Source organism: Mesoplodon densirostris, chromosome 2 (assembly GCF_025265405.1).
Source record: "Mesoplodon densirostris isolate mMesDen1 chromosome 2, mMesDen1 primary haplotype, whole genome shotgun sequence".
Taxonomy (NCBI): Eukaryota; Metazoa; Chordata; class Mammalia; order Artiodactyla; family Ziphiidae; genus Mesoplodon; species Mesoplodon densirostris.
Genome location: NC_082662.1, coordinates 38,493,174 through 39,069,889, shown reverse-complemented (window position 1 = coordinate 39,069,889; position 576,716 = coordinate 38,493,174). Strand labels below are relative to the sequence as shown.

At 41.2% G+C, this 576,716-nt stretch overlaps 9 protein-coding genes, 1 long non-coding RNA gene, 1 other non-coding gene and 4 pseudogenes across 23 annotated transcripts; 8 read left to right on the top strand and 7 right to left on the bottom strand.

Annotated features, from left to right (window-relative positions):
* The first annotated feature begins 7,167 nt into the window (after positions 1–7,167).
* PRDX1 (peroxiredoxin 1) lies at positions 7,168–19,681 on the top strand. The gene is made up of 6 exons (XM_060089721.1): positions 7,168–7,216; positions 9,407–9,523; positions 11,785–11,938; positions 12,700–12,822; positions 13,150–13,280; positions 18,076–19,681. Exons 2-6 carry the CDS (start codon positions 9,418–9,420, stop codon positions 18,159–18,161), a joined length of 600 nt encoding a protein of 199 aa, XP_059945704.1. The 5' UTR covers positions 7,168–7,216; positions 9,407–9,417; the 3' UTR covers positions 18,162–19,681.
* On the bottom strand, positions 19,159–23,673 carry MMACHC (metabolism of cobalamin associated C). The gene is made up of 4 exons (XM_060089719.1): positions 23,579–23,673; positions 21,618–21,812; positions 20,739–20,891; positions 19,159–20,149 (listed from the first exon to the last, which is right to left on the bottom strand). Exons 1-4 carry the CDS (start codon positions 23,657–23,659, stop codon positions 19,736–19,738), a joined length of 843 nt encoding a protein of 280 aa, XP_059945702.1. The 5' UTR covers positions 23,660–23,673; the 3' UTR covers positions 19,159–19,735.
* Positions 23,674–29,903: 6,230 nt separating this feature from the next.
* On the top strand, positions 29,904–164,074 carry TESK2 (testis associated actin remodelling kinase 2). Of its 4 annotated transcripts, none has more exons than XM_060089713.1 (11): positions 29,904–30,231; positions 58,751–59,062; positions 93,572–93,693; positions 124,341–124,389; positions 149,638–149,784; positions 160,232–160,314; positions 160,541–160,625; positions 160,883–160,966; positions 161,180–161,266; positions 161,980–162,097; positions 162,417–164,074. In XM_060089713.1, exons 2-11 carry the CDS (start codon positions 58,841–58,843, stop codon positions 163,136–163,138), a joined length of 1,719 nt encoding a protein of 572 aa, XP_059945696.1. In that variant the 5' UTR covers positions 29,904–30,231; positions 58,751–58,840; the 3' UTR covers positions 163,139–164,074. The 4 variants fall into 4 exon arrangements, with proteins under 4 accessions (XP_059945696.1, XP_059945697.1, XP_059945698.1 ...); XM_060089715.1 differs by lacking the exon at positions 29,904–30,231 and having other exon boundaries at positions 58,849–58,913; positions 58,996–59,062; XM_060089714.1 differs by lacking the exon at positions 149,638–149,784.
* Positions 93,900–93,972, top strand: TRNAR-CCU (transfer RNA arginine (anticodon CCU)). The gene has a single exon. It is a non-coding gene; the product is annotated as a tRNA-Arg (tRNA).
* On the top strand, positions 96,886–97,619 carry LOC132483454 (large ribosomal subunit protein uL30-like; annotated as a pseudogene).
* Positions 108,601–109,450, bottom strand: LOC132479596 (BCL2/adenovirus E1B 19 kDa protein-interacting protein 3-like; annotated as a pseudogene).
* On the bottom strand, positions 163,972–167,583 carry TOE1 (target of EGR1, exonuclease). The gene is made up of 8 exons (XM_060089717.1): positions 167,412–167,583; positions 166,538–166,680; positions 166,412–166,452; positions 166,171–166,267; positions 165,884–166,042; positions 165,355–165,614; positions 164,994–165,153; positions 163,972–164,914 (listed from the first exon to the last, which is right to left on the bottom strand). The coding sequence occupies exons 1-8, from the start codon at positions 167,461–167,463 to the stop codon at positions 164,294–164,296; spliced, it is 1,533 nt and encodes a 510-aa protein (XP_059945700.1). The 5' UTR covers positions 167,464–167,583; the 3' UTR covers positions 163,972–164,293.
* On the top strand, positions 167,306–177,837 carry MUTYH (mutY DNA glycosylase). 9 transcript variants are annotated; one of them, XM_060089705.1, is made up of 17 exons: positions 167,307–167,740; positions 170,744–170,870; positions 171,414–171,565; positions 171,657–171,696; positions 171,808–171,881; positions 172,014–172,055; positions 172,137–172,208; positions 172,286–172,399; positions 172,485–172,582; positions 172,665–172,809; positions 172,894–172,957; positions 173,133–173,324; positions 173,429–173,565; positions 173,651–173,871; positions 173,980–174,021; positions 174,366–174,427; positions 175,063–175,249. In XM_060089705.1, exons 1-17 carry the CDS (start codon positions 167,462–167,464, stop codon positions 175,134–175,136), a joined length of 1,935 nt encoding a protein of 644 aa, XP_059945688.1. In that variant the 5' UTR covers positions 167,307–167,461; the 3' UTR covers positions 175,137–175,249. The 9 variants fall into 9 exon arrangements, with proteins under 9 accessions (XP_059945690.1, XP_059945688.1, XP_059945686.1 ...); XM_060089710.1 differs by having other exon boundaries at positions 167,309–167,740; positions 173,651–173,803; positions 175,063–175,149; XM_060089707.1 differs by lacking the exons at positions 174,366–174,427; positions 175,063–175,249 and adding an exon at positions 175,841–177,837 and having other exon boundaries at positions 167,306–167,740.
* On the bottom strand, positions 175,670–177,421 carry HPDL (4-hydroxyphenylpyruvate dioxygenase like). The gene has a single exon (XM_060089718.1). The coding sequence runs from the start codon at positions 177,177–177,179 to the stop codon at positions 176,064–176,066; it is 1,116 nt and encodes a 371-aa protein (XP_059945701.1). The 5' UTR covers positions 177,180–177,421; the 3' UTR covers positions 175,670–176,063.
* Positions 177,838–180,404: 2,567 nt separating the features above from the next.
* On the top strand, positions 180,405–188,187 carry LOC132479585 (uncharacterized). 2 transcript variants are annotated; one of them, XR_009530562.1, is made up of 3 exons: positions 180,405–180,489; positions 185,843–185,951; positions 187,930–188,187. It is a non-coding gene; the product is annotated as an uncharacterized LOC132479585 (long non-coding RNA). The 2 variants fall into 2 exon arrangements; XR_009530563.1 differs by lacking the exon at positions 187,930–188,187 and adding an exon at positions 187,234–187,331.
* A 28,939-nt stretch (positions 188,188–217,126) lies between these two features.
* LOC132479574 (small ribosomal subunit protein uS8-like) lies at positions 217,127–217,513 on the bottom strand (annotated as a pseudogene).
* Positions 217,514–285,299: 67,786 nt separating this feature from the next.
* On the top strand, positions 285,300–555,980 carry ZSWIM5 (zinc finger SWIM-type containing 5). The gene is made up of 14 exons (XM_060089701.1): positions 285,300–285,977; positions 482,925–483,281; positions 500,800–500,948; positions 502,195–502,345; positions 517,996–518,175; positions 523,106–523,282; positions 525,834–525,980; positions 526,491–526,628; positions 528,270–528,530; positions 528,745–528,880; positions 529,733–529,890; positions 551,599–551,762; positions 552,262–552,343; positions 553,086–555,980. The coding sequence occupies exons 1-14, from the start codon at positions 285,380–285,382 to the stop codon at positions 553,946–553,948; spliced, it is 3,561 nt and encodes a 1,186-aa protein (XP_059945684.1). The 5' UTR covers positions 285,300–285,379; the 3' UTR covers positions 553,949–555,980.
* Positions 324,015–339,244, bottom strand: LOC132483453 (ubiquitin-conjugating enzyme E2 K-like; annotated as a pseudogene).
* An 824-nt stretch (positions 555,981–556,804) lies between the features above and the next one.
* UROD (uroporphyrinogen decarboxylase) lies at positions 556,805–560,526 on the bottom strand. Its single transcript, XM_060083113.1, has 10 exons — positions 560,449–560,526; positions 559,681–559,793; positions 559,481–559,560; positions 559,342–559,404; positions 558,926–559,123; positions 558,661–558,822; positions 557,800–557,937; positions 557,541–557,641; positions 557,393–557,459; positions 556,805–557,039 (listed from the first exon to the last, which is right to left on the bottom strand). Exons 1-10 carry the CDS (start codon positions 560,466–560,468, stop codon positions 556,878–556,880), a joined length of 1,104 nt encoding a protein of 367 aa, XP_059939096.1. The 5' UTR covers positions 560,469–560,526; the 3' UTR covers positions 556,805–556,877.
* A 2,266-nt stretch (positions 560,527–562,792) lies between these two features.
* On the top strand, positions 562,793–571,284 carry HECTD3 (HECT domain E3 ubiquitin protein ligase 3). The gene is made up of 21 exons (XM_060089702.1): positions 562,793–563,240; positions 563,396–563,556; positions 563,797–563,889; positions 563,969–564,104; positions 564,397–564,512; positions 564,597–564,710; positions 564,854–564,936; positions 565,381–565,546; positions 565,774–565,855; positions 566,490–566,672; positions 566,824–566,876; positions 567,057–567,121; positions 567,280–567,383; positions 567,652–567,771; positions 567,883–567,972; positions 568,975–569,181; positions 569,426–569,555; positions 569,639–569,713; positions 569,841–569,922; positions 570,066–570,137; positions 570,312–571,284. The coding sequence occupies exons 1-21, from the start codon at positions 562,872–562,874 to the stop codon at positions 570,394–570,396; spliced, it is 2,586 nt and encodes an 861-aa protein (XP_059945685.1). The 5' UTR covers positions 562,793–562,871; the 3' UTR covers positions 570,397–571,284.
* The last annotated feature ends 5,432 nt before the right edge of the window (positions 571,285–576,716 follow it).

The window sequence follows — 576,716 nt, the reverse complement described above, 5'->3', positions numbered from 1 at the left end:
CTTAGTCTCTTTTTCTAGCATTTCAACATCCTTACACAGCCACAGTCAGAATCCTAAGTTTCTCCTTTCAGATTCATCAAGGTCAGTTACCTATCTAATACCCTTCCTTTCTTCCTTCCTTCCTTCCCCATCCATCCTTCCTTCCTTCCTTCCTTCCTTCCTTCCTTCCGACAGATTCTCGATTTTGTTAGGACTGGTAGTATGCCCAATTAATAGACACAATTTCCAGCCTCCCTTACAGCTAGGAGCAGCCATGTGACATACTTAGGCAAATGCTATATAAACTGAGGGTTTCTGGGAATGCTTTGCCTCCCCATTATAGTTCCCACGTACTTCTGGCTGCCTTTTTCCTTCTCCCTGCCTGGAATATAGGTATGAATTTGGAAGTAGAGCAGACATTTTGTGACTATAAGGTAGTTGTAAGAATAAAAGCTGCATGCTACGGATTTGGGATGAGAAAGTTAAAACTCTGGGTCCCTGATAGCAGCCTTGGACTGCCTACTTGTTAAATGGGAAAAATTAATCCCCTATTTGGTTGAGCTTGTTATTTGAGTTTAATCTGTTAGTTACAGCTGTATTCAATTCTAACAAACATCATCCTTGATAACAGTGTTTCGGTTGGTAACTGTAGGCCTTTGTGAGCCCCAAATATAATTTTATAAATTGAATTCTTTGTAAATTAAAGGATTCAAGTGTTCTTTGAGCTGTTAAATGTAATGTTTTTCTTTCAGCGATAATTAAAAAAATTAACATAATCCTATTTTGAATCATCTGGATGCGCTCATAACTGAATGCTGCCCTGGGATTTTTATTTCCATGATTGCATTTGTTGTTACACTTACATTAAAGCATTTAGCTTTAATAGTTTATAGGTTTAACTTTAATGGTTTATAGGTTTAGCTTTAATGGTTTATAATTTTATGACAGGCTGCTATTAGGTTAGCAAGTTCTAATGTTAAGATGATCATTGCTCTAGGACATCTGCTTTATACTCACGTTGAATTGCCTTACCTGTTGCATCTAGTTAGCTATGAAGAAGGTGTGTCAGTTAACTGTGTCTACCACAGCAAATCAGTGCAGTGATATAACTACCGCTTTAAGCTAAGTGAGGGCCAGATGATGTGAAAAAACACTGTATGAACCAAGGATTCATGGCTAGATTGAATAGAGAAAGGTTGTGGGAGAACTGAGTCACCAACACAAGGTGTTGGCAAGTATAAGTATGCAGAACCCAGGGGGTGATGAACTATAACAGCATTAGGACCATATTCATGAAGGGTATTGCTTGAATGAAACTCATCTTGCATATTACAACTGGCAATAATTCATCAGCAACAAGTGTAGTAGTGATTAACAAGAAAAACATTTTCAGGAAGCAGTATTTTATTTCCTCTTTTGAAACAGTATTTTAAATTACATTCAATGTTGCATCCCAGGGTAACCTATCAAAATATTAAGTACCCACTTAAAACCCTCAGCAACCAGCAACTTAGTAATGGATTTTTTTTTTAATCTAAAGGATTAGAGAAAACTCGGTAGTAAATCTCACAGGTGGCAGCATATATACCTACAAGTTGACTCACTTCTTAACTCATTCCTTTTTTGTTTGCTTTTTTGTTACCCTTTCCCAAGTGCAATAAACTTCATTGCTGATGGTGGAGATCAAAGGAAATTATTCTGGGTAGAAACAGTCCATCTTCATGAGTGACCCTTTGCCCACAAAATGCTGTTTTGTTTTTGGTTTATTTGTTTTTGTTTGTTTTGTTTTTTGGGTTTTTTTGAGTTGCCTTTAATTGTTTTTGTCCCTCTTCTTACCCTCATAGAAAATCTTTGAGGTTCTGGTCTTGGCTCACCTCTTTCCACTTTCTCATTTATTCCTCAGTTTCAAGTATCCTTGATATTACAACTGTTGTCAAAAAATATAATTCATTAATTTATTTGACAAATACCTAGGGACCGGACTTCCCTGGTGGCACAGTGGTTAAGAATCCACCTGCCGATGCAGGAGACACGGGTTCGAGCCCTGGTCTGGGAAGATCTCACATGCTGTGGAGCAACTAAGCCCGTGCACCACAACTACTGAGCCTGCACTCTAGAGCCCAACGAGCCACAACTACTGAGCCCACGTGCCACAAGTACTAAAGCCCGCATGCCTAGAGCCTGTGCTCCGCAGAAAGAGAAGCCACCGCAACGAGAAGCCTGTGCACCATGATGGAGAGTAGCCCCTGCTCACCGCAACTAGAGAAAGCCTGTGCGCAGCAACGAAGACCCAATGCAGCCAAAAATAAATTAAAACAAAAAACAGAAAAAACCTAGGGACTTCCCTGGCGGTCCAGCAGGTGAGACTGTTCGCTCCCAGAGCAGGGGGTCCAGGTTTGAACCCTGGTAGGGGAACTAGATCTCGCATGCATGCCACAACTAAGAAGCCTGCATGTTTCAACTAAGAAGCCCGCATGCCACAACTAAAAGATCCTGCATGCCGCAACTAAAGATCCCTCATGCCGCAACTAAAAGAAAAACCAAAAACCAAAAAACAAATATCTACTGTACCTATCATGTGCCAGGAACCATGCTGATAAGTATTAGGGTAATAACTTGATGAACAGGATAGGCAGGGTCCCTGCCTTCCCACAAGCTTCCACTCAAGTTTCCACATTTCCAACTTTCTTCCTGGCTATCTCCTGCTGGAATCTCAAATTCAGCATGTCCCAAAGTAGACTTATTATCTCCTCCAAAATCTGTTTCATTACATTTCTGTGAATTGCACCAGCTTCATCCAATTCCCCTGGGACTCATCCTCGACTTCTTCCTCTCTTTCAATTCTCATAACTGATGCCCAGATCTTACAAACTCTGCCATCTGATCCCATCTCTCCACACTTGGCACTACTGCCTTCACTCAGGCTCTTGACCTCTTTCACCCAATCATGGCAATAGCTTCCTTCTTGGTTTCCTTATCCTATATCTTCTTGCTCCCCAAATCTGTTTTCACTGCAGCTGCCAGAATGATAAATAATACAACCTGATATCATTTTCCTATTGAAAACTCTTACTTTCTTTCTATACTTCCATATTCAATTTTGCCCCCTGGGTTAAAATTCAAACTCCTCAGCCAAGCTTATGGGGTACATCATAACCAATCTGTGTTCTTTGTCTCTACATTCTAGTCTTTGGCATTTACATTCTACTAATATTCAACTTCTTGTACTTCCCCAAACATATTATATTGTTTTCCACTTCATTTGCTGTTTTCTCTGCCTGGAGCTCTTTCCACACTTTTCTTCTCCTTAGCTAACTTTTTAGTGATCCTTCAAAACACCTCTATTAATAGATGGTGTTTTATTCATCTTTGCATGTCTGGTACCTAGCAGAGAATAGGCCTCCTGTAAATAGAAGAACAATAAATATATAACTAAACCTCTGTGCTGCTGATTTTCAAATCTACATCTCCAACAGTGACCTCTGGATACCTCTACCTGTATGTCTTGTGAGCATCTCAATGATGTTTTCCTCAAACCAAACTGATTATCTTCTCCTTTAAGAGAGGAGTCAGTAATAAGTTAGACTTCAGAGTCAGCCTGGCCAAACCAGGATAAGGCACAACTCCATTACAGTCTATGTAAAAAATTTTAAAAATATTTATTATTTATTTTATTTATTTATTTTGGCTGCACCAGGTTTTAGTTGCGGCATGTGGGATCTTCGTTGTGGCATGCGGGATCTTTAGTTGCGGCATGCGGACTTCTTAGTTGCATAGTGCATGCGGGATCTAGTTCCCGGACCAGGGATTGAAACTGGGCCTCCTGCGTTGGGAGCTCAGAGTCTTACCCAGTGGACCACCAGGGAAGTCCCAGTCTATGTAAATTTGACACCTGCATAGTGTGCAACATGATGGCTCTGCTGCCTGGGATGGCATCTGGCTCCAAAACCTATTGAAGCCAAGTCCGGCCTCTGTACCCCAACACTGAATTAAAGCTTGGAGACAGAATTTTGGTTGAAGTAGAAAAGAAGAGCTTTATTGCTTTGCCAGGCAAAGGAGGCCACAGTGGGCTAATGCCCTTAAAACCTGTGTCCCAACTTGGAGAGGGTAGTGAGAAATTTTATAGTAATGGTTCACCGAGGGCATGATCAGCTTGTGGACATTCTTCTGATTGGCTGGTGGTGAGGTAAGTAGGAGTCAGCATCATCAACCTTCAAGTTCCAACTGGTCTGGGGTCTGTGTGCCTGTGGGCAGCATACCATTGTTAAACTTCTCCCACCTGGAGAGGGTTTCAGTATCTGCAAAACTCAAAGACATTGTTATGTGTATCCTTTGAGGGGGAACCAGGACGTTGCCCCAAGGCTGCATTATTGTTTCTCTTGATTGTTTGTTTCTCCCTTGTCTGGAATCCCCTCCCTTACCTAATTAAAAACTGCTTGAATCTGCCCATTGGAACTCGGGGAAGGTCATGGAGGCTGAATGAAGGCTATTTCCTGTAATCAAAGGAATGGGGGACACAGAAAGGCTTTGTGTCCAGAAGCCCCACAGGGCCCTGCTTGGTATGACTATTAGTTGTTACTTTAGATAATTAAATTCTTTGGGCATCAGGCATCTCATCTATAAAATAGGTAGTACTCGATAAATGTTCATCATTTTTTAAAAAAAATATTTATTTATTTATTTTTGGCTGCATTGGGTCTTCATTGCTGCACGTGGGGCTTTCTCTAGTTGCGGCGAGCAGGGTCTACTCTTCGTTGTGGTGTGCGGCCTTCTCATTGCGGTGGCTTCTCTTGTTGCAGAGCACAGGCTCTAGGCGAGCGGGCTCTAGAGCACAGGCTCAGTAGTTGTGGCTCACGGACTTAGTTGCTCCGTGGCATGTGGGATCTTCCCGGACCAGGGCTCGAACCCGTCTCCCCTGCATTGGCAGGTGGATTCTTAACCACTGCGCCACCAGGGAAGCCCTCATCACTATTTTTAACCTCAAAACTTCTTCTCCTCTAGTGTTTCCTACATCACTGGTTAATGACATTACTCACATGGCACCAAGATATGAAACCAAGGAATCAGATTGAACTTCTTCTTTCATCTTACCCTAAATGCAATCAATCCAAAAGCCTGTAGAAATATTCTTTCTCTCCTTCTTCCCTTTCTGCTGCCAATGTCATTTTACAGTTCTGAGACTTCTCTAATCTGGACTATTGCAGTAGCCTCCCAGTTGATCTCTTTGCCTGTTGTCTCCTAGTCATTACATCGATCACACAGCTGCTAGAATCATCTTCCTAAAATGTGGTTCAAGTAGCTTAACTCCACATCTCAAAAATCTGCAATACACTCCAAAATTAATGAAGCACGTCTCCTAGGCCAGTTAATGTGCCAGGTTCTGGTACTACAAATATAAATAAAACAGATAAAATCCTTCCCAGACTACTGGTGAACAAGAGAGGATAAGGGTCCTGTAGAAGGATAAAGTTCCCCTGCCCCCATTTCCAAAATCTTTACTGTTCTCTGAGGAAACAGATTCTACGATCACTTAATCAGACAGGTGTTCAACAGATTTCTTCTCTGTCATAATTGTTCTGCTATTTTGTTTTTTTATATTCCCACGAGGATTGGATGTTAATATTTCCCTGGGCCAGGATAACTCTTTTGGTTCTTAAATGAGACAAATAAGCTCAAGTGCCCAGCCTAGGGCCTGGCACATGGTAGATACAATAAATAGTAATTTTCCTCTGGCTTATGTAGGACTGTGTGTTGTTGGTTTAACTTGCTCACAGCAATAACCATCCACTATTAAGTTCTGAATGTCTGTCTCCCCTGAGTCCTCAAGAAGAAGATGAGTAATGGCCAAAGAATTGTTCAGTCTCAGGAAGAGAACGAAAGAAAAAATCACTACTGTTGCATGGTAGGATGATAAATGCCAAAAAATTTTGAGGTGCTCAGCCAGCATGACACAGCACTTCCCTATTTCTTATCCTGCTATAATGTCCAAGGGAGTTAGGAGGATAGTGAGGGTTGGGGGCAGAAAGGGGGACACAATACTATTTATTAAACACTCCTATTTTATATCAGGTGCTATGTTGTGACGTAGGGACACAGAGGTGGTTGTGACCCAAACCCTACCCTCCAGAAAGTCAGTCTAACAAGGAGAGATAGACATATAAACAAGTAAAATAGCTTAAAAGTTTTCTTTTTGCTATACAGGCTATTGTTTGGGCAGAAAGGAGGGAATGGGCAATTCTGAGGATGAGTGAAAGAATTTCAGAGGAAGTAGTGCTTCAGCTGAGTCTTCAAACACGTTTTCTGTAGGTCAAATAGAGAACGGGTTCCTCATGCTTGAACAAAAGCCTGAAGGCTTAAAATAGCTACACTCTGCTCTGGGTGTTACAATATAGGAGCAAGGAAGAGTTACAGTAGTAACAATGGCTAACACTTCTAGTGTATAATAAGAACTAGTTACTGTGCTAAATAACCTACAGGGATGATTTCAACAAAGAATAGTATTCCCATTTTACAGACGAGAAAAGTAAGGTTAATGGATTAAGACTCTTTTATGAAGGCCACACATAAAATAACAATGAAGAGTTTTAACTCAGGAATACAGAGCCCCAGTTTTTATGAATCACAAATCAGAGGGGTGAGTGAGTGAGTGACAAGATCAGATTTCAGAAAGATTCCCTCCAGCCACCGTGGAATGGATGGGATGGGAAGTCATGGATAGCAGATAGAAAGCAGCAACCCTGTTAATCAGACAGAACAATAAAAGGGAGGCTCTCTAAGCAATGAGGGTTACTGAGGATCAGCACGAGAACAGAGGCTGCGGGAATCGGTGTAGGGGGGTAATATTTGAGAAATATTTGAAGAGATAGTTCTCAGGGCTTGGTTAGACGTGGTCTTCCGTGGGCAGCAGCTAGGACCCTTACTCTGGTTCAGGCCTTAAGGGCAAGGCGGAGGCGTTCGGATTTGGAAGTGATCAAAAGAACGCCTCAAACCTCGGCGGCGCGGGGGGGATTGGTAGTCCGCGAGGCCGCCCCCAGGGAGGGAAAGCGCTGAGTCATACTGGCGGGGCGCGCTGGGTCGGGGCGGTGCTCGGGCCAGATTCCCCCCCCTTCCCTCTCCTCCGCCCGCGCCCCTGGCCAGCCCTGACTCTCGCGAGAGCCTTACAGGCTATAAAAGCCGGCGCCCCGCGCACGGTTTGCGTGTGTGCTTCCTGACTGTCCTTTGTGCCTTGTGAGGAGTGGTGAGTATATGGGCAGCGCGGCCTCTGCGGACCGCATGGCCCCATGCCCCACTCGTCGCCTTTTCCTCCTTCTCCTCCTCCTCCCCCTCCCCGGAGCCTGCCTAGCTCAACTGGGGTTCTCTGACGGAGAAGGTGGCCGGGCGAGGTGGCCCTCACGTTGGACCCCCTTGTGGGTGCGGGGACGTGGTTGAAACCCGAGGCTAACGGCGGCTTGAGTATCCTCTTCCCCCGGCAACCAAAGTAGAGGGCGCTGATTGCTTGGCATGGCTTGGTCGTGATGGGGTTTCCTGCGGGTGTGTGGGGGAAGGTTCTAGAGTGGATCTGCAAACTGATTAGAAACTGAGGATACTCGTCTGTCCGTCGTGTATTAGGGGGAAAGGCTGTTCTCGGTCCTGAGCTGTGACTAGCAGTGGAGCTTCAGATACTAAGATTCCGTTTTCCGTCTTTAGTTCTCTATCTGTAGAATGGGTTTGTGGTGATCCTAAATGCCCTCGGTGAAGACTGCGCACTCATCTGCTGGTGCTTTCTTAAGTGCTAGGGTGGGGGGTGATGATGGGAGTGGCAGGGAGAGTACCTGAAGTGAGTTTTTGGGGAGTGGCTTCCTCCAGGGAAGTTCAAGAGGAGATTTCCTGAAGGGGACACACCAACTGGAAGTCCAGCAGCTTCCCATTCCCCACCATTGGTTGTGCTTTAGTGGTCGTGGGGGCCCCCTGGAAAATCAGGTTTGGACAAGAAAGCCATTTATGTTAGGGTCACATCCAGTGTTTGGTTGCCAAGTTGCTTTGTGCCTTGCTGGTTGGTTTTTTGGTTTGCTATTAAAGGTGTTAAGCAGTAAAAAGATGGTGTCAATCGATGCTTACAACGTTTCTTTTGGTTGTGGTATTATGAACCAAGAACTTGGGACTTGAAAAGTTAGTTTCTTGGCGCTTTCAAACTGATGGCTTACTGGGTTAAATCTTAACTTCTTATTTTGGTCTTGACCTGGGTGAATCCAGTGTAACATTACTCTTTGGCAATAAATTGACTCTTGTTCTACTTATTACTGCCCCAGGATCTTGGCCCCGAGGTAAGAAACCCACTTTTGAAAGGACTTCTGGGCCTTAAATATAACACCTAGAATTTTGAAATAGAGGCGATGCCATAAATCTTGGTCTTGTGTCCTGAAAAAGTTGGATTGGCTTTAGGGTGTGTGCTGTCTTGGGCAAATCTATCTGGAGAAAGGTCAAAGTGTGCTTACCACATTCTGAAGGCAGATGGAGGTGCAGTCCAGGGAAAGGGCAGCATGGCAGCTTCTGGGAGGCAGGTGCTCAGTGTTTATGGCATTGTGCATTTGCGTCCAGGTTTGAGAGTTTCCACCTCTTTCTCTCTCTGCGTGTGTGTAATGAAAATACAGAAGAAAATGTAATTGTACGAATGATGGTTCAGGAACAGTAAGAGTTTACTCCAATTGATAGAGAAATTTCCATTTTAAAATGAAAACATAACATTGTAAATCAACTGTACTCCAATAAAAGGTAAAAAAATAAAAACAAAAATAAACTTCGGGGGCTTCCCTGGTGGCGCAGTGGTTGAGAGGCTGCCTGCCGATGCAGGGGACACGGGTTTGTGCCCCGGTTCGGGAGGATCCCACATGCCGCGGAGCGGCTGGGCCCGTGAACCATGGCCGCTGAGCCTGCTCGTCCGGAGCCTGTGCTCTGCAATGGGAGAGGCCACAGCGGTGAGAGGCCCGCGTACCGCAAAAAAAATAAACTTCAAATGCACAATACAAAAAAAATGAAAACAGAGCTGAGATTCAGAGGTGTGTAATATTTTTGTTTGAAAAGTTGGAAAGCTTGGTTCATGCTTCTTACTATTATAAAAGTTAATGTAGGAACTTCCCTGGTGGTCCAATGGTTAAGACTCCACACTCCCAATGCAGGGGGCCCGGGTTTGATCCCTGGTCAGGCAACTAGATCCTGCGTGCCACAACTAAGGATCCTGTGTACTGCAACTAAAGATCCTGCGTGCCGCAACTAAAGATCCCTCACTCTGCAACGAAGACCCGGCACAGCCAAATAAATAAATACAAACAAATGTTATTGTATGTTCAGCATCACTGGACACTTTCTACAGCTAATTCTCTAAGTAGATGAAAGTTGCTGGTTATCTAGAAAAGTAAGGCTTGTTTCTAATTGACTTCCTCTTTTCCAGCTGATCGCAATATGTCTTCAGGACATGCCAAAATTGGGCACCATGCCCCCCAGTTCAAAGCAACTGCTGTAATGCCAGATGGTCAGTTCAAAGATATCAGCCTATCTGACTACAAAGGTAAGAGTAGTTAGGTTCATTAATGTGGAATTATGTTACAATCTAGGGATGGCTTGTTCATTTTCTGTATCTCTTGTCATATTTGATTGTAAAATGATTTTTATATCTCCTGTGTCTTTAGGGTAAGAGGCTTTGTCTTCCCATTGAATTGAAGTGGTGATTATCATCAGTGAACATAGGGTAGATATCCTAAGTCCAAACTGCTTCTGGAGAAAGCACGTGTTTCATTATGTCTGGACATATATCTTTATTATTTTCCCAGTATTGCTCCTCAGTTATATTATTGGAGATATTCTCATTATCGTGTTATAAAAGGCCTTCAACAATTTAAAGTCTCAGAGCTAAAGTCTTTGGAACTGTGAGACTGTATATTCAGTTCAGTTTAAGAAATATGTGTGTCATGATTGCTGTATTAGGCAGAGGGCTTAGGCACATTCCCTTGACTGTTTTGCCCCCAGAGAAAAATTGATGTCACAATTAGAATAACTCCTTTCTGTTAAATAGTTTCAAGTAGACACCTAGCAAGTTCTAATGAGGCTCTTTTTACTTTGCAGTCATGGAGCAGCAGGGTCTTCTGGGACAATTGAAAATACAAATTCCTTAGAATGCAAACCTGAAACTCAGGTGTCAAGTATACCTTTCTTGGTGGTGTAACAGTTGGTTCCTAGAGTCAGCTTTTGGGTAGAACCTGTGACTAGGTTTCTTAACAAATTACACATATTGGTTGGAATGAGAGCAGATAAGTGGGGCCCTATGGAGAGAAGCTCCTCCTGGCAAACAAGGTAAGTATAGCACCATAGGGAGGTAACCCTGGCCCAAGGGCAAAGGCATGAGATGAGGTTTAGGAAGAGCTATTGTGTGCCCTCCAGGGCTTGACCTGCTGTAGCTTGTTAGGCAAAGCCGCTGAGGAAGGTTGTTTAGGTGAGTGTGTTTATAGTGATTTTGGCTTTCAAAGTGAATGTCAAAAGGACCTGCTTGTTTTTGACTTTCAAACATTGTTGCTATCTGGAAATAAGTGAATATTTGGAATTGTTCCAAATAGCTCAGCCCATTAGGTATAGTGAGAAGCTGCCCTCAGGTTGAAGATCTAGAATACTTCCAATTGGTAGTCAGAATGAGTTTCATAAAATTGCAACTAGAAATTCTGTTACCTACCAGGAGAATTTTTGGAACTTTTGCCTTATAAATTGTTTCTTTGCTTGTCCTGTCAGGCTTGTTTGAAACATGTCTGTGGTTATTCAGGTGATCACTTAAACCTTAGCCATCAGAGACTTCCCTGGTGGTCCAGTGGTTGAGTCCCCCTTCCAGTGCAGGGGACGTGGGTTCAATCCCCAGTCGGGAAACTAAGATCCCACATGCCGCGGGCATGCTGCGGGGCAACCTAAGCCCATTCGCCACAACTACAGAGCCTGCACACTACAACTAGAGTGAAGCCCGTGCACACTGCAAGGAAGACCCCATGCAGCCTAAATAAATAAATAAACAAATCTTATCCATCGCATTACTGTGGTTCTTTGTGGAAGAATTGCAGAGGTTCTGACTTTCTCTTGTTGGTCTTATTGCCTTGCAGCAGAGAATGCAGCAATTCAGCTCTTTCTGGGCACTGATTATATAAGCATTGGCATTAGACCGTCCAGTAGATAATGGCATCTTTGCTTTTTTTCTTCACTGGAGGACTTGGTGTTTGTGCTGATTTTAACTGTCCAAAGATCAAAATTAGACGGAACAGTGTTTATCTGTAGTTGGCAGCTAACATGGAGGCAGGAAAATAAAGTATGGAAACTGGAAGAACTTTTTCTTGTGGAAGAGGTTCTGACAGCTGCAAGGAGTCTTCTCTGTTGAGCATCTTGGCATTTTAACAAATGTGTCTGCCATCAACTTAAAAAGGCTTCTTTTTTCCCTAGGAGAATGTCTTCAGGTTTACATTCTCTATAAGGCAAGGAAGTCTGATTCTTTTCTTTTTTTTTAATACATTTATTTACTTATCTATGGCTGCGTTGGGTTTTCGTTGCTGCACATGGGCTTTCTCTAGTTGCAGAGAGTGGGGGCTTCTCTTGTTGCCAAGCACGGGCTCTAGGCATGCGGGCTTGAGTAGTTGTGGCACATGGGCTTAGTTGCTCTGCGGCATAAGGGATCTTCCCAGACCAGGGCTCAAACCCGTGTCCCCTGCATTGGCAGGTGGATTCTTAACCACTGTGCCACCAGGGAAGTCCCAGGAAGTCTGTTTCAAAGGCTAACTTGGGCTTTTTTTTTCCTCCCAGGAAAATATGTTGTGTTCTTCTTTTACCCTCTTGACTTCACCTTTGTGTGCCCCACGGAAATCATTGCTTTCAGTGATAGGGCAGAAGAATTTAAGAAACTCAACTGCCAAGTGATTGGTGCTTCTGTGGATTCTCACTTCTGTCACCTGGCATGGTAAACCTCTTGGTCCATTTGGTGTGGAGTTTTTTTTTTTTTTTTTTTTAATTATTACTATTATTATTATTTTTTGGCTGCACTGTGTGGCATGTGGGATCTTAATTCCCCGACCAGGGATGGAACCTGTGCCCCCTGCAGTGGAAGCGCAGAGTCTTAACCACTGTACCACCAGGGAAGTCCAGGCATATGGACTTTTTTTTTTTTTTTTTTTTTTTTTTTTTTTTTTTTTTTGCGGTAGGCGGGCCTCTCACTGTTGTGGCCTCTCCCATTGCGGAGCACAGGCTCCGGACGCGCAGGCTCAGCGGCCATGGCTCACGGGCCCAGCCGCTCCGCGGCATGTGGTATCTTCCCCGACTGGGGCACGAACCCGTGTCCCCTGCATTGGCAGGCGGACTCTCAACCACTGCGCCACCAGGGAAGCCCTGGACTTTTAAATTAAGCAGCAACTGGGACTGGGAGGCTTTGGCAATAGACTTTCTCAAGTATTGATTTCTGGCTCCTCATAGAAGGAGTACAAATGCTCTGATTTCTCTTGTTCTTACCGCCTGGCAGCAGAGGAAAAGCAGCTTGGATTACAGCTGAGTGTACCCTGGTGACCTTAACTGTCCTCAGCCCGTTATTTTACTGCTGGAAAAAGTTTGAAGTTTTCCGGGGAGTTAGATTAGGAATGTTGGACAGGAGAAGGAATAGTTATAGTTAATGCTTTTGCTACACAAGAGTTTGAATGAATGTGATTGTATGTGTGCTTTTTGCTGTAGGATCAACACACCCAGGAAACAAGGAGGACTGGGACCCATGAACATTCCCTTGATATCAGACCCCAAGCGCACCATTGCTCAGGACTATGGGGTCTTAAAGGCTGATGAAGGCATCTCATTCAGGTATATACCTGCTGGGGGGCTGACAGTCATCAGGAGAATTATCTGATTGGCTGAGGACCTTTTATTTGAAAGGTAGAGCCCTGATCTGTGGAGTTTTTTTTCCTCATTTCATTTTTTTTCCTGTTGTATTGAGAAATAATTGATAGACATCACTGTGTAAGTTTAAGGTGTATGGCATGATGGTTTCATTTCATTCTTTTATGCTGGGCCTAAGGGGAAGGCCAGTGCAAGTGTGGGAGACCAGCCTATTTCCATTTCTTCTCTATTCTAAGAAAGCAGTTTCTAAAACTGTACTGTCTCTCTCAAACCTTTAATACTTTTTTCCAGGGGCCTTTTTATTATTGATGATAAAGGTATCCTTCGACAGATCACCATAAATGACCTTCCTGTTGGCCGTTCTGTGGATGAGACACTGAGACTAGTTCAGGCCTTCCAGTTTACTGACAAACATGGGGAAGGTAAGTCAGTCTGCCTCGTGACAGGACAGCGGAGTGGGAAAGATGGGAGGAACAAAGTCTACCAGATAAGAAAAGGGTGATTATGTCTCTTGAAGAAGTTGCCATCTCTAGATTATAGTGGGTTGTGGGGGTGGGGCAGTGGAAAAGCCTGGGGAGGAGAATATAAAGGCTTCTTGTTCCAACCGCATATTCCCAGCTTCTCCCCTGATTATTTAGTATCGCTCACTGCTGCAGATTCAATTTATTAAAAGAGTATAGGAGGATCCCATAGGTGTGTTAAGGGCAAAACAAAAGGCTGGGAATCACACCTAGACATGAACCATGCCGCTCTTGACAAGTATTTACTGGGGGGAGAGCTTAATCCCTGTAGACCATATTTGTTTCATTGGGGTAATGTCCAACCAGTTTTGGAAAATGGAAATGAAAATAGGACTACGATAACTTATCCAAAGACAGTAGGTAGAAACAGTTAATATATTTTTATCTTTTAAAAATCCATTCTGTTGGTGCAGTGTGTTTGTATTTGTAAGACTTACAATCAACAAATACCAAACTATATATATGCTCAATATAAAAATTTTTTTAAGGAAGGAGGGGTTAGGGCTGAAGGGTTTGAGATGAAATACCAAGGTTCTTCGTTAGAAGTTTGAGGATGAAAGACGATGTTTTTGTGAGTCTGAACATGACCGAGTAGATTTAATTTACGGTTTTTATCTAGCATTTGCTAGAGTGCAGGTCTTTCTTACTGCTCTAGCCCTTCTCTCCTTATATATTCTCTCATTGCAGTGTTTTGATAAAGTCCTGAACTACTTGCTCCCAGCCTTTGAGTTTATAAGCCTGTAGCTTCTGACAGCTCCCCACCTCCGCCCAGTGTAGTTGTTGTTGGAATGAGATAACCTTATCCCAACTGGGTTGAGTTTTAAGAACTCAGCTCCTCCGTCTGCTGCAGGTGCTGGGTATGTAGGGGGAGGGGATCTTGAACCCCACCCCCACCCCAGCTTAATATGATTGAGGGTAAGATGGTTGTGATCAAGTGCTACTGATATCAAGTGCACAGGTGGACTTGGACAAATTTCTTGTCTTATTACATCTCATTTTCTTTCTCTAGAAGATAAGTAGTTCCGACTAGCTCTCTAAGGCTCATTTCAGCTCTGACCTTGTGAGTTAAAGGAGGTGGAAGTTAAGAGTCTGGATTAGTGGTGTTAGTTTGGGGGACCCAAAAGTGCTAGCTTGACTAGAGTGGAAGGCTAATAGGTAATGGGAATCAGAAGGCACCATTTGCAGAAAAGCATGTGTGGGCTTTACTCTGGATTAAAGGAGCAGACAGCTGCTGAGACTGCCCTCTGGTGGAGAATGAAGTTCAGTACAAAGACGGAAGGCGCTGTGGAGTGGCCAAGTCGGCCCTTTACTGGACTTTGCTAGGACCTTGCATAGACTCTTGAACCCAAGCTTTCATGACTCTGAAGCTTGCTTCTTCACACTCTTGTTCTCTGCTGCTTCCCATCCCATTAGAACAGGCACAGCTTTCTGTGCGCAGCCTTTTATGGCTTATAATATGATAGTTCCCACTTGAGAGCATGTAAATACCAACCAAGCAGTCTATATGAGGTGCTGTCATCATGTGTTGTTTATTTGACAAATAACCCTGCATTCCTATTTTTAAAACAGATATAATTGACATATAACATCATATTATTTTCAGGTGTACAACATAATGACCTTATGTTTGTATATCCTATGTTCCTATTTTTACCTAAAAATTTTTTTTGATCTTGAATTTTACACTTTTTTGCAGGGGAGCGGTCTTTAAGTAAACTACATTACATTTTAGCAGAGAGAAGGGTGGAACTGACAAATACCACAGAGAAATTTTTTACTGAAAAAATCCTATGTTCCTATTTTTAAGGACAAATAAACCAATATTTAAACACGGCATATATTCATAGTTAATGGTGGAACTGGGATCCAAATTCAAAGCCCTCCTTTTCTTAGGTAATTTAAAATGCTGAAAAAGTCATTGTTTAGGGCCTTCTGTGTTGGCGAGAGTTGTGGTACTTCAGCTGCACTTGAAAGCTGGTAAATGTGGGACTCAGCCAGTTCTTCTGGGCTCCATATTGATCCTGAAAAACCAGCACTGTTGGGTATGAGTGAAACATCCAAGTGTGGATCTTTCTGTCCTGTCATTAATTATTGGTACAGTCTTAAGTGCCAAGAGGCTTTAGTGCCAAGGAGACTAAATTGTCAAGGTCCTTCTTTCTGGTTCATTATTCCTCCTATCTTTGTATCATTTGTATTTCTGGACAGAAGAATCTTTGGTTTCCTTGCTGGCAAACTATGGGGTGGCTCTGGGTCTGGTCTCTGCTTTTATGTTGCTTTTTATTCTTGGAAGCTTGTTTATGTTTAGGACCTGTGTTCTAATCCTTTGGTGCCACTAAAGCCAATGACTGTGTAACAATCAAATGGAGATTTTGTAAAGCAGCTGGGTTTGCCATTTAGTGCTTGTTCCATCCATACCTTGTTCCCAGACTGCTGTTTGCAGTGTCTGACATCTGAGGCTGTGACATCCTTGGACTGAAAGGGGCTTCCCCTCTCTCACCCGAGCAAGTGAGATTTTTGCTGCTCCATTACTGGGCTTTGCTGACTACATGCTTCCTAGAAGACCAAACAGCAAATAGAGTGGAAAATCAGAGATTGGTTCCCTTGCCTCACTTTCCTCAGGTTTGCCCAAGGAGCATTGCTAACTTAGGATCGTTGGAAAGGTTGAAAGGTTATGCTTTTCTGCATAAAGTGTGCGAAAGATTCAAACTTGGACCTTTTGCTTACCAGGGTATAGCAGGCAGTTACTTAGTGAAACAAGCAGGACCTTTTGTGGAGGTCCTGCCCCTTATTTCAGGCATTCTTGTTTGGCAGAGTTAAGGAACACTGAGAAGGCAAACTGCTTGCTGCTTTCAGATCTCTGAAGGGCTGCTAGAGGGAAGAAGCAGCTTAGTGTTAGGGTTTACACAGTCCTAGCTTTGTCATTTTTTAGCTTATATTTTTTTGGGTATGGGGGCAAGTCACTTAAGGTTTTTTTTAATCAATTTTTATTGTGGTTATATATAATTTACCTTTTTAAGTGCATAATTCAGTGGCATTAATTACATTCACAGTGGTGTACATCTGTCACCACTGTTTCTCTTTTTCATCATCCCAAACAGGCAGTAGTAACCATGAAGCAATAACTTACCATTCCCCTTTCCCTCCAGCCTTTGGTAACTTCTACTTTCTGTGTCTATGAATTTGCCTATTCTAGGTATTTCATGTGAGTGAAATCATACAGTATTTATCCATTTGTATTTGGTTTCTTTCACCTAGCGTAATGTTTTCAAGGTTTATCCAGGCTGTAGCATGCATCAGAACATTATTCTTTTTAAAGGCTGAATAATATTCTGATACACACACACACACACACACACACACACACACACACACACACACACACACACACACACACACACACACACACACACACACACACACACACACACACACACACACACAATGTTAGGTCTATCCATCCGTTAACAGGTTAACAGGTTGTTTGCACCTTTTGGCTATTGTGAATAATATTGCTAAAATATTGGTGAACTGGTGTCTGAATCCTTGTTTCCAGTTACTTTGAGGCTATATATAGGAGTAGAATTGCTGGGTCACATGATAATTCTATGTGTAGATTCTTGAGGAACTGCCAAACTGTTTTCCACAGCACATGCACCATTTTACATTCCCAGCAGCAATACCAAGGGTTCTTTACATCCTTCCCAACATTTACTTTCCTTTTTTTTTTTTGTTAAACTATAGCCATCCTAGGGGATGTGAAGTGGTATCTCATTGTAGTTTTGACTAGTGATGGCATATTTTCATATGTTTATTTGACCATTTGTATATCTTTGGAGATATGTCTTTTTTCAAGTCCTTTGCCCACTTTTGAATTGGGTTATCTGTTGAACTGTGGGAGTTCCGGATTTCAATTTTGGCTATTAATCCCTTATCAGATAGGATTTATAAATATTTTTTCCCATTCTGTGGGTTGTCTTCACTCGCTTCATAATGTCCTTTAATCTACAGAAGTCCTTAATGTCAATCAAGTCCAATTTACCTTATGTTTTTTTACTGTTGTTTGTGTTTTCAGTATCATATCTAAGAGTACATTTCCAAATCTAAGGTCATGAAGTTTGACCACCCTTTGTTTTCTTCAAAGAGTTTATGGTTTTAGCTCATATGTAGGCTGTTGTTCCATTTGCGAGTATATTTTTTGTGTATGGTATGAATAGATGTCGAATTTCGTTGTTTTACATGTGGAAATCCAGCTGTTCCAGCACCATCTGTTGAAGAGCATTTAAGCTTATTTTTCAAAAGGTGCATTTTTGAAGCATACATAAAATTACAGAGAACATATGTATACCCATTTACCTACTACCGTTAACAAAATCGTAATATTTTGCCGTACATGCTTTAGACAGATTATTTTTAGAACAAAGTATAAAGTTGAAGCTGTTACTTAATTTCTTTAAATTTCAGTTACTCTGTGAACAAATTAGGTATCATAGTAATTAGGGCTCTGGTGAGGATTAAATTACATATTTATAGTTTTGTACTAAAAGGCTGAGTGATCTCAGACTGCAGGGTGGGCTTCCTGGTGCCTGAATGTTGAAACTCTTTAGGGCTCAGATTTGGTTTTGAGGCATCCAATTGTCCTTGGGAGGGTGGAGCTCACCACTGATCAGGTTATTAATTAGTACCCTTTCTCTTGCAGTGTGCCCAGCTGGCTGGAAGCCTGGCAGTGATACCATCAAGCCTGATGTCCAGAAGAGCAAAGAATATTTCTCTAAGCAGAAGTGAGCACTGGGCCATTTTAGGGCCAGGCTGCAGTAGGTGGCCATGAGAACAAAACCTCTTTTGTACTATTGTTATGCTTAAAACACAAGACCTTGCACTCAGCCCAGATGTGGTGTGGGACAGGACAGGCCTTTCCTGCAGGGGTTGGGGAGGCCAGCCTTTCTTCCTCTGGAGGGAATGGCCTGAGCTGTATTATGGGGCAGGCAAACTGATGTGTATAGTAGTAGGGTATCACTTTCAGTCTTTTGTAGTTTGATTAAACTTGAGCTGAGACCTTGTTGATTCTTTATTTTAGGGGGACATTAGCCTTTGAGTGTAAGAGGAATTTACTTTTTGCTTTCCCTCTTTAGGGGAAAATGAGGTGTGAGAGTGCCTCAGAATCAGGAAATTATATTGAGGGGAAATGCAAGTAGATACAGAGAATGGACCTCGAAGCAAGGTGTTTCATTTCACCATATCTGGAGAAGAGCAAGGCCTACTACAGTACTGGCCAAGGCACTGCAATTTATGCTATAGGCTGGGTTGCAGGTTAAGAGCCCAATGAGATTACTGACATTTACTTTTACACTACTGGGAGGGCTGTATGAAAACCTGAAGCTTGGCCTCTTCTGATAAATGCCTGGTACTGGTTCTGTAAAAAGATCAGAGTTAGAGGCTTCAGTACCTTTGGAACTAAAAGGGGGAGGGGGAGACACACACAGTGCTGGTGTTCATAGGGTAGAGGCTGTCTGTGTCAGAAGCACAGTGCTGAGCACCTCTTGGCTTCCCTGGGTTTCCATCCTTGATTTAAGGGTAGTTCTTATCCTCATATCATTGTCCTGAGGGAGGGTTGTCAGTGGGGCAAAGGTGGATTCCTCCTGGGCTCTTGAGGCTAGGGCAGATTCAGGGCTGAGAATCCTGTATATCATGTGGTACCCTTCTAGACACCTTCCAGACATGGCTACCCCAACCTACCTACCCTTCCAGTATTCAGACAAGCAAGAACTATGAGCAGCAGTATAGGATTCCTGGGGCCTTTAATAATAGCTTATATGCCAGGCACTATTTCATATTTATTCAGTCTCCATAATAATCCTCTGAGGCAGGTACCGTTATTTAGGGGATAGTTGCTTCTTAAGCCCTGTAACATGTAGCATCTTGAAGCACTGCAGAGAAATGGTAACAGGTAATCCATATTCCAAGGCAGGTGGCAAGTCTGGATCTGCTTTGGTCTTTTGACTAAACTTCTTTAAGCCTTGTTATCTTCATTTAAGATCTCTACTATAATTCTTTATCAAAAATGATCATCTTGGGGCTTCCCTGGTGGTGCAGTGATTGAGAGTCCGCCTGCCGATGCAGGGGACACGGGTTCGTGCCCCGGTCCGGGAAGATCCCACATGGCTGGGCCTGTGAGCCATGGCTGCTGAGCCTGCGTGTCCGGAGCAACGGGAGAGGCCACAACAGTGAGAGGCCCGTGTACCGCAAAAAGCAAAACAAAACAAAACATCATCTTGTACCCAATAAAATCTTGTCTAGCCAAATAAGTCCCAGCAGGTGCCACTGTCATAAATGAGGATCCCACAGGGGAGGGGAGGGTATCAAGGGCCAGGGGATGCAGGTGGTGAGACCCTGGGGCTGAGCCAGCCTCTGCTGGGATTCTGAGGCTTACTGGGTATGAATGTGGTGAAGTGAAGCTCTTGGGATGTAGAGCTAGGCTCCTCTGAGGTCTGGGCCAAGCCCAGTGAGGCCAAGCGTTGGGCAGGTGGAGTGGAAAAGTAGGCCTTCTGCTCTTCTGAGTAGCGCTCTTGAGGTGGCACAGCATCCCGGTAAGTCCAGTCACGCCAATGGAAGTTGAAGCGTTCAAGCAGGGTGATCCGGTCCGCTCTTGCAGGTACACAGTCGAGGGGCTTTGTGGGTGGCAGATCCGGCACCTCTATTCCTCGCAGCAGCACCACCCCTCGGATGGCAAACCAGCCCCCAAATCTGGGATGTATGCACACACCTGATATGTGCTGGGGAGTGGGTAAGAAAGAAACAGTCATGGAGGTCGTCTTGGCACCAAATCCAGCTACCAGCAATGCAAGCTAGGTTTATTCACTTATTCTCATTTCTCATTCTGAGTCTACATGTAAGCCTCTGTCAGTCTTTGGACTCCTCTATTCCCTCTCCTGGACAACTTTTTTCATGAAGTCACTGACCACAAGGAAAGGTTCCTTGAGCTGAATTTCACCTTCCCAGTCTCACCACTCTAATCACAGCTCTTCCCCCTCCATTCTATCACAAAGACTAAGAACAGACTAGTTCTGACGTGATGTGTCCCTAGGAACCAGACCCCCCCTGACCATGGTGCACCTTTGTCCTGGATTGTACCCATCAATTCCTTTACCCAGGGGAGGTGGAAGAATGACACCTGAAATCTTTTGGCTGTGCCTCGTGGTTTGCGGGATTCTCAGTTCCCCAACCAGGTAATAAACCCAGGCCATGGCAGTGAAACCATGGAATCCTAAACACTAGGCCACCAGGGAACTCCTGGGACTTGAAATCTTGAGGGATTTTCCTTTCCTTTTCTTTCTCAGCCCCTATTCATATTTGCCCTCTGACCTGGGTTCCCCAGGGGTCAGACTCCACATCCTGTCGTTGGTAGTAATAAGCTGCCCCTGCCACATGGGCTGCTGTCTGGGCCAGAATCTTGGGGCGCCGGTTCGGGTGTACCTCGTAGTCAGCGATGATTTCTACTTGCATCTCTGGGAGGCTCTGATAGAGAACAAGATGGAAGCTTTTAGCACAAGAGGAATCATGACCATGTCCAACAGATCCTTAAGTTGTGTTAACACGGCCCTGTCCTCAGAAGTCATGTTTAAAGGGGAAACATGACCTTAAACTTGGGAGTTGGGCTGGGGGCTCCAGCGTGAAGAAAACGATATTGTGTCTAGGAGGGCCCATGTTTGAAGGGAAATACAGTCTTGTTCAGAAACCTTTATGAGGGGTGACTTGGCTCTGCCCTCTGGAGGCCCAGTGTGGAGGAAGACATGGCCCAGCTTTGGGGAGACCCAGTGTATGTGTAAGTGTGTATGTATACATGTAAAGTGTGTAGTGGGGGAGTATTCTGTCCTCAAAAGACCCCAAAGACAGCATAAAGCTTCCAGGTCTAGGGCAAAGAAAAGTGAGATGCGTGGGGAATGTTGGGCTTATTCCCATTTTGCTTGGAGGCCAAGGGAAATCTGATCATATAGTTGTCCATCAGTGAAGGGTGAGTGAGACTGGTTTCAGACCTGGGGGGCTGCTAGAGGAGGTGGCCAAACCTGGGGTGAGAAGGCAGAATGGGGAGAGATCACATTGTCAAGGCTGGCTTTAGGATACCCTTCTGCCTGGGAAGTGGTTTCTAGCCCTAGGCAGGTCTAGATCCTGCACTAAGCTTCGAGGAGCTGGAAGCAGATGCAGGTTTTGAAGCTGGGGAAGGCTACAGCCAGCCTTGCTCACCTCTCTAACACGGCCCAGGTGGTAGGCCACACACTGGTCCACAGGGTCAGTCAGTGGTTGGAGGTGGCAGCTCTGCAGGAAGGGCTTGAGGGCCCGGTCAAACATGGCAGGTGTGCTGAGTACCAGGAAGGCCAGGGTAGGTCCTGGCAGGGGCAGGTGGAAGGCTGGAGGCAGGAGTGCATTGTACCATGCCACCTGGAACAGAGAAAATTCAGGCCACACAAGAGGGCCAACTTAGGCCTTAGCCAGGCCCATACCTTAGCTTCACATTCAAGGCTTCATGCATCTTGCCCAGCCTCCATCTTATTTAATCAATGAAATTCTACTGATGTATGATGTGTGTTTATGGGAGCGCATCTGAATCTGACAGGGAGTTAAAATAGGCAAAGAATTCATAAAAAACTAAGGACAAAAAAAATTGATTATATTGTGGTAAGTGCAATAACAGGGCCAGTGAAGGCCCTCAAATTAGAAAAGGCTTCTTGGAAGCTGAGTCTTTAAGGCTAGGAAGGAAACTTACAGGCTGAGGTGGAGAGGGAGAATCTGGTGTGTGTTTTAAATAGGTCCCAGTGTAAACAGAGGTAAAAAGTGCAAGGCATAGTTGGAGAATAGCAAATTGTCTAGTTTGACAGAAGTGAAGCATCTGTAGAGGGGAGCAGAGGGAGAGAAGGTTGGAGAGATCAGTAGGAGTAAAACTGTGACTGGCCTTGAATACTACCAAATTGAGGAATATGGGTCTAATTTGGTGACAATGTGGGGCTAGCCATTGAAGATTTAAGGAGTAAACTGACATGATCAGTTTTAGATCAGTCTGGCTGCAGTGTGGAGGATGGAATGGAGGCAAAGTGACAGTGAGGAGGTTACTGCAGAAATTCAAATGAGAAATAGTGGCCTGGACCAAGAGCATAGATGGGTTGAATGGAAGGGAATGGATCTGGGATAGGAGACAGATTGCTAAAGGTCTCAGTGGCTGATTGTATGTGGAGCTAGGGAGGTGAGAGAAGGAGGAGCTTAGGATGACTGGCAGGGCTGTATATGGCACTGTTCAATACCATAGCTCCCCCTATCCAGGCCTACCTGATTGCACCAGCTAGGCAGTCCCACTCTCCCCCATACCTGACATCCACCACTACTACCTCAACACCTTTACTCAAGCTCTTCCTGATATTTGGGATGTACATAACGTTCCGATCTATCTTTTCATATATAGTTCAACTCCATTTTTAACAAGGAAGCCTCTCTGAGGCTAGATCCAACCTACCTCTTCCTCTATAATCCTCTCCCAGCACTGCTGTGTGCCACTCAGTGGAAGAGTTGGAAGTGGGCTGCCTCTTAAGCATCAGGCAAAAGGCTCAAGCTGAGTTGATTTAGCTTTGTTTCCAAGCACAGGGCTCAGTGCAGGGGGCACTGGATATGGGGAAATGGACCTATATGAACAAGACTTCTGTGTCAGGCAAGTGTATAGTTTCTATACCCAGCTCAGCACTGGTGACTGGCAACATCATGAATGTAACCTTTTATTGGTAGATGGAACAACCCAGCCAATTGTTTGCTTGTTCAACACCATGAATGCCCTTCGCTAATCAGATGACCTAAATTCTAGCCATGCAAACATTCCAGACCTTGCCCTCCTCCCAACTCCTTCGGGAAGCTTCCAAAATGACTCTGGCCTCACAGTACCTTTCTTTCTGTAAATTACGTAGGTGACAAAGCCACAGGGTTACTAGATCATATGGTGTCTCCTATTCATCAATCCGGCATTGTATGAGGGTAAAAGGACAAACCTGCAACAGTTCTCTACCCGTTTACCCCAAGCGCCCGTTGAGACCCTGTCCCGATACGTCAAACGAACACGGGGCCAGAAGAGCTCGGGAAAGTTCAGAGGACTCCAGGGCCTCACGCCGGTGGCACCGAAGCCAACCATACACTTCGCCCTAAAACCACAGTAGGGATAAACCAACCTGAAAGGGGTAAACCTCGAAGCCAAAAGGGCACAACGTGTCCTCAATCTTCTGCTTCAGCTCTGCGACTTGCGGTTCCATAGCGCACGCTACACGCTGAGCCTGCTGGGGAATGGAGTCTCAGGGTAACTCGGGACGTTAAGCTTTGAGGCAGCTTGGACTCCATTTCCCAAGAACTACTGGGATCGGCAGCTGGACTTCGTTGGCTCTGCGCGATGCATCCTGGGATAAGTAGTTCATTCAGTCCTTAGAGACAGCCACTACAGAAGCAGAAAGACTCGGTTTCCCGGCAAGCTTCACGGTCGGGGTGTGACTGCGCGTGCTGCTTCCAGGGAAACGTTGTTTGGTAGCCTGCATCGCCAGCTGTCTCCAGTAGAGGTGAACTCAGTTTCCCAAGTGGCACCGTGGAGGCCAGCGCGAAGTCGGGCTCTCCCGGCCTACCGTAAAGTTTGAACCGGGCGGCGGCAGTGGTCGCTGGCACAGGTTCGGTGTGATGGTGCAAGTGTCGTGCGTCTGGAGAGGTCTCAACCAAGATTTGGTACCTTTCAACTCCCACCTCATATCTGCGTATCAGGGCATCCCGCTTCTCCTCCAGTTCCCCAAGGACGTTGCTCCCCTGACTAGTCCCAGAGGCGCAGTTTTGGTCTGATACTGCATCCTTACCTTTATTATTGCATCCCTCACTCACCTCTTTAGATCTGACGTTGTGGTCTTTCCTGAGCTGTGCCTTGGGTGTCCACAGTTGGGAGAGCAAGGGCATAAGATGCCAGGGAGCCAGAGCTCTGCCGCAGGCTATGAGTCGGAGCCTGAGCTGGTCTGAGCAGCTCGACGCGCTTCTCAATGCTACTGACGGAAATGTGGCCAGGATTAAGGTGAGGGGGCGCCTGAGTCCCCGCCCTCTGGTTTAGGGGATGTGGGTTAAGGGACTGCAAGACAGAACTCATTGGCCTGTACATTTGTTTTTTTGTAGCAAAGGCTATAACCCCTTGGAGTCTCCACCGCGGGTATTGTTCCTTTTTCTACCTATCCCTCAGCCTTTTCTCTTTCCAGAATCTGCCTTTTTCCAGTGCCTATGCCGTCCATTATTCCTTCCAAATTCCAGCTTTTTCTTTTCCTGAACAAACATTCCCCCCCACCCAATAGGCTTTGCACTTGTCCCTTCCTTATTCCCTCAGCAGGAGACCTGACTGGGACCTGGATTTCCCCTCATTACTTACCTCCCCAGTCAGGGGTCCAAGCTCAACAGCCTTGGGCTCTAGAGACTCCCATTGTCCCAGAGAGACTAAGTTGGGCTGAGGCCCGTAGTGCATCTTTTCTCTGGGATGAAGTAACGATTCTTCGATCCCAGCTTCAATCCCAGGCTCAGGTGAGGCATGGAATCCTACGTGAGTATGTTTGGGGTTTGCGTGAGACGAGGATACCAGGGTTTTGGGGAGCCCCTTACATAGTAGCTCATGTGGTTTTTCTGCCTGGGTAGGTGACTGAGGCACTAAAGCAGGCTGTGCAGGGCCTGCTGGAAGAGCGAGAGCAGCAGAAGTACCGGATCTCTGCCCTAGAAGGTATCTGATCAGTTCTTTTCTTCATATACACAGCCTCATATGTGTGAACACATTTTGTTGCACTCCTGTTGTGTGTGTACTTGTGTCTTGATTTGCAAGTGGAGTCTCTAGGCTCATGTGTGAAGTTCTTAGAGGGGCTGATCCCCAACTTGTCCCACTACAGCATCACTAAGGTTGCTGCAGGGGGGCCCAGAGCAAAGGGTCCTTCTCTTGGAGCAACGCCTGGAGGGGCTGAGAAGGGAACTGCAGGGCCTTCGAAGCCAGGTACAGGAACAGGCCCGAGCCCAAATACAAACAGGACCACAAAAGTGCAGTGCTACCAGTGGCCTTCACCAAGAGCTGCAGAATGAGTAAGTGATGGGCAAAACCTCGCCTTCTTCAGGCCTCTGAACTCCTGGTACTCTGGTAGCCTCCTCTGGGCTTGTTAATTGGCTTTAGAATGACACTGCTGTCATCCCTGCAGGCTGTAACTGCTGTGGGAGGAGTCCGAGATTCTTCAGGAGGAATCGAAGTTGCTGCAGGACCAGCTGAGTGAGTAAAAGATTGGGGGTGGGTATGAAGTCACCTGTTCCCTTTTCTGGAAAGCCTTCTTGCTTTCCTAATAAATGACCATAGCTCCGACTGCTTGAGCTTCCTAGAAATCTGGCCAAATATTTTGTCTTACCTCTCATGGTGTGAGTCTAGTCTCCCCAGTCAGCTTGGAAACTTCTCAACAGCTGGACCAGAATGCTTCTGTCCTAGTTTTCAGTGCCAGAGAAGGGGAAGGAAGGAAGTTGGAGAACATCCCCCTTACATTTTCTCTCATCCACAGGCCAGCACCAGGAGCTGCTGCTGAAATAGATGACTGAGGGGCGGCAAGCTCAGGCCCACAGCTGGAAGGTAGGACCAGGATCGGACCTATCTGTTCACATCTGCCTTTGGAGGCCCCTTCCTTTCTCTGTCTATCCTGTTTCACAGGCGGGCCAGGATACCCTCTCCTATCCCTGTCTTATTCCTTCTCTTCCCTGTGCTGACTCCACCTGCCTCCAAAGCTCTTCTTCCCAAGCCCTCTGCTCCAGGCCATGAGAAACTATCTTTGTCCACATGAGGGTTCCAAGTGTGCTGAAGAGGCTAATTGTGGGGAGGGGGAGTTGCTCCTGGAGAGGGAGAGGTTTGATCCTACCTGGGCCCATGGTCTGGCAGATGTTGGATCAGCTGGAAAGTGGCCAGGAGGGCAAAAGTCACACCCTGGAGGCTGCCAGGACAGAGGTCCAGGAGGCCCGGTGGGAGCACGACCTCCTCAGGTCAGGGAGTATGGGTGCTTGTGGTAGTGGAAGGGATTTGTCTCACAGAGACCAGGCACTAGGGACCAAAGTTCAGCTATCTTAGATTTGAAATGGGCTGGTAGGGGTGGTATGGTAGGGGTTGCAGCCCATACGGGCAGTACTGGGCGTTCTTTACTTGACACAGAGTCACGGAGGTATTTCTATATATTTGGAGGATAAAGGCGGAGGGGACTGGAGTCCTAGCCTCAGGAAGGAGGACAGTTCTGTGCTGGGAGGGCCCCCTTGACCCACCATCACCATCTCTGCCTTTGATTCTTTCCCCTTTGCAGGACTTCCGTTCACGTCCTCCAATCTAAGCTGCCCCTGGCTGCCACCTTCGCCATGTCTCTTTCTTCATCTAGCTCTGAAGTCAGTCTTCCAGACAGTAACAGTAGTTGGGAACTTTTAAGGTGGCTAGGTGGGGGTAAGGCATGGTTCTGGGGGAAGCTGAATCTGAATGGTGCCTGGATGCCAGCTGCCTAATTGTTTGACATTGGGTAGAATGGAGTCTCTGCCTCTTTCTTTGTGAATCCATCAGCCTCTGTTGCTCCTTATCCCAAGTCAGGCCTTTATGTCCTTCCCCATCAGGGCCCACAGCCTAGGTCTGTATGTATCACAGTGCTTGCTGATGATTTGTTCTCTCTTCCCTTTCTTTCCTCTTAGATCTCCAGAGGCATACCCTTTCTAACCTGCAGCCCAGCAGCTTTCAGCTCCAGGCCCAGAGCCCTATACTTTAAGGGCCCCAAGATGCTCCTGAGTGACTGTAAGGACTTGTAAGAGCAGTAGGATGATGTCTTCTTTGCTCACCTTCCCCTCCAAGGTCCTGTTTCTGGGTCCCCTTCCCCTCCCCTCTTGATCTAGCTGGTGTTTGCCCTCCCTACTGAGGTTTGTCACTGCCTGTCCAGCCTTACCCACAAGCAATAAAATGGTTTAATCCTCCCTGATGTGTTTTCTGTGAATCAGCACCCACATGGGATAGACTCAGCTGTACCTTTTCTTCTTCCTGTGACTTGACTGCTTCCTGTCACGGCTCTCTCTGAAATCCAAGTTCATAGACATTTATAACTGTATCTTCTGAGTGCAAGCCCTGTGCTTAGTGGACGTTGGAAGGAAAAGCTCCCATTCTGGTGGGTAGAATGAGGTAGGACAATGCTCTGGGGCAGTACTGCTATGGGGATGCAGAGGAGGGCAAGACTGCATTTCTGCAGCAGTCTCCTCCTTAGTCTCTCTTCTTTCAGTCTCTACCTCTAGTCCAATGGTGTTCAGGGCTTTTTGACTGTGACCTCCAGTAAGAAATGCAGTTTACATTGTAGCATAGTAAATATAAATGTATGTATTTATTAACTGAAACAAATTTTATGATTCAATACTATTCTTACTAAGAGTTATGCACTCTGATATTTCCTATTATATTTTTTAAAATGCTTTGTGGCTATTGGTTCTGATCCTTCCACCACTTGGTTGCTCTCTGGAAGTATACCTTCCTGGGTAGACTAAGGGAAGCTTTACTTTTTTCTTACCTGGGCTTTGTATTCTAGACAGTGCAGTCCAGGGTTTCCCTAGAAGTAGCAGCATCTCACTGAGGTCTCATTAGGTCTCTTCCAGTGCTAAATACAGCCCCCAAAATAATGTCATTTATCCACCAAGTGGATGTTTATTGAGCATAATACATACCAGTTCTGGTATATATTTGTCCTAAGCTAAGATATGCAGTGGACTCCCATCTCTTAGCTCAGTCTAGCTGGGAAGAGGAGACAGTTATCTGAAATAAAAGCATAATAAAAGGCTGGGGTGAGTAGGGCAGGAATTACTTCCTGTTTTGGGGTACATTCAAGGCCCTGGCCTAATCAGCAGACAGGTCATGAAGGGTGGGCCTTTGACACCTGAATAGCTATAAGGCACTCCTCATGTTTTCTTCCCCCTCAGCATTAGGGAGATTGATGAGAATGGAATGGTGGAGATGAGACCTGGGTCAAACAGAACCTGTTCAAAAAAACAAAACCCAAAAGTTCCCATGAAGGCTCATCTTCCTGCTGAAGCAGATACAAGGAACCCCTGTCTTTTACATCTTTTACTGGGCAGGTGATATATCTGGCATAATGGCACTATTTAATCTACTTGCGACCAGTGCTCTACTTATTTATCAACTACTTTGCATCAAGGTCTGTGGAAGACAGGTTTGCAAGGGTGTCAGGGCTCCAACAGAAACACTAAATAGCAATGTGGAACAATGGTATTTGAACTGTCACCAGGTGGCAGCACATGATTTGTTGCCAGGAGAATGATACAGAAAAGGCTTGCCAAGGGACTGGGCGATGGTGACCTCTTTTCTCCCTTTAGAGATCCTGTGAGCTATCAATCTTCCTAAAACAGTGTCCTGTAAAGGCTACTCTCCTGCTAAAGAACCTCTGATAATTCTCACAGCATAAAAAAGAAAGGACAAGTTTGGCATTTAAACTGAACCCACATTTAACCTCTTCTCTCTCCATTCTATCTCTTACCACACATCTTTCTTAAACTTTATTGCCACCAAAAATGCACACCACCTATACTCCAACTGTTCAAATCCCACTCATCTGTCAAGACCCTTCCAATAGGAGGCAAGTCTAAAGATGGCAGAAAGGAGGTCTCTAACCCCAGGGAACGTGGGTGCAGGAAGGCCATACTCCACTGTTTGCCTGCTCTTGCCCTGGAAGCTTCAATCTGCTCAGGCATGAGGTCCAGGCGTATGGAAAGCATGAGGAAATACGTGCCTGTTGAACAGCTGAATAACATTCTCATTCCCTACCCTGTTTTCAAGCCAGCTCAAGTGTTAACCTCCTGGAAGAAGGCTTCACCAAATCGAATCTCTTAGTTTAGAGGTATTGCTCGCTCAGCATTTATATCCATTGCTCTTACTATCTCAAGTCGCTAATAATTGTTTCAGTTTTCCCTCCACACTATAGTGAGATCCTGTCCGACTTTGCGTTCGTACGGCTTTTGCCTACTCAAGTCCTTATTCAGCTATATCTTCACCAAGCCAAAAGCCGCGCCAGTAGAATCCATTTTCTGTTGCCTTTATCAATTACCAAGCGCTTATATGTTTGGCATTTTGATTGGCCCATTTTGTGTTTACTGTCCCGCCCTCTGAGAGGCTCCTGGGCTCGGGTTTTCCCCAGGTGTATTCCCTCCTCCTTGGTTCCGCCCTTGGTTCCGCCTTTCCCGCACACTGCCTCTTCTGTTTTTACTTCTACTTCCTTCCTATTGGTTCCCTTCCTCCTCCAGAGTTGGCGCTTTGGGCTGATGATTGGCTTTTCTGAACGCTCATTGTGTCCACCCTCATACCACGTGGCATTCCTAGTGCTAATTGGGCAATTCCACTAGCTCGTTTTTCCAGGATTAACGATTGATTGGCTGCTCTGAGGGAGGGCTTGAGAAGAGGGGCGTGACCGTTGAAACCCCGCCTCTGGCTTCCCTGCCCGCCTGAGCAGGAGTTTCAGTCGCTCGCGGCCGGGTAGCCCAGGGCGCTTCCAGCTGCGCTCTTTGGCTCGCCGGCCGGATCATTCTCCTGGCCTCGCCGAACAGGCGGGGGGAGCGGCCCCGACTGCGGGGTCATGGCAGTAGCCTCCTCGTCCTCCGCCGCCGCTGGCCCAGCCGAGTCGCCGGCTTCTGCGCGAGGGAGCCCTACCGCCTCCGCAGGCTAAGAGCCGCTGCCGCCTCCGAGCTGTGAGGGCTACTATGCTCCCTCTTTGCCTCCGCCTCCCCCTCCCGCCCGCGCAGGCACCCCTCTGGCTGCTCAGTCCCGCCTCAGGTAACGCCAAGAGAGCGCGTGGGGCACTAACCCGGGGCACCCCGGCCCGCGTGCGCGGCTGCCACCCACCTGGGCTTCGGAGCATTGGTGCTCCGGTCTTTTAGCACTGGCAAGACTCCTTCGCTTCCCGGAGCCTCCTCTCAGCGGCTGGGGACACTCCTCGACCCCTTCCCCTACTCTTTTCACTTCCCTCAGGGTCCCGGGACGGCTCCTCCCCCCCGCCCCGCGCCTTCTCCCTCCTCACCTTAGAGGCCCGGAACACGTAGAAGTTCCTTCGTATCTGGGACCTGGTCCCCGACTCCTTCAGGCACTTTCCCCACTTCAGAGACTCAGGACTTCTTCGTTTCCCCGGAGAACTCCCGTTTCTGAGACCTCCAGCTCCACCCTGTCAGCTCGCTCAGAGATCTGGACTCCCTCACTTTTCTCAAATGTAACACCCTCGAAAACACCCACTTCTACCCTCGAAAGATACTTCCCTCCTCTCAGACACTACTGACTCCTTTTTTTCACTCCTCCCCTGTCATCCCTCCTCTCCGCATCTTTTCTTTTCCCTCCTCTGCCTTTTACCCTTAACTTTGAACAGTCTGAACTAAGCCAGTATTCAGATTTAGCTAGAAGTGAAACCGGGTTTGTCGAATTTAAAAACCTTTCAATTATCCCTCTGAAAAAAACTTTGCTAAATAATTTGGACTTTATTCTGTAGGTATGGGAAGCCATTGAAGCTTTTAAGCAGGAGTTTGGTATGGTTGATTATCTCTGGTGAAAATATGGAGGAAGAATTCAAAGTGAAGAGCGTGGAGGCAGAAAGCCTAGGTAGGCAGGAAAGTAGTGTGCTAATCCAGGTCAGAGGGGAATAGTGGTAGGAAAATGAAGAGAATGGCATGCAGTTCCATGAGATTTCAAAATAGAGTTGAGAGAGTTAGTAGGGGATTTCTAACTTGGCTGATGGGATGGTTTGGTAGTGTTAATTGAAATAGGGAACATAAAGAAGCAATTTTGAGGGAAGGTAATGAATGTGGTTTTGGACAAGTTTAGTTTGAGGTGTTTTTCAGGTATCATTGTGGGTAGATGGAAATTTGGGTCTGAAAACTGGGAGAAACTGGGAGAAAGTTTGGAACTGAATACATATGTTTGAGGGTCAACAAAGAGTATATATATGGGGGATATTTGAAGCCTTAGTATGGGATGGTAATACTGAAAGAAGAGAAGAAAAGGGCTGTGGACCAGAAGGAATATCGTTTAAAGGGTAATAGACACTGAGAAAGAGAGGTTAAAACAGTGGGACAAGAACTGGAACAGAATGGCATTATGATAGAAGCCAAAGGAAGAAAGGGTTTCAAGAAGGGAGAGGGCGACCATCAGTGTATGATGTGGTGTATGACCAGTATAATGAGAATTCGGAAGAAACCACTGAATTTAGTAATTAGGAGATCACTTGCTTTCTTTGAAAGACACTTTAGATAGCGTGATGGTGGGAATGATGGCAGTAGTCAGATCGGGATGGATTGAGGAGCAAATGTGAGACAGTGACTAAAATTACTCTTTCAACAACTGTGGTTGTGAAGGAGAGCTGATAGTAGTGAAACACCTTTGTTGAGGTTATGCTATATGCCAGGTATCATAAAGATGTGTTATAGATCACAACAGCCTTGTTTATGTATCAGTATCCCTCTTTTACAGTTGGGAAGGCTATAGGCAAGAATCTGAAAAAGTCTGTCTAGCTCTGAAACCTGTGTTCTTTCCACTATGGCACATGTGTGTTTTTCTTTTTAGTATGGTAGGTTGAGGGGAAATTTTATTTAGGAGATATGTTGGGCATTTCATTCTTTGACACCAAAAGGATAGACATCGAGATGGATAATGATGTGTTAGGAGGGAAGGAAGGTGAGAGAGTTTAAAAGATGGTTTTATTTTGTTGATGTGATCAGTTATCTGTGGAGACGTCAATTATCTTTGGAGACTGAAGGAACTATGGTGAGTTTCTGGCCATGGAAATATTCAATGGAAAATGAAAGAGGAATGGACTAAGGATTCTTTTTTAAATTAATTAATTAATTTTTATTTTTGGCTGCGTTGGGTCTTCATTGCTGCACGTGGGCTTTCTCTAGTTGGGGCGAGCGGGGACTACTCTTCATTGCAGTGTGCAGGCTTCTCATTGCGGTGGCTTCTTGTTGCAGAGCACGGGCTCTAGGCGTGTGGCCTCAGTAGTTGTGGCTCGCAGGCTCAGTAGTTGTGGTGCACAGGCTTAGTTGCTCTGCGGCATGTGGGATCTTCCCGGACCAGGGCTCCAACCTGTGTCCCCTGCATTGGCAGGCATATTCTTAACCACTGCGCCACCAGGGAGGGAAGTCCCTGGATTAAGGATTAAATAAAAAAGATTGCTGACACATTTAAGCCCAGTTAAAGTTAGAAATATATATTTGTAGTGGGGCCCAGGAGCATGCATTTTCCACTCCAGCAGCCTAAGAGCAAGAGGGCAAAAAAGATGATTGGGTTGATCCAGAATTGGAATTTACAAGAAAGAAAGGTAAAATGGAGAGTAATTTTACATTGCTAGTGATAGTGTGGGAGGTATGATGGTATGATGCACTTTGAGCGTCAGAGCTGGGGCTGTGAGAAATAAAACCTTCATTGGGGCTGGTGTACTTGGAGAATAAGGAGACAATCAGAAATGTGGTTGAAGACTCGGTTTTGTAAGAAAAATAGAATGAGAAAGCTGAGAGTTCAGTATAAACATAGTTTCAATGTAAAACAAAAAACATTGTAGGGACTTCCCTGGTGGCGCAGTGGTTAAGAATCTGCCCACCAATGCAGGGGACACGAGTTCAAGCCCTGGTCTGGGAAGATCCCACATGACGCGGATCAACTAAGCCTGTGCACCACAACTACTGAGCCTGTGCTCTAGAGCCCGCGAGCCACAACTACTGAAGCCCGCGTGCCTAGAGCCCATGCTCTGCAACACGAGAAACCACCACAATGAGAAGCCTGCGCACCACAATGGAGTAGCCCCCACTCGCTGCAACTAGAGAAAGCCCACGCACAGCAATGAAGACCCAACGCAGCCAAAATAAATGAATGAATGAACGAATGAACAAATAAATAAATAAATAAACTTTAAAAAAAACCCCAAAAAACCAGAGTGTAACTGTCTCAGTGCTGTTGAAGGGGAATAGACATATAGATTATTGAAGTAGTGGGAGGTTAAGGGGCTATAAAGGATATTGATATGTCATCAATATGGATGGCATAGTTGCCCACTATAAAGCGGGAAATGGAACAGAGGAGATAATGGGTCCTATATGTGGGGCTGCTCAGAACTAAGGGACCCAGAATTGAGTTGGACATTCCTTGGCACTTGTTTAAAAGCAGTACTAGATGGTACAGATATTTGTGTGTGAATTAATGTCGAGATCCTTAAATACTTGATGCCCTGTATGTATGATGTATTATTCTCTCAAACAGATGTCTATTTGGGATGGTCTCAAACACAGATCTTTTGTGATTTGGAATATGATAGGCCTGTTTAGTTCTGTTTAAAAGTGTATGTGCTGAGAAGCTAGACTAGGGAATCTCCAACCCAGTATCCCCAGTGACATTTTGTACTTACATTATTTGTAAAAAGTAAATTACACATTTACATATTTACATGTACTCATTCCCTGACTTACTTAGAGTAGAAAGCTGACTTGTTTTAATTATTTTTTTCTCTATGTGAAAGTGTTTATAAATATAATCTTCGTGTCGTACATTTCATCTTTCTGCAAAATGAATGTTGTGTTGGAATTTGAAATCTATGATAAGGGCTTTTATGAGAATTTTGTCTCCTTCTGGTAAATGAAGCCCAAGTATTACATTGTATAGTGTGGGTGATGGTGAATGTTTTGGGCCAACAATGAGTATTATACTGTTTTCCAAGTCATCATATGGAGATGACGTCAATGTAGTCTCACTGGTGTTATTTCTACTGAGCACTCGGAGTGGCTGTTTCAGAGAAAGGCTTACTTGTGATAATTTTTAAATCTTACATTCCTGAAAATTTCAGAAAAGCAGTGTGATATAAGGAAAAAAATGGAAGTCCTAACTGTCATCAACCCTGTTATGATTAGTTATATGATTGTAGGCAAATTTTTTATCCTCTGAGCGTTAGTTTTTTTTAATTTAATTTTTGAATAGGTAATACATTCAAATGGTTAAATAAATAGCCGAATATTTATATATTTTATATAAACAGTGAAAGCCTCACTCCTATGCCTATTGCTCATCCATGCAGTTCCATGTCCCTTGCCCAACCACTTTTACTGGTTTCTTTACACTCTTTTAGACTTCCTTTAGGCAAACGCTTACAATTATGAATGTATTTTTCCTACTTTTCATGCAAAAGTTAGTCCATAGTCCCCACTGTTCTGCACCTTCAACCCATTACCCCAAAAATGCTTTTTCACTTAATGTATCTTGGAGATCTTTCCAGATCAGTACATAGAGAGTTTCTGCTTTTTTTCAAAAAATCTGCACAGTATTTCATTGAATGGATGTATCATAATTTAACTAGTTCCTTATTGTTGTACATGTGTGTTGCTTCTACTCTTTTGATATTATAAGCAATTCTGTAATGGAGACCCTTGAACATGTGTCATTTTACATGTGTGCAAGGATATTTGTGGGATCACTTTATAGAAAGTGGGATTTCTAAGTCAAAGGATATATGCATTTATAATTGTGAAATATGTTGCCAAATTGCTTCCCTTTGGGGTTGCTCCAAAATGTGCATTGCCTGTTCACTCACCATTAGCTGTATCATAGCTAATACTTACATGGTACTTACTGTGTACCAGATACTGTTCTAAGTGCTTTATATACATTACTTCATTTTATCTTAATAACATCCTTTGAGGTAGGTACTGTTATTATCTCCATTTTTCAGATTAATAATTTGAGGAATAGAGACTTTAAGTGATTTGCCCAAATCATACAGTTACTGTGGCAGAAATTCAAACCAAGTATTCTGGCTTCAGGATTGGTGTTACTAAGATTATGTTTTACTGTTATCAAACTTGAATTTTTGCCAATCTGATAGAGAAAAATGATACCTCAGAGTAGTTTTAAGTTTTAAAATATTATGTTAAGGTTAAGGATCTTTTTATATTGTTTGATCACTCATGTTTCCTTTTCTGTAAACTACGTGTTTAAATTCTTTACCTGTTTTTCTTTTGAGTCATAGGTCTCTTTCCTATTGATTTTTAAGTTTCTCTCTCTTTTTATATATGATATAAATATGTATATATATTTATTTATGTATTGATATATATGTATTTATATATGTATATATATCATATATACATGTGATAAGATAAATTTTTTTGTCTGGGGTATGTATTGCAAATATTTTCCCATTTTGACATTTGTCTTCTGACTTCTTTTATTCCCATGCAAAACTTTTAGATTTTTATGTAGACAGACTTATCAATCTTGTCTTCTATGGCTTTTGGATTTTGAGTCATAGTTAGAAAGACCTTCTTCATCTCAGTCATTAGTTTTTTAATCTATCCAGTGGGAACAAGAAAATAGAATTATTGTGAAGGTCAAAGTGCTTTGTGAACTGTAAACTGTAAATCATTATACAGATGAAATATGGTGTTACTTATTAATTTGTCTTCTGAACAAATTGTATAGAGGTTGTCATCTCTTCTCCTGCATTAAATGGAATAGGATGACAAATTTTTGTTTTCTGCAGTGTGGGAAACTAGGGTGATATTGATCTTGTGGTCAGTGTTTTTCTTGGACAATTTGCATGGGATCTTTTTCAAAAGTAAGGCACAGTGGAAATCCTGAAGTATTTTTGCATACTTTAGTCTTTGTTGTTCTTTGTATTAGGTATAATTGGAATCTGACTAAAAGTTCTCAAAAATTGTTTTGCTTTCACATTAGCTATGGTTGACAAATTTGCACATTATTTACTTTGGGTATTGTATTCCTACTGATTGGTAGGAATTTGTAATTTGGGAGGACCCCTCACTTTTGTGTGTGTGTGTAAGATTATAAAATTAATGCATGTTCATTGAGGAGGAATTGGGGAATAGAGATGATTTTAAATTATTCAAATCTCCCCAAGATTCAAAGAGTTAATAGCCAATGTTAACATTTTGGACTCTCAGGATTCTTTTTTTTTTTTTTTTTTTTTTTTTTTTGTGGTACGTGGGCCTCTCGCTGTTGTGGCCTCTCCCATTGCGGAGCACAGGCTCCAGACGCGCAGGCTCAGGGGTCATGGCTCACGGGCCCAGCAGCTCCGCGGCATGTGGGATCTTCCCGGACCAGAGCACGAACCCGTGTCCCCTGCATCGGGAGGCGGACTCTCAACCACTGCGCCACCAGGGAAGCCCTCAGGATTCTTTTTGTGTATGTGTTTGCATTGTCATTACCACCTCCCTAGGGTTTGGCATAGTGCCTGGCCCTTAGTAGGTGCTAAATAAATATTTGTTGCCTGAGTGAATGAAAGAATGAATATGTTTTTACATAGGAAGTACGGAATCTCAATGTCTTATTTATTTTCATTTTTTTATCCACTGTAGATTTTGATTCATATAGTAGTATTAAAATTTGTATGCCATAATTCATTTGGAGGTGAGTTTAAGTTCAAGTCTAACCCTCACGGAACTCAGAGTCCAGTGAAAGAGACAGATAAGCAACAATTAAAATACTGTGTGATAACTATAATAACAGAGCTTTGTGGAAGGCATTATCAAAACACAGAAAAAAGAGATTGAGGGGTCAGAGAACACTTCCCATATGAGATGATCACTGGAGAGCCATGTAGAAGAGGTCAAGAAGAACATGCCAGGGAGAGGGAATATTCCTTCTAGGTATTGAAGTGTGAGCAAGACTCTACAAGTAGTTCTCTGTGTTTGGAGCAGATTGTGTCTGTGGGTAGAGGAATAGAGATAGATGAGGCTGGAGATGTGGGCAGGGGGCAGATAAGAAAGAGCCTTTGTATCACACATGAAAAGTTCTCAAAAGTTTACTTATTTTAGAGAATAGATTGGGAGAGGTGTGAGAGTGAAGATAGGAGGACCAAGAAGATGTTAACTGAGCACAACAGCTGGAATGAGATGAACATCACTTAAGCCAAGTTAGGAGGGGAAAGCTACACTTGAAAGGAGGGTTAAGTCTGGGGGCTAATGATTAGGCCAGTTTTAGTAGAGCAAAGTCTTTGAATGCCAAGCTAAGGAATTTTATATGCAGCAAATGTCATTGAATTTTTTTTAAAAATTTTAAAAGTTTTATTTTTGGCTGCGTTGGGTCCTCGTTGCTGCATGTGGGCTTTCTCTAGTTGTGGCGAGCGGGGCCGACTCTTCGTTGCGGTGTGCTGGCTTCTCATTGTGGTGGCTTCTCTTGTTGTGGAGCACGGGCTCCAGGCGCACGGACTTCAGTAGTTGTGGCACACGGGCTCAGTAGTTGTGGTGCACGGGCTTAGCTGCTCCGCAGCATGTGGGATCTCCCCAGATCAGGGATCGAACCCGTGTTTCCTGCATTGGCAGGCGGATTCTTAATTACTGCGCCACCAGGGAAGCCGCCATTGAATTTTTTTTTTAACTGTCACGTGTGTTATGTGAACTGTTACAGGTTGCAGTTTGCTTCCTTCCCACTAGTCTGAAATGATGTTGAAATCTTTCATGCTTATGAAATAGTAGAGATATTATCAAAGACAATTGTATTTAAACAGAAGTGAAATTTCAGACTGGAATATGACCCTTTATTTGAAAAAAATATATGTGTATATATATTAAAGAACTATGAAAATAGGCATTGTTTGAAAATACCTTTTATAATAGTTATGTACTCTTTCCTTTGGATTCTTAAGACCAGATAACTCTCTGGCATGGTAGGGCTCTGGTCTTGTTGAAGCTTTACAACAAGTATAAGGAAATCACATTAAAAGTCCTCTTAAAGCTCCATAGTTACATTAGAGAATACATTTTTAACTGGAATTGGAATTTTTTTCCTGAATTTAAATCAGAAAGGAAATATTTTAAGGAAGCAAACCCCTTTCAGAAAGTTAAAGAAATGCCAGGGAGTATGCTGTAGTTAATATGAATTTGGTCGAATTACTACAGGTCAGCTTTTATATTTGTATTTCTGTATATTAATAATTAAATGCTTTAAGAGACTCATGTTCATTATACATTGATTGTGAAATTATGTTCAGTTTGCTATATTTATTGTCAATATAACATTACAGAAAGTTTAGAATAAGAGTAAAGAATAAGTCATAAATTTTCAACCCAAAATAATATTGTCACTTTGGTATAATTCCTTTATTTTTTCCAGTGCATACTTTTATATAATTATAATCATTGATTATTCAATTTTTGTATTTTTGCCCCTCCCTCTTCCTACTTAACATATAAATTTCATCTCATGTAGTCTAAGCTATTGTAGTGGGAGGGATTAAAGGGTGATTTTTAGTTGTTCTAAGCTTTTGTTGTTGTTGTTGTTGTTGTTGTTGTTGTACGCGGGCCTCTCACTGCTGTGGCCTCTCCCGTTGCGGAGCACAGGCTCCAGACGCGCAGGCCCAGCGGCCACGGCTCACGGACCCAGCCGCTTCGTGGCATGTGGGATCTTCCCGGACCGGGGCACGAACCCGTGTCCCCTGCATCAGCAGGCGGACTCTCAACCACTGCGCCACCAGGGAAGCCCTGTTCTAAGCTTTTAATCTTCAGTTTTTAAACAAAAGTAATGCAAGATCATTGTAAAAAAACTGAACAGAAATTTATTCCATAAAAAATGAGTCTTGGGACTTCCCTGGTGGCACAGTGGTTAAGAATCCACCTGCCAATGCAGGGGACATGGCTTTGAACCCTGGTCCGGAAAGATCCCACATGATGGGGAGCAACTAAGCCCATGCGCTACAACTACTGAGCCTGTGCTCTAGAGCCTGCGAACCACAACTACTGAGTCCACATGCCACAGCTACTGAAGCCGCCTAGAGCCTGTGCTCTACAACAAGAGAAGCCACTGCAATGAGAAGCCCACGCACCGCAAGGAAGAGTAGACCCCGCTTGCCACAACTAGAGAAAACCCGCATGCAGCAACGAAGACCCAACACAGCCAAAAATAAATTTAAAACAAAAAGTCTTTCTTATAATCACCTCTTCCACCAAGATAAAGTTTAATATATGCATTCCTTTAAATTGTTTTTTTAGATATATACTGTTTACTATTATATTAAAAAATAAAAATACGATTGCACTATACATTCTATTTTGCCAACAGTGACACTGTCAAGTGACAATACCAATATATTGGTATTGTCACTTGACAGTGAAACTTGGACATCTCTCCATGTTAGTATATATAGAATTTACCTCATTCTTTTAATGACTATATAATACACTATTTGGATGTACTCCAGTTTATTTAACCTACTCTATTGATAGACATTTGGATTGTCTCCAGTTTTTTTCTGTTACTGACAACATGTAAGTTAATACATTCTTGTACATTTATCTTATGTCTGCTTATAGTAACTGTCACTTTTAATGGCTGTAAAGTATATTCCCTTTAGTGGAAATAATACACTTGAGAGAGAAATAAGGTTGAAAAATATTTTTTGGTGAATATTTTTTGACAATACTTCATGTTATTAATTTTGTTTTGCCTTTTATCAGATTCCTCCTTTGACCTTTGTAATGTAAACTATAGAAGAGCCTGCCCTAACCCCAGGAATCTAACTTCCTTTTTCTCTTGATTGCTTTCTTTCCCAGCCTCTGAAATAGACTTCTAACCACTTTATCAGAAGAGGTGAGTTGCCTATTTGACCTAAGTGGTCTTCTTAAAATCAAATAGGAAAATTTATCAAAATAAAGATTATCCTGGAAATTTATTTATTTATTTATTTATTTATTTATTTAATTTATTTATTTTTGGCTGCGTTGAGTCTTTGTTGCTGTGCGTGGGCTTTCTCTAGTTGTGGCGAGTGGGGGCTACTCTTCGTTGAGGTGTGTGGGCTTCTCATTGCAGTGGCTTCTCTTGCTGTGGAGCACAGGCTCTAGGCACGCGGGCTTCAGTACTTGCGGCACGCGGGCTCTAGAGTGCAGGCTCAGTAGTTGTGGCACACGGGCTTAGTTGTTCTGCGGCATGTGGGATCTTCCTGGACCAGGGATTGAACCTGTGTCCCCTGCCTTGGCAGGTGGATTCTTAACCACTGGACCACTAGGGAAGTCTTATCCTGGAAATTCATACTCCTCTTAGTACTTTAGCATCTCAGCTTATTTGAATGGGTCTAATATCAATCGGTTGATCTTGTGTCAAGCTTCATGTTCCAGCATAAAAAGTTTTAGATACATTTAGTGTACTTAGAAGATCAGAAACTATGTTTTTTATATCCAGATTATGGGAAATAATAATCCTACTCAATTCTGTCCTAGTTAGATCATATATGTAATATTGTGTACATTTTTTTGCTATTGTGTTTTAGAGGAGCTTTGACAGTTTGGAGGGCAATTAAGGTTAAACTTTAAAGAAGATAACCAGGGAGCTCTTGATGCCATGTTTCAGGGAAAACTTGAAAGACTTGTGTATATGTCCCCTGGAGAAAACTTGGTAACTGAAAAGGTATCATAAAGAAGAAAACCAGACTTAATTTGTTGTATACTTGCAGCATCCAGAACTAGGATTAAGCTTGGGCTGGGGAAGAGAGAGGAAAGGGAATTCATTTTTATTGAATGCTTACTGTGTGTTATGCACCCTGCCTTTTGCTTCATTTATGCATTTTTATCCTTTAATTCCTTAGTGTGTTGTCATTAATTCTCATTATAACTCAGTGAGATATAGTTAATATTTGCCTCTATTTTATAAATGAGGGGGAGAAGTTAAGTAACATGCCCAAGATGATTCAGCTACTAAGCTGGAATCAGAATTTTTTAAACTTGTCTTGATTAATTTATTTTGGTCACATATGTATGTTTTAAATAATATGTAACAGTGTTATTTTAGAAAAAAAAATTTTTCTGCTTTCATTTCATGAAATTTTATGTCTTTACATGCTTTTTCAATTTCAGTATCTTTGCCATCACTAGATCTTTTCTGAATTATCTAGCACAGTTTGCTGTGGTATATCATCTGCTCTTCCCTCTAAGCTCTTTTATTGTTTTATTCTAGCAAAATTTTTTTTAGTAGATCTTGAGATTTTTAACTTAATTGTGATGCTATTTATTTATTTATGGCTACGTTGGGTCTTCATTGCTGTGCGTGGGCTTTCTCTAGTTGTCGCAAGTGGGGGCTACTCTTCATTGCGGTGCATGGGCTTGTCATTGCTGTGGCTTCTCTTGTTGCAGAGCATAGGCTCTAGGCATGTGGGCTTCAGTATTTGTGGCACATGGGCTCCAGTAGTTGTGGCTTGCGGGCTCTAGAGCGCAGGCTCAGTATTTGTCACACACGGGCTTAGTTGCTCTGCGGCATGTGGGATCTTCCCGGAGCAGGGATCGAACCCATGTCCCCTGCATTGGTAGATGGATTCTTAACCACTGCGCCACCAGGGAAGCCCTGGATTCTTTTTTTTTTAACATCTTTATTGGAGTTATAATTGCTTTACAATAGTGTGTTAGTTTCTGCTTTATAACAAAGTGAATCAGCTATACATATACATATATCCCCATATCTCTTCCCTCTTGCGTCTCCCTCCCTCCCACCCCTGTAGGTGGTCACAAAGCCCCAAGCTGATCTCCCTGTGCTATGTGGCTGCTTCCCACTAGCTATCGGTTTTACATTTGGTAGTGTATATATGTCCATGCCACTCTCTCACTTTGTCCCAGCATACCCTTCCCCCTCCCCATGTCTTCAAGTCCATTCTCTAGTAGGTCCGCGTCTTTATTCCTGTCCTGCCCCTAGGTCTTTCATGACCATTTTTTTTTTTAGATTCCATATATATATGTTAACATATGGTATTTGGTTTTTTCTTTCTGACTTACTTCACTCTGTATGACAGACTCTAGGTCCATCCACCTCACTACAAATAACTCAGTTTCATTTCTTTTTATGGCTGAGTAATATTCCATTGTATATATGTACCACATCTTCTTTATCCATTCATCTGTTGATGGACACTTAGGTTGCTTCCATGTCCTGGCTATTGTAAATAGAGCTGCAATGAACACTGTGGTACATGACTGTTTTTGAATTATGGTTTTCTCAGGGTATATGCCCAGTAGTGGGATTGCTGGGTCGTATGGTAGTTCTATTTTTAGTTTTTTAAGGAACCTCCATACTGTTCTCCATACTGGCTGTATCAATTTACATTCCCACCAACAGTGTAAGAGGATTCCCTTTTCTCCACACCCTCTCTGGCATTTATTGTTTGTAGATTTTTTGATGATGGCCATTTTGACTGTTGTGAGATGATATCTCATTGTAGTTTTGATTTGCATTTCTCTAATGATTAATGATGTTGAGCATTCTTTCATGTGTTTGTTGGTAATCTAATGTCTATTTAGGTCTTCTGCCCATTTTTGGATTGGTTTGTTTGTTCTTTTTTTTTTTTTTTTCGGTATGTGGGCCTCTCACTGTTGTGGCCTCTCCCGTTGCGGAGCACAGGCTCCGGACACGCAGGCTCAACGGCCATGGCTCACGGGCCCAGCCGCTCCGTGGCACGTGGGATCCTCCCAGACCGGGGCACGAACCCGTGTCCCCTGCATCGGCAGGCGGACTCTCAACCACTGTGCCACCAGGGAAGCCCGGTTGTTTGTTCTTTTGATATTGAGCTGCATGAGCTGCTTGTAAATTTTGGAGATTAATCCTTTGTCCTTTGCTTCATTTGCAAATATTTTCTCCCATTATGAGGGTTGTCTTGGTTGTCTTTTCGTCTTGTTTATGGTTTCCTTTGCTGTGCAAAAGCTTTTAAGTTTCATTAGGTCCCATTTGTTTATTTTTGTTTTTAGTTCCATTTCTCTAGAAGGTGGGTCAAAAAGGATCTTTCTGTGATTTATGTCATAGAGTGTTCTGCCTATGTTTTCCTCTAAGAGTTTGATAGTGTCTGGCCTTACATTTAGGTCTTTAATCCATATTGAGTTTATTTTTGTGTATGGTGTTCGGGAGTGTTGTAATTTCATTCTTTTACATGTAGCTGTCCAGTTTTCCCAGCACCACTTATTGAAGAGACTGTCTTTTCTCCATTGTATATTCTTGCCTCCTTTATCAAAAATAAGGTGACCATATGTGCGTGGGTTTATCTCTGGGCTTTCTATCCTGTTCCGTTGATCTATATTTCTGTTTTTGTGCCAGTACCATACTGTCTTGATTACTGTAGCTTTGTAGTATAGTTTGAAGTCAGGGAGCCTGATTCCTCCAGCTCCATTTTTCTTTCTCAAGATTGCTTTGGCTATTTGGGGTCTTTTGTGTTTCCATACAAATTGTGAAATTTTTTGTTCTAGTTCTGTGAAAAATGCCAGTGGTAGTTTGATAGGGATTGCATTGAATCTGTAGATTGCTTTGGGTAGTATAGTCATTTTCACAATGTTGATTCTTCCAATCCAAGAACATGGTATATCTCTCCATCTATTTGTATCGTCTTTCTTTTTTTTTTTTTTTTTTTTTTTTTTTTTGCGGTACACAAGCCTCTCACTGTTGTGGCGTCTCCCGTTGCGGAGCACAGGCTGTGGATGCGCAGGCTCAGCAACCATGGCTCATGGGCGCAGCTGCTCCGCGGCATGTGGGATCTTCCCGGACCGGGGCATGAACCCGTGTCCCCTGCATCGGCAGGCGGACTCTCAACCAGTGCGCCACCAGGGAAGCCCCTATTTGTATCATCTTTAATTTCTTTCATCATTGTCTTATAGTTTTCTGCATACAGGTCTTTTGTCTTCTTAGGTAGGTTTATTCCTAGGTATTTTATTCTTTTTGTTGCAATGGTAAACGGGAGTGTTTCCTTAATTTCTCTTTCAGATTTTTCATCATTAGTGTATAGGAATGCAAGAGATTTCTGTGCATTAATTTTGTATCCTGCTACTTTACCAAATTCATTGATTAGCTCTAGTAGTTTTCTGGTACCATCTTTAGGATTCTCTATGTATAGTATGCCATCTGCACAGAGTGACAACTTTACTTCTTCTTTTCCAATTTGGATTCCTTTTATTTCTTTTTCTTCTCTGATTGCTGTGGCTAAAACTTCCAAAACAATGTTGAATAATAGTGGTGAGAGTGGGCAACCTTGTCTTGTTCCTGATCTTAGTGGAAATGGTTTCAGTTTTTCAGGATTCTTTTTTTTTTTTTTTTTTTTTTTGCGGTACGCGGGCCTCTCACTGTTGTGGCCTCTCCCGTTGCGGAGCACAGGCTCCGGACGCGCAGGCTCAGCGGCCATGGCTCACGGGCCCAGCTGCTCCGCAGCATGAGGGATCCTCCCGGACCGGGGCACGAACCCGTGTCCCCTGCATCGGCAGGCGGACTCTCAACCACTGCGCCACCAGGGAAGCCCTCAGGATTCTTTTTTTTAATTGACAAATAGTTTATCATCTTTTGTTTCTGAAGCCTTTTTTGTTACTATTATGAGAAAAATGTAACAAACACCCATTTACCCATATAAGAATTGTATATAACAATTAACATTTTGTAAAATTTACTATATCTTTTTTTTTTCTGATATATTTTACCACAAGTAGAGACATGATATTTCACTTCTATTTCTGTGTGCATCTCCAAAAGGAAGTCTTATACAATCTTAATATCATTATCACACTTAAATTAATAGAACTTTCTATTATCAGCTAATAGTAGTTCTTATTAAAATTTCCCCAGCTCTCTTTTGTAACTAGTTTGTTCAATTCAAGATCCAGTAAAGTATCATTATTGTATTTAGTTGTTAAAATTCTTAATTCTCCTTCAGAGTCAGAATTTGAATATAGTACTGTGCTTTCTCTATGCTTTCCTTTCCTTGTATCGAAAAAGCTTTGTAACAATCAGAACTTTTCAATAATAGAACAGGCATGGAGGAATTAGTGAGCTATTTGTTAGTGGTGTTGTTTCAGTAGGCTGAGTTAACTCTGGCCTCTGTAGTGTCCAATCCAGTGGACACTTTTCTTCATATTATTTGACTGATTTGTGACATCTGATATGTTTGTCATTCCCACCTTTTTTAAAAAATAAATTTATTTATTTATTATTGGCTGCATTTGGTCTTAGTTGCTGTGTGCAGGCTTTTCTCTAGTTGTGGTGAGTGGGGGGCTACTCTTTGTTATGTTGCACGGGCTTCCAATTGTGGTGGCTTCTCTTGTTGTGGAGCACAGGCTCTAGACACACGGGCTTCAATAGCCGTGGCTTGCAGGCTCTAGAGTGCAGGCTCAGTAGTTGTGGCTCGTGGTCTTAGTTGCTCCGCGGCATGTGGGATCTTCCCGGACCAGGGCTTGAACCTGTGTCCCCTTCATTGGCAGGTGGATCCTTAACCACTGCGCCACCAGGGAAGCCCTGTCGTTCCCACCTTTGACCTGTGTGACTTACTTCCTCTTGGTTTTATTCTTACCTGTGTTGTTTCTTTTTGTCCTGTATATGTTGATGTTCCCTTGGCCTCTTTTAAAAAAAATAAAATAAATTAAAAAAAGATAAATAATTTGGCTGCATTGCATCTTCGTTGCTGCATGCAGGCTTTCTCTAGTTGCGGCATGTGGGCCCTAGGGAGCACAGGCTTCAGTAGTTGAGGCACATGGGCTCAGTAGTTGAGGCACATGGGCTCTAGGGCTCACGGGCTTCACTACTTGTGGTACGTGGGCTCAGTAGTTGTGGCTCATGGACTCTAGAGCACAGGCTCAGTAGTTGTGGCGCGTGAGCTTAGTTACTGTGCGATGTGTGGGATCATCCTGGACCAGGGTTCGAACCTGTGTCCCCTGCATTGGCAGGTGGATTCTTAACCACTGCACCACCAGGGAAGTCTGCATGTATCTTTCTGAATTAGAGTTTTGTCTGCATATATGCCAAGGAGTGGGATTGCTGGATCATATGACAACTCTATTTTTAGTTTTTAAAGGAACCTCCATACTGTTTTCCATAGTGGCTGCACCAATTTGTATTCCCACCAACAGTGTAGGAGGGTTCCCTTTTATCCACACCCTCTTCATCACTTATTATTTGTAGACTTTTTAATCATGGCCATTCTGACAAGTGTTTTGCATTTCTCTAATAATTAACGGTGTTGAGCACCTTTTCATTTGCCCATTGGCCATCTGTATGTCTTCTTTGGGGAATTGTCTGTTTAAGTCTTCTGCTCATTTTTTGATTGGGTTGTTTTTTTTTGTTATTGAGTTGTATGAGCTGTTTGTATATTTTGGAAATTAAGCCCTCATTGGTTGCATCGTGTGCAGATATTTTCTCCCAATCTGTAGGTTGTCTTTTCATTTTGTTTATGGTTTCCTTTTGCTGTGCAAAAGCTTGTAAGTTTGATTAAGTCCCTTTTGTTTATTTTTGCTTTTATTTCTATTGCCTTGGGAGACTGACCTAAGAAAATAGTGGTACAATTTATGTCAGAGAATGTTTTGCCTATGTTCTCTTCTAGGAGTTTTATGGTGTCATGGCTTATATTTAAGTCTTTAAACCACTTTGAGTTTATTTTTGTGTATGGTGTGAGAGAGTGTTCTAACTTCACTGATTTCTATGCAGCTGTCCCACTTTTCCTAACATCACTTGCTGAAGAGACTGTCTTTTGTCCATTGTATATTCTTGCCTCCTTTGTTGAAGATTAATTGACTGTAGGTGTGTGGGTTTATTTCTGGGCTTTCTATTCTGTTCCATTAAGCATATGTCTGTTTTTGTGCCAATACCACACTGTTTTGATTACTGTAGCTTTGTACTATTGTCTGAAGTCTGGGAGGGTTATGCCTCCTGCTTTGTTTTTTTCCTCAGGATTGCTTTGGCAATTCTGGGTCTTTTATGGTTTCATATAAATTTTAGGATTATTTGTTCTAGTTATGTGAAAAGTGTCATGGGTAATTGATAGGGATCACATTAAATCTGTAGATTGCTTTGGGTTTTTCCTCACCTTTAAAAAATTTTTTATTTATTCTTTTTACTTTTCAGTTATTTTGGCTGCACCACGAGGCTTGTGGATCTTTGTTCCCCAACCAGGGATTGATCCTGGGCCATGGCAGTGAAAGCTCCGAGTCCTAACCACTACACGGCCAGGGAATTCCCATTTTGTTCACCTTTTTTTTTTTTTTTTGCGGTACACGGGCCTCTTACTGTTGTAGCCTCTCCCGTTGTGGAGCACAGGCTCCAGACGCGCAGGCTCAGCAGCCATGACTCACGGGCCTAGCCGCTCTGCGGCATGTGGGATCTTCCTGGACCGGGGCATGAACCCGTGTCCCCTGCATCGGCAGGTGGACTCTCAACCACTGCGCCACCAGGGAAGCCCTGTTCACCTTTTTAAAGTCACTTCTTTGGGACTTCCCTGGTGGTCCAACAGTTAAGACTCTGTGCTCCCAATGCAGGGGGCCTGGGTTCGATCCCTGGTCAGGGAACTAGATCCTGCATGCTGCAACTAAGCTGCAACTAAAAAAAAAAAAGATCCCGCATGCCGCAACTAAGACCCAGCACAGCCAAATAAATAAATATTAAAAAAAGAAAACAAACTTGTAATGCCCTGTACCTTGTGGGAACCCAATTAACATTTGACTTTTTAACAGAGGGGATTCTTGAATTGGCCAAAAGATTGGACTAGTTAACCTCTAAATGCCTTTTCAACTTTCAACCTAAGTTTCTGTTTTATGTCATGACCTAGGGCCTTGTGGATTGTAGTTACAACAGCATATAATATGCGTATCCAAAAGAGATAATAACAGTTTTAAGAACTGGCTTTTGATCTGTCTGGTACTAATATATGCCATTGTGTATACTCATGGCTAATTAAGTAGGAGATGCCACTTTTTATGTTAGATTGCTTTTGGTTTGAATGGAAACTGCAACTCATTATTTCACAGCAGGATGGCAAGTTCAGCAGTGTTGCTTTTATTTTTAATTAGGCAGTCATCCTGAAATGTGTCTGTATTTGCTGTGTTGGTCCTTAGAAAGGACAGCAGCTGAGCAGACTGTGATGTAGATTTGCCATGTGGTTGGTCATGATATACAGCTAATGTACTTATCAGTATTCCTGTTCAGGAAAATGGCCAGTTTTCTGGGCTACATCTTACCCGTAATGAATCCTTGTTTTATTTTGAATTAGAGGGGGGATTTTTATGATGATAGAAAGAAAACAAAGTATGATTAGGATATTAGGATATTATGTTTGCATTCTTTTTCTACTCTTTATACCCAGGGTATGAATGTCCACTGAATTCTCAGAAATCCTTTTTACTCACTTGTGGGACTTCATTACCAACTCTGTACACACATGATTCCATATTTGGATGGATGTTGAAGATTATGGTTGCTGGCTGACACTTTGCCATATCCTGTTACCTGTTGGTTGATAGCTGTTCAGTGCGTTACAGGATTTTATTTACATCTTCGTTGTTGTGAAGTTTCATCTGCTTCATTCCTGTGGAATGAAAGTGTAAGAGACAACTAATACTGTACATTAGAATGGAAAAGAAGGGCGGATTGGGGGTTGGCATATCTTTCCTGTCAGCTTGGCATCCATTCTTTAAATAGTCTGTTTAAACCAATGTTAATTTATTTATTTAGTTAGTTTTTGGCTGCATTGGGTCTTTGTTGCTGTGCGCGGGCCTTCTCTAGTTGCGGCAAGTGAGGGCTACTCTTCGTTGCAGTGTGCGGGCTTCTCATTGCGGTGGCTTCTCTTGTTGCAGAGCACGGGCTTTAGGCGTGCGGGCTTCAGTAGTTGCAGCACACGGGCTCCATAGTTGTGGCTCGCGGGCTCTAGAGTGCAGGCTCAGTAGTTGTGGCGCACAGGCTTAGTTGCTCTGTGGCATGTGGGATCTTCCTGGACCAGGGCTTGAACCTGTGTCCCCTGCATTGGTGGATGGATTCTTAACTACTGCGCCACCAGGGAAGCCCAATGCTAATGTTTTGATCTATAGAATGTGATGAAGAGACTAAAGGCTTTTGCTTCAGCGGCTGGTGGTGTTAAATTAGGGTGGAGAATAGTAGTAGCTTTGTACCTAGCTAGTAAGCTGTAATTTTTCACAGAAATTTAGCTGTTTTTCTGGAGGAGACATGTCATAGTGGGAAGTATTTGGATTTGGAACTCTTGATTTGAATCCAGAGTCTGTCAGTAGTTGTTTGAATTTGTTTGAATTTAATCTCTCAGTGTTTTAATTTCTTTCTCTTTAAATTGGAGATGATAACACCTACCTTGCAGAGTTGTCATAAAGGTTATCAAAAACGCAAAAACATTTGGTAGAAGGCATGGCCTATGGTAAATGGTGGCTGCAGTTGTTATTATTTCCATAAGCATTTCAGATGGGCGTATGGTCTACTTGGGAGTCCTAAAAAAGTTTCTTGATTCTCTGGAAAATGATTTGTGGAATTCCTACTTTGAAAAGATAAAATATATAATATTGGTTATAGGATATTTAGTTCACTGACTTTTTTATTGATAGCTTTTCAAATTACTTTCTCCAATCAAAGCTTTTAATTGTACTTTCTTTGGGAAAAATAAATCAATCCCAGTGTAAGTGAAAATTAGCCTTTGAAAAGACAAACCTTCCTATGCAGAAAAGAAAGGAAAAAAGTTTTGAACTTTCCAGTTTATAAATATTGAAATTGAGAACACAATTACTAAAAAATTATTTGTGTCCTTGTAAGCAACATAATTTTGGCATTTTTGAAAGACTGCTGAAGGCTATTTCCTGGTTTAAGAACAAAACTGATTAAGCTTTTCTGACACAGTGCTTCTTAACGGGGGCACTATTGGCATTTAGGGCAAGACAGTTCTTTGTTGTGCAGGACTGTTCTGTGCATTGTAGGACATTTAGCTTCCCTGGCCGCTGCCCACTAAAATGCCAACAGTGCCCACCCCACACCCCCACCATTGTGACAATAGCTCCTCCCTGACAAGAACCTCCTTCCTCCTAAATCTTCACATGACCCTAATTGAGAACCACTGGGACTCTCGCTGGGATATTTTTAGGGAAGCAGCTCACAGTATCATCAGTTTCCATTTAGGAATTCCAAGTTTTTACAAGCTTAAAATTCTTGATCAACAATGTGTAGTCTCTTGAATCAAATAACCTCTTTACAGCGAGAGTAATTGTAGTTGTTTTTTTGTTCCACCCAAAATGTATACTTTAAAGGCACTATTTGTATCAAAAGGTAATATTCCTTAAGTGAGACCAAGAGAGGTAATCCAGAGTCTGAAAACAGCATAAAATCTCACAAGTTTCAAAGAATGTATTGTCTGATTTTAAAATTAGTTATTTTCAGATTTTAAAAAATAGGGCATGGTTTTAGAGTCTGTTCATACACACCTTTGCTGCCTTTTATGGCTAATTAAAATTTATCAGATTAAATTGAAAGCTATTTGTAACTTGGTTGGTTTCATTTAAAATGTGGTCATTCAGTATGCTGGCCAAGGAAGCAGAAGGCATGGTTTGGAAGTTTTCCCATGCTCAGCACTTTTCCAAAATGGATTAATAAAGTTCTTACTCCCATAAGGGGACTGTACTTTTATCCCTCAACTGTCTAGTAATTAGTATTGCTTTAGCATATAATAGGGGCTCTACAACTAAATATCAGTGTTTGTCATGAGTGCTTTTATATTTTAAGTTTGTGGACTTGAATAAGTAAGGCTATCCAAAAATTCTCCCAATGGTTTTGACTTTTTAGGCTAAGATATAAATATTCCTTGGACCAAAAACTATAGTCGAACTATTGCAGAATAAAAGTTTGAGAATCTTGAGACTTGGCTTGCACAGTGGGATGCTATTTATTTGCCAAATTGTTTTCAGTTTTTTTGGGCTGAGCATACTGCATAGCTGTTGTATTGGCAATAGACTTTAAAAAAGAGAAAACAACTGTTAGAATTCTTTTTTTATTAGGAAAATTAAATATAGAAAAGAGTACAATATAATACCACCCAGAATTAACAAATATTAGTGAAAAAAATTAGCAAACATAGCATTTTGTGTTTGTTATAGGTTTGTTTTTTAATAAAAGGAAACAAAACATTGTTGTTATAGTTGAAGTCTCCTTTATTTCCCTTCCTTATCTCACTTTTCTTCTTTCCCACCAAGGCAACTACTACAATGAATTTAGTGGCTGGCTTTCTAGTTCATGCTTTTATCTTTTTTTTTTTTCTGGCTGCGCCTTGCGGCATGTGGGATCTTAGTTCCCTGATGAGGGATCCAACCCGAGCCCCCTGCATTGGAAACACGGAGTCTTTTTAAAAAAATACTTTCTTTTATTTATTTATTTTTGGATGCACTGGGTCTTCGTTGCTGCCCGTGGGCTTTCTCTAGTTGCGGTGAGCGGGGGCTACTCTTGGTTGTGGTGCGCGGGCTTCTCATTGCGGTGGCTTCTCTTGTTGCGGAGCACGGGCTCTAGGCACACGGGCTTCGGTAGTTGTGGCGCACGGGCTTAGTTGCTCTGCGGCATGTGGGATCTTCCAAGACCAGGGCTTGAACCCGTGTCCCCTGCATTGGCAGGCGGATTCTTAACTACTGCGCCACCAAGGAAGCCCCAGAAGCATGGAGCCTTAAACACTGCACTGCCAGGGAAGTCCCCCTAGTTCATGCTTTTAGACATTTACTATAAATATATATCTTTATATAATAATCATAATAAGCAGCAGGACTTGAATGCTTACTGTTTGTCAGGCACTGTTCATTTAATCAATACCCCTTGGTGATTGTAAGAATTAAATGAGTTAATACATATAAAATGTTATAATATAGATACTAATTTATTTCCATTTTATAGATGGGGAACTGGAGATGTAGAGAGGTTTTGAAATAACTTGACCAGGTTCACATAGCTTCAAGTTACAGAGCAAGGATTTGAATACAGATTTGTTCTGGAGGCTATACCTTTAATCAGTATGCTGTCCTGCCTCTCTATAATATGTTATTTTATATGTTTAAAAAATACATTTTTTAATTAAAATGGTATCATCCTGTAGGATGGTCCTACAGTTTTTTTGGTAACTTCTTAAAAATTGCTTTGAATTCAGTTTAAAAAAATTTATTTATTTAGGGCTGCATCGGGTCTTAGTTGTGGCACTCAGGATCTTTTGTTGTGGCTCACAGGCTTCTCTCTAGTTGTGGTGCATGGGCTCAGTAGCTGTGGCTCACAGGCTCAGTAGTTGTGGTGCACGGGCTTAGTTGCCCTGCGGCATGTGGGATCTTCCTGGACCAGGGCTCAAACCCGTGTCCCCTGCATTGGCAGGCGGATTCTTAACTGCTGTGCTACCAGGGGAACCCTACATCATCTTTTTAAAAAATTTTTATTGGAGTATAATTGATTTACAGTGTTGTGTTAGTTTCTGCTGTACAATAAAGTGAATCAGTTACACATATACATATATCACTCTTTTTTTAGATTCTTTTCCCATATAGGTCATTACAGAGTATTGAGTAGAGCTCCCTGTGCTATACAGTAGGTCCTTACTAGTTATCTATTTTATATATAGTAGTGTGCCTATGTTAATCCAAATCTCCCAATTTATCCCTCTCCCTCTTTACCCCCTGGTAACCATAAGGTTGTTTTCTACATCTGTGACTCTATTTCTGTTTTGTAGATAAGTTCATTTGTACCTTTTTTTACATTCCACATTATACCACGTTGTCTTTATCCATTCATCTGCTGATGGACACTTAGGCTGCTTCCATGTCTTGGCTGTTGTAAATAGTGCTGCAATGAACATTAGGGTGTATGTATCCTTTTTTTTCTCTTTCAAATTTTATTGAAATGTAGTTGATTTACAATGTCATGTTAGTTTCAGGTATACAGCACAGTGATTCAGTTTTACATATACATATATATATGTATATATTGTTTTTCAAATTCTTTTCCCTTATAGCTTATTAAAAAATATTGAGTATAGTTCCTTGTGCTATACAGTAGGTCCTTGTTTGTTATCTATTTTATATGTAGCAGTGTGTATCTGTTAATGCCAAGATCCTAATTTATCCCTCCCCCCCTTCCCCTTTGGTAACCATAAGTTTGTTTTCTATGACTATGGGTCTATTTCTGTTTTGTAAATAAGTTCATTTGTATCTCTCTTTTCTTTTTAGATTCCACATATAAGTGATGTCATATGATATTTGTCTTTGTCTGGCTTACTTCACTTAGTATGGTAATCTCTGGGTCCATCCATGTTACTGAAAATGCCATTATTTCATTCTTTTTTTATGGCTGAGTAATATTCCATTGTATATATGTAGCACATCTTCTTTATCCGTTCCTCTGTCAGTGGACATTTAGGTTGCTTCCATGTCCTGGCTATTGTAAATAGTGCTGCAACGAACGTTGGGATGCATGTATCTTTTTGAATTATAGTTTTCTCTGGATATATGCCCAGGAGTGGGATTGCAGGATCATGTGGTAGTTCTAATTTTAGTTTTTTAAGGAACCTCCATACTGTTTTCCATAGTGGTTCTACCAATTTACATTCCCCCCAACAGTGTAGGAGGGTTTCCTTTTCTCCTCAACTTCTCCAGCATTTATTGTTTGTAGACTTTTTTTTTTTTTTTTCAGTACGCGGGCCTCTCACTGTTGTAGCCTCTCCGGTTGCGGAGCACAGGCTCCGGACGCGCAGGTTCAGCGGCCATGGCTCAAGGGCCCAGCCGCTCCGCGGCATGTGGGATCTTCCCGGACCAGGGCATTAACCTGTGTCCCCTGCATCGGCAGGCGGACTCTCAACCACTGCGCCACCAGGGAAGCCCTGTAGACTTTTTAATGATGGCCATTCTGACTGGCGTGAGGTGATACCTCACTGTAGTTTTGATTTGCATTTCTCTAATAATTAGCGATATTGAGCATCTTTTCATGTGCCTGTTGGCCGTCTGTATGTCTTCTTTGGAGAAATATCTGTTTAGGTCTTCTGCCCACTTTTTGATTGGGTTGTTTTTTTTGATATTGAGTTGCATGAACTGTTTTTATATTTTGGAGATTAATCCCTTGGTTTGGTTGCTTTATTTTACAAATATTTTTGTACACTAAGTTGCTTTATTTTACATTTTCTCCCATTCTGTATTTTTCTAAAGTTTCTTTTTCTTTTCCATCTCTGTCCAAATTGTAATTGGCCTGGCCTTCTCTGCACTCAAGTCCTGATCCTCTTTTATATGCAGATGACTAGCTTAACTCCTTACAACTCTCATAGTGGAAAAACACTGAACTAAGTAATAATGAAATGGAAAAAGCTTGAGCTTTGCTGCTGGGTGGACCTTTGTTCCAGTTCTGGTTCTACCAGCTCTGTTTCCTTAGACAAGTTACTTAACCTCCTGAACCTACATTTGTTTTTCTGTAAAATGGGGATCATACCTGCCTTGGTGATATATTTTGAGGATTAAATGAGAAAGTGCCTGTGAAATTCTTGGTGTTTTTTTTAAAAAGCTATTAATATTCCCCTTCCCTGCTGTAGGGGATCTTCAACTCTTAGTGTACATAAGAATCACTGGGAAACTTGGTAAAATTTCCAGGCCTCACTCCAAGAGATTCTGATTTAGTAGGTCAAGGTTGAGACCCAAGAATCTGAGTTTTAAATGAAGTCCTTGGGTAATTTTGAAACAGATGATCAACAGACATACTTTTAGAAGTGCATTATCCTTGGTTCTAAGTCTAGCTTTGCTAGTAAATACCTTATAGCTATGGGCACATTATTTACGCTTTCTGGTCCTTGTGTTTCCTAAAATATAAAATGAACTTCATGGTCTCTACTGGCTGTAAAATTTTTAAAATGTTGGTCTTATAATGCTAAATTTTTGATCTGGTGATCTGTTGCCACTTTTTGGCAGAGGTTCAATAGAGGTACTTAAATGTTTCATTCTTTTTTTCTTCTTTTTTTTGGCCGTGTCAGGTCTTAGTTGCGGCACGTGGGATCTTTTTTTTGTTGTGGCATGCGGGCTGTTCGTTGTGGCGTGCAGGCTTCTCTCTAGTTGTGGCATGTGGGTTCTCTCTCTAGTTGTGGCACTTGGGCTCCAGAGTGCATGGGCTCTGTACTTTGCAGCATGCAGGCTCTCTTGTTGAAGCCTCAGTAGTTGTGGCATGTGGGCTTAGTTGCCCCGTGTCACGTGGGACCTTAGTTCTCCGACCAGGGATTGAACCCGCGTCCCCTGCACTGGAAGGCAAATTCTTTACCACTGGACCACGAGGAAAGTCGCAAACGTTTCGTTCTTTAGGAACTTGGATTATCCTTCCTTCTGTGAAGACTGGTGACACTAGCTAAGCAAAAATAATTTGTTTTAAAGACACAGTTATAACTCATGGAACCTTAAGCCAGGATGCAGTTAGGCCTCAGGAATCAGGGATTAGAGCACATTAGGAAAAGCAAGAAGTTCTTGACTGTCTGTGCCTTTTTTTCCTCTGCAAATTTGCCTCAATCCCTTGGCTTTTCCTGCCTTCAAGCCTGCGTGGTAGAAAATCGCCATGGCCAACAGCTCCTGAGTTTACATGGTTTCCATTTTAGAAAGCAGCCAGACTGAGGCTGGAATATCTTAATTCCAATTCCAAATTGCCCAGAAAGGAAATGTGATTGGTCCATATTGGGTAGAATGCTACCAACTTTGGCTACAGCAGGGTCATATTGTAAGGATGTCCCTGCAAGCCCTGCTGCTAATTCTCCATGATTGGAGGTGGTAGAGGTATTCTGGGTTGGATATTCATCACATTTATGGAAGTGTTTCACTAATTGTAGAATCACAATGTTGTATTTTGCATAGGACTCTTACAATTGATTCTTTTTTAAAAATCTTTTTCAATACTAATTTTATTTTATTTTTATTAAAAAAATTTTTTTATTTTAAAAATATTTTATTTATTTATTTATTTGGTTGCACTGGGTCTTAGTTGTGGCTTGCTGGCTTCTTAGTTATGGCATGCATGTGGGATCTAGTTCCCTGACCAGGGATTGAACCTGGGGCCCCTACATTGGGAGCGTGGAGTCTTAACCACTGTGCCACCAGGGAAGTCCCAAAATTTTAATTTTATATTGGAGTATAGTTGATTAACAATGTTGTGTTAGTTTCACGTGTACAGCAGAGTGATTCATTTATACATATACATGTAACTATTCTTTTTCAAATTCTTTTCCCATTTAGGTGATTACAGATTATTGAGCAGAGTTCCCTGTGCTACACAGTAGGTCCTTATTAGTTATCTGTTTTATATATAGAAGTGTGCATGTGTCAATCCCAGTCTCCCAGTTTATCCTCCCCCCATATTCCTGGTAACTATAAGTTTGTTTTCTACATTTGTGACTCTGTTTCTGTTTTGTAAGTTCATTTGTACCATTTTTTTTAGATTCCACATGTAAGCGATATCATATATTTGTCTTTCTCTGTCTGACTTCCTTCACTCAGTATGACAATCTCTAGATCCATCCATGTTGCTGCAAATGGCATTATTTTGTTCTTTTTTATGGCTGAGTAATATTCCATTGTATATGTGTACCACATCTTCTTTATCCATTCTTTTGTCAGTGGACATTAAGGTTGCTTCTATGTCCTGGCTATTGTAAATAGTGCTGCAATGAACATTGGGGCGCAGGTATTGTTTCAAATTATGGTTTTCTCTGGATATATGCTCAGGAGCAGGATTGCTGGATCATATGGTAGCTCTATTTTTAGTATTTTAAGGAATCTCCATACTGTTCTCCATAGTGGGTGTACCAATTTACATTCCCACCAACAGTGTAGGAGGGTTCCCTTTTCTCCACACCCTCTCCAGCATTTATTGTTTGTAGATTTTTTGATGATGGCCATTCTGACTGGTGTGAGGTGATACGTCATTGTAGTTTTGATTTGCATTTCTCTAATAGCCATGTTGAGCGTCTTTTCATGTGCCTATTGGCCATCTGTGTGTCTTCTTTGGAGAAATGTCTATTTAGGTCTTCTGCCCATTTTTTGATTGGGTTGTTTGTTTTTTTGATATTGAACTGCATGATATGTTTGTAAATTTTGGAGATCAGTTGCATCATTTGCAAATATTTTCTACCATTTTGTGGGTTGTCTTTTTGTTTTGTTTATGGCGTCCTTTGCTATGCAAAAGCTTTTGAGTTTAATTAGGTCCCAGTTGTTTATTTTTGTTTTTATTTCCATTACTCTAGGAGACAGATCGAAAAAGATATTGCGATTTATGTGAAAGAGTGTTCTGCCTGTATTTTCCTCTACCAGTTTTTAAAAAATTATTTATTAATTTGTTTGTTTGTTTGTTTAAGCTGTGTTAGGTCTTAGTTGGGGCATGTGGGAACTTTAGTTGCAGCATGCAGACTTCTTAGTTGCGGCATGCACACGGGATCTAGTTCCCCGACCAGGGATTGAACCTGGACCCCTTGCATTGGGAGTGTGGAGTCTTACCCACTGGAGCACCAGGGAAGTCTCCTCTAAGAGTTTTATAGATGCTGGGAAAACTGGACAACTACATGTAAAAAAAAATTAAATTAGAACATCTTTTTAACACCGTACACAAAAGTAAACTTAAAATGGATTAAAGGGACTTCCCTGGTGGTCCAGTGGTAAAGAATACATCTTACAATGCAGGGGGCGCAGGTTCCATCCCTGGTCAGGGAACTAGAATCCCACATGCTGCGGGACAACTAAGCCCCGCGCACCACAACTACTGAGCTCGCGCCTCAACTAGAGAAAAGCCTGTGTGCTGCAATGAAAGATTCCGCATGCCTCAACGAAGATCCCACGTGCCACAACTAAGACCTGACACAACCAAAAATAAATAAATAAATAAAAAGTAAATCTTTTAAAAAAATGGATTAAAGACTTAAATATAATTGATTCTTGTGGAAAAAGTAGATGTAGGGAGAGACAGGCTAAAAGAAAAAGTGGGCTTTTGTTTTTATTCTTAGGTACCAGATGGGATGGAGCCTTCTGTAGTCACACTGCTGGACTGGGTTGTTTAATCAAGAGTGGAATTTTAAATTGCTTTTGGATATAGTTTTCTTCTTTTAAAATTATACAGTTTTATAATATAAAATATTTGTCATCCTTGTTTTATATATTTGGACTTAATGATTTTTCAAATGAAGAGAAAATTATATGAGGCTGTGAAGGGCATTGGCAGGAGCACAGGCTTTTGAATCAGACAATCTGGCATGTTAACTTTATCTGTACCATTTGGTGACTGTATGATTGCTTGACCTCTCTGTGAAATGAACATAATAATCCTTATATCATGGATTATTTGAGAATCAAATGACATGACATATGTGTAACTCTTATAGTATGTTTCCTAGATAATAGGTACTCAACGAATAATAGCTATATCACCACTTTTCGAAGGTAAAAGCATAAAGTGTTTTTTAGATCTGAAAATCAGGCGCTAGAATATGAAAGAGGAAATATTTTTACATTGATAATGTACTGTATGCCTGTATTTATTATTCATTAATGGTTTTAATGAAATATCATTTTAATCTCTTATTTAGTGAGGAGCCAGAAGAGAAGTAAAACTCAACAGAAATTTACTATGTGTGGAATTCATTCCTAAAAGAAGAAAAAAAGTGATTATTGAGACTATGGATCGGAGCAAACGGAATTCAATTGCAGGATTTCCTCCGCGTGTGGAACGTCTTGAAGATTTTGAAGGAGGTGGTGGAGGGGACGGGAACATGACCCAGGGGGGAAGAGTTTGGCCCTCTTCATACCGAGCTCTTATAAGTGCCTTTTCCAGACTGACGCGTTTAGATGACTTCACCTGTGAAAAAATAGGGTCTGGCTTCTTCTCTGAAGTGTTCAAGGTGAGTGATGCATCAGTTTTTCTCATATTGTCTTGTTGATGGTCAGTTTCACTGCAGAGTTGACAGTTGTGTTTAATTAAGACGTAGGCTTTGCCTTGTCAGAGTGCTATGGATCTTGAGCAGTGTTACAAACTGTCCTCTTGAGCTATCTATTAACTTGTAAGCTATTTTATTTATTTTAATTATAAAAATACTACATGCTGATCAAAAATTAAAATAATATAGGAGCCTCTTCCACTCCCCCAGAATTCTTCATCATCCCAAATGGAAACTTTGTACCCATTAAAAAATAGCTCCCTCCACTACCCTTAGCCCTGTTAATGTCTGTTCTGCCTTCTGTCTCTATGAATATGTCTATTCTAGGTATCTCATATTAATGGAATTATACAATATTTGTCCTTTTATGCCTGGCTTATTTCACTTAGCATAATGTCCTCAAGATTCATCGATGTTGAAGCGTATATCAGAATTTCGTTTCTTTGGAATTCTCTGGTGGTCCAGTGATTAGGACTTGGTGCTGTCACTGCCGGGGTTCTGGTTTGATCCCTGGTCCGGGAATTAAGATCCTGCAAGCCACACGGCAGGGCAAAAAAAAAAAAAAAGGATTTCTTTTTGTATCTGAATAATATCCCATTGTATGTATATACCACATTTTCTTTATCCATTCACCTGCTGATGGACATTTGGGTTGTTTCCTCCTTTTGATTATTGTAAATAATGCTGCTGTGAACACTGATGTACAAGTAACTGAGTCCCTGCTTTCAGTTCTTTTGGGTATTTACCTATAAGTGAAACTGATGGGTCATATAGTAATTCTATGTTTAGCTTTTTAAAGAAATTGTGGTAAAATACGCATAACATAAAATTCACTATCTTAACCATTTTTAAGTGTACAGTTTTAAGTATATTCACATTGCTGTGCAACCAATCTTCAGAACTTTTTCATCTTGCAAAACTGAAACTCTGTACCTACTAAACAATTCTTCCCTTCCTTCTCCCCGCAGCTCCTGGCAACAACCATTCTACTTTCTGTTTCTATGAGTTTGACTACTCTAGATACTCTATATAAATGAAATCATGTAGTTTTTGTCTTTTTGTGATTACCTTATTTCACTTAGTCTGTTTTACTTTTTAAGGAACCACCATACTATTTTCTGTTAGTTGTACCATTTTACATTCCCACCAGCAACGTACAACAGTTCTCATTTCTCCATATTCTTAATAACGCTTGTTCTTTCTTTCTTCCTTCCTTCCTTCCTTCCTTCCTTCCTTCCTTCCTTCCTTCCTTCCTTCCTTCCTTCCTTTCTTTCTTTCTTTCTTTCTTTCTTTCTTTCTTTCTTTCTGATATTAGCAATTCTGGTGGGTATGGAGTGATATCTCATGTGGCTTTGATTTGCATTTCTCTAATGACTAGTGATGTTGAGCATCTTTGAATTGGCCTTTTGTGTATCTTCTTTGGAAAAATATCTATTCAAGTCTTTTGTCCTTCTTTTTTTTTTTTTTTTGCGGTACGCAGGCCTCCCACCGTTGTGGCCTCTCCCGATGCAGAGCACAGGCTCTGGACGTGCAGGCCCAGTGGCCATGGCCCATGGGCCCAGCCGCTCTGTGGCACGTGGAATCCTCCTGGACCAGGGCACGAACCCACGCCCCCCACATTGGCAGGCAGACTCCCAACCACTGCGCCACCAGGGAAGCCTTTTTTGTCCATTTTTGAGTTCGATTTTATTTGTATGTAAGGGTCATATCCTTTATCAGATACATGACTTGAAAATATTTTCTCCTATTCTGTGGGTTGTCTTTTTACTCTCTTATAGTGTCCTTTGATGCACACAAGTTTTTAATTCTGATTATGTCTAGTTTACCTAGTTTTTCTTTTGTTGCCTGTGCTTTTGGTGTCATGCCCCAAAATAACTTCCAAATCTAATATCATGATTTTCCCCAATTATTTCTTCTAAGAGTTTTATAGTTTTAGCTCTTACATTTATGTCTTTGATCCATTTAATTTTTGTATGTGGTGAAAGGAAAGGTCTAACTTCATTCATTCAATGGTGCTGAGTTTTCCCAGCACCATTTGTTGAAAAAAACTGTTCTTTCCCCATTGAATGGTCTTGGCACCCTGTTGAAAATCAATTGATCATATGTGCCAGTGTTGATAACACTTTTATTTTATTTAAAAAAATATTTATTTAGGGACTTCCCTGGTGGCACAGTGTTTAAGAATCCGCCTGCCAATGCAGGGGACATGGGTTCAATCCCTGGTCCGGGAAGATCCCACATGCCACAGAGCGACTAAGCTCATGCGCCACAACTGCTGAGCCTACGCTCTAGAGCCTGCGAGCCACAACTACTGAGCCCATGTGCCACAACTACTGAAGCCCACACACCTAGAGCCCATGCTCTGCAACAAGAGAAGCCACCGCAATGAGAAGCCTGTGCACCACAACGAAGAGTAGCCCCCACTCGCCGCAACCAGAGAAAAGCCCACGCACACAATGAAGACCCAACGCAGCCAAAAATAAAATAAATAAAAAATAATATAAATAAAAAATAAAATAAATAAATTTATTTTAAAAAAAGTCATTGCCATACCCAAGGTCATCTAGGTTTTCTTCTGTGTTATCTTCTAGGAGTTTTACAGTTTTGCATTTTATGTTTAGGTCTGTGATCCATTTTGAGTTAATTTTTATGAAGGTGTAAAGTCTATGTCTAGATTCATTTTTTTGCATGTGAATGTCTAGTTCTTCCAGCCCCATTTCCTGAAAAGGCTATTTTTGCTCCGTTTTATTGCCTTTGCTTCTTTGTCAAAGATGAATTGACTGTATTTATGTGGATTTCTGGGCTCTCTATTCTATTCCATTCATCTGTTTGTTTATTCTTTCATCAATACAACGAAGTCTTGATTACTGTAGCTTTATAATATGTTTTGAGGTCAAGTATTTGTTCTTCTTTAACACTGAGTTGGCTATTCTGGGTTTTTTGCCTCTCTATATACACTTTAGAATCAGTTTGTTGATATATACAAGATAACTTGCTGGGATTTTGGGATTGCATTGAGTCCATAGATTAAATTGGGAAAAACTGACATTTTGACAATATCGAGTCTTATCCATGAACATGGAATACCTCTCCATGTATGTAGTTCTTCTTTGTTATCTTTCATCAGAGTTTTGTAGTTTTCTTCATACAGATCTTGTACATATTTTGTTAGATTTACACCTAAATATTTTATTTTGGGGGTTGCTGATATAAATAGTAATTTGTAATTTTAAATTCTACTTATTCATTGCTGGTATATAGGAATGTAATTGGGCTTTTTTGTACTAACATTGTATCTTGCAGTCTTACTATAATTGCTTATTAGTTTCAGGAGGTTTTTTAAAAATTAATTAATTAATTAATTAATTAGGCTCCCTCAGGTCTTAGTTGTGGCATGTGCGATCTTAGTTGTGGCATGTGCGATCTTCGTTGTGGCATGCGGAATCTTTCGTTGCAGCACACAGGCTTCTCTCTAGTTGTGGTGCTCAGGCTCCAGAGGACACAGGCTCAGTAGTTGTGGTGCGCGGGCTTAGGTGTCCCACGGCATGTGGAATCTTAGTTCCATGACTAGGGATCAAACCTGTGTCCCCTGCATTGAAAGGTGGATTCTTAACCACTGGACCACCAGGGAAGTCCCTATGTGCTCTCATCATTTCTAGTGTAATTTGGTTTGATTTTCCTTTTTTTTTTTTAAACATCTTTATTGGAGTATAATTGCTTTACAATGGTGTGTTACCTTCTGCTTTATAACAAAGTGAATCAGCTATACATATACGTATATCCCCATAGCTCCTCCCTCTAGTGTCTCCCTCCCACCTGATTTCCTTTTTAATCTAAGGATTATATAAAATGAGATTTTAAAATTTCCACACAGTAAGTTTTCTTTTGGTAATTGTTTGATATTTAATTTCTAATTTTAGTGCATAATGATCAGAGAAAATGGTTTATATGAAGTCTGCCTTTGGAGTATAATTTAGATTTTGTTTTGGTGTAATGCATGATCAGATTTTTTTGAATGCTGCAAATGTGTTTGAAACAAATATGAATTTCTATTTGTTTGCATAAAGTTCTATATATCTCTGTTAGATTAAGCTTTTGTATTGTGTTATTCAGATGTTATATGGCCTTCTTTATTTTAGTCTAATCTATTTCTTTGAAAAAGTTCTATTAATAGTTCCTAATGTGTTTATAGATTTCTCCTTGTGTTTCTCTCAGCGTGTTGTTTACAGGCCATCTTGTGAAGTAGATATTAATAGAAATTCATTATTATTATTGGATTGTATGCTATAGATGGATTGTATATTTTATAAATGCTAGTTTTTTATTTTTATCCCACCTTATGCTTTTAGCTTTGATTTCTACTTTATGTGATATCAATATTGTGTACCTTCTTCCTCACTGTATGCATTTGTCTGTTGTTTTGGTTATTATTTTCCCAGTATGTCTTTTTCTATCTCTATTTTTATTCTGTCTGTGATAGTACATTCTTAATGTGTGTCCTGTGAAACAGTTTTATATTTAGGTTTTTTGATCCAAAATTAAATTTGCCCATAAAGAGATTGTAATCTGTTTACATTTCTTTTTTTTTTCTTTTTTTTTTTTTGTGGTACGTGGGCCTCTCAGTGCTGTGGCCTCTCCCGTTGCGGAGCACAGGCTCCGGATGCGCAGGCTCAGCGGCCATGGCTCATGGGCCCAGCCGCTCCGCAGCATGTGGGATCTTCCCGGACCGGGGCACGAACCCGTATCCCCTGCATCGGCAGGCGGACTCTCAACCACTGCGCCACCAGGGAAGCCCCCTGTTTACATTTATTGTGATTACTTCTGTCTTTATACTGAGTAAACTCTTAAATGGTAATTTAATGAGTATAGAATTTAGGACAGTAGTTATTTTCCTCAGCACTTTGAAATTACTCTTCCCCTTTTTCTTCTTCTTTTTGTAGTTCATCTCTATTGTTGCTAATAAGTTAATTCTTAGTCTGGTTGTTACCCTTTTTATTTTTCATTTATTTATGTATTTTTTTTAAAGACTATGGTTTCTTTTTTTGGCTGCAGTGGGTCTTCATTACTGCACACGGGCTTTCTCTAGTTGCGGCAAGTGGGGCCTACTCTTCGTTGTAGTGCGTGGGCTTCTCACTGCAGTGGCTTCTCTTGTTGTGGAGCATGGGCACTAGGCACACAGGCCTCAGTAGTCGTGGCACATGGACTCAGTAGTTGTGGCTCACGGACTCTAGAGCACAGGCTCAGTAGTTGTGGCGCACGGGCTTAGTTGCTCCATGGCATGTGGGATCTTCCTGGACCAGGGATCGAACCTGTGTCCCCTGCATCGGCAGGCGGATTTTTAACCACTGTGCCACCAGGGAAGTCCCAGGGCTTTTTTTTAAATCTCTGTGCACTGCTGTATCCTCAGTGTCTAGAATTCTACTTGGCACATAGTACCCATTTTTCTACAAGGTTATTTTTCTTGTATCTTACTGATTTGTGGGACTCCTTTATATCTGTGCTATGAATTATAGATATTCTCCAAGACTGTAGTGCTTTTTAAGCTAGTTTTTAACAATTTTGCAATGTAGAAATAGTTCATTTTGTTTTTTACTGTCTTGACTTCTGTTTCTTTTATTATTTAGAAAGGCTGTCTGCGCTCCTTTGTTATTAATAACATAATTTTTTTCTAATCACTTTTATGGTATTACTACTTATGTTTAAATATTTGATCCATCTGGAATTTATTTATTTTTTATATATATATATTTTTTGCGGTACGCGGGCCTCTCACTGTTGTGGCCTCTCCCATTGTGGAGCACAGGCTCTGGACGCGCAGGCTGCAGATGTGCAGGCTCAGAGGCCATGGCACACGGGCTCAGCGGCCATGGCTCATGGGCACAGCCGCTCTGCGGCATGTGGGATCCTCCCGGACTGGGGCACGAACCCGTGTCCCCTGCATCGGCAGGCGGACTCTCAACCACTGCGCCACCAGGGAAGCCCCTGGAATTTATTTTTTAAGATGTGTACTCACTTCTACCAGCAACATTTAGTTTATCTCAATATTTAATATTTTTCTCACTGATTGGAAATGTTACCTTTATTCTATACTGAATTTTCTTAAGTATTTTGGTCTTTTTCTAGACTTTATTCTATTGCATTGAACTGTCTATTCATATATCAGCATTGCAGCTTTATTTTAATATCTGGTTAGTCTAGTTCTCCATCATTATTCCTTTTTAGAATTTTCTTGGCATTTCTTCCTTTTTTTTTTTTTTTTTTGTGGTACATGGACCCCTCACTGTTGTGGCCTCTCCTGTTGTGGAGCACAGGCTCCGGACGCGCAGGCTCAGCGGCCATGGCTCATGGGCCCATCCAGTCCACGGCATGTGGGATCCTCCCGGACCGGGGCACGAACCCGTGTCCCCTGCATTGGCAGGCGTACTCTCAACCACTGTGCCACCAGGGAAGCCCTCTTCCTTATTTTTAATGCGAGTTTTAGAATGAATTTGCCACTTTCTAAAAATACACTATTGCCATTTTTGTTGAGATTTGAGTAAATTTATAGATTAATTTATAGAGAATTATTATCTTTATGATATTGAGTCTTTTTATATAACCACATGGCATGCCTTTTCATCTGTTCAAGTATTTTGTGTCCCTTTGTAGACATTAAAAAGTCAAAAAAATCTTCCACATTTCTTGTGATGTTTAGTATTAGTTTTTTCTTTTTTCTGTTGCAGTTGTAATTGAGAACTCTACTTCCATTATATCTTTTTGTGTGTGTGTGTGGTATGCGGGCCTCTCACTGTTGTGGCCTCTCCCATTGTGGAGCACAGGCTCCGGACGCGCAGGCTCAGTGGCCATGGCTCATGGGCCCATCCAGTCCACGGCATGTGGGATCCTCCCGGACCGGGGCACGAACCCGTGTCCCCTGCATCGGCAGGCGTACTCTCAACCACTGCGCCACCCGGGAAGCCCAACTTCCATTATGTCTTATGTTTGTTGTTTGCATATGAGGACTATTAATTTTTACATATTAATTTTTGGTACATCTAGTATGCTGAGTTTTTTAATGTTTGCAATAGATTTTCAGTTGATTCACTTTGATTTTCCAGACATACAGTCATATCTGTGAATGATGATAAATTTATTTCCCATTTTTATATCTCACTTATCTTTTTCTCAATAAATTGCATTGATTAATACTTCCTAAAATGTTAAGTAATCGTGATATTTGACATCTTTGTGTTGTTCCTGACTTTAATGGAAATACTTGTAGTGTTTCCTAATTAAACATGATATGGTTTGGGGGCTGAAGTAGATATCTCTTTTTCTATTGGATCTTCAAAATCTTAACATAAAATCTCCTGTTTTGTGAATAATTATTTTTATGCAGTATGGATGTGGAATTTTTACCATATGTCTTTTCAAAGCCTGTAGTATGATTGTTAATTTTATGTGTCAACTTGACTGGGTCAGAGGGTGCCTAGATATATGGTCAAATTTTATTCTGGGTGTGTCTGTGAGAGAAAGTTTTGGATAAGATTATCATTTGATCAGTAGCCTGAGTAAAGCAGATTGCCCTCCCTAATGTGGGTTACCATCATCCAATCATTTGAAGGCCCATGTAGAACAGAAAGGCTGACCTTCTTATCATTAGAGGGAACTCCTCCCTGACTACTTTAGCTGGGATATCCGTATTTTGCTGCCTTCCTTTGGATTGGAACTGAAATGTTGGCTCTTCTTGGGCCTTGAGCCTGCCAGCTTTTGGACTGGAACTTATACTATTGGCTCTCCTGGTTCTCAGGCCTTCAGACTTAGACTGAAATTACCAGTGGCTTTCCTGGGTCTCCAGTTTACTGACTAGAGCTCTTGAGACTTCTCAGTCTATAACTGTGTGAGCCAATTCCTTATAATAAATCTCTTTGTCTCGGTATATATCCTGTTTGTTCTGTTTCTCTGAAGAACTCTGATACATATGGTGATACATGTATTTTCCTCTTTTGCTCTCTTAGTAAAGTGAATTATATTAGTAGGTAGCCTAATAGTGAGTTATCTTTGCATTCCTGGTGTATTATTCTTTAATGAGTTGCTAACTTCTTTTTTTTTTCTTTAATTATTTTCTTTCTTTATTTTTGGCTGTGTTGGGTCTTTGCTGCTGTGCATGGGCCCCAACTAGCTGCAACAAGCGGAGCCACCTTGCCGCGGTGCACGGGCCTCTCACTGCAGTGGCCTCTGCCATTGCGGAGCAGTGGCTCTAGGTGCGTGGGCTTCAGCAGTTGTGACACGCGGGCTCTAGAGCACAGGCTCAGTAGTTGTGGCCTACGGGCTTAGTTGCTCTGCAGCATGTGGGATCTTCCTGGACCAGGGATCGAACCTGTGTCCCCTGCATTGGCAGATAGATTCTTACCCACTGTGCCACCAGGGAAGCCCCACTGTGTTTATTTTTAAGGTTCATGATGAATTTAGCTAGTTTGGTCTCTTAGGAAATAATTAAGACTTATGAACTAGGGCAGTGGTTCTCAACTGGGGTCAGTTTTGCCCTCCTAAGAGATATTTTGCAATGTCTGGAGATATTTTTGGTTGTCACAACTGGGCAGGGAGTGCTACTGGCATCTAGTGGGTAGAGGCCAGTGATGCCATTAACATTCTACAATGCACAGGATAGCCCTCCACAACAAAGAATTGTCTGGCCCAAACTGTTAATAATGCTGAGGTTATAAATCCCTGGCCTAAAAGCACTAAAAAGATGAAAGTATAACATCTGTTACTGAATTTAGGAAGAATATACTTTTAGAAACAAAACAGTTTGGTTATACATTTAAAACCATTTGTGAGCTTCAAAGAGTTTCCTTTGATTGTTATTCTTTTCTTTTTCACGTTTTTAAAAACTATAAAACAGATTAGGGTAATTTCATTGTTTCTAGCAAAATGACTTAAAATATTTTGGATGTTAGTGAAACCTATTTAGGGAAGAACCGAGGTATGTGTAAGAAGAGGTGACATGAGTGTTTGTGTGTACATTTGTAAAGTAAGGGAAAAGAATGTAAAACCAAATGGCACAATGGCCCTAATCTCTTACCTTCTGGTAAGTGGAAAATCTATTCAGCTTTAGTGTAGCAGTGGCTGACAACCTGTTCAGTGTTTTAAATTAAGAGTGCTTCTGGTAGGATACAGTAGAAGGCTCTTAATTTCTTTTTTGTTTAATTAATTAATTAATTAATTTTTTTGGCTGTGTTGGGTCTTTGTTTCTACGTGCGGGCTTTCTTTTTGATTGTGGTGAGCGGGGGCTACTCTTTGTTGCAGTGTGCGGGCTCTCATTTTGGTGGCTTCTCTTGTGGAGCACAGGCTCTAGGTGTGCGGGCTTCAGTAGTTGTGGCATACGGGCTTCAGTAGTTGTGGCTCGCGGGCTCTAGAGCACAGGCTGAGTAGCTGTGGTGCACGGGCTTTGTTGCTCCACGGCATGTTGGGATCTTCCTGGACCAGGGCTCGAACCCGTGTCCCCTGCATTGGCAGGCGGATTCTCAACCACTGCTCCACCAGGGAAGCCCTTAATTTCTTTTTATACTAGTCCTTGTTTTGTTTGGGAATATAATTGGAAGGAGGATTTCTAGGAAGATGACTTTTCCAGTCTCTTGAGATAACTAAAGTACCCCATGAGATACTAAAACACAGAATTATTTTAGTATGTATTGTGAAACCTATAAAACCTGGAATCCCATTCTAGAACAAAGTATCAGTGTGATTTCTTTTCGTTTTAATAAGACCTTTACTGAGAGATAATTCATATAGTGTAAAATTCTCCTTTTTTAAATACATAATTCAGTGGTTTTTAGTGTATTTACAAGGTTGTACATCCCTCACCACTGTCTAATTTAAAAATATTTTTATCATCCTAAACAGAAATCCTGTACTTATTAATAGTCACTGCCCATTCCTCCCTTCCCGCATCTCCAGGCAACCACTAGTATTCTACTTCATGTCTCTATAGACTTGCTTCTTCTGGACATTTCATATAAATGGAATCATACAATATGTGACCCTTATGACTGACTTCTTTTACTTAGCCTAATGTTTTTAACATTGATCCATGTTACAGCACGTATCACTATTTCATTCCTTTTTATGGCCCAGTAATATTACAATGTATGGGTAATAGCACATTTTGTTTATATAGTCATTTGTTGATAGACATTTGGATTGTTCCCATCTTTTGGTTATTGTGAATAGTGCAGCTATGAATATTTGTGTACAAGTATTTGTTTGAGTACTTGTTTTTAATTATTTTGAGTATATACCTAGAAGTGGAATTACTGGGTCATATAGTAATTCCATTTTACTTTTTGAGGTACTACCAGACTATTCTCCACTGTGGCTGTTTCATTTTACATTCTACTAGCAATATATAAGGGTTCCAGTTTCTGTAAAACTCACCAAAATTTGTTATTCTACCTCTTTATTATTTAAAAATTTTATTATTATAACTACCCTAGTGCATATGAAGTAGTATCTCGTGGGTTTTTTTTTAGATAATAATGGATTTACAATATTATATTAGTTTCAGGTATACAACATAGTGATTCAAAAGTTTTATAGATTATACTCCATGTATAGTTATTATAAAAATTGACTGTATTCCCTGTGCTGTACAATATATCCTTGTAACTTATTTTGTTTGTTTGTTTGTTTGTTTTGTGGTATGCGGGCCTCTCACTGTTGTGGCCTCTCCCATTGCGGAGCACAGGCTCCGGACGCGCAGGCTCAGTGGCCATGGCTCACAGGCCCAGCTGCTCCACGGCATGTGGGATCCTCTCGAACCGGGGCACGAACCCGTGTCCCCTGCATTGGCAGGCAGACTCTCAACCGCTGCACCACCAGGGAAGCCCTTGTAACTTATTTTTATACATAGTAGGTTGTACCTCTTAATCTCATACCCCTATATTGCCCCTTTCCCTTTCCCTTTCTCCATTGGTAACCACTAGTTTGTTCTCTATATCTGTGTTTGTTTCTTCTTTGTTATATTCACTAGTTTTATTTTTTTTAGATTCCACATACAAGTGATAACACATAGTATTTGTCTTTTTCTGTCTGACTTATTTCACTAAGCGTGATATCCTCCAGGTTTATCCATGTTGTTGCAGATGGTAAATTTCATTGTTTTTTATGGCTGAGTAGTAATCCATTGTATATGTGTATATACCACATCTTCTTTATCCATTTGTCTGTTGATGGACACAGGTTGCTTCCATGTCTTGGCTATTGTAAATAATGCTGCTATGAACATGGGAGTGCATGTATTCTTTCGAATTAGTGTTATCCTTTTCTTTGGATATATACCCAGGAGTGGAATTGCTGGATCTCATAGTAGTTCTATTTTTAGTTTTTTGAGGAACCTCCATGCTGTTTTCCACAGTGGCTGTACCAGTTTACATTCCCTCCAACAGCGTACAAGGGTTCCCTTTTCTCCATTTCCTCGCCAACACTTGTTATTTGTGATCTTTTTGGTGACAGCCGTTCTGAAAAGTGTGAGGTGATATGTCTTTGTGGTTTTAATTTTCACTTCCCTGATGGTTAGTGATGTTGAGCATCTTTTCATGTGCCTGTTGGCCACATTATGTCTTCTTTGGAAAAATGTCTACTCAGGTTTTCTGTCCATTTTTATTATTTTTTTTATTTTTTATTTTTATAAATTTATTTATTTTTGGCTGCATGCAGTCTTCGTTGCTGCGCATGGGCTTTCTCTAGTTGTGGCGAGCGGGGGCTGCTCTGTTGTGTGCAGGCTTCTCATTGCGGGGGCTTCTCTTATTGCAGAGCACGGGCTCTAGGCGCGCGGGCTTCAGTAGTTGTGGCACCTGGGTTCAGTAGCTGTGGTTCATGGGCTCTAGAGCACAGGCTCAGTAGTTGTGGCACACGGGCTTAATTGCTCCGCAGCATGTGGGATCTTCCTGGACCAGGGTTTGAACCTGTGTCCCCTGCATTAGCAGGCGGATTCTTAACCGCTGCGCCACCAGGGAAGTCCCTCTGTCCATTTTCAAATTGGGTATTTTTTTTTTTGATGTTGAGTTGTATGAGCTGTTTACAAATGTTGTATATTAACCCCTTATCAGTCATGTCATTTGCAAATATTTTCTCATTCAGTAGGTTGTCTTTTTTTTTGGCTGCATTGGAGGTCTTCGTTGCTGCGTGCAGCCTTTCTGTAGTTGCGGTGAGTGGGGGCTACTCTTCATTGTGTGCAGGATTCTCATTGCCGTGGCTTCTCTTTGTTGTGGAGCACGGGCTCTAAGCATGCGGGCTTCAGCAGTTGTGGCATGTGGGCTCAGTAGTTGTGGCTCGTGGGCTCTAGAGCGCAGGCTCAGTAGTTGTGGCACATGAGCCCAGTTGCTCCACAGCATGTGGTATCTTCCCGGCGCAGGGCTTGAACCCGTGTCCCCTTTATTGGCAGGCGGATTCTTAACCACTGTGCCACCAGGGAAATCCTTTCCCTGTTTATCTATTTTATATATAGTAGTTTGTATCTGCTAATCCCAAACTCCTAATTTATCCCTCCTCCACTAAGTGAAGTGACTTACTTCACTTAGTATGATAATCTCTAGGTTCATCCATGTTGCTGCAAATGGCATAATTTTATTCCTTTTTATGGCTGAATAGTATTCCATTGTGTTTGTGTGTGTGTGTGTACATATATATACCACATCTTCTTTATCCATTCATCTGTTGATGGACATTTAGGTTGCTTCCATGTCTTGGCTATTGTAAAATGGTGCTACTATGAACATTGGGATGCATGTATCTTTTCGAATTAGAGTTTTCTCCATATATATGCTCAGGAATGGGACTGCAGGATCATATGGCAACTCTATTTTTGTTTTTTTAAGGAACCCGCATACTGTTTTCCTTAGTGGCTGTAACAATTTACATTCCCACCCACAATGTAGGAGGGTTCCCTTTTCTCCAGGCTCTCTCCAGCATTTGTTATTTGTAGACTTTTGGATGATGGCCATTCTGACTGGTGTGAGTTGATATCTCATTGTAGTTTTGAGTTGCATTGGGCTCCATAGTTGTGTCTCATGGGCTCTAGAGCACAGGCTCAGTAGTTGTGGTGCACAGGCTTAGTTGCTCCGTGGTGTGTGAGATCTTCCTGGACCAGGGCTCGAACCCGTGTCCCCTGCATTGGCAAGCAGATTCTTAACCACTGTGCTACCAAGGAAGTCCCCTGCCCTTTTTTTTTTTTTTTTTTTGCAGTATGCGGGCCTCTCACTGTTATGGCCTCTCCTGTTGCGGAGCACAGGCTCTGGACGTGCAGGCTCAGCAGCCGTGGCTCAGGGGCCCAGCCGCTCTGCAGCATGTGGGATCTTCCCAGACCGAGGCATGAACCCGTGTCCCCTGCATCAGCAGGCGGACTCTCAACCACTGCGCCCCCAGGGAAGCCCCTCCCCTGCCCATTTTTAAGTTGGGTTGTTTTTGTTGAGTCGTAGGAGTTCTTTATGTAGTGTCCTTTGATGCAGAAAAGTTCTTAATTTTGTTGAGATTCAATTTTTAGTTTTCCTTTTGTTGCCTGTGCTTTTGATGTCATATCCATGAAATTGTTGCCAAATTCAATGTCATGAAGATTTTCCCTAATGTTTTCTTCTAAGAATTCTGTAGTTTTAGCTCTTAAGTTTTGGTGGTATTGTAAGTGGAATTGTCTTTTTTTTCTTTTCTTTTCTTTCTCTCTTTCTTTCTTCCTTCCTCCCTTCCTCCCTCCCTTCCTCCCTCCCTTCCTTCCTTCCTGGGTCTTAAAAAAAGGAATATTTTATTAAAACAAAAGTGACTACAATGAAAGGGGTTTTAAAAAGAAAACTAAGAAATTGGTGTTTTGGGCTTCCCTGGTGGCGCAGTGGTTGAGAGTCCGCCTGCCGATGCAGGGGACATGGGTTCGTGCCCCAGTCCGGGAAGATCCCACATGCCGCGGAGCGGCTGGGCCCGTGAGCCATGGCCGCTGAGCCTGCGGGTCCGGAGCCTGTGCTCCGCAACGGGAGAGGCCACAACAGTGAGAAGCCCGCGTATCGCAAAAAAAAAAAGAAATTGGTGTTTTGCTTGGGAGGATTCTTACACTCATGCAATGAGGACACTTTCTGTAACTTCAACAGTGGAAATGTTGGAAGGATGCAGTGGCTGAGATCAAACTAAGAATGCCAATGTCAGGCGAAAGCCAGTTGGTGTCTTCCAAAGTGACAGAAGGGGATACTATAGGAAAAAACACAGGCAGAGCTGCAATCTTTTTGCCTCCTCTAGAAGAGAACTTTATGTGCTGTAAGGAGAATGCTCTAGCTACCCTGCGTTCTAAGGATAGGACTTTGTTTCTAGCAGTTTTTTAAAAATATTTATTTATTTATTTGGCTGCGCCAGGTCTAAGCTGCGGCACGTGGGATCTTCATTGCCACATGCGGGATCTTTAGCTGTGGCATGTAGGCTCTTTTAGTTGCAGCATGCGGGATCTGGTTCCCTGTTCAGGGATCGAACCCAGGCCCCTGGCATTGGGTGTGTGGTGTCTTAACCACTGGACCACCAGGGAAGTCCCTCTAGCAGTTTTGTTGTCGGGGGAATTGTTTTCTTAATTTCATTTTCAGCTTGCTTATTGCTAGTGTAGAATACAATTGATTTTTATGTATTTATCTTGTATCCTGTAACCTGGCTGAACTCTTCTATTAGTTCTAATAGTTTTTGTAGTGTGGATTTTTTTTTAGAGCTTTCTATATACAAGATCATGTTGCCTGATCAATATGAATCTTGATTGCATAGGTGATCTCTTGAGAATCAATCCCCAAACATACATTCCTTTAGATTAATTGAATTTCTTTGGAAACAGCTTTTCTTGTTAACTAATACAGTTAAAATGTGTCTTCTCATATAACAAGGGGTATGGCTCCTTGTTTTTAAGCCCACCATATCAAATACTTTGTCATTTTGGAACCAGATTATATTCTAAAGGCGTTATTGATAATGATGTCAGTCTTGAGAGAATGGTACTCATAGTACTGATTTGATCATCCCCCCCAAAGCCTTGTTTGTGTTACTACTCTTGGGGAGATTTTCTCCTCTCCCGTATCTGGACCCTTGCAGTCTGAGCTAAATGCCCATATTCTGTGTCTTCATAGAAACCTATGTTACCTTATATTCTTTTGACATCATCTGTTTAAAGTGTCTTGTTATCCCACTTAGCTTTAAGCTCCATGAGAACAGGGACCATGTCCTATTTACCTTCATTTCTCCAGGATATAGCACTGTGCCTAGAATAGACAAGGCATTCATTCATCCATCTATCCATCCATTCATTCCTTCAGTATATTGTGGTCTTTCTAAATACCAGGCACTCTGAAAAGTGTTGAGATACAGTGATGATTAAAACTCGTTAATCCTGACCTTGTGGAAATTATAATCTAACGGTAAGCAGTTACATTAAATAATTACAAGGGTAATTGCCACATAAAGGGAAGCATAGTATATTATTTATTGTTGCACAACAAGTTTATCACCAATGCAGTGGTTTAAAAGAACACATATTATTATATCTGTTTCTGTAGTTCAAGAGTCCAGGTATGACTTAACTGGGTGCCCTGCTTCAGAGTCTCACAAAGCTGCAATCAAGGTGTCAGCTGGGGTGGCCATTTTACATGAGGCTCAAATGGGGAAGGATCTGCTGCTAAGCCTGCGTGGTGGTTGGCAGCATTCAATTCCTGGCATGCTGCTGAATTGAGGGCTTCTGGTCCTTGCTATGTTTCCTTATCCATATGGCAGCTTGATTCTTCAAAGGCAGCAAACAAGAGAGTCTCCAAGCAAGATGTGGGTTACAGTCTTATGTAACATCATTATATTTAGGTTGCAGTTAATTCTTTAATGTTTTTTTTTCTTTTTTTTGCGGTACGCGGGCCTCTCACTGTTGTGGCCTCTCCCGCTGCGGAGCACAGGCTCCGGACGCGCAGGCCCAGAGGCCATGGCTCACGGGCCCAGCCGCTCCGCGGCATGTGGGATCTTCCCGGACTGGGGCACGAACCCGTGTCCCCTGCATTGGCAGGCGACCTCCCAACCACTGCGCCACCAGGGAAGCCCCTTCTTTAATGTTTTAATTTACATTAAAGTCACTTTTCCCATATTGAATTTGTGAGGAGTAAGTCACTGATCTTGCCCAGGGTCAAGGGGCCAGAATCACATAATGGCATGACACCAGGAGGCGGGGATTATAGAGTCCAACCTAGAGTCTGTCGCCACATACAGATTGCAGTGGGGCTACAAAAAAGCCATACGCTTAATATGAAGAGGGATGATGGTCTTCTTGAAAAAGTGAAGTTTAAGTTGAGACCTGAAGGGTGAGTAGGAACTAGCCAAGTGAAGAAATAGGTTGGAGATGAGCATTTCTAGTAGAAGGGGAACAGTCTATTCCTAGGCCAGTGAATGGAGTCTGAGATGCAGTTGAGAATTTGAGAGAAGTCCAGAATGGCTAGAGCAGAAGGTCAATGGGACATTGGTAAGAGATGTAAGCAGAGGTTTATTGTCGAGGACCTCATCATCTGTAGAGGTCCTAAAAGGTAAGGATTTTGGACTTTATCTTAAGAAACTTGCTTTTATTCAAGGGTGTAATATGTTCTGATGTGCATTATAAAAAATTACTGGCTACAAATATCAAATGAATTGGAGAGGGTAAGAATACATTCAGTTTGGCAATGGTCCAGGTGAAAGATGTAATGTGTAACTTGTGGTGGAGGTGTTGTGTGGTAGCAATGGGGGTGGAGAAGAATGAAATGATTTGAAATACTAGACGTGCTTTTTAATTTACCAATTTAAGTATGCTTGTAAAAAAATGGAGAGATATTTAGAAGGTATTATCTGTAGCATTTGGTGAATGACTGGATGTGATGGTGAGAGGAAGGAGAAATCAAAGATTATTTCAAGGGACTTCCCTGGTGGCGCAGTGGTTAAGAATCCTCCTGCCAATGCAGGGGACATGTGTTCGAGCCCTGGTCTGGGAAGATCCCACGTGACGCAGAGCAACTAAGCTCGTGTGCCACAACTACTGAGCCCGCATGCCACAACTACTGAAGCCTGCGCACCTAGAGCCTGTGCTCCACAACAAGGGAAGCCACCTCAATGAGAAGCCTGCGCACCTCAACGAAGGGTAGTCCCCGCTCGCCGCAACTAGAGAAAGCCTGTGCACAGCAACGAAGAACCAATGCAGCCAAAAATAAATTAAATTTAAAAAAAAAGAGATGATTTCAAGTATGAGCCCTGAAGGAGGAGCACATTTAATGATTTTAAATTTGGGTTGGTGTGAGGTGCTTATGAGATCTATATGTGGAAATGATCCATACACAGTTTCTTTCTTTCTTTCTTTTTTATTTTTTTTTTTTTTTGCAGTACGCGGGCCTTTCTCTGTTGTGGCCTCTCCCGTTGCGGAGCACAGGCTCCAGACGCGCAGGCTTAGCAGCCATAGCTCATGGGCCTAGCCGCTCCGCGGCATGTGGGATCTTCCCGGACTGGGGCATGAACCCGTGTCCCCTGCATCGGCAGGCGGACTCTCAACCACTGTGCCACCAGGGGAGCCCCCCTTTTTTTTTTTTTTTTAATATTTATTTGGCTGCATCGGGTCTTAGTTGCGGCACGTGGGATCTTTGTTGCAGCATGCTGCGCCTTTAGTTGCACCATGTGGGCTTTTCTCTAGTTGTGGTGCATGGGCTCCAGAGCATGCGGGCTCATTAGTTGAGGCATGAGGGCTGTCTAGTTGTGGCACGTGGGCTCTAGAGCCTGTGGGCTTAGTTGCCCCATGGCATGTGGGATCTTAGTTCCCCGACCAGGGATCAAACCCGCATCCCCTGCATTGGAAGGAGGATTCTTAACCACTGGACCACCAGGAAGTCCCAATAAGCAGTTTCTTATAGAGCTCAGAGAATAGATCTTGTTTGGAAACGTAAATTTAAGAGCAATTTACATACAGTAGCTGAAGCCATGGATATCAATGAGATTATACAGAGGGCTTGGGACCAAGCATTGAGGAACTCCAACATTTAAGGGTTGTGTAGAGGAAGGAAGAGCTGGCAAAGGAGTCTAAATAGGACTAACAACAGAGGTAAGAGAAGCAGTGTGTGTATGTGTGTATCTGTGTGTTAGAATGAGTGGAAGAGTGAGACTTGAAGAAATTCACACCTAAGATGAACACAAAGTTTTGTTCATTTCACTGTACCCTGTATAACAATGCCCAACTTGTAGTGTTGGAAGTATCAAATGAAATATGTAGATCACCTTGTACAGTGCCTAGTCCATCAAGCAAATAGTAGCTCTTAAAATTTTTGATATTGTTATTTTCTCTATTTCAGTTTTACACAACAGTTCAAATTTGATCTTAGGTCAGCCCACTATTTTTTATTTTATTTTACTAAAAATTTTTTATTGAAGTATAGTTGATTTACAATGTTGTGTTAGTTTCAGGTATACAGCAAAGTGATTCAGTTATACATACATACATATTTTTTTCAGATTCTTTAACATTATAGGTTATTACAAGATATTGAATATAGTTCCCCGTGCTATATAGTAGGTCCTTGTTGTTTATCTGTTTTATATATAGCAGTGTATATCTGTAGTTTGTTAATCCAAAACTCCTAATTTATCCCTCCCCCACCCCCCTTTCCCTTTGGTAACCATATGATTGTTTTCTGTGTCTGTGAGTCTGTTACTGTTTTGTAAAATAAGTTGATTTGTATCATTTATTTAAAGATTCCACAAATAAGTGTTATAGTATGATACTTGTTTTTCTCTGACTTGCTTCACTTAGTATGATAATCTCCAGGTCCATCCATGTGGCTGCAAATGACATTATTTCATTCTTTTTTATCAGCCTACTACTTTTTAGATGTGATTTCAGTTTTGAAGGTTATATGAAATCAGATGCCTTCTTTTCTTACCATTAGCATCATATTTTTCATAACATGAATGAGTGTTCCCTTCTTTATGCCTCCTATATACCGTGTACAGACTTTATCAGAGCAATGATACATTTTTGTTTACATGTTTGCCTTTCTCTCTTAGATCAAAACTCCCTATGTTTTTCATGTCTGTATGTTTAGCACAGACTGCCACATAGAGGGCACTCACTAAATATTCGTTGCATGAGAAAAAAAGAATATATATACATTATAAGAATACATTAAGAGGCAAAGTAGCTGAGAGACTGGAGCTAGACTGCCTTGGTTTGAATCTTGGCTCTACCACTTATAAACTTTCTGATCTTGGGCAAGTTACTTGACTTTTGTGCCTTGGTTTCCTCATTTGCAAAATGGAGATAATAATAGTGGTGTTGTTGAGAAGATATAATGAACTAATATATATGAAGTACTTAGAATAATGTCTAGCACATACTACACCCTATATAAGGGCTAGTTACTATTTCTATTATATATAGTTAAGATCTGTCGAGTTCTTTGTGATAAGTACTGTGTTAAGAACTCATACACATTATCTTTTAAAATGACTACAACAATCCTATAAGTAGTTAGACTTCCATTATATAAATGAGGAAACTGAGGTTAAAAATATTTAGCATCTTGGGCTTCCCTGGTGGTGCAGTGGTTGAGAGTCCGCCTGCCGATGCAGGGGACACGGGTTCGTGCCCCAGTCCGGGAGGATCCCACATGCCACGGAGCGGCTGGGCCCGTGAGCCATGGCCGCTGAGCCTGCACGTCCGGAGCCTGTGCTCCGCAATGGGAGAGGCCACAACAGTGAGAGGCCTGCTTTCCGCAAAAAAAAAAAAAAAAAAAAAAAATTTAGCATCTTGCCAAATATATTACAACAAGTAAATGGAACAACTAGGATTTGAATTCCTATCTACCTAATTGATGAATGGACTATTGTATCTAATTTTGATTTGGTATACAAGAAATAGATTATTTATTAACTTTTATGTATTTATGATATATTTCTGTACTATGATAGTATGTATAATAAGAGTTTCTTATAGAGTTCAACCTGATTAAATTCATGTGGCAAGTACAATATATAACAAGGTATAAAAGATAAGACAGGGCTTCCCTGGTGGTGCAGTGGTTAAGAATCTGCCTACCAATGCAGGGGACACGGGTTCGAGCCCTGGTCTGGGAAGATCCCACATGCTGCAGAGCAGCTAAGCCTGTGAGACACAACTACTGAGCCTGAGAGCCACAACTACTGAAGCCCACGCGCCTAGAGCCTGTGCTCTGCAACAAGAGAAGCCACCCACTGAGAAGCCCACGCACCGCAACAAAGAGTAGCCCCCGCTTGCAGCAACTAGAGAAAAGCCTGTGGGCAGCAACAAAGACCCAACGCAACCAAAAATTAAAAAATAAATAAATTAAAAAAAAAAAGATAAGACAAAGGCTTAGGTTCCCACTTTCTCTCCTTGGTATATTTTCTGAAATTGACAGCACTGTATCTAGAAATGCTAAGCCATAAGATTAGTAAACTTATAAACAAGAAGAGCCAGATATCTGCTGTCTGCTTGGTACTGAAAAACAGATTTTTTCACATTCATGGTTGTACATTTATTATTTAGTGCACATGGAGTTTGTCATGCAAACTTTAAATCTGTAGGGTGAACAGTTGTATATGGAAAGTAAAGGAAACATTTTAGTATGTGAATGTTATTTTGTTCTGGGGTGTTTTATTTTTGTGCTTGGGAATGTAAAGGTTTTGTGTTCTCTGGTAGCCTTGTCTGCTTTGTCTGAAAAGTAAGATACTGGATCTCAGTATTGCTAGTGTTGCTGCTCTGGTCTCAGTGCCCCAAGTGACTATAATTTTTTATCCTCTCAAACTATAACTTGTGAAATTTGTATGAGAGTGAATCTTCTCTTTTAAATGTTGCAATCTGAATCTACAAGTACTTAAGGATTTTTCTCAGATTGTCTATATTTTATCCCTTTTTTTGGCCATGCCACATGGCTTGTGGGATCTCAGTTCCCCGACCAGCAATTGAACCCATGCCACAGCAGAGAAAGTCCGGAATCCTATCCACTAAGCTACCAGGGAACTCCCAGATTGTTTATATTTTATTTCATGGTTGTGTTTGTGCTTCTCTATACGCCTTTCTGAGACCTCACTGTAAACAGTGTTTTCATCAGTACTGCATGTGACTCTTCTAGTAAGATGCAGTGCCTGTATGTTTTAATAATTACTGTATCAGAAAAGAGTTAAGCTCTATAGTCTTAGAGGTGTATAAGGCAGCTTTTGTAAGGTGACTAAGAATTGGACAGTGAGGATGATGTGAGGCAGTACACGTTCTACCTGAAGATGAAGGTTAGGTGAAAGCCTATTAGGTATTTCTGATGTTACCAGTTTTCAGAGTTTTTGCTCTGACTGAGATGTCAGTTTATACCAAGGCCATTTGGGGAACAAAGTAGTGAGTTCTGGGAGTGATGTGAATCACCCTCAACTCCAAAACTTCCATGAGCAAGATTTGTGTGTGTGTGTGTTGGTGTGTGTCTGTTTATCTGTTCATCTATCAAACCAGCCATTTCAGAATTAAACTACCCCATGTAGTTAGAGAATTAATGTAACCTTCAATATAAAGAATGGAATTAAAGGGTAATGAATGTAGAGAAAACCCTTAATTGTACAATATTACTCTGGCATGAATGCAGTGTTTTATAGGAATTGAGCACATTTTTAATCATCAGAGAATGTTTTCAATGTCAGAAACAGTTAAGGAAAAGAGTATGGACAGAGAAGACTAGAGCAGCAAGGACTGAATCTTCACAGGTCCCTTTACTTGGGGAGGATGTGGAGAAAAAAGAGACAAGCAGCAGTTAGAGACAGGTTCCTAAAGATCAGGGAAGCTACCAAATCTACCAAACATAAATTCCAAGGGGCTGACACCATATTACGGAGATTTACAAAAGAGAGAATAGAGAGGAAAGAACTTCCTTCCCGTCTCCCACCACCTTTTAAAAAGGAGTTTAGGGCTTCCCTGGTGGTGCAGTGGTTGAGAGTCCGCCTGCCGATGCAGGGGACGCGGGTTCGTGCCCCCGTCTGGGAGGATCCCACATGCCGCGGAGCGGCTGGGTCCGTGCGCCATGGCCGCTGAGCCTGCGCATCCGGAGCCTGTGCTCCGCAACGGGAGAGGCCACAACAGTGAGAGGCCCGCGTAACGCAAAAAAAAAAAAAAAAAAAAAAGGAGTTTAGCATTGAAAAGCCTGGGAGAAAGAGAATGATAGCAGTCCAAGGCTTCTTAGGGCTCTGCACCTTGGAAATGGTCTTTATTGCATATCCTTATTGTCTGTCAAAACTGCTTCTTGCTAAATTTCCTGTTGTTTTCCATGTTGCATTTATCTGGTTTTGCAACCTCTTTGAGGTACAGGGGGTTTCAGAGATGGAGCTGTCATGGGGAGGTTCAGTTTTTTGGGGTGAAGTGATATGTTTTAAAGGAGATTATTTGTATCACATGTGTTCTTAGGGTTTACACACAGTAGTGTGTGATTGTAGCTTTTGGCCATATTCAGTACATTTACTATTTCCTCCAGAGCTGATGTGGAAAGTTGGGCTGCTAATTAGTAAGGAATTTTGCAGATGTGTCTGTGGGGTGAGCTCAGCACTAGGTGACATCAAGGGATAATTTATCAGGTAGAAAATTTTACTTTGTGCATATTGCTATACAAAAGTATCTCCCAAGATCCTCCTTTACCTTAATTGAAAATCCAGCTGGAAAAACAAAAACTGAAAGCACACAAGTTGTATGTACAGCTTGGATTCGCTCAGTGCATAGATGTATTTCTGTAGATGATATGATATATGTAAGGCAGGTGAGAGATATTATAAAAAGCTGATGTTAGAGTGTATTATTTTTGCAGTGAGGCAAGTGAGAGGGTTGGTTGCTTCCCCTTTGAGACCTCATAGCACTCTGCTGATACTTCTGTTCTAGCATGTAATAAACATTGCAGTTATTTGCTATCTTAATCATTCATTCATTTACTCAGCAAGTATTTAGTTAATGCTCATTAGGTGTAGGACATTGAGCTAGAGCTAGGGATAGAGAAATAAATAAAATCCCGCCCTAAAAGAGCTCTTTGCTTAGGGTGGAAGACAGGAAATGTATTTAAAATATAGTATTTGCTGAAACAGAGCCTTTAGCAAGAGCCTCAAATTGCTTAATAGATAGTTGCTGAGTGTGTGAAAATATGCATAGGGTGCTAAGGGGTTTAATAAGGGGCACCAGTACAAACCTTGTTTGAAGAGGTCAGAGAGTGCTTCCCAGAGTTCACCCTTGAGCTTTCTTGAAGGAGAAGAAAGAGCTTGTCAGATAGACAGCAGGGAAAGTGCATTTCAAGCAGGAAGAAAAGCATTTGCAGAGGCACAGAGGTATAAGAGCATGGAATATTTTCAGAATGGTGAGTGAAAAATTAGGTTTGATTCAAGTCTGGTGGGTGCATGGAAAGAAATGGCAAGCCTGTGATGAGTCTAGAGAAGTAGGCAGAGACCCGAAAATGAAAAATTTCTGTAGATATGTTTATTTTATTAGTTTTTTTCTCCCCCAAATCAACTTTTGTTTTGTTGAACCTCTTTATTGTTTCTTTATTTTCTATTTCATTAATTTTTTGTTTTTATCTTTATTATACTTTTTTTTCCCTAGAATCTTTAGTTGAACTCTAAATTATTTATTTTTAACCTCTTACAGATCAGTTAGGATTGTCTTTGGCAGTATGCTACAGAAACCTGAACACAGTGGCTTTTTCAAATAATATATTAATTTTTTTCAGGAAATCTTGAGAAATTCCTATGCTTTACAACTGCTTGAGGAAGTCATCAACAATCCAGGCTTCCTCTAGCTGTCTCTTTAGTGTGCGGCTTTTGTCCTTTTGGTTACAAGATAGCTGCTCTTGATGCAAGCACCACACCTTTGCTTCAGGCTATCAAAAGGACAATTTCATCAGGAAAACATTAGCATTCCCAGAATCCCCCACCAATCAATTCCCACTTACATCTCCTTACTAGGCTTATATCATCTGGCCACCCTAGCTGCAAGGAAGATAGCCAGATTGAACGTTTTAATTAAGCACAATGCCACCTAATTGGAGTTATGTCAGTCAAGAAAAGGGGAAAATAGATGTTGGGTAAACAATTAGTATTGCCCACTATGCTTATTTTTAATTATCTCTTTATTTTTGACTTTTAATTTTATTTCATAGTGGTCTGAGAATGTGATTCAACCATTATGATGTAGTATCCATGCATTTTGGTAAATTGTTTCATGTACACTTGAAAAAATCAACAAAATTTACCTTTGTGGGACAAGATTAGATCAAGCATGTCAGTTTTGTTATTAAAATATACCATATCCATACTCATTTCTTGTCTGCTTAAGCTTTCAGTTTCTGAGAGGTAAGTTAAAATATCCCATGAAGATTCTGGATTTGTCAAATTTGCCTTTTATTTTGTCAGTTTTTGTTTGGTATATTATAAGGGTATGTTGTTAGATACATACAAGATCATGATTATTATTTCTTGACAAAATAATTACTGTGTAGTGTGCACGCAGTGCTTTTTTCCTTAGCTCACTTGTTTTCAACCCTGTCAGGCCGAATGTTCTTTGCATTATCTTGGTTCAAATTCTGTCTCTGCCATTTACTAGGTCTCTCATCTTGAAAAAGTCATTTAATCTCCCCTTGCCTCCGTTTCCATAGCTGTAAAATGGGAAATATTAATAATACATATCTCACAGAATTATTTTGAGAATTAACTGAGTTAATACCTCTAAAGCAGTTACACAGCAGAACCTAGTATGTAGCAAGTGCTATAAATTTAGCTATGATAGCAATTTTTTAAAACATAACTCTTAACTACCCTGAAATGAAATCGATAGGTAACTTTGGTAGTATTGCTTTGTAATTATATAACATTGACATGATACCCTAACTGTATGATAAACGAAAAGTAAAAGAAAATTAAATTAGTAAAAATGATTTCAATATACACATTTTGGGGCCTGACTATGCTAGAAGACATAGTAAAGTGGTTAGATGCTTTTACCTTCCTAAACATGACAGGTTTAGTTTTAAGAGAGGACAGAAGCCACTCCATGCAAGGGGAAAAATTAAAGAGTAGAGATGCCAGTGAATATTGGAATAAAAGTGTAATAACAGGCTAGACTTATTTGTATGTGATAAGGGAAAGAGGTAGCTTCAGCTGAAATAGGAATAGCTTGCCAGGACAAACTACAGACTGATTAAGGAGAGAAAACAGGGAGGTATAATATATCTTTGCCAACTTTATCATAGTGTTTCTTTCTAAATGTTCATTTAACCGGAATGTTCCATCAGGAAAAAAAGTTGTCAGAGTAGTCACATTGATAACTTTATTTGTGGGCAAAACAAAAACACACTTCTTATTTGTCCATGTTGTACTTTTGTGTTGGCCATGTGACATGTGCAATCTTAGTTCCCTGACCAGGGATCGAACCTGGGCCCCTGGCAGTGAAAGCGCCAAGTCCTAACCACTGGACCACCAGGACTCCCCACTTTTTATTTATATATTTGATTTTTAAAAATAAAGGCTAAATAAATCACCATGAATATAAAAACTACAAATGGATTCTGATACAGATGTGTTACATTGGGATTCAGAAGCAGCATTGCCATTGGTGGTCTGGTCTTCTGAAATGTTGACCAATTCTTAATGATATTTTTAACAAAACAAAAAAGCAATTTTCCTCAATCTACAGGTAGTTACATTCCTAGGAAGTTCAGTATATTTTAAAACTATGCAAGATGACTTTGTTTTTATGTAAAATGCAGTTAGAATCCAAGCTTAGGTAATAATAAATATGTTCTTTATTTACATGAGTGTCTGGTAAGACATTTGCATTTCATACTGGACATGGAACAATGCTTCCTTGTGCGGTATTATCCCATACCTACAGGATGTCTAGCATCTCAGGCCTGCAACACTCCCTGCCCCCAATCATTGTTATAACCAAAACACTTCACCTGAAAACTTCAAAGACACCTCTGAAGTGAGATGTTACAGCCTCCTTTGAAAACTACTGCTTTAAACTTTATTTGCCTAATACTAATGTTGCTATACCAGCTTACTGTATACTTATTATACACTCACTGTGACTTCTTGGCTCTAAGTCCTAAGCCACTCATCTAATAGTTAATTTAATGATTAATTACTTTGTTACAGTTCTTACCTTGTTGTCCTTTTTTTGTTATTTAATTCTCCCCTTATTACTTCTCTGAGCTGGTCAGAGGTTTATGCTTTTCTCCCCCTCTAGAAAATAACCATCCCGACTCAAGTTATCCATTTAAATTCAGCAAACATTTTTTGAGCAGTCAACTACTAAATACTAGGCACTTTGCCAGGTAAGAGATTCTCAGTTTGGTTTCATACCACACTGCTAAAGGATGAAGTTATTGCATGTGATTTGTTACTTAAAATGGTTAAAGTATCAACATATGCAAATAATTTAATTTTAAAAATATAAATTAGAGTTGAATTAGAGGCACCCCTATATTTACTGTCACTCTCATTTGCATGTTAATATGCTTACTTGAATGGAATAAAAATGGATAGAGTAGTAGCTAATGGACATAGGATTGTATGTAACCTGTAATCTGCTTTTTCTATTCTAGAGTCTACCAGTGTCTGTTGATAGTTATGTAATAATTGCCATACTTTTCTTTCCTGCTTACCTTTTAACAATTTTTGACAAAAATCTAGATTTGTCCATATGAGAAGAAGTCCTGCTTGTCAGAATGTGTGTTTTGGGGAGCGGGGGAGCTGAATAACTATTCTGGGGATAAAGAAATGAATAAGGCAGTCTTTGCTCTTAGGCATATAGGAAATTGTTCCGTATGCAGTTGTAGATTCTGTGTCTCAGGGAGGAGGTAAGTTCAGGATCTTTCTAGTTGCCACCTTGAATTGGAACTGCCCTTAGGTATATTGGAGATAAATAGATAGGTAGACTAACAGCATACAATATGCAAGTGCTGTAACAGAGATAAATAAGAACAGAGTACTAAGAAAACAGAGTGGAGCCATCCAACTTCTCTTGAAATAAAGTAAGATTTTCCCAGGGAAAGTGATGTTTCTTATATCTTGAATAATTGAAGGGAATTTGGAAGGGAGATTGGGTTAGGGCTCAGGGGGTTGAGGATTACATCAAGGCATTGAGAATAGCATGTGTCAAGGCAAGTAAGTGTGGAGAGGGTGATACCTTTGGAAAGAATTACAAATATTAGTATGTAATAACTAAAGGTAAGGGGAGAAGGTAGTGGGAATATACAGGGAGCAGAAGATGGATTTAGTTTTGTTAAGGAGTTTGGACTTTATTCCCCAGGTAGTGGTGAGCTATTGAAGAATTTTAAGCTGGAGAGCAACAAGATAACTTTGCAATTTGGGGGCAAAGATTGCTGGAATATCTGACAAACTGATGTCTCATGTTGATCTGTAAGAGCCTTCTCAACATCTAGCACAGAGCCTTGTATATAGAAGATGATAGTATTTGCTATTATTTGAATGTGGCTGAAAAGTCTAATGAAAGATTATCAGTTACTTCCAGTTACTTACAGGCTGCATGCACACACTTGACTGACCTTTAGTTTGTGGTTTGTTCCCTTGTTTGTAGACCTTGAAGTCATCTTCAACACTGGTTTTATTTATTTATTTATTTTTGGCTGCGTTGGGTCTTTGTTGCTGCCCGCGGGCTTTCTCTAGTTGAGGCGAGCAGGGGCTACTCTTTGTTGTGGTGCTCGGGCTGCTGCTTTTTTCTTTTTTCTTTTTAACATCTTTATTGGAGTATAATTGCTTTACAATGGTGTGTTAGTTTCTGCTGTATAACAAAGTGAATCAGCTATACCTATACATATATACCCATATCTCCTCCCTCTTGCGTCTCCCTCCCACCCTCCCTATCCCACCCCTCTAGGTGGACACAAAGCACCGAACTGATCTCCCTGTGCTATGTGGCAGCTTCCCACTAGCTAGCTATTTTACATTTGGTAGTGTATATATGTCCATGCCACTCTCTCACTTCGTCCCAGCTTACCCTTCCCCCTCCCCATGTCCTCAAGTCCATTCTCTACGTCTGTGTCTTTATTCCTTCCTGCCCCTAGGTTCTTCAGAACCATTTTTTTTTTTTTAGATTCCATATATATGTGTTAGCATATGGTATTTGTTTTTCTTTCTGACTTACTTCACTCTGTATGTATGGACCTTCACTCTAGGTTCATCCACCTCACTGCAAATACATGACTGAGTAATATTCCATTGTATATATGTGCCACATCTTCTTTATCCATTTATCTGTTGTGGACACTTAGGTTGCTTCCTTGTCCTGGCTATTGTAAATAGAGCTACAATGAATATTGTGGTACATGACTCTTTGAATTATGGTTTTCTCAGGGTATATGGTGTGCGGGCTTCTCATTGCATTGGCTTTTTGTTGTGGAGCACAGGCTCTAGGCACACGGGCTTCAGTAGTTGTGGCACTCGGACTCAGCAGTTGTGGCTTTGTTGCCACAGACTTAGTTGCTCCATGGCATGTGGGATCTTCCCGGACCAGGGCTTGAACCCCTGTCCCCTGCATTGGCAGGCAGATTCTTAACCACTGCGCCACCAGGGAAGTCTCATGGAAACTTTAAATATCTGTAGAAAATTGAAAGACTAATGCAATAAACCTCTGTAAGTCCCTTCAACGAGAATCACCAATTATTAATATTTTGTTACATTGCTTTATCTCTCTGTATTTTTTCTGGCAAACCACTTGAAAGCAAATTGCAGACATCATGACACTTAAATACTTTAGTATGTATCTTCCAAGAATATATTCTCCTACAAAGCCATAGTATCACTATTTATACCTTAGATAGTTAACCTTAATTCAGTAAAATAATTTAATATGCAGTCCCTATTAAAAATTTCCCTGGGAATTCCCTGGTGATCCAGTGGTTAGGACTCAGCACTTTTACTGTCGGGGCCTGGGTTCAATCCCTGGCTGGGAAGCTAAGGTCCCACAAGCCTCAGGGCACAGCAAAAAAATTTTAAAAAATAAAAATAAAAAATAACTCCATTAAAAAATTTTTTTCCTGTTTGCCTCCAAAAAGTCTTTTATAGCTTTTTTTGATCCAGAATCTAATCAAGGTTTCATGCATTTCATTTCAGTGGTTATGACTGTTAATCTCTTTTAATCTGGAATATTCCCCCACACTTTGTTTGAAGAGTACCATCCAGTTGTCTTTTAGATATTCTGAATATGTCTAATTTTTTTCTTATAATTAGATTTGAGTTAAACATTTTGGCAAGTATAATACATTGTATCAGAAGGCTGATAATGTTGCATGTCTTACTTTTGATAAGGTTGCATGTCTTACTTTTGATAATGTTGCATGTCTTACTTTCGGTAATGCTAAATAAGATCCCTTGGTTAAGTGCTAGCCGCCAGACCTCTCCATTGTAAAGGTACCTTTTCCCCTTTGTAATAAATAAACAATCTCAGGGGCATATGCAGATTTGAATATTGCTATTTTTACTTAAAATTACAAGTGTACATTTTCTATATCATCTCAAACTCATCTGATATGTTAAATTCTTATGAACATATAGTTTCTTGTTTTTATTAAAAACAACACCTATTTATTTGAATGTTTACTGTGTGCCAAGCACTGTGTTAAGTATTTTATACACATTATTTTGTTTATCTAACATAACAACATCATTTTATCCTCCATGTGAGACAGAGACTATTATTCTCTTCATTTTACAACAGAAGACTTCAATGAGAAGTCACTCTAATCGTTTAAGTGTTAAAACTTGGATTCGGTCTGCTCATCTCCAAAGCTCGAGTACTTCACCACTCTGCTATGCTCTTCTTTAGAAAGTGGATTTGAAGATCCTGTGGTAGCATCAGATGAGTTTAAAAGTCAAGGAGAGGTAGTAATTTCCTTATCTTGGTGATCCTCTCCCTTCCCCTTCGCTCCTCACATCTCTTTTCTCTCCATCTCTTCTTTTCTTTTCTTCCTTACCTTCCTTCTTTTTTTTTAACTTCCTTCTTTTATTTATAATTGTGATAAAGTATATATAACATAAAATTTACCATCTTAACCATTTTTAAGTGTATAGTTCAGTTCACGTCTTTGTGCTACACTCTCCAGAACTCTTTTCATCTTGCAAAGCTGAAATTCTGTACCAATTAAACCACTCCAAATTCCTCCCCTCCCCGCAACCCTTAGCAACCACCACTCTACATTCTTTCTGTATGAGTTTGACTACCCTAGGAACCTCATATAAGTGGAATCATACAGTATTTGTCATTTTGTGACTGGCTTACTTCACGTAGCATAATATCTTCAAGGTTCATCTGTGTTGCAGCATGTGTCAGAATCTTCTTCCTTTTTAAGGCTGAATAATATTCCATTATGGTATATACCACATTTTGTTTATCTGTTCATCTGTCGATGGATGGATTGCTTTTGCCTTTTGGCTATTGTAAATAATGCTGCTATGAACTTGGGTGTACAAATATTTTTTCAACACCCTGTTTTCAATTATTTTGGGTATATACCCCGAAGTAGAATTGCTGGATCATATGGCAATTCTATATATTAAAAAAAAATTAAAGATATTTAAAGATATCAATCTCTTGGGAATCCTCTTAGTAGTAGTAACAATGATCTATGTGTAGAGGACAAACTTAGGCAGAAACAGGCCTTCCCTTTAATCTGAAAATCTAAGTAGATTTGAGGGCTAATTAATTTTCCTGGTTTTGACAACTTGGAATGAAGATCCTCCTGCATTTAGGCAGGTTCCGTATATTCTGTGAACCTCTAAATTTGATGGTACTTTCTTCTTTATCACCTGTAGTCTGTTCTGTACTTTAAAAAATCTATCCAAATCTATTAATTCTTGGAGATGTCACTGAAGTCCCATGAAGTTTTTCCCTAAGTGCATCAACATTCATATAAATACCTCTCATGCTGTATTTGATTCTTTATTCTCTTTCTTATCTGACTAGTCATATAGCTTATTGTTTGTCCCTTTCTAGTTGGTAAACTCCAGAAAATTTAAGCCAAATCTTATACTACTACTTTTCTGTTTGCATCCTCCCCCCAAATCTCTGCCACCAAAAAAAAGAAAAACAAAGAAAAGCACCACCCCCCAAAGAAATTACCTGGATAAATAAATGTTTCACTGGCCTTAAAAAGTACATTACAAGTATCATTTAACTAACTGTTGTTGCTGTTGTTTTCACTGCACCCTTATGATGTGCCAGGCCTTCTACGCACTGCAAAACAGAGACAAATACAACATAGAGCCTGGTCTCAAGATGCTTTATAGCCTAGCGAGGAGGTATTTATGTACAGAACTATGTGATGAGTGGTATACTGGTGTTCCGAATGTTGTTCTGAGGCAGTATAAAGAGGGATACCACAAATAGTTCCTAGAGAGAGTCAAGGAAGACTTCAGAGAGGAAGGGGATATTTGAGTGTGGCCTTCAAAGATAGGTAGAATTTGAGGGGCTAAGAAGAAAGAAGAAAAATATTTTATGCAAATGAAAGACAACTACAATGTTATGGACATGTTCATCACTTGTTTAAGGAAGTAAGGTGTTTTGGATTTATTTATTATTTGTTTGTTTGTTTATTTATTTATTTATTTATGGCTGCGTTGGGTCTTCGTTTCTGTGCGAGGGCCTTCTCTAGTTGCGGTGAGCGGGGTCCACTCACTCTTCATCGCAGTGCGTGGGCCTCTCACTGTCGCGGCCTCTCTTGTTGCGGAGCACAGGCTCCAAACGCGCAGGCTCAGTAGTTGTGGCTCACGGACCTAGTGGCTCCGCGGCATGTGGGATCTTCCTAGACCAGGGCTCGAACCCATGTCTCCTGCATTGGCAGGCAGATTCTCAACCACTGCACCACCAGAGAAGCCCGGAAGTAAGGTTTTTTATGATTAGTTTGAAACAGATTTTTTTTTTTTTTTTTTTTTTTTTGCGGTACGCGGGCCCCTCACCGCTGTGGCCTCTCCCGTTGCAGAGCACAGGCTCCGGACGCGCAGGCTCAGCGGCCATGGCTCACGGTCCCATGTGGGATCTTCCCAGACCGGGGCATGAACCCGTGTCCCCTGCATCAGCAGGCAGACTCTCAACCACTGCGCCACCAGGGAAGCCCTGAAACAGATTTTTATCCCTAAATTTCACACATTATTTTAATATTAAACTTTCTTTTATTTATATATTTATTTATTTATTTGGTTGCACCGGGTCTTAGTTGCGTCAGGTGGGCTCCTTAGTTGAGGCTCCAGGGCTCCTTAGTTGCAGCTCACCGGCTCCTTAGCTGCAGCACATGGGATCCTTAGTTGTGGCAGGTGAACTCTTAGTTGCAGCATGCATTTGGGATGTAGTTCCCTGACCAGGGATCGAACCCAGGGCCCCTGCATTGGGAGCGTGGAGTCTTATCCACTGTGCCACCAGGGAAGTCCCAATATTAAACTTTCTTAAAAGCAGACTTAAAAAAAAAAATCTCAGTGATAGTCTTCAGATGATGAAAAAAAAAAAAAAAGAGGAGTGAGTTTCAGAATGGAGAGCCCTTATTACCACACAGATGTTTTCTGTAAATAGAGTTGGAAAAATACTGTCAGTGTGTTCTTTGTATATAAATGTCTCTTTTAACTTATCCATGCAGGATCTGAAAAGGAAAGCCACTTCTCTTTCATCAATCACGAGGTACATGACAACAGAATCATTGATGCACTAGGAAGAGAGTTAGGTTCCAAATCTCACTAAGTGATCTAGAAGAGGGGAGAGACAGCCAGTGTTCTGCCTCAGTTCTTCTGTTCAGGGTTCCTGTGGCTCTGAGTGTTTTGCTTCTTCCTTCCCCTTCTTGTGTCTGGCTACTCTGAAGCATTGTTTCTTTGAATTTTAAGATAAGCTGTGATGTCTGTTCTATATTAATACTAAACTTCTGGGGCTATTGTCATGTCAAAGAATTTCTGAAGACTGAAGAATTAAGTAGATTGTCATGATTTCTACTGGAATTTCCACTTGGTCAACTGGAAATAATATACTGAAACAATACTCTGAAAGTCCATAGGATGATGATATTTTTGCATAGCAAGTCCCTATTGTGCATGATCTGAAGTGAATTTTTTTTAATCATTCTTTTTTTATTTTATTTTATTTTTGGCTGAGTTGGGTCTTCGTTGTTGTGCACAGGCTTTCTCTAGTTGCGGCAAGCGGGGGCTACTCTTTGTTGCCATGTGCAGGCTTCTCATTGCGGTGGCTTCTCTTGTTGTGGAGCACGAGCTCTAGGCACGTGGGCTTCAGTAGTTGTGACACGTGGGCTCAGTAGTTGTGGCTCGCGGGCTCTAGAGCGCAGGCTCAGTAGTTGTGGCACATGGGCTTAGTTGCTCTGCGGCATGTGTGATCTTCCTGAACCAGGGCTCAAACCCGTGTCCCTGCAATGGCAGGTGGATTCTTAATCACTGCTCCACCAGAGAAACCCTGAAATGATTTTTTTTTTAACCAGAAAGTAATGAGGTCCTTGGTACTTCATAACTTTTCTACTGCCTCATTCATAATTTCTCAGTAGGAAACACATATCTAAGTGAATAATTGAGCTTTTTTTGGGTAAGGCAAAATATTTTCTCTGATAGTCTCATTTTGCTACTACTGACACCACATTTAGAGGCTGAAAACATAGTTAATTTTCTTACAAGTATTGTGTTTCTTTTTAAACCTGTTGAGTGTGCATTGAAATTATAAAATAATATTTTTACACGTAAAATAGATTGAATCTACAGAGAATGAATGTTTTAGAAGTCGACTTTGCTCTGTGCATATGGGTAATAGTGTGAGTGGTGTGGCTCATGTTTTTATATCTGACTTGAGTGTGTGTAAATAATTATAAGGTACTTTGTGTTGGGTTACTACAGTATTAGCTCCAAAGGATTCACTGCCTTCTTTTAATATTTAACATGCAATATGTTTTTTTCTTATAGATAAACATTTTATGGTGCTTGGGGGAGATTTTGAGGATGTGGGTTTAGTGTCCTATAAAGACAGTTTTATAGTTCATTATGTGTTATATAAGGCTTATGCATGAATCTTTTCTGTGCGCAATTAAAATTCCACAAAAGAGACTTTTTCCTTTCAGTTTGCTAAGACTCAGCAATGTTGGCCTTAAGAAACCAGCCTAATAAATTTTCCCCATTTTTTCCTAAGGTTTTTTTTTTTTTTTTTTTAAAGACATCATTCCTTGAGGTATTATTAACAGTGTGTTTCTAGCCAGCTTAATGTGAAACAATTTTGGTCTTCGATGGAATAAATCTTTGTTAATGGAAGTGAGACTGTAATGTAATCAGAGTTTATAGAAAAACATCTCTTACCATGTCTATTTTATCTAAATTGGCAGTAAAACATCTTGGTATGTTCTACACTTGGAGGCTTTGACCTCATATATAGGTGCCGCCCTTGAGCCTCTTTTTTTGTCCCATTTTATTTTCTAGGTGCGCCACCGAGCTTCTGGCCAGGTGATGGCTCTTAAGATGAACACGTTGAGCAGTAACCGCGCAAACATGCTGAAAGAAGTGCAGCTCATGAATAGACTCTCCCATCCCAACATCCTTAGGTAATGGCTTTTCCTTCCTTCTGGGGATCAGTGAGAAAGCTGAAACATTATTGGAGGCTAGAATAGTATTAAAAGCTGAAAAGAGGGATTCAAGATTTCATGCTAAATCTGTCTTGCTGGGATTTAGCTGTGCTCTAGGTCTTTTTCTACCTACTGAGACTTAATTTTCTGGTAATTAACTGCATTTAACAGGGCAACTTGGGACTTCCCTGGTGGTCCAGTGGCTAAGACTCCGTACTCCTAATGCAGGGGACCCGGGTTTGATCCCTGGTCAGGGAACTAGATCCCTGCCTTTTTATATAAGGAACTTGGGCATCTGTGGATTTTGGTATCCTCGCAGGGTAGGGGGTGGGGTGGTCCTAGAACCAATGCCCTGCAGATACCAAGGGGTTACTGTATATGAATCTTTCTCACTCTATCTTGACTTTTTTTTTTTCAACATCTTTATTGGAGTATAATTGCTTTACAATGGTGTGTTAGTTTCTGCTTTATAACAAAGTGAATCAGTTATACATATACATATGTTCCCATATCTCTTCCCTCTTGCGTCTCCCTCCCTCCCACCCTCCCTATCCCACCCCTCTAAGTGGTCACAAAGCACCGAGCTGATCTCCCTGTGCTGTGCAGCTGCTTCCCACTAGCTATTTTACGTTTGGTAGTGTATATATGTCCAGGCCTCTCTCTTGCTTTGTCACAGCTTACCCTCCCCGCCCCCATATCCTCAAGTCCATTCTCTAGTAGGTCTGTGTCTTTATTCCTGTCTTACCCCAGGTTCTTCATGACATTTTTAAAAAAATAAATTTATTTATTTATTTTTGGCTGCATTGGGTCTTCTTTGCCGTGCACGGGCTTTCTCTAGTTGCGGCGAGTGGGGGCTACTCTTCGTTGAGGTGCGCGGGCTTCTCATGGCGGTGGCTTCTCTTGTTGCAGAGCACGGGCTCTAGGCATGCAGGCTCTAGAGCGCAGGCTCAGTAGTTGTGGCGCAAGGGCTTTGTTGCTCCGTGGCATGGGGGATCTTCCCAGACCCCGGCTCTAACCTGTGTCCCCTGCATTGGCAGGAGGATTCTTAACCATTGCGCCACCAGGGAAGTCCTATCTTGACTCTTTTTTTTTTTTTTTGGCGGTACGCTGGCCTCTCACTGTCGTGGCCTCTCCCACCGCGGAGCACAGGCTCCGTACGCGCAGGCTCAGCGGCCATGGCCCACGGGCCCAGCCGCTCCGCGGCATGTGGGATCCTCCCGGACCGGGGCACAAACCCATGTCCCCTGCATCGGCAGGCGGACTCTCAACCACTGCGCCACCAGGGAAGCCCCGTATCTTGACTTTTTAGTGAGGTGAGTATATTTCTAAATGAAATCAAATAAGAAAATTTAAGTCAATATATATTAAAGTAGGGCATATGTGTAAGAGAGTTGGAAAAGTTAAAAGTGCAATTTACTTAGGGTTGTTTAAGGCTAATATTTATATTGGACTAAAGAGAAATCACATAACTTAAGTATGACTTACATGTGTGGTCAGTGATAGAAAATTATGGAATTAGATTATACTGCTTACTTGAAACTTTATAGCTTTGTATAGAATTATTGCCTTCCTAGTCCACTACAAAAACGTTCACCCAGTAATTTTATTTATTTATTTATTTTAAAAATAAAATTATTTATTTTATTTATTTTTGGCTGTGTTGGGTCCTCATTGCTGTGCACGGGCTTTCTATAGTTGTGGTGAGCTGGGGCTACTCTTTGTTTCGGTGCACAGGCTTCTCATTGCGGTGGCTTCTCTTGTTGCGGAGCATGGGCTCTAGGCACGTGAGCTTCAGTAGTTGTGGTGCGCGGGCTCAGTAGTTGTGGTTCACGTGCTCTAGAGTGCAGGCTTAGTAGTTGTGGCACACGGGCTTAGTTGCTCCGTGGCATGTGGGATCTTCCTGGAGCAGGGATCGAACCCGTGTCGCCTGCATTGGCAGGCAGATTCTTAACCACTGTGCCACCGGGGAAGTCCCAGTAATTTTATTATGACTTTTTTCCCTACCCACAAATCAGATTAACAATTTTTTGAGCATCTAGTATATGCCTGGTGATGTCAGACATCAAAAAGGTATACATAAAATGGAATGTCTGCTAGCAAGGAATTTGCACTCTAATTGGAGATCTAGGACTTACATACATGAAAAGAGAACTAATAAAATCAGCCAGGACGCTACCGCTTGGGTAAACTCTTAAGTGATATAGAAGTTCAAAGGAGTCGGAGATCATATTAGCTTGGCAGAGTCAGCAAAGCTTTCTTGGAGGAGGTTGACTCAACCTGGAACTTGAATTATTTTTGAAGATTTATTATTTTATTTTATTTTTGGCTGCATAGGGTCTTAGTTGCAGCACGTGGGATCTTCCTTGCAGCTCATGGGCTTCTCTCTAGTTGTGGCACACAGGCTCCACGACACGTGGGCTCTGTCGTTGTGGTGCGCGGGTTCCAGGGCACGTGGGTTCTGTAGTTTGCGGCACGCAGGCTCTCTAGTTGAGGCATGCAAGCACAGTAGTTGTGGCGCACGGGCTTAGTTGCCCCGTGGCATGTGATATCTTAGTTCCCTGACCAGGGATCGAACCCACGTCCCCTGCATTGTAAGGCAGATTCTTTTTTGTTGTTTGTTTTAAAGACTAGGATTTAGTTTCAGTTTAAGGAGAACACTTATTTTATTTTTTTGACTGCATTGGGTCTTCGTTGCTGCGTGCGAGCTTTCTGTAGTTGCGGCGAGCGGGGGCTACTCTTCGTTGCGGTGTGCCAGCTTCTCATTGCGGTGGCTTATCTTGTTGCAGAGCACGGGCTCTAGGCACACGGGCTTCAGTAGTTGTGGCACGCGGGCTCAATAGTTGTGGCTCACGGGCTCTAGAGCACAGGCTCAGTAGTTGTGGTGCATGGGCTTAGTTGCTCCGCGGCATGTGGGATCTTCCCACACCAGGGCTCGAACCTATTTCCCCTGCATTGGCAGGCAGATTCTTAACCACTGCATGACCAGGGAAGTTCCAAGTCAGATTCTTTACCACTGGACCACCAGGGAAGTCCCTGGAACTTGAATTTTAGTAGGATTTTAGAAGATAGGGAAGGAACTCAGAAAGGAGCAAAATAATAATAATAAATAAAGCACAGAGGTAAAAGCGCAAAGCTTTTTGAGGAGTCAGTGAATTAAAAACCCATTTGGCTATGGAAGGTGTGGATGAGGAGAAAAATAATGTTCCTGCTGTGCCAGAAACCCTTAAGAAAAAGTAAAGGAATTTTGCAGGGCTGAAGACCAAGTGCCTGGGAAAGAAGTTTGCCCAAAAGATGCTTCAAAAGGCAAGGATGAAGCTTGTCTATGAAGAAGCTAAGTGCTATCACAAAGAGTATAGGCAGATGTACAGAACTGAGATTCTAATGGCTAGGATGGTAAGAAAAGCTGGCAACTTCTATGCACCTGTGGAACCCAAATTGGCATCTGTCATCAGGATCAGAGGTATCAGTGGTGTGAGCCCAAAGGTCTGAAAGACGTTACAGCTCCTTACCTTTGCCAAGTCTTCAATGGCACCTTTGTTAAGATCAACAAGGCTCCATTTAACATGCTGAGGACTGTGGAACCATATATTTATTGGGGGTAACCGAACCTGAACTCAATAAATGAATTCAGGTGTGGTTATGGAAAAATCAACAAGAAGCAAATTGCCCTGACAGATAATACACTGATTGCCTGATCTCTTGGTAAATATGGCATTATCTACATGGAGGATCTGATTTATGAGACCTATACCGTTGGAAAATGCTTCAAAGAAGCAAACAACTTCCTGTGACCCTTCAAATTATCTTCTTCGTGAGGTGGAATGAAGAAAAAGACCACCCGTTTTGTAGAAGGTGGAGTTGCTGGCAACAGGGAAGACCAGATCAACAGCTTGTTAGAAGGATGAACTAAGATACCTATTATGATTATTTTTGTGATCTGGTCAGTTAATTAACAGTGACTGCTTTCAGATTGAAAAAAAATTTTTTTTGACTAATAATAACAATGAGAAAACCACCATTTCTTGAAGTCTTTGTCGTATGCTGCATGCTTTACCTATTAAAAGATTTAATCTTCCCAACTATTCTCCATTGAAGAAACTGAGGCCAAGAGATTATGTGTTGGCTGAGGTCTGTGACTCTGAGGTCTGGGCTCTTTCTACCATGCTTCTAGAAGAACTCTTTCTATCATGCCTCTCCTAGAGGATTTGATGGGATAGTACTGGTAGATAAACATGGAAAGGTAGCATTGGGCCAGACTATTCAGAAATGTTTTGCATAAAGCCAAGAATATTTTATTTTATGCTTTGTATATTGGATTCTGAGCAGGGACTAGATGACAGAGGGTAACTGGTGGCAAATGTGGAATGGTTTAGTGTTGGGGAGACTGGTGGCCAAGAGATCAGTTAGGGGGCATCTACAGTGTTTGAGAGTGAGATGATTGAGTCCTGATTTGATGTTCTGCTTAGGATTTTTTTAAAAAATAAATTTATTTACTTATTTTTGGCTGCATTGGGTCTTCATTTCTGCGCACAGGCTTTCTCTAGTTGTGGTGAGCAGGGGCTACTCTTCGTTGTGGTGCACAGGCTTCTCATTGTGGTGGCTTCTCTTGTTGTGGAGCACGGGCTCTAGGCATGTGAGCTTCAGTAGTTGTGGCACGTGGGCTCAGTAGTTGTGGCTTGCGGGTTCTAGAGCGTAGACTCAGTAGTTGTGGTGCATGGGCTTAGTTGCTCTGTGGCATGTGGGATCTTCCTGGACCAGGGTTCAAACCCGTGTTCCCTGCATTGGCAGGCGGATTCTTAACCACTGCGCCACCAGGGAAGTCCCTGCTTAGGAATTCTTAAGCTGATTATATTTTCATCTTGTTTAAAAAGTAGTATTTTTATTGTTTTATTATTATTGCAGAAGGGATACATCATCATTATGGAACATTTAGAAAATAGAATTAGCAAAAACAGGAAAATAAAAATTTTCCTTAATCGTAGCATCTAGGGATCAAACTAGTGTTAACATTTGGTGTATTTCCTGCCAATCTTTTTTATTCACCACTTTTTTTTAATTCTCTTCACTATGAACTTGACTGGTGATTACATGGGAAGATTGACTTTAAACAAATTTTATTCCATGACAGCAAAATTTAAAAATATAGTTGTTATAAGGACTTCCCTTATGATCCAGTGGTTAAGACTTTGCCTTCCAATGCAGGGGGTGCAGGTTCGATCCCTGGTCGGGGAGGTAAGATCCCACATGCCTCGTGGCCAAAAAACCAAAATATGAAACAGAAGCAATATTTAACAAATTCAATAAAGACTTTAAAAATGGTCCATGTCAAAAAAAATTTTTTAAAGGAAAATATATAATTGTTATATAAGAAGTAGAATAGTATAGTATAATGATTAAAAACAGAGGCTCTAGATTCTAGATCAAGCTGCCTGGATTCAAATTGTGGGTCTTGGGAAAGTTACTTAACCTCTGAGATCCTTAGTTTTCCCATCTATAATGAGGTAAATTACAGTAAATCCCTCATAGAGTTGTTATTGAGGATTAATTTAGTCCATATAAAGCACCTGGCTTGTGTTAAGTGCCCAGTAAATGTTAGCTATTATTATTAATTTCTTTTCTCTCGCTAGTTTTTTAAATGTCTCATTGCATCCCATCTGTCTTTTATCATTCATTCACTCACCAAGTATTTGTTGAGGGTCTGCTGCTGTTTTTTGTCATTTTTTAAAAAATTTATTCATTTATTTATTTTGGCTGCCCTGGATCTTAGTTGCAGCACTCAGGATCTTCATTGCAGCATGCGTGGTCTGTTTTTTTTTTTTTTTTTTTTGGCAGCATGCATGAGGGATCTAGTTCCCTGATCAGGGATCGAACTCGGGCCCCCTGCATTGGGAGCGCAGAGTCTTACCCGTGGACCACCAGGGAGGTCCCTGCAGCTGTTTTTAATACATTCAAGGGTTTTCTGCTAGAGTAATGCTGTTGAATAGAATAGAACTTTCTGAAATGATGGAAATGTTCTTTATCTGTGCTGTCCAATAGCCACATGTGGCTAATGAGCATTGAAATGTGGCTAGTACAAACAACGAACTAAATTTAAACTACCCCATGAAGCTTAGTGGCTACTATATTGGACATCCTGGCCTACAGTCCATGTACATCTTTGCTCTTGTTTCACTAAATCTATATGTGTTTCAGCCTAGAAACGTGGTGGTGTGATGAATACCATTCCTATTCTGATGTCACCTTGATCTACTTTCTTAGCCTATCTCTAAGACACACCTTTCCCTTTTATACAAAAAATCATATTCTTTGCTGTCAGCTAAGTTTTCTAATAAGTAAAAGGTAGTGTTAATTCTATCTTGATCTTCACAATAAACCAACAAATGAGATAATGTACATAAAGCCTATGGATCTGTTACAGTCCACAGTAAGCATGAAAATTATTATGATTATTGTTAACCATGGTGGGTTTGCACTCTGATGGTGACTTTTTTTGTTCTGCATAAGCCATCTGCTCAAATATAGTGCAGTTAAAAGCATGGACATGGATTACCTTTTTAAAGAAGTTCTAGTTGTTCATATCTTTCATGTTTTTATGTCTTTACTTTCATTGTATATTTTGAATACAACAAAAGGAAATTATCCTCCCAGGGGCCTAGAGCAAGCAGAGTCCTCTTGGCTTTTGTTACCAGAGGAGTACTATAGCAGTAGAAGCATTTTTTATACTTCCCTAGGATGCCTTAAATATCAAACTACGCATAACTATGTTCCAGTCTCAAAATTCTTAGAATTTTTATTTCCTAAATGCTTTTCAAGTTGTCTTAGAAATTTATTGTTAATACTTTATATTTTTTATAATTCAAATTTTTTGTTACTATTTGTTAGTATGGCTCTTAGTCTATTTTCAAGCTGTTAGTATAGGTTAGTTAGTTTTTATAGGTGCAAAAGTTGAGGCAGAAGTATGAACCAAAGTTTTCCCTCATACTGAGATTATGAGATTTAAATTGGGACGAATCCATCCCTTGGAACCCTAGGATTTTCACAGATATGCCTCCTCAGGGGCTTGACCCCAGGAGGGAGGCTGCTGAGCAGATGAGGCTTTCGGTTTCCATTTTTGCTTCAGCCAGCCAGAGTAGCTTCACTTTGTATCTGTTTTATATTGAACTTCCATATAAGAATTTTGAAGAAAAGGTTTCCACTTAAAAACAAAGAAAATGTTGAAAATTGCTGCATTAGTGATTTTGAAGGCCTACTTGGGAAAAAAGGGTATCTGTATGACCTGCCAGATGGTGGGCATCTAATCCTCTGGGCATGGCTTGGTCCTCTGCTGGCACAGCTATTTTGTGCCCAGCAGGAGTGAGTGAACTGAATTTTTACAGTTTTATTTCTCTCTTTTTCTTGACCCCAACCTCCCTACTTCCTCTTTTCCTTTTATCTTTCTCCCTTCTAAGATTTCTAGCTGGAAGGAAAGGAGTGGGCCTGACGAGTCAATAGAGGCAAGTAGGTGTGTATATTTTGTTTGTGTGTATGTATTTTTTTTTAATACATGGATACAGTTAAGATTGGTTGTTTTATCATCAGTTGCTCTAATTTATCAGTTAAAAAAAAAAGAACAATGAAGTGCTTTGTTGAGTGCAGGGACTGATAGTTTGGGCCTCTTGTGAATAAGGTTGTTTATGCCAGGAAGTCTTATGCTCAAGATCTGTAACCCAATACCATGCCTTGCTCACTTCCACTCCCCAATGGCCTTTTTGAGGACCTGTACCAAGATTTGTTCTCATACCTCTTTGTTATTCTTCATGCCATGAGAAATTTAATATTTCTTTTAGACTCCTTGTTCACATTCTCATGCTTACTTTTCTTTAGGCCACATTCTGAATTTATTTTCCTATCTACCAAATTTTTTCAGAATTGTTTTAGCTCCCCTTCAGAATCCATTTGCAACAATATGATTGCCATTTTGTTAAAATGAAGAATATGCTTTCAAATAACCAAATATTTGTTTGGAGATACTCAGTCCAGCCCTGTGCTGGGTAATATCATGGTGCATAGAAGAGAAGTAGAGGGCTGTCTCCCAGACAGTCTCCTGAGGAAGCAAACTGAACATCTAGGAAACAGATTAATATCCGCTAATGCTATGAGGATACGGCAGGGTATTTTCCCAATCTCAGCTATTAAGAGAGCACTCTTTCCAGTTACCCATTATGAAAATCCCAAAGTCATCTTTGGTTATTCCTTTTATTCCTTGCTTCTAATCAGAAGCTGAGCTCTTGATTCTAAATATTCAAAGACTTTTGCATCTATTCCTTCCTTTATGCATCTGTCAATTCAGTCCTCTTCACTTTTGCCTGGAGTGAGTTATTTTTCCTATCTTTTTGCCCACCTTTTCACTCTTTCTGATACATAGCTCTAATTGTATAGCTTATTTCTTAAAAACCTTTTGTGGCTCCCATTTATTTCAGAATTGAGTCAAAAATTCTTTAGGCTGACAGCTAATGTCTGATCTGTTTTTCCAGCCTTATCTTCAACTATTCCTCTTATGCACTTAACACCACTCCATGATTTCCTAATTGTGTTCTCATGGACAAGTTATTTGACCTCTGGGCTTTCGTTTCCCCTTTTGTTAAAAGAGAGGAATGAACCAGGTTAGAAATCACATTGAGTTAATGTTGAATAATTTTTATTTTTTATTTTATTTTATTTTATTTTATTTTTTTGCGGTACGCAGGCCTCTCACTGTTGTGGCCTCTCCCATTGCGGAGCACAGGCTCCGGACGCGCAGGCTCAGCAGCCATGGCTCACGGGCCTAGCCGCTCTGTGGCACGTGGGATCTTCCCAGACCGGGGCACGAACCCATGTCCCCTGCATCGGCAGGCGGACTCTCAACCACTGCGCCACCAGGGAAGCCCCTTTATTTTATTTTTAAAATATTTATTTATTTATTTGGCTGCACTGGGTCTTAGTTATGGCACGTGGGATCTTTGTTGCCGCATGTGGACTCTTAGTTGCGACATGCAGTCTCAGTTGCAGCATGCATGTGGGATCTAGTTCTCTGACCAGGGATTGAACCCGGGCCCCCTGCATTGGAAGCACAGAGTCTTAACCACTGGACCACCGGAGAAGTTCTTGAAAAAAAAAATTTTTTTTTTCTTTCTTTGCGGTAGGCGGGCCTCTCACTGCTGTGGCCTCTCCCGTTGCGGAGCATAGGCTCCGGACTCACAGGCCCAGCGGCCATGGCTCACTGGCCCAGCAGCTCCGCGGCATGTGGGACCCTCCCGGACCGGGGCACGAACCCGCGTCCCCTGCATTGGCAGGCGGACTCTCAACCACTGCGCCACCAGGGAAGCCCTTGAATAATTTTTAAATGATCAGGTTTGAAAAATATATTATCTCAGAGTATGTGTGTGTGTGTGTGTGTCTGTGTGTGTCTGTGTGTGTCTCTGTGTGTGCTGTTCAGAATAAATGGGAAGCATTTAAAAATGATGGACTGGGACTTCCCTGGTGGTCCAGTGGTTAAGACTCTGTGCTTCCAATTCAGGGGGCCCGGGTTCAATTCCTGGTCAGAGAACTAGATCCAACATGCCGCAACTAAAAGATTCCACATGTTGCAACTAAAAGATCCCGTGTGTTGCAACAAAGATCCCATATGCCTTAACTAAGACCCGGCTCAGCCAAATAAATAAAATTTTAAAAAGTATTTTAAATAAATAAATAAAAATGATGGATTAAAGTGCATCTTTTTTATTTTATCATTGTAATCCTAGTGAGTAACTAGGTGAAAGAGTGTCGATATAGCCCTCAAAGCAAATTTTATAATACTAGCATATTGGTAAGGGGGGGGTCTTAATATTGTTTACTCTTCTCTGTACTAAGGTAGAAAGTCTAATGACTTGGGAATTGAGTCTAAGTTCTAATTTCATATAACCAGCAAGTTTCTGTAAAATAAAATGTGGAATAAGCTTCAGTACTGTTTATGTCATCATCTGTGGAGAGTGAAGTAGTACAACCCCAGAAAGAAGGTGATTTTTAAAAAATTTATTGAGATATAATCGACATAATGGAAGATGATTTTTAATATAAACAATGGCTAACATTTATTGAGTATGTATTATGGACCCCTGTTGATCGTTTTCCTACCCCGCCCGCATTTTTTACTTTCTAGACCTCTCCCATCTCAGCAAATGGAATTGCCATTCATCTATTACTTATGCCAAAAACCTAGGTGCCATCCTTAATATCTTTCCTTTACACCCTACCTCAAACCTTCAAGTAGTTTAGCATTATCTTTAAAATATGCCCTGTCTGCCTACTACTTACTACCTCCACAAGCCAGCATCCTAGTTCAGTTCCCCTCTTGCCCCATGGTAGCCAGATTGAACTTTAAAAAGGTAAATCAGATCATACCATCGCCCACTGCTGAATTTCCTTCTGTGACTTTTTGTTACCCTTCAAATGAAATCTAAACTCTGGGCTTTGATGTACAAGGCCTTAATTTGTCCTGCCTGCCTCTCTGACCTTATTTCTGATCACTCTTCCTGTAGCTTACACCATCCTAACCACCACCCTTACTGACCTTTTTGTTTCTCAAATACACCAACCTCTTTCCTACTTCAGAGTCTTTGTACTTTCTTTTCCCGTTTCCTGTAGTAATGTCTTTATCCCAGAATCATTTGGCATGCTTCTTCTGAGCTATCCCCTCCTCATAGAGACTTCTGTTGACTAGCCTGTCTAAAATAGCCATCCAATATCACTACTTATCCCCTCATTCTGCTTTGTCTTTATAGTTCTTATCATCTTTGAAAATATTTATTCATTTGTTTACTTATTGTTTATAGCCTCCAGGGTAGGGTGAGCTCCCTGAGGGTAGAACTTTATAATGTTCACCACTGTATTGAGTTAGCTAAAAAGTTCGTTCGGGTTTTTCCGTAACATCTTATGGAAAACCCGAATGAACTTTTTAGCCAACCCAATATTTCCAGTGCCTATAAAATAGTATCTATAGAAGCAGATACTACATAGAAGCAAGCCAGTTTGCATCACAGAAACGTAAAAACTTACAGTTCACCTCTGGATCTGAAGGTGGATGTCAGGCTTGGGCTGAAAATAGGAGGACTATTGAAAGTCTTTTCAGGGATAACTGGGCCTAAAAGTCACCATCCCCATTCTTTGCAACTAATCAGTTAAGTCTCACCCACCCCGACAAGAGATGAATTTTTATTTTGGGGAAAAAATTGAACCAGAATGTTAGAACGCTTACCTACCTTCATACTAGGTAAGCATCTAAAAGCATGCTAAAAGCATCTGACAGCAGATGGGGAAGGAATGTTATACTGAGAAGAGAGAGATGAAGGGATTGTCTGCATACTGAATGGTGAGGCTCTTGAGACTTCTAGTCCTCTTCTATCACGTGGCTCTTAAGCAGGTAGGAATCATCTGCCTCCCACCCACACCCACACCACCTGCCAGGAAATTGGTGGATTTAGAGAAATTGAAGAGCCCCAAGTAAAAGAAGAAAACTTTAAAATGTAACTACCAAAAAACCTTCTAATTACTATCTTCTAAATATATATCCTTCCAGGAGAGGTTAGAGAAGGAGCTGCATCTATGAAACAAGAATGGTATACTATAAAATAGGAATAATTAGGGCCTCCCTGGTGGCGCAGTGGTTGAGAGTCCGCCTGCTGATGCAGGGGATACGGGTTCGTGCCCCGGTCTGGGAGGATCCCATATGCCGCGGAGCGGCTGGGCCCGTGAGCCATGGCCGCTGGGCCTGCGCATCCGGAGCCTGTGCTCCGCAACAGGAGAGGCCACAACAGTGAGAGGCCCACATACCGCAAAAAGAAAAAAAAAAAAAAAAAGGAATAATTAGAGAACCACAAAGATTCTTGGAAATTTTAAAATATAATTATTTATTTATATATGGTTCTATATGATTATTTACTTATGGTTTTATTTAAACCATTTGACTAGAAGGCCAAGGAGATAAAGTTGAGGAAATCATCCATTAATGGAGAAAAGCCAAAGATGGAAAATAAGAGAGAAAAGATAAGAAAATTAAAGGATCAATCTAGGAAGTCTGTTTTTGACTAATACAAGAACATTTTCTACAACTGAAGAACATGAACTTCCAAAGTGAAAGGTCCTACCAAGTGCCCAGCACAATGAATGAAAAAAAAGACCTGCCCCAGAGCATATGATTATGAAATTTTAGAATATGGGCAATAAAAATAAGATTCTAAGCACTTTCACTGGTGGGGGTGGGGGGGAACGAGATGCCGTATAGAAGACTGAAAGTTAAAATGGTATCAGACTTCTCAACACCAGCTCTTGAAGCTCTACCGATGGAACAATGCTTTCTGAGAGAAAATTATTTCCTACTTAGAATTCTGTATCCAGTCAAACTACCAGTCAGGCATGAGAGTAAAGACATTTTCAGACATGCAACATTTTGAAAACTTTGCCCTTGCAAAAGCTTTTCTTTTGAAGCTTCTGGGGGATGTGTCCCATCAAAAACAAGGGGGTAAACAAAACAACTAAGTAAAAATAAAAAGGAAGGTGTAAGATCTGGAAAGAAGGATGATAGCAAGACCCAGGGTGACTGCTGGATAACAGTCTAGAGAATAAGCAGTCCAAACTGGAGTGGGAGGATCAAGAACTCCAGGAGAAATATTGGGGAGTGGGGTTTAAGGAAAGAATTCATGGATTTCCAGATGTGTTTGACATGGTGGATATTGATTTTCAGAAGAATTTTACAATTCTCTTGGAGGCTTTGGGAAGAATTAATGGTAGGCATATAGTAACTAAGCAAATGAAAAATTAGGCAAAACATTAAAAATTGTGCAAGAAATAAAATGTAATTATAATATATTACTTGGCTTAGTAGTGATTATCATCAGTCATAATAATGTAAATGCTGAGTTTTTTTTCTCCTAAGTATTGATTTTACCCAAAATTGTCTTTTACCCAATATTTGAAAGGAAGTAATTTAAGAGGGTGGAACGCTCAGCTTCCACACTGGAAAGTCAGTAGAAGGTCAGAAATAGCAGTATAAGTATGTTAGTTAGCTAGAGCTGTGTTGGTAAGTAGAAGAAACAGTAAAATAATTGTTACTTACTCAGGGGAGTAGGATTCAGTGGTGATATGGGCAGCCCTGGGTTCTATTTTCATTATATACCTATTTGAAGCTTTGTAAATTATAACTGAGGAAAATTAAGTTAGGAGGCAATTGCAGTCATCTAGAGAGAGCTTGGACTATGGGTAGCAGTGTAGGTGGAAAGAAGTAATTGGATTCTGGATATTTTTGAAAGTAGAGGCAATAGAATTTCCTAATGGATTGGGTGTGGGATATTAGCACAAGGAAGCAGGAATCTAGAATGACTCTTATTTAGGTTTTTTTTTTTTTTTTCGGTACGCGGGCCTCTCATTGTTGTGGCTTTTCCTGTTGTGGAGCACAGGCTCCGGACGCGCAGGCTCAGCGGCCATGGCTCACGGGCCCAGCCGCTCCGCGGCATATGGGATCTTCCCAGACCGGGACACGAACCCGCGTCCCCTGCATCGGCAGGCGTGCTCTCTACCACTGCGCCACCAGGGAAGCCCCTTATTTAGGTTTTTGACTTGAATGACTGGGAGAATTGAATTGCCAGTAACTACATTGGGGAAGACTGAATAGGGGACAGGTTTGGGGATGGGAGATCAGGAGATATCAAGTTGACAGTTGGGTAAACAAGTCTGGAATTCAGAGGAGAGGTTCAGGATGGTTGTGTCTCTTAGTAGTTAGGGGACCTTAGGTAAGTTATGTAACCTCTGTAATCTCAGTTTTCTCATCTGTGAAGTAGAGAATAATAATAGTATTACTGTACCAGGTTGATGGTGATGCCGAAAACTTGGCCTCTCTGCACTGGTGCCAAATCGAATCTCGGAGACAGAGTTTTGGGTGAAGTGAAAAGGAATAGCTTTATTGCTTTGCCAGACAAAGGGGGACACAGCGGGCTTGTGCCCTGAAAAACTGTGTGTCCCAACCTGGGGAGATTTGGTGAGGAGTTTTATAGCAGTGGTTCAAGGGTGTGGTTGCTGATAAGAATCAGGGTGTGTACAGGGCCTGCATGCCTTTAATCTGGCCTAGGTGGTCTCCTGATGAGCTTCTTGAGGTTAATCAAACTGTGATCTTCTCTGGAATGAAGAATGCTAACGTCTTCCATTTGTTGGGGGTTTTAGTTCTGTAGAAGAGCTCAAAGATATTGTTATGTGTATCCCTTGAGGTAGAACCAGGGCCCTGCCCCAAGGCTGCACTTTGTTTTTCTCTCTCTTTTTTTTTTTGGTTAAAAATAATTTTTTATTGCCCAGGGTATTTTTTTCTAGTGTCCTATTTTGTTTGTTTGTTTTTGTTTTCTTTTTTAATAACTGTAAATTCAAGCTTACAGAAGCTTACCTTTGTCTTGAAAAACAAAACAATAAAGCTTTTATATCAATTGCTAACCTGGTCTCATTTTAAGAGAATGATGGGAGTTATCTTGCAAGAGTAAAATTTATACCATGAATGATGCAGGTCTAAGTCTGATGGTACTAAAAGGAGACAACAGCATTGTTGACAAAATTAAAAATAATCTGCTGGTGGCATTTGCAGAAAAGAAGCCCTCGCAAATTTCTAAACGACAGTAAACTCTGTTAGGAAATTCTAAAGTGTTTTACGGGCCAAAAAGGGAATGAGGTTAGTAAAATGCCTCAACAGAGTTTGAATAAAATACTGGATTTGAAAGTTACTGGAACTTGGATATGTAAAAATAGGGTGTAGGTTGGGTCTTGCTTACAGTGGTCTCAAGTTCAAATAAACTACTGTGATAGTACACCACTTCACAAGTCACACTCTTTCCCAGGGGCTCTTCTTTTCCCTCAGTAGGTACTGGCAGAAGGTGTGCTTAGTCGTTTTCCAGTGTAGATGCCTAGTCCCAAAGCCAAAACATGGGAGAGGAAGAGGGATGGAATGAACACCTTAAGAAATTCTTCAGAGAAAATCCCCCCTTTTTTCATGGCTCCACTTTTCCTCATGCTTAAGGAAATGGAATGTTTAGGGTGCCTGAAGTGGAACTCCTTAGGTGGAACGTTTTCAGGTCTACTGAACCAGTCGGATACCCAGTGTACGATTTTCTTCAAAGAATCCACTTCTTTTTTTTTTTTTTTTGTGGTACGTGGGCCTCTCACTGTTGTGGCCTCTCCCGTTGTGGAGCACAGGCTCCGGATGCGCAGGCTCAGCGGCCATGGCTCACGGGCCCAGCCGCTCCACGGCATGTGGGATCTTCCCGGACCGGGGCACGAACCCGTGTCCCCTGCATCGGCAGGCAGACTCTCAACTACTGCGCCACCAGGGAAGCCCAAAGGATCCACTTCTTTCTCTCCTTCTGCAATTTCTTTTTCTGTCTGAGAGCTATGGTCCCTGCTGGTGTGCATTTCCACATCAAACATGATCTGCCCAACTTCTTGTGGGGAAAGACTATCTCAGTGAGAACTGCCTCTTGAACTACTCCGTCCAGATTCATGTTGTGCATCCAAAAGAATCTTTTCCATATCTCCATTGTGGATAGAAGATGAGGAGGGTACATGTTCTAGCCCCCCCATTTTTCCCATTGCCATTGTCATTGGCCTTGCTGCTGTTCATGGGGACCTCCACGCAAGAACTGCTGAGGCCGCCGGTTGGGGGCAGAGACTGTTCACCTTCCTCACAGTTGTTGTCTGGGGCCGGCGGCTGCTGTACTGAGACGACATTGTCGCATCAGGACCATCTGGTTCTCGGGCAGCAACACTGCACTTTGTTTCTTTTCTTTTCTTTTTTTTTTTTTTTTTTTAACGAATATCTTGTTTTTAAATTTTTATTTATTTTTTATTTTTGGCTGCATTGGGTCTTAATTGCAGTACATGGACTCTCTAGTTGAGGCGTGCAGGCTTAGTTGCTCTGCGGCATGTGGGAATTTAGTTCCCCAACCAGAGATCAAACCTGCGTCCCCTGCATGATTCTTTACCACTGGACTGCCGGGGAAGTCCCCTGCACTTTGTTTCTTGACTGCTCCTCCCTTGTCTCTGCATCCCCTCCCTTCCCAGATTAGCAACTGTTTGAAAGGCTTCTGTGCCAAGGAGCCCCACAGGGTCCTGCTCGTTTCACTGGGAGGATTAAATGAAATAAAGTACATAAAGAACTTATCATGGGACTTCCCTGGTGGCGCAGTGGTTAAGAATCAGCCTGCCAATGCAGAGAACACAGGTTCAAGCCCTGGTCGGGGAAGATCCCACATGCTGCTAGAGCAGCTAAGTCCGTGTGCCACAGCTACTGAGCCTGCCCTCTACAGCCCACGCACCACAACTACTGAAGCACGTGCGCCTACAGCCCGTGCTCCACAAGAGAAGCCACCTCACCGCAGGGAAGAGTAGCCCCCTGCTCACCGCAACTAGAGAAAGCCCGGGCATAGCAACGAAGACCCAACGCAGTCGAAAATAAAGTAAATAGGGGCTTCCCTGGTGGCGCAGTGGTTGAGAGTCCACCTGCCGATGCAGGGGACGCGGGTTCGTGCCCCGGTCCGGGAAGATCCCACATGCCACGGAGCGGCTGGGCCCGTGAGCCATGGCCACTGAGCCTGCGTGTCCGGAGCCTGTGCTCTGCAATGGGAGAGGCCACAGCAGTGAGAGGCCCGTGTACCGCAAAAATAAATAAATAAATAAATAAAAATAAAGTAAATAAATTTATTTTTTTAAAAAAGAGCTTAGGGCTTCCCTGGTGGCGCAGTGGTTGAGAGTCCGCCTGCCGATGCAGGGGACACGGGTTCGTGCCCCGGTCCAGGAAGATCCCACATGCCACGGAGCGGCTGGGCCCGTGAGCCATGGCCACTGAGCCTGCGCGTCCAGAGCTTGTGCTCCGCAACGGGAGAGGCCACAACAGTGAGAGGCCCGCGTACCGCAAAAAAAAAAAAAAAAAAAAAAAAAAAAAAAGAGCTTATCACAATGCAAGGCACTAAATCTGAGCTATTATTTTTATTATTGATGCTGCTGTTATTATAATCATCTGCAGCATCATATAATAAGCCTGTATAGCATAAAGCTTAAGAGTTAAGGATCCAAACAACAATAAATAGATAATGTATTAAGCAAAAAAAAAGAGTTAAGGATCCAGTCATGACTGCCGTTTGCTAGTTGTGTGACCTGGGGGAAGCCACTTAATCTGTCTTCAGTTTTGTCTGTAAAACGGAGATAGTAATAGTACCTATTACATAATGTCTTCATAAGGATTAAATGAGGTAATTCCTATGAAGTATTTAGTACAGTGTCTGACACATTATGAGTGCTCAGTAAATGTTATCTACTATTATCATTATTTGTGAACTCCTTAAAGAAGGAACCATCATGTTTATTTCTGTGGCCCCCACTTGATCCTCATTGCTTGGCACTGTGCTTAGTATATACGTGACAGGCCGTAAAAAAAAATTTAAGTGTTCTGTTTATGGAGAGTACAAACCTTGCACTTAGTATTTACTTGATACATGCTTGTTGTATTGAATTGGGGAAGAAATAAATCATTGGGAGGTGTTTCAGAAGTATGCTCACATAATTTGAAGTTTGTGTTTATATATTTTACTATTTTGTTGTGAGTTTATGAGTAATTGTAGACTAAAGGATAAATTTGGGAAGGGGGAAGAAGCTTTTTCAGTGCTTGGGGAGACAATCTATATACTTGGGTTTGTGGATTTTAGTTCTCTTCTGAACTTCCTGGATTAAAAAAAAACATTCTGGGAACATTTAAAGTCACTGCACATATATGTATTAATAGTTCCGCCTTTGTCAGGAGACGTGGTATTTTGCTGCTTGCATGGCAGTTTTGAGCAGTGTGGTTTAAATTTTTCTATGAAATAAAGAAAATACAGAATGAATTCATTCTTAGTCTCATTTTACTTTCAGTTGTTATTCAAGATAGAGGATATTTTTCTCTCAGAAATCTAGGATGTTTTTATATTTATTAAACTGGTTTAATATTTATAAGCAAGCAGATCTAATTTAAACTTCTTAGATATTTGTATTGTTTCACTAAGAAAAAGTAAAATTTGACCATGAACTTGATTTGTCCTTTTGTTATTATATATAGTGCTATTGACATTATCTAGTGATGGCTGCAGAATGTTTATTCTGCCTTTAGCTATCTTAAAATTGGACTATAAAAACCATGGAGAGAAAAGAGAAAGCCAGACTGAACCAGCTCTGCTTAGTGTCACCTGATGTGAGGCTCTGGTGGTTAATGTCTGTTCAGCTGAGTTTTCCTTATGAGTTTTCGTATCTATGACCTCGCACAACCAGTTTTCCATGATGTAATACCTCTAAAACACGTTTGAACTGCAGCAAGCCTCACCCAAGTATAGTACTCCTTTTTTTTTTTTTTTTTTTTTTTTTTTGCGGTATGCGGGCCTCTCACTGTTGTGGCCTCTCCCGTTGCGGAGCACAGGCTCCGGACGCGTAGGCTCGGCGGCCATGGCTCACGGGCCCAGCTGCTCCACGGCATGTGGGATCTTCCCGGACCGGGGCACGAACCCATGTCCCCTGCATCGGCAGGCGGACTCTCAACCACTGCGCCACCAGGGAAGCCCAGTACTCCTTTTTTTATGGATCTAACATTCATAGCTCTTTTGGGCCTTGAGTTCTGAGCCATTTCCCTCTCTTCTCCTTTTTGATTATTGGTAATTTTTTCTAGTCTAAGAGAGCGTTGGTATCTTTGCTTTATTTGGGAGTAAAATGCAAAGCAGTTCATTTTATTTTTTTATTATTTTTTAATTAATTAATTAATTAATTTATGGCTGTGTTGGGTCTTCGTTGCTGCACGCAGGCTTTCTCTAGTTGTGGCGAGCAGGGGCTACTCTTCGTTATGGTGCGCAGGCTTCTCATTGTGGTGGCTTCTCTTGTTGCGGAGCACAGGCTCTAGGTGCGCGGGCTTCGTTCGTTGTAGCACACGGGCTCAGTAGTTGTGGCTCGCGGGCTCTAGAGCGCAGGCTCAGTAGTTGTGGCACACGGGTTTAGTTACTCCGTGACACGTGGGATCTTCCTGGACCAGGGCTCGAACCTGTGTCCCCTGCACTGGCAAGTGGATTCTCAACCACTGCGCCACCAGGGAAGCTCCACATTTTAATATTTTATTGTAGGTTTATTTCAGGCCTCTTAATTGTTTTTTTACCAAACTTTGGAGTCAGACATTTTTCTGGAAAGACCAGTACAGGTCAGAAGAACTCTTATAATATGGATGGTGCTTTTATTGCTCAAAGTTGGCAGTAGAAAGGCTTTTAAAGCTAACCAGTAAGATTTTCATTAGTTTACAGATAGACCGTTTTTTATGAATCAAAAATGAAATTATTATTGAACCACTGGCCTTTTTCTTCCATACTGATTGTCACAGAACAAAGCATAGGCTTTGGGGCCTAATAGATCCAGATTCCAGTACCTTCTCTAATCTTTGTCAAGTCACTTAAATACTCTGAACCTCATTTTCCTAGATGATAAAATGGGGGTAATTTCATCTCACGTAGTACCTATAAAACACCTAGCACAGTTTCCAGGTATATTGTAGGTGAGCAATAAGTAGTAATTTTCTTGACAGCTTTGATACAATGGCCACAGACCTCTTACTAGGTCCTGTTATGCAGAATTGAAGAGGTCCAAGCCTGACAGTAATGTCAGTGTTTTGTTTTTCAGAATGAGGATAGATAGATGTGTTTTAGACTACAATCACACCTCTCCCTCATTCTTCTGTTTAGGTAATAAACTTTTGAGAAGGCATAACATTTAAACTTTAATGTTTAACTCTGAGCTTTATACATAACTGAGAATTCAATAAATATTTGACCCACTGGATGTAAATGCCACGAAGGAACATAATAACATTATTATTTTCCTTATGCTTGTTTAGAAAGAGTCAAATCCCAAAGTCTATCCTAGATCTGTGAGCATTATAACATAGAATAGTGACCCATAAATTTTTTTGATTGTGTATCTATTATTAGTTTTCTATGGCTGCTGTAGCAAATTGCCACAAACCTAATGGCTTAAAACAACATGAAAGTATTATCTTACAGTTCTGTAGGTCAGAAGTCTGATGAGTCTTACTGGGGTAAATTCAAGGAGGGCTATGGAGGCTCTAGGGGATCATCTATTTTCTTACTTTTTTCAGCTTCTAGAGTCTGTTTTGCATTCCTTGGCTTGTAGTCCCCTTCCATCTTCAAAGCCAGCCAAGACCAGTTGAGTCTTTTTCACCTTGTATCCCTCTGATACTGACTCTTCTGCCTCCCTCTTCCACCTTTGAATACCTCTTGTGATTACCTTGCACCCACTTTGCTAATCCAGGATAATCTCCCTAATTTAAAGTGAGCTGATTAGTAATCTTAATTCCATCTGCAGTTTAATTTATTCTACTTGCCTACTAACATAACATATTCACAGGTTCTAGGGATTAGGACATGAACATCTTTGGATATCTTCTGTCTTCCATAGTATCCCATTAGGAAAACATTTTTGAGCACATCCCCAGGTGCTGCGATCAACCCTTATTAAATATTAGTAAAACTTAATTTCTCTTTTTCATATTAAAAAAGTAAAAATTGTAATTTTCTTTACATTCTTCAGTCTTGCTTATTCCCCAGTTTTGGAGACTGCTGGCTAATAGTAGGGCCTTGAAAAGTCCTGCCTTGGAATAAGAATTTTAACTTTTAATTGAATTCAGTAAATATTTACTGAGCAGTAACTATGAACAAGGCAGTGTTTAAGGTATATATAGAGACACAAAAGCTTGTTTCTTACTCATGTTCCAGGCCAATGCGTGTTGCGTGGAGGTTGAAGGGGAGCTCTTTTTAACCTAGGACGGGGCCTCAGTTTCCTCTACTGGGTCTTCTGCATCTGCTGGCAGATGAAGGAATAAAGTATGGAGGACAGTGTTGAGGTTTTTAATGGGACAGGCCTGGAAATAATCACTTCTGCCCCTATACCACTGGCCAGAACTCAGTGTTATGGTCTTAACCAACTAGGAAATGTAGTCTACTTCAGGAGGAAAAAGGAAGTGAACAAGTAGCCATTCCCTTCCATACATAACATCCCTGCCCTCAAGAATCCTCTGACTGAGTGGAAGAGGTGGACATAGCTAAAACATGTAGAAGGCAGGCCTGATAAGTGTTACAATAGAAGTTTAAATGGAGTGATATGAGTGTATAGGGAAGAGAAAGATTAATTTTGATTAGAAAGGTAGACTCATTCTAGCAACAAAATGAAAGTGGAAATGGGAGAATTCAGGACATATTTAGGGGAGGCAGGTTATATAACTGAAATGTAGAGAATGCAGGTCGATGTAATAGATGAGGTAAGAGAGGTTGGGGTCAGATCATTCAGACTCTTGAATAACACGCTAAAGGGGCTGTGAGCTGCCACAACAATTTTTTGAGTAGCCAATAGCTTCTCAAGTGGAGGGGTTGTGTCTTAATCATTTTTATATCCTTTTTATAACCAAATGGAGAGATAATATAACATTGTGGTTAAGAGCACAGACTTTGGGGGAAAAAAAAAAAAAGCACAGACTTTGGGAATTCCCTAGCAGTCCAGTGGTTAAAACTCCGCGCTTCCATTGCAGAGTGCGGGTTTGCCCCGTTCGGGGAACTAAGATCCTGCATGACACATGGTGCGGCCAAAAAAAAAACAGAGAGAGCACAGACTTTGGAACCCACTGTTTAGGTTTGACTCCTGGCTCTGCCACTTATTAGCTGTTATGACTTTGGGCAAGTTACTTAATTTCTCTGAGCCTGTTTCTTCATCTATATGATTAGGTTAATAAAAGTGTTACTTCATTGGGTTATCGTGAGAATTAAATGAACACAACGTAGGACTTACCTGGTGGCACAGTGGTTAAGAATACGCCTGCCAATGCAGGGGACACGGGTTCGAGCCCTGGTCTGGGAAGATCCCACGTGCCACAGAGCAACTAAGCCCGTGCGCCACAACTACTGAGCCTGTGTGCCACAACTACTGGAGTCCGTGCACCTAGAGCCCGTGCTCCACAGCAAGAGAAGCCACCGCAATGAGAAGACAGCGCACAGAGGCGAAGAGTAGCCACCGCTTGCTGCAGCTAGAGAAAGCCCACGTGCAGCAACAAAGACCCAACACAGCCAAAAATAAATAAATAAATAAATTTATTACAACAATGAATATAACATAAAGTGCTTAGAACAATGCCTAGATGGTAAGCGTGCTTTGAGTTAGTTGTTATCATAATTATTATGATCATTACCAGTGCCTGGCACACAGTGGCACTCGGTAATTTTTGAGTGGTCAGAGTTGTGTTTTAAATTACCCAGCAAGTGTTTATATACTGTCATATGCCAGGCAAGAGAATGCTATTAAGAAGCTTATAGTCTAGTAGGGGAGATATAAGGCATATTATAAAACAGTTAAAGGTAGAAAATGATGATGCTATACCAGTGTGGTGTTGATGGAGTGCCTTGGCAATTCAGAAGCATGCTCGGTCAAAAATACTTCTACTTAGAGGGAGCCAAAGTCTCTGGTCAAAGTCTAGTTTACCAGTAGTATCAGAGCTGGGAGTTTCCTGTTGTAGTCTTACTAACTTTAGAGTAGTGATCAGCTAGCTATCCTTGGTCTACACTGAGCCTTGCCACTCAACATATAAGTCCATAGACCAAGCAGCATTAGCATCACCTGGGAGCTTTTTAGAAATTCAGAATTTCAAGTCCCCCCTGACCTATAGAATCTAAGTCTGCAGTTTACATGATTTCTAGGTAATCTGTTTCCACATTAAAATTTAGGAAGCACTGGTCTAAAAAAATCAAAAGCAACGTGAATGTGTGTGTAATATGAAATTAAAAATAACAAAGCTGAGTAATCTAATCACTCACTCTCAAGCATATCCATTAAGAAAGTGCTCCCTTCCCGAGCTAAGTAATTTTATCTTGCATGATTTTGGGTGGTGGTAGTGGAGAATAAGAATCAATCAGAATGTAACTTTTTTTAGATCCTGTTTCTTACCAAAAGTGATTTTAAGCTTCAGCCACAGTTTAGATTTTGATTAAAGAAGCAATACAAATTTCAGTAAAAACTTATTGTTGATATTAAATGCTTTTCTAGGCATAAATCATTTCCCTGTTAAGGATGAGTAATATATACCTTTTAAAATATATTCTGTTTATAGCAACTGGAATGATTAACTCTGCTCAAGCTCTTCTTGCAATATAAAGCTAATGCCTGTCTCAGCTTGCCAGCTCTGTAACACCATTTTCGACATGGTGGTGGTGGAGAGGAAGTGAGGGTGAGGAGGCCTGGCAGAAAAGTTTCACATAGAGGTAGAATTGTGCGACACCACTGTGATGTGGTGATGAGAGTAGGAAGTGTGAGTAGGAAGTGTGGTGCTGGAAAGGAAGTGAGGGTGAGGAGGTCTGGCAGAAAAGTTTCACATAGAGGTAGAATTGTGCGACACCACTGTGATGTGGCGATGAGAGTAGGAGGTGGGGAAGACTGTCACATGAAGCCAGTGCCTGCCTGAATGTGTCGTCTGTGACATCTCTGTGGATGATGTGGTCATAGTGACAGTGGGTCTGGGGGGAAGGGAAGCAAGGGTGTATCACACCCAAACCAAATACTTTCAGCTTCTAGGAGATCCATAACTTTAGAACGTAGCCATTGTTTTGCTAGTAGAATCCTATTACCTAGCTTCTATATAAATATTTGATTAAATAAAGTAAACGCCTCTTGGCTTTCCAGCCTTATACCTGCCTCTAAATGTTCTTTCTTATAAAATGAGTTTACATTGTGAAGCTAATTTGGTGATTACTGCTTTTTCATTCAAGAAATGCTTCTTTAGCATCTTACGTGCAAAGCATTGTATGTCAGGCACTGTATATAGAAATAAATTAGATGAGATCTGTACTCTTAAAAACCTTTCTTATATTCCAGTCTGGAGAAGAAGTCAGAAAGGTAAAGAGAAGAATAGCTAACATTCTCTAGTGCTTATTATGTTCCAGGAGCTCAAGTTGTCTCATTTTATCTTCACAATATCCATATAGGTTAGGTAATATTTACATTGCCATTTTGCATGTGGAAAACTCTGAAATACAGAGAGGTCATCAGTAAGTGGCAGAACCAGGATTCAAATCCAAGTAGTCTGACTCCACACCCTGGACTACTTCACTTATGCTAATGAGCAGTCTTTCAAAGAAGGATGTTAGCAGTACTGGGGGGCAGGAAGAGAGAGAGAGAGTACTAATGTTTACTGAGGGCATCCTGGAGATCCTTGTAGAGAAGATGAAATTTTAGCTGATCCTAGAAGGATAATTTTCAGTAAGTAAATGAAGTCTTCCAGCTCAGGGAGGAGCTTTCACTTAAGTTTCCAGGTCATAAAAATCATTCATGCCTTTCAACAAATCTTTACTGAGAGCTTCCTTACTGTGTGCAAGGTACTATACTAGGTGCTAGAAATACAGAGATAAATAAAACTCTGAATCTTCCACAGTAAGGAAAGTTACAAGAGAGTAATGTGGGCAGAAGGCAGGTTATAATGAGTTTAGAAACGAAGGAAGGTTAAAGATATGTAGATAGTGTATGTAACCTTAAAATTTGGTTACAAGTGCAAAGAGTGTATTAGGATCATATTTTAGGGAGAGGGACAAGGGAAGCAATTTTTAAGATGGGTAAATTTAAATATATTTGTAGGATAGACAGAGGAAAGGGAGAGATGAGTGAAGAATAAGGCTGATGGGAAAGTGTGAGCTTCCAAAGAGAAGCTGGAGCAAATCATGGAAAGTTTCAAGTGCTGTGGTAAGGAATTTTGACATTATTCTATGGGCAGAAGGGAACCATTGAAGGTTTATGAAGAAGGAAATGACATATTTTGTGTTTTGAAAAGGTAACTCTAATAGCCATGTAAGGGATGGCATAATTTAGAATCATTAATAATAACAAAATAAAAAACAATTAACCTTTATTTGATCATAGGCTAGACATTGCTAAACATTGTCCCTGAAATATCCATTTAATCCTCCTAACAATCCTTTAAGGTAGTGTTATTTTCAGGTCCATTTTTTTCAGATAAGGAAATGGAGATTTATAAAGGTTAAGTAACTTGTTTTAAATTCCCCTAGGTGGATATGGATAGATTTCTATGCTCTAGTGCAAAGGTGAGCAAACTCTTTCTGTAAAGGACTAGATAGTAAATGTTTTAGTCTTTGCAAGCCATACAGTCTCTGTCACAACTATTCAACTCTGCTTTTGTAGCACAAAAGCAGCCATAGAAAATACCATGTCTGGGCTTCCCTGGTGGCGCAGTGGTTGAGAGTCCACCTGCCGATGCAGGGAACACGGGTTCGTACCCCGGGCCGGGAAGATCCCACATGCCGCAGAGCAGCTGGGCCCGTGAGCCATGGCCGCTGAGCCTGCGCGTCCAGAGCCTGTGCTCCGCAACGGGAGAGGCCACAGCAGTGAGAGGCCTGCGTACCACTAAAAAAAAAAAAAAAGAAAGAAAGAAAATACCATGTCTGTTCCAATAAAACTTTATGAAAACGAGTAGTAGGCCATAGTTATTAACCACTGTTAGTGCCCATTATAGTTTAGAAAGCTGTAGTGAAGGAAGAAACATAGCGTATTGTATTTTACTTTACCTCTTTTTGCTATGGAGGGGTAATGAGAATAGAATTATCCTTAGGTAGGAATACCATTTAATCTCAGAGAAGCATCCTTTCTGTAAGAGGTTCACTAGAAACAGCTATTTAAATATTTTTTAAATTTATTTTTGGCTGCGTTGGGTCTTCGTTGCTGTGCGCGGCTTTCTCTAGTTGCGGTGAGCAGGGGCTACTCTTTGTTGCAGTGCACAGGCTTCTCATTGCGGTGGCTTTTCTTGTTGTGGAGCATGGGTTCTAGGCGCGTGCGCTTCAGTGGTTGCAGCACGCAGGCTCAGTAGTTGTGGCATGCGGGCCCTAGAGTGCACAGAGTTTAGTAGTTGCGGTGTGTGGGCTCAGTAGTTGCAGCACGTGGGCTCTAGAGCGCAGGCTCAGTAGTTGTGGTGCATGGGCTTAGTTGCTCCGCAGCATGTGGGATCTTCCTGGACCAGGGATCGAACCCGTCACCCCTGCATTGGCAGGCAGATTCTTAACCACTACGCCACCAAGGAAGTCCCTAGAAACAGCTATTTATGCATACAATTTAACCACATTCTGCAAAACACCCACTTAACCTTTTATTACAATTGCTTTCCAACAGAATTACCCCTAGAATGAAAATTCTGTGAGAGAAGGGACTTTGTTTTATTCACTGTCCTGTCCCTAATGCCTTACATATAGTGGCCATTCAATAAATAGTTGTTGAATAAATGAATGGAATACTGACTGTCATAATTCCAGTGATTGGGGAATTGTATGAACACTTAGAGAACAGTGACCTATTTTTAAGATACCTCTACAGTAAAGAAGATGTGGTATATATACATGATGGAATATTACTCAGCCGTAAAAAAGAATGAAATAATGCCATTTGCGGCAACATGGATGGACCTAGAGATTATCATACTAACTGAAGACAGAGAAAGACAAATGTCATATGATATCACTTATATGTGGAATGTGAAAAAAATGATACAAATGAACTTATATACAAAAATAGAAATAGACCCACAGACATAGAAAATAATCTTATGATTACCAAAAGAGAAGGGTGTGGGGGAAGGATATATTAGGAGTTTGGGATTAATATATACACACTACTAAATATAAAATAGAAAACCAAGAAGGACCTACTATATGATGCAGGGAACTATACTCAGTATTTTGTAATAAACTATAAGGGAAACGAATCTGAAAAAGTATATATATATATATATGAATCACTTTACTGTACATCTGAAAGTAATACAACATTGTAAATCAGCTGTACTTCAATAAAAAAATTATTACCAAAAAAATAAAATGTCTTTAAGAAGAATAAAGAAGATACCGCTACAGCTGCATCTCCCCTAGATTGATCGTTTTCTCATTTATCTTGCCTGGATTTCCTTTGCTCTAGTACAGCTTCCTATCTTTTACCCAACTAGTTTCTGATGTTAACTGAAACTCTCAGATGCTCTATCTGCATAGCTTATAGATGCTATACTGTGCTGGCCAGAAACATTCAGGAGTCCAGATTCAGTCTTCCAGCACTCTGTGTTACTTATGTTCATTATTGTTTAGACTTCTACCTGTCCCACATTCCTCCCCTCATTCTCTTCTGTATTAGGTAGTGAGTTTCATAGTAAAGAAACTGACAGATGAAAAAAGTTAAATGTCCCACTTTTACAAAGCAGGGGATGGAGGTAGGGACAAAGGATGGGGAGTGGAGGGGAGAGTAGGCATACGTAGAAACCAGCTTCTGCCCAGCCACCTGTGACCAAATTGGATTCTTACCTGGTCCACTTCTAAGTTATAATTATGAAAATGGCTTACATTTTTTGAACTCTTACTGTGTACCAGTCACTGTGCTATGAACTTTACATTCATTATTTCATTCAGTCTTTCCAACAACCTTACCTTGTGGACACTTATCCTATTTTACAGAGAGGGAAACTAATGCTTGCCTAGTAAAGAGTGGAGGTGGGATTTGAACCCACACCATCTAACTTCAAAGCTCTTTTAACTACTCTGTTATTTCGCTTCCTATTTATTCCCAAGCCAGAGGTAAGTTTCAGCTAGTCACTGGAACCTGCATCCTGTTTTCCATACTACCTAGATATTTCATTGGGTTCTTTCCTTCCTCAAGTCCCCACTGTGTCTCTGGATGCACTTAGAGAAAACCAGTGGTCCAGAAACCACCTCTTGGAGAAACTCTGAAATTTCCACATTAGTAATTTTGGTTGAAGCAGCATGTCTTTAAAACTGCTGTGATGTTACAGCGACCAGGCATTCTCCCTCACTTTCTTTTCACTCAACAATTATTTACTGAGTGAGCAAACTATTTGCTAGGCACTGTTAGGTGCTTGAGCACAGGGAAGAATATGACCTGGACTCTGCCTTCCTGGAACTTTATGGTCCTTTCCAGCACAGTCACTGCTGTGCCTTCACTCTTACTTTAGTCAGTCTCTTCCTTTTCCTTTGCCCTTCTAAACTAGAACTTACTTGGGACCTGTGGGTATTGTTAATGAGACTTCCTTCTTGACAACCCAAGCCCCAACTGTCACTGACTTTATGTCATTTATTTTCTCCTACTTTATAATCATCAATCATAATAATTGATTTATGATTTTTATTTAAAAATTATTTTTATATATAAATGTAGCCTGTTGGTTGAAAAAACTTCAAATATGACATAATTATGTGCACTAAAAATCACCCTTTTCTCCCTCAGTACCATGTATTATTAATGCTTCTAGACATTTTCTATTAATATACAACTTTTTTTATACAAATGGGATTTTAAAGCTCGATGTTTTCATTTAATGGTATATTTTGGGTATGTTCTCATGTCAGTGCATAAAGTTTAATTCATTCTTTTTAATGCTATATAGTATTCCAATCTATGAATAAAGCCATAAATTTTAAAAAATATTTATTTATTTTTGGCTGTGTTGGGTCTTTGTTGCTGCGCGTGGGCTTTCTCTAGTTGGGGCGAGCAGGGGCTACTCTTTGTTGTGGTGCACGGGCTTCTCATCGCTGTGGCTTCTCTTGCTGTGGAGCATGGGCTCTAGGCATGTGGGCTTTAGTAGTTGTGGTGCGTGGGTGCAGAAGTTGTGGCCCGCAGGCTCTAGAGCACAGTCTCAGTAGTTGTGGAAACACGGGCTTAGTTGCTCCGCGGCACGTGGGATCTTCGTGGACCAGGGCTCAAACCCGTGTCCCCTGCATTGGCAGGGGGATTATTTTTTTTCTTTTTGCGGTACGTGGGCTTCTCACTGTTGTGGCCTCTCCCGTTGCGGAGCACAGGCTCCGGACGCGCAGGCCCAGCGGCCATGGTTCACGGGCCCAGCCACTCTGCGGCATGTGGGATCTTCCCGGACCGGGGCATGAACCCGCGTCCCCTGCATTGGCAGGCAGGCTCTTAACCACTGCGCCAACAGGGAAGCCCTGGCAGGGGGATTCTTAAACACTGCGCCACTAGAGAAGCCCTATACCATAAATATTTAACAAGTTTTTATTGGTGGGTATTTAGATTCACATACACCGGTGAAGTAGATGTCCTTTTATGTGAATTTTTGCTCACCCAAATTGAGTATACTTGTAAGATAAATTCCTAGAGGTGGAATTGTTGGAGCAATTAAAATTTTTGCTAGATGTGATCAGTTAATTACCCTTTGAAAAAGTTGTGCCAGGAGCTCAACAGTGTTTCCTATCCCAGTTTCCTTACCTTCTGGACAACACTGAGCATTAGCATTCTTTTTTATTTTTTTGGCTGTGCCGCGTGGCTTACAGGATCCTGGTTCCCTGACCAGAGACTCAACCTAACCCCTGGCCCACCAGGGAATTCGCCAAGCATTATCATTCTTAATCTTTGTTCATTGATAGATTTAAAAGGTAGTATCTCCTGTTTTAGTGTACATCTCTCTAATTATGAGGGAATTAGAGTACATTTTGATATTATTAGCCCTTTATTATTTTTGTGTGAGTTATACACGTACCTTTTGCTTATTTTTCTACTGGGTTCTTTTTTTTTTTTTGGCGGTACGCGGGCCTCTCACTGTTGTGGCCTCTCCCATTGCGGAGCACAGGCTCCGGACGCGCAGGCTCAGCGGCCATGGTTCACGGGCCCAGCCGCTCCACGGCATGTGGGATCCTCCCAGACCGGGGCACGAACCTGCGTCCCCTGCATCAGCATGGACTCTCAACCACTGCGCCACTAGGGAAGCCCTCTACTGGGTTCTTTTTAAAATTACATATTTAGAAGAGTTCTTTTTATGTCAAGGAAGTTAGCCCTTTGTCATCTAGCCAATGCGGGTGCTCCCAACCCCAGTTTGTTGTTTGTAAATTACAGACCATCAGATTGGGTAGTTCAACCTACTTACTTTCTAGGTGAGGAAACTGAGCCCCATAGGGTTAATGACCTTTCTGTGTGTGTGAGCACGTAGTCAGATAATGGCAGAGCTAAACCAGCACCAGGTTTCTTTGCTTCCAGTTTGGTGCTTGTTCCATTATACCATGCTGTTTTTAAAGGCTTGCTCCTCTCCCTCTTCTACCATTGCTTTTTACTACTAGGTCTTGCCGCAACCAGATGTTTCATGATAAACTTAGAAAGTTGCAGGAGTGCTATCAAGGTTTGTTATACAGCAGGGGTCCCCAAGCCACGGGCTGAGGACCAGCAACGGTCTGCGGCCTGTTAGGAACCGCACAGCAGGAGGTGAACGGCAGGCGAGCGATCCAAGCTTCCTCTGCCCCCAATGCTCCCCATTGCTCGCATTACCACCTGAACCATTCCCCCACCCCCACCCCACCCCCTTCCCGGGAAAACTGTCTTCCACGAAACCCATTCCTGGTGGTGAAAAGGTTGGGGACTGCTGTTATACAGGAGACCAGTAGACTTCACAGGTATTGGATTGTCTCGCATGTGCAACTACACTAGTTATGTTCATGTCCTTTTCATTTGTTTAAAAAAACATCTGTTTCGTTTTGTAGGTTCATGGGTGTGTGTGTACATCAAGGACAATTGCATGCACTCACAGAGGTAAGACTTCAATGAGCGTGTTGAAGTGACTTCTTTGCCTTAGTTTCAGCATGTATGGTTCCACTGTAATTGTTACTCACATATGTACGCAAAATATGTGTGCATTTATGGTTATGCAAAAATGGCACATTAACAATGTTTTCTTCTGTAGCCTGGGGACAGTGGCCATACCTATTAATACTCTTGGATTCCCTAATAACACGTGGTGAGTTCTTGGGGAATGAGTGCTCAAATATTATATTGGTTCTTGCTGCCTAGATGACCCCCTCCTAAACTAAAGGATGGCATCACTTGGCTGCAAACTCTATCATGGCAACAAATTCCCAGACTACCCAGAAATTTGTGGTGTCCTGATCTAAAATTCCACTGTTGCTGCTCTAGTTTCCTGATTGAAGGAAACTACTCCTTGGAGAATTTACATCTTTATTCTCATTTCATTTTCAGCCTCTTATAGGCAGGTAAATATGTGGTAGTCATTACTCAGCCTCTGAGGACCAGAGAATCCTCTCTGGAACAAAGGCTTCCCAAATTCAGGTACTGGGTTACGAACTTCAGAATTTGCTTGGGTGCTTCTTAGATACACAGATTCCTGGAATACTCTAGGTTTAGTAGGTCTTCAGAGGGCCCGTATGTATTCTTGAAAGCTCTTCAGATTATTCTAATGAGCATCTAGGTTTGAGAATCTATGTTCTAGAATGTTTTCACATTTCTCCTTGAGAAGTACCAAAATACAAGGTGAAGAAATTTAGGAAGGAAAATTGTTTAACAGAATTTGCAAGAGCATTGGTTTCCTGCTGGCTTGGTACCTGGTATTAATCATTAATATCTTATCAAGGAGGGTCCCATGTGCCTTACCCTATGTCTTTTTTCTCAATTACTGAGGATACCGGAACGTGAAGTGTGTGTAGCTATGTCCTGCCTCTTGTATGGAAGACCAAAGAAAGTGGGTTGGTGAGGCAGTGAAGAGCATGGGCTCTGTAGTATTGATTGCCTAGGTTTGAATCTCCCTGTGCTGCAGTGTTTTCACTTGTAAAACAGGAATAATGATAGTAGTACCTATCCCAGGGAATCTAGATAGGGAAGAGGACTATAGCTGGGCCCTAAAGTATTTGAATTTTAAAAGTCTGGGGTAAAAGACAGATCGAAGAGTAGCTAGGGAGATAGGAAGAAAACCCAGGAGTGTGTTGGCCTGGAATGGAAAGGAAGGGGTTTCAGGGAGGAAGGAGTAATTATGTAATTGTGGCAAATAACTGTTGGTTAGATCATGACCTCACAGTGATATTGTGAGGATGAAATATAAAATGCTTATTTAACACAGTACCTGGCATGTAGTGATTGCTTAATACATTTTAACTATTACAGCTTGAATTGTCAGTATTTTTCATTTGGTACTTAGTTCTGTACTGCTGTTAATGTCATTAGATTTTTTAAAAATTTTACAAAGTATAACATAACAGAAAAGCACACATGAAAAGTGTGCATCTCACTAGGTTTTCACAAATGAACACACCCATAACCAGCATCCTGGATCAAGAAACATTTTCTGTGTATTTCTTTTCTCAGAAATAAGTCTATAAATTCCTCAGACAAAACTCTCTCCTCTCAAGCCTTCTATCCACCAAAGCTCTGGCACTAATAAACTAATAAACACTTGTAAAAGTATTTGTTGCACTCTCTGTTTATATCACTGTTTTCTGAAATGTGAGTTCATTGGAAGGGCTTGTGTGTTGGTTTTACTGACAAAGAAGAATGTGCTTTGAAATCTGTGATCATGTCTCAAGTTTAAAAGTGGGTGTAGTAGAAACGGCAGAGATGTATGATCATAATGCAACATTCTTTTGGCCATGTTGCACTTAAATAATATTTTCTGTTGCTTATTAGCTTGTTTATAGCCATATACAACATACAGTAAGTGCTTTGTGAGTATATTTCCAGTATCATTAATGAGATATTGATATAGTTTATGATATTAACAATCTTTATTATGATGTTAATAGGCTGAAGGCCGTGAAGCCCAGATATCCAAATGTTCTTGCTTGTTTTCAGAAGGGGATCAGCAAAAGCCATCATGCCATAGATTTCTGGAGACTCCTAGGTTTAATTGCCTTATAATTTGACTTGACAGCACAGTTATTGGTTTCACTAAGGATCATAAAAATAAATTACTAATAACATCAAGCATACTGCTTGGAACTTGGATGATATTTAGTAAATATTTCTTGGTTGGCAGAATGCCTGCCCTCCACAGTAATGTGAGCACCATTCCTTATTTCTCTTAAAATAGTTTACCAATAATTACAGTAGACAAGCATAGCTCTTATTAATGCCTATAAAGTATTGATATTATTAAGAAGAATATTTCTCATATACAATGGTGATATAGACTTCTCTGGGCTTCAACCATTTCCACAAGTCTTCATTGTAATTGTAGGCATTAATTGAACTTAGAACAGTAAGACATTTAGGTGTGTTTTTTTAAACTACCTTTAGTAAGGATACACTTCTAAGTTTTTAAGCAAATGAGTATTTGTTAAAGAGAAAGAAGTTGGTAAAAGATCAGGTAGAGGGACTTCCCTGGTGACGCAGTGGTTAAGAATCCGCCTGCCAACGCAGGGGTCACGGGTTTGATCCCTGGTCTGGGGAGATACCACATGCCACGGAGCAACTAAGCCCATGTGTCACAACTATTGAGCCTGTGTGCCACAACTACTGAACCCCGCACGCCTAGAGCCCATGCTTCGCAACGAGAAGCCACCACAATGAGGAGCCCGTGTGCTGCAACAAAGAGTAGTCCCCACTCAGCACAACTGGAGAAACCCTGTGCAACAACGAGGACCCAAAGCAGCCATAAATAATAAAAATAAATAAATAAATAAATAAATAAATGTTCCTTTAAAAAAAAAAAGATTAGGTGTAGAACCTTTTGAGTTTAATAAGTTGAATTAAGAATCTAAAAGTGTGTCTTTGACTCAGAAGACCTAACCTTATCTTTCATTTGGTCACAAATAGCAAGGAAGTGGAAATCTTTGGTTTTTAAAGACAGAAAATATAACCGTATGGTCAGTTAGCTATTGCTGTATAATATCCAACCACAAAACCATGCAACAATAAACATTTATTTCTGATACCTCTGCAGGTTCAGCTAAGCTGAGCTGGGCCCAGTTGGGCAGTTCTGCTGCTCTCACTTGTGCTCACTCATGCATCTGCAGGTCAGCTGGTGGTCTGCTCTAGGCTGGGCTTTGTGGGGCACTTTGCTCCAGCTGTTTCTCATTCTCTTCTGGGACCAGTGGGCTAACCTGGACATGTCCTTTTTAAGATGAAACCAGAATAGCAAGAGTATGCCAGCCCATTTGCACAAGTGCTTTTCATGATTCTGCTTATGTTCAAGTTTGCTTGGCCAACATCCTGTTGAACAAAGCAAGTCACATGCCCGAGTCCACACTGGGAGCATACTGCAAAGTTACATGTCAAAGGACATTGATTCAGTAAGGGGTGAAGAATTGGAACCTTTGTTTGCAATTTCCCATACCCTATAAATATCCCAGTCAGCACATCATAATTATCTGTCTTTTCTACCCTACTTGAGGGTAAAGACTTGCTCTCATTTTCAAAATCATAACTACCAGTTACTAAACTCCCACTATGGGCTAAGTGCTTTGCTTGGTGTTTTATATATTAGCTATAATTCTCACAATTCTACAGTCCTATTTCCTCTGTTTTATAGATGAAAAAACTAAGGCTTAGAGAAATTAAATGATTTCCCCAAAGTAGGATTTAGATCCAGATTCATCTGACTTCAAAGCCTGTACTGTTTCCATTACAACATGATGTCCTTAATTCACGTATGTATTCCCCTTACTGCTGAGCACAGGTTCTTGTATGTGTAGCATGTGTAGTATTTGTAGAATTCGATTCTGACTAACTTTGTATATTTTGGGTTATTTGGGAAAGCTGTTTTCTGGTTACTGGATATATTAGAATGTATTTGGGTACAAGTAACAGAAAATAGTTAAATGGCCTTAAACAACAAAAGGACATATAAACTGGAATTCCAGAAGTTTATTAGGTTAGGGGTTGGTTTAATTCAACAGCTAAATAGATGTTATCCAGAAACCCCCCCCCACCTCTTTCCATCTCTTTGTTCTGTGCTTATGTTGTCAGCTTCACCCTAAGGTTGGCTGTCATTTATAATCAAAAAGTGGCTGCCACCAACTTACATGCTATATGTTTTCTCTTTTCTCTTCTATATTCAAGATGGGGGGTGCTGTCAAAGAAAGAGAGGAGAGAGAGATGCTTTCAGACACATTATACGACATCTCATAATTTTTTGTGTGCTTTGTTTTTGTTGTTGTTGTTTTGTGGTACGCAGGCCTTTCACTGTTGTGGCCTCCCCCGTTGTGGAGCACAGGCTCCGGATGCGCAGGTTCAGCGGCCATGGCTCACGGGCCTAGCCGCTCCGCGGCATGTGGGATCTTCCCAGACCGGGGCACGAACCCGTGTCCCCTGCATCAGCAGGTGGACTCTCAACCACTGCGCCACCAGGGAAGCTCTGTTGTTTTGTTGTTATTCTTGTTTTTTAGTTTGTTAAGAAAAGCACAAAGAGGGAAATATCCTCATAATCAAACAGTGTGGGGAACCTCTTTGTGCAGAACCTCTTAGTGCCTAGAAGATTGGGAATTTGGGGGGATGAGTAGGGTATAAGGTTATGGGGCAGGGGCCTCAAGTGACAATACTCTGGTCCAGGGAGTCAGCAAAAGAATTGCTTGGCGGGTAGGATGTTTTGGGGTCTTTCTTGCCATTTCTGCCATGGAGAAACTATTCTTTTTTCCACTGTGGCAATGAGAACCACTTAGCTATAAACAGAGCAATTGCTTGGCCTCTTTACAGCGAAGTCACCTCAGCCAGGTAGATACTTGGTACTGAAAGAAATGCTCTTCCCTCATGAGGGAGTGGTCAGCCCTGCAGGTGGCTGAAGGGAATTTTTTAATTCACACAGCCCTCCTCCTCTTCTCACTCACCATTTCCACCCCAACTCTACACCTTCTTTCTTAAAGAAGAGTTACTTTGGAAACTCCTTGTTTATGTGGGTTGATGTGTGTTGTTTCTGAGTCGGTTTCTGTCAGACTTGTAAGAAGCCTTATATAATCAGAGAGCTTACAATGAAAGGAAACTCTGTGGGTTCAGTGACCAAACTCATGCATTATTTATAAAAATGAGCAGCCAGACCCCGATTCCAGTTTCTTGGTGTGCAGTGATATTGCCATTAGTTTTGCCTGCTGCTTTTCTTGCTTTTGTGTGACCCAGTACAGAGTATTCTCCTGGCCTTATTTACCTTGAGCCAAATGCAAAGTTGTCTGGTGCCTGCCTTGGGTTAACTTTGGCAGCATACCCATACCCTATCTTTTAAGCATGTGGCTGCTTTTCCTGTCCCTAATATATCTTTGCTTCAATTTGATATGCTACTACATGAGTAATCTTCATTAGGCATACTTTGATAATGTGATGCTTCTGTTTAAAAACTTCTGTTTAGCATTCTAGACTCTCTCTAATCGGATTTCAGAATTCAAATTGCTCCCTTTAGTTGGGTGGGTCTTTTTGCTGTCTTCTACACATGCTAGCCTTAGATATGCCTTCCAGGACCTGGGATGCCCTTGTCTCTCTTCTCCCTTCCACTTTCCAAGTTATGTCAAATCCCTCTAGTGGAACTCAGTCTCTTAAATAGGGTCTGTATAATGCCCTGTGTGGCTGGGCCCATAGTATATATAAGAAAGCTGAATTAACTCCAGTGTAAAGAGCCAGAAGTCAAAAATAGTGTGAAATGGGGCTTCCCTGGTGGTGCAGTGGATGGGAGTCTGCCTGCCAGTGCAGGGGACGCGGGTTCGATCCCTGGTCCGGGAGGATCCCACATGCCGCAGAGCGGCTGGGCCCGTGCGCCACAACTGCTGAGCCTGAACTCTGGAGCCCATGAGCCACAACTGCTGGAGCCCACGCGCCTAGAGCCCGTGCTCCGCAACGGGGGAGGCCACCGCAGTGGGGAGTCCACGCACCACAACGAAGACCCAGTGCAGCCAGGAATAAATAAAAATAAAAATTAAAAAAAAAAAAATAGTGTGAAATGTTACATCTCAAGTCCTTTCACAATTAGAAGTTTATTTTATTTATACTTGTAAAAAATAGCTAAAGCATTCCTATTAATACATGTTGGCATCTTCTTTACTTTTGAAAAAAGTAGCTTTTGTTTAACTTTTTGGTTTGGTCATTTAGTAATAAAGAAATCTCTAAATAAAATTGTGGTACATGTTTTCTGCCCTTATTTTTAGTAACTCCCTAAGACATGTGAGAAATAAGAATTTGCGGTTGGCAGTTTAACCCACAAATAATAGAAGAGTTCATTTAGTTTACTTTATTCTTTTTTTTTTTTTTTCTTTTTGCGGTATGCGGGCCTCTCACTGTTGTGGCCTCTCCCGTTGTGGAGCACAGGCTCCGGATGCGCAGGCCCAGCGGCCATGGCTCACGGGCCCAGCCGCTCCGCGGCATATGGGATCCTCCCAGACCGGGGCACGAACCCGTATCCCCTGCATCGGCAGGCGGACTCTCAACCACTGCGCCACCAGGGAGGCCCCTACTTTATTCTTAAAGAAGTTTTCCCCTGTCTTGCTAGCTTGCCTCTAGCTCATTTAGTCATTCAAAAAAAAAAATTTACTGGCTCTCACTATGTGTCCAGCACTATTCCAGGTACTGGGAATATAATAATGAACAAATAATTATCTCTACCCTCATGGAAATTACATTGTAATGAGGGGGGCGGACAGAGGAGTTAGATTAAACAGGAAAACAAATGGTAATATATATGGTGTTATGTGCTGTGGGGTTTGCAATTTTGAATATGTGGATAGGGGAAGTATCACAGAAGAGACAAAAATTAAGGAGGTAATGGAGCTAGCTATGTGAATATCTGGGGAAAGAGTGTTCTAGGCAGTGGGAACAGTAAGTGCGAAGACATAGTGGCAGAAATGCCTGGTGCTGAATGTGGTCGAAGAACTCCAAAGACGGTGACGTGGCTGCAGCAGAGAGAGTTAAAAAGAACAGTAGTAGATGAAGGTCAGAGAGGAAACATGGGCCAGAGCACATAGTGTCTTACAGACCATTGTAAGAGTTTCAGCTTTTACTCAGGGTGAATTGAGAAGTCTTTGGAGGTTTTTGAGTAGAGTTGTGACATGATGTGACTTACCTTTTAACAGAATCACCCTGGCTATTGTGTGGTGAATAGACTGAAAAGGAGGCAAGGTTGAAAGCAGGAAGACTAGTTAAGAGAGACTATTGCAACAGGGTCCATGCAATAAATAGAGACTATGCCAAAAAAAGTGAGAAATGATGGTAAATTGGACCAGAGTGGTAGCAGTGGACCTTGTGATTCTGGATCTATTTTTTTTTTTTTTTTTTTTGCGGTATGCGGGCCTCTCACTGTCGTGGCCTCCCCCGTTGCGGAGCACAGGCTCCGGACGCGCAGGCTCCGGACGCGCAGGCTCAGCGGCCATGGCTCACGGGCCCAGCCGCTCCGCGGCATATGGGATCCTCCCAGACCGGGGCACGAACCCGTATCCCCTGCATCGGCAGGCGGACTCTCAACCACTTGCGCCACCAGGGAGGCCCCTCTGGATCTATTTTGAAAGTAGAGAAAACAGGCTTTCCTGATGCATTCGGTGAGAGGTTTGAGAAGATGAAATAACTCAAGGATAACCATAGTTTTTGGCCTGAGCATCTGAAGGATAGAGTTGCTGTTAATGGAGATGGGGAAGACTACAGGAGGTACAAGATGGGAACTGATCAAGAGGTCAGTTTTGAACAGGTTGAGTTTGAACCTGTTCAAGTTCAAGTTATCTCCGAAGTGGAGATAACTTCATAGAGCCTCAGGATTCCAGGGAGTACTCTGAATGATACCTTCCTTGTGCACATTCCTGTTTCTGTTTATCAGCTTTTTCACTAGAAAATATTTTATTGATTTAGAAAGAGGCGTTTTTCAACTGCTGTATTACTTCCCGAGTAATAATAATGAAAATCATTAAGTCGTTTTTCTTATTTCAGTGTGCCAGGTCCTGCTAAGCCTCTCCCTTGGCGGCGGGGGTGGGGATAAATTAGCGTACAATCCCATGGAATATATGCTATTTTCCCCATTTTACAGGTGAGAAATCTGAGGCTCAGAGAGAAATTAATTTATCTGAGGTCTCTTAGCTAAGTAGGGGAGCTGGGATTGAGTCAGGTTCCACCTGACTGTAATCCAGTTTACTCGACTTTAAGCTCCTTGATCCTGGCTATTTTGTTCACTGCTGAATTTTCAGTAACTGGCACATAAAGGCATGCAATTAATATTAGTTGGGTGAATGGATAAATGGATGAATGAATAAAAACTGCTTCCCAACACTTGAGCTTCCAGCAGTTAAACTGTTATCCACAAAGACATCTGCCTCTTTCAGGGTTGTTTACGCCAGCCATTTGATGAATCTTTTCACAGTGTTGATAGTGATAGGACAGAGAAGGATTTAGAAAATGGTTTATGAGATTTCTATCTAATATTTCTCTTAATCCTCCCCATGATTGTGAAACTAGTGTGGCATTTGAATTCATAGATCTCTTTGTGAGTTTCGGCTAAACCTGTTTCTAACAGAAGTTTTGACAAGTATGTTTTTCTTAACTTGGTAAGTGGTATCATTCATAGGAATTGGGTCTGTGTTGGCTCTTGACAGCTTTTCCTACTTTGGATTCTGTAGCAAGTAGGACAATGGAGAGAGGGTGGTCTCCCAATATACCCCTCACACATTCCTACACCTGATACCTAATTACTGTCTGTACCTTCTGTGTTTACTTGCTGTTTATGTTGGTCTTTTCTTGTTATCATGGTCACCATTGCTTGCTTATATAGTAAATTCTTAGATCAGTGATTCCAAAGTGAATCATAAGCTTTTCTTTCCTCAACATGCTCATTTTAGCTCATTTCACCTTCTCATAGTAATTGCTTGTGTCTATTTCCTACTCAACAAATAATTATTAAGCAGACACTTTGTGTCAACGGCCAGTTTAGGTGAACTTCAAAAAGGAGAAGTTGTTCTGTGAAGGGGCAGAAAAGTTGTCTAAAGCCTTCTGTAGTACTTGGCACAAGTAGCTACTTCATACATGTTTATTAAATGAATTACTAACTTGTAAAAGTATTAGTTGAGTGCTTAGCTTTTCTACAAATGATAGTTCTCTTTTCCTTCATCCCTGACCTCTCCCATTTTCTACATCTTATCAGTCACCATGACCTGACCATTTTACCTCTTACTACCCTGGATGCATTTACCTTAGGCCAGTTCCTTCTGCCATTGCCATCTCTTTCGCCACAACCTTCTAAACTAGTCTCCCTGTCAGTTTTGTTCCTCACCTTAAATCCATACTGTCCATATTGCGAGCCAGAGTGGTCCTTTTAAAATACAGATCTCTTTTTTAACCATCTTAGCAATTTTTAAGTGTACAATTCAATAGTTAGTATTAAATATGTTTTTATTGTTGTGCAACAGATTTCTGGATCTTCTTCATCTTGCAAAATTGAAACTCTATACTATTAAACAACTCCCCATTTCCCCCTTCCTCCAGTCCCTGGTAACTACTATTCTATTTTCTGTTTCTATGATTCTGACAACTCTAGGTACCTCAGAAAAGTGGAATCACACAGTATTTGTCTTTTTGTGACTGGCTCATTTTTCTTAACTTAGTGTCCTAAAGGTTCATCCATATTGTAACATGTGACAGAATTTCCATCCTTTTTAAGCCTGAATAATATTCCATTGTAAGTATATACGTACTATATTTTACTTATCTATTCATCTGTCAGTGGACATTTGGGTTGCTTTTACCTCTTGACTCTTGTGAATGATACTGCTTTGAACATAGGTGTGCATATGTCTCTCTGAGACTCTGTTTTCAGTTTTTTTGCATATATACCCAGAAGTGGAATTGCTGAATGATATAATAGTTCTATTTTTAATTTTTTGAGGAACCACCATACTGTTTTCCATAGCTATCATAACATTTTACAGTCCCACCAATAGTGCACAAGTGTTCTAATTTCTCCACATCCTTGTCAACACTTGCTATTTCCTGGGTTTTTTTTTTTAATAGTTGCATTCTAATGGGTGTGAGGTGATATCTCACTGTGATTTTCATTTGCATTTCTCCATCTCTAATTTGTTGCAGAGACTATCCTTTCCCTTTGATACATGAGGGTGTATTTCTGGGCTTTCTATTCTATTCCATTAGTCTATATGTCTGTCTTTTTGCTAGCGCCACAGTGTTTAATACAAATCTAATTTTGTTTTTCCTTGCATAAACCCTTCTATGGCTCCTCATTTCCCTCACGTTAAAGTCAAAACATCTAATCCTGGTACTCATTATCTCTGTGGCCTCACTGCTCATTCCTCTCTGACCTGTTGGTTCTTGTCTCAGTTGTGCACTACAGCTGTACTGAACCTCTTTCTCTTTCAGTCACAAATGGGATGTGACCCTTTCCACCTTCGGGTCTCTGCACCAGCTCTTCCCTCTGCCTAGGACACAATCCTTCCATCTCCCAATGGTCTGGCCAACTCCTATTTAACCTTCAGGACTCAGCTTAGATATTACTATCTCTGGGAAGCCTTTTCTAATCTCCCAAGATTAGTTAGGTACCCCTCCTACATGCTCCCATAATACAATACTATTTATCATTGACTTTAATTCACTGTTTGCTTGTGTATGTAGTTTATAAATCCCTTGAGGGCAAGGACTGTTTTGTTTGCATTGACATCCACTGGGTCCTGTATAGTGCCTGACAATGATAGCTGCTTATCATATATATTTTTTAATACCATCTTTAAAAAATTTTAAATTAATTAATTAATTAATTTGGGTTGTGCCAGGTTTAGTTGTGGCACGTGGGATCTTTGTTGCGGCATGCGGGATCTCTAGTTGTGGAATGCAGGATCTAGTTCCCCGACCAGGGATTGAACCTGGGCCCCCTGCATTGGGAGCACAGTCTTAACCACTGGACCACCCGGGAAGTCCCTTATCATATTTGTTGATTGAATGAATAAATGAATAATCAGTGGCATTTTCTGGCTCAAAAGCATTCAGTGATTTCCTCGCTGATTACAGTATAGTTTTGTAACCTTAGTTGCTTACCAGAATTGCTTAGGAGCTTTTTAGAAAGTGCAGATGCCAGGACATCACACAAGGCCTCTTGAGTTAAAGTCTTGGGTGAGGCCCAGGCATCTGTTTTTAAAAATAAATTAATAAAGCACCATAAGTTATTTTGATGCACAGCTAGTGTTAAAACATGGAACTCAGGATTAACTCTTAGCCTGATATTCGGTCCTCTGTGCTCTAGCCTCATCCTGCCTTTTTTCTTCTAGTTCTCCTCCTCTTTAACAAGTACTCTATAACTCAGGCAAACTGGGTTTAATGTGTTTACTAAACACTGTGTGTTTTCCTGCCTCTTTATTCATATTATTTCTTTTTTTTTTTTTTTTTTTCTTTTTGCGGTATGTGGGCCTCTCACTGTTGTGGCCTCTCCCGTTGCGGAGCACAGGCTCCGGATGCGCAGGCCCAGCGGCCATGGCTCACGGGCCCAGCCGCTCCGCGGCATATGGGATCCTCCCAGACCGGGGCACGAACCCGTATCCCCTGCATCGGCAGGCGGACTCTCAACCACTGCGCCACCAGGGAGGCCCTATTCATATTATTTCTTCAGCCCAGAATACACTCTTTGCCTTTATCCTATAGAAATCTTCCCTCCCTTCAAGACTTGGCTCAAAGTCCACTTATTCCTCCATAAAACCTTTCCTGATTCTTTCTCTGCCACCGCTAACCCTCCCTACCTCTCCCTTATGTAGTCAAAATGTTTCCCTCTGTTGACCTTCTCTTACACTTTTTTTGGCACCTCTTTTTAAACATTTTGCCATATATTAAAGTTATTTTTGCTTTAGTTTCCCTGCACAAGTGTAAGCTCCTAGAATAGAGGAGGAACCCAGGCTTCAGGGTCAAAAGACTTGGGTGTACAAATCCAGGTTCCACCATTACTAGTTGAATAGCCATAGCCAAGTTATTTAAATCTCTGGGCTTGATTTCCTCATTCATAAGAAAAGGATGACAGGTGGCGTAGTGGTTAACAATCTGCCCGCCAATGCAGGGGAAATGGGTTCGAGCCCTGCTCTGGGAACATCCCACCTGCCGCGGAGCAGCTAAGCCCGTGCACCACAACTACTGAAGCCTGCGCGCTCTAGAGCCTCTGCTCGGCAACAAGAGAAGCCCACGCACCGCAACGAAGAGTAGCCCCTGCTCGCCGCAACTAGAGAAAGCCTGCGTGCGGCAACGAAGACCCAACACAGCCAAAAAATAATAATAAATAAATAAAAATAAATCAATTTATTAAAAGAAAATAAAGAAAAGGATGACAGAATGTTTCAAGATCTTGCAAAGTTCAAATGAGGTAACTGTGAAAGTGCTAGGTTAAACCAGTTGCTGGTTATTATATAATGGCAGGGATAGTGTTTTACTTATCTGTATGCTCCTAATCTCCCAGCAGTACCTTGTGTTTAGGACACTCTTTTATAGACACTGGCTGAATGATTGAATAGGGAAAAAGGAAGCAAACAACAAACATTTTATGTCATCTAAAAAGTGAAGTTGAGGTAAATTTTCCAATGCATTTTAGTACTTGTATGAATGGCTGGAACTCTTGCCTCATGAATGGAGTAATTTCTAAATGGCCTCTTACGTTGTTCAATTGTGAGGCCTCTTGCATAGTCATCCTTTTCCTCTGTAACTAATTTGCTCAACAGTTTCTTTTCTACCCAGATTAGCTAGTCAATCAAACGTACGTTTCTGGTACACCCAGAAGGAACAGAACCGCGCACTAACTTACAAATAAAACAACAGACATGTTACTTACCTGATAAGTCTTTAAGTCAACTAAGGTGTTTGGATGAGAAAATATTTCATTTTTTTAACCAATAATTTATTGTACTTGGCAGTATCAGGGACACTTTTTTAAAAAATAACTTTTTTCTGATTATAAAATCATACATACTTGTTAGAGAAATAGCTAATATATCTGGAATGTAAAGTTTTGCATGCATTTTCTTTTTTTCATCCTATGACAACCCTGTGAGATATAGCTATTATGATTGCTATTTTATATAAAAGAAGCTAAGAATTAGATTAAATAATAACTGAAAAGCTCTTTTTCCATTTTTACCTACTGAACTCAATTTTCAAGTCTTAGTTTAAATTTTCACTGTACTATAGTGGCTTTTCCCAATGATCTCCCTCCATCTAGATCGTTACTTAGATTATTATTCTCTTTGATAGCACTCTTTCCTTTTTGTAGCACATCTCATAACATATAGTTCTTCATTTATTTGAATGTTTGTTTATTGTCTCTCTCATATGTTGGTTCCAGTAGGACTGGGACCATGTTCTGTTTTGTTTACCACTAGCAACAAATAGGTAACAGGTCATTGAAGAGCTTGGGGTTGGTGGAGGAAATAGCAGGCTTCCTCAGGCACTGCTGTTTTATTAAGCTCAGGGAGCTAAAGACCACATTCTTAGATGTTGGAAAGTTGGAGTATTGGTTAGAGGGCACCACAGTTAAGGAGAACAGTTGTGTTTAGTATGATTATTCTCTTCCCTAACTATTCTCTTCATAAAGCTAATATGGGTTACTTTGGCTCCTTGGCAAAGATATTATAGAAGGACTTCAATTATACGATGTGGGGCTTAGAATGGACTGCCTTTCAGGTCTATCCCATCATATTATATTGTTATTCCATACCCTTGGGCATTATTTTCCTCATGAGTATGTATCTTTGAAAAACACTGTGGATCCATCCATGAGATAAGTAAGGACAATGTATATATATGTTGATACTGACTAGCTTATCCTGTACATAAGGTCATAGAAATACTTTTCTGAGAATACCTAAAAGAAAAGGAGATATTCATGAAGATTAGGGAGAAGAAGATTAAAAATTTGAGAGAGAGAAAGAGGCTGGATCATACAGGGCCTTATAGGCCATGGTGAGGAGTTTGAATTTTGTTTTAAATACAGCAGGAAGCAGTTGAAGGATTTTAGACAGGAGAGTAGTAGGATACAATTTGCATTTTAAAATAGCACTTTGGCTGCTCTGGAGAATTGACTGTAGAGGGACGGAAGTGAGGGCAAGGAGACCAGTGAGGAGAAACTTATAGATTATATGAGAGATGTGAGTAGCTTGAACTGCAGTGGTATCTGTGAAGATTTTTAAAGATCTGTTTTAGAAATAGAAAGACAAGGTCTTGTGACTTAGGTAAGAAAGAAGTGTGAAGAATCAAATGATGCCCATTTTCTAGGTGGGTGGTTGTTTCATTTACTGAGATGTGGAAAACTTGGAGAGTGCTGCTGGAGAACTTCCTCAGCTGTGCGTGTATTACCTGGGATTTTTTTTTTTTTTAACATAACACTGTAATCGGCATAGTCTCTTCGCTACAGAAGACCAGACTCAGTCTTTGAGCTTTTCAGGGATAACACATCACTACATCTTAAAGCCCTTCCTTGGACAAGAGCTTTCTGGTCTAAGGTCTAAAGACTGAGGTAGCTGATGAGAGCTGATTCATGGAGAGTGTAGAAGGGATTTCTATATGTAGATAGATAGTTAGGGACCCTTAATTTGTTCATTAATTCAATTAGTATTTATTGGGGCTTATTCTGCTAGACACTGATCTAGGAATGGCATTGAACCTCTTCTCAGTGAACTCAAGAAGTGAAGTTAATTGTGTGTTAGGACTTTCTGAATTTATTTGGAAAGGGTTTAGAATTCAGTGCTGTGGTCATTCTCTGCTTTTAGTCATTTAGAAAAATGTTTTAGAATTTAGCATCCCTAGAACGCTTCTGAGTGACATGATATCCAGATCTGCTGCTTTGTTTGAATTGAGAGTTGGCCTTAGACCAGCATTAACTGCTTCCCAGAGAGTCCAGTGGCTGATAGAGGAAAGATAATTTGGAACATGGTAAAAAAAAATCTAGACTTAACTTCACTCAAGATTAATCATCTGATTTTTCTCATTTACTCTCTCTCTCTTTTTTTTTTTTTTTTGGCTGTGCAGTATGCAGGATCTTAGTTCCCCAACCAGGAATCGAACCCGTGCCCCCTGAAGTGGAAGCACAGAGTCCTAACCACTGGACTGCCAGGGAATTACAGAGGGCACATCATTCTGACACTTGAGATGGTCTGAAACCAAAGAAAAGGCTCTCTCTTTTTCCTTACAGCTGTAGATGCTTATGTGTACACCAGACCTCAAGTCTGTTTTCTCTGCAGTAGAACCAGAACTGGCTGAGTCTTCTATTCCCACCCCTTCCTTTGATAACTCCAACTAGTCTTTGTGAATTTTTGTGAACTTGCAGGTAATTAGTTACCTATCTGACCCTTAGCCTTCAGAGGAGATTTCTGCCTGTACTTGGAGTGACTATTGGGTTGGGAAGTTGTCTTCCACATAGCAAATTGGAAACCTTTCCTCCCTTTCTACCCCCCTACCTACCGTTTGCTACTAGAAGATACCATTTGAGCTTATAGTTGCCTCTAACTTTTGCTTGACTTCTTCCTTACCGAGAGACCAAGTAGTGTGTTGATATGGGCAAAAGAGGTAGAAGAAATGATTACCTCATTTGAGGACAGAGTTTCCTTTGATATAAATCACCTTAATTAGAAACTTAACCTCTTTTGGTTTCCATTTTCATTTTGTCCACTGTCAAGCCCTTACTCCTGAGATCTGCTAAGGGGAGGCAGGATGTGTTGTCTTCCTTAATAGATTGCTTTGTTCACTCTGAGCCCAATCACCAGGTGAATGTCAGAGGTTCCTGTCTGAAGCTGGAGGATGTGGGGTTGTAGTAGATGTGGGGTAGCAAGCTGGAGGGAAGAATGCTTTTAAACATGACCTTAATAGCCATGTTGCTGGTAGAGATATTATGGATTTGGGGATAGGAAAGCAATCTGGATGGAGTAGTCAAGAGCCCTGGGCTGATCATAAATCATGTCTGAAACCATTGATTGCTAGTAGAGCTTTATGGGGCAAAGAAAATAGTCTTATTGTTATCTTAGTTCATTTCTTTGAGAAGATTTGTTTTACAGATTTATCTTTTAATGTTTATTTAAACAAATTTGATTTTGATTATGAGATGTTTGCTGTAAGAACTAAAAATCTGTGGGAAAAGCTTAGTCGTTCCTTTTTTTTTTGTTTTTGTCTGTGTTGGGTCTTAGTTGGGGCACACAGGATCTTCGTTGCGGTATGCGGGGTCATTCATTGTGGTATGCAGGGTCTTTCGTTGTAGTGCATGGGCTGTCTAGGGCTGTCTAGTTGTGGCACGTGGGCTCAGTAGTTGTGGCGTGAGGGCTTAGTTGTCCTTCGGCATGTGGGATCTTGGTTCCCTGACCAGGGATCGAACCTGTGTCCCCTGCATTGGAAGGTGGATTCTTAACCACTGGACCACCAGGGATGTCCCAGTCATACTTTTTTGAACCTTGTGGGTAAACAGTCATTTTGTTGTTTATAGTAGTTTACGTGCATAGAAAAACACTCTTACTACTTCAGGTGCGTTAAACAAACATGTTCTTAAAGTGGTGAATGGGTTATACTAAGTGTCTGTGGGAAGTGTGAGGAAAGGGGCGATATCTTATGGCCTCTTCTACTTGGCTTTCAGCTACTGATAAAAGAAATACCCTCTGTAATTCTCAAAAGGAGATCTTAGATATATTTTTTAAGTCCATGTGATTCTGACCATTTTAAGGAATCTGCTGACAGAGTGTCAAAGGATCCTCAGAATTTCATATTACTGAGTGGCCAAACACACTGTTTTGTATTTTGCTTTAAATTCATTGCTACCATAGTATCTGCCATATAGTAAGCATTATTAAATGTTTGTTTTACATGATATTTATCAGAAAATTCCTCTCAAAGCACATTTCTCTTTTTGATCTTAAGTTACATTAATGACAGAATTGGGAGGGCTTCAAATAAAAGAGGGAACTTAAAATCTGCCTCTGTTTATTTAAATGTACTTAATCATTCATTTGTTAATTCAGCAATTTATTGTTTGTGTCACTGGATACTGGGCTTACAAAGTTGAGAAAGATCTGGTCCCTGCCATCAAGGTTATAGTACAATATGATAAGCAATAGTAGAAATACATACAGGGGGCCAAAGTGGCACAAAGTGTGGGATGGGATATCAGGAAATGCTTTCCAAAATAAGAGACTCAAGCTGGGTTTAGAAGGATGAATAAGAATTAGCAAAGCTGTGAAGGGGACGAAGAGTATTCTGGACAATAAACATATATGAAGGCAGAGAGGGTGAAACATATAAATATTCTGAAACACATTTTGGGTTCCCTTTCTCTTTGAATCAGTTCATTACTACTGACTGTTTGAGTCAGGCAGGTCCCGGTGGACCTCCTGGAGTGGAGGCTGAACTGTGGCAAACTCAGGCCTTGGCAGATGTGTGGATGTGCACTTGTAGTGGCTGTGGAACCTCGAGCTGAGAACAGGAGGCTCCTTTGGAGCATGAGCCTCCCACAGGGCGCTCTTGGGATGCCTGTCCTGGAATTACCCAGGGCAGTAACAAAGCTTTCTTTTCTTCTTTAAACCAAGCCAGCAGGATGGGATGTCTGCTAGCCTTTGTGTTTGGAGCCAACCAACAAATATACAGTGGCCAGCACAATGGCATTGTTGGGCTTCATTGAAAACTAGGTCGGGGCCCAGGCCCTCCTCTGCAGAGGGCCCATCCAGAGAAGAGGTTTGACAAGCCACTGATTTGGCTATTTGGCATTGATGTTGATTTCTGATGGGCTTCTGACTTACTTTTGGTATATAAGATTGTAGGATCTCTTCCCGTTGTTTCTCTCAACACATCTATTTGGAATCTCTGAGTTGCCTTTGACTCTTTTTCCTCAGTTCTCATATCTACCATTCAGTTGCTAAATCCTTTAGATTCTACCTCTGCTTATTCTAACTCTAGCCCACTTTTTCATGCCTATGACAGCATTCTAAGTCAGGCGTTTGGTCGTCTCTCATCTGAACTGATGCAGGACCCTTCAAACCTCCCTCTAGCTCCTCCTCTGTCCTGCTACCACCAATAGCTTTCTGAAATGTAGTTTGGGTCATGTATTAGTTTCCTAGGGCTGCCGTAACAAAGCACCACAATGTGAGTGGCTTATAAAGACAGAAATTTATTCCCTCATAGTTCTGAAAGCTAGAAGTCTGAAATCTAAGTGTTGTCAGGGTCTTGCTTTCTCTGAAGGCTCTAGGGGAAGATCCTGCCTTGCTTCTTCCTAGTTTCTCTTGGTGTTCCTTGGCTTACAGATGCATCACTCAAATCTTTGCCTCCATCGATACATGACATTCTCCTTATATGTTTGTATCTCCTCTCCTCTTTTTGTTAAGATATTGGATTAAGGATCCACCTTACTCCAATAGGACCTCATCTTACTTGATTACATCTGCAAAGGCCTTATCTTCAAATAAGGTCACATTCACAGGTACCAGGGGTTAGGAATTGAGCCCATCTTTTTGGGAGACATAGTTCAACGCACAATAGATTATATTATATCTTTACCTATAAACCTTTAGTGGTCCCCATGATCTGCTAAATTAGCTATAGATGTTTCATCTTGGTGTTCCAGAACTTCTACACTAACAATAAATATAATAATAATAGCAATAATAACAACTAACATATTGAGAACTTCCTTTGACATTGTTCTAAGCATTTTACACATCAGTTCATTAAATCTTCATAATTCTATGGATTAGGTTCTATTATTATTCCCATTTTATAGATGAATGTTAAAGAGTAACCAACCCAGGGTCACACAACTAGCCAGAGGTGAGATTCAATCCTAGGCAGTCTAACTCTGCAGTATGTGGGTTTCACCACTATAATGTACTGCCCAGCTTTACTTTTTAGCTTTATCCCTTCTCCCCTACTTATACTTTACGCAGGGAAAGAAAAACAAAAAGGAATTACTACTAATCTCTGCACTTTATCTTTGTGTTCCTTTTGCATAGACTGTCTTTTTTACTCCCAACCCTACATATGGGCTTCCAGGAAACAGAACTGAATCCTCAGTGGGTGATTAGCCAGGCCTATGTGGGGGAAGGTATTCCAGGTAAAGGGACCAGCAATGTGCACAAACGTGCAAGTAAGCAGGGGTCAGACTCTTATAAGCAGGAGTGAAAGACTTTGTATGCCATGCTAAGGATTGTGGATTTTATCCTAAGAGTAATGGGGCATCAGTGAATAATTTTAACAAGGGAGTGGCTTCAGGTTGGCATTTTAGAAGGTTAATCTTGGCTGTATTAAGGAAAATGGATTGGAATTGAGAGTTAAGTCTGTTCAAGATGTAAGAAGGGGAAAAGAAGACTAATTAGAAAGCTAATGGCGTAACCAAGGGGAGGGATGATGATGATTAGATATTGATAGTGGGGAGAATGAGTTGTGTACTGTGAGCTAAGCACTGTGCTAGACATACTTTGTATACCGTATCTCTTTTAATTATTCCCTGCCTTTGATTAAATACCAAATCATATTGGTTCTACCTCTGAGATGTCTCCAGATATTAACCTCCTTTCCATTCTTGCTGCCATTGTCTTTCTCAGGCATTTGTTACTTCTCACCTGGATGATTCCAGAAGCCTTCTAACTGTTCTCCCAGCCTCAATTCTTTTTTTTTTTTTTTTTTTTTTTGTGGTACGCGGGCCACTCACTGTTGTGGCCTCTCCCATTGTGGAGCACAGGCTCCGGACGCGCAGGCTCAGCGGCCATGGCTCACGGGCCCAGCCGCTCCACGGCACGCGGGATCCTCCCAGACCGGGGCACGAACCCGCGTCCCCTGCATTGGCAGGCAGACTCCCAACCACTGAGCCACCAGGGAAGCCCCCCAGCCTCAATTCTTGACCTTTCCATACAGTTTTTACATTACTGTTAGAAAATTTCTGTGAAGCATGTCTCATCATTATCCTGTATGAAAAAAAATTGTTAGTTGATTATATGTCATCTCTACTAGACTGTGAACTCGACTAGACTAGACTGTGAACTAAGGGCAGAGACTGGCCCCACTTAGTTTTATGTTTTTACGTAGTAGGTTTTCAGTGTTTGTGTAGGTGGATGGATAGAGAGATGAATGGGTCTACCTCAGGACAACTGTGCTAATTAAGTGGCAGCAAATGATCTCTGTTAGTTGGATGGCAGCACATTTATCTGCCTTGGGTAAGTGCCTTAGCTCTAGGCTATTTGGGTAGATTCTTCAAAAAGGTATAATAATTCTTATAGTTGATGTTTTCTTCAGAACCTCTCTGAATATGTCTTTGAACCACTGTTCATAGATGTTTGTTTGATTACAGATATCAGTACATTGATAATTCAAAGTTAAAAAAAAAAAAGTAACCGTTTGCCTTGTTCTTCTGACTGGTAATGATTGGGTGAGGTTATGATCAGAATCAGCAAGAATTGAGAACAGGACCCCTGGGTGTAGTGAATGTTACTTCAGGGAGAGGTAAGTATTGCCTAGTCCTGCTCCAGAATATTCTTTGTATGGGCATGTTTATGTGTCTGTCTGTGTCTGAGTGGTACCATCAGAGCCTATAGGGTGTATGTGGGAAGAACCATACTCTCAGCCTAGACAACTCTTAACTATCTTTTTAGGATCCAACCCAGGTGTTACTTTTTCTCTGAAACTTTCTAAACTCCTCAGTATCTACTTTCATACCCAAGTATTTACCTCTGCTAAAGGGTTATTAGTATTATTTACTTACCTATGTGTCTTTCATTGAACTTCTTTAAGGTGTAAACAGTGTTTACATACCTACATTTACTATGTGGATGGGACTCTTCCAATCACTGGGAGATATAATGTTGATGTAAATGGGCAGGTTCTTACTCTCATATGGGGGTGACAGGAATGGGAGGAGCGCTCAATAAATCTTTGTAGAAATAACCTGAATTGATATTCCTTTTTTTTTTTTGGCCACACCGTGAGGCTTGCGGGATCTTAGTTCCCTGGAGACCAGGGATTGAACCTGGGCCCATGGCAATGAAAGTGCCCCTGGACAGCAAGGGAATTCCCTGAATTGATATTCCTGAGTGGAGAATTAAGTGTCCACTTACCCATCCCTTTGATGATTTTCTAGGGTGTTGGCATATGATTTCTTACATACATAGTAATATTGTTTAGTCACCAAACACACATTTGTTTACTGAGTGCCTTCTAAGAAAAGAATGAGTCATTAATGAAATCAAATATCAAACACAAATGAAATGGCAGAAACTCTAACATTTTATTAGACCATGAAGAGGAGAGGTTTTGGTGTAGGTAAAGTTGGGGAACAGTCACTTAGAGGTATTGAAGTACCTTTAACACATTTGATTGGCTGATATTATAGTTTTCTGAACTTGAAAGTTTAAAAGAACAACAATAAAAATTGTAAAATCTTCTCTCTCTAGTAGGTATTTAAATGTGTTGCCAGTGCCTTAGGTTGTTTTGTAGAGCTCCCAAGGGAGTGGTCTGGAAGAAAATGAAAGCAAAGCAGCTGTTATCCCCAACCCGGAAAGCTGAATGTGCTGGAACAGTTGTTCTTGCCTCTGCTTCCCACAGAGGGATTTGTTCAGAGAACACAGCAGCTGAGTCTGCACAGGGAGTTGCTTATAGGGAAGTGGACGTTCCCACTAATGGGCACACAGTGTAGCAACTTAGAAATCTTCCTTCTTGGCAGATCTCAAACTTCCTTTCCTCATACATGCAAAGGTCTTGAGACATTGAGAAGTTGTGGTTTCTGAGGGCCCAGAGGCTTATCAGCTCCACCAAAGTATTCACCGAAGGCAGGCAAGAGAAGTGGGTTGTAACAATAAATTCCATTTGGTTTCCCTCTCTGGATCTGGTTTGTGCTTTATCCATCTTACCAGGAAAAGTCAGAGCCTACTAGCCAGTGTGGTTCCTCACCTTGTCTCACCTCTCTCCTCTGCTCTCCACCCTGTGGCTTGGTCTGTGGATTTCTCAGGCTTTCAGAGACATGACTGGACAGTAATAAACATGTGTTTCTCTGAACCAGAATCAAGAGTCCTGGCTTAGCCTGGCCCACAGAGAATGCACATACAGTCTTTTCACCAGTCTTTTCTGCCTGGCCCTCAGTAGGAAGCCTGAGTGGCTCCCAAAGTCAGGCCTTCCATGTCACACCGTCACCATGCCAAAGAAGTGAACCACCACTTCTTCATATCTTTTTCACTCTCAGAGCTAAAGAAATTTGTCTGCATGTTTAGCTGTCAGCTTCATTGCCCCCATATAGCTTGGAATTTGCAAGTTCAGTTTCTTTTTAGCAAATGAGCACCTCAGACGTAAACTGTGAACAGATTCAACTAGAGTGAATAGACGAGGGCACTATGCTAATGCTGTCGTTATGCCTCGTTTTGAGATTTCCAAAGCTAGATTATCAAGCAAGATGAAGCAGATCAACAGGTTTCCCTTTTGAGAAGTTTGGCATATTTTTAGCCATTCTCTCTGCCTTGCCAAACCTGATCCACTTCATCCAAGGATCTGAAGTGCTGCATCGTGCTGCCCCCAACTGGTTCTTTTTGGTGCTTATGTTACCACATCAGAAAATCTCATTATATGGAACTTACATTTTTTTCTTAGCACTTTCATGTATTTGTATTCGATTCTTATAATAACATTGTGAGTTATATGGATCATGGATTATCATACCTACTTTTTGTGTGGGAAAACTGAAGGGTAGCCTTATTAGTTGATTTGTCCAAAGTAAAATGGCGGTTGAGGCAGACTTGGACTAAAATTCAGATTTAAAAATGTGTGTGTGTGTGTGTACATATATATATATGTATATGTGTGTATATATATATATATATATATATATTTGGTTACAGTGGGTCTTAGTTGTGGCAGGTGGGCTCCTTAGTTGTGGCTCCAGGGCTCCTCAGTTGTGGCTCGCAGGCTCCTTAGTTGCAGCATGTGGGCTCCTTAGTTGTGGCTCCAGGGCTACTTAGTTGCAGCTCACAGGCTCCTTAGCTGTGGCATGCAAACTCTTAGTTGCAGCAGGCACGTGGGATCTAGTTCCTTGACCAGGGATAGAACCCGGGCCCCCTGCATTGGGAGCGTGGAGTCTTAACCACTGCGCCATCTGGGAAGTCCCTAAAATTCAGATTTCTTGCCTTCTCTCCCATTAGGTTCCCTAGTCTCTTGTAAATTCAATATCATCCCCACTCCAAAAAGGTATTAAGAGCTTAATATTAGGCTTAGAGGAATTTTCCCCTTTTTCTCCCTTGGAAAGAGGAGGGAGATAATACATCATGTAAGGTTTGAATAAATTCATGAATTTAATTGGCAAAAAATTTTGAGCTCCTGTTCTGCATGAGGCTCTCTGTACCCAGACACCATGGCTCTCCAATGTAATGTAGGGGTAGAGCATGAACTCTGGAGCCAGACTGCCTGAGTTTGGACCCTGGCTCTGCTGCTTAATAATTGGGTAACCTTGAGCAAGCTGCTTAACCTCTAAATGCCTTTTGTAAAATGAGAATAATAGTACACTTACCTTAGGGTTATATGAAGATTAAATGATGTAATTAATGGAAAGTTCTCAGAGTAGTGCCTGGCACAAAGCAAGTACCAAGTAAATAAATATTAGCTGCAGCTGCTGCTGCTATTTTTGTTATTATTATTTATTATCTCTGTATAAATAGGCTTATTTGCTCTTTAAAAAAGGGCAAAGCAGCTCTTCATGGGTATGTAGGAATGACGAACAGCCAAATTTCTCGAAAGAGTACATCTTCATGTCATTTCCCCTTAGCCTTATCTCCTACTCACTCCTCAGTTCACTTTGATCTTACTCTGGTCTTAACCACTTTACTGTAACTGCTCTGGCCATGGTTGCCAGTGACTTCTCAGTTGCAAATTCAGTAGACACTTTTCAGGCTCATCTTACTTGATCTATAGCATTTGATACTATTGGTCATTTCCTCTTTGGAATGTTTTCCTCCTTTGGCTTCTGTGGTGACATTCTTGCTTTCTTCTTCTTCCTCTGCCTGCTCCTTTAAATGCTAGTTGCTTGGGATTCTGGTAATTTCCCACCTTACATGTTAACCCCTGGGCAGTTCCATACATTCCTTAGCCTCAGTGACTACTTCAGCTCAATGTCATTGCCTCCTAAATGTTCGTCTCTAGCCCAGACTTTGCTCCTAAACTTCAAACTGACTCTGTATAGGACATCTCCGCGTGCCCTTAAACCCAACATGTCCTACTTGAACTCACTATCTTTTAACATTGCCTCTTCTAAAAACCTGCTCCTCTCCCTGTATTCTGGATATTTAATAATGGCACCCAGGGACCAGTAGCCTGTGATCAACCTAGGAGCTTTTCATTGCCCTTATCCCCCCATCCAGCATTCATCAAGTTTTTTTTGACTTTGCCATCTAAATCTTGAATCTTGCTCTATTCCAGTGCCTCCACTATTGCCTTAACTCAGGCATTCTTCTTTCACCAGGATTATCGCAATAACCTCCTAACCTATTTTTCCTTCTCCGTATTCTCCACTCTAATCCATCTATCATACCATTGCTAAAATAATCTTTTCTTTAAAAAACAAATATGAACATGTTACTCTTTTACTTAAAAGGCTTCTTTTGTTCCTTATAGACAGGATAAAGTCCATGTACCTTAGCAAAGCATATCAGCCTCACCTGCCTCTCCTCTCATGCACTCTGGCCATACTGAGTAAATTAGTTTCCTGAGTACACCATGCTCTTCACCTATAAATTTACATATGCGGCTCCCTCTGTGTGGACTTTCTTTCCTGCTCCCCCAAGTCATCCTTTGGACTCCTTTATTTCCTTTGTGCAGCTTTCTCCGACATGCCTAGACTGAGTTAGTAACTTTATCCTCTGTGCTGCACAGTGCTGTCCTACCTGTACAAAGCCATCTTTTAGCATTTACTACATTATATTGTTTGTCTATATCCCTTAATAGATTGTGATCTTCTCAAAGGAAGGTGCAGCACCTACCACAGTGCCTGGATGCAGAATAAGCCCTCAGTAACTTCAAAAAAAAAAAATACAGTCTCTATCTTCTAGGTGTCTACTCTCTAGTGGTTTCACCACCACCCTAAGCATTCCTGACAAATGGTAGCTGGATTTTCCTTCTGTTTTGCAGTATATCAACTCTGGAAACCTGGAACAGTTGCTAGACAGTAACCTGCATTTGCCCTGGACTGTGAGGGTGAAACTGGCTTATGACATAGCAGTGGGCCTCAGCTACCTTCACTTCAAAGGCATTTTCCATCGGGACCTCACATCTAAGGTATGAAGGCTTTACATGCATTACTCTTTGAGACACTGGCTTCCATTACCAAGAAAACTGTGTTAAGAAACCAGTCATTAATGTGCTTGAGAATGATGGAGATCTCTTATAAATTCAACATTCAATCATAGAGGATACAGCTTATTACTATGTACAGCTAGTCCTTAGAAAGCCAATCTCGGCTCACAGTGGGCACCTTTCATTGCTGAGTCTGGCAGCACGTACATCTTGAGAACCTTCACTCTTGGCTTCAGGTCCTGAATGTGTGTTGCAGGAGTAGATGGCATGAGGACACTTAAGAGGTTCTTGCCCTATAGGAGTGACAGCAGTCAAGGCAGTGTGGGAGCCTGTCTCTTAGTGTGCTCTCCCATGGCCTCCAGCAGGAGTTCTGTGATTTTTAGTCACTTGAGTGTAGGTTTTGAAAGCCATAATGTACTGACCCATTTTCTTTCTGTGTGATTGAGTTTCTGCCATCCTGCCAGTTCCTCTTTGGCGTCAGCTGGTCTCTGTAGTATTCTCTTGCTGTCCAAATTGCTGTGTGACCAGGTTAGAAAAGAGTTGCTTTTAGAGGAAGTTGGCCATACTACAAGGCAGACACCTCAGGGCCAAGTAGCACAGGACATCACGTGACAAGGCTTATATAAATAGTACTGTTTGATCATTGATATGGGAACTATAAATCATCTAGTATAACTTCTGTCCAAGAGCTGATTTAAAGTCTTCTAGGGAGGTATTATAGAAGTTTTGTACCTGTCCAAGAATAGCTCTTATTTCATTCTGCACCCTCAGCACATACATATGCACACACACGCACGTGCATACACATACTCCTACAGCTCTTCTGTCATGGATAAGGGATATGGGAGCCTGTTATAAAAAAAAATTTGCAAAGGGAACAAAAGCAGGCTGTGCTCTCAGAGCCAATAAGGCCTAGAGCAGTGAGTCCCTGGCTACCTCACATTAGAATGGTTCTGGTGTTCCAAACAGCAGTACTGTCCCCGAGGGACCCTGGCCATTGGTTTGTGAGTACTACACAGAAAATAGCTTTGGGGAGGTGCTTGTAGGGCCCCTAGGTGTGGCAGGGCCATTTGTAGTCAGCTGCACTGTTACTAAAGGAGCAATAAGAGTGGCAGGTGGAATCTGGTGACCAGCTGAGACCTAGTTGTGAGCAGTCCTTTATCTTCATTGGTATAAGCAAGGACTAGACAGTTGGACAGCTGGGACCTGGAAGGTGGTATCATTTCCTTTCATCAGACTTTTCTCCTTCCTTTGAACGTTTTAGAAACTCAAAACTTAGAAAACTGCACTTGTTCCAGGCAAATGGGTGGGGTTGTATCAACTTAGATACTGCCTTAAGTTGGTAGTATACTATCACCTTAAACATGCAACTAAAACCAAATTGCTGGGGCTTCCCTGGTGGTGCAGTGGTTAAGAATCCGCCTGCCAAGGCAGGGGACACAGGTTCGAGCCCTGGTCCGGAAAGATCCCACATGCCACAGAGCAACTAAGCCCGTGAGCCACAACTACTGAGCCCTGTGCCACAGCTGCTGAAGCCTGCATGCCTAGAGCCCATGCTCTGCAACAAGAGAATCCACCACAGTGTGAAGCCCACGCACCGCAACGAAGAGTAGCCCCAGCTCACTGCAGCTAGAGAAAGCCTGCATGCAGCAACGAAGACCCAACGCAGCCAAAAATAAATAAATAAATAAAAATAAAAAAAAAAATCAAATTGTTGCTTCCTACTCAGAGAGCATCATTTCTTCTAAGGTGGAGGGAGGTCATGACAAGTTATCTGTTAGTCACACAGATATTTCCTGTACACCTACATGAGTGTCTCCGGTGCCTGGTACCATGAATGAAGGGATATTTGAAAAAGATAATTTCTGACCAGAGGTAGTCTTGTTGGGAAATAACTGAAAAATAGTTCATAGCATTTTATAATTGAGTGTTTAGCTATAGACTGTAGGTTTTCAGTCAAAAGAAAGATCACTAGGCTAGGGTAGCTAGGCTTTCTGGAGGAAAGTCCTCCACTACCAATGAGTTCCTAAGAACTCATCATATTCTCTTCAGTGCCCCCAAAACACTTTGTCCCATTGTGCTAGTGTCCAAGTGTGATTCTGTCTGGGATTGTCATAGAGTATGTATTGTAAAAATGACTAACCTTTTTGGAACTATAGGGTAAGACCACTATCCTTTGGTTTTCCTAATAGGGAGTGGGTATTCCCATGTCAGTTGGCTTGAGATGAGAAACTAGGAATTTAGGAGAAAGAACTCCCTGGGCTGTACTTTCTTGGGTCTGAACTTTAGGGGGTGGTGAGAACAAATGACTGCAACCTGGGGATAGGCTGGGAAGTACACTCTAGGGAATCTCAAGTTGAAGAAAAACTTCATTGCCCTTTTTATCATCTCTGAGCTTTTGGTAAAGTTTTGTCCAAATGTTTTATCTTCATAGTGTTGCAGAGATTAAGGAGAAGGTTGTGTGTCCCCACCTAGACCAGAGCAGCCCCACCCAGGAGACCTGTGTGATGGTGACAGTGACCATAAGAATGAGAAGCCCAAGGGAGAAGTCTAAAGGGACAGAGTAGGGCTTTGAAATTTCCAAATTATCTCCTTATTGTCAACCTTGGGTCTGAGTTTGATTTCTTTAAGGACAATAAAAGGTTTACTTATATTTTAGCGTGTACACTTCCTATTATTATTATTATTATTATTATTTTTTTTTTTTTTTTTTTTTTTTTTTGCGGTATGTTGGCCTCTCACTGTTGTGGCCTCTCCTGTTGCGGAGCACAGGCTCCGGATGCGCAGGCTCAGCAGCCATGGTTCACGGGCCCAGCCGCTCCGCAGCATGTGGGATCTTCCCGGACTGGGGCACGAACCCACGTCCCCTACATCGGCAGGTGGACTCTCAACCACTGCGCCACCAGGGAAGCCCCCTTCCTATTATTTGATGGTTCTATTGTGTCCGTGTCTCCCACCAACACATGAGTTTCTCAAGTGCTGCTCATATTCACCTTTTTATTCCTAGCACCTAACATATAGAGCCTGTCAGAGTAGGGGCTTCCTGGCCCTCTTTTAGAAAATGTGCTTGATGGCACAGAGGCCAAAACATCTGCTTGGGAACTGAGACTTTGAGTCCCACACCCAGTTTTTTCCCACCTCCTTAAATGACCTCAGTGCTCTTGGGTCCTTAGTGTCCCCAGTCTATTGACCTCATAGGAGTGATCAGTCCGGACTTTTCAGGCCAGAGCTAACAGGAAGGATTTAAAGTAGTAGGAGCGTGTTTCAGGTAGGTAAACCGGGATAGAGAGAAGCACATGCCTTTTTCCAAATGATCCTGAGCCTATGGTAGCGGCAAGGAGGATCACTGGTTTCCAATCAGAGTGCCTATTGAAAGCAGTATTGCCTTTGTAGGATTCACACATCAGTAGTTACTGCAATACTGTTTTCAAGAGTGAAGAGTCTGTCAGATATAGCTGTTCTGTCTAATTTTGTAATTATTGCGATGCTGATGATTTACTTAGAAGCAAGTGGGATGCAGTGTGGCTTTAAAAACATTCCGTTCTTGAGCTCCATCAAGAAGTGGCAACAGCCACACACAGGCTAGGAGTGGCTGGTACAACTGTACGTGAGCCTTGACTCTTAGGGGCAGCTGGGAGAGCAGTTTCTTTCTGCTTAATACTGTTACTGCCCAGGATCAGGCAAGCACCACTAGTCCTTTTGGATTTCCCCTAGGAGTGTGAATTATACCTCTCTTCTTGGTTGCTGGATTTTTGTTAGTTCGTTCGTTTGTTTGTTTTGGGTTTTTTGGGGGGTGGGAATGGTTTGGTTTTTTTGGGGTTTTTTTAACTCCAGAGAATCCACTCTGGCCATTCCACTAGAGTGAAAAGCCTATCTAGCTGTGGTCTTAGGCTATACCCCACAACTAGGAACAGAAAATGCCAATTTTCAGAGACTGAAGAGAGCATGAATTAGAAACAAAGTTGAATGCTGGGGGGAGGTAGAGAGTGTTTATTAGGGAACCCTGTAGTCATTTTTTTTAAATTAATTAATTAATTAATTAATTAATTTTTGGCTGTGTTGGGTCTTCATTTCTGTGCGAAGGCTTTCTCTAGTTGTGGCAAGTGGGGGCCACTCTTCATCGCGGTGCGCGGGCCTCTCACTATCGCGGTCTCTCTTGTTGCGGAGCACAGGCTCCAGACGCGCAGGCTCAGTAGTTGTGGCTCACGGGCCTAGTTGCTCCGCGGCATGTGGGATCTTCCCAGACCAGGGCTCGAACCCATGTCCCCTGCATTAGCAGGCAGATTCTCAACCACTACGCCACCAGGGAAGCCCAAGTAGTCATTATTTTATGAAGAAAACCATCAACAGCCTTTGGGAACCCTTTATACTATGCTACTAGAGGACATAGAAATTACTAGAATGCAATCTGTACCATCCATGGGCTCTTAGTCAAGTTGGAGAGACAGATATGTGAGTAGATTATTTCCCAAGAATTACAGAAAAGAGAGGGGATCACATGGTGGGATGGAGGGGAAGGGAAGGGATGGGACACATTACAGCAAACCAGATAATCTTTTGAGACTTGGACTGCCGCCATCTCTGGGACATTTAGGAGGGCAATTCAGTCTCTGATCTCCCTGTGGTATGAAAAGAAACTTTTAACCCTTCTTGAGATGTAGAATCAGTACTTTCTTTCTAAGGGGGTTTATGGAGTGAATTTGTTGGGGGTAAGTGGAGAGAGTTGTTGGCACATGGAAAGCCTTTTTTTTGTTGTTGTTATAGAAATAGCTTTAGCTTAGAGCTAACACTCACAAATGGACTAGGCATTTCTCTGCTCAGGTGGTTTTATTCAGTGCCAATACTGACTGTGCAGCTGTTCTAGGAGACCTCAGGATCTGCTCTTAGGTGTCTACTCTGGCCCAGTTCTGAAGGATTTGTGTTGGCTTCCAGAAATGCATTCATGGACACCTTTTGAGTCTCTTGTCAGCTCAGCCCCCATTATGGAGAGTTGAATGTATGATTAGTGTATGCCTTTTAACCTACTTTTTTTTTTTTTGAGATACGCGGGCCTCTCACTGTTGTGGCCTCTCCCATTGTGGAGCACAGGCTCCGGACGCGCAGGCCCAGCGGCCATGGCTCACGGGCCCAGCCACTCCGCGGCACGTGGGATCTTCCCGGACCAGGGCACGAACCCGTGTCCCCTGCATCGGCAGGCGGACTCCCAACCACTGCGCCACCAGGGAAGCCCTTTTTCACCTGCTTTTGAGAGAAGCTTCAGTCATCTATCCAGGCTTTCATATAACAAACTTTTGCTAAGTTCTTTTTGTGTGTCTGTGCTAGGTTAGAGATACAGAGATGAATGGGATTATTCCCTGCCCTTGACGAGGCAAACATGTAAGTCTCTCTGCTACAGTGTGATGTATTATAATAGGAGTAGGACAAAGAAGAACGGGAGCCAGGCAGCAGCAGTGCCTGGGCTCCTCTTTGAACCTGAAAAGGTCACCTGTCACCTCAGGGAAGTCTGAATGGGCCTTTCTTATGTCTGCTGCTTATTCCAGGCATACTTTTGAATAAAGCATTCTTCATCCTCTATTTAGTGGACTTTGTATCCCACACAGCCTGAAAATTCGTCTGGCTTCTTCAGAACCCCACAGTGGTCTGAGCTTCATATTTTGTACTCTGTAGTCAAATAGTCTGTACTGGGGCCATGTCCAAGTTGGGTGAGAAATGCAAGCATTACACTAGGTGCCCTTGGATTAACCAACGTTGGAGGTAGGGGCTAGCATCCCAGATGAAGGGGTCTTATTGTATTGCCTGCACAAACAGTGCTGCCTTCTCCATGGGCCCTGGCCCCTTTTGCTATCTTTTTTTTTTTTTTTTTTTGCGGTACGCGGGCCTCTCACTGTTGCGGCCTCTCCCACTGCGGAGCACAGGCTCTGGATGCGAAGGCTCAGCAGCCGTGGCTCACGGGCCCAGCCGCTCCACGGCATGTGGGATCTTCCCGGACCAGGGCACGAACCCGTGTCCCCTGCATCGGCAGGCGGACTCTCAACCACTGCGCCACCAGGGAAGCCCCCCCTTTTGCTATCTTAAGACTACATTGTTCCTGCCATGGCCTTGCTGTCTCTAGTGGAAAGCTTTTTAGGCAGTTCCTCTGGAGAGGCCGAAATCATTAGGAGGGATCCCTTTAGAGTCAGGAGACCTGCGTCTTTACCACTTAGAGTTGTAAGCTACACTTTTCTCATCTTAAATGTAAAAATCTCAGACCTGCCCACCTGACAATGTTGTTTGAATCACTTGGATTATGTTTATGAAAAATGTTTTATAATTCGTAAGGTACCACACAGACAGAAGTAGACAATCTTTCCCTTGCCCAAGGGGCTAGGAAGTATTCTCTAGGCCACTTCCTCTAGGCCACTTCCCTCTTAAGACATCCCTGCTTTGCTAAAGCTTACAGTCTATAGCTATAGGAAGGGACTATAGAAACAGATACTTTCATTATAATATCTCAAATGCTAAGGTTAGAGAGAGGAGAAGCATAGGGTGCTTTGAAAAAGGATATTTAACCCAAACTGAGGGTACAGAGAAGACTTCTTGGAGAAGGTGATACCTGAGCTGAATCTTGAAAATTGAATTCTGCTTAGTAAGTATTGTGTGTGTGGAGTGGGGTTATATTCCAGACCAGACCAGACTGCATAAACAAAGGCATAGAGGCATAAATGGTCTGATGTGCAGACTGTGAAGCTGAAGTGGTAGGGGTAAGAATTGAAAAGAGAGGAGTCTGATCATATACTATCTAATTGGATTTTATCTTCTAGATAGGAAATGAAGAACCATTGTGGCTTTTTTAAAGTAACAGCTTTTTTGAGATATTACTCACATAAAATAAAATTCACCCTTGCAAAGTATACATTTCAGTAGTTTTTAGTATATTCAGTAATCACCACTATCTAATTTCAAAACTTCTCATCACTCCAAAAGGAAAACCCCATGCCCTGTTCTCCTCTGCCTTCAGCATTTGGCAATCACTAATCTTTTATCAGTTTCTATGGATTTGCTTATTCTGGACATTTCATATAATGGAATCATACAACATGTCATTGCCAGCTTTTAAGTAGGGGAGTAACACAGATTTGCATTTTACAGAGATCATACTGGCAGAAATGAGGAAGGTGGATTATGGAGATCAAGCCTGGCCCAAGCCACAGAGACCAGTTGGAATATTGCAATATTCAGGGGAGGATGTGAACTAGGGTAATAGTAGTGGGGATGAAGAGGGAGGGACCAATTTGAAAAACATTTAGAAGCTAAAATTACTTGGAGTAAGAGTAAAAAGTCTAGGCTGAATCTCAAGTTTCTAGCTTAGCAAACTGGGTGGAAAATGGCAGTGCCAGCTGACATAAAAATATAGGTAGAGTTTTAGTTTTGGAGGAAAAAAGATGAGTTCAGGTTTGCATGTATGGAGTTCAGTGTGAATAATCCAGGAGGAGATGTCCAGAAATAGATGAGATGTGCAAAGTTGAAGCTTGAGGATAAAGGTCAGTGCTGAGGATATACATTTGGGAGTCATCAGCACAGAGGTGGTAATTAGAAAAGGAATGTGGAATAGCCTCCACAATAGAGCACAAGCTGTAGGCCCAAGATAGAACCCTGAGACCATCATCCTCGTGGGTTAGGGCCTGCATTGGAGTGTGTAAAGGTGGAGAAGGAAATCCATAGTGTCACAGAAGTCAGGAAAGAAGAATCAAAAGGAACAAGACTAGCCTGTAACTAGCCTCTAATAGCTAGTCTGTTAGCTCCAGGACCGCAACGGCTTAGTCTCTGCATGTCCAGTTCTAATATGATTCTTGAATCATATGTAAAAATGCTGAAGAAAATAATCAGCAATGTCAACAGCAGCAAGATCAAGTAATATAAGGACTGATTTTTTCTACTGAGCTTAATGCCACAGAACTCATGGGGATCCTCAGTGAGAACACTTCCAGCAGAAGCCAGTGAGGAAGGAATGGGAGATAAGGAACTAAAAACAGCAAGTGTTGCCAGCCAAACTTCACTAGCCTAGACCCCACTAAGGGCAGGCTCGGGAGTTTATTGAAAAACCCTATAGGAACTGATCCTGGTCAGAGTTGCTCTCCATTTTCCTTCTTGCCTCAGATACAGACTCCTAAAGTTTGCTCTTTTGGTTTTCAGTATCCCATCTCTGTCTTTGGCTCTAATGCCCAGCTGTTGGCTGTGGAGAAGCTTTAAGAGAGGCAGTGGTCACACTCCAGGCCAGAGGCAGACCGGGCTAGGCAGGCTTGCCCCATGTTGTAGGGCCCTGATCATCCCTGCCGTAGTCATTTCTTAGCTGCTCAGAGAAGCTACTATGAAGTCACTTCCTTCTGGATGGGTGGTTTACAATGAGTGAACAAGAGGTCTCCATGAATGTGAAGATGGGGCAGAAACTCAACAGCTTTGACAAGGGCAGTATACTGTGGTCCTGTTCTGTTCCTTACTTGCTGAATCTAAGCTGAATTTAACAAGGTTGTTTCTGAGGGCTATAAAGCAAATAGTAAATAGGACTTCAGACTGAGCCTTGGAGACAGGAACCTGAGTTGCTGGTGGAAGAGGAGGAGGAGGGAAAAAAACAAGTGACAGATCTGGGGTGCCACTGCCTCACAAGCCGGTGCCCGATAGCCTAGGCTTTGGCTGTCTAATAGACAAGCTGGCCTAGAGCCCGTCTTCTCACAGACAGTAAAGTCAGGGAGCTGGGGTAGGGGTGGCGGAGTGCTGAGCCAGTGGACTGATGGGAGGGCCAAAGCCAGGACAAGCACAAGGACGGTCCTGCTTAGAAGCCATAGACACTTATGTCTGCCAGGAATCAAGGGTAGGAGAGGATGTAATGAAATCACATTACATGAAATCACATTTCCCTTCCAACTCAGGGAAAGAGAGAGTAGTGTGATCACTTCAAAGCCAGAGTAAGGGACTAATTTGTACCTGATGTGGAGTAAGCAGGTGACTTGGCAATGCCTTGGCAACTGGACGCCAAGGCAAGGAAGAGGGAGGGCTGGTTTGGTGATACAGGGCCTTGCTGGCCCCAGAAATGTCCCTGGGAGCCAAGGATCCCTGCTCCCTGCTGCCTCTGGAGGAAGGTGGGCGGAGTGAGTTGCCTCCTGAGCCAGAGTGGTGTAGTGCCGTTTTGAACGCAGCTATTTGGGGAGAGTTTGTTGCTGCTTTGTGTTTATTTTCAAGTCACTTGGGTCATCCTTTCTCTGGAGACAGCATTTGTTCAATGAGCTTGTCCTGAGCCTCTCTCATGAATTGAATACTGTGAGGAAGGAAGGCCCAAACCTGAACTTGCTCCTGAGGAGCTGATGGCCTCTGCTAGGCTGTAAGAGGGAGTGACACAGAGGGGTTAAAGGAGTTGAGATGAGAGAGAGATGAAGGTAAGAGCTGGAGAGGTCAGGACTGGAAAGGTAAGCTTGTCTTAAAACACACAAAATTTTCTGAGGTGAAAAGAATTGGAAGAACATTCCAAATGGAAGGGAACAGTATAAGCAAAGGCAAAGGTTTGAAGGGGCTGTTCAGGCTTCCCAAATCAAGCTTGTCTGTTACAAGTTTGGATGAAGATGTGTACATAGGGGCAGCAAGGCACGGGGAGGTTGGTAGCTGGTTGGTTAGAGCCAGATCATGGAATTTTTTTCTTTGGCTGCGTTGGGTCTTCGTTGCTGTGCACGGGCTTCTCATTGCGGTGGCTTCTCTTGTTGCGGAGCACGGGCTCTAGGTGCGTGGGCTTCAGTAGTTGCAGCACGTGGGCTCAGTAGTTGTGGCTCACGGGCTAAGTTGCTCCACGGCATTTGGGATCTTCCCGGACCAGGGATCGAACCTGTGTCCCCCGCATTGGCAGCCAGATTCTTAACCACTGCGCCACCAGGGAAGTCCCAGAGATCATGGAATTTTAACGCCAGAGAAGAGGTTGGTTGTAATCTTGTGGGCGGTGAAAGTTGGTGTAGGCTTGGGCACTTGTCCTGTGCTTACATTACTTGGCAAGATCAGACATGGCCTTGGGTCTCTATGTTCTGAGGGAAGGATGAAGGGAGGCCAGGGGCCTGATGATAGCCTGTCTTCCTCCACTAGATTGTAAGCTCCAAGAGGACAAGGGTTTCTGTTCACCTGTTCATTGAGGTATCTCTGACACTTAGAACCATGGCTAGCACATAGAAAGTAAGATAAATATTTGTTTGGAGCATGCTGTAATCCTAGGGCGGCCACCAAAGATCCAGGCCTAACTTATCTCACATGGCTATCAGAGCCCTCAAGTCTGACCACGGGGGTCAGCCCAAGAGTGTGGTTTCACCAAGGAGCAGAGGACAAGGTGCCCTGTGGCAGGGAGGGGTGGTGGTAAAGTCTATGGCTGGCTGGTCCCACTTCTGAGCCACATTGTCTTCTTTTTTGGGAACCCTAGAACTGCCTGATAAAGAGGGATGAGAATGGTTACTCTGCAGTGGTAGGTGACTTTGGCCTGGCTGAGAAGATCCCTGATGTCAGGTGGGTAGCCTTAATGGGTGCTGGGGTCACAGAAGGGACTGAGGCAAAGGGAAGACTCCAGCTTCCTCCTCAGCGGCCAGGACTTGGTCACAGCCCAACCTCAGCTCCCTAAATTCAGTCAATTCTAGTGTGTGCCCATCCTTGGGGGAGAGGAATTCCCAGTGGTCAGATATCTCATTGCACCTGCCAGCAGCAAGCTCATTTTCCATGTAATCTCACCCCACAGCATGGGGAGTGAGAAGCTGGCTGTGGTGGGCTCACCCTTCTGGATGGCACCCGAGGTTCTCCGAGATGAGCCCTACAATGAAAAGGTGAGTCTGGGGACCCCAAGGTCTGGTTCTCTGTAGAATCCATTCTTAGCAGAAAGTGTCCTGAGTCACACTTCATGTATGGGGTGAGGATCTACATCCTTCGTGCCAGAAACGGGGCTGGTACCTGTCAGCTGCCTAGTGAATGAATTGAATGAAATATGGACAATAGGGCCCAGGCCTGGGCTAGTGGACATGAGGGGCAGAAACCCCACCTCTCACCCCATTGAGAGGGAAACTGAGATCTCACTTCCCACCAGGCGGACGTGTTCTCTTATGGTATCATCCTCTGTGAGATCATCGCCCGCATACAGGCTGATCCAGACTATCTTCCCCGAACAGAGGTGAGCTGCAGGATGGGGATCAGTGCCACTGGGATGGGGCTGCTTTTGAGGCCATGGAATTGTTTTTTTCTTGGGTGGAGCTGCTGGAACTTAGTCTGTGGTTACTTCTCTGGGGCAGTTCCCAGACTCTCCTGAGCAGGCCAGGATGGGTGGAGGGATTAATGGCCTGGCTACCAATGTCCCCTGGTCCTTCCCCACCATACCCATCCACAGAATTTCGGGCTGGACTATGACGCTTTCCAGCACATGGTGGGAGACTGTCCCCCAGACTTTCTGCAGCTCACCTTCAACTGTTGTAATGTGAGTATCTTTTTCCTCCTGGCTTTGGTTGGGGCTGGCTGAACCCTGTTCACCTGGTTGGGACTTTAGGGAGAGGCTGCTAATTAGCCTCACAGGGACCTGTTTTTCACTGATGAGTGACAGTGCCCACATTCCCTCCTTTAGTCCTGCCAGACTCTGGTCCAGAGCCTTGGACCAAGGAAAGGAGAATTGCTTTGTATTATCCTGTCCTCAGCTTGTAGTGTAGACCTACCATCCCTTGCCTTAGATATTGATGGAGCTCCAGTCCGGTTTTAGTTGGACTGTGTGTCCAGCTGGTCCAAGACCCGTGAGAAAAGCTCTTGTTAGCCTTTATTTTATATAGCTCTGGGGTTGGACCTACCTGTTATGACTAAGGGGGTAGCTGGGCCTTGTCCAGGTAGCTTCCAGAAACATGTTAGCTGCAGAACTCAACAAAGAATAGAACCAACCAATGTGAACATACACTTTTGGAGGGTTCTCTGCCAAACAAGGGGATAAGACATATACAGAAAGGCTGCTGAGATAGGGGAGGGTATTAGACAATAGCATCTTCCCTGACCTTAATTTTGGGACTCACTCTTGTGGTCTGGGGCCTTCAGAAAAGATCTCTTAGATGCACATCTGAATCTTAAAAGATGCCAGACTGACTCAAATGCCATCCTTGGGATGGAAGATGGGAGGGCAGGGCTAATGGCTGGTGTGGATGACTACAGATGGACCCCAAACTGCGCCCATCCTTTGTGGAGATTGGGAAGATCTTGGAGGAAATTCTGAGCCGCCTACAGGAGGAGGAGCTGGAGAGGGACAGGAAGCTGCAGTCCACAGCCAAAGGTAAGAGATTAAACCAGAGTGTCCAACCTGACCCCAAGGGAGGATATTAGGATGGTGGGGGGAGGGGGATTTCCCTCTAGGGCTGTGATTACAGGATCCCATGTCCAGAAGAAAGGCAAAGGAGCAGGGGATGACTGAAAAAGTCCTGGAGCTGTGGGCTGGCATATTGCCTCCCTTCTGAGTCTGTTTTCTCATTGGTGCAATGGGGACAACAGAACCTACTTTGCTTTCCTGAGTGGTGACACTTTGTGGTATGAAGTGCTGCTTCTATTTTTTATGACTAGTGAGAGTAACCCTGACTTGACTCACTATTCTTCAGGACTCTTGGAGAAAGGACCTGGGGTGAAGCGACTGAGCTTACTGGATGACAAGATCCCTCCCAAGTCCCCACGCCCAAGACGTACTATCTGGCTGTCTCGAAGCCAGTCGGACATCTTCTCCAGTAAGCCCCCACGTACAGTGAATGTCTTGGATCCCTACTACCAGCCACAACGAGGTGATGCTGCCCGAGCCCCCAAAATCAACCCTTTCAGTGCTCGCCAGGACCTCAAAGGTGGCAAGGTCAAGTTCTTTGACCTGCCGAGCAAGTCTGTCATCTCCCTGGTATTTGACCTGGATGCACCAGGGCCTGGAACTATGCCCATGGCTGATTGGCAGGAGCCCCTCGCCCCACCTCTTCGCCGGTGGCGTTCTTTGCCTAGTTCACCAGAGTTCTTGGATCAAGAGGCTTGTCCGTTTATGGGCCGAGAAGAATCACTATCTGATGGGCCCCTACCACGCCTCAGTAGTCACAAGTATAGAGTAAGGGAGATCCCACCATTCCGAGCATCTGCCCTACCAGCTGCTCCAGCCCACGAAGCCATGGACTGCTCCAGTCCCCAGGAAGAAAACGGTTTTGGGCCCAGGTCTCAGGGGGCCAGTCCATGCCTTGCAGGTGCCCCTGAGGAGATGGAGGTAGAAGAAAGGCCAAGAGACTTGGCTCCAGTCCCCTCTTCTGTCTCAGGCATAGGCCTGAAAACCCAGGGAGAGCAGGATGGGTAAGGGGCGTTAATCCCCACCTCACCTTGGGGATGGACCTTCAGCTGAAGCCACAGGGCCCCCTTGCTGCAGAGCCTTGACTCTTCCCTGGGGCCCACAGAGCAGGCAGGCTAAGCCAAGCCAGGCTCAGCTTTGGGGTTCCCAGTGCCCAGTGGCTGTGTATGAGGTGAGGCAGCAGTGAGACGCCTTCCTAGTTAGGGCAAACAGCTAATACCAAGCCTCTGAAACCCAGCAAGGAGCTCTGGCCCCCACCCAGACTTCCCCAGACGGGACCAGAGGACTCCTAGTTCTAGTGTGCACTGGCAGGCAGCTATTACCCCAGGTTCTTCTCCTATCCCAGGTCTGTCTCCTTTCCTTTCCTGGGGCATATAAGCTAAAATGGATGGAACCTGGAGCTGACCAGGAGACCATAAAGGGCATGGCTATTTCTCAGACCTGAAGACTGGGGTGCTTCTTGCCAGAATGTTTAAGACACTTGAATAATTGCTGTTTGCACTTACTGCACGGTCAGACCACGTCACTACATTTCTATGCAAGGGGAGGGCAAGGCAGAGTGGTGGTCATGGCTCTCAGCTAACCTATTCAAAGATCTTTTCCAGTTGATTAATCTATTTTCATATTTATGAAGGAGTCTTAATGTTCTGCCCTATAAAACTTTCAACTTTGTGTTGGGAGTAGGGCTGGTTTTGTAGGCCCTAGGGCCTGCTCTATGTATTTGTCAACACGTGATACACCCAGTTGGTTAAATGGTTTATACGTGGACTGATTTCTTCCCTTTCTGCTACAGCTGGAGCTATGGGAAGACTCTGTCCTTATAGAGCCGCAATAAGAAATAACCAAAGATGAAGCTGGTCAAATATTTTCATATCTTGTTTCTGTTGATTTTTGTTTTTTAAACTTTCCCAGGACACTTTGAGATTTAAAAATGAATAAAGTCTGTGTTACAGGTGCTGGTCAGCCTTCTTACTTGTATCCTTGTTCCTCATTCTCTGGGGTAAAGGCAAAGGTCCAGGAGTGATGCAGCAGTATCTCTGCCAGGACCCTGTCCCCGCCCCCTAGTAGTTGGGAGTAGGACACTCACCGGCTAGAGGGATCCAGACCCCTCTGTTCCACCCTCAGCTTCTCTTCCTGGGTCCTGAGTGCTGGGTAGAAGTTGGGTCAGCTGCTGCCCCAAGCCAGCTTCATCTTCTGGTTGTGGGCTTTGGAAGAACGGGAGAACTGGCTCTTAGCCACTGTGAGGGGGACAGCTTTGCCACTCAGGTATACCTTGTTGTGGCATTCAGGTAGCCATGGTTCAGAGTTACAGGGCTGGGGTCCTTGGCCCACTCCCACGTAGGCCATCACGTAACCTGTCATAAAGGCGTCGAAACCAGCCCGATGCAATCCATCCCCAGGCACTGGGTTAGGATTGACTTGACTCTCTGGAGCTTCCGAGCTGGCCATGTCAGCTGGGTCAGGCCTTGCTGCTCTCTGCTCCATCTCCAAGTCATTTTTGTGACCTTGCTCAGAGCCAGGTTGGTTCCCAGTCTCATCCTCAGCCGCCTCCTGCTCAGTTTCCTCAGGCTTGAGGCCAACCCTACAGACCTGCTTGGTGGGAGGACCATCCTCAGTTTCCCCAGAAGTCTGTTTCTCAGGCAGGCCCAACAAAGACCTCCGCCGTTTCTCCCTACGTCGTCGCCGTCGCCTCTTGTCCTCCACCACAGCTTCATCAGTGTCAATGATAAGGTCAATATCATGGGACCGAGGACACTGTGGTCCCAGGGGGCACCAGCCATAGGCCTAGAGGTAGGAAAAAAGCTTAGAGAGGGGTTCCAGGCATCAAACGTCCCTCCCCCAGGAAATGGGCAGGTGCTCTCACCGAGAAGTTGTCACAGATGCTGGTGGAATGAATACGGTAGGTTGCAGGGGGCATGCAGCAGCGGTAGTCAATATGGGCCCTCATGCTAGAAGGATAGCTGCAGAACTCCAGGGTGAGGTGTGGGCTGCCAGCTGCCCGCTGCTTCCCATTTTCCCGTTCACTGTAACATCGCAAGAGGGTATTGGCCCACTAGCATATAAGCTCCATGAGAGTAGAGGTTTCTGTCTGTTTTGTTCACTGCTGAACCCTCAGCACCTAAAACAGTGCCTGGCACATGACAGGTGCTCACTAAATATCTTAAGTGAATGAAATAGTCAGGCTTATACCAGGCCCCACCCCATTCTCTCAACCAGTTCCTCACCATTTCCGGAAGGCATATTCTAGGTAGGAGGCCACGAAGCGGGCGTGAAACTCAGCAGCATATTTGGTGTCATAAATGCCAGCTGGGAACATTTCACATAGGTCAGCAGTAAAGGTTCCCAAGCTCTCAGGCAGGTGTGCATAGAAGTTCTGGTACAGGAACACCAAGTCTATAAGACCGTTGTGTAGTACCAGGGGCCGGCGGGCCCGGATTAGCTCCAGGAACAGTGTCCTCACTGATTGGCTCTGGCTCTCATCACCCTGGGTGGAAAGAAAGGGGTCATCAGGAAGGACAGAGTCCCCTGGGGAGGGAGCCTTGCAGGACACTTACCCCAGGCTCCCTCACTTGGAAAGCTCTCCCTTGCTTTCACCTAATTCAATGCTGTTCACCAGTGTAACAGTCTTGTTTCCCCAGCTCTGTCACTAATGATTCCCCATACTCCCTAAGAAGCAGATCCTCCCCATGCACCCAGCCTAGAGTAGTAAGAAATGAAGTCACAGAAAGGGCAGTCTCTAGGCTGGAGGCCTACCTTGTCATTGCCCTTGTGGTAGGGGATACCCTGGGCGTACTGCCGGTTGAAGTTGAAGCCATGCTGTACCAGGAACTGCACAGACTTTGGTTCTATGACATACTCTTCCATGCACAGCAGGGTCAGATTGAACACCTGGGCCAGGTATGAGTGTTCACCCTGGGAGAGGAAGAGATTCTGCTACATCCAGCCTTGGGAGGAAAAAACCTCATAGCTGATGTTCCCCAGGATCTCAACCCTCCTCCCCCCAGCCACAGACCCGGGATGCAGGTGAGATCAGCCCATACCTTGTCTGGCTGCTGCTTGAAGCAGGCGAGGCCCAGGGAGAGGATAGAACGGGTCCTGGCAGCATGACACACGGCCTTGTAACGTTCCTCGATGCACCTTGGGTTGGGTTTGGGGGTGGCTGTGGCTGGGAGTTAGCTTCATGAAAGACCCAAACCACCCAGGACTGTGACCTCCACTACAGGGTTGAGGTCTGCCCCTCCTGCCAAGGCTAGGACTAAAGAGATCAGGGCTTATACTTACTGGTTCAGCAAACTCTTCCTGTCCCCAAGCCCACTCAGTTCCTATGGGGCAGTAAAGGGAGAGTTGTGTTAGGTCCACAGTACCAGCCCTTTCACAACCACCTGCTCTCCCAACTCCCAATCTCACCGTGTCCACAGCCACAAAGCTAGCCGTCTTTATGGCCAGCAGGAGGGATGGCCACATCTCCTTGAAGTTGTCACTTTGCACATCCACCACGGGAACCTGGACTACTAGCTCCTCTCCAGATTTTGTGCTTTGGCTGGCACCACCTGGGGATAAGGAGGGTGATGGATGTTAATGCTCAAGCAAGGGCCGAAGAGAAAAGATACCAAGCTAGGCCATGGTTGGGGGCAGGGGCAGTTTCCCTCAAGGTAAGAAATGGCAGCTTTCTCCTCAAGCGTATCACATATGCTCTATACACAGGCCTTGGAGTGAACAGTGTCCTGAATTTGGGGAGAGAAAGCCTGGGTCTTCCAGTGGCTTATGTGAGACTGGGAAAATTTCTTCCCCCTCAGCATCAAAACCTGTAAAAGAGGAAGGTAGGACTAGATGATCTGTGAGGTTCCTTTTCCTCACATCCTGCAGGAAATATTTTGCAAGGCTTGAGGACTTCGGCCCCTTTAATATCCCAAAGGCTCTATACTACCGTTCATGGCCACAAGCGGCGGCAGTAGCCAGTATGCCCCAGAGCCTGATAAATAACGCGCCAATCCGTCCCACTTCCTGTGGACCACAACTCCCAACCTCCCCAACTTAACAGAGCCATGAGCTTCAGACTACATCTCCCGACATGCCCCCACATGCCCTGCACCCAAGACTCCAGGCTTTTGCTGGCGGAACCGCAGTGCTCACCGGGACTTGTAGTCTCCTCGTGACTGGTTCAGAAAGAAGGCGCCAGTCCTCTGAACCTTGAGATCGGTTTCTTAGAACTACGAGCCCGAGACCCTCCCCTGCCCCGGAGCGCACAGGCTTTTAAAGCGGCCCCTGGGAAGCCACTCACCGTCAGAGACGGCTGGAGCTGAGACTGCGCCATCGTCACCGTCGGCGGCCATGACACCAAGGTCCCTCGCTTGTATAGTCAGTGCGCCCGCGGGACTTCCTCTTCGTCTCCTCACTCCGCTCCCGCAGTGGGGACGGGGCGGGGCTTCGCCCCCGGAGTCGCCGTCTGGTCGGACTTCCGTTCAGACCTCCCGGGTCTGGCGCGGTGGAGCCAGCCTGGCGCGCGCTAGGAGCCTATTGGCTGGCGTGGGCCGGTTCACCGCCCGGATTGGCCGGAGCCACGCCCCTTGGAGTTCGTCAGGGAGCTGGGCGCTGGAGATCGTGCAGGAGGTAATTTTTTCTCTGCGTACAACGCAATGGGAACGTGGGCCTTCGCGTTACCCTGTCTTCATCGATTCGGCCCCGGGGTGGGGATCCCCAGAGGATGTGGCGCTGCCTGAGCTAAGCTTAAAGCACGCGTAGGAGTTATACAAAGACCGGGGAGTGTAGGGGAAAGAAGGATATTTGGGAAGGGGCAAGCTGCCAGGGAGGGTGGAGAGCTCACGGCGTTCCAGGAAGTGAAAGAAGCCGGGGCGGAGATAGGAGATGAGGCTGCGGAGGTTGAGAGCGACCGGCTAGCAGGAACACTTTTTAAACAATCCGTGCGCGTGATAATAAGGATTTGAATTAAACCTCCGGCAGGGACAGATTGTAAGTAATCAGGAGATATAGTTGACCTTGAGGGGTTTGGGACATGATTCCTGCTACCGTGAGTGTTGTCCCTACCGTAGACTAGCCCTTCCCCAAGGGCTCTGCTTCCCACCAAGGACTCTCAACCCTTTATCTCTTTGATTATTTGCTGTTTCCAGTCCATCTTCAACCTTTCTCTCGAGTCTTTTCATTATTCTGAATTGTTTGGATTTTTCCCATTCTGGAAAAAGGGGAACCTCCTTTTACTATACCCCATCCCAAATTAGTTTAACAAGTATTATATACAATTTGCCTGGCACCGTGCTCGGCTCTGTGACACAACAGCCAACAAAAGATAGCCAGTCCTTGCTTTCATGGAGTTTTACAGTTAAGTGGGGGAAGCAGACACTGATCAAAGAATCACAAATAAATATGGAATTAAAATTGGTATAAGAGCAACAGTGGGGAAGTACACAAGAGGGTAAGAATGGGGGGGATCTGATTTGGACATTTAAGTCAAGACCTGAAAAATGAGTAACTGTTAGGTAAAACATAGACGAGCTCTCCAAGCAGAGGAAATGGATTGGGTGAGGCCTCAAGGAGGACAGACACTTGGGGATTTTGAACCAACTATTTCAGGACAGCATGGCTGTTGCGTAGTGAGCGAGGGGGCTGGGGCTTGTTGGAGCCTACAAAGCTCTTATTAAGAGGATTGGCTTCTAAGAGCAATGGGTGTGACAGCCAAAGCCCTCCCCAGTGGCCTACAAGGTACTTTGTAGTCCTAGGCTCTCCACTTTCTTTACTTCTCTGACCTCATCAACTCCTCACCCCTTCCTCATTCCATTCTAACCATGCTCGCTTCCTCGTTGTTCTACAAACACCTGGCAACCTCCTTAGGGCCTTTGCACTAGCTTCTTAAGATTCCTTTCCCACAGGTATCCATTCACATGGCTAACTCCTTCAACTGCTTTAAGTCATTGGTCAAATATCACTTTAATAAGGCCCACCTTGACCACCTTCTTTAAAATTGCAGCACTCCCACACCCCTACCCACTCATCCCCTTCACTGCTCTACTTTTCCTCTTTATGCGAGTGTTTATCACCTAACATCCTATATAATTTACTGATTGTATGCATTATTTATTTCCCATTAGAGCATAAGCTCTGGGACTTCCCTGGTGATCCAGTGGTTAAGACTCCATGCTCCCAATGCAGGGGACATGGGTTCAATCCCCGGTCGGGGACCTAAGATTCTGCATGCCACACAGTGTGGCCAAAAAATAAAATAAACCATCTATAGACTTCAAATAATAAAATTAAAAAATAATAGTATAAGCTCCAGGAACCTTCGATGTTTTATTTACTGAAGTATTCCAAGGACCTAAAACTGCTCCATAAATATTTGTTTAATGAGTTAATGGGGAGCTATTGAAGGTTTTAAGTAAAAAAGTGACATGATCATGTCTTAAAAGATTGCTTTAGTCTTTAGAGAACGGATTGTAGAATGAATGATGGAAGTCAGCGAGTTTGGTTAAGGAAGTTTGGCTAGGAAGTGGAGGGGGTGGGTCTTGTGGAAGGGGTTGGAGGAGGAGGGAACATTCCTCCATATAATGGGATAAAGGACAAGGAAAGTGCAGATGGAGGTATGTTTGTACATTCATTCATTCTTTTCTCAGAAGGAGGAAGCAATCTCTTTTGATGAAAATGAAGTGTGAATTAAAAAGTTTGAGGAGAGAGTTTGAACCAGAGGCTCAGCAGGGACTGCAGTATAGCCAGGTGCAAGCTCTGCAGGCAGACCTTCGGAGTTTGAATCGAAAAGTTGCTTAATCACAAGCCTGTTTCCTTATAAATGGAGGTAATCCTAGAACATAGCTCATGGAGTTGTCAGGAGATTGAGAAATCTGGTAAAGCACTTAGCATAGGGTCTGACATATAACACTCACTAACTGTTAGCTACTTTTAGGTATTAGATTAAAGGCAGCCAGAACAGTAAGGAAAGAGTGAAGATCAACCAGATGTGTTTTCTCATTCATTACTAATGGATAGGCGGCTATGATCTACTAAATCAGGAGATTAGGAATAAAAATAGCTCATCTCAGTGCCCGCCCCGCCTCCCCGCCCCCCCCCAGTTTGCCATCTTCTCTCAGGCAAATCTTTCCCCTCTCTGATCCTTGGTTTCTCCCTTTTTTTTTTTCCCCCCTTTGCGTTTTATGTTTTAAATCATAATCACAGAAGTTTCTCCTTTCCATAGAATGAGGGTTTGGACTAGATGATTACTAAAGGCTGTTTCAGTGTAAATGTGCTACATCTCTAAGCAGATAAACCTCCTACCTACACCTGTACTCCCAGGGATACACAGGTGCTCCCGCACAGGAGGCTTTGGTCCTTGACTCAGCCCAGCCCTGGCCTCTTATTTTGTTTATGTCTCCAAGACTATACTAACGCTGGTCCCTCTGAGGCCACTTGCAGAACCTCAGCCCTACTGGTCATACCTCAGTGCCACAGCCAGCCAAGAGCAAACCCATGAGCATCTGGGGAGTGCTTGGAGAAAAGCTAGACACTTTTTATGAATGGTGTGGGGAGGGAGGTAGCTTTACCCTCTTCGGGGCCCTAAGATTCAGCCTCATGGTGACTGACTACTTTGGCTGGGCCTTTCCATTCTAGTCAATCATGAGGAAGCCACGAGCAGCTGTGGGAAGTCGAAGTCGTTGCAGGAAGCAGGCATCCAGCCAGGAGGGAAGGGAGAAACGTGCCCTCAGCAGCAGGCAGGCCAAGCCGTCTGCACCTGACGGTGAGGAGCTTGGTCTTAGAGACTCAGGGGCTGGTTTAATTGGCCATGAAAGGGGGCAGATTCAGGCTGGGAAGGGAGCATGGTATGTATCAAGGCATTAAAGAACTAATTAAGGTTCTAATTCTGACTTTCCTCTGTGGCTTTGGGATAATTGCTCTGAATAGCTGCTTTCTTACCAGTGACATGGCGTAGTAGTCTGTGCATTTCCTTCCTCACTTGGCTCTCCAGGGAACAAATGAGTTTATCAGCCTGTCAGTGTTTTGTAAATGGGAAGGCCCTGCACAGGTATATATTATGCTTGGCTGAAACTTGGATTTTCATTATGACCCAGAGACAAAGGAGCCAGGGGTATCACCCTGGGAAATGAAGGCCAGAAACTTGGCTAAGGCTACCCAGGGCTAGAGACTCCAGGTCCCAAGCTCAAGCAAGGGCTTGGGGGTGGGGGAAGCTTTAAGTGGAACAGACTGAAACCAGGCCACAGTGCCCCAGATTGCTGGTGCACAGCCTGTGCAAGGACGATCCCTGAGTTTTCTGAGGCTCCAGCAGGCCTGGCCAGGCAGCAGGAGGAGGTGAGATTGCAGGCCGCTGTCTCCCCATACCATCTATTCAGAGACACAGCTGAGGTCACAGTCTTTCGGAAGAGCCTGCTGAGCTGGTATGACCGAGAGAAGCGGGACCTACCCTGGAGAAGGCAGGTAGGTGGGTGAGGGACGGGGACGGTGGAGTGGGGGAGGCTGCTGCCCAGCCCCCTCCACACTAACTGCCCATCTGGGATTTCATTGGCAGGTGGAGGGTGAGGTGGACCTGGACAGGCGGGCATACGCTGGTGAGTACATCTGAGAGCAGGGCTGCTTTGCCTGGACGCTCTCAGGTCTGGGTCTGTGGGCTAGGAGCAGGGCTGGTTAGCAGTGTCCTCATACCAACCCCTCTTCCCCAGTGTGGGTCTCAGAGGTCATGCTGCAGCAGACCCAGGTTGCCACGGTGATCGACTATTATACCCGATGGATGCAGGTGACTTCAGGGAATGAAGGGGAGGGCCATGGTCCAGACCCCAGATGACTCCTTTGGGGTGGGAATAAAGAAGACTTCTTCCACCTCCTTCACCTTTGGCCTCATTTCTTTTTGCCTGCCTTCGGGCTGTAGAAGTGGCCAACGCTGCAGGACCTGGCCAGTGCTTCCCTGGAGGTGAGAGCCACCCTAGGGTCGGGGAATGGGGACTACTGAGGACCGACCTCTGATCCCTCTGACCTCTGACCCCACCCACAGGAGGTAAACCAGCTCTGGGCTGGCCTGGGCTATTACTCTCGAGGCCGGCGGCTACAGGAAGGAGCCCGGAAGGTAAGAGGGTGGCGGGGGGCGTGGGAGCCCCAGGGCCTCAGGTATCTTATAACCTTAAGCCTTACCATCCCAATCAGGTGGTAGAGGAGCTAGGGGGCCACATGCCACGTACAGCAGAGACCCTGCAGTGTCTCCTGCCTGGTGTGGGGCGGTACACAGCCAGAGCCATTGCTTCCATTGCCTTTGGCCAGGTGAGCCCATAGCCCACCCCCATATTGTGCGTGCCCACCTTCCTTCCTCCCAGACCAGGCTGACTCCTGGACTTCTTTGTGCCAGGCAACCGGTGTGGTGGATGGGAATGTAGTACGGGTGCTATGCCGTGTCCGAGCCATTGGTGCTGATCCCCGCAGCACCCTTGTTTCCCAGCAGCTCTGGTAGGATATTGGAGCAATGGGGGAGATTGGGAGAGTTGTCTCCAAAGGATCTTTGGCTCACAGCAACGTTCCCTTCTTGTAGGAGCCTAGCCCAGCAGCTGGTGGAGCCAGCCCGGCCAGGGGACTTTAATCAAGCAGCCATGGAGCTGGGGGCCACAGTGTGCACCCCGCAGCGCCCGCTCTGCAGCCAGTGCCCTGTGCAGAGCCTGTGCCGGGCACGCCAGAGGGTGAGCCATCTGGGGAAGGGGCAATCAGGGGTCCTAGGGAGTGACCCCTGCCCCGTGACATCCTGCCCTGTCTCTGCCTCTCAGGTGGAGCGGGAGCAGCTCTCAGCCTCACGGAGCCCGCCAGGCAGTCGTGACGTGGAGGAGTGTGGTGAGTGCCAGCCCTAGCCCTTCCCTGCACTGTCGAGGAGCTGCCTGTGGCCGCCTCATTCCAGTTCATTCTACAGTCTGAGTAAGATTCTACAGAGCTGGGCCAAGGCCTGCTCTCTGGGCTTGGCACCTAAGCCCACCTGGCCTGAGTGGGGCTCTTGGATCTCTGTTCCCAGCTCCCAGCACTGGACAGTGCCAGCTGTGTGCGCCTCCCACAGAGCCCTGGGACCAGACCCTGGGAGTGGCCAACTTTCCCAGAAAGGTCAGCCGCAGGCCCCCCAGGGAGGAGTGCTCGGCCACCTGTGTCCTGGAGCAGCCCAGGGCCCTTGGTGGTGCCCAAATTCTGCTGGTGCAGAGGCCCAACTCAGGTACCTTGATCCTGGGAGTGCAGGGAGGTGGCATGAGCAACAAGGAAGAAATAGAGGCATCAGTAGCTAAGGCCTAACCGATACCTGGCTGCCCTCCCTCTCAGGTCTGCTGGCAGGACTGTGGGAGTTCCCATCTGTGACCGCAGAGCCCTCAGGGCAGCACCAGCGCAAGGCCCTGCTGCGGGAACTGCAGAGTTGGGTTGGGCCCCTCCCGGCCACCCGCCTTCGGCACCTGGGACAGGTGAGTGAGCAGAGGAGGGGCCAGGAATGATGGCTTCTGTGGCCACATCCACAGGTCTGTTTCAGCTTCTTGGCGCTCCCCCCAGGTGGTCCACACCTTCTCTCACATCAAGCTGACATATCAAGTATACGGTCTGGCCCTGGAAGAACAGACCCAGGTGACCATCGTACCACCTGGAGCTCGCTGGCTGACCCGGGAGGAGTTTCACACCGCTGCTGTCTCCACCGCCATGAAAAAGGCACTACCTTTGTTGTCTTCGTTGTACTTTTTGTGTTTCCTACATGTTCTAAGTGAACCTGTTACTACGTAAGCAAACAAAAAAGCATATTTTAAACAAAGGTGCTGGGGTATGAAGTTGAAGGCTCTTTGGGGTCAGATGCCAGCCCTGCACTTTCCTCCTCTCTTCTTGTCTAGGTGTTCCGTGTGTACGAGGGCCAACAGCCAGGGACCTGCAAGGTGAGTGTCTTGGCCCTCACCCAGTCATCTCTCTCCAGCACCAAATCCACAGGTTTTCAGTGAGGTAGATGATGCACGTTTGGGTGAACAGTCTCCATGACGGACTTCACTGGGGCGAGAGAAATCGTTCTTGACCAGACTTTACAGTCTGGGTCCAGGGTAGAGAGGGGACAAGAGCAAATGATGGAGACAGTAGTGTCACAGGTGTGTGAAATGTTTGTACAAGATTTTGTGGGCTATGAAGTTGGGAGCTATCATTTTTATCTAGGAGGCAAGAATCAGGAATGGCTGCTTGGAAGGAGTGGCTGGTAACCTGGGTCCTGGAAATGAATTATTTTCTCCAGGTTTGGAAGGGGAATCAGCTGTAAAGACGTTCTTCCCAGGCCCAAGAGCAGTGTGAGCAAAGGTGGGGTACAGTACAGTCTGCAGCGCTCAAGGAGCTGTGAGCATTTGGTTTAGTTGGAGCGGTGAGCAGGGCCTGCCCAGGCCAGTCAGGGACGTGAAAGCCAGGCCACTGAAGCATTTTAGGTAGAGAGAGGAGTCATCTTTGCATCTTAGGAAGACTGCCTCAGGCTGCCTTTTTAAATTAATTAATTAATTATTTTTGGCTGCGTTGTGTCTTCGTTGCTGCGTGTGGGCTTTCTCTAGTTGCGGCAAGTGGGGGTTACTCTGTTGCGGTGCGCGGGCTCTAGGGCTCTAGGTGCGTGGGCTTCAGTAGTTGTGGCTCGTGGGCTCTAGAGTGCAGGCTCAGTAGTTGTGGCGCACGGGCTTAGTTGCTCCGCGGCATGTGGGATCTTCCCGGACCAGGGCTCGAACCCATGTCCCCAGCATTGGCAGGCGGATTCTTAACCACTGTGCCACCAGGGAAGTCCTCAGGCTGCCTTTTAGAGAGTTGATCGAAGAGTTAGATACTGGTAACAGGATGGAAGCTTTACCATATAAGGCTAGAATCTGAGCTAGATCAGTCATGTGCGGGGAGGGGTGGAAGGAGAAGATTCTCTGTTGCCCCCTCAGTACCTCCTTCCTTCGGCTTCTGCACAGGGTTCCAAAAGATCCCAGGTGTCCACCCTGTCCGGATGGAAAAAGCCCAGCTCAGGCCAGCAAGTCCTGGATAGTTTCTTTCGGCCCCACATCCCCTGCTGATGCACCCAGCCTCAACAGTGCAATGCCTCTGGAAGCCCCCACCCCCTGAGAATCCTGTTTAATAAAGTGCTGATTTTTGTAGTCATTCTGGAGACTTTCCACCTCCTCCTTAGCCCCCTCACTCCTCACCTCTGAGGGACCCAGAAAGTGGTAAAGTCCTGCTTGGTCCCGACTTGCACTGCTGAGCTCCTAGCCAGCCCTGGGCAGATGGAGGAGGGGAGTGTTCTGTCCTGAGTGATCTGTCCTCCTCCAACCCCAGAAGAGAAGAAGGCAGCTGCAGGGAGCCCCTGCCAGTGGCTGACATCCAGCGCTCTCAGTCCATGTCTCTGGTCAGCTCTGATTGGAGTTGTGTTATCACCCTAGAGCAGGTGGTTGAGCTCAGCTCTGACTCAGCCCCTCCCACCTCAGTGGCTGGTCCCTAGGGAGAGGGGAATCACAGAGGAGGATTTGTTTTGTCTTAGACTCCTACCTCAAATAATAAATCATTTATTTAGGGATACATTACATATGCAGTGAAACAATACAGAAAAGCAGAGGGTTTTTAATCATAATATTGGGGGTGTGGTGGAGAGAAATAGGGTCAGAGAAGGACACGGGGAGGGTTCAAAAATACTGGTTATGTTCTATTTCCTAATTGTGTAATTCCTTTATTCTTTACATTTTGCATATATGTTAGATATAGACAATATGAGAAATGTTTCACAGTTAAAAAAAAAATCCCATCTCTTTGGACCCCTGTGAGATTCAACTTCTGGCACGATGAGATGGAGGCCACAACCGGCCCCTAAAGACAAAACCTTTCACTCCAGGCCTCTGTGGGTGTCTCTCAGTTCCAGCAGGCCCTGTGCTGGACTCCCCAGTGCTCCAGGACAGGCGGCTACACCCAGCTTCAGCCCTTCTCAGGCTTCCTGGACCCTGGCAGCTTGCTCCTGCACGGACTGCCACAGGGCCCGAATGTTGCCCTGGCCAAATCCAGTGGCCCCCTGCCTCTGAATCAGCTCCAGGAAGAAAGTGTCCTCTGCAAAGAGGGACTTGGTGAAGACCTGAAGCAGAAACTTGCCTCTGTCACCATCTAGCAAGACCCCCTGTCGGGCCAGCAGGCTAGGCTCATACCCTGCAGCCAGGATCTGCTTCTCCTTGCCTGGCTGCTGGTAGTAGGCCTCAGGAGGAGTCAGGAGCTGACCCCCGGCCCCTGCCACCCCCTCAGTGGCTTCCATGATATTTGGTGTGTATAGCCCCACGTGCTGCAGTCCAGGTCCCCCGTTCCGGGCCAGGAACTGCTCCACCTGGTCCTGTCTGCTGGTGACCCCCAGCAGGGACTCGGCCAGCACGAGGGTAGGGACAGCACTACCCGTAGGGGCCCGCAGGGCGGTGAGCCTCAGCCCCCCGCACCCGGACTCTGCTGCCACCTCCAGGCCCAGCTCCGGATCCTCACCTGGGCTCAGCGGCAGGTGGTGAAAGCCTAGACAGTCGTGGAACCAGCGCATCAGTTTTGGGGAGCTGCTGGGGGTGCAGGCCAAGGTCAGGTGGTCCACGTGGCTGACCCAGCCCGGGCCAGGTGCGGAGGGCACAGGCCTAAAGCCGGGCAGGAAGGGCCCACAGAAGCCAGTGCGGTCCAGCAGCGTCAGGCTGAGGTTGCCGGCCGGCGAGCTTATCACGGCGTAGGTGGCGGCGCCCTGCTCATCCTGCATGCTGACAGGGGGCACCGGCACGCTGCAGCCGAGCGCCGCCAGCGCCCGGGCAGCGGCGCCCGCGTCGGCCACGTCGAAGCACAGGTTCGTGGCACTGGGCACCGCATGATGCGGGTCCAGGCCGTACAGTGGCTCTGCGGGCCCCGCGCCCTCGTTCACCAAAAAGACCGCGTCGCCGCTCCGCAGAGCCAGCTGCCGCCAGCCGTCTGCTTCCCGCACCGCCAGTGGCTGGAAGCCGAAGAGGCGCTGCAGATCCCGGGCGAGGGGCAGCCCCGCGGGCACGTGGAAGGCGATATGGCACAGACGGCGGGCGGGCGCGGCCATGGCGGTCTGGATGGCGACCCCGGCCTGTCCTTCCCCTGGGGACAATCACTTGTCCGGGACTCGGAGACTCTCAGTCCCTGGCTTGTCGTCAGAAGCCGGTGGAGTCCAATTTTGCCGGCAGACCCCGTTCCTCGATCTTTTTCGGGGAGGAGCCACAGACGGACCACTTGGGGGCTTGCGGTTCCCTCTGCCGAACCACGCCAAACTGGAGCTGCCTGGAGACCACTGAGTCTGAGCTGCGGCTCTAGAGAACCACGCGGAGCCAGTGCAGGGGTGGGGCGAGAGAGGGGGGCGGAGCCAGTGACTGCCACTCTCCACCCTCTCGCTCAGCCTGTGTGGCCGAGAGTACACAGGGGACACGGGACTGACCCTTCCTATGGCCTCTGGCTGGGCCACACACCTTTGGGCACTGACCTTCCCACGGCCTCTGGCTGGGCCACACACCTTTGGGCACTGAGCCTCCCATCCCCGGACCCTGGAGATCACAATAGCTGCCTTCACTAGGTGCCAGGCACTGGGTTCCCACTCATGCCCCAACCTCAGAGCAAAGGGAATCAGCCCTAGTTGGGGGAAGAGTCCGAATTTTCCCTCTACAAGCACGGAATTTCTTAGCAATTTCATGTTTTAGCTTAAAATTTTTGGAGAATTTTGCTTTTAATTGCCTGATGTTCCTTTAAAATTTAAAATAGAATAAAATGCTTTAAATTACAGATTTTCACTCTTTCCCCAAAATGATCCAGAGAAATTTATGTTATAGGAAGATAGACCATTTATATAGCTCCTAAATGCATCTCTCTTTGGGGAAATCTTTCAGCTGCACCTTTTCAACCCCACTTCTCCCTTAACATTTTTTACCCCCTTGTCCCAAACAAGATTTGGAGAAAAAAACAGTGGCTCAGGATCTGAAAGGAACAGCTGCACGGGCATCCTTTCTCACCCTCCTGACTCTATTAGGACTAGAATAAGTTCTCTTTGCTCTTTCCAGCTTCCTGATTGGGTATTAGGCCAGAGGAGCTTTCTGGGGGCATTTCTGGCCTTGCCACTGAGAACTGTGTGAGATCACTGGATTGAGGAAATTAGGAGTCTTCTGGAACTTCACTTGGTAGCTCTTGAAGGGTTTGGAAGGGCATTCCAAGAAGGGCAAATGGCATAAGCAAAAGCTCAGGAATGTGAGCCAAACCCTCAGAGGAGCAATGGAGCATAAGGTTGGGGAGACAGTTGGGATGGATGCCTGTGGTCTGAGGCAATGCAAAAGAGATTCATTTGTCAGGCAGCCTGGTGTGATGACTTACTGTTGAGTTTAATTGGCAGGAGGGAGAAGGATATGATGAGGGCACAGGGCTTAGAAAAACACCTGGCTGTGTGTTCAGGCCTACAGCCAGGAAGGCAGTACCTGAAGCAGTGGTGAAAGGCACTTGGTGCTACTCTGCACTCCAGTGAATTTGAGAACATGGGCTCCAAAAGCCAGACAGACCTGGGTTTAAAAATCTACCTCCAACACTTACTAGCACATGTATAACTTTGGGCAAATTGCTTAACTTCTGAGTCTTAGTTTTGTCATCTATAAAAATGGGAATAATAATGGTACCTACTTCATGGGATTGTTGTGATTAAATGAAATAGTATATGGTGCAGCCTGGCAAAAGATCCTGGTTTTAGCCTGTGAACCTGGGCCTGACTGTGGGGTCAGGGCATACAAAGGGCTACTCCTCCCTAGTCCTGAGCACTGGGAAGGCACTGGGAGGGCTCTGGCTTTGGTGGTGGATTCTGGGGGAGAGGGCCCTGGGAATAGGAATCTGAGAGGGCTGGTACAGAAAAGGCAATGCTCTGCCCCAGCTATCATGATTGGGGCCCCAAGGGAGCAGCTTCCAGGCCTTTGGTCCGGGAGAAGGAATTTCCACTCAAGGGCTCCAGGTATGGACAGAGGGAACAGAAACAGGACCCCTGCCCAATCACTTCTGACCTGGGGGAGGGTAGATTTCTGGAAGCTAAGTGGGGGTTGTCTAAAAGAAAAGGGTGGGGCTTCCCTGGTGGCGCAGTGGTTGAGAGTCCACCTGCCGATGCAGGGGACACGGGTTCGTGCCCCGGTGCGGGAAGATCCCACATGCTGCGGAGCGGCTGGGCCCGTGAGCCATGGCCGCTGAGCCTGCGCGTCCGGAGCCTGTGCTCCGCAACGGGAGAGGCCACGGCAGTGAGAGGCCCGCGTACCGCAAAAAAAAAAAAAAAAGAAGAAGAAGAAAAGGGTGACCTTGTCTGGGGCACGCTGCCCTGCAAGGGCACTGTGCTTGACTTTGGCCCAGTGCATAGACTGGGCTCTGGAGACCAGTTGGGGTTAGAGAACTAGACTCTACTTCCTGCATCCCTGCTGGCGTCTTGGCCGTGACCTCCTGGGATCAGACTCGTGTCCTCCTGCGATCAGGACCCTGCGGAACTTTCCCAAGATGGGTCCTCCGAGCCTGGCCGCGGTTGCACTCCTCCTGGAGCTACTGATAACGAGGGTGGGCGCGCAGGTCGAGACCCGAGGGAACCGGCTGATACCACTGGAGGGCGCGCGCGCGGGTAGGGGAGGCTAGGTGGTGACGCCTCTCCTATACATCTGCCTTCTACAATGACGAGGTCAGCAGAGGTGGAGGCGGGGGCTGTGGAGGGCGGAGGAGTCGAACTCTCGGAGCTCTCAGACCCGAGGCACACTCGGCCCCTGCAGAAATCCTGACCCCCGCCCTCTCCCCGCTCCTTCCCCTCCCCTCTCCCCTCTCCCCTCTCCCCTCTCCCCTCTCCCCTCTCCCCTCTCCCCTCTCCCCTCTCCCCTCTCCCCTCTCCCCTCTCCCCTCTCCCCTCTCCCCTCTCCCCTCTCCTCCGCCCTCCCTCTCCCAGCCGCAAAGGAGGCCCCAAAGCTCGCACCTTTCAGGGCCCACCCCGCCCCACCCCGCCCCACCCCGCCCCACCCCGCCCCTCCCTCTCCCCTCCCCTCCGCCCCTCCCTCTCCCCTCCCCTCCGCCCCTCCCCGCCCCACCCTCTCCCCTCCCCGCCCCACCCTCTCCCCTCCCCTCCTCTCTCCTCCCCTCCCCTCCCCTCCCTTACCTCACCCCGCCCCTCCCAAGTTCCCTCCTTCCTTCCTTCCCCTGAAATCGGCTCCCGGAAACTCCCGCCTTTCTGGCCGCGCCCATCCGGAGCTCCCTCCCCATCCAGGAGGCGACCTCAGATGCTCCCTCCTTTCTGGCCTTGCCACTGCCGTACCTCCACGTGATTCCGTTCTTCTCCTTGAGCCCTTGACTTTTTATAAGGAGTGACCTGGAAGACCTCAGAGAAGGTGACTTTGTGTGTGTGTGTGTGGTAAAACACACATAATATTCACCACGTTTCATTTTTAAGGTACAGTTCAGTGGTATTAAGTACATTCATGCCGCGCAACCATCACTTCATCCATATGCTGAACCCTTCCTCCACAGCTGACACTGTACCCTTGAGATAGCTCGCCACTCTCCCCTCCCCCCGCCGCCGGCAACCACTGTTCTATTTTCTGTCTCTGTTATGATTTTGACTACTCTAGGTACCTCATGTAAGTGAAATCATGCAGTGTGTGTGTGTGTGTGTGTGTGTGTGTGTGTGTGTGTGTGTGTGTGTGTGACTGGCCTATTTCACTTAGCATAATGCCTGTAAGTTTCATCCATGTTGTAGTATATGTCAGAATTGCGAGAAGGTGACTTTTGAGTTAATTCCTGAAGGAAGTGAGGGGGCAAGAGGAACAAATGTAAAGGCCCTGAGGCAGGAATGGGGCTGGTGTATTGGATCAAAAGGCCAGTGCATCTGGAATAGGATAGCGAGAAGGGGGAATAGTAGCCATAAGGCAAACTTTGGCTTTTACTCTGAACAAGATAGGAAGCCACTGGAGGGTTTAAGCTGACGGTTGACTGGATCAGAATCCACATTTCTATTGAACCTCGCTGGCTGTGAGTTGATAAGATGGAGGGGAGCAAGGGCAGAATGGGGAGGCCAGTGAAGAGGCTGTTGCTTCTAACATTGTCTGGAGGACTAGGGAAGGCTTCCCAGGAGAAGCTGAGACCAGAAGTTTGAGTAGGAATTGACAAGGTGAGGGGTACCTTTATGTGTTGGAGGTTGGGAGTGAAGTGTTCCAGGTGCAGGACACGGCTTATACAAAGGTGTGGAGGTGAGAGCAAGTGTAGTTGATTGGCAGTTGTTAGTAGAGTTGACCCTTTTCTTATTATTTATTTATTTTTTTGCGGTACGCGGGCCTTTCACTGTTGTGGCCTCTCCCGTTGCGGAGCACAGGCTCCAGACGTGCAGGCTCAGCGGCCATGGCTCACGGGCCCAGCCGCTCCACAGCATGTGGGATCCTCCCGGACTGGGGCACGAACCTGCGTCCCCTGCATCGGCAGGCGGACTCTCAACCACTGCGCCACCAGGGAAGCCCTGCTTTACTGATTTTCCTCTCCTATATATCTTCATTCTGTCCCTTTTAAGAGAGATCATCAGGTCTCTCTCATCTTAAAAAAAAAGACAAAACAAAAAGCCCTCCCTTTATCCTGCTTACTTCTACAACTATTTTTGTATAATTCTCCTACCCTTCGCAGCCAAGCTTATAAAAATAAGGATTTTAAAAAATTAAAGTATAGTTGATTTACAATATTGTGCTAGTTTCATGTGTACAGCAAAGTGATTCAGTTATATATATATATATATTTTTTCAGATTATTTTCCTTCATAGGTTACTACAAGATATTGAATATAGTTCCCTGTGCTATACAGTAAATTCTTGTTGCTTATTTATTTTATGTATAGTAGTTTGTATCTGTTAATCCCACACTCCTAATTTATTCGCTCCTCGACCCCCGTCCCTTTCCCCTTTGGTAACCATAAGTTTGTCTCCTATGTCTGTGAGTCTGTTTCTGTTTTGTATATATATAATCATTTGTGTTATTTTAGATTCCACATATAAGTGATATATATTTATCTTTCTCTGTCTAACTTACTTCACTTAGTGTGATATTCTCTAGGTCCACCCATGTTGCTGCAAATGGCAATATTTCATTATTTTTATGGTTAATATTCCACATTTTTAAAAAAAGATATTTTATTTATTTGGTTGCACCGGGTCTTAGTTGTGGCAGGCGGGCTCCTTTGTTGCGGCTCCAGGGCTCCTTAGTTGCGACATGCATGTGAGATCTAGTTCCCTGACCAGGGATCAAATCCAGGCCCCTGCAGTGGGAGCGCGGAGTCTTATCCACTGTGCCACCAGGGAAGTCCCATATACCACGTTTTTTTAAAATTTAACATTTTGTTTCATGGAACTAACATATACAAAGTAAAAAAAAGTGTCTGAGAACAAAAAATGATTTTCCGAGTACTTTTTTCTTTCTAGTATTTCATTTATTTAATAAATATTTGTTTTACTCATACTACGATTGGGGAGCTTTGCTATCTGCTAAGAACACACACACATACTTGGCATTGCCCCTACTTTTTTTTTTTTTTTTTTTTTTGCGGTACGCGGGCCTCTCACTGTTGTGGCCTCTCCCGTTGCGGAGCATAGGCTCCGGACGCGCAGGCCCAGCGGCCATGGCTCACGGGCACAGCCGCTCTGCGGCATGTGGGATCTTCCCGGACCGGGGCACGAACTCGTGTCCCCTGCATCGGCAGGCGGACTCTCAACCACTGCACCACCAGGGAAGCCCGCCCCTACTTTTAATTTAATTATGGATAATGGCTATTTGTAATAAGAACAAAGACTTCTATGCTTAACATACATTAACTCATTAAACAAAAATACTATAATCATGTCCACTTTGTAGACGGGGAGACTGAGGCAAAGAAGAGTTAAATAATTTGCACAAGGCAGACAGCTGGTAAATGGAGAGGATGGAATTTCAAATCTGGCTTAGTTTTTAGTTTTTAGTCCTTAACCATTATAGTGCATTTATTCTCTTAGCTCCCCGCCCACCGCTGGCGCTGCTCAGCTTGTGGGATCTTAGTTCCCCAGCCAGTGATTGAAACCAGGCCCAGGGCAGTGAAAGTGCCTTTTTTTTTTTTTTTTTTGCGGTACGTGGGCCTCTCACTGCTGTGGCCTCTCCTGTTGCGGAGCACAGCCTCCGGACGCGCAGGCTTAGCAGCCATGGCTCACGGGCCCAGCTGCTCCATGGCATGTGGGATCCTTCCGGACCGGGGCATGAACCCGTGTCCCCTGCTTTGGCAGGCGGGCTCCCAACCACCGCACCACCAGGGAAGTCCTGATGCATCCAATCTTGATGCATCCATTTCAATACATATAAATCTAGCATGTTATTTTTTTTTAATTTAATTTAATTTTTTTTATACAGCAGGTTCTTATTAGTTATCTATTTTATACATTAGTGTATATATGTCAATCCCAATCTCCCGATTCATCCACCCCCAGCATGTTCTTTTTAACAGATATATAATATCCTGTTGTGTGGCTGTTTTATAGCTAATTTAACCAGCCTCCCGTTGAGTATGCAAATTGTATTTCACTTTAGCTCTTTATAAAATGCCACAGTAAACATCCTCTCTGTAAGTCTTTGTGCATCGGTGAAGTACATTTGTAGGCTAACTTCTTGGAAGTAGAATTGTTGGAGTAAAGCCTGTGTGTATTTTTGATTTTCATAAATTCTGCCTAATTGCCATTCAAAAAAGTTGTACCTAATTACACTCTCACTGATAACTTTGATAGTTTAGCCAAATTTACTGAAAGAGTTGTCTACAGTTGTTTTCTCCACCTCTTCACCTCCTACTTACAGCACAACTCACTCTAACTTGGCTTCTCTCCACCACTTCACTTTAAAAGGATCTAAGGAGAGGTTGACCGCTCTCTCCTTTCTGAAACACTCTTGCCCTGGCTTTTATAATACCGTATTTGCCTGGTCTTCCTCTGCCCACTTGTGAAAGTTGGTGCTGCTTAGGGCTTCAGTTACCATCTGCATGCAGATGACCCCCACATTACTTCCTTCTTCCTAATCTTTATCCACCTGCTTATTTGCCATCTTGATGTGCATGCATGTCCCACAGGCACCTCAGATTCAACGTGCCCAACATCATCCTCCTTCTGGTGCTCCCTTCTCAGCAGCTGTTCCACTGCTGTCCAGTGGTCCTAGCCAGAAACCTGCAAGTCATTTTTGAACCTCACTGTCCCTCAACCTTCACCTCCAGTCAATCACCATGTCCCTGCCCATTCGATCTCCATAATGTCTCTCAAACCATCACATCTCTCATCATCTCCCCACACTACCCAAGTCCAGGTCCTCACTGTGTACCACCTGGACACTGCAATGACCTTCTACTTGCCTCCTTGGCTTTAGACTTACTACTCTCCAAACCAGTCTCCACCCTGTAGCCAGAGTGAGCTTTGAAAAATGCAGATCTGATTATGTTACAGTCCTGCTTAAAACCCTTCACTAGGGCCTCCCTGGTGGCGCAGTGGTTAAGAGTCCGCCTGCCGATGCAGGGGATACGGGTTCGTGCCCCGGTCTGGGAGGATCCCATATGCCGCGGAGCGGCTGGGCCCGTGAGCCATGGCCGCTGGGCCTGCGCATCCGGAGCCTGTGCTCCGCAACGGGAGAGGCCACAACAGTGAGAGGCCCACATACCGCAAAAAGAAAAAAACAACAACAACAACAAAAAAAACCCTTCACTAAGTTCTGATTGCACTTAGGGTAAAGACAAATAAATCTCCCCTGGCTGATTAGGCCTTGGCAACCTAACTGCTGTCACCACTAACAGTTGTTAGTCACCAACTGTTGTCACTACTAACCCCTTCCTTCGTACTGTAATTAGTTTCTTGAATGTTTTATGCTCCTTCCCACTCAGAGTTTTTGTCTTTGCTGTTCCTTCCTGCCTGGAATACTCTCTCTTTCCCTCCTGCCTTGACCTGGCAAACGCCTTCTCAATAAGTAGGTCTCAGCATAAATTTAACTTGTTTGAGGATGCCTTCCAAGACCCTGAGACTTATGCCCAGTGCCTAACACAAGGGTTGGTACGTGTTGAGAGCTCAATAAATATTTACTAATGAACAAGCGAAGGCCTCAAGGGCCAGGTGGGTGATTATCAGACTGCAGTTTTTCACATGACCTCTGGGTGTCACCCTTGGCCTCAACTTAACCAGGTCTTGGCTGGGAACCTAGAAGGAAGGGCAGATATGATGCCCAGCCTGGCCCATCCATCCAGCAAACTGGGAAAGGTTATGGGAAGCCCAGCTACTTCCTGGGTCTGACACGTTCTCCATCTGCTGTGGGTCAGCTGGCTTGATAGGGTGACCGATCATACCAGTTTTCCCAAGACTGAACTGCCTGTGCTCCCAGGATGTGGAAATTTTAGTTGTAAATCTGGGACAATCCCAGGCAAATCAGGAGGATTGGTCACTGAACCATGGACAGAGGGATTGAAACCCCCACCAATGCACTAGACTAAGGTCCAGGCCCAGCAGGAGAGCTGGCTCCACCCCAGCCAAGCTCCTTGCAGCAACACCACTGGTGGGCTGACCCTATAGCCTGGTGGTTGTAAGAATTTAGGGAGAGAAATTATATATACTTTAAAGGAATATAAAGAGACCAACTTATGTCTGACAATGTCTACCGTTTATTCAGTACTGCTGGGTATAACATACTTATACATATCTTTTCTAATCCTCACAGAAACCCTAAGAGTACAGAAGATTGTTTTCCTTTCAGAGATTAGAAAACTGAGACTCAAGAGACCAGACTCAAGTAACCAGACCAAGTCACGCAGCTGTTAAGTAATATGGTGAAATTCAAACCCTTATCTGTCCAAGTACAAAGCTTCAGCTATTTTCACTGAATCTTTAGCCTGGCCATTTCCTTCCTTCTCTGGTCACCATTTGAGAGCCCTAGGAGTGTGAGTAGGAGGCAAGAGGCAGGTGTGGGTAGAAAGGGTTGAGGAAGAGGGTCTGTGATCAGGGCCTGAGTGGGAGGTAGGGGATCCACATAGCATTGACAGCTTGCCTGTCCACATCAGAGAAGTCTCTGCTGTCTTGAACTAGGTGTGGGCATAGCCTGGGGACTCCAGGGAGGCCCCTTCACAGGCTGTCATCCTGACACCAGGCTGTATATTCATCGAGAAGCCAGGGCTGTGTTTCCCAGAGTCCAGGATGAACCCAACCAGGCCTTATCTGATTGCAAATGGACATCTGGACATGAGAGAAGCACAGGGGAGGGGCCATCAGGAGCTAGCCATAAACTCAAGAGATAAGTGAGGGGTGGGGGGGATGGGAGGGGATGTGACAAGGGTCATGGTAAGTACAGTGCCTCGCCCAGAGTTTAGGCTCAGTGAGTGTTGCAATTAATGAGATAGCCAACTGCCCCTCTTTCCCAGAGATATTTGTAAGGCTGAGTTTTATTTTTGCCCAGATGGTTGTTTAGGAATTGAACTGCTTTTGAATACAAAACAAGAGTTGGTTGTGTAGAAGCATGAGCAGAGGCCTGACTTTGGTTGTGTGGAAGAATGGGCAGAGGCCTGACTAGGCTGTGCAGTGGTCAGAGCCCTGATGAACACTTATTGGTCTGGCAGCCAGATATCCGCTCCACAGGACGTGTGATAAGCCAGACTCTGGGATTCCTTTACATTAAAAAAACAAAATGCAGGCATCCTTCAAGAATTTTAAGTTCCCTGGCAGGAAGGTGCTTTGGGCTGTGCTGTTTTACTTTATTTTATTGGTGATGTCCAAAGATTTTTAGGGTGCAAGATCTGTCCTGGATCATCTTGGCCTCAAACCTGCCAGCCCCGGGCACTGGTGTGGCCTGGTACCCCATGGCCAGGTTCTTCCCTGTGGCTCCACTCTGCCAGCCAAGCCATCAGATGGGTGGTACTTGAGCAAGTCTTACCCAGAGTTGGGCCGTGTCTCTGCTCTTCCCTAGCTGACCTTCCAGCTTCCACTAGAGAACTGGGCCTTGTACATTCTAGGGAAGGCTGAGGATCTGGGCGTAAAGCAGGGGCAGAGAGGAGAGAAACCTTGCTTAAGCTGCCTTGTCCACGGGATTCCTCTTTCCTTCATTCTGAAAATACCTAGTTTGTTCCAACTGTGACGAAAGGGAAGAGGAATTTGTGAAAGTCACCAATACTGTACCATCACATTGATATGGGACCTCTTGCCAGGAGCTCATGGAAAGCACAAGGAGCACAGGAGCAGTGGAAAGCACAAGACTTTAGGGTCAGTCAGAATTGGATTCTGTTACTTTCTTGCTGGGTAACCTTGGGAAAGTTACTCAACCTCTCTGAGTCTTGATTTCCTCAATTGATAAATAAGGATAATAATAATAATGATAATGTCTACGTCATATGTTTGCTTTGAGGTCTAAATTTGCTGACCAATGTAAATAAAAATATAATATTTATTGAGTGCTTATTATGTGGTAGGTCATGTTTAAGTGCTTTATAAGCATAATATGAACTCACATAACCCTATGAGTTGTGTACTTCCATTGTCCGTGCTTTATAGATACAAAACTGAGACTCAAAGAGCATGAGTAATTTGCCCACGCTGGTAAATAGCAGAGCCAGGATTTGGACCCAGGCAGTCAGGCTCCAGTTCACATGTACTTAACTACCAAGCCATGATGCCATATGGAGTAGGGCTGAATAAAGAATAGCTATTATGATCATAGTAATTTAGTATTAAATGCTTTTTATATCCATGGTGTTAAGTGTTAATTATTAGCATATTTGGATGCAACGTTTATCCCTTTTGTTCCTATTTCTTCCACAGCCATGGCAACAAAGGGCCTTGTGCTCACTACAGCAGAGCGTCCTGTCTTTGTCCAATCCAGCCCTGTACAACAGTCTCTGCAAATAACAAAAGATGTGGCCACTCGGCCGCCTGTCAGTGCTCCCACCAGAGCACTGAGAAAGGCTGAGGCCTCTCCAACTGGAACTGAACTAGGAGAGCAGCAGACAGGTACATATCTGGTAACCCAGAGCAGGGCTTACAAAAGAGAGGTCATGCTTAATAAACCTGATTAATTTCTTTGAGTGGCAACAATGTAAGCAGACAGGGGTGAAAGGAGGGATAGTAATTTATCCTGATTCCAAGGCACAGGAGTGCAGCTAAAACCAACACACAGATTTTATGGAGATGCTGCTGGGGCCTGGAGGGTTCTGGTGGGGTTCAGCCTTGGGGGCAGCCAGAGGGAAACTCAGTGAGTTGTTCACAGTGACCTAGTGAAGAGGAAACCCAGAGTAGGGACAGAGCACAACCTGCCTAAGCCATCTAACCTAGACACAAATCTGCCGTTAATTCGCTCCCAATGGCTTCCTGCCACCTATATATAATAATGTGGATGATAATAAAACCATGATGGCTGCGTTTATTTGATATCTACTATGTGTACGGTACTATACAAAAAGGAAACTGAGGCAGAAAGCTTAAGAAACCTACCTAGTCACATACATACACAGCTGGGCCTCCAACCCAGTCTGCTCTCACATTCCAGTCCACTTGCAACTGTGTTTAATGATGCGTCTCTTCCATCAGACAGGAAGCCCCTCTGTAGCAGGAACTGATTCAACCTTTGCTCCTTTAGCCCTCAGTAGATGGAAATGCTGAAGCTCCTACGTCCTCTGTGCTTCTCTTTCTGAACACTCTTCCCTGGGTGGTGAGCTCATCCTTGCTTTTGGCTTCAGGTCCCACCTCCTGGAGGAAGACTTCTAGAGAAGGGAGTCTAGAAGACTCCCTAACCTCTGACGCACCCCAGATGATTAGTCTGAGCCCATGGTATAAATTCCTTCCTTCTTGCCAGTAACTGGTTTAGGAATGGGGTTATACCCAGTGAGACTAAGAGGACATTTGCTGGGGGGCTTCTGGGAGAGGTTTTCTCACTCCTAGGAGAGAATCACTGGAAGCTACATTCCTAGTGGCTCTCTTCCTGGGACTGTTGTCAAGTCTAGATATGTCCTGGACCTACTGAAGCTGGTGTGCTCCTAAGCTGAGAATGGAGCCAACAGCAGGGATGGCAGAGTGGAGAGCTGGAAGGAGTCTTTGTCCTTGAGGGCATGAGTGCCCTGCCATCCCTGGAGGCCACCCTAATGCTGAACAAGGGAAATTAAATATTGTCACTGCTGAAGCTATTGAGAGTGGGCTTTCTGATATTTTGTGGTAGAAAGCATCCTTACTAATATAACCAGGGCAGCCTTACGACTTTTCTGGGCCCCTTCCTACAGAACAATTTCTTTTTTAATTATGTTTTATGACTGCATTGGTGTAAAGATGAATATATTAATATTATCTATTAAAACATCTTTATTAAACTTTTTTTCTGGGACTTCCCTGGTGGTGCAGTGGTTGGCAATCTGCCTGCCAATGCAGGGGACACGGGTTCAAGCCCTGGTCCAGGAAAATCCCACATGCCGCGGAGCAACTAAGCCCATGCGCCACAACTACTGAGCCTGTGCTCTAGAGCCCGTGAGCCACAACTACTGAGCCCACGTGCCACAACTACTGAAGCCCACGCACCTAGAGCCCGTGCTCCGCTACAAGAGCAGCCACCGCAGTGAGAAGCCTGCACACCACAACGAAGAGTAGCCCCCGCTTGCTGCAACTAGAGAAAGCCCACGCGCAGCAAAGAAGACCCAAGGCAGCCAAAAAAAGAAAAAAAAGGAAATAGAAGTGTCTTTTTTTTTTTTTTTTTTTTTGTGGTACGCGGGCTTCTCACTGTTGTGGCCTCTCCCATTGCGGAGCACAGGCTCCGGACGCGCAGGCTCAGTGGCCATGGCTCACGGGCCTAGACGCTCCGCGGCATGTGAGATCTTCCTGGACCAGGGCACGAACCTGTGTCCCCTGCATCGGCAGGCGGACTCTCAACCACTGCGCCACCAGGGAAGCCCAGAAGTGTCTTTAAAAAATAAAATAAAATAATTTTTTGTCTGATTTAAAGGAGATTAAAGCACTTTTTTTTTTGAGGAGCCCTAAGAGTATTGGGGCACTAATGTGCCTACCCATGCCCATGTAGATAGACTGGTCCTGGATGCGACTCCCAAATAGTCATGTCCAGGCCATATCTCCTTTTTGACCTTCAAACCTGCATACCCCACTGCTAATTGGATAGTTCCACTTGAGTGTCTTACCTCAAATTCAGCATACCTAAGGCTGAACACACAGTTTCTCCCACACCTTTTCTTTGTCCAATGTTCCCTGTCTGAATGAACTATGTACTGACCAGCTAGTTGTACCAGCCAGAAACATGGGACCTCAACTTCTGCCTCACCCTGTGTCCAATCTATCACCAAATGCTGTCACTTTCCCTCTTAAAGGGCTCTTAAAAGCATTTATTTATTTCCCTCTCCATTCCTTTTTTTTTCTTTTATTTTTTTGACCGTGCCATGCGGCATGCAGGATCTTAGATCCCCAACCGGGGATTGAACCCGTGCCCCCTGCAGTGGAAGCACAGAGTCCTAACCACTGGACCACCAGGGAAGTCCCTCCATCTACACTCCTACCTCCACTGCTATTGTCCTAATACCTGTTAACCTGGATTACTGCCACGGACCCTAATGGTCTCCCTACACTCTCCCTGTAATCTTTTATCTACACTGTCCCCAGGAAGAGTTTTTTCAAACTGCAAACCTGACTCCGTCATCTCCCTGGTTAAAATCTGATGGCTTCCTGTTGCTCTTATGACATAGACCCAAACCTTCAGCGAGGCCTCCGAGGCCCTGCCTAGCATAACCCCTGCCTCATCTTACCCTTCTCTCCTCTTACTCTGGGCTTCAGCCACATGATCTTCCCTTAGCGCCTCAAACACAAAGGCTCCATCCTGCCATTGGATCTTTGCACATGCTGTTCTTCCATTTTCTAGTCCTCTCTCAGCTCAAATGTGCTTTCTCAAGGAGGCCTTACCTGACTCCTAGGAAGGTCAAGTGTCACTATGTGGTATTGGGCAAGTTTCTTAATTGCTTGGTGCCTCTGTTTTCTCATCTGTAAAATGAAGATGATAGGAATGCCTAACTCAGGTTTGTTGTAAGGATTAAGTAAAATGATGCATGGGAACCGCCCTGAGGTTGGACTGGTACAGTGCTCTGCTTGGACAATTGTCCTGCCCTCTGGCTCGCTTTCTAGATGAGGACAGTAGTGGAGAGACCCCCCCCTCCACTAACTCTAGGTGGTGATATTGGGGTGAGACAGACCCTAAAATGTTAGGGTTTCAAGAAAGAGCATCTACACAAGGGCACTCAAAGATTTCTGAGTGTCTTGAATGAAACCAAGGAGCTAATTGTGCCAGGAAGTCATTGACAATGGCTGAGGTTAGGCTGTGGTGCTCAGAGAGAGGGAGACATCAAGGGAACCCTCAAAGGTCAAGGAGAGAGGAAAGGTCAGTGGGAGCACACCACAGTTTTGTCAGATCTCTGAGTGGCCCAGAGCCCTGAGAATGAAAGACATTGGTTACCATGGGGTCTCTATGTTGGGTAAACCTAGGCTCCCATCCCACCCTGTCACTTGTGGGCTGGAAGATGGGGGAAGTCATTTCACTTCTCCTTGCCTCTGTTTCCTTATCTATAAAATGGAGCTAATAATTTATTTTTTAGATTGATAACAGGATTAAATGGGACTATTAATTTGCTTGGGCTGACATAAAGTAGCACAAACTGGGTGGCTTAAACAACAAATTTATTTTCTCATAATTCTGGAGGCTAGAAGTCTGAAATCAAATTTTCTGTAGGATTGATTGCTTTTAAGGGCTCTCTCCTTGGCTTATTGATGGCCATCTTCCTCCTATGTCTTCACATGGCCTTTCCTCAGTGTGTGTCTCTGTCCTAATCTCTTCTTATTAGGACGCCAGTTATATTGGATTAGGGCTCACCCATATGACCTCATTTTAACTTAATTACCTCTTTAAAGGCCCTATCTCCAAATACAGTCTCATTTCAAGGTGCTGGGCATAAAGACTTCAGCATAGGAATTTTGGGGGCACACAACTTAGCCCATAACAGCGATGTAGACATAGGTTAAGTAACCAGCATGCAGCAAGGGCTCAGTAATGCTAACTCTTTTTTCTCTGTCATGGTAAAAGCAGACAATGGCAATGCACTCGGCCCCAGAACTCCACAGATAAATGTGGCTTTAAGCCATTTGGTGCCTATGACTTTCCCAAACACTGGAGGCAAGGACTTCACTCTCCCTCTCTCCTCCTTGGGCTGGGAATTTTGATAAATCACATCATGTCCCAAAGCAATTGGGAACTCTGGGAGTTATTTTTAGTATATTGACTTAGCTAAAAAAATCTAAAACGTTACTCTGCCAATCACCAAAGCAATTCTACTCTGACAATATCTGCTTGCAGACTTTGCTAAAATGAACCTATTATTGATTTGGGTAAGGTAGCCCAAACTCAACCCACTAACTAATCAGTGTTTACCAAGTGTGAGTTTTTGTGCCAGATGCTGTGGAAGACACAAAGAAATCCAGGACACAGTCCCTGCCTCAGGACCTAGAGGCTTTGATTGGGATGTTAGCTCCTGTCTGGAAAAGAGAATAGAAAGCAGCCCCTGATGTGAGTGAAATGAAGGATCAGATAGAGTTTGATGTGCCTGTGGGACATCCAAGTGGAGCTGCCCAGGGGCCGGTTGGATGGACACCTGTGGAGGTCCAGAGGCTGGTCTGGTGATATAGGTGTGGGAGTCATTATAATAGAGATGAAGGCATGGGGAAGGGTGGTAGCTTTGAGGGATGGTATGGTACGTGTGGAGAGAAGAGGGCCAAAACTAAGTCCCAGTTTCATGGGAGAGAAATCTGACTGGCCCAGCCTGAGTCCAGTCAGCTGGGGTTAAGGGGTTAGAGTCAAGTCAGATAAACATGGCTTCCAGGGCCCCAGGTCTCCAGCTGTGTAGCTGGATGGGGGAAAGGCGATTCTCAGGGAAGGCAGTTGGTGAGCTGAGTTGGCATCAAAAAGATGGTTACCAGAGAGAGCATGCACTGATGGAGCTGGCACTCACATTTAGTAAGCACTCAATAAACATATGCAGAATCAGTGAGTATATTAGTAAATCAATGAATTAATGAAGGGATGAGTAATCTTGCCACAGACTTTTTGGTAACACTATTTTTTTCTTTTTTTTGGCTGTGCCATGTGGCTTGCAGGATCTCAGTTCCCTGACCAAGGATTGAACCTGGGCCCCTGGCAGTGAAACTGCCAAGTCCTAACCACTGGACCGCCAGGGAACTCCCAGTAACACTATTTTTTAAAACTGATTTGCAGTTCACACACTATAAAATTTTCAGGAACTCCCTGGTGGTCCAGTGGTTAGGACTCAGCGCTTTCACTACTGGAGGCCTGGGTTTGATCCCTGGTCGGTGAACTAAGCCATGTGGTGTGGCCCCCAAAGAAATTAATTTTAAAGTGTACAGTTCAGTGGTTTTTAGTATTACCACATATGTTTGATTTCGTGCTTCCTTCCATGAGACACAGATTTGAGTAGAGTCCTCTGTGGACATAGAGTACCAGTATGACTTCGTGTTTAGTTTCCCTTACACAGAAGGGAGTTTGAGGAAAGGAACCCCCTTCCCTTCTTTGGAGGATGCCCAAGGACAGGAGCTGGAGAAGGCCCAATGTGGGAAAGCTACAGAAGGGCAGTGAGGAGTCCCGAAGTTGCACACAGCATCATTGCACAGGGTCACTGCCCCCAACCCACCTGTGAGGCTGCAGCAGGCAGGATGTGCAACCCGATGGCCCTGGACAAGGAAATACCCGTGGACAGCAAGACCTTCCGCAACAGTGGAGGCTGGGACATTCAGAGAGCATGGACGGGCTTGGAAAGGGTTCGTATTTATTCCTTTATCCCCTCCGTTGGAAGAGTAATGGACCCTCAAAGATATTCACATCCTAATCTCTGGAACCTGTGACTGTGTTCTGTTATATAACAAAGGGGAATCAAGGTTGTTAATGAGCTGATTGATTATCCTGGTGGGTCCAGTGTAATCACAAGGGTCTTTAAAAGTGGAAGATGGAGGCCAAAGAGGAATCAGTCAGAGAGGGAGGTGTGACAATAGAAGCAGAAGCTGAAGTGATTCTATGTGAAAAGTGATTCAATCATCGCTGGCTTTGAAGATAGGAGGGAGCCACATGTCAAGGAATGAGGTTGCCTCTGGCAGATGGAAAAGGCAAGGAAATGGCTTCTCCCCATTTCCACAGTCCTGTCAATCAGTCAGTTGATTTTAACCCCGTGAGACCCTTGTCAAACTTCTGATCTCCGGAACTGTAAGATAACAAATTTGTGTTGCTTTAAGCTATTCATTTTGTGGTAATTTGTTACAGCAGCAATAGGAAACTAACACACCCTCCTAGATAACTAAAAGGGACAACAGCAAGATTCACTTTTAGGTCTTTGTTTCTTTTTTTTTTTTTTAATTTTTATTTATTTATTTATTTATGGCTGTGTTGGCTCTTCGTTTCTGTGTGAGGGCTTTCTCTAGTTGCGGCAAGTGGGGGCCACTCCTCATCGCGGTGCGCGGGCCTCTCACTATCGCGGCCTCTCGTTGCGGAGCACAGGCTCCAGACGCGCAGGCTCAGTATTTGTGGCTCACGGGGCTAGTTGCTCCGCGGCATGTGGGATCCTCCCAGACCAGGGCCCGAACCCCTGTCCCCTGCATTGGCAGGCAGACTCTCAACCACTGCGCCACCAGGGAAGCCCAAGGTCTTTGTTTCTTTTTATTCCTTTTGAGTAGTCTCTATTCTCTAAGATCTGCTGTTTTGTCCTCCTGGTCCCCATTTTCCCCTCCAAGCAGAGGACCTTTTGGGATGTTGCTGAGTCCTTGATCCCAAGAACATGCCTACCCAAGTCCATTTGTCCTTCCAAGGCCTGTCCCCAAATGCCACCTTCTGCTTGAAGCCCTCATCATTTTCCCCAATGAATACTATTTCTCCCTCTCAATCTCTGCGCCACGCCCCTCACTGTGACACCTCTATATTCATGACTCAACTCTTCTAGGAGTCTACAATTATTTTTCCTTTGCTATTTTAAAATGCCAGGGACTTCCCTGGCAGTTCAGTGATTGACACTCCACGCTTCCACTGCAGGGCGGCGTGGATTTGATTCCTGGTTGGGGAACTAGGATCCTGCATGCCGCATGGTGCGGCCAAAAAAATAAAAATAAAGCCAGCCTTTGTAATCAGGGGAAGTCACGTATGGATGTCCCTCATTATCTGTGGGGGATTAGTTCCAGGACACCCCCCCTCCCCTGTGTGTACCAAAATCCATGGATGCTTAAGTCCCTTATATAAAATGGCAGAGTACAGTCAGCCCTCCAATTCCACGGATATGGAACCCGTGGCTTTTGGGGAGCTGACTGTACTTGGTCCTCGGTTTGGAGAGAGAGCTCAGCACAAGATAAAGAACAGAGATATGTTTCCTTAGGACTCTATTCTAGCTCTTTCTTGCCCCTGCCAGCAGATGAAGTCAACCACCATGAAAAGACAACAATTAATCCCATGCTGAAGACCAGCTAGTGGCTGATCCACTCACTGTGTTGGCTATATCTTGTGCTCACCTCGTATCCTCTTGGTCCTGTTTTGACACCATTATTACTGGGGAAGCAGCTTCACACATGTGTCATGTAACAGCACCTCACCTAATCCCCTCCAGGCATCTCTCTTTCCTTCTCAGGCTTCTGTAGGAACCACCTGGCACTCACACTGGTGCTTCTGGAAGTGTGAGGGTACTAACAACTCATGAGAAAACCCTTGACCCAACAGGATAGGAGTTGAAGGATAAATTCTCCCCTCCTCTGGCCTATGGGCAGACAATTTTGAGGTGGTTTTCACAGTTCTTCAGAAGGTTCCAGCAGGATCAAGCCCCAGTTTCCACAGCTGTGATCAACTCAAGTATGGACCCTTGAATTAGCTTTCCCTTCTGTGTTTCCCTATCCCTAGTCACCCTCTTTGGTCCCTGGGATTACTTCCTATAGTGAACTACTTGCCCCTGAACGATAATCTCAGGCTGTACCTTCTGGGAGAATCCAGCCTAAGGTGTCCACCTTGTGGCTAGAGTCGTAGCTGTACCACATGACTGGACTGACCAATAGGTGAACAGCCCAAAGCCATTTTGAGTGTCAGCCCTGTAGGTCTGACCCAGATACAGAGTCTGTAGGAATCACTTATCTTCATATATCACTCCATCTAGATGCAGCAGCCTCTGAGGTCCCTTTTTTAAACACATTTTAAGGACCAAGTAGCCATCCACAATTTCAACAAAGGCAGAAAGAGCCCCAGGCTATTCCTTACTATTTTGGAATCTTCTGTATTTTATTGCATGTATCAGGTACTCAATCTAAGCAAACTGAAATACCATACCTATTACACAGTTCCCTTCACGTGTTTCCAGAGAAACGTGTTTCTATTTCTGCCTAACACAAACAGTATGGTGAAATAATAATAATACTTTTTTTTTTTTTTTTTTTTTTTTGCGGTACGCGGGCCTCTCACTGTTGTGGCCTCTTCCGTTGTGGAGCACAGGCTCCGGACGGGCAGGCTCAGCGGCCATGGCTCACGGGCCCAGCTGCTCCGCGGCATGTGGGATCTTCCCGCACCGGGGCACGAGCCCGTGTCCCCTGCATCGGCAGGTGGACTCTCAACCACTGCGCCACCAGGGAAGCCCAATAATAATACTTTTGAGTGTTTATTATGTTCCAGAACTAAGTGCTTTATGAACGTTATCATGGTTATTGTTAACAACCTCCCCTTGTAATAGATACTATTATTAACGCCATTTACGGATGTGAAAATTGAGGCTCTGAGAGGTTAAGTAATTGCCTAAAGTTGTACAGCAAGTAAGTAGTAGAGCCAGGATTCAAATTCAGCATTCTGACCCCAGAGCTCAATGACAATGATCTACTGTCATGAAAAGAAAGACTACTGGAATAGATCAATGAAATAGAATTGAGAGCCCTCAAAAAACCCATACACCTGTGGTCAATTGATTTTTGACAAGGATGCCAAGACTATTCAGTGGGAAAAAAATAGTTTTTTCAGTAAATGATGCTGGGGCAATTGAATGTCAACAGCAAAAGAATAAACTGGACCCCTAACTCTCACCGTATAAAAAATTAACTCGGGCTTCCCTGGTGGCGCAGTGGTTGAGAGTCCGCTTGCCGATGCAGGGGACACGGGTTCGTGTCCCGGTCCAGGAAGATCCCACATGCCGCGGAGCAGCTGGGCCCGTGAGCCATGGCCGCTGAGCCTGCGCGTCCGGAGCCTGTGCTCCGCAACGGAAGAGGCCACAACAGTGAGAGGCCCGCGTATCGCCAAAAAAAAAAAAAAAAAAGCTCAAAATGGATCAAAGACCTAAATGTAAAACTCTTAGAATAAAACATAGTATAAATATTCTTGATGTTGGATGAGGCAATGGTTTATTGGATATGACACCAAAAGCTCAAGCAACAAAAAGAAAAAACCCCAGATAAATTGGACTTCATCAAAATTAAAAATTTTTGTGATTCAAATTACATTCCCAAGAAAGTGAAAAGACAGCTACAAAATGGAGAATATATTTGCAAATAATATATCTGATGAGTCTAATGTCCAGAATAAATAAAGAACTCATCACTCAGGAACAAAAAGACAAATAACCCAATTTTTTAAATGGGCAAAGGATTTCTCTGTGTGTGGAAGAAATCTAAATATATTCATAGGGCTTAAAATTTTTTTAATTTATTTTTTAGCGTGATGCACTTTATTTCCTAGCCTATTCAAATTTATTGGGGGTTTGGTTCAGTTTTACATTATTCTTTTTTATTATTTATTTATTTTTATTTGGCTGCACAGCGTGGCTTGTGGGATCATAGTTCCCTGACCAAGGATTGAACCTGGGCCCATGGCAGTGGAAGCCCAAGCCCTAACCACTGGACCACCAGGGAATTCCCATTACATTATTATTTTTTAATTGAAGTATAAGTATAGTTGATTTACAATATTATATTAGTAACGGGCAAAGGATTTGAATAGACATTTCTCCAAACCTGCTCAGTATCATTAGTCATTAGGGAAATGCAAATCAAAATCACAGTGGGATACCACTTTACATCTCCTAGGATGGCTATAATAGTTTTAAAAATGGAAAATAGCAAGTGTTGATGAGGGTATGGAAAAAATTGGAACCTTCATAAATTGGTGGTGGGAATATAAAATGGTACAGCTGCTGTGGAAGACAGCAGTGTTGTAATAATAATAATTGCTATCATTTTTTGACCACTCTCCATGTGCCAGGCACTGGGCTGATTGCTTTAAATGCTTTATCTCTTTAAATCCTCAAAAAAGCCAATGAGGTTCAGTATAGGAAACAGAAACCATTCAAAAGGAACAAAAAGGAATTCAATGTGGGGAATTAGATGCTTACAAAAGAGCACCTGTAGGATGAGAAAAATCTAGGATAAGCCTCAAGGAATGATCCTCAGAATACTGAAGAAGTGACTTGCCACGGAAGTTACTCTGTCACAATAAGGTAGGTGAGGAATCAGAAGGCTGTCACTGGAATCATTGAGTTTGAGAACATATAATTGTAGATGTATTCTGAGGACCAGGAAGCTGCTGTAGCTGTTGCCACAATGGCTGTTTAACTCATCGAGCTGATGACTGGACATTGGAACATGTAGTCCAGTTATCACCTTTGCTGCTACTATTTTTTGACCCCCACTATGCAGACTGGAACTGGAATAGTGCTGTGGTAAAACTCCATGTTACCATAACCTTGAAAACAGCCAAAAGCCTAAGTTGATTTCCATTTTATGTAACTGCATTAATTAATGGAACCCAATTCTCATCCAGAACCCTAGCTGCAAGGACATTTGGGAAATGTAGTTATCTCTGTGGTACAGAAGGCATGCTAGAGGGAGACAAAAATGGATTATGAGTGAAATTGACTAAATCCTGATGTATCTGCTTTTCAGGTGAAAAAATGAAAGGCTTATAAGCATCAACTACTTTGTCCAAGGTCATGCAGTCAGTCGGTGGCAGGGTTGGGATTTGAATCCAGATCTGTTTTCCCAAGACCCATATACCTTAGAAGACTGTCTCTGCTGGGTTTCTGTTTGTGAGTGGCGAGTGGGAGCACTGGGACCATGGTGAATAGACACTTTCCCAGCATCCTGACTGAGCATAAACCATTGTAATAGGCATGCAGTTATCATGCGTACCCTAGAGCACATCAGAGGTGACATGTATGACACTCACTAGAGAGAAGGGCTCAATAATTTGTAAAGGATATTGAAGAAAATGTGCAAAATAATTTTCTTTTTTTCTTTTCTCATTCAAAAGATGGCAGGCTTTGTGCTTTGATGCTTTGGGAGAGGTTTGGGACAAACCTTCCTAGCTTCTCTTTTCATTGAGGAGAATAAGGCTGGAGGAAAGAGAGGTGTCCCTCAAACTAAAAAGAGATTCTGTTGGTGTGGAGGAAGGAGAGGCCTGCGTTTTCCCCAAGTAAAAGGGCCTCTACCCTCCCCTCCAGAGGTGGCAGGACTCTGAGGGCGTGGCTGTGTGGTCATCCCAAGACTATGGGCCTAGGCAGAGTCCTGTACCCCAAGCAGGGCAGGAAGCAGCAGATATGAGAGGGTTTGTGAGCTGTGCCTTCACAGAGACAAGCCATATGGGCAAGGGACTGATCACTGATGACCAGAGGGGACTTCTGGACACTTTGGCCCTGGAATCTTCATGTAACCCCACAAAGGTTACACAGGTTAAGTTTCCTACATGCCCATTAGGAAGTTGCTTTATAGAAAATAAAGAAATGTGACATCTCTTTGAGGAGACAGAGACTTACCAGTACAAAAAGGCTTTATACAGATCTTACTCTCCTCCTCAGACTTCACTACAATCCCAACCCCCCCAACAACTCAGCAAAAGGAAGATTTATATGTAACTATTTAGTAGTATTGGATCATTGCAGTTTCTTTCAAGTACTGTATGTCTCTGAAATAAAAGAATAAAAATATGCATATAATTGAAAAACAGAATGCTCTCTATCCATTTGTATAAGAGAAGGAATAATTTCATTACTTTTTTGTTTATGGGTACTGTTTTGTTACTTTTCTTTCATTTTATAAAATGGGGATGAAATTCATATAACGTACAATTAACCATTTTGTAGTGTCCCTTTCGGTGTCATTTAGTGCATTCACAATGTTGTAGACAACCACCTCTCTCTAGTTTCAAACTTTTTTATCACTCCAGAAGACACCCATTGAGCAATCCCTCCCCATTCCTCCTCTCTTCCAGCCCCTGGCAACTACTAATTTGCTTTAATGTCTTTATAGATTTCCCATTCTGGATATTTCATATAAAATGAACCATGCAGTGTGTGCTAGTTTCTGTCTGGCTTATTTCATTTTGCATGCTTTTGAGGTTCATCCAAGTTGTAGCATGTATCAGTGCTTCATTTGTTTTTATGGATAAATTATATTCCATGGTATGGATATACCACAATTCTAAAAATCCATTCATTCACCTTTTTGGCTATTGTGAATGGTGCTGCTGTGAACCTTCATGGACAATTGTCTGTTGAAGTACTCGTTTTCTTTTTCTTTTTTTTTTAATGTATTTTTTTTAAAGTCTTTACTGAATTTACCACAACACTGCTTCTGTTCCATGCTTTTTGGTTTTTTGGCCGCGAGGCATTCTGGTATAAAAACATTTCCAAACTGAAAGCTTTTCTGAGAAAGAGACAAAAAGCTCCAGTCCAGACAAGACATTTGCAAACACTGACACATGAAATATGTAGTTCCCGTTTACATTCAGATGGCCACCCACCTCATGTACTAGTGCTGGCTACACACATTAAAAGTCTTTCATGGCTATGGACATGGTGTTCTTGCTCTTCCTAGCACTCTCTGCCCAGAAGTCTCCTCTGCTCCCTTACATCAGCATCATTAAAAAGAATTGCCCATTAATATCCTCAGGTGAATAATTGTTGCAAAAAGTCGTTAGTGGCATTAACTTTAGAAAGATTGTCAAAAGTGCAGTAGGGGTAGTTCTTACTTACAATCTGTACTTTTGTACATTACACTTTGATACCTCTAAATAAAGCATTTTGAATGTTTGCACATTTGCTGATAAGTGAACGTTTTGATCCATCATGCAACGCCAAGCAATGGTTTGGTCTTTCCATTTTTGCTGGTTCAGTAATATTTGTCCAACTTTGAATTTTTTATGTATTTTATTGGTATTTTATATAAATAGGTGGAAAATTGAAAAATGAAATTGCTGGTAGTGGTGATAAAATATAAACATATTGCAATTGAGATAAAATGGTTACCATTCAGTTAAGCTGGAAGTGCTGACTTTATTCTCATTTGGATGAGAATGTAACTCAGTTCATTTTGTGTTGATTTGGATGGAAAAATAATTAAAGAATAGGTTAAAAAAATGCTGGAAATATATCATCAGGTATGTAATTTGAGATTTTATATATATTTATACACATATATATTTGCACATTAAGAATAAATGTCTTTCTCTTCCTTGATAAATAGAAAGTTAAATTTTCACACATTTGATTTTTTTTTTTTTTTTTTTTTTGCGTTACGCGGGCCTCTCACTGTTGTGGCCTCTCCCCCTGTGGAGCACAGGCTCCGGACGCACAGGCTCAGCGGCCATGGCTCACGGGCCCAGCCGCTCCGCGGCATGTGGGATCTTCCTGGACCGGGGCATGAACCTGTGTCCCCTGCATTGGCAGGTGGACTCTCAACCACTGCGCCACCAGGGAAGCCCCACACATTTGATTTTTATACAAGATTTTATGAAAAAATCATGTATGAAAGTAGATTATTTACTGCTTACACTTTTTCCTGGGACACCACTGATCAAAACAGGCAAGGAACCTTGGGGGGAAAGTGGGAATTTTTCAGATCCTAAAGGCACAATAATAATAACAGTAGTAGTAGTAGAGTAGTAACTCCTGTTTAAGCACTTGCTGTGTTTCAGGCTCTATGCTTGCTGTGTCACAAGTCTAAAATCATTTCATTCTTACAATCCTTAGTTGAAATCCTTAGTTATTATGTAGCCTCCCATTTTATAAAGTAGCATCCTAGAGTTCATAAAATTGAAACGACTTGTCCAAAGTCACAGCCAGTATGTAGAGGGGTTTATTGATTCCAAAGCCCATGTAGTAATCACTACCTTGTTTTACTCTCCTGTTTGCTCAATAGTCAAGTTTGAACAAACCTCTTTTAAAGTCAGATTATGACCAGATGATAAAACCTGTGTGAGAAAAAAAAACGGCATAAGTCCCTGTGTCTTGCACAGATAGATGAAACGTTTTCAGGAACAAGAAATAATAAGCTTTGTTATAACACTTCAAAATAATTTTAGGGGCTTCCCTGGTGGCGCAGTGGTTGAGGGTCCGCCTGCCGATGCAGGGGACACGGGTTCGTGCCCCGGTCTGGGAGGATCCCACATGTCACGGAGCGGCTGGGCCCGTGAGCCATGGCCGCTGAGCCTGCGTGTCCTGAGCCTGTGCTCCGCAATGGGAGAGCGGGAGAAGCCACAGCAGTGAGAGGCCCGCGTACAGCAAAAAAAATAATAATAATAAATAATAATTTTAATAAAAGTATTGAGAAGGGAAACAACAGAACACCCAATATATTATGAGTTAATGATAGGACATTTTGCAGAAGACTGGGGCCAATGATACATTTGCTCCTGCTAACCTGCAATGTATATAGGAATGCTATAGGTAAATAGAACCAACAACACAATAAGTGACTATCAAAATATTACTGTCATGTTGCATAGTTATCTGTCTCAACCTTAAGAGTGAATCTGACACAACATTGTTAAACAACTATACCTCAATTAAAAAAAAAAGACTGAGTCTGAATGAATGTTTGCATTCCTTTTTCTAAATTGGCCTCTTACTTACAATGTGAAAGCAGCCCTTTTCCAAACTTATCTGGAGAAGAATTTGTAAGAAATGGAAGAACTGTGTTATTAGCTAATAGCCACTGTTGCAGCTATTCCACTTTCAGAGGCAGAAATGCAAACCCCAAATGTTCACCAAATGACAACATGCCAGAAAGATTTTGAAAATTGCATACAGACCACAGAGAGGCAGCTGGGTTTCTGATGAGCAGCATACTCCAGCAAAAGCCATTTCCATTCCTTCTGGAAATACATCAATTAAAGGAGCAAAGGAACATGAGGGAGGAAAGAGCGGCATGTTCCAGTCTTGGCTAACCTTCTACTTGGAGGAGCCAATGCAAGTTCTAGAAATACAGCAGCAGAATCAGAAACTGATGGCAATAGTAACTCAGAATATGAGATCCATTAGATTAAGTCTGAGTCAGTCTTGCTCTATTTTTCTTGAAGATCTTTTCTAGAAAGGAATGCTGTTTGTATTTGACAGTTGAGAAGACATAATGAATGTATTTATTCAGTCAGTAAACATGTACCAAGTGCTGGGGATGGTGATGCTTGAGTGAGACTTGAAGTTGGGTAGGATGTGTGGGCCATGAAGGGGGTTGGGAGGAGTGTGGAGGCTGTTCCAGGCAGAGGGAACAGTATATGCTGAGGCACAGAGGCAGATGTTGATGTTAAAGGAATGATTTTCTCTGTGGAGTGGGAAGAAATTGCTCTTCAGAAAAAGAATCATGGCTCATTTTCACTTTCAGGAGATAGATAGCATTTCATGGCACAGATAGGTGGTTCTTTTGGTTGAGGAAAACAATGTGTGATTCTCGGGGGAGGGAAGAGGAATGGTCAGGGAGAGAGGAGGGCAGAAGAGATGAGATGAAGACGGAAAAATTGTTCTGCCAGAGAAAGTAAGAAGTGAGGGGAATTTGGAGTTTGGGGGCAGCCTGGGGGAATTGGCCTGGACAACTTGGAGAGACTGGAACAGTGAGAAGAAATGAAAAGATGGGAAGGCCATGTCCAAGAAAGAAACTTGAGCAAAATAAAGAAGACTTTGTGAACTGGAGAACAGGACAATCAGTGATAAGGAGAACATGAGTTCTTCCCAAGGAATATACAGAACATTGCCACAGACTTCTACATTCTGTGGGGCAGTGGCTCGAATAATCTTTATTTGGATATTAAAGAGTAACCCCAGCAGGCAGGAGGACTCAGGGTGGTTTCCAAGTGACACCGTATTCTTATATTTGCAAATTTTGCTGGCTTTTTCTGACTGGCAAACAATACTTTGTTCTTAAAGTTCTGCAGTTTGTGGGCTCCATTTTTTATATTTAAAAATAATTTAAATTAGTGAATTTGTAATTTATGTTCTGAATTTAAAATGATTTAAAACATAATATGTAAAATAAAATAATCCTTTTTTTTTTTTTTTTTGGCTGCACTGCACAGCATGTGGGATCTTAATTCCCTGGCCAGAGGTTGAACCCATGTCCCTTGCAGTGCAAGTGCAGAGTCTTAACCACTGGACCGCCAGGAAGTCCCTAAAATATAATAATCTTGAACAAATAAAATTATATACAAGTTTATGTTCTTAACCCAACAAAAAAGAATTTCATGTATTTAAAACATTTTCCCCAATGTCTGGTTTAAAAGCACATTCTCTCTTATTTAAATATTTTTTCGGAATTTGCAAGCCTAACCTGCAGGCTGAATCAGTTCTGTGATCTAGAGGAAGGGCATTACAGGCGAAGGATGAAGCAAAATACCTGTTACTGTGCCTCTGCTTCATTAGTCCCTTAAAAGAGACTGAACCATCCAGGCTGCATGCTCCAGGGACTATAAAACAGTGTATTCTCTACGTTCTCCGACCTCTCCACTCCCAGTCCCTCCTGTTTGATTTGGACACACCAGCATTCACTCCCACTTCTCTGGCCCTGGACTTTTGTTCTGTCTTCAATGTCATGAAATGAGTAACTAGAAAACATCAAGTAGACAGAGTGTTCAGAGCTCAGAGGGGAAGTCTAGGTTGGAAACATAAATTTGAATTATTGATATATAGCTAGTTATTAAAGATATGGGTGTGGATGAAATTGTGTAGAGAGAGAAGGTTGAGTGAGAAGGGAAATGCAATAAAAATATTTACAGTCCTGGTCAGGGAAAATGAGTTGGCAATGGAGAAAGAGAAGGAGTAGGTGCAGAGGTGAGAGATCAACCAGAAGAGTGTGGTGCCACAGAAAGTAAGAGAAAGTGTTTCAGGAAGGAAGGGATGACCAACTGAGTCATACTGCTGAGACATCTAGTAAGATGGACCCTGGAATGTGTCCATAGGGCTTGGCAATGTGGAGGTTATTAGTGACCTTGGTGAGAGAAATTTTGGTGAAGTGGTGTGGGTAGAAGCCAGGTTGAAGACTATCAAAAAGTGAGTAGAGGGCTTCCCTGGTGGCGCAGTGGTTAAGAACCCGCCTGCCAATGCAGGGGACATGGGTTCAAGCCCTGGTCCAGGAAGATCCCACATGCTGCAGAGCAACTAAGCCCATGCATCACAACTACTGAGCCTGTGCTCTAGAGCCTGTGAGCCACACTTACTGAGCCCATGTGCCACAACTACCGAACCCTGTGCTTCTAGAGCCCGTGCTCCGTAACAAGAGAAGCCACTGCAATGAGAAGCCTGTGCACCACAACGAAGGGTAGCCCCCGCTCGCTGCGACTAGAGAAAGGCTGCACGCAACAACGAAGACCCAAAGCAGCCAAAAATAAATAAAATAAATAAAATAATTTTTTAAAAAAGTGAGTAGAATGCAGAAAATTGAGAAAGTATGAGAGATAATTCTTGACAAAACTTGGCTGTTGAGGGGAGAAGAGAGATAGGATAGTAGGTGGAAGGGGTATTGGATCAAGGGAGGGATTTCCTATTTTAATGAGAGGATCCTAGCCCTTTGAGTTCTGATGGAAACAATTCAGTAAAGGATGTATTAGTTAAGATAAATTTAGCTGCCAGATAAACCTTCCCAATTACGCATAATGGCTCAAACATGATAGAAATTTATGTCTTTTTTTTTTTTTGCTTCTTCCTCGCTCCTTGTCAGAGTTCATGGAATGTGATACGTTTTATTGATAATACAAGCTTTAAGGAGTTTTGTTTTTTGAATTTTATTTTATTTATTTTTTTATACAGCAGGTTCTTATTAGTCATCCATTTTATACACCTCAGTGTATACATGTCAATCCAATCGCCCAATTCATCACACACACACACACCCCCCGCTGCTTTCCCCCCTTGGTGTCCATACGTTTGCTCTCTACGTCTGTGTCTCAATTTCTGCCCTGCAAACTGGTTCATCTGTACCATTTTTCTAGGTTCCACATATATGCATTAATACACGACATTTGTTTTTCTCTTTCTGACTTACTTCACTCTGTATGGCAGTCTCTAGATCCATCCAGGTCTCAACAAATGACCCAATTTCGTTCCTTTTCATAGCTGAGTAATATTCCATTGTATATATGTACCACATCTTCTTTATCCATTCGTCTGTCGATGGACATTTAGGTTGCTTCCATGACCTGGCTATTGTAAATAGTGCTGCAATGAACATTGGAGTTTATGTGTCTTTTTGAATTATGGTTTTCTCTGGGTATATGTCCAGTAGTGGGATTGCTGGATCATATGGTAATTCCATTTTTAGTTCTTTAAGGAACCTCCGTACTGTTCTCCATAGTGGCTGTATCAGTTTACATTCCCACCAACAGTGCAAGAGTGTTCCCTTTTCTCCACACCCTCTCCAGCATTTGTTGTTTGTAGATTTTCTGATGATGCCCATTCTAACTGGTGTGAGGTGATACCTCATTGTAGTTTTGATTTGCATTTCTCTAATAATTAGTGATGTTGAGCAGCTTTTCATGTGCTTCCTGGCCATCTGTATGTCTTCTTTGGAGAAATGTCTATTTAGGTCTTCTGCCCATTTTTGGATTGGGTTGTTTGTTTTTTAAATATTTTTGTTTGTTTGTTTGTTTGTTTGTTTTTGTGTGTTTTTTTGCAGTACGCAGGCCTCTCACTGTTGTGGCCTCTCCCGTTGCGGAGCACAGGCTCTGGACATGCAGGCCCAGCAGCCATGGCTCACGGGCCCAGCCGCTCCACGGCATGTGGGATCTTCCCAGACTGGGGCACGAACCCGTGTCCCCTGCATCGGCAGGCGGACTCTTAACCACTGTGCCACCAGGGAAGCCCTGTTTTTTTAATATTGAGCTGCATGATCCGTTTATATATTTTGGAGATTAATCCTTTGTCCGATGATTCATTTGCAAATATTTTCTCCCATTCTGAGGGTTGTCTTTTCGTCTTGTTTATGGTTTCCTTTGGTGTGCAAAAGCTTTTAAGTTTCATTAGGTCCCATTTGTTTATTTTTGTTTTTATTTCCATTACTCTAGGAGGTGGATCAAAAAAATATCTTGCTGTTATGTATGTCAAAGAGTGTTCGTCCTATGTTTTCCTCTAAGAGTTTTATAGTGCCCAGTCTTACATTTAGGTCTCTAATCCATTTTGAGTTTATTTTTGTGTATGGTGTTAGGGAGTGTTGTAATTTCATTCTTTTACATGTAGCTGTCCAGTTTTCCCAGCACCACTTATTGAAGAGGCTGTCTTTTCTCCATTGTATATCCTTGCCTCCTTTGTCATAGATTAGTTGACCATAGGTGCGTGGGTTTATCTCTGGGCTTTCTATCTTGTTCGAAGAGCCGAAATAAACGAAATAGAAACAAGGAAAACAATAGCAAAGATCAGTAAAACTAAAAGTTGATTTTTTGAGACGATAAACAAAATTGATAAACCATTAGGGAGACTCATCAAGAAAAAGACGGAAGGAACTCAAATCAATAAAATTAGAAATGAAAAAGCAGAAGTTAGAAGAGAGACCACAGAAGTACGAAGCATCCTAAGAGACTACTACAAGCAACTCTATGCCAATAAAATGGACAACCTGGAAGAAATGGACAAATTCTTAGAAAGGTATAAGCTTCCAAGACTGATCCAGGAAGAAAGAGAAAATATGAACAGACCAACCACAAGTAATGAATTTGAAACTTTGATTAAAAATCTTCCAGCAGGGCTTCCCTGGTGGTGCAGTGGTCGAGTCCGCCTGCCTATGCTCTTCTATCTTGTTCCATTGATCTGTGTTTCTGTTTTTGTGCCAGTACCATATTGTCTTGATTGCTTGACTGCTTTTGCTGCATCCCATAGGTTTTGGATCATCGTGTTTTCATTGTCATTTGTCTCTAGGTATTTTGTGATTTCCTCTTTGATTTCTTCAGTGATCTCTTGGTTATTTAGTAACGTATTGTTTAGCCTCCATGTGTTTGTGTTTTTTACCTTTTTTTCCCTGTAATTGATTTCTAATCTCATACCGTTGTGGTCAGAAAAGATGCTTGATATGATTTCAATTTTCTTAAATTTACTGAGGCTTGATTTGTGACCCAAGATGTGATCTATCCTGGAGAATGTTCTGTGTGCACTTGAGAAGAAATTGTAATCTGCTGTTTTTGGATGGGATGTCCTATAAATATCAATTAAATCTTTCTGGTCTATTGTGTCATTTTGAGCTTCTGTTTCCTTATGTATTTTCATTTTGGATGGTCTGTCCATTGGTGTAAGTGAGGTGTTAAGTCCCCCACTATTATTGTGTTACTGTCAATATCCCCTCTTATAGCTGTTAGCAGTTGCCTTATGTATTGAGGTGCTCCTATGTTGGGTGCATATATATTTATAATTGTTGTATCTTCTTCTTGGATTGATCCCTTGATCATTATGTAGTGTCCTTCCTTGTCTCTTGTAACAGTCTTTATTTTAAAGTCTATTTTATCTGACATGAGTATTGCTACTCCAGCTTTCTTTTGGTTTCCATTTGCATGGAATATCTTTTTCCATTCCCTCACTTTCAGTCTGTATGTGTCCCTAGGTCTGAAGTGGGTCTCTTGTAGACAGCATATATATGGGTCTTGTTTTTGTATCCATTCAACAAGCCTCTGTCTTTTGGTTGGAGCATTTAATCCGTTCACGTTTAAGGTAATTATTGATGTGTGTGTTCGTATTATCATTTTCTTAATAGTTTTGTGTTTGTTTTTGTATGTCCTTTTCTTCTCTTGTGTTTCCCACTTAGAGAAAGAAGTTCCTTTAGCATTTGTTGTAGAGCTGGTTTTGTGGTACTGAATTCTCTTAGCTTTTGCTTGTCTGTAAAGCTTTTGATTTCTGCATTGAATCTGAATTAGATCCTTGCCAGGTAGAGTAATCTTGGTTGTAGGTTCTTCCCTTTCATCCCTTTAAGTATATCATGCCACTCCCTTCTGGCTTGTAGCGTTTCTGCTGAGAAATCAGCTGTTAACCTTATGGGAGTTCCCTTGTATATTATTTGTCATTTTTCCCTTGCTGCTTTCAATAATTTTTCTTTGTCTTTAATTTTTGCCAATTTGATTACTATGTGTCTCAGTGTGTTTCTCCTTGGGTTTATCCTGTATGGGACTCTCTGCACCTCCGGGACTTGGGTGGCTATTTCGTTTCCCATGTTAGGGAAGTTTTCGACTATAATCTCTTCAAATATTTTCTCTGGTCCTTTCTCTCCCTCTTCTCCTTCTGGGACCCCTATAATGTGAATGTTGTTGTGTTTAATGTTGTCCCAGAGGTCTCTTAGGCTGTCTTCATTTCTTTTCATTCTTTTTTCTTTATTCTGTTCCGCAGTAGTGAATTCCACCCTTCTGTCTTCCAGGTCACGTATCCGTTCTTCTGACTCAGTTATTCTGCTATTGATTCCTTCTAATGTAATTTTCATTTCAGTTATTGTATTGTTCATCTCTGTTTGTTTGTTCTTTAATTCTTCTAGGTCTTTATTAAACATTTCTTGCATCTTCTCGATCTTTGCCTCCATTCTTTTTTTTTTTTTTGTGGTACGCGGGCCTCCCATTGTTGTGGCCTCTCCTGTTGCAGAGCACAGGCTCCGGATGCGCAGGCTCAGCAGCCATGGCTCATGGGCCCAGCCGCTCCGTGGAATGTGGGATCTTCCCAGACCGGGGCACGAACCCGTGTCCCCTGCATCGGCAGGTGGACTCTCAACCACTGCACCACCAGGGAAGCCCCCTTTGCCACCATTCTTTTTCCGAGGTCCTGGATCATCTTCACTATCATTATTCTGAATTCTTTTTCTGGAAGATTGCCTATCTCCACTTCATTTAGTTGTTTTTCTCGGGTTTAATCTTGTTCCTTCATCTGGTACATAGCCCTCTGCCTTTCCATCTTGTCTATCTTTCTGTGAATGTGGTTTTTGTTCCACAGGCTGCAGGACTGTAGCTCTTCTTGCTTCTGCTGTGTGCTCTCTGGAGGATGAGGCTATCTCAGAAGTTTATGTCTTGAAAACTTAAAATCTAAAGCATCAGATTTACTCCAGACAGTAATTCAGGACCATGAACTCCTACATCTTGTGGCTCACCCACCTTGAACAAGACTTCTATTGGTTCCAAGCTTGTTTGCATCAAGCCATGAAAGGGAAAAGAGCATGAATGATATTCAAGGGATGTTTTTATGGGTCTGGCCTGGAAGTTGCAACTATCACTTCAGCACAGATAACATCAGTCACACTCCATACCTAACTGCCAGAGAGGTTGGGAAATTTAGTCTAGCTCTGTGCCCAGGAAGAGGAAGTAATGGGTTTGGTGAACAGCTAGCAGTCTCTGCTACAGAGGGAGAAGTTAAAGATGCGTGAGATGGCGTGGGGGTTGGAGAAGGGGATAATAGAAAGAGTGAGCTTTCTGAGAAAGCAAGAGAGGTAGAACCTAGGCTCGAGAGCCCATGAGGATAGATTTTTTTTTCCCAGCCAGGAAAAAGGAGTAGGGAGGTCAAGGGTATTTACAAGAGAATGATCACAAAGATGGAACAAGGAGGGTGCTGATGGACAGAATGGAGCAAAGCTAATAAGTTGGAGGTTCTGATAAGGCCAAGAATGGCTTCCATGGGGATTCTTAAATAAATAAGCTGGAATGAGAGGGTCTTGTGATGTTTGCCCTCTCAAAAATGAGATGTTTGAACAAGTTATTTAGGCTGTGATTGGATTCTGATGATGACAAGGTCCATATGTAACCATGGACGTGGGAGGCTGAGAAGGAATGGAGAAAATAGTCATTGACAGTGAGGAAGTCAAGGAAACTGAGAGCCCAGGACATTTGAAGGTTTAGCTGTGTGGGTACTGGTACTACCCAGAAGGGTAATAAGAGTTGTAAATAAGAGGAAGTCTTGACTCATATGCCAACGTCTCCAGAGGATGGAAAATGATAGTTTTGTGGGGAGGAGAAGATGGTGGTAAACCTGGATGAGGTGAAACTTCAAAGGCATATACGTTTTCTTTTACAAGAGGGAGAAGTAGTAAAGGTCTGGAAGTTGTACATGGTGGTGAGAAGGACACTGATTTCACTTTCCAATTTTCAGTAGGTGATCAATTAGAGAGGAAGCTTTGGCAGTGGGCAAGGGTTGGGGGGAGAGAGAGAGAGAGAGAGAGGGAGAGATGTGGTATTCCCAAGGGACTACCAGGCTTTAGTTAGGCAGAAGGTAGAGGTTCCAGTCTAAGAAAAACTTGGGAATGTAGGTATCTAAGGGAGTTTATAGGTTTCAGAATGGAAGTTCAAGAAGATACAAAGGATTGATTGGGGAGCAAGGCCAGGAAGGAGTGCTGGATCAGTTGAGGGGATATAGAGAATAGGTGAGAAGGAGAGTTCCAAAGGTAGGGTGACCCTTTTGGATCGGATTCGTCCTGAGAATTCCTTGGTGAAAGAAGTACACACCGGCTGAGCAGAGTTGGGAGCCTTCTTGTGGTGATTTGGCAATAATACAGTACTGTGGCCCCTGCAGCTTCATATGGGGGTGCAGCACGCGGAGGGAGGTTAGACGACTCAGGGCATCTACACCCAGGTTCATGTGGAACAGCCACTCAGACCCAGAGCCCAACTCATGGTAGGTCGGTCCCTGCCTCTCTCACCACCCTCCTCTCACTTCATTGCTCTCTCTGCTCCAGACACTGCAGCCACCATTTAGATCCTCCATCCTCTCATGTTCTTCTCTTCTCACAGGGGAACATGCCCTTCTCTCTGCTCTCTTTCTCTCTCTCTCTCTCTTTTTTTTTTTTGGCCTCGCGGCATGGCATGCAAGATTGTAGTTCCCCGACCAGGGATCGAACCCACACTCTCTGCAGTGGAACCACAGAGTCTTAACCACTGGACCACCAGAGAAGTCCCTCTCTGCCCTCTCTTATTTGTCCTTCAGATCTTGACTAAAACATCCCTCTTTCAGGACACCCCAGGCTCCCCTATTATTCTCTCTCATCACATTGTGTACTTTTCCTTCACAGGGCTTATCACAGTTGTAATTTTGCAATTATTTGTGTGCTCATTAAATTAAAGCCTCTCTCCTCCTCTTGTCTGTAAATTCTATGAGGTTCATGTCTGTTTTATACACATGGTGTTCTAGTATTTGCACATAATAGGTGTGGTGGTTTTAAAATATGTCCACAAATGCTTTGACACTCCCCTTTCAAGGCAGAAGTCTAATTTTCCTCCTCTTGAATGTGGACCAGACTTAGTGACTTGCTTCTAACAAATAGAATGTGGTAGAAGTGACAGTATATGACTTCTGAGGTTATAGAAAGAATATGGCTTCGTCCTGGTGCTTTCTTGCTCTTGGATCACTTGCTCAGGGGGAGCCAGGGCATGCTGTGAGGTCACTCAAGAAACACTGTGGTAAGGCCCATGTGGAGAGGAACTGAGGTCTCCCACTAATAGTCAGCACCAAGTTATCAGTCATGGGAGGAAGGCACCTTGAAAGTAGATCCTCCAGCCCTGGTCAAGGCTTCAGATAGATGCAGCTCTGACCGGCATCTGACTATAACCTTATGAGAGAGTCTAAGACAGAACCACTGCAACAAGTTGCTCCCTATGAGAGATAATATATGATTATTATTGGTTTAAGCATCTAAGTTCTGGGGAAATTTGTAACACAACAATAGATAACTAATATAATAGGTTTTTAATGATTACTTACTGGATGAATGAATCAGCAAATTCATGAACACCTTTGTTGTTTGTTTTCTTTTTTTTTCTGGTTTGGCATCAATCAGTAATGACATCAGTAATGATTCTAATAGGTGCCTGAAACTTCCTGTTCCATATTCTCTGCATTTCACTTTATATATATACCTTTTCATCCTTATGAATGGGAGAAAAAAATGCAAACAAGTCAGCAAAAATACTTAACCCTTAAAGACTGCATTTATCTGTGTGATTTCAGTATAAGGAAAGACTATTATATTTGCTCTTCCATTACACACTACCAAAGATTAGTTGGCATAAAAGTAAAGCAGACAAGGCAAAATTCTTAAGGATCTTCAAATCATGATGAAATTTTGGTCAAGAGAGGTTTTTTTTTTTTAAAAAAATAAATCTCTAGGGACTTCCCTGGTGGCACAGTGGTTAAAGAGTCTGCGCTCCCAATGCAGGGGGCCCAGGTTCGATCCCTGGTCAGGGAACTGGATCTTACGTGCATGCCACAACTAAGAGTTCACATGCCACAACTAAGGAGCCGGTGAGCTGCAACTAAGTAGCCAGTGAGCCACAGCTAAGGAGCCCACCTGTTGCAACTAAGACCCGGCACAACCTAATTAATTAATTTAAAAAAATCTCTACTGTAGATTTTTTTACACAGTTTTTATGTCAATAAAGTTGACTTACATGTTACTGCATGCTTTGATTAAATGTTTGCACCTTTTGGGTTTAAAAGGCCAAGTACTTAAGGGTCATTAACCATTGCAACTGCTTTGTTTTTGCCTATATCAGCAGAACCCCCAGGATCCTTTCAGTCTCACAGAGACAGAGGGAATTTTCAAAGGGAATCTTGACCTAGTAGGATGTAACATTCATTGTTCCCTGTTATAGCCGCAGCACAAAAGCAATGGCTGGCACACAGCAGGCATTCAAAAATATTTGTTGAATAAGTGAATGAGTGAATAAATCTCTTCACTCATCATAATGATTGAGATGTTACAAGCTGTTTCAGTTGCCTAAGTAGGCAAGAATACACAACTAATAATGCTATCTGGCAAAAAGAGAGGAAGTCTGAATTATGTAGCATCAGTCTGACAAGTGCAGTGAACTACTGTGTTATTGTTTGCTCATATTTACATTTTCTTCACAAAAATATAATTTTTGTTTTACAACTGTGTGGTCAATTAGGGGTGTGGCTAATTCTGTGGACTGGCTCATTCATCATCTGTTCCAGTCTCATTACAGTGTGTCTTCCTGGAATGAAGAGACTGAAAAGTTTAAAACTACCTTTCCCAGACCCATTTGCTGCTAGGGTTCTGAATGAGACAAAGGTTCCTTCATTCAAATGCATTCACCGGGAACCTGAAAATGAACAGTTAAGAGGGAGAGTGTGAGGCATCTGTCTTGCTTGTTCTGATGGTTTAGAGGGAAGCAGTTTGATCTGGACCTGGAAGCAGAGATGATGGCTCCCTAATTTGGCAGGTAACTTCCTGGTATGGAAGAGGTGGCAGGATTCCAGAGCTAGTGCCTATGAGCGGTTACTCCCTGATTCAGCAGGTGGGTCTCCTGTTTTGGTAGGAGCAGCAGCCTCCTTCACAGCCCAGTTCTGCCAGGTGCATTGGAGAACTCACCCATGATGATCAGCCTGGAGTCTGTTTCCTTAGCCCATCTAGCAACATTGTAAGCCATTTAATACCTTGTACTAAATCCCTTTCTGTCCAAGTGAATAGTTTTCTCTGCCGCTGAACCCTAACCAAAGCAAGGGACCAAGAATTATTATACAAGTGACAAAATGACGTATTACTATGTGGATCATTAGAATATGGATGTATTTTAATATTTATGAAATACCACATACTCTATTGTCAGGAAGATCCAGTTTCAAACAAAAATATGTGCTCTTGCTCAACATCATTAATCATTAGAGAAATGCCAATCAAAACTACAATGTGATATCATCTCACACCGGTCAGAATGGCCATCATCAAAAAATCTACAAACAATAAATGCTGGAGAGGGTGTGGAGAAAAGGGAACACTCTTGCACTGTTGGTGGGAATGTAAATTGATACAGCCACTATGGAGAACAGTATGGAGGCTCCTTAAAAAAGTAAAAAGAGAATTACCATATGACCCAGCAATCCCACTACTGAGCATATACCCTGAGAAAACCATAATTCAAAAAGAGTCATATACCAAAATGTTCATTGCAGCTCTATTTACAATAGCCAGGACATGGAAGCAACCTAAGTGTCCATCAACAGATGAATGGATAAAGAAGATGTGGCACATATATACAATGGAATATTACTCATCCATAAAAAGAAATGAAATTGAGTTATTTATAGTGAGGTGGATGGACCTAGAGTCTGTCATACAGAGTGAAGTAAGTCAGAAAGAGAAAAACAAATACCATATGCTAACACATATATATGGAATCTAAGGGGAAAAAAAAGGTCATGAGGAACCTAGGGGTAAGATGGGAATAAAGACACAGACCTACTAGAGAATGGACTTGAAGATATGGTGAGGGGGAAGGGTAAGCTGTGACAAAGTGAGAGAGTGGCATGGACATATATACACTACCAAATGTAAAATAGATAGCTAGTGGGAAGCAGCTGCATAGCACAGGGAGATCAGCTTGGTGGTTTGTGACCACCTAGAGGGGTGGGATAGGGAGGGTGAGAGGGAGGGAGATGCAAGAGGGAAGAGATATTGGGAACATATGTATATGTATAACTGATTCACTTTGTTATGAAGCAGAAACTAACACACCATTGTAAAGCAATTATACTCCAATAAAGATGTTAAAAAAAATGTGCTCTTGCAACAATCTATACATTGATTTAAAAAAAATCCTACAAAATTTGAATTCTACTGAAGAACTTTTTTGTTACTTGCTAATGCTATTAAGACCGTAGTTTGCATGCAACAGAGTTCTACTGGATTTAAGCAAAAGCAAAATGAACTTATATAATGTCCTCTCCTAGAACCCAAGGGCAAGGATGCAGCTGGAACTCAGGGATGACCTGGAGCCGGTGACTGCAGTGCTATTGAAAACCCAGGAAGCCCCTCTCACCAGCTCTCACCATTGTTTCTCTCTGAATATATGCTTCATTCTTTCTCTCTACTAACTTTCTCTGTATTCCAATAAACAGAGTTAAAAAAAAAAAAAGCTCCATCTCCACGTATATATCCTCCTATTTAAGAGAACAGATAGACAGACTAACACAGGAATCTCCTAGACCTAATTCTAGAATCTTAAGGAAAGGCCATGAGTAGTCCACTTTAGTCAGGTACCCAGTTCAGCCAAGTTCACAGCTTAAGGAGGCCTTCACCTTGTTTTCTATGTAAAGGGCAGCCCTGGAGCACAACATTCTGTGGAATAGAATGTGAAAGATGCCCCTTGGAGTTGTGCCACCACCCTGAACCAATCTGCTGGAGTCTGGAGTCAGAGTCCCGTGATGAGAGCCTGGTAGTGGGTGCTCCGCTCCTGGCCTCATATAGATTGTGGGGAAGGGGAGGTAGATCTGGAGGAAGGGGAAGTTACCACATAAGAGGGAATTATTGGGCGCTCAGGTGACAAGCTCACTGTTGTCTATTACAAGAATGATATGCTGATTTTAACTATATTAGATAAAGGGTAGGTAAACTACAGCCCACAGGCCAAATCCAGTCTGCCCCAGGTTTTTGTAAATACAGTTTTATCGGAACACTAACATGCCTATTTATTTGCATGTTGTCTATGGCTGCTCTTTTTCTGTACTGGCAGAGTTAAGCAGTTGCAGCAGGAATCATACAGTTCACAAAGCTACAATATTTACTGTCTGGCCCCCTACAGAAAAAGTTTGTTCACCCCTGTATTAGACCCCAGCTACTCAAAATGAGGTTCCCCAAGCCAGCAGTCTCAGCATCACCTGGGAGCTTGTCAGACCTTCACTTGGAACTACTGACTCAGAACCTGCTTTTTTTTTCCCCACTGAGGCATTTTATTTGCATTGTATGTATTACATCCCTAGAAAAAGAATCCCAAGATTTCCCCTCCCATGTGTTTTCGTCTCGCTTCTTCGTGGTTCATGCTGCCGGCTAAGGTTATCAGTATAATGAAACCAAACTGACTGGATGGGAGCAGGTTATTCTGCCATTTTTCTAGATCTTTGAGCTGTATATCAAATATGGGACTGATCTCCACACTTGTGTAACCTATGAGGTTCATGACAATTTTCCCAGCCTTGTGATCATCAGTGATTTCAAATTGGCCAATATAACCACGCTTCATCATCACAGCTAGAAACTGGATGATGGCTTTGGAGCACAGCCTAATAAGAACCTAGTATTTGCCTCTCTTTTTGGCATTGTTGATGCTCTTGAGAATATCAGCCAGGACATTCATGTGCACCATTATGATGGCACAGAAAGATGGCAGGCAGAACCTGCATTTTAACAAGAGCCCTAGGTGACTTGGAGGCACGTTAAGGTTTGAGAAGCACTATATTAAACTCCTCAGTGGCACAATCAATATTATTGAAACTTTTGTTTCACACAAGCCCCCTTTAACCTGTGGGACATGACGCAGTCTCCCAGGCACATTAGACTGGTGTGCCACCATCTCAGGATTCGATGCAGTGAGGTTTTTTTGGACTGTGTCAGGGCAGAGTATCATTGCAATCAGCCAGAATCAGTCCAGACAAAGGGATATCTGGCTACGGTTTGTTAGGTGCCTACTCATTCATTCAACTATAACAAGTATTTATTGAGGGCACACTCTGTGCCAGGCATTGAACTACAAATGGTGAACAAATTGGCCCAGTCTCAGCCCTCACAGTTGTGAGGCTTTCACACATCACCTCACTTAATTCTTCCTATAATCTGTGAGGTGGGGACTTCAATCCCCATGAGGACACTGAGGCTCAGAGAGGTTAATGACTTGCTCAAACTCATGTGACTGGTGAGTGGCAGAGCTGAAAATAGAACCTATGTCTATCTGACACCACAGTTTATGCTTTTTCCTATGTGGCACTGCTAGACATGGTTCTAGGAGATTGTAATCTAAATTAGGTCTACAACCAGAGAGCCAGTGTTCTATAGATAAGAAGCAGAGTACTCTTATCTCCCACTTCCCAGATACAGCCAAGGTGATGCTGCAAGATCGGGGAAGGCTGGAAACTAGAGGACCTTCTCTTCAAAGTGGCAGACTTGGCACCTTTATCTGTGAGAAAGACAGATGACTTTGGTTCAATTACTTCTTCCAGACACTTAGAAGGAGGGATTCACCTAAGGTCCTAGGGTAGGACGAGAATAGTACTGCCCTGGGGAGAAAAGAGTCAGGGTTAATTCTTCTTCTTCCAAGAGACTCTCAGGATGAATCCCATTCACTGGTGTACCCCTGCCTTTCTGACCCTCCTCTCACCTGTTCTATACATCCCCTCCACTGACCCAGCCCTTCTTCCTTGCCTCACTTCTCCATCATTCCATTGTACCCTCTTGAACTTCCATTCTGAGACCTACAAATATACCTCTCCTATATCCCTATGTCCTCAATTAGAGGAGAAAGATGAGGTAGGGAGAAGGAAGTGAGAGAGGTGGGAGGGACCACAATGGAGAGAGATCTTGGGCTAGGCCCAGGTAGAGAGGGAAGGGACATGAGGTTGAGGAAGTGGCTGGGTAGGGGGAGGGGAGGGAAGTGCAGGAATGACAGGCATGGAGTAGGGTGCTGTCTGCTGGAGCAGGAGGAAGAAGGCAGTGAGAAGCCTGCAGGGATGAGCCAAAAACAACAGCAAGATTATCATCCCATCCTCATCTCAATAACAGCAACCTTGTGAGATAAGTACTATTATCAACTCTAATTTATAATTGAGGCAACTAATAAATAGATGGATTGGATAAATGGTTCCAGATCACATGGCTGTAAGTGGTGGAAGCAGACTGAAACAGAAGCAGGCTGGCTTCAAAATCTGCACTCTTATCTACCATTTTATATCGTTTCATAAGGACACCTCACGGAAAGCAGAAAGATGTGTTTCTCTTCAGATATCTCTGGTTTTGGACTAGCCAGCTTGCCTTCATTTCAAGCAGTGCATTTGCATTTTATTAATAAGCAGAAATTAAAAAACAATTACCTCAGTTTATCTTTACAGCCTAAATCAAAGCACCCAGCATAAACAGTGTTCTTTTTTAAAGGAAAACTGTCAAAATTTAAATATCTAAATGTAATAAATTATTGGATTTGTTTTTGTAGCTGATTTCTGGTTCACACTGAAGAATAATTTATTCTGACACTGTTACAACTTTATGTATCTTGATTTGACCTGTATATAGTTCTCAGCTAACGGGTAATACAAGGTGTCCTGGGAGGTGATGAGGATTAATCAGATCAAACGTAAGAAGGACTTCCAACCATTCAGCCCATTCAGCAGACATGCAATGAGCAGTTCTGGTGTGCTGTGAGCAAGGAAGACAAGGAAGAACAGGGCATCAGCTCTGAGCTGTTCAAAGTGGGCCAGGCAGACCTGCAATTAGAAAGGCTTCAGGATATTATGAAGAAGCCTCCAGGAGTTGGAGCAAAGCAGGTGGAAGGAGGGAGCACAAACTGTGCCTGGGCTTGAAGGAAGGCTTTGCTGATGCTGCACAAGGAAGACCCTCTGTCTTAGGCTGTGCTCCCCTAAGTAGCCCCTGAGAAAGCACAAGGAGCTTATTTGAGGGTAATCCCAAGAAGTATGGTGAGGGGGTAGGAAAGTGAGACAGAAAAGGTAAGAAAGCCAATAAAAGGTTCATTCACAAGATGGTTACAGCTATGGGCAACTAGGGCTCCATCCTGCTGGGTGCCCTCTGAGGGAATGTGTAGAATGTACCTCCGAATTGTCCCATCAAAGGATGAGGAAGCTGGGGTATTTTCCACCAACTGCCACCCCGCACTGGTTGAGGATTGCTCCTGAGGGTGCTAATTCCCTATCACCTCAGCCTGCTTCCCACATGGGCCTAGTCCTCCTGCAGCAAGATAAAGCCTTCAGGCCGAGAGATGCCAGTGTGTGTAGCATAAGGCATCCATAGTCTTCAGAAGCTGCAGGTGCCTCTGGGCTGAGCCAGGGCATATGGATGGAGCACCAATACCTTTGGTTACACCCCCAATTAATATTTGTTTGTTTATTTTTAACATCTTTACTGGAGTATAATTGCTTTACAGTGGTGTGTTAGTTTCTGCTTTATAACAAAGTGAATCAGCTATAAATATACATATATCCCCATATCTCTTCCCTCTTGCATCTCCCTCCCATTCTCCCTATCCCACCCCTCTAGGTGGACACAAAGCACCGAGCTGATCTCCCTGTGCTATGCGGCTGCTTCCCACTAGCTATCTATTTTACATTTGGGAGTGTATATATGTCCATGCCACTCTCTCACTTTGTCCCAGCTTCCCCTTCCCCCTCCTCAAGTCCATTCTCTATGTCTGCATCTTTATTCCGGTCCTGCCCCTAGGTTCATCAGACCCCCCCTTTTTTTTTAGATTCCATGTATATGTGTTAGCATACAGTATTTGTTTTTCTCTTTCTGACTTACTTCACTCTATATGACAGGCTCTAGGCCCAACCACCTTGCTACAAATAACTCAATTTTGTTTCTTTTTATGGTTGAGTCATATTCCATTGTATGTATGTGCCACATCTTCCTTATCCATTCATCTGTCGATGGACACTTAGGTTGCTTCCATGTCCTGGTTACTGTAAATAGAGCTGCAATGAACACTGTGGTACATGACTCTTTGAATTATGGTTTTCTCAGGGTATATGCCCAGTAGTGGGATTGCTGGGTCGTATGGTAGTTTTATTTTTAGTTTTCTAAGGAACCTCCATACTGTTCTCCATAGTGGCTGTATCAATTTACATTCCCACCAACAGTGCAAGAGGGTTCCCTTTTCTCCACACCCTCTCCAGCATTTACTGTTTGTAGATTTTTTGATGATGGCCATTCTGACCAGTATGACGTGATACCTCATTGTAGTTTTAATTTGCATTTCTGTAATGATTAGTGATGTTGGGCATCCTTTCATGTGTTTGTTGGCAATCTGTATATCTTCTTTGGAGAAATGTCTATTTAGGTCTTTGGCACATTTTTGGATTGGGTTGTTTGTTTTTTTGTTATTGAGCTGCATGAGCTGCTTGTAAATTTTGGAGATTAATCCTTTGTCAGTTGCTTCATTTGCAAATACTTTCTCCCATTCTGAGGGTTGTCTTTTCATCTTGTTTATGGTTTCCTTTGCTGTGAAAAGCTTTTAAGTTTCATTAGGTCCCATTTGTTCATTTTTGTTTTTATTTCCATTTCTCTAGGAGGTGGGTCAAAAAGGATCTTGCTTGTCACAAAGAAAGAAAACTACAGGCCAATATCACTGATGAATATAGATGCAAAAATCCTCAACAAAATACTAGCAAACAGAATCCAACAGCAAATTAAAAGGGTCATACACCATGATCAAGTGGGGTTTATTCCAGGAATGCAAGGATTCTTCAATATATGCAAATCAATCAACATGATACACCATATTAACAAATTGAAGGAGAAAAACCATATGATCATCTCAGTAGATGCAGAGAAAGCTTTTGACAAAATTCAACACCCATTTATGACAAAAACCCTGTGGAAGGTAGGCATAAAGGGAACTATCCTCAACATAATAAAGGCCATATATGAAAAACCCACAGCCAACATTGTCTTCAACGGTGAAAAAGTGAAACCATTTCCACGAAGATCAGGAACAAGACAAGGTTGCCCACTCTCACCACTATTATTCAACATAATTTTGGAAGTTTTAGCCACAGCGGGTGGAGAAGAAAAAGAAATTAAAGGAATCCAAATCAGAAAAGAAGAAGTAAAGATGTCACTGTTTGCAGATGACATGATACTATACATAGAGAATCCTAGAGATGCTACCAGAATACTCCTAGAGCTAATCAATGAATCTGGTAAAGTAGCAGGTTACAAAATTAATGCACAGAAATTTCTGGCATTCCTATACATTAATGATGAAAAATCTGAAAATGAAATCAAGAAAACACTCCCATTTACCATTGCAACAAAAAGAATAAAATATCTAGGAATAAACCTACCTAAGGAGACAAAAGACCTGTACGAAGAAAATTATAAGACAGCGATGAAAGGAATTAAAGATGATACAAACAGATGGAGAGATATACCATGTTCTTGGATTGGAAGAATCAACATTGTGAAAATGACTATACTACGCAAAGCAATCTACAGATTCAATGCCATCCCTATCAAACTACCAAAGGCATTTTTCACAGAACTAGAACAAAAAATTTCACAATTGCATGGAAACACAAAAGACCCCGAAGAGGCAAAGCAATCTTGAGAATGAAAAATAGAGCTGGAGGAGTCAGGCTCCCTGACTTCAGAATATGCTACAAAGCTACAGTAATCAAGACAATATGGTACTGGCACAAAAACAGAAATATAGATCAATGTAACAGGATAGAAAGCCCAGAGATAAACCCATGCACATATGGACACCTTATCTTTGATAAAGGAGGCAAGAATATACAGTGGAGAAAAGACAGTCTCTTCAATAAGTGGTGCTGGGAAAACTGGACAGTTACATGTAAAAGTATGAAATTGGAACACTCCCTAACACCATATACAAAAATAAACTCAAAATGGATTAAAGACCTAAATGTAAGGCCAGACACTATCAAACTCTTAGAGGAAAACATAGGCAGAACACTCTATGACATAAATCACAGCAAGATCCTTTTTGACCCACCTCCTAGAGAAATGGAAATAAAACCAAAAATGAACAAATGGGACCTAATGAAACTTAAAAGTTTTTACACAGCAAAGGAAACCATAAATAAGACCAAAACACAACCCTCAGAATGGGAGAAAATATTTGCAAATGAAGCAACTGACAAAGGATTAATCTCCAAAATTTACAAGCAGCTCAATAACAAAAAAACAAGCAACCCAATCCAAAAATGCGCTGAAGACCTAAATAGACATTTCTCCAAAAAAGATATACAGATTGCCAACAAACACATGAAAGAATGCTCAACATCATTAATCATTAGAGAAATGCAAATCAAAACTACAATGAGATATCATCTCACACTGGTCAGAATGGCCATCATCAAAAAATCTAGGAACAATAAATGCTGGAGAGGGTGTGGAGAAAAGGGAACCCTCTTGCACTGTTGGTGGGAATGTAAATTGATACAGCCACTATGGAGAACAGTATGGAGGTTCCTTAGAAAACTAAAAATAAAACTACCATACGACCCAGCAATCCCACTACTGGGCATATACCCTGAGAAAACCATAATTCAAAAAGTGTCATGTACCAAAATGTTCATTGCAGCTCTATTTACAATAGCCAGGAGCTGGAAGTAACCTAAGTTTCCATCAATAGATGAATGGATAAAGAAGATGTGGCACATATATACCATGGAATATTACTCAGCCATAAAAAGAAACGAAATTGAGTTATTTGTGGTGAGGTGGATGAAACTAGAGTCTGTCATACAGAGTGAAGTAAGTCAGAAAGAGAAAAACAAATACCATATGCTAACACATATATATGGAATCTAAGGGAAAAAAAAGGTCATGAAGAACCTAGGGGTAAGATGGGAATAAAGACACAGACCTACTAGAGAATGGACTTGAGGATATGGGGAGGGGGAAGGGTAAACTGTGACAAAGTGAGAGAGTGGCATGGACATATATACACTATCAAATGTAAAATAGATAGCTAGTGGGAAGCAGCCGCATAACACAGGGAGATCAGCTTGGTGGTTTGTGACCACCTAGAAGGGTGGGATAAGGAGGGTGGGAGGGAGGGAGACGCAAGAGGGAAGAGATATGGGAACCTATGTACATGTATAACTCATTCACTTTGTTATAAAGCAGAAACTAAGACACCATTGTAAAGCAATTTTACTCCAATAAAGATGTAAAAAAAAAGTTTCTTGTTGTGATTTATGTCATAGAGTATTCTGACTATGTTTTCCTCTAATCAATTAATGTTTGAATGAATGAATAACTGAATCAGAAAATGGAGTTGACATCTGAGCTGGGTCAAGGAGTGGAAGCTGAGTGCAGTGGGGCCAGAGTGGGAAGGTAGGACAGACTGCTATAATGGAAAGACATGTTTTAAGTTCAGATGAACATGGATTTAAATCTCAGCTTTACCGTTTCCTGAGTGACCTGGAATATTACATTTAAACTCAACTTTCTCATTTGTAAAATGAGAATAACAATATCTACTTCATAAGTCTGTTGTCAGGATTAAATAGAATAGTATCTGTAAAGTTACTGGCACATAGTAGGTGTTCTATACATAGTGGCCAGGATTGCAGTAGGCTGTCACAAATGGTAGCTACAATTGTTAATCCCTGGGAGCAGGACTGATGTAAGCAAATATTTAGTTCAGGGAGCAAGTGAGCTATGTCTTGGGCATAGTGACCTGTTTAGCTTGGCTGGAGGCTGGAAATACAGGTTGGGGCCTTGCACATCTTTAAGACTCAGCTCAAATGGTACCTCCCCTTTACTTCTCACCACTGCATTCAGCCTTTGCTCCCACCTCCTATTGACACTGCTCTTACTAAGGCCAACTACCCCAATTTAACAGTCTATTTCAAAAGGTCCTTTCTTCCCAACTTTAACAAATTATGAAATATCACTGCATGCAAAAGACAATAGAAAATAAAATAATGATCTTCCATGTGTTCCACTATCCAGTTAAAGAAGTGAATTATTACAATACGTGAAGCCCTCTTGTATCTCTTTCTTCCTCCAATCTTCTGCTCTTTTCCGGAGGTAACCAACCAGGTGTATATTTTTATAATCTTACTACATAAGTATACCAAAGTAATGTATGGTATTATTTTACATATATTCAAACTTTATGAAAGTGGTATCATACTATACTTATCCTTCTGCGACTTTTTTCATCCAACATTCTAGGTTTGAGATTTATCTACATTGGTGTACATCCTCTGCTTTAGTCATTTTACTGCTGTGTAACATCATTCCAAATGTAACTAGGGACTTCCCCGGTGGTCCAGTGGTCAAGGATCCACCTTCCAATGCAGGGGACGTGGGTTCGATCCCTGGTTGGGGAACTAAGATCCCACATACCATGGGGCAACTAAGCCCACATGCCACAACTACTGAGCCCACGCACCTCAAGTAGAGAGCCCGCATGCTGTAAACTTCAGAGCCCACACACCACAACTAGGGAGAGAAAACCCACACGCCACAACTAGAGAGTAGCCCCGCGCGTGGCAACGAAAGTTCCTGCCTCAACGAAGATCCCATGTGCTGCAACTAAGACCCCACACAGCCAAAAATAAATAAAAAAGATAAAAAATATACAAATGTAACTAATACTTTGAACAAGCACAACATTTCGGAGGTCACGTTAAAGCAGCTTTTTTTTGTTTTCCACTGACCCCTTAAATTTATTCTACAGAGTTGCTTCTTCCCTTGCTCCTAGATAAAATTTAGGGTGGGCCCCCTAACTTTTCTGATCACTCTTGGGTAGTGAAAAGTGTTCTGGTCTCTTTAGTTACAAAACACAGTCTCAGAAGGCATTTGAATCTGTGTCATGTGGTGCTTTGGTGAGTTCTTTGGAGTCTCACCTACCCATAATGGAGATCTGTCACTGGCATTTCTCTGATGTGGGCAAAAACATCTTTCTCAAGTCTGGACAGCCGCATGTAAATCAATGAAGTTAGAACACTCCCTCACACCAAAAATAAACTCAAAATGGCTGAAAGACTTAAATATAAGACATGACACCATAAAACTCCTAGAAGAGAACATAAGTAATACATTCTCTGACATAAGTCACAGCAATGTTTTCTTAGGTCGGTCTCCCAAGGCAATAGAAATAAAAGCAAAAATAAACAAATGGGACCTAATCAAACTTATAAGCTTTTGCACAGCAAAGGAAACCATAAACAAAACGAAAAGACAACCTACAGAGTGGGAGAAAATGTTTGCAAATGATGCAACCGACAAGGGCTTAATTTCCAAAATATATAAACAGCTCATACAACTCAACAACAGAAAAACAAACAACCCAATCAAAAAATGGGCAGAAGACCTAAACAGACATTTCTCCAAAGACATACAGATGGCCCATGGGCACATGAAAAGAAGTTCAACACTGCTAATTATTAGAGAAATGCAAATCAAAACTACAATGAGGTACCACTTCACACCAGTCAGGATCATAATTTAAAAAGTCTACAAATAATAAATGTTGGAGAGGGTGTGGAGAAAAGGGAACCCTCCTACACTGTTGGTGGGAATGTAAGTTGGTGCAGTCACTATGAAAAACAATATGAAGATTCCTTAAAAAACTAAAAATAGAGTTGCCATACGATCCAGCAATCCCACTCCTGGAGAAAATATCTATCTGGAGAAAACTATAATTCAAAAAGGTACGTGCACCCCAATGTTCATAGCAGCACTATTTACAACAGCCAAGACATGGAAGCAACCTAAATGTCCATTGACAGATGAATGGATAAAGAAGATGTGGTATATATACAATGGAATATTACTCAGCCATAAAAAAGAATGAAATAATGCCATCTGCAGCAACATGGATGGACCTAGAGATTATCATACTAGGTGAAGTAAGTCAGACAGAGAAAGACAAATGCCATATGATATTACTTATATGTGGAATCTAAAATATGATACAAATGAACTTATTTACAAAATAGAAACAGAATCACAGACATAGAAAACAAACTTATGGTTACCAAAGGGGAAAGGGGGTTGGGGGTGGATAAATTAGGAGCTTGGGATTAGCAGATACAAAGTACTATATATAAAACAGATGAACAATAATGTCCTACTGTATAGCACAGGGAACTATAGTCATTATTCTGTAATAAACCATAATGGAAAAGAATATGAAAAAGTATGGCTCACACGTGCATTCTTTGCCCAGACCAACTCCTAGAGCACAGGTCCATTCTAACATGACTTCCGTACCTCTCCTCTTTCCATCTCCAATTCCCAAGCCTTTTGTTAACCCTCAATGTGGTACAAAGTAAAGAATTGTGACTGGTTTTCAAAAATCTTTTTTGCAAGTCCTGTATGGTGATTCTGCATTTCACTTTGGAATGAGACTAAAACAGTTCAATTTTAACATCTGTCACATATTTGATAAAGATACTATATTTATCCAGTCTCCTGATTATCACTTAAATCATTTGCAATGTTCTACTGTCATGAATAATGCATCAAGGAATAGTCTTGAATTCTTTTATTTATATCTCACATGTACCTATATATGCAATTTTATTTTGCATATATATCTGAGTATAGTTGCTTGACCAGAGGTATGTATATCTTAACTTTTACTAGATATTGTCAGATTGTTCTTCTAGATGGTTTTATGAGTTTTTACTCTCTAGAGAAATGTATGAGAGTTCCAATTTCTCCACATCTTCTCCAAAACTTGCTCTTGATAGACCTTCAGATTTTAGTCAATTTGATGATGATGAGGTTCAGGGCAGGCCACCCCCAAATAGGCCACTTTGGCATAATGATTATTTTAAATTAAATTGAATTACTTAAGAAACAGCTGATGCAAAAAGGACACTCTGGGGGACTTCCCTGATGGTCCAGTTGTTAAGACTCCACGCTCCCAATGCAGGGGGCCCAGGTTCGGTCCCTGGTCAGGGAACTAGGATCCCACATATTGCAACTAGAGAGCCCACATACTGCAGCTAGAGAAGCTCACGCACCGCAATGAAGTCCCAGTGCAGCGAAAATAAATAAATAAATAAATAAATAAATAAATAAAAAAGAAGAAGGACACTCTGACCCTCCTTTGTACCCCTACAAACAGAAAGTAAATCTCCCAGGTGAAAGGTACCCACCCTGTACCAGGAGGTAGAGAGAAATCCTTATCATCAGCAATAGAGAATTTAGAGCCAAGAAGGCTGTATAAACAAAGCTTGTTACTTCTTTACTAAATTACTACCTCAAGACCAAACTTCTTTGTCTTGTCAATCTTTCACAAATTTATTTTTTTTTCTGTTTGTTTGTTTTTGTTTTTTGTCTAAAAGGTATAAAAGTTGCCTTCTTTGGTCATGTCTTTGGGTCCTGTACTTATGAGACCTCTGTATATAAAAAATTAATTTTTTTCTCTGGTTAATTTGTCTTGTGTCAATTTAATTATTAGATGAGTCAAAAGAACCAAGAGGAGTAGGGGGAAATTTTCCCCTCCCTGACAATGGTATGTTAACATATTTCACTCTTGTTTTAATTTACATTTTAATTTTCAGATTTATTCATCTTTTATTTTGTGGTTAGAACTTTTGGAGTCTTATTTAAGAACTCTTACTGTACCCTGAGGTCAAAAATATTCTAGATTGACCCCCCTTTTTTGGGGGGGCTGCATTGGGTTTTCATTGCTGTGCGGGCTTTCTCTAGTTGTGGCGATCAGGGGCTACTCTTCACTGAGGTGCACGGGCTTCTCATTGCAGTGGCTTCACTTGTTGCAGAGCAGGGCTCTAGGCGTGGGGGCTTCAGTAGCTGCAGTGCATGGGCTCAGTAGTTGTGGCACATGGGCTTAGTTGCTCCACAGCATGTGGGATCTTCCTGGCCCACGGATCTAACCCGTGTCCCCTGCATTGGTGGTCAGATTCTTAACCACTGTGCCACCAGGGAAGTCCCCAAAAATATTCTCCCATAGTTTCTTCTAAAAGGTTTATATACTTTTTTTTCGTATCAAGTCTGATCTACTTAACATTGATAGGGATCTACTTTCCCCCCCATATGGGTAACTAATTGCTCCCAAAATATTTGTTGAATAATCCATCATTTTCCCCACTGATTTGTAAGGCCACCTTGCTATATATTAAGTTTCCATTTAGGTGTTGATCTCTTTCTGGGCTTTTTATTCTATTTCCTTGTGGACATTTAAGTCCTTACCTTATTAGACTTCTTGGCATTGGATCCTACTGACACTCTCCTAAACATTACTCTCCTGACCTCAGGAATGGTTCTTGTCTTTTCTCCTTTCTCTGGTTGCCATGTACATGTTGGTTTTCCCCAGGGGCAATTCTCTGTTCATGGCTTTTCTCACTCTACACCCATGGAGAAAAATCTTTTTTGCCTCAAAGCTAATTCAAGAAAAACATGTTTACTGACTGCATTTTAAAAATACACTTTTTGTTTTGCAATAGTTTTAGATTTGCAGAAAATTTGCAAGGATTGTACAGAGACTTTTTGTAGACCTTCACCCAGTTTCCCCTACTGTTAACATCCTATGTCACCATGGTGCATTTTTTACAACGAACTAACCAACATTGGTACATTACTATTAACTAAAACACTTTATTTGGCTTTCACCTATTTTCCCCCAAAGCCCTTTTTATGTTCCATGATCCCATCCAGGATATTACGTTACATTTAGTCATCATGTCCCTGTAGCCTATCCTGGACTGTGGCAGTTTCTCATACTTTCCCGTCCTTGATGACTTTGACAGTTTTGAGAAGCACTGACCAGGTTTTCTTGCAGGATATCTCTCAGTTTGGGTTTGCCTGATGTTTTCTCATGGTTAGAGTGAAGTCATAGGTTGTGGGGAGAAAGACCACAGAGGTGAAGTGCCATTCTCATCACATCATATCAAGGGTACATGTTTTTAACATGACTTATCACTGATGATGTTAACCTTGACGCCTAGCTGCGTCAGTGTTTGACAGGTTTCTTCACTGTAAAATTGTGCCTCAGCCTCTACCTCCATCATCCCTTTCTAAGTGCATTTTAAAAACTCAAATGGAATGAAAAATGAAATAAATCTTCATTCAATACCATGGAGAAAAAAATGATCGTAATTTAGGTTACTCACTTTATTGACCAGAAGATTGTCACAAAGAAATTGACATTCCTTTTTATCCATTAATATTTTAATGTCTGGGCATATTTGATTTATCACTTATCCTGCTTTTAACTGTACCTATATGCTGATGACTCACAAATCTTTCCCAATTCTGACCTCTCTCCAGATCTGCCACTTCATGTATTCAAGCTCCTGCTAAATATTTCCCCTCTGATGTCTCAGAGACACTTCAAATTCAATATACCCCAAACTGAACTTTTCATATCCCCTCCATTACTCTCCCATCTTCTCCTTCAATGTTCTCTTGCTCAGTAAATGGCACCAAGTCTAACCATTTGCCCAAGCCATAAATCCACCCTCCACCTCGTAGGCTGAGTGACTTTTCTAAAACACAAACCTGTCTATAGCACCACCTCCTTGGTTATAATATTTAATCCCATTCTAGGCTCCTGTTCCCCTCTTTGGTCTCATCTCTTAGCACTCCCGGTCTGTCCTTTACCCTCCACGAATAACAAAAGGCATGTGGTTCTTTGCACAGGTCCTGAGGTTTTGTGCCTCTGTGTTTTTATTCAGGCTGTTACCCTGCCTATACGAGTTCCCTCCTCCACCTCTGCCCTATATCTTCTTATCCTTCAAGACTCAGCCTAGCCATTTCCTCTTTTTAAGCCTCAAGGCATCTTACCCCATTCAGTCTCTCCCACTAGACTGTGACTCCTGAGGGTGGGGACCATATGTGATTCATCTTTGTACCCACCTCCCTCTCAGCTCAGCCTAGTGCCTGCCAGTCAGACTGAAGTCGCTCAGAAAATGTATGTGACCAAGCCCGTCTTCCATTGTGCTCCCAGGACACTTAGAACAGTCATTATCTCCTACCATAATTATTAGTCAAAATGCCTGGCGTGCCACTGGAGGGGAGCTCCAGGAAGACAAGCTGAGTCTGATTCATCCTAAAGGCCCAGTGCTTGGAATGCTTAATAAGTGTCTGTTGGACGAATGCTTGGAGTAGGAACATTAAAAATTGAATTGCTATGACTCTTCAACAAAACTTCAGCCAAACCATACTAAGGGAATTTTTCTTTGTCAGGAAGGCATTACCCAATCCACTTAAGTACATAAGAAATACATAGCTAAACATGGTGTGAAAATGGCTAAATAGGTAATGTGAGCATCACTGGGTAAAAAAATTTAAAGCTAAATTATTTCTCATAAAAGTAACATTACAAAACAGGCATCAATTTCCTTTAGCCAGCTACAGTAATCCACAATAAGATAGAATTAATCTATGCCTAAAGCATTACTGTTCAGAAAAAGTAAAAAGGTAATTGAAAAGTTGCAAAATTCAGCAACTGGAATCAGGAATGCTCCAAGAACCAGGTCTAAAGGAGACTGAGAATCCAGCACTCAGAAAAGGAGAGGCTGGGCATGAATGGGAGGAGATGAGGGTAGGGGTGACGTAGGACTAAGTAGAAGAAAGTTTGGCAATCAGCACAGGAAGGAAATAGTTTGACGGTGGAAAGTGCCTGGCAAGTAAAATGAGAAGCTGGCAAGGGAAGGACAGGTGACAAATCAATTACAACAGATCTTGCCTGCCATTCTCTGGGCTTCGGAAATAAGTTGATGAGGTTTGGATTTAATAAATATTACAATTCTAAGAACACTTAAGAACTGACGAAGGAGGCTGTGGAACAATCATCATATGAGTAGATTTCTAAAGCTAGACTAGAACCCATCTATTATGGATGGTTTGAGACCAACACATCCATCCTGCTACCACAGAGAGAATTTAATGACCCTGCAGGCCTTCTTTTCAAACTTCTGAAAGGCTGGGGTGGGCAGGGAGGAAGGTTAAATGGTGCTAACTTTCATTCTTCTGTTTTATCACGGATTCCCTGCTATGATTATTGTATTAATTCAGGTACAACTGACAAACATTTTCTCTCTAAACAAAAGAAGAGATTTTTTTTTGTGAAGAATCCTTTCCAATTTTATTTTTATTTATTTATTTTTAGTTTTTATTTTATATTGGAGTATAGTTGATTCATGATGTGTTAGTTTCAGGTGTACAGCAAAGTTATATATATACATATATCTATTCTTTTTCAGATTCTTTTCCTATATGGGTAATTACAGAACATTGAGTAGAGTTCCCTGTGATATACAGTAAGTCCTTGTTGATTATCTATTTTATATATAGTAGTGTGTATATGTTAATCCCAAACTCTTAATTTATCCCTCCCCCTGACCTTTCCCCTTTGGTAACCATAAGTTTCTTTTAGAAGTCTGTGAGTCTGTTTCTGTTTTATAAATAAGATCATTTGTATCATTTTTTGGATTCCACATATAAGTGATATCATATGATATTTGTCTTTCTCTGTCTGACTTCACTTAGTATATTAATCTCTAGGTTCATCCATGTTGCTGCAAATGGCATTATTTCGTTCTTTTTTATGGCTGAGTAATATTCCACTGTATATATGTACCACATCTTTTTTTTGTGTGTGTGTGTGGTACGCGGACCTCTCACTGCTGTGGCCTCTCCCGCTGCGGAGCACAGGCTCCGGACGCGCAGGCTCAGCGGCCACGGCTCACGGGCCTAGCCGCTCCGCGGCATGTGGGATCTTCCTGGACCAGGGCACGAACCCGTGTCCCCTGCATCAGCAGGCAGACTGTCAACCACTGCGCCACCAGGGAAGCCCTTTTTTTTTTTTTGCAGTACACGGGCCTCTCACTGTTGTGGCCTCTCCCATTGTGGAGCACACACTCCGGACGCACAGGCTTGGTGGCCATGGCTCACGGGCCTAGCCACTCCGCGGCATGTGGGATCCTCCCAGACAGGGGCACGAACCCATGTCCCCTGCATCGGCAGGTGGACTCTCAACCACTGTGCCACCAGGGAAGCCTTTTTTTTTTTTTAAACATCTTTATTGGAGTATAATTGCTTTACAATGGTGTGTTAGTTTCTGCTTTATAGCAAAGTGAATCAGTTATACATATACATATGTTCCCATATCTCTTCCCTCTTGCATCTCCCTCCCTCCCACCCTCCCTATCCCACACCTCTAGGTGGTCACAAACCACCTAGCTGATCTCCCTGTGCTATGCAGCTGCTTCCCACTAGCTATCTATTTTATGTTTGGTAGTGTATATATGTCCATGCCACTCTCTCACTTTGTCACAGCTTACCCTTCCCCCTCCCCATATCCTCAAGTCCATGCTCTACTAGGTCTGTGTCTTTATTCCTGTCTTACCCCTAGGTACTTCATGACCTTCTTTTTTCTTTTTTTTTCTTAGATTCCATATATATGTGTTAGCATACGGTATTTGTTTTTCTCTTTCTGACTTACTTCACTCTGTATGACAGACTCTAGGTCCATCCACCTCACTATAAATAACTCAGTTTCCTTTTTTATGGCTGAGTAATATTCCATTGTATATATGTGCCACATCTTCTTTATCCATTCATCTGCTGATGGACACTTAGGTTGCTTCCATGTCTTGGCTATTGTAAATAGTGCTGCAATGAACATTGTGGTACATAACTCTTTTTGAATTACGGTTTTCTCAGGGTATATGCCCAGTAGTGGGATTGCTGGGTCATATGGTAGTTCTATTTTTAGTTTTTTAAGGAATCTCCATACTGTTCTCCATAGTGGCTCTATCAATTTGCATGTATCTTTTTGAACTAAGGTTTTCTTTGGATATATGCCCAGGAGTGGGATTGCTGGATCATATGGTAGCTCTATTTTTAGTTTTTTTAAGGAGCCTCCATACTGTTTCCTATAGTGGCTGTACCAATTTACATTCCCACCAAAATAAAAGATTTAATTGTTGGTCTTTATTGCTGTCCAATTTTTGTATACAGTCTTTGCCCTACATTTACATACCCATAACAGTAAAATTCCACTTGATAAGTATATTTGGAATTTGCAGTAACTTGAACAAGGGCTGGGTTAAAGTTGAACTTTGCTTAGCAAACCCTTTCCGTCATGGATTAAAATTCGGATTTAAACAAAATTTGTGAGTACATAGGATCACAAGTATCCTTGAACACTTTGAAAGCACTATTTCTTGATAGGAAACTGAGGTGATGGTTACCCTCTGCAGCAGCATTTTAGGAGAGATTGTCTGTTCCCATGTTTATCTCCCCACTAGACTCTGAACTCTACAAGGGCAGGGGCTCTGGTTTATTTGCTGGGTGTTCCCACCATTCAACCCAGGCTGGCGCATAAAGGGTGTACAGTGAGTTTTCTGATAAAATCAGTCAATCAGTGGAAAACCTGCTGGGATTTGGAAGTCCTGTCTTAGAACAGGATGAGAACTATCTTATTTTAGGGAGTTCTACTAAAGTTTCTATCCAGGTTCCAGCAATTATTGACAAATGTGTGATCTAGGACCTTCACTCAACCTCAGAGCCTCAGATTTCTCATCTGTAAAGTAAGGATAGTGGTAGTATCTATTGCATAGAGTTATTTTGAGGTTTCAGTGAGATAATGCAGTGTCCTATCAGATACCAAGTCTTCTATAAAACAGGGTCTCTCTACCTCGGTGCCACTGACATGTGGGGTGGGATAATTCCTTGTTGTGGGGACTGGTCTGTGCATTGTAGGGTGTTTAGCAGCATTTCTAGCTTCTACCCTTAGATGCCAGTAGTACCTCCAACCCCCGTTATGACAGCCAAAAATGTCTCCTGATTTGCCAAATGTCCCCTGGGAGGTAAAATCACCCTTAGTTGAGAACCACTGCTATAAAATTACAGTAGTTGATGTGTTATTGGTACAAGGATAGACAAATAGATCCATCGAACAGAAGAGAGAGATCAAAAATAGACTCCTGAATATATGGAATGTGATATATGATAGAGATGGAATTACATATCAGTGGAGAAGAGACAGACTGTTTAGTAAATGGTGCTGGAGCAATTGACTGAAAAAATTTACAATTCTATCTCATACCATTCATAAAAACTTATAGAAGAAAATAGGGGAGAATATCTTCATTATTTCAGGGTAAGAAGGATTTCTTAAACAGGACACAAAAAGCACAAAACATGAAGGAAAATGTTTATATCTTTTATGTCAAAAATGCCATCATAGACAAAGTGAAAATCTAAGTGGCAAATTGGAAGAAGTTATTTGTGACCTGGTATCCAATAAAAGATATGTATTTAGAATATAATGATAAAGTACCAATCAATACCTAAATGCTGCTGTATTAGTTTCTTAGGCATGCTGTAACAAATTACCACAAACTGAGTGGCTTAAAACAACAGAAATATGCCCCCATAGTTCTGGAGGCTAGAGGTCCAAATCAAGGTGTCAGCAGCTCTGGTTCCTTCTGGAGGCTCTAAGGGAGAATTGTTCCATGCCTCTTTCCCAGCTTCTGGTGGTTGCCAGCAATCCTTGGCATTTCTTGGCTTATAGCTGCATAACTCTAATCTCTGCCTTTGCTTTTATGTGTTCTTCTTCCTTGTGTCTCTGTCTGTGTCTTAACACGGGCTTCTTAGGACACTAATCATTATATTTGGGGCCACCCTGATCTAGTATGACTCCATCTTAACTTGACTGCATCAGCAATGACCCTTCCTCCAAATAAGGTCACATTCTTAGGTTCTGGCAGACATGGACTATTTATTTATTTATTTATTTAGTTTTGGCTGCCTTGGGTCTTCATTGCTGTGCATGGGCTTTCTCTAGTTGTGGCTCATGGGCTCTAGAGTGCAGGCTCAGTAGTTGTTGTGCATGGGCTTAGTTGCTCTGCAGCATGTGGGATCTTCCTGGGCCAGTGATCGAACCTGTGTCCCCTGCATTGGCAGGTGGATTCTTTTTTCTCTTTTTTTAAAAAATGTTTATTTATTTATTTTCTTATTAGTCATCCATTTTATACACGTCGGTGTATACATGTCAATTCCAATCTCCAAATTCATCACACACCCCACCCCCACCCCCTGCCACTTTCCCACCTTGGTGTCCATACTTTGTTCTCTACATCTGTGTCGCAAATTCTGCTCTGCAAACCGGTTCATCTGTACCATTTTTCTAGGTTCGACATATGTGCATTAATATACAATATTTGTTTTTCTCTTTCTGACTTACTTCACTCTGTATGATAGTCTCTAGATCCATCCACGTCACTACAAATGACCCAATTTCGTTCCTTTTTATGGCTGAGTAATATTCCATTGTATATATGTACCACATCTTCTTTATCCATTCGTCTGTCGATGGGCATTTAGGTTGCTTCCATGACCTGGCTATTGTAAATAGTGCTGCAATGAACAGTGGGGTGCATGTGTCTTTTTGAATTACGGTTTTCTCTGGGTATATGCCCAGTGGTGGGATTGCTGGATCATATGGTAATTCCATTTTTAGCTCTTTAAGGAACTTCCATACTGTTCTCTATAGTGGATGTATCAACGTACATTCCCACCAACAGTGCAAGAGGGTTCCCTTTTCTCCACACCCTCTCCAGCATTTGTTTGTAGATTTTCTGATGATGCTGATTCTAACTGGTGTGAGGTGATACCTCACTGTAGTTTTGGTTTGCATTTCTCTAATAATTAGTGATGTTGAGCAGCTTCTCAAGTGCTTCCTGGCCATCTGTATGTCTTCTTTGGAGAAATGTCTATTTAGGTCTTCTGCCCATTTTTGGATTGGGTTGTTTGTTTTTTTAATATTGAGCTGCAGGAGCCGTTTATATATTTTGGAGATTAATCCTTTGTCCGATGATTCATTTGCAAATATTTTCTCCCATTCTGAGGGTTGTCTTTTCGTCTTGTTTATGGTTTCCTTTGCTGTGCAAAAGCTTTTAACTTTCATTAGGTCACATTTTTTTTTTTATTTCCATTACTCTAGGAGGTGGGTCAAAAAAGATCTTGCTGTGATTTATGTCAAAGAGTGTTCTTCCTATGTTTTCCTCTAAGAGTGTTATAGTGCCTGGTCTTACATTTACGTCTCTAATCGATTTTGAATTTATTTTTGTTTATTTTTGTGTATGGTGTTAGGGAGTGTTGTAATTTCATTCTTTTACCTGTAGCTGTCCAGTTTTCCCAGCACCAAAAGACAGAAGAGACTGTCTTTTCTCCATTGTGTATCCTTGCCTCCTTTGTCATAGATTAGTTGACCATAGGTGCGTGGGTTTATCTCTGGGCTTTCTATCCTGTTCCATTGATCTATATTTCTGTTTTTGTGCCGGTACCATATTGTCTTGATTACTGTAGCTTTTTAGTATAGTCTGAAGTCGAGGAATCTGATTCCTCCAGCTCCGTTTTTTTCCCTCAAGACTGCTTTGGCTATTCAGGGTCTTTTTTGTCTCCATACAAATTTTAAGATTTTTGTTCTAGTTTTGTAAAAAATGCCATTGGTAATTTGAATGGGATTGCATTGAATCTGCAGATTGCTTTGGGTAGTATAGCCATTTTCACAATATTGATTCTTCCAAACCAAGAACATGGTGTATCTCTCCATCTGTTGGTATCATCTTTAATTTCTTTCATCAGTGTCTTATAGTTTTCTGCATACAGGTCTTTTGTCTCCCTAGATAGATTTATTCCTAGGTATTTTACTCTTTTTGTTGCAGTGGTAGATGGGAGTGTTTCCTTAATTTCTCTTTCAGATTTTTCATCATTAAGAATGTATAAGAATGCAAGAGACTTCTGTGCATTAATTTTGTATCCTGCTACTTTACCATATTCATTGATTAGCTCTAGTAGTTTTCTGTTGGCATCTTTAGGATTCTCTATGTATAGTATCATGCCATCTGCAAACAGTGACAGTTTTACTTCTTTTCCAATTTGTATTCCTTTTATTTCTTTTTCTTCCTGGATTGCCATGGTTAGGACTTCCAAAACTATGTTGAATAATGTGAGAATGGACATCCTTGTCTTGATCCTGATCTTAGAGGAAATGCTTTCAGTTTTTCACCATTGAGTATGATGTTGGCTGTGGGTTTGTCACATATAGCCTTTATCATGTTGAGGTAGGTTCCCTCTATGCCCACTTTCTGGAGAGTTTTCATCATAAATGGGTGTTGAATTTTGTCAAAAGCTTTTTCTGCATCTATTGAGATGATCATATGGTTTTTATTCTTCACTTTGTTAATATAGTGTATCACATTGATATATTGTGATCATATATTGTGATAACATATATATCACATTGGCATATAGTTGCTTATAGTAATCTCTCACGATCCTTTGTATTTCTGTTGTAACTTCTCCTATCCATTTCAAGTTTTATTGATTTGAGTCCCCTCCCTCTTTTTCTTTTTCTTTTCTTTTTTTTTTTGCGGTACACAGGCCTCTCACTGTTGTGGCCTCTCCCATTGCGGAGCACAGGCTCTGGACGTGCAGGCTCAGTGGCCATGGCTCATGGGCCCAGCCACTCCGCAGCATGTGGGATCCTTCCATACTGGGGCACGAACCTGCGTCCCCTGCATTGGCAGGTGGACTCTCAACCTCTGTGCCACCAGAGAAGCCCTCCCTCTTTTTCTTGATAAGTCTGGCTAATGGTTTATCAATTTTGTTTATCTTCTCAAAGAACCAGCTTTTAGTTTTATTGATCTTTGCTATTGTTCTCTTTGTTTCTATTTCATTTATTTCTGCTCTGATCTTTATGATTTCTTTCCTTCTGCTAACTTTGGGTTTTGTTTGTTCTCCTTTCTCTAGTTCCTTTAGGTGTAACATTAGATTGTTTATTGGAGATTTTTCTTGTTTCTTGAGATAGGCTTGTATAGTTATAAACTTTCCTCTTAGAACTGCTTTTGCTGCATCCCATAGGTTTTAGATCATTGTGTTTCCATTGTCATTTGTCTCTAGGTATTTTTTGATTTCCTCTTTGATTTCTTCAGTGACCTCTTGGTTATTTAGTAACGTATTGTTCAGCTTCCATGTGTTTGTGTTTTTTACAGTTTTTTTCCCTGTAATTGATTTCTAATCTCATAGTGTTGTGGTCAGAAAAGATGCTTGATATGATTTCAATTTTCTTAAATTTACTGAGGCTTGATTTGTGACCCAAGGTGTGATCTATCCTGGAGAATGTTCCATGCGCACTTGAGAAGAAAGTGTAATCTGCTGTTTTTGGATGGAATGTCCTATAAATATCAATTAAATCTTTCTGGTCTATTGTGTCATTTTAAGCTTATGTTTCCTTATTTATTTTCATTTTGGATGATCTGTCCATTGGTGTAAGTGAGGTGTTAAAGTCCCCCACTATTATTGTGTTACTGTCGATATCCCCTTTTATAGCTGTTAGCAATTGCCTTATGTATTGAGGTGCTCCTATGTTGGGTGCATATATATTTATAATTGTTGTATCTTCTTCTTGGATTGATCCCTTAATCATTATGTAGGGCCCTTCCTTGAGTGTTGTAACATTCTTTATTTTAAAGTCTATTTTATCTGACTTGAGTATTGCTACTCCAGCTTTCTTTTGGTTTCCATTTGCGTGGAATATCTTTTTCCATCCCCTCACTTTCAGTCTGTATGTGTCCCTAGGTCTGAAGTGGGTCTCTTGTAGACAGCATATATATGGGTCTTATTTTTGTACCCATTCAGCAAGCCTCTGTCTTTTGGTTGGAGCATTTAATCCATTCACGTTTAAGGTAATTATCGATATGTATGTTCCCATTATCATTTTCTTAATTGTTTTGTGTTTGTTTTTGTATGTCCTTTTCTTCTCTTGTGTTTCCCACTTAGAGAAGTTCCTTTAGCATTTGTTGTAGAGCTGGTTTTGTGGTACTGAATTCTCTTAGCTTTTGCTTGTTTGTAAAGCTTTTGATTTCTGCATTGAATCTGAATGAGATCCTTGCTGGGTAGAGTAATCCTGGTTGTAGGTTCTTCCCTTTCATCCCTTTAAGTATATCATGCCACTCCCTTCTGGCTTGTAGAGTTTCTGCTGAGAAATCAGCTGTTAACCTTATGGGAGTTCCCTTGTATATTATTTGTCATTTTTCCCTTGCTGCTTTCAATAATTTTTCTTTGTCTTTAATTTTTGCCAATTTGATTACTATGTGTCTCAGTGTGTTTCCTCTTGGGTTTATCGTGTATGGGACTCTCTGCGTCTCCTGGACTTGGGTGGCTATTTCTTTTCCCATGTTAGGGAAGTTTTCAACTATAATCTCTTCAAATATTTTCTATGGTCCTTTCTCTCTCTCTTCTCCTTCTGGGACCCCTATAATGTGAATGTTGTTGTGTTTAATGTTGCCCCAGAGGTCTCTTAGGCTGTCTTCATTTCTTTTCATTCTTTTTTCTTTATTCTGTTCCGCAGCAGTGAATTCCACCATTCTGTCTTCCAGGTCACTTATTCGTTCTTCTGACTCAGTTTTTCTGCTATTGATTCCTTCTGGTGTAATTTTCATTTCAGTTATTGTATTGTTCATCTCTGTTTGTTTGTTCTTTAATTCTTCTTGATCTTTGTTAAACATTTCTTGCATCTTCTCGATCTTTGCCTCCATTCTTTTTCCGAGGTCCTGGATCATCTTCACTATCATTATTCTGAATTCTTTTTCTGGATGATTGCCTATCTCCATTTCATTTAATTGTTTTTCTGGGGTTTTACCTTGTCCCTTCATCTGGTACATAGCTCTGTGCCTTTTCATCTTATCTATCTTTCTGTGAATGTGGTTTTTGTTCCACAGGCTGCAGGACTGTAGCTCTTCTTGTTTCTGCTGTGTGCCCTCTGGTGGATGAGGCTATCTAAGAGGCTTGTGGAAGTTTCCTGATGGGAGGGACTGGTGGTGGGTAGAGCTGGTTGTTGCTCTGGTGGTCAGAGCTCAATAAAACTTTAATCCGCTTCTCTGCTGATGGGTGGGGCTGGGTTCCCTCCCTGTTCGTTGTTTGGCCTGAGGTGACCCAACCCTGGAGCCTACCTGGGCTCTTTGGTGGGGCTAGTGGTGGACTCTGGGAGGGCTCATGCCAAGGAGTACTTCCCAGAACTTCTGCTGCCAGTGTCCTTGTCCCTTGGTGAGCCATAGCTGCCTCTACCTCTGCAGGAGACCTTCCAACACTAGCAGGTATGTCTGGTTCAGTCTCCTATGGGGTCACTGTTCCTTCCCCTGCGTCCCGATGCACACACTACTTTGTGTGTGTGCCCTCCAGGAGTGGAGTCTCTGTTTCCCCCAGTCCTGCTGAAGTTCTGCAATCAAATCCCGCTAGCCTTCAAAGTCTGATTCTCTAGGAATTCCTCCTCCCATTGCCAGACCCCCAGGTTGCTAAGCCTGACGTGTGGCTCAGAACCTTCACTCCAGTAGGTGGACTTCTGTGGTATAAGTGTTCTCCAGTTTGTGAGTCACCCACCCAGCAGTTATGGAATTTGATTTTATTGGATAACACCCCTCCTAACGTCTCATTGCAGCTTCTCCTTTGTCTTTGGTTGTGGGGTATCTTTTTTGGTGAGTTCCAGTGTCTTCCTGCCGATGATTGCTCAGCAGTTAGTTGTGATTCCAGTGCCCTCGAAAAAGGGAGTGAGAGCATGTCCTTCTATGCTGCCATCTTGAACCAATCTTGGCAGGTGGATTCTTAACCACTGCACCACCAGGGAAGTCCCTGGACATGGATTTTTGAAGGACACTATTCAACCCAGTACAGTCTGCTCTTTGAACCCCCAAATTCACATCTGTGCCATGTGCAAAATACCTTTATCCCGTCCCAACATCCCCAAAAGTCTTAACTCTTTCCAGCATCAACTCTAAGTCTCACGTCTCATCGTCTTAATCATCTAGATCAGGTATGGGTCGAACTCTGGGTATGCTTCACCATGGGACAAAATTCCTCTCCATCTGTGGACCTGTGAAGCTAGAAAACAAGCTTCCTGTTTCCAAATACAAAGGTGGGACAAGCATAGGATAGACACTCCTGTTCCGTAAAGGAGAAAACTGAAAGAATAAATAAGTCACTGATCTCAAGCAAGTTCAAAAACTAGCAGGGCAATTTCCATTAGTTTTCGAGGCCTGAGAATCACTATTTGTGGCTCTGTCTGCTCTCTGAGCCCAAGGAGGTCTCTTCAGCTCCTGCTTCTGGGTGCATCTCTCTGGCCTCTCCCTCTGTGTTCAAGGTACTGTCCTTGGAATCATTCTTCCTTTTACTCGAAGGATAGCACATATTTGCAGCTGAGTAATTCTGGCAGCTCATTTCCTGCCTGTAGAACCCCTGAAGTCTGACAGCCTTCCTGCATTTCATTCTGTCTCTGTCCCCTTCAGTCCAGGTTGGCAGTACTTCTGTTGATATGACATTCTCAAAAACCTTTGTTCGTCTTCTGTGTATGTCAAGGGTATCCATGCCATTACACAAGAGGGTCCTCCACAGATCCCTCATGGGTAACCCATCTGTATTCCTGGATTCTGCTGAGGTGGTTGATTTGATCTGTAAGTCACACATCTAACCTCATCCACAGCAGTGTGTCCAGCTACAACCTTGACTCTGTTTCCAGAGTGTACATGTTATCTGAATATGCTGAAAAATTTCCCAAATCATCAAGTGTTTGTTCCTTTTTGTTTAATAGTTCTTTCCTCAATTTATTTCTTTTGGCTTACATTTTACTGTAAGCAGCAAGGAGAAATCAGGTCACACCTTCCACACTTTTTCTTGGAAATCTCTTGAGCTAAATATACAAGTTCATTGTTTACAATTTCTACTTTCCACCCAACAGTAAAACACAATTCAGCTAAGTTATCTGCCATTATATAACTAGGATTGCCTTTCTTCCAGGGTCTAATAACAGGTTCCTCATTTCTATCTGAGACCTCACCAGAAGTACCTTAACCTCTGTATTTCTAAAACAGTCTCTTCATGGCAATCTAGGCTTTTTCTATCATGTGCCTCAAAATTCTTCTGGCCTCTACCCATTACCCCATTCCAAAGCCATTTCCACAATTTTACGTATTTGTTACAGCAGCATCCCACTTCCTAGTACCAAAATCTGTATCAGTCAGGGTTCTCTAGAAACACAGAACCAATAGGGGAGATTCTCTCTCTTCCCTCCCGTCCCCCATAAATGTTACTCCCACATTAGTGGGTGTAACCTCCTTTACTTAAAGTCAACTAGTTGTAGATGTTAACTACATCTACGAAATATCTTCACAGCAATATCTAGATTAGTGTTTGATTTAAAAACTGGGTGCTGGGCTTCCCTGGTGGCGCAGTGGTTGAGAGTCCGCCTGCCGATGCAGGGGACACGGGTTCGTGCCCCGATCCCGGAAGATCCCACATGCCGCGGAGCGGCTGGGCCCGCGAGCCATGGCCGCGGAGCCTGTGTGTCCGGAGCCTGTGCTCCGCAACGGGAGAGGCCACAGCAGTGAGAGGCCCGCGTACAGCAAAAAAAACAAAACAAAACAAAAAAAAACAAACAAAAAAAACTGGGTGCTATAGCCTAGCCAAGTTGACATATAAAACTAACCATCACATAAAACTCGGAAAAGTGGACAAATAATAATAAGAATGGCTGATTCATAAAGGAGGAAACTGAAATAGTCAATAGCACAGTAAACTGGTACAACAACTTGGAAATCTGGTGAAGTTAAAGATTCCTGTGTAAGTCGGGAAATAGGAGCTGTATCAGAAAACAGGAACCATTCTATGTTTTCCAGGTATGAAAGGTTTAATATATGAATTAGGGGCTTATACAACCATTAGAAAAGCAGGGGAGTAAAGGTTGGAGAAACCATTATCAAAGATCAGGAAAGTGGGGCCGCATTTTATATATCCATTATCCTTCAGTAAAGCTGTTAATTTAAAAAAAATCAGGAAAATGCCACCAAAATCTCACCTTGAAACATCAATAATTGAGTAGTTCTCAAGAGCTTACTAGGAAGATGCTATAATTCTCAATAACCTGAGAAGCTTCTACCAATTGTCTTAGCCTGCAGTGGTGAAGCAGAAGCAGATAGCTTTCAAGAGCTCCCTGGGAAGCTACTATGGCTCTCATGTCTGCCCACATATCTGCTGTAATTATCTCCAGAGAATAATGGTCTCCCCTCTTCTGCTCTCCATTTCATCTTGGAGAACTTACCATTTACATGCCTCAGACCACTAGACCCCTGGAAAATTCGTCAACGTAACAGTCTCCTGAATTTTTATGTTTGTTTCCCACCTTCTGGCACTCATGTGTCTTATAAAAGCATCCAATGTATTTGATAAGCAACTTCCTGTTCATTAGGTACAGTCAGCAAGATGTCATCAAGGCAGTGAATCAACTATCTATGGAAGTTGATTAGGTGATATGGAAAGGAGATATGATCAAAGTCTTTACAGTGTAGATTATGACAGAGATTTGGAGAGTTGACACAGACTTAAGGCAAGATACTGAAGGTGTAACCGTCTCTGCCAATAAAAGTGCACTGCTCTGGTTGTGTTTGCACATGCACACACATTCATGTGTCCCTCCCCTGCCCCCATGCACACCAGAGAGGGAGAGAGAGAGAGTGAGCGCTACCTTATCTCTGACAGTTAAGTGCTCCACTTGGTCTCTGCCACTCTTATCACACATTGAATTCAGGGAGCCCATTTCAATGACAGCATCATGCACTGTCATTTCTGACTTGTAGAGAATGGACAATACAGAGCCTTTCAAGGGTGCTAGTGCTCCCCTCACCAATAGAATTTTCAGAGTCTGGGTGAAAATATTGTCCTATATTTTTAGGACACTGATGTAAGTGACCATTTTGCCATCTTTAAAACAGAAGTCTTTTTTTTTTTTTTAATTAATTAATTAATTAATTTATGGCTGTGTTGGGTCTTCGTTTCTGTGCGAGGGCTTTCTCTAGTTGTGGCAAGCGGGGGCCACTCTTCATCGCGGTGCGCGGGCCTCTTACTATCGCAGCCTCTCTTGTTGTGGAGCACAGGCTCCAGGTGCGCAGGCTCAGTAATTGTGGCTCACGGGCCCAGTTGCTCCGCGGCATGTGGGATCTTCCCAGACCAGGGCTCGAACCCGTGTCCCCTGCATTGGCAGGCGGACTCTCAACCACTGCACCACCAGGGAAGCCCCTAAAACAGAAGTCTTATCTGTTGCCCTTTCAGACCACTTAATCTGGCTTTCATTCCCGTCATTTCAATGCTCTTATTTAAGATTACCAATAACCTGGTGTTACTAAATCCAAGGGACACTTCAACCTTTAGCAGCATATAACTACTTTTGTTCCTGGCTTCCATGTTGCCATTCTTTTTGAAGAGATGTACATCTCTTCCTTGTACATCTTGACGGTTTCTTCTCTGTCCCAAGGCTGGCCCTTCCTCCACTATTCATCCTCTAATGTTAGGATACCTTAGGACTATTTTCTCAGCTCTTGTTTTATCTTGCCACACTAACCTTTCTCCTTAGGTCATCTCATACATCTCAGGTCTTTACGTGGGTTGTTCTCTCTTCCTAGAATACTCTTCATTCCCTTGTTACTTGGCCAATTTCTGGTCTTCAGATGTCAGCCTAAATGTCACTGCCCCAGAGAAGATTTTCTTGATGCCTTAGGCTAGGTTAGGAACACTTTTCAAGCACTCAGTATTTCCTCTTTATAATAATTACATTTATAATTACTATTCCGTGTTTCATTTCCCACTAAATTGTAAACACCTTGAGAACAGGGGCAGTGTTAATACCTAACATAATCCCTGGCATATGAGTGGTGCTCAGTAAATATTTATAGATTATTCATAGATGAATATGGAAGTAAAGGTCAAATTTGATTTAGTTCAAATTGTTGAATAACTGTGGCTCAACCTTATTTGTTGATTAATCTATACATTATTATAATTTATAATAACTCCTTTTTCTTGTATTCTTATATACTAAGTCTCTTTCTAGGCCATATCTTCAATCCCATTGCTCTATTTTCATGTAATTATGCCAATATCATGCTGTTTTTTTAAAAAAAATAAACGTTTATTTTGGAATAATTTTAGATTTACAGAAAAGTTACAAAGGGAGTACAGGGAGTTCCCACATACCCTTCCACCCAGTTTCCCCCACTGTCAAAATCTTACATTACTTTGGTACATTTGTCAAAACTAAGAAACTAACATTGGTACATTATGGTTAACTAAATGCTAGACTTTGATTTTCACCAGTTTTTCCATTAATGTCCTTTTTCTGTTCCAGGTCCAATCCAGGGTACCACATACCATTTAGTTGCTATGTTTCTTCAATCTCTCTGGTCTGTGATAGTTTCTCAGTATTTCTTTGTTTCTCATGACCTTGATGGTCTTGAGGAATACTAGCTAATTATTCTGTAGAATGTCCCGCAATCTGTGTTTGTCTGATGTTTTTCTCAAGATCAGACTGGGCTTATGGGCTTTTGGAAAGAGTAGCACAGAAGTGAAGTGCCCTTCTCATCATACTCTATCAGGGTAAATGACACTCATATGACATCTCTGATGATGTTAAGTTTCATCACTTAGTTAAGGTCATGTTTGCCAGTTTTCTCCACTACAAAGTTACTATTTTTCCCTTTCCCTGTCCTGTCCTTCTATAGAGGGTCAGTAAGTATAGTCCACTTTCAGAGCAGAAAAGGCAGGAATTAAGCTATATGTCCTAAAGTTGGGATTTGCATTTACATAATTATTTGAAATTCTTCTGAAAGGGAGACTTATCACTGTATTAATTAAAGTTTTTACCACATTTAAGGTTTCTGTGAAGGGGTAACCATCACTCATTTTTTATTTTATATTCCTGCAGAAGATAGTCAAATTATCTTTAAATCATGTTATAATTTAAAAATTAATATGATGACTGATTAGAATTGCACTTAACAATACATTAATTGGGGAAGGACTGACATCCAGGAGTATGGTACCTGTCTCCATTTAGTCAACTCTTCCTTTAGATCTCTAGGAATTATTATAATAACTAATATAGCTAATAATTAATATAATATATATATATATAACTATAACTAATATAATAGCTAATAACTAAGTTCTGGAAGCACATAAGCAGATATGCAAGAATCTGTTTTGTAATCAGACACTGCAGTCCTGTGGCTTGACGGTCATTCTGAAGAAGATAGAAATGATGTCCAGGCCACCCCAGGAAAGAAACTTATCAGAGATATAAAGTGTGATGTTGTTACTAAATTTTGCTGCATCAAAGTAAAATATACAGAAAACAAGATTATGAAACTCAGAATGAGGTTTGGGGAAAAGGCTGCTAAAAAAAATGTGTTCACGGAGGTCAGGGACCAGAATTGATTCATCTTTGTATTCCCCACTCTAGCACACGCTGGAAAACATGAACACTTGCTGAATGTCTGTTGAATGAATGAATGAATAAATCAGCGAATAAATATTCACTTACAGTCTTGGCCTTAAATTGTTGGCCACACCAAAGACATGTTTTGGTCATTGTTATGATACAGCAGCTTCCATGGATGATCCATTTTACATGCTCATATTATTTGAATGACTTGTCTGATTTTTCATTAGCATCAAGCATATTTCACATGCAAGTTTAAATGATGACAGAATCACTAAAAATGGTGTAAGTTTAACAGCATTAAACGTATGCCTACTACCGGTCCAACATATTGAGATATAATTCTATAGAAAACTGTGTTTAAAAAGCAGAATCTAAAATCACATCCAAACAGTTATTTTAATGATAAAACAAATCGTTTGCACATGGTAACAGGCATATATTGTTTATGCTGCTTAGCATCCATTTTTTCTTTTTCCTAAGAGCACATATGTTTTGTTTTGAAGGAAACCACTTCTCACCAGTTCTCAGCCATGTGTTGGGTCCTGATAATTCAGGTCAGTCTGAACATCACCTCGCTGGCAATAGTGCTTGGCTCAGGGTTGGGCAGGTAACCCAATCGGAGCCCATTTGCTAGGGCTTGATGAGGTGTGAGGATGTGGGATCTAGAACTTCTGCAGCTATTTTGCTACCACACTGGGAGGGCCTGGAGCTTGCTAAGGTCACCATATGGAGCCTGAGGATAAAGCAACACAGTGTTAGGCAGAATAGTGTAGTTGAAAGAAACTTGGTACTTACTTGGTGACTTAGTTCAAGCTGCTGTGTCAAGCCTCAAATGAAACTAGACTTATCAACAACTCCTTTATTGTTTAGTCATTTGCAGGTGAAATACCTGATAAATATACAGACAAGGACTTGAAGGGAACATGGGAAAATGAAGAGAGTTTTCATTTGTTGCAGTGGTGAGACAGAGTAATTTTTTTCTTTCCTTGACTTCTACTAATGTTCTTTATATGACTGACAAAGGTTTCTGGATGTTAAAAACAAAATCTTAAAAGACAAAAGGTCATAATAGGCATAGTATTATAAGTGTTGTACATTTAAAATATAGCATTTACATAAATATTATGACATTTCTCTTAATTCTAACTATATTAAGCATGAACAAGTAGGAACAAGCAGGAGGCTCAGTGTTAGATCACATGCCCTCAGAATGAACGCAAGGTTATACAAGTGCATATAGTGAATATATAGCTTACCAGTGACCTTACCAGTATTTGGCCCTTTTCAAATCTTAATAGAAAAAACAAAGACAGTAAGCACTAAATTTGGGTTTGTCAGTACATTAGAAGAAGAGAATGCAACTGCACAGCAAACATTTCACAAGTAACCATGCTTCATTTTGCCCTCAGACCCCTGCATTGCTGCCACCTCTGCTGAACACCAACCCCAGCTCCCAGGAGTCAAGGGCTGAGCCTCGCTCTCTGGCATCCTCCTTTATGAAGTATGATCCAAAGTAGTTCCTTACCCCTTTCAGCTGTCAGAGAGCTGCATTTCAAAGATCCTTTTGGTTTCTGATTACTTAGGAGAAGAGGGGGAATACAAGACAGAAGAAAGACTCCAGGGGCAGAGAGTGGAGGGAAAAGTGACAAGAGCCTCTTTAAGTAGAAATGCTTAAAGTGAAGCACACTAAGAAATGACAAAAACACTTTGTCTTTACAAAGACTAAGCAGTTTATAAAAGCAACACAGGCATCTTTGAAATGTTACTGGATTTTGTTAACACTGTCTCCAAAATATAGTATATGTAAATTCAACTAACAGAAGTAACCCTAGGAGTGAAGAAAAGACAAGACCTTGTAATTTCAATTCCTCACTTTGTATATATGGACATTAGCCAAGGTGCCTTTAGGTGTGCTCAGTAGCAAAGCCACTCTACCCCCTCTGAGGGCTGTGTCTGTCTCATGTATGGCCATGATACAGGACACTTCGAGGTTACATCTTTGAGTTTGACCATTCGGTTTGATTCGAGCACCAAAGCCTTTATCACTTCTCAATGAATCAATATTTCTATTATTATTTATGTTTAAAACTCTTAAATATTTAGGCCCTGTACGAAAACCCCACAGCAAGAACCTGCACTCTGTTTGAACTAAAACTTGACTAAAATAGTGAACGGTTTTAGTGAATCATTGAGTTTGGAAGGATCTGAAAATGTGAGTTTTTTTCTGGTTTGTTTACAGAAGTTTCATGTATTTAACAACATAATTATATCATTTAGCTCATGCCTCCCCTTAACCCCTTCAGCACCCAGACTTTCCCTCTCAAAATAGCACATAACAACACTTTAGATTTTATTCAAGTATTTGAGAATCTTTTTTTTTTTTTCTGTGGTACGTGGGCCTCACACTATTGTGGCCTCTCCTGTTGCGGAGCACAGGCTCCGGACGCGCAGGGTCAGTGGCCATGGCTCACGGGCCCAGCCGCTCTGAGGCATGTGGGATCTTCCCGGACCAGGGCACAAACCCATGTCCCCTGCTTCGGCAGGTGGACTCTCAACAACTGCACCACCAGGGAAGCCCGAGAAGCAATTTTTGATTGCCCATTTTGCCCAGTCCTTGACTTCTAAGTATTTATAGTCTGCTAAACGATATGGATAGGTAAACAGACAATTTCCATACAAAGCGACAGAGATAGGAGCACTATGCTCTCTTAGCCCAGGAGAGGGGAGGCTTCCCAGGCCACAGGACAGGATAGAATAAATGGGAATTACCCAAGTAAGGAAGGGGATAAAGATCTTTTGAGTCAGAAGAAGCAGCATGTACCAGCCTCGAGAATTAAGTTCACAGAAATCGTGGGTACTTGTTACTAATTTATCAAGGCCAAATGGTAGCTGGGGGAGTGGGGACAGAGTAGGTCAAGGGATAGTGACAGCACTTTACTCATTGTTTTTTAAACTGCACAAGACCCATGAATGGGTCATTAAAACAACATATTTTTTGAAAAAGGGTAGAATAGAAAATATCAGAATGCTTCACATGCAATAAAGGTACTACTGGTAAGTGAATCTGTTGTTTTATAGTTATATGTGTGTGTGTGTGTGTGTGTGTGTGTGTGTGTGTGTGTGTGTTGGGTCGCAATGTAAAATATATTTCTCACTGTGGGACATGGCCAAAAAGGTTTAAAAGTCACTGTTTACATTATAGTACATTTTATTTATAGTTTACAAGGTGCTTTTAGGTATCCCATTTTTATTACACGGCCCTGCCTCCATTTTAATTTTTTATTTAATTAATTTATTTTTGTCTGCGTTGGGTCTTCAACGTGGTGCGCGGCCTTCTCATTGTGGTGGCTTCTCTTTTTGCGGAGCACAGGCTCTAGGTGTGCAGGCTTCAGTAGTTGTGGCTTAGTTGCCCCGTGGCATGTGGGATCTTCCTGGACCAGGGCTCGAACACCTGTCCCCTACACTGGCTGGCAGATTCTTAACCACTGCGCCACCAGGGAAGCCCCCGCCTCAATTTTTATTTGCCATTTACTCATTCCTTAAATATTTATCACGTGCATATTTTATGCCCAGTGCTAGGAAACTCTCTGAGAGGAACTCACAGTCTATGGGAGACAGGCAAGTAAAGAGATAATAAGGAATTCCCTGGAGGTCCAGTGGTTAGGACCCCATGCTTTCACTGCTGAGGGCATGGGTTCAATCCCTGGTTAGGGAACTAAGATCCCACAAGCCGTGCAGCATGGCCAAAAACAAAAAAAGTAAAAAGATATTAATAACAGCTACTGTTTATCACAGTCCTCAAAGTGTGTCTTGTGAACAACTGACTTTGGAATCCCCACGGGGAAGTGCTTATTGAAATACAGGTAATGGGCTGTGCACCAGACCTGCTGCATCAGACTCTCTAGGTGAGGATCAGGGATCTGCATTTTTAATTAGAGGTTCTCAAGAAAGTCTTATACACCTTCAGTTTGGAAAAGATCCATTTCCTGAGTGTGTGCTGGCAGCCAACATTGTGCTCAACACGTTGTTCTCAGCCACAAGGATCTTTTTTCATTTCCTTCAAAGATCCAACACCCTTGCCACACAGAGGCTTCCCACATACTGGCCTTTGATCTGGAATACTCTCACGCTTCCCAGGCCAATTTTAATCTATCCAACAGGCCTTCATTTTTTGTTTGTTTGTTTATTTATTTAGGTCTCTACGCGTGGCTTGCAGGATCTTACTTCCCAGACCAGGGATCAAACCCGGGCCCCTGGCACTGAAAGTGCTGTGTCCTAACCACTGTAACACCAGGGAATTCCTAGGCCTCAACTTAAATGCCACTTCCTTGGGAACTGTCCCTAATCCCCTAGGCTTCAGTGGGGACTTTGGTTATATGCTTCCTGGTGGCAGATGCTGAAATGGCTGCTCCGCCTTCAAAAAAGGACTGTTAAGAATAAGGTCAGTTGACAACCTACAGCTGTTAACTCCTTCAGTTCCACCTCAGCTTGTGAGAGGGGGTTACCATCTTCTCTGGTAGCTCCAGCCAGTGACTAAGACTGTGGTGTAAAAGCCTGGCCATTTCCATCCAATGTGGGGTCCTGTAATGTTCAGCCTTTGCTCCAGAGCTCCCCATGTACTGGCAAAGATTGTGACAGATCTGTATTGTGCTCCTCATGGCTACCCCTGCCCAATCCTGCTTCCTCCTTTTTCTTTTCATAGGTTTTAATCCCCAACAAATATTTCGCCATCCTGACTACATCTCAGCATCTACTTCCTGGAGGATTCAGCTGCCACACTTGTCTTGGTGTGGCTGGAAGATAGAGACTGAAGGGGAGAGACGTGAGACCAGGCTGTAGACGTAAGCAAAGACGGAACGCGCAGGGCTTTATAGGCCATGCTAAATATTTTTTTAAAATAAATTTATTTATTTATTTATTTATTTATTTTTGGTTGCGTTGGGTCTTCGTTGCTGTGCATGGGCTTTCTCTAGTTGTGCTCGCTAGTTGCGGCGAGTGGGGGCTACTCTTTGTTGCTGTGCCCAGGCTTCTCATTGCGGTGGCTTCTTTTGTGGTGGAGCACGGGCTCTAGGCTCACAGGCTTCAGTAGTTGTGGCACACAGGCTCAGTAGTTGTGGCTCGCAGGCTCTAGAGTGCAGGCTCAGTAGTTGTGGCGCATGGGCTTAGTTGCTCCGTGGCATGTGGGATCTTCCCAGACCAGGGCTCGAACCCATGTCCCCTGCACTGGTGGGCAGATTCTTAACCACTGTGCCACCAGGGAAGGCCAATGCTAAATATTTTTCACTTTACTGTTAGGGCAGTTGGAAGATACTGCATGTTTTTAAGCAGACTGGGGAGGAGTGGGGAAAATCATCAAATATAAATGTAGAATTACCTACCACTCTGGCTGTTGTGTGTAGGAAGGGCTGGAGGACCGAAGACAATTGCTGGAGCCTAAGAAGAGGGGGTGGTGTCTTAGACTGGGATGAACCAGAGATAACAAAGATTTGAGAGATATTTAAAAGGTAGAATCTCCACTATTTGGTGTTTTATTGGATGTGAGTGGTAAGGTAAAAGTCAAGGTTGCCCAGACCTCTGGCTTAAGCTGTTGTGTGGAAAGTGGTGCCAGATATTGAAACAGGGAGTCCTGAGGGAAGCAGGTATGGGAGGAAAATCAAGAGTTCAACTTTGGACATGCAGAATTTCAGATGCCTGTGGTACACCCAGGAGCACTATAAAGTAGAGAGTCGAATATATGGTTTTGGAGTATGAAGGGGGATGCAGGCTGGTTATATCCATTTGGGTGATCTCAGCATATAGTTGGGAGAAAATGAGATCACCCAGGAGAGGTGCAATGTGTTGAGAGAGGTCTAAGACACTGACCTTAGAAACTCCAGCATATAGTGTTCTGGTAGAAGACAGAGATTAGCAGATGAGACTTAGGCTAGGGAATATGGTGTCACAGAAACTTTGAGAGGGTTTTTGATAAAGAGGGGATATCAAATGCTGCTGAGTGTCCAAGCAAGATAAGGACTGAAAAATATCCTTTTGTTTTAGTGACATGGAGGTCATTGGTGGTCTTAGTAAGAGTCATTTCAATGAAGCGGTAGAGATGGAAGACAGACTGAAGTGGGCCAAAGAGTGAGGGAAATGGAAGAAGTTGAGACAGTAAGTGTCACAATTCTTTCAAGAAATTTGTTTCTGGAGGAGGAGGGAAAAAGGCAGTAGTTAGGGGGAAATGTGGAGATAAGGTTTTTTGTTTTTTGTTTTTAACATCTTTATTGGAGTATAATTGCTTTACAATGGTGTGTTAGTTTCTGCCTTATAACAAAGTGAATCAGTTATACATATACATATGTTCCCATATCTCTTCCCTCTTGCATCTCCCTCCCTCCCACCCTCCCTATCCCACCCCTCTAGGTGGTCACAAAGCACCGAGCTGATCTCCCTGTGCTATGTGGCTGCTTCCCACTACCTATCTATTTTACGTTTGGTAGTGTATATATGTCCATACCACTCCCTCACTTTGTCACAGCTTACCCTTCCCCCTCCCCATATCCTCAAGTCCATTCTCTAGTAGGTCTGTGTCTTTATTCCCGTCTTGCCCCTAAGTTCTTCATGACCTGTTTTTTTTCTCTTAGATTCCATATATATGTGTTAGCATATGGTATTTGTTTTTCTCTTTCTGACTTACTTCACTCTATATGACAGACTCTAGGTCCATCCACCTCACTACAAATAACTCAATTTCGTTTCTTTTTATGGCTGAGTAATATTCCATTGTATATAAGTGCCACATCTTCTTTATTCATTCATCTGCTGATGGACACTTAGGTTGCTTCCATCTCCTGGCTATTGTAAATAGAGCTGCAATAAACATTTTGGTACACGACACTTTTTGAATTATGGTTTTCTCAGGGTATATGCGCAGTAGTGGGATTGCTGGGTCATATGGTAGTTCTATTTTTCGTTTTTTAAGGAACCTCCATACTGTTCTCCATAGTGGCTGTATCAATTTACATTCCCACCAACAGTGCAAGAGTGTTCCCTTTTTGGAGATAAGGTTTTATGTTTTCCTTTGTTTTTAGGAGAGGAGAGACTTGAGTGCGGTTGAATGTTGACAGGAAGGAGCCAGCGCAGAAGATAGAGGAGAAAGTGGTAATCAAAGGCACAAGATCTCTGAGAAAGTGGCATGGTGGTGGGGACAGGGTTCTAGGGCCCAGGAAGAGGGACTGACATTGGAGAGAAAAAATGCCACCCCTTTCTTTGGAACAGGAGGGAAAGAGAAAGGTGTGGATACAGATTCTGTTGAAGCTGTAGGTTCAGTGGTGGGAGGTGACTAGGGGACAGGGCAGGTGGAAGTTTGGAGGAGAGTGGAGGAGGAGGTTTGAAATCATCTTTAGATAGTGAGAAATGAGCTTTTTGATGGACTACCAGAGGTCTTATCAGGAAATGAAACAGGCCCAGCTAATTTTAAAAACTTTTTATTATGAAAAATTTTAAGTATATACAAAGTAAACAGAATCGTATAATGAGCTCAATATAACTATCACCAGCTTCAACTATTATTAACATTCTACCAATCCTGTTTCATCTTTGCTTCCACCCACTCACTTCCCATTGTTGTTTGACTATTTTGCTTTTTGCAGTTATTTTTAAGGCGAGATTTACAAATATTGACATGCAAAAAAGTTAATTACATAATTTTGACACATACACCTGTATAACTCACACCCCTATAATAATATAGAATGTTTCAATCTCCCCCAAAATCTCTATCCTCTCTTTTCTCCATCAATCCCTCCCTCTGTCCCCCAGAGGGAACCACCGTTCTGATTATTTTCACTTTAAATTAGTTTTGCCTATTCCAGAACTTCTTACAAATGGAATCATACAGTATGTACTCTTTTGTGTATAGCTTGTTTTGCTTAACATTATGTTTGTGAGATTTATCCATGTTGGTGTATATATCAGTAGTTTGTTTCTTCATATTTCTGAGCAATTTAAAAAATTGAAGTATAGTTGATTGACAAAGTTGTGTTAATTTCTGCTGTACATCAAAGTGATTCAGTTATACATATATATACATTCTTTTTTATACTCTTTTCCACTATGGTTTATCACAGGATATTGAATATAGTTCCCTGTGCTATACAGTAGGACTTTATTGTTTATTCTGAGTAATTATTTAATTGTAAGAATATGCCACATCTGTTTATCCATTCAACCACTGAAGGACATTTGGGTTGTTTGCTGTTTTATGCTGTTACAAATAAAGCTGCTGTAAACATTCTTGTACAAGTCTTTTTGTGGATATGTATTTTTATTTCTCTTGGCTAACTACTTAGGAGTGAATTTTCTGAATAAAGGATAGGTTTATGTCTGACTTTATGAGAAATTGCCAAACATTTTTCCAAAGTGTTCCATTTTATATTCCCACCAACAACGTATGAGAGTTCTGTTTTTTCCGTAACCTTTACAACATTTGGTGAGACCAGTTTTTGAAATTTTCAGCCATTGTAGTGGGTGTTAGTTGTATTTCATAGTGGTTTAAATTTGCATTTTCTTAGTGAGTGCTGATGTTGAGCACTTTTACATGTGCATATTGGCATTTCATATAACTTCTTTTCTGAAGAATCTGCTCAAATATTTTGCATATTTATTAATATTAATTTTAGGAATTCTTTATGTATTTTGAATATAAGTCCTTTGTCAGATACATGTTTTATGAATATATTCTTTCAGTCTATGGCTTGATTATTATTTTCTTAATATTTTTTGATGAATAGATGTCTTAAATTTTGATGAAGTCTCATCACTTTTTTCTTTTATGATTATTGCTTTCTGTGTCATGTCTAAGAAAATTTGCCTACTCCCATGTCTCCTAATTTTTTTTCTAAAAGTTTTTAGTTTTAGGTTTTACATTTAGGGCTGTCACAAATTAATTTTTGTGTGTGGTGTGAGGTAGGGGTTGAGATTCATTTTCTTTATATGGATATTTATCTGTTCGAGCACTATTTGTTGAAAGGATTTCCTTTTCCTAATGGATTGCTTCAGTGCCTTGACTCAATTTATGGGTTCTCCATTCAGTTCCATTGATCCATATGTCTATCCATACATATTCATATATGTCTATATTGCCAGCACCATGCTGTCTTAACACTGTAGTCTTATAGTCGTTCTTGAAGTCAGGTAGTATAAGTCCCCCAGCTTGTTTCCTTTTTCAGGATTGTTTGGTCCAGTCTAGGTCCTTTACATTTCATATATATTTATGAAACTTCTTCTCAATTTCTAAACAAGAACAAGAACAACAAAAACCCTTCCTAAACTGATTGAATCTATAGACCAGTTTGGGGAGAATTGGCGTCTTAACAACACTGAGTCTTCTGATCCATGAACATGATTATATCTCTCCATTTATTTAACTCTGCTTTAATTTCTCTCCGAAATGTTTTGTAGTTTTTTTTTTGCGGTACGCAGGCCTCTCCCTGTTGTGCCCTCTCCCGTTGCGGAGCACAGGCTCCCGACACGCAGGCTCAGCGGCCATGGCTCACGGGCCTAGCCGCTCCGCGGCATGTGGGATCCTCCCGGACCGGGGCACGAACCCGTGTCCCCTGCATCAGCAGGCAGACTTTCAACCACTGCGCCACCAAGGAAGCCCTGTTTTGTAGTTTTTAGTGTGCAGGTTTTGCGTGTACTTTGTTAAATTTATACCTAAATATTTCATGTTTTTTGATGCTACTGAAAATTATTTTAAATCTCATTTTCTAATTATTTATTCCTATCACACTCATGGAAGTAATTAGATATTCTGAGGAACTGTGGAATTCATGCTGTGGGGTTGTTTCAGGCTCCCATGGCTGAGTCCCATTTCCAGGAAGGTGGTCTGTGGCTTGCCAGCAAGGTATTCTTTCATGGGATTGCATGCAATTGGGTCACCAGAATGGTGCTGACATGATGGCTTTGGGTGAAATAAATAGTTTCCATAGACAGAGGCCCTGTAAAAAAATTTTTTCCAGTACCCCGAACTCCCTAGGGGCAGCTCTGGCTGGAGCATGACTGTCCGCCTTAGAGGAGGAGAGAAACAGCATATCAGAGGAGTTCTCATCTCTCCTATTGTGATATCATTCATTCTGGCAAGAACCACTACACTCTGTGTCTTTCTGAGACCTGAGAGAAGGGTAGTTCACTATTGTTCCCCATCACTACCACCAAGAGAGCCTCTGAAATGGGTCACTGTATTAAAAAAATTTATTCCAAGGTCACACTGCATCGTTGGTCAAAAGTTTACCCCTTATTTCTATTTAAGTACACATAGTAGCATGGCCAAAGTACATTTCAGGAAAACTGATTTCTTACCCCTGCAGCATGTCATCTGTTGCACAAGAACTAGTTATATATCTGAAGTGTGGTTGGACCCATTTCAGTTTTATTCTGACTTTCTATTACATTGAACTTCGAAGACTTTTTAAGTCTGTGAAGTTGAGATGGGAACCATTGTGAAAAGTTAATGTGAATGTTCTGTTTACTCATGGCTTTTATATAATTTATTCATGCTCTTTTAGGCTAGCAAAATTATTCCCATGTTATTTTAGTATTTCTAATTAACCAAAGTGAACATCACTGGTGAGTGGCAGGGCCTATCAACTGAAGGATGTTCCTAGGAGGAAAGAGTAATTTTATTTCTAGGTCTGAACATGTATTCAACCTATATTTAAAAATATTCATTCTCATGGAACTTGTGGCCACAAGCAAACTACATCTGAGGTAACTACAAAGGAATTAGCTGGCTAGATATTTTTTAGTAAGGAATTCTGATGTCCTCATGGTCAACACTCCACTTGCCATATAGGTAACATGTTGAAAGGACATCTGCATGGGTAAAAGTGAGAGAGTTGTGGTTGGAATATAAGAAGGAAAACTAATTCATAATTTAGTTATAGGTAGATGCAGGAAACTAAAGAACATGGGGTTAAGGTGCCCAGAAAATATGTATCCTCTAATGTGTAATTCATAGAGTGTAACATTAGCCAAAAAGAAGGTATGAACATATTCAATTCACAGATTACAGATGTACTTTTATTCCAAAATTTTTTGATATATTCTCTGATGAATATGTTACTTGTCTATTTTTCCCTCTTCAGATCTCTCACTTTAGCCCAAGCCTACTGAAAATACATGATCATTCCTAGAAATTTCACATGACTCGATTATGTTTCTAATACTACTTCTCCCATAGCACTATTTCTCCATTTCTATTTGGACCTAAAGCAACTGCTACTTATCACTAAACATGATTGTGAGTGAATTTTAATAGTTGTCTTTTCTTTAAACTCCTCTCCCCCAAATTTTAACCATTAGTCCAAGATCAGAGTGTTCTTCCTCAACAGGGCAACTGAGACAAATTTAAACCTATTGGGTTCCCTCTACTCAAATAAATTCCATGTCCCCTTATATTTTCAGCATTTAAAAAAGTCATATTGGGAATTTCCTGGTGATCGAGTGGTTAGGACTCTGCGCTTCCACTGCAGGGGGCATGGGTTCCATCTCTGGTTGGGGAACTAAGATCCCACAAGCTGCCCAGTGCGGCCAAATAAATAAATAAATATTTAAAAAAAAAAAGTCATATTGATTTGGGAAAGTGTGACGAACACTGATGGGGACAAGTGGCAAGAGTGGGTAGCATATATTAATGGCAGTGAGAGACTGCTTCGTGCTGCCGATCTGCTTTAGGTGGTGGTAGCAGCCCAGAAGGAAGGACCAGAGAGAATTTCCTGAGTAATGATCAGCCTCCTACCATCCCCTTCTTCCTCTGGTAGAGGGGTGGGCAAAGCCTTAGGTAATGAAATTACTTTTTCCTAATTAAAATTTTTTTCTTTTTTTTAAGCCTCTTTATTGAGTTTAATCCTCTTTATTGAGATTGACATACAGAAAGCTGTACATATTTAATGTATACAACTTGATGAGTTTGGAAATGAGTATGTATCCATGAAACCATTGCCACAGTTAATGTCATAAACATATCCATCACCTCCAAATAACAGGACTCTGAGGTAACTAGCCTAGTTTTGTTTGAAAACCTGGCAATAATGTGACCAGAGACAGATGCCTTGCAAGGAGATACGCATCTTCCGTAAGAGCCACCACAATCATACTTGGCTGCCCCTAGAACAATAAGTAGGATCAAATCTCAGTCTGCTCTAGGGAGTCTGGTTTACAATAAGACCCAGAAAGGAGTAGCTAATGCACCAAATGAATTATTACAAGGTTTAGCTAATATATATACTGTAACAAATGCCTAGGAACATGTGTAGGAGTAGATTCAAAGGGTATCAGACCAAAGAAAGCAAAATGTAACTAGATCAGGAGGAATTAATTGATATGGGGCTGCTTGCTAGAGATTCCAGGTTTTGGGGGGTTTTTTGCTTTTGTTTTTCTAAATTATATATATATATATAGAAGTATAGTTGATTTATAATGTATCAGGTGTACAGCAAAGTGATTCAGTTATACATATATTTTCTTTTTCAGATTCTTTTTAAGATTCCAAGTTTAATGTGTTAATTTATGCAAATGAAAGTGTCTCTAATAGCTCAATGGATTGGTGGACTAAAATTTTGATTCATTGGTGGCCTGTGTTTAATGAGGGTAAGATACCAGAGCTTCAATGGCATGAAATAAAGAAGGGAATCCAAAGACTTTAGGAGATTAGTAGGTTGGAGTGGATTTATCATGTGCAAACTGCATACTCATCCCCCCACTATAATTCCTGAAAAGGCCTGGAAGGCACTCCTGTCACTAAGGTATTGAGAAATTAGTGAGAAGAGAAATACCAAGGCATTGAGAAATAAATTAGAGAGGTCTGTGGTTACTTTCCTTTGTGGGAAATGTATGACCATGTAAGATACTGCCATTGGGAGAACTCCCTGACTTCACCAGAAATGATATGGGCTCTCAAGTAGCAAAGGTCAAGTGACAGCACTTAACCATAAAAGACAAGGTAGGTGTGTTTACTATAAAGGGGAGCAGTAATAAGAATGCTTATCTGTAATAAGAATGCTTTGGCTCATAGGGACCTTTGGTTGTGGTTAATTGATCATGATGTCCCTTGGAGTGAAATAGATGAACAGCCTGGTCTATGTCCGGTGGTCAAAACCTGACTTTGAGTTACCGCAATGGAGAGTCATGGCCTCTTGTCCAGTTTCCAACCTTAAGCCAGTGCACAAATGTAGAGCTCCCTAATTGAATGGGAGGGTTCTTTCCCTTCAGGAATGATTCTGCAGCATTGCTGCATGAATACATCATAAATCTTCCTCCAGGCCTTCTCCAAAGGGACCTTTATCCATTTGCTTGAGTGGGTGTGCACTGGAAAAAAAAGGAATATCCAGACCTTTCAGATGTTAATGGACACTGACTCTGAATTGATGCTAATTACTGGGGATCCAAAATGACACCGCAGCTCACAGTGAGGGCTCTTGTGGTAGGTGATAGATGGAGTCTTGGCCTAATTTAAGGTGGGACCAGTTGGTCCACAGATACATCCTATGGTTATTTCCCCAGTTCCTGAATTGGAATAAACATGTTTATGAGAGTCATTGTGGTAGAAAGGCTAACCCTCTCTACCAAATTAGCAAACGAGAAGCAAACTGCATCCCTGTAGAAACTGTAGATATGAGTGCCACAATCAAAGACTTGAAACATGCTGGGATACTGATACCTATCACACCTGCATTTAATATACTTCTTGGCCTCTGCAGAAGTTGGATGGACTTTGGCAAATGACTGGATTTTCAGGTTGGGAGACACCATCATGAAAGAATGGGATTCTGTCTTCTAGCATATGCAGTATATGCTTTGAATCAGAGACCATTATGTGGCGCTGTCTCCTTCATAACCAGACTCTAGAAATAAAGGGGTGGAAGTGGGAGCGGCTCCTCTCACAATTAATACCTAATAATCCACTAACAGGGTTTTTGCCTCCTCTTTCAGCTGCTTTGAGCTCTGTTGGTTTGGAGATCTTTGTTCCTGATGGGGAATACAAATACAATAGTTCCATTGAATTAGAAGGTGAAACTCCATTTGGCTATTTGGGCTTCTTATGTCACTGAACCAGCAGGCAGGTAAAAGAATTGCTCCACTGGATGATTGCTCCCTGATTACCATCGGTAAATCAAGTTGTTGCTACACAGTGGAGCGATAAAAATGATTCTGAAACCAGGATATTCCCTGGGGCTACTCTTAATACTTCCACACCCAAGTAAAAGTTATGGAAGACTATAGCAATCAAAAAAGGGCTGGACTACTGAGGCTTCCAGAATGAAGGTTCAGATCACCCTACCACATAAAAGACTGGAATGGTTAGTGTGGTTAGTGGAAGAAGGAAGTCATAGATATCAACTATGGCCTCATGACCAACTTTCGAAATGAAGATTGTGGTAGCTTTGCCTATTTTCTCTTTTACTTATTATGTGCATATTTATTTGTATATTTAACGAATTTATTATTCTTTATTCCTCTCTTTATTATTTTCTATACACGTTGCTGGAGGTTAACTTTACGATTGTGTCTTTAGGTAGCAGAATATTCAGTGAAACTGTGACTGAATTTGAGGAGTAATTAATCTAGCCAATAATGGATGTGACTGTTTAAACTATGTGTCTCCTTATTTTGGGGAGAAGGTGAGAATTCCACTTGTATGAAGAATAGCTGTTGGGTCTTCCCTGGTGGTCCAGCGGTAAAGAATCTGCCTTAAAATGCAAGGGATGCGGTTTGATCCCTGGTTGGGGGAACTAGGATCCCACATGCCGCGGGGCAACTAGGCCCATACGCCACATATACTGAGCTCACGCACGTCAACTAGAGCCCATGTGCTGCAAACTACAGAGCTCATGTGCTCTGGAACTCGTGTACCGCAACTACAGAGCCCACAGCACCCTGGAGCTTAGGCGCCACAACTAGAGAGAGAAAACCTGCACGCCACATCTACAGAGAAGCCCGTGCACCACAACAAAAGATCCCACCTGCCTCAGCGAAGATCCTGCGTGCCTCAACTAAGATCTGATGCAGCCAAAAATAAATAAATAAATAAATAAATAAATAATGAATCTTAAAAAAGAATAGCTGTTGCTTTATTGTTGTATGGAAGTTTGAATGTGGGAAGAAGGGTGCATGTGGAAATCAAAGGGATGAACTGTGCCAGTTATTAATTTGTTTCTTCTCAGATCCAAATGCACTCTTCTTTGTCCTGTTTTTGACACTGGACTCTATGAGCATTTCTACTTTGTCTGTTGGCTTGATATTAGCCTTTGTCAACAGAGAGTTCTGGAGGGACACTGCAAGACCATGGGAGATAGAGACTTCATTTCCTGGTTCCAGTGAGCTGGTTTTTGACCACATGAGGAGGGCTGGTAGTGCTCATTTCAGCAGTCCTCATGGACCAGCTATGACCTGCATCCTCAGCATATTTCTCTTCCCACCCAGCAGGCTGCTCCCACTGGCCAGCTACAACCAACCTATACCCTACAGCAAGTTTTTCCACCACCTAGCTGGTCACTCCTGTAGACCAGATTCAGCCCACTTGCATAGTTTGGCAAGTTTCTCCGCCATCTACTGGGCCAGTCCTATGAACCAGCTCTGGTCTGCTACTTTCAGCAAGTTCTTTCACCACCTGCAGGCCTCATGTTCCTGCGGCAGCCAGATCCTCTCCAAAAAGGTCTGAGTCTTAGCTTAGGAGTGGGACTCTTCTACGGTCTTTGTTCTTTCTCAGCCTTAGAGATAATAACTGCTTTTTGTACTTTGCGACTTGTGTACCCCTTAAGTCCTCTTTTACCCTTTTAATAGTTAACCTTTTACTAATTAGTAAAAGGTTATTAGTTAGTAAAATATTAAATTTTCCCTGTTCTAATTACTCGTGTGGTTTCTGTTTCCTTACTGGACTCTGACTGATAGAGAGGAAATTGAATTCTTGTGTCCAAATTAGCAGCTTGAAATGGATCAGTCTTAGTCCTTCAGTGTCAAATTTTAATTGCTCGCATCTATCATCATAACTGATGTTTATTTCTATTTTTAATACCTATGTATTTGGCTCTTATGCTTCCTTGACATTTCCTTTATTTACTTTTTAGTCCTTTAATTAAACTGAACTTCCAATTCGAAAAGGATAATTTGGTGCAGAGACAATGTACTTGCTGTTTTATTCAGTGCTTAATTCTTTGTCCTTAATCTAGCAAGAACTCTCGACTAACACTGCATAGGTTCACATAATATCTCTGTCATTTACCAACCATGTTACTTTGGGCAAGTTATTTAGCTTCCAAATCAGTTTCCTCATCTGTAAAATACATATAAAAATTTAGCACCTTACTGACGCATAGTAAGAACTCAATTTATGTTAGTTATTGTTATTTTTCTCTACATTTCCCACCTATCTCCAGCCTCTTATCTGCCTTGGGACATTTGAAGACATTGAAAAATGTTTCCAGCCGAATTCAGTGGTTTGCTACAAATCCAGAAATCTTCTGGGAAAGAACTTGAACTCAGCTCATGTTTGAGTTCTGGCATATACATATCTATCTGCAGGACAGGATTGGAGGGAAGTTCATAGAGCTTCTGAGAGAAAAACATCATGAATGAAGGAGTCTGGCCCAGGGGCCTAAACCGATTGATAAGCCGTGGAGAGTAGTGGCAATAGTGGTTGCAGGTGTGGGGAACGTCTGACCATAATTTAATCCAGCCCTTTCCAACACCTTCTGGAGTGCCTGTGTGTTCTGGAAAGCAGAGGGCTGAATGGAAGAAAGTCCTGCATACTAGGGGTCCATCAGCTCTGCTGAGCTTGGTCTTTGGAAACAGAGTGTGCTCTCCTATTGAATGGGCAAGAGGAGGACCACTGGAGCTTGGGACATGGGCAGCGTTGTCTGGGTAGCTTGCAGGTCAGCAGTCTGAAGGTAGGCAGCTACCATGCAGACAGTTGACTGTGAGCAGCAAACCAATGGCAGATAGAACATACTTTTATCTTCTAATACTATATACACAATGCCTTGTATTACAGTAACTTGTGTTTACAGGTCCTCATTCCTTCCCCTCATTCAATCCTTAATAAACTAAAATCTGGTGTACGGCCCACGACAATACTGCAACTGAATCTCTTAATAATCAAATCCAATTTTTTTTCTATCTTTATCCTATGTTACCTCTTCAATGCCTGTTTGTTTGTTTTGCCTTTCCTTCTTCATTTGGCTTGTATGATCCCATTCTCTGCTTCTTGTATGGCTCCACTCTCCTTTGCTTGCTTCTCCCTGTGTGTCCACCCCTTAGTTGTTGGTGATCACTTGGTTTCATTCTAGTTTCTCCCTGTCTGCTCCGTTCCCCATGTACTTGCTCTGGGTGATCCCATTTCTTCCATAAGACCCCAGTTCTTACCCTAACCAAATTCTCTCTTGTCCATTTATGCCTGGATGTCTCATAAGCACCTCAAGCTTAATATGTTCCTACATGAACTTGTCATCCTTTCCTTTAAATTTCCTACTCCTGAATTTTCTATTTTGGTTATTGACTTTAACTTTTACTATGAAATTCAATTTAGAAACCCGGAAAACATTTTTTTTTTTAAGCTGCACTGCGCAGCTTTTAGGATCTTAGTTTCCTGACCAGGGATGGAACCCAGGACCTCGGCAGTAAAAGCACAGAGCCTTAACCACTGGATTGCCAGGGAATTCCCCTGGAAAACATTTCCTACTTTATTCTCCATTAAATTTTCTTTATTGCTCCAAGTCTGCCTAGTCCACCTCCTAAATAGCTCTTAAATCTGCTTCAGTGTTCCTCTCCTAACCATTTAAAACAGCTTTGGAACTGTTCTCATTGCTATTATTCTCTCTCCTCTCCACACCATTGTTCATCCTATTACCACCTTTCCCCCACTTAATATATTGATACAATCTAGTCATTTCCTACTTAAAAATCTCTGCTGGCTCCTAAGCACCTACAAGATAAAATTTTAGCTCCTTGGAATGACTTAAATCGTCCTTTACCAGGTGGTACTAACCCTCTCATGCTCCAGTCACATAAAACTATTTACCATGGCTTTTTCAAATCTAGATATTCATGTACCTCAATTCTGGGAAATTTTCTTGAGTCATTTTATTAATGATTCCCTACCCTCTGCTTTTTCTGAGATGTCTATTATTCTGATGTTGTACCTTTTGGACTGGTCATCTGATTTTATGATCTTCTCTCTCCTACTTTTCATCTCTAACTCATTTTGCACTATTTTTAAGAGATTTCTTTAAATTTATCTATTAATATTTGGATTTTGGCTATCATGTATTTAATTTCCAAGAGGTTTTTCTTTTCTTTCTTTTTTTCAATTGAGGTATAATCGACATACAACATTGTATTAGTTTTAGGTATATTCAATATTTGTATATATTGCAAAATGATCAACACAATAAGTCTAGTTGACATCCATCACCATACATAGTTATAGAATTTTTTTTCTTGTAATGAGAACTTTTTATTTTTTATTTTTTAATTTTTGCTTTATAACAGCTTTAATCAGTTATACATATACATATGTTCCCATATCCCCTCCCTTTTGCGTCTCCCTCCCACCCTCCCTATCCCACCCCTCCAGGCGGTCACAAAGCACCGAGCTGATCTCCCTGTGCTATGCGGCTGCTTCCCACTAGCTATCTACCTTACGTTTGGTAGTGTATATATGTCCATGCCGCTCTTTCACTTTGTCACAGCTTACCCTTCCCCCTCCCCATATCCTCAAGTCCATTCTCTAGTAGGTCTGTGTCTTTATTCCTGTTTTACCCCTATGTTCTTCATGACATTTTTTTTCTTAAATTCCATATATATGTGTCAGCATACAGTATTTGTCTTTCTCTTTCTGACTTACTTCACTCTGTATAACAGGCTCTAGGTCCATCTACCTCATGTAATGAGAACTTTTAAGATTTATTCTTAGCAACTTTCAAATATGCAATACAGTGTTATTAACTATAATCACCATGCTGTACATCACATCCCCATGACCTATTTGTTTTTTTTTTTTTTTTTTTTTTTTTTGCGGTATGCGGGCCTCTCACTGTTGTGGCCTCCCCCGTTGCGGAGCACAGGCTCCGGACGCGCAGGCTCCGGACGCGCAGGCTCAGCGGCCATGGCTCACGGGCCCAGCCGCTCCGCGGCATATGGGATCCTCCCAGACCGGGGCACGAACCCGTATCCCCTGCATCGGCAGGCGGACTCTCAACCACTTGCGCCACCAGGGAGGCCCCTATTTGTTTTATAACTACAGAACTTTGTAACTTTTGACTTCCTCCACCCCCAAGAGGTTCCCCCCTCCCCTGAATCCTCCTTTTATTGATTTGTTTATTAATGACATCTTATTCTTGTTTTATGGATGTGTTATTTTCTCTTCTCTCTGAGGAATTTTCTTCTCTATGCAAAGACCTTATTTTCTGAGAGATGTTTTTTCTCTAGGTGTATTTGGTTGTTTTGATTTATGTCTTTCATGTTAGAGGCTTTCTTTGGAGATATGATAATTCTTGGTTGTCTGCTCATGATTACAAGTTGAAGAGCTGATTGGAAGCTTGAGCGTGAGGTGGGGCTTATTGACTTTGAGTCTCCCTGTGGACAGATCTGGACAAGCCATTTGTTGGGGAAACCCCTGATGTTAGTGTATTTAGGTCTTTCTCTTGGGGTAGTCAGATTACCCAGAGAAGAGTGTTGCATTTCCTGTCTGAGGACTAGAGGTCCAGTGGTCACCAATGTTCTGGGAGCAGTGTGGGGGATGGGCTAGAGGAGTCTCAGAGTTTAGTATACAAAACATATGGTCATCTGATCTCCTTGTTTTTGCAGGGTACCCAAGCTCTTAACTGCGCCTGGCATCCCCCAATCCAGAGATCCTCATCATATCTTCTCCAGAAAAATCAGCCTCCAGGCTTTTGCTATGGCAAAGGAGGAACAGTTATGCATTCTCATGGAATTTGGGAGAAGATCTAGGGAAGTAATCACTTCTTAAACAGCTTTTATCCAACTCTCCTTTATCCCTAGTTTCGGTAGTACTTGGTGCTGCCAGTTTTCCTTAATGCCTGGACTGTAGGGTATTAAGGAAATAGTGGTGAGGAGATATAGACTTTTTTATTATTATTATTTTAAAAAGTTTATTTTTGGCTGTGTTGGGTCTTTGTTGCTGCATGCAGGCTTTCTCTAGTTGTGGTGAGCGGGGGCTACTCTTCATTGCAGTGTGTGGGCTTCTTGTTGCGATGGCTTCTCTTGTTGCAGAGCACAGGCTCTAGGCGCAAGGGCTTCAGTAGTGGTCGCATGTGGGCTCAGTAGTTACGGCACGCGGGATCAGTAGTTGGGCTTGCAGGCTCTAGAGTGCAGGCTCAGTAATTGTGGCTCACGGGCTTAGTTACTGGGTGGCAGGTGGTATCTTCCCAGACCAGGGATCAAACCTGTGTCCCTTGCATTGGCAGGCAGATTCTTAACCACTGCACCACCAGGGAAGTCCCGAGACTTTTAAGTATATCACATCTATTAAAAAAGTGTGATAATGAAAAGAGAGTGTGAAATATAACAGGAGTTAGGGATGACTGAGGAGCCAAACGAAGGCTACTGTTCCCTTAGAATAAGAGATTTTGTACATAATTGAAAGGCAGAGTGAAAAGACCCAGGGGAGAGAGAGAAATTGAAACATCTGAAACACCTGAAAAATAGGGGAAAATTGTGGCTGGAAGATCCTAAAGAACCTAGAGAAGGTAGGTTTGAGGACATAGGCAAAGAGCTTAACCTTGGTAGGAAGCAGGATGAAAGGAAAGCAGAATGCTGTAATCTTTAGAGATGAAAGGAGGACAGATGGAGGAAACCAGCCCAATGGCCTATTGTTTTTGGTAGAATAGGTGGATAACTCATGAAAATGGCAAATAGAGTCTTGATGAAGAAGATTTGGAATGGCTACAGTGAGAATAGATCAGAGAATTAACCAAGTTAAAAAATATTTTAGGGACTTCCCTGGAGGTCCAGTGGTTAGGACTCCATGTTCCCAGTACAGGGGCCCTGGGTTCTATCCCTGGTCACGGAACTAATCCTGCATGCTGCAACTAAAGATCCCGCATGCTGCAGCTAAAGATCTTGCATGCTGAAAAGAAGATCCCACAAGTGGCAAAGAAGATCCCGTATGCTACAACTAGGACCCAGCACAGCAGCCAAATAAATAAATAAATAAATATTAAAAAAAAAAAAAAAGAAACTATAGTGCAGTAATTAAAGCAGGATCCCAGGGCTTCCCTGGTGGTGCAGTGGTTGAGAGTCCGCCTGCCGATGCAGGGGACATGGGTTCGTGCCCCGGTCCGGGAGGATCCCACATGCCGCGGAGCGGCTGGGCCCGTGAGCCATGGCCGCTGGGCCTGTGCGTCTGGAGCCTGTGCTCTGCAGCGGGAGAGGCCACAACAGTGAGAAGCCCGCGTACCGCAAAAAAAAAAAAAAAAAAAAAAAAAGCAAGATCCTGGTTCCTCCTTAAGAGATATAAATAACAGTATTTTTGAGTTCTTCTGCAGGAACTAAAAGTCCCCCACCCAGGTGGAGGATGGCAACTTCAGGCTGAGCATGATTCCTGGAGCACTGTCCTGTTACCTCATCACCAACCAATCAGAAGAAAGTCATACACCTTGTAACCCTCACTCCAAATTTTGCCTATAAAAAATTTTCCCCAAAAACCATCTGGGTTTTTGAGCATCAGCAACCTGTTCTCCTTGCTTGGCACTACAGTAAACCTTTCTCTGCTCTAAACTCCAATATTTTGGTTTGTTTGGCCTCATTGTGCATTGGGCACATGAATTTGTGTTCAGTAACACCTTGGTAACAATAGAAGTTACACTGGTAGTCCAAAGCAGGAACACAGCTATACACTGCAGGAGCTTTTGGCTGAATGATCAGAAGAAAAGAGATATGGGATCTAAAACTTTTGGTTAATAATCATACCATGCAGAAGGGAAGAGAGAAGAGATAGGAAGAAGCCAGCATCCTTGTTTTTCCTGGACAAAGGACTGTCTCTGGGTTCTTTGATATGATCTCTCCTTCCTTTCTCTCTCATCCCTGGATCCCTCCTTGACCTGTATTCTGTCCTCACCTGCTGGGTAGCATTTTCAGGCTGCCTTTTCAGCAAAGATAGCCTTCACTGTTACACAGACTATGGAGATTTCTGAAGACGCAATGCCACTACAAGCCTGTGAAAACTGAACTTGAAGTGAATAGGTGAAAACTGGGCATAGTACTTCTCTAACGGTGTTGATTCTCATCTTAGAGGCCTCTTGGATTGGCTTCTAAACAACAGCAATGGCTCCATCATTATTCAAATTGCAGTGGAATTTTAAATAACAGTGTGGTTGAGGTGATGTAAGTGTTGCTGCAAAGCAGGGGAAATTGAGTAAAAGTCTTTTATGCTCTTTGAGATATCACAACAGTTTTTTCACAGAATTTTTTGGAGGCGGTACATGGTGATTAAAGGCAAAAGCTTGGAGTCAGTCATGTGTCTTTGAGTTATAATGCACCAATGTGATCTTGGACAGGTCAGCCTCTTCAAACTTGTTTCCTCATCTGTCATAGCTGAAATAGGGTTAATCTGGTTGATCTATGAGATAACATAGTGAATGCTTAGTATTGATATATTGTGTGGCACATAGAAAGTGCTCAATAAAAGCCAGTCCGTATTATTATCATTTTAACTTGTAGCAGAATCTTAACTAAACTAACTGATCTGACTTTAACAAGGTGACTGTCTGCTTGGTTCACTTCCTATATATCTGCGTGGCTGGGGGCTCCTTTAATCCACCCGTATGTTCACCTATGTTCCAGATCTCAGGACCCATTCAATTGCTAGACATGGTTATATCAGAAGCCCTGGGCTAGGAGCTCATTGACTTGGGTCTAGACCATCTTGTTCTTGATCTCTTTTTGTATATGGTTCCAGTGATTATTCCTTATTCCTTTTCAGAAACAGGGGCAGACCTAAGTTTTGTGTGGCCAGGAGCCTGTGCAATCTTGGGGGCTCCCTTTAAGAAAAATAACGCAAAATTATGAATATAAAATTAAGTACAAAAACAAGTTGAAATCACTTCAATTAAAAGTAATAATCTTTTGCCCAAGTTTTAGGCCTGAGCCACTTTTTAGACCTGGAACCTATGAACTGAAAGGTGACTGAGTTCCCAGGAAGAAGGACCCTGCCACATCACAGCAAATATATGCGATAATGATTCCCCCAACTCATTCTTTAAAGAGACCTATGAACATTTATTTGAATAACTGTATACTGGGAAAAGAGGAATAACCAGATATTTTGAGGAATTTTGGACACAGAGTTTGAATTCATATTGATACCCAGAGACCTGAGGTATCATCATGATCTCCATGTTAGAGTGGGGACATATGGGTGTCAGGTAATCAGGGGAATCCTGGACAAGTTCCACACTACAGTGGGTCCACAGGAGATAAGAACTCATCCAGGCATTTCTAGTCATCTCCCTGGTCCTCAAATGTGTAATTGGAGTTGATATAATTGGCAGTTGGTGTAAACCCCACATTGGGTCCTTGGCCTGATGGATAAGAGTTACTCTAGTAGGAAAGGCCAAGTGGAAGCTTCTGAAAATGCTGTATGCCCATGTATCCTTAGTATGCGTGTGTGTGTGTTGTGGGGGTGGGGGTGGATGGAGGAAATTAGTGCCACCTTTATTTTTTATTTATATATATTTTATAGAGCAGGTTCTTATTAGTTATCTATTTTATACATATTAGTGTATATATGTCAATCCCAATCTCCCAATTCATCACACCACCACCACTCCCCTTGGTGTCCATATGTTTGTTCTCTACATCTGTGTCTGTATTTCTGCCTTGCAAACTGGTTCATCTGTACCATTTTTCTACATTTCACATATATGCGTTAATATACGATATTTGTTTTTCTCTTTATGACTTACTTCACTCCGTGTGACAGTCTCTAGGTCCACCCACCTCACTACAGATAACTCAGTTTCGTTTCTTTTTATGGCAGAGTAATACTCCACTGTATATATGTACCACATCTTCTTTATCCATTCCTCTGTCAATGGGCATTTAGGTTGCTTCCATGACCTGGCTATTGTAAATAGTGCTGTAATGAACATTGGGGTTCATGTGTCTTTTTAAATTATGGTTTTCTCTGGGTATATGCCCAGTAATGGATTGCTAGGTCATATGGTAGTTCTATTTTTAGTTTTGTAAGGAACGTCCATACTGTTCTCCATAGTGGCTGTATCAGTTTACATTCCCACCAACAGTGCAAGAGGGTTCCCTTTTCTCCCCACCCTCTCCAATATTTGTTGTTTGTAGATTTTCTCATGATGCCCATTCTAACCAGTGAGAGATGATACCTCATTGTAGTTTTGATTTGCATTTCTCTAATAATTAATGATGTTGAGCAGCTTTTCATGTGCTTCTTGGCCATCTGTACGTCTTCTTTGGGGAAATGTCTATTTAGGTCTTCCACCCATTTTTTTTTTTTTTCGGTACGTGGGCCTCTCACTGTTGTGGCCTCTCCCGTTGTGGAGCACAGGCTCCAGACGCTCAGTGGCCATGGCTCACGGGCCCAGCCGCTCCGCGGTGTGTGGGATCTTCCCAGACCGGGGCACGAACCCGTGTCCCCTGCATCGGCAGGTGGACTCTCAACCACTGCGCCACCAGGGAAGCCCCCACCCATTTTTTGATTGGGCTGTTTGTTTTTTTGATATTGAGCTTCATGAGCTGTTTATATATTTTAGAGATTAATAGTTTGCCCATTGATTCATTTGCAAATATTTTCTCCCATTCTGAGGGTTGTCTTTTCGTCTTGTTTGTAGTTTCCTTTGCTGTGCAAAAGCTTTTAAGTTTCATTAGGCCTCATTTGTTTATTTTTGTTTTTATTTCCATTACTCTAGGAGGTGGGTCAAAAAAGATATTGCTGTGATTTATGTCATAGAGTGTTCTGCCATTGTTTTCCTCTGAGAGTTTTACAGTGCCTGGTCTTACATTTAGGTCGTTAATCCATTTTGAGTTCACCTTTTGTGTATGGTGTTAGGGAGTGTTCTAATTTTATTCTTTTACATGTAGCTGTCCAGTTTTCCCAGCACCACTTACTGAAGAGACTGTCTTTTCTCCATTGTATATCCTTGCCTCCTTTGTCATAGATTAGTTGACCATAGGTGTGTGGGCTTATCTCTGGGCTCTCTATCCTGTTCCATTGATCTATATTTCTGTTTTTGTGCCAGTACCATATTGTCTTGATTACTGTAGCTTGGCAGTATTTTGTGAAGTCAGGGAGCCTGATTCCTCCAGCTCCATTTTTTTCCCTCAAGATTGCTTTGGCTGTTCGGGGTCTTTTGTGTCCCCATACAAATTTTAAGAATTTTTTTGTTCTAGTTCTGTAAAAAATGCCGTTGGTATTTGATAGGGATTACATTGAATCTGTAGATTGCTTTGGGTAGTATAATCATTTTGACAATATTGATTCTTCCAATCCAAGAACATGGTATATCTCTCCATCTGTTTGTATTTTTTTTTGGGGGGGGTATGCGGGCCTCTCACTGTTGTGGCCTCTCCCGTTGTGGAGCACAGGCTCCGGATGTGCAGGCTCAGTGGCCATGGCTCATGGGCCCAGCCGCTCCACGGCATGTGGGATCTTCCCGGACCGGGGCAATAACCCATGTCCCCTGCATCGGCAGGCAGACTCTCAACCACTGCGCCACCAGGGAAGCCCTGTTGGAAGATTTTTAATCACAGTTTCAATTTCATTAGTTGTGATTGGTCTGTTCATATTTTCTTCTTCCTGGTTCAGTCTTTGAAGGTTATACCTTTCTAAGAATTTGTCCATTTCTTCCAGGTTGTCCATTTTATTGGCATAGAGTTGCTTGTAGCAGTCTCTTATGATGCCTTGTATTTCTGCAGTGTCCATTGAAACTTCTCCTTTTTCATTTGGTTGATTTGAGCACTCTCCCTCCCTCTTTTTCTTGATGAGTCTGGCTAAAGGTTTATAAATTTTGTTTATCTTCTCAAAGAACCAGCTTTTAGTTTTATTGATCTTTGCTATTATTTTCTTTGTTTCTATTTCATTTATTTCTGCTCTGATCTTTATGATTTCTTTCCTTCTACTAACTTTGGGTTCTGTTTGTTCTTCTTTCTCTAGTTCCTTTAGGTGTAAGGCTAGACTGCTTTATTTGAGATTTTTCTTTTTTCTTGAGGTAGGATTGTATTGCTATAAACTTCCCTCTTAGAACTCCTTTTGCTGCATCCCATAGGTTTTGGATCATTGTGTTTCGTTGTCATTTGTCTCTAGGTATTTTTTTGATTTCTTCAGTGATCTCTTGGTTATTTAGTAACATATGGTTTAGCCTCCATGTGTTTGTGTTTTTTACAGTTTTTCCCCTGTAATTTATTTCTAATCTCATAGTGTTGTGGTTGGAAAAGGTGTTTGATATTATTTCAATTTTCTTAAATTTACTGAGGCTTGAGTTGTGACCCAAGATGTGATCTATCCTAGAGAATGTTCCATGTGCACTTGAGAAGAAAGTGTAATCTGCTGTTTTGGGATGGAATGTCTTATAACTATCAATTAAATCTATCTGGTCTCTTGTGTCATTTAAAGCTTGTGTTTCCTTACTAATTTTCTGTCTGGATGATCTGTCCATTGGTGTAAGTGAGGTGTTAAAGTCCCCCACTATTACTGTGTTACTGTCAATTTCCTCTTTTATAGCTGTTAGCATTTGCCTTATGTATTGAGGTGCTCCTATGTTGGGTGCATATATATTTATAATTGTTATATCTTCTTTTTGGATTGATCCCTTGATCATTATTTAGTGTCCTTCTTTGTCTCTTGTAACATTCTTTATTTTAAAGTCTATTTTATCTGATATGAGTATTCTACTCCAGCTTTCTTTTGATTTCTGTTTGCATGGAGTATCTTTTCCTATCCCCTCACTTTCAGTCTGTATGTGTCCCTAGGTCTGAAGTGGGTCTCTTGTAGACAGCATATATATGGGTCTTGTTTTTGTACCCATTCAGCGAGCCTGTGTCTTTTGGTAGGAGCATTTAGTCCATTCACATTTAAGGTAATTATCTATATGTTTGTTCCTACTACCATTTTCTTAATTGTTTTGGGTTTGTTTGTGTAGGTCCTTTTCTTCACTTGTGTTTCCCACTTAGAGAAGTTCCTTTGGCCTTTGTTGTACAGCTGGTTTGGTGGTGCTGAATTCTCTTAGCTTTTTCTTGTCTGTAAAGCTTTTTATGTCTCTGTCGAATCTGAATGAGATCCTTGCTGGGTAGAATAGTCTTGTTTATAGGTTCTTCCCTTTCATCACTTTAAATATATTGTGCCACTCCTTTCTGGCTTGTAGAGTTTCTGTTGAGAAATCAGCTGTTAACCTTATAAGAGTTCCTTTGTATGTTATTTGTCATTTTTCCCTTGTTGCTTTTTTTTTTTAACATCTTTATTGGAGTATAATTGCTTTACAATGGTGTGTTAGTTTCTGCTGTTTAACAAAGTGAATCAGCTATTCATATATATATATCCCCATATCTCTTCCCTCTTGCCTCTCCCTCCCTCCTACCTTCCCTATCCCACCCTTCTAGGGGGACACAGCACCGAGCTGATCTCCCTGTGCTATGCGGCTGCTTTCCATTAGCTATCGATTTTATATTTAGTAGTGTATATATGTCCATGCCACTCTCTCACTTGGTCCCAGCTTACCCTTCCCCCTCCCCATATCCTCAAGTCCATTCTCTAGTAAGTCTGCGTCTTTATTACTGTACTGCCCCTAGGTTCTTTTTTTTTTTTTGACGTGTGCAAAAAAATTTATTAGTATCAACAGTAGGAAAGAAACAGCTTTGACAACTGTCTCTTTAAAACAGGGAAAAAGCTCCCACTGACCAAACCTGGAACAGTTTGAACAACAAATATTGTGGTTTTGGATTATAGAAGTTACCTTTTTGTAAGAGACACTTATATTTATACTTTGGGATAGGAGAGCGGTTCTAAAGGAATAAGACACAACAGCACTAAACACAAGGGGAAATTTTTTTCTTTTTAAACATCTTTATTGGAGTATAATTGCTTTACAATTGTGTGTTGGTTTCTGCTTTGTAACAAAGTGAATCAGTTATACATATACATATGCCCCCATATGTCTTCCTTCTTGCGTCTCCCTCCATCCCACCCTCCCTATCCCACCGCTCTAGGTGGTCACAAAGCACTGAGCTCCTCTCCCACTTGCTATTTTACGTTTGGTAGTGTATATATGTCCATGCCACTCTCTCACTTTGTCCCAGCTTACCCTTCCCCCTCCCCATATCCTCAAGTCCATTCTCTAGTAGGTCTGTGTCTTTATTCCCATCTTGCCCCAGGGTTCCTCATGACCTTTTTTTTTTTTTTAGATTCCATATATATGTGTTCGTTTACGGTATTTGTTTTTCTCTTTCTGACTTACTTCACTCTGTATGACAAACTCTAAGTCAATCCACCTCACTACAAATAACTCAGTTTCCTTTCGTTTTTTTCCCCCCATATCTCCCCCATCTTGGCGCAAGAGAGAGTGCTATTTTATTATTTTATTATTTTTTAATTTTTTACATCTTTATTGGAGTATAATTTCTTAACAATGGTGTGTTAGTTTCTGCTTTATAACAAAAAGAATCAGTTATGCATATACATATGTTCCCATATCCCCTCCCTCTTGCGTCTCCCTCCCACCGTCCTTATCCCACCCCTCCAGGCGGTCACAAAGCACCAAGCTGATCTCCCTGTGCTATGCGGCTGCTTCCCACTAGCTATCTACCTTATGTTTGGTAGTGTATATATGTCCATGCCTCTCTTTTGCTTTGTCACAGCTTACCCTTCCCCCTTCCCATATCCTCAAGTCCATTCTCTAGTAGGTCTGTGTCTTTATTCCTGTCTTACCCTTAGGTACTTCATGACATTTTTTTCTTCTTAAATTCCTTATATATGTGTTAGCATATGGTATTTGTCTTTCTCTTTCTGACTTACTTAACTCTGTATGACAGACTCTAGGTCTATCCACCTCATTACAAATAGCTCAATTTCTTTTCTTTTTATGGCTGAGTAATATTCTATTGTATATATATGCCACATCTTCTTTATCCATTCATCTGCTGATGGACACTTAGGTTGCTTCCATGTCCTGGCTATTGTAAATAGAGCTTCAATGAACATACTGGTACATGACTCTTTTTGAATCATGGTTTCCTCAGGGTATATGCCCAGTAGTGGGCTTGCTGGGCTGTATGGTAGTTCTAATTTTAGTTTTTAAAGGAACATCCATACTGGTCTCCATAGTGGTTGTATCAGTTTACATTTCCACCAACAGTGCAAGAGAGTTCCCTTTATTCCACACCCTCTCCAGCATTTATTGTTTGTAGATGTTTTGATGATGGCCATTCTGACTGGTGTGAGTTGATACCTCATTGTAGTTTTGATTTGCATTTCTCTAATGATTAGTGACGTTGAGCATCCTTTCATGTGTTTGTTGGCAATCTGTATATCTTCTTTGAAGAAATGTCTATTTAGATCTTCTGCCCATTTATGGATTGGGTTGTTTGTTTTTTTGATATTGAGCTGCATGAGCTGTCTGTATATTTTTGAGATTAATACTTTGTCAGTTGCTTCATTTGCAAATATTTTCTCCCATTCTGAGGGTTGTCTTTTGGTCTTGTTTATGGTTTCTTTTGCTGTGCAAAAGCTTTTAAGTTTCATTAGGTCCCATTTGTTTGTTTTTGTTTTTATTTCCATTTCTCTAGGCAGTGGGTCAAAAAGGATCTTGCTGTGATATATGTCATAGAGTGTTCTGCCTATGTTTTCCTCTAAGAGTTTTATAGTATCTGGCCTTACATTTAGGTCTTTAATCCATTTTGAATTTATTTTTGTGTATGGTGTTAGGGAGTGTTCTACTCTCATAGTTTTACATGTACCTGTCCAGTTTCCCCAACACCACTTGTTGAAGAGGCTGTCTTTTCTCCACGGTATATTCTTGCCTCCTTTATCAAAAATAAGGTGACAATATGCGTGTGGTTTCTCTCTGGGCTTTCTATCCTGTTCCATTGATCTATCTTTCTGTTTTTGTGCCAGTACCATACTGTCTTGATTACTGTAGCTTTGTAGTATAGTCTGAAGTCAGGGAGCCTGATTCCTCCAGTTTTGTTTTTCTTTCTCAAGATTGCTTTTGCTCTTCAGGGTCTACTGTTTTTCCATACAAATTGTGAAATTTTTTGTTCTAGTTCTGTGAAAAATGCCTTTGGTAGTTTGATAGGGATTGCACTGAATCTGTAGATTGCTTTGGGTAGCATAGTCATTTTCACAATGTTGATTCTTCCAACCCAAGAACATGGTATACCTCTCCATCTGTTTGTATCATCTTTAATTTCTTTTATCAGTGTCTTATAGTTATTGCATACAGGTCTTTTGTCTCCTTAGGTAGGTTTATTCCTAGGTATTTATTCTTTTTTGTTGCAATGGTAAATGGGAGTGTTTCCTTAGTTTCTATTTCAGATTTTTCATCATTAGTGTATAGGAATACCAGAGATTTCTGTGCATTAATTTTGTATCCTGCTACTTTACCAAATTCATTGATTAACTCTAGTAGCTTTTTGGTAGCATCTTTGGGAATCTCTATGCATAGTATCATGTCTTCTGCATACAGCGACAGTTTTACTTCTTTTCCGATTTGGATTCCTTATATTTCTTTTTCTTCTCCACCTGCTATGGCTAAAACTTCCAAAACTATGTTGAATAATAGTGGTGAGAGTGGGCAACCTTGTCTTGTTCCTGATCTTAGTGGAAATGGTTTCAGTTTTTCACTATCTAGAATGATGTTGGCTGTGGGTTTGTCATATATGGCCTGTATTATGTTGAAGTAAGTTCCCTCTATGCCTACTTTCTGGAGGGTTTTTTAAAAAATGGGTGTTGAATTTTGTCAAAAGCTGTTTTTGCATCTATTGAGATGATCGTATGGTTTTTCTCCTTCAGTTTGTTAATATGGTGTATCACGTTGATTGCTTTGCATATACTGAAGAGTTGCATTCCTGGGATAAACCCCACTTGATCACGGTGTATGATCCTTTTAATGTCCTGTTGGATTCTGTTTACTAGCATTTTGTTGAGGATTTTTGTATCTATGTTCATCAGTGATATTGGCTGCAGTTTTCTTTTTTTGTGACGTCTTTGTCTGGTTTTCATATCAGCGTGAGGGTGGCCTCATAGAATGAGTCTGGGAGTGTTCCTCCCTCTGCTATATTTTGGAAGAGTTTGAGAAGGATAGGTGTTAGCTCTTCTCTAAATGTTTGATAGAATTTGCCTGTGAAGCCATCTGGTCCTGGGCTTTTGTTTGTTGGAAGATTTTTAATCACAGGTTCGATTTCAGTGCTTGTGATTGGTCTGTTTATATTTTCTATTTCTTCCTGGTTCAGTCTCAGGAGGTTGTGCTTTTCTAAGAATTTGTCCATTTCTTCCAGGTTGTCCACTTTATTGGCATATAGTTGCTTATAGTAATCTCTCATGATCCTTGAATTTCTGCAGTGTTGGTTTTTACTTCTCCTTTTTCATTTCTAATTCTATTGATTTGAGTCTTCTCCCTTTTTTTCTTGATGAGTCTGGCTAGTGATTTACCAATTTTGTTTATCTTCTCAAAGAACCAGATTTTAGTTTTACTGACCTTTGCTATCATTTCCTTCATTTCTTTTTCATTTATTTCCTCTCTGAGCTTTATGATTTCTTTCCTTCTGCTAACTTTAGGGGTTTTTTGTTCTTCTTTCTCTAATTGCTTTAGGTGTAAGGTTAGGTTGTTTATTTGAGATGTTTCTTGTTTCTTAAGGTAGGATTGTATTGCTATGAACTTCCCTCTTAGAACTGCTCTTGCTGCATCCTATAGGATTTGGGTTTTTGTGTTTTCATTGTCATTTGTTTCTAAGTATTTTTTGATTTCCTCTTTGATTTCTTCAGTGATCTCTTGCTTGTTTAGTAGTGTATTGTTTACCCTCCATGTGTTTTTATTTTTTACAGATCTATTCCTGTAATTGATACCTAGTGTCAGAGTGTTGTGGTGGGAAAAGATACTTGATATGATTTCAAGTCTCTTAAATTTACCGAGGATTGATTTGTAACCCAAGATATGTTCTATCTGGAGAATGTTCCATGGGCACTTGAGAAGAAAGTGTATTCTGTTGTTTTTGAATGGAATGACCTGTAAGTATCAATTAAGTCCATCTTGTTTAAAATATCATTTAAATGTTATGTTTCCTTATTTATTTTCATTTTGGGTGATCTGTCCATTGGTGAAAGTGGAGTGTTAAAGTCTCCTACTGTGATTGTGTTACTGTCGATTTCCCCTTTTATGGCTGTTAGCATTTGTCTTAAGTATTGAGGTGCTCCTATGTTGGGTGCATAAATATTTACAATTGTTATATCTTCTTCTTGGATTGATCCTTTGATCATTACGTAGTGTCCTTCATTGTCTCTTGCAATAGTCTTTATTTTAAAGTCTATTTTGTCTGATATGAGAATTGCTACTCCAGCTTTCTTTTGATTTCCATTTGCATGGAATATCTTTTTCCATCCCCTCACTTTCAGTCTGTATGTGTCCCTAGGTCTGAAGTGGTCTCTTGTAGACAACATATATACGGGTCTTGTTTCTGTATCCATTCAGCCAGTCTATGTCTCTTGGTTGGAGCATTTAATCCATTTACATTTAAGGTAGTTATCAATATGTATGTTCCTATTACGGTTTTCTTAATTGTTTTGGGTTTTTTATTGTAGGCCTTTTCTTTCTTTTGTGTTTTGTGCCTAGAGAAGTTCCTTTAGGATTTGTTGTAAAGCTGGTGTGGTGGTGCTGAATTCTCTTAGCTTTTGCTTGTCTGTAAAGGTTTTAATTTCTCCATTGAAATTGAATGTGATCTTTGCTGGGTAAAGTAATCTTTGTTGTAGGTTTTTCTCTTTCATCACTTTATATATGTCCTGCCACTCTCTTCTGGCTTGCAGAACTTCTGCTGAACGATCAGCTGTTAATCTTATGGGGATTCCCTTGTATGTTGTTTGTTTTTTTTCTCTTGCTGCTTTTAATATTTTTTTATTTAAATTTTGATAGTTTGATTAATATGTGTTTTGGCATGTTTCTCCTTGGATTTTTCCAGTATGGGACTCTCTGTGCTTCCTGGACTTGATTGACTATTTCCTTTCCCATATTAGGGACGTTTACAACTATAATCTCTGCAAATATTTTCTCAGACCCTTTATTTTCTCTTTGTCTTCTGGTACCTATATATTCGAGTGTTTCTGCAGTTAATGTTGTCCCAGAGGTCTCTGAGACTGCCCTCAATTCTTTTCATTCTTTTTTCTTTATTTTGCTCTGCAGTAGTTATTTCCATTATCTTATCTTCCAGGTCACTTATCCCTTCTTCTGTCTCAGTTATTCTGCTATTGATTCCTTCTAGAGAATTTTTAATTTCATTTATTGTGTTTTTCATCATTGTTTGTTTGCTCTTTAGTTCTTCTAGGTCCTTGTTAAACGTTTCTTGTATTTTCTCCATTCTATTTCCAAGGTTTTGGATCATGTTTACTATCATTACTCTGAATTCCTTTTCAGGTAGACTGCCAATTTCCTCTTCATTTGTTTGGACTGGTGGGTTTTACCTTGCTCCTTCAGCTGCTGTGTATTTCTCTGTCTTCTCATTTTGCCTAACTTACTGTGTTTGGGGTCTCCTTTTTGCAGGCTGCAGGTTCGTAGTTCCCATTGTTTCTGGTGTCTGCCCCAGTGGCTGTGGTTGGTTCAGTGTGTTGTGTAGGTTTCCTGGTGGAAGGGACTGGTGCTTGTGTTCTGGTGGTTGAGGCTGGATTTTGTCTTCTGGTGGGCTGTATGGCATCCAGTGGTGTGTTTTGAAGTGTCTGTGAACTTATAATGATTTTAGGCAGCCTCTCTGCTAATGGGTGGGGTTGTGTTCCTGTGTGTTGGTTGTTTGGCATAAGGTATCCAGCACTGTAGCTTGCTGGTCATTGAGTGGAGCTGGGTCTTAGCATTGAGATGGAGCTCTCTGAGAGAACTTTCGCCATTTGATATTACATGGGGCTGTGAAGTCTCTGGTGGACCAATGTCCTGAACTCGGATCTCCCACCTCAGAGGCTCAGGCCTGACACCTAGTTGTAGCACCAAGACTCTGTCAGTCACCTGGCTCAGAAGAACAGGGAGAAAAACAATAAATAAATAAAATAAAATAAAATAAACTTATTAAAATAAAAAATTTCAAAATATTATTTTTAAAAAAGTAATAAAAAAGAGGTCTTCCCTGGTGGCGAAGTTGTTGGGAGTCTGCCTGCCAATGCAGGGGACACGGGTTCAAGCCCTGGTCTGGGAAGATCCCACATGCCGTGGAGCAACTGGGCCCGTGAGCCACAACTGCTGAGCCTGCGCGTCTGGTGCCTGTGCTCCGCAGCAGGAGAGGCCGCGATAGTGAGAGGCCCGCGCACCGCGATGAAGAGTGGTCCCCGCTTGCCACAACTAGGGGAAGCCCTCGCACAGAAACGAAGACCCAACACAGCAAAAATAAAAATTAATTAATAAACTCCTACCCCCAACATCTAAAAAAAAAAAAGTAATAAAAAAGAAAGAAAGAAAGAAAGAGCAACCAAACTAAACAAGTGCTAAAAACTATACTAAAAAAAACCCCCAAAACAAAAAAAAACCCAGACAAATAGAACCCTAGGACAAAGGGTAAAAGCAAAGCTTTACAGACAAAATCATACAAAGAAGCATACACATACACACTCACAAAAGGAGAAAAAGGAAAAAATATATATATATTAACAAAAGAAGGAAGAGAGTAATCAAATCAATAAACAAATCTACCAGTGATAATAATCTTTAAATACTAAACTGAGATAAACATACAACCAGAAACAAATTAGATGCAGAAAGCAAGCCCCAAGTGTACAGTTGATCCCAAAGTCCAATGTCTCAATTTTGGAATGATTTGCTGTCTATTCAGGTATTCCACAGATGCAGGGTACATCAGTTTGATTGTAGAGATTTAATCCACTGCTCCTGAGGCTGCATGGAGAGATTTCCCTTTCTCTTCTTTGTTAGCACAGCTTCTGGTGTTCAGCTTTGGATTTGGCCCCACCTCTGCCTGGAGGTCGCCTGAGGGCATCTTTTGGGAAATCTGAGGTCTTCTGCCAGTGTTCAGTAGGTGTTCTGTAGGAACTGTTCCACATGTAGATTTTTTTTTTTTTTGCGGTACGCGGGCCTCTCACTGTTGTGGCCTCTCCCGTTGCGAAGCACAGGCTCCGGATGAGCAGGCTCAGCAGCCATGGCTCACGGGCCCAGCCGCTCCGCGGCATGTGGGATCTTCCCGGACTAGGGCAGGAACCCGTGTCCCCTGCATCGGCAGGCGGACTCTCAACCACTGCGCCACCAGGGAAGCCCTGTAGATATATTTTTGATGTATTTGTGGGGAGGAAGTTGATCTCCACATCTTACTCCTCCGCCATCTTGAAGCTGTCCTTTTTTTTTTTTTTTAATAAATATATTTTATTTATTTATTTATTTTTGGCTCTTTTGGGCCTTTGTTGCTGCGTGCGGGCTCTCTCTAGCTGCGGCGAGCTGGGGCTGCTCTTCATTGCAGTGCATGGGCCTTTCATTGCAGTGGCTTCTTTTGTTGCAGAGCACAGGCTCTAGGCACTCAGGCTTCAGTAGTTGTGGCACATGGGCTCAGTAGTTGTGGCTTTAGGGCTCCAGAGTGCAGGCTCAGGAGTTGTGGTGAACAGGCTTAGCTGCTCCACGGCATGGGGGATCTTCCCAGATGAGGGCTCGAATCTGTGTCCCCTGCATTGGCAGGGGGATTCTTAACCACTGCACCACCAGGGATATCCAAATGCGATATATTCTTAAGGTGGAATATTTTACAGCACTTAAAGGAATTAGATCTTTGTGTGCCAGTATACACAGGAAAAAGAAAGTTAGCAATGTGATGGTAGGCAGCTGTAATAACATTTAATTAAATGAAATATACACAAAACAATGTTACATATGTACACACACATAATTTAAAAATGGACTCCAAACTCAGGTTGTACTTGCTCCCAGTGATGCTATATGGAGGTGGTTAAAGTGGACTTCTGATATATTAAGTAATAATTATTAATTCTGAGTGGTGAGTATATGGGCATAGATTGTGCTATTCTTTGTGCTTTTCTATAAAGTTTTATGTCTTCCAAATAAGGAAAAATCACCTAGTTAAATCAAACTTGTAAGAATCAAACTTGACTCTTGGTAAATATGCTTAGTAACATTTCCTCATATATCCCAACCTCTATTAACTATATTTTCCAGCAGTTGAGTAAATCACAGTAACATATTCATTGATTCAGAAAGCAAATGTTTTTTGAGCATCTTCCATGTGCATGCATTTGGTGAGTGTTGGGACAGGCCTTTATATAGAAATATTTTCTGCCCTTACATAGCTCATAATCTAATCAGAGAGAAAGGCATTAAAGGAATACTCATGTCCCAAATAAACTCTGATAAGTTCTAGGAAAGAAAAGATTGGGTGCCATGAAAGTCTATAATTGTGGTACCAGATTTAAGGTGTAGTAGGGATTATGCTACTTCACAATAATCCATTTAGATATTTACAGATATAAATCAATTAACAGATATAAACATATTTATTATCTACTACAATGAATAAGCACTAGATTTGAATTACTTCTAATAAATTATATGTATAGGCATTATTACTAGCTCACTTTTACAAATGACTTGAGTCATGATTAGCATCACACAAGTAGCAAGGGTGATTCACACCCAATTCTGACTCTATTGCCTATGCTCTTTAATTCTGAGATTACAGCAAAAGCAAACTACTTTGGCCCATGTCCATCTCCAGTAATTTACTCCCTTATCCTTATTTTATACTACACTCTAGAACTCGCTCATTTTGAAGGGAGAATGCAACTAAAGGAACTCTCAAGACAGTTGTTGGAACATTTTAACGTTTTAGACATTAGTTTGTCAGCAAATCTGAAATAATAAATTTTCCTGACTGAGCAACGTACTGTTGCTTACAACTCAGTTTTGTTTATTGAGGAGTTAGTGGTGAAGTTGCCGTATGTCAGGCAGAGGATAAATTATCGAGAAGAAAATAGACATGATCTTAGCTCTCATAGTGTTTACAGTCAGTTGGGCAGTCAGATGTTACACAAATATATAAAAATATGTGTGCAACTTGTTATAATTAACATGAAGGTGTAGAAAGACTGAGCCAAGTGAGGAAAACATAAAAGACCTAATTTAGACGGGAGGCAGGGGATCAGAGAACTCTACCAGAAACCACACCGAAAAGTTTTTTTTTTTCCCCACTAGGATGCAAGGTGCTAAAACCTTTCAATATCCACAAACGCTGCAGCCGCCGTGGCGGTGAGATATTGACGCCCCATTGTCCAGTCAGAGGCTGGTGCGACTTTGCCCGGCTCCGGAGGGGACCGCCGACTTTATTCTACATTGCTGTGATGTGAGGAGTTTTCATCACTGGAACTTTTCGATTTTTTTCTAGTGTCTTCCTAGCGTCTTTCTGCCACATCTTTCGCTCCGCTGTGACCGTCGCGCGTCTGGTCAATCTACAGAGGACCCCGATTTTGAGTTTTCTCTCTTCCTCCGCTCCACAAGCCGAGCACTTCGCGGCGGCTCCTCGCGTGGCTCGCGCCCGGCCGTTGCACTTGGCCGCACAGTCCACTCCTCTCCCTCCAGGCCGCAGGTGGGTTGGAGGTGAGCGAGCTGGCGAGGGTCCGGCGCTCCTCGCCCTTGGCTGGCCTCTAGGTGGAGGTCGGCCCGGGGCGAGCGTTCGGTGCACGTTCTGGGCCGTCTGCGCCTGGAGCGCGCCGCCGGCCCGCGCTCGCTCCCGTCCCTCCTCGCGCTCGCGGCGGCCCGGACGGCGCGCGCCGCCTCTCTCTCTTCCTCAGTCCGCCCCCGTCGGCCCTCGCGGCGCGCGCACCGGACCGGCCTAGGCTCCACACTCAGGCCGGCAGGCTCGCGGGTTTGCTCGCCCCGCCCCCCCCCGCCCCCACCCCGGCGCCGCAGCTGGGCGCTTGCGCGGGGCGCGTGGCCGTGGCCAGGGTCTCCGCCGCAGCCGGTGCAGCCGCTGCTGCCTCCGCCACAGTCAGTTAGTCAGTCCCCAGCAATGGCGGAAGGAGGTGAGCGAGAGGAGCTGCTCTCTCCACCGCCGGTCTCTCCGGCCAAGCGCCAGTGCTCGTGGCCCAGTCCGCAGGCTCACCACCCTCGCGGTTCGCCCGGGGCGGCCGGCGGCGGGGTGGGGGGCGTCGGCGGCAGCTGCCTGCCCCTGGGGGCCCGCCCCCACCTGCAGCCCGAGTCCTTGCTGGACTGTGCCGCCAAGACGGTTGCGGAAAAGTGGGCGTACGAGCGGGTGGAGGAGCGCTTCGAGCGGATCCCGGAGCCCGTGCAGCGCCGCATCGTTTACTGGTCCTTTCCGCGGAATGAGCGGGAGATCTGCATGTACTCCAGCTTCCAGTACCGCGGCGGCCCTGGCGCCGGCTCGGCTGGCGGCGCCGCGGGGGCTTCGCCGGCCGAGGAGGGGCCGCCACCACCCCCCGGGGCCGCCGCTCCGGCCGGCTCCGCCCCCGGGGCCGCCGCGGCGGGGGCGTCCCCCGGACTGGGCTCAGGGGCAGGAGCCGTCGGCGGCGGTGGTGGCGAGGGGCTGCCGTTCCGCCGGGGCATCCGTCTGCTGGACAGCGGCTCCGTGGAGAATGTGCTGCAAGTCGGTAAGTGCTCGCTTGACTCCTCTCGGGTCCCCGGCTTCCTCTTCCGCAGGTGCCTTCTCTTTGCACAAGCCCTGGGCCAAGACCCCGGCTTTCTGCCCAACTCCTGTTCTCCCGTGAAAGGACAAACTAGTCACATAAAAAACTTTTCTTAACATTTCGTTCAGGTCCACTGCTGCTCTTTCCTCCACCAGCCCTGTACCCGCTTTTCTTTTTGTTTGAAGAGCGAATAGATCTCTTTTTTACTCTTCGTTCTACACCCCAGGCCAAGGCAAGAAGGATGGGGAGGTATGGCTTTCTGGATGTAATAATTTCTGAAATGCGTTTTTCTAATTTAAGTTTAGAGAGGAGAGAATTGTTAGTGAATCTGGAGCAAGCGGTCTTGCAGGGAATGTTTGAGGGACAGGCTGTCAATCTAGTCTTCGCAGATTGAAGCTGGGTATAATTAACTTTAAAAATGGAAAAAATCAACAAAATACTGTGCATTTCAGACAATTTTAATTACCTGCTTTAATATTTCCCCCCCCCGGACCAGTGATACTTGGGAATCTAGGCTGTGGACTTAACAATAACCGAAGATGGAAATGTGACAGCTTCTCTTTTCCACACTCCCACCCAAGGAAAAAAAAAGGCACAATCTGGAGTGGGGGTGGGGTCTATCTTCCTTGTCAGACTGGGGTAAATCAAAAGCTGGTCACATTGGGTTTTTCAAATGCTTCTCATTTAACAAGTCTTCAAATTTGCTTTTGTTTTATCTTTTTGTTTGTGGGAAAATGAAAAGAATTTCTTTCTCTTGTACTCCTCCAGAGCTTCTAGTCAGTTTGTTCATCTTATTAAATATACAAATACAGTAGTCCTGATTTGTGGAATGGTTAGGAAGAAAGGGGGAAAAATGACATTGTTTAACATTGACTTGCTATGTGGGAAATTAAAACACTGATTTTTTTTTCTATTTGGACTGTTATAGCATTTTGGAAGTGCATCTTATCTTTATGCGTTTTATTGTACAGTATATGCTCATATTTATTGAAAAATATTGATTTTTGAAAGGAGTTGGAGAGATGTTGTTTTTAGAATTAAACAAGCACAGGAACACACATACACAGGAACTCTAGACATCTAGCTGTCTTCTCCCCAGGTAAAACTGACATATTTGAAATTTTCTTTTCATTTTAAGAGTAGTACATTTTGGTGTTTCATATAAGGTAGTCTACTTCTGATTATTGAGAGTCACTGAACTCTGTGTTTCTTTTTAAAACAACATATACCACAATTTGTTTTGCAAATGTGAAGTGTAAATTTATCTAAATTTATCCTGTGTCAGAATATAGTGACAATGAGTTGAGAAAGTTTTGTTTATTTGAGGCTAGTCCTTTGTGTGTTTGTGTGTATTTTTGAAATAATTAATTGAATAATCAGATAATTAAGGTGTACAGCTTCAATACTGAAAACATGCAAATGAATATAGGCATTTCTTTATTCGTCTGTAGACCTTATTCTTTGTATGAGTTTCTATCAGTTAACTTTTAAGATTCTTGTTTAAAATATTTTGAATTGAAAAGTGTCAATTTAAGTGGTCATTTTATAGTAAGAATTATTGGGTTTGAAAGAATTTTCAAACTTTGAGGGGGCAGATGAGAGAGAGGAAGAGTTTTAAAGAGGTATATATTTTGAAAGTGACTATAATGTCAAGTTACAAATGAAATCACATTTTGTGGGTGATCCAGGTCATGTTTAAGTCAGATATTTTTCTTTTATAATAAGATAGTTGGCATGCTTATTAGGGTGATGAGCTCTTGTATGATAGTCTTAGGGAATGGAGAAAGGACATATTTAAGCATATTTTCTGATTCTTACTTTGGATTTCATAGATGAAGGTATGAGAATGAATTAATCACTTTTAAGTAGTGCTATTTGAGAACCATGAGCTGCGTAATCTTTATTTTTCTGACTTTAATTTATGTTAGTAAGTGTGGAAGAGAAGGATATTCTATTCTCTATCATTCTGAGTTCTGTATCTTGGCATGAACCATCTTTTAATATGTAAAGTTAGAGACCCATCCCTCATCTCTTAAACCTAAAATGTGAGTATGTGGCTTAATCTAGATGATAGGTTTTATAAAAGTATTGCCAAGAGATGAGTGAAAAAGTGATTTGTATGTAGCAAGATGGTAATCATGTTCTTCACTTTATAACTTCACTTCAAACTCAATATAATTACTCAGTGGTATTAATAAAAATTCTACATATTTCCTTACTGTGTCCAAGCCATAGTCGTAACCTCAGAATTGGGAAGTTACTAAAGGCTGATACTTTAGGAAGGAAGGGATGTTAGGGTATTTCTATAACAACATCTTTTAAAGAAAAGATTCATAAGGGGATTTAAATAAGGAAAACAAGAATACCTTAAAATAAATAAATAGATTTAAAAATAAAGAAAACAGCACAACACAGAATAAAAAATTTGAAGGAAAAAAATTAGACAACAACAAAAACTTGTACAAAGTGTAGGTATATTAAATTCGGTAACTTCTGATTACTTTCCACATGGAATCTGGTAATAGGGAGTCATGGACTGGTTGAAAAGCAAATGCTCTGTAGAAAACATCAGATTTTGTATCAGAACTAAAACTTTCCCAGCTTGATGCAAGCAAATGGGAGGACTAGGTTGTTATGCTCAAAGGATACATTTCTTTTCCATGACAGTACTGAATCAGAAGTATTGTTCCTTTTAAAAGGGAATATTGTAAATGAGTGTTTTCATGGACGTCTGTAAGTTTGAAGCTCTGTGAGTAGACTTTTCTGATCTCTCAGTATGAGGGTAATAGAGTTCAGGTGTTTTAAGCATCTGCATTTTTAACCTGTTTAAGAAGCCCATGGAAATAGTGGTAGTATAAACCTTGGGAAAATACTTACTCAGGAATCTGCAGATGGTATAAGAATGGTACAACTATAATTTACTAATAATTTAAAGATGTTGACCCTTTTTTGCTATCCATCATATTTTAAATGGAATTCTCTATGTTTGGTAAAACTTAAAGGAGGTTTGTGTCTTCTCAGGGAAATCTGAATTGATTGAGGGAAAAGAAGCATTAACAGTTTTTCTCTTGTATACAGAAATATTATATTTATTTGAATATTTAGATTTTCAAAAATTGGATAAAGACATACAGGGTCCTTCAGTGCTGGTATATCTTAATTATATAAATATCCAGAAATTATCATAGATTCTGACAGTTGAGCCCCATATTTTTAGCCTACATGTTTTCTAATAAACACATAATTTGTATGTGTATAGTCTTCAAGACTAGAGCTACAATGCTAAGTACTACTTTATGTGGAAGAAGTGTAATTACAAAGTCGATAATAATAAAAAGGTCCATTTCAGGAAGTTATCCATAGCTTAAACGTTAACTAGTAAGTTTATAATTAGGAGCATGTATATATTATCAATAAACATCTATGAAATTTTTCTATAGTACAAACTTTTGTGAAATGCAGCAGTAACAAGTATTACAGATATTGATTTTTATATGTAATTTGTTTTTACTCTATTATTTAGGGGAACAAAAGATATCCTCATCTAAAAAGCTTTATAGCATTGTGTGTAAGTTAGAATAGATATAAAAATCATAATAAAATTTCCATGTGGGGAAAAATGACTTACTTATATGTGAGATATTCCAGCAGGGAAAGCAGCTGCATACCTTTAAGGGATAAGTGGTAACATTTTTTAGAGTAGAAACTTACCAAGTTTTAAAATCACATTGCTCTTTTATTTTTTTTGATCAATGAATTCTCTCCTTCCTCCTCCACCACAGTGCCTCACACACACATCTTAATATTTAGTAAATGTTTGTTAATTTCCAAAATATACAAACAGCTCGTACAGCTTGATATCAAAAAAACAAAAAGCCCAGTCAAAAAATGGGCAGAAGACCTAAACAAACATTTCTCCAAAGAAGACATACAGATGGCCAACAGGCACATGAAAAGATGCTCAATATCTGTAATTATTAGAGAAATGCAAATGAAAGCTACAATGAGGTATCACCTCACACCAGTCAGAATGGCCATAATTAAAAAGTCTACAAATAATAAATGCTAGAGAGGCTCTGAAGAGAAAGGGACCCTCTTACACTGTTGGTGGGAATGTAAATTGGTGCAGTCACTATGGAGAACAGTATGGAGGTTCCTTAAAAAACTAAAAATAGAGCTGCCATATGATCCAGCAATCCCACTCCTGGGCATATATCCAGAGAGAACTCTAATATGAAAAGATACATGCACCCAGTGTCCATAGCAGTACCTTTTACAATAGCCAACACATGGAAGCAACCTAAATGTCCATTGACAGAGGAATGAATAAAGATGTGGTACATATATACAATGGAATATTACTCAGCCATAAAAAAGAATGAAATAATGCCATTTGCAGCAACATGGATGGACCTAGAGATTATCATACTAAGTGAAGTAAGTCAGACAGAAAGACAATATCATATGATTTCACTTATATGTGGAATCTGAAAAAATGATACAAATGAACTTATTTACAAAACCGAAATAGACTCACAGACATAGAAAACAAACTTACGGTTACCAAAAGGGATAGTGGGGGTGGAGGGGAGAGATAAATTAGGAGTTTGGGGTTAACATATACAGACTACTGTATATAAAGTAGGTAGACAACGAGGACCTCCTGTATAGCACAGGGAACTATATACAATATCTTGTAATAACCTATAATGGAAGAGAATATGAAAAAGAATATATATGTTTGTGTGTATAACTGACTTGCTTTGCTGTACACTTGAAACTAACATAACATTGTAAATTAAGTATACTTTGGTAAAAAAAGTTTGTTGAATAGTGAATGTTTAGAAGTTTAAAAACAGACTTCTCAGTATTCTAAAACTAAGAGAGAGAGACATGAATTTTTATAATGAATGCAGTGTTAGAAGACATGGGGAAAACTCCATACTTGCACATATAATAAGCTGATAACAGTATGAAGGTTGCAACAGTGTGTATCTTTTATGTTGACTGTCTGTTTTATGTGAAGAATGGTGATTTATCAGTTTCTTCAAAACTTCAGATGAATTCTTATTGAAAGTGACTTTCTCAAGGAATAGAGCTTTAGATTTTAAAGATAATGAATAAACTAAAGATAGTGGACTTTTAGAGGTTATCTTTATTTTAGGAATTAAAAAAATATATTATTGAAGTGTGAATACAAAGTCTAAATTTTGAAGTGAAAGGGCTGGAAATTTACTTAAGCCTATGTGAAACAATTTCTTTGCTCTTGTTTCAGTGATGACTATTAAAAATCAAGACACTGAGACTTCCCTGGTGGTCCAGTGACTAAGACTCTGTGTTCCCAATGCAGGGGGCCTAGGTTCGATCCCTGGTCAGGGAACTAGGTCCCACATGCCACAACTAAAGATCCCGCATGCCACAACTAAGAAGATCCGCATGCCACAACTCTAAAGTCCCGCGTGCTGCAACTAAGACCCGGTGCAGCCAGATAAGTAAGTAAGTAAGTAAATAAATAAATAAATAAATAAAATATTAAAAAAAAAATCAAGACATTAACCGTCAGTATCTTATGGTTGATGGCTATATATATACACACACGTGTTAAAATGTATAGTGCTATACCCCAAAAAGTCACATTTACTGTATTATTTTAGAAAATAATTTTTAAAAATCAAGACATTAACATGTCAGTAAATTAATGTATAAGAGAAATACTGAAAATGCTGTATTAGTTTTCTATGGCTGCTGTAACAAACTGCCACAAACTGGGTGGCTTAAAACAACAGAAATTTACTGTCTCACAGTTCTGGAGGCTGGAAGTCTGAAATCAAGGTATCGGCAGGGTCATGCTCCCTCTGAAACCAATAGGGAAATCCTTCCTTGCCTCTTGCTAGCTTCTGGTGGTTTGCCGGGAGTCTTTGGCATTCCTTGGTATACAACTGCATAACTCCAATCTCTGCCTTCTTTGTCACAGGCATTCTTCTTATGTATCTCTGTCTTCACATGGCCATTTTATAAGGACATGGATTATTGGATTAGGGGCCTACACTGCTCCAGTATGAGCTCGTTTTACCTAATTACATGTGCAACGACCCTATTTCCAAAAAATACGTCACGTTCTGAGGTACTGGGGGTTAGGACTTCAACATACCAATTTTGGAGGACACAATTCAACTCATAACAGCTTCTCATGCTTGTTTTTTGTTGCATAACAGAGTTTCATGTGAATTTTAAACTTTTATATGTTGGATATAGCTTAAATTAGAAATCACCACATTCACTTTATTAGGTAAGCATTATTTCAATTTAATTGATTCAATTTACAGATTGATTATTTAATATTTTTAATACATGTGGGACTTTTTTGACAAGTGGTCATTTAAAGGTTAAACCTGTCATCCTTCTTTATAAAAAATGATGACTATGCAATATAGCACTCAGGATATACATGCATGGATGAACAGATTACTGTGGGATTCTTTTCATGCATACCATTTATAACTCGTGTATAGAAATAGGTAACCCTCGGGCTTCCCTGGTGGCGCAGTGGTTGAGAGTCTGCCTGCCGATGCAGGGGACATGAGTTCGTGCCCCGGTCCAGGAAGATCCCACATGCCGCGGAGCGGCTGGGCCCATGAGCCATGGCTGTGGAGCCTGCGCGTCCGGAGCCTGTGCTCCGCAACGGGAGAGGCCACAACAGTGAGAGGCCCGCGTACAGCAAAAAAAAAAAAAAAAAAAAGAAAAAAAAAAAAAAAGAAATAGGTAACCCTCAGTTGTCCAGAGCCTCTTCAGCATCTCCTCCTATAGTCAGATCACCAGTGGCTTGAGTGTTCTGCCGGTTCTGCATAATCCACTGTACAAGAAGGTATGAGACCTCGCTGATAGCTTAAGGGCATAGAGATCACAGTGCTTGAAGCTTATCATGGAGAAACAGGAGAACAAGCTGGAGATGCTGTACAAGCTCATCCTGGTGGAAAACAAGAGCCTGAGCTGGGGGGCACCTTGTATGGACTTTCTCTGTCATACGTACAAGGAAGTTCGGCAGCTACTGAGCTAGAGCAAGTGGGTAAACAGAATAGGGTCCTAGGCCAGCTTCCAGAAAGTACCCCAGGAGAGCAGAGAAATCTGGACAGTTGCATATCTTGTAAGTCATGTAAGCTGACCTCAGTCTCTTTGCGGGGAGGGGGAAGTTTAAGGAGATACTTTCTTTTCTGGGCTGAAGTATCCTACCACTCTGTCATGTCCTACTGATGGAAGGTGCCCCTAATCCCATCACTTTATCTTGCTTTTCCTGTGGTAATGCATGTAATTTCTCAGTTCACTTTATGTGATTTGGTGTTGGGGAATTTGGAGGCACTCAGACCCTGGCAATTTTATGTGCCCCCTTTGGACCAGCCTTCAAGAAGAGAGCGGCAGGCAGGAAGGAGTGGGGATCCCAGGATTACTACAGGGGGAGGGCCTGCTAATTTAGCTCTCTGTTAGCAGCAGCTTCCTATATTAGGGGTAAAACGTACACATGCACAAGAGCTGGGGTATAGACCATAAGTGGTGGAGAGAAAAATGATCAGTCCTTCTTGGGCCTGGAAGTCAGCAGCAACATCAGAGTGGTTGATTAGCTTTCCCTCTCTGCTTCCACTCTTCTTTCTCTCTCCTGCAGTGACTGGTGATCACCCCATGGATAGAAATGCATTGTCAGAGATGAATAAGTCTGGGAACTGAGTTACAAAATAAATTAAGATCTGGGAGAGATACCAGCCTTCTTTCCAGCTGGAGAGGCCCCAACACTGAATGTTTCTGTAGGGAGTCTGATCATCAACTTGCAATACCTCACAGAGCCAGCCCATTTCCCACTCTGAGCTCCTACTGGAAACACTGCTTCTCCAAGCTGGAGGTTCTTGAGGAGAGAGGCAGAGGTGCCTGGAGCAGGTCTCTCCTGCCTGGACACCACTTGGGCTTTGGTATTGACAGAGTGGCTGACAGTTATCTTCCAGCCCGAACTGGCTAGGACAGGACAAGGGCTAGCCTTGATGGTGGCCAGGCTCACCTGCTCCCAGCCTGGGATGCCCCTGCTCTGGACCTCTTATTTCTCTTTATTGGTTTATTTTTCAATGCATCTTTAATTTGTAAAGAAATAAAATAAAGATAAAAAAAGAAATAGGTAACTCTGAAAGCATATGAACCATGTCTTAACCTTTTTCCAAACCCCAAGTTAATATGATTCGGAATTGTGTTTGATATTAGAAATAGACTGCAGTCCATTCCAGATTACTTTTATGTGAATTTTCTACCTTGTGGTTTATTTATAGGCTTATTTCTTCCCTCATATAGGCAGCATGCTTCTTGGCCACTTTTAGCCTGTCATGGAGCTGGTATGCCAAGGAAATCACACTCATTTTAACATTAGCTTTAGCATTATATTATCATATGCTAAATTACTCTGATACTTTTCACAATCACATGTAGCCAACTGATTAATTTTTGGTTCTCAGTATTGAGAAAAATTGTCCTCCCTCTTAGAATGTATAATGTGATATGCCGTAAATTGGTACTCAGTACATGCTTATTGAATGAATGAGTAAACTGTTGTATAATTTAAAAAATATTTATGTAGTATGGAAATCTCTCTTCCTTGATTTATATGTAACTGGAGCCTAGGAGATATACTGGCAAGATATAGAAATAAAATAAAGATGTAATTTCTGCATGTTTTTGATTTTTAAAACATTATATAGATTAAAAAATACCATTGAAGGTTATTATTTTATATATATATATATATATATATTTTTTTTTTTTTTTTTTTTTTTGCGGTACGTAGGCCTCTCACTGTTGTGGCCTCTCCCCGTTGCGGAGCACAGGCTCCGGACGCGCAGGCCCAGCGGCCATGGCTCACGGGCCCAGCTGCTCCGCGGCATGTAGGATCTTCCTGGACCAGGGCACGAACCTGTGTCTCCTGCATTGGCAGGTGGACTTTCAACCACTGCGCCACCAGGGAAGCCCGAAGGTTATTATTAACTAGTTCTTGATTCATTCATTGAACATTTAGCCACTTGTTTTGTGTAAAGCTCAGTAAATAATTGTTTACTTATTTTGGGTGGAAATCATTCCAAAATACTTTGTTTTTCCCTACCTTAGAATACAAACCCAAGTTGGGCACTGAAGCCTATGCTTCTAGAACTGCATATGTCGCCATCTGTATGTAGGTGGGAAGTTGTAAACTGAGTGGGTACTTGACCCTAAGAAATTCTCTGGAACCTGCTTTTGAAAAGCTTTTTTGGTCCTTTGCTTCTTTCTCATTATAATGGAGTGATGAATGTGGTAAGCAAGGCAGTATAACATAGTTACCTTCTTTAAAAATACATTGTTGAATCAAAAGATGAAGTACCCTCTCCCTAGTGGTTTTCTTACCTTAAGAACAGTTGTTTTTATATTTATTTAGTCCTTAGGGAAATACAAATTAAAACCTAAGGAAATACTATACACACACTAGGATGTGTAAAATAAAAGACTGACACTACCAAGTACTGACAAGGATGTGGAGCAACTAGAACTCTCTTACATTGCTTGTGGAAATGCAAAATGATACAGCCACTGTGAAAACAGTTTCTTTCTTTTTTTAAAAAAATTTATTTATTTTATTATTTGGCTGCGTTGGGTCTTTGTTGCTGTGCGTGGGCTTTTCTCTGGTTGCAGCAAGCAGGGGCAACTCACTGTTGCGGTGTGCAGGCCATTGCGGTGGCTTCTCTTGTTGCGGAGCACTGGCTCTAGGCACGTGGGCTTCAGTAGTTGTGGCTCACAGGCTCTAGAGTGGAGGCTCGGTAGTTGTGGCGCAAGGGCTTAGTTACTCTGTGGCATGTGGGATCTTCCTGGAGCAGGGATTGAACCCGTGTCCCTTGCATTGGCAGGCGGATTCTTAACCACTGCGCCACCAGGGAATTCCCAGAAAACAGTTTCTTATAAAGTTAATCATACACTTAATCATAAGATTCAGCAACCTATTCCTAGGTATTTACTTTAAAGAAATGAAAACATATGTTCATATAAAGATATGTACTTGAATATTCAGAACAGCTTTATTCAGAATAGCCCTAAACTGGAAACAACCCATATGTCTATGAAATGGGTGAATAGATAAAGAAATTGTTGTATATGCATATAGTGGAATACTATTCAGCAATAAAAAAGAACAAACTGATGGCCTAAAACATGGATGATTCTTAAAAGCATTATGCTAAATAAAAGAAGCCAGACCAAAAAGAAAACATACAATACAATTCCATATACATGAAATTTTAGAAAGCCTTAAGCTATAGTGACAGAAAGTAAATCAGTGGGGCATGAGGAAACTTTTTTGGGTAATGGAAATGTTCTATGTTGTGATTATGGTAGTGGTTACATGGCTGTATTCATTTGTCAAAACTTAATTGTATACTTAAAATTGGTATATTTTATTGAATGTAAATTATGCCTCACAAATTGATTTTAAAGGAAAGAGTGGTGGGTTCCAATCTTGGCTTCACATTAAAATCACCTGGGGAGATTTAAAAAAAAAATAGTGCCAAAGACTCACCCCGAATTAATTAAATAAGAATCTGTTGAGAATGAGGACTGAACTTCAGAATTTAAAAAAAGTTCCTAGGTTGTTTTATGTGCAGCCAAGGTTTGAAAACACTGTTCTAGAAAAATGATCACCTCTATTAGTGTTGTCAGTGTTTTTAAACTTATCGTAGGCAGTCAAAACATTATGTAATATTTATTACACAAATGCTATGGACTACATCAACTTTCTTTTCTACTTCAGTCTATTTTCTTTTATCTATCTTTAGGTTTATTAATGGATCTCAAGGAAAATTATTCTCTTACTACTTAAAATGTGTGTCTGTGTTTTGGAAAGGTCTTATGCAAAATTGTATAAATTCTTACCATCAAAAGACACTTATATAAAGACACTTATGTAAATGTAATGCCAACATATAATTTTATTCATGTTTGTTCATTCCTCCATTCATTTATAAAACTTATATTTAACATTTTTAAATATTCTGTGCAAAATAGAATATAAATTCTGTATTTAAGGAGTATACAGTTTAGTATAGGATACACGTTAAAATAGCACTTAACACAGTGTTCTGTAATAATAGAGGTAGTTACTGTGGAGGCAAAGGGTAGAAAGTGATTGGAGAAATGAGGACAGCTGGATAAATTGTTCTATTTTAATATTCTAATTATAAGATATTTAAAAATTATGTCTAATATTGCAATATTAGATTGAAAACACTATTTATTGCTTACAAGTTAGATTGACCCTTCATGAAATTCTTTCTATATTGGCATTTCTCTGCCCTATAACACTCTAGCCCATAGTTGATTCAAAGGGGTAACATTGGCAGGCAGGAAGATGACAAAAATACTGCCAGATATTCTTTTTTTCTCAGAATAAATTTTATAGATTTCTGTCTTTAGAATAACTTTGTTATATCTTCATAGGATCCTTTTTTTCTTTTTTAAAAAATTGTTGCTTTTTTAAGGTACAAGTATATGATAGAGCTAATCAGTAAAATAGATTTTGGTCCATCCATCCATTCATTATCTTGCATTCTGTAAGCAACAGGAGAATGTATTATGCCTTTGAAAGCCTTTGGAGATAGTTATATTTTTTCCTATTCATTCATGGTTTTATTGAATGGAAGCCTACCACATTAATACATTCAGGAAGTCAGCCTGTTTTTATTTTCCTTAAGTCTGTCAACACCTGGTAAACGGACATGACTGTCAAGCATCACCAACATACATTGATGTTAGTGGTATAAAATCCTTCCCCATGTTATGGTTCTTGTGAAAAAATACTTTTGCTAATCTCTTCTCTCACTCAATATTATATTATTTTTATTTTTAATTAAAGTATAGATGATTTAGAATTTTATGTTATTTCAGGTGTACAACACAGTGATTCAGTTTTTTATAGATTATACTCTCAATATTATTGTACTCTTTTTTTTTTTTTTAAGATGTTGGGGGTAAGAGTTTTTATTAATTAATTTATTTATTTTTGCTGTGTTGCGTCTTCATTTCTGTGAGGGCTTTCTCTAGTTGTGGCAAGCGGGGGCCACTCTTCATCGCGGTGCGCGGGCCTCTCACTATCGCGGCCTCTTGTTGCGGAGCATAGGCTCCAGACGCGCAGGCTCAGTAGTCGTGGCTCATGGGCCTAGTTGCTCCGCGGCATGTGGGATCCTCCCAGACCAGGGCTCGAACCCGTGTCCCCTGCATTAGCAGGCAGATTCTCAACCACTGCGCCACCAGGGAAGCCCTCAATATTATTGTACTCTTTACTGTCATGTATATTTGCATTTATCTACTATATATTATATTATTACATATTATATATTATATAATATGACATATGATATATATGTGATTATATTATATATTATCACATATATGCAGGGACTATGCAGCAGGTAGCCTCAGAATTCTGGCTCCTCACTATGTCTCAGTTTCCTCAACTATAAATGGACCAGAATGATGGTCCATTTGTTTTATACTCAAAAAGAATTGTTTTGACTATAAATTAATTAACATGTTAAGTATTTAGAACAGGGCCTAGCACTTAATCAGGTATTATGTAAATATTCATTCACTATTATTCTTGTATCAAAATTGTTGAGAGTATTCCATATTTGTTACCTTTCCTTCTTTAACCTTCTTGCCATTTCTGAAGCCTTTTCAATCTGACTTCTGCTTTCGCTCACTGTATTAAAATTGATCTCTTAAAGGTCACCAGTGACCTCATGATTGCCAGACATGGTATCCTTTTTCCAGTCCTCATCCTTCATGACCTCTGTATAGCACTTTCTGTAGTTTTCTGAACCTTCCTGTTGAAATGTTTCTTGCTAGATTTTTGTTTTACTTCACCATTCTGGTTTTCCTTCTACCTTCCTTTATTCTCTTACCCCACAAAAGTAGGATTATCTTCTTGCCCCAAGTTTTCTAATTAAGCAATCTTATTTATTTCTACAGCTTCAATAACTATTTTAAGAACATAAGTTAGGGGCTTCCCTGGTGGCGCAGTGGTTGAAAGTCCGCCTGCCGATGCAGGGGACACGGGTTCGTGCCCCGGTCTGGGAAGATCCCACATGCCACGGAGCGGCTGGGCCCATGAGCCATGGCCGCTGAGCCTGCGCGTCCGGAGCCTGTGCTTCACAACGGGAGAGGCCACAACAGTGAGAGGCCCGCGTACCGCACAAAAAAAAAAAAAAAAAAAAAAAAGAACATAAGTTAGTATCATATAATGTAATGGTTTCAAATTTGTTTCAAGCAACTCTACTTATCTTCAAATGAAATCTTACATGATATTCTAGTTTTTACAGCAGAAAAATTTGAGATGTTTTGGGAATTGGGATGGGGCCCAAAACTCAGGCAGCTTGGCCAGCTTCTTCCTTTTGATCCCTGAAGCACTTCCAAATAAGCTTAATCTTGGGATATTGTAGTCCGGAGATCTGCCTGAGATTTCTCATCTGTACAAGTGTTAGGATTTTTGTGAGATTCTAAAGAAACTAATATACATGAAAGTACTTTATAAATGTCACTGTGCAAATACTATGACTGTTAAGTGTACATCGTTGTTTCTCCCTCTTGAATTCAAGATCAGCATGTATATTTGCCTGCTAGATATTTCTAAATGGATACCTAATAGCTACTCAAAATGAATATGTCTGATAAGGGATTAATGTTCAGAATATGTAAAGAACTCCTACAACTCAACAACAAAAAGCAAACAACCTGATTAAAAAATGGTCAAAGGACTTGAATAAACACTTCTACAAAGAAGGTATGCAAATGGCCAATAAGCACGTGAAAAGATGCTCAACATCACTCACTAATCATTAGGAAAATGCAAAAAACCACAATGGGATATCACTTCATATCCATTAGGATGACTGTTATAAAGAAAAAAAACCCCAGAAAATAACAAGTGTTGGTAAGGATATGGAGAAATTGGAACCCTTGTGCATCACTAATGGGAATATAAAATGGTGCAGCTTCTGTGGAAAATGTTATGGTAGTTCCTCAAAAAACTAAACATAAAATTACTGGATCCAGCAATTCCACTTCTGGGTCTGTGGCCAAAAGAATTGAAAGCAGGAACTCGAACAGATATTTGTACACCCACATTATAGCAGCAGTAGTCACAATTGCCAAAAGGCGCAAGCAACCCAAGTGTCCAACGACAGATGAATGGATAGACAAAATTTAGTATATACATACAATTTACTATTATTCAGCCTTAAAAAGGAAGGAAATTCTGATACATGGTACAACATGGATGAACCTTGAGGACATTATGCTAAGTGAAGTAAGCCAGACACAAAAGGTCAAAAATTATATGATTCCACTTATATGAGCTACCTAAAATAGGCAAATTCATAAGAGACAGAAAGTAAAATAGAGGTTACCAGAGGCTGGGGGGAGAAGGGAATGGAAAGTTATTATTTAAGGGGTACACAGAGTTTTATTATGGGATAATGAAAAAGTTCTAGGGACTTCCCTGGTGGTGCAGTGGTTAAGAATCCTCCTGCCAATGCAGGGGACACAAGTTTGATCCCTGGTCCGGGAAGATCCCACATGCTGCGGAGCAGCTAAGCCCATGTGCCAAAACTTCTGAGCCTGCATTCTAGAGCCGGCGACCCACAACTACTGAGCCCGTGTGCCACAACTACTGAAGCCCGCGCACCTAGAGCCCGTGCTTCGCAACGAGAAGACACCGCAATGAGAAGTCCGCACACCGCAACGAAGAGTAGCCCCTGCTCGCCGCAACTAGAGAAAGCCCGTGCGCAGCAACGAAGACCCAACGCAGCCAAAAATAAATAAAACAAAATAAATAAATTTATTAAAAAAAAGAAAAAGTTCTAGAGATGGATAATGGTGATGGTTGCACAGCAGTGTGAATGTACTTAATGCCACTGAACTGTATGCTTAAAATGGGTAAAGAGTACATCTTGTTTATATTTTACCACAAGAAAAAAGTTTTAAAAAAGGCTACGTGTCATATGATTCAGTTTATATGAAATGTCCAGAATAGGCAAATCCTAAAGACAGAAAGTAGATTCGTGGTTTTCAGGACCTGGCGGTAGGGAAAGTAATTGCTAATGGGTATGGGATTTCCTTTTTGGGTGATGAAATGTTCTAATATTAGATAATGGTGATGATTGCACAAATCTGTGAATATACTAAATACCACTGAATTGTACACTTTAAAAGAGTGAGTTTTGTGATATATGAATTACATCACAATAAAGCTGTTATTAAAAAAGCAAATATTCCAAATAGGAAAAAAAAAACTTCAAAGACATTCTTTTTCTTAGGAAATGAGGTCTAAATTCCTAAGCCTTATTATTAGAGACTGGGGTTCAAATTTCAGTTCTGCTACTTTCTAGCTGTGTAACCTTGGATGACAAGTTACTTAACCCTTCTGTGCCTCAGTTTCTTTATCTCTAAAATGGAGACACAATACCATCTCAGAATGTTTATATCATAGTTAAATGAGATAATGTATTCAAAGTCAACTTGGAATTTCTTACACATTGTAGGGTAGTACTATGAATATTAATTCTCTTTGTTTTAACCTTCCCTGCCTCTTAACGGTCTATACATCTGTTCTTAAAAGTGCCTTTTCCTTATCTACTTAGTTGAAATTAAACCTTCCAGTTTAGTCCTATGCATTATTCAGCAATTGTTTATTAAGTACATATTATGTGTTAGGCTCTTGTCTAGACGCTTGGAGATATGGCAGTGAATAAAACAGAGTTCCCGCTTTCATGGAGCATACATTTTAGTTAGGGGACAGACAGCACTTTCTACTTTCAGCTTGTGTTATAATTATTTATTATTAGGTATGATTTTCTCTTCCAGTCTGTAAGCACTTGTAGGGCAAGGACTGTATCCTACAATACATTCAGCATCCAGGACAATACCTAGTAGAATTCATAATGGACTTTTAAGAGGTCTTTGTGGAAATGAATTGAAACCATTATCTTTTTAATTTCTATGATTTTCATAATAGTGATTCCCAACAGTGCTGCTTTATATTTTAATCATATCACTTGAGGAACTTTGGTAAAATACATTCTGGGGATCCACCCTTGTAAATTCTAGTTGACTAAAATTGGAATGGGGCTCAGGAGTCTGTTTCTTTGACAAGCTCTCCAGGTTTAAATGTTTGGGATCCATTATTCCATAGTACTTAGCACAGTGATTTACATGGAATATGCTTAGTAGATGTTGATTGAATTGCTCTATTGATTGATTTATACACTAGCTTTTTCCAAACCAGATTTGGAACTTGTGGGTCAAATTGAAAAAAATGGATAAGTGGTTATAGGAAAGAGTTATATGAAAAAGTCATTAATCTTAGCAGCACTGCATTTGCTATTAGGAAAACCACTAATATCTATCCTTTGTTCTTTTTATTTATTTGAGTAATTTTTAAAAATAAATTTATTTATTTTATTAATTTATTTTTGGCTCTGTTGGGTCTTCGTTGCTGTGCACGGGCTTTCTCTAGTTGCGGCGAGCACAGGCTGCTCTTTGTTGCGGTGTGCGGGCTTCTCATTGCGGTGGCTTCTCTTGTTGTAGAGCATGGGCTATAGGCGTGTGGGCTTCAGTAGTTGTGACAAGTGAGCTCGGTAGTTGTGGCACACGGGCTTAGTTGCTCCGTGGCATGTGGGATCTTCCCGGACCAGGGCTTGAACCTGTGTTCCCTGCATTAGTAGCGGATTCTTAACCACTGCACCACCAGGGAAGTCCCTATCCTTTGTCCTTTTTATTTTTTATCATTTTAAAATTATTTTTATTTTATTTTATTATTTATTTATTTATTTATTACATCTTTATTGGAGTGTAATTGCTTTACAATGGTGTGTTAGTTTCTGCTTTATAACAAAGTGAATCAGTTATACATGTACATATGTTCCCATATCTCTTCCCTCTTGCATCTCCCTCCCTCCCACCCTCCCTATCCCACCCCTCTAGGTGGTCACAAAGCACCGAGCTGATCTCCCTGTGCTATGCGGCTGCTTCCCACTACCTATCTATTTTACGTTTGGTAGTGTATATATGTCCATGCCACTCTCTCACTTTGTCACAGCTTACCCTTTCCCCTCCCCATATCCTCAAGTCCATTCTCTAGTAGGTCTGTGTCTTTATCCCTGTCTTACCCCTAGGTTCTTCATGACATTGGTTTTTTTAAAATTTATTTTTATTTTTTTATTTTTTATTTTTTATTTTATTTTATTTTTTTATTAGTTTCTGCTTTATAACAAAGTGAATCAGTCATACATATACATCTGTTCCCACATCCCTTCCCTCATGCATCTCCCTCCCTCCTACCCTCCCCATCCCACCCCTCCAGGCGGTCACAAAGCACCGAGCTGATCTCCCTGTGCTCTGCGGCTGCTTCCCACTATCTATCTCCCTTACGTTTGGTAGTGTATATATGTCCATGCCTCTCTTTCGCTTTGTCACAGCTTACCCTTCCCCCTCCCCATATCCTCAAGTCCATTCTCAAGTAGGTCTGTGTCTTTATTCCCGTTTTACCCCTAGGTTCTTCATGACATTTTTTTTTTAAATTCCGTATATATGTGTTAGCATACGGTATTTGTCTTTCTCCTTCTGACTTACTTCAGTCTGTATGACAGACTCTAGGTCTATCCACCTCATTACAAATAGCTCAGTTTCGTCTCTTTTTATGGCTGAGTAATATTCCATTGTATATATGTGCCACATCTTCTTTATCCATTCATCTGATGATGGACACTTCGGTTGTTTCCACCTCCTGGCTATTGTAAATAGAGCTGCAATGAACATTTTGGTACGTGACTCTTTTTGAATTATGGTTTTCTCAGGGTATATGCCCAGTAATGGGATTGCTGGGTCATATGGTAGTTCTATTTGTAGTTTTTTAAGGAACCTCCATACTGTTCTCCATAGTGGCTGTACCAATTCACATTCCCACCAGCAGTGCAAGAGTGTTCCCTTTTCTCCACATCCTCTCCAGCATTTATTGTTTCTAGATTTTTTGATGATGGCCATTCTGACCGGTGTGAGATGATATCTCATTGTAGTTTGGATTTACATTTCTCTAATGATTAATGATGTTGAGCATTCTTTCATGTGTTTGTTGGCAATCTGTATATCTTCCTTGGAGAAATGTCTATTTAGGTCCTCTGCCTATTTTTGGATTGGGTTGTTTGTTTTTTTGTTATTGAGCTGCATGAGCTGCTTATAAATTTTGGAGAGTAATCCTTTGTCAGTTGCTTCATTTGCAAAGATTTTCTCCCATTCTGAGGGTTGTCTTTCGTTCTTGTTTATGGTTTCCTTTGCTGTGCAAAAGCTTGTAAGTTTCATTAGGTCCCATGTGTTTATTTTTTTTATTTCCATTTCTCTAGGAGGTGGGTCAAAAAGGATCTTGCTGTGATTTATGTCATAGAGTGTTCTGCCTATGTTTTGCTCTAAGAGTTTGATAGTTTCTGGCCTTACATTTAGGTCTTTAATCCATTTTGAGCTTATTCTTGTGTATGGTGTTAGGGAGTGTTCTAATCTCATACTTTTACATGTCCCTGTCCAGTTTTCCCAGCACCACTTATTTAAGAGGCTGTCCTTTCTCCACTGTACATTCCTGCCTCCTTTATCAAAGATAAGGTGACCATATGTGTGTGGGTTTATCTCTGGACTCTCTATCCTGTTCCATTGATCTATCTTTCTGTTTTTGTGCCAGTACCATACTATCTTGATTACTATAGCTTTGTAGTATAGTCTGAAGTCAGGGAGCCTGATTCCTCCAGCTTCGTTTTTCTCTCTCAAGATTGCTTTGGCGGGCCTCCCTGGTGGCGCAAGTGGTTGGGAGTCCGCCTGCCGATGCAGGGGATACGGGTTCGTGCCCCGGTCTGGGAGGATCCCATATGCCGCGGAGCGGCTGGGCCCGTGGGCCATGGCCGCTGGGCCTGCGCGTCCGGAGCCTGCGCGTCCGGAGCCTGTGCTCCGCAACGGGGGGGGGGGGGGGCCGCGGCAGTGAGAGGCCCGCATACCGCAAAAAAAAAAAAAAAAAGATTGCTTTGGCTATTCGAGGTCTTTTGTGTTTCCATACAAATTGTGAAATTTTTTGTTCTAGTTCTCTGAAAAATGCCAGGGATTGATAGGGATTGCATTGAATCTGTAGATTGCTTTGGGTAGTAGAGTCATTTTCACAATGTTGATTCTTCCAATCCAAGAACATGGTATATCTCTCCATCTATTTGTATCATCTTTAATGTCTTACATCAGTGTCTTATAATTTTCTGCATACAGGTCTTTTGTCTCCTTAGGTAGGTTTATTCCTAGATATTTTATTTTTTTTTGTTGCAATGGTAAATGGGAGTGTTTTCTTGATTTCACTTTCAGATTTTTCATCATTAGTGTATAGGAATGCCAGAATGTGTAGAAATGTATAGGAAATGGTTTCGGTTTTTCACCATTGAGGACGATGTTGGCTGTGGGTTTGTCATATATGGCCTTCATTATGTTGAGGAAAGTTCCCTCTATGCCTATTTTCTCCAGGGTTTTTATCATAAATGGGTGTTGAATTTTGTCGAAAGCTTTCTCTGCATCTATTGAGATGATCATATGGTTTCTCTCCTTCAGTTTGTTAATATGGTGTATCATGTTGATTGATTTATGTATATTGAAGAATCCTTGCATTCCTGGAATAAACCCCACTTGATCATGATGTATGATCCTTTTAATGTGCTGTTGGATTCTGTTTGTTAGTATTTTGTTGAGGATTTTTGCATCTGTGTTCATCAGTGATATTGGCCTGTAGTGTTCTTTCTTCGTGACATCCTTTTCTGGTTTTTGTGTCAAGGGGATGGTGGCCTTGTAGAATGAGTTTGGGAGTGTTCCTCCCTCTGCTATATTTTGGAAGAGTTTGAGAAGGAAAGGTGTTAGCTCTTCTCTAAATGTTTGATAGAATTTGCTTGTGAAGCCATCTGGTCCTGGGCTTTTGTTTGTTGGAGGATTTTTTTTTTTTTTTTTTTTTTTTTTTTTTGCGGTATGCGGGCCTCTCACTGTTGTGGCCTCCCCCGTTGCGGAGCACAGGCTCCGGACGCGCAGGCTCCGGACGCGCAGGCTCAGCGGCCATGGCTCACGGGCCCAGCCGCTCCGCGGCATATGGGATCCTCCCAGACCGGGGCACGAACCCGTATCCCCTGCATCGGCAGGCGGACTCTCAACCACTTGCGCCACCAGGGAGGCCCTGTTGGAGGATTTTTAATCACAGTTTCAATTTCAGTGCTTGTGATTGGTCTGTTCATATTTTCTATTTCTTCCTGAGTCAGTCTTGGCAGGTTGTGCATTTCTAAGAATTTGTCCATTTCTTCCAGGTTGTCCATTTTATTGGCATAGAGTTGCTTGTAGTAATCTCTCACGATCTTTTGTATTTCTGCAGTGTCAGTTGTTACTTCTCCTTTTTCATTTCTAATTCTATTGATTTGAGTCTTCTCCCTTTTTTTCTTAATGAGTCTGGCTAATGGTTTGTCAATTTTGTTTATCTTCTCAAAGAACCAGGTTTTAGTTTTATTGATCTTTGCTATCATTTCCTTCATTTCTTTTTCATTTATTTCCGATCTGATTTTTATGATTTCTTTCCTTCTGCTAACTTTGGGATGTTTTTGTTCTTCTTTCTCTAATTGCTTTAGGTGCAAGGTCAGGTTGTTACTCGAGATGTTTCCTGTTTCTTAAGGTGAGATTGTATTGCTATAAACTTCCCTCTTAGAACTGCTTTTGCTGCATCCCATAGGTTTTGGGTCGTCGTGTCTCCATTGTCATTTGTTTCTAGGTATTTTTTAATTTCCTCTTTGATTTCTTCAGTGATCACTTCGTTATTAAGTAGTGTATTGTTTAGCCTCCATGTGTGTGTACTTTTTACAGATCTTTTCCTGTAATTGATATCTAGTCTCATAGCATTGTGGTCGGAAAAGGTACTTGATACAATTTCAATTTTCTTAAATTTACCAAGGCTTGATTTGTGTCCCAAGATATGATCTCTCCTGGAGAATGTTCCATGAGCACTTGAGTAAAATGTGTATTCTGCTGTTTTTGGATGGAATGTCCTATAAATATCAATTAAGTCCACTTTGTTTAATGTATCATTTAAAGCTTGTGTTTCCTTATTTATTTTCATTTTGGATGATCTGTCCATTGGTGAAAGTGGGGTGTTAAAGTCCCCTACTATGAATGTGTTACTGTCAATTTCCCCTTTTATGGAAAAACTGAAAGCATATCCACAAAGATCAGGAACAAGACAAGGTTGCCCACACTCACCACTCTTATTCAACAGAGTTTTGGGAGTTTTAGCCACAGCAATCAGACAAGAAAAGCAAATAAAAGGAATTCAAATCGGAAAAAAAGAAGTAAAGCTGTCACTCTTTGCAGATGACATGATACTCTACATAGAGAATCCTAAAGATGCTACCAGAAAACTACTAGAGCTAATCAATGAATTTGGTAAAGTAGCATGATACAAAATTAATGCACAGAAATCTCTGGCATTCCTGTACACTAATGATGAAAAATCTGAAAGTGAACTCAAGAAAACACTCCCATTTACCATTGCAACAAAAAGAATAAAATATCTAGGAATAAACCTACCTAAGGAGACAAAAGACCTGTATGCAGAAAATTATAAGACACTGATGAAAGAAATTAAAGATGATACAAATAGGGCTTCCCTGGTGGCGCAGTGGTTGAGAGTCCGCCTGCCGATGCAGGAGATACGGGTTCGTGCCCCGGTCCGGGAAGATCCCACATGCCATGGAGTGGCTGGGCCCGCGAGCCATGGCCGCTGAGCCTGTGCGTCCAGAGCCTGTGCTCCGCAATGGAAGAGGCTGCAGCAGTGAGAGGCCCGCGTACAGCAAAAAAAAAAAAAAAAAAAAAAAAAAAAGATGATACAAATAGATGGAGAGATACACCATGTTCCTGGATTGGAAGAATCAACATTGTGAAAATGACTCTACTACCCAAAGCAATCTATAGATTTAATGCAATCCCTATCAAACTACCACTAGCATTTTTCAGAGAACTAGAACAAAAAATTTCACAATTTTTATGGAAACACAAAAGACCTCGAATAGCCAAAGCAATCTTGAGAACAAAAAACGGAGCTGGAGGAATCAGGCTCCCTGACTTCAGACTATATTACAAAGCTACAGTAATCAAGACAGTATGGCACAAAAACAGAAAGATAGATCAATGGAACAGGAGAGAAAGCCCAGAGATAAACCCATGCACATATGGTCACCTTATCTTTGATAAAGGAGGCAGGAATGTACAGTGGAGAAAGGACAGCCTCTTGAATAAGTGGTACTGGGAAAACTGGACAGGTACATGTAAAAGTATGAGATTAGATCACTCTCTAACACCATACACAAAACTAAGCTCAAAATGGATTAAAGACCTAAATGTAAAGCCAGAAACTATCAAACTCTTAGAGGAAAATATAGGCAGAACACTCTATGACATAAATCACAGGAAGATCCTTTTTGACCCAGCTCTTAGAGAAATGGAAATAAAACCAAAAATAAACAAATGGGACCTAATGAAACTTACAAGCTTTTGCACAGCAAAGGAAACCATAAACGAGACCGAAAGACAACCCTCAGAATGGGAGAAAATCTTTGCAAATGAAGCAACTGACAAAGGATTACTCTCCAAAATTTATAAGCAGCTCATGCAGCTCAATAGCAAAAAAACAAGTAACCCAATCCAAAAATGGGCAGAAGAGCTAAATAGACATTTCTCCAAAGGTGATATACAGATTGCCAACAAACACATGAAAGAATGCTCAGCATCATTAATCATTAGAGAAATGCAAATCAAAACTACAATGAGGGGCTTCCCTGGTGGCGCAGTGGTTGAGAGTCCGCCTGCCGATGCAGGGGACACGGGTTCGTGCCCCGATCCCGGAAGATCCCACATGCCGCGGAGCAGCTGGGCCCGCGAGCCATGGCCGCGGAGCCTGTGTGTCCGGAGCCTGTGCTCCGCAACGGGAGAGGCCACAGCAGTGAGAGGCCCGCGTACAGCAAAAAAAAAAAAAAAAAAAAAAAAAAAAAACTACAATGAGATATCATCTCACACCAGTCAGAATGGCCATCATCAAAAAATCTAGAAACAATAAATGCCTGAGAGGATGTGCAGAAAAGGGAACACTCTTTTTTTTTAAATTTATTTTTATTTTTTTATTTTTGCGGTACGCGGGCCTCCCACTGCTGTGGCCTCTCCTGTTGTGGAGTACAGGCTCCGGATGTGCAGGCTCAGCGACCATGGCTCACGGGCCAGCCGCTCCGTGGCACGTGGGATCCTCCCGATTCGGGGCATGAACCTGCATCCCCGGCATCGGCAGGCGGACTCTTAACCACTGCGCCACCAGGGAAGCACAAGGGAACACTCTTGCACTGCTGGTGGGAAGGTGAATTGGTACAGCCACTATGGAGAACAGTATGGAGGTTCCTTAAAAAACTACAAATAGAACTACCATAAGACCCAACAATCCCACTACTGGGCATATACCCTGAGAAAACCATAATTCAAAAAGAGTCATGTACCAAAATGTTCATTGCATCTCTATTTACAATAGCCCGGAGATGGAAACAACCTAAGTGTCCATCATCAGATGAATGGATAAAGAAGATGTGGCACATATATACAATGGAATATTACTCAGCCATAAAAAGAAACGAAATTGAGCTATTTGTAATGAGGTGTATAGACCTAGAGTCTGTCATACAGAGTGAAATAAGTCAGAAAGAGAAAGACAAATACTGTATGCTAACACATATATATGGAATTTAAGAAAAAAAATGTCATGAAGAATGTAGGGGTAAAACAGGAATAAAGACACAGACTGACTTGAGAATGGACTTGAGGATATGGGGAGGGGGAAGGGTAAGCTGTGACAAAGCGAGAGAGAGGCATGGATATATATACACTACCAAACGTAAGGTAGATAGCTAGTGGGAAGCAGCCGCAGAGCACAGGTAGATCAGCTTGGTGCTTTGTGACGGACTGGAGGGGTGGGATGGGGAGGGTGGGAGGGAGGGAGATGCAAGAGGGAAGGGATATGGGAACAGATGTATATGTATAACTGATTCACTTTGTTATAAAGCAGAAACTAATACACCATTGTGAAGCAATTATATTCCAGTAAAGTTGTAAAAATAAAAAACAAAAAACAAAAAAAACACAAAATATAACAGAGGGAGGAACACTGCCAAACTCATTCTACGAGGCCACCATCAACCTGGTACCAAAACCAGACAAGGATGTCACAAAGAAGGAAAACTACAGGCCAATATCACTGATGAACATAGATGCAAAAATCCTCAACAAAATACTAGCAAACAGAATCCAACAGCACATTAAAAGGATCATACACCATGATCAAGTGGGGTTTATTCCAGGGATGCAAGGATTCTTCAATATACGCAAATCAATGTGATACACCATATTAACAAATTGAAGGAGAAAAACCATATGATCATCTCAATAGATGCAGAGAAAGCTTTTGACAAAATTCAACACCCATTTATGATAAAAACCCTCCAGAAAGTAGGCATAGAGGGAACTTTCCTCAACATAATAAAGGCCGTATATGACAAACCCACAGCCCACGTTGTCCTTTGTTCTTTTTAAATGCTAGTTCTTAACATAGTGTGTCCAAAATGATTCTCCACATTTTAATAGGTAGTACGTTTTCGAAAAAGCACTGGAAAAGTCTGAAAGGATTTACATCAAACTGATAAATAATCTCTGTGAAGAGGAAGGGGAATAGGGGTGACCAAGAGGAAATTTAATCTGTATTGTTTTAGTTATTTTATAGTGAGAACCTATTTACATATTCCTTATATAATAATGTAATTAAAATAAGTTAAAGACAATGTGATTTATTCAGCTGCATTTTGGTCAGCATCTTTGTCTTTCAAGTTAACATGTGTTGGACAGATGTCATTTTACCTTTATAAACGTGATTTAGTTAAGGGGTTTTTAACCTGGCACCTGTAAATGGCTTTCAGGGATCCAGGAACTCCTGAGATTATTTTCAGATTTTACAAATGTGTTTGGACATTTTTTAGAAAAGACAGTATATAACTTTCATTTGATACTCAAAGGGATCCATAACTCAAATAAGTTCAGGAACCACTAATTTATGCAGAAGAATCTGCTTTATTTGATAAAAATCCTGCAATAAGTTCCTCTATTGCCTTTGAGCCTTGATGTGTATAATATGGGTGGATGTGATTCATTAACCATTTTTATTCTACCCATTTCAGTTTATGAGTAGGATAGTTACTTTATTTTCTTACAGGTTAACACAGATCTACTATTTGCTATTTCTACTGAATATTTCAATTTTGTCATCTTTTATATATTTATTCTGTTTTGCTACTTATCTAAATGCTGCTAAGTTCCTTTTTTTGTTTTAACAGAATTATGGCTTGACATTATTGTGCGATAGACAGCTAAGTTTTAATGATTTGCACTAGCTGAAATAATATCCTATGAGGTTACTGAATAGAGTAGATCATAGCTACCTTTTTATTGACTTTTCCTATGGAATCAGATTTTTTAGGTTATGTTTCCTGGGAAATAGACTCTGAGATGGAGATTTGCCTGCAGAAGGTTTATTGAGGAACAATACTTGTAATGGAGCGAGGGAAGCAAGATTAGGAGGGCAGAGAGATTGAACTGATGCAGTTGCAACAGAGATTTTAGTCAGTCCTTTTGGGAACTCTAGAGCTTGGATGACACTTCAGAGCTGTCTGGAATTAGATGTGGGCTGACCTGACAGTGTAACCTTGGGTGGGGTAGTTTCTTTCTGTGGAAGAGATGGAACTACACAGTTCTTCCCAGTTGCAGAAAGTGCTTTAAGCAGATGGCTTTCAACTGTCAGCTGGTTCCGGGTCTGCCTCAGCTACAGAGAGCTGCTTCACCTGAGGTCACAGTCTTCTAGGGGCAGCTTGCAAACGGCTGAGCAAGGTGGGGGTATAAAGGTCTAGCTATTTTTGACAGGCTGTATTGCTCCAGGGAACTGTACCTGGTTGTCAGGCCTGCATTACAGTTTGACTTCTTCCTCTTCTCAGTCCTGCTTCTGTTGCCTTTCCTTCACAGGTATTGATTTCTAATAAGCATCTTGCATCCCAAATTCCCTCTGTGTGTGCTTTCAGAGAACGCAACCCATGATACTTTGGTTGAGGGCAGTTTGTGGAGGAGGACTTGGCTGTGAGCTGCTAGCAGCCAACTCTCCTGGCAGTTAGAGGAATGAATGCCTTGGTCTTGAAGAGAGTATCTGGTCACTGTATTCCTTGTGCCTCTTGGATTCATTTCATATAGTAATTTCACCCCATGTGGGAACAAATTCTCCAACATTCTGTTTGGTCTCTTATAAAATGTGGGGAATTTACAAGAGTGAGATTAGCAGATGAATTACAACCTCTTCCACTACAGCTAGTCTCCAGATAACAACTGATATTCACTGTCTCCCTCCACTAATTTCCAGTCTAGATTCTTGGCTAGCATCTCTTCCTGTCTAGGTGGCTTACCAGATGGGGTGACTGTCATGACTGAGGAGTCTGAGCCTAGTTACCATGCCCTTTTTAGGTCTTGGCCACTATACTTGTTCATTTACTGTCAACATTGGGCAAGGGGGAGTATCAAGAGATGCTCCAGTGATAACCTTGATGCTAAATGTCATCTACTTCCTGATGTTACTTTTCTTTGTGTTGGTAAATCTGCTTAATTTCATAAACACCATATGTTGCTAATGTAGCACATTATATTTATACGACATTAAAATCAGATCTATTATGTGGGTTTTAAAGATCAAATAGAACCTTGTTGAATCTGCTTTATTAATGTTTCTTTGATACATTATGGGAATGCTAATTGCAGAGGTTTGTAGATTGTCACCTCTTGTGTTGTCCTTTGCAAATATTATTAATATATCATCAGGATAATTAGCAACAAAAGAAGTTACTTATCCAAAATCTTATGGTTTTTTTTCTTCATTTTTTTTTTTTCGGTACGCGGGCTTCTCACTGTTGTGGCCTCTCCCGTTGTGGAGCACAGGCTCTGGACGCGCAGGCTTAGTGGCCATGGCTCACGGGCCCAGCCGCTCCGCGGCATGTAGGATCTTCCTGGACCGGGGCACGAACCCGTGTCCCCTGCATCGGCAGGCAGACTCTCAACCACTGCGCCACCAGGGAAGCCCCACAGTCAGTTTTAGAACATTTTTATCATCTTAAAAGAAACCCTTGGGGACTTCCCTGATGGTCCAGTGGTAAAGAATCTGCCTTACAATGCAGGGGACTCAGGTTTGATCCCTGGTCAGGGAACTAAGATCCCACATGTTGCGGGGCAACTAAGCCTGCAAGCCACAACTGCTGAGGTTGTGCGCCTCAACTAGAGAGCCTGCGTGCTGCAAACTACAGAGCCCACGCGCTCTGGAACCCGTGTGCCACAACTACAGAGCCCACACATCCTGGAGCCTGCACGCCACAACTAGAGAGGAAAACCCGCACGCCACAGCTAGAGAGAAGCCTGCGCACCACTATGAAGAGCCCGCACACTGCAAGGAAAGATCCCACATGCCTCAACGAAGATCCTCCATGCCGCAACTAAGACCTGACGCAACCAAAATAAATAAATAAAATAAATAAATAATAAATCTTAAAAAATAAAAAAAGAAACTCTATACCCTTTAATAGCACTACCCAATCCTATCATCCCCTCTAACCCTAAGCAACCACTAATTTCTGTCTCTATGCCTATTCTGGACATTTCAAATAAATGGAATCATATAACATGTAATCTTTTGTGACTGGCTTCTTTCACTTAGCATAATTTTTCAAGGTTCACCTGTGTTGTTGCACACATCAGTACTCCATTCCTTGTTATGGCTGAATAATACTCCATTGTATGTATATACTACATTTTGTTTATCCATTCCTTAGTTGTTGGACTTCTGTGTAGTTTCCCTTTTGGTTACGAATAATGCTGCGATGAACATTGATGTACAAACTTTCGTGTGGACATTTCTTCATTTCTTTTGGGAATAGAATTGTTGGGTCATCTGATAACTCTATGTTTAACTTTTTGAGGAATTGCCAAACTGTTTTCCAAAGTGGCTACACCATTTTGTAATCCCCCCAGCAATGTATAAGGATTTCAGTTTCTCTGCATGCTTGCCAACAATTGTTATTATCTATCTTTTTTATTATTGCCGTCCTAGTGGGAGTGAAAAGTATTTCATTATGGTTGATTTTGATTTGCAATTCTCTGATGACTAATGATATTGAGCATCTTTTCATGTGCTTATTGGTCATTTGTATATCTTCTTTGGAGAAATGACTATTCATATCCTTTGCCCATTTTTAAGTTGGCTTGTCTTTTTATTGCTGAGCTGTAAGTGTTCTTTATTTATTCTAGATAGTAGTCTCTTATCATGTTTATGATTTGCAAACATATTCTTACACTTTGTGGACTGTCTTTTCACTTTATCGGTCATATCCTTTGAAGCACAAAAGTTTTTAGTTTTGATGAAGTACAGTTTATTTTTTTCTTTGTTGCTTGTTTTCTTGATAACATTTCTAAGAAAACATGGCCTAGCACAACAACATGAAGATGTACTCCTATGTTTTCTTCTTTGAGTTTTATAGTTTTAGCTCTTCTACTTCTGTGTTCTGAGTTGAGTTGATTTTTGTATATGGTATCAGAAATGTCTTCAACTTCATTCTTTTGCATGTCACTATCCGGTTGTCCCAGCATAATTTGTTTAAATGACTATTCTTTCCCCAGTGAATGGTCTTGGCACTCTTGTTGAAAGTTAATTGAAAATTAATTAAATTTATTTCTGGACTCTCAGTTATGTTAGATCGATCTATATGTGTGTCCTAACGCTAATATCACACTACTTTGATTTGTATTGCTCTGTAGTAAGTTTTGAAATTGGAAAGTGTTAAATTGGAAAGTGTGAGTTTTGAACTTTGTTCTTTTATTTCTTTCTTTTCCCAGCTTTACTGAGATAATTGACATATAACATTATACAAGTTTAAGGTATACGATGTGATGATTTGATACATGTATATATTGTGAAGTGTTTACCACAATAAGGTTAGTTAACACATCCTTCACCTCACATAATTACCATTTTGTTGTTTTTATGGTGAGAACGTTAAAGCCCTTTCTCACAGCAACTTTCTTTTTTTTTTTTTACATCTTTATTGGAGTGTAATTGCTTTACAATGGTGTGTTAGTTTCTGCTTTATAACAAAGTGAATCAGCTATACATACACATATATCCCCATATCCCCTCCCTCTTGCGTTTCCCTCTCACTCTCCCTATCCCACCACTCTAGGTGGTCACAAAGCACCGAGCTGATCTCCCTGTGCTATGTGGCTACTTCCCACTAGCTATCTATTTTACATTTGGTAGTGTATATATGTCCATGGCACTCTCTCACTTAGTCTCAGCTTACCCTTGCCCCTCCCCGTGTCCTCAAGTCCATTCTCTACGTCTGTGTAGAGAATGTCCTGCCCCTAGGTTCCTCATGACCTTTTTTTTTTTTTTTTTTAGATTCCATATATAGGTGTTAGCGTATGGTATTTTTCTCTTTCTGACTTACTTTACTCTGTATGACAGACTCTAGGTCCATCCACCTCATTATAAATAACTCAATTTTGTTTTTTTTTATGGCTGAGTAATATTCTAATGTACATATGTACCAGATCTTCTTTATTCATTCATCTGTTGATGGACAATTAGGTTGCTTCCATGTCCTGGCTATTGTAAATAGAGCTGCAATGAACATTGTGGTACGTGCAACTTTCAAGTATATAGTACAGTATTGTTAACTATAGTCATCATGCTGCACATTAGATTCCTGCAACTTACTCACCTTATAAATGAAAGTTTGACTAACATATCCCCTTTTCCCCCACCACTCAACCCTTGGCAACCACCATTCTATTCTCTGTTTCTATGAGTTTGATGTTTTTAGATTCCACATATAAATGAGATCATACGGTATTTGTCTTTTTCTGTCTGACTTATTTCACTTAGCGTAATGCCCTCAAGGTCCATCCATGGTGTCACAAATGGCAGGATTTACTTCTTTTTTTTTTTTGCGGTACATGGGCCTCTCACTGTTGTGGCCTCTCCCGTTGCGGAGCACAGGCTCCGGACGCGCAGGCTCAGCAGCCATGGCTCACCAGCCCAGCCACTCTGCGGCGTGTGGGATCTTCCCGGACCGGGGCACGAACCCGTGTCCCCTGCATTGGCAGGCAGACTCTCCACCACTGCGCCACTAGGGAAGCCCTCCTTCGTTTTATAACTGAATAATACACACACACACACACACACACACACACACACACATTTTCTTTATCTTTTCATCCCTTGATGGACACTTAGGTTGTTTCCATGTCTTGGCTATTATAAATAATGCTACAGTAAACATGGGAGTGCTGATATCTCTTCGAGATAGTGATTTCACTCCTTTAAATATGTACCCAGAAGTGGGATTGCTGGATCATATGGTAGTTCAGATTTTAATTTTTTGAGGAACTTTCATATTGTTTTCCCATAGTGGCTATACCAGTTTACATTCCTGCCAACAGTGCACCATGGTTCCCTTTTCTCCACATCCTGGACAGCATTTGTTATCTCTTTTTTTGATAATAGCCATTCTAACAGGTGGGAGGTGATATCTCATTGTGGTTTTGATTTGCATTTCCCTGATGACATTGAACACGTTTTCATGTACTTGTTGGCCATTTATATGTCTTCTTTAGAAAAATGTTTATTCGAGTCCTCCACCCATTTTTTAATCAGATTGTTTGTATTTTTGCTACTGAGTTGTATTAGTTCCTTACACATTTTGGATATTAACCCCTTATCCAATATATGGTTTGCAAATATTTTCTCCCATTCCATAGTTTGCCTTTTCATTTTGTTGATTATTTCTTTAGCTGTACAGAACGTTTTTAGTTTGGTATAGTCCCACTTGTTTATTTTTGCTTTTGTTGCTTGTGCTTTTGGTGTCATATCCAAAAAATCATTGCCAAGACTCAGGTCAAGGAGCCTTTCCCCTATATTTTCTTCTGGGAGTTTTACAGTTTTAGGTCTTAAGTTTAATTCTCTTTTTTTTTTAATTAAAAAAATTATTTATTTATTTTTGGCTGCGATGGGTCTTCATTGTTGTGCGTGGGCTTTCTCTAGTTGCGGCAAGCATGGGCTACTCTTCATTGTGGTGTGCTGGCTTCTCATTGCAGTGGCTCCTTATGTTGCAGAGCACGGGCTCTAGGCACGCAGGCTTTAGTAGTTGTGGCACGTGGGCTTAGTAGTTGTGGCTCCCAGGCTCTAGAGCACAGGCTCGGTAGTTGTGGTGCACAGGTTTAGTTGCTCTGCGGCAGGTGGGATCTTCCCGGACCAAGGCTCAAACCTGTGTTCCCTGCATTGGCAGGCAGATTCTTAAGTTTAATTCTTTCTGAGTTAATTTTTGTGAGTGGTATAAGATAGGGATTCAGTTTTTCTTTTGCATGTGGATATCCAGTTTTCCCAACACCATTTATTGAAGAAACTATCAGTAAATATAGACTATTTTCCCCATTGAGTTTTCTTGGCTCCCTTGTCAGATATCAATGTTAGTTGACCATATATGCATGGGTTTTTGATTTTCTGGGCTTTTGATTTCCATTGGTCTGTAGGTCTGTTTTTATGCCAGTACCATATTGTTTTGATTACTGTTGTTCTTCTTTTTCAAGATTGTTTTGGCTATTCTGGTTCCCTTGAGTTTCTGTATGAATTTTAGGATCAGCTTGTCAATTTTTGCAAAAAAGCCAGCTGGGATTTTGATAGGGATTGCATTGAATTTGTAGGTTAATTTGTACAAATCAGTATTTCCATTTGTATTAGTTTTCTATTGCTGCTGTAACAAGCACCATGAACTTGGTGGCTTAAAACAACACATATTTAATATCTTATAGTTCTGGTAGTCAGAAATCTGAAATGGGTCTTTCTGGGAAAAACTCAAGTTGTTGGCAGAGCTTTGTTCCATCTGGAGGTTCTAGGGGAAAATCTCTTTCCATGCCTTTTTCCAGCTTCTAGAAGCCACATCTACATTTTGTGTCTCATGGCTCCTTCCTCCATTTTCATAGCCTATCACTCCAACATCTGCTTCCATTGTCACATTTTCTCTCTCTGACTTTAAGCCCCTTGCCTCCCTCTTTTTTAAAAATTAATTAATTAATTAATTAATTAATTTTTGGCTGTGTTGGGTCTTTGTTGCTGCACGTGGGCTTTGTCTAGTTGCAGTGAGCGGGGATACTCTTCATTGCAGTGTGCATGCTTCTCATTGTGCTGGCTTCTCTTCTTGCAGAGCACAGGCTCCAGGGCCTGCGGGCTTCAGTAGTTGCAGCCAGTGGGCTCAGTAGTTGTGGCTCACGGGCTGTAGGGTGTGCGGGCTTCAGTAGTTATGGCACATGGGCTCAGTAGTTGCGGCTTACCGGCTCTAGAGAGCAGGCTCAGTAGTTGTGACACATGGACTTAGTTGCTCCACGGCATGTGGGATCTTGCTGGACCAGGGCTCAAACCTGTGTCCCCTGCATTGACAGGCGGATTCTTAACCACTGTGCCACCAGGTCCCCTTGCCTCCCTCTTATAAAGGACCCTGTGATTACGCTGGGCTCATTCAGATAATCCAGGGAATCTCTGTATCGCAAGAACCTTGATTTAATTACATCTGCAAAGTCTCTTTTGCCAAGTTCAGAGAATCAGGACATGGACTTTTTTTGGGGGGGCACTATTTTGCCTATCATACCATTTTAACAATATCTTGGGGTATTTTCCTATTTATTACATCCTCTTTAATTTCTTTCAACAATATTTTGTAGTTTTCTAAGTACAAATTCTCTACTTGTTTGGTTGACTACTCCTAAGTATTCATTTATATACTATCATAAATGGAATTGTTTTCTGAATTTCATTTCCAGACAGTTCATTTCTACTGTATTTAAATACAATTGATTTTCGTGTATTGATCTTGTACCTGTAACTTTGTTGAACTCATTTATTAGTTCTGTCAATAGAGATAATTATTCTTCTTCCTTTCCAATCTGGAACCTGTGGTCCTTATTTTTGCAAGTCACAAAACTCAGTGTTGTTTGTGCCATAGAATGTATTGGACTAAGGGAGATTTCCTGCTTTTCATTGAACTTGGAAAGGCTTTTTTTTTTTTTTTTGCTGTACACGGGCCTCTCACTGTTGTGGCCTCTCCCGTTGCGGAGCACGGGCTCCGGATGCGCAGGTTCAACGGCCATGGCTCACAGGCCCAGCAGCTCTGCGGCATGTGGGATCTTCCTGGATGGGGGCACGAACCCGTGTCCCCTGCATTGGCAGGCGGACTCTCAACCACTGCGCCACCAGGGAAGTCCTGGAAAGGCTTTTTAATGTGCTATTAAATTATGTTATTAGAGAATGCAATCCTAGGGAAGCAAGAGCGAAAGTAAAGGGAGTGAGGCAGGAAATGAGGGAGAAGTAATATAAAGGTGTGTATAGAGCTGGTTACCATTTGGTATCAAGTGGCAACTGATTGCTCAATCTCCCTGAATTACCTTATAGAAAAGGGATGGAGAATATCCTCTGGCTCCCGTTTCTCATTTAACAAGTTCAGAACTGGGAAATATTTTGCCATTAAAGGTATATTTTGCATATCCTTCTCTAACTTTAGCCATTATTGATTTTACAGTTTGGGTTGTAGGGATTGTAGGATTATAGGAATTTCGCTATTGCTGTTGCTATTCTGCATAGCCTTCAAACTTAAATACCTTAAATTCCCTGGGTATGTGATGTGTTTTTTTTCAATTACAAGATGAGGAAAAGGGATTGGCCATAGTTCATAGCCCTGTTATAATCTGTGACAACTCTTAATGGCTGGAAGCATAAAATAAAGTAAGAACAAAGATTAAGTACATTTAAGAAAAATGTTTTTTTCTTTTTCGGTATCATATTCTTTTTTCTTTCCTATTATTTTTCTGTACTATTTATTTTCTATTTTCAAGATAGGTTTTGTGAGCATAAGGAGTCGTAGTATAGCAAAATAGCTAATCGTAAGATATAATAAAATACTTGCTCTTCCTCTTTCCTCTTCTCTCTAGTCTCTGAACCCTTAACCTTTTCTCTCTTCTGCCTTACTTTCCTGAAAAATTCAGTCCAAACCTTCGTGAAGCAAGAGAGAAAAGGAAGTTAGACAGGGAAAGAGGGAATGTAGCAGCACCAAGTGGCAGCAGCCTAAAAGGGAGTGTTAGAGCCCAGCAACTTAGATGGCCCATAGATTATTTGGGAATCTAAAAACGTCAGACTCATAGAACCGGAGAGTAGAATGGTGGTTGTCAGGGGCTAGGGAGTGAGGGAGCAGGGAGATGTTGGTCAAGGGGTACAAACTTTCAGTTGTAAGATGAATAAGTTTTAAGGATCTAATATATAGCATAATGATTATAGTTAATAATACTGTATTGTATACTGGAATTTGCTAAGAGGGTACATCTTAAGTATCCTTACCATACATACACATACACACACAGGCACAAATGGTACTATGTGAAGTGATGGATATGTTAATTAACTTGATTGTGGTAAGCATTTCACAATGTATACGTATATTAAACCATCACATTGTATAACTTAAAAAATCATGTTGTACAACCTAAATATATACAATTTTTATTTGTCAATCATACTTCAATGAAGTTGGAAAAAAATTAGGAAATATTCCTCCCTCCAAAAAATTATTTGAATTGTACTTGCACGTATTTTGCAAATTTGAGATAATTTCAAAATAAAAGGAATAAATAATGATATTTAATCTCATATGAACTTTATTTAATAATGAGTGCTTCCATATTACCTATTTACTTTGAGCTGTTTAATAGAATATTTTTTGTTTCTTAGCTTAACATTTCAAATCTCCAAAGTTATTTGAATAATTGAGTCATTTTTAATATTTTAGTGTTTTTTTTTTTGAAGACCACAGAAAAAAGCAATTGCCTTTATTTCTATGTTTGGGAAATAAATCTACCTGTAGAAAAATAGGAAAAAACAAACAAACAGAACAACAGAAGGTGACAGTAGGAAATGTACCAGAAAAAGAAAGAGATTATCACATTAAATGTAAATGAGGTAAATTTTTGAAATGAAAATTTGTACTTTTCAATTTCCTGGGCATTGGGGATATTGAATTGTAGTTAGATGCATAAACCCTAAGGGGCTAATATGCATAAAAGTCATAGGCAAGGTATAGCTGCCTCCAAGAGCAAAGTATATAATGCTTGACCCTTAGTAACTTCTCAGTTCTTTCTCTCTTATTTGTCAAACCACAGGACAATTAAATATACCCTGATAATATAGGCAAATAGTAAACTGGGTAGAGGTGTTTGATATTTAAAATAATCCAAATATTACTAACATTACCAAGCCATCTGCCACTAAAAAAAAAATAAAATTCTAACCAACAATGGAACAAAACTGTCCACATTTTCACACAATTCCACCCTTCAAAAATATAAAGAAAAGTACATGGTTTTAGCTATTTAATATAAATAAGAAAAATCCTCTTTCCTTTGGCATCTTTAGAAAGTAACTAAACTACAACAAAAGGAGGTGATTGTATAAAGAAATTTATACTTAAGCAAACATATAGGGGAAAAACCCAGAAACTTGTGTTTAGTATGCAATAAAATCAACTACAAGAGTTTATTATTCATTAGGAAAGCCTTACAAGTTTTTGGAAGAACCGCCACGTCTTAACATTACAATATATTTAATAATGGTTCTTTTATTGCTTCTAAGATTATTGAGAAGTCAAATGAAATTATGCTGAATTTATGGTTCAAAACTATTTTCCAAACACTTCACCATTATAATTTAAGATAAGTAACGCTTGAAGAAAGCAAGCCTTTTATAATAAGACTTTCAATATACAGCCTTACTTTAATTCATTCTGATTCCATTACATTTTTGTTATTTTTGCATTGGCCCTGAATATTTATTAAGAACTGTGTTTCTATGTATAGAACAGCCTACACAAATCCATTTCACCCTTCATAAAATGGTCACATTAGTGTTTGAACTTGCAAAACTAATAATTTTCAAACTTTTGAACTTAGAATGAAATGTTTAGAAAGTCTGACTATGTACAAGAGAAGGTAAAGTTTTCAATTCTCATATTATCAGAAACATCATAAAGAAAGCTAGATTTATAACACACTTCTATTCCTATGTGCATTTGAAGTATGTAGAGTAAAATACCAACACAGCTTTTTTGTGTCAATAGGGGGAAATGCAAGCAAGAGTGACTTTTAAAGGATCCAGGGGGCTTCCCTGGTGGCGCAGTGGTTGGGGGCCTGCCTGCCGATGCAGGGGACACAGGTTCGTGCCCTGGTCTGGGAAAATCCCACATGCCGTGGAGTGGCTGGGCTCGTGAGCCATGGCTGCTGGGCCTGTGTGTCCGGAGCCTGTGCTCCGCAACGGGAGAGGCCACAGCAGTGAGAGGCCCGCGTACTGCAAAAAAAAAAAAAAAAAAAAAGGATCTAATAAAGCAATCTCTTATAAAGCCAAACTTAGGCTTAAAAAACTGCAAACAGGGGCTTCCCTGGTGGCGCAGTGGTTGAGAGTCCGCCTGCCGATGTAGGGGACATGGGTTTATTCCCCGGTCTGGGAAGATCCCACATGCCGCGGAGCGGCTGGACCCGTGAGCCATGGCCACTGAGCCTGCGCGTCCCGAGCCTGTTCTCTGCAACAGGAGAGGCCCGCGTACCGCAAAAAAACAAAAAACGTACAAACAAAAAAACTGCAAAGAGTTTTTTTTTTTTTTTTTTTTTTTTGCGGTACGCGGACCTCTCACTGTTGTGGCTTCTCCCGTTGCGGAGCACAGGCTCCGGACGCGCAGGCGCAGCAGCCATGGCTCACGGGCCCAGCCTCTCCGCAGCGTGTGGAATCTTCCCGGATGGGGGCACGAACCCGTGTCCCCTGCATCGGCAGGCGGACTCAACCACTGCGCCACCAGGGAAGCTCCGAACAGTCGATTTCATCCTTGCAAGTTGTCAAAGAAAAATTTCATCAGTTTAAAAATAGAAAGATGTTAAATTCACTGAAAAATTAAGCTGGGTTCTTTCATTAAATCTGGGAATACTGCAACATCAAGTATTTAGTGTTTTTGCAAGAGAAACAAAATTGGCAGCTCTAGTTTTACATTATTGCTTATATACGAAAGTTTTAAGAGTGAAGAATTGTGACAGAACATTCCAAATGAATGACCTAAAAATGGAGCAAGGGATACTGTTCCTCAGCACGTTTCCCCACAAATTTAGAGAAATTTACTATTAGAATATTAGCTGTGTGTGGTAAGAGAGGAAAAACAGATATAGTGTTCCAGGCTGTTGACAAGGACAAAAAGGCTCTGAATAGGTCACCATCTTCAATTCTGAATAATCTCATATTTAAGAATTCTCAAATGCTTAAAATGGTGGTCTTTTCAGCTACCCATCCTAAGAAGTCAGGTACAAGCATGCAAGTAAATTCACAGCCACAGAGGATCCATGTTAAAAACAGTTAAGGTAGCTGTGATGCAACACCAATAATTTGAATAGCCCTGACACACTCAAAATATTATCTTAATTATTCAACGAAATCCTGAAGCAAACTCTTGCTGGTCTTGGTACACTGCTAAACACTAAAGTAGCATGTTCTTTCCATGGTTTTAACTTAACTCAAAGAATTTTTACACTATTAAGTAAGAAAAAAATTAAAGTATTTCCCCTTTTTAAATTTACAGACGTTTAATTAGCTTTATTTACAGAGCAGGGTTTTTTTTTCAGTCTCCAGTGGTGCCTAGAAAACATCATTAGGCAAGAATGCCAGTTTAAAAGAAATCTCCGCAGAATCCTAAAAATAACAGATGTTGATGCTCCTCAAGAAGGGGCAAGCTTGACTACATCAGCAGCTCTATGTCTCAGTTACTACTCAGAAGCAATTCTGTTGCAGTCTCTACATCTCATGATTCTGAAGACAAGGCCACTATTACCGCATTCCTATCAAAGCTGATAGCACATAGATTTTGTATTTTTTTGGTGTATTCTGGACTAGAAACTGGTGCTCCAGCATACACATGTGCCCAAAGTCGAGGTGTCTATTTGAACATTTCGGAATTTTGTTTGTACTGATTTGCTACTACTGCATCTTGTGGATCATCTGGTTCTGCAGCTGCCAGTAGTGCTTGCAATGACAATAATACCGTGCGGAGAGTCATTGCTGCTGCCCATTGATCTTTCAGGATATCCAAACAAATAGCCCCTGTGATGGAACTAATATTAGGATGCCATATTTTAGTGATAAACCGGATCTTAGGGGGATTAAATGGATATGTTTGTGTTATTTTAATCTCTAGTTGATATCTTCCTCCTTCATATGGTGTGTCTGGAGGTCCTGCTATTTCTCCTCCTAATTCTGTAAAATTCTCATCTACAAGATCTACTTTCATTTGATTTTTGCTTGTAAAGCTCCTGATTTGATTAAAAGGATGTTAAAATCAACAGCTATCTGTGGTTGATGAGAGACTGTTGCCTAATTTGTCATCTTTGTCCATTTTTTCTCAATTCTTGTACAAGAGCAAGGGGATAGGATTAGGACTGTGTCTGTTCCCGACAAATATTAATAGACTGTAAGCTCTTATCCCCATAATCATACCCTTGATTTTGTCGTCACCTAAACCTGCACCTTCTCCAAACTCCACTTCAAGTTTCTCAGATTCCCAACCTCCATGGATTAAATAAATTCACTTTGGTACTCCAAACCCAGTTATTAGCTGGCTTCATCAAAACCAATATTTTAGTTTTATTTCATGTTCATTTTAAAGGTTAAATTATCAATAGTACAAACATGTATAACTCATCATTTATTTCATTTTATTTATTTATTTTTAAATATTTATTTATTTATTTATTTATTTATTTGGTTGTGCTGGGTCTTAGTTGCAGCTCACTGGCTCCCTTGGTGGCAGCATGTGGGTTCCTTAGTTGCAGCAGGTGGTCTCCTTAGTTGCGGCTCACAGGCTCCTTAGTTGTGGCATGCATGTAGGATCTAGTTCCCTGACCAGGGATTGGACCCGGGCCCCCTCCATTGGGAGCACGGAGTCTTAACCACTGTGCCACCAGGGAAGTCCCTCAATAATAATAACCAAGTATCATTTATATAATAACCAAGTATCATTTATTTTAAATGATACTTGGTTATTATTCAAATGACAAGCTAAAGTTTTGAGTTTTAAAAAAATTATGTCTTTCTTGGTTGTATAAACTTATAGTCTTATGATTTTTAAAGCTTTGTAAATATTGTTATTTAGTATACCAATAATATATCACTTATTTTGCATAACAGTGGCAACAATAATAGTAATAGCTAATACATATATAGTGAACATTTACTATGCTAGCATTGTGCTAAGTGTTTAACATGTTTTAACTTATTTCATTCTTACAGTAGTCTTTTTGAGGTGTGTATTTTATTATTCCGATTTTACGGATGAAGACATGATTCCCACGTAAGAATTTGTCCAAGGTCACACAACTAGTTAAGTGGCAGAGCTGAGGTTAGAACCAAGGCAGTCTGGTACCTCTGTCTAAAATCTTAATCATTATGCCATATTCAATTATGCATAGTGAAAAATAAAATGAATAACTTAAGTCCAAAATAGTGATTGAGAAGGGCTAAACAAATCAATTAAGTGAAAACATTATATACTGAAATTATTTTTCCTTTCCTGTCCATAAATAAGAAAATTCAGACATAGATTTTATATATAGACTGTGACAAGTCTTTATTGCTTTTAATAGCACCCATTCTTGCCTTATACATTATATCACATCTTTAATGCATAGCCTTAAAAAAAAACTAGCTGCTGCTGTAGTAGAACAGTAAATCTATTGTTGAGCCTAGTATATTAAATTAATATATCAGGGATCTATTTTGTATTCCTTTTTCGTTTTTAATTTATTTTTTCCACATTGGGTCTTCGTTGCTGCGTGAGGGCCTTCTCTAGTTGTGGCGAGCAGGGGCTACCCTTCTCACTGCAGCGGCCTCTCCCATTGCGGATCATAGGCTCCAGGCACACAGGACTCAGTAGTTGCGGCACGCAGGCCCAGCAGCTGTGGCTCGCGCGCTCTAGAGCGCAGGCTGAGTAGTTGTGGTGCATGGGCTTCATTGCTCTGCGTCATCTGGGATCTTCCTGGACCAGGGCTTGAACCCGTGTCCACTGCATTGGCAGGCAGATTCTTAACCACTGCCCCACCAGGGAAGTCCCTCTTTTTAAAAAAAAATTTTATTTATTTATTTATTTGGCTGCCCCGGGTCTTAGTTGCGGCACACGGGAATTTTGTTGCCATGTGCAGGATCTTTTTAGTTGCAACGTGTGGGATCTAGTTCCTTGACCAGGGATTGAACCTGGTCCCCTGCATTGGGAGCTCAGAGTCTTAGACACTGGACCACCAGGGAAGTCCCCCTATTATGTATTCTTACAAGATTAACTTTTTCTCCAGTAGTATAAAATGGTTGAAATTAGTGATAGTTATAATTTAAATGAAGGAAATAATTCACTTTGCAGTACAGATAGAAAAACAGGGCTTCCCTGGTGGCGCAGTGGTTAAGAATCCGCCTGCCAATTCAGGGTACATGGGTTCGAGCTCTGGTCTGGGAAGATCCCACATGCCGCGGAGCAACTAAGCCCGTGTGCCACAACTACTGAGCCTGCGCTCTAGGGCCCGTGAGCGGCATATACTGAGCCCACGTGCTGCAACTACTGAAGCCTACGTGCCTAGAGCCCGTGCTTGGCAACAAGAGAGGCCACTGCAATGAGAAGCCCATGCACCACAGCAAAGAGTAGACCCTGCTCGCTGCAGCTAGAGAAAGCCTGTGTGCAGTAATGAAGACCCAATGCAGCCAAAATAAATAAATAAATAAATAAGTAAATAAATAAATAAATAAATTTAAAAAGAAAGAAAAACAGGTGACTTCATAAATGGGGAATATATTGTTGATTTTCTTCACCTTATTTTTAATTGTCTTTATGATTTACCAGTAGCAATTTAGTTAGTTTCAGTTTTCATTACATTATGGAATTTGTTAGAAAGCCGTAGAAGGAAGAAAAGAGGCCGAACATTTAGAAGTGTTACTGATGAGTGGTTTATAAAACTCATTTTAAGAGTGATTTACGGGAATTCCCTGGCAGTCCAGTGGTTAGGACTCTGCGCTTTCACTGCCGGGGCCTGGGTTCGATCCCTGGTTGGGGAACTAAGATCCTGCAAGCTTCACGGCCCAGCCAAAAAAAAAAGGGTGATTTATATGATGGTTGTAATCTAAATATGCAGTTCATTTGCTAACTGCTCCAAACCCTGTGATCCTAGAGGTTCTGGGAAGATCATAAGGACATGCTGTGGGAGAAAAAAGCGTGCAACAATCTTCGTAGCTCCTTTTATGGCAGAATATTTTCTCCCAGAGTTCAGCTGCAGGAGGTAATATATCTGAAGTGCTTGTTGAAGTATAAAGTTCTGTATTGATATTAGTTGTGACTTGTCTAAGGTCATATGTGGTATATTTGCTACAGAACTGTAAGTTAGAAATTTTTTCAGTTGTCTGCAAAGTAAAATATATCATTTTTTAAAAGAACATATTCATTTTAGCTCACTCCACTAAGAATATATTTGTAGTACTAATTTGGCACTGGGTTCTTCAGTTATTATAATGTTGCTTTTAATGAACATATATGCTATTTATTACAACTGAGGTTGGCATTTTATCTCCTTTCTTGGGCAGATTAAATTTTTTGAGAGGAAAGTACAACTATTAATATTCACTCAACAAGTATGGTCAAAACAAAGTATAGGGTAGCCCCCAAACAATCCTGTTTGTTCATTTTTACAACCCTTTGGGTTATATTTTGGATTCAGCATTGAATGGATCATCTTTCCTTTAATTTGAACATTACATCTGTGTACACACCTGTAAGCATTCTTTTTTTTTTTTTTTTTTTCCCCTTTTTGCGTTATGTGGGCCTCTCACTGTTGTGGCCTCTCCCGTTGTGGAGCACAGGCTCCGGATGCGCAGGCCCAGCGGCCATGGCTCACGGGCCCAGCCGCTCCGCGGCATATGGGATCCTCCCAGACCGGGGCACGAACCCGTATCCCCTGCATCGGCAGGCGGACTCTCAACCACTGCGCCACCAGGGAGGCCCTGTAAGCATTCTTATAATATGAAAAGCTGTCCCCCTGCATTTTTGGATATTATGAATTTGGGCAGATTTTAAAAAGAATTTTTAGGCTGAAAAATCCATATAATGAAATTTATGATTCTTTAAAGCAGCAGGTGAGTGAAAAAGGTAAGCTCTTACTTGAACAGCCTCATTTAAATATCTTTTACCTTTTTTGTGTTATAAAAACAACTGTAATTCCTAATAATTTTGTAAAAATTTTCTTAAAATAATTTGCTAAGCAGTTGGTTAAATTTCTTTGAAAGTATATTTGTTGAATTATTCATAATTAAAAAAACTGGTTACAGTGATATAATGTTTCATACAGCATATAATATTCCTCAGCAATTTTCTTGATAGTATTGGTTAATGTTCACTCTCAGGAAGCCCTTTAGATCATGCTTTATCTCCTTTGTACTTTTGTGATCCTTATGGGGTTATGGAATATAATAATATGACCTTCTACCTTATAAAAATAGACTGAACTATTTCTGAAAGAAGTGTAATAGTCAGCAGAGCTGCAGCAAGAGTGGCTTTCACAAGGTTGATAGGCTGTGAAACTGTTGAATGGACTTTGGTTTCAAAGACATCTGTTTTAAATTAATCTTGGTCAGATACATGCCATTGTAGACAATTCAAATGCAATTGACTTTCTGACCTTAGAACAAAGAAATACCATACAATATTTTTTTTCAGTATAAAATTAATTTTTTTGAGTCTTAGTTGCTGTGGTATAGTACTGGAGCTCACTGAAAAGACAATGGAGGAGGGTATTTGACGTTTTATTGATTTTTTAAGGAAAACTTGATTTTAGGGAAATGAAAATGTATATGGAGGAACATAGGCCATTCTGGAAGCCAACATATAGAAGTTGTTCTGTTGGCAGTATTTTTCAATAACTGATATAGCAGTTAATTGTTTGAATAAATCCTTGTGTTGAAATTTCTTAGTTCTACACAATGTTCTTTGTTTGTTTTTTTTCTCGCTGCACTGGGTCTTCGTTGCTGCACTCGGACTTTGTCTAGCTGCGGTGAGTGGGGGCTACTCTTCATTGCAGTGCGCAGGCTTCTCATCACGGTGGCTTTTATTGTTGCTGAGCACGGGCTCTAGGCACGTGGGCTTCAATATAGTTGCAATCCGTGGGCTCAGTAGTTTTGGCTCACAGGCTCTAGAGTGCAGTCTCAGTAGTTGTGGCGCATGGGCTTAGTTGCTCCGCGGCATGTGGAATCTTCCCGGACCAGGGCTTGAACCTGTGTTCCCTTCATTGGCAGGCGGATTCTTTTATTTTTTTTAACATCTTTATTGGAATATAATTGCTTTACAATGGTGTGTTAGTTTCTGCTTTACAACAAAGTGAATCAGGCATACATATACATATATCCCTATATCTCCTCCCCCTTGCATCTCCCTTCCATCCTCCCTATCTTACCCCTCTAGGTGGTCACAAAGCACCGAGCTGATCTCCCTGTGCTATGCAGGTGCTTCCCACTAGCTATCTATTTTACATTTGGTAGTGTATATATGTCCATGTCACTCTCTTACTTTGTCCCAGCTTACCCTCCCCGTGTCCTCAAGTCCATTCTCTACGTCTGAGTCTTTATTCCCTTCTTGCCCCTAGGTCCCTCATGACCTTTTTTTTTTTCCTTTTAGATTCCATATATATGTGTTAGCATATGGTGTTTTTCTTTCTGACTTCACTCTCTATGACAGACTCTAGGTCCATCCACCTCACTAAGTTAACACAATTTCGTGCCTTTTTATGGCTGAGTAATATTCCATTGTATATATGTGCAACATCTATTTTTCTGGGGGGGTGCATGTATCTTTTATTTTTTAATTTCATTTTATTTTTAAACATCTTTATTGCAGTATAATTGCTTTTCAATGGTGTGTTGGTTTCTGCTTTACAACAAAGTGAATCAGTTATACATATACATATGTCCCCATATCTCTTCCATCTTGCATCTCCCTCCCTCCCACCCTCCCTATCCCCCGCCAGGTGGTCACAAAGCACCGAGCTGATCTCCCTGTACAATGCGGCCGCTTCCCACTAGGTATCTATTTTACATTTGGTAGTGTATACATGTCCATGCCACTCTCTCAATTTTTTTTTTTTTTTGCAGTACATGGGCCTCTCACTATTGTGGCCTCTCCCGTTGCAGAGCACAGGCTCTGGACACGCAGGCTCAGCGGCCATGGCTCACGGGCCCAGCCGCTCCGTGGCATGTGGGATCTTCCCAGACCAGGGCACGAACCCGTGTCCCCTGCATCGGCAGGCGGACTCTCAACCACTGCGCAACCAGGGAAGCCCCCACTCTCTCATTTTGTCCCAGCTTACCCTTCCCTCTCCCCGTATCTGCAAGTCCATTCTCTAGAAGATCTGTGTCTTTATTCCCATCTTGCCCCTAGGTTCTTCATGACCATTTTTTTTTTTTAGATTCCATATATATGTGTTAGCATACGGTATTTGTTCTTCTCTTTCTGACTTACTTCACTCTGTATGACAGACTCTAGGTCCATCCACCTCACTACAAATAACTCAATTTCGTTTCCTTTTATGGCTGAGTAATATTCCATTGTATATATGTGCCACATCTTCTTTATCTACTCGTCTGTTGATGGACATTTAGGTTGCTTCCATGTCCTGGCTATTGTAAATAGAGCTTCAATGAACATTTTGGTACATGACTCTATTTGAATTATGGTTTTCTCAGGGTATATGCCCAGTAGTGGGATTGCTGGGTCGTATGGTAGTTCTATTTTTAGTTTTTTAAGGAACCTCCGTACTGTTCTCCATAGTGGCTGTATCAATTTACATTCCCACCAACAGTGTGCCACATCTTCTTTATCCATTCATCTGTCGATGGACACTTAGGTTGCTTCCATGTCCTGGCTATTGTAAACAGAGCTGCAATGAACGTTGTGGTACATGACTCTTTTTGAATCATGGTTTTCTCAGGGTATATGCCCAGTAGTGGGATTGCTGGGACGTATGGTACTTCTACTTTTAGTTTTTTAGGGAACCTCCATACTGTTCTCCATAGTGGCTGTATCAGTTTACATTCCCACCAACAATGCAAGAGGGTTCCCTTTTCTCCACACCCTCTCCAGCATTTATTGTTTGTAGATGTTTTGATGATGGCCATTCTGACTGGTGTGAGGTGATACCTCATTGTAGTTTTGATTTGCATTTCTCTAATGATTAGTGATGTTGAGCATTCTTTCATGTGTTTGTTGGCAATCTGTATATCTTCTTTGGAGAAATGTCTGTTTAGGTCTTCTGCCCATTTTTGGATTGGGTTGTTTGTTTTTTTTGATACAGAGCTGCATGAGCTGCTTGTAAATTTGGGAGATTAATCTTTATCAGTTGCTTCATTTGCAAATATTTTCTCCCATTCTGAGGGTTGTCTTTTCATCTTATTTATGTTCTCCTTTGCTGTGCAAAAGCTTTGAAGTTTCATTAGGTCCCATTTGTTTATTTTTGTTTTTATTTCCATTTCTCTAGGAGGTGGGTCAGAAAGAATCTTGCTGTGATGTATGTCATAGAGCGTTCTCCCTATGTTTTCCTCTAAGAGTTTGATAGTGTCTGACCCTACATTTAGGTCTTTAATCCATTTTGAGTTTATTTTTGTGTATGGTGTTAGGGAGTGTTGTAATTTCATTCTTTTACATGTAGCTGTCCAATTTTCCCAGCGCCACTTATTGAAGAGGCTGTCTTTTCTCCAGTGTATATTCTTGCCTCCTTTATCAAAAATAAGGTGACCATATGTGTGTGGGTTTATCTCTGGGTTTTCTATCCTGTTCCACTGATCTATATTTCTGTTTTTGTGCCAGTACCATACTATCTTGATTACTGTAGCTTTGTGTATAGTCTGAAGTCCAGGAGCCTGATTCCTCCAGTTCCATTTTTCTTTCTCAAGATTGCTTTTGTTATTTTGGGTCTTTTCTGTTCCCATGCAAATTGTGAAATTTTTCGTTCTAGTTCTGTGAAGAATGCCAGTGGTAGTTTGATAGGGATTGCATTGAATCTAAAAAAAAAAAAAAAGAATCTATAGTGGATGTGAAATATATATGATCTCTGAAGAAAACGATTGCTGTATTATGAGATAAATGTAATTACTTTTCAGTAATCATGTGAAATAATGTAAGTTCAGTACTGTGCTATAAATATTGGCAATTCTCTAGTCATTTGTAACTTAATAAGAAATTATTTCAGGGGCATTGAGCATATAACATGTCTTTTTATTTATTTATTTATTTTTTTGCTGTACTCGGGCCTCTCATCGCTGTGCCCTCACATTGCAGAGCACAGGCTCCGGACGCGCAGGCTCAGCAGCCATAGCTCACGGGCCCAGCCACTCCGCGGCATGTGGGATATTCCCAGACTAGGGCACGAACCCGTGTCCCCTGCATCGGCAGGTGGACTCTCAACCACTGTGCCACCAGGGAAGCCCTAACATGTCTTTTTAAAATTAAAAGTGTCTTCTAATTTATGTAGTTACCTATTCTTAGGACTTAAATATTTACTTCCTAAATGTGATTTGGTATGTTTTTGAGTGAGGTGGGAGGGATTATGATTAATCCCTTTACTCTTGAGGATTCAAAAAGAATTATTTCTTAAAATAAAAAATTACATACTAATTAATTACAAGAAAATATAAAAGTACAGCAAAAAAAGATAAAAGTCATCTGAACATCCTTCCAGACAACTTTTCCAACAGCAGAGCAAAATAAACAAATGAGACCTAATCAAACTTACAAGCTTTTGCACAGTAAAGGAAACTATAAACAAAATGAAAAGACAACCTATGGAATGGAAAAAGTATTTGCAATTGATGTGCCTGACAAGGGCTTAACTTCCAAAATATGCAAATAGCTCATACAGCTCAATAACAGAAAAGCAAACAACCCAATCAAAAATGGGCAGGAGACCTAAATGGATATTTCTCCAAAGAAGACATAGAGATCACCAATGACCACATGAAATGATGCTCAAGAACGCTAATTATTAGAGAAATACAAATCAAAACTATAATGAGGTGCCACCTCACACTGGTCAGAATGGCCATTATTACAAAGTCTACGAATAACAAATGCTGCAGAGGGCATGGAATAAAGGGTACCCTCCTATACTGCTGTAGGAATGTAAATTGGTGCAGCCACTCTGGAAAGCAGTATGGAGGTTCCTCAAAAAACTAAAAATACAGTTTCCATATGATCCAGCAATCCCAATCCTGTGCGTATATCTAGAGAAAACTCTAATTCAAAAAGATACAAGTACCCCAAGTGTTCATAGCAGCACTATTTACAACAGCCAAGACATGGAAGCAACCTACATGTCCATCGATAGATGAATGGATAAAGAAGATGTGGCATACACACACACACACACACACACACACACACACACACACACACAATGGAATACTACTCAGCCATAAAAAAGACTGAAATAGTGCCATTTGCAACTACTTGGGTGGACCTAGAGATTATCATACTAAGTGAAATAAGTCAGAAAGAGAAAGACAGATACCATGTGATATCACTTTTATGTGGAAACTAATATAGGACACAAATGAACTTATCTATGAAAATGAAACAGACTCACAGAAATAGAGAACAGGCTTGTGTTTGCCAAGGGGGAAAGCAGGGAGAAGGGATAAATTAGGATTATGGGATTAAAGATACAAACTACTATATGTAGGGACTTCCCTGGTGGTCCAGTGGTTAAGACTCTGTGCTCCCAATGGAGGGGGCCCAGGTTCAATCCCTTGTCAGGGAACTAGGTCTTGCATGAGCAGCTAAAGATCCTGTGTGTCTCAACGAAGATCCTGCACGCCACAAGGAAATCCTGCACACGGTAACGAAGATCCTGTGTGCCGCAGTAAGACCTGGCACAGCCAAATAAATAAATAAATATTAAAAAAACAAAAACAGGGCTTCCCTGGTGGCGCAGTGGTTGAGAGTCCGCCTGCCGATGCAGGGGACGTGGGTTCGTGCCCCGGTCCAGGAGGATCCCACATGCCGCGGAGCGGCTGGGCCCGTGAGCCATGGCCGCTGAGCTTGCGCGTCCGGAGCCTGTGCTCCGCAACGGGAGAGGCCACAGCAGTGAGAGGCCCGCGTACCGCAAAAAAACCCCAAAAAACTACTATATGTAAAATAGATAACAAGGTCCTACTGTATGGCACAGGGAACTATATTTAACATCCTGTAATAATCCATAATGGGAAAGAATATGAAAAAGAATACATATATGTGTATAACTCAATCACTTCGCTATACACTAGAAAGTAACACAACATTATAAATCACTTATACTTCAATTAAGGAAAAAACAATTGGATTAAAAAAAATCCTATCAACGGTGGAAAAAGAAATTCCAAATGTTTCACTAGCTCCTTGGTCTTGATTAAGTTACTTACTTTATTTAGGCAACAACATCCTTGTCCGTAATATAGGGTCATAATATCTACCTCTTAGAATTGTTGTAAGGATATTTAATGAGAGGTTACTATATGCCCGCCTCTGTGCTACCATTATCTCATTTCGAGGAGTAGAAGCATTCGTTTCCTGGGGAAACAAATGTGGGAAGGACATTCCAAGCAGAAGGAACTAAATGTACAGCTTACAAGGAAGGTGTGGTGTTTTTGAGAAGTGTTGACTATAGCACATGTATAAAGGGAAAGCATAAGAGAGATGATGGAAATTGAGAGGAAATTTAACTTGAACCCAGATCATCAAGGGTCTGTCTTTCTAAGGAGTTTAGAATGTATCCTGTAAAGCAGGTAGCACAGATTCAGTTGTTTATGGGGAGCCAGGCAGGTAAGGTACTTGAATGAATTGAAGTGGATAAGGACTGTGGTAAACTGGAAATCACAAATCACATATGCCCTGTCTTATCTAGGTCTCCTGTCCTCTGCTCCAGCACAGTTTTCTATGTGGAAATTTGGGCCTAGTGTTGTTGAATTTTCTAATTTTTTGAAGAGAAGTTACATATCCATATTTTTAATATGAAATCATATTTTCAAAGCACCTGTGTGTGTGTGGGAAAAAACCCTTCATCTTTATTTTTTACTCAACCTGTAGGCTATCAGTTTATGGCTTCTGCTGTAGATAGATGGGAAGCCATACAAGCTTTTTAATAACAAGGGTGGTGACATGGCCAGATTTGATCTTGAGATAGATCATTCTCACCTCAGTGTGGAGAATGGATTGGTGAGACTAAAGAATGGACGTAGAAGGCTATTGTAATAGACAGAAAAAGTGAGAGAAGTGGCTAGTTTAAGGCAGTGGCATAGGGCTGGAAGTGGGAGTGGGAGATGAATTGAAGAGCTCATTTCAGTGCCATGCTTCCCAATATTTTCATTTTCACAGACCATTCTGGATTTACTGTTTGGAAAGATTTATGTCTTGCAAGTAAGACATAATAAACAACAATAACACAGTAAACAACAATAACAAATAACTAATATTATTGATCACTTATTATGTGCTAAAAGTATTCTGTGCTAAGGGCTTTATACACTTACTTAATCCTCATAGCAGTAATATAAGATAGATAATATTACCATCTCCATTTTACAAATGAGAGGAATGAGATTTAGAAGAGTTAAGTTGCTTGACTAGTAAACCAAGGGGGCAGAATTTAGATCCAGAACCTGAAATTTTTTATAGCAACAAATAAATATAGGAAAAATAAAGCAAGTTCTGTACTGTATAATAACAATTACAGTAATTACTAGAACTGAATTTGCTTATTTATAGGAAGTTATTAGCACAACTTTTACATAAACATTATTATGTTGAAGTTATTCTGTAAAAATGTTTTTGGGTTAAACCTATTTTTATGTGAATTTCTGTAAGAGATGAAATACAACTAACTCTGGTGTAGATGGGATTTAGTACAATTGTATTTGCAATAGCATGTTACTTAAATTTTCCACATGCTATAACAGATGACTTAGCACAACACAATTTGAATTTTTCACCTTATTCTTTTCAATTTTACCTCCAGATGAATTTCATTTGATTTAGCTACTTTTAGGTTCAGCCTTATTTTGAATATGTTACTGAACTAGAATAAAAGAAAGATACATTACTCTCTTCCCAGGAGCCCTAATTCTTTATGGTTTCCACTATTGCAATGATTTTTACCATTGTGAAAATTCAAATTTTTATAGAGTTTTACAGTGTAAGAATTGCAGTTCAGCTATTTAAGGTAGCAATTGCCATATTATCATAGAACTAAAATCAGAAAAGAATGGAACTAACATTTATTGAAAACCTTTTATATGCCAGATATGTCTAAATCCATTGTCTAAGTCATCACAACAACCCTATAAAGGTAAGTGGTGTCTCTGTTTTACAGATGGAAAAAAATGCCCCCAAAGTTAAATACCTTGCTCAAATTCCCACAGCTAGTTATAGGTAAAGCCAGGATTTAAATCCAAATCTATTTGATTTCAAAGAGAGAAGTTCTGTAACATTACTTAAAAACTATAAGCAACTCAGTCCATAAATACTTGTCACCTGGGATAATATTTGCCAAACATATGTTGACTAAAGATTGGTATTGAGATATATAAAGAACTCTTGCAATTCAGTAATAAGACAAGCAACCCAATATAATATGGGCAAAAGATGTAAACAAACACATCACAAAGATTATGCTATACAAATGACTAATAAGCACAATAAAAAGCACTCAACATTATTAGTCATCAGGGAAGTGTAAAGTAAAACCACAATGAGATAGTATTACTACATTCCCACCAGAATGGCTAAAATTAAAAAGCCAAATATGGGTAAGGATGTGGAGCAATCAGAAGTCTTACACATTATTTTTGGGAATATAAAATTGTATAACCACTTTGGACAACGGTCTACAGATACACCTACCCTGTGATCAGAAATTCCACTCAAGTATTTACTCAAAATAAATGAAAGCACATTTCAAAAATGTCAACAAAGGGAGTTGCCTGGTGGTCCAGTGGGTAAGACTCCACACTACCAATGCACGGGGCCCAGGTTCAATCCATGGTCGGGGAACTAGATCCCTCATGCATGCTGCAACTAAGAGTCCACATGCCCCAACTACGAGTCTGTGTGCTACAACTAAGAGTCTGCATGCCACAACTAAAGATCCCACATGCAGCGATGAAGATCCTGCATGCCGCAACTAAGACCCGGTGCAGCCAAAAAAAAAAAAAAAAGATGTCAACAAAAACCATGTACAATAATGTTCATGGCAGCTTTAGTTGTAATAGCCCCAAACTGGAAACAGCCTTGTTGTGCATGAACAGAAGGATGGCTAAATAAACTATTATATTCATACAATGGACTACTACTCAGCAATAAAAAGGAGCAAACTGGGGGGTGGGATGAACTGGGAGATTGGGATTGACATATATACACTACTATGTATAAAATAGATAACTAATGAGAATCTACTATATAGCACAGGGAACTCTGCTTAGTGCTCTGTGGTGACCTAAATGGGAAGGGAATCTAAAAAAGAGGGGATATATGTGTACGTATGGCTGATTCACTTTGCTGTACAGAAACTGACACAGCAGTGTAAAGCAACTATACTCCAATAAAAAAAAATAATGTCAGCTTTGTGTGACAATAATTTTTTTAAAAAAGAGCAAACTACTGATATGTGCAACAATGTGAGTACATCTCAAAAATATTATGCTATGTGAAAGAGCCTCACTCAAAAGAGTGCATGTTGTTTGATTTTATTATTTATTTATTTATTAACATCTTTATTGGAGTATAATTGCTTTACAATGATGTGTTAGTTTCTGCTTTATAACAAAGTGAATCAGTTATACATATACATATGTTCCCATATCCCCTCCCTCTTGCGTCTCCCTCCCTCCCACCCTCCCTATCCCACCCCTCTAGGTGGTCACAAAGCACCGAGCTGATCTCCCTGTGCTATGCGGCTGCTTCCCACTAGCTATCTATTTTACGTTTGGTAGTGTATATATGTCCATGCCACTCTCTCACTTTGTCACAGCTTACCCTTCCCCCTCCCCATATCCTCAAGTCCATTCTCTAGTAGGTCTGTGTCTTTATTCCCATCTTACCCCTAGGTTCTTCATGACCTTTTTTTTTTCTCTCTTAGATTCCATATGTTAGCATACGGTATTTGTTTTTCTCTTTCTGACTTACTTCACTCTGTATGACAGACTCTAGTTTCATCCACCTCACTACAAATAACTGAATTTCGTTTCTTTTTATGGCTGAGTAATATTCCATTGTATATATGTGCCACACCTTCTTTATCCATGTTGTTTGATTTTATTATAGGAAGTTCTAAAATAGGCAAAACTAATCAATCATTAAAAAAAAATCAGAACACTGGTTACCTCTGGAGGGGATTGAGTGGTAAGGGGCATGAGAAAACTTCCTGGGGTAATGGTAAGGTTTTATATCTTTGATTGCTTTTTAAAATCTCATTGTTCAGTACAAGTGCATATAAGTACAATTGATTTTTGTGTATTGATCTCGTAACCTTGCTGAACTTGTTTATTTATCTCTAATAGTTTTTGTGTAGGTTCCTTAGGATTTTCTATATATAAGATCATTCCATCTCTAAATAGAGATAGTAGTTTTACTTCTTGCCTCCCAGCTTGAATGCCTTTTATTTCTTTTCTTTGCCTAGTCACCCTTTCTTAGTCACCTTTGCAGTCTGTTTCTATTCTCTCCAACCTTGGTATAATTAACTGCCTTCTGGGTATGTCCACTTACGTATCTCTTTAGATCGTCAACCTCACTATGTCCAAGACTGAACTCACTGTTTCTGTCAAAGTCTTCTTCCTCTAGAGTCCTCTGTCTTGGTAGTGACATCACATCCAACTAATTGTTTAGCCAGAAAACTGAGAATCATCCTTGACTCCTCCATTTTCCTTACCCATCTTATCTAATTCACCACTAAGTCCTGATGGTCCTGCTTCCTAAATCTCTTGAATCAGTCTAAAACTTATCCTTTCTGCTACCACTACTCTTGGCCAAACTACCATCATGTCTGGCCAGGACTGTTGCACTTGCTTAACTGGTTCCTCCAGAAGCTACTCTTGACTTTCACTTACCTATTCTTCACATTTTTGTCAGCATGATCTTTCTGAAAAGACAAATGTGATCATGTCACTGCCCTACTTAAAACATTCTTAAGCCTTCCTGTTCAAGTCCAGCATGGACTGAGTCCCTGCCTGCTTGCTTCCCATTACTCTTTGTATTAAGATCAAAATACGGTCTGTGAGGCCTTGCAAGTATGGCCTCTGCCTACTTTCCCAGACATTGTTACACTGGCTTTCTTTTGCTTCCTTGAACCAGATACCTATTGAACTTTAAGTACCAAAGGGCAGAGATCATATACCAGTGTATACTCAGGGCCTGACACATGGTTAGGTACCAATAAATATTAGTTGAGTAATTACAGATTATGTGCCAAGGCGGAGATGGATATGTTCATTATCTTAATTGTGATGATGGTTTCATGTATGTATGTCAAAACTTATGTCAAACTTAATATGTCAGACGTAACCTATTGTACACTTTAAATAGGTACAGTTTATTGCACGTTAATTTTTTCTCAATAAAGCTGCTAAATAAACACCTATGTTCCTTTTTAGGGTCTTGGCACATTCTTTTTTTTTTTTATAGGTTTATTTTATTTATTTATTTGTTTGTTTGGCTGTGCTGGGTCTTCGTTGCTGTGCGTGGGCTTTCTCTAGTTGCGGAGAGCGGGGGCTACTCTTCGTTGCGGTGTGCGGGCTTCTCATTGTGGTGGTTTCTTTTGTTCCGGAGTATGGGCTCTAGGTGCGCGGGCTTCAGTAGTTGTGGCACGTGGGCTCAGTAGTTGTGGCTTGCAGGCTCTAGAGCGCAGGCTCAGTAGTTGTGGTGCATAGGCTTAGTTGCTCCGCGGCATGTGGGATCTTCCTGGACCAGGGCTTGAACCCATGTCCCCTGCACTGGCAGGCAGATTCTTAACCACTGCGCCACCAGGGAAGCCCTGGCACATTCTTTTTATTTGTAATCCTCTTTTGCTCTTCTTTACTCACCTAATTCCTACCTATTTTTTAGTCTTTGCTTAAATATATTTCTTCAGGATCTAGCTTGGAATCCCCCTTCATATCCCACTAGATTAATTCTCCTTATTACATATCCTATCCTTTAGAGCATTTCTCATAATTATGCTTTTTTTTTTTTTTTTTTTTTTCGGTATGCGGGCCTCTCACTGTTGTGGCCTCTCCCATTGCGGAGCACAGGCTCCAGACACACAGGCTCAGCGGCCATGGCTCACGGGTTCAGAATTATGCATAATTATGTAGTATTTGTTTAATGTCGTCTTTTCACCTAAACTGTAATCTTCATGAGGATTGGGACCATGCCTTTCTTGTTCATTAATGTATCCTAAAGGTGTATTATAGGCACTGAAATATTTGTTGACTGAATTAACAAATATGTATCCATTTATTTATTCTGCACATATCCATTGAACCCTACCAGGAACCAGGTACTATTCTAGGTTCTGGAGTTACAGCAATGAACAAAACAGACCAAAAAAAATCTCTGCACTCATGGAATTTACATTTAAGAGTCAGGACACAGGGCTTCCCTGGCGGCCCAGTGGTTGAGAGTTCACCTGCCGATGGAGGGGACACGGGTTTGTGCCCCGGTCCCGGAAGATCCCACATGCCGCGGAGCGGCTAGGCCCGTAAGCCATGGCCGCTGAGCCTGCGCGTCTGGAGCCTGTTCTCCGCAACGGGAGAGGCCTGCGTACCGCCAAAAAAAAAAAAAAAAAAAAAGAGTCAGGACGTAGTTAAATAGTCAGGTGGTTGTAAACACTGTGGAGAAAAATAGAGCAGGGAAGGGGAATAAGTGGTGCTGAGGCATGTGGAGAATTGTCTCATTGCTCGTAGAGACCTATAGGGATTAGAATCTGGGCATTGAGGGATGACCTAGGAGCTCTGGACTCCTTGGAGTGGTGGGGCATAAAGGGCATTATGAGATTAGTCTTGAAGGTCTCAAGGCAATTAGTGGAAGTTGTGAGTGTTGAACAATGCGAGGATCAGGAATTTTGCTAGGATCACACAGAATCCTTGGTTCCTTCTGTTCATCCTGTGAACAGTGATGTGGAAGTTTAGGTGGTGTATCTAGAGCACACCGAGTGCTGAGTGCTTCCCTTGATTGCTGCTGATAGATTTGTAAAGTACCAACCACCAGCAAGATTCTTTGGGAAAAACAAAAACAATCTACCTGACTTTAATCTCTCCCTGCTCTCAAGGAACTCACAGTCTAGTTGACAAGACGTATATGTAGAAAAATAATTATGATATAAAATAGAATGTAATAAGTAATAGCAGAAATACAAATGTACTACAGGATTGAAGAAGGCGAGAATAATTGCAAAGGTGTAGGGGCAGAAAGGAAGCTGGAAGGTAAAACGAGCTAGAGGAAGGACAAGATTTCAACCAGCAGAAATGATAGGAAGTTGCATCTTAAGCAAATGAACGTCTCTATTTGGATGCCTTTATTATACCCCAAACTCAGCGTGTGTGTGTGTTAAGCCAGTTACTCCCCACAAACTCTGATCTTTCTCCTAATTTCCCTATTTGTGATCATTCTCCCTAATATTCAGACTGTAAATGTTATAACCACCTTTGTTTCTCTCTTCCTCTAAAATAATAACCACCAGAATGACTACCATTTATTGGTTAATTGCAGTGATCCAGACTCTGCTAAATCTTTTACATACAACTGGTGTGATCTGCTTCGTAAAACTCAAAGTGAAAATGCAGTCTGTGTCTTATTCTCTAACAAATTAAAGCCAACCCAAGTCCCTATATGCTATATTTAGCAGAATATCACCCTTTCCCACATAATATCTGAAATACAGGCATTTCCCTTTCCACTGTATTGTCTGAAAGCTTCAAAGGGTTTGTTCATTCTAAACAGAAGGTGTATCTGATTCCCATTTCTAAGCAGGGAGGAATCTTGGTGACTCTCAGTCTGGTATTATTGTTGTTCTTTGTTGCTAGGTGGTACAGGTGTCAAATAGTCATTTCCATCATCTGGTGCTGCTGGTCCCCAAACAGCAAAATTTCACTGGCAAAAGCTTTTGGCAAAAGCTGGTAAGCTCCCTTCAAATGATGATGATTCCATGGAAAATTTACTGTCTCAGTGCTCCTTGACTTACAGTATCCCTCTTTATATACTTTTAGTTCCCAATCCTTTCAGGCATACAACACAATCCATTCTTTTATGAGACTCTGTTGTCACAGAGAAGTGCCTAGCTGAGTTTGAGTACCCTCTCAATGCAGAGCCCACAATCAATGTCTTTTTATGAGAATCCCCCATGAATTAAGCAATTTTTCCCCTACCATCCAAATGCAAAAGGCCTCTTATGGAGTTCCTCCCAGAAAGTCTTGGTTTGTTTAAGCCAATTAATTCTCCCTGGTAACCAGGGATGGAGTGTGTTATCTATCATTGAGTCTCAAGGTATTTTGCTAAACTCTAATCACTAAACAAATCTTCCAGCTTTCTTTATATTTATATAAAAAGTTAAACTACTTAAGTGACCCTTTTTAGGATAAAGGTCAGTTTCTCTCTATTAAAAAAATTATTACCTACAATTCTTTTTTTTTTTTATTTTTTTAATTTTTTTTATTTTTTTTTATTTTTATACCCTCCAGTTCATCCATGTTGTTGCAAATGGTAAAATTTCTTTTTTTATGGCTAATATACCACTTCTTTATCAATTGGTCTGTCGATGAGCTCTTAGGTTGCTTCCATGTCTTGGCTACTGTAAATGATGCTGCTATTAACATTGGGGTGTTTGTATCTTTTTTTTTTTTTTTTTTAGTATGTGAGATGCCAACCACTTTTTATTTTTCTTTTTTTTTAAATTTTATTTATTTTTTATTTTTTATTTATTTATTTTTTTATTTTACAAATTTAATCAGTTATACATATACATATGTTCCCATATCCCCTCCCTTTTGCGTCTCCCTCCCACCCTCCCTATCCCACCCCTCCAGGCGGTCACAAAGAACCAAGCTGATCTCCCTGTGCTATGCGGCTGCTTCCCACTAGCTATCTACCTTACGTTTGGTAGTGTATATATGTCCATGCCGCTCTTTCACTTTGTCACAGCTTACCCTTCCCCCTCCCCATATCCTCAAGTCCATTCTCTAGTAGGTCTGTGTCTTTATTCCTGTCTTACCCCTATGTTCTTGATGACATTTTATTCTTAAATTCCATATATATGTGTCAGCATACAGTATTTGTCTTTCTCTTTCTGACTTACTTCACTCTGTATGACAGACTCTAGGTCCATCCACCTCATTACAAATAGCTCAATTTCATTTCTTTTTATGGCTGAGTAATATTCCATTGTATATATGTGCCACATCATCTTTATCCATTCATCCGATGATGGACACTTAGGTTGTTTCCATCTCCGGGCTATTGTAAATAGGGCTGCTATGAACATTTTGGTACATGTCTCTTTTTGAATTATGGTTTTCTCAGGGTATATGCCCAGTAGTGGGATTGCTGGGTCATATGGTAGTTCTATTTGTAGTTTTTTAAGGAACCTCCATACCGTTCTCCATAGTGGCTGTACCAATTCACATTCCCACCAGCAGTGCAAGAGTGTTCCCTTTTTTCCACACCCTCTCCAGCATTTATTGTTTCTAGATTTTTTGATGATGGCCATTCTGACTGGTGTGAGATGATATCTCATTGTAGTTTTGATTTGCATTTCTCTAATGAGTAAAGATGTTGAGCATCCTTTCATGTGCCCGTTGGCTGTCTGTATATCTTCTGTGGAGAAATGTCTATTTAGGTCTTCTGCCCATTTTTGGATTGGGTTGTTTGTTTTTTTGCTATTGAGCTGGATGAGCTGCTTATAAATTTTGGAGATTAATCCTTTGTCAGTTGCTTCATTTGCAAATATTTTCTCCCATTCTGAGGGTTGTCTTTTCGTCTTGTTTATGGTTTCCTTTGCTGTGCAAAAGCTTTGAAGTTTCATTAGGTCCCATGTGTTTATTTTTGTCTTTATTTCCATTTCTCTAGGAGGTGGGTCAAAAAGGACTTGCTGTGATTTATGTCATAGAGTGTTCTGCCTATGTTTTCCTCTAGGAGTTTGATAGTGTCTGGCCTTACATTTAGGTCTTTAATCCATTTTGAGCTAATTTTTGTGTATGGTGTTAGGGAGTGATCTAATCTCATACTTTTACATGTCCCTGTCCAGTTTTCCCAGCACCACTTATTGAAGAGACTGTCCTTTCTCCACTGTACATTCCTGCCTCCTTTATCAAAGATAAGGTGACCATATGTCCGTGGGTGTATCTCTGGGCTTTCTATCCTGTTCCATTGATCTATCTTTCTGTTTTTGTGCCAGTACCATACTGTCTTGATTACTGTAGCTTTGTAGTACAGTCTGAAGTCAGGGAGCCTGATTCCTCCAGCTCCGTTTTTCGTTCTCAAGATTGCTTTGGCTATTCGGGGTCTTTTGTGTTTCCATACAAATTGTGAAATTTTTTGTTCTAGTTCTGTGAAAAATGCCATTGGTAGTTTGATAGGTATTGCATTGAATCTGTAGATTGCTTTGGGTAGTAGAGTCATTTTCACAATGTTGATTCTTCCAATCCAAGAACATGGTACATCTCTCCATCTATTTGTATCATCTTTAATTTCTTTCAGCAGTGTCTTATAATTTTCTGCATACAGGTCTTTTGTCTCCTTAGGTAGGTTTATTCCTAGATATTTTATTCTTTTTGTTGCAATGGTAAATGGGAGTGTTTCCTTGATTTCACTTTCAGATTTTTCATCATTAGTATATAGGAATGCCAGAGATTTCTGTGCATTAATTTTCTATCCTGCAACTTTACCAAATTCATTGATTAGCTCTAGCAGTTTTCTGGTAGCATCTTTAGGATTCTCTATGTATAGTATCATGTCATCTGCAAACAGTGACAGCTTTACTTCTTCTTTTCCCATTTGGATTCCTTTTATTTCCTTTTCTTCTCTGATTGCTGTGGCTAAAACTTCCAAAACTATGCTGAATAAGAGTGGTGAGAGTGGGCAACCTTGTCTTGTTCCTGATCTTAGTGGAAATGGTTTCAGTTTTTCACCATTGAGGACGATGCTGGCTGTGGGTTTGTCATATATGGCCTTTATTATGTTGAGGAAAGTTCCCTCTATGCCTACTTTCTGCAGGGTTTTTATCATAAATGGGTGTTGAATTTTGTCAAAAGCTTTCTCTGCATCTATTGAGATGATCATATGGTTTTTCTCCTTCAGTTTGTTAATATGGTGTATCACATTGATTGATTTGCGTATATTGAAGAATCCTTGCATTCCTGGAATAAACCCCACTTGATCATGGTGTATGATCCTTTTAATGTGCTGTTGGATTCTGTTTGCTAGTATTTTGTTGAGGATTTTTGCATCTATGTTCATCAGTGATATTGGCCTGTAGTTTTCTTTCTTTGTGACATCCTTGTCTGGTTTTGGTATCAAGGTGATGGTGGCCTCGTAGAATGAGTCTGGGAGTGTTCCTCCCTCTGCTATATTTTGGAAGAGTTTGAGAAGGATAGGTGTTAGCTCTTCTCTAAATGCTTGATAGAATTCGCCTGTGAAGCCATCTGGTCCTGGGCTTTTGTTTGTTGGAAGATTTTTAATCACAGTTTCAATTTCAGTGCTTGTGATTGGTCTGTTCATATTTTCTATTTCTTCCTGATTCAGTCTTGGCAGGTTGTGCATTTCTAAGAATTTGTCCATTTCTTCCAGGTTGTCCATTTTATTGGCATAGAGTTGCTTATAGTAATCTCTCATGATCTTTTGTATTTCTGCAGTGTCAGTTGTTACTTCTCCTTTTTCATTTCTAATTCTATTGATTTGAGTCTTCTCCCTTTTTTTCTTGATGAGTCTGGCTAATGGTTTATCAATTTTGTTTATCTTCTCAAAGAACCAGCTTTTAGTTTTATTGATCTTTGCTATCATTTCCTTCATTTCTTTTTCATTTATTTCTGATCTGATTTTTATGATTTCTTTCCTTCTGCTAACTTTGGGATGTTTTTGTTCTTCTTTCTCTAATTGCTTTAGGTGCAAGGTTAGGTTGTTTATTCGAGATATTTCCTGTTTCTTAAGGTGGGATTGTATTGCCATAAACTTCCCTCTTAGAACTGCTTTTGCTGCATCCCATAGGTTTTGGGTCGTCGTGTCTCCATTGTCATTTGTTTCTAGGTATTTTTTAATTTCCTCTTTGATTTCTTCAGTGATCACTTCGTTATTAAGTAGTGTATTGTTTAGCCTCCATGTGTTTGTATGTTTTACAGCTCTTTTCCTGTAATTGATATCTAGTCTCATAGCATTGTGGTCGGAAAAGATACTTGATACAATTTCAATTTTCTTAAATTTACCAAGGCTTGATTTGTGACCCAAGATATGATCTATCCTGGAGAATGTTCCATGAGCACTTGAGAAAAATGTGTATTCTGTTGTTTTTGGATGGAATGTCCTATAAATATCAACTAAGTCCATCTTGTTTAATGTATCATTTAAAGCTTGTGTTTCCTTATTTATTTTCATTTTGGATGACCTGTCCATTGGTGAAAGTGGGGTGTTAAAGTCCCCTACTATGATTGTGTTACTGTCGATTTCTCCTTTTATGGCTGTTAATATTTCCCTTATGTATTGAGGTGCTCCTATGTTTGGTGCATAAATATTTACAATTGTTATATCTTCTTCTTGGATTGATCCCTTGATCATTATGTAGTGTCCTTCTTTGTCTCTTCTAGTAGTCTTTATTTTAAAGTCTATTTTGTCTGATATGAGAATTGCTACTCCAGCTTTCTTTTGGTTTCCATTTGCATGGAATATCTTTTTCCATCCCCTTACTTTCAGTCTGTATGTGTCTCTAGGTCTGAAGTGGGTCTCTTGTAGACAGCATATATATGGGTCTTGTTTTTGTATCCATTCAGCCAGTCTGTGTCTTTTGGTGGGAGCATTTAGTCCATTTACATTTAAGGTAATTATTGATATGTATGTTCCTATTCCCATTTTCTTAATTGTTTTGGGTTCGTTATTGTAGTTCTTTTCCTTCTGTTGTGTTTCTTGCCTAGAGAAGTTCCTTTAGCATTTGTTGTAAAGCTGGTTTGGTGGTGCTGAACTCTCTCAGCTTTTGCTTGTCTGTAAAGGTTTTAATTTCTCCATCAAATCTGAATGAGATCCTTGCTGGGTAGAGTAATCTTGGTTGCAGGTTTTTCTCGTTCATCACTTTAAGTATGTCCTGCCACTCCCTTCTGGCTTGTAGAGTTTCTGCTGAGAGATCAGCTGTTATCCTGATGGGGATTCCCTTGTGTGTTATTTGTTGTTTTTGCCTTGCTGCTTTTAATATGATTTCTTTGTGTTTAATTTTTGACAGTTTGATTAATATGTGTCTTGGCGTATTTCTCCTTGGATTTATTCTGTATGGGACTCTCTGTGCCTCCTGGACTTGATTAACTATTTCCTTTCCCATATTAGGGAAGTTTTCAACTATAATCTCTTCAAATATTTTCTCAGTCCCTTTCTTTTTCTCTTCTTTTTCTGGAACCCCTATAATTCGAATGTTGGTGCGTTTAATGTTGTCCCAGAGGTCTCTGAGACTGTCCTCTGTTCTTTTCATTCTTTTTTCTTTATTTTGCTGTGCAGCAGTTATTTCCACTATTTTATCTTCCACCTCACTTATCCGTTCTTCTGCCTCAGTTATTCTGCTATTGATCCCATCTAGAGTATTTTTTATTTCATTTATTGTGTTTTTAATCGATGCTTGATTCGTCTTTAGTTCTTCTAGGTCCTTGTTAACTGTTTCTTGCATTTTGTCTATTCTATTTCCAAGATTTTGGATCATCTTTACCATCATTATTCTGAATTCTTTTTCAGATAGACTGCCTATTACCTCTTCATTTGTTAGGTCTGATGGGTTTTTATCTTGCTCCTTCTCCTGCTGTGTGTTTTTCTGTCTTCTCATTTTGCTTATGTTACTGTGTTTGGGGTCTCCTTTTTGCAGGCTGCAGGTTCGTAGTTCCCGTTGTTTTTGGTGTCTGTCCCCAGTGGCTAAGGTTGGTTTAGTGGGTTGTGTAGGCTTCTTGGTGGAGGGGACTACTGCCTGTGTTCTGGTGGATGAGGCTGGATCTTGTCTTTCTGGTGGGCAGGTCCACGTCTGGTGGTGTGTTTTGGGGTGTCTGCGGACTTTTTATGATTTGAGGCAGCCTCTCTGCTAATGGGTGGCGTTGTGTTCCTGTCTTGCTAGTTGTTTGGCATAGGGTGTCCAGCACTGTAGCTTGCTGGTCGTTGAGTGAAGCTGGGTGCTGGTGTTGAGATGGAGATCTCTGGAAGATTTTCGCCGTTTGATATTATGTGGAACTGGGAGGTCTCTTGTGGACCAGTGTCCTGAAGTTCGCTCTCCCACCTCAGAGGCACAGCACTGACTCCTGGCTCCTCAATTTGGGATGATTTGTTGTCTATTCATGTATTCCACAGATGCAGGGTACATGAAGTTGATTGTGGAGCTTTAATCCGCTGCTTCTGAGGCTGCTGGGAGAGGTTTCCCTTTCTCTTCTTTGTTCTCACAGCTCCTGGGTCTCAGCTTTGGATTTGGCCCCGCCACTGCGTGTAGGTCGCCGGAGGGCGTCTGTTCTTCGCTCAGACAGGACAGGGTTAAAGGAGCAGCCTCTTCGGGGACTCCGGCTCACTCAGGCCGGGCGGGAGGGAGGGGCGCGGGAGGGAGGGGCACGGAGTGCGGGGCGATCCTGCAGCGGCAGAGGTCGGCGTGACGTTGCACCAGCCCGAGGCGCGCCGTGCGTTCTCCCAGGGAAGCCGCCCCTGGATCCCGGGACCCCAGCAGTGGCAGGCTGCACAGGCTCCCGGAAGGGCGGTGTGGACAGTGACCTGCACTCGCACACAGGCTTCTTGGCGGCGGCAGCAGCAGCCCCAGCGTCCCACGCCCGTCTCTGGGCTCCGCGCTTTCAGCCGCGACTAGCGCCCGTCTCTGGAGCTCCTTTACGCGGCGCTCTTAATCCCCTCTCCTCGCGCACCAGGAAACCAAGAGGGAAGAAAAAGGCTCCTGCCTCTTCGGCAGCTCCAGAGTTTTCCCGGACTCCCTCCCGGCTAGCTGTGGCACATTAGCCCCCTTCAGGCTGAGTTCTCGCCGCCAGCCCCAGTCTTCTCCCTGCGCTCTGACCGAAGCCCGAGCCTCAGCTCCAGCTCCGCCCGCCCCGGCGGGGGAGCAGACAAGTCTCTCGGGCTGGTGAGTGCCGCTCGGCACCGCTCCTCTGTGCGGGAATCTCTCTGCTTTGCCCTACCCAGGTATGTGGGGAGTTTCTTGCCTTTTGGGAGGTCTGGGGTCTTCTGTCAGCGTTCAGTAGGTGTTCTGTAGGAGTTGTTCCACGTGTAGCTGTATTTCTGGTGTATCTGTGGGGAGGAAGGTGATCTCCGCGTCTTACTCTTCCGCCATCTTACCCGGAAGTTCTACCTACAATTCTTAAACGTTGATGTGCATAAGATCTCTTGGGTTATTACCCACAATTGCATATTACTGGGCACCCAATTCCAGAGATTCTGATTGATTAAATCTAATGCCTGGTTATTCTGGAGCAGATGGTCTGCAGGCCCCCCTTGGGAAATGCTGGACGCTGTCTCACACACTCTTGTACTTGATGCCACTATAATACAGAATTACTTGTCCCTGACCTCCCTCCTTCACTTCTTCCTCATGCCCTGCACATGTACATGTTCATATATCTGTTTGGATACCATTCTCTCACATCTTTCCCTCCCTGTGTATGTATTTTGGGGGGAAGAGAGGGCGTAGTATCCTCATCATTCTGCCAGACCTCTCTTCATTCTTTAAAACTATCCAGATGTCACCTTCTCTGTGACTCCCACATATAGAAAAAAAAAAAAGACTCCTTTCTTATGTGTTTATTTACATTACATTGTAAGTTCCTTGAGGGCAGGGACACTACAGGGCAGGAAACAGACATCAGGCTCTTAACTATTCTGAGAAATAAGATAGAGCCCAGAGTAAGTGATGTTGTATTTGAAACCTGAAGTTTGAATTAGAGTTAACCAGATTAAGAAGTATAAGGAAAGTATCTCAAGTAGAGAGAATAGTGTTTGCAAAGTCCTAGAGGTGAGAGCGTGACATGTTTGAGACTGAAAGAAATTTAGTAAAGTTGAAGAGTTTGGCTAGGGTCAGATCAAAGAGGGCCTTGTAAGAGTCTTAAGCCAATTAGAAAGCTAACTGCAGTTTGGAGAAAGAATTAGAATTAGGGTAAGAGTGGAGGCAGGGAGGTGGGTTTTTGTGGGGTTTTTTTGCGGTACATGGGCCTCTCACTGTTGTAGCCTCTCCCGTTGCGGAGAACAGGCTCCGGACGCACAGGCTGAGCGGCCATGGCTCACGGGCCTAGCTGCTCCATGGCATGTGGGATCCTCCCGGACCGGGGCACGAACCCATGTCCCCTGCATCGGCAGGCGGACTCTCAACCACTGTGCCACCAGGGAAGCCCAGGGAGGTGGGTTTTGAAAAACTATAAGCTGTTAGAAAATAATATTTACCTAGGCTCATGGAACCCATGAAAAAAGTGGCTGGATTCTACACGTACATGGAAAGTAATGAACATGATTTGATGATTGATCTGATACTGGGAGGGTTGCTGGTAAGGCAGCAGTTGGAGACAAGGATGACTGCCAGATTTCTGGCCTTATGGTGGTGCCATTACCAAGGTAAGGGGGCTGGAGAAGGGAGAGAAAGTATTTGGATAGTTGAGGGAAGTGCTGGGCGGGAAAGATGTTAAATTTAGTCTTTAACATGTTGAATTTGAAATATCTATGCGGCATCCAAGTGTAGATAACAAGTGGCATTTTGAAGAAAGAGGATGAAGTTTGATGCTGAGAATAGGAGAAGAAGCTGATGAAGAAAACATAATAAGAATGCCTGACAATATTGTGAGCTCAAATAGAATTGGTGAACCTGAATTTTCAATAGCACCAGTCAATCTAAATGTGTGATTTTTCACTCATCAGTGTCTGTCAATCAGGTATGGAGAAGGCAAATAGTTCTAGGATTAAGGTTTTGCCAGGTAGCTGTCAAATAAAGGTAGTTGAGTAACAGGTTTTAGGATATTGACAAAAGAGCAATTAAAATAATGGACCAAGGGATCTAAGCTGGATGATAATGATAATTTCATTTATCATTATTTATTAAGTGCTTACTATGTACCAGGAACCTAGGAGAGGAGTGAAGAATAGGTAGAGAAAATTAAATTGATTTTTATTAGAAGTGTCATTTGTCTTTTGATTTTATGATGTTTGGAACCATACAAAAATGTTTTCATTTTTATGTAGTCAAATTTAACAATATTTTCTTTTATTCATCTGGATTTTGAGTTGTAACTTCTCCCTACATCTGCATTATAGAGAAACCTACGCATGTTTTTTTCTAGTACTTACATAGTTTCACTCTTTTACATTTAGATCTCTGATCTATTTGAAGTTTATTCTTGTATATGGTATGAAGAGTGGATCTAATCTTTTTTCAGTTGTCCCAACACCATTTATTAAAAAGTCCAACTTTGTCCTTGTGATTTGAAGTATCGCCTTTATCGCATACTTGCGAATTGAGTCAGTTTCTGGACGTGCTGTTTTATTCCATTGGTCTTTCTGTGTACTCATGTGCTGGTACTATGCTGCTTTACTTTTAAAGACTTTGCAAGTTTTGTATCTGGTAGTAATTTCTGCTCATAGCTTTCCTTTTTCAGTGTTTTCTTAGCTATTCTTTTGTGTCTGTTTTTCCATATGAACTATAATATCAACTTATCTAGCTCCAGAAAAAAAGCTTGGTATTTTTATTTGGGTTGCATTAAATTATGTTAATTTAGGGAGCACTAAAATCTTGGTGATGTTAAGATATCCTAAGAATGAGATACATCTTTGAACAAGCACTTTTGTTCTTTCTGTAGTATTTTATGGGTTTCTTTATACATTTCTTAAGTTTATTCTGAGTATTTTGCTTTTTTTGTTGCTCTTATAATGGAGTTTTTTCTTACCTAGTCTATTTTGTTAATTTTTTTCAAAGAGCCAGGATTTTAATTTATTAATTTCAATAACTAATTTCTGTTCTCTACCTTATTAATTTCTGCTTTCATCTTTATTGTTTACTGTGTTTTCTTTCTGTTTAGTTTTTGTTCTTTTTCTAGCTTTTTGATATGGGAATTTAATTAATTTTCATTATTCTTATTGATATAGGTGTTCAATGCTATGAATTTTTTTCTTTTGAACAGTGCTTTAAATGGATCCCATAGATTTTGATATGTAGTGTTTTGTTGTTATTTTTCAAAATCCTCTAATTTCTGTTTGTATTTTGCCTTTCACTCAAGAGTTTTTTAACAGAAGGCCTTTTCATTTTTAGGTCAAAGGGACTTTTTGTTTCTTTAATTATCTTGCTTTATCAGAGCATGTTGTTTTTTAATATTGCTACTTTATGGAATTTGCTGATGTTTTCTGATCACTTTTTGTGAACATTCCATGAGCACTTGAAAAAAAGATATATTCTCTATTATTAGAGTGTAGTGTTTTATTTATATCAATATCTCCATAAGATCTTATTGATTATATTGTTACATTTTTCTATATCCATTCTTGTTTTTTGTCCACTTCACTTGCCTTTTACTAAGAGTGCTACTAAAGCTTTCCACTAGTAGTGGTTTCTATCAATTTCTTATTTTATCTTCTGGTGGTTCTGCTTTATATGGGTGGTTTTTGTCTTTTTTGCTGGGTAGATATAGAGATCTGTTATGTCTTCTTTCTAATTTTGGCTTTTAACATTATAAAATATTCTTCTTTGTTTCATTTAATCATTTTCACCAAATTCTGCTTTGTCTGATATCAGGATTGCTTTTTATTTTTTCCATTTGCCTGTTATATCTTTGCTTATTCCTTTATTTTCAGTATTTCTAAATCTCTGTGTTTCAGATGTATATAACATAGATTTAGATTTTATTATTACTCAATTGAAAACCTTTCTCTTTCAATAAATGAATTAAGCCCATTTCCATTTATTGATGTAACTAAAATGTTTGGTCTCAGTGCTGTTGTATGATTATTTTATATTTTAATTACTGCTGTATTATATTTCCTGGGAGTTTTTCCTATGACTTTGTTATTCTTTTAAGATTTCTTTTGGTATATGGAAAGCTCTGTTTTTTTGTTCTAGTGATTATTTTTATGTTTATACCTTTTACCATGACCACAATCATCTTTTTTTAACTTAACCTTTTACTTTGTGGTTTGTCAGTTGTAAATGGTATCCTTTGAATCTCACAATTACCTTTACAGTAGTTAATGATCTTATTTTACTGTCCACTTTCTCTGTTCCTTTTCCTCACATAACATATAACATATAATATTTCTATACTATTTTAAGTCCTAATTTTTAAAAATATAGAAGCTTTCCCTTTTAAAAAATTGACATGAAATTCACACAAGTACCCATTCTAAAGGATACAGTTTAGTGGCATTTGATGCATCCACAGTGTGTGCAACCACCACCTTACTCTTGTTTTCAGAACTCTTTCATGAACCCAGAAGAATACCCTGTACCGATTAACTCATCTCCCCCATCCTCTGGAAACCTCTAATCTGTTCTTTGTGGATTTGCTCACTCTGGATATTTCATATAAGTGGAATCATACGATATGTGACCTTTTGTGTCTGGCTCCTTTCTCTTAATGTTTACAAGGTTCGTCCAGATTGTAGCATTGTGCCTTTTTATGGCTGAATAATATTACACCATATGGATATACCACAATTTATCTACTCATCAGTTTATGGACATCGGGTTGTTTCCACCTTTCAGCCATTATGAATAATGCTGATATAAGCATTTTTGTACAAGTTTCTGGATGGAAATATGTTTTCATTTCTCTTGGATATATACTTAGGAGTGGAATCGCTGGGTCATATGGTGATTGTTTTCAACTTTTTAAGGAACTGCCAAATTGTTTTCTACAGCAGCCACACCATTTTATATTCCCACCAACGATGTACAGGGTTTCCTATTTCTCCACATCCTCTCGTCACTTGTTATCTTCCTTTGTTTTGATTATAGCTATCGTAGTGGGTATGAAATGTTATCTCACTGTGGTTTTGATTTACATTTTCTTAATGATCGATGATGTTAAACATCTTCTCATGAGCTTGTTGGTCATTTGTATATCTTCTTTATGGCAGCTTTTCTATGGTAGTCTAAAAGTTATTATGTCATTAATTTGTGCTTTAAAATGATTTATATGGGAAAATGAACAAAATATTGTTTTGTAAAGAGTGTGATAGACTTGAATAGATTTATTACAAAGATACATGTCATTTTTCAATGTAAACAAATGTTTAACTCTGTTTATTTTCTGTACTCTCATGTGGGTGCCCTGGATGATACACTTGTTATAAATAAATGAAAGCAAGATTTAATTCATATAGTACTGTTTTTTATGTTCTTTTATTCTTAAATTATTGATTTAATTTGGTTACTTTAATACATTTTGTTAGGAACGTTTTAAAAAGCTGTATAATCAATCTCATATTTATATAGATATTGCTATATAACATGTAAAATTACTTTCACCAATGAATCATAAATATAACAATGTTATAGTGTTTATGTATGCTTTATAAAGATTTATACTAAATTGTATATTTAGTTGATGACATTTATCATTAAGCCTGATAAAGCAGTGTTAGTTTTCAGTAAGTACTTATAGATTATTGTGTTTTTAACAGTTATGTATTTTGAAGAGTTTGTTTTCTTTTGTCACTCCCCTAAGCAGCTGTGACCTTGTAGTGTGTTGATATAAATTGAAGGGAGAAAAAAATTAGTATAACTATTATAGGACAAGTACTATAAAGATTACAAGAAAAAGTGTCTATTTGGTGTATTATAAAAGGTTTCAATGTCTACCTTTGAGAAACGTGGGTCTACTCAACATTACTTATCCAAGGGAGGCTATCACTGTATATCACTTTGTCTGCTTCCTTTTAGAGAACCTCATGATGCTCTAGGATATGCAGTTAGCAAAGCTTTGGATCTCACAAAAGCTTGAATACATCTTTGATTGGTTATATATTAAAGGAAATAGCCCACAGCATGGTGCCAGACAAGTGTAGAGCCCAACCAATTTGATCCTTAAGCAGGGAGAAGAATTCTATTCATCATTAAGAGGTTAGACTGTAAAATGTTGTAATTATTTCAGCCTAAATTGGTTTAAAGCTATTTTTTTCCAATAAAACTTCTCTTCAAATTTTGAGGCAAGAAGACAGTTTTCATTTTGACGACCTTTCCTACATTGCGTTTTTCTTCAAGTCCTCCCACCCTACCCTGTGGCCTACTCTGTTTGCTGTTCAAATCTGAATCATAATGTGCATCTGCAGGGATCCTGAATCATGTGACTGAGTGAAGTGTCTCTTGTCATTTATTAACGTTCTTTGAATATCTAATTTTGACATAGTATTTGGCTATATCATGAAGAAATTTGCTCCTGCTCTTGACTATTTCAGAGGTGGGTGCATATGTAGAATTTTTTTTTTCTTTTTCATCTATACACAATTGTTTTTGTTTTTGTTTTTTAGTTACAAAATGGAACAAAGAGCACATTGGGCCTTGACAGGGATCCTTTTACTTGAAGGACCACTCCTATAATGAATGATTTTTATTCAAGTGAATATTCATATAGTTCTCTGACTCTAATTTGTATGAAATGACAGACTGCAGACCATTTTATTTGATTACAGTCCCTTCACCTTCATTATCTTTTATGTCTATTTAAACTCTGGACTTGCCATATCCATCTTGACCCTCCCCCACATCTCTGTTTTTATTTTCTTTCATTGCAATTTTCCTCTTTTCTCTTCTGTGGGCATTCACAGATTGTTTTTGGAGTTCATTAAAAAGGGAGTGTGTTGTCTGGGTAGAAAATTACATTTGCATGCTTGAGAGAGGCCTAAGGGTTTTGTGGGGTTTGGCAAGGATCCTGGCTTCTTTTTTCTTTTGGGAGGGAGGAATTAGAAAAGGGGGTAATGATAAGAAGGGATTTTTGGAATGGAGAAAAGTAAGAGTTGTTGAGGTGATTTCTTTCCTTATTTTTTTCCTTCCCATATTATATATATCTAACTCATTTTCATTTTTTTTCCTGCATGTATAAACCACTTGACTAACAATGGAAGAGATTAGAAGCCTTTCTTAGAACTGTTTTTGAATGCACAGTAGAGTTCTGCAAAGCAGAAACCTCTCCTATGATGGTAATTGTACATTTTCTAGTGAACCTGGCAAGTTGAAATATGTATACCTATATATTTTTTCTCCTTTTCTTTGTGGTAATTGCAGGGGGTTTTATATAGGAAAATTGTTTCTTGAATTAATATGACATTTCATTTAAACTGGTATCTACATCTAGTTACGTTTTGAATTAGGATTTCCCACTTTCAAAATATAGGTTTTTAGGTATAATATTTAGCCCTTTTTGAGGTTGATAATTTTTTTTTATTAAAGGTGATGTCATTTGTTATTTAGAACTTGTCGTTTGTGCCCATTGGGACGTTAGGAAACTATGGAACATTTATAATAAAAGGACTATATTTTATAGCAATGAAAACTCAGAAGAATTTGTCTAAGTTCATAGTTAATACATGTGGGTAGTGTAGGACTGAGGATAGTCATGTGGGTCAGATTGATCAGGAAACTCAGGGAGTTACTTAGTGCTGTATTGGATATTCATAGGAAAATAAGTTGATTTATTGTAGAGCTGGCCCATAGAGTTGAATTCTTTTTTTTAAAAATCTGACTGACTTATTATGTACTATAACCATTCAGCAAATATTTTTAATTGAATACTGACTCTGTTTCATAGGCACTAGGTCTAAAAAAATGAGTAAGATATAATATTTTTCCTTAAGGAGCTTATAGTCACTATTACTGTGAATATTTGCAACTGTGTGTGTATGATATCCATAAAGTCTGGAAACATAGATACTTTTATTTTATATATATACATGTTTTTAAGATCCAGGAAGCCCTTGTGAAAGGTATATTTCCCTATGTTTCTAGATTTTATGGTTACCGTATGGAGAGTGTGTGTGTGTGTGTGTGTGTGTGTGTGTGTGTAAACAATTAGTTACAGTATAAGTGCTGAAAAAAAGCTGTATGCAAAATAATTTGGACTACATCAACTTTTCATTCTCTATTGGATATTCCCATTAGCATATGAACATACTTTTATTTCTTGCTTTTTAAAAAATTATCTTCTCTTAACTCTACTAAATTCTGTCAACTATTGTTCTATTTCTTTCCTATCCTGTTTACTTGTTAATTCCAATTTTTCTCTTCCCATTTTCTCATAAACCCATTTCAGCCAGTGTTGACCATTCTATTCCAAATCTGTTCTCATCAAATTCACTGATGACCTCTACATTGCTAATTGTCATTTCTCATTCCTTGTCTAACTTGATTACCAGTAATATTTGATATAGATTACTCCCTCATCCTTGATTTTCTTCACAAGGTTTCCAGGATACCACACTCTCTTAGTTTTTCTCCTACTTCATTGGTATTTCCTTCTCAGTCTCTTTTGCTCGTTCTTCCTCTTCTTTTTTGTCCCTCAACTTTAGAAAAGTATTTTAAAAAATCACATAGTAAAAAAAATGGACTCTTCTTTCTTTTGATGTATACAGTTCTATGAATTTTAACACATGTATAGATTTGTGTAACCAGTACCATAATCAGGATACAGAACAATTCTATTACCCTAAAAATCTCCCTGATGTCATCCCTTTATAGTCACACATTTATCGCCTGGAAACCACTGCTGTTCTCCATCATTATAATTTTGTCTTTGAGAGAATCTCATATAAATGGAACTATACAGTATGTAACTTTTCTAGACAGGCTTCTTTTACTCAGTATAATACCTTTGATATTCCCCTAAATTGTTGCATGTATCTTTTGTTTCTTCCTCCTTGTTGCTGAGTAATATCTTTGTATGGATGTACCACAAATTGTTTATCCATTCACCTGGTGTAAAGGGCATTTGAGTTGTTTCCAGTTTGAGTTGTTTTTGACAGTTGTGAACAGAACTGCTATAAACACTGATAATCAGGTTTTTGTGTAACATAAGTTTTCATTCTCTAGGGAGAAATCCCCCCAAGGAGTAGGATTTCTGGGTAACATGGTGGGTATAGGTTCATAAGAAACTGCCAAATGCTCTTCTGGAATGCCTGTACCATTTTGCATTCCCACCAGCAATGAATGAAAGTCCCAGTTGTTCTGCATCCTCTCCAGAACTTGGTATTGTCAATATTTTTTTTCTTTTTCTTGATTTGCTTTTTGTTTACTTGTTTTGTCATTAGCCATTCTCATAAGTGTATATCTCATTACTGTTTTAATTTGCATTTCTCTAAGGGCTAATGATGTTGAACATCTTCTCATGTGCTTACTTGTCATTTGCATGTTCTCTTTGGAGAGGTGTTCAAATCTTTTGCCTAGTTTTAAATTGGGCTCTTTGTTTTCTTATTTTGAGTTTTGACAGTTCATTATGTATTCTGGATACAAATCCGTTATTGGATATGTACTTTGCAGGTATCTTCTCCCAGTCTTTTGCCTGTTTTTTCATCCTTTTAACAGCATCTTTGGTAGAGTAAAGGTTTTTAATATTAATAAAGTCCAACTTATCAGTTTTTTCTTTTGTGGATTGTGCTTTTACTGACATGTCTAAAAACCCTTTCATATAGAATGGGTAAACAACAGAGTCCTACTGTTCAGCACAGGGAACAATATTCAATATTGGGGGATAAACTATAATGGAAAAGAATATAAATAAGAATGTATATATGTGTATAACTGAGTCACTTTGCTGTACAGTAGAAATTAACCCAACATTGTAAATCAACTATACTTCAATAAAAAAAAAAAACAACTTTGCCTAACCCCAGGTCACAAAGATTTTCTGCTATGTTGTATTCTAAATATTTTCTATTTTTACATTTTACATTTACTCTGTAATCCATTTTGAGTTAATTTTTGTACAAAATATGAGGTTTAGGTTATGGTTCTTTTTGTTTTTTTTTTGCGGGTAGATGTTCAGTGTCCAACCCTGTATGTTGAAAAGACTGTCTTTTCTCCATTGAATTGCTTTTGCATCTTTGTCAAAATCAGTTGGTCATATTTGTGTGGGTCTATTTCAAGACTCTATTCTGTTTCATTGATTTATGTGTCAATCCCTTTACTATTACCACACAGTCTTTATTACTGTAGCTTTATAGTAAGTCTTAAAATCACTTAGTGTGATTCTTCTAACTTTATTCTTATCTTTCAGAATTGTTTTAACCACTCCAGTTCCTCTTTGAATCAATATATATTTTTTAAAAATTTTGCTAGTATTTTGATGTGTATTGTATTAAGCCTGTATATCAATTTTGGGAAAATTGAAATCTTTACTGTGTTGAATCTTTGGTCTGTGAACACAGTATCTCTATTAATTTAGATCTTCCTGGATTTCTTTCATCACTCTTTTGTGGTTTTCAGCATACAGATTCTGTACATGTTTTTTCTTTCTTTCTCCCTTCCTTCCTTCCTCCCTCCCTCCCTTCCTCCCTTCCTTCCTTCCTCTCTTTCTCTCTCTCTCTCTCTTTCTTTCTTTCTTGCTGTGTTGGTTCTTCATTGCTGCGCATGGGCTTTCTCTAGTTGCACCGAGTGGGGGCTACTCTTCTTTGCGGTGCACGGGCTTCTCATTGCAGTGGCTTCTGTTGTTGTGAAGCATGGGCTCTAGGTGCGCGGGCTTCAGTAGTTGTGTCACATGGGCTCAGTAGTTGTGGTTCACGGGCTCTAGAGCACAGGCTCAGTAGTTGTGGTGCATGGGCTTAGTTGCTCCACAGCACATGGGATCTTCCCAGACCAGGGCTCGAACCCATATCCTCTGCATTGGCAGGCGGATTCTTAATCACTGCACCACCAGGGAAGTCCCCAGATTCCGTACATGTTTTGTTAGGCTTATCCACATATTTTACTTTTTTGAAGTTCTTATAACTGGATATTTTTAAAAATAAATTTATTTATTTATTTTTGGCTGCATTGGGTCTTCGTTGCTGTGCAGGGGCTTTCTCTAGCTGCAGTGAGCGGGGGCCACTCCTCATTGCGGTGCATGGGCTTTTCATTGCGGTGGCTTCTCTTGTTGTGGAGCATGGGCTCTAGGCACGTGGACTTCAGTAGTTGTGGCATGCCGGCTCAGTAGTTGTCACTCATGGGCTCTAGAGCACAGGCTTAGTAGTTGTGGTGCACCGGCTTAGTTGCTCTGCAGCATGTGAGATCTTCCTGGGCCAGGGCTTGAACCCATGTGCCCTGCATTGGCAGGCAGATTCTTAACCATTACATCACCAGGGATGTCCCAATATAATTGGATATTAAAAAAACTTTATTTTCCATTTGTTTGCTAGTATAAAGAAATTTGATTGATTTTTGTATGTTGAGCTGTATCCAAGTCTTTGCTAAAGATTGGGTTGGCCAAAATGTTTGTTTGGTTTTTTCTGTTAGATGGCTCTAGTGGCGCTTAGTTGGTGAATTTTTGTGTAGCCATTTTAATATTGAAGATGGAGGAAAACGAGCAACATTTTTGGCATATTATGCTTTATTATTTCAAGAAAGGTAAAAACGTAACTGAAAAGCAAAAACAGATTTGTGTATATATGGAGAAGGTGCTGTGACTGATGGAATGTGTCAAAAGTGCTTTACGAAGTTTCGTGCTGGAGATTTCTTGCTGGACGATGCTCCATGGTTGGGTAGACCAGTTGAAGTTGATAGGGATCAAATCAAGACATTAATTGAGAACAATCAACATTATACCACACGGGAGATAGCCGACATACTCAAAATATCCAAATCAAGCGTTGAAAATCATTTGCAGCAGCTTGGTTATGTTAATCACTTTGATGTTTGGGTTCCACATAAGTTAAGTGAAAAAAACCTTTTTGACTGTGTTTCCACATGCGATTCTCTACTTAAACGTAATGAAAACGTTCTGCCTTTAAAACAAAGTGTGACGGGCGATGAAAAGTGGATACTGTATAAGAATGTGGAACGGAAGAGATCATGTGGCAAGCAAAATGAACCACCACAAACCACACCAGAGGATGGTCTTCAGCCAAAGAAGGTGATGTTGTGTATATGGTGGGATTGGAAGGGAATCCTCTATTATGAGCTCCTTCCGGAAAACCAAACGATTCATTCCAACAAGTACTGCTCCTAATTAGACCAACTGAAAGCAGCACTCAACGAAAAGCGTCCAGAATTAGTCAACAGAAAACGCATAATCTTCCATCAGGATAACGCAAGACCGCATGTTTTTTGATGATCAGGCAAAAACTGTTACAGCTTGGCTGGGAAATTCTGATTCATCTGCCATATTCACCAGACGTTGCACCTTTAGATTTCCATTTATTTTGGTCTTTCCAAAATTCTCTTAGTGAAAAAAATTTCAGTTCCCTGGAAGACTGTAAAAGGCACCTGGAACAGTTCTTTGCTCAAAAAGATAAAAGGTTTTGGGAAGATGGAATTATGAAGTTGCCTGAAAAATGGCAGAAGGTAGTGGAACAAAATGGTGAATACATTGTTGAATAAAGTTCTTGGTGAAAAAGAAAAATGTGTCTTTTATTTTTACTTAAAAACCAAAGGAACTTTTTGGCCAGCCCAGTACTCATTAGTTCTAGGAGGTTTTTTTCGGTAAATTCTTTGGGAGCTTCTATATAGACAATCATGTCATCTTTGAATGGTTTTATTTCTTCCTTTCCAATATATATGGTTTTTTTCTTCCAGTTTTATTGAGATATAATTGACAAACAGCACTGGATAAGTTTAAGGTGTAACAATGATTTAAGGTAACAATGATTTGACTTACATACATTATGAAATGATTATCACAATAAGTTTAGTGGTCATCATCTTATATAGATATAAAATTAAAGAAATAGGAAAAAATTTTTTGTGATGAGAACTCTTAGGATTTACTCTCTTAACAACTTTCATATATAACACACAGCAGTGTTAACTATATTTATCGTGTTGTACATCACATCCCTAACACTTACTTATCTTATAACTGTAATTTTGTATGTTTTGACTGCCTTCATCCAGTTCCCCCTCATGACATTCCCTGCCTCTGGTAACTAAAAGTCTGATTTTTGTTTCTACGAGTTTGTTTGTATATATGTTTGTTTCTTTTTGAAGTATAATTGACCTACAACACTATGTTAGTTCCTGTTACACAACATAGTGATTTTTTTCTATACATTTCAAAATTATCACTATGATAAGTCTAGTTACGATATGTCACCCTACAAAGATAATATTGGTACTTAGTTACTGACTATATTCCCCACACTGTACATTTCATACTTGAAACTCATTTATTTTGCTACTGGAAGTTTGTAGGTATTAATTTCCCTCACTTCTCTCCCCTGCCCCAGGTAACCACCTGTTTGTTCTCTGTGTCTGTAACTCTGTTTCTGTTTTGTTAAAATTGTTCATTCATTCTGTTTTTTAGATTCCACATGTAAGTGAAATCATACAGTATTTGCCTTCCACTGTCTGACTTATTTCACTTAGCATTTCACTAGGTCCATCCATGTTGTTGCAGATGGCAAGATTTCATTCTTATTTATGAATGAGTAATATTCTATTATATATATAATATACATTATATATATATACACACACACCACATCTTCTTTATCCATTCATCTACGGATGGGCCCTTGGGTTGTTTCCATATCTTGGCTATTGTAAATAATACTGAGATGAACACAGGGGTGCATAAATCTTTTATAAGTGTTCTAGTGTTTCTGTTTTCTTTGGATAAATAACAAGAGAGGAATTGCTGGATCACATGGTAGTTCTATTTTTAATTTTTGGAGGAATCTCCGTACTGTTTTCCATAGTGGCTGCACCCATTTACATTCCCATCAGTAGTGCATGAGGGTTCCCTTTTCTCCACATCCTAGCTAACACTTCTTATTTGTTGTCTTTTTTAAAAAATTTATTTTATTTTAATTTATTTTATTTTTGGCTGCATTGGGTCTTTGTTGCCATGCGTGGGCTTTTCTTTAGTTGCAGCAAGTGGGGGCTACTCTTCGTTGTGGTGTACAGGCTTCTCATTGCGGTGGCTTCTCTTGTTGCAGAGCATGGGCTCTAGGCGCGCGGGCTTCAGTAGTTGTGGCATGCAGGCTCCAGTAGTTGTGGCATGTGGGCTCAATAGTTGTGGCTTGAGGGCTCTAGAGCACAGGCTCCATAGTTGTGGCACACGGGCTTAGTTGCTCCACGGCATGTGGGATCTTACTGGGCCAGGAATTGAACCTGTGTTCCCTGGATTGGCAGGTGCATTCTTAACCACTGCGCCACCAGGGAAGCCCTATTTGTTGTCTTTTTGATAATAGCCATTTTGACAGGTGTGAGGTGATAGCTCATTACGGTTTTGATTTACATTTTCCTGATGATTAATGGTGTTGAGGATCTTTTCATGTACTTGTTAGCCCTTTCCAATATGTATGCTTTTTATCATTTTTTCTTACCATGTTATACCAGTTAAGATTTTCCATTCTGATGGTAAGAGTATACATTCTTGCCTTGTTCTGGATTTTAGGAGGAAGGCTTTAAATCTTTCATCATTTAGTATGATTCTAGCTGGAGGATTTTTGTAGATAATACCCTTTGTCAGGTTGAGGAAATTTCCTTCTATTCCTGGTTTGCTAAGGGTTTTTTTTTTTTCTATTGTTTTGTCATGAATGGATGTTATATTTTGTCAAATGCTTTTTTTTCTATATCAGTTGATATGATCGTTTAAAGGAGTCTAGATTGTTAATACACTGGATTACATAGATTGAATTTCAAATATTGAACCAGCCATTCATTCCCAGGATAAAGCCCACTTTGTTGTGGTATATTATTCTTCTGTATTCAATATACTAATATTTTGATGGGAAGGTTTGTGTCTGTGTTCATGAGGGATATTGGTCCATAGTTTACTTCCCTTCCTCCCTTTTTCTTACTTTCCTCCCTTCCTTCCTTTCTCTGATTTTGTTTGCCTTTAGTACCAAATAGTGCTGGCCTCATAAAATGAGTTTGGAAGTATTCCCCCTTTTCTATTTTCTGGAGGAAATTATATAAAACTGGTGTTATTTCTTCTTTGAATGTTTGGAAGAATTTGCCTGTGGAACCATCTGTTCTTGGAAATTCATTTTTCAGAAGATTTAAAAAAATATCTTTCTTGGAGTATAATTGGTTTACAATGGTGTGTTAGTTTCTGCTTTATAACAGAGTGAAGCAGCTATACATATACATATATCCCCATATCTCCTCCCTCTTGCGTCTCCCTCCCACCCTCCCTATCCCACCCCTCTAGGTGGTCACAGAGCACCGAGCTGATTTCCCTGTGCTATGCAGCGGCTTCCCACTAGCTATCTATTTTACATTTGGTAGTATATGTAAGTCCATGCCACTCTCGCACTTCGTCCCAGCCTACCCTTCCCCCTCCCCATGTCCTCAAGTCCATTCTGTAGTAACTCTGCGTTTTTATTCCCATCCTGCCCCTAGATTTCTGTGCATTAATTTTATATCCTGCTACTTTACCAAATTCATTGATTAGCTCTAGTAGTTTTCTAGTAGCATCTTTGGGATTCTCTATGTATAGTATCATGTCATCTGCAAATAGTGACAGCTTTACTTCTTCTTTTCCATTTTGGATTCCTTTTATTTTATTTTCTTCTCCGATTGCTGTGGCTAGAACTTCCAATACTATGTTGAATAATAGTGGTGAGAGTGGACAACCTTATCTCATTCCTGATCTTAGTGGAAATGGTTTCAGTTTTTCACCATTGAGAATGATGTTGGCTGTGGGTTTGTCATAAATGGCCTTTATTATGTTGAGGTAAATTTCCTCTGTGCCTACTTTCTGGAGGGTTTTTATCATAAATGGGTGTTAAATTTTGTCAAAAGTTTTTATCTGCATCTATTGAGATGCTCATATGGTTTTTATCCTTCAATTTGTTAATATGGTGTATCACATTGATTGATTTGCATATATTGAAGAATCCTTGCATTCCTGGGATAAATCCCACTTGATCACGGTGTATGATCCTTTTAATGTGCTGTTGGATTCTGTTTGCTGGCATTTAGTTGAGGATTTCTGCATCTATGCTCATCAGTGATATTGGCCTGTAGTTTTCTTTCTTTGTGACATCTTTGTCTGTTTTTTGTATCAGGGTGATGCTGGCCTCATAGAATGAGTTTGGGAGTGTTCCTCCTTCTGCTATAATTTGGAAGAGTTTGAGAAGGATAGGTGTTAGCTCTTCTCTAAATGTTTGATAGAATTTGCCTGTGAAGCCATCTGGTCCTGGGCTTTTGTTTGTTGGAAGATTTTAAATCACAGTCTCAATTTCAGTGCTTGTGATTGGTCTGTTTATATTTTCTATTTCTTCCTGATTCAGTCTTGGAAGGTTGTGCTTTTCTACCAATTTGTCCATTTCTTCCAGGTTGTCCATATTATTGGCATATAGTTGCTTGTAGTAATCTCTCATGATCCTTTGTATTTCTGCAGTGTCAGTTGTTACTTCTCCTTTTTCATTTCTTTTTTTTTTTTTTTTTTTTTTTTTTTTGCGGTATGCAGGCCTCTCACTGTCGTGGCCTCCCCCGTTGCGGAGCACAGGCTCCGGACGCGCAGGCTCCGGACGCGCAGGCTCAGCGGCCATGGCTCACGGGCCCAGCCGCTCCGCGGCATATGGGATCCTCCCAGACCGGGGCACGAACCCGTATCCCCTGCATCGGCAGGCGGACTCCCAACCACTTGCGCCACCAGGGAGGCCCTTCATTTCTAATTCTACTGATTTGAGTCTTCTCCCTTTTTTTCTTGATGAGTCTGGCTAATGGTTTATCAATTTTGTTTATCTTCTCAAAGAACCAGCTTTTAGTTTTACCTATCTTTGCTATCGTTTCCTTCACTTCTTTTTCATTTATTTCTGATCTGGCCTTCATGATTTCTTTCCTTCTGCTAACTTTGGGGTTTTTTTGTTCTTCTTTCTCTAATTGCTTTAGGTGTAAGTTTAGTTTGTTTAGTTGAGATGTTTCTTGTTTCTTGAGGTAGGATTGTATTGTTATAAACTTCCCTCTAAGAACTGCTTTTGCTGCATCCCATAGGTTTGGAATTGTTGTGTTTTCATTGTCATTTGTTTCTTGGTATTTTTTGATTTCCTCTTTGATTTGTTCAGTGATCTCTTGGTTATTAAGTAGTGTATTGTTCAGCCTCCATGTGTTTGTATTTTTTACGGATGTTTTCCTGTAATTGATACCTAGTCTCATAGTGTTGTGGCCGGAAAAGATGCTTGATACGATTTCAATTTTCTTAAATTTAGCACAGCTTGGTTTGTGACCCAAGATATGATCTGTCTTGGAGAATGTTCCATGAGCACTTGAGAAGAAAGTGTATTCCCTTGTTTTGGGATGGAACATCCTATAAATATCAATTATATCCATCTTGTTTAAAATATCATTTAAAGCTTATATTTCCTTATTTATTTTCATTTTGGATGATCTGTCCATTGGTGAAAGTGAGGGGATGAAGTCCCCTACTATGATTGTGTTACTGTCAATTTCCTCTTTTATGGCTGTTAGCATTTGCCTTAAATATTGAGGTGCTCCTATGTTGGGTGCATAAATATTTACAATTGTTTTATTTTCTTCTTGGATTGATCCCTTGATCATTAAGTAGTGTCCTTTTTTGTCTCTTGTAGTGGTCTTTATTTTCAAGTCTATTTTGCCTGATGTGAGAATTGCTACTCCAGCTTTCTTTTGATTTCCATTTGCATGGAATATCTTTTGCCATTCCCTCATTTTCAGTCTGTATGTGTCCTTAGGTCTGAAGTGGGTCTCTTGTAGACAGCATATATACGGGTCTTGTTTTTGTATCCCTTCAGCCAGCCTGTGTCTTTTGGTTGGAGCATTTGATCCATTTACATTTAAGGTAATTATCGATATGTATGTTCCTGTTACCATTTTCTTAATTGTTTTGGGTTTGTTATTGTAGGTCTTTTCCTTCTCTTGTTTCCTGCTTAGAGAAGTTCCTTTAGCATTTATTGCAAAGCTGATTTGGTGGTGCTGAATTCTGTTAGCTTTTGCTTGTCTGTAAAGGTTTTAATTTCTCTGTCAAATCTGAATGAGCTCCCTGCTGGGTACAGTAATCTTGATCCTAGGTTTTTCCCTTCCATCACTTTAAATATGTCCTGCCACTCCCTTCTGGCTTGCAGAGTTTCTGCTGAAAGATCAGCTGTTAACCTTATGGGGATTCCCTTGTATGCTATTTGTCATTTTTTCCCTTGCTGCTTTTAATATTTTTTCTTTGTATTTAATTTTTGATAGTTTGATTAATATGTGTTTTGGCATGTTTCTCCTTGGATTTATCCTGTATGGGACTCTCTGCACTTCCTGGACTTGATTGACTATTTCCTTTCCCATATTAGGGAAGTTTTCAACTATAATCTCTTCAAATATTTTCTCAGTCCCTTTCTTTTTCTCTTCTTCTGGGACCCCTATAATTCGAATGTTGGTGCATTTAATATTGTCCCAGAGATCTCTAAGACTGTCCTCAATCTTTTCATTCTTTTTTCTTTATTCTACTCTGTAGTGATTTCCAGTATTTTTAGTAGTGACTTCCAGTATTTTATCTTCCAGGTCACTTATCCATTCTTCTGCCTTAATTATTGTGCTATTGATTCCTTCTAGAGAATCTTTAATTTCATTTATTTTGTTGTTCATCGTTGTTTGTTTGCTCTTTAGTTCCTCTAAGTCTGTGTTAGACGTTTCTTGTATTTTCTCCATTCTATTTCCAAGATTTTGGATCATGTTTACTATCATTACTCTGAATTCTTTTTCAGGTAGACCGCCTATTTCCTCTTCATTTGTTTGGTCTGGTGGGTTTTTACCTTGCTCCTTCATCTGCTGTGTGTTTCTCTGTCTTCTCATTTTGCTTAACTTACTATGTTTGGGGTCTCCTTTTTGCAGGCTGCAGGTTCGTAGTTCCCATTGTTTTTGGTGTCTGTGCCCAGTGGCTAAGGTTGGTTCAGTGGGTTGTGTAGGCTTCCTGGTGGAGGGGACTAGTGCCTGTGTTCTAGTGGATGAGGCTGGATCTTGTCTTTCTGGTGGGCAGGACCATGTCTGGTGGTGTGTTTTGGGGTGTCTTTGCCCTTATTATGATTTTAGGCAGCCTCTCTGCTAATGGGTGAGGTTGTGTTCCTGCGTTGCTAGTTGTTTTGCATAGGGTGTCCAGCACTGTAGCTTGCTGGTCGTTGAGTGGAGCTGGGTCTTTGTGTTGAGATGGAGATTTCTGAGAAAGCTTTCGCTGTTTGATATTATGTGGAGCTGGGAGGTCACTGGTGGGCCGATGTCCTGAACTCGGCTCTCCCACCCTAGAGGCGCAGGTCTGACACCCCACCGGAGCACCAACACCCTGTCTGCCACACCGCTCAGAAGAAAAGGGAGGAAAAGAATGAAAGAAAGAAAGAAAATAATAAAATAAAATAAAGTTATTAAGATAACAAATTTTTAAAAATTATTAAAAATAAAAAAATTAAAAATTAATTAAAAAAGAAGAAAAAACAGAAAGAAAGAAGAGAGCAACCAAATCAATAAACAAATCCACCAATGATAAAAAGCACTAAAAACCATACTAAAACAAAAAACGGACAGTCAGAACCCTAGGACAAATAGTAAAAGCAAAGCTATACAGACAAAATCACACAAAGAAGCATGCACATACACACTCACAAAAAGAGAAAAAGGAAAAAAAGTATATATATATCTATATATTAAAAAAAAAAAGAGGAAGAGAGCAACCAAATCAATAAACAAATCTACCAATGATAATAAACTCTAAATACGAAACTAAGATAAACATAAAGCCAGAAGCAAATTAAATGCAGAAATCAAACCCCAAGTCTATAGTTGTTCCCAAAGTTCACTGCCTCAATTTTGGGATGATTCGTTGTCTGTTCAGGTATTCCAGAGTTGCAGGGTACATCAAGCTGATTGTGGAGATTTCATCCTCTGCTTCTGAGGCTGCTGGGAGAAATTTCCCTTTCTATTCTTCGTTCGCACAGCTCCTGGGGTTCAGCTTTGGATTTGGCCCCACCTCGGTGTGTAGGTCGCCTGAGGGCATCTGTTCATCACTCAGACAGGAGGGATGGGGTTAAAGGAGCAACTGATTCGGGGGCTCTGGCTCCCTCAGGCAGGGGGAGGGAGGGGTTCGGAATGTGGGGCGAGCCTGCAGCGGCAGAGGCCAGCATGACATTGCACCAACCTGAGGCGTGCCGTGTGTTCTCCCAGGGAAGTTGTCCCTGGATCACGGGACCCTGCAGTGGCGGGCTGTACAGGTTACCGGGAGGGGAGGTATGGATAGTGACCTGTGCTTGCACACAGGCTTCTTGCTGGCTGCAGCAGCTGCCTTAGCATCTCATGCCCGTCTCTGGGGTCCGCGCTGATAGCCGTGGCTAGCGCCCATCTGTGGAGCTCGTTTAGGTGGTGCTCTGAATGCCCTCTTCTTGCGCACCCCACAACAATGGTCTCTTGCCTCTTAGGCAGGTCCAGACTTTTTCCTGGACTCCCTCCCTGCTAGCTGTGGTACACTAGCCCCCTTCAGGCGTGTTCACACAGCCAACCCCAGTCCTCTCCCTGGGATCTGAACTCCAAAGCCTGAGCCTCAGTGCCCAGCCCCCACCCACCCCAGTGTGTGAGCAGATAAGCCTCTCTGGCCGGTGAGTGCTGGTCGGCACTGATCCTCTGTGCGGGAATCTTTCTCCTTTGCCCTCTGCACCCCTATTGTTGTGCTCTCCTCCGTGGCTCTGAAGCTTCCTCTACGCCCACCCGCCATCTCCACCAGTGAAGGGGCTTCCTTTTCTAGTGTGTGGAAACTTTTCCTCCTTCACAGCTCCCTCCCAGAGGTGCAGGTCCCATCCCTATTCTTTAGTCTCTCTTTTTTTTTTTTTCTTTTGCCCTTCCCAGGTACGTGGGGAGTTTCTTGCCTTTTGGGAAATCTGATGTCTTCTGCCAGTGTTCAGTAGGTGTTCTGTAGGAGTTGTTCCACATGTAGATGTATTTCTGATGTATTTGTGGGGAGGAAGGTGATCTCCATGTCTTACTCCTCCGCCATCTTGAAGGGTCCTCTGTTATTCAGAAGATTTTTAACTGCACATTCAATTTATTTAATAATATAGGACTATTGTGGTGACTTACTCTTTGGAGGGTTTTTGGTAGTTTGAATTTTTGTGAGATTTATTTGTTTAAGCAAATTTGTTGAACTTGTGTGTATAGAATTATCCCTAGTTGTTCTTTATTATCCTTTTAATGTCTGCATGGTCTGTGGTGATAATCTCCTTTATTATTCCTGAAGTTGGTAATTTGTGTCTTCTTTTTTTTCTTTATCGGTCATGGTAGAGATTTACCCTTTTTTAAAAATCTTCCAGAGAATCAGCTTTTGGATTTGTTGATTTTTCTCTATTGTCTTTCTGTTTTCAAACTTGCCAAGAGTTTGGAGATTTTCCTTATTTTTCTATTATTTATTTCTAATTTAATCCATCATGATCCAAAAACATACTTTGTATAATTTAATTCTTTTTTTTTTTGGCTGTGCCGTGCAGCTTGCAGAATCTTAGTTCCCTGACCAGGGATCAAACCCAGGGCCCCAGCAGTGAGAGTGCCAAGTCCTAGTCACTGGACTGGCAGGGAATTCCTTGTATCATTTAATTCTTTAAAAAATTGTTAAGTTTTGTTTTATGACCTTGGATATGAATTATCTTTCCACATGCATTTGAAAAGAATGTGTTTTGCTGTTGTTGGGTGGTATTTTATAAATCTTAATTCCATCTGGTTGGTTGATAGTGTTGTTCAGTTGTCTATATCCTTGCCCATTCTCTCTACTAGTTCTACTTGTTACTGATAGAAGAATGTAGAAGTCTCTGATTATAATTGTGAATTTGTATATATCTCTTCATTTTTTGCTTGTATTTTGAAGCACTGTTGTTTGTGAATAGACACGTAGGATTGTTATTTTCTTGGTGAGTTTACTCTTTTATTACTACAGAATATTCTTCATTATTGGTAGTATTTTCTTTGTCCAAAGTCTATTTTGTCTTAGGTTACTATAGCCATGCCAGGTTTATTTTGATTAGTATTTACGTAGTATATCTATTTTCTGTTCTTTTACTTTTAATCTTTCTGTATGTATCCTTATATTTAAAGTGAGTTTCTTAGAGTCATTTGGATCTTGTTTAAATCTTATGGAGAATGTTGGTAGCCTAACCTAGTTATGTTCAGGCCTCAAATTCCAACCAGGATTCTCAGGAATCATTTGACAGTGATTCCAATGTCAGTTTCATTTTTAAAGCCAGTATGTGTGCCACTCAGTGACCACCTGGGACTTGGGCAGTGTTCTATTTGTTAGTTCAGTTCTCAAAGTCTTTCGTATGCTGCATGGAATCAGGTCTATACCTTTTTGGCTTGGGCTGAGCCCATGAGTTCATAAACAACTTTATGGGGTTGCTCTCCTGAGTTTCTCCATCTCTTTATTCTTCCTAGTACTTTCTGGTTATCTGGTGCTCCTCTTCGTTCTCCAGCCAGAAGTTTGGGGCACTAGTTAGCCTAGTGACATTATACACAGTATTCTGCTGTATACTTCCGTATCCAGGACCAAGCAGTATGAGAACAGAGAAAGGAGAAAAACAGTGGGAGTTAGTCTCACCCTCTTAGAACCACAGCTTCACCAAATACAGAAGAAGATCCTTTCTTTAAAGTTTTAGCTTCTAATGATTCCCATTACCACCGGTGTTGTTGCTGCTGCCTTTACTGCCATCACTGTAGAATTGCCTGGGAGTTGGGGTGAGAGAATGGAGAAAAAAAAAGAAAAAATTAGGGATTTTCACACTCAGTGTCTGAGCATTAGGAGTTTCCTTTACCACTTTGAGCCAGAACAAGAGAACTTCTCTTGGAGCTCTGTGTACCCCAGTACTCACTGCTAGGTTTTTTGATGTGTTGAACTCAGGCTATAGGATACTAGAGAAAAAAAAGGATAACTTTGAATTCTTGTCTTCCCCAACCTGCCTGCTAATAATGACTTCTCACAATCCTCAAATACTACTTCATGCATTCAGTCTAGGTTTTTGTTTTTGTTTTTGTTTTTTTTGCTGTACGCGGGCTTCTCACTGTTGTGGCCTCTCCTGTTGCGGAGCACAGGCTCTGGACGCGCAGGCCCAGCGGCCATGGCTCACGGGCCTAGCCACTCCGCGGCATGTGGGATCTTCCCGGACCGGGGCACAAACCCGTGTCCCCTGCATTGGCAGGCGGACTCTCAACCATTGCGCCACCAGGGAAGCCCCAGTGTGGGTTTTAAGGCTTTCAATAGGAGAGACAGAGTGAAGTATTACTCTCCAGAACCAATCCTGAAAAATTTTTTAAACCTATTTATCTCTTTGTATTTTAAATGATTCTTGTAAGCAGCATATCGTTGGGTCTTGCCTTTTTTTAAAAAAAATTCTTATTAGTCATCCATTTTATACACATCAGTGTATACATGTCAATCCCAATCTCCCAAATCATTATACCACCAACCAAGCCCCCGGCACTTTCCCCCTTGGTGTCCATACGTTTGTTCTCTACATCTTTGTCTCAATTTCTGCCCTGCAAACTGGTTCATCTGTACGGGTTCCACATATATGCATTAATATGCGATATTTGTTTTTCTCTTTCTGACTTACTTCACTCTGTATGATAGTCTCTGGGTCCATCCACGTCTCTACAAATGACCCAATTTCGTTGCTTTTTATGGCTGAGTAATATTCCATTGTATATATGTACTACATCTTCTTTATCCATTCATCTGTCGATGGGCATTTAGGATGCTCCCATAACCTGGTTATTGTAAATACTGCTGCAATGAACATTGGGGTGCATGTGTCATTCTGAATTATGGTTTTCTCTGGGTATATGCCCACTAGTGGGATTGCTGGATCATATGATAATTCTATTTTTAGATTTTTTAGGAACCTCCATACTGTTCTCCATAGTGGATGTTCCCACCAACATTGCAGGAGGGTTCCCTTTTCTCTACACCCTCTCCAGCATTTGTTGTTTGTAGATTTTCTGATGATGCCCATTCTAACTAGTGTGAGGTGATACCTCATTGTAGTTTTGATTTGCATTTCTCTAATAATTAGTGATGTTGAGCAGCTTTTCACGTGCTTCTTGGCCATCTGTATGTCTTCTTTAGAGAAATGTCTATTTAGGTCTTCTTCCCATTTTTGGATTGGGTTGTTTGTTTTTTTAATATTGAGCTGCATGAGCTGTTTATATATTTTGGAGATTAATCCTTTGTCCATTGATCTGTTTGCAAATATTTTCTCCCATTCTGAGGGGTGTCTTTTCATCTTGTTTATGGTTTCCTTTGCTGTGCAAAAGCTTTTGAGTTTCATTAGGTCCCATGTGTTTATTTTTGTTTTTATTTCCATTACTCTAGGAGGTGGATCAAAAAATATCTTGCTGTGATTTATGTCAAACAGTGTTTTTCCTAGGTCTTCCTCTAAGAGTTTTATAGTGTCCAGTTTTACATTTAGGTCTCTAATCCATTTTGAGTTTATTTTTGTGTATGGTGTTAGGGAGTGTTCTAATTTCATTCTTTTACATGTAGCTGTCCAGTTTCCCAGCACCACTTATTGAAGAGACTGTCTTTGGTCCATTGTATATCCTTGCCTCCTTTGTCATAGATTAGTTGACCATAGGTGCGTGGGTTTATCTCTGGGCTTTCTATCTTGTTCCATTGATCTATGTTTCTGTTTTTGTGCCTGTGCCATATTGTCTTGATTACTGTAGCTTTGTAGTATAGTCTGAAGTCAGGGAGCCTGATTCCTCCAGCTCCATTTTTTTCCCTGAAGACTGCTTTGGCTATTTGGGGTCTTTTGTGTCTCCATACAAATTTTAAGATTTTTTGTTTAAGTTTTGTAAAAAATGCCATTGGTAATTTGATAGGGATTGCATTGAATCTGTAGACTGCTTTGGGTAGTATAGTCATTTTCACAATATTAATTCTTCCAATCCAAGAACATGGTATATCTCTCCATCTGTTGGTATCATCTTTAAATTCTTTCATCAGTGTCTTGTAGTTTTCTGCATACGGGTCTTTTCTCTCTCTAGGTAGGTTTATTCCTACGTATTTTATTCTTTTTGTTGTAATGGTAAATGGGAGTGTTTCCTTAGTTTCTCTTTATGACCTTTCGTTGTTAGTGTATAGGAATGCAAGAGACTTCTGTGCATTAATTTTGTATCCTGCAACTTTACGAAATGCATTGATTAGCTCTAGTAGTTTTCTGGTGTCATCTTTAGGATTCTCTATGTATAGTATCATGTCATCTGCAAACAGTGACAGTTTTACTCCTTTTCCAATTTGTATTCCTTTTCTTTTCTTCTCTGATTGCCATGGCTAGGACTTCCAAAACTATGTTGAATAATAGTGGCGAGAGTGGACATGCTTGTCTTGTTCCTGATCATCAAGGAAATGCTTTCAGTTTTTCACCATTGAGAATGATGTTTGCTGTGGGTTTGTCGTATATGGCCTTTATAATGTTGAGGTAGGGTCCCTCCATGCCCACTTCCTGGAGAGTTTTTATCATAAATGAGTGTTGACTTGTCGAAAGCTTTTACTGCATGTATTGGGATGATCATATGGTTTTTCTTCAATTTGTTAATATGGTGTATCACATTGCTTAATTTGCGTATATTGAAGAACCTTGCATCACTGGGATAAATCCCACTTGTTGATGGTGTATGATCCTTTTAATGTGTTGTTGGATTCTGTTTGCTAGTATTTTGTTGAGGATTTTTGCATCTATATTCATCTGTGATATTGGTCTGTAATTTTCTTTTTTTGTAGTATCATTGTTTGGTTTTGGTATCAGGGTGATGGTGGCCTCATCGAATGAGTTTGGGAGTATTCCTTTCTCTGCAATTTTTTGGAAGAGTTTGAGAAGGATCAGTGTTAGCTCTTCTCTAAATGTTTGATAGAATTCACCTGTGAAGCAGTCTGGTCCTGGACTTTTGTTTGTTGGAAGATTTTTAATCACAGTTTCAATTTCGTTACTTGTGATTGGTCTCTTCATATTTTCTATTTCTTCCTGGCTCAGTCTTGGAAGGTTATACCTTTCTAAGAATTTGTCCATTTCTTCCAGGTTGTCCATTTTATTGGCATAGAGTTGCTTGTAGCAGTCTCTTGGGATGCTTTGTGTTTCTGCGGTGTCTGTTGTAACTTCCCCTTTTTCATTTCTAATTTTATTGATTTGAGTCCTCTCCCTCTTTTTCTCGATGAGTCTGGGTAATCGTTTATCAATTTTGTTTATCTTCTCAAAGAACCAGCTTTTAGTTTTATTGATCTTTGCTATTGTTTTGTGTTTTTATTTCATTTATTTCTGATCTGATCTTTATGATTTCTTTCCTTCTACTAACTTTGGGTTTTGTTTGTTCTTCTTTCTAGTTCCTTTAGGTGTTAGGTTAGATTTTTTATTTGAGATTTTTCTTGATTCTTGAGGTAGGCTTGTATAGCTATAAACTTCCCTGTTAGAACTGCCTCCCATATGTTTTGGATCGTCATGTTTTCATTGTCATTTGTCTGTAGGTATTTTTTGATTTCCTCTTTGATTTCCTCAGTGATCTCTTGGTTATTTAGTAACGTATTGTTTAGCCTCCATGTGTACATTTTTTTTTCTGTAATTGATTTCTAATCTCATAGCGTTGTGATCAGAAAAGATGCTTGATATGATTTCAATTTTCTTAAATTTACTGAGGCTTTATTTATGTCCCAAGATGTGATCTATCCTGGAGAATGTTCCATGCGCACTTGAGGAGAAAGTGTAATCTGCTGTTTTTGGGTGGCATGTCCTATAAATATCAATTAAATCTGTCTAGGCTATTGTGTCATTTAAAGCTTGTGTTTCCTTTTGAATTTTCTGTTTGGATGATCTGTCCATTGGTGTAAGTGAGGTGTTAAATTCCCCCAGTATTATTGTGTTACTGTTGATTTCCTCTTTTATATCTGTTAGCAGTTGCCTTATATATTGAGGTCCTCCTGTGTTGGGTGCATATATATTTATAATTATTGTATCTGTTTATTGGATTGATCCCTTGATCATTATGTAGTGTCCTTCCTGGTCTCTTGTAACATTGTTTATTTTAATGTCTATTTTATCTGATATGAGTATTGCTGCTCCAGCTTTCTTTTGATTTCCATTTGCATGGAATATCTTTTTCCATCCCCTCACTTTCAGTCTGTATGTGTCCCTAGGTCTGAAGTGGGTCTCTTGTAGATAGTATATATATGGGTCTTGTTTTTGTATCCATTCAGCAAGCCTGTGTCTTTTGGTTGGAGCTTTTAATCCATTCATGTTTAAGGTAATTATCGATATGTATGTTCCTGTTACCATTTTCTTAATTGTTTTGGGTTTGATTTTGTAGGTCCTTTTCTTCCCTTTCCCACTTAGTGAAGTTCCTTTAGCATTTGTTGTAGAGCTGGTTTGGTGGTGCTGAATTCTCTTAGTTTTGCTTGCCTGTAAAGCTTTTGATTTCTCCGTCATATCTGAATGAGATTCTTGCCGGTAGAGTAATCTTGGTCATAGGTTCTTCCCTTTCATCACTTTAAGTTATCATGCCACTCCCTTCTGGCTTGTAGAGTTTCTGCTGAGAAATCAGCTGTTAACCTTATGGGAGTTCCCTTGTATGTTATTTGTCGTTTTTCTCCTGCTGCTCTCAATAATTTTTCTTTGTCTTTAATTTTTGCCAGTCTTATTACTATGTGTCTTGGCGTGTTTCTCCTTGGGTTTATCCTTTATGGGACTCTGCGCTACCTGGACTTGGGTGGCTATTTCCTTTTCCATGTTAGGGAAGTTTTCAACTATAATCTCTTCAAAAATTTTCTCAGGTCCTTTCTCTCTCTCTTCTCCTTCTGGGACCTCTATAATGCGAATGTTGTTGCGTTTAATGTTGTCCCAGAGGTCTCTTAGGCTGTCTTCATTTCTTTTCATTCTTTTTTCTTTAGTCTGTTCCACAGAAGTGAATTCCACCATTCTGTCTTCCAGGTCACTTATCCGTTCTTCTGCCTCAGTTATTCTGCTATTGATTCCTTCTAGTGTAGTTTTCATTTCAGTTATTGTATTGTTCATCTCTGTTTGTTCTTAATTCTTCTAGGTCTTTGTTAAACATTTCTTGCATGTTCTCAATGTTTGCCTCCATTCTTTTTCCAAGGTCCTGCATCATCTTCACTGTCATTATTCTGAATTCTTTTTCTGGAAGGTTGCCTATCTCCACTTCATTTAGTTGTTTTTCTGTGGTTTTATCTGGTTCCTTCATCTGGTACATAGCCTTCTGCCTTTTCGTCTTGTCTATCTTTCTGTGAATGTGGTTTTTGTTCCACAGGCTGCAGTATTGTAGTTCTTCTTGCTTCTGCTGTCAGCCCTCTGGTGGATGAGGCTTTCTAAGAGGCTTGTGCAAGTTTTCTGATGGGAGGGTCTGGTGGTGGGTAGAGCTGGCTGTTGCTCTGGTGGTCAGAGCTCAGTAAAACTTTAATCCACTTGACTGCTGATGGGTGGGGCTGGGTTCCCTCCCGGTTTTTTGTTTGGCCTGATGCGACCCAAGACTGGAGCCTACCCGGGCTCTTTGGTGGGTCTAATGGCAGACTCTGGGATGACTCATGCCAAGGAGTACTTCCCAGAACTTCTGCTTCCAGTGTCCTTGTCCTCACGGTGAGACAGAGCCACCCCCCACTTCTGCAGGAGACCCTCCAACACTAGCTGGTAGGTCTGGTTCAGTCTCTCCTGGGGTCACTGCTCCTTCCCTTGGGTCCCGATGCACACACTACTTTCTGTGTGCCCTCCAAGAGTGGAGTCTCTGTTTCCCCCAGTCCTGTCCATTTGCAATCAAGTCCTGCTATCCTTCAAAGTCTGGTTCTCTAGGAATTCCTCCTCCCGGTGCCGGACTCCCAGGTTCAGAAGCCTGATGTGGGGCTCAGAACCTTCACTCCAGTAGGTGGACTTCTGTGGTATAAGTGTTCTCAAGTTTGTGAGTCACCCACCCAGCAGTTATGGGATTTGATTTTATTGTGATTGTGCCCCTCCTACCGTCTCATTGTGGCTTCTCCTTTGTCTTTGGATGTGGGGTATTTTTTTTGGTGACTTCCAGTATCTTACTGTCAATGATTGTTCAGCAGTTAGTTGTGATTCTGGTGTTCTCACAACATGGAGTGAGAGCACGTCCTTCTACTCCTCCATCCTGAACCAATCTGTGTCTTGCTCTTTAATCCATCCTGATAATCTCTTCCTTTTTATTGAAATGTTTAGACCATTTTTGAAGATTATTGATATGATTGTGATTAAATGTATCAAATACTATTTGTTTTCTCCTTGTCCCATCTGTATTTTGTTCTCTTTTTCTTAATTTTCAGGCTTCTTTTTGGTTTGAATATCTTTTATGATTTCATTTTATCTTTTTTGTTGGCATATTAGCTATAACTTGTTTTGTGCTTGTTTGAGGATGTATAATGTATACCAAGAGTCAGCAAACTTTTTCTGTAAAGATCCAGGTAGTAAATATTTTTCTGTAAAGGTCCAGGCAGACTGTGCTATCACTGTCACAACTATTTTACACTGCCATTGTTGCACAAAGGCAGCCAGAGACAATATGTAAATGAATGACTGTGGCTGTATTATAATAAAACTTTATTTACAAAACAGGTGGCAGGCAGATTTGGTCTGTGAGCTGTAGTTTGCCAGCATATGGTTATACTTTTAATTTAACACAATCTACATTCAAGTAGTACTAAACTTCGTCACTTATAGTATTAGAACCTTACCACAGTATACTTCCATTTCTCCCCTACCAGCCTTGTGCTATTGTTTTCATACAGTTTACTTTTACATATGATATAAACTTTATAATACATTGTTATTATTTTTTCTTTGAACAGTCAATTATATTTTTCAGGAGATTTAAAGGAAAAATTAAGTCTTTAGTTTATCTACATTGTTACAGTTTCCAGTATGCTTCATTTTTTGTATGTAAATGCAGGTTTCCATCTGATATAATTTTCCTTCTGCCTGCAGAACTTCATTTAAAATTTCTGCTGTTGATTAATTGTTTCAGCTTTTGTAAGTCTGAAAAACTATTTCACTTTTATTTTTGAAAGACTATTTTTGTTGGGTATATAATTCTAAGTTTATTTATTTATTTATTTTTACTTCCAGTACTCTAAAGATGTTTCTTCATTCTCTTCTGGCGTGTACTCTTTCTGTCAAGATATCTACGCTCATCCTTTTCTTTGTTCCTCTGGGTCTCATTAAGATTCTTTCTCTCTTTCTTTCTTTTTATAAAAATAACAGCTTTCTTGAGATATAATTCAAATGTCGTAAAAGTTACCTTTTTATCAATAAAAAGTATATAATTTAGTGGCTTTTAGTATATTCACAGATGCACAGCTATCACCGTTAATTTTATTTATTTGTTTATTTACTTATTTATTTTTATTTTTATTTATTTTGGGCTGTTTTCAGTCTTTGTTGCTGTGTGCAGGCTTTCTCTCGTTATGGCGAGCAGGGGCTACTCTTAGTTGTGGTGCGTGGGCTTCTCATTGCAATGGCTTCTCTTGTTGCAGACCATGGGCTCTAGGCCCGCAGGCTTCAGTAGTTGCGGCATGCGGGCTCGGTAGCTGTGGCACACGGGCTTAGTTGCTCCGTGGCATGTGGGGTCTTTCTGGACCAGGGCTCGAACCCGTGTCCCTTGCATTGGTAGGTGGATTCTTAACCACTGCACCACCAGGGAATTCCCACCATTAATTTTAGAACATTTTCATCATCCAAAAGAGAAACTCTGTGCTTATTAGCAGTTACTCCCAATACTCCCCCTCAGGCCACCACTGATCTAATATGTGTCTCTGTGGATTTGCCTTTTCTAGGCATGTCATATATATGGAATGATACAATATGTGTTTTTTTGTGACTGATTTCTTTAAGCTGGTACACTGTTTTCAAGGTTCATTCATTTTATAGCAGAACTTCACTTCATTTTATTGCCAAATAGTGTTCCATTATATGGATTTATCACATTTGCTTATCCACTCATCAGTTGATGGACATTTAACTTGTATCCATTTCTTGGCTTTTATGAATAATGCTCATATAAAAGTTTTTGGTGGGAATGTAAATTGATACAGCCGCTATGGAGAACAGTATGGAGGTTCCTTAAAAAACTAAAAATAGAACTACCATACGACCCAGCAATCCCACTACTGAGAAAACCGTAATTCAAAAAGAGTCCTGTACCAAAATGTTCACTGCAGCTCTATTTACAATAGCCAGGACATGGAAGCAACCTAAGTGTCCATCAACAGATGAATGGATAAAGAAGATGTGGCACATATATACAATGGAGTATTACTCAGCCATAAAAAGAAACGAAATTGAGTTATTTGTAGTGAGGTGGATGGATCTCGAGTCTGTCATACAGAGTGAAATAAGTCAGAAAGAAAAAAACAAATACCGTATGCTAACACATATATATGGAATGTAAGAAAAAAAAAGTCATGAAGAACCTAGGGGTAAGATGGGAATAAAGCCCCAACCTACTAGAGTATGGACTTGAGGGTATGGGGAGGGGGAAGGGTAAGCTGTGACAAAGTGAGAGAGTGGCATATACACTACCAAACGTAAAATAGATAGCTAGTGGAAAGTAGCTGCATAGCACAGGGAGATCAGCTAGCTGGTTTGTGACCACCTAGAGCGGTGGGATAGGGAAGGTGGGAGGGAGGGAGACGCAAGAGGGAAGCGATATGGGAATATATGTATATGTATAACTGATTCACTTTGTTATAAAGCAGAAACTAACACGCCATTGTAAAGCAATTATACTCCAATAAAGATGTTAAAAAAAGTTTTTATGTTAACATGGTTTTTTAAAAATTAATTATTTTTGACTGTGTTGAGTCTTCGTTGCTGTGTGCGGGCTTTCTCTAGTTGTGGCGAGCAAGGGCTACTCTTCGTTGTGGTGGGAAGGCTTCTCATTGCGTGGCTTTTCTTTTTGCAGAGCACAGGCTCTAGGCGTGCGGGTTTCAATAGTTGTGGGCACAGGCTTAGTTCCACAGCATGTGTGATCTTCCTGGACCAGAGCTCGAACCCATGTCCCCTGCTTTGGGAGGCAGATTCTTAACCACTGTGCCACCAGGGAAGTCCCTTAATATATGTTTTTATTTCTCTTGGGTAGATACCTAGGAGTGGAATTGCCGGGTCAGTATGGTAACTCTATGTTTAACATTTTCAGAAACTGCCTGTTTCTGGATCTTAACTGCACTATTTTACGTTTCCTTCAGCGTTCCAGTTTCTCCACATGCTTGTTATCACTTACTATTGGCTCTCTTTTAATTTTAGTTATCCTAGTAGGGGTGAAAGTGGTATCTTATTGTGATTTTTTTTTTTTTTTTTTTTTTTTTCGGTATGCGGGCCTCTCACTGTTGCGGCCTCCCCCGTTGCGGAGCACAGGCTCCGGACACGCAGGCTCCGGACGCGCAGGCTCAGCGGCCACGGCTCACGGGCCCTAGCCGCTCCGCGGCATATGGGATCCTCCCAGACCGGGGCACGAACCCGTATCCCCTGCATCGGCAGGCGGACCCTCAACCACTTGCGCCACCAGGGAGGCCCCTTATTGTGATTTTGATGTGCATTTTTCCAATGGCTAATGATCTTGAACATCTTTTCATGTGCTAATTAAGTATTTGTATATCTTCTTTGGAGAAACATCTAGTCAAATCTTTTGCCCATTTTTAACATTGAGTTGTGTTTTTATTGTTGAGCTGTAAGATTTCTTTATGTATTCTGTGTACCAGTCCTTTATCCCTTATATGATTTACAAAAAATTCTCCCATTCTGTGTGTTGCCTTTTTATTTTCTTAATAGTATGCTTTGAAGCCAAGAAGATTTTAATTTTGTTGAAGTCCATTTACCTATTCTTTCTTTTGTTGCTTTTGTTCTTGGTGTCATACATGTCTAAGAAAACATTGCCTAACGCAGGGTCACAGAGACTTACTCCCATGTTTTCCTTTAAGAATGTTGTAGCTTTAAAGACTCAAAGACATAGAAAACAAATTTATGGTTATCAAAGGGGGAAGGGGGAGAGTTAAATTAGAAGTATGGGATTAACAGATAAAAACTACTCTACATAAAATAGGTAAGCAATAAGGATTTACTGTATAGGACAGGGAACTATATTCAATATCTTGTAATAACCTATAATGGAAAATAATCTGAAAAAAATAAGTAACTGAATCACTTTGCTATACACCTGAAACTAACACAATATTATAAGTCAACTATATTTCAATTTAAAAAAATAATGTTTTAGTTTTGGCTCTTGCTTTTAAGTGTATGGTCTACTTTGAGTTCCTTTTTGTGTATGGTATGAGGGCATAGTTCAACTTCATTCTTTTGCATGTGGATATCCAGTTTTCCCAGTGCCATTTGTAAAAAAGACTTCTTTTTCTACATTGAATGGTCTTAGCAGCCTTGTTGAAAACCAATTTACCATAAATGTAAGGGTTTATTTCTATGCTCTCAACTCTATTCCATATCTATCTATCTATCTGTCTATCTATCTATCTATCTCTTTATGCTAATATCATACTGTCTTGATTACTGTAGCCAAATAGTAAATTTTGAAATTGAGAAGTGTGCGTTCTCCAATTTTTTTTTTCTTAAGATTGTATTGGCTGTTGGGGGTGCTTTGAATTTCTGTATGAATTTTAGAATTAGTTAATTTCTCCAAAAATGACAGCTGGGGTTTGGCAGGGATTGTGATGACTGTGTAGATCAATTTGGGTAGTATTGCCATCTGAACAATACAAGACATAAGCAAAAATCCATTTATGGTGCCTTTTATATTTACCTAGGCAGTTACCTTTATCAGTGTTCTTTATCTTTGTGATAATTTGAATTAATGTCTAGTGTCCTTTCATTTCAGTCTGAAGGGCTTCCTTTACTATGTCTTATAGGGAAAATTTGCTAACAGTGAATTTTGGTTTTGTTTATCTGTGACTGTCTTAATTTCTCCTTTTTTAAAATAAAATTTTTATTTTGGTAAAATACACATAACAAAATATACCATCTTAACCATTTTAAACTATACAGTTCAATGGTATTAAATATATTCATGATTTTATGCAACCATCACCACCATACACGTTCATTAAATCTTTTCAGCTTGTAAAACTGAAACTCTGTACGCATTGAACAAAGACCCCCATTCCACCCACCTCCCTAGCCCCTGGCAACCACAGTTCTACTTTTTGTCTCTATGATTTTGACTGCTCTAAGTACCTCATATAAGTGAAAATACACAGTATTTATCTTTTTTTTTTTTTTTGGTACGTGGGCCTCTCACTGTTGTGGCCTCTCCCGTTGCGGGGCACAGGCTCCGGACGCACAAGCTCAGCGGCCATGGCTCACGGGCCTAGCCGCTCCGTGGCATGTGGGATCTTCCCAGACTGGGGCACGAACCCGTGTCCCCTGCATCGTCAGGCGGACTCTCAACCACTGCGCCACCAGGGAAGCCCCAGTATTTATCTTTTTATGACTCATTTTACTTAGCATTATGTCCTCAAGCCTCATCCATGTTGTAGCACATTGCAGTCTTTCCTTCTTTTTTAAAGTTGAATAATATTCCATTGTGTGTGTGTATGTATGTGTGTGGGTGTGTGTGCATATATATATATATATACATATATAATACAATATAATATAATATATACGGACACAGACCACATTTTGCTTATCTATTTATTGGTCGGTAGACACTTGAGGTGCTTCCATGTTTTAGCTGTTGTGAATAATGCTTCTATGAACGTGGGTATACAGATACCACTTTGAGAAGTGTAATTGCTGAATTATACGGTAATTTTTTGTTGTCTATAAGACACTCATTTGAGATAGTTGATATATATTTATAATATTGTATTAGTTTTAGATTTATAACATAATGATTTGAAATATGTATATATTGCCAAATGAGTAACTAGAATAATTTGTTAAAATCCATCACCACAGATAGTTAAAATTTTTTTTTCTTGTGATGAGAACTTTAAGGTTTACTCTCTTAGCAGCTTTCAAATGTACAATACAATTTTGTTAACTATAGTTACCATGATATACATTACATTCCCAGGACTTATTTATCTTATAACTGGAAGTTTATACCCTTTGACCACCTTCACCCATTTCACCCATTCCCCTTACCCCCTGCCTCTGGCAACCACCAGTCTGGTCTCTGTATCTTTGAGATTTGGTTTCTTTTAGATTACACATATAATCATACAATATTTGTTTTCCCCTGAGTTATTTACCTAGCATAATGCCCTCAAGCTCCATCCATGTTGTTGCAAATGGCAGGATTTCCTTCTTTTTATAACTGAATAATGTTCCATTGTGTGTGTGTGTGTGTGTGTGTGTGTGTGTGTGTGTGTATCACATCTTTATCCATTCATCCATTAACGGACACTTAGTTATATCAATGTGTTGGCTATTGTGAGTAGTGCTGCAGTGAACATGGGAGCTATCTTTGAGATAGTGGTTTTGTCTTCTTTGGATGTATACCCAGAAGTGGAATAGCTGGATTGTATGGTAGTTCTATTTTAAACTTTTTGAGGAACTTCTCTACTGTTTTTCATGGCGGCTGCACCAATTTACATTCCCACCGGCAGTGCACAAGGGTTCCTTTTTCTCTGCATCCTCACCAACACTTGTTATTTCCTGTCTCTTTGTTAATAGCCATTCTAACAGGTCTCATTGTGGTTTTGATTTGTATTTCCCTGATGATTAGTGATATTGAACACCATTTCATGTACCTGTTATCTGTTTGTGTGTCTTTGGAAAAATGTCTATAAAGAGCCCTTGCCCATTTTTTAATCAGATTGAATTTTTCGTTCTAATTCTGTGAAGAATGCCATTGGTAGTTTGATAAGGATTGCACTGAATCTGTAGATTGCTTTGGATAGTATAGTCATTTTCACAATGTTGATTCTTCCAATCCAAGGACATGTTATATCTCTCCATCTGTTGTATCATCTTTAATTTCTTTCATCAGTGTCTTATAGTTTTCTGCATACAGGTGTTTTGTCTCCTTAGGTAGGTTTATTCCTAGGTGTTTTATTCTTTTTGTTGCAATGGTAAATGGGAGTGTTTCCTTAATTTTTCTGATTTTTCTTTGTTGGTGTATAGGAATGCAAGAGATTTCTGTGCATTAATTTTGTATCCTGCAACTTTACCAGATCCATTGATTAGTTCTAGTAGTTTTCTGGTGGCGTCTTTAGGATTTTCTATGTATAATATCATGTCATCAGCAAACAGTGACAGTTTTAGTTCTTCTTTTCCAATTTGGATTCCTTTTATTTCTTTTTCTTCTCTGATTGCTGTGGCTAGGACTTCCAAAACTATGTTGAATAAGGGTGGTGAGAGTGGACATCCTTGTCTTGTTCCTGATCTTTGTGGAAATGCTTTCAGTTTTTCAGCATTGAGTATGATGCTTGATGTGGGTTTGTCATATATGGCCTTTTTTATATTGAGGTAGCTTCCCTCTATGCCCATTTTCTGGAGAATTTTTATCATAAATCGGTGTTGAATTTGGTCAAAAGATTTTTCTGCATCTGTTCAGATGATCATATGGTTTTTATTCCTTAATTTGTTAATGTGGTGTATCACATTGATTGATTTGCATATATTGAAGAATTCTTGCATCCCTGGGACAAATCCCACTTGATCATGGTGTATGATCCTTTTAATGTGCTGTTGGATTCTGTTTGCTAGTATTTTGTTCAGGATTTTTGCATCTATGTTCATCAGTGATATTGTTCTATACTTTTCTTTTTTGTGATATCTTTTTCTGCTTTTGGTATCAGGGTGATGGTGGCTTCGTAGAATGAATTTGGGAGTGTTTCTTCCTCTGCAATTTTTGGGAAGAGTTTGAGAAGGATGGGTGTTAGCTCTTCTCTAAATGTTTGATAGAATTCGTCTGTGAAGCCATCTGGTCCTGGACTTTTGTTTGTTGGAAGATTTTTAATTACAGTTTCAATTTCATTACTTGTGATAGTTCTGTTTATATTTTTTAATTCTTCCTGGTTCAGTCTGGAAAGTTGTACCTTTCCAAGAATTTGTCCATTTCTTCATGGTTGCCAATTCTATTGGCGTTTAGTTGCTCGTAGTAGTCTCTTATGATGCTTTGTATTTCTGCAGTGTCCGTTGTCACTTCTCCTTTTTCATTTCTAATTTTACTGATTTGAGTCCTCTTCCTGTTTTTCTTGATGAGTCTGGCTAAAGGTTTATCAATTTTGTTTATCTTCTCAAAGAACCAACTTTTAGTTTTATTGATCTTTGCTATTGTTTTCTTTGTTTCTATATTTCATTTATTTCTGCTCTGATCTTTATGATTTCTTTCCTTCTACTGATTTTCAGTTTTATTTGTTCTTCTTTCTCTAGTTGTTTTAAGTGTAGGGTTAGATTGTTTATTTGAGATTTTTCTTGTTTCTTGAGGTGAGATTGTATTGCTATAAACTTCTGTCTTAGAACTGCTTTTGCTGCGTCCCATAGGTTTTGGGTCATCATGTTTTTGTTGTCATTTGTTTCTATGTATTTTTAAAGTTTTTCTTTGATTTTTTCAGTGATCTCTTGATTATTTAGTAGCTCACTGTTTAGCCTCCATGTATTTGTGTTTTTTACAGTTTTTATCCTGTAATTGATTTCCAGTCTTATATCTGTGGTCAGAAAAAATACTTGATATGATTTCAAGTTTCTTAAATTTTTTGAGGCTTGATTTGTGACCCAAGCTGTGATCTCTCCTGGAGAATGTTCTATGTGCACTTGAGAAGAAATTGTATTCTGCCACTTTTGGGTGGAATGTTCTATAAATATCAGTTAGATCTATCTGGTCTATTGTGTCATTTAAAGCTTGTGTTTCCTTATTAATTTTCTGTCTGGATGATCTGTACATTGGTGAAAGTGGGGTATTAAAGTCCCCTACTATTATTGTGTTACTGTTGATTTCTCCTTTCATGGTTGTTAGCATTTGCCTTATGTATTGACGTGCACCTATGTTGGGTGCATAAACATTTAAAATTGTTCTATCTTCTTCTTGGATTGATCCTTTGGTCATTATGTAGTGTCCCTCCTTATCTCTTGTAACAGTCTTTATTTTAAAGTCTGTTTTTTTTTTTTGTGGTATGCGGGCCTCTCACTGTTGTGGCCTCCCCCATTGCGGAGCGCAGGCTCCGGACGCGCAGGCTCAGCGGCCATGGCTCACGGGCCCAGCCGCTCCGCGGCATATGGGATCCTCCCAGACCGGGGCACGAACCCGTATCCCCTGCATCGGCAGGCGGACTCTCAACCACTTGCGCCACCAGGGAGTAAAGTCTGTTTTATCTGATATGAATATTGCTACTCCAGCTTCCTTTTGATTTCCATTTGCATGGAATATCTTTTTCCATCCCTTCACTTTCAGTCTGTGTGTCCCTAGGTCTGAAGTGGGTCTCTTGTAGACAGCATATATATGGGTCTTGTTTTTGTATTCATTCAGCCAGTCTGTGTCCTTTGGTTGGGGCATTTAATCCATTTACATTCAAGGTTATTATCGATATGTATGTTCCTATTACCATTTTCTTAATTGTTTTGGGTTTGTTTTTGTGGGTCTTTTTCTTCTCTTGTGTTTCCCACTTAGAGAAGTTTCTTTAGTGTTTGTTGTAAAGCTGGTTTGGTGGTGCTGATTTCTCTTGGCTTTTGCTTGTCTGAAAAGCTTTTGATTTCTCCATCAAATCTGAATGAGATCCTTGGTAGTTAGCATAATCTTGATTGTAGGTTTTTCTCTTTCATCACCTTAAGTATATCCTGCCACTCCCTTCTGGGCTGCTGAGTTTCCACTGAAAAATCAGCTGATAACCTTATTGGGATTCCTTTGTATGTTATTTTTTTGTTTTTCCCTTGCTGCTTTTAATATTTTTTCTTTGAATTTAATTTTTGTTAATTTGATTAATATGTGTCTTGGTGCATTTTTTCTAGGGTTTTTCCTGGACTTGGGTGACTATTTACCTTCCCATATTAGGGAAGTTTTCAACTATAATCTCTTCAAATATTTTCCTAGAGCCTTTCTTTTCCTCTTCTTCTTCTGGGATCCCTATAATTCGAATGTTGGTGTGTTTAGTGTTGTACCAAAAGTCTCTGAGATTGTCTTCAATTCTTTTTTCTTTTTATTCTGCTGTTCAGCAGTTATTTTGACCATTTTGTCTTCCAGCTCACTTATTCGTTATCTGCCTCCGTTATTCTGTTATTGATTCCTTCTAGTGTATTTTTCATTTCAGTTATTGTGGTGTTCATCTCTGTTTGTTCTTTAGTTCTTCTAGATCTTTGTTAAACATTTGTTGTATTTTCTCAATCCATGCCTCCATTCTATTTCCGAGATTCTGGATCATCTTTACTATCATTACTCTGAATTCTTTTTCAGGTAGGTTGCCTATTTCCTCTTCATTTATTTGGTCTTGTAGGTTTTTACCTTGCTCCTTCATCTGTGACCTTTTTTTGCCGTCTCTCTCTTTTTTTTTTATGAGTGGGATTGTGTTCCTGTCTTACTTGTTGTTTGGCCTGAGGCTTCCAACACTGGGGTTTGTAGCCTATTGGGTAGAGCTGGGTCTTGGTGCTGAGATGAGGAACTCCATGAGACCTCACTCCGATGAATATTCCCTGGGGTCTGAGGTTCTCTGTTAGTCTAGTGGTTCGGACTCAGAGCTCCCACCACAGGAGCTTGAGCCTGATCCCGGTCTCATGAACCAAGATCCCTCAAGCCGCCTGGGGTGGCAAAAATAAATAAATAAAATTTAAAAAATAACAAAGTAAAAAATAAAATTACACTAGGAAACTAATAGGTAAGTTAGGAAGAATATAAAAATAAAAATATAGATGAATCAACAACTGGAAGGTGCATCAGTACCACAATAGTAAAAAAGAAGAGCAGGGAAAAGAAAAAAAGTGGGGGGGAGAAGGCCTTGACTGTGGAGGGTGGGACCTAAATAAGGGAAAGGTTTGGGCGGTGGGCAGGGCCAATGCTCAGGACCCACATGGCTGGAAAAGGCCCTCGAGGCTGTGGGAGGTGGAGCTTAGGCTCAAGGAACAGAAGGGGCCCTGGCGTGCCCCCCACCCCTGGTCTCAGAGGGCAGGGGACCTCACCTGGGAGCCCAGCAGGCTTCCTGGGCTCAGTTGGGCAGGGCAGTTGTCCTCTGCTCCTCTCCCACTCCTCCTGGATGGTCCCTACTGCCTGCCTCTCATGATCTCCCTGGCCTCCCTCCTATGCCCCCCAGGACCCACGCAGTCTGGAGGGGCTTTGGAGGGCAGGGGATCAGCCTGGGAGCTCAGCAGGCTCCCTGAGCCTGAGTGGGCGGGGCAGTCGCCCTCCGCTCCTTTCCCGCTGTTCCCGGAGAGTCCCTCCCGCCTGCCTTTCCTGATTTCCCTGGCCTCAGAGGTGCCGATGCTGTCTGGCCTCCACTTCTCCTCCCCGCTCGGTCCCCCTACATCCTACTGGTTCACTTTGGAGTTCCTCCCGTCTCCTTGGGCGTCAGAGTCCCCCATCAGCAGCCAGCAGGCCCCCTAGTTGTGGGGAGACGCTAACTCTGCGTCTTCCCACACTGCCATATTGGCTCCGCCTCCTAGGCTCTGACACATAGGTTTTAAAAAATATTTTACAGTCATAGTCATTTTTCTTTTTGATATTCAAATTGTCCTTTATTTGGCTAATGGAAGTCCTTTCCAGCTGGCTCTTGTCTTCTTTTAAGACTTGTCTTGGAGTGCCTCCTTGATTTCAGGCAATAAAAAATGACCCAGAAAAAAATTGGCACCTTCCCTGCCTAGACCTGGAATTCACCACGGAACTCTGGTTACTTTTGGTGAGAAATGGTTTTTAGAAGCAAAGATCTAGGTGCTTTATATGCTTGTTGCCTCTGTGACATCATTTTTTCTAGGCCTTTTCAGTACACTGGGAAATAAGTTTTAAAATAATGAATTCACATTGATATTTCTAAATCATATTTAATATTATAGGTTTTTTCTTTAATTTCTCTAATTTTACATTTTATCTTTTTCTGTTTCACAGAAAAGCTTGGTTCTCAATAACATTAATATGTTTACTTGCTTACTTTATCTCCAGTATACATAAAGAGGTTTTAAATTTTTTGTACCAATATTACTTCCAACAATAAAATTACTGTGTGAAGATTTCCATACAGTTATTTCTTTAATTTATATCCTACTACGGATAAATAGAAGGAATTCATGTTTAAAAGTTACTTATGGGACTTCCCTGGTGGCACAGTGGTTAAGAATCTGCCTGCTAATGCAGGGGACATGGGTTCGAGCCCTGGTCTGGGAAGATCCCACATGCCACAGAGCAACTAAGCCCGTGTGCCACAACTACTGAGCCCACGTGCCACCACTACTGAGCCTGCGTGCCTAGAGCCCGTGCTCCACAACAAGAGAAGCCACCGCAATGAGAAGCCTGTGCACCACAACAGAGTAACCCCCACTCATCGCAATTAGAGAAAGCCCACATGCAGCAACAAAGACCAACACAGCCAAAAATAAATAAATAGATAAATAAATAAATAAATTTATTTATTAAAAAAATAAAATAAGAAAATAGAAGGTACTTATGTTATGTATTAGATATATAGATAGGTCCTTTTGTTTAAAGTTTTCATGTTTGCTTTTTATCAAATTTAATTTTATTTTTGCATATGTAAGACATTTATATGGTTCAAAGTGAAAATTTTATAAAATTGTATACTCGGATATCTAATTCACATCTCTTTCCCCTCTATGCCATACTTCCTAGCCCAACACTAACGTACTGCTAGGTAACCATCTTTATTAATTTCAGGTTTTATTCTTCTAGTGTTTTTGCAAAGCTCCCTTTATTTCTTATATATAGGGTACATGTAAATACTATGGTGTTGTAAACACTGTATGTTCCTTGATGTTTTTCACTTACTTATATAATATAAAAGCTGCAAATCATTCCATGTCAGTAAAGAATGATAGTCCTCATTCTTTTTTATGGTTACATTGTACTCCATTCTGTGACTATATTATACTAGTTTATCCTACTAGTCTCCTACTATTTGTTACCTTTTGCTGCATCATAAACTACTTCAAAAGTTAATGAAAAGAAAGGTTAATGACTTAAAACAACACGGATTATTCCTATGTTTCCTGGCTTGGCTGGGTGGTTCCACTGCTATTTTTACCTGGGATCATTCATGCACCCGAATTCACTTAACAGGATCTGCTGGGGCAGATGGTCTAAGATGGCTTCACTAACGTGTCTGAAAGTTAGTGCTAGCTAAGTATGGGGTGTTGTGATTCTCTTCCATATGGCCTGTCATCCTCCAATAGGCTCTACTGACTTCCTTACATGATTGTCAGGGCAGCTTTCCAAGAGGGCAAAAGTAGAAGCTATAATACCTCTTAAGGCCAGCCCTAAAACTGGCCCAGTGTCATTTATGCTGCCTTTGGTTGGTTAAAGCAAGTCACAAGGCCTTCCTAGATCTAAATGGGAAGAGAGCAGACTCATCCTCTTGATGGGAGGAGTGGCACAGTCACATTGCAAAGACACATGGGAGGAATATGGAAAAAATTGTTCTACATCTTTTGCTGGACCCAAGGGATGTCTCCATTCCTTTGATATTAGAAATAATGCTGAATCAATAACCTTATACATGTTTCATATTTGTGGGGGTTTATGTTCAGGTAATTTCCTAAAAATGAGATCGGGAAGAAAGTAAACCGTAACATTGGAGTAACTGCTTCTCATTATTTCCACTATTAGCACCCTAATCCAAGCCAGCATGATCTCTCACCTGAATTACTATTATAGCTATGTAACTGTCTCTACCCCTGCCTTTCTGTAGTCTATTCGCAACACAGAATCCAGAATGTCATGTCACTCTTCTGCTAAGGTCTCTGCAAAGGCCCCTCATTTCATTCAGAGTATTTTGTGTGCCAAGTTCCATTCAGTGGTTTACAAGGCCCTACCTAACCTGTCATCTCCTCCATCTCATTACCTGTGTGACTTCTCTCTTACTACTGCCCCACCAGCTCATTCTGCACCAACCACAATGGCCTCCTTACTATTCTTTGAACCATGTTATGCATATTCTTGTCTTTGGGTCTTTATATTGTCCGTTCCCTCTGCTTGTAAATTTTTGTCTCAGATACCCACACAGCTAACTTCCTCACTTCCTTCAAGTCTTTGCTTAATTGTTATCCTTTAAATGAGGTAGGTAGGCTTACCCTGTCTACCATATTTATTTTTTTAATTAATTAATTAATTAATTTTTGGCTGCATTGGGTCTTCGTTGCTGCACGTGGTCTTTTCTCTAGTTGCGGAGAGCGGGGGCTGCTCTTTGTTGTGGTGCATGGGCTTCTCATTGCGGTGGCTTCTCTTGTTGTGGAGCATGGGCTCTAGGTGCGTGGGCTTCAGTAGTTGTGGCATACGGGCTCAGTAGTTGTGGCTCATGGGCTCTAGAGTGCAGGCTCAGTAGTTGCGGCGCACAGGCTTAGTTGCTCTGCAGCATGTGGGATCTTCCCAGACCAGGGCTTGAACTCATGTCCCCTGCATTGACAGATGGATTCTTAACCACTGTGCCACCAGGGAAGTCCTGTCTACTGTATTTAAAATAATAACTTACCTTCCAATTATTTTTTATCCCCAACCCTAATATTCTTTTTCCTTTTTTTTCTTTGTGTAGCACCTACGATCTTCTAACAAACTGCAGTTTACTTATTCATTATTTTTATTGCCATTCTTTTCCTACTAAAATGAAAACTCCACACAGGACAAAATATTCTTTCTTTAGAAATCTTTGAAAGCATCAGAAAATACCAAGGCAGGGCTTCCCTGGTGGCGCAGTGGTTAAGAATCCGCCTGCCACTGCAGGGGACATGGGTTCTAGCCCTCGTCCGGGAAGATCCCACATGCCGTGGAGCAACAAAACCTGTGTGCCACAACTACTGAGCCTGAGCTCTAGAGCCCACTAGCTACAACTACTGAGCCCGCGCGCCACAACTACTGAAGCCTGTGCACCTAGAGCCCATGCTCCACAACAAGAGAAGCCCATGCACCGCAATGAAGAGTAAACCCTGTTCACCACAGCTAGAAAAAGCCCGAGCGCAGCAACAAAGACCCAATGCAGCCAAAAGTAAATAAATAAAATAAATAAATTAAAAAAAATGTTCCATCTCAAAGGTCACCAGACAAATGCAAATTTAAAAAAAAAGAATAAATTTTTTTAAAAAAAGAAAGGGCTTCCCTGGTGGCGCAGTGGTTGAGAGTCCGCCTGCCTATGCAGGGGACCCGGGTTCGTGCCCCGGTCCGGGAAGATCCCACATGCCGCGGAGCGGCTGGGCCTGTGAGCCATGGCCACTGGGCCTGCGCGTCCGGAGCCTGTGCTCCGCAACGGGAGAGGCCACAACAGTGAGAGGCCCGCGTACAGTAAAAAAAAAAAAAGAAAGAAAATAAAAAACCAAGGCAGTGAGCATTTATGAGGTAGAAGATCTGGTAGAAGAAAGAAGCCAAGGGAGGTGAGCCCAACATTTGGGGCCACTCAAGGTGATTGCTCTTTTCTAAAGTCAATGGCAAAGAGACTGAGAAGCTGAATAGAGCTTTCAGCGGTCTCATGGTGCTAAAAGAACAAAAATTGAAGGGATGCCAAGGAGGAGAGGCCCTGGTAAACACCCCTGGCTTTTGACCTGAAGAGCTACACCCTAAGAGTAAGGGTAAACCAGAAATACACTAGTTTTCTATGATCATAGAAGACTGTGTAGGCTGTAAAGGGCATATTAAACTGGGACTATTTTCTGATACACGTGGCTTGGACTGGGATCGTAATAATTTGACCAAAGATAAGAAGTCAGATTTATGTTATATGTTGGATGTATGTTGGAGTTAAGAGCAGAAAGGAATTATTATAGGAATTATAGGAATTATTATAGGAATTACCAAAGGTTGATTTCCCTTTTTTGCTGAAAATGCACTATCCTCATTCCTGCCTTATTCTCTCATAGTCTCCTGCTAGAAATCCCCTCACCTTTCTTCTCTATCTAAATCATAACAGTTTCTCAAATACTACTCTTTTCAAGAAGCACCTTACAATTACACATCACCTTTTTCGACTTTTTTGCTCCCCAGCAAGTATCCAGTGAAATAGATCCTCTCACTGTTCTTTGAACACATCTACTCCCCCAACCCCCAGACACATACTTCCTTATGAAGGACATTTTTCAGAATTATTTTAGCTGTCCAGCTGTCCACTTTAGAGGGAAATCCAAATATGTAAAGTTTTAGTTGGAGAGAATAACTCAGAATCCACTTCAGAAGTGAAAAGAGCTGGATTCTTCCTCTTCTTTCATTCCCCTGGCAGCTAGGATGAAGGGCATGACTTAGTCTTAGCCAATCAGTTGTTGCCACCTGAGAACGTGAATAGCAAGCTATAAAGTTTGTGAGGCAAACATTGTTTTAATTTTAAGCAAATGTAGTGCATTTATATGTAACTGAATCACTTTGCTCTACAGCAGAAATTAGCACAATATTGTAAATCAACTATATTTCAATAAAATAAATTTTTAAAAAGAAGAAAAAATTAGAGTAATAAGGGGACTTTTTTTAGTATAAAGATAATATATATCACAATTAGTTCTTAATTATGCATTCATGGAGTGATCATTCAGTGTATGGATTAACCAGGTAATTTGTTTCTGATTTCCTTTCACCTCCCTTCTGTTGTTTACAGTTTGCTATTTCATACCTCCAAAAGAGGTTGGGCAGGAAAACAGATCAGATGAAAATCAAAAAGATAGCAATTTTTTCTGGTTAGCAACTGTGTTCAGAAATTTTATAAGTAAGATTATGAAACTATGACTGAGACTAGTTTTAAAAATTTCCAGTTGTTTTCAGTATTTGCTGCTTTAATATTCATTGCCTAGGTTGTTTCTTATTATTGAAAGAGGGTACTGGAATTTCAGGTTAGTAAAGGAAGACATCAATGGTATTCATTATATATCCTTAATTTTTAAAGTTAGAAAATACCAATGCCATATTGTTCTGAAATAAGAATAGGGTGAATTCAGGCAGTTATGAGTAATATGATAGCTGTGTTTTTATATATTGCTAATAAATGGAATTTTGATTTATCTTTTCTTTTCATCCCCTCTCTATGTACTATTTTAGCTGAAGGTATTGGTAAAAAGGTTTCTCTTATTCATCTATTATATGCCTAGGAGTTTCACATAAAACCTATTTGATAGATTATTTCATTTGTTAGTATTTTACTGTCAAGGGAGAAACTCAGAAGAGCACTAATATCATAATGAAGGTGTGCCCACCTTAATGCCACAGTTTATATTACCTAGATTATTTTGCCTTTTGCTAATACTTTTATTGCTTAAAGTGTTCTCCCTTTAAAAACATGGCTAGTTTCAAACTTATTAAAAGTGGATCTTAGAAAGTACTAACATTTACTTAGGAATTTCTCCTATAGAGTGTTTAAAGTTTACTTTAGATGTAAGATACTAATACAGCATTTAAAGAAATACTCCAACTGAACTTTCCTCTCTATATTATTCATGTAAGCATGGCTCTGTAGACCCTTATATAATACCTCCTTCTTTATTTTTATATACAGTATTTTTATTTTATTACTATTATTTTTATTGAAGTATAGATGATTTACAATGTTGTGTTAGTTTCAGGTATGCAAAGTGATTCAGTGTTTTATATATATATATATATATATATATATATATATATATATATATATATATATATATTCTTTTTCAGGTTCTTTTCCATCATAGGTTATAACAAGATATTGAATATAGTTCCCTGTGCTATACAGCAGGTCCTTGTTGATTATCTATTTTATATATAGTAGTGTGTATCTGTTAATCCCAAACTCCTAATTTATCTCCCCCTTTCCCCTTTGGTAACCATAAGTTTGTTTTCTATGTCTGTGAGTCTATTTCTGTTTTGTAGATAAGTTCATTTGTATCATTTTTAAAGATTCCACATGTAAGTGATATCATATGGTATTTGTCTTTCTCTGTCTGACTTACTTCACTTAGTGTGATCATCTCAAGGTCCATCCATGTTGCTGCAGATGGCATTATTTCATTCTTTTTTACAGTTGAGTAATATCCCATTGTGTGTGTGTGTGTGTGTGTGTGTGTATACCATATCTAAATGTTGATGGACATTTAGGTTGCTTTCATGTTTTAGCTATTGTAAATAGTGCTGCTATGAACAATGGGGTGCATGTATTTTTTTGAATTAGAGTTTTCTTCTTTTCTGGATATATGCCCAGGAGTGGGATTGCTGGATCATATGGTAACTGTGTTTTTAGTTTTTTAAGGAACCTCCATACTGTTTTCCATAGTGGCTGCAGGTGGTGCCATTTCTTGAGGTGGAGAAGAATGGAGAAGGAGCAGATTTGGAGGGAACCTGTGCCAGGAATTAGGGTTAGGAGAAGGCACAGTAGTACAGATTTGTGAAGTATGATGTGCCTGTGAGGCATCTAAGTGGCGACATCAGGTAGGCAGTTGAATATAAGGATTTCAAGTTTACAAAAGTGTCCTAAATTATAAATGTAAATAATTATTTTGGAAGAGTCCGTGTAAACCTGGGACTTCAGTTTAAAACATACAGTTCAGGGCACAGTTGAATAAAACATCTCAGCATACTTGTGTACTTCATCATCAGAAAACTTCCACTCCTGTGACTTAACCTTGGCTTTACTCTGGTTTAACAAGAATTCTTACTTTTCTTCTCACTCGTAGGGATGAAAAGCTAAGAAAAAGTACTGCTCTTAGTTGATCTTCTACTAGTGGGTCCCACTAGAGGCTGTTTCTTTCCTGCTACCCTAGCTCAGGTTTTGCTTGCTTCCCCTCATCTTTCAGCATCCTGCTCTTTCCATTTTAAACCAAAAAGAAAGGAAATGATTTTATTTACATATACACTGTTTTCCTGAGATTACCTTCTGCCACTTTTTCCAGTCTGTATGGAAATTCTTTCTTTCTTTTTTTTTTCCATGTTTGCTTTATGTCGCTTTGATTTTTTTTAACATCTTTATTGGAGTATAATTGCTTTACATTGTTGTGTTAGTTTCTGCTGTATAACAAAGTGAATCAGCTATACATATACATATATCCCCATATCCCCTCCCTCTTGTGCCTCCCTCCCACCCTTCCTGTGGAAATTCTTTCTTGAATTCTTTTCTGCCGCTTCCTGTCCTTTGAAGGCTGGAACTGTTACAAAAGCTTATTGGCATCAGACACAAAAGATTATTCATTAACTTTTCTCTAAGACCTACAGCTCCCTCCAAGCCTGATTCTAATTTTTTTAAAGGACCCATCCCTTTCTTTCTTCTGAAGAGACATTTTAGAATACATTTGAACAGAGCATGCACAATTTTTAAACAATTGCTTTATATGCCATATTTAGTTTGAAAGTTATTTTCCCATAGAAACAATATTGTAAATGGTGGTTTGGTTTCCCCAGCTAACTCCAAAGCCTTTTAAACTTGTGCCACAGTGGTATTTCATTTATAATTGATAATAGCTTGTTTCTTGGGCACAGTGACACATTTCACATAAGTTATTCTAGTATTGCATAGAGACAGGACTGTACCTAAATGGCTCCAATAATTTAACTTTGTACACTAGCAGCATAGAATCATAGCCTGTATGAGCTAGAAGGGACTTTAGATATAACACAGTCCAAACTACTTATTTTATGAGGGAGAAAACTGAGATCCTTAGAAACGAAATGACTTCTCCTCAGTGGCATTTTCTTATCTCACATCACTGAAACTTGCATATGTTGATTCCTTCGGTTAGAATTTCCAGATAAACTCCTTAATATCCATCAAAATTCAGTTCTATGAAACTTTCTGCATCAACCTTTGTCTCTTTGGATATAGTGGGTCATTCTAATCTCTGTGTTCTCTCCATACATTGTATATAACTTCTATAGCACTAGTTAGCTGCAAGTTGTGTGACCTTGTGTAACTCACCAAATATCTCTCTACTTTAGTTTGTTCATCCATAAGATAATAATAATCATAAATCATAATACCTCATAGGATTGATATGAAGACAAAATGAGTTAATATATATAAAGGGTTTATGACAGTGTCTGGTGCATAGTAAATGGATATAGCTATTATTATTATAATGCATTGTGATTTTTTACTTGAGTACTTGTCTTACCTTCTGGCCTGTGAACTCATCAGCTCACCAAAGTCAGAAATATATATTCCTCACTTTGTAAGCATTATATAAGTTTTTAATGAAACTTTTTACTTTGAGATGATTATAAATTGGCATACACTTGTAAACAATAATATAAAGAAACCCCCTATGTCATTTACCTAATTTCCCCCAGTAGTAAACCTTGCAAAACTATAGTACAATATCAAAACCAGGATTTTGACATTGAGACAGTCAAAATTCAAAACATTTCTATCACCACAAGGATCCCGCATATTGTCCTTTTATAGCCACACTCACTTCCTTCCCATATCCCTTTCCAAGCAACATTCTTAGTCCCTGGCAACCACTGATCTATTCTCTGTTCCTATAATTTCATTATTTCAGGAATATTATATAAAAGGAATAACATAATATGTAACTCAGCATAATTCTCTGAAAATTCATCCAAGTTGTTGCATTTATTAATTATTACTAAAATTATTGTTGTGTTTGACAGTATGGATATACATACTAAACATGGCATGGATGCTACATGGTATGGATAAATATACTAAAGTTTAACTATTCGTCCATTGAAGGACATCTGAATTATTTCTAATTCCTAGCTATTATGAATAAAGCTTCTCTGAACATTCATAGACAGGTTTTTGTGTGAACCTAAGTTTTTATTTCCCTAGGATAAATGCCTAGGAGTGCAATTGCTAGATCATTCTGGACATGGTGGTTGCATGTTTAGTTTTTAGAGAAACTGCCAAACTGTACCATTTTACAGTCCCACCAACAACTTAACAGGTGATCCATTTTCTCCACAGCCTCACCAGCATTTGGTGGTATTGCCAGTTTTTGTTTCACCCAGTCTGATAGGTATGTAATGATAGCTCATTGCAGTTTTAATTTGCATTTCCCTTATGGCACATGATGTTGAACATCTTTTAATGTGCTTATTTTCCATCTGGGTATGGAAAATATTCAGATATTTTTGCTGAAATATCTGTTCACGTCTTTTTCCCAGTTGATAATTGGATTTTTTTTAACAGCTGAGGTTTAAGAGTTTTTAAAAAATATATTCTAAATACTAGTCCTTTGTTGGCTGTGTGATTTGCAATATTTTCTCCTAATCTGTAGCTTTTCTTTTTATCCTATTAACAGGTTCTTTCATAGAGCAAAGGTTATAATTTTGATTAAGTCCAATTTACAATTTTTCCTTTTATGGATTGCCCTAAGAACTCTTTGCCTAGCTCTCAATCCTGAAGATTTTATTTTTTTCTAAAAGTTTTATAGTTTTACATTCAGCATTTAAGTCCATGATCCATTTTGAGTTAATTTTTGTATAAGGTGTGAAGTTTAAGCCGAAGTTTATTATTATTATTATTTGCCTGTCGATATCCAAACCTATCATTTGTTAAAAAGACTTTCTTTCCCCCATTGAATTGCTTTTGCACCTTTGTGAAAAATAAGTTAGGATGAGAGCGATATTGAAGAAAACAAGGTTAATATACAAAAGTCAGTTTTTTTCCTCTAGACCAGCAATGAGCAATTGGATTGAAATAAAAAATACAACACTATTTACATTAGGAAAGAAAGAGAGAAAGAAACAGAAGGAAAGAAAGAAAAAGAAAGAAAGAGAGGGAGGAAAGAAGGAAAAAAGAAAGAAAGACTTAGGCATAAATCTAAGAAATATTTACAAGATCTATATGAAGAAAATTACAAAATTCTAAAGAAGGAAATCAAAGAAGAACTAAATAAATGAAAAGAGATTTCATGTTCATGGATAAGAAGACTCAGTATAGTTAAGATGTTAATTCTTTCCAACTTTGTCTAGATTCAGTACAAGCCCAGTCAAAATCCTAGCAAGTTGCTTTGTGGATGTTGACAACCTGATTCTAAAGTTTATATGGAAAGGCAAAAGATCCAGTAATCTTTAGTTAGAGGACTGACACTACCTGACTTAAGACATACTATAAAGCTACAGTAATCAAGACAGTTTGGGGGGACTTTCCTGGTGGTCCAAAGGTTAAGACTTTGCCTTCCAATGCAGGGGGTGCAGATTCGATCCCTGGTTGGGGAGCTAAGATCCCACATGCCTTGTGACCAAAAAACCAAGACATTAAAGAAAAAAAGAAAACAGAAGCAATATTGTAACAGATTCAATAAAAGACTAAAAAAAATGGTCCACATCAAAAAAAGAACTTTAAACAAAAATTTTTTTAAAAGTTTGATATTGGCAAAAGAATAGACAAACAGATCAGTGGAACAGAAGAGAGAGCTCAAAAATAGCCTCAGAAGTATACTCAGCTGATCTTTGACAAAGGAGCAAAAGCAATTCAATAGAAAAAGGATAGTCTTTTCAACAATTGGTGCTGGAAAACCTGGATGTTCACATGAAAGAAATGGATATAGACAATGACCTTACACCTTTCACAAAAACTAAACCCAAGTGGATCATAGACCTAAACATAAAATGCAAAACTATAAAACTCCTAGAAGTTACATAACAGAAAATGTAGGTAAACTTGGGTTTGGCTATGAGTTTTTAGTTATAACACCAAAAGCATGATCTATGAAAGAAAAAAATTGATAAGATGGATTTCCTTAAATTAAAATCTTCTGTTTTGTGAAAGACACTGTTAAGAGAATGACTAGACTTGGAGAAGATATTCGCAAAAGATATATCTGATAAAGGACTATTATCCAAAAAATACAAAGAACTCTTGAAAGTGAACAGTAAGAAAACAGACAACCCAATTAAAAAATGGGCAAAAGATCTGAACAGATACCTCATCAAAGAAGATATGCAAATGAAAAATAAGCATATGAAAAGATGCTCAACATCATATGCCGTAGGCAACTGCAAATTAAAGCAACAATGAGATACTACAGCACACCTATTAGTATGGCTAACATCCAAAACACTGACAGCAACAAATGCTGATGAGGATGTGGAGCAACAGGAACTCTCATTCATTGCTGATGCGAACGCACTTCCAACAACTTTGGAAAATTTTTTTACAAAGCAAAACACAGCTTTATCATACAATCCAGCTACTGTTTTCCTAGGTATTTGTTCAAATGAGTTGAAAACTTATGTCCACATAAAAGCGAGTACAGGAATGCTTATAGCAGTTTTTTTCGTAATTGCCAAATTTTGGAAGTAACCAAGATGTCCTTCAGAAGGTGAGTGGATAAATAAACTTTGGTATATCCATACAATGGACTCTTATTCAGTATAAAAATGAAATGAGCTATCAAGCCATGAAAAGACATGGAGGAACCTTAAATGCTTATTGTTGAGTGAAAGGGCCAGTCTGAAAAGTCTATAGACTGTATGATTCCAAATACATGACATTCTGGAAAGGCAAATCTATAGAGACGGTAAAAAAAAAAAAAAATCAGTGCTTATCAGGGGCTTGGGGCGTGGTGGTGGCTGGGGAGGAAAGGGTGAATTACTGGAGCACAGGGTATATTTAGGGCAGCGAAACTACTCTTTATGCTACTGTAATGATACATATATGACATGATGCAGTTGTCAAACTCACAGACCTGTACAACTCAAAGACTGAACCTTAATGTAAGCTGTGAATTTTAAAGTATACAAATAAATATCAGTTGGCCATATTTGTGTGGGTCTATTTCTGGCTTCTCTATTCTGTTCCATTGATTTATATGTCTATCTCTCTAATACCACACCATCTGGATTACTATAGCTATATAACGTCTTAAGATAGGATAGACTGTTTCTTCCCAATTTATTCTTCTTTGAAAAATTTGTTTTAACTATTCTAGTTCCTTTGCCTTTACATTAAAAGTTTAGAATAATTTTGTCTATATCCATAAAAAATCTTGCTGGGACTTTTATGGGATTTACAGTAACTGCGTTTAGGGAGAATTGAAATCTTTACCTTGTTGAGTCTTCCAGTCCATGAACGTGGAATCTCCCTCCATTTATTTAGGTCTTTTGTGTTTTCCTTCATCCATGACTTGTAGTTTTCAGAATGCAAGTCCTGCATATGTTTTATTAGATTTACACCTAAGTATGTCTCTCTTTCTTTCTTTCTTTTCTTCCTTTCTTGAATTTTATTTTTCTTATAGAGCAGGTTCTTACTAGTTATCTATTTTATACATGTTAATGTATATATGTCAGTCCCAATCTCCCAATTCATCCCACCATCAACCCCCCCACCCCCCAACTTTCCCCCCTTGGTGTCCATATGTTTGTTCTCTACATCTGTGTCTGTATTTCTGCCTTGCACACCGCTTCATCTGTACCATTTTTCTAGATTCCACATATATGCATTATTATACGATATTTATTTTACTATTTCTGACTCATTTCACTCTGTGTGACAGTCTCTAGGTCCATCCACATCTCTACAAATGACCCAATTTCATTCCTTTTTATGGCTAAGTAATACTCCATTGTATGTATGTGCCACATCTTCTTTATCCATTCGTCTGTCAATGGGCATTTAGGTTGCTTCGACGACCTGGCTATTGTAAATAGTGCTGCAGTGAACATTGGGGTTCGTGTGTCTTTTTAAGTTATGGTTTTCTCTGGGTATATGCCCAGTAGTGGGATTGCTGCCTTACATGGTAATTCTATTCTTAGTCTTTTTAAGGAACCTCCATACTGTTCTCCATAGTGGCTGCATCAGTTTACATTCCAACCAACAGTGCAAGAGTGTTCCCTTTTCTCCACACCCTCTCCAGCATTTGTTGTTTGTAGATTTTCTGATGATGCCCATACTAACCGGTGTGAGATGATACCTCATTGTAGTTTTGATTTGCATTTCTCTAATAATTAGTGATGTTGAGCAGCTTTCCAAGTGTCTCTTGGCCATCTGTATGTCTTTTTTGGAGAGATGTCTATTTAGATCTTCTGCCCATTTTTTGATTGGGTTCTTTGTTTTTTAATATTGAGCTGCATGAGCTGTTTATACATTTTGGAGATTAATCCTTTGTCCATTGATTCATTTGCAAATATGTTCTCCCATTCTGAGGGTTGTCTTTTCGTCTTGTTTATAGTTTCCTTTGATGTCCAAAAACTTTTAAGTCCCATGTGTTTATTTTTGTTTTTATTTCCGTTACTCTAGGAGGTGGGTCAAAAAAGATCTTGCTGTGATTTATGTCAAAGAGTGTTCTTCCTATGTGTTCCTCTAAGAGTTTTATAGTGTCTGGTCTTACATTTAGGTCTTTAATCCATTTTGAGTTTATTTTTGTGTATGGTGTTAGGGAGTGTTGTAATTTCATTCTTTTACCTGTAGCTGTCCAGTTTTCCCAGCACCACTTATTGAAGACACTGTCTTTTCTCCATTGTTTATCCTAGCCTCCTTCGTCATAGATTAGTTGATCATAGGTGTGTGCATTTATCTCTGGGCTTTCTATCCAGTTCCATTGATCTATGTTTCTGTTTTTGTGCCAGTACCATATTATCTTGGTTACTGTAGCTTTGTAGTATAGTGTGAAGTCAGGGAGCATGATTCCTCCAGCTGCGTTTTTTTCCCTCAAGTTTGCTTTGGCTATTCGGGGTCTTTTGTGTCTCCATACAAATTTTAAGAATTTTTTGTTCTAGTCCTGTAAAAAAATGCCATTGGTAATTTGATAGGGATTGCATTGAATCTGTAGATTGCTTTGGGTAGTATAGTCATTTTCACAATATTGATTCTTCCAATCCAAGAACATGGTATATGTCTCCATCTGTGTCATCTTTGATTTCTTTCATCAGTGTCTTATAGTTTTCTGAGTACAGGTCTTTTACCTCCTTAGGTAGGTTTATTCCTAGGTATTTTATTCTTTTTGTTGCAGTGGTAAATGGGAGTGTTTCCTTAGTTTCTCTTTCTGATCTTTCATTGTTAGTGTATAGGAATGCAAGAGATTTCTGTGCATTAATTTTGTATCCTGCAACTTTACGAAATGCATTGATTAGCTCTAGTAGTTTTCTGGTGGCATCTTTAGGATTCTCTTTGTATAGTATCATGTCAAATGCAAAGAGTAACAGTTTTACTTCTTCTTTTCCAATTTGTATTCCTTTTATTTCTTTTTCTTCCCGGATTGCTATGGCTAGGACTTCCAAAACTATGTTGAATAATGGTGAGAGTGGACATTCTTGTCTTGTTCCTGATCTTCGAGGAAATGCTTTCAGTTTTTCACCATTGAGAATGATGTTTGCTGTGGGTTTGTCATATATGGCCTTTATTATGTTGAGGTAGGTTCCCTCTATGCCCACTTTCTGGAGAGTTTTTATCATAAATGGGTGTTGAATTTTGTCAAAAACTTTCTCTGCATCGATTGAGATGATCATATGGTTTTTATTCTTCAGTTTGTTAATATGGTATATCACATTGATTTGCATATATTGAAGAATCCTTACATCCTTGGGATAAATCCCACTTTATCATGGTGTATGATCCTTTTAATGCATTGTTGGATTCTGTTTGCTAGAATTTTGTTGAGGATTTTTGCGTCTATATTCATCATTGATATTGGTCTGTAATTTTTTTTTGTACTATCTCTGTTTGGTTTTGGTATCAGGGTGATGGTGGCCTCATAGAATGAGTTTGGGAGTGTATCTTTCTCTGCAATTTTTTGGAAGAGTTTGAGAAAGATCAGTGTGAGCTCTTCTCTAAATGTTTGATAGAATTCACCTGTGAAGCAGTCTGGTCCTGGACTTTTGTTTGTTGGAAGATTTTTAATCACAGTTTCAATTTAGTTACTTGTGATTGGTTTGCTTATATTTTCTGTTTCTTCCTGGTTCAGTCTTGGAAGGTTATACCTTTCTAAGAATTTGTCCATTTCTTCCAGGTTGTCCATTTTATTGGCATAGAGTTGCTTGTAGTAGTCCCTTACGATGCTTTGTATTTCTGAGGTGTCCGTTGTCACTCCTCTTTCATTTCTAATTTTATTCATTTGAGTCCTCTCCCTCTTTTTCTTTGGTCTGGCTAAAGGTTTAACAATTTTGTTTATCTTCTCAAAGAACCAGCTTTTAGCTTTATTGATCTTTGCTATTGTTTTCTTTGTTTCTATTTCATTTTTTCTACTCTGATCTTTATGATTTCTTTCCTTCTACTAACTTTGGGTTTTGTTTGTTTTTATTTCTCTCGTTCCTTTAGGTGTAAAGTTAGATTGTTTATTTGAGGTTTTTCTTGTTTCTTGAGGTAGGCTTGTATTGCTATAAACTTCCCTCTTAAAACTGCTTTTGTTGCCTCCCATAGGTTTTGGATTGTTGTGTTTTCATTGTCATTTGTCTCTAGGTATTTTTTGATTTCCTCTTTGATTTATTCAGTGATCTTTTGGTTATTTAGTAATGTATTGTTCAGTCTGCATGTGTTTGTGTTTTTTATGTTTTTTTCCCTGTAATTTATTTCTAATCTCATAGTGTTGTAGTTGGAAAAGATGCTTGATATGATTTCAATTTTCTTAAATTTACCAAAGCTTGATTTGTGACCCAAAATGTGATCTATCCTGGAGAATGTTCCATGTGCACTTGAGAAGAAAGTGTAATCTGCTGTTTTCGGATGGAATGTCCTATAAATATCAATTAAATCTATCTGATCTGCTGCGTCATTTAAAGCTTGTGTTTCCTTATTAATTTTCTGTCTGGATGATCTGTCCATTGGTGTAAGTGAGGTGTTCAAGTCCCCCACTATTACTGTGTTACTGTTGATTTTCTCTTTTATAGCTGTTAGCATTTGCCTTATCTATTGAGGTGCTCCTATGTTGGGTGCATATATATTTATAATTGTTATATCTTCTTATTGGATTGATCCCTTGATTATTATGTAGTGTCCTTCCTTGTCTCGTAACATTCTTTATTTTAAAGTCTATTTTATCTTATATGAGTATTGCTACTCAGCTCTCTTTTGATTTCCATTTGCATGGAATATCTTTTTCCATCCCCTCACTTTCAGTCTGTATGTGTCCCTAGGTCTGAAATGGGTCTCTTGTAGACAACATATATATGGGTCTTTTTTTTTTTAATTTATTTTTGGCTGCATTAGGTCTTTGTTGCTGTGCTCAGGCTTTCTCTAGTTGCGGCGATTGGGGGCTACTCTTCATTGTGGTGTGCACGCTTCTCATTGCGGTGGCTTCTCTTGTTACAGAGCACAGGCTCTAGGCACGCGGGCTTCGGTAGTTGTGGCTCACAGGCTCTAGAGCACAGGCTCAGTAATTGTGTTGCACGGGCTTAGTTACTCCGCGGCATTTGGGATCTTCCCAGACCAGGGCTCGAACCCGTGTCCCCTGCAGTTGCAGGCGGATTCTTAAGCACTGTGCCACCAGGGAAGCCCTATATATGGGTCTTGTTCTTATATCCATTCAGCAGTGAGCCTGTGTCTCTTGGTTGGAGCATTTAATCCATTCCCATTTAAGGTGATTATTGATATGTATGTTCCTATTACCATTTTCTTAATTGTTTTTGGTTTGTTTTTGTAGGTCCTTTTTTTCTCTTGTGTTTCCCACTTAGAGAAGTTCCTTTAGTGTTTGTTATGCAGCTGGTTTGGTAGTGCTGAATTCTCTTAGCTTTTGCTTGTCTGTAGAGCGTTTGATTTCTTGGTCAAATCTGAATGAGATCCTTGCTGGGTAGAGTAATCTTGGTTGGAGGTTCTCCCCTTTCATCACTTTAAATATATTGTGACACTTTCTTCTGGCTTGTAGAGTTTCTGCTGAGACATCAGCTGTTATCCTTATGGGAGTTCCCTTGTATGTTATCTGTCGTTTTTCCCTTCCTTTTAATAATTTTTCTTTTTCTTTAATTTTTGTCAGTTTGATTACTGTTTGTCTCATCGTGTTTCTCCTTGGGTTTATCCTGCCTGGGACTCTCTGCACTTCCTGGACTTGGGTGGCTATTTCCTTTCCCATATTAGTGAAGTTTTCAACTATAATCACTTCAAGAATTTTCTTGGGTCCTTTCTCTCTGTCTTCTCTGTCTGGGACCCCTATAATGTGAATGTTGATGCATTTAATGTTGTTCCAGAAGTCTCTTAAGCTGTCTTCATTTCTTTTCATTCTTTTTTCTTTTTTTGTTCCACAGCAGTGAATTCAACCATTCTGTATTCCAGGTCACTTATCCATTCTTCTGCCTCAGTTGTTCTGCTACTAATTCCTTCTAGTATAATTTTCATTTCAGTTATTATATTGTTCATCTCTGTTTGTTCCTTAATTCTTCTAGGTGTTTACTCTTTAATTCTTCTAGGTCTTTGTTAAACATTTCTTGCATCTTCTCGATCTTTGCCTCCATTCTTTTCCCGAGGTCCTGGATCATCTTCACTATCATTATTCTGAATTCTTTTTCTGGAAGTTTGCCTATTTCCACTTCATTTAGTTGTTTTTCTGGGGTTTTATCTTCTTCCTTCATCTGGTACATAGTCCTCTGCCTTTTCATTTTGTCTGTCTTTCTGTGAATGTGGTTTTCGTTTCACAGGTTGCAGAACTGTATTTCTTCTTGCTTCTGCTGTCTGCCCTCTGGTGAATGAGGCTATCTAAGAGGCTTGTGCAAGCTTCCTGATGGGAGGGACTGGTGGTGGATAGAGCTCAGTGTTGCTCTGGTGGGCAGAGCTCAGTAAAACTTTAATCTGCTTGTCTGCTGATGAATGGGGCTGGGTTCCCTCCCTGTTGGTTTTTGGCCTGAGGCGACCCAACACTGGAGCCTACCTGGTTCTTTGGTGGGGCTAATGGCAGACTCTGGGAGGACTCACGCCAAGGAGTACTTCCCAGAACTCCTGCTGCCAGTGTCCTTGTCCCCTCGGTGAGCCACAGCCACCCCCTGCCTCTGCAGGAGACCCTCCAACACTAGCAGGTAGGTCTGGTTCAGTCTCCCCTGAGGTCACTGCTCCTTCCCCTGGGTCTTGATGCACACACTACTTTGTGTGTGCCCTCCAAGAGTGGAGTTCTGTTTCCTCCAGTCCTGTCAAAGTTCTGCAGTCAAATCCTACTAGCCTTCAAAGTCTGATTATCTGGGAATTCCTCCTCCCATTGCCAGACCCCCAGGTTGGGAAGCCTGACGTAGGGCTCAGCACATTCACTCCAGTGGGTGGACTTCTGTGGTATAATTGTTTTCCAGTTTGTGAGTCACCCATGCAGCGGTTATGGGATTTGATTTTATTGTGCTTGAGCCCCTCCTCTCGTCTCATTGTGGCTTCTCCTTTGTCTTTGGATGTGGGGTATTTTTTTTTGGTGAGTTCCAGTGTCTTTCTGTCAATGATTGTTCAGCAGTCAGTTTGTGATTCCCGTGCTCTTGCAAGAGGGAGTGAGTGCACGTATTTCTACTCTGCCATCTTGAACCTCTTTCTTTCTTTAATTTTAATCAATACTATATTTTAAGTTTTTATTGTTCATTGCTAGTTTAGAGAAATACAGTTGATTTTTTAATATTTATCACGTGTTATGTGACATTGCTGAGCTTATTTATTCACCATTACTTTGTAGAATAAGAGTGATGAGAGCTGACATCTCTCCTTGTTCCCTGTCTTAGGGGAAAGCATTCAATCTGTCACTATTAAGTATAATGTTAGCTGTAGGGTTTTTATTTTTATCTATTTATTTATTTTGTCTGCGCTGGGTCTTTGTTGCAACTCTTGGGCTTCTCTAGTTGTTGTGTGTGGGCTTAGTTGCCCTGCAGCATGTGTGGGATCTTAGTTCCCCGACCAGGGATTGAACCTGCATCCCCTGCATTGAAAGGCAGATCCTTAACCACTAGACCACCAGGGAAGTCCCAAGACATAGGGTTTTTGTAGATGCTCTATTTTATTGAGGAATTTCTCCTTTGTTGCTACTTTTTTCCCAAGAGTTTTTATCATGAATCTGTGTTGCATTTTGTCAAATACATTTTCTTCATCAATTGATAATGATTGTGTGATTTTTTTTTTGGCCTGTTAATATGGTGGATCACATTAGTTGATTTTCAGATATTGAATCATTTTCAAATATTGAATCAGTTTTGCATCTCTGGAATTAACTCTTCTTGGTCATGGTGTATAATTCTTCTTATGTAGTGCAGAATTCTATGTGCTCATGTTTTGTTGAGGATTTCTGTGACATAGATACAAGAGATATTGGGTTTTAGTTTCCTTTTTTGGTACTGTCTTTGGTTTTGGTATCAGGATAATACTAGCTTAGTAGGATGATGTGTAAAGTGTTCCCTTCTCTTACATCTTCCATAATAGATTGTGTAGAATTGATGTTAATTCATTTTTAAATATTTGGTAGCATTCCCCAGTAAAAACTTCTGGGCATAAAGATTTCTGTCTGGGAGTTTTAAAATTAAGAATCCAATTTTCTTAACAATTATAGGGTCATTTTAGTTATCTGTTTCATACTGGATAGCAGTTTGTGCTTTTCAAGGAGTTGGTTTTATTTCATCCATGTTGTCAAATATATGTACGTAGAGTTGCTCATAGTATTCCCTTATTATCCTTTCGATGTTTGCATGGTCTGTAGTGAAAGCACCTGTTTCACTCCTTATACTGGTATTGTGTCTTCTCTGTTTTTTCTTTGTCAGTCTTGCTAGGGATTTGTCAATTCTTTTGATCTTCTCAGTGAACCAGCTTTTTTTCTTACTGATTTTTCTGCTTTCAGTTTCATTCATTGGGCTTTTATCTTTATTATTTCCTTCCTTCTGTTTTTTGGGGGTTTATTTTGCTCTACTTTTTCTAGATTCTTGAGGTGGGAGCTTACGTTAAGAGTCTTGAGCCTGTTTCTAGATAGAAGAAAGAGCCAATTGAAACAGCAAGAGTAAAGTTACCATATGAGAGAGGATATAATTGATGGAGCATCATCATTTAGGGAATGGGAGGAGATGGGATCTAGATTTCAAGTACTAATTTTGAACTAGATTGGGTAGGGACATGGGTACTTTTTCATTTATTTTTTCACCTATATAACAAAAATTTATGATATCTACCATGTAAGCAGATATCAGTACAACCGTGAACAGGACAGAGTCTTTGCCCTTATGGACCTACTAGTCTAGTGCTAGTGGTGTGATAGGAGTACCATGGTAGTGGAAGTGCAGGATGCAATGAAAGCACATAATAGAGACAACTATCTCTATTTAGGACTCTGGTGTAGCTTTTCAAAGGAAGTGACATTTAGCCGTGACCTGAAGAATTAGCCCAAGTTACCCAGGGAAAGGGGTGAGAGAGAGAGAATTTTCCAAGAGAAGAAATAGCTTATGTGATGACCTGGAAGCAAGATAAAGAGTAGGGTGTTCAGGGAACTGAAAGATATTAGGTAAGCTGGGGCATTGAGTTTTAGGGAGGGAGTGATATGAGAAGATGCTAGGGAAATGTCAGGCACTTGCAACTGTCACTTTAAGGATTTTGGATTTTGTCTTAAGGGAAAGAGGTTTTGAAAGAGACTGTTGTCACATTTTTCTTTTAGAAAGGGAGGTTGGTAGTATAGAGGGAAGCAAGACCAGAGGCAAGGAGACCAGTTAGGAGACAGTGCAATAATCCAAGCAAGAAATAATGTCTGCCTGGACTAGGTTATTGGCAATGAGAATGGAGAGAAGAGGTCAGATTTGAGAGAGATTTGACATGCTGACTGATTGGATAATGGAAATAAGGGGAAAAGGGGTCAAGAATGATTCCTACCTATAAACAAATTGAATGGATAAACAAGTTTGGGATGAAGAAAAAAATGTTTTAAGACTAAGTCTGTCTCTGTAAGTTTAAGTCTCTATGGAAAATCCAAGTGGTGATGAAGTTGGTTATATGAGTTTGGTAAATGAAACCATGGGATCATGAGAGAGAGGTTAAGAGGAGAAGACAACTTAGGACAGAGGAATAGTAAAGGGATAGGCAGAGGAATAAGAGCCTACAGAGGAGACTGTTGAGCAGAAGCCAGTGAACACGGATAGCTGACTATATGAGAGGAAATAATCCCAAGGGTTAAGGTAAAAGGTGATAGGATTCATGACAGAGGTGGAAGGGTTGGCTTTAGCTAGGAAGAGAAACATCTATCTTAATAAGAAAAATGAAAAGGAGGGCTGCAGATGGAGAAAATTTATAAGCTTAGAAGGAGAAAGCTGGCGACTCCTGTTTCTTTGTGAAGTGTGAGGTAATGTCATTTGTCACAAGTGAGATAGGATGTGGGAGGTTGGAGGTTTGAGGATGGTGGAGAGTGTTTGAAACAGCCCCGGGGGAGTAGGATAGAAAGCTGGATATGGAAAACATAGAATGGTATGAGACAGAATTGACAGATTATTTGAGGTTGTAGCTATAATTAATATTTCAGTGTTAATTTGCACAGTTGTGTGATTTTTGACAGCAATGTTCAGCAACTCTGAGTGGATTTAGAAAGGGCAAGCAATTAGATTCATCTAGAGTTGGAGTTTTATCAGTTTGGTAAACTAAAAGGATGGTTGTGCAAAGGAGAGCTTAGGGGAATAGAAAAGGATGGATGTGATAAAGTTAATTTTGTGCTTAGAGCAGTAGGAAATGACTGTTAGCTTCTAACTTCTCTGGGAAATAGGAGGTGAGATTATCAGCTAAAAATGAGAAAACCAAAAGTTTTGAGGTTCTGAGTGAAAACTGAATTTTAATGTTTAGAAAAGAGTAAAGTGCAGTAACTGAAAGGGTGGGCCTGAGTGCTTATCTTCTGTGCTCAAATACAGGAGCATAAATGGTGGATTATGTAATCATTTCTCAGGGACTCCTGTGATCCAGTGTGCATTATTATAAGATTTGGGATAAGAACAGGGGTTTAGGGCGCTGGTGAAGTAAGGAGGACTATGAACTCGGAGAAAAAAAATGGGTAGGAGAAAATGGTCTTAACTCCAGATTCAGATTTTCTCAGGTTATGATAGATGCTGAAGAATCGCGTCATTTCCCGGTTTAAAGTTCTTGAGTGGCTTTGTTTTGAACCTATTGCTACTTTTCTTCTAGTTTCAGTTAGAATGTCATCTCCTTAGGCTGTTCTTCAACTATCTAAAGAGATTACTCTGCTCTCCTCCACTCTGTATAACCCTGAATGTAGAGCACATTGTTTCTTTTATAGAACTTATTACAGGAGGAAATTATTTTATTTGTCTGTTCATTTATTGCCTGTCCCTCTCTATTATACTATGAGCTCCATGAGGGCAGGACACTGTCTTATTTACTACTATATTATACTATGTACCTAAAATAGTGCCTAGCACATAGTTGTGCTCAGTAGATATTTAAGTGATTAATTCATTAATTCAAGAAAATCAGTAATATTTTGCCTGAGTTTTAAATTTTTCTTATACTGAATTAGGATGTTAGTATCAAATTAAGTATCATCTACAAATTACCGGAATACTTAGCAGTGTTATAGCCACAAAATGTTTTTAAGGAATAAAATCATCTTTGACTAAAATTTATTTCTTAATGGCAATACCTGTGGGGTTAGTTGTACTTTAAAGCATTTAATATAAATAAATCTTCACATGCAAGTATCGTAAGAGGGATATTGATTTAAAACTTTAAAATCAGTGGTTATATAGATTTACAACAAGAATTTGAAGAGATTTAATGCTGCAAGTGCAGGCAAAGGAGGATAGTAACCTGAGTATTTGAACAAATATATTACTAGTGGGTTTTTTTTTTTTTTGCCAAGCAACATATAACAGTGCGAGTTACAAATTGATGGTAGCTGGGAGCCCCCTGTAGAGCACTTCATACTTCTCATTCACATAAAAATGTTTGATATAAGCTCTCAGTTTCATAGTTTGTGAAGGCAAATGAATTATTTTGTTGTTGTGCAGGGAGACTATATAGTTGGATAAGCTGATGAGCTGAACCATCCCTTAAAATACATTTGTAGTAATCTTAGACATTTTAAAATACTTGCTTTTGTGAGTAGTATTGACTCAAAGTCCATTGCACATATCTGCCTGTCTCTTGTGATTAATAAGAATGGTCCCTCAACCAGCGTTTGAATACTACTCTCCTCTACCTTCAGCCAGCACTCCTACCGTTGCCCCTGTATGACCTGTTCTTAGATACAGCGCTCAAAAAGTGTCTGTCCTAAATGATTTGCATGTGCTTTTTCATACAAGTTGGTTTAGATTGAGCTACCACTCTCTTCTATGAAAGCTACTGAGTGTTTTCTGTGATCTCTGCTGAATTTAAACCAGGCCACTTCAGTTACAGTGACCAGTCTCTATGCCAGTATGCACTCATACAACACAACCCTATTGGTTAAACTTGTGTAGGAGGTGATTGAGAATGGGATCTCTAAGTTACTTTTATAAGGTGAATTTAAGTGGACAGTCATATAACCAGGGAAAGTTTTATGGGATTTAATCCCTCTATGATACTCTGAATTATCTGCTAATGATCCTCTCTAGCAGTTGACAGTTTCAAAACCAGTGATTAGTACAAACGGTGACTACATTTCTCACTTCAATTATTGCCCAACCTTCACCTTCCCACCCCATGCACATTCTTTTGTATCATTCTCCTTCTGATTAGGATCTTAGTCATGAGGATTAGTTATCAAACTTATAAACATCCATTTTCCTTTCTTTTGAGCTTCCTTTGGCCCTCATGCAAATAAAACACAGCCTGCCTTCTGCATAGACCTTTCCTATGGATCTCTAACTACTTAATTAAATGACTTGAATTTCCTCAGTGATTCAAATGTTTTGATTAAATGTATTATCTTTGGCTTATTTAATTGTAAATACTCTTTTTTTTTTTTTAGCACGGTATGTGGGCCTCTCACTGTTGTGGCCTCTCCCGTTGCGGAGCACAGGCTCCGGACAGGCAGGCTCAGCGGCCATGGCTCACGGGCTCAGCCGCTCCGCGGCATGTGGGATCCTCCCAGACCGGGGCACGAACCCATGTCCCCTGCATCGGCAGGCAGACTCTCAACCACTGCGCCACCAGGGAAGCCGAATACTCTTAACTATACTAAATATAACTCCTCAAAATAAAGTTATTTTATGTTGCTTTTTTTTGTTTTTGTTTTTTGGGGCGAGCCACGTGGCTTGTGGTACCTTAGTTCCCCTACCAGAGATTGAATCCAGGCCCTCGGCAGTGAAAGCACAGAGTCTTAACCACTGGACCTCTGGGGAATTCCTGGTTCTTTGGTGTTTTGTACGTATTTTGCAAACTCTCCCATACAAAGGGGGATGTGAACCAGGGTGAGGAGCAAATGTAACATAGTGTTCTAACTTATCCCTTGGAATTCTTTATGTTGCCAAGCAGTATACCCTTGCTGACCGCAATGAATAGTGTCATCCTTTTTTTTTTTTAATAGTCCTAAACAGTCAAAGCTAGGAGATAACCAAGTATGTATATATATATTTATTTATTTAAGTTCCCAAGGACACTGCTTATTATATTCAGAGGTTAGACTATTTGTTCAGTGGTTTTTCTACCATACCTTCATGCCTTGAGTTGTATTCTGGCCTTGTCAGATGTTTATTCTGCAGTTTAACATTACTGAAGAGAAGCTTTGTCAGTAAATCTTGAAGTGGTTTTGTTTTGTTTGCTTTTTTCATTAGAGCCTACTATCTATACTTTCAGCTTCAGACTCTATACCTGTGTCATTAAATAAGCATTTACTAGTAAGGAGGAGAAAGGAGATGGTTCTTAAGGTGCTTCTCCGGGTAAAAAACTAATTACCATACTGATAGCTCAAGTGCCAGGTATAGATTAAAATCTATGCTCTCTTGGAGAAAGATATGAGGAATTGAAACTAGTTCCTGGGACTTCCCTGGTGGTGCAGTGGTTAAGAATCCGCCTGCCAATTCAGGGGACACGGGTTCCAGCCCTGGTCCAGGAAGATCCCACATGCTGCGGAGCAACTAAGCCCGTGCGCCACAACTACTGAGCCTGCACTCTAGAGCCCGTGAGCCACAACTACTGAGCCCACATGCCACAACCACTGAAGCCTGCACGCCTAGAGCCTGTGCTCCACAACAAAGAGAAGCCAGCACAGTGAGAAGCCCACACACTGCAACAAAGAGTAGTCCCCGCTCGCCGCAACTAGAGAAAGCTCACGTGCAACGAAGACCCAACACAGCCAAAAATAAATAATTAAATAAATAAATTTATTTAAAAAGAAAAAGAAAATAGTTCCTTATTTCTAATTTTGTAAGTCATGGAAGCAGTAAAACTCATTGCTGTAGTATACAGAACTTCACTGAACAGAATGATACAGGATGAATATGTTTGGCTACAAAAAGAAAAGTCATGGAGTACAAACGTGCTTTGTACAATACTTAACCAGTTGTCAGTTGAAAAGAGAGCAGAACTATGCATTCTTTTTCTACCAGTTATTGATTTAAAAGTATTGAAATATCAAACTAAATTTTTTGATTTGCCCACATCTTCTTTCAATTCTGTCAGTTTTTGCTTCATATACTTTGGAGTACTATTATTTGGTACATATACATTTATGATTTTTTTATCTCCTGCTGTATTGATCCTTTTTGTCATTGTAAAAATGTCCCTCTTTATCTCTAGTAATACTCCTTGTCTTAAAGTCTATTTTGTTTTATACTAATATAGCGATTCCACCTTCCTTACAATTGTATGAGACAATAGGTAAAAAACCGAACTTCTACCAGGCAAACTGGTTACTCTCATAATAGTGCTTTTCATGCAGTTCTCCTGCCCCATGAATGGTCTTCTCCTCAACCTTCATGCAGAAGGATAATTATTTAGGTTGATTTCTTCAATGAAACTGGCATCATATGATACTCTGAACTTTCATGACTCTGCCCTTGCTCACCACCACATCCAGGATAGCCTAGAGAAACAGTACACTGATTGCTTGAGTCTTTTCCTCTGTACCTAGGAGTACAGATATACCAATCAAGGGAAGCCCTAGTCCTGGGTGCCAACATTCTACCCGTATCTTTACTTCAAGGATGTCTAGTGGCTTTTGAACGTTTTTCCATTATTAAGGTGAAAATTCTCCATAATTAACACCACCCTTGACTGACATCCTGAAAACAAGGTATGAATTCTCTTGGATCCCATCTATAACTTCAAGATGCTGATGGTCCTTATAATTTCTTCCTCTCTGTAGCTCGTCCTGTCCCACAATACTTGCAGATATTTTATAGATGGATATTTTTAGAAATGTGGGGAGAGCAGTTCTTTCAAAGAACTTCCAGAGCAATGGCCTACTGCCCCTTGTATATTTCTCTCACTGATTGATGTGACTGAGTCAGTTATTCTCAACCTGTCACATTCAGTATGCCCATTTATGACACATATTTTATAAGGCTCCCTTTATTCTTTTAAAACTGAATTCATAGATAATATAAACTACTTAGCACATAATTTCTGAAAAATAAGTATAATATCCCAACAATATGTAAAACAAAGATAATTTATAAGAAGATGATATATTTCAATATATAAATGCTTGGGCATCTGAAAGACATGAGAAAACATGATAAAGTATTCACATATTTGTACCTATTTATAATTTAATTAATTAGTATATTTAGCACTTACTATGTGCTAAGAATATAGCAGAGAACGAAAGAGATTTTTAAAAAAGCGACAAAGCAACCCTGTACTCATGGAGCACACATTCTACTGGGGAGAGATAGATAATAAATAAGAGTAAATGAGGTGATAAGTGCTAAGGAGAAGAAATAGCCCTAATGAGGAAGATGAATTTATAGTTAAAAATCATCCCAGTAAAAATTTTGGGTGAACACAAACATTCAATCTATAGCAATACCGAAGAAAATTGAAAACACGTGTACACACAAAACCTTGTACATGGATGTTAATAGCATGATTGTTCATAATAGCCCCAAAGTAGAAGCCACCCTAATGCCCATCAACTGATGAATAAATAAACAAAATAAGGCAAAAAAAATACTGGAATATTATTTAGCAATAAAAGGAATGAAGTGGATACCGTAAATGAAAACACAATCCGTATAATGGGAGAGAATATTTACAAATCATACATCTGATAAAAGCTTAATATTCAGAATATATAAAGAACTCCTATACTCAAAACAACAAACCAAGAAACAACCTAATTTTATTTATTTTGTTTCATTTTTTTATTGAAGTATTGTTGATGTACAGTATTATATTTACAGGTATGGTTGATATACAGTATTATATTTACAGGTGTACAATATAGTGATTCATAATATTTTATGTTCCATTTATGGTTATTATAAAATATTTGCTATATTCCCTGTGTTATACAATATATCAAAACAACCTAATTTTAGAGTGGACAAAGGATTTGAATAGACATTTGTCCAAAGATATACAAATGGTCAGTAAGCACATGAAAAGATGCTCAACATTGTTAGCCATTAGGTAAATGCAAACGAAAACCACAATGAGATACCACTGCACACCCACTAGGATGGTAATAATAATAATAGTAATGGAAATATAAGTGTTGGTGAGTATATGGAGAAATTAAAATAGTAATACATCGCTGGTGAGATTATAAAATGATACATCTGGTATGGAGAACAGTTTGGTTGTTTCTCAAAAATGTTAAACATAGACTTGCCATACAACCAGCAGTTCCACTCCTAAGTATTTACCCAAAATCAAATACTTGTACGTCAGTGTTCGTGGCAGCATAGTTCACAATAACCAAAAGGTGGAAACAACCCAAATATCCATCACCTGTTGAATGGGTAAACAAAATATTGTATATTCATGCAATCAAATATTATTTATACATAAAAAGTAATGGAGTATTGATAAATGCTACAATATGGATGAACATTGAAAACATTATGCTAATTGAAATTATTATGCCAGACACAAAAGGATAGATATTGTATGATTTCCACTTATTTGAGGTATCTAAAATAGATAATTTCTGAAGACAGAAAGTAGAATAGAGATGACCAGTAGTTGGGGGGGTGAGAAATGGTGAGTGAGTATTTAATGCATATGGAGTTTCTGTTTGGTATGATAAAAAGTTTTGGAAATAGGTAGCGGGGGTGGTTGAAGAACATTGTGAATGTACTTAATGCCACTGAACTGTCCACTTTAAAATGATGAATTTTATGTTTTGTGAATTTTACTTCAGCTTTTAAAAAGGAATGAAGTATTATTACATATTAAAACAAGGATGAACCTTGAAAACATTATGCCAAATGAAAGGCACAAAAAGCCACATATTGTATGATTTCATTTATATGAAGTGTCAAGAATAGGCAAATCCACAGATAGAAAATGGATTCGTGGTTGCTAGAAGATGGAGGCAGGAGAGATTGGGACTGGCTCTAATAGGTACAGGGTTTCTTTTGAGGGTGTTGGATACGGGGAGGGGGAAAGGTAAGGTGGGACAAAGTGAGAGAGTGGCATGGACATATATACACTACCAAACGTAAAAGAGATAGCTAGTCAGAAGCAGCCACATAGCACAGGGAGATCAGCTCAGTGCTTTGTGACCACCTAGAGAGGTGGGATAGGGAGGGTGGGAGGGAGGGAGATGCAAGAGGGAAGAGCAATGGAGGCATATGTATATGTATAACTGATTCACTTTGTTATAAAGCAGAAACTAACACGCCATTGTAAAGCAATTATACCTCCAGTAAAGATGTTAAAAAAAAAAAAAAGAATCCGCCTGCCAATGCAGGGAACACGGGTTCAAGCCTTGGTCCGGCAAGATCCCACATGCCACGGAGCAACTAAACCCATGTGCCACAAATACTGAGTCTGCGCTCTAGAGCCCACCAGCCACAACTCCTGAGCCCACATGCCACAACTACTGAAGCCTGCGCACCTAGAGCCCATGCTCCGCAACAAGAGATGCCACTGCAGTAAGAAGCCTGCACACCGCAATGAAGAGTAGCCCCCCCTCCCCGCAACTAGAGAAAGCCCACGCACAGCAACGAAGATCCAATGCAGCCAAAAATTAAAAAAAAAAAAAAGTGTGGTGTTGGTGTAAAGATATAAAAGTAGTTCAGAGGGCTATGGCCCAAGATGGTCGAGTAGAGAGACCCTGAGCTCATCTCCTCTTACAGGCACACCAAAATCACAACTGTTTGCAGAACAACCATTGATGAAAAAGATTGGAACTTACCAGAAAAGATCTACAATTAAAGGTACAAAGAAGGAACTACAACAAGATGGGTAGGAGGGGCAGTTTCGTTATATAGTCAAATCCCATACCCCCAAGTAGGTGACCCACAGATGGGAGGATAATTACAATTGCAGAGATTCTCCCAAAGGAGTGAGAGGTCTGAGCCCCACATTGGTCTCCCCAGCCTGGGGTTCCTGCAGTAGGAAGAGAAGCCCCCAGAGCATTTGGCTTTGAAGGCCAGCAGGGCTTAGAGTTTCAGGGGTCTGGGGGGAAAAGACTTCACAAAGAGTGCATACAAAATCTCACATGCTCTGGGACCCAGGGCAGTAGTGATAACTTGCTAGAAGCCTGGGTCAGGCCCAACCTGCTGATCTTGGAGAGTCTCCCAGAGAGGCAGAAGGCAACTACAGCTCACCGTGGGGACAAAGACACTGGTGGCAGCCATTTTGGGGAGATCCTTCTACACTGTGGACACTGGTATGAGCAAGTACCATTTTGGAATCCCCCCTCTAGCTTATTAGTACCAGGGCCTAGCCCCGCCCTGACCCAGAGGTCTGTAGGCACTCGTGCTGGGACACCTCAGGCCAAGCAACTCACTGGGCATGGACACAGCCCCACCTATCCACAGACAGGCTGCCTTAAAACCCTCTGATCCCTCAGCCACTTCTGGACACAGGCTTGCTCCCCAGAGTTTTGAGGACCGGGCCCCACATACCAGTGGTCAGGCACCAACCTCAGAATCCCTGGCCCCGAGCCTTACCCTGCAGGGAGCTTGCTTTAGCATCAGGACAAGCCTCACCTAGCAGGGGCAGACACCAGCCACAAGAAAACCACAGTCTGTGGACCCAGTCTGCCCACTAGCAGACCAGACCCGCCCCTGGGACTGGCTGGGCTCCAGCCCTGCCCACCAGCAACCCTGCTGTAGCCTCAGGTCCAGCTCTGCCCACCAGTAGGCATATACCAGCCACAAGAAAACTACAGCCCCACAGCATGTGGACCCAGTCCACCCACTAGCAGGACAGATCCTGCCTTGGGGCCAGTGGGGCCCTAGTCCCACCTTCTAGCAAGTCAATGCAAGCTTCAAAACACCAAGGGCCCCACAGCCAACTAACTTTGTCAGTAACCAGCACCACCCATCAGTGATCTGACATCAGGTCTGAGACCCCTGAGCCCTGCCACCAGACCCCAAGACCCGGCTCTTCCTGCCAGCTGGCCAGCACTAGCCCCAGGACCTAGCTTTACCCACCGGTGGACAGGCAGTAGCCCCAGGCTCTCCTGGACCCTGACTCTGCCCACCAATAACTCAGCACTAGCCCTGGGGCTGCCTGGGGTTCCACAGTCAGCCACCTAGTGACCTGGTCCCACCTGTCAGTGGCCAGCAGCCTCCACACAAGGCAGGACCTAGCAACTGACTGGACTAGGGTCTAACAAAGGCTGCCAGACTGCCCACATAGTCAGCCCACCACAACAGAAAGACCCATGCAGCCCTCATAGGGAGAACCCCTAGAGCATATAGCTCTGGTGAAGAGAGGGGAGTGCACTGCTGGGATGCATAGGACCTGTCCTACAAAAGGCCACTTTTCCAAGGTTGGGAAACATAATTAACCTATCAGATAGATAAAAATAGAAACAGCAAGTTAGGCAAAATGAGGTGAAAGAGGAACATTTTCCAAACAAAGGAACAAAATAAAACCCCAGAAGAAGAACTCAATGGAGTGGACATAGGCAGTCTACCTGAGAAAGAGTTAAGGATAGTGATCATAAAGAGGAGAAGAATGGATGCACAGAGCAAGAGGTTAGAAGTTTTTAACAAAGAGAAAATATAAAGAACAACCAAACAGAGGTGAAGAATGCAATAACTGAAAGGAAAAGTACATTAGAAGGAATCAACAGTAGACTAAGTGATACAGAGGATCAGATCAGTGAGTTGGAAGACAGAGTAGTAGAAATCACTGATGCTGATCAGAAAAAAGAATGAAAAGAAATGAGGATAGATCTCTGGGAAAACAAGTGCACTGATATTCACATCATAGCGGTCCAGAAGGAGAAGAGAGAAAGGGGCTGAGAGCATAACTGAAGACGTAATAGCTGAAGAATTCCCTAACTCAGGAAACAGACATCCAAGTCCAGAAAGCACAGAGTACCATACAGGATTAACCCAAAGAGGACCACATCACGCTACATTGTCATTAAAATGTCAAAAATTAAAGTTGAAGAGACAATGTTAAAAGCAGCAAGGGAAGAGCAACAAGAAGCAGACAAAGGAAGTCCCATAAGGCCATGAGCTGACTTTCCAGCAGAAACCGCAGGCAAGAAACGAGTAGCACAATATATTTAAAGTGAAGAAAGGGAAAAACCTACAACCAAGAATACGCTACATGGCAAGACTCTTGTTTGGATTTGATGGAGAAATCAAAAGCTTTACAGACAAGTGAAAGCTAAAAGAGTTCAGAACCACTGAACCAGCTTTACAAGAAATGTTAAAGAAACTTCTCTAAGCAAAAAGAAAACAAAAAAAAAAGGCCACAAATAGAAACATGAAAATTACAAAAGGAAAAAGCTCATCTATATCTACAATAAGCAGTTAGGGGATACATAAAATAATTTGATGTAAAATATGATATCAAAAGCAGTAATTGTGAGGGGAGGAGAGTACAAATGCAGGGTCATTAAAATGCATTTGAAATTAAAAGATCACTAACTTAAAATAATCATATATATATGGTACTGGCACAAAAACAGGCACATAGACCAATGGAACAGAATAGAGAGCCCAGAAATAAACCCATGCACCTATGGTCAATTAATCTGTAACAAAGGAACAAGAATATACAATAGGGATGAGACAGTCTCTTCAATAAGTGGTGCTGGGAAAATGGACAGCTACATGTAAAAAAATGAAATTAGAGTATTTTCTAACACCATATACAAAAAATAAACTCACAGTGGATTAAAGACCTAAATGTAAGCTTGGAAACCGTAAAACCTCGTGAAGAAAAAATAGGCAGAACACTCTTTGACATAAGCTGTAGCAATATTTTTTCAGATGTCTCCTAAAGCAAAGGAAATAAAAGCAAAAATAAGTAAATGGGACCTAATTAAACTTAAAACCTTTTGCATAGAAAAAAACAAAAACACTAATTCAAAAAGATATACGTACCCCAGTGTTCATAGTAGCATTATTTACAATTGCCAAAATATGGAAGCAACCAAGTGTCCATCAACAGATGATGAATAAAGATGTGGTATGTATGTGTGTATGTATGTATACACACACACACACACAATGGAATACTAAGCAGCCATAAAAAAGAGTGAAATTTTGCCTTTTGCCACTACATGGATAGACTTGGAGGGTATTATGTTAGGTGAAATAAGTCAGAGGAAGACAAACACTGTATATCATTTATATGTGGAATCTAATAAGTAAAACAAACTAGTGATTATAACAAAAAAGTGATTATAACATCTTTTCATTTACCTTCTGGACATTTGGGTATCTTCTTTGGAAAAATGTCTATTCAGTTCCTCTGCCCATTATTTAATCAGATTATTTGTGGTGGTGTTGTTGTTGAGTTGTGTGAATTCTTTATATATTTTGGATATTAATGCCTCATCCAATCTATGGTTTGCAAATAATTTCTTCCATTCTATAGGTTGCCTTTTCATTTTGTTGACTGTTTCTTTTGCTGTGCAGAAGTTTACTAGTTTGATATAATCCCACTTGTTGATTTTTGCTTTTGTTGCTTGTGCTTTTGGTGTCATATCCAAAAATTCATTGCTAAAACCAATGTCAAGGAACATCTTCCCTATTTTTCCTCTAGGAGTTTTATGGTCTCCAGTTGTACATTTAAGTCATTTAACTCCATTTTGAGTTAGCTTTTGTGAGTGGTGTAAGATAAGGATCCAGTTTCATTTTTCTGTATGTAGTTATTCAGTTTTTCCAACAACATTAATTGAAGACACTGTCGTTTCCCCATTGAGTGCTCTTGGCTCTGTTGTCAAATATTAATTGACCATATATGCAGTTGTTTATTTTTTATTTTTATTATTATTTTTTAATTAATTTATTTTTTTTAGATGTTGGGGGTAGGAGTTTATTAATTAATTTATTTATTTTTGCTGTGTTGGGTCTTCATTTCTGTGCGAGGGCTTTCCCTAGTTGTGGCAAGCGGGGGCCACTCTTCATTGCGGTGCGCGGGCCTCTCACTATCGCGGCCTCTCTTGTTGTGGAGCACAGGCTCCAGACGCGCAGGCTCAGTAGTTGTGGCTCACGGACCTAGTTGCTCCGCGGCATGTGGGATCCTCCCAGACCAGGGCTCGAACCCGTGTCCCCTGCATTAGCAGGCAGATTCTCAACCACTGCACCACGAGGGAAGCCCCCGCAGTTGTTTATTTATGGGCTCTCTATTCTGTTCCATTGGTCTAGGGTTTTTTTGTTTTGTTTTTGTTTTTCTAATGTCAGCACCCTACTGATTTAATTACTATAGCTTTGTAGTCAAGTTTGGAATCAGGAAATGTGATGCCTCCAGTTTTGTTCTTCTTTCTTAGGATTGCTTTGGTTATTTGGGGGATCTTTTATGGTTCTGTACAAATTTTAGTATTGTTTGTTCTATTTATGTGAAAAATGCCGTTGGAATTTTGATATGCATTGCATGAACCTATAGATGACTTTGAGTAGAATGGAAATTTAACAATACTAATACTTCTGATTCATGAACACAGGATATCTTTTCATTTGTTTGTGTTTTCAATTTGTTTAATCAGAGTCTTTTAGTTTTCATTGTATAGGTCTTTCAACTACTTGGTTAAATTTATTCCTAAGTATTTTATTGTTTTTGATACTCTTGTGAATGGGTTATTATTCTTTATTTCTTTTTCAGGTATTTCATTGTTAATGTATAGAAATGCACCTGATTTCTGTGCATTGACTTTGCAACTTTACTGAATTTGTTGATTAATTCCAACAGCTTTTTTTTTTTTTTTTTTTTTTTTTGCGGTACGCAGTCCTCTCACTGTTGTGGCCTCTCCCGTTGTGGAGCACAGGCTCCGGACGTGCAGGCTCAGCGGCCATGGCTCACAGGCCCAGCTGCTCCGTGGCATGTGGGATCTTCCTGGACCGGGGCACGAACCCGTGTCCCTTGCATCGGCAGGTGGACTCTCAACCACTGCACCACCAGGGAAGCCCCCTCCAACAGCTTTTTGATTGAATCTTTAGGATTTTCTTTCTATAAGATCATAGCATCTGCAAACAACAGCAATTTTATTTCTTCCTTTCCAATTTGGATGACTTCTTAAAAAAAAAATCCTGTTTTATTGCTACAGCTAAGACTTCCAGTACCATGATGAATAAGGGTGGTGAAAGTGAGCAGGCACCCTTATCTTGTTCCTGATATTAGAGAGAAACCTTTCAACCTGTGATCACTAAGTATGATGTTAGCTATGGGTTTTTCATATTTGGCCTTTATTATATTGCAGTGTGTTCCTTCTATATCCAACTTGCTGAGGCTTTTTATCATGAAAGGATGTGGTACTTTGTCAAATGTTTTTTCTGCATCTATTGAGATGATTAAGTGATTTTTATCTACATTCTATTAATTTGGTTTATTACACATATTGATTTGCATATATTGAACCATCCTTGCATCCTGGAGATAAATACTAGGCACTGGTGTTGGTGTATGATCCTTTTAACGTGTTGTCAGATTTGGTTTGCTAATATTTTGTTGAGAATTTTTATATCTGTATTCATCAGGGAAATTGATCTGTAGTTTCTTTTCTTGTAGTGTTCTTATCTGGGTTTGGTATCAGGATGATGCTGGGCTTGCAAAATGAGATTGGGAATGTTCCCTCCTCTTCAGTTTTTTGGAGGAGTTTGAGAAGGGTTGGCACTAGTTCTTCTTTAAATGTTTGGTAGAACTAACCAGTGAAGCTATCTGATCCTGGGCTTTTCTGTGTTGGGAGGTTTTTGATTAGTGATTTAATCACCTTACTCATTGTTGATCTGTTCACATTTTCTATTTCTTCATGATTCAGTCTGTGGGTTGTGTTTCTAGAAGTTTATCTATTTCTTCTAAGCTATCCAATTTGTTGGCATATAATTATTCACAGTAGTCTGTAATGATCCTGTGTATTTGTGTGGTATGGGCTGTAATGCCTCCTCGTTCATTTCTGATTTTATTTATTTGAGTCTTTTTTTCTTAGTGAGTCTAGCTAAAGGTTTGTCAATTTTGTTTATCTTTTTTTTAAGCTCTTAGTTTCTTTGATCTTTTCTGTTATTTTTCTAGTTTCATTTCATTTATTTCCACTCTGATCTTTATTTCCTTCCTTCTGTTAACTTTGGGCTTCATTTTTTTTCTTGTTCCTTGAGGTATAAAGTTAGGTTTTTTCCTTGAGATCATTCTATTTTCTTAATACATGTATTTTATCATTGTAAAATTCACTCTAAGAACTGCTTTTGCAGCATTTTATAAGTTTTGGTGTATACTTTCATTTTCATTTGTTTCAAGTTATATTTTTATTTCTCTTTTGACCCATTGGTTGTTTAGGAGTAAGGTAGTTTGTACATACTTGTAAATTTTCTAACTTTCCTTTTGATATCGATTTCTAGTTCCATGACATTGTGGTCAGAATGATTTCAATCTTCTAGAATTTGCAAAGCAAAATTTGTTTTGTGTCCTATCATGATCTGTCCTGGAGAATGTTCTGTATGCACTTAATGTGTATTCTGCTGCTTTGGTTTTTTTTTGGCCGTGCCATGAGGCATGCAGGATCTTGTTCCCCAACCATGGATTGAACCTGTGCCCCCTGCATTGAGAGTGCCGAGTCTTAACCACTGGACCACTGGGGAAGTCCCTGTATTCTGCTGCTTTTGATAGAATGTTCTATAAATGCTGTTTGGTCCATTTGGTCTAATGTATCATTCAAGTTCAGTGTTTCCTTGTTGATTTTCTGTCTGGATGATCTACTCTTTGCTGAAAGTAAGGTACTGAAGTCCCCTGGTATTATTGTATTGTTGTCTGTCTTTCCCTTTAGATCTGTTAGTATTTGCTTAACATATTTAGATATTCCAATGTTGAGTGTGTATGTATTTATGATTGTTACATCTTCTTGATGAATTGACCCCTATATCCTTATACGATGAACTTCTTTGTCTCCTCTTACCTTTTCTGGCTCAAAGTCTGTTTTGTCTTATTTAAGTATAGCTACCCCTGCTTTCTTTTGGTTTCCACTTGCATGGAATAATTTTTCACTTTCATTTTAAGCCTATATGTGTCCTTATAGTTGAACTGAGTCCCTCATAGGTAGCATATAGTTGGGTCTTGTATTTTATCCATCCAGCCACTCTGTGCCTTTTGGTTGGTGAATTCAATCCATTTACATTTAGGGTAGTTATTGATATGTAAGTACTTACTAATACCATCTTATTAATTGCTTTCTGGCTGTTTTGTAGTTCCATTGTTACTTTTTTTTTTCCTCTGTTTTGTGCCTACTTTAGTAAATTTGTGATTTTCCATGGTGGTATATTCTGATTTCCCTTTCTTTATCTTTTGTGAATCTACTCTAGGTTTTTGTTTTGTGGTTACCATGAGGCTTACATAAAACATCTGACAGATAAAAGAGTTCATTTAAAGCTGATAGCAATGTAACTTTGATCACATATAAATGCTCCCCCCTTATACTCCCCCCTTTTATATTTTTGGTATCACAATTTACCTCTTTCTGTATTGTGTATTCCTTAATAATTATAGTAGCTATAGTTATTTTAAAAACTCTTTTCCTTTAAACTTTATGTTGTTAAGTGGCTGACATACCATCCTATTACAGTTAGTATTCTAAATCTGACTCTTTATTTACCTTTACCATTTTGTTGTATATTTTTGTATGTTTTTAATTAGTGTTTTTTCATTTCAGCCTGAAGAACTCCTTTCAGTATTTCTTGCAAGGCAAGTCTATTGCTGATGAAGTCCCTCAGCTTTTGTTTGTCTCAGGAAGTCTTTATTTCTCCTTCATTTCTGAATGATAACTTTGCTGGATAGAGTATTCTTGGCTGGCAATTTTTTTCTTTCAATTATTTTGAATATGTCATTCCATTCTCTCCTGGCCTGTAAAGTTTCTGCTGAGAAATCATTTGATGTTCTAATGGTTATTCCTTTGTACGTTACAGTCTTCTTTCCCTTTGCTGATTTTAGGATTCTCTTTTTGTGTTTGTTTTTTGACAGTTTCATAATGTATATTGAAGAAAGTTGTTTTGCATTGAGATAGTGAACCTAGTTGTCCAATTTTCTCCTCAAATTTGGGAAGTTCTCAGCTATTATTTCTTTAAATAAACATTCTGTCCCCATTTCTCCTTTTGGTACTCCAGTTATTCTAATAACTGAACATTGTTGGTGTCATATGGATCACATAGGCTTTCTTTCCTCTTTTTTTCTGTTGTTCCCTTCTGACTATCCTCTAGATCACTTATTTTTATTTTCTTTTTGGTCTATGCTGCTGTAGATTCTCTCTATTGAGTTTTTCATTGCATTCATTGGATTCTTCAGCTCCAGAATTTCTGTTTGTTTCTTTTTTATGATTTCTATCTCTTTGTTAAGTTTCTCATTTTGTTTAGGTATTGTTTTCCTGACTTCATTGAATTATCTTTCTGTGTTTTCTTGTAGCAAGTTGAGTTTCCTCAAAACAACTATTTTGAATTTTTTATCATTTAGATTGAAGAATTCTGTATCTTTGTATTCATTTATTGCAGGATTATTGTTGTCTTTTGGTGATGACATGTTTCCTTGATTCTTCAGGTTCCTTGGAGTTCTGTTGCTGCCTTCCCATTTGGAGTAGCAGCCACCTCCTCAAATCTTTACTAGTTGCCTTCAGGTGGGATATACTGTTTGTTGGTCCTGTTGTATCTGGGGCTTTCTCCGACCTTGAATGGGTACACCTGTTTCACACTTCTTGCTCATTCTTGTGGCAGAATTCTTAAGCTTTTATGTCTTCTCTGATTTTTACAGCTCACAAAGCCAATTACTGGAAACCTCTCTTTTATTTTCCAGAAGGTGGTGCTACAGCTTAAGTTTGTGGTTTCTCTTGCGCACAGACCCTGGTCTCATTATCTGAGTCCATTCCACTGGATCTCACTCTCACTGGGCTCTCATTTGGGAATGTGCAGAAGGAGCTAACTGCGGAGATGGGGGCTGTGGGTTTAGCACTTGGGATGTTGGGGTGCCTGTGGGCCAGGTGGGGAGATCATTAGGTGAGGTTCTCCCAGTAGCCCATGGGTGGGCAGATAGCAGGAACCATGTCCCTTTTATGCCCTTTGATATTCTTAACTGCCTCTTTCCTAGTCTCCTCCCTACCCCCAGACATGGAGGTCCAACCTCAATAGTCTGGGTACTACTGAAGAGAAACAGGTTTCTCCAGCAGTGTCTGCACAGCTAGAGTAGCTAAGCACTCACTCATCACCGTCCCTTCCCCCTACTGTATCGCCTTGGGAGTGTGATAACACTGGCAAAGTTCTAATTACTCTCTCTGTTGCATCCAAATTTGTTTTTGGCTTGGTTTGTTTTGTTTTTGCTCCAGTGTAGTGCTAAAATCTCCCCTCAGGAAGTCTGGACTCTGCAAACATTTTCTTATCTGTGGGTGACTTCCACATTAGCACTCTTTGGGTTTTCCCCAGCTGTAACTAAGAGGGTCTGGGACCAGTTTGCAGAACTCCTTATTGAGTTCTGTCTGCCTGTTACCTGATGCACAGGTAGGCGAGACTCCTTCTAGGTCCCTTGGGATATGATGTTGGATCTCACAACTCCCAGAGGTACCTTTATTTGTGGATGGATGCTGACTTTTTCTTGTTAAAAGGGGGAACAAGAAGGAGAAACATCTTATGCTACCATGATGCTGATGTCACTCTCAGGGAAAATCTTTCAACCTTGAATTAGGCAAAGATTTCTTCAGTACATCAACAAAATCATGATCTATAAAAGAATATAGTGTTAAATTGGACTTTATCAAAATTAGAAACTTGTGCACTTTGAAAGACATGATAAAGAGAATGAAAACAATCCACATACTGGGAGAAAATATTTGCAAATTGCATACCTAATCAAGGACTTGTATCCAGATAATAGAAAGAACACTCAAACTCACTAATGAGAAAACAAACTACCCAGTTATAAAAGAGGCAAAATTTTGAGTAGATACTTCACCAGTGAAGATATATGGATTGCAAATATGCACATCAAAAGATGCTCAAGTTTATAAGTTATTTGAGAAATGAAAATTAAAATCACAGTGAGATACCACTACACACCTATTAGAATGACTGAAATTAGAAAGCCTGACTATACCAGTTGCTGGCAAGAACATGGGACTCTTATATTTTGCTGGTGAGAATATAAAATACAACCACTTTGGAAAACAGTTTGGCAGGTTTTTTTTAAAATAACTCCTTTCCAAAATTTCACTGGAAGTCCTAATTAATGTAATAAGACAAGAATAGGAAAAAAAAAGCTATACAGTTGGGAAGGAGAAGTAAAACTGTCTTTGTTCAGAGATGACATGATTATCTACTTAGAAAATCTGAAAGAGTCAATTAGAAAAAAAAAAACTCCTGTAACTAATAAGCAGTTGCAGCAAGGTTGCAGGATACAAGATTAATAACCAAAGTTGATCATTGAACGTGTATACCAGCAATGAACAGTTGGAATTTGAAACTAAAAACAAAGTACCATTTCCATTAGCACTCAAAAAAATGAAATACTTAGATTTAAATAGAACAAAATATGTAGGAGATCTATATGAGGACAACTATACAATTCTGATGAAAGAAATCAAAGTAGAACTAAATTAATGGGGTGATATTCCATGTTCATTGATGGGAAGAATCAATATTGTCAAGATGTCATTTCTTTACAACTTGATCTAAGATTCAACACAATCCTAATCAAAATCTCATTAAGTTATTTTGTGGGCATTGATGAACTGCTTATAAAGTTTATATGGAAAAGCAAAAGACCTAGAACAGCCAATACAATAATTAAAAAGAACAAAGTTGGGAGAGTGACACCACTCAACAGCAACACTTATTATAAAGCTACAATGTTAAGACAGTGTGGAATTGGTTAAAGTATATAGACAGATCAGTGGAACAGGATAGAGAGCCTAGAAATAGACGCACACAAATATAGTCAACTGATCTTTGACAAAGGAGCAAAGTCAATAGAGTGGTGCAAAATAGTCTTTTCAACAAATGGTGCTGAAACAACTGGACATCCATATGCAAACAAACAAACAAACAAAATAAAACAAAAAAAACCTAACATGGATATTACACCCCTCACAAAAATTAACTCAAAATGGATCATAGTGTAAAGTGGAAAACTATAAAAACCCTAGAAGATAATGTAGTAGAAAACCTAGGGGACCTCAGGTGTGGTGATGACTTGTTAGATAGAACACCAAAAGAACAATTCATGAAAGAAAGAATTGATAAACTGTTCTTCATTAAAATTAAAAACTTCTGCTTTTTGAAATACACTGTAAAAAGAATAAGAAGGTGAGCCACAGACTGGGAGAAAATATTTGCAAAATATTGAATGCATATTTTAAGAGAAAGAAACCAATCTGAAAAGACTGCATACTATGTAATTCCAGGTATATGACATTCTGGAAAAGACAAATCTATGAAGACAGTAAAATAATCAGGCATTGGGGGGGAGGGTGGGATGAACAGGCAGAACACAGAGGATTTTCAGGGAGTGAAACTACTCTGAAAATAGTAGTATGATACTATGTTATACTACAGTATGATGCTATAATGTGGATACATGTCATTACACATTTGTCAAAACACATAGAATGTACAACACAAGAGTGAACCCTAATATGAACTGTGGGCTTTAGGTATAATGTATCAGTGTAGGCTCATCAGTTGTAACAAATTACCACTCTGGTAATTTTAATAGTGGGGGAAGGATTTTAATAGTGGGGGAAGCTTTCATATGTGAGGTAGGGTATATAGGAGAAATTTCTGTACTTTCTGCTCCGTTTTGCTGTGAACCTAAAACTGCTCTAAAAAATAAGGTCTATTTCTTAAAAAACTTAGACATCTACTGTATTATATAACCATTTTTCTTCTAGGTATTACCCAAGAGAAATGAAAGTATATATCCATACAAAAACTGCCACACAAACATTCAGAGCAGTTTTATTTGTAATAACTGAAGACTAGAAATAACCCAAACGTCTCTCAACAGATAAATGGATAAATAAAAGTGTGGTATTTCCATACAACGGAGTACTAGTCAGCAATATAAAGGAATGAACCTTGCTGTTGATACATACATGGATGAATCTCTAAGTAACTATGCTGAGCAAAGTAGACCAGACAAAAAAAGAATACATACCGTAGTGGCTCCATTTATGTAAAATTCTGGGAAATACAAGCTAATATACAGTGACAGAAAACAGATCAGTGTTTACCTGCAATCCACAGAGAGGCAAGGAGGAACATAATTTCGGTACTACAAAGACGCATGAAGAAATTTTGAGGGTAATGGATATGTTCATATCTTGATTGTGGTGATGGTTTCACAGATATTTACATGTGTCAAAACTTATCTAATTGTACCCTTTAAATATGAGCATTTTACTATAGGTCAGTTATACCTCAGTAAAGCTATTAAAAATAAACTTAAAAGTTAGGAATGTTATTAACTTACATTTTTTGAAAGACAGTTGTGTTAAGGTATCTGTATACTTGCATTACGTATTTTGTTCTTTAATCCTCACAGTAATCCTCTGAGGTGGTTCTTATTTCCATCTTATAGATGAGAACACTGAGGATAAGGCTAAATTAAAATGTCCAGTCCTGATCATGCGCCGACTTCAGACTATACTACAAAGCTACAATAATCAAAACACTATGGCACAGCACAAAAACAGACACTTGGATCAATGGAACAGGATAGAAAGCCCAGAAACAAACCCACGCACTTATGGTCAATTAATCTATGACAAAGGAGGCAAGAATATACAATGGAGAAAAGACAGTCTCTGCACTAAGCGGTGCTAGGAAAACTGGACAGCTACAAGTAAGAGAATGAAATGAGAACATTTGCTCACACCATACACAAAATAAACTCAAAATGGATTAAAGACCTAAATGTAAGACCAGGTATACTATAGAACTCCTAGAGGAAACCATAGGCAGGACACTCTTTGACATAAATCACAGCAATATTTTTTTGGATCTGTGTCCTAGAGTAATGGAAACAAAAGCAAAAATAAACAAACGAGACCTAATTAAACTTAAAGGCTTTTGTACAACAAAGGAAACCATAAACAAAACAAGACAACTTTTGGAATGGGAGAAAATATTTGCAAACGATGTGATTGACAAGGGCTTAATTTACAAAAGATACAAACAGCTCATACAGCTCAATATCAAAAAAACAACCCAATCAAAAATTAGGCAGGGGCTTCCCTGGTGGCGCAGTGGTTGAGAGTCTGCCTGCCGATGCAGGGGACACGGGTTTGTGCCCCGGTCCGGGAGGATCCCACATGCCGCAGATCCCACATGCCGTGAGCCATGGCTGCTGAGCCTGCGCATCCAGAGCCTGTGCTCTGCAACGGGAGGGGCCGTGATGGTGAGAGGCCCGTGTACCGCAAAAAAAAAAAAAAAAAAAAAATTAGGCAGAAGACCTAAACAGACATTTCTCCAAAGAAGACATTCAGATGGCCAACAGGCACATGAAAATATGCTCATCATCGCTAATTATTAGAGAAAAGCAAATCAAAGCCACAATGAGGTATCACCTCACACCGGTCAGAATGGCTGTCATCAAAAAGTCTACAAATAGTAAGTGCTGAAGAGGGTGTGGAGAAAAGGGAACCCTCCTACACTGTTAGTGGGAATGTAAATTGGTGCAGCCACTATGGAAAACAGTATGGAGGTTCCTTAAAAAACTAAAAATAGAGTTACCATATGATCCAGCAATCCCACTCCTAGGCATATGTCTGGAAAAGACAAAAACTCTAATTTGAAAAAATACATACACCCCAATGTTCATAGCAGCACTGTTTACAATAGCCAAGACATGCAAGCAACCTAAATGTCCATCAACAGATGAATGGATAAAGAAGATGTGGTATATATACACCATGGAATATTACTCAGACATAAAAAAGAATGAAATAATGCCATTTCCAGCAACATTGATGGACCTAGAGATTATTATACTAAGTGAAGTCAGACAGAGAAAGACAAATATGATATCACTTACATGTGGAATCTTAAAAAAAATGATACAAATGAACATATTTACAAAACAGAAAACAGATTCACAGACATTGAAAACAAACTTATGGTTACCAAAGGAAAGGAGGGAGGGATAAGTTAGAAGTTTGGGATTAACATATACATACTACTATACATAAAATAGATAAACAACAAGGACCTACTGTATAGCACAGGGAAAAAATAAATTCAATGTCTTGTAATAATCTATAATGGAAAAAAATGTGAAAAAGAAATATATATATATATGTGTGTGTGTATATATATATATATATATATATATATATATATATATATATATATATATATATATATATGTAAAACTGAATCACTTTGCTATACACCTAAAACTAACACAACATTGTAAATCAACTATACTTCAATTTTTTAGAAATGTCCAGTTCTGGACAGTAGAGTAGTCCTAAAATTTCAAATTTACTCCGTCAAAATTAGAGGAGTCAGGATCCAAACTCAGGCCACTTTGACTTCAGAATCTGTTTTTTTCATTACACCAACCACTTTTTATTAGTAATAGAAACCTTTTTTTTTAAAAGATAGCATATTATATGGGACCCTAGTATGTAATATCAGTAAAATAAGATCTGCTCTGGTTGAAACAGGGAACTTTCCTGCACCTCCCTTGGCAGCTCTTGAAGCACTTCCTGTGGAAGTCAAAAACTTTAGAGAAAGGAGTAAATACTAAATGAATACTTACTGAGCTACTAATTCTGGGTGAGTCACTGTTTTTTTAATTAATCAAAGATTAATGAAAAGTGATAGTTGAGTAGGATCCACATGTTGGCATAATTCTCTCTTCTCCTCTACGGAGTTGAAAATACAAAGAGAGGCAATTAAAGAGACTATCCTCAAACTTAGTTGTGACCTTTCTTATTGGCGAGGGAACTCAATTTTTGACTTTTCTGAGATTACTCAGTTAATTAGTGGCAAAGCTTGGATAAGAAATCAGATCTCCTGAATTTTACACATGATATTTTAAAAATTCATTTCAGATTAATAATAAAATGAGTTCATACAGTCTCCCTTGATTAAAATATTGAAGACCTTGAAAAGATATACTGAAAGGTATACCAACATATTTTTAGGTAATTATCATATAATTTACTTCTTACTGTGAAAAAAACTTTCTTGTTCCCTTGTTCTGCAGTAGCTGTAAGAGTGTACTAAAACAAGTGTTTAGTATTATGAAAATCACCTAACGTAGAAAAATAGTCCTCTGTGTTAATAATTTGGCATTAATTGATATCCAGTCTTATCTATAGAAGTCTTTCTACCTTGAGCAAATTCTTTATTCTTCAATTATTATTTAAGTTTTATTTTATTGAAAAAGGAACCGTAAGTCCATGATTTTTTAAAGTTTAAATCAGTCATACTGGAGATATAATTTTTATATCAGTTCATTTTGGAAAAGTGACCTTGTAGCATTCAAGTCAAATAAACTAGTTGTCTTCTGTTTGTGAAAGTAATTCAGTTTCCATAGTGCCTTTACTCTATCTGAGAAATATAAGGGAGGAGTTGAATACTAGATTAAATATTTTTCAATACACTTTAAAAGTGTTATAATTTGGGGGGAAACAAAGGATGCCGAGTTACTTTTTTTGGGCTTTTATTCTTAGTTTATTATTTTATAAGCTTCCATGTTATTTAAATGTTACAGCAAGCTGATATTATTTTTTTCTTTTTTAAAATGTGCTTTTCCTTTTTTGAAAATTGAAGTATAGTTGATTTAGATCTACAAATGTACAAGTACACTGTTTCAGATGTACAGCAAAGTGATTCAGATATAAATATGGAAACATTTGCAGAGGATAGAGCATGTTTTCTATCTTTAAGTGGTTTTATAATTCACTGTTTCTTTGAGATTAAGAGAATAGCTTGTTTAAAATATTGTTGAAATATATTAGCACCAAATATATACAGGACTGAAAGACTAATCTACAAATTGGACTCCACATTTCAGCAAAAACTAAGCCAGTTTGTAAAATGAGTAGAAAAGAAAGAGGAGATGAGGTGAGGTAGCTGGCCCAGAATCATATTGCTGCAGTTAGTTGCAGAAGCAGAGCTAGAAGCTCCAGCTTCCAGAGACTACCGGTATTCCTTGGCTTACTTCCTCCATTTTTGGAGCAGGCAGCATTGCATCTCTCTGACCTTTTTTCCATAGTCACATCTCCCTTTCTGTCCTCTTCTGTTTCACTGTTTACTTTTAAGGACCCTTGTGATTACATTGGGCACACCTGGGTAATCTCCCCATTTCAAGGTTCTTAACTTAATCACATTTACACAGTCCCTTATGCCATGTAAGGCATAGTCGCAGGTTCCAGGGATTAGGAAATGGGCATTATTTGGGGGAGGGGGGCATTATTTTACCCGTTACAATACTCATCACTGTCTTATACTTGGTCTTCTTTGATGTCGCAGACACCAGTACTTTCACCTCTAATTCATTCCATTTTGGTTATCCACTTCCATCTCCATTATATTTAACTCATCCTTTGAAATCTTAAGGTTTTAATAATCATGGTCTCTGGCCATTACCCCCAACCTTTTGTCTTTTCGTTGTTTACTCCCACTACATGTATTATACATTTGGTTAGAGACACAGGGTTGTAGTGGGGAAAGGATGGACTTTCTAGAAGAAGAATTTTGAAAGGTGTCCTTGGGTTTGATCCAGGCCCTCCTATTTACAAATTATGTGGCCTTGGGAAAGTCACTTAGTTCAGTGAACCTCAAGATATTCATATGGGGGCTTCCCTGGTGATGCAGTGGTTGAGAGTCTGCCTGCCGATGCAGCGGACGCGGGTTCGTGCCCCGGTCTGGGAAGATCCCACATGCCGCGGAGCGGCTGGGCCCATGAGCCATGGCCGCTGGGCCTGCGCGTTCGGAGCCTGTGCTCTGCAAGGGGAGAGGCCACAACAGTGAGAGGCCCGCGTACCGCAAAAAAAAAAAAAAAAAAGATATTCATATGGAAAATGATACTAATTATTATGGGGTTGTTGTAAGAAAATAGATAGGTATCTAGCTCATAAAGGCACTCAGTTTAAGGGAGCTCTTATATTTCTGTCACCTTATCAAGTGCTCCATTTTATCCGTCTTGTAAAGACTTGCTGTCCAATTAAGATACATGGCCTCCTGAGAAAATACTGGATAGTCAGATGGTAACATGGTTTTATAATCTTTCCTTTAGAGTCCTAGTCGTTGGCATATTTTAGACTGTATCAGAACCACTTGAAAGGCTTATTTAAAATGCAGACTATAGGCCCCAGGCCAAGAGATTTTGAGTCAGTGTATCTGAAAAGAGCCCTAGGAATATGCATTTTATCCAACACCACATTCTTGAAATGCAATTAGAGTAGTGATTTTCAGCAAACCAACCTATTTGGGGGACTTAGATGTGGTCAATGTATTTTCTTAAATTAAGTATTCTGATCTTTTTTTTTTTTATCCTATTCAAAGGAACAGCTACTTAGATGTGGGGAAAGTTTAGTAAATTTTAGTCATAGATATGATGACGCTAAATGAGGGCTAGTCATGCATGCAGCATGTGGGATCTTAGTTCCCTCGACCAGGAATCAAACTTGTGCCCCCTGCAGCAGAAGCGTGGAATCTTAACCACTGGACCACCCCGGAAGTACCCTGGGCCTAGTCTTAAGATATAGTCCAACCTGGCTGAACAAAAAAGCAGAGCTGCCTTAATTAGGATCCAGGGTAGAGTATGTTTGATATGCAGCATGTCAGTTCTTTAGCAAGGGCTTGAGTTTTTGTTTTTTGTTTATTTTTAATGAAGTATAGTTGATTTACAATACTATATTAGTTTCCAGTATACAACATAGTGATTCTATATTTTATAAATTATACTCCATTTAAAATTATTATAAAATATTGACTATATTCCCTGTGCTGTACCATATATCCGTGTAGCTTATTTATTTTATACACATTTGTTTGTACCTCTTAATCCCCTACTCCTATCTTGCCCCTTCCCTTTTCCCTCTCCCCATGGTAACCACTGGTTTGTTTTCTATATGTGTGAGTCTGTTTCTGTTTTATTATTTTCATTCATTTGTTTTATTGTTTAGATTCCACATGTAAGTGACAATATATGATATTTTTCTTTCTATATCTGACTTATTTCACTAAGCATAATACCTTCCATGTCCATCCATGTTGTTGCAGATGGCAAAATTTCATTCTTCTTTATGGCTGAGTAATATTCTATTGTATATATTTACCACATCTTCTTTATCCATTCACCTACTGATGGACACTTAGGTTTCTTCTGTACCTTGGCTATTGTACGTAATGCTGCTATAAACATTGGGGTGCGTGTATCTTTTTGAATTAGTGTTTTTGTTTTCTTTGGATATATGCCCAGGAGTGGAATTACTGGATCATATGGTAGTTCTGTTTTTAGGGGGTTTTTTTGCAGTACGTGGGCCTCTCACCATTGTGGCCTCTCCTGTTGCGGAGCACAGGCTCCGGACACGCAGGCCCAGCGGCCATGGCTCATGGGCCCAGCCGCTCCGCAGCATGTGGGATCTTCCCGGACCGGGGCACGAACCCGTGTCCCCTGCATCGGCAGGCGTACTCTCAACCACTGTGCCACCAGGGAAGCCCTGTTTTTAGTTTTTTGAGGATCCTGTTTTCCACAGTGGCTGCACCAATTTACATTCCCACTAACAGTGTTATTAGGGTTCTCTTTTCTCCACATCCTTGCCAACATTTGTTATTTATGGTCTTTTGATGATAGCCATTCTGACAGGTGTAAGGGGATATCTCACTGTGGTTTTGATGTGCATTTCCCTGATGATTAATGATGTTGAGTGTCTTTTCATGTGCCTTTTGGCCATCTGTATGTCTTCTTTGGAAAAATTGGTATTCAGGTCTTCTGTTCCTTTTTTAATTGGGTTGTTTTTCTGTTTTGATGTTGAGATGTCTGAGCTGTTTATATATGTTGGATATTAACCCTTATCAGTTGTATCATTTGCAAACATTTTCTCCCATTCAGTAGCTTGTCTTTTTATTTTGTTATGGTTTCCTTTGCTGTGCAAAAGTTTTTAAGTTTAATCAGGTCCCATTTGTTTATTTTTGCTTTTGTCTTTTTTGCCTGGGAAGACAGATCCAAAAAAAATATTGCTATGGGTTATGTCAAAGAGTGTTCTGCCTATGTTTTCTCCTAGGAGTTATATGGTTTCTGGTCTTACATTTAGGTCTTTAATCCATTCTGAGTTTATTTTTGTATATGGTATAAGAAAATGTTCTAATTTCATTCTTTTACATGTAGCTATCCAGTTTTTCCAGCACCACTTATTGAAGAGACTGTCTTTTCCCTATCGTGAATTCTTGTCTCCTTTATCACAGATTAATTGAACATTGGTGTCTGGGTTTATCTCTGGGCTCTCTATTCTGTTCCATTGTTCTATGTGTCTGTTTTTGTGCCAGTACCATACTGTTTTGTTTACCATAGTTTTGTAATATAGTCCCTGAAGACAGGGAGTGTGATACCTCCAGTTTTGTTCTTTTTTCTCAAGATTGCTTTGGCAATTCAGGGTCTTCTGTGGCTCCATATAAATTTTAGGATGATTTGTTCTAGTTCTGTGAAAAATGTCATGGGTATTTTGATAGAGATTTCATTAAATCTGTAGAGTGTTTTGGGTAGTATGGACATTTTAACAATATTAATTTTCCTAATCCAAGAGCAAGGAATATCTTTCCATTTCTTTGTTATTATCTTCAGTTTTCTTCATAAATATTTTATAGTTTTCAGAGTATAGGTCTTTCACTTCCTTGGTTAAGTTTGTCCCTAGGTATTTTATTCTTTTTGATGTGGTTTTGAATGGGATTATCTCCTTGCTTTCTCTTTGTGATAGTTCATTATTAGCATATAGAAATGCAACAGATTTCTACATATTAATCTTGTGTCCTGTGGCTTTACTGAATTCATTTATTAGTTCTAACAGTCTTTAGATGGAGACTTTAGGGTTTTATATATAGTACCATGTCATCTGCAAATAGTGACAGTTTTACTTCTTCCCTTCCAATTTGGATGCCTTTTTCTTTTTCTTATCTGATTGCTGTGGCTGGGACTTCCAATACTATGTTAAATAGAAAGGGCAAGAGTGGGCATCCTTACCTTATTCCTGTTTTTAGGGGAAAAGCTTTCAGCTTTCCACCATTGAATATGATGTTAGTGGTGGGTTTGTCATAAATGGCCTTTACTGTGTTGAGATATATTCCTTCTAAACCAACTTTGATGAGAGTTTTTGTCATGAATGAATATCGAATTTTGTCAAATGCCGTTTCTGCATCTGTTGGGATGATCATGTGATTTTTATCCTTCCTTTTGTTAATATGGTGTATCACGTTGATTGATTTGTGGTTATTGAACCATCCTGGAACAAATCCCACTTAATCATGGTATATGATTGTTTTATATAAAACAATTGTTGAACTTGGTTTGCTAATATTTTGTTGATGATTTTGGTGTCTATATTCACCAGATATATTGGCCTGTAATTTTCTTTTCTTTTGGAGTGTCTGTCTGGTTTTGGTATCAGGCTAATGGTGGCCACAAAGAATGTATTTGGGAGTGTTCCCTCTTCTTCAATTTTTTTGGAATAATTTGAGAAGGATAAGTATTAGCTCTTCTTTATATATTTGGTAAAATTCTGCTGTGAAGATGTCCAGTCCTGGACTTTGGTTTGCTGAGAGTTTTTTGATTACTAATTCAACAAGGGCTTGAGTTTATTCTACTTCTGAGTGGCCATCCATCATCCAGAGCTCCTTCTAGCTTGCTTTCCCTAATGTCCTTCTTTTCCCCTTTACTTTAAATTTTTTACTTCTATGTCTATAAGATGGAGAGGAAACAGTGCTAGACTAAATTCACATTCTCGTCCTGCCACTTACTAACTGTGTGACCCCAAGAAAGTTCTTTAATCTCTGTAAACCTTAGTTTTTTCATTTGTTAGATGAAAATAAAAATAACAGTGCAAGTACTTATTGTGTTAGTTCCTTTCTTTTATTTCTGCCTTGCCTTTTTTCTTCTTTTTTCTCTTCTATATACCTCTTAACCTCTTCCCAACCTATAGTTGTGGGTAGTAGCCATCAGTTTAGTCTCCAGTTTGACTGTCATTTATCACCCCTGATTTACAGGGGACTAAAAGAACTCCATATTTAGAAGAAATCTTAGATGTCATTTAGACCATCCGTATCAGAATTAATGCTATGAGGAGAAATTGTTCTTGTCTTCTTCACTACTGCATTCCCACAGTGCCTGGCACAGAGTAGACAGTCAATAATGTAATTTAAATGAATGAATGGGGACTTCCTGGTTGTCCAGTGGTTAAGAATCCACCTTCCGGGCTTCCCTGGTGACGCAGTGGTTGGGAGTCTGCCTGCCGATGTGGGGGAAACGGGTTCGTGCCACGGTCCGGGAGGATCCCACATGCCGCAGAGCGGCTGAGCCCGTGGGCCATGGCTGCTGGGCCTGCGCGTCCAGAGCCTGTCCTTCGCAGCGGGAGAGGCCGCGGTGGTGAGAGGCCCGCATACTGCAAAAAAAAAAAAAAAGAAAGAAAAAAAAGAATCCACCTTCCAATGCAGGAGCCATGGGTTTGATCCCTGGTCAGGGAACTAAGATTCCACATTGCCATGGGGCAACTAAGCCCACATGCCACAATGAAGAGCCCGCGCGCCGCAGTGAAGACCCACTGCAGCCAAAATATTTAAAAAAAAAAAAATGATTGAATGAATGAATGAAAAATTGAGCTTTATCATATGATTCAAAATCTCATTTACTAATCTAAACTTACTATATCCCCTTCAAATACTAGACAGTGAGATCAATGCTAGGGATTATACTGTACTCATCACTATATTTTTAACACTAAGTATTGGATCTTGCATGCAAATGAATGATTGGACTTAATAAAATAGGTGGTCACATTTTCTGTAGTATCTCAATGACAAGGAACTTTTAATCTTTCAAGGTAATCAAATAAAAAATAACCACCTATTTCGTTCATTCAGTCTGACATTTCAAACGGTGATGTAGTGATCCATTAGTGTCTGAGTGAAATATGAGGTTTATCCATGATCTTCTTACAACTTCAAGACTCCTAGTCATCTTCTGGTACCCCAGAGCTGATCATAAGAAAGTCCACAGGGATCCACATGCCATGGAGCAGCTTAGCCCACAAGCCACAACTACTGATCCCATACGCCACAACTGTTGAGCCCTCACACCACAACTACTGAAGCCCAAGCGCTCTAGGGCCCACGTGCCGCAACTACTGAGCCCGCGTGCTGCAACTACTGAAGCCTGTGCACCTAGAGCCCATGCTCCGCGACGAGAGAAGCCACCGCGGTGAGAAGCCCGTGCACCGTAACGAAGAGTAGCCCCCGCTACAGGGTAAAGAGATGCCCCTAGACTAGCATTAAGATGATTATTAAAAATTTAGGGGCTTCCCTGGTGGCACAGTGGTTAAGAATCCTCCTGCCAATACAGGGGACATGGGTTCGATCCCTGGCCCGGGAAGATCCCACGTGCCGCAGAGCAACTAAGCCCATGGGCCACAACTACTGAGCCTGCATACCACAACTACTGAAGCGCACGTGCCTAGAGCCCGTGCTCTGCAACTAAAGAAGCCACTGCAATGAGAAGCCCATGCACCGCAACGAAGAGTAGCCCCCGCTCGCCACAACTAGAGAAAGCCCACACACAGCAACGAAGACCCCATGCAGCCAAAATTTTAAAAATAAAAAATAATTTTTTTTAAAATTTAGAGAATGTTAAATAATGATTTAATGCAGAAGACATATCTGACTTCTAAGGGCTTAGTCTCCAACTTGGGTTCTTAGACCAGAAAGATGAAAGATTGTAGGAAGAATGGAGCTAAAATAGCACTTATGAAACTTTATTGGTTTTATTTGCTAGATGTCTCCCTAGAGTAGACTGTGCACTCCTTAAAGGCTAGGACTGGCCAAGTGCCAGACACAAAGTATATATTTTGTGAGTGTGTGGATGATTAAGCAAGCCACCCTGATAAGATGATTAATTAAGCAAGCCACCTTGCAGTTCTTATTCTTTGTTGTGTCTCACCAAGCCTCAGCTGCTATGATTCAGTTGTTGTGATGAGGAATACTTTGCTCCAATCAATAATAACAACACCACCGATAATAATGGCTAACATTTCCATGGTGCTTACTATATGCCAGGCCTTCTACTAAGTGTTTTTATATGCATTAAAACTAATTTAAGGGAATTCCCTGGTGGTCCAGTGGTTAGGACTCCACCCTCTCACTGCTGAGGGCACGAGTTCAATCCCTGGTTGGGGAACTAAGTTTCCACAAGCTGTGCAGTGTGGCCAAAACAAAAAAGAGAAATAACTAATTTAATACTTATAACAACTCTATGAGGTAGTTATTAGTTTTGTTCCCCATTTTACAGATGAAGAAACTGAGGCACAGAAGCATAAATATTTTGCCCAGGGTCCCATAGCTAGCAAGTAGCAAGGCTGGAATACAATTTAGGCTTCCTGATTCCAGAGTCTGTCCCTTAACCACCCTTAACTACAATACTATACATCCCTCCAGTTGTGCTTTTTTGCCTGCCCAACATGCTTTCCCTTACCTTGTCTTCTGGTAATGTCATCCTTCATTCTTGTGAGGAAATCATTCCATGTGGTTCAGAGAGGGTTGACCACTTCCCTTCTTACCACACATGAGGGTACGTGAGAGGCCCGGCTGGTTGAATACCCCACCTCCTGACTAGGATGACTGATTCAGGATTCAATCAAATGCATGTGCTTTTGACTGGTAGTGTTAATCATAAGGGTTCCACAAGTCTAAAGCAGCCAATGGGTATTTATTCCACAGTTAACAAATATTTTTTTAATGCCAAGCATTATAGGCACGTAAAATACATTAATGAATAAAGTAAAGGTCCCTTCTCTTGTGGTGGCTTACACTGTAGCAGAGGGAGACAATTATTTATGCATAATAAGTAAATTGCATAGTGTGTTAGAAAGTAAGTGCTATAGAAAAAAGGAACAGTAGAATAGGGTTTGAAGGAATTTGGAGTGCTGGGATAGCAGTGGGGAGATGGAACATTTTCAGTATTTAATGGGGTGATCTGGTAGACCTCATTGAGAAGGTAACATTTGAGGAGACTTAAAGAAGGGAAGGATATTAGCCAAGCAGATATTTGGAGGGAACGGCTAAAACAAAGGCTTTATGGTAGGACTGTGCCTAATGTTTGAAGAGCATCAAGGACTGCAGCAGAGTAGTAAAAAAAGAAGTCGGAGAAGTAGGTGGGATCCAGATCACAGAGAGCCTGTGTAGACCATTATAGGAATCTCAGCTTTGAATGAAATGGGAAACCATTGGAAGTTTCTGAGTAGAGGAGTGTCAAGGTCAGACAGATTTTTAAAGGACCTCTCTGACTGCTGTATGGAGAATAGATTTGAAGAAGGAGTGGAAAGGTAGAACAGGTAGACCTGTTAGAAGGCTAGTGAAATAATCCAGGCTTGGACCAGAGTAGAAATAGTGGAAATGTTGAGAAATGGTCAAGTTTTAGAAACATTTTATAAGTAGAACAAGTATGATTTCCTGATGGATTGGATGTAGGATGTGGAAATCAAGGATGACTGCAAAGTTTTTGGCCTGAGCAATTGGAAGGATGAAGTTTGCCATCAATTGCGATGGGAAGGCTACAGGGGAAACAAATTTTGGATTTGTTAAGTCTGAGATGTTTATTAAGACCTCCAGGTGTTTATGTGGACCTCCAAGTAGGGATTTGGATGTACGAATCTGGAGTTTGGGAAAGAAGTCTTTATCTGAGATATAAATTTGAAAGTCATTGGCATATAGATGTTATTTAAAGCAAAGGCACTAATTGAAATAACCAAGGGAGTAAGTCTAACTAGAGAAAAGGACCATGGACTGAGCCCTGGAACATTCTAACATTAAGAATTGGGGGGCTTCCCTGGTGGCGCAGTGGTTGAGAGTCCGCCTGCCGATGCAGGGGACACGGGTTCGTGTCCCGGTCTGGGAAGATCCCACATGCCGTGGAGCGGCTGGGCCCGTGAGCCATGGCCGCTGAGCCTGTGCGTCCGGAGGCTGTTCTCCACAACAGGAGAGGACACAACAGTGAGAGGCCCACGTACCGCAAAAAAAAAAAATAGAATTGGGGACAAGAGGAGGAGTCAGCAAAGAATATTAAAGGGGGGTGCCTCAAAAACCAAGACAGTGTGGGGTCCTGGAAGCCCATGAAGAAAGCATATCAAGGATGAGGAAGCTGTTAATTGTGTCAAATGTGAGATAAGGGCTGAGAAATGCCTATTTAATTTAGCAATGTGGAGGTCATTGATGACTTAGATGAAGTCATTTTTTTCACTGGAGAGGTGGGGGCCCCTGATTGGAATGGATTCAGAAAACGTGGAAGGAAAAGAATTGGATACTATAAACAACTCTAGTCTTGCTCCAAAGGGAGCAAAGAAATGGGATGGTGGATAGCAGGGAAAGTAGAGTCAATAGGAGGTGCTTTTGTTTTTAAAGATGGGGAAAATTACATCAGGTTTTTATGTTGGTGAGAATGATCCATTTTTGCCATCATGAAAGCAGAGTCAAGACGGATTTTTTTCATGACATCATCTGAATCACTGCATCCACCCATACCTATAGTTGGAGTCACCCACTTGAACTTCCTGGTTAAATGAGTGAAGACATTCCCTTTTTTGTTTAAGCAGTTTGAGTTGAATGTCTGTCACTTTCAACGAAAGGAGTCCTAAACTGCTTTTTCTTCCTGTCTTCCAGATGGTCTTCATAATATTTTTAAAGTTAATTTTTCCTGGGTTTCTATTATTATTTATACTATTTATTTGCTACTTATTACTTACATTGATATACATGCACATCTTCTTGTAAATAAAAAATGTTTTGCAGTTTTACAAATTGAAAATGATATTATTATAGAGAAACTTGAAAAAATCAGCTGCTATCCTCTGTTTAGTTAAAACATAGTATTTTACCATGGTTTTATTTTGTATCGCTCAGTGTTTTATTTCAAAGCAAACATCCATTTAACCACTACCAGAACAAGAAATAGAATATTGTCAGCACCCTGTCTCACTCATGCTGCCTGTCAGTCACTATCTCCACCCTCCACACCAATATAACTACTACCCTGGATTTAATGGTAATCAGTTTCTTGATTTTCTTTGTTTTCCCACTTAAGCATATAACCCTAAATACTACAGTTTAAATTTGCATGTTTTTTTAAACTTTATATAAGTGTACTCATGCAGTATACTTTTTGTCTAACTTACTTTACTCAGCATTACATTTATGAGATTCATTCATATTGTTAAATATAGTAATACTGTGGTATAATCCACAGATATCATGATATAGCATATTTTCAAGTCTCCAAAAATTTCTTTCAGGTGGCTTTTTGTCACTTTCCCCACCTGCCAAGAGGCAACCAGCATTTTAATATTTTTCACCTTAGATTAGTTTCCCTGTTCTAGAACATCATATAAATGGGATTATGTAACGTGTCGATGTTGAGCATTATATTTGTGAGATTTGTTATATTATTGTGCGTATCGGTAGTTCATTCCTTTTTAATGCCAAGTGGTATTTGATTGTATGAATATGCCACAATTTATCCATTATTCTTTGAATAATATTTGAGTTTTTTCAAATTTTTTACTGTTGTGACTGTAGCTGCTATGAACATTTTAATACAAGGGCATGTGAACGTTTTTTTAAATTTCTCTTGGCTAAATACCTAGGAGTGCAATTGTTGGGTCAAAGATACAGAGATGTAAGTAATTATTATTTTGGAATTCATCAGTTTATTTATGGTTATTCCCACTAGCATTATATCAAAGTTGCTCACTTCTTGGCTGACATTTTGTGATGTCAGTCTTTCTAATTTTAGCCATTCTAGTGAGTGTGTTGTGGTATCTCATTATGGGTTTAATTTACATTTCTCTAATGACCAGTGATGTTGAGCACTTTTTCGTGTGTTCATTAGTCATTTCTATGTCTTCCTTCGTGAAGTAGCTGTTCAAATCTTTTGCCCATTTTAAAAAATTTTATTTATTTGGCTGCGCTGGGTCTCAGTTGCCACTTGCGGGATCTTTGTTGCAGCCTGCAGGATCTAGTTCCCTGACCAGGGATTGAACCCAGGCCACCTGCATTGAGAGCGCGGAGTCTTAACTGCTGGACCATCAGGGAAGTCCCTCCTTTGCCCATTGTAAAAGTTGGGTTGTGTGGGGTTTTTTTTTGTGTGTGTGTGTGTGTGTGTGTGGTACGCGGGCCTCTCACTGCCGTGGCCTCTCCCGTTGGCGGAGCACAGGCTCCGGAAGCGCAGGCTCAGCGGCCACGGCCCACAGGCCCAGCCGTCCCGCAGCATGCGGGATCCCCCCGGACCAGGGCACGAACCCGTGTGCCCTGCATCGGCAGGCGTACTCGCAACCACTGCGCCACCAGGGAAGCCCTGTGGGTTTTTTTTTAAACTGTGTTTTAGGAGTTCTCTATAGATTCTGGATACAAGCCCTTTAGCAGATGTGTTTGTCAGATATTTTCTCCTTGTCTGTGTCTTGCCTGTTCATCTTCTTAGTGTCTTTTGTAGAGCAGAAAATTTGACAAAGTCTGATTTATCAGTGGTTTTCAAGATTATTACTTTCTCAATAATGTTTTTATAGTTTTTCTGACAGCTTTATCTATATCTTTAGTTAGATTTATTTCTAAATATTTGAAATTTTTATGCTGTTGTAAATGGTATTTTACAGTTGCACTTTCTGATTGCTGCTTTATCAAAATACAACTGATTTTTGTGTATTAAATTGCTATCCAGTAACCTTAAATTCATTAATTAATTTTTTGTAGGTTCTTTTGGATTTTCTACCTCCACAGTCATATCCTCTACAAATAATGGGAGCTTTTTGTTTTTGTTTTTCTTCCTAATCATTATACTTTTATTTTCCCTGCCTTTCTGCACTGGTTTGGACCTCCAGCACAAAATCAAATAAAAATGGTGCTAGTAGTATCCCTTTCTTGTTCAATTATCTTTTAAAAATAACCATCACCACCAACAACAAACTTTCAGCATTTAGTTTGATGTTTAATGCAAGTTTTTATTGATACCCTTTATCAGATTAAGGAAGTTCCCATGTCTTCCTATTTGCTTACAGTTTTTATCATGATTACAGATTGAATTTTATCATTAGTTATTCTAAACCAAGGGGTTTTATCTGGACATTTAGTTTTCTGTGTTGCAGAATTTACTTAACTAATTTTTAAGTTGTCCTCATAAAATCTTTATTTAAACTATTCCTCCAGGTGTTGATACATGTGGATACTTAGAGTGGACTGAAGCCTCTAACTTCTGTGGTTGAGATTTTGGTGTCTGGGGTTTTGCTCCTTCTAGGATGTTGCTCCAGCTCAGCTTATTTTTAACCAGATGTACTCCGTGTTACACTTTACTTATGCCTTAGTGTAATCCAGTGAAGTAAATAGATTAGTATCATTTAATAGGACAGTATGATGGAAGGCGTAGCTCTCTGATTAGGGCTTGCCTAAGATAACCCAGCTAGTGAGTGGCAGGACCCAGACTTAAATACATAGCTTTTGATTTAAAGCGTAATATACTTTCTATCATACCACAGCCACCTCTACTTGTGCCTAAGTGTTGGTTAGTTTGGAGAAAAGAGACTAGTTTAGAGACTATTGGAGGTAGTAATCTAGATAAGCAGTAATGCAGGCCTGAACCACTAAAGTGGTTGTAAGGATTAAAAAAGGAAATGGCATGCAACTTGTATATTTGCCATTCCCTTTACTATTTTTCTATAACTTTTTCTCATTTCTATCATAGGAGTTTTTTACCATGTATTATAATTATCTATTTATATGTCTCTCTTTTTTTTACATTATAATATACTCAAGGACTGTGTCTAATTTTGCATCTTTATTGCTCAACTTGAGCACATTGTTCGGAAGATGTTATTTGATTGTCTATTTGCTTGACAGAGTGAATGAATAGATAGATTATAGAACCATTTTTAGAGAACTTTGTAAACTTTGTATGTAGGAGGCAAGGAAGAGAACAAGTTGTAGAACATTCGACCAGAGTTCAACACTGAATAACCAGGATGTTTTCTTTAATAGGGTCTGGGAAATCAGAGGAGTATAATTCTGGGGGGAGAGATGATGAGTTCAGTTTGGAACATGTTAAGTTTAAGTGACTTCCTTAGGAGATGGTCAGCAGGCAGTTGCAAATGTAGATCTGGAGCCTAGAAGATTTTTAGAGATAATCCTTTTGGGTGTTCCAGCAAAAAGTAACCATTGAAATTACTTGACACTATCCTAGTTCTCACCATCGCTTCTCTTCTATAAGTAACTTTAACAGCCTCCTCTCTGCTTCTGTTCCAGCCTCTCTTTCAATTCATCCTCCACATTCCTACCAGAATGATCTTCCTAAAACATAAATCTGATCATGATATTGTCTTATTAAAATAATCTTTTAGGGCTTCCCTGGTGGCACAGTGGTTAAGAATCCGCCTGCCAATGCAGGGGACACGGGTTCGAGCCCTGGTCCGAAAGGATCCCACATGCCGTGGAGCAACTAAGCCCATGCACCACAACTACTGACCCTACGCTCTAGAACCTGCAGGCCACAACTACTGAGCCGGCGTGCCTAGAGCCCGTGCTCTGCAACAAGAGAAGCCACCGCGATGAGAAGCCCATGCACTGCAACGAAGAGTAACCCCTGATTCCTGCAGCTAGAGAAAGCCCATGCACAGCAACAAACACCCAACGCAGCCAGAAATAAATATATTAAAAAATATAATAAAAATAATCTTTTAATGGCTCTTCCTTGTTTTCAGAAAAGAATCAACACTCTTTACCTGTTTCCTTTATAGTCTCATCCCTCCTTACCTCTTCAGACACGTCTCTCCATCCTCTTCTTTACACTGTATCCTGCAGCCATACAAAACTGCTCAAAGTCCCATGTAGAGGCCACCATTATAGTAGAATAGGTGGTGGAGGTGGTGGTGATACTACTACTAATAGCAGTATTTTTTCAACAAATGTCAGGATTGTGCCAGTCATTATTTTAAGGATTTATATATAATAATAAAATAGCTAACACTTAATAGAGCACATACCATGTAGCAGCACCTTTCTAAGAGCTTAACACTTTGCCACATCAGCCAGAGAAGGGTGTCTTCTTAGGTTCAGTTAAACATTCAGACTCAAGACTGTAATAGGAAAAAAAAAAAAAAAGAAAAGAAAAAAGACTGTAATAGGCTACACTTGACATTAATCTACTCAGAAGTATATAGGACATTTCAAAACTTACCTGTAAAGCTACATGAGTCAAAATAGTGTGGTATTGGCATAAAGACAAACATGCAGACCAATGGAATAGAGTATAGATCCCAGAAATAAACCTTCGCATGTATGATCAAACGATTTTTGACAGGGGTGCCAAGACCATTCAATGGGGAAAGGACAGTCTTTTCAACAATTGGTGCTGGGAAAAATGGATGTCCACATGCAAAAGAAGGAAATTGAGCTCTTACCTAATACCATATACAAAATTTGACTCAAAATGGATCAAAGGACCTAAATGTAAGACCTAAAACAGTAAAACTCTTAGAAGAAGTCATACGACAAAAGCTTCATGGCATTGTATATGGCAGTGATTTCTTGGATGTGACACCAAAGGCACAGGTAATAAAAGAAATTGGATTTCATAAAAATTAAAAATTTTGTACATCAAAAGACACTATCCACAAAGTAAAAAGGCAATGCACAGAATGGGAGAAAATATTTGCAAATCATATATCTGATAAGGAATTAATACCCAGAATATATAAAGAACTCCTAAAACTCAACAACAAAAGACCAAACAACTTGATTAAAAAATGTGCTAAGGACTTGATAGACATTTCTCCAAAGAAGATATACAAATAGCTAATAAGCATATGAAAAGATGCTCAACATCACTAATCATTAGGGAAATGAATGCAAATCAAAACTCTAATGAGATACCACCTCACACCCAGTAGGATGGCTATTATTGAAAAAAAAAAAAAAAAAAAAAAAACAAGTGTTAACAAGGATGTGGAGAAATTGGAACACTCGTATACTGCTGGTAGGAATGTATAATGGTACAGCCACTCTGGAAAATAGTATCGAATTTCATTTAAAAAATTAAAAATAGAATTACCATATGGCCCAGCAATTCCACATCTCGGTATATACCCAAAAGAATTGAAAGTAGGGTCTCCAAGAGATATTTGTTCACCCTTGTTCATAGCAGCATCATTCACAATAGCTAAAATGCATAAGTGGGACTTCCTTGGCTGTCCAGTGGTTAAGACTCTGCGCTTCCATTGCAGGGGGCATGGGTTCGATCCCTGGTCAGGGAACTGAGATACTGCATAACACAGGGCAAGGCCAAAAAAAAAGCAAAAGCAACCCAAGTATCATTGATGGATAAATGGATAAGCAAAATGTGGTAATACATAAAATGGAATGTTATTCAGCCTTAAAAAGGAAGAAAATTCTACAATATGCTGTAATATGAATGAACCTTGAGGACATTATGCTAAGTGAAATAAGCCAGTCGCCAAAAGACAAATACTGTTTGATTCCATTTATATGAGATACTTAGAGTAGTTAAGATCATAGAGACACAAAACACAATGGCAGTTGCCAGGGGCTTGGGGGAGGGAAGAGTGGAGATTTATTGTATAATAAGTATAGAGTTTCAATTTTACAACATGTAACAAGTTATAAGGATGGATGGTGGTGATGTCTGCACAGCAATGTAAATGTATTTAATACCATTAAAGTGCACACTTAAAAACGGCTAAGATGGTATGTGTCTCTTTTTGAATTATGGTTTTCTCAGGGCATATGCCCAGTAGTGGGATTGCTGGGTCATATGTACCACAATGTTCATTGCAACACTATTTACAATAGCCAGGACATGGAAGCAACCTAAATGTCCATCGACAGATGAATGGATAAAAGAAGATGGGGCACATATATACAATGGAATATTACTCAGCCATAAAAAGAAACGAAATTGAGTTATTTGTAGTGAGGTGGGTGGACCTAGAGTCTGTCATACAGAGTGAAGTAAGTCAGAAAGAGAAAAACAAATACTGTATGTTAATGCATATATATGGAATCTAAAAAGAAAAAAATGGTACTTATGGGGACTTCCCTGGTGGCACAGTGGTTAAAAATCCACCTGCCAGGGACTTCCCTGGTGATGCAGTGGTTAAGAATCATCCTGCCAATGGAGGGGACACGGGTTCGACCCCTGGTCTGGGAAGATGCCACATGCTGCGGAGCATCTAAGCCCATGTGCCACAACTACTGAGCCCACGTGCCACGACTACTGAAGCCCGTGCTCAGCGACAAGAGAAGCCACCGCAACAAGAAGCCTGCGCACCGCATCAAAGACCCAACTTAGCCAAAAATTTAAAAAATAAGATAAATAAATTTTTAAAAAGTCAATAGATTGGTTTAAAAAAAAAAGAATCCACCTGCCAATGCAGGGCACACAGGTTCGAGCCCTGGTCCGGGAAGATCCCACATGCCACGGAGCAACTAAGCCCATGTGCCACAACTACTGAGCCTGCGCTCTAGAGCCCGTGAGCCACAACTACTGAGCCCACTTGCTACAACTACTGAAGCCCACGCGCCTAGAGCCCATGCTTCACAAGAAGAGAAGCCACCACAACAAGAAGCCTGCGCATCACAATGAAGAGTAGCCCCTGCTCTCTGCACCTAGAGAAAACCTGCACAGCAACGAAGACCCAAGGCAGCCAATAAATAAATAAATAAAAATTTTTAAATGGTACTGATGAATCTAGTGTCAGGGCCGGAATAAAGACGTAGACTTAGAGAATAGACTTGAGGACACGGGGTTGGGGGGAGAAGCTGGGGCGAAGTGAAAGTAGCGTCAACATATACACACTATCAAATGTAAAATAGCAAATGGGAAGCAACAGCATAGCACAGGGAGGTCAGCTCGGTGCTTTGTGATGACCTAAAGGAGTGGGATAGGGAGGGTGTGAAGGAGGCTCAAGAGGGAGGGGATATGGAGATACATGTATGCATGTGGCTGATTCGCTTTGTTGTACAAGAGAAACTAACACAGTATTGTGAAGCAATTATACTCCAATAAAGATCTATTTTTTAAAAATGGCTAAGATCCAATGTTATGTGTATTTTAACACAATTTGAAAGAAAATGAAATATATAGGATAGGATCCAAAGCTTGCAAGCAAGACAGCATCAGGCATTCTTCTTCAGTGAGAGCTTGTAGCAGTTTATAGAGCTGTCTGTACAGCAGTTCAGGAACTATTATTTGCCCTCATTCCTCTAGGTGATGCTCAAGTATAAAGAAATGAGATCCACATTGGACAGGTCTAGGAGGTGCCCTGACTTAAAAGGCTCATGTCCCCAAGGAGTCAGTATCTCTTATAGCAGTTCCATAGGCATCGTGTTCAGGGTTCCCATAAAGGTTGTGCCAAGTTACAAGAGTCACCACTCCAGGGAGCCCAGAGATTTGGCATACAATTAGGTATTTATAATTCTTCCAGTTCTAACCAATCAGGTGTCATTTTTAACCATAATGTTGCTTAGGAACATAGTTGACATTTTACCTTTTTCAGGTCTTCAGGGAACATAGTTAAAATTTTAATCAAAGGTCAAAGTCTTATGAAGAAAGGGAGTTTTGTTAACCCTTTACCCACACACATATTAACCCATTTATACCTCACTACAACAAAATAAAGTAGTTAATATTATTATCCCTTTTTACAGATAAGGAAACTGAAGTACAGAGAAGTAATGTAACTTACTCAGGGTCACACAACTATTAATAAAGATGCTAGAACATGAACCCAGGCAGTATGACTCTGGCATGTACACTCTTAATCATTGTGTTAGGCAGAATAATAGCCTTCCAAAGATGACCACCTCTCAGTCACCAGTGGTAAAGAGGAATTAAGATTACAGAGGGGATTAAATTTACTCATCAGCTGACCTTGAGATGGGAAGATTATCCTGGATTATCCAGGTAGTCCCAGTGCAATCACAGTGGTCCTCATAAGTGAAAGAGGGAAGCAGGAGATACAGCGTCATATTGACACAGTGGAGGTACAGCCATTACTAATGCTAAAGATGGAGAAAGAGGCCACGAGCCAAGGAAAAGCTGGAAAAGGCAAGAAAATGGATTTTCCGCTAGAGCCTCCAGAAGGGATGCAGCCTTGCAGACACTTTTTTTTGGCCTCACCAAGTGGCACGTGGGATCTTAGTTTCCCAGCCAGTGATCGAACCCATGACCCCTACAGTGGAAGCGCAGAATCTTAACCACTGGACCACCAGGGAAGTCCTGTAGACACTTTGATTTTAACCTAGCGAGACCTGTTTTGGACTTCTGACTTCCAGAACTGTAAGATAATAAATCTGTGTTGTCTTAAGCCACCAAGTTTATGGTAATTTGTTACAGCAGCAATAGGAAACTAATACAATCACTATATTACTGCATCTCACATACTATACTTCTTGCTGCCAGGCCATCCCACATTGCTGGTTTGCTTCTGCATATGACATTCTGCCTACCTTGCCCACTTCTGGAAGCCCTTTTCTGGCCCCCTCTTCAGTCTAGATTGGTTGTTTCACCCCTGTGTTTCCATCTCACTCTATAGCACTTCTCATATTGCATGTCAGGTAATGTAGATCTTAGCTACCTGTCCACCACCTTTTCACCTTTCCAGATTTAACTCAAATGTCACTACTGCCTGGAAGTCTTTCCTGAACCCCAGTCCCTCAGCCTGGACTAGTTGTTCCTGCTCTGTTTTCCTTTAATACCACTTAGTGATCTTTGTCATAACATTTACTTTCTCAATTATAAATGTTTACTTGTCTGCTCTCCCACTAGACACTGTACCTTTTTATCTTAGTATCCTTGGTACCCAGCCTAGTACCTGCACATTTAAGAGCTTAAATAAAGTTTGATGAATGAATCAATGAATCAGTTATTCTATCACTTAGAATTGCCGTTGGAATATTATATTCATCCTGAGGTTGAAAATTTTTTTCTTCATCAGAGTATGAAAAATAAGAAAAATAGCTCACTGTGGCCGCCATCACAAATATGATAATAACCCTGCTGATCTGAGGTTTATCCCTTTCAGCATTCATTGCCTCAAATGATCATTAAATTTTAGCACTATTTCCCTAGATAACAACCTGATTGTTTTTCTTTTTCCCTTCAGTTTTGCATGAGAAAAAATCAAATATTTTACCTGGCATAATGTTTTGGTGTAGATTGGGATTCCACTGTACAGTCTTAGACCTTTGAGCCAGAGAAACTTCTTTGGCTCTTAGTCTTTGTGGACCGTCTAGATTTTTCTCTTTTAGCTACCTCTCAGTTAAGAGTATTTCTATTCATCTTCCAGGAGTCTGCACTTCCATGCCTACAAAAACATTCTACAGCCCTCTTCTTCACTGTATTCTTGGTTTTGAGAATCCTGACATGAACCACAGAGGAACTCTTTTTTTTTTTTTTTTTGCGGTATGCGGGCCTCTCACTGTTGTGGCCTCTTCCGTTGCGGAGCACAGGCTCCGGATGCGCAGGCCCAGCGGCCATGGCTCACGGGCCCAGCCGCTCCGCGGCATATGGGATCCTCCCAGACCGGGGCACGAACCCGTATCCCCTGCATCGGCAGGCGGACTCTCAACCACTGCGCCACCAGGGAGGCCCTCAGAGGAACTCTTGAATATAGACCTGGGTTATATGGGAGAAAATTTCATCTAGCTTTTTTGTTTCTCCTACAGGCTTCTCAGTAAGCAAGTTTGCTGACTCACAGAAGGAAGCTTTTCTTTTCCTTGATGTCTATACCTTCTGAGTTCTAATGTGCTATAATTCTGAGACTAAGCCAGAATACATTGGACTTTAGCTCAGATCATGACTTTTATAAACAAATTTAAACTCAGTTTAAAGAAGAGAAAAATAAATTACATCACACAGAGCATAAAAACCCATAAATGCACAATTCACAATTTAGATATTCCAAAGGTGATTCAGGGAATCTTTCTAAAGAAGTATACACGAGGAGGAACATTCTGGTTAGCAGTTTTGTTCTCTGCCTTTGGGGTTGGAGCAGCAAAGGAGTTAAAAGTCATATGAGAACAGTGGGGATGGGACTTCCCTGGTGGCGCATTGGTTAAGAATCCGCCTGCCAATGCAGGAGACACGGGTTGGAGCCCTGGTCCAGGAAGATCCCACATGCCGCGGAGCAACTAAGCCTGTGCACCACAACTACTGAGCCTGCACTCTAGAGCCCGCAAGCCACAACTACTGAGCCTGTGTGCCACAACTACTGAAGCCCGGGTGCCTAGAGCCTGTGCTCTGCAACAAGAGAAGCCACTGCAATGAGAAGCCCATTCACCGCAACGAAGAGTAGCTCCTGCTCACTGCAACTAGAGAAAGCCCGCGCACAGCAACAAAGACCCAACGCAGCCAAAAATAAATAAAATAAATAAATAAATTTAAAAAAATTAAAAAATGAAAGAACAGTGGGCGCAAGGAAATGCTGGCCAACTGATGGGATTGTACAGTAAGAATGTAATTTTGATTCAGAAGAGTTGCTGACACTAGAGATTTTTCCAATGGAGAACTGCTCCTTGGATCCAGTGGATGATGTGAATGCATTTAGAACACTGAGTGAAGACCTAATGAGAATGTCTTCTATTTGATTGGTGTTTGTAATGGAATCAGGTTACTGTAGAATGTGGAAAAATGCTTTTCTCCGGTTTCTAAACAAAATGAAAAGCATTGTCCTAATTGAATTTGTTTTGACGTTCTTGCTGCCCCACACAGGTCAAGTCAGAAGATGGAACAAAAGAATAAAGCTAGAGGGTAATATGAGGCCTTGACCAAAATATCGTAAATGTTAGGAATGGTGTTCTTACTAGCACATGAAACCTTTAAATAAAGAATGTTGTGTGGGATATGCATTCATCTCCATATTAAAAAGGCCATGTTGGAAATAAAATGTCATGGAGTTTAATAAAAATGAGGATTAAGATTGCCTGAAAATTAGTCTTTTGATTGCTGTAAGAATTTGATTACAGTTCAAATGATATTTATGCACAGGCATTTTCTTTAAATCATTTGAGGTTAAGGCTCAGCTCAAAATGAGGGGGTCTTTAGATATTGGAATAAAGGAGTTAACTGCAGTTATAGTCAGAATACTAACATAATAACATTTTTTGAGTATTTATGGTATGCCAGACACTATTCTAAGTGCTATATATTACCTCATTTTAGTATAATTTCAGTATATTCTGATGACTTGATTCAGTGTATACAGTCTCAAAGAAGTAGCCAGAAGTTTTTCCTCTTGGAAAAGGATATCTGGGTAATTTTTAATGCTTTAATATAAATCTGAATACTCTTTTGAAGACTCTCAAAAATAAACAGTTCATCACTCAATATTGTGGTTGATCAAAAACACCTATGGGTATCCTTTTCTTTTTGTGTTTTGTTTTTTTTTAAAATATATTTATTTATTTGGCTGTGCCGGGTCTCCATTTGTGGCACGCGGGATCTTCGTTGCGGCATGCAAGATCTTTTAGTTGCGGCATGCAGGATCCAGTTCCCTGACCAGGGATCAAACCCGGGCCCCCTGCATTGGAGTGTGGAGTCTTAACAGCTGGAGCACCAGGGAAATCCCTCCTTTTCCTTTTGAAAAACAATTTATTGTTTCATTTTTATTTTCCCCCATTGATGTAGACTACTAAATGGAGTAAGGTAATTTCTGAAATCATTTTACAATTGTATATTGCCCTTTTCTCTGTTCAAATCAATAACCCACGTGGTAATTATTAGCCTATAACATCCCTTTTGGCAACATGTGTACCTTGTATATGTACACATTGTTTCTGCGGATAACTGCTTAAAGGGTGTAGTATTTTTTCCCAATCTGTGAACTGAGGAGCGCATCTGATCTGCAGTTCTGAATAGATTGATTGTCCATCAATATACAAGACAACTTGTTCTATAAGTCTTCTGCTCCACAGAGTGGTTGGAGTAGGGGGAATGAATTTATCATGAATTTATCATTTTTAAAGTGATTATGTTTTAGGCATATTAGATTTGTAAATGAATCTTCCAGACAAATCATTCCCATTTTTTCTAAATAAAATGTTTCTAAAATAACAAAAGAAAAATAATTTAATCTTTTAAAATATACACCTAATCAATCCCCTTAATAGAGATCCAAGTAAAAGAGTAGTGGAAAACTAGGTAATGCACGGGTATCTCTAAGTGAATACCTGGGCTTGGGAAACCTCATTGTTCTTTAACTGTGTTGCTGGGACAGATGGAGAGCGGAGACCATTGCCTGCTGAAGCTGATGCTGAGAAGGGCCTGTGGCTGCTCTTCAGAGGTTAATACAAGGAAAACCTCTTGATTTGCCAGAGGAGTCTGGGAGGGGAGCAGATGGCCACAAGAAGGGCCCTCCAGCTTACTCAGCTGCTCTGAGAAGCTTAGGGTGACCTCTCTAATACAAACAAACCAAATAGCTCTCAGGGTAATAGGGCAGCATCATTTGTATTCCCGAATAACAATACTGCTCCTCACTTTGCAATCTCTTGCACCCTCACCCAGTCTGTGGGCGCCATCTGCTTCTTGTGAACTTATATAGGTGCTGGCTCTGGCCAGTTGGGATCACTATTGAATGATAGCAAACACATTTCTCTGGGAAATGTGTTCTTTACAAATTACTTTCACATGAATCTGGTAGGCATATAAGTATTATAATGTCTATTTGCATAATTAAGAAACTGAGGCAAAGAGGAATTGAGGGGTATTGGAATTAGAACTCAAGCACCCTGATTCTTTAGCTCTGTATAGAATAGTGTGAGTCCACAGAGCCATTCCAGTGCTCTTGTTTAGGCAGTAGTTACCCAGCTTTTGAGTAAGGTTTTCTAGAAGGGAAATTAGTTATTTTGAGGATGTCACTTGCACTGTTTTAAGCCTTTGTGTGACTACCATTTTGCTAGGTGACAGAAAGGAAAATGAGTGGCTGCTAGTATGCTGCTTTGGCCTTCTAGGAGACAAGAATTAAGTGAGAAAGTCTAATTTATACTATATAGTTTCATCAAAACCAAATTTATTCAAGAGGAAAGCGTTATTCAAAGGAGTTACCTAGTTTGTGTATCTGTGTGTGTATACACTTAAACTGACTATAAGAAAAATCATTCTTTTTGTAAACCACAGCTCTCCTTTTCCCTGCCATTGGCTGAAACTACATTCATTTTCATGCATTAGCACCTGCTCAAGGGTCTGGTGAATCAAAAGAGCAATGAGCAAAGTGGTTTTAATTGCCCAAGCTTTACTAGAGGCTTTCTTGCACTTGGAAACACAAAAGACTTCGAATGGTGTCAGAGGGCTGTACTGAGAAGTGCTTTCCTTTAGAGCTTTCAGATGATTCACTCACTGTGCTGAGACATTGTCTTGTACAGATAAATTCGTAAACCTATCTTCATTCCAACTGTGAGAGCATCACAGAGCACTTGTCAGTTTCAGTTGCCTTGAACAATTGCCCAGGAAACCAGGCAAACATCAGAGTTTACTGACTTGTCATTAGTGCATCTTTGTAGAACTGTGCTTGCTAATTACTTTTATAAAATTTTGTATACATAATTTAAACTGCATAGTCATATTCCATATATTGTAGTAGTTAAGAGTGCAGGCTCTGCCTGGTACAAATCCCAACTCAACCTTTTACAGAATGTGTGCTCTTAGACAAGTTCCTTTACATCTCTGAGCCTCAGTTTCCTCATCTGAAAAAGGTGACTAATAAATAAACCTATCTTGTAGAGCTGTTGTGAGGGTTTAATTAGTTAATACATGGAAAGTATCAATACTTAGAACACTCTCTGGCACATAGTAAATATCCAGTAATTGTTAATTAATAAATTGCTCATATTTTATATTTTAAAAAAGGGTTTGAAAATTGGTGGAAGCATAACAGCTGTCCATTTGAGGCATAAATATGAATTATGGAAAATAATCTTATGCTTCACTATTATTAGCTTGTTACTTTGCTCACCATCCCAGCAAAATTGTTTAATTATTGGCTGATTTTTTTTAAATCATAAAATCAAGAATTTTATAAACATGCTTACTTCTCTGTGAATCATGAATGTGGATATATAAATTAAAGATTCAGTTTAGTGTTCATTTATTCATTCATCCATAAACAAATACTTATGAAACCCTTAAAATGTTCCTGAAATGAAAATATAGAGGTGAAAAAGACATAACCTCTGCTTTCAAGGAGTTCACAATCTAAAGGGAAAAGCCAAATATAAAAACTATTAATTAAACTGATGTCAAGTGCTGTAAGAGAGATATGACTGATAAAAATTGAGAACTCAAGAAGAAGCATTTAATTCTCCAGGGAGATCAGGGAAGATTCCCCAGTGTAGGTATCACTTGAGTTGAGAATTAAGGATAAGGAGGTGAGAAGATCACACCTGGTATGGGGACATAGAGGCTAAGAAAACACTGCATAGTCAAGAATCTGCAAGTAGTTTAGTGTGTTTAGTGCTTTGAGAAGTGGCAGGAAGCAAGTCTGAAGAGATATAAAGAGGCCACATCATAAGTTTGAACTTTACCCTATAATCAGTGAGGAACCATTTGAAAGATTTTAAGCAAACATTTTTATAAATGTTTTTTCTATGCCAGACTCTGTGTTAGATACCAAGACTGTGAAATGAATAGGTCACAGTTTAGTAGGAATGACATGATTTTGTTTTAGGAAGATCATTCTGCTGATGTTATGGAAGGTGGGTAGAGGGAATAAGACGTGCGGGCAGGAAGATTAGTTAATCCAAGCAGGAGATTATTATGAACTTGGGCTGAGGCAGTGTTAGCGGAGTTAAAGGAGAGGCACTCGAATGGAGAGATACTTAGGAGGCAGAATCCACAGGATTTCGTGACCCTCTTGGATATGGAGCAGAGGCAGGAGCCAGGATGCATCCCAGAGCCATGGCTCCTGCCTGCTTCTCCAGCCTCATTGTATGCCCCTTTACCCCCCTCCCTGTTGGCTTTCCAGTTGCTGGTCTTTCTGTTCTTTGAACATTCCATATTCCTCTTGGCCTTAGCACCTCTGCATAGCCTTCTTTTCCCCTCTGCATATGTACTTTTTGTTTTCTACCTGGAGTCCTCTTTACCACTACTCTGCATTCCCTATCCTTTCACCTAGTTAATTCCGATTTATTCTATAAAATTCTGCTCAAAATGCTAAACCAGGTCAGGTCTTCCATATTATATACTATTCTATCATTCTGTACTTCTTAACAATTAAAATTAAATAATTTTCTGTGGACTTAGTTGTTTAATATCTGTCTCCCCAGCTACACTATAAATACCATAAAGTCAGGGATCATTTGGCCTTTTCACAGATGTATCCTTGGGACCTAACATAGTAGATCTTAAATAGTTATTAGTTTAATGAATGAATTAACCTTAAGATATTTTTTAAAAGAGAGAAATTAACATCTTTATGTGTTTTGGCTCTTCAAATTTCTTGTAGTCTCTAAGGGGAAGACATGTGCTGTAACTTTTGGGTTACCAGATTGAATACATTTTTGAATACATTTTGCATATTCTCTGTCGTTTGTCCCTGTTAGGATTCCATTTTTCTATCAGTTTGGTAACTTAGTATCATAGTAGCTGACTGTATGTAAACAAAGGATGAAAACAGAACTAGTATGATTTAGCAATGTCCTAATTTTTACAAAAAAAAAGTTTAAGGAGCAGTACCAAACATCACTCTGATTTTCCTAAGCCAGGAAAATGAAGTTGGTGTTTGGGAAACACTATAATAGCAATAAAATGTGGTTGTTAGGAGCTTAGACTCTGAAGCCGGAATGCCTGGGTTCAAATCCTAGCTCTGCCACTTACAGGCTGTGTAAACTTAGGCAAATTGAATAATTTCTCTAAGCTTCAGTTTCTTCACAAAAAATGGGGATAATAGTACTAAACACATAACATTGTGGTGAGGATTAAATGATGCAATGTTTGTAAAAGAACACATGGTAAGTGCTCAAAAACTGTTAATGATTAAAAGTTATTTATTTTCGTTCTTTTTTTTTTTTTTTTTTTTGCGGTACACAGGCCTCTCACTGCCGTGGCCTCTCCCGTTGCGGAGCACAGGCTCCGGACGCACAGGCCCAGTGGCCATGGCTCACGGGCCCAAGCGCAGCATGTGGGATCCTCCCGGACCGGGGCACGAACCCGCGTCCCCTGCATTGGCAGGCAGGCTCTCAACCACTGCGCCACCAGGGAAGCCCTATTTTCGTTCTTTTTAAATCAAAAGAAGCAATTTGACTGTATTCAGGAAGTATATTAATTTGAAGGAAACTCTTCACAAGTTTATTTTTCCTAGTCTTTACAGCCTAAAATGTTTCAGAATGTGAATTTATGGTCATTTTAATGTCTGTTATCATGACTATAATCGTGTAAATGATTACAAGCTGCAGATTGCATAACATCTCTGAGCCTATTCTTCATCTGTGAAATTATTATCTCTTTGGTCCTTTATCAGTTGATTCTCGGTAAAATGCTCTCTTGTGAACTAAACTGTAAGCTCCATAGGCACAAATGTTAAAGTTTCTTCATTTAATATGATTCAGTTTATCACTTTGCTGTACACCTGAAACTATCACAACATTGTTAATCAACTATACTCCAATGTAAAAAACCAAAAAACATGATTCAGTTTAGCAACTGAGGCACCAGATAGTTTCATATGGAGGTGATATTTGAGCAAAGCCATGAAGAACATAGGATTTCCTTATTTGGGAAAGAGACATTTTATTTATATTTTCCTCAAGTATAAAACTGGTCCTTGGTACTTTCTGTTTAGTCCAAGGTTGGGTCCAGCCCACGCTCTGGATTCCCCAGCACTGATGCTGGAAAAGAAATGTTAAGTAAACAATTTCAGTCTTTTCCATTTCCTCTTGTGCCACCATTTAGTTTAGAAGGCAGGAGAATAAGAACTCTTAAGCCATGAGCACTCCTGGATTTTTTTTTTGGGCTGCGTTGGGTCTTTGTTGCTGTGCGTGTGCTTTCTCTAGTTGCGGCAAGTGGGGGCTACTCTTCGTTGCAGTGTGTGGGCTTCTTATAGCGGTGGCTTCTCTTGTTGAAGAACATGGGCTCTAGGTATACAGGCTTCACTAGTTGCAGCACTCGGGCTCAGTAGTTGTGGCGCACGGGCTTAGTTGCTCCACAGCACGTGGGATCTTCCTGGACCAGGGATCAAACCCATGTTCCCTGCACTGGCCGGTGGATTCTTAACCACTGCACCACCAGGGAAGTCCCCACTCCTGGATTTTTAACAATTTCTTGCTGATCTTGAAGTTCTCAGAGCTCTTGTTGCACATTTAAGCATGACAAGCTGTAGCAAGGACTGCCTGCAAAGAACTCAGTTATTAGGGGCCTATGAGGCCATTTCTGCACACTTTTTGAATCTTTCTCCACTCCTAAATGGTACTTGGAGCATGTTGAAGGCAAGGAAAACATGGCACACTTACAGGATAACATTCTGGTAGGGGCTTACCTCATAGCAGGCATTTATAGAAGGTCATTTTTTTCCTGGAAGCCGAGACATCAGAGCCATTGTGGTATGTAGTGGAGAAGGGGCTGCAGTACAATTTTATTCTAAAATTTCTAAACAGTGTAGAGGCCAGGTAGGAAAGGTGCCTCAGCCACAGAACAGGAAGTTGAAATTTTTTCAAATCTTTTTCTCAGGGCAAAGCTAGCTTTGTGATTTGGGGGTGGGTTGGAGGGATGCAGTGCTTGCAAAACTAAACAGGAACTCCTTGAAAGTATATGGTGCATTCAGGGCTCACTCAGTGTTAAAGCACTTGAGGTTTTTTTTCCCCCTGTGTATGAAGTTGATAGGGCCACAAGGGGAGCAGCTGCCTGATTTTGACTGACTGTTTCTTCAAAAAGCCAGGTCTCTACTAGACCCAGCATCCCTGACTGCTTTGTACCAAAAGACATGCTGTAAGGAGGAAGGAAATATGGGCATTTGACCTTTACGGCCTACGGGAGCCACTAGTGAAGCAAGCACATGTTGCTTCCCTCTGTGCCTGCCTACTCCCTCTCCCACCAGTCCATCCACTATCTTAATCATTTCAAGACTTACAACTGATAAAAAGAGACTGTTTTAAAGTCTTTTGGGCATTTTGATAAGCAGGATGATTTCACAATATATGTGTTTTCTTTTTATATTTTAAGAAAATGTGAATGAAGGATCATCACAAAGCTGATATTCAGGAAAACTTTGTCTATAAAGTAGTTGTTTTTCCCATGAGTTCTAAGCAATTTTTGTGGTTGTTTCTGTCACTTTTTTTGTTAAAAGCCCACCATGTTCCAGGCACTAAGCTAGCCATTTTATGTTTTTTTCCTTATTTTACAGTTTAGGGTGTTAAGAGTCAGAGGATGTGAGAGAGCCAAATTTCTTTTTTAAAGTAAAGCCACCCAAGTGAAATAATATCAATAGATAAAGGCAATGATCATCAATGACTACTAAAACTATTAGGTGAAAAGTTGACAAGGAACTTTATAATGGATGGAGCAGGCTAACAACACCTGAACCCAGTTCTGAATTCTAACAGCACAGGAAGAAAGATTATCGGGCATGATGTGTCTCCTGATGTGATGTAATAGAAAGTATGCAACACAACCTGTGAAGTAATTTTACCAAAACCCTGAATCTGGTCAAGTCTCTCTAGAGCTAACTATTATTTTTCAGTAAATAATTGAAGGGGAAGAGGAAGGAGAAGGAACTTGTAGCTTAAGAGGCATTATCAACCAAATGTAATATCTGGACCTTGTTTGTATTCTGATTTGAACAAACCTTTCCTGTTTTTTGCTCTGTTTTGCTTTTGAAGTCAGTTGTGGAAATCTGAATACTGGATATTTGATATTGAGGAATTATTAATTTTCAGTTCTTGTGGGACTTCCCTAGCGGTCCAGTGGTTAAGACTCTGTGCTTTCAATGCAGGGGGAGCAGGTTTTTGATCCCTGGTTGGGGAACTAGGATCCCACATGCCACACGGGGTGGCACACACACACAAAAAAATTAAGTTCTTGGGGCTTCCCTGGTGGCGCAGTGGTTGAGAATCTGCCTGCTAATGCAGGGGACATGGGTTCGAGCCCTGGTCTGGGAGGATCCCACATGCCGCGGAGCAACTGGGCCCATGAGCCACAACTATTGAGCCTGTGCGTCTGGAGCCTGTGCTCCGCAACAAGAGAGGCCGCAATAGTCAGAGGCCCGCGCACGACGATGAAGAGTGGCCCCCGCTTGCCACAACTAGAGAAAGCCCTCGCACAGAAATGAAGACGCAACACAGCAAAAATAAATTAATTAATTAAAAAAAAAAAGTAACCACTAAAAAAAAAAAAAAAATTAAGTTCTTGTCTTTTAGAAATGTATACCGAGGTATTTACTGATGAAAGGATATTTATGGGATTTACTTCAATATAATAAATTGAGGAGGACAGGGAAGGAGCTGGGAGAGGGTAAAGGTTAAACAAGTTTATCTTTGTATTGATAATTGTTGAAGCTGAGTGATGGATGTAGAGGACTCATTATACAGCAGTCTCTCTACTTCTTTGTTTGAAAATGTCCAAATAAAAGAGTTAAAAGGTAAAAAGAGCACACAGTGGGTATTCAATAAATACATGCTGATTCAATAGAAATTTTTTAAAATTAGGCTTCTACATCTTTGCTTAAATCAGCAGATTATTGATGGCAGTTAGGTTTGCAATGGGAAAGAAATACTACATTGAACCTCTATGTAGCTTTATTCTCAGGAGTAATTAATCTTGAAAAAAGTGTTACTAGATTATAATAAGGGAAAAAGGAACTCCCAGCAAGGAAACTTCCACGGAGCCAACAAGAACCTTCTGCCTTTCAAGTGGGCTTAGGCCTGGAGCATGAGCTATACCAGTGTTAATACAGCTGATGGAGCCCAAAGATTTATCCAACTCAAATGAACATGTTCCCAAGAGCTTCATGGACCTTAATGAAAGCCTCTAGGGAGCCATGTCTAACTAGCTTTTGAAAAATAATTTGCAGAAAGTTTCTCAGTTGTTTTAACATTGACCTGCTGTGGAGACAGATGGAATCTAAATTGATATTCAACATTTTGTCTCTAATTCCAGATTAACCTAGAAGTTCAAACCATTACCAATGCTATAAAAACTGAAATTGTAGAATTTCAGTAAACATAGAAGTTATTTTCTAATAATGTTTCTAGTTTTATAGTTGTTTTACAGTTTATATAAATGTGGTATTGATTGCCATACAACACAGTATTATACCGAGGCAGTATAATGTAATAGTTAAGAGTATGGGCTTTTGAGCCAGACTGCCTGGCTGTGAATCTTGGCTTTGCCACTTAGTAGCAGAATGACCTTGAGCAAGTTACTTAACCTCTCTGTGCTTGTTTCCTCATACATAAAATGGGAATAATAATAGTAACCAGTCAGGGTTTTCCAGAGAAACAGCATCAGTAGGAGATAACTGTATATACATATATAGTATACGTTTCCAGGCCATCAGGCTGGAAATTCTTGGTCAGGATCTGATGCTACAGTCTTAAGGCAAAATTTCTTCTTTCACAGAGAAACCTCAGTTTTGCCTATAAGGCCTTTCAGCTGATTGAACAAGACCCACCCACATTATTAAGGATAATTTCCTTTAGTTAAAGTCAGCTGATTGTAGATGTTAATCACATCTACAAAACACCTCCACAGCAACACCCAGATTAATTAGTATTTGATTGAATAACTGGGTTCTGTAGCCTAGTCAAATTGACACATAAAGCTTACCATTATACCTATCAAATTCATAAAAATTGTGAAAATGTAATGAGTTAATGCATGTAAAGTACTTAGAACAGAGCCGAACACATAGGAGGCACTCATAAAGGTTAGCTATTATTATATACTCTTTAAATCCCAAAAGTAGTCTGGTTCTAGAAAAGATAATAAGATTTAGTGATAGTTACTATGAAATCATAATATATCTGTGCTAGATAGAACCTTGGAGGTCTTCTAGGCCAGCCTCTCATTCTAAAAATATGCAGGCCGAGGTCCAATCTGTTTTTCGTTTGTTGTTTTTCCATAAATTTATTTATTTATTTATTTATTTTTGGCTGTGTTGGGTCTTGTTTCTGTGCGAAGGCTTTCTCTAGTTGCGGTGAGTGGGGACCACTCTTCATCGCGGTGCGCGGGCCTCTCACTGTCGCGGCCTCTCTTGTTGTGGAGGACAGGCTCCAGACGCGCAGGCTCAGTAGTTGTGGCTCACGGGCCCAGTTGCTCCGCGGCATGTGGGATCTTCCCAGACCAGGGCTCGAACCCGTGTCCCCTGCATTGGCAGGCAGATTCTCAACCACTGTGCCACCAGTGAAGCCCCAATCTGTTTTCATAGTGCAGCCATAGTGATTTTGCTTTTTCACAGTAATGAGCAGTATACAGAGAAAGCCCTGCCCTCATGCGGCTTACATCTTAATAAGATACCCATAGTTTCTGTCCCAACTCTAACCAATATTCTTATTCATTTTCATGCAGGAAGGGAATGAGAGAATTGGGTTCAGAGACTGTGCTACAGGCCAAGTGCCCCCAAACAAGTAGAAATGTTTATATTCAACTTTTAGATTCAGAGGCTTGGAACCTAAGGTTTACCCACATTGGCATCATTACCTTATTTGAAATTTTAAAGTAGTCCTTCTAGGGACTTCCCTGGTGGTGCAGTGGTTAGGAATCCGCCTGCCAATGCAGGGGACGTGGATCCTAGCCCTGGTCTGGGAAGATCCCACATGCCACGGAGCAACTAAGTCCATGCGCCACAACTACTGAACCTGCACTCTAGAGCCCCCGAGCCACAACTACTGAGCCCGCGTGCCACAACTACTGAAGCCCGTGCGCCTAGAGCCCGTGCTCCACAACAAGAGAAGCCACTGCAATGAGAAGCCCACGCACCACAACGAAGAATAGCCCCCGGCTCACCGCAACTAGAGAAAGCCCGGGTGCAGCAACAGAAGACCCAACACAGCGAAAAATTAATTAATTAATTAATTAATTAATTAATTTAAAATAAAAATAAAAAAATAAAGTGGTCCTTCCATGTGGTCTCTTTTCATCAGTCATTTCTCAAGAATATACTAAATACTCCTGAGGGCCTGAGGGAAATAAAAAATGTACTTTCTTAGCACCTGATTTTCAAACACTGTGAAACTTGGCCACTGGGGAAGTTGTCTCATTCCCTTGACATGAAGACCCATTAACAAAAACTGCATAAAAGCATGAATAATAAATCTGTAGGACATTTACAGTTTGACAAAGCACTTTTTTTAAAATTTTATATATATATATTTTTATTAGTTTCTGCTTTATAACAAAGTGAATCAGTCATACATATACATCTGTTCCCACATCCCTTCCCTCATGCATCTCCCTCCCTCCCACCCTCCCCATCCCACCCCTCCAGGCGGTCACAAAGCACCGAGCTGATCTCCCTGTGCTCTGCGGCTGCTTCCCACTATCTATCTACCTTACGTTTGGTACTGTATATATGTCCATGCCTCTCTTTCGCTTTGTCACAGCTTACCCTTCCCCCTCCCCATATCCTCAAGTCCATTCCCGAGTAGGTCTGTGTCTTTATTCCCGTTTTACCCCTAGGTTCTTCATGACATTTTTTAAAATTCCATATATATGTGTTAGCATACGGTATTTGTCTTTCTCTTTCTGACTTACTTCACTCTGTATGACAGACTCTAGGTCTATCCACCTCATTACAAATAGCTCAGTTTCGTTTCTTTTTATGGCTGAGTAATATTCCATTGTATATATGTGCCACATCTTCTTTATCCATTCATCCGATGATGGACACTTAGGTTGTTTCCAGCTCCGGGCTATTATGAATAGAGCTGCAATGAACATTTTGGTACATGTCTCTTTTTGAATTATGGTTTTCTCAGGGTATATGCCTAGCAGTGGGATTGCTGGGTCATATGGTAGTTCTATTTTTAGTTTTTTAAGGAACCTCCATACCATTCTCCATAGTGGCTGTACCAATTCACATTCCCACCAGCAGTACAAGACGGTTCCCTTTTCTCCACACCCTCTCCAGCATTTATTGTTTCTAGATTTCTTGATGATGGCCATTCTGACTGGTGTGAGATGATATCTCATTGTAGTTTTGATTTGCATTTCTCTAATGATTAATGATGTTGAGCATTCTTTCATGTGTTTGTTGGCAGTCTGTATATCTTCTTTGGAGAAATGCCTATTTAAGTCTTCTGCCCATTTTTGGATTGGGTTGTTTATTTTTTTGCTATTGAGCTGCATGAGCTGTTTATAAATTTTGGAGATTAATCCTTTGTCAGTTGCTTCATTTGCAAATATTTTCTCCCATTCTGAGGGTTGTCTTTTGGTCTTGTTTATGGTTTCCTTTGCTGTGCAAAAGCTTTGAAGTTTCATTAGGTCCCATTTGTTTATCTTTGTTTTTATTTCCATTTCTCTAAGAGCTGGGTCAAAAAGGATCTTGCTGTGATTTATGTCATAGAGTGTTCTGCCTATGTTTTCCTCTAAGAGTTTGATAGTGTCTGGCCTTACATTTAGGTCTTTAATCCATTTTGAGCTTATTTTTGTGTATGGTGTTAGGGAATGATCTAATCTCATACTTTTACATGTCCCTGTCCAGTTTTCCCAGCACCACTTATTGAAGAGGCTGTCCTTTCTCCACTGTACATTCCTGCCTCCTTTATCAAAGATAAGTTGACCATATGTGCGTGGGTTTATCTCTGGGCTTTCTATCCTGTTCCATTGATCTATATTTCTGTTTTTATGCCAGTACCACACTGTCTTGATTACTGTAGCTTTGTAGTATAGTCTGAAGTCAGGGAGCCTGATTCCTCCAGCTCCGTTTTTCGTTCTCAAGATTGCTTTGGCTATTCGGGGTCTTTTGTTTCTCCAAACTAATTTTGAAATTTTTTGTTCTAGTTCTGTGAAAAATGCCTTTGGTAGTTTGATAGGGATAGCATTGAATCTGTAGATTGCTTTGGGTAGTAGAGTCATTTTCACATTATTGATTCTTCCAATCCAGGAGCATGGTATATCTCTCCATCTATTTGTATCATCTTTAATTTCTTTCATCAGTGTCTTATAATTTTCTGCATACAGGTCTTTTGTCTCCTTAGGTAGGTTTATTCCTAGATATTTTATTCTTTTTGTTGCAATGGTAAATGGGAGTGTTTTCTTGATTTCATTTTCAGATTTTTCATCATTAGTGTACAGGAATGCCAGAGATTTCTGTGCATTAATTTTCTATCCTGCTACTTTACCAAATTCATTGATTAGCTCTAGGAGTTTTCTGGTAGCATCTTTAGGATTCTCTATGTATAGTATCATGTCATCTGCAAAGAGTGACAGCTTTACTTCTTCTTTTCCATTTTGGATTCCTTTTATTTCCTTTTCTTCTCTGATTGCTGTGGCTAAAACTTCCAAAACTAGGTTGAATAAGAGTGGTGAGAGTGGGCAGCCTTGTCTTGTTCCTGATCTTAGTGGAAATGGTTTCAGTTTTTCACCATTGAGGACAATATTGGCTGTGGGTTTGTCATATATGGCCTTTATTATGTTGAGGAAAGTTCCCTCTATGCCTACTTTCTGCAGGGTTTTTATCATAAATGGGTGTTGAATTTTGTCGAAAGCTTTCTCTGCATCTATTGAGATGATCATATGGTTTTTCTCCTTCAACTTGTTAATATGGTGTATCACATTGATTGATTTGCGTATATTGAAGAATCCTTGCATTCCTGAGATAAACCCCACTTGATCATGGTGTATGATCCTTTTAATGTGCTGTTGGATTCTGTTTGCTAGTATTTTGTTGAGGATTTTTGCATCTATGTTCATCAGTGATATTGGCCTGTAGTTTTCTTTCTTTGTGACATCCTTGCCTGGTTTTGGTATCAAGGTGATGGTGGCCTCGTAGAATGAGTTTGGGAGTGTTCCTTCCTCTGATATTGTTTGGAAGAATTTGAGAAGGATGGGTGTTAGCTCTTCTCTAAATGTTTGATAGAATTCGCCTGTGAAGCCATCTGGTCCTGGGCTTTTGTTTGTTGGAAGATTTTTTTTTATTTTTTATTTTTTTGCTTTATAACAAATTTAATCAGTTATACATATACATATGTTCCCATATCCCCTCCCTTTTGCGTCTCCCTCCCACCCTCCCTATCCCACCCCTCCAGGTGGTCACAAAGCACCGAGCTGATCTCCCTGTGCTATGCGGCTGCTTCCCACTAGCTATCTACCTTACGTTTGGTAGTGTATATATGTCCATGCCGCTCTTTCACTTTGTCACAGCTTACCCTTCCCCCTCCCCATATCCTCAAGTCCATTCTCTAGTAGGTCTGTGTCTTTATTCCTGTCTTACCCCTATGTTCTTCATGACATTTTTTTTCTTAAATTCCATATATATGTGTCAGCATACAGTATTTGTCTTTCTCTTTCTGACTTACTTCACTCTGTATGACAGACTCTAGGTCCATCCACCTCATTACAGATAGCTCAATTTCATTTCTTTTTATGGCTGAGTAATATTCCATTGTATATATGTGCCACATCATCTTTATCCATTCATCCGATGATGGACACTTAGGTTGTTTCCATCTCCGGGCTATTGTAAATAGGGCTGCTATGAACATTTTGGTACATGTCTCTTTTTGAATTATGGTTTTCTCAGGGTATATGCCCAGTAGTGGGATTGCTGGGTCATATGGTAGTTCTATTTGTAGTTTTTTAAGGAACCTCCATACCGTTCTCCATAGTGGCTGTACCAATTCACATTCCCACCAGCAGTGCAAGAGTGTTCCTTTTTTTCCACACCCTCTCCAGCATTTATTGTTTCTAGATTTTTTGATGATGGCCATTCTGACTGGTGTGAGATGATATCTCATTGTAGTTTTGATTTGCATTTCTCTAATGAGCAAAGATGTTTAGCATCCTTTCATGTGTTTGTTGGCAGTCTGTATATCTTCTGTGGAGACATGTCTATTTAGGTCGTCTGCCCATTTTTGGATTGGGTTGTTTGTTTTTTTGTTATTGAGCTGCATGAGCTGCTTATAAATTTTGGAGATTAATCCTTTGTCAGTTGCTTCATTTACAAATATTTTCTCCCATTCTGAGGGTTGTCTTTTGGTCTTGTTTATGGTTTCCTTTGCTGTGCAAAAACTTTTAAGTTTCATTAGGTCCCATGTGTTTATTTTTGTCTTTATTTCCATTTCTCTAGGAGGTGGGTCAAAAAGGATCTTGCTGTGATTTATGTCATAGAGTGTTCTGCCTATGTTTTCCTCTAAGAGTTTGATAGTGTCTGGCCTTACATTTAGGTCTTTAATCCATTTTGAGCTTATTTTTGTGTATGGTGTTAGGGAGTGATCTAATCTCATACTTTTACATGTCCCTGTCCAGTTTTCCCAGCACCACTTATTGAAGAGACTGTCCTTTCTCCACTGTACATTCCTGCCTCCTTTATCAAAGATAAGGTGACCATATGTCCGTGGGTTTATCTCTGGGCTTTCTATCCTGTTCCATTGATCTATCTTTCTGTTTTTGTGCCAGTACCATACTGTCTTGATTACTGTAGATTTGTAGTATAGTCTGAAGTCAGGGAGCCTGATTCCTCCAGCTCCATTTTTCGTTCTCAAGATTGCTTTGGCTATTCGGGGTCTTTTGTGTTTCCATACAAATTGTGAAATTTTTTGCTCTACTTCTGTGAAAAATGCCAGTGGTAGTTTGATAGGGATTGCACTGAATCTGTAGATTGCTTTGGGTAGTAGAGTCATTTTCACAATGTTGATTCTTCCAATCCAAGAACATGGTACATCTCTCCATCTATTTGTATCATCTTTAATTTCTTTCATCAGTGTCTTATAATTTTCTGCATACAGGTCTTTTGTCTCCTTAGGTAGGTTTATTCCTAGATATTTTATTCTTTTTGTTGCAATGGTAAATGGGAGTGTTTTCTTGATTTCACTTTCAGATTTTTCATCATTAGTATATAGGAATGCCAGAGATTTCTGTGCATTAATTTTCTATCCTGCAACTTTACCAAATTCATTGATTAGCTCTAGTAGTTTTCTGGTAGCATCTTTAGGATTCTCTATGTATAGTATCATGTCATCTGCAAACAGTGACAGCTTTACTTCTTCTTTTCCAATTTGGATTCCTTTTATTTCCTTTTCTTCTCTGATTGCTGTGGCTAAAACTTCCAAAACTAGGTTGAATAAGAGTGGTGAGAGTGGGCAGCCTTGTCTTGTTCCTGATCTTAGTGGAAATGGTTTCAGTTTTTCACCATTGAGGACGATGCTGGCTGTGGGTTTGTCATATATGGCCTTTATTATGTTGAGGAAAGTTCCCTCTATGCCTACTTTCTGCAGGGTTTTTATCATAAATAGGTGTTGAATTTTGTCGAAAGCTTTCTCTGCATCTATTGAGATGATCATATGGTTTTTCTCCTTCAACTTGTTAATATGGTGTATCACATTGATTGATTTGCGTAAATTGAAGAATCCTTGCATTCATGGAATAAACCACACTTGATCATGGTGTATGATCCTTTTAATGTGCTGTTGGATTCTGTTTGCTAGTATTTTGTTGAGGATTTTTGCATCTATGTTCATCAGTGATATTGGCCTGTAGTTTTCTTTCTTTGTGACATCCTTGCCTGGTTTTGGTATCAAGGTGATGGTGGCCTCGTAGGATGAGTTTGGGAGTGTTCCTCCCTCTGCTATATTTTGGAAGAGTTTGAGAAGGATAGGTGTTAGCTCTTCTCTAAATGCTTGATAGAATTCATCTGTGAAGCCATCTGGTCCTGGGCTTTGTTTGTTGGAAGATTTTTTATCACAGTTTCAATTTCAGTGCTTGTGATTGGTCTGTTCATATTTTCTGTTTCTTCCTGATTCAGTCTTGGCAGGTTGTGCATTTCTAAGAATTTGTCCATTTCTTCCAGGTTGTCCATTTTATTGGCATAGAGTTGCTTATAGTAATCTCTCATGATCTTTTGTATTTCTGCAGTGTCAGTTGTTACTTCTCCTTTTTCATTTCTAATTCTATTGATTTGAGTCTTCTCCCTTTTTTTCTTGATGAGTGTGGCTAATGGTTTATCAATTTTGTTTATCTTCTCAAAGAACCAGGTTTTAGTTTTATTGATCTTTGCTATCGTTTCCTTCATTTCTTTTTCATTTATTTCTGATCTGATTTTTATGATTTCTTTCCTTCTGCTAACTTTGGGATATTTTTGTTCTTCTTTCTCTAATTGCTTTAGGTGCAAGGTTAGGTTGTTTATTCGAGATGTTTCCTGTTTCTTAAGGTGGGATTGTATTGCTATAAACTTCCCTCTTAGAACTGCTTTTGCTGCATCCCATAGGTTTTGGGTCGTCGTGTCTCCATTGTCATTTGTTTCTAGGTATTTTTTAATTTCCCCTTTGATTTCTTCAGTGATCACTTCGTTATTGAGTAGTGTATTGTTTAGCCTCCATGTGTTTGTATTTTTTACAGATCTTTTCCTGTAATTGATATCTAGTCTCAAAGCATTGTGGTCGGAAAAGATACTTGATACAATTTCAATTTTCTTAAATTTACCAAGGCTTGATTTGTGACCCAAGATATGATCTATCCTGGAGAATGTTCCATGAGCACTTGAGAAAAATGTGTATTCTGTTGTTTTTGGATGGAATGTCCTATAAATATCAATTAAGTCCATCTTGTTTAATGTATCATTTAAAGCTTGTATTTCCTTATTTATTTTCATTTTGGATGATCTGTCCATTGGTGAAAGTGGGGTGTTAAAGTCCCCTACTATGATTGTGTTACTGTCGATTTCTCCTTTTATGGCTGTTAGTATTTGCCTTATGTATTGAGGTGCTCCTATGTTGGGTGCATAAATATTTACAATTGTTATATCTTCTTCTTGGATCGATCCCTTGATCATTATGTAGTGTCCTTCTTTGTCTCTTCTAGTAGTCTTTATTTTAAAGTCTATTTTGTCTGATATGAGAATTGCTACTCCAGCTTTCTTTTGATTTCCATTTGCATGGAATATCTTTTTCCATCCCCTTACTTTCAATCTGTATGTGTCTCTAGGTCTGAAGTGGGTCTCTTGTAGACAGCATATATATGGGTCTTGTTTTTGTATCCATTCAGCCAATCTGTGTCTTTTGGTGGGAGCATTTAGTCCATTTACATTTAAGGTAATTATTAATATGTATGTTCCTATTCCCATTTTCTTAATTGTTTTGGGTTCGTTATTGTAGGTCTTTTCCTTCTGTTGTGTTTCTTGCCTAGAGAAGTTCCTTTAGCATTTGTTGTAAAGCTGGTTTGGTGGTGCTGAACTCTCTCAGCTTTTGCTTGTCTGTAAACGTTTTAATTTCTCCATCAAATCTGAATGAGATCTTTGCTGGGTAGAGTAATCTTGGTTGCAGGTTTTTCTCCTTCATCACTTTAATTATGTCCTGCCACTCCCTTCTGGCTTGTAGAGTTTCTGCTGAGAGATCAGCTGTTATCCTGATGGGGATTCCCTTGTGTGTTATTTGTTGTTTTTGCCTTGCTGCTTTTAATATGATTTCTTTGTGTTTAATTTTTGACAGTTTGATTAGTATGTGTCTTGGAGTATTTCTCCTTGGATTTATTCTGTATGGGACTCTCTGTGCCTCCTGAACTTGATTAACTATTTCCTTTCCCATATTAGGGAAGTTTTCAACTATAATCTCTTCAAATATTTTCTCAGTCCCTTTCTTTTTCTCTTCTTCTTCTGGAACCCCTATAATTTGAATGTTGGTGCGTTTAATGTTGTCCCAGAGTTCTCTGAGACTGTCCTCTGTTCTTTTCATTCTTTTTTCTTTATTTTGCTGTGCAGCAGTTATTTCCACTATTTTATCTTCCACCTCACTTATCCGTTCTTCTGCCTCAGTTATTCTGCTATTGATCCCATCTAGAGTATTTTTCACTTCATTTATTGTGTTTTTAATCGATGCTTGATTCATCTTTAGTTCTTCTAGGTCCTTGTTAACTGTTTCTTGCATTTTGTCTATTCTATTTCCAAGATTTTGGATCTTGGAAATAGAATCTTGGATCAGCTTTACTATCATTATTCTGAATTCTTTTTCAGGTAGACTGCCTATTACCTCTTCATTTGTTAGGTCTGGTGGGTTTTTATCTTGCTCCTTCTCCTACTGTGTGTTTTTCTGTCTTCTCATTTTGCTTATGTTACTGTGTTTGGGGTCTCCTTTTTGCAGGCTGCAGGTTCGTAGTTCCCGTTTTTTTTGGTGTCTGTCCCAGTGGCTAAGGTTGGTTTAGTGGGTTGTGTAGGCTTCCTGGTGGAGGGGACTAGTGCCTGTGTTCTGGTGGGTGAGGCTGGATATTGTCTTTCTGGTGGGCAGGTCCACGTCTGGTGGTGTGTTTTGGGGTGTCTGCGGACTTTTTGTGATTTTAGGCAGCCTCTCTGCTAATGGGTGGCGTTGTGTTCCTGTCTTGCTTGTTGTTTGGCATAGGGTGTCCAGCACTGTAGCTTGCTGGTCGTTGAGTGAAGCTGGGTGCTGGTGTTGAGATGGAGATCTCTGGAAGATTTTCGCTGTTTGATATTATGTGGAGCTGGGAGGTCTCTTGTGGACCAGTGTCCTGAAGTTGGCTCTCCCACCTCAGAGGCACAGCACTGACTCCTGGCTCCTCAATTTGGGATGATTTGTCGTCCATTCATGTATTCCACAGATGCAGGGTACATCAAGTTGATTGTGGAGCTTTAATCCGCTGCTTCTGAGGCTGCTGGGAGAGGTTTCCCTTTCTCTTCTTTGTTCTCACAGCTCCTGGGTCTCAGCTTTGGATTTGGCCCCGCCTCTGCGTGTAGGTCGCCGGAGGGCGTCTGCTCTTTGCTCAGACAGGACAGGGTTAAAGGAGCAGCCTCTTCGGGGACTCTGGCTCACTCAGGCCGGGCGGGAGGGAGGGGCACGGAGTGCGGGGCGAGCCTGCAGCGGTAGAAGTCTGCGTGACATTGCACCAGCCCGAGGCGCGCCGTGCGTTCTCCCAGGGAAGCCGCCCCTGGATCCCGGGACCCCGGCAGTGGCGGGCTGCACAGGCTCCCGGAAGGGCGGTGTGGACAGTGACCTGCGCTCGCACACAGGCTTCTTGGCGGCGGCAGCAGCAGCCCCAGCGTCCCACGCCCGTCACTGGGCTCCGCGCTTTCAGTCGTGACTCGCGCGTGTCTGTGGAGCCCCCTTAAGCAGCGCTCTTAATCCCCTCTCCTCGCGCACCAGGAAACCAAGAGGGAAGAAAAAGTCTCTTGCCTCTTCGGCAGCTCCAGTGTTTTCCCGGACTCCCTGCCGGCTAGCTGTGGCTCATTAGCCCCCTTCCAGCTGAGTTCTCGCCGCCAGCCCCAGTCCTCTCCCTGCGCTCTGGCCGAAACCCGAGCCTCAGCTTCCAGCGCCGCCGGGGCGAGCAGACAAGCCTCTCGGGCTGGTGAGTGCCGCTCGGCACCGATCCTCTGTGCGGGAATCTCTCCGCTTTGCCCTACCCAGGTATGTGGGGAGTTTCTTGCCTTTTGGGAGGTCTGGGGTCTTCTGCCAGCGTTCAGTAGGTGTTCTGTACGGGTTGTTCTACGTGTAGCTGTATTTCTGGTGTATCAGTGGGGAGGACGGTGATCTCCGCGTCTTACTCTTCCGCCATCTTACCCGGAAGTCTGTTGGAAGATTTTTAATCACAGTTTCAATTTCAGTGCTTGTGATTGGTCTATTCATATTTTCTATTTCTTCCTGATTCAGTCTTGGCAGGTTGTGCATTTCTAAGAATTTGTCCATTTCTTCCAGGTTGTCCATTTTATTGGCATAGAGTTGCTTATAGTAATCTCTCATGATCTTTTGTATTTCTGCAGTGTCAGTTGTTACTTCTCCTTTTTCATTTCTAATTCTATTGATTTGAGTCTTCTCCCTTCTTTTCTTGATGAGTCTGGCTAATGGTTTGTCAATTTTGTTTATCTTCTCAAAGAACCAGCTTTTAGTTTGGTTGATCTTTGCTATCGTTTCCTTCATTTCTTTTTCATTTATTTCTGATCTGATCTTTATGATTTCTTTCCTTCTGCTAACTTTGGGGGTTTTTTGTTCTTCTTTCTCTAATTGCTTTAGGTGCAGGGTCAGGTTGTTTACTCGAGATGTTTCCTGTTTCTTAAGGTGGGATTGTATTGCTATAAACTTCCCCCTTAGAACTGCTTTTGCTGCGTCCCATAGGTTTTGGGTCGTCGTGTCTCCATTGTCATTTGTTTCTAGGTATTTTTAAATTTCCTCTTTGATTTCTTCAGTGATCACTTCGTTATTGAGTAGTGTATTGTTTAGCCTCCATGTGTTTGTATGTTTTACAGCTCTTTTCCTGTAATTGATGTCTAGTCTCATAGCATTGTGGTCGGAAAAGATACTTGATACAATTTCAATTTTCTTCAATTTACCAAGGCTTGATTTGTGACCCAAGATATGATCTATCCTGGAGAATGTTCCATGAGCACTTGAGAAGAATGTGTATTCTGTTGTTTTTGGATGGAATGTCCTATAAATATCAACTAAGTCCATCTTGTTTAGTGTATCATTTAAAGCTTGTGTTTCCTTATTTATTTTCATTTTGGATGATCTGTCCATTGGTGAAAGTGGGGTGTTAAAGTCCCCTACTATGATTGTGTTACTGTCGATTTCTCCTTTTATGGCTGTTAGTATTTGCCTTATGTATTGAGGTGCTCCTATGTTGGGTGCATAAATATTTACAATTGTTATATCTTCTTCTTGGATCGATCCCTTGATCATTATGTAGTGTCCTTCTTTGTCTCTTCTAGTAGTCTTTATTTTAAAGTCTATTTTGTCTGATATGAGAATTGCTACTCCAGCTTTCTTTTGATTTCCATTTGCATGGAATATCTTTTTCCATCCCCTTACTTTCAATCTGTATGTGTCTCTAGGTCTGAAGTGGGTCTCTTGTAGACAGCATATATATGGGTCTTGTTTTTGTATCCATTCAGCCAATCTGTGTCTTTTGGTGGGAGCATTTAGTCCATTTACATTTAAGGTAATTATTAATATGTATGTTCCTATTCCCATTTTCTTAATTGCTTTGGGTTCGTTATTGTAGGTATATTCCTTCTGTTGTGTTTCTTGCCTAGAGAAGTTCCTTTAGCATTTGTTGTAAAGCTGGTTTGGTGGTGCTGAACTCTCTCAGCTTTTGCTTGTCTGTAAACGTTTTAATTTCTCCATCAAATCTGAATGAGATCCTTGCTGGGTAGAGTAATCTTGGTTGCAGGTTTTTCTCCTTCATCACTTTAATTATGTCCTGCCACTCCCTTCTGGCTTGTAGAGTTTCTGCTGAGAGATCAGCTGTTATCCTGATGGGGATTCCCTTGTGTGTTATTTGTTGTTTTTGCCTTGCTGCTTTTAATATGATTTCTTTGTGTTTAATTTTTGACAGTTTGATTAATATGTGTCTTGGAGTATTTCTCCTTGGATTTATTCTGTATGGGACTCTCTGTGCCTCCTGGACTTGATTAACTATTTCCTTTCCCATATTAGGGAAGTTTTCAACTATAATCTCTTCAAATATTTTCTCAGTCCCTTTCTTTTTCTCTTCTTCTTCTGGAACCCCTATAATTCGAATGTTGGTGTGCTCAATGTTGTCCCAGAGGTCCCTGAGACTGTCCTCTGTTCTTTTCATTCTTTTTTCTTTATTTTGCTCTGCAGCAGTTATTTCCACTATTTTATCTTCCACCTCACTTATCCGTTCTTCTGCCTCAGTTATTCTGCTATTGATCCCATCTAGAGTATTTTTCACTTCATTTATTGTGTTTTTAATCGATGCTTGATTCATCTTTAGTTCTTCTAGGTCCTTGTTAACTGTTTCTTGCATTTTGTCTATTCTATTTCCAAGATTTTGGATCTTGGAAATAGAATCTTGGATCAGCTTTACTATCATTATTCTGAATTCTTTTTCAGGTAGACTGCCTATTACCTCTTCATTTGTTAGGTCTGGTGGGTTTTTATCTTGCTCCTTCACCTGCTGTGTGTTTTTCTGTCTTCTCATTTTGCTTATGTTACTGTGTTTGGGGTCTCCTTTTTGCAGGCTGCAGATTCGTAGTTCCCGTTGTTTTTGGTGTCTGTCCCCAGTGGCTAAGGTTGTTTCAGTAGGTTGTGTAGGCTTCCTGGTTGGGGGGACTAATGCCTGTGTTCTGGTGGTTGAGGCTCGATCTTGTCTTTCTGGTGGACAGGTCCACGTCTGGTGGTGTGTTTTGGGGTGCCTGTGGCCTTATTATGTTTTTAGGTAGCCTCTCTGCTAATGGGTGGGGTTGTGTTCCTGCCTTGCTAGTTGCTTGGCATAGGGTGACCAGCACTGTAGCTTGCTGGTCGTTGAGTGAAGCTGGGTGCTGGTGTTGAGATGGAGATCTCTGAGAGATTTTCGCTGCTTGATATTATGTGGAGCTGGGAGGTCTCTTGTGGACCCGTGTCCTGAAGTTGGCTCTCCCACTTCAGAGGCACAGCACTGACTCCTGGCTGCAGCACCAAGAGCCTTTCATCCACCCGGCTCAGAATAACAGGGAGAAAAAGTAGAAAGAAAGAATTAGTAGAAGAAAGAAAGAGAGCAGGAAAGAAAGGAAGAAGGGAAGAAAGGAAGGAAGGAAGAAAGAAAGAAAGAAAGGAGGGAGGGAGGGAGGAAGGATGGAAAGAAAGAAAGAAAGGAGGGAGGGAGGGAGGAATGAAAGCAAAAGGAAGAGTGAATGGAAGAAGGGAGGGAGGGAGGAAGGAAGGAAAGAAAGAAAGACAGGAGGGAGGGAGGGAGGAAGGAAAGAAAAAGAAAGTGGAAAGAAGAAGGGTGGTAGGGAGGGAGGAAAGAAAAAGAAAGAAAGAAAGGAGGAGCGGAGGGAGGGAGGGAGGAAGGGAAGGTAGGAAAAAAAAAGAAAGAGCAGGTAAAGTAAAATAGAATAAAGTATGAAATATAGTAGCGTTATTAAAATTAAAAAGTAATTATTGAAAAAAAAACGGACAGATAGAACCCTGGGACATATGGTGGAAGCAAAGCTATACAGAGAGAATCTTACACAGAAGATTACACATACACATTCACAAAAAGAGAGCAGGGGGAAAAATAAAAAATCTTGCTCTCTAAGTCCACCTCCTCAATTTGGGATAATTCGTTGTAAAAAGAGGAAAAGGGGGGAAAGTCTCAAATCTTGTCCTCAAAGTCCACTTCCTCAATTTGGGATGATTCGCTGTCCATTTATGCACTTCTCAGACGCAGGGCACATCAAATGTACCGTGGAGCTTTAATCCGCTGCCTCCGAGGCTGCACAGAGAGATTTCCCTGTCTCTTCTCTGCTCTCAGAGCTCCCGAGTCTCAGCCTTGGACCTGGCCCCGCCTCTGCGCGTAGGTCGCCGGAGGGCGTCCGTTCTTCGCTCAGACAGGACGGGTTTAAAGGAGCCGCTGATTCGGGGGCTCTGGCTCACTCAGGCAGAGGGGAGGGAGGGGCGTGCAGTGTGGGGCGGGCCTGCGGCGGCAGAGGCCGGCATGACGTTGCAGCAGCCCGTGGCGCTCCGTGCGCTTTCCCGGGAAAGCCGTCCCCGGGTCCCGGGACACTGGCAGTGGCGGGGCGGACAGTGACCCGCGCTCGCACACAGGCCCGGCGGCGGCGGCGGCAGCAGCAGCCCCAGCGTCCCACACCCGTCTCCGAGGTCAGCGCCTTTAGCCGCGGCTCGCGCCTATCTCCGGCGCTTCCCCAAGCAGCCCTCTTAATGCCCTCTCCTCGCGCACCAGGAAACAAAAGGGAAAAAAGTCTCTTGCCTCTTCGGCAGCTCCAGACCCTTTCCCCGGACTCCCTCCGGGCTAGCCGTGGTGCACTAACCCCTCCAGGCTCTCTTCCTGCCGCCAGCCCCAGTCATCTCCCTGCGCTCCGACTGAAAGCCGATACCCGAGCCTCAGCTCCCAGCCCCGCGCGCCCCGGCGGCCAAGCAGACAAGCCTCTCGGGCTGGTGTGTGCCTGAGGGCACCGATCCTCTGTGCGGGAATCTCTCCGCTTTGCCCTCCACACCCCTGTTGCTGTGCTCTCCTCCGCTACTCCGAAGCTTTCCCCCTCCGCCACCTGCAGTCTCCGCCCGCGAAGGGGCTTGTAGTGTGTGGAAACCTTTCCTCCTTCACGGCTCCCTCCCACTGGTGCAGGTCCCGTCCCTATCCTATTGTCTCTGTTTATTCTTTTTTTCTTTTGCCCTACCCAGGTATGTGGGGAGTTTCTTGCCTTTTGGGGGGTCTGAGGTCTTCTGTCAGCGTTCAGTAGGTGTTCTGTAGGAGTTGTTCCACGTGTAGATGAATTTCTGATGTATCTGTGGGGAGGAAGGTGATCTCCACGTCTTACTCTTCCACCATCTTCCTCCGGGATAGATATTTTTTAAAAAAGAAGCAATACCTGGGTTTCACTGACCTTTGACAGAGCCTACTGTGTACATAGGAGATACTCAGCACATAGTTTCTGAATTTATGAATTTAAATGCAAAATGAAAACCTTCAGGTTTCTTACTACAGAATCTCTAAACATGTCTTTTTTGTTTCCTTAGGCTTCCATCTCAGTGGCACAGTAACTGAGCCGGCCACTACTTCTGAACCAGCAGTGACTTATAAAGTTGCCATCAGTTTTGATCGATGCAAAATCACTTCAGTGGCTTGTGGTTGTGGGAACAAAGACATATTCTACTGTGCTCATGTGGTAGCGCTCTCACTCTACAGGATCCGTAAACCAGACCAAGTCAAACTGCGTCTTCCTATCTCAGAAACCCTTTTCCAGATGAATAGGGACCAGCTACAAAAGTTTATTCAGTATTTAATCACGGCACACCACACTGAAGTTCTTCCTACTGCACAGAAGCTGGCAGATGAGATTCTATCCTCCAACTCCGAAATCAACCAAGTAAACGGTAATTGTACATTTTTGTTGCTAAAAATATATTTTGTTGCTTTATTGCATGATTAGAGATTGGGATACATTTGCCATTGTAATCACTCAACCTTAATCAGTTCATTCTATCCAAACTTTTTATTAACTCTGTTTCTTAAAGCAATCCAATTGTCCACCTCATAAAGGTTTGGCAAAAAAGGACAGAGAATGTTAGAGTTACATATTGATCTAGTTTATGGACTTCATTTGTCCATACAATCCCTGCCCCAGGAGCCTGGGATATTCAGGAGTGAGAGAAAGCATAAAATAATTAGTGCCATTCAGTGAACTGAAATGGATATGAGAATTCCTTAACATTTCAGGAACCTGCATAGCATCAGGGTTATTCCAAAGAGCATCTGCTAGCATTGTGTTTATGAGCTATATAATGGGAGGGTTTATGGATGGAGAAAGATATTATGTTCACTTACTCATTCAACAAGTATATGTTGAGTACCTACACTGTGCAAGTGGTAGCACTGATTGTTGAGAGCATAAAACAGACATGGTTCCCGCCTTCAAATAGCTTATAATCTAGTAGAAAAGACAGCTAAGTCTGAAATAAATGCTTGCCTTTATTATGAAGCCAGGTTGTAGTTATTTAATCACAGGAAACCGTTGAAGAATTTTGAGAAGAGGAGCTATATGAGCCAATTTTTCATTTTGTTGGTTAGGTCCTACTATGTGCCAGGCATCATGCAAGAGACTTTATACATGTTTATATATGTTAATTCACTTAGTTTTCAAAACTACCCTGTGAGGTAGGTATTATAACCATTTCCATTTTACAAATAAGGAAATTATTTATAACCTAGTTTCACCTGATTTCAGAACTCAGGTTTTTATTGCTTCTCTATACTACCTCTCTATTTTTAGAAGACACTTTGGTATTAATGTGAACAAGGCAGTGAGGCCAGATGAATGTCCTGTATAATACTATAGTATGTGCCAAAGGGCCTGCTTTTCCCAGTTGCCCAATAGAGCTAATCAAGTCCTACACATAGCCTCACCACTCCTCAGAAATAAGGACAGTCAGACAGGCTTCCAGGAACTCTTGCTAACTAGGCGAAATAATCTTCTGTTGTTTTATCCTCAAAGTTGTAGTGTTTACATGGTAACTGAGCTCTATTTGAGAGACACTGTTAAAGAGTAACTTTATATATATATATATATATATATATATATATATATATATGGATATAAAGATATATATATCTATATATCTATATATATCTTCTTATCCCACATAGGGAGACTGTTCTATTTCTCTGGCCTCCTTAAGTCTAGAGTTCTTAGGGACCTGAGTTCAGCTCCAGGTCTGTAACACCACAGCTGGGTTATGGCCTACTTTCATGCATCATTCCCACTAGCTCTTTCTCAGAATTTTTGCCTATATCCAAGCTCTCTTGCATTTTTCTTTAACTAACCATCTTGGTTGAGTACCTGTATTGCACCTGCCTTGTTCATCACCACTGTCACCAAAGCAACCCTCTTTCCCCTTTACCACTGTGCTGAAGCAATCTTTATTCCTCGTTATACCTCCCATCTCAGCATATTATTATATGTCTGAAATTAGTCTGAGTTGCCACAGTGAACTTGAGATGTTACTCTCAACCTTCCCCAGGAACTACTACTTCTGTACCTGTGTTTATTCCAGACTAATATTAGCTTTGTACCCCAGGTTCCCTAGTATTCCACAAGGTCTTTCTTAATATATTTCTAATAACCAGTGCTGATATAGGCAATGATACTGAAAATGGTGAGGACGAGGAGTGGAGATATCTTAGAGGCAACATGGACTGGATTCAACATCCAGGTGTGTAGGATGGGTGGGGAGTGAAGAAGAGGAAGATGAGAAAAAACTCAGTTCCAGAATGTCCAGCTACGATGGCTGGATTTGACAAAAATGTTGCTATTCACTTAGGGAACGTAAGGGGAGGAATAAATTTAGGAGGAAGAGGAATTCAGTTTACTGTTGGCATTCACTTAGGGAACGTAAGGGGAGGGATAAATTTAGGAGGAAGACTAATTCAGTTTAAGTTTGAGGTGCTTGCAGAACACTTAGGTGAAGATTTCTGAAACAAAATTGGGTATTGGTCTGGAACTGAGGACAAAAGTCAGAATTTTGGAGTTTTTAGCATAGAGATGATCTTTGAAGTCCTGTTTCTGTTCCCTGCTAAATCTATAAACACCTAGAACATCTTCCGTCTCCTCCCTCTCAAGCCCTACTCTTCACCAAAACAGACTTTAAAAAACAGGAATAAAATTTCTAAAACTGCTAGCTACCTGCTTTTTTTTTTTTAAATTTATTTAATTTTGGCTGCGTTGGGTCTTTGTTGCTGCATGTGGGCTTTCTCTAGTTGTGGTGAGCGGGGGCTACTCTTTGTTGTGGTGAGTGGGCTTCTCATTGCGGTGGCTTCTCTTGTTGTAGAGCAGGGCTCTAGGCGCGTGGGCTTCAGTAGGTGTGGCACACGGGCTCAGTAGTTGTGGCTCATGGGCTCTAGAGTGCAGTCTCAGTAGTTGTGCGCACGGGCTTAGTCGCTCCATGGCATGTGGGATCTTCCCAGACCAGGGCTCGAACTCATGTTCCCTGCATTGGCAGGCGGATTCTTAACCACTGTGCCACCGGGGAAGCCCTAGCTACCTGCTTTTAATCCTAGGAATGGATCCAGGTATTGCTCTGCTCCTCATGTCCCTGAAAACTTTTATTAGTCCCCATAAGTGGTTTTAGCTAGACTTTGCCTTGTCCCCTTTGGATTGGTGATTCAATTTGGACTATCTTTCCACCTCTTCATCTAGCACTGCTCCATGTTCTGTTTGTGATTTTCTCTGGTAACTCCATACCCCGAGATTCTCTGGCATATAGCATCCAGGCCAGGGCTTCAGTTGCTGTTTATCCATACAGAGTTTGGATACCAAGAGAAAATTATGATAACTTGAGGAGTTAGGTCAGGAACCATGTCTTACAAATTTCTTACAATTTCTTACAATTTCCATCACCAAGCATGGTACCTGGAAAATAATAAGGATTTGTTGAATGAATACAACAAATCCTTATTATTTGTTGTATTCATGCATATACACATGATGAAACAGGGGCCAGTGTAGGAATTAGCAAAGTAGAATGAGAAATGAGGAGAAGCTAGCAAGTAACTATAAAATTGAGTTTTAAGTATAAAATTGAGTTTTAAGAAGTAAATGGTCGGGCTTCCCTGGTGGCGCAGTGGTTGAGAGTCCGCCTGCCGATGCAGGGGATACAGGTTCGTGCCCCGGTCTGGGAAGATCCCACATGCCGCGGAGCGGCTGGGCCCGTGAGCCATGGCCGCTGAGCCTGCGCATACGGAGCCTGTGCTCTGCAACGGGAGTGGCCACAACAGTGAGAGGCCCGCATACCGCAAAAAAAAAAAAAAAAAAAAAAAAAAAGAAGTAAATGGTCAACAATGTTGAATATTGTGGAAGATACAGACCAAAACTAACAAACATAGAACAGCAATTTGGGAGAAATAGAGACTATGCAGAGAGAAGAAAACCTTGAAAGATTATTATTAATATCATCATAGGAATAGAAGAAGATATTGTAACCATGAAATAAAAACTGGATACTATAAAAAGAAATTCACAGAACAGAAAGAACTAATGAATATTACAAATATAATGGCAAAAAAGTTATAAAACTAAGTGATGGAAAATAAAGGTAAGGAAAGTTCCTATAGAGTAGAGCAGAAAGACAAAGAGATTTTTTTAAAAAAGAAGATGAAGAGATGAAAAATAGGATGAAAAAAGGCTGTTAAAAATTAAGAGAATGAGTCCTGGAATTCCGATGTTTGAAAAATAGGGATTCCAGAAATAGAAAACAGAGGTAAGGAATTCATCAATAAAATCATTAAAGAATGTTTTCTAGAACAAAAACGTGTGAGTTTCCAAAGTGAAAGGATTCCACTAAATGCCCAGCAATGGGAAAAGAAGAATCTTTTGAATAAATAAGGCTGGATCAATTGGAAATTCATTCTGGGAAAAAAAAAAAACTTGATTCCTACCTCATGCGATACAGAAAAATTAATTGCCAATGAATTGCAGACATAAATGTGAAAAGTAAAACAATAAAGCATATAGGAGATAATATGAAAAAATATTGTCATGTTCTTGAGGTAAAAAAAATTTAAGTAGGAGAAGATTGATAAATTGAACTACATTAAAATTTTTAAACTTCCGTTTATCAAAAGGCACCATTAAGAGACTAAAAAGGCACACAAATAGTGGGAGAAGATATTTACAATACATACAGCTGACAAAGGGCTTGTATCCTAAATACCTTAAGAATCCCTACAAATAGTAAAATGGACAGAGACACAAAGAGGCACTTGGCAAAAAGGATATCCAAGTGGCTAATAAACATATTAAAAGGCACTTTAACTAATTAGTAATTAGGGAAATGCAAATTAAAACCACAGTGAGATTCCACTACATAGCCACCAGATTGGCTAATTTTTTTAAACTATCAGTATTAAGTATTGGTGAGGATATTGAGCAACTGGAAATAATATATTGCAGGTAGGAGTGTAAATTGTTACAGTCACTTTGGGAAACTGTTGGGTATCATCTAACTCAAGTTGAATCTATGTGTACCCTACGACCCAGAAATTCTTCTCCTAGATGTCTACCCAATGGAAATGAATAGCATAATTTGTGAGAGCCTGAAATAGAAACAATCCAAATGTCCATCAGTAGTAGAATGGCTTAATAAATTAATATATTCATGTAACGGAATACTATATATCAATGAAAATAAGTTGTTTTGCTAAACATAATAATATGAGTGAATCTTACGAACATGATGTTGAGTGAAATAAACCAGACACAAAAGAATAAATGTTATATGATTCCATTTATGTAAAGTTCAAAAACAAGTCCCTAGTGTTAGAAGTCAGGTTAGTGGTTAATATGGGAGAAGAGGAAGGGAGATGGTGTTTGCAAAGGGGCTTCTAGGCTGCTGGTAGTATTCTATTTTCTTGATTTCAGTGATGGTTATTATAATCACTATGTGATAATTCATCAAGCTTTACAATTAAGATTTGTGCACTTTTCATAATTCATATTTCAATTAAAAATTTTAAATTTAATTTAAAAAGCTGTGTGTGTGTATGCATGCATATTTGTATACACATATGTGTATGTACAGAACAAAAAGATGGGAAGAAAATACACCATGATATTAACAAGGGAACTTATGGCTGGAGGCACTATGAGTGGATTTTTATTTTCTTTATTCTTTAGTATATTTTCTATGATAAGCATGTATTGTTTTTATAATTTAAAAAAGGATGTTTAAGAATGAAAGAAAAATTGATTCCACAGACTTAACAGTTCCCTCAGGACAGGTCTCAACGTTACAGTCTTAATGCTAACTTGGAGCCTCAACCCACATGACAGTTTGTTTAATAATTATTTATAAAAACATCCTTTTATTTTATCTTCACTTGTTACCGTTTGTCTTATAATCCTGTGGAAATTTTCATACGAAAATGTCAAAGTATCATTTATACTGACCAAGTCCACTTTACCACTACTGAGGGTAATTAGTTTCATACTCATCTCTTTTTATAAAAAGACTAAAATGTTCTAACCAGTGAACACATATAGGGATATTTTTATCTTTTGTTTTTAACCAAAGGATCATTTTTTTTTTTTTAAGATTTTGCCTGGGAGTTAGTGAGAGAGCTGGAGAAGCTGGTTGTGAACTCCAGGCCTGGTTTATCTAGTTAAAATTATCTTTGCTCTTATTCGTTCATTTCTAAATGCTGTACCCTTCTCTGCTATCTGACCTTTAACGTTGCTATTTCTTAAAAATTAATCTTAAATTTTCTCCTCTTATTCTATATGATCTCTGCAGGCAATCTCAGCTACCTCCTTTACCTTAATGTCATCTATGTATTATGACTCACAGATTTACTTCTCCTATATCCAACTGACTATTCTATATCAAAGACATCCCCAAATCAATATATCCAAACATGAATTTATCTTCTTCCTCAAATTTGCACAATAAATAGCACCACCATCTAGCCACTGGATCATGATAGAACACTTTTTTTCTCATAATCCACATGCATTCCAGTGCAAGACCTGTTAGTTTTACCTCTCAAGTATCTTTCATCATTTTCCACTTCTCTCTGTTGATACTGTCATCACCCTAAATAAAACCACTATAATCTCCCACCTAAATTGCTACTACAGCCTTCTAACTGATCTTTCCATATCCACTGTTGCTCCCTTCTATTCCATCCTCCACACAGCCATCCAAAGTAACTTTTCTATAACTACAGGTTTTGTCATATCACTTCTTGTTTAAAATCCTTCAATGGCCTCCTGTTGCACTTAGGGTAAAATCCAAATTTCATACGGCCTACAAAACCATGCATGATCTGGCTTTTGCCTTCATTTTCACATGATACTCCCTCTCCTTGGAATACTCTTCCTATCCTCTCCCCCTTGTTATAGATGTACTTAATTACCACAATGATTTCTGGCTTCATGCTTTTTTGAGCAAAAAATACACACAGTATTTCCTCCACTCTCTACCAGGCTAACTCTTATTCATTCCTCAATTATTCACTTAAATGTCACTTTCTCGGGGAAAACTTATTTGACCTTTCTTTACACACAGATATGTACCTGGGTGATTATTTGCTTGACATCCCTTTCCCCAACTAGTCTATCAGCTCCACAAGGACAGGGACTATATCTGCTTATTTAACACTGTCTATCCGGTGTTTGGGATAGGCCCCTGGCACATAGGAGGCTCTCAATAAATACTGAATAAACGGAAATGTCTTAGAAAATCCTTCTCGGGCCTTTTGGGTTTTTTCCGGCCATGCCTCAAGGCCTGCAGGACCTTAGTTCCCAGACCAGGGATCCAACAGAGGCCCTCAGCAGTGAGAGCCCGAGTCTTTACCACTGGACCGCCAGGGAACTCCCATGACTTTGATTTCTTCAACAGCCACACCAACTCCATATAGACTGTTACCTGGATGTCTCAAATACTGACTTACTCCCTTTTTTTTTCTGCAAGCACCCATTTTGGCAGCTCAGTTTCTTGTCTCCTGGGTTCCTTATAGACCAGAAAACATTTACACAGTTTACCTTCCTTTCTTTGCTATCAGATAAACCCTTCTGAAGTTTTCGGTGAAATTTTACTGTTAATAACTCTCTAGGCTTTGCCTTATCCTAGCCTAATGTAAGGTACCTAATGCCGTGCCTGGCACATAGTAGGGGCCTAATCACTGCTTGCTGTTATTATAATTTTGAGCTCTCGTTTTCAAAATCCCCTCCTGGTATTCCAGCAGTAATTGCGCTATCCCAGAAGTTTTCCATCGTGTGCACACTAGGTATTAATAAACTGTGCCTGATTTCTTCCACAGCTGCTGCTACTACCACCAGCTGGGCCCCAAAGATTCACCAGTTTGCTCTATACCCCTTCAAATCCTTAGAGGGAGTGTCACTCCACACCTCCAATCTGTTGACTAAGGCCAGCTCCCCTGGGAGACTGGGTCCTGCTCCTGATTTTTCTTTTTCTAGTTGAACCACCCAAGGGTAAGAATTGGTATTCAAACCATCTCTGCCCCTTGCTTTCGGAGCATCATTGCTATTCTTTCCTCATCAGCAAGGTACTCAGAGGCCCAGTCCTTGGTTTATACCTAGTTTATCTTATTTTATCTCAGTTCCATCTCTTAGAGCTCGTGAAAACTAGAATCAGAAGTGAGACTCTGTAATCTGCGTTTTTAACAATAAACCCCAAGTGATTAACATTTGAGAATCACTGTACTGGTGAGAACTCTTGTTATTCTCACTGTGCGGAAAATGCATTATTCTGACTTACCCTATATTCTGTGTGGTAGAATAAACCAAGAAAGGATTTGGCTATTTTCAGACACACCATCCAGCTTACATTCAGGGCCTGAAACCAGGTGGTAGATCACAGCAATATGAGACTAGAGGCCAAAGTATAGCTTTGTAGTGAAGAACAAGACTTTGAAGAGAGACCAACATATAGATTCTAACTCATATACTTTCCATCTGTTATATTACTTACGTGTATAAGCTTTAGTTGTTTTCGCTTTAAAATTAGGATAATAATACCACCTCATAGAGTTGTTAGGAGAGTTCATTGGAATATACTCAACAGATATTCATTGAGCATCTACTATGTGACAGGCACTGTTCACATGTTGCAAATATACCAGGAAATAAAACAATTTATGCCCTCAAGGAGCATACATTCTAGTGGGGATGTGTATAAAAAGTGCTTAGACTCTGGCGTGGAGGAAGCATTCAATAAATGGCTGTTATTAACAAATATTTAAGGATAAGGAGTGTATTTGTTTTTCTTTGCCACTTTCAGTTTACAGAAGAAGTATAGGATATATTATTTGCCCACCTGGAGCTTAAATCAAGGTGGTCAATAGAACAAACGTTTCTTCATTCTATAAATATTAACTCAGTGCTGTAATGATCCAGGCACTGTGAGGTATAAAAATGAATCTGTACACTAGTCTTTAAAAGCTTCAATTTAGTTGGGAATATATGAGAAGTGCACAATTCCAACGTAAAAGAAAATGCAACAGGTCTTCCGAATACCCAAAGCGATCTTTTTTTTTAAACAAATATATATCTTTAACACCTTTATTGGAGTATAATTGCTTAACAGTGGTATGTTAGTTTCTGCTTTATAACAAAGTGAATCAGTTATACATACACCTATGTCCCCGTATCTCTTCCCTCTTGCGTCTCCCTCCCTCCCACCCTCCCTATCCCACCCCTCTAGGTGGTCACAAAGCACCAAGCTGATCTCCCTGTGCTATGCGGCTGCTTCCCACTAGCTAGCTATTTTATGTTTGGTAGTGTATATATGTCCGTGCCACTCTCTCACATTGTCACAGCTTACCCATCCCCCTCCCCATATCCTCAAGTCCATTCTCTAGTAGGTCTGCGTCTTTATTCCCGTCTTGCCTCGAGGTTCTTCATGACCTTTTTTTTTTTTTTTAGATTCCATATATATGTGTTAGCATACGGTATTTGTCTTTCTCTTTCTGACTTACTTCACTCTGTATGACAGACTCGAGATCCATCCACCTCACTACAAATAACTCAATTTCGTTTCTTTTTATGGCTGAGTAATATTCCATTGTATATATGTGCCACATCTTCTTTATCCATTCATCTGTCGATGGACACTTAGGTTGCTTCCATGTCCTGGCTATTGTAAATAGAGCTGCAGTGAACATTGTGGTACATGACTCTTTTTGAATTATGGCTTTCTCAGGGTATATGCCCGGTAGTGGGATTGCTGGGTCATATGGTAATTCTATTTTTAGATTTTTAAGGAGCCTCCATACTGTTCTCCATAGTGGCTGTATCAATTTACATTCCTACCAACAGTGCAAGAGGGTTCCCTTTTCTCCACACCCTCTCCAGCATTTAATGTTGTGTAGATTTTTTGATAATGGCCATTCTGACCGGTGTGAGATGATATCTCATTGTAGTTTTGATTTGCATTTCTCTAATGATTAATGATGTTGAGCATTCTTTCATGTGTTTGTTGGCAATCTGTATATCTTCTTTAGAGAAATGTCTGTTTAGGTCTTCTGCCCATTTTTGGATTGGGTTTTTTCTTTTTTTAATACTGAGCTTCATGAGCTGTTTGTATATTTTGGAGATTAATCCTTTGCCCATTGATTCATTTGCAAATATTTTCTCCCATTCTGAGGGTTATCTTTTTGTCTTGTTTATGTTTTCCTTTGCTGTGCAAAAGCTTTTAAGTTTCATTAGGTCCCATTATTTTATTTTTGGTTTTATTTCCATTTCTCTAGGAGGTGGGTCAAAAAGGATCTTGCTGTGATTTATGTCATAGAGTGTTCTGCCTATGTTTTCCACTAAGAATTTGATTGTGTCCAGCCTTACATTTAGGTCTTTAATCCATTTTGAGTTTATTTTTGTGTATGGAGTTAGGGAGTGTTCTAATTTCATTCTTTTACATGTAGCTGTCCAGTTTTCCCAGCACCACTTACTGAAGAGACTGTCTTTTCTCCACTGTATATTCTTGCCTCGTTATCAAAGATAAGGTGACTATATGTGCGTGGGTTTATCTCTGGGCTTTCTATGCTGTTCCACTGATCTATATTTCTGTTTTTGTGCCAGTACCATACTGTCTTGATTACTGTAGCTTTGTAGTATAGTCTGAAGTCAGGGAGCCTGATTCCTCCAGCTCCGTTTTTCTTTCTCAAGATTGTTTTGGCTATTCAGGGTCTTTTGTGTCTCCATATAAATTGTGAAATTTTTGGTTCTAGTTCTGTGAAAAATGCCAGTGGTAGTTTGATAGGGATTGCATTGAATCTGTACATGGCTTTGGGTAGTAGAGTTATTTTCACAATGTTGGCTCTTCCAGTCCAAGAACACGGTGTATCTCTCCATCTATTTGTATCATCTTTAATTTCTTTCATCAGTGTCTTATAATTTTCTGCATACAGGTCTTTTGTCTCCTTAGGTAGGTTTATTCCTAGGTTTTTTTTTTTTTTTTTTTTTTTTTTTTTTGCGGTATGCGGGCCTCTCACTGTTGTGGCCTCCCCCGTTGCGGAGCACAGGCTCCGGACGCGCAGGCTCCGGACGCGCAGGCTCAGCAGCCATGGCTCACGGGCCCAGCCGCTCCGCGGCACATGGGATCCTCCCCGACCGGGGCATGAACCCGTATCCCCTGCATCGGCAGGCGGACTCTCAACCACTTGCGCCACCAGGGAGGCCCTATTCCTAGGTATTTTATTCTTTTTGTTGCAGTGGTAAATGGGAGTGTTTTCTTAAGTTCACGTTCAGATTTTTCATCATTAGTGGACAGGAATGCAAGAGATTTCTGTGCATTAATTTTCTATCCTGCTACTTTACCAAATTCATTGATTAGCTCTAGGAGTTTTCTGGTAGCATCTCTAGGATTCTCTGTGTATAGTATCATGTCATCTGCAAACAGTGACAGCTTTACTTCTTCTTTTCCCATTTGGATTTCGTTTATTTCTTTTTCTTCTCTGATTGCTGTGGCTAAAACTTCCAAAACTATGTTGAATAATAGTGGTGAGAGTGGGCAACCTTGTCTTGTTCCTGATCTTAGTGGAAATGGTTTCAATTTTTCACCATTGAGGACGACGTTGGCTGTGGGTTTGTCATATATGGCCTTTATTATGTTGAGGAAAGTTCCCTCTGCAGGGTTTTTATCATATATGAGTGTTGAATTTTGTCGAAAGCTTTCTCTGCATCTATTGAGATGATCATATGGTTTTTCTCCTTCAATTTGTTAATATGGTTTATCCCAATGATTGATCTGCGTATATTGAAGAATCTTTGCATTCCTGGGATAAACCCCACTTGATCATGGTGTATGATCCTTTTAATGTGCTGCTGGATTCTGTTTGCTAGTATTTTGTTGAGGATCTTTGCATCTATGTTCATCAGTGATATTGGCCTGTAGTTTTCTTTCTTTGTGTGTGACATCTTTGTCTGGTATTGGTATCAGGGTGATGGTGGCCTTGTAGAATGAGTTTGGGAGTGTTCCTCCCTCTGCTATATTTTGGAAGAGTTTGAGAAGGATAGGTGTTAGCTCTTCTCTAAATGCTTGATAGAATTCACCTGTGAAGACATCTGGTCCTGGGCTTTTGTTTGTTGGAAGATTTTTAACCACAATTTCAATTTCAGTGCTTGTGATTGGTCTGTTGATATTTTCTGTTTCTTACTGGTTCAGTCTTGGAAGGGTGTGCTTTTCTAAGAATTTGTCCATTTCTTCCAGGTTGTCCATTTTATTGGCATATTGTTGCTTGTAGTAATCTCTCATGATCCTTTGTATTTCTGCAGTGTCAGTTGTTACTTCTCCTTTTTCATTTCTAATTCTATTGATTTGAGTCTTCTCCCTTTTTTTCTTGATGAGTCTGGCTAGTGGTTTACCAATTTTGTTTGTCTTCTCAGAACAAGCTTTTAGTTTTATTGATCTTTGCTATCGTTTCCTTCATTTCTTTTTCATTTATTTGGGATCTGATCTTTATGATTTCTTTCCTTCTGCTAATTTTGGGGGTTTTTTGTTCTTCTTTCTCTAATTGCTTTAGGTTTAAGGTTAGGTTGTTTATTTGAGATGTTTCTTGTTTCTTAAGGTAAGACTTCATTGCTATAAACTTCCCTCTTAGAACTGCTTTTGCTGCATCCCATAGGTTTTGGGTCATCGTGTTTTCATTGTCATTTGTTTCTAGGTATTTTTTGATTTCCTCTTCGATTTCTTCAGTGATCTCTTGGTTATTAAGTAGTGTATTGTTTAGCCTCCATGTGTTAGTAATTTTTTACAGATTTTTTTCCTGTAATTGATATCTAGTCTCATAGCATTGTGGTCGGAAAAGATACTTGATATGATTTCAATTTTCTTAAATTTACCAAGGCTTGATTTGTGACCCAAGATATGATCTATCCTGGAGAATGTTTCATCAGCACTTGAGAAGAAAGTGTGTTCTGATTTTTTTGGATGGAATTTCCTATAAATATTAATTAAGTCCATCTTGTTTAATGTATCATTTAAAGCTTGTGTTACCTTATGTATTTTCATTTTGGATGATCTGTCCATTGGTGAAAGTGGGGTTTTAAAGTCCCCTACTATGACTGTGTTACTGTCAATTTCCCCTTTTATGGCTGTTAGTATTTGCCTTATGTATTGAGGTGCTCCTATGTTGGGTGCATAAATATTTTCAACTGTTATCTCTTCTTCTTGGATTGATCCCTTGATCATTATGTAATGTCCTTCTTTGTCTCTTGTAATAGTCTTTGTTTTAAAGTCTATTTTGTCTGATATGAGAATTGTTACTCCAGCTTTCTTTTGATTTCCATTTGCATGGAATATCTTTTTCCATCCCCTCACTTTCAGTCTGTATGTGTCCCTAGGTCTGAAGTGGGTCTCTTGTAGACAGCAGATATATGGGTCTTGTTTTTGTATCCATTCAGCCAGTCTGTGTCTTTTGGTTGGAGCATTTAATCCATTTACATTTAAGGTAATTATCGATATGTATGTTCCTATTACCATTTTCTTAATTGTTTTGGGTTTGTTATTGTAGATCTTTTCCTTCTCTTATGTTTCCTGCCTAGAAAAGTTCCTTTAGCATTTGTTGTAAAGCTGGTTTGGTTTGGCTGAATCCTTTTAGCTTTTGCTTGTCTGTAAAGGTTTTAATTTCTCCATCAAATCTGAATGAGATCCTTGCTGGGTAGAGAAATCTTGATTGTAGGTTTTTCTCCTTCATCACTTTAATATGTCTTGCCACTCCCTTCTGGCTTGCAGAGTTTCTGCTGAAATATCAGCTATTAACCTTATGGGGATTCCCTTGTGTGTTGTTGTTTTTCCCTTGCTGCTTTTAATATTTTTCTTTGTATTTAATTTTTGATTGTTTGATTAATATGTGTCTTGGCGTGTTTCTCCTTGGATTTATTCTGTATGGGACTCTGTGTGCTTCCTGGACTTGATTAACTATTTCCTTTCCCATATTGGGGAAGTTTTCAACTATAATCTCTTCAAATATTTTCTCAGTCCCTTTCTTTTTCTCTTCTTCTTCTGTGACCCCTATAATTCGAATGTTTGTATGTTTAATATTGTCCCAGAGGTCTCCGAGACTGTCCTCAATTCTTTTCATTCTTTTGTCTTTATTCTGCTCTGCGGTAGTTATTTCCACTATTATATCTTCCAGGTCACTTATCCGTTCTTCTGCCTCAGTTGTTCTGCTGTTGATCCCTTTGAGACAATTTTTAATTTCATTTATTGTGTTGTTCATCACTGTTTATTTGCCCTTTAGTTCTTCTAGGTCCTTGATAAACGTTTCTTGTATTTTCTGTATTCTATTTCCAAGATTTTGGGTCATCTTTACTATCATTATTCTGAATTCTTTTTCAGGTAGACTGCCTATTTCCTCTTCATTTGTTAGGTCTGGTGGGATTGTGCCTTGCTCCTTCATCTAATGTGTGTTCTTCTGTCTTCTCATTTTGCTTAACTTACTGTGTTTGGGGTCTCCTTTTTGCATGCTTCAGGTTCGTAGTTCCCATTGTTTTTGGTGTCTGTCCCCAGTGGCTAAGGTTGGTGCAGTGGGTTGTGTAGGCTTCCTGGTGGAGGGGACTAGTGCCTGTGTTCTGGTGAATGAGGCTGGATCTTGGCTTTCTGGTGGGCAGGTCCACGTCCTGTGGTGTGTTTTGGGGTGTCTGTGAGCTTATTATGATTTTAGGCAGCCTCTCTGCTAATGGATGGGATTGTTTTCCTGTCTTGCTAGTTGTTTGGCTTAGGGTGTCCAGCAGTGTAGCTTGCTGGTCGTTGAGTGGAGCTGGGTGTTGGTGTTGAGATGGAGATCTCTGGGAGATTTTCACCGTTTGATATTACGTGGAGCTGGGAGGTCTCTTGTGAACCAGTGTCCTGAACTTGGCTCTCCCACCTTAGAGACACAGCCCTGACACCTGGTGGAGCACCAAGAGCCTGTCATCCACACAGCTCTGAATAAAAGGGAGAAAAAAAAAGAAAGAAAGAAAGAAGAAGATAAAATAAAGTAAAATAAGGTAAAATAAAATTAAATAAAGTCATTAAAATAAAAAATAATTATTAAAAACAATTTTTTAAGTAATAAGAAAAAGAAAGAAAGAAGAGAGCCACCAAACCAAAAAACAAATCCACCAATGATAACAAGCACTATAAACTGTACTAAAAAAAAAAAAACACACACACAACGGACAGACAGAACCCTAGGACAAATGGTAAAAGCAAAGCTATACAGACAAAATCACACACAGAAGCATACCCATACACACTCACAAAAAGAGAAAAGGGGAAAAATGTATATATATATCGTTGCTCCCAGTGTCCACCTCCTCAATTTGGGATGATTTGTTGTCTATTCAGGTATTCCACAGATGCACAGTACATCAAGTTGATTGTGGAGATTTCATCCGCTGCTCCTGAGGCTGCTGGGAGAAATTTCCCTTTCTCTTCTTTGTTCGCACAGCTCCTGGGGTTCAGCTTTGGATTTGGACCCGCCTCTGCGTGTAGGCCGCCTGAAGGCGTCTGTTCTTCGCTCAGACAGGATGGGGTTAAAGGAGCAGCTGATTCGGGGGCTCTGGCTCACTCAGGCTTGGGGGAGGGAGGGGTACGGATTCGGGGCCAGCCTGCGGTAGCGGAGGCCATCATGATATTGCAACAGCCTGAGCCGTGCCATGTGTTCTCCCAGGGAAGTTGTCCCTGGATCATGGGACCCCCTGGCAGTGGTGGGCTGCACAGGCTCCCAGGAGGGGAGGTGTGGATAGTGACCTGTGCTTGCACACAGGCTTCTTGGTGCCTGCAGCAGCAGCCTTAGCGTCTCATGCCCGTCTCTGGGGTCCGTGCTGATAGCCATGGTTCGCGCCCATCTCTGGAGCTCCTTTAAGCAGCACTCTTAATCCCCTCTCCTCGTGCAACAGGAAACAAAGAGGCAAGAAAAAGTGTCTAGCCTCTTCCGCAGCTCCAGACTTTTTCCTGGACTTCCTCCCACCTAGCTGTGGCGCACTAGCCCCCTTCAGACTGTGTTCACCCAGCCAACCCCAGTCCTCTCCCTGGGATCCGACCTCTGAAGCCTGAGCCTCAGCTCCCAGTGCCCGTCCGCCCCAGCGGGTGAGCAGACAAGCCTCTCAGGCTGGTGAGTGCTGGTCGGCACCTATCCTCTGTGCGTGAATCTCTCCACTTTGCCCTCCACACCCCTGTTGCTGCGCTCTCCTCCATGGCTCCGAAGCTTCCCCTCTCTGCCACCCGCATTCTCCACCCACGAAGGGGCTTCCAAGTGTCTGGAAACCTTTCCTCCTTTACAACTCCTTCCCACTGGTGCAGGTCCCATTCCTATTCTTTTGTCTCTGTTTTTCCTTTTTTCTTTTGCCCTACCCAGGTACATGGGGAGTTTCTTGCCCTTTGGGAGTTCTGAAGTCTTCTGCCAGCGTTCAGTAGGTGTTCTGTAGGACTTGTTGCACATGTAGATGTATTTCTGATGTATTTGTGGGGAGGAAGGTGATCTCCACGTCTTACTCTTTTGAAGCTCCCCCCACAAGCAATCTTGAGAAAGAAAAATGGAGCTGGTGGATTCAGGTTCCTGGACTTCAGACTACACTACAAAGCTACATTAATCAAGACAGTATGGTACTGGCACAAAAACAGAAATATAGATCAATGGAACAGGATAGAAAGCCCAGAGATAAACCCACGCACAAATGGTCACCTTTTTTTTTGATAAAGGAGGCAAGAATATACATTGGAGAAAAGACAGCCTCTTCAGTAAGTGGTGCTGGGAAAACTGGACAGCTACATGTAAAAGAATGAAATTAGAACACTCCCAAACACCATACACAAAAATAAACTCAAAATGGTTAAAGACCTAAATGTAAGGCCAGACACTATCAAACTCTTAGAAGAAAACATAGGCAGAACATTCTGGACATAAATTACAGCAAGATCCTTTTTGACCCACCTCCTAGAGAAATGGAAATAAAACCAAAAATAAACAAATGGGACCTAATGAAATTTAAAAGCTTTTGCACAGCAAAGGAAACCATAAACAAGATAAAAAGACAACCCTCAGAATGGGAGAAAATATTTGCAAATGAAGCAACTAACAAAGATTAATCTCCAAAATTTAGACGCAGCTCATGCAGCTCAATATCAAAAAAAGAAACAACCGGGCTTCCCTGGTGGCGCAGTGGTTGAGAGTCCGCCTGCCAATGCAGGGGACACGGTTTCATGCCCAGGTCCGGGAGGATCCCACATGCCGCGGAGCGGCTGGGCCCATGAGCCATGGCCACTGAGCCTGCACGTCCGGAGCCTGTGTTCCGCAACGGGAGAAGGCCACAGTAGTGAGAGGCCCATGTGCTGTGGCATGTGGGATCTTCCTGGACCAGGGCTCGAACCCGTGTCCCCTGCATTGGCAGGCGGATTCTTAACCACTGGGCCACCAGGGAAGTCCCCAGGGGCAAGTTTCTAGAAATGTAGAAGTGTTGACACCACTTGAGAAGCTACAATTTTATAGTGAACTTTAAAAAGAGAATGTTTTATTTTCTAAGAAAGTATTTTTTAATTTTAAAATAATATGTGTGCTTTAAGGCTTATTTGAACTTCATAGAAAAACAAAAAAGAAGAAAAAATATCATTCTCTTAGGGAAAAAAAAATACATCACTATTTTCATGTTTCTGTATTTCCTTCTGGGCTTTTTCCCCCAGGATGGTATTTGTAGACTTTGGAAGAGGATACAACTGAGAGTTTAGTGAACAGGAAACTAGCATTAGCTCTCTTACATTTATTTAGGCCCACACAATTGACAAAGCCCAGATTAAGGCAGAATACCCATCTGTTTCTGAATATATTCACAGAGGGCCCCTCCTGCTGAATGTGTAGGGTAGGAACTCAAGGGATTCATTTCATCATTCCCATTCCTCACAGGTGCCCCTGATCCCACAGCTGGGGCCAGCATTGATGATGAGAACTGTTGGCATTTGGACGAGGAACAGGTGAAAGAACAAGTGAAGCTCTTTCTCTCCCAGGGAGGTTACTATGGCTCTGGAAAGCAACTCAATTCAATGTTTGCCAAGGTAAGATATGAAAGTTTTTTTTTTTTTCTTAAGTAAACTGGGCTTACCACACTTCTGGCTTCATGCATTGTAGCTAACTCACTTGACCTACCTGTACTAAATGCTTGAAAACTAACTGTGGGGAGGGGAGCTGAGCAGAGCAGACTTGAGCCGGTTGCATCCAGGGACCCCTGCTGCCTCACCCTGGCAGTCCTCTTCCTTCTGCTCAGCTCTCTGAGTTAGCATCCCTGGGGGGATTAGTAATGAAGCTACCTTCCCTCTGCTTTGAACCCAAGGCTGCCCGATGAGGCTTTAAAGAGTCTTAGTATTTTGGAACTGGGGACTCTCACAGAAGGCTTTCTCTCTCTCTTTTTTTTTTTTTTTTGCAACAGCTTTAGTGAAATATAAATCACATAGCATAAAATTCACCCATTTTAAAAAGTGTACAATTCAATGGTTTTTAATATATTCACAGATATGTACAGATATCACCACAGTCAACTTTAGAACATTTTCATTATCTTAAAAAGAAACCCCATACTCTTTACCTATCACTCCCCTATTCCCCATGCCCCACTCCCCCAGCCCTAAGCAACCAGTAATCTACTTTCTGTCTCTATAGATTTCCCTATTCTAGACTGGCTTCTTTCTCCTGGAATAGTATTTTAAAGTATTTAAAAACATACCTCCATGCTGTAGCATGTGTCAGTACTTCATTCCTTTTTATGGCTAAGTAATACTCCATTATATGGATACCACACTTTTTGTTTATCCATTTGTCTGTTGATGGGCATTTGGATTGTTTCCATTTTTTAGCTATTTTAAATAATGCTGCTATAAACATTCTTGTACAATGTTTCTGTGTGGACATATATATTTTCATTTCTCTCTAGGAGTGGAATTGATAGGCCATATGGTAGCTCTGTGGTTAATCATTTGAGGAATTTCTAGACTGATTTCCAAAGTGGCTACATCATTCTACATTCCCGCCAAACAATGTATGAGGGTTCTGATTTCTCTATATCCTTGCCAACACTTATTATATGGCTTTTTGATTCTAGCCATCCTTGTGAGTGTGAAGTGGTATCTCATTGCCCACAGCAGGCTTTCTTGATACATGCAAAGAACTTACATACAGAACAAGAGGCCTTCTTTTTGGCTCTCTGTGCTTAGTTACTTCATCTTCTCCTCCCCCTCCTCCCCTTCTTTCTCCTCCTACTTTGTTATGATGTGCAGTCACCAACTCTTGCCCCTCCTTATGTGTCAGGTTCGAGAGATGCTGCGGATGAGAGATTCCAATGGAGCCAGAATGCTGACGCTAATAACTGAGCAGTTTATGGCTGACCCACGACTCACACTCTGGAGGCAGCAAGGAACAACCATGACAGATAAGTGCAGGCAGCTCTGGGATGAGCTAGGTAAGTCCGCATATCTCAGAGAAGTGCTGTGTCTATCCTATCAGCTTGCCCCGTGGCAATAGTGTTAGTGAACACTTGCCATCAGTCATTACATGGATCTTGCTAAGTGAACTTCAGCCCAATTGGCAGAAGATTTAGGCTCTACAGAGGCTACCCAGAGTAATTCTGAACTCACTTGTGTTTCTTCCACAGCATTGTGCTTTGCATTCTGCTCTGCATTCTGTTCCAGATGTTACCACATAGAAGCCTTTGGTGAGAGAAAGCCTTTTGCCTTGGCTTCTGTTCCATGGCATTAGCCTGACTCTCCAGATACTTACCAAACTCACTTTTCTTGCTTTCCCTGGGTCTGCTTTTCTTTATCACCCCCAGACAAACCTCTTAGACATAAGGCAGTTTCCAAGACTTGGGCCTTGGACTTCTATTCTTTCTCTATACTCCTTTGAGAACTCTTTTTTTTTTTTTTTCAATAGCATGGCTTCAGAGTTTCCTTTATGGTGATCTCATCCTCCTCTTCTTTCCACTTATCTGAGTTCCAGTCTCATATTAGCAGCTGCCCTATGACTATTTCTACTGAAAAAAATCTCCTGATCACCTCAAACTTGAGAAACCCAAAAATGAAATCAGGGCTTCTATGAAAAGAGATTCCCCTGAACCTGGCATTGGCACCACCATTTCTTACTCTACCAAACTTGTTGTCAAGCACTCATTTTTTATTCATTCCCTACATCCAGTCATCAAATTAATTTGATTCCTTGACCTTCAGAATGTAACTTAGTGTCCATTCACACTTTTTACTTCCCATCACCACTGATCTGGTTGAGGGCCTTGGGACTTTTAGATTAAATTAGACCTGTGGCCTCCTGAATGGCTTCTCTGTTCTAGATTCTTCTCATCAAGGCCATCTTCTTTAGTCATTATTTCTCTTTATCATTCCCCTGTTCCAAGGCCAGTTTTTCAGGGCTAATACTCAGCTCCTCCCCCTGTTTGCAGAATCCTCCATACTCTGAACTCACTATCCAGTCATGGCCCCACTCTGGGGTTATACTGGAAAACTTCCATATGACATATTCTAAAAGTTCTATTATATCTTCTCCATACTCCCTCCAGCCCAGAAAGCAACAACAGACTTTCCACTCATACAAAATAGCACAAGAAAAAAACTACAGTTTAGGATTTTAGTGAATTCCCCCGAAGCATATACATTATAGTCTTAGGGCTAAAAGCCATGGGGAATGAGGCTTAATGACTCTGGGACTATACTTGGTTACTTTGGGGCTACTGAGTGTGGGGTTTTGATTTGGGTGCTAAGGCTTCTTGATATCACCTGGGGCACTAATGGCTTTGGAGTTCTCATTAATAATGAAGAGCTACATTATTGAGCGTTATGTGCCAGACACTGTGTTAAAGATTGTAGACACACTGTTTCATGTAATTCTCATAACAAACCTATGAGGTAATTGTGTGTTTGTTGCAAAGAAACAGAGACAGCTCTGGTTACTTCTGGATACAGAATAAAATAAAGAATTATAGAAAACTGTCTCTCTGACACAATCACACTTTCTGAAGTACAGGAATGTTGAACTATTAGTCTAAAGTTACCGGTCCAACCAGTTGTGACCAGGGTCACAGTGCATGGCAAGTTGGGAACAGCTTCTTACACTCTTTCCTCAGAAGGAATTGTAGGCATGGACTTCCTTCTAGGGTAACATATCAGCTTAGGGGAGACAAATGAGCTCCAAAAAGTTACTTGTTCAAGGTCACACACTAGTAAGTGGTGGCTCTAACACCGGAACCCCAATCTGTCTGAATCCAAATCAAACATCCTTCTGCAACATCTCCCTCAATTTCACCTTGTTATGTACTATTTTCCCCCAAAGTGCATGTTTCTTAAGAATTTGAAATTAGCCTTCAGAGAGTCAGTTTCATCTGAGGCCTGAATCTCTTGGGAATAATTTCTGTGACAGTCATGGGATTGTTTTGTGGATTTGGGCTTGGCCTTTGGGGCAAAGGTAGGTAAGAGGAAGTAAGCAGAGCTAGATCCCAGTGCTTTTAATGCTTTTGTCATATACTTAGGTTCATTATGAAAAGCTCTTGATTGTGATATTTTCATATCTATGAAATTGCTATATCAACCTTCCAAGAAACTCTCAGCATTCTGCAAAGACAGTGGTTCCCAAGCTTCTCAAAATCACCTGGAGTACTTGTTTAAACAGATTGCTGGGCCCTGTCCACAGTGTTTCTGATTACATAGGTTGGAGTAGGACCTGATAATTTGCATTTCTAACCAATTCCCTGAGGATGCTGATGCCACGGTTCCAGAGACCACATTTTGAAAAACACTGCACTAAGAGAAGCCTTATTGGGTCAGACACTAGAGCAAGTGCATTCATGCTTCCCTTGACTACTCTGCGGGTTCCTTACTGGTAACAAGGCCTGCTCCTCTGGGGAGGGCCTCGACAGGGATTGTAGGAATTTAGAGGAGTGGGCTCACTACCTTCAGTTCCTGAACCAGAGATAACAGAAGCAATCAGACATGAAGTTTTCTCATCTCTCCATGTCTGTACACATAAGCTTTTTTTTTTTTTTTTTTTTTTTTTTTTGCGGTATGTGGGCCTCTCACTGTTGTGGCCTCTCCTGTTGCGGAGCACAGGCTCCAGACACGCAGGCTCAGTGGCCATGGCTCACAGGCCCAGCCGCTCCACAGCATGTGGGATCTTCCCAGACCGGGGCACAAACCCGTGTCCCCTGCATCAGCAGGCGGACTCTCAACCACTGCGCCACCAGGGGAGCCCCCACATATGCTTTTAGAAATCTTCTTTTAAAATCTATAAAGTATCTCTGCTGCCATAAAAGGCCACTCCTTACATACTTGCTCTGGTTCCTATGCCATTTCCTTTTCTCAAGAATTTTGCTCCTCAGTTACTCCTTTCTCTGGCGTCATTAATTTCTCCCTCAATACTGGATCAGTTCCATCAGCATACAAATATGCTCTGATAGTTTCCATCTCAAAAAAAAAAGTGCCTTTGATGGTCCCGTCCCCCTCTAATTACTGCCCCATTTCTCTTCTTCCATTCAAAACAACACTTTCTTCTTTTTTTTTTAACATCTTTATTGGAGTATAATTGCTTTACAATGTTTTGTTAGTTTCCGCTGTATAACAAAGTGAACCAAGCTGCGCGCAGTTCCTCCAACCCGAGGACAACGGCTGCCTGGGTCCCAGGAAGCGTGGTGCCCAATCTGGGTTTCTACTCCAGGTGGGCACCCTCACAGCCTTGTCTCTCAGGGCCCGGCTAAGGCCTGGGTTAGAGCCTTGTGGAAGGTCTCTGGGCGGGGCTGAGGGGTCTAAAAGATGTAGATTGCCACGTGGATGTGACACAGGGGGTGCAGTCACCCCGCTTCTCTGGTTGTGTGAAGACTGCAGAGCATGCAGACTGCAGAGCGTGCAGACTCCCATTGTGGCTGTTCAAGAAAGAAACCAAGGAGCACCCAGTGAATTTACAGACTAGTGAAAGTAACGGCCATTTATTGAGCACCTGTGAATCAGGTGTCATCAGGAGGCAGCACAAACTTGTTTTGTGATCTCACCCTTGGTGCCTGCAGTCATTCTGTCACTTCCTGAGGCACTGTTACCCGTCTGTACCAGTACCCAGCAGCCTTCTGTTTCCCCAAGAATCTTCATGTAGAGTGTATATATTGATAAGGAAGCATCAAAGTCAATATTTTACCAGTTTTACAAGCTATCCCCATTTTCAACCATTAGCTCAAAAAAGAAAGTAATGAGATCAAGACCATTCAGTGAGACAGACCTATCAAGGATTTTAAAGGCTTGGTGGTTATTTATCAAGATCCTGGATTGAGAAATCAATGCGTGGATAAGCTTTTGACCTGACTTTTGAACAGAATATCATTCTTTCCCCCAAGCGTTATCAATCGTGAGGTTGGAAGAATAGAAAAAATCAGAGTATATCACATGTAGTAAGGCCGTGTGGCTGACAGGGTCTTGGTTCTTGGGCCGGGTGTCAGGCCTGCGCCTCTGAGGTGGGAGAGCCGAGGTCAGGACATTGGTCCACCAGAGACCCCCTGGCTCCACGTAATATCAAACGGAGAAAGCTCTCCCAGAGATCTCCATCTCAACGCTAATACCTAGCTCCACTCAACAACCAGCAAGCTACAGTGCTGGACACCCTATGCAAAACAACTAGCAGCACAGGAACACAACCCCACAGAGAGGCTGCCTAAAATTAGCAGAGAGGCTGCCTAAAATCATAATAAGGTCACAGACACCCCAAACACACCACGGGACGTGGTCCTGCCCACCAGAAAGACAAGATCCAGCCTCATCCGCCAGAACACAAGCACTAGTCCCCTCCACCAGGAGGCCTACACAACCCACTTACACAACCTTAGCCACTGGGGGCAGACACCAAAAACAATGGGAACTACGAACGTGCAGCCTGCAAAAAGGAGACCCCAAACACAGTAAGTTAAGCAAAATGAGAAGACAGAGAAATGCACAGCAGATGAAGGACCAAGGTAAAAACCCACCAGACCAAACAAATGAAGAGGAAGTACATGGTCTACCTGAAAAGGAATTCAAAGTAATGATAGTAAACATGATCAAAAATCTTGGAAATAGAATGGAGAAAATACAAGAAACGTTTAACAAGGACCTAGAAGAGATAAAGAGGGAACAAACAATGATGAACAACACAATAAATGAAAATAAAAATTCTCTAGAAGGAATCAATAGCAGGATAAATGAGGCAGAAGAACGGATAAGTGACCTGGAAGATAAAATAGTGGAAATAACTACTGCAGAGCAGAATAAAGAAAAAAGAATGAAAAGAAGACAGTCTCGGAGACCTCTGGGACAACATTAAAAGCACCAACATTCGAATTATAGGGGTCCCAGAAGAAGAGAAAAAGAAAGGGACTGAGAAAATATTTGAAAAGATTATAGTTGAAAGCTTCCCTAATATGGGAAAGGACATAGTTAATCAGGTCCAGGAAGCACAGAGAGTCCCATACAGGATAAATCCAAGGAGAAACACTCCAAGACACATATTAATCAAACAATCAAAAATTAAATACAAAGAAAAAATATTAAAAGCAGCAAGGGAAAAATAACATACAAAGGAATCCCCATAAAGTTAACAGCTGATCTTTCAGCAGAAACTCTGCAAGCCGGAAGAGAGTGGCAAGACATATTTAAAGTGAGAAAAGGGAAAAACCTACAACCAAGGTTACTCTACCCAGTAAGAATCTCATTCAGCTTTGACAGAGAAATTAAAACCTTTACAGACAAGCAAACCTAAGACAATTCACCACCACCAAACCAGCTTTACAACAAATGCTAACGGAACTTCTCTAGGCAGGACACACAAGAGAAGGAAAAGACCTACAATAACAAACCCAAAACAATTAAGAAAATAGTAATAGGAACATACATATCGATTACCTTAAATATAAATGGATTAAATGCTCCCACCAAAAGACATAGACTGGCTGAATGGATACAAAAACAAGACCCGTATATATGTTGTCTACAAGAGACCCACTTCAGACTTAGGGACACATGCAGACTGAAAGTGAGGGGATGGAAAAAGATATTCCATGCAAATGGAAATCAAAAGAAAGCTGGAGTAGCAATTCTCATGTCAGACAAAATAGACTTGAAAATAAAGACTATGGAAAGAGACAAAGAAGGACACTACATAATGATCAAGAGATCAATCCAAGAAGATATAACAGTTGTAAATATTTATGCACCCAACATAGGAGCACCTCAATACATAAGGCAAATACTAACAGCCATAAATGGGGAAATCAACAGTAACACAATCATAGTAGGGGACTTTAACACCCCACTTTCACCAATGGACAGATCATCCAAAATGAAAACACATAAGGTAACAAAAGCTTTAAATGATACATCAAACAACATGGACTTAATTGATATTTATAGGATATTCCATCCAAAAACAACAGAATACACTTTCTTCTCAAGTGCTCATAGAACATTCTTCGGGATAGATCATATCTTGGGTCACAAATCAAGCCTTGATAAATTTAAGAATATTGAAATCATATCAAGTACCTTTTCCAACCACAACGCTAAGAGACTAGATATCAATTACAGGAAAAAATCTGTAAAAAATACAAACACATGGAGGGTAAACAATACACTACTTAATAACCAAGAGATAACTGAAGAAATCAAAGAGGAAATAAAAAAATACCTAGAAACAAATGACAATGAAAACACGAAGACCCAAAACCTATGGGATGCAGCAAAAGCAGTTCTAAGAGGGAAGTTTATAGCAATACAATCCTACCTTAAGAAACAAGGGGCTTCCCTCATGCTGCAGCGGTTAAGAGTCCGCCTGCCGAAGCAGGGGACACGGGTTCGTGCCCCGGTCCAGGAAGATCCCACATGCCGCGGAGCGGCTGTGCCCGTGAGCCATGGCCACTGAGCCTGCGCGTCTGGAGTCAGTGCTCTGCAACAGGAGAGGCCACAACCGTGAGAGGCCTGCATACTGCAAAAAAAAAAAAAAAAAGAAACAAGAACATCTCAAATAAACAACCTAACCTTACACCTAAAGCAATTAGAGGAAGAAGAACAACAACAACAACAAAAACCCCAAAGTTAGCAGAAGGAAAGAAATCATAAAGATCGGATCAGAAATAAATGAAAAAGAAATGAAGGAAATGATAGCAAAGATCAATAAAACTAAAAGCTGCTTCTTTGAGAAGACAAACAAAATTGGTAAACCACTAGCCAGACTCATCAAGAAAAAAAGGGAGAAGACTCAAATCAATAGAATTAGAAATGAAAAAGGAGAAGTAACAACTGACACTGCAGAAATACAAAGGATCATGAGAGATTACTACAAGCAACAATATGCCAATAAAATGGACAACCTGGAAGAAATGGACAAATTCTTAGAAAAGCAGAACTTTCCGAGACTGAACCAGGAAGAAATAGAAAATATAAACAGACCAATCACAAACACTGAAATTGAGACTGTGATTAGAAATCTTCCAACAAACAAAAGCCCAGGACCAGATGGCTTCACAGACGAATTCTATCAAACATTTAGAGAAGAGCTAACACCTATCCCTCTCAAACTCTTCCAAAATATAGCAGAGGGAGGAACACTCCCAAACTCATTCTACGAGGCAACCAAAACCCTGATACCAAAACCAGACAAAGATGTCACAAAGAAAGAAAACTACAGGCCAATATCACTGATGAACATAGATGCAAAAATCCTCAACAAAATACTAGCAAACAGAATCCAACAGCACATTAAAAGGATCATACACCATGATCAAGTGGGGTTTATCTCAGGAATGCAAGGATTCTTCAATATATGCAGATCAATCATTGGGATAAACCATATTAACAAATTGAAGGAGAAAAACCATATGATCATCTCAATAGATGCAGAAAAAGCTTTTGACAAAATTCAACACCCATTTATGATAAAAACCCTTCAGAAAGTAAGCACAGAGAGAGCTTACCTCAACATAATAAAGGCCATATATGACAAACCCACAGCCAACATCGTCCTCAATGGTGAAAAACTGAAACCATTTTCTCTAAGATCAGGAACAAGACAAGATTATCCACTCTCACCACTCTTATTCAACATAGTTTTGGAAGTTTTATCCACAGCAATCAGAGAAGAAAAAGAAATAAAAGAAACCCAAATTGGAAAAGAAGAAGTAAAGCTGTCACTGTTTGCGGATGACATGATACTATACATAGAGAATCCTAAAGTTGCTACCAGAAAACTTCTAGAGCTAATCAATGAATTTGGTAAAGTAGCAGGATACAAAATTAATGCACAGAAATCTCTGGCATTCCTATACACTAATGATGAAAAATCTGAAAGTGAATTTAAGAAAACACTCCCATTTACCACTGCAACAAAAAGAATAAAATACCTAGGAATAAACCTACCTAAGGAGACAAAAGACCTGTATGCAGAAAATTATAAGACACTGATGAAAGAAATTAAAGATGATACAAATAGATGGAGAGATATACCATGTTCTTGGATTGGAAGAATCAACATTGTGAAAATGACCTTACTACCCAAAGCAATCTACAGATTCAATGCAAGCCCTATCAAACTACCACTGGCATTTTTCACAGAACTAGAAAAAAATTTCACAATTTGTATGGAAACACAAAAGACTCCGAATAGGCAAAACAATCTTGAGAACGAAAAACGGAGCTGGAGGAATCAGGCTCCCTGACTTCAGACTATACTACAAAGCTACAGTAATTAAGACAGTATAGTACTGGCACAAAAACAGAAATATAGATCAATGGAACAGCATAGAAAGCCCAGAGATAAACTCATGCACATATGGTTACCTTATCTTTGATAAAGGAGGCAAGAATATACAGTGGAGAAAAGACAGCCTCTTCAATAAGTGGTGCTGGGAAATCTGGACAGCTACATGTAAAACAATGAAATTAAAACACTCCCTAACGCCAGACACAAAAATAAACTCAAAATTGATTTAAGGCCTAAATGTAAGGCCAGACACTATCAAACTCTTGGAAGAAAACATAGGCAGAACACTCTATGACATATATCACAGCAAGATCCTTTTTGACCCACCTCCTAGAGAAATGGAAATAAAACGAAAAATAAACAAACGGGACCTAATGAAACTTAAAAGCTTTTTGCACAGCAAAGAAAACCATAAACAAGATGAAAAGACAACCCTCAGATTGGGAGAAAATATTTGCAAATGAAGCAACTGACAAAGGATTAATCTCCAAAATTTACAAGCAGCTCATGCACCTCTGTATCAAAAAAACAAACAACCCAATCCAGAAATGGGCAGAAGACCTACATAGACATTTTTCCAAAGAAGATATAGATTGCCAACAAAAACATGAAAGAATGCTCAACATCATTAATCATTAGGGAAATGCAAATCAAAACTACAATGAGATATCATCTCACACCTGTCAGAATGGCCATCATCAAAAATGTACAAGTAATAAATGCTGGAGAGGGTGTAGAGAAAAGGGAACCCTCTTGCACTGTTGGTGGGAATGTAAATTGATACAGCCACTGTGGAGAACAGTATGGAGGTTCCTTTAAAAACTAAAAATAGAACTACCATACGACCCAGCAATCCCACTACTGGGCATATACCCTGAGAAAACCATAATTCAAAAAGAGTCATGTACCACAATGTTCGTTGCAGCTCTGTTTACAATAGCCAGGACATGGAAACAACCTAAGTGTCCATCATCAGATGAATGGATAAAGAAGATGTGGCACATATATACAATGGAATATTACTCAGCCATAAAAAAATGAAATTGAGGGGCCTCCCTGGTGGCGCAGTGGTTGAGAGTCCGCCTGCCGATGCAGGGGATACGGGTTCGTGCCCCGGTCCGGGAGGATCCCATGTGCCGCGGAGCGGCTGGGCCCGTGGGCTATGGCCGCTGAGCCTGCGCGTCCGGAGCCTGTGCTCCGCAACGGGAGAGGCCACAACAGTGAGAGGCCCGCATACCGCAAAAAAAAAAAAAAAAAAAGAAATTGAGTTATTTGTAGTGAGGTGGTTGGACCTAGAATCTGTCATACAGAGTGAAGTAAGTCAGAAAGAGAAGAACAAATATTGTATGCTGACACATATATATGGAATCTTGAAAAAAAGAATGGTCATGAAGAACCTAGGGGCAAGACGGGAATAAAGACGCAGACCTAACTAGAGAATAGACTTGAGGATATGGGGAGGGGGAAGGGTAAACTGGGACAAAGTGAGAGAGTGGCATGGACATATATACACTACCAAGTGTAAAATAGATAGCTAGTGGGAAGCAGCCGCATAGCACAGGGAGATCAGCTCGGGGCTTTGTGACCACCTAGAGCGGTGAGATAGGGAGGGTGGGAGGGAGGGAGACGCAAGAGGGAAGAGATATGGGGACATAGGTATATGTATAACTGATTCACTTTGTTATAAAGCAGAAACTGTCATACCATTGTAGAGCAATTATGCTCTAATAAAGATGTAAAATATAAATAAATAAAATAAAATAGATAGCTAGTGGGAAGCAGCCTCATAGCACCGGGAGATCAGCTCGGTGCTTTGTGACCACCTGGAAGTGTGGGTGGGATAGGGAGGAGGGGAGGGGGACGCAAGAGGGAGAGGATATGGGGATATATGTATGTGTATAGCTGATTCACTTTGTTATAAAGCAGAAAGTAACACACCATTGTAACACAATTATACTCCAATAAAGATGTTAAAAAAAAAAACCAGAGTGAATCAGCTATACGTATACATATATCCCCATATCCCCTTCTTCTTGAGCCTCCCTCCCACCCTCCCTATCCCACAGAACAACATTTCTTGAAAACCTTGTCTGCAGTCACTCTTTCCATTTGCTTACCTCCATTCTCTCTCTGGAGCCCACTGCAATTGAGCTTCCATTGCTCATTGCTGCCATTCTACTGACAAGTAGCTCTTGCTACAGTCACCAGTGACTTCCATATTGCAGTGACCACTTCTCTGTTGTTATTTTACTTGACCTCTTAGCAGTTTTCAATAAAATTGACCATACCCGTCTTGAAACGTATTCTCTTAGCTTCCATAACCCCACACCCTCCTGGGTTTTCTCCCACATTCTGGCTACTTTCTGTCAGATTGCTTTGTAGGCTCCTCTTCCTTTCCTCAACCCTTCTAAATATTGAGTATTCTGCAGTACCCACTGCCCTGTCTACATTCTGTACCTAAGTGATTATATTCAGTCCCATGGCTTTAAATATAATCTAGATGTAGGCAAGTCACAAGTTTATGTCTCTAGCCCTGACCTTTCTCTTGGGCTGTAGGCTCAGTGTCCAGCTTCCCACCATGTCTAAGAAACATCTCAAACTTAACATGACCATCACAGAACTCTTATTTTTCCCGCCAAAGCCTGATTTTCCCCATCTCAGTACAGGGTCGTGAGATGGATCTAGCTGCTCTAGAAGAAAATCTGAGTCATCCTAGGTTCCCTCTGTTTTCTACCTTCTACACCCAATCCAAGACCTGCTGACCCGCACAGTTGGAAGACTGAATAAGATAATATATATAAAGTGCCTATTATAATGCATAGCCCATAAAAAGAAATAACTTGTCACTATTGTTTATTATTATATTTAATATATAATAATTATGTAAAATTTTAACTTCCATAGTACCTACACTTGGTTAGAGTTTTTGATGCTTTTTTTTTAAACATCTTTATTGGAGTATAATTGCTTTACAGTGGTGTGTTAGTTTCTGTTTTATAATGAAGTGAATCAGCTATACATATACATATGTCCCCATATCTCTTCCCTCTCACCCTCCCTATCCCACCGCTCTAGGTGGTCACAAAGCCCCGAGCTGATCTCCCTGTGCTATGCGGCTGCTTCCCACTAGGTATCTATTTTACATTTGGTAGTGTATATATGTCCATGCCACTCTCTCACTTTGTCCCAGCTTACCCTTCCCCCTCCCCGTATCCTCAGGTGATGCTTTTTTTTTTTTGACAGTTTTGCTTTATTTATTTATTTATTTATGGCTGTGTTGGGTCTTCGCTTCTGTGCGAGGGGGCAAGCGGGGGCCACTCTTCATCGTGGTGCGCGGGCCCCTCACTGTCGCGGCCTGTCTTGTTGCGGAGCACAGGCTCCAGACGCGCAGGCTCAGTAGCAGTGGCTCACGGGCCCAGCCGCTCCGCGGCATGTGGGATCCTCCCGGACCAGGACTCAAACCTGTGTCCCCTGCATTGGCAGGCAGACTCTCAACCACTGCGCCACCAGGGAAGCCCAGGTGATGCTTTTTTTAAGTTGCTGGAAAATCTGCTTTTGGATCGTAGTAACACAGTCCCTACATGCCTATTACATGTAGGCACCTGCAGGATTTTTTGCCTTGTCTCTTTCTTAGAGATGCAGCAATCTCAAGTTTTTTTTAAAACAAATCCATAATGACTTAATAAAACAGAAAACTCATTTTAAACTTACAGGTGAAAGTACTCACTTTCTAGGGATCCCCTTTTTAATATTTCAGTGCCTAGGAAATAGTAACTCCTTGATGACTGTAGTTAGTTCCCTGTTTTTTTTTGTACCTCTTAAGCCTCTCTCAACTCACCCAATCTGTTTTCTGTTCCTGTTATCCTATTGATTTTGCCATTCATAAGGCCAAGTTTAATGGCCTCTCTTTGGTTCTCGTTATACTTATGAAGATTAAATGTGAAAATCTTTTACTTCACTATAAACAAAAAACACATCTTAAACTGTAAAGTAAATGTTTGTTACTAATACTGACACTCTGCCTCATTGAACATTGCTAATTGGCTTGTGGGTCACTAATTTCTCCTGGTTCTTCCATCTCTCTTATCTTTCTTAATCTCTTTTGCTTATTCCTCCTTCTTCTCTGCTCACAACTTAAATATTGGTGCTTCCTTAAAATTCTGTTCTTAGCACTCCTCTTCCCGCATCTTAAATGATGAGGTTTTCTTATCTTTTTTGTTTGTTGGTGGGTGGGACCCTATCCCTACATTAATTTTACAAGAACCAGCAAACGGTGTAACACAGACACCATAGGAAAGGACTACAATGTGAAGAAAAAAATTTTTTTCTTGAGGTTTATACAGGCCTTTAGGATTCTTAAATTCTAAAAGTAGAGAAAGTAATTTCTATGATCTGAATATTTGTGCATCTTTCTTACTGTCACACAGTTAGAAATTTTTCACCTCCTTTACCTCCTATATATTAGGGATTTCCTGCCACCTGGTGTTCAGAAAGGACACTGTAATTGGTAGGAACTCACAGTCCCAATAGTACTAAAAGCTAACATGCTAGATTACAAAAATTTTCTACCAAAAGGAAAAAACATCCAATAGACTAAATATCCGAAGAGACTAAAATGACTCATGAGAACGTCTTTGCCTTCGCTTATGTCCTTTCTCCTGTTTGGGTATATACCCTCCCTCAATCTCTCTGCCCAAACCACTCCTATTTATCTCTCATTCTTCTTTCAAAATGAAGTAATACATGTATACAGGTTAAAATGTCAAAGAGTTCTACAAACTTTATAATAAAAAACAATATTCCTATGCCATATTCCTTCACATTGTCAGTTCCTACTTCTCAGAAAGAACAATTTTTAATTTGTTTAGCTGCTTTTTCTAACATGCCTCCACATTTCTAAATAACTGTTCTTTCTTGATTTTTTAATTCTAGGTATTCTCTTTTTATTCCTACAATAAAAAATGAAGATTTACCTCTCTAAGGGTCACACCGTTATATTCTTTCCCAAACAGGCTTTCTCATTCTTTTCAATGTGGATAGGCTGAGCATGTTCCACATCTTTAAGTTCTGCTTCCTTTTTGATTCACAGTTCTGTCTTTAAATAATTTCCTTCTTCTTGCATTTTACTATAAGCAGTCAAGAGAAACCAGGCTGCTCCTTCAACACTTTGCTTAGATATTTCCTCAGCTAATTTTTTTACTCACAAGTTCTACCTTCCACAAAACACTAGGACATGAACACCATGTCTGGATTATAAGCCTGTCACAGTTTTCTCAGAACCAAATAGGGAAAGGGTTTGATGGTGGGGGTAAGGGTGTCCATTTGTACAATATGTATATTTTTCTTACTCCCTCAGTTTTTCGCATGGAAACCCCACCCTCAGTTGTACACAGTATTCCCAATCCAGAGCCTCTCTGAATCTATTTTGCCAGTGAGTAAAGCTCTGGTTTTCTTCCAGGAGAGGGAGTGAACAGGCACTGAGCTACCTTGAATAGAGGAGGAAGTCTGTGATCCTGAGACCTTTGACAAACTTCTAACCTGTTCCACTATATTTCGGCCCCACTTTCAGCGGGTCTCTGCAGCATGAATCAGTCTGCTGCTGGGCTTTCGTAACTGCTGATGGAGTTTTCAGCTTTCTTCTGCTATGTCAGCTATCTCTCATCCACATGCTTTCCAGATTCCCAAATTTTATGACTCTTCTCTTTCATCTCTCCCATTCTCTGTGTCTGTGTGAGTTTATGCCTGTTTTTATCCCTCTACTTTCATTTTAGTGAAGTATCAAGAGGGACTGATGATGAACATATGTATTTAATAAGCCATTTTTTAACTAGAATTAACTCATGTTTATTCTTCAAGGCCAAACTCAAATGTTATAACTTTTCCTGACCCCACTTACAGAGTTAATTGTTCCATCATACATATTCTCATAGCACTTTATATGTGGTTATAATAGCGTTTACTATGCTTTAGTATAATTATTTTTTGAAGGACTCCTAACTATAATCCCCTTAAGAACCATCATTATATAATACTATTATATTACATAGTGTAGTTTCTTTTTCATTGTGGATTTGAAAAACTGAACTGAGCCAATAGAAATCCTGCCGATGCAGGGGATATGGGTTCGTGCCCCGGTCTGGGAGGATCCCATATGCCGCGGAGCGGCTGGGCCCGTGAGCCATGGCCGCTGGGCCTGCGCATCCGGAGCCTGTGCTCCGCAACGGGAGAGGCCACAACAGTGAGAGGCCCACATACCGCAAAAAGAAAAAAAAAAAAAAAAGAAATGAATTTTCATCATCTCTAGTTAGTACCTGAAATTGAGGCTTAAATGGTCTTTTAAAACATTCCTATTTGACTTTGAGGGGCCTTGAAATAGTGTCTGAATATACTGCCGTCTATATATGTAACACCATCCCAAAGGATGTTTAACTTAAGACACTCTGCAGCCAGGCTTATTGTTAACTTGAGATTGAGAATATTTCTGTCTCAGCCACATAGCCAACTTTGAAAATAAGAAGCAGGTTTGCTTGCAAAGAAGGGTGATGTGGTCAAAGAAACAGTACTCATTGGTTATGTGGAATATGTGATACTCTGCTATAGTGACAGAGAAGATCCAAGAATGTGATAGTTTTAAGGCATCACAGCTGATCAACATTATCAAAATCCAAGTACAAATAAACGATTTTCCCTGGAAAAGGGAAATACTAAATTACACTCTGTGCCAAATAATATGCTAGGCCCTTTACATTATGATCTCAGTTTTACAGTTGAGGGATTTGAAGCTCAGAAAGTCCAAGGTCAACTAAAATTGAATCCTTTTCTGAGCACCTTCCTTCTTATGCTAAATGCCCTTCCTCTGTGCTATTATTGTACCCTGAATATATCTTTATCTAACACTTATCATATTCAAATGACACTGTGTTTATTTATCTATCTCCCCCATTGGACAGCTCCTCAAGGGTAGGAATAGGGTCTTATTCTTCAATACAAGGTCTTCAACAAGAACTCTCTCAATAAATGTTTGTTGGACTGCAGATCTGAGCTCAGAATTCAAGCCCAAATCTGTCTTGTTCATCATCACAGGCATATATCCAGATATCAGTATAGTCACTCTGCTTTAAGAAAACTTTGGGAAGGAAAAATAAGCATTTCTGAAAACTTTAGCAGATTTGATTTTGGGGCTGTTTTTTTTCAGATTTGGTTTTTTATATTGAGAAAAGCTGATATTTTGGAAACTTTTCCTACCAACAAAAAATGGAAGAAAAGAGTAAACTGAAAAATTAAGGCTTAGACATACATCAAAGGAGAGATGTCAAGAATGTGGGTTGCTTTCTTTTCCAGGGGCGTTATGGGTGTGCATCATTTTAAATCCACATTGCAAATTGGAGGAAAAATCCTGTTGGCTGCAGCAACTGCAGAAGTGGAATGACCTGGATGTCTGTCCCCTGGAGGATGGGAACTATGGTCATGAGCTGCCCAACATCACCAACGCACTTCCCCAGAATGCCAGTCACCGTTCAGGTGAGCCAGATATCATTTTAGCGTCTTCATGCCTGGAACTCTAAAAGGTCGGAGGGTAAAGCCTGAGAACAAAGGTAGCTGGACAACTTTTGGACGGTCAGAATTGTCATCCTAAATAAGAAAAGCCTGTTCTTTTGTTTGTCTTGAAATGCCAAACCTTAAATAAGGGTAAGCTTGTATCTTTGACACTGAGGATGCTGTCCTTTTCCACATCTAGAGTGTCCTTACAGTGCCCAGCATAAATTCCTAGAGCCCTCTTCATGAATCCTCTTTACCCTTCAAGTTTTTCATGACTAATGGATCTTGGCCTCAGTTGGGGTTGGTTTTAGCTCAGAAGACCTACCTCAAGGGAATGATAGAAGGCCTGGGAGACAAAAAAAAACAACTTAAAAAAATGTCCTGACAATTGCCTTTCTTACTTACTTTTCTCTGTTTTCCTCAAATTTTGATACAGCAGATTTATAGGAGGGGGTCATCATTCCGAGATATGGCTAGGACTCTTGCTCCATTTTAAGACAAATCCAGTACAGTGATATTGTACCCTCTGCCTTTTGGGCCCACTGACCAGGTATCACTGGACATCAACATTCACATCAGCTTTAGTTCATCTAACTCGGGCCATTTGCTGTTGGCAACTGATTGCTCTTTAGCCCATGGGGATCCTTTACTGGTAGATTTTATCAGACATTGATTTTACATGTCCTCCCTTTTATTTTAAGTGATAAATCTACTGATATTTTTAACCTCTAGGAGGAAATCACTTAAATTATTGTTCTTGCTTGGTCTTCATCTACTGTACCATAATTGATTATCAGTGTATTTAAGGCAACCAAGGTAATGAGAGATGAAAAGCCTACAACTTTGCCATTTGAAGCTACCCTTTGCTGGCATTCATCTAACCTCCACAACACAAGAATCTATCCTTTCAGTATTAACTTTGGTTTGGCGTAGAGAGAGTCACATGTGTATAAACACGTGCCTCCAGTCTGGCAGTTTCTTCCTTGTCACAGTATACTGGTTATTCGTTGTTACTGGTTCTTATTTGAGGATGTTGTTTCCTCTTAAGTCTTCTCAAGCTTTGGCTGATTTATCTCTCACATCTCTTTACCTTTGGGCCTGATGGAGCAATAGGCATCCTGCTTATTCTTCACTGCCATTTCTACATCATTGTCCTATCCTCCTTCCTAAAATACCCCCCAGCTTTAAAGTCAGTGCTGTTAAAATATGCTGTCTGCTGCCCTCCAGGTTTTGGTCGTTTGACCTCTGGGGCAATCCCCCTCATTCCTTGAAGATTTTTGGTTACTGGCTCACTAACACTACTCTCTGCCTCTACTTCTGTCATGATTCTTGATCATTTAAATAGCCACATAGATGGTACTTTCAGTATTCTAGTCTTTCAGTTCTTTGACCTCCTCTCTTTTAATAGTCTATCTTCTATCATAACTTAGCTATGCAACCCCAAGATCATACCCTAAAGCTTGTCATTACCAATAACTACACCTTCTTCACAATCGCAATTTCAAGAAGCTCTAATTAGCACCACCAGTCTTACTAGGTTATTTTCTCTGGTATTCCAGTTCCAGTAATTCTTTGATCCACTAGGAATTTTGATCCTATCACTTTTTCATTCTTGTGGTAGCCTCATTTTCCTTCTTATCCCGGCTAGATTCCTTGGTGCATCATTATAATCACTACCTTGCATACATACTCAACCCCCTCGTTCCCTTAGTTACACTCACATAGCAAAACCCTAACCTTAGTAGTTCAGTTTAACTTTCTAGTTACTCAGTGCTCACACCCACACAGCTGAACGTGGTGGAGAGAAACATGACTATGATAACTGGCCTTATCTTAAGTTTATGACCACTAATCTCAAGTGGGTCCATAGTATTGTCCAGACATCAACTACATTTCCCTAGTCTATGCCTTCTTTCAGTCTTCTAAATTACTATTTCACACCATCTTTTCCTTAAAACTTTCTGTACTTTCTCCCCATCCTCACTTTCATCCTGAAGACTTGCTTCCTGTTCACTGAGAATATGGAAGCAATCAGAAGAGAATTTCCAAAACTCTATCACCACATCTGCTTCTGTCTATAGCCATCTACTCTGCCTCTTCTGCTGTTTTTGTTTGTGCTTCTGTCTAAGTCCAAACCCTCCACTTGTTCTTGAAATCTTATTCCTTTTATCTAGGACATCACCCCAGGAACTATCTCTACTCTCTCCTGCATCACAGATTTTTGTGGATTATTCCTCTGAGTATACAAGCACATTGTTTTATCTTTCATCCCAAAACAAAACAAAGCAAAAAACATTCTTGTTGACCACACATGACTCTCTGTCTACCACCTTGTTTCTCTGAGGTAGTAGAAATAAGTGGTAGAATTAAGAAAAATGCTCAAAACAAAAGAATATTTTATATTTATCTTCTCTACTTCTTCTGCTCTTATTCTCTCTTCAACTCATTCCAGTCAGGCTTTCATCCCTTCAGTACTGAAACATCTCTTGGACTGGTCACTAACGCTAACCATTGCTAAATCTAGTTCTCAGTCAGAATCTTACTTGACCTATCATCAGTATTTGTCACAATCGATCACTCTCTCCTTCAAACACCTTATTTCCAAGACACTACTCTCTTGGTTCTCCTCTTCATTAGCCCCTCCTTCTCAATCTCCTTTACTGTCTCCCCACCACTTCTCAACCTAAAATGCTAGAGTACCCAGGGCTCAGTTATCAAACCACTTCTCTTTCTATATTTACTCCACTGGTAATTGCATTGTTTTAATAATCATCTATATACTAATAACATCCAGATTTATATCTCTTGCCCAGACTTTTCCTCTCAACTCCAGATTTACATGTTCATCTACCTTTTTGATGTTTCAGCTTAGATATTTATAGGATATCAGTAGGATTTCTTACCCCTCTAGCCCCACCCAAACCTGCTCCTCCTGCAGTCTTCCCTGTCTGCATATATGACAAGTCTATCTTAAAAACCTTGAAGTCATCCTTGATTCTTCTCTTTCTCATCCCAGATCTAATCCATGAGCAAATCCTATTACCTTTACCTTCAGAATATATCCAGGGTTCTCATCACCTCCACTGCTTATTACTCTGAACAGATTACCATCATCTTTCACAAATTATTGCAGTGGCCTCCTAACTGCTTTCATTGTAAAGTCTATTCTCAATACTGCTGCCAGTTGTCCTTTTAAAATGCATATCAGATCATATACCTTCAATGGCTCAAAGACCTCCAGTGGCTTCTCATCTTTGCCTCATGGCCCAGAAGGCCCTCCATGGTCTGGTTTCCTAGTATCTCTCTGACCTCATCTCCTATGACTTTCCTGCTTATTTACTCCATTCTGGGTACACTGGCCTCCTCACTACCCTCAAACACTCCAAATCTGTTCCCACCAGTAGCACTTGCTGTTCCTTTTGCCTAGGATGCTCTTCCCTTAGTTATATCTGAGGCTTGCTCTTCAGTTCCTTCAGTTCTCTGTTCAAATGTTACCTTATTAAAAACCATGCTATATAAGACAATAACCCCCACCCAATACCAACTTGCCTTTCTCCCTAGCTTTGCTTTAGTCCCTTCCTTAGCACTCATAACCATCTTATATATTTACTATACTATACATTCATTTAACTGTCTCTCCCCATTTGAATATAAAGGTCCATGAAGCCAAGGACTTCTTATATCCTCAATACCTAGAACAGTACCTGCCATGTAGTAGGCAGTCATTATTTGCTGACTTCATGAAATACAAAACATATTGGGAGCCTAATCCCCACTGTGGGCTGAGCAGACCCACGGTGGATTCTCAGTTTAGCAGGAGAGGGGCTCTGACTGCAGCCAGTAGAAGGGTTGTTGTGCTTCAACTGAGGGGTGACATGAAGGAGAAGCAATTTCAGTAAATATTGTCAGTGCTATTCTGATTTAATCCTCTGAGCCTGCACCCTATGGAATATACCAGTTTCTGAAGAGATGACCAGATTCCAAGGACTTTTGCTTAGTAGATGAATATGTTCATTTCTTTCATGTTCAGTCTGAATCCTCTGACTTTCCCTCCCAATATTTTTGCACAGGATCAGTAGATTCACAACTCATTTGGGCATCTCTGGAAATATCTGTATTTCAGTTCTTGATCCCAAAATAGTTTCAACTGTTCTTAGTCTGGCAGAGAGTCAGTTAAATGATCGTTTTATGTTTTTATTTCCTTAAATGTCACTTCCATGAGTCCTTCTATATCCACATTTTATGATTGTATCTTCCATTTGGTCTTCCTACATACCACCCTGAGGAATTGAGCTTACTTTGTCTGCTGTTTCCCTGCAGCCCTTTTCCTGAAGAGAGATGGCATGGTAGGGCTCCAGTGAGAAAACAATTTAGTCTTTTGTCAGCATCAGTTTTTCTTATGGGAGAACAAGGTTGTAAGCTCGCAGACACTAGTGTGATAAAGATACCAGAATACACAGGGCTTCAGCTCTTTTTCAGCTTTTATATCAATGTCACAGAAGTACTTAGTCTGATGTGGGTCATGCTGTAAAAGAAACAGGTTATGAGTTGGCCAGGGACATTACCTAGCTGCTTCTCTGTTCCTCTGGCTTCTATAGAAGCAGTTTGTATCCTCATAATTGAGCAGCTGAGCACCACTGTCCCTCCTCTCTTTCATGTGGCTCTGGGTCCTAGGAGAAATTGGTCTTCAGCCATAGATCTATGTAGAAAGGTTCTTCCCATAGAGGGCACAGACACACTAAAAGCTATCCAATAAAGAAGCAACACAATGAACACCCAGACAGATGGCAGAGTGACTGCTGTCACTAACTATACACTATTCTTCTGCCATTCCTCCCACCCTGAAGAAGACACAGGAGCTAGAGCTTCAGATTACCCATCATTGAACTGCTGCATTTCTTTCTTTCCCCAGATTCTTTATCCAGACCAAGACGGACAGTGTTCACTAGAGCCATCGAGGGCCGTGAATTGCATTGGCAGGACAGCCACTTACAGCGAATAATCAGCAGTGATGTATATATAGCTCCTGCCTGCCAGCAGGAAAGTGAGAGACTACTCTTTAATTCCCAAGGCCAGCCACTGTGGCTTGGTAAGTGTACCTGTCCTACTCTCAGAATTTCAGAGCCCACTCTCACCTCATGCCAAGCTTGAGTGAGCCATCTGCATAGGTACCAGCAACACAACTACACTTTGGACAGTCTTCATACAGATCTTCTGGGGCCTTGACTAGGGCCTCAGGGTATTTATGTGTAGCCTGTGCGATTTGCATGTGTACAAATGAGGTACAGTAACCTCAAATAGAGGGATTTATATTGTTCCCTAAGTTTGGGGAGGGGAAAGGAGTTAGTAAATCTGAGAGAGTACTAACAAAATCATTAGACATTAAGAGAGGCATGGACATATATACAGTACCAAACGTAAGGTAGATAGATAGTGGGAAGCAGCCACATAGCACAGGGAGATCGGCTCGGTGCTTTGTGACCTCCTGGAGGGGTGGGATGGGGAGGGTGGGAGGGAGGGAGACACAGGAGGGAAGGGATGTGGGAACAGATGTATATGTATGACTGATTCACTTTGTTATAAAGCAGAAACTAATAATAAATAAAAAATAAAAATAAATCATTAGACATTAGTTCACAGGCTCTCTTAGTCAGCAGTTACTGAGCAACATTGTAATCTACTCTGAAATTACATATTTTGCTGAAAAGGCATGAACTTTGAAACTTAAATTACTCTGTACTAGTAGCTAAGGCACTATCTGCATTTGTCACCAAGCTGTCTTCCTCATTCCTTCCGTCATCATAACAGAATAGAGCTGTTCCATTGTGAGTTTAAACCCTCCTCTAGCCTCTGTCAATCTATTCTTGACTATTACAGAATGCCCATTCCAAACTAGACACTTTTTAAAAATACGCATTTTCTGAGTCTTACGACAATAACGTACATTTTTATTATCATCTCCCAATTCCCTACCTCCATCCCTCACCCCCTATCTTTGTCTTTCACAAGATCTTGCTGAATCCACCTGAAATTCCCTTTGACTATATTTCTTCTTCTCTGATCTAACACTTCTAAAACATATATATAACAAGCATGAGAAAAAATATAACCTCATTAATAAACAAAGATGCAAATCAAAACAACACTGAATTATCATGTTTCGATTGCAAATAGTCAGAAATTTTATAAACAAAGATAATTAGGTTTTGGTAGAGGAGAGGTTACATGTAGGAGAGGTAATCTCATATACTACTGGTAGGAATGTAAATGCTTACAACATTTCAACAACATTTATCAAAAGCCTTTAAAATACATTCATAGCCCTTGATCCAGGAATTCTACCTCTAGGAATTTATCCTGAGCTATAATTAACTAAAAACATGCATAAAGTTATGGGGTTTATTAGAGCATGGATGTATAATGTACAGATGAGAAAAATTGGAAGCAATCTAAATGTCCAACAATAGGGGATTGATTGACTTAATGGATAGTATGCATATTCAGTGGAATGGTATGTAATCATTTTTAATGTTATAGAAGTGTATTTAATGATATGGGAAAATATTTACAATACGTTATTAAGTGGAAAAACCTAGTTACAAAACAATAATTAAAATATCCCATTTTTATTAAAATTAAATAGAAAAGTCTGGATATATATTTTTTTCATAAAATGAAATATGAAACTAGAAATAATGGTCATCTCCAATCTTTATTTTCTATTTTATCTGTATTTTCAAATTTTCTGTAATTATTTGTATAATTTTTAATGTTATCTTAAAAGAAATCACAAAATAAACCGTAAATCTCATTATAATCACTTCCCCATTTATAAGCCTTTGGTAGTCATTTGTTATATGTAAGGTAAATCCAAACTCCTTAGTATGGCATCCAAAGCTCTTAACATCCCAGACTCTACCTTTCCAGGCTATCTTTAGCCACATAACCTAACTCCACACAGAACTATTTGCCGTACTCTGAAGATGTTATCTAGAATACTTTTTATGCTTTTACTTATATGCCTCTGTTTATATGTTATATATGAAGGCAACCAGGAATGCCTTTCCCTGCTTGTCTACATATTTAAAATATTACTTGCCCTACAAAGGATATAGCTCAAATATTATTTTCTTTCTGTGTATATTTCTATCATGTCATTTCTTTTCAACTGTTTTATAATGATCTGTTTATGTATCATTTGTGAGCACTTTGAGGAAAGTGACCATTTCTTATTCATCTTTGTAGTTGCTTTGCCCAGCATGCTACCTGGCATTTAATAGGTTCTCAGGAAGCATAGGATTAATAAACAAATGAGGCCTTTCCCTCTATAAAGGCAGTTTGTTGCTACATTGCATTCCTGTAGTACATGTTCACAAAGAGGTACAACATTTTATTATCCTAGTTCTTTGTCCCTTTCTACACCAAGCCACTACACTGAGGCTGCAGGGTATCTCCTTGGAGGTAGTACGTGTGACTTATTCAACTTTCTGTCCCTAAAAGATAAAATACAATTTCTGGTACACAGTAGATGTCAGGTTGAATTTGAGGAACTGAACTGAATACAATCTCCCTTTGTCAAGCATGAATTTTCCTGATTTGAAAATTTAACTCAATCAAAATATTTTCTTCTCATCTGGTAGAGCATGTGCCTACAGCCTGTGCTCGGGTTGATGCCCTGCGTTCCCATGGTTACCCAAAAGAGGCCCTCAGACTCACAGTGGCCATTATCAATACTCTGAGATTGCAGCAGCAACGGCAGCTGGAAATCTACAAGCATCAGAAGAAAGGTATAGTGATCAAGAGCCATCTTAACTCCTTAGGCTGAGGCTGATGAGGATCTTCAGGGGCTGCAAGGCCTAGTACTTAATTTTCATTAAGTTTCCTGGTGTTACAGCCTAGGGGATTCTAGGTCATTCTACGTGCTGTGTGGAGTGCCTCACTTTACCTCTATGAATATCAGTTTTCTTATCTGTAAAATGGGAATAATAATGCTGACCTGCCTCTCTCACAGGACAGTTGAATCCACTAAGATCTGGTATAAGAAGATCTGTAAAGCTGTGTCTACATATGTGTGCTGTCAGCAGGCAGCCTAAATACATACCACATGCCTCAGAGCTGGCTGATGAGCTTGTGACCAGTCTCATCAACCCAAAGCAAGACAGTGAGGGAAGCTTTACTTTGAGTTTCAGGGCCAATGTCTGAAAGAGACTGGTGAAGAGACTAATGGAGAGACCAGGCAGGGACAGAGAGCAGTGTGTCTCTATCACTCTCTGAAACCTTGACCTGCTTGTTTCCAGAACTGTTGCAGAGAGGAACCACAACGATCACAAACCTAGAAGGCTGGGTGGGCCACCCCCTGGATCCCATTGGCTGCCTGTTTCTCACTTTGACTGAGGCCTGCCGCCTGAATGATGATGGCTATCTGGAAGTGTCAGGTACAGGAGTCAGCCCAAGGCAAGCCGAAACTGCCCTTGGGAGCTCTCTTCTCCTCCATGACAGAGGCTGTTTTACCCCTCTTGCAGCCTTTTGGTCTCTTATCCAAACTGGACCTCCCCTGAGAGGTTTTCTTGGGATTGCTCTCTTTCCCACCTTCCTTTCCCACTCTGTGGACTGGCCCTGTCCTACTCACCCATTTTACTGTGCCAGCCTCAGTCTTCCTTTGCTCCTCTCACTTCCCTACCGCGTGAATGCCTAAAGAGTAATCCAAGGGGAATAAGAAGGGCTAGGGGGATTTGAGGAGTCAGAGGCCAAGTAGTCCTCAGAGTCTGGAAGGGGGAAAAAACTTCCATCAGCAGTGTATATACCTTGTGTAATACTCTCATGTTCCCCTTGAACATTCTCCTTTATGGTGGTTTTGTACCAAATTTACAAAACAGAAATAAAAGGGAAGTAATTTAATAAAGTCTCAAAGTAGCAAGGACTTGAGACAGAACTGATTCTTCTTTCCTTTATGCTATCACTGTATTGTATACATACATCTGTTACGGTATTTAGCACACTGCATTACAATTTGTTTACAAGTAAGTATCTCTTACTAGACTGTCAGGTCCCTGAAAGCAGAAATTATGACTTATCATTGTGATCCTAGCACTTAGGGCAATAACTCCCATTTAATAGTCTTCCATAAATATTTACCAGATGGAGGAAGGGGAAAGGAAAGAAATTAGGACTCTGGCTTTTAAACCTGTGCTCTCCTGCTGAAACTTTGAACCCAAAGGTGGAACATATAAAGTAATAATAACATAAAAGTTGCAAATGTCACAAAAGTAATAGTTTAACTGGATGGATTTGGATTTCTGTGCGTAGAGATACAAGGGGTGGCCCCAGTGCAAGGTAGGGGCTACCCTATCTTCCCTCTCATCCCCTGAAAAAGGACTCATCGGGGCTTCCCTGATGGCGCAGTGGTTGAACGTCCGCCTGCTGATGCAGGGGACATGGGTTTGTGCCCCGGTCCGGGAAGATCCCACATGCCGTGGAGCAGCTGGGCCCATGAGCCATGGCCGCTGAGCCTGTGCGTCTGGAGCCTGTGCTCCGCAACGGGAGAGGCCCGCCCCAACAGTGAGAGGCCCACATACAGCAAAAAAAAAAAAAAAAAAAAAGGACTCATCATCTTTGGTCTGTTTCATCTGCACGATGACACTTACATCTTGAAAACCTGAAGTTGTACTTGGGGTTTATTTACCATAGACATGCACTTAGCTCCATCCACATACCAGGCCCTGGAGATGCCTCAGGCAGTAAGATAAAGTCTCTTTCCTTTAAGGTTCTTACATTCTAGTGAAGAGACAGACACAAAAATAGATAATTATAGCATTACATAACATTCTAGCAAAAGATTAGTATGATTGTATTCTTCCCCAGCTGGCCTAGCCAGATAATGCATTAGGAAGGAGTTAGGAAACTTTGTAACCCTGTAAAATAATCTTTTTTCAGTATATTTGTCTTACTGTTCTGGTGTTTGACTCAGCTTCCCTGTGTTAGCTCTTGACCAAGCTGTATTCCAAAGTGTGGGGGGAAGAGAGGCAGAAAAATCCATGGGGCCTGACCTACCGAATCCGGTGCCCTGTTGTCCTCAGATATGAATGAAAGCAGAGCTCCTGTGTACCAGCATGTGCCTGTGGCTGCAGGCTGCCCAGACAGCAGTGAGTCCTACCTGTCATTGGCCATGGAAGTTGCTCTGATGGGGATGGGTCAACAGAGGGTGATGCCTGAAGGCCTCTACGCACAGGACAAGGTGTGCCGTAATGAGGAGCAGCTCCTGAGTCGACTCCAGGAGCTGCAGCTGGATGATGAGCTAGTGCAAACACTGCAGAAGCAGTGCATCTTACTCCTGGAAGGTAAGTAGAGAAGGGGCTATTGTCACCGAGTCTTAGGCCTGTGACTCTGGGTTCCCCTCTCTAACAGAGCACAGGTATAGCAACATTTTTGACGTTAAAGTATAGTGAAGGTTCTTATGGCTAGCAAACACACGTGGGATCCTAAGGCTCAAGCCCAGGCAGACAAATAAAAGCATACAGATAAATAACTGGCTGGCTTATCTTCTTCCTGCAGGAGGCCCCTTCAGCGGTCTGGGAGAAGTCATCCACCGAGAGAGTGTTCCCATGCATACCTTTGCCAAGTATTTGTTCTCAGCTCTACTGCCTCATGATCCAGACCTGTCCTATAAATTAGCCTTACGTGCCATGAGGTGGGTAGCCCTTTCCTAGCCCAAATGCCTCCACTAAACCAGAAGTCTCATATGTTCTTTTTCTTTGTTTGTCACACTTTCTTCTCTTCACTCTTTCTCTATTCTATTGGACCTGCCATCAGCCTGCCCTAAAATGGTTCAGATATTTTCATATGATCTAGGATTCCTATCTGGGATGCCTTGCTGGTGACGCACTTGCTCCCTGGCTGCATTCTCAGTGAACTGTCTGAGGAAGTCTCTGAATTTTTAACAGATATGGATCACCCAAGGCCTGAGTCTCTTTTGTTCTGGGCCCAGTTTGGCAGCTTCACGAGGGGTTTGAGCCTTTCCATACCTAACTGAGAAATGGTTCCCAGGCATAGGTCACCAGATACATCTGGGGAAGTAGAAGTAAGTCTTTCTATATCAAGACTTGAGAACAATGAGCTGTGGGCATCCTGTTGCCAAACTAGAATAGGATTCTTGGTTCAGGCAGGTGGACCTCTAGGATGCAGCAGAACATACAGAAGAAGAATTTTAGTTAGGCTATAAGGCTGAGAAAGCTCCTCAGCTCAACCAAAAAGGACTGCTGAGGATTACTTGGCATATATTTCTTATGCTTTTAAAAATAATCTTATGGTTTTTGAACTGTCTTTCAAATCCATCTGCAGTAAGAACTATTCAGCTTGAGTTCTACAAGTGCCCAGGCACTCACCTCATATAAAGTACGGTACCACAGGTTTCAAAACCTTCAAAGTTCTTCATTAACCCTTTCCTGCCCAATTCCTCCCCAGCAAAGAACAAGCTGCCCTAAGGTGGCTCCAAATGGCAAGGGTCTGGGTGATAGCTTATGACTCTCCCTGGGTCTTCTAGGTTACCTGTTCTAGAAAACTCAACTTCTGCAGGCGACACTTCCCACCCTCACCATATGGTATCTGTGGTGCCCAGCCGTTACCCTCGCTGGTTCACGCTTGGACACTTGGAATCACAGCAGTGTGAACTGGCCTCCACCATGCTGACTGCTGCCAAAGGTGAGCATAGAAAGACCTAAGGCTCCAGCACCCCCAGTATGCCTGCCCAGTCATGGCCTATCAAAGGCTTAGCCTGCTGTCTCCTGAAGAAGAGAAGCTATCTGTCCTCCCCTAAGCACTTATAGTGATAGGGATCCTCACTTTGATTACTGCTATTAGAATGAACACATGAGTCCAAGCCAAAGTTTTGCTGTAGTTACTAATTGTAGGACTCAGAGTACAGAGAATGAGATCATATTTAAGGTAACTTCTAAATCTAACCTTCCATATGATAAAGTCACTTTACCTTTCTAAGCCTCTGGTTTAAAAATCTATAAAATGGGGATCATTGTCAATGACCTGTCAGCTTCCCAGGGCCATTGGAAGATCTGCTGAAGTGATGGAGCTCCAGATCTCTTTACAGATACGAGAGTTTATGATTTTTCTAGGGCCCCTGGTCAAAAGATAGGCAGTCCAGAGTGACACAGGCTTTTAAGCTCACACACTCCATGTTAGTTATGTAGGTTTAATCACAAAGAGAAGTGAAAATAAGCCCCTGAGAAGTTATAATAAAATACTAGCTACCATGGACTATGAATATTTTTCCAATACCAGGAAACTACATGAGTTTTTAAAAGCACTTTTTTAATTTAAAATTACTTTTTGTTGTGTCTTCTTATTGCAAAAAAATGCATGCTCATTGTAGAAAAGATAAAAGATACAGATAAATCAATATAAAAATGATCAAAAAACCAATACAAAAATTGAACAAAATATGATCAGGCAAGCTTACAGAAAAGAAGATACAGATGACTTTTAAACAATTAAAATGCCTGGCCCCACTGGAGAAATACAAATTAAAATTACCCTGAGATAACATTTTTCACAAATCTTATTGGCAAAAGTAATAAATTTGACAATAGTCATCCATGTCGGAAGTGGGGGTGGCAATGGCCTGGCATGGAGTGTCAGATTCCAAGCAGGATAAGGATGACTGCAAATCCAGGATGCTCAATGACCTCAAGCACAAGAAATGTGGAGAAAATTATACCAAGGCACATCATAATCAAATTGCTTAAAACCAGTGATAAAAGGGAAAATCTTACTTAAAAGCAACTAGAGGGAAAAAATACACATTACATAAAAAGGACAAAAGATAAGTATGAGAGCAGGTTTCTCATTAGAGGCAGTGTAAGCCAGAAGACAGTAGAGAAAAATCTTTAAAGTACTTTTTAAAAAAACTTTTGACCTAGAATTCTATACCAGTGAAAATATCTTTCAAAAACAAAGGTGAGGGCTTCCCTGGTGGCACAGTGGTTGAGAGTCCGCCTGCCGATGCAGGGGACACTGGTTCATGCCCCGGTCTGGGAAGATCCCACATGCCGCGGAGCGGCTGGGCCCGTGAGCCATGGCCTCTGAGCCTGCGCGTCCGGAGCCTGTGCTCCGCAACGGGAGAGGCCACAACAGTGAGAGGCCCACGTACCGCAAAAAAAAAAAAAAAAACCAAAGGTGAAATAAAAATCTTTTCCAGACAACCACAGTTGAATTAGAAATCAATAATAAAAAGATATATGGAAAATCCACCAAAGTTTTGGAAATTAAACCACACACTTCCATATAACTCATTGGACAAAGGGAAAATAATACAAGAAAATTAGAAAATATTGTAAACTGAATGAAAAAGCACAACATACAAAAATTTGTGGATTGGATCTAAAGCTTTACTTAGCAGGAAATTTTTAGCACTTAATACCTATATTTGAAAAGAAGAAAAGTTTCAAATCAGTGATCTCAGATTCTGCCTTAAGAAGCCAGAAAAGGAAGAGCAAATGAAACCTAAAGTAAGCAAAAGAAAGGAAATAATAGAGATCAGAACAGAAATCAATGAAATAAACTATAGAAAAACAGACAAAATCAGTGAGACAAAAAGCTGTTTCTTTGAAAAGATAAATAAAATTGAAATCTATGTCCAGACTGATCAAGAAAAAATGAGAAGACAAAAATTACCAATATCAGGAATGGGAAAAGTGACATCACAACAAATTCTAAAGGCATTAAAATGTTAATAAGGGAATATTATGAATAACTTTATGCTAATAAATTAAACAACATAATGAAATAGACTAATTTCTTCATAGACGTAAACTACCAAAGTTCACTCAAAAATAAATAAGAATTAGCTAGGTATATACCCAAAAGAATTGAAAACATGGACTTAAACAGATTATTTGTACACCAATATTAATAGCAGCACTATTCACAGTAGCCAAAAGTTGGAAATAACTCAAGTATCCATCAACAGGTGAATGGATAAACAAAATGGAGTATATGCACACAATGGAATATTATTTAGCCATAAAAAGGAATGAAATTCTGATACATGCTACAACATGGATGAGCCTTGAAAACATTATGCTAAGTGAAATAAACCAGACACAAAAAGACAAACATTGTATGATTCCACTTATATGAGTTACCTAGAATAGCCACAGTGAAGAAATAGCAATAGATGCTAAGCTAGTGGTTGAACATTTGATGAGGAACAGGATATTTACATAGTTTCAAAGTATCTCTCTACAAATTTGGGATGATGAGAAAGTTCTGGAAATAGCGGTGATGGTTGCACAACAATGTGAATGTCTTTAATGTCACTGAATTGTACCCTTAAATGGTTAAAATGGTAAATTTTATTATGTATATTTTATCACAGTAAAAAGGAAAGAATAAATAGAAATGAATTTCAAAGAAATTGAATTGGTAAATAAAAACCTTTGAAAGAAAAGAAAGAAAATCCAGGACTAAATGGTAAATTCTACCAAACATTTAAGGAAAACATAACAATTCTGTATAAACTCTTGCAGAAAATTGAAGAGGAGGAAGTATTTCCCAGCTCAGTCTATGAAATCAGCATCATCCTCACACCAAAATCAGACAGGAAACTATTGTAAAAAAGAAAACTCAGGGCTTCCCTGGTGGCGCAGTGGTTGAGAGTCTGCCTGCCGATGCAGGGGACACGAATTTGTGCCCCAGTCCGGGAGGATTCCACATGCTGCAGAGCGGCTGGGCCCATGAGCCATGGCCGCTGAGCCTGCGCGTCCGGAGCCTGTGCTCCACGATGGGAGCGGCCACAACAGTGAGAGGCCTGCGTACCGCAAAAAAAAAAAAAAAAAAGAAAAAAGAAAACTCAGAATAATGTCTCTCATGAGCACAGGTGCAAAAATTCTTAATAAAAATTGTAACAGATTGAATCCAATAATGTATAAAAAGGATAATATATTGTAATAAGTAGGGTTTACCCCCCAAGAATGCAAGGCTGGTTTAACATTCAAAAATCAATCACTGGGGCCTCCCTGGTGGCGCAAGTGGTTAAGAGTCCGCCTGCTGATGCAGGGGATACGGGTTCGTGCCCCGGTCTGGGAGGATCCCATATGCCGCGGAGCGGCTGGGCCCGTGAGCCATGGCCGCTGGGCCTGCGCATCCGGAGCCTGTGCTCCGCAACGGGAGAGGCCACAACAGTGAGAGGCCCACATACCGCAAAAAGAAAAAAAATAAAAATAAATAAAATAAAATAAAAAAAAGTCAATCACTGTATTTCACCACACTAATAGAGTAAAAAAGAATATCTATATGATCATCTCAGTAATATGGAAAAAGGACCTGATAAAATCCAACATTTATTCCTAATAAAAACAATTAAAACCCTCAACAAACTAGGAATAGAAGGGAATTTCTTCAACATGATAAAGGGCATCTGTGATACAGCTACCCTTATACTTAATGGTAAAAGATTGAATGTTTTCTTCCTAACATCAAGAACAAGGCAAAGATGTTTACTTTCACCTCTTCTATTTCAATATCATACCAATGATTTTAGCCAGTACAATAAAACACTAAAAAGAAGTAAAAGCTATCCCGATTAGAAAGGAAGAAGTAAAACTCTCTTTATTCTCTGATGACATTGATTGTCTATGTAGAAAATCCTATGGAGTCTACAAAAAGCTATTAGAACTAATAATAGATTTAGCAATGTTTCAGGGTATAAGATCAATATACAAAAATCAATGGTATTTCAATATACCAGCAACAAACAATCAGAAACTGAAATTTTTAAAATTATCATTATAACATCAAGAAAACATGAAAGACTTGAGAATAAACCTAGCAAAATATGTACAAGAAAATCATATACAATGAAAATCGTAAAACATTGCTGAGAGAAATTAAAGAAAACCTAAATAAATGGGACATACTGCACTCATGGATTGGAAGACAGTATTATTAAGATGTTGATTCTCTACAATTTGATACATAGATTCAGTGCTATCCAAATCAAAATCCTAACAGGCTTTTTGGAGTAGAAATCGATAATCTGATTCTGAAATTCGTATGGAAATTCAAAGGACCTAGAGTAGCCAGAAACAACTTTGTGAAAGAAAAATAAAGTGGGACTAACACCACCTGATTTCAAGACTTATTATAAAGGTGTAGTAATCAGCAAAGGGCTATTGATGTAAAGATACACAAATAGATCAGTGAAAGAAAATAAAGTCCCAAAACAGATCCACATATATGTGGCCAATCTATTTCAGTAAAGGGGCAAAGCCAATTCAGTTGAAGAAATGAAGGTCTTTCAAAAAGTGGTAAAACAGGGCCTCCCTGGTGGCGCAGGTGGTTGGGAGTCCGCCTGCCGATGCAGGGGATGCGGGTTCGTGCCCCGGTCTGGGAGGATCCCATGTGCCGCGGAGCAGCTGGGCCCGTGGGCCATGGCCGCTGAGCCTGCGCGTCCGGAGCCTGCGCGTCCGGAGCCTGTGCTCCGCAACGGGGGAGGCCACAGCAGTGAGAGGCCCGCATACCGCAAAAAAAAAAAAAAAAAATGGTAAAACATATACAAAAATTAGCTCATGATGGATCAAGGACCTAAATGTAAAAGCTAAAACTATAAAACTTTTAGAAAAAAACACAGGACAAAATCATTTTCATTTTTAGTTAGGCAAAGATTTCTTAGATACAACACTAAAAGCACAATCCATAAGAGAAAAAGATTGATAAATTGGACTTACCAAATTAAGAACTTCTGCTCTGTGAAAGTTACTATTGAGAATGAAAAGATAAGCCACAGAGGGGGAGAAATATTTGCAAATCACATATTTCATAAAGGACTTGCATCCGGAATATGTAAAGAACTCTCAAAACTCAATAATAAGAAAATGAACAATCCATTTTTTTAAATGGAAAAATATCTGAACAGACACTCCACCAAAGAAGATATTCTTCTGAGAAGTAAGCACATGAACATGCTCAATATCATTAGTCCTTGGGGAAATGCAAATTAAAACTACAATAAGAGAAAGGCTAAAATTTAAAAAACAAAAAGCAGCTGTAGTGAAGACTGACTGTAGGAAAGACTGGCAAGGATGAAGAGCAACTGGAGCTCTTGTACATTGCAGGTAGAAACATAAGCTGTACAACCACTTTGGTAAACCATTTGGCAGTTTCTTAAAAAGTTAAATAGACACCTACACATATGATCCTTTCATTCCACTCATAGGTATTACCCAAAAGAAATGAAAGCATATATCCATACAAAGACTTCAACATGAACGTTCATAGTAGCTTTATTTTTAACCAAAATCTGGAAACAATCTCAATATCCATCAGCAGGTGAATGGATAAAAACTGTGATATAACCATACAATAGAATACTACTCAGTAATAAAAAGGAACGAACTAGTGATACATACTGCAACATGGATGAATCTCAAAATAATTATGCTGAGTGAAAGAAGCCAGACCAAAGAAAAAACAGTGCCTATTGTATTATTCCATTTGTGTAAAATTCTAGAAATGCACACTATGGTGACAGAAAGATGATCAGCAGTTTCCTGAGAATGGGAGCTGGGGCAGGTTAGGATGGAAGGGAAGAAGGCATTACCAAGGGTCCCAAGGAAACTTTGGGGCAATGGATATGTCATCAATAACGGGTCAAGTCACAATCATATATTACCTAACAGGAAGGAATAAGAATTCAGTATCACTTCTTTTATATTACACCAAAAATGCAAACCTTCATCTAATCATGAGGAAACATTAGGCATGCCCATATTGAAGAACATTCTACAAAATAACCAGTCTAATCTGCAAAGGTGTCAAGGTTATGAATGTCAAGGGAAGACTCAGAAATTTTTCCAAATTGTCAAAGACTGAAGAGACATGACAAACTAAACGTAACACACGATCTTGTATAAAATCTTTATATGTGTTTATACAAGATCACATGTTGCATTTAGTTTGTCATGTCTCCTTTGGTGGTAGTAATACATCAATATACATTTCCTGATTTTGATAGTTATGTGGCAGGTATGTAGAAGAGTGTCCTTGTTTGCCAGAAATAGACTGCAGAGTCCAAGGAGTGATTGTGTATCAAGTCAGTTACTTACTTTCAGATGGTTCCGGGGGAAGAAAATTATGATGCTTGTAGTATTCTTGAAACTTCTCTTTGAGTTTGAAACTATTTCAAAATAAAAGAAAACATTTTGATAAAACATTGTGTTTGGAAAGGTGTAGAGTGGAAGTATAGGTCGGTAATCCTTTGTGGAGGGCAATTTGGCATATCTCAAAATTACAATGTACATGTCCTTTGACCCAGCAATTTCACTTCCAGGATTTTATCTTACAAATATATTTATACAAATGTGAAATGGTATCTGTACAAAGTTATTCACTCCAACCTTGTTTGCAACTGCAAAGTACTTGAAACATTCTAAATAGCCATCAATAGGAGACTGATTAAATATATTACTTTAGCTCCAAAATCTCTTAACATGGAATTCACAAACCTGAAAAACTTTGAAAATCCAAACTTTTTTCTAAGTTGACAGCAAAACCTGGCCTCAGCTGATATGAGGCATTAGTTGCCTCTCAACACTCTTACCAGTCACAGACATCTCTGCTGTTCACTAATATTGTTTGCCTTTTTCGTTTAGATGGTTGTTATCTTGTCAGTTTGAGTTTAATTGCCCTGTAAAAAATGCCCAGAAAATTGAAGATACTCCTGTGGGTAAGAATAAGAAGCAAAGGAAGCATCTGTCATTAACAATAGCACAGAAAATAGAGTTAGTGCAAAGTTTGATCAGGTATGTCTATGAGACATCTTACTAAAGAATAAGGTATGGGAGGGCTTCCCTGGTGGCGCAGTGGTTGAGAGTCCGCCTGCCGATGCAGGGGACGTGGGTTCGTGCCCCGGTCCGGGAAGATCCCACATGCCGCGGAGCGGCTGGGCCCGTGAGCCATGGCCACTGAGCCTGCGCGTCCGGAGCCTGTGTTATGCAACGGGAGAGGCCACAGCAGTGAGAGGCCCGCGTACCGCAAAAAAAAAAAAAAAGAATAAGGTATGGGAATTAACACCACATATGACTTGAAATAATAGAAGGACAAAGAGTTGAAGTTTTACAGGGACAACAATGACCAGAACTAATGAAGAACAGAAATTTTTCAGAGGGCAAAAAATGAAGATATTGACATGACCATGATTGAATGGATTCAACAATGAAGCAATGTGAATATGCCACTGACTGGTTTGTTGTTCATGAAACAAGCTAGATTATGCCATGGAAGACTGAACCTTTATGAGTAGAGAATATCAGAAGATTGGCTGCATGGGACTTCCCTGGCTGTCCAGTGGCTAAGACTCCACATTCCCAATGCAGGGGGGCCAGGTTCAATCCCTGGTCAGGGAACTAGATCCCACATGCAACAACTAAAGATCCCGCGTGCCGCAACAAAGATCCCTCATGCCGCAACTAAGACCCAGTGCAGCCAAATACATAACTATTTTTTTTTCTTAAAAAAAAGGAGATTGGCTGCAGAAATTTCAGAAGCATCACGGTATAAAATATCTGGACAACTATGATGAAATAGCTTCTTTTCATGAAGAAGATGAAAATTTTATTGACAGTTTGTTAAGGTAATTTTTAATGAAAACCTTAGTCTCAAACGTATATACGGTGGATGAAACAGCTTTGTTCTGTTCTGTTTTCTTAAAAAGAAAAAAAAATTAACAATGATTGATGAGCAAACAAGAGGTTTTAAGGACTCTAAGCACAGGTTGCAAGTTCTGGGATGTGCCAATGCAGCAGACAGGTAAAGCTAGAAAAAGCCAACATCCACAATGGTTCAAAGTCGTTCAGGGAATTCCCTGGCAGTCCAGTGGTTAGGACTCCGTGCTTTCATTGCCATGGGCCCAGGTTCGATCCCTAGTCAGGGAACTAAGATCACACAAGCCGTGCGACGCAGCCAAAAAAAAAAATTGTTCATGATTTATTTATTAGTATGTAAACAAAAAAGCATGGGTAATCAAAGAGATAATTTCTACCTGGCTTAATAATCTGTACCAATGGCATGAGCTTATTGCACACAAGCTGGAATGGAAGAAAACTATACTCATTCCTGGACCACTGTTCCACACACCTGCCTCATGAACTTCTTGTGACCAAGAAATTTTACTCCCAGGGAAGAGCAAATGTAAATATTTATTTGTTTTCATACTAGATACTTGCAGCTGGTAACTCCCAAGTCTTTCTAAGAGAGTTATTGTAGAAGCTTGTTCAGGTATACCTTAATTATGCCATTTACACAGTTGCTGATACTTGATAAATATTTTGCAGAGACTTTGGCTTTTAAAGTGAAGTTGTATATGAAGATATTGAAGGGTTTTGTGTCACTAATGAGAAGATATATAGTGTTATTACTTAACACTAAAAGTTAATAGGCTAAAAGTCTAAAGTCACCAACCTTGCTACTCATAGTGTGGTCAGCAGACAAGCAGCATAAACATGACTTGGGGGACTTCCCTGGTGGCGCAGTGGTTAAGAATCCGCCTGCCAATGCAGGGGACACGGGTTCGAGCCCTGGTCCGGGAAGATCCCACATGCCGCAGAGCAATGAAGCCTGTGTGCCACAAGTACTGAGCCTGCACTCTAGAGCCCGTGAGCCACAACTACTGAGCCCGTGTGCCACAGCTACTGAAGCCCATGCACCTAGAGTCTGTGCTCTGCAACAAGAGAAGCCCCTAGCAACAAGAGAAGCCCCTACAATGAGAAGCCCGCGCACCGCAATGAAGAGTAGCCCCCACTTGCCACAACTAGAGAAAGCCTATGCACAGCAACGAAGACACAACACAGCCTAAATAAATAAATAAATAAATAAAACACGACTTGGAGGGGCTTCCCTCATGGTGCAATGGTTAGGAATCCACCTGCCAGTGCAGGGGACACGGGTTCGATCCCTGGTCCGGGAAGATAACCACATGCCGCAGAGCAACTAAGCCCACGCGCTGCAACTACTGAAGCCTGTGCATTCTAGGGCCCACATGCCACAACTACTGAGCCCACATGCTGCAACTACTGAAACCCATGCGCCTAGAACCCGCGCTCCGCAACAAGAGAAGCCACTGCAATGAGAAGCCTATGCATAGCAACAAAGAGTAGCGCCCGGTCGCTGCAACTAGAGAAAGCCCGTGTGCAGCAACAAAGACCCAATGCAGCGAAAAACAAAAACAAAAAAACAAACATGACTTGGAAGCTTGTTAGAAATGCAAATTCCCAGACCCAACTAACTCTAGACCTACTGAATCAAAATCTCTGTGGGTATAGCCCAAGAATCTTATGCTTTAAAAAATTCTTCAGGTGACTTTTATGCCAACTAAGATTATAGAAGCACTGAGTTAGAACAAGCTGACATCAAAAAAATACTGAATATTATAAGTTATATACCTGTTGTACATTCCTTGCAAGATAGAAAAATTGCTAAAATAGTGTTAACCCAAATAAGCATGAGGTTAGTAATGATGACAATGATGAGATGTAACACAGATGAAAAATAATCTCCATAGACAGTATGGGGGAAATGTATGAGCAGTTAATTGGCCTTGAATAACATGCATTTATCAGTGAAAAAGGGATTATTGCTGCTTACTTAATTGGAAGAGACTGCTTACATAGAAATCTATGTTAATGAAACACATTATCCTAGAAGTACACCTTTTTTAAGGCCATCTGTTGTAGTTGCTTCATCATTAATCTCTATCCTGGCCCATCATTAAATATCCAACTCTAATCTTTGATGACAATAATAGCAATGCAGATGAAGCCTTTTGTCCAAGATCCTCAAGAAACCAGATGGAAGAAGTATTTACTGTGTGCATATGTACAGATACTTAGCTTGGTTTGAGGTTTTATTGAATTTTTTCCTTAGAAATAAAAGAGTACCAAGTATTTATGGTCTGTATCACACTATTTCATTCATCAGTTTGTTACTGTATCAAAAAAATACAATACTAATTTTGCTATTTATCCTACCTAGTGTGAATATTCATACTTTCACTGCACAAATAGTAATGTGTTTAATTATGGGATGCTGCCTCAGACCTCCTGTATTATATATAATATATGCACAGATTATCTGTATATAACTTTAAAAATAAGAATTCCAAATGCATTCCAAACCCAGGGGTTTTGAATAAGCAGTTGTGGACCTATACGTACATAAATGGGATACTATGCAGCCATTTAAAAGAACAAGAATCTCTTTATGTACTGATGTGGAATAATCTCCAAGATATACTGATATGTAGGGAAAAAGTGACATGTAAATCTGTATATACTATGCTACCATTTGTGGATTTTTTTTTAAAGGAGAGGAAGTAAAGTATTTCCTTTTTATGCATAGAATATCCTAGAAGGTAAAACAAAAACTATTGGTTGTGTACTGAGTTAGAATTGGATGAATGTGGGTCAGAGGTAAGGGGGAGGAAAAATTTTTCATTATTTACCTTTTGTACCTTTTCAACCTTGAACCATGTGAATATTTCCAAAATTTTAAATTATAAATGTAAAAAGAAACATCTCAAATTAAAATGCAAAAATTAAAAAAGAATGGGGGTGGGGGAACCCAGAACAGAATATCTGAGAGCTGTAAGACAATTACAAAAGATATATTTGGGGTTGGCCAAATAAGATGTTATGGAAAAACCTGAATGAACTTTTTGACCAACCCAATAACATATGCAGTATATTCTGCGATACCCGAAGGAGAAGAAAGAAAAGAGCAGAGGAAATATTTGAAGTAATAATGGCTGAGAATTTTCCAAAATTAGTGACAGAAACCAGAACACAGATCCAGGAATCTCAGAGAACACCAAGTAGGATGAATACCAAAAAGTTTTCTCCTACCCATGTCCTATTCAAACTGCAGAAAATCAAAAACCAGGAGAAAATCTTGAAAGAAGACAGAGAACAAGACAACCTTACCTATAGAGAAACAAGGATAAGAATTACATCAACTTCACTTTATAAACCATGCAAGCAAGAGGGAGTGAAGTGAAATATTTAAAATGTTGCAAGAAAAAACCACCAACCTAGAATTCAGTATGCAAATAAATTAGCCTTCAGAAGTAAAGGAGAGGGCTTCCCTGGTGGTGCAGTGGTTGAGAGTCCGCCTGCCGAAGCAGGGGACACAGGTTCATGCCCCGGTCCGGGAAGATCCCACATGCCGCGGAGCGGCTAGGCCCGTGAGCCATGGCCGCTGAGCCTGCATGTCTGGAGCCTGTGCTCCGCAACGGGAGAGGCCACAACAGTGGGAGGCCCACGTACCGCACACACACAAAAAAAAGTAAAGGAGAAATAAAGACTGTCTTAGACAGAGGCTATAGACAATAAGTTGCAAGAAATCCTTCACAGGGAAGAAAAATGATATAGAGCTGAAACTCAAATCTTTGTGAAGAAAGGAAGAGTGTTAGAGAAGGAATAAATAAAGGTAAAATAAATCCTTTGGGTTTGTAAAAAAATTCTTAATTGAACTAATAGATAACTGCTTGTTCAAAATAATAATAGCAATGTATTTGATTACTATAGCTTAAAGATAAATGAAAGCAATGATGTTATAGACAGAGGGAAGAATTGGGAATACTATTATAAGGTACCTTGTGAAGTGGTATAGTTATTTGAAAATGGACTTAGATTAGTTGTAAATGTATACTGCCACTCTAGGGCAAACACTAAAGTAATTTTTTGAAGAAATAGAATCGTGAGAAAAGAAAATTGAATTATGTAAAATGCTCAGTTTAAAACAGAGAAGGCAGAAAAGAGGAAAGTTTGGTTTTTTTTAAAAGAAAGAAACAAGTGCAGTGAATTAAAAACAGTTACAAATATGGTAGATATTAATCCAAATATATCAATAATCATTTTAAATCTCTTTTAAATGGTCTAAATACACCAATTAAAAGACAGACCGGAGAACTTACGTAGTAAAAATTATTTCAATTTTCTTGATTTATTGTAAGTTTCTTTGTGGTAATAATCCCTCTCAGCATATTTTAATGACATATACCTAGTGATTAATCAACAAACACTAGTCTATAATAGAAACGATGGTTGACCTACTGCATTTACATGGGTATCTGTAAGGATACTTATGAAGTATTTATCACCAATGCCACTTGCTAGCAATTACTCAATTTTCCATGTCAGCATAATTTTAATAAATTTTGTGTCCCAAAAGAGAATGATTGCTTCCTCCCCCAAGAACTTACAGTAGAATTTTTTGCCTTCTTGTTTATGGGGGAAAAAATAAAAGGAAATTTTGAGATTAAAAAAAAAAAAAGACAGACTGGAAAAGAAAAAGTTAATTCCCTGGTGGTCCGGTGGTTAGGACTCCATGCTTCCACTGCAGGGGGCCCAGGTTTGATCCCTGGTTGGGGAACTAAGATCCTGCAAGCCACAAGGTTCGGCCGGGTGGGAAAAAAAAAAAAAACAGACAGACTGACAGTGGATTAAAAAAAAAAAAAAGACCCAACTATATGTTGTCTACAAGAAACCCAGTTTAAATATAAAGACACAGATAGAGTGAAAGTAAGGAAAGGAATTGATGATCTAAATATAAGAGCTAAAGTCATAAATTTTATAAGAGAAAACATAGGAGTAAATCTTCATGACCTTGGATATGGCAATAGAGTCTTAGATTATGATACCAAAAGCATGAGCAGCAAAAGAAAAGAATAAATTGGACCTCATCAAAATTAAAAACTTTTGTTCATCAAAGGACATTATCAAGAAAGTGAAAAGACAACTTAAAGGATGGGAGAAAATATTTATAAATTGTATATCTGATAAAGGCTTAACATACAGAATATATAAAGAACTACAACTCAACAACAAAATGATAAACAACTGAATTTTAAAGTGGGCAAAAGACTTAAAGAGACAGTTCTCCAGAGAAGATACACAAATGGCTTATAAGCACATGAAAAAAAACCTCAACATCATTAGTCATTAGGGAAAGGCAAATCAAGACCACAGTGAGATACCACTTCACACCCACTAGAATGGCTTTTTTTTGGCCACGCAGCGCGGCCTATGGGATCTTAGTTCCCAAAGGACTGAACCCAGGTCCCCCTGCAGTGGAAGTGTGGAGTCCTATGGTGAGGATGTGGAGAAATTGAAATCCCTTTACATTGCTGGGGGGAATGTAAAGTGATTCAGCTGCTGTGGAAAATAGTGTGATGATTCCTGAAATTTTTAAATAGAATTAACATATGATCCAGTAATTCCACTCCTAGGTATATGCCCAAAAGAATTGAAAACAAGGACTCAGAACAGGTACTTTATACACCAGTGTTCATTGCAGCATTATTCACAATAGCCAAAAGTTGGAAACAACCCAAGTGTCCATCAGCATATGAATGGATAAACAAAATATGGCATATACATACAATGGAATATTATTACTAAGTCATTAAAAAAATGTTCTGATAACATGCTACAGCATGGGGTAACCTTGAAGACATTATGCTAAATGAAATAATTCAGACACAAAACAAATAATTACTGTATGTTCCACATATAGGTCTAGAATAGACAAATTAATAAAGATAGAGAGTAGAAGTTACCAGGGGCTAAAGGGAGAAACAATGGTGAGTTACTGCTTAATGAGTACAGAGTTTCTGTTTAAGATGATAAAAATATTTTGGAAATAGATGGTGCTGGTATTTACACAATGAATGATATTTCACAATGGTGAATATGATTAACACCACTCAATTGTACACTTTAAAATAGTTAAAATAGCAAGTTTTATTATATATATATATATATATATATATATATATAACCACAATTAATAGATAGGCAGTGTTAAAACAAGCAAATACACCCTACGTACAAACACTGAACAGCACTGGGCTTCATTTATATCCTGTACCTTTAGGCAGATATTTAACTCTTCTGTGACTGAGTTTGTATGCTTTACCTTTCCATATATTTTGAACTAAGAACAGAGGCAAGGGCTTAAACAAATAAACCACATGTATGAGGTGTTGTCAACACTCTGGCCCCCACTTTCCATACTTTGGAGACTCACTATCAAACCAACTGCACTGAAAGCAGGAAGAGTCTGGAAAAGATATTCTCTCAGGAAAGCATGCATACTAGTTGAGGCAGTTTGTTATTTTCATCTTAAAAACTGTTTCTTAACCACAGTCAGATTCCTTCAACAACAACTAAGTAAAGTATGGAGAAAGGTATACCATGTTAACACAAATCAAGAGAAAGCTGGAATGCCTATGTTAATCAAACAAAGCAGACTTCAGTACATGGGAAATTATTAGGGATAAAGAGGGGCATTACAGGGCTTCCCTGGTGGCGCAGTGGTTAAGAATCCACCTGCCAATGCAGGGGACACGGGTTTGAGCCCTGGTCTGGGAAGATCCCACATGCCGCAGAGCAGCTAAGCCTGTGCACCACAACTACTGAGCCTGAACTCTAGAGCCCGCGAGCCACAACTACTGAGGCCCGTGTGCCTAGAGTCCTTGCTCCACAACAAGAGAAGCCACCGCAATGAGAAATCCGTGCACCGCAACGAAGAGTTGCCCCCACTTGCCGCAACTAGAGAAAGCCCATGCACAGCAACGAGACCCAATGCAGCCAAAAATTAATTGATTAATTAATTAATTTTAAAAAGAGGGGCATTACATAGTGATAAAGGGGTCAGTTCTCCAAGAAATCATAATAATCCTCAATGTATATGCATCTAACAACAAAGCATCAAAATATGTGAGGCAAAAAACTGATAGAACTGCAAGGAGAAATGGACAAATCCACTGAGAATTCACAATACCTCTATCAGTAATTGATAGATCAGGCAGGCAGAAAATCAGTAAGGTATACTTGAACTGAACAGCACCATCAATTAACTGGATCTAATTAACATTGGTAAAATACTTCCTCAAACAACAATAGAATACACATTCTTTTCAAGCTCACATGGAATGTTCACCAAGATAGACCACATTCTGGACCATAAAACACACCTCAATAAATTTAGAAGAATAGAAATCATACAAAGTATACTCTCAGGTCACAGTGGAATTAAACTAGAAATTAAGAACAGAAGGATAACTGAAAAAAATCCCCCGAAATATGGAGCTTAAACAACACACTTCTAAGTAACACATGGATCAAGATGATGTCTTGAGAAATTTTTTAATATTTTGAACTAAATGAAAGTTAAAATACAACTAATCAGAAATGTAGGATGCAGTGAAAGCAGTGCTTGGAGGGAAATATTATAGCGTTAAATGCAAATGTTAGAAAAGGAATATTTGCAACCAATAATCTATTACCTCACACCTGTTAGAATGGCTATTATCAAAAAGATAAGAGATGTGGAGTGCACTGTTGGTGGGAATGTAAATTGGTATAGCCACTCTGGAAAACAGTATAGAGGTTTCTCAAAAAATTAAAGAATAGAAATACCATGTATGGTCCAGCAGTCCCACATCTGGGCATATAGCCAAAGGAAATGAAATCACTATCTCAAAGAGATATCTGCACTCCCATGTTAATTGCATTGCAGCATTATTCACAATAGCCAAGATTTGGAAACGATGTAAGTGTCTGTTGACAGATGAATGGATAAAGAAAATGTAGTATATATACAGACATGTACATACAAACATACACACACAATGGAATATTATTCAAACATAAAAAGGAAATCCAGTCATTTGCAACTTTGAGGGCATTATGCTAAGTGAAATAAGTCAGAGAATGACAAATGTATGATCTCACATATGTGAGAATCTAAAAAAAGCTGAACTATAGAAACAGAGAGTAGATTGGTGGTTGACAGGGGTTAGGGGGTGGGAGAAATGGGGTGATGTTGGTCAAAGGATACAGACATCCAGTTATATGAATTAGTTCCAGGGATCTAATATGGTAACTATAGTTAACATGGTGACTATAGTTAACTGTATTGTATACTTGAAATTTGCTAAAAGAGTAGATCTTAACTGTTCTTGCCTCAATTAAAAGAAAGGAAAAGGTAACTGTGAGGTGATGAATATGTTAACTAACCTTATCGTGGTAATCATTTGCAATAAATATATCAAGTCACATTATACACCTTAAACTAACACAATATTATATGTCAATTATGTCTCAATAAAGGTGAGGGGGAATAAAATAAAATAAGCTTCCACCTTAGAAAACTAGAGAAAGAAGAGCAAAGCTGGCAGAAAAAAAAAAAAAAGATAATAAAAATTAGAGCAGAAATCAATGAAACTGAAAATAGGAAAACATGAGAAAATCAAAGAAAGCAAAAGCTGGTTCTTTCTAAAGATCAATAAAACTGATAAACCTCTAGCCAGGCTAGCCAAAAAACAAAAACAAACAAATAAAAAAAGATGACATAAATTACTAATATCTTAAATGAAAAGAGGGGCCATCATTTTTGATCCATGGATGTTAAAAAGATAATGAAGGAATATTATGAAAAACCGTATTCTCTAAAATTTGATATCTTAGATGATAAAACGGACCAATTCCTTGAAAAACACAATCTACCAAAACTCACACATGGAGAAATAAATAATAAATAAATAAACCTAGGCCTATATCTGTTAAAGAAATTGAGTCAGTAATCTTCCAAACAGAAAGCACTTGGCCCAGATGATTTCACTGGTGAGTTCTATCAAATACTTGAAAAAAATGATACCAACTCTCTGCAGTCTCTTCCAGAAAATAGAAGCAGAGAGAACACTTCCTAACTCATCCTACGAGGCCAGCATTACCTAATACCAAAACCAGATAAAGACAGTACAAAAAAGGAGAACTACAGACTAATATCACTCATGGACATAAATGCAAAAAATCCTCAACAAAATATTAGCAAACTGAATCCAACAAAGTGTGAAAAGAATTATACACCATGACCAAGTGGGATTTATTCCAGGAATGCAAGGCTGATTCAGCACTTGAAAATCAATTAATGTAATCCATCACATCCACAGGCTAAAGAAGAAAGATCATATGATTATACTAATAGACACAGGAAAAAAACATTAACAAAGGCCAACACCTATTCATGATTTAAAACAAAACAAAACAAAACCTCTCAGCAAATTAGGAATAGAGGAGAACTGATTCAACTTTATAAAGAATATCTAGGAAGAACCTCCAGCTACCATCATACTTAATGGAGAGAACATAGATGCTTTCCCCTGAAGATCAGAACTAGGACAAGAATATCACCTCTCACCACTCCCATTCAACATTATACAGGAAGTCCTAGCTAATGAAATAAGACAAGAAAGGAAAGAAAAAGTATATAGGTTGGAAAGGAAGAAATAAAACTGTCTTTGTTTGCAGATGGTTTGATTGTCTGTGTTAAATCCCAAAGAATCAAGAACAAACTGGAACTAATGACTGATTATGGTAAGGTTGCAGGATACAAGGGTAATATACAAAAGTCAATTGCTTTCCTATATACCAGCAATGAACAGTTGGAATTTTAAGTTAAAAACCACAATACCATTTACATTAGGACCCCTCAAAAAAGTACTAAGAAAAATCTAACAGAATATGTACAAGATCTATATGAGGAAAACGATAAAACTTTGAGGAAAGAAATCAAAGATCTAAATGAATAGATATTCCATGTCCATAAATAGGAAGACTCAATACTGTTATTATGTCAGTGCTTCCTAACTTGATCTATAAATTCAGTAGTACAGTCTCAACCAAAATCCTAGCATTTTATTTTGTGGATATCGATAAACTCTCTTTATATGGGAAAGCAAAAGACCTAGAATAGCCAATACAATATTGAAGAACAAAGTTGGAGAACTAACACCATCTGACTTCAAGACAATATAAAGCGACAGTAATCAAATTGTGTGGTATTGGCAAAAGAATAGACAAATAGTTCAATGGAACAGAATATAGAGCTCAGAAATAGACCCACACAAATATAGTCAGCTGATCTTTGACAGAGGAGAAAAGGACAGTCTTTTCAACAAATGGTACTGGAAGAACTGTACATCCACATTTTAAAAAATGAATATAGACACTGACTTTACACCTTTCACAAAAATTAATTCAAAATATATCAGACATAAAGGTAAAATACACAATTATAAAACTTCTAGAAGATAACGCAGGAGAAAATCTAGGTGACCTTGGGTTTGGCAATAACTTTTTTTTTGGCCACGCTGTGCAGCTTGTGGGATCTTAGTTCTGGGACCAGGGATCGAACCTGGGCCCCCTGCAGTGGAAGCGTGGAGTCCTAACCACTGGACCGCCAGGGAATTCCCAGCAATAACTTTTTAGATACAACACCAAAATTACAATCCATGAAAGAAAACATTGATAAGTAGGACGTCATTAAAGTTTAAAACTTATGTGAAAAACACTGAAAAGACAAGCCACAGACTGGGAGAATATATTTGCAAAACAATATCTAATAAAGGACTTTTATCCCAAATACACAAATAACTCTTAAAACTCAACAATAAGGAAAACAAACAACTGAATTTTAAAATGCACTAAAGACCTGAACTGATGCCTTACCAAACAAGATATATAGATGGCAAACAAGCACATAAAAAGATATTCAGCATGATATGTCATTTGGGGAATGCAAATTAAAACAAAAGCTAGATACCACTACATACCTATTAGAATGGCTAAAATCCAAAACACTGACAACACCAAACACGAGTGAGGATGTGGAGCAGCAGGGACTCATTCATTCCTGGTGGGAATGCAAAAGGTCCAGCCACTTTGGAAGACAGTTTGGCAGTTTTTTCACAAAGCTGCACATAGTCTAACCATATGATTCAACAATCATGTTCCTCAGTATTTACCCAAATGAGTTGGAAACTTACGTCCACACAAAAACCAGCACACAAATGTTTATAGCAGCTTTATTTGTAATTGCCAAAAACTGGAAGCAACCAAGATGCCCTGCAGTAGGTGAATGGATAAACAGACTGAGGTAGATCCATACAATGGGATATTATTTACCAATAAAAAGAAATGAGCTACCCTTCAATAAATGGTGCTGGGAAAACTGGAGAGCTACATGTAAAAGAATGAAATTAGAACATTCTCTAACCCTATATACAAAAATAAACTCAAAATGAATCAAAGACCTAAATGTAAGACCAGAAACCATAAAACTCCTTGAAGAAAACACTCTGACATAAATCGTAGCAATGTTTTTTTGGATCTGTATCCTAAAGCAAAGGAAATAAAAGCAAAAATAAACAAATGGGACCTAATTAAACTTAACGCTTCTTGCACAGCCAAAGAAGCCATCAACAAAATGAAAAGACAACCTACTGAATGGGAGAAAATATTTGCAAATAATATGACCAATAAGGGGTTAAATCCAAAATATATAAACAGCTCATATAGCCTAACATCAAAAAAACAAAACAACCTGATTAAAAGGTGGGCAGAAGACCTGAATAGACATTTTTCCAGATGTCTATTTGGAATGCTCAACAGGCACATAAAAAGATGCTCAATATCATTAATCATCAGAGAAATGCAAATTAAAACCACAATGAGATAATCACCTCACACCTGTCAGAATGGCTGTCTTCAAAAAGAACACAAATAACAAAGGTTGGCAAGGATGTGGAAAAGGAACCCTCGTACACTGTTGGTGGAAATGTAAATTGGTGCAGCCACTGTGGAAAATGATATGGAGGGTTCTCAGAAAACTAAAAATAGAAATACAATATGACCCAGCAATTCCACTCCTGGGTATATATCCAAAAAATATTAAAACACTAATTCAAAAAGATACATGTACCCCAGTGTTCATAGCAGCATCATTTACATTAGCCAAGAAATGGAAGCAACCTAAGTGTCCATCAACAGATGAATGGATAAAGAAGAGATGGTACACCACCTAGAGGGGTGGGATAGGGAGGGTGGGAGGGAGACCCAAGAGGGAGGGGATATGGGGATATATGTATATGTATAGCTGATTTACTTTGTTATACAGCTGAAACTAACACAACAATGTAAAGCAATTATACTCCAATAAAGATGTTTAAAAAAAAAGGAAGAGATGGTATAGATAGATATACAATGGAACACTGCTCAGCCATAAAAAAGAACAAAATTTTGCCATTTGCAACAACATGGATGGACTTGGAGGGTGTTCTGCTAAGTAAATTAAGTCAGAGAAAGACAAATATTGTATGATAGCACTTTTATGTGAAATCTAAAAAAATACAACAAACTAGTGAATATAACAGAAAAGAAACAGACTCACAGATATAGAGACCAAACTTGTGGGGAATTCCCTGGTGGTCCAGTGGTTAGGACTCCGTGCTCTCACTGACAAGGGCCCAGGTTCAATCCCTGGTCAGGGAACTAAGATCCCACAAGCCACGTGGTGCGGCCAAAAAAAAAAAAAAAAGTCTATTAAATGTTTTAATTGTTTTTAAAGATGATAGAAGAAAAAAAGGTAATCTCTCAATCCTGACACCCAAAGATAACTACTACTACTAAGACGGTGTTATAATAAATACTCCCAGGTATTTCCTGTTCATATATGTGTGCACACACATGCTGTACACACACAGACTCTTACTTATCTTTTTTATATAAAAGTAGAATCATAGAATATTAACTATACACAAATTTTTTATAATTCCCCCAACAACCTTAAAAGGTTATTGTTTCCATTACTTCCATGAAGTAACTGATCTGGTAAACGGCTGAACTAGGTTCACTTCCCAATGTATTTTACTCCAAAGTCTGTATACTCTTACCACTGCACCTCTTGGTAAAACATAAGACCTACTTTTTGTTCTATCTTTACTTCACATTTTACCCCCTCAGAAGATACACCAATCTTTCATATACCCTACTGCCATTATACAGTGACCTTCACGTCATATGGTACACGTGGCATTCCTGCAATGTATTCCTTAACTGTGCACTCATACTTGTCTACTGGATAGGAAGTGGTGGCCCAGCTCCTTTTTGCTTCAGGGAGCTGTACTGAGGAGCAAACTATGGACTGGCATACTTTTTTGGCAATAGTGTGGCTTCCTTCTCCTATATAAGTAGCTCTCAAAATTCAGGTGTTCGAGAAAATGACTTCTGGGACCTAAAGATCCTGAGGGAAAAGAGGGTGAGGGGTAGAGGCAGATGAAAAGGTGGAGAGAGGTGAATTCATGTGGGTGCCTGGGGAAGGAAGGAGCCTCCAGTGGGTTCAGTGGAGACAGAGCTTGACCACCCAGAAGAGATGGTGGCCTTCAGAAGCACTCAGTGCATTGATGGCCGCCAGTTCAACCAGTACCTGTTGTGATCAGCTGACTGTTCAGGGAAGCTTTAAAGAAGACCTTGTCCCTGCCCCTTCTCTCGGCACCTGTAGGAGACACTCTGAGGCTCCGCACAATCCTGGAAGCAATACAGAAGCACATCCATTCTTCCTCTCTCATCTTCAAACTGGCCCAAGATGCATTCAAGATTGCTACACCCACGGACAGTAGTACAGACAGCACCCTGCTCAACGTGGCCCTGGAGCTGGGGTTACAGGTATGGAGGACAAGCGGGCCATCCCCTCTTTAGACTTCTGGCCTAGTGACAACTGGTAGAAGATAAGATCCCATGGGGACTGGAGTGGGCATGGGCCAGGACTGGTTCTTTCTCTGTCCCCAGGACACAGCTTCTAGGCTAGACACAAGGTAAGGACTCAACATTGGCCTCTGTTTTGAAGTTAAGGCCAGTTAAGCAGTGTAGCCTTAGGCTCCACAGGGTCCCCATCCTCTCCCTATCCCACCCCTATTCCTCCAAGTCAAGCAAGGTGTGGTAATAAGGGCTTTATTCATTACAGGTCATCAGAGGAGTGTTCTATCTGATTGGTAGCAGGGGTGGGGCAGAAATTAAACAAACCCATCTGTAGTTATCAGGGGAGAGATGGCTGTTTAAGGCACCAATAAATATTTGTTGCATAAATGAATGGCAAGGGGGAGTGGGGAGGGGGAGGTTATAGCAGTTATGCTTAGCCAACTGGGAAGGCTGCTTTTTTGCCCAGGTGATGAGGATGACCTTATCAACCCTTAACTGGAGGCGCCGGGAGATGGTGCGGTGGTTGGTGACATGTGCTACAGAAGTGGGTGAGTCTCCCAGCTCCCTGTACCCCCAGGGGAAAGGATTCCTAGGCCCTACTCTTGGGACAGGACGATGAATCTTTAGAGCTCTCATATTCCTATTACTGATGGCTAGGAAAGGATGAGGCTGCTGGTGGGAGAAGATGGCCTCTGTTCAGCCTGACCAAACTCTGCCCTCACTGCTTGGACCATACCCTGATGTCAGCAGCACTTTGACCCTCTGATCAGAGACATTCTGAGAGAGTGAATTTTCAGCCACAAGTACTCAAGTGTATGTAGCCTTGGGAGGTAGTTGGCCCAGTGGTTTGGTCCCAGTCCCTGTCCATGATTCTGAGAAACCCCAAACAACTTGGAGGCTTGGGACCCCATCTAGAGCCCAAAGCCCCAGCACAAGACTCTGCCCTGAGAGGCCCCACTTCAGCTAGAACCCCCAGGCAGATCTGCGACTCCTGCCTTGGGGCAGGCAAACCACAGGCTCTGTTGCTCCATCCTTGTGAGGGGCTTAGAACACCTGCAGAAACCTTCAACACTCTCACCTGGGGAAGGAAGGGATGGGGAAGAGACCCCAAACAGGGTCTGGGCATCTGGGTTGTTCCCCCTTGCCCTGGTTGCCTCAGATCATCTCAAGGCTGCTGAGAAGGAGGGAGAACTCCTCTCTGCAGGCCAAGTTCTGACCCCTAACGGTAGTCTGGGCAGACATGGATCAGGACCCGGATGGCCATGGCTGAGCTCAGGCTCTCCCTGACAGGTGTGCAGGCCCTGGTGAGCATCCTGCAAAGCTGGTACACACTCTTCACCCCCACCGAGGCTACCAGCATCGTGGCTGCCACAGCCGTATCCCACACCACCATCCTGCGCCTCAGTCTTGACTATCCACAGCGGGAGGAGCTGGCTAGCTGTGCTCGCACGCTGGCCCTGCAGTGTGCTATGAAGGATCCACAGAGCTGCGCCCTATCGGCCCTTACACTCTGTGAGAAGGACCACATCGCCTTTGAAGCAGCCTACCAGATTGCCATTGATGCTGCTGCCGGCGGCATGACTCACTCACAGCTGTTCACCATCGCCCGCTACATGGAGCTCCGTGGCTACCCGCTACGTGCCTTCAAGCTGGCCTCACTCGCCATGAGCCATCTCAACCTGGCCTACAACCAGGACACGCACCCGGCCATCAACGATGTGCTCTGGGCGTGTGCCCTCAGCCACTCCCTGGGCAAGAATGAGCTGGCGGCCCTGATTCCCCTGGTGGTGAAGAGCGTGCACTGTGCCACAGTGCTTTCGGACATCCTACGGCGCTGCACGGTCACTGCACCTGGCCTGGCCGGCATCCCAGGCCGCCGCAGCTCGGGAAAGCTTATGTCCACTGACAAAGCTCCCCTGCGCCAGCTGCTGGATGCCACCATCAATGCCTATATCAACACCACACACTCGCGCCTGACACACATCAGCCCTCGCCACTATGGAGAGTTCATTGAGTTTCTGAGCAAGGCCCGGGAGACCTTCCTGCTGCCGCAGGACGGCCACCTGCAGTTTGCCCAGTTCATCGACAACCTCAAACAAATCTACAAAGGCAAGAAGAAGCTGATGCTGCTGGTGCGAGAGCGCTTTGGCTGAGAGAGCAGTTAGCTCGCTGCTGGGGCATCCTGCGCTCCCAGGTACCATCCGGTCAGGCCAAGGACACAAACATTTGTCCACCCTGAGAGGACTCTGAGCACCTGTGGCTGAAGCCAGAGGACCACAGGGCTAAGCATGGGGAGAGTCCAACTCTAGCCAACATGCCTTGTCAAGGTTCTCACAACAGCCCACTGTTCCTGGAGGAGCTGGGCCCTGCAGACCGATCAGAAACCCCACACATGCCACCTCACGCCCCGCTATCCTGCGTGTCCTGAGCATTGGCCCTCTCTCCTTGGCAAACACAGAACACTGTTCCGTCTCAGGGATTGCTTAACCAGAGAAACAGAAGCATTTATGGTACTGTAAATACTATAGTATATGTGTTGCCAATTACATTGTAAAATTGTAACTATTTATAATTCTGGTTCTAATCTGATGGGTAGCTGTGGGTGGGAAGATGGGCTTGTTTTCTGAGGAGATTCACAACCGTTTCTCAGGTTTCCCTTGCAGAGGATATGCTATTGGCAGTGGAAGAGTGGGGGTGGCAGAGAGAAAAACGGCCATTAGAGTAAACCCCAAGTCTAGTCTATGCAGAAACCCCGGCCTGCAGATGGGCATTGACAGCCCAGTGATGGGTGAGGGGCAGGGCCCGGTCTTGACTTAGACCTTCACCTCATGAAGCCATGAGGACACAGAAGCTCTTGCTCCTGCCTCACACAGCCTCTCTCTCGGGGGGCCTGCCGAGCTCCTGAGAAACAAGGGCAGGGGGTGAAGGTCTGGGAGGCCACTGGGCTCATAATGTTCATCTTCTCTGGTCACCTTTGTGTTAGACAGCATCTGGTTTCATCTCTAATTACACTTGTGTGTGTGTGGATCTGGATGGCTACATACGTGCATCTGTGCACATAGATATATCTGTGCATGCCTGCATGTGCACATGTATATTTATGTGTATCTGTGTCAGGTTTGTGTCCGTGTGAAGACATGTCTGTGTACTGGATGGTGGGTTTCTGTGTGAGGGTATACACATTTGTGAACATATAAAAATACATATCTGTGTGTGTGTGTGTGTGTGTGTGTTGATGTTTGTCGATGCATGTGTAGTGTTTGTGTATCTGGGCACACATAAGTGCATGTGTATAAACATGTCTGTGTCTGTGTGTAACTGTGTATATTTCCACATGTAGGTTTGTCTGTGAATTCATGTTTGAGGATCTGCCTGAATGTGTCCCTTCTCTTTTGCCAGATCTCTCATCCCCATTTCTTATTCTCTCATCAGCTAAACATGTTCCTCATCTCTGTGCCTCCTTTATTCACCATTGTCTCACCAAACAAGCTTCTAAGCACTAGTCTCCCTCTGCCCTGAGTGGCTCCTTCAGCGCCACATTTCTCTTCTTACCCTGTACTTGCTTTCTTCCCCTGCCTTTCTACCTCAAGCTTCCTCTGCCTGCTTCTGTCACAGTCCCATTGGTCATTGGTTTGGAGGCTGCGGCTGGAATGCATTTGGCCTTTTCCTTTCTGACTAGTTTCTAGCTCTAGTAGGCAACCCCTGTCTTAGCCCTGGCTGACCTCCACAGTGTATCATGTTCCTGCTACCTTCCTGACCCCTCTGCTCAGCCTGGAACTGTAATAGGAGGTAGCACAGGCATTTGGAAGAGTCATTTAGATGCCAGTGTCTTGGTGGTTACTGTTTCATGTTTTAGTTCCCGAGTAGGGGGTGGGGTGTGACAGGGAAGGGGTGGTATAGTTAGAGCGTTAACTAAGGACCTCTTTGTCTGCTTTACTTTCCTGTCTTTGACAAACTGTTTGTGTCGCGTTTTTTTCCTCCACACTAACCAGTAAGTTGCATTTGCTGTTTGTGGCTACCAAAGTCTCACCGTCCAGCTATGGGCCCAACAACCTCTCAGCCCAGTAGGTTGGTTTAAAAAAAAAAAGACAACGCCACTCCCATTTCTGTATCACAATTGCCGTTTTTTAGCAAGTGTGTGACCTCACAGTGCTTTTCTATGAATAAATCATGGATCACAGAAAAGATCATTTTCTAAAATCAGAAATTGTGTTCTTTCAATAAATGGGGCCCTTCTCTCTTCTCCATCACCTGGCTGGGACAGGGAGCTGGTTAGGCTATATAGCACAGTGGGTTCCTAATAGTCTAAGATGTGGAATGACAAATGAAGAATTTCCTACTGCACCACACCCCTCTCCAGAGCTCACAGGCCTGTCAGAGCCTGATCCCAGGAAGTAGGTACCACCATGAAAAGCGGAAACAGCAAGATACTGAGAAAATTAAGAGGGTATGCGCAGAAAAGAATGCAGGGCAACCCTGAGTGCCATGGGGCCTATTGGCTTCAGAAGGCTTCTTGCCTTAGTGATGCAAGTCTAAGGCTCTAATCCTAACAACTTAACTGAGTCTTTATGTCTTCCCAAGTTTTGGTGTCAAAGCTGAAGGCCTCTCAGCTTCTCCCTGCTCACCTAGACTCCATCTTCCTCAACAGGCCTTTCTGAAGTATTCTAGCCATTTCTGTGACCCACTCTGATCTATACACCCTTCCCTCCCCAGAAACAAAGCCCTGTCAATTTGGCCTCATATGCTATAGGGACCCCATTTCCCTGCAAATGTCACAGCTCTAGCTCCTAGGAAGATCTGCACAGCCCCATGTAGCTCTGGGGCTTGGAGATCTGAGAGCAAAATGGTGGTAAATGTCCTAACATTAAGTCCTACATACATATTCACTGATACCCGAGGTCCCATGGCTTGTGGGAGAGGATGCAGAAAGAGGCCCAGGGAAGGAAGAGGCTAAGAAGGAACTGAGGATAAGGGCACAGATCTTTCACAAACAAAACCACACGCAAGACTCCAACTCTGGAACTTTTATTCTCCCGCAAACAATCATCTGTGTTAGTGGTACTTCAGAGAAAAGGATTATGCTCAATTCTGTCGAAGCAGGCGTGAGTGTTTGTGCACGGCATCCACAAAGGCTCCCACATGTTCTGGGTCCATGTCAGGGTAAAGTCCGTGGCCCAGGTTGGCAATGTAGCGCTGTGGCCCAAAGTCACTCAGCATCTGCTGCACCAACCGCCCAATCTCCTCCTGGGGGGACCAACAGGGCACTGGCTACAGGGGGGGCCAGCACACCTCTGTCCTCCCTATACACAATAGTGACACACATACATGTAGGCGTGCTTCTACTCAGTGTTAACGCATACAGTCATTCAAAAAACTTTATCAGGTGCCTAGTATGGGCCAGGCGCTAAGAAAACACAAATGAACAAAATCAATGAGAAGAAACTCCTGCCTTCCTAGAGTTCACATGGTATAAGTGGAATAGAGGGGAGGGATAAACAGATAATAGAAGCACACACATAGTAATAAACACAACCATATCCAGAACCATGGGAGTGCACAGAAACAAACACAGACACACACAGGGACCTGGTTGTTACCTCAGATGCATATAAGGCACAGGGGTCCAGGTTGCCCTGCAGGGTCACCGTCTTTCCCACGCAGTCCCTGGAAGTAGAGTCAGTGCCCTGTTCTGGTAACTGCACATATGGCAGTTGCATCCCCTCCACCGCACCTTCCATCACTCACCGGGCTTTCTCTGGGGCCACTGTCCAGTCAAGCCCAACCACCTCATAGCCAGCCTGGGCCAGCTCCTCCAGCGCAAAATGTCCGTCCTTAGCAAAGATGATCTGGGGGAAAGGGCAAATCTCAGGCTGCCAAGGGCTTTGCTATGCCTCCTAATATAGCTCAGCTGTGCTTCTGCCCCCCAGTGGTCACTTCGGTCCATGCAGGACTTAACCTGATAGTTCCACGGGCCCACCTTCACTCATCTGATCCCCATCCTTACCATGGGCACTGGTGCCAGGCCTGCCTCCTGCAGCCCGGCTTTCACTCGCTTGGCCACATCACGGATGTAGGGCAGTGCAAATTTACTGAAGAGTTGTGGGCCAAGATGCCCTGCATGGGACTCAAAGAGCTGCAATGCCTATAGTTAGAAAAGAAATGCATAACACACAAAGAGGAAGTATCTCGGGCCCCACATACAGAATGTGCCTCAGTTTTCCTTCAGTTTTCCCCAAGTGACTTCAACCCCTGAGACTGCCTAAGTCTATAAGCCCAGTTCCAGTCAAAAAGTTCTGCCTTCTCCAGATCCCAGTGCTAGGTTTGGTCTTTGAATACACAGAGCATTAAGCCCCCCTGCCAGTGTCTGGGCTTAGCTGCTCCAGCCAGATCATTTCATGCCAAGCTTCTTTTGTGCCTGGTACTGAGACACCTACCCTCACAGGTATAAGGAACTGTATTGTTTCTGGTCCTTAAAGACTAAACCCCAGGGCTTCCCTGGTGGTGAAGTGGTTAAGAATCCGCCTGCCAATACAGGAGACACGGGTTCGAGCCCTGGTCCGGGAAGATCCCACATGCCGCGGAGCAACTAAGCCCGTGTGCCACAACTACTGAGCCTGTACTCTAGAGCCCACGAGCCGCAACTACTGAGCCTGCATGCCACAACTACTGAAGCCTGCGCGCCCAGAGCCCATGCTCTGCAACAAAAGAAGCCACCACAATGAGAAGCCCAGGCACCGCAACAAAGAGTAGCCCCCGCTTGCCACAACTAGAGAAAGCCCGTGCGCAGCAACAAAGACCCAACGCAGCCAAAAATAAATAAATAAAGACGAAACCCCAGCCTATTTGTCTCTCCCTCAGGACTTACCTGGGCACCAGCAGCCACTTGTCCCACCAGATATGGGACGAGAGCATCAGTGAGGATGCGAAGCAGCTGGTGACTGGCCTGCGGTCTCTGGTAAAGCCAGCGTTTGGCCTGAGCCATGGTGCTTGAGCCGCCACCCTCAACCATATATGTCATGAGAGTCCACTGCAAAAGGCAGAAGCCAGATAGACACTTCCTTCCCTTGTCTGCACCCAGACCTGCCAGAGTAATTCCTCCAAGCCCAAGTCCCTGCCCTGTTCCATATTACCGGGGCACCAGCAAAGCCAATCAGTGGCACACGCCCAGCCAGACGTTGTCGAGTGAGGGTAATGGCCTGGAACACATAGCCCAGCTCAGAGGCCACTGTAGTTGGATCTCGGAGGCGCTGTAAATCCCGCTCTTCTCTTAATGGCTCTGGGAAGCTGGGCCCTTTGCCAGGCACCATGGTCACCTCCATGCCCAGTGCCTGGTGGGGGAGAAAACGTCCGGGTTCCCAACCTGTAACTCCAGGAGGAGATCTGTTCAACCCATGCCAGGAAGGAGGAAAAGGAGAATAAAACTCAGCCAAACTCCATCTCTTCCAGCCTGTTTTCCCCCTCTGTCCCATAAGGATAAGTGTTTATCTTGAGCCTTGACTGTCTTTTCCCTTTGTTACCCATTCAAGAATCAGATTTGAGCAGGTACCTGGGGTACAACAAGGATGTCGGAGAAGATGATGGCAGCATCCAGAGGGAAGCGACGCAGTGGCTATAGGGAACAGAAGACAGATTGCTAGGTGGCAAGCTGAGAGCATAAATCTCTCCCTCTTTTGTGGACCCCTCACCTGCAGAGTAAGTTCACAGCAGGTCTCTGGGGAGCGACAGGTGCTGAAAAAGTCCTGGGCAGCCCGAGTTTCCCTAAACTCTGCAGACAAAAAAGGGAAAGCAGGGCTCAGCCTTGAGGAACCTCCAGAGCCCTCCTCTGCCCCTCAAAAACTTTTCACCCTCCAGAGTTTTACCTAGACTCCGAGGCCCTGACCCTGACCTGGTAAGTAGCGGCCTGCCTGCCGCATGCACCAAACAGGAGTGTAGTCTGTTTGTTCTCCCCAGGCTGCTCGCAGGAAGGTGTCATTCTTCAGCTCCGGAAAACCCTGAGGTCTGGAGATCAGTAGCGGGTAGGGTAGGTGTCAGTAAACTAGGCTGGGGGTTGGGCAGGGCTCGGGTTCTAAAGGAGGATACAGTCCAGCACAGCTATCTGTCTTCTCCAGACCAGCTACCAAGCTGTGGCTCCCCGCCGATTCCGCCTCCCTTCTATCAGGTGGTGAACAGGACTAGAAGGGCCGGTGCCGGGGCCTCTACCCTACACATAGTCGCAGCTTCCCCAGGCTCAAAGCCACTGGAGGGCCTGGGAGGGGGTGGGGGAAGGGGACGAAAGTCCAGTTAGGAGAGTTTGGGGGCTCTTTGGACCAAAAAATCTCAGGAACAAGGGTACCAGTGGGCTGGTTTTGGGGCTGGAAGATCTCCAGGCTGGAGGATGGTCATGGGGGGGATCAGAGATGACAGTCCGAAAAGGGATCTTAGTTGAGGATTAGAAAGTCCAGAGGGCATCTCCTAATAAAGGTCTGGGGTACGCAGTCCAGCTAGGCTGTCCCTGGGATGAACATCTCAGGAATCCATGGTTGGAGGATTTCGGATTCCAGAGACTTGGGTTCTCCGGGGATGGGGAAGAGGGGTATAGGGACAGATTCCTGAGTTGAAAGACTCAGGTCAGAAGCCCGTATGGCCACACTGCATGGTGGCACAGAGAACTCACCCACACTCGTTCGCCTCCATGATAAGTTGTCTGTAAACGCGAGCACAGCCTCCGCTGTAGCCTAATTCTGAGCCTGCCCCCTGCCCAGGCTCCGCCCCTTCCTGGAAGGAGCCAAAGCTGTCGCCATATTGAAAGTCACATGATCAGACTCCAGAAACGGCTCCCGGGCTGCCCCGGCTGCTGCCCGTAGGACCTCCTAGGTCTCTTCACCGTAAAGTCCTCTGTAGCGACGCAACAACAAACACCTCCCTACCCCTCCCCCGACAAAAGAACTTCGCTGTAACTACACTTCAAGTGACGTGAGGAATTTGCTCTCCTCTGATGGCCTGGGAATCCCGGAAACTCGTCCCAGGTCTCACTTTCACTTCCACTCTTCACGATTTTAACAATTTTATGCCTGGCCAAACCAGGCATATGGTGAATTATGGAACCAAGTTGTACAGGGAACTGAAATAATTAAATATTTATATTACCTAGGAAGAGGCGGGCACTACAATAGGTGTAGAGATTACAGTGGAGAACAAGATATTTCCTTCCTTTAAGGAGCTACAGACTGATGTGGAAACAGAGAAGTCAGCAATCACAATAGTAAATGTTTTTTTGTGGTGCGCGGGCCTCTCACTGTTGTGGCCTCCCCCGTTGCGGAGCACAGGCTCCGGACGCGCAGGCTCAGCGTCCATGGCTCACGGGCCTAGCCGCTCCACGGCATATGGGATCTTCCCGGACCAGGGCACGAACCTGTGTCCCCTGCATTGGCAGACAGACTCTCAACCACTGCACCACCAGGGAAGCCCTCAATAGGAAATGTTTTAAAGGGAAAGAGCTAGAAGCAAGTAGCAAGGGCTCCATTTAACTGGGGAAAGCAGTGGGGTATTCCAAGCAGAGGGAATGGCATGTGTAAAGAGAAGACGAAAAAGAGCAAATGGCTTAATGGGAAACAAGATCAAACTGGTGGAATTAAAGAGGCTGGAGCTGTCTACAGAGTCCAGGTCATGCAGGCCTTCGTTAAGTGCATTTGTTCACTTTATCTTGTAGTAGTGTAATAGCGTACAGATAGCTTGGAGAGAAAGGAAGAGAGGCACTGTGTTCCCAACTTATTAAGGAGAAAAAAATGGAAAACTGTCATAATTACATGGGATCATTTTATTTCTTGATAACTTCAATTATTTGAAAACTATATCAAAACAAACTTTCCACCCAAGTGTCCATCAAGGAACAGATAAACAAAATGTAGTGTGTATATATATATATATATATATATATATATATATACACACACAATGGAATATTACCCAGCCATAAAAATAAATTATTCTGATACATGCTACAACATTGTTGTAACATGCTAAGTTAAATAAGACAGACACAAAAGGACAAATACTGTATGGTTCCACTTATATGAAATATCTATAATAGGCAAATTCATAGAGGCAGAAAGTAGAGTAGAGTTTACCAGGGACTGGGGAGTGAGGGCAATGAGGAGTCATTGCTTAAAGGGTACAGAGTTTCTTGTTTGGGGTGATGAAAAGTATTTGAAATAGACAATTATACATTTAAAAAACGGTTAAGATTGCAAATTTTGTTATATCTATTTTACACTATTTTTTTAAATTAATGTAATATATCAAAAACCAGTGAGTAGTACACTTTAAATGGGTGAATTACATGATGTGAGTTATATCTCAGTAAACTTTTAAAAGAAACGGGGCGGGACCAAGTTGCCTTTTCCTCCATGATTATACTTCACCAGCAGCTTCTGTCCATGTTTTTTTGCCTCCTCCCTAACCACATCGGCCTTTCCTCTCGTTTGGTTCAGAATTACTGGGAGAAACTGGATAGTGATCACCAGTGTCCTGGGATTAGGAGTAACCACCAGGATCAAGCCTAAGTGACTCAAGACTCCTGTCAGCAGCCGAGCTGGGGAGGGGGTTATTTTCCCAAACATTTTAGTCACACTGCCCCTAGGATGGGGAGCCTGAGAGGATATCTAACAGATTTTTAAAGATTCTTCTGGTTGTAGTGTGACTCACTGGGGGCACGGAGGCAAAACAGAAGGCCGGAGGATCTGAGAAATAGCTGTTGCAACTTTCCGGGCTAGATAGGATGGATGGTGGCTTGAATGGGGTAGTAGCAGTGGGGATTAAATGGTAGTAGCAATGGGATTGGAGTGGGTAGATTGATCAGGTAGAAACTACTACTGAACTTGGGTCTGGTTGGCTGAGCGGGAGGCTCAGAAACAGATAACAGGATTAAGTATCTGAGTACACAGGACAATACGGCGGGAAAGTGAGGGGCGTTTAGTCCAGAACTTACGGCGAAGGCTGGCCGAAGGCGGGGCTGAAGGTGGTGGGAAGCTTCGTCAGCCTTCCCGGCCGAAGCTCCTAGGGCCGGATCGCCCCTGGGCTTCCCTGGGCCACCACGCTATGGCGGGTCCGGGCCCGGGCGCGGCGCTAGAGTCCCCGCGGCAGCTGCTGGGCCGCGTGCGCTTCCTGGCGGAGGCAGCGAAGAGCCTCCGCGCTGGGCGGCCGTTGCCGGCGGCGCTAGCTTTCGTGCCGCGCGAGGTGCTCTACAAGCTTTACAAGGACCCGGCGGGACCGTCGCGCGTGCTGTTGCCAGTGTGGGAGGCGGAGGGCCCGGGGCTGCGTGTGGGAGCCACGGGCCCGGCCACCTGTACCGGCTCCGGGCCCCTCCGCGCCGCCCGCGACAGCATCGAGCTCCGGCGCGGCGCCTGCGTGCGCACCACGGGCGAGGAGCTGTGCAACGGCCACGGGCTCTGGGTGAAGCTGACCAAGGTGCAAAAGACCTGGGACCAGGGAAGCCCTTGGCTGTTCCCCTCCCCTCCCCCATATTGAGCTGACAAAGCGTTCGGTGCCCTTTGCCATGGGCTGGGCAGGGCTTGCCGCCGGCAGTTCCCTGATGGCTGTCCCCGTCTGGCGCGTCCCGGCAGGAGCAGCTGGCGGAACACCTGGGCGACTGCGGGCTGGACGAAGGCTGGCTGCTGGTGTGCCGCCCGGCAGAAGGCGGGGCCCGGCTCGTACCCATCGACACTCCAGACCACCTCCAACGGCAGCAGCAGCTCTTTGGAGTGGACTACCGCCCGGTGCTCAGGTCCTGCACTGGGAGGGGCGGGGCTTGCTGTCAGACTGCTGTGCCCTAGTGTGGCAAAGCCCGGGTGGTGGGATCTGGAGCAGAGGCAGGGTTTACAGTAGAAAGGGGCGGGACCTGAAGGGAGCTGGGGTGGGGCTTCTGGAGGCGCAGTTTAGAGGAGCTAGAGCTTTGGAGAAGGCTCCAGGGTCTCCTGCTGCTCGCTGATGTCTCCGCATCCCGTCCCCCATTCTGTGCGCACAGATGGGAACAGGTGGTGGACCTGACATACTCGCATCGCCTGGGATCAAGGCCTCAGCCGGCCGAGGCATACACAGAAGCTGTACAAAGGCTACTGTGAGTGAGCTGGGATGGGATGGGGAGGAAGGAGCTCCAGGTCTGGGCCCGACCTAATTAGGGACTTGGGGTTGCTTAGCTATGTGCCCCCGACGTGGACCTACGAGTGCGACGAGGACCTGATCCACTTCTTGTACGACCACCTGGGCAAGGAGGATGAGAACCTGGGTAGCGTGAAGCAGTATGTGGAGAGCATAGACGTTTCCTCCTACACGGTGTGTGCTGGGACTCCTCCCACCCCAAGCAAGATGTAGTCACATCTTGCTAGATCCAGAACTCTCACCTCTAGGCCAGGGCCAAATCTGAATCCCCACAGGCCATACTCAGTCCAACCCCCCATCGTGGAAGTCATGTAGGAATCCCTAGACACCTCTACCCATACCAGATATGCTTCTAACCCAGCTCCACTGTACTTTCTCTCTTGCTCCCTGGCCCAAAGCACACCCCCACACCCCCAGTGCAGGGAGTGGGGGTAAACACTGATTCCACCTCTCTGCCCCTCCCCAGGAGGAGTTCAATGTGTCCTGCCTGACAGACAGCAATGCGGACACCTACTGGGAGAGCGATGGGTCCCAGTGCCAGCACTGGGTACGGCTTACCATGAAAAAGGGCACCATTGTGAAGTAAGTGGGCTCTGAGTAGGACAGGGTGGGTGAGCCGCATGCCTGTGAGTGTAAAAGACCCACGTGCACACTCTTAACCCTCAGGAAGCTACTACTCACGGTGGATACCACAGATGACAACTTTATGCCTAAGCGGGTGGTGATCTATGGGGGTGAAGGGGACAACCTGAAGAAGCTGAGTGATGTGAGCATTGACGAGTGAGTGAACTGGCCTGGGGTGGGAGGTGGGACATGATCCTAGCAGTAGGATCTGGCCCACGTTGGAAGCAAAAGTTCGAACGAGACCTCAGCAATCCCTGAAGACAAGGGGTCTCCAAAGTGCCTCACGTTCATCCTCTCAGGACCCTGATCGGGGATGTCTGTGTCCTGGAGGACATGACCGTCCACCTCCCAGTCATCGAGATCCGCATCGTCGAGTGCCGAGGTGGGGCTTAAGGCCCTAAGGAGGGAATGGGAGCCCAGTGTGTAGATGGGGGTTAGCTGGCAGTGAGTGTGGAGAGAAGGAAATGGGCTTGGAGTTGAGGTAAAGGTGATAGCTGAACTAACTCTAGGATCTGAAGCTTTGGGGCCCAAGCCAGGTGGAAGGTGCTGGGTAAGAGGGCTGCCTTAAAGCCATAGAAGTGCTTGGGCTCACCTGGAAGGGGAACGGAGTTGGGACCCTCAGGCATCCCCAAACTATAGTGGTGGACACAGGAACTAGCACAGAATATAATAATCAGAATCAGGTTATAGGAGGGGATCCCAAAGGTCCCAAGTTTCTAGGGGCTAGGGGTAACAAAAGGCTGAGCATTAAGGGGCCTTTCTCAGGTCTGAGGGCCAAAAAGGCAGCAGGTGCAGTAAGTGATCTCACTCTAACTCCTTCCTCCAGATGATGGGATTGATGTGCGTCTTCGAGGGGTCAAGATCAAGTCATCTAGACAGCGGGAACTAGGGCTGAATGCAGACCTGTTCCAGCCCACCAGTCTGGTGCGATATCCACGCCTGGAAGGCACTGATCCGGAAGTGCTATACCGCAGAGCTGTTCTCCTGCAGAGGTGGCTGTGGCCCTGGGCCAGTCAGGCCCTTCCTTGTCCCCCGTCCTGAGCCTTGTATGTCTGTGTGGAAGAGGCCCCCAAGGTCTTATACTGTAAGCTGTTCCACTTCAAGAGGCAGAGCAGTCCCTGGGCCCTGCCTTCTCCTGTCCCTGTGAGTTGGGGAGTGAGGGGGTCTTGCATCCATACCAAACTCTTTAGCTGCAGTTATCTTTACCCACCCACCCCAGATTCATAAAGATCCTAGACAGCGTCCTGCACCACCTGGTACCTGCTTGGGACCACACGCTGGGCACCTTCAGTGAGATTAAGGTGAGCCTGACACATGCAGTGCTGGTCTTGGCACTGGGCACCCCCTTTCTGCCCAGGCAGTTGTTCACTCTTCATCAGAGAGTTCTTAGACCTACTCTAGGCCTGGGCTTTTGCTGAGCTCTGGGAACATAGGAAGAAAGCCAGACACGAATAGTCAAAATTTCGTGTTTGGGGTGCTATTCCCCAGAGAGCATGTGAAATATACAGAGCTCGGGGAGGAGAGGTTACAGCATGGACAGGGCAGGTTGCATAAAAGGTGGACACTGGGAGTTACCAGCAGCTCAAAATGACATGAGAGAAGCCTGCCCGTAGATGTGAGCATGACATGGGGATGAGGCTGGGAGAAGGTGGATAGGAAGCAGGCCCTGGTAGCAGAGGGCCCTGGGGTCAGACTTTGTTCCTGGTCAGTGGAGCCACTGGAAGGGTTTTATGTAAGGAAATGACAAAGTTGAATTTTTGTTTGAGAAAGCTCTCCCTCGTGGCCGGACTAAGGGAGAGACTGGAAGCAAGGACCAGGGATGGACTAAGCTTGAACAGGAACCATGGGATTAGGTCCAGGAATAGAGAACGGTTCCAGGGCCTGGACAGAGGCTGACTGCCTGATGGTCCTGGTCTGACCACCTCTCCTCCCCAGCAAGTGAAGCAGTTCCTGCTGCTGTCACGCCAGCGGCCAGGCCTGGTGGCCCAGTGCCTGCGTGACTCGGAGAGCAGCAAGCCCAGCTTCATGCCACGCCTATACATCAACCGGCGCCTCGCCATGGAACACCGCGCCTGCCCCTTAAGGGACCCTGCCTGCAAGAACGCAGTCTTCACCCAGGTTTGGACCACCTGGGGTCAGACTAAGGGAGGGTCAGTAAGGGGCCTGGGGGGTGGGCCAACAGGGACCTGAGCAAGGTCTTTGGGCAAGAGTGGGGCCAGGTCTTGACGCAGACTTTCCCACAACTCCCTCCCCTTTCCCCTGTCCCCAGGTTTATGAAGGCCTCAAGCCCTCTGACAAGTATGAAAAGCCCCTGGACTACAGGTATGGCATGGGGGCGAGGGACCTGCTCAGGGTATACATGTACACGTGTATACCCACGCACTGCCTCTCGTCCCCTCACCATTACCCCTCTGTAGCCCCTACTCCTGGTTGGACTCTGGGCAGGTGCATCATTCTGAGCCTTGGCCCAGTGTGGTGACAGATACCCACTCCTACTTACAGGTGGCCCATGCGCTATGACCAGTGGTGGGAGTGTAAATTCATTGCAGAAGGCATCATTGACCAAGGTGAGGCCCTGAGGGACGATAACAAGGGTCCAGCCCTATTCGAGTGGTAGAGGCTTCTGAGACCACCAGCTAACCAGATAGGGGACTTGCTTATTACCCCATTATGGGGGCTGAGGCTCTTGTGTGCCCCAGCTGAGGGCATCTATCTGTCATTTCAGGGGGTGGTTTCCGGGATAGCCTGGCAGACATGTCAGAAGAGCTGTGCCCTAGCTCGGCGGACACTCCTGTGCCTCTGCCCTTCTTTGTCCGAACGGCCAACCAGGTAATCTCCCATCCCTATCTCCCAAATTGTTTCTGCTGTTCTGTCTCTGCAAACCTCCCAGGTACCGGGCTAAGCTAGAGAGGGGGCAGAGGAGAGACTGAGTTGCCTGGGGCAGCCTCTGGACAGGCAGGGAAGGAGGAGCCATTGTCTATTCAGAGGGATCATTCAGGGCCCCCAGTGGAAGGTGTTCAGGGAAGTCTCTGAGTCATCCGGGGCAACAAAGTAGGGTCCACCCCATGCCGTGCTGACAGCTCTGTCTCGGGGACAGGGCAATGGCACAGGTGAGGCCCGGGATATGTATGTGCCCAACCCCTCCTGCCGAGACTTTGCCAAGTACGAGTGGATCGGACAGCTGATGGGGGCTGCTCTTCGGGGTAAGGAGTTCCTGGTGAGTAGCCTATTCTGTACCCCACCAGATTAATCCTGGCTCTTGGAAGGAAGAAGAGCCAGCCAAACCTGGGCAGCTCAGGGTGAGAAGACAGTAGTATTTGTCTCACAGGTCCTGGCTCTGCCTGGTTTCGTGTGGAAGCAGCTCTCTGGTGAGGAGGTGAGCTGGAGCAAGGACTTCCCAGCTGTGGACTCTGTGCTGGTGAGTTAGGGCCTAGAACCAGTGTTTCCTCTGCCCAGCCCCCAAGGTTGCTGCTCCCCAGGGCTGTCCTGAACCTTCTCTTACCACATACGTGCTCCCTCTCCAATCCCATGTACTCCAGTAGCTTCAACTACGGTCACTATTCTCATGACCCCTACTTCCTTACCTCTAGCCCCAACCTCTCCTAAGCCTGGGGCTATGTATGCATTTACCTGCTGGACGTCTGTCCCAAGATGGCACCTCAGGATCAACACACTCTTCATCCTGTCCCCAGTCTACTGCCCTCTAGGGCTCCCTGTCTCACAGTGGCACCACCACCCACCCCTCCCCACGCCAAGCCCTTTCAGGGTCATTCTGCACTCCTCCTTCTCGCTCACCTCCCACATTCTGTCACATCTGCCTCTGGAATCTGTCCACTTCTTCCATCTCACTACTTGCCCTCTGGTTCAGCCACTTTCACTTCTGACCCAACCACTGACTGCAAAAGTTGTCAGTGTCCCTGTCTCCATTCTTACCCATCTGATCTCCAGCATCCAGAGTAATTCATTTCACTCTCCCTGTTTAAACCCTTCAGTAAATCCACTCTGGCCTTAGGACAAAATGCAGAGTCTGGAAAGGCCTTACATGACCCCTGTATCTCTGGACACCTGGTTCATGATCAGGCTCCAGCCAGACAGATTCCTAATGCCTTTTGCTCTTTCCACCTTTTTCCAAGATGTTCTCTCTCCTGACTTCCTGGTGGCCCAGCCAATTCCCAGCCATCATTTGGGTCTCAGCTTAGCTGCCACTTCCTCCAGGACACCTTCCCTGATCTCCAAGCCCGGTTAGGCATCGTCTTGATGCTTTCACAGCCCTTGTACTAACCCCCTCACTGCCCTCATTGCCTGCGTGAGGACTGCCTTGGCTGGCTGCCTCTCCTGCTTCCCTGTGAGCTTCTTGAGGAAAAACAAGGGCTGTCTCCACAATGAAAAGATGACCTTCCTGCCTCTCTTCAACCCCCAGGTAAAGCTCCTGGAAGTGATGGAAGGAATGGACAAGGAGACATTTGAGTTCAAATTTGGAAAGGAGCTAACGTTCACCACAGTGCTGAGTGACCAGCAGGTGGTGGAGCTGATCCCTGGGGGTGCGGGCATCGTGGTGGGATTTGAGGACCGTTCCCGTTTCATCCAACTGGTGCAGAAGGCACGGCTAGAGGAGAGCAAGGAGCAGGTACTACCCAGAGGCCAGTGGAACAGAGAGCTTTGGGCTCGTTATAGCCAGAGCCCAGCCTGATAGGCCACCAGAACCCAGTCCCAAGAATTCCGGCCCCCACCATCCCTCTGCCCCACATCCCTGATGATCAGTGAAGTACAGAGACACATTGTCTCCATGAGTGGAGGCCAAGGGTCCCCACCACACACTGAGCTGGGAGTTGTGCCCTCTTCCCCAGCCAGGCCCTGTCCCTCCTCCGCAGGTGTCAGCCATGCAAGCAGGTCTGCTGAAGGTGGTGCCACAGGCTGTGCTGGACTTGCTAACATGGCAAGAGTTGGAGAAGAAGGTGTGCGGGGACCCAGAGGTCACTGTGGATGCTCTGCGCAAGCTCAGTGAGTGTGGGGCAGGGCAGCGCAGTCCCGGGGTGGGGCTTAAGGACCTAAGAATTAATTCCGTCTGGTTTTGTCCCCACCAGCCCGGTTTGAGGACTTCGAGCCATCTGACACACGGGTGCAGTATTTCTGGGAGGCACTGAACAACTTCACCAACGGTCAGTGGAAAGGGCAGAGTAATGTCTGGGTTCGGACTCCACTCCTGGGATACAGAGACAGGGCGGAAGCTGAAGAACTTCTTCCACCATCAGCACACGGGCACTGATTTCCTTCTCCTCCATCTAGAGGACCGGAGCCGCTTCCTGCGCTTTGTCACAGGCCGCAGCCGTCTGCCAGCTCGGATCTACATCTACCCGGACAAGCTGGGGTGAGTGCGGATGGGGAGGGGAGGTCCAGTCGAGAGAGGCTGTGGCTGGCCTTCTGCCCTGCCCCACAAACATATGCACGTGTCAGACCCCTGCCCTGTGCCCCTGCAATACTTTCTGATCTTTGGTCCCTCCACGCCCCCAGCTATGAGACCACAGATGCGCTGCCTGAGTCTTCCACCTGCTCCAGCACCCTCTTCCTACCGCACTATGCCAGGTGGGTTTCCTAGGTTCCAGCCTGGGGAGTGGGGGGCGGGGGTGGGGGGAAGGGTGGCATCTTAGGGTGGAGGAGGGCTTCAGGTACTGGGTGCACAAATGGGAGCCACAAAGCCCCTGGTTGTGAAGGAGGGACCTCTACACCTAGCGCTGATCAGCTCCCTGCCCCCTGCAGTGCCAAGGTGTGTGAGGAGAAGCTCCGCTACGCTGCATACAACTGTGTGGCCATCGACACCGACATGAGCCCTTGGGAGGAGTGAGTCGGCGCCAGGGGGCAGCCGCGGGCCGGCAGGACTGCTCCTGCGAGGGTCCCACTCGGCCTCGCCCAGGAGGCCAGCGCACTCCGCCCTTGGGTGCAGTTGGAGGGGAGCAGTGGGTCGACACTGGTGGCCCAGCCCCACAGACCCTCAAGCCCTACACGCTCGGGTTGCTTCCAGCATTATTTCGCATCTGTGAGAGGAATCTTCCACAAGCCCAGCACAAGCTGCCAGGCCTGAGCTACTTGAAGGGGGCCTTCTAGCTCCCCACCCCGTGGACTTCGCTTCAGTTTTCAGCTCATTTTTTTTCTGTCCTGTTCTTCTCTGGTTTCAGCCTGGACTCAAAGCTAAAAACTCAGGGGGAGAGGGGAGGATGGAGGCTCCTCCCCAGACAAGGCTCCAGGGATGGATAGGGAATGATAGCCATCCTCCTTGGTCACCTGAACCAAGAATGAAGAAACTGCTGAACACCCTCTCCCTCACATATTGGTCTTTTCCTCCTCTCCCTCCAACCCCAAGGTGTGAGTTCTGACTTTCTTTCTCCAACTAAGTCTCAACCGACAAAGTGCCACCACCATGCCTGGCTCAGAACATACATGTATTCAACATGAAATCTTTACTACCACTGCCACCCCGTATGCATCACTTCTGCATCACCTCCAGCCTGACTCCCTGTCTGCTGTCTTACCCCCGAGACTTTGCACAGGCTAAGGCCAGTTATGTCCTCTCTGAAATCTTCAATAGCTCCTCTTTACCCAACTCTAAAATAAAGCCTAGACTTTAAACCTCCACCTAGGCTTTATGCACGTCCCTGCCCCAGCCCTCCCTCCCTTAAGGGCCTCTGTGACACTCCATCAGAGAAGCTCTCGTCCATGGGAAAGTTGAATAAATGGATGAATTCATTCCTTCAGAGTGCATTTATTGGGCTCCCGAGGGATGTTAAAGAAGACTGTTCCAGGAATTCAGGGTCCTGCTGGGAGCAAAGGAGATGTGTGTCAACGTGGGAGTGGTGGGGCTTCTCAATGGCAGAGATGAAATCTGGAGCTAAGCAGGGAAATAAGGCGTCCTCTGCCCAGAAGGGGGAAAGAAAGCTGGACTGGCATCTTCCGGAATGGGTGTGGTGATTTAGAGGATGGGAGTCCACCTTCAGTAACCAGGTGGGCAGAAAAATCTGACCTCCTAGAGGACAGAGCCTTGCAATGGCTGAGAGACACCCAAATCAGGATGTGACAGAAGTGGAGGCAGCGGCACTGCCACCCCACCCCACCCCCACGCCGCCTCCAGGTACCACACAGCTGAGGTGCAGTCTAGAAGAGCATCCGTGCGGATAGTCCCCCCCCCCCCCCCCCGCCCCGAGAAGTCGCGATCTCCCATCGCTTCTCCACGCCGTCCTCTAGGGAGCGCCCTGACGCTGCCCTGGTGGGAAACTCGGCCTTGGCTTTGAGCCCCTCCCCTGGGGCTGTGCGCACCCCGAAGACTGCCTCCTCGTAATTCGGAGTCTGACTCTCCAGATGAGCCTCGCCGTCAGCACTCGCCTTACGGCTCCCCGAGCCCTGCGCCTTGGGTGGTCCACAGGAGACGTGCCCCCTCCTCCGGCAGCCCGTTTCCGCCCAGGGAGCTGGAGGCGCAAGAGCCCCAGAGGCCGCGACTCCCCCGCAGCTCGGCTTTCCCGCCAAGCTCCCACCGCCTTGTCCCGCCCGCCCGGGCGCGCCTTCCCCCTTCTCTCCTCTTCAGGGAAGGACGTGGCCAGCACGCGCCTCCAGGAGGTAGTCCGTTTCTGTCTGGTACCGGCCACACGAGTCTTTGGTCCCTCTTTTACCAAATTGGAGCTCCACTGTATATTTTGTAGCTTGCTCTTCATTCATTCATTCAGTGACTGCATGGAACAGCTATGTCAGGCACCACACTAGGTGCAATGGGTAAAACGGTGGCTAAACAGATAATTTTGGCCCTCTTGGGATTTAACCTTTAATGGAAAAGACATATATTAAACAGATAATGGCATAAACAACATTTAATAACATTTACGTAAGCGCTCCAAAGGAGAAATGAAAGGTTTCATTAAAAGACAGAACAGGATGATTCTAACCAAAGTGGCTCAGAGAAAGGCTAAATCCTTAGGGAGAAGAACGGTACAAAGGCCAGCTGAGAAGCATTTTAACTGGAGTGTGAAGGGAAGAAAGAGATTAAGACTCCAGCCTTGGAGGCTCTTGGAGGGTTTTACATTGAGCAGCCATGAGAGGGTTAAGCAAGGGAGTGACATGATTAGATTTGCCTTTGGCAGCTGCGTAAAGAATGAGTTGACAGGGAGAGAGACTGGAGGCAAGGAGGAATCCAAGCAGGAAATAATGGTCACTGGAACAAGGCGGATACTCATTTTAACCATTATTTTTATTGGCTGCATTGTATTACATTGTAAGGAATTTCATAACTTTTATTCATTTAAAACCCTCTACAGATGGACATTAAGGTTGTTTACAAATTTTCGTATTGAAAATTACAAATGTTATAATAAACATTCTCATGCAGGTACTTCCCTGGTGGAGCAGTGGTTAAGAATCCGCCTGCCAATGCAAGGGACATGGGTTTGAGCCCTGGTCCAGGAAGATCCCACATGCCACGGAGCAACTAAGCCCATGCGCCACAACTACTGAGCCTGCGCTCTAGAGCCCGCGAACCACAACTACTGAGCCCACGAGCCACAACTACTGAAGCCCGTGTGCCTAGAGCCCATGCTCTGCAACAAGAGAAGCCACCTCAATGAGAAGCCCACACACCGCAACTAGAGAAAGCCTGTGCATAGCAATGAAGACCCAACGCAGCCATAAACAAATAAATAAATGAACTAAGAAAAAAAACAAAAAAATCCTCATGCATATATCCTTGATTACCTTTTTATTTTCTTAGACTAAGTTCCTAAAATCACTTCAGCAATCTGCCAAATTGCCCTCTAGAAAGGATGTATCAGTTTTCACTCCCTTTATTATCTATTTCCTAAACTCTTACCAACCTTGGGCATTTAATTTACTGTGCAGAACAATTATATGAGTTTTATTTTAATTTGCATTGCTTTGGTTATTTACTATATTGAACAATTTCTTCTTCATGAACTGCTCTTTATGTATTTTTGTCCATTTTTCTATTGTTTTCATTATTCTTTTCTTATTGATTTATAATAATCTTTGCATAGTACTAATATAAGCACAGCAAAGCACTGTGCTAGATGCTATACATATGTTATCTTGTTTTATCTTCTCAGCAACTCTATGAAGTAAGTACTATTATTATGCCCATTTCCAGATGAGAAACCTAGAGCAAAGATTAATTAGTAACTTGCCCAGGGTCACGTAAGTAGTAAGTGATGAAGCTAAAATTTAGATGGTTGTCTGCCAGCTCCAAAGCCTGCTGACATGTTAACTAAGGCACTATGTCCTGTATATTAACCCCCTTGTTGTGTCAGGTGTTATAAATATGTTTTTCCAGTCTGCGCTTTGCCATTTAATTTCATATATGTTCTTTCCTAATATACAAAATTTTAAATTTTTATGAATTAAAATTCTTTTTCTTTATGGAAGAAACCGTATATTGGATACACACCACAGGAAGGCAATATAGTATACTAGTTAGGAGCACATTCTCTAGAGTTAGCTTGCCTATATTCATATCCTGGCTTAACCACATGTTGACCATGGACAGCAGACAACAGCCACAGGTTTTCTAAATCCTTTGCCAGTTTCCTCAGCTTCCTTTTTTTTTTTTAAACAGTAATTTTAAAAAAATATTATTTAGTTAGGCTGCACCAGGTCTTAGTTGTGGCACGTGGGATCTTCGTTGTGGCATGCACACTTCTCACTGTGGCATGCAAACTCTTAGTTGTGGCATGCATGTGGGATCTAGTTCCCTGACCAGGGATCAAACCCAGACCCCCTGCATTGGGAGCGCAGAGTCTTACCCATTGGACCACCAGGGAAGTCCCTCAGCTTCCTTTTGTGAAGTACCTATCCTTTACCATTGCTTTGAAATGCTGCGTTTTCACGTGCTTATCATCACTGTATGCTAAATTTTAATATATAAGAAATCTTCGTTTTGCACAGTAGTGCCAGGCTGTAAAAATGATCCTGCACTTTGAAACCATGCAAAGAGATCTTAATAATCAAGTGAGGGGAGGGGCTTCCCTGATGCCGCAGTGGTTAAGAATCCACCTGTCAATGCAGGGGACACAGGTTTGATCCCTGGTCAGGAAGATCCAACATGCCACAGAGCAACAAAGCCCGTGCGCTGCAACTGCTGAGCCTGCGCTCTAGAGCCTGTGAGCCACAACTACCGAGCCCACATGCTGCAACTACTGAAGCCCGCGCACCTAGAGCCCGTGGTCCGCAACAAGAGAAGCCACCTCAATGAGAAGCCCGCACACCGCAACAAAGAGTAGCCCCCGCTCACCGTAACTAGAGAAAGCCCACACACAGCAACAAAGACCCAATGCAGCCAAAAGTAAATAAACAAACAAACAAATAAATAAATAACTTTAAAAAATAATAATAATCAATGGAGGAAGTTACCACTCTTCCATGACAAATGTTTTGTTAAAACATTAAAAACTCTCCTACAGGGCCTCCCTGGTGGCGCAGTGGTTAAGAGTCCGCCTGCCGATGCAGGGGATACGGGTTCGTGCCCCGGTCTGGGAGGATCCCATGTGCCGCGGAGCGGCTGGGCCCGTGAGCCATGGCCGCTGGGCCTGCGCATCCGGAGCCTGTGCTCCGCAGCGGGAGAGGCCACAACAGTGAGAGGCCCACATACCGCAAAAAGAAAAAAAAAAAAAAAAAAAAAAAAAAACTCTCCTACAATTATAAATGTACAAGGAAACGAAAAACTAGTAAAACTAATATTTATTTAGTACATTGAAATCTAAAGCATTTAGAAGATTTAAGAATTAAATTTCTTTCTTTGTAAAACGCCTATCAAGAGTAGTTTGAATAGTGCTTGCCTCTTTTTTCTTGTCTTGTAATATGGAGCAAGCATCTACTCTTAAGTCTTGGTGAATGGTCATACTCCTTTCTAAGTTTGGATCACCTTCCAACATTTTATTCTTTGTACTTTCAATCTCATGAAATCTCTCTGAGAATTCCTTTCATGTGAAGTTGTTGCTGACATCACTTCCTCTGGGACAACTTCATCCTTTTTGTCACAGCCACTTTCCTCATTTATGTGGATAAGCTTGCCCTCACTAAGTCCTTCTGGATGCATATCTATACTCTTTCAAGACAGAAGTGTTAACGTCCCCATGATACGACTCCATTTATGCTCAATCTGAATTTCACTTCCAGCATTATCACCTCTCATTTATTTGCTGCACTTTCATTTTGCTGGCCAATTCTCAATTATCCTTTTTTTTTTAATGTCACATGGGTTTATCACTGGAAGACAAGGAAGTAACACAGCTACATTCTTTGCTGTCTGTGAGTGAACTGAATAAGAGATGTGCAGTGACTAATTACCAACAGACTTTAAAAAGTAACATGATTGTTCATTCATGGATGCACATCCAACATGATCCAAGTTGATTCTGACAATTTGCTTTTATGGAGGAGAGAATTTTTGGAAGAACTTCACCATTTTTACTGATGTCACCTGTTCCTTTTGTATCTATTTCTAAATTTATTAGATAGAAAGCTGTGGAAAGGGATTTCCCTGATGGCGCAGTGGTTAAGACTCTGTGCTCCTAATGCAGGGGGCCTGGGTTTGATCCCTGGTCAGGGAACTAGATACCACATGCATGTCGCAACTAAGAGATTGCATGCCACAACTAAGCTGGTGAGCCACAACTAAGGAGCCCTCAGGCTGCAACTAAGGAACCCTCAAGCCACAACTAAGACCTGGCACAACCAAATAAATAAATAAATAAAATATTTTTTTAAGTTGTGGAAAGATTTAAATGAGACATAGATCATAAATTTCAATAACCTCTATAAAATTCTAAGACTTTATGCTGTCAATATGGTGTTCTCCCTCTCCCTGTCCCTCCTCCCTGCCTAACTTCTTTGTATTCCCAAAGTACTTATCACCTTTTAGTATATGGTACAGTTTACTCATTTATTATTTAAACTTCCTTATAATTTATGCTGCCTCTCCCTGCTACAATGAAGGCTGGCTCCTTTTTTGTTCACTAATATATCCTAAGAGCCTAAAACTATTCTTGGCACATAGTAGTCACTCAATAAATAGTTGTTCAATAAATAAATGAACTGTGGCCAATAAACCATACTTTCCAATTTAAAAACAAGGAAAATCAGCCATCTGAAAAGTTTTTCAGTAAAGGAAGAAAA

What these genes read in the sequence shown, in the direction of transcription:
- UROD (XM_060083113.1), bottom strand. Translation starts at nt 560,468, where the DNA reads ATGGAGGCGAACGAGTGTGG. An exon ending in TTGGCTTTGCTGGTGCCCCG is followed by an intron (nt 558,823 to 558,925) that starts GTAATATGGAAC and finishes TGCCTTTTGCAG; the next exon opens with TGGACTCTCATGACATATAT. An exon ending in GTGCCTTATATGCATCTGAG is followed by an intron (nt 557,040 to 557,392) that starts GTAACAACCAGG and finishes TGGTCCCCCCAG; the next exon opens with GAGGAGATTGGGCGGTTGGT.
- HECTD3 (XM_060089702.1), top strand. Translation starts at nt 562,872, where the DNA reads ATGGCGGGTCCGGGCCCGGGCGCGGCGCTAGAGTCCCCGCGGCAGCTG. An exon ending in GAAAAGCCCCTGGACTACAG is followed by an intron (nt 566,877 to 567,056) that starts GTATGGCATGGG and finishes TCCTACTTACAG; the next exon opens with GTGGCCCATGCGCTATGACC. An exon ending in AGAAGGCATCATTGACCAAG is followed by an intron (nt 567,122 to 567,279) that starts GTGAGGCCCTGA and finishes CTGTCATTTCAG; the next exon opens with GGGGTGGTTTCCGGGATAGC.
- PRDX1 (XM_060089721.1), top strand. Translation starts at nt 9,418, where the DNA reads ATGTCTTCAGGACATGCCAAAATTGGGCACCATGCCCCCCAGTTCAAA. An exon ending in CAGCCTATCTGACTACAAAG is followed by an intron (nt 9,524 to 11,784) that starts GTAAGAGTAGTT and finishes TTTTCCTCCCAG; the next exon opens with GAAAATATGTTGTGTTCTTC. An exon ending in CACTTCTGTCACCTGGCATG is followed by an intron (nt 11,939 to 12,699) that starts GTAAACCTCTTG and finishes TTTTTGCTGTAG; the next exon opens with GATCAACACACCCAGGAAAC.
- TOE1 (XM_060089717.1), bottom strand. Translation starts at nt 167,463, where the DNA reads ATGGCCGCCGACGGTGACGATGGCGCAGTCTCAGCTCCAGCCGTCTCT. An exon ending in AGCTCCAGCCGTCTCTGACG is followed by an intron (nt 166,681 to 167,411) that starts GTGAGTGGCTTC and finishes CCTTATCCCCAG; the next exon opens with GTGGTGCCAGCCAAAGCACA. An exon ending in ACCACAAGGGCAATGACAAG is followed by an intron (nt 165,615 to 165,883) that starts GTAGGCCTCCAG and finishes CTTTCCACCCAG; the next exon opens with GGTGATGAGAGCCAGAGCCA.
- HPDL (XM_060089718.1), bottom strand. Translation starts at nt 177,179, where the DNA reads ATGGCCGCGCCCGCCCGCCGTCTGTGCCATATCGCCTTCCACGTGCCC.
- MMACHC (XM_060089719.1), bottom strand. Translation starts at nt 23,659, where the DNA reads ATGGAACCGCAAGTCGCAGAGCTGAAGCAGAAGATTGAGGACACGTTG. An exon ending in ACCTGGGCCGTGTTAGAGAG is followed by an intron (nt 20,892 to 21,617) that starts GTGAGCAAGGCT and finishes GTTCTCTATCAG; the next exon opens with AGCCTCCCAGAGATGCAAGT. An exon ending in CTGACCCCTGGGGAACCCAG is followed by an intron (nt 20,150 to 20,738) that starts GTCAGAGGGCAA and finishes CCCACTCCCCAG; the next exon opens with CACATATCAGGTGTGTGCAT.
- MUTYH (XM_060089703.1), top strand. Translation starts at nt 167,462, where the DNA reads ATGACACCAAGGTCCCTCGCTTGTATAGTCAGTGCGCCCGCGGGACTT. An exon ending in TCGTGACGTGGAGGAGTGTG is followed by an intron (nt 172,958 to 173,132) that starts GTGAGTGCCAGC and finishes CTCTGTTCCCAG; the next exon opens with CTCCCAGCACTGGACAGTGC. An exon ending in CTAAGTGAACCTGTTACTAC is followed by an intron (nt 173,872 to 173,979) that starts GTAAGCAAACAA and finishes CTTCTTGTCTAG; the next exon opens with GTGTTCCGTGTGTACGAGGG.
- ZSWIM5 (XM_060089701.1), top strand. Translation starts at nt 285,380, where the DNA reads ATGGCGGAAGGAGGTGAGCGAGAGGAGCTGCTCTCTCCACCGCCGGTC. An exon ending in CTACAAGCATCAGAAGAAAG is followed by an intron (nt 525,981 to 526,490) that starts GTATAGTGATCA and finishes GCTTGTTTCCAG; the next exon opens with AACTGTTGCAGAGAGGAACC. An exon ending in TTAGCCTTACGTGCCATGAG is followed by an intron (nt 528,881 to 529,732) that starts GTGGGTAGCCCT and finishes TGGGTCTTCTAG; the next exon opens with GTTACCTGTTCTAGAAAACT.
- TESK2 (XM_060089713.1), top strand. Translation starts at nt 58,841, where the DNA reads ATGGATCGGAGCAAACGGAATTCAATTGCAGGATTTCCTCCGCGTGTG. An exon ending in ATCGGGACCTCACATCTAAG is followed by an intron (nt 149,785 to 160,231) that starts GTATGAAGGCTT and finishes TGGGAACCCTAG; the next exon opens with AACTGCCTGATAAAGAGGGA. An exon ending in GAGAAGATCCCTGATGTCAG is followed by an intron (nt 160,315 to 160,540) that starts GTGGGTAGCCTT and finishes CTCACCCCACAG; the next exon opens with CATGGGGAGTGAGAAGCTGG.